The sequence below is a fragment of the Camelus ferus genome, chromosome 23 (assembly GCF_009834535.1).
Source record: "Camelus ferus isolate YT-003-E chromosome 23, BCGSAC_Cfer_1.0, whole genome shotgun sequence".
Taxonomy (NCBI): Eukaryota; Metazoa; Chordata; class Mammalia; order Artiodactyla; family Camelidae; genus Camelus; species Camelus ferus.
Genome location: NC_045718.1, coordinates 24,160,843 through 24,710,173, shown reverse-complemented (window position 1 = coordinate 24,710,173; position 549,331 = coordinate 24,160,843). Strand labels below are relative to the sequence as shown.

Sequence of the window (549,331 nt, the reverse complement as noted above, 5' to 3'; positions counted from 1 at the left end):
TAAGAATGAGAGTTTGAAAAAAAAAAGAGGAAGAAGAAAAAAATTTTTTCTCTCAAAAAAAAAGTTGTGCTTTTTTTTTTTTTTTTTTTTTTTTTAAGATGATGCTTGTATTGTTGATCACAGCATTCTCTGCCTGTCTCCTCAAAGCTGCCGGCCACCTTGGAAATGACCCGCTTTGATGAGCACCAGTGGAAGAGGCAGACTGGGTCAGAATTTTGACTGGGGGATTATGAAAAGCACAGCCAAAGCTGTGTAACTCAAGACTAAATAAAATTAACCCTCTGTCAATTATGGCATGCAAATACGCCTGATACTGAATGACTGTACTTACTCTATGAGAGCATTTGAAATAGATTTTATTTTATGTTCCCTGTCTCTAGCCTTTTACCCTTCTGAATTACGAGTGTCACTTGAAACCTTACTAGAATGTCTATCTGCTCTCTGCAGGAATTGGTTCTCCGAAATAATCAAATAAACTCTCTTAACTAGAAGAAGCTGACTAAGCATTATACAGACAGAACATTGCAATCAAAACGGGAGAACTCCCTGCTGTCCCCCAACACCTGCCACCAGTCGGCCTTTCGACTATGGCTTCCTGTCTAGAAGTGGAGTAATCCAACTTGTTTTATTTAAGAGAATTTAAATCATTATTTAGGAGAAAATTCCAAGTGCTATGATCTGTCTGTCCATCCATCCATCCATCCAGTAAATATTTACTAACCATTTAGTACGTACAAGCCACTGGGCATATAATGGTGAGAAAGACAGGACAGATAAGAGTTTCAGAGGGCTTACGGTAGAGCAGCAAAGGAAGATAGTTTAAAAAGCAAATATAAAAAAAAAAAAGTGTTATGGTCGAGGAAGAACACGATGCATGGGAACACAGAACAAAAACACATCACCTGTGGTGGTGAGATGGGGGGAGGGTGTCAGAAGCTCTCACAGAGGAAGTGAAGTCTGAGCTGAAGCCTGAGGCTGAGTGAGCGGAAGTCAGCCAAAGAGCAGGCAGAGTCGCATTCTGGGCAGGAGAAGGAGCCTGCAGGGAGGGAGAGCAGTGGGTGTTTAGGGCACTGAAATGTTGGAGTTCAGGGAGAGGAGACTCGCAGAGGTAGGGAGCTGTCTACCTACGTCTCCTGAGGAGCTTTGAAAGGAATGTTAATGAGACTGGAATTCATCTGAAGATATTTGTAGGGTTGGGAGTAGGGAAGCCACTCAATGAGATTTCCACTTCCCAGGGATTACCTTGGCTGCGGTATAGAGGAAAGAGGCAAGACTGAGCAAAGGGGGGCCACTTGATTGTCACGGTCCTGACAAAGGACAAAGGTGGCCGGGACTGGTGTAGCAGTCGTGGGGAATGGAGGTGTGCAGGGAGCCGGTGACATAGGGTTTAGTGGCAGGCTCTACGTGGGAGATCAACGGACATGATAAATCCTCATTGATACAGAGCCTGGATTCTCAAAGGAAAAAATGTGAGCAGCATGAAGTGTGGGGCTCTTCTGGTGCTTGGAACCAGTTGTCACTTGGATTCTGTGTTTGATCCTTTCTTGATTCTAGAAGCTTCAGGATAGAAATCGTGCCATGTAGTTTCTCCCTACCCAATTGGTAATCGTGAAAGAATTCACACAACAATGGGGTTCGAGTCCCAGCTCTGCAACTTAGTAACTTTGGGATATTCTGGCAAAATACTTAATGTCTGATCAGAGCCCACCTCGGGCCCCAGGAAGACAGCAGTGGAGAACAATGACAGCTTTCACTTCTGTGAGTACTAGCTGAGAAGACAGGCCAAAAGCAAATAAATAAGAAATAGGTAATTACAAATTGTGATAAGTGCTATGAAGGAAATAAAAAGGATCATGAAATAGAGATAGAGTGAAACTTGGTCAGTCACTAAAGAGCTGGGGGAAAAAGACATTCCAGGCAGAAGGGACAGCAAGTGCAAAGCCTGCCAATGGGGAAGAGCTTGCTGGGTCAAGTCACAGGCACTCCATGGGGGAAGCCTCGTGGGCTAGGAGGAAATTTCATTTTATTTTACGAGCAAGAGAAGCCATTAGTGTATTTTGGGGGGGAGAGGTAGGTAATTAGGTTTATTTATTTATTATTATCTTTTTGAATGGAGGTGCTGGGAATTGAACCCAGGACCTTGTGCATGCTAAGCATGTGCTCTACCACTGAGCCATACCCTCCCCCCAGGAGTATATTTTAAGCACGGAAATCAGCATGTCCAGATTTACATTTTTAGTGTCATTCAGGCTGCTAAATGGAGAATAGACTTAGGGAAGGAGGAAGTGAAGAGAGATCGGCTGGGAGACTAGACTGTTAACAGTTGCCCAGGAAAGATAAAAGTGCTCAAATAATAATAATGTGTCCATAACACCTACACTCTTTTTAGCACTTTTTTTCCATGGATTATTTTGGGTAGGTTTTCAACAAAAACCGAAAATATTTTACTTAGTATGCAATTTTCTATCTTTTTATTATAAAAATACAGAAAACTTGAAAAAATTAGTGTTACGCTGTATAGCTACCTCAAAGATTCTGAAATTAACCTCTTACTATTCCTGCTTTTCCAGTTATCTGTCCCTCTAATCATTCCTCTATCGGGCCATCTGTCTTTTTTTTTTTTTTTTTTTTCTTGATGCGTTTCAAAATAAGCACAGGTGTCAACACTACTCCCAAACACTTCATGAATACAGTTAAACTAAAGCAGCACATTGTATCAGGGTCCACATTGATCTGACTTCTTTTGTGCTGTGTTACATAAAAACTGACGTTTAATGAATCCTTTTTCTAAGTCATTTCCTTTTAGGCTTTGACTAGTTAATTCCTTTGTACTTGTTTTCCCTTGTTAAAAAATAGATGACAAATGATAAAGAAATATATTTCTTGTCAGAGGGAGGTCCAAACATATTGCTGAGTGGAATAGGGGGTATAAAGAAATAACATATATTGTGTAATTCCATTTTTGATAAACTATATGCACACATCAGTCTCATTTAGTGAATTTATTTCATATGTCAATGTCTGGAAAAATTTTAACAGAATACCAAGATGGAACTGTGTTTATCAAAATTTAATAACACGAAATAGTAAAATAGAATAAAGAACAAAACCATGCAAAAAATAGATAATAATGTTTTCTTTCATGAGGTAGGACAAATTACTATTTGCAAAAGGATACGTATGAAAATCAAGGTGGCTTATGTGAAATCCAGCTCAGTTTACTTGAGCCTGAGCACATCAAGGACCATGTTAACTCCGACTTTCCCCTGATTGTAAGTGAAGTAAAAACTCAGTCTGAATCTAGGTGTCTTTTGATCCTTCCTTAAACTTTCCCATTTTCTTTATGCCCATCTTTCAAAAAGACCCTGCCTCCATCTGTCTTTTGCTAATAGTACCAGCTCCACTTCCTGACCCATTTCTGTAGTGACTTCTTTTGGCTCTGGCTTTGAACATTTTGTCAGCTGAATCCTGCAGGCTTCCTTTTATTCTGTGCTTTATCCAGAGAATGCTGAGTCCCAGCTCAATGTCAGTTTTGGAACACAGATTTCCTGCCTAGCTCTGTAGGACAAATGCTACTCTGCCAATTTTTTTTTCTTTGTGTGTGTGTGTGTGTGGCTTTCTTCCACTGTACCTGCAGTGGCCAATGGTAGGCATCGTGTTCTGGTGCCCTCTGATGCAGTTTGCCACTTGCCCTGCTGCACCTTGGCTTACATCCCTGTGTTCCAGCATTCTTTATGATTGTCCTTTTTGGATTAGAAATGCTTTATAAGAAATTGATAGCTCTGCTTATTTTTGGCTACTGGGAAGAGAGTCATAAAAGTCTCAATCTTAAAAAAAAATACATCTTATGGTTTTTCCAATAATTTTCTTTGTTTTAAAAGGTTATCTGAAGGTGAAGGAGTTGAAGGACACTTTCTTGGGCTGTTTACTCTGCCTTAGGGGCCCTTCTCCTTTCTCCTTATCTGGTCCTTAGTAACTAATGACTCAATTATTTATTTAAATATTGCTCTTTTAATAAGTACAGGATGCTCTGAGCACCCTGGAGGGTTTGGGAAAGCTCCCCTGGAAAAAGTGATAAATGAATTTAGATCTGGAAAAGGAATAGGTGTGAACCAGGTGAATGTCAGGAAGAATATTCCAGGCAGAAGGAATAGCATGTGCGGGGACACTGGGCTGGAGGAAAGCACGGAGTATCTGAGGAAGTGAAAGGCCAGTGCTGATGGAACACAGTGGTCGAGTGAGGAGCTGGGTTCTAATGTCTTGCGATTTTCCTGGTATCTGTGCCTATATATTGAAGAGCTCAGTGAATACATGTTAATGATTTTGTCTGTCAGCTGGTTCATCTGATTCTTTTAGGGACGAAAGAAAGTGGTTTTCTGGGTAGGTGGTGCATTAGTCAGGGCCCAGTCAGGAAAACAGAAACCATGCTGGACGTTTCTGTAGCGAGAATTTAATATGACGAGTTGGTTGCATAGGCACTGGAGAAATGAACTGAGGAGGGGGAACATCGAAGTAACAAAGATGGGGTAGACATAAGAAGCCACTACCTCTCCAGACCAGAATCTTAAGCTTTGTCTCTATTTCCTTTCTCTCCCACATCCAGTCTCTCACAAAGTCCCATCTTTATAGCCCAGAGGAGCTGGAACTCAGAACCATGCGTATGGTGGGAGGGTGAAGGATGGTGGAAGAGAGGCTCTCTGGGCGCTGTCCAGCGGGGGCTGGTGCCCCAGGAGCTCAGAAGAGCTGGGAAGACTCCTCAGTTGGTGCTGGTACCTACATCTCTGAGAGTGAACTCTTCATGTTAGTTCTAGGAATACTGAAATAAAGCAGTTAAATAAAGAGCCCAGTTGCCCGTCCAGGGTCGGGGGGGGTGCCATTGCTAAGACAACAGTGATAGAAACAGGATGAAAGCGGGAAGGAGCTTACCTTCTAGGCTGGGCTCCCTCTAGCGGCCACTATTGGTGGAGACTGATAGGGGGTTAGCAGGCAAAGCAGAAATGTAATTTGCAGAATCCCAGCCTCAGCGTCAAATAGCATGGTGTAGAAGGGCAAGTGTCAGCTTTTATCTTTATGATGGGTTTATAGGAGGTACATGGGGCAGGAAGATAGCAAAGGAGGGGAGCATTGATAATCGGACATCAAGGGTGACTTAGTCTTGCCTTAGATAGCATCTGATTCTCTAATTTCTGACCTTCTACCTATAGTATGTTACTTTGAAAGATTGCAGAAAATATATTCCATTAACTTTCTTTGGAAGTAATGAAGATAAGTTCCTCTGCTAATGCAGAAACAGAGAAAATCTCTTTGTGACTGTATGCCACTCCAGCCTCTGAATTGGAAAAGTGTGCATATATGTATGCATATTTATGTATATGGACATACATCTGTACATATATGCATGTATATAATACATATAAACACATCCATATTTAAGTATGTGATATTTATCTAAGTGTATATTTAAAGTTATTGAAAAAGAACAACTTTGTAAGATCTCACTCTGGGTCTTAAAGCTGTTGGAAACTAGCACACACGTTCATTAAAAGGAGACTGAAGATGGTTACGCAGGTTGGTTCCAGATCCTAGAAGGCCTTGCCATCTACCAAATCTCTTGCTTGTGCACTCCGGGGGGAAGTCTCTGCTTCCCCACTTTCTCCTTGGTGATTGACTGCAGGCTCCCTAGGATTTGGAGAATCACATGTGCCTTTTCTTCCAGCCTCTGATCTAGGTTTTCATTGGCTGATGGAGCTGAGCAAACACCAGCGAGAGACTTTTTTATTACTCCCTCTCCCCCGAGCCTCATGACGTGGAAGCTTTTGTCACGTAAACCACAAACAATAGGTTATAAGTAATTTCTCAGTATCTGTGAATAGCAATATCCTTAAAAGTTAACCACTGTTTTGATACTTGGTTGACTGAATTTCAGCCACAGGCAATGGATGTTTTAGTGTTCCCAAGCAGTACTAACAAAGACTAAAAGGTGCTGTTCATTGGAGATTTTGGAATATTAAAAATAACAGTTGGATCTCCCAACACTACTTTTAAGTACCTTAGAAGACACAGGGTTATGTATAATTAAAATTTTCTTGTGTGCTATGTATTAAAAGATGTGTGTGCATGGAAGGTCTGTTTAGTGCAAAAGTGTGACTTTTGCCTGATTGCTCTTGGTCAATGACAATACTTGAATTAAGTACTTTAGTTCCTTTATTTCAACGCCTGTATTTCTCCAGAGAATTAGTGAAATAAGTCAACTTTGGTGTAGAAGGAATGAACTTTTCACTTAAAAGGAGCATTGAGATGGTATTTATCAACATTCAAATTGACTCATCTGTCTCAAACATTCATTTCTTAGAAATAATCCCTTTGTTTTGTTTGTATAGTGATTGGAATCTTATTGTTTTATTTCATCTGCTTTCCCTATGCTGATTTTCAGCGTTACAAAGTAATAATAACCTTGATGAAAGATAATTCCTGTGGCTCGTTACTCCACGGCCAGTCCTAGCTGGTCCTTAATCCCTCAGTAATGCCACATACTTTGTTGCTTAAATCAACACAAACCAGAACTACTGGTAGTCACAAAGACCTGATAATTCAGTGTTCAACTGTAAAACAAAATGCAGTTTTTATCAGAAATACAAAATGCAATAAACAGATAAATGTATTTATTTCTCAGAAATATGGGCTTGTTATAGATTCCTGAAAAATTACCCAGATATCAGTTTTTAAAAATACACTGTGCATTATTTATGTGTTTGTTTCTCTGCTGGTAACAATATTTATGTGAGAAATGGGAAAAAAAAGCCCACAGTGCAAACATAACATAAATCTTTGGTGTGTAAACTCTTTCCATCTTTAATCTGCATGACATGTGCTGCCTCTTCACAGGATCAGTTACGGGTTTGAAAGACCAGTCATCAAAAGTTACCTCATTTATTCTGGATGCTTTGCTTTTCATTAGAATATATTGCCACAAAGTGCTGGCTAGGGCCTTGATGGTGTTATACAGTTGCATACTTTAACATTAATGCATAAAAATATAACTCGTTAACACAGTAAACATAAACATAGGCTTGAATTATGAAACATCAGTATTATTTTTAAAGTAAGTACCAAATGGAAAACAAGATGAAAAGATGTTAATAACAGCTCTGTACCTATCTTGATGACCCTTAACTGGTGTCAGTTGAACCTCAGCTCTAGTCTATTCCTAATCTAGAAAGAAGCTGCTCATCCTTAACTTGGCCAAAGACCTTTTCGGGGCTTTCCTGCTGTACTGTGATTTTTAGTAACTTCACTAAATAGTCTTATTCCTGCTACAAGATTTAACTTCCTTACAGATGCAGTCTTCCGATTATCTTTAGCTTCCTTACTTAACACTGCTTCGTTGTCTATGTACCCACTCTCTTACTTTCTCCTTACAGGGTAGAAAATCGTCCTCTAGGTTCACAAGGCTGCTGTTGATGGAGAGAAATTATAGATATGATATGACTCTCCCAGGGAGCAGCACATCTAAGTTAACAGTCACATTTTCTCCCCTCAACTACGTGAAGACTTACTGGTTTCATTTACCCCTTCTTAAAGAAAACTATTCTGAGCTTCTTTTCTTCTTTCTTGGTGAATTGCTTAGCTGAGGGTCTGTAAATTGAAATATATGTTAAATCAAGTCCATATCAAACCTCATACCCCAAATCTAATCTGTTTTCTTTCTGGTCTTACTAACACCATGTGTTCTAAGTTAACTATCAGGTAATATCAGAGTGTAACTTTTATAACCACATTGAAACACTTTCAGCACCAACAAAATTCACATAGTTTCAAGACAAACTCAAATACTGGGGACAATAATAACTATATGTAATAGTAGTTTTTGTGGCTAGATTAAGGCAGCCCCTCACAGTAGTCCTCGGTAGGCAGAGTTGATCTTTGGGGAAGAGGTAGGGAAATTTGCATAGGCGCTAAGAAAATTTCTGGGAGTGAAGAATCAAGAACCTGGCCCCATCTCTTGAGTTTCAATGTTATTTGTATGCCTTCTGTAGACAGCATTGATGCTAACTAAAGTCGGCTGGCAAGAAGGACTCCAAACTCTCCTAAGAAATGTGCAAAAAATTGTGGTATCTTAATTATAACAAGGTTGCATGTTGGTGGCACAAAATGTGGATATATAGTAGAAGCAACTCTTGTCAGAAACATGGGGGGGCATGCTTTAGATGCAGTGAGCGAATATTTCATCATGCCCTAAAAGAATTACAGCAAGGACTGGCAAAAAAGTCATCACAAGTGGATAAGCATCCTGTGGGCATGCAGTGCCCGGCAGTCAAGTGATGTGGCTGCTACTGCACAGTCACACCAGCGGTTTTGTTAGACCCCGGGTTCTTTCCATGTGGTATTTGGAAGTAGGACTGGCCACTTGGGCTGAAGAAGTAAACCTGGAGAGTTCAGAGCAAGTAGTGCTTCCAAAAGGCAAATCGTGGGCTTCTTGCCAAGGAAGTAATTAGTTGGTATTAAAAAGGAGGTGTAACTGCCTTTGCATTCCAAACTTGATAAAGTGGGTCATATTAGTATTGTCTATTTGAAAAGGTTAAGATAGTCAGAATTTATTCTGAACTTCCAAAGAATTTGTGTTATGACATTTATCATATTTGTTAATATTAAAAGTATTTTTGCAAAGGTATTACTTCTCCCTTCAAATTTTTTTTTTTTTTAGTTAAGAACCATGATTTATCTTTATCTCAATTCTTGCTTCACCTCCCATGGAGGACAGCAAAGTGCCTTGTGTAAAATAAGTACTAAATTACCCAACTTGATGCTAAATTACAGCATGAAAGAATACATGTGGAACACCCAGAATATTTCAAGTACTGAGCCACATGTTTTTAATGAGCAATATCTGTTTTACTGAAGAAATTTTTTTTTTTTTACAATTGAAGTTTAAAATAATGGCTATGGTGTTCTGATATTCAGAGAAGTGATTTGAGGAGACAAGTCTAAGGGAAAAGAAGAATTAGCTGTCAGCTGTGCAGCCAGAAATTCTGATTGATGTTTGGTGCTTGCTGTTATATGTTTTGGGGAAGTCTTTGATCTCAATTCTTTCATGTCTTTGTTAGTTTTATGTGTCTTTATATATTTTATATGTTGTATTAAAGTGTGTTCTAGTGGATTTATTCTCAACATTTGACTTTTGAAAGTTTACATGCCACTCTCTTAAAAAGTCCATATCCTATTTGTAATGATTAACTTTATGTGCCAGCTTGGCTGGCCCACAGTGGCCAGATATTTGGCCAAACATTATTCTGGATGTTTCTTTGAGAGTGCTTTTGGATGAGACTAACACCTAATTTGGTGGGCTTTGATTGAAGTAGGTTGTCGTCTGTAATGTGCACGGGTCTCATCCAATCAGTTGAAGGCCTTGAGTAGAATGAAAGGCTGACCTCCCATGAGGAAGAAAAATTCTGCTAACAGGTGGCGTTCAGACTTGAATTGCAACACCAGCTCCTCCTGGGTGTCTAGCCTGCTGGCCCACCCTGCAGATTTTAGATTTGCCAACCTCCATAATCCTATGAACCAAATTCCTTAAAATAAATCTATATTTATATACATCCTATTGGTTCTGTTTCTCTGGAGAACCCTGACTCACACAAAATTAATGAAAGAAACACACACACAAACCATGGTGTCACAGAATTTTCTGTAGTTCTGTGGCAAAGATGAGTTATGTTTCTGCTTTTTCAATTTTGAGGAAATGTAGAGAAAAGGAGAATACATTCAGTGACAGATGTGGGGAGCAGAGTAAGGCATTAGAATGTAATATTGTCGCTAATTATCCTCCCATATCATTTCTTCTTTTAGTAATAGAATCCTATTTCCCTCCCTCATTTGCAGATATCTGTGTCCTGTGTCTAAGCTCTGGCCAATGGTATGTGCAGTAGACTGGTTTCCTCCCAAATTTTATGTTGAAATCCTAACCCCCAATGGGGTCATATTTTGAGGTGGGGTCTTTGGGAGGTGATTAGGTCATGAGGGCAGAGCCCTCATGAGTGAGATTGGTGAACATATAAGAGAGACCCCTGAGATCTCCCTTGCCCTTTCTGCCATGTGAGGACACAGAGATGGTCAACTATGAACCATGAAGTGGGCTGCCACCAGATACTGAATCTGCTGGCACCGTGATTTAGGACTTCCAGCCACCAGAACCATGAGAAATAGAAATCAGTTTCTGTTACTTACAAGCTACCCAGTCTGTGTTATTCAGTTACAACAGCCCAAGTGGACTATGATAATGTGTGAGTGAAAATGTACAACTTCCAACAAGAATACCTAAAAGGAGGGATCGCATCCTTCTTCCTTCCTTCCTTTTTGTAATAGTGGTTGGAACCATCTTGGACAAAGAGGTGAATTTGGGATTGAAAGCCTAGTTCTTGGCATTGTGGAGGTCCAAACCAGCTTGGACCGTCTACCTCTGGATTTTTACATGAAGAAGAAATAATCTCTTAAATTGTCTAAGCCACTCTTTTTGTTCGATATTCTGTTTCTTGCAACAGAGTGTATTCCCAGTTGATACATGTTTCTTAGGGATTTGGAAGTTGATGCTCTCGTGTTTTGCTCTCAAGGTGATGTTACACTTCGTTCTGTAACTTGGGATTGTCTCTGGATGATCTCAGCCTCTCGACTGGGGATACACTGTTCTGGCAGGTGAAACTAAAAGTCAATGTCTTGTACAGGGGTAAATTCTCAGCCCTGTTATTTAAGTTTCTTCACCACACTGTGTGAAAAGAGAAATAGTTATGAAAGAGTTGGTAATTATTTGACTTAGCACTTCTGAATGAAAGTAAGTTTGTTGCTGTCCTGTACCCTCTTTCCGACTGAAGAGTTTCTCTGACTTATTTTGAGTTTGTATTTTCTCCGTCCTAGGGAGATACAATACTGGTCTCACTTGAATTCATGTAGAATTGAATTTAAACTCACTCTGCCTGAAGAATTGATTAAGGGCTCTTCTTTCTTCTTCCTTCTTTCTTCTCCTCCTCCTCCTTCCCTCCCCCCCCCCCGCCTCCTTTTCTTCCCCAAACATCCATAGGCCTTGTAACTAACCGGTAAGGCTCGATGTGGATTGGATGCCCCAAAGTTGCTTGAGCTAGTTGTTTTGGATGCTTTCCACTTGTTACGGCGTACTTGGTTCTTACTGGCCTCAGGTGTTACCTTTACAGCTGTAACTTCAGCTTCAGTTGGAGTTTAGTACTGCCACTGGCCCTGTGGGTTGGATGTCCATAACTGGTTTTCATGACGTTTAGATTTACCCTAAATGATATTTAGCTTGTTTTTACTTTCTACCAATCACATTCTTTTTTAAAATTTTTTTATTGATTTATAATCATTTTAAAATGTTGTGTCAAATTCCAGTGTAGAGCACAATTTTTCAGTCATACATGAACATATATATATATTCTTTGTCACATTTTTTTCTCTGTGAGCTACCATAAGATCTTGTGTATATTTCGCTGTGCTATACAGTATAATCTTGTTTATCTATTCTACAGTTTTGAAATCTCGTCTATCCCTTCCCACCCTCCGCTTGACTAAAGTACTTAGCCAGGTATGTTCTCCTCAGTATCCTGGTTGTTGATGGTGCAGAAAGAGCCATTCTGGGGAGCAGGGAGGGGGTTGGAAATATAGGGATGGTTGGTCATTTTGTCACAAATCTCATTTTTTCCTTTGAGAGAAGATTCATAGCTTTCATCAGATGAGGGGGACAATGAAAGACTTTAGGCAGATGAATGAGCTGATAATATTTGTCTAAAAATGGGACTTTGGTGGCCTTATGGAGGATGGAATTGAGGAGGTGGTATTTCGGAGAGTAATATTGGTCAGGTGGTGATTATAACAGTCTGGATGAGAGATAATAAATGCCTAAATTTAAGCACTAAGCAATGATGATAGAGAAAAAATAAATTTAATTATCTATTCAAGACAAATAGATAAAGACATAGAGATCAGTTGTATCATGAAGGGGAGGTCAAAAAATCTAGAATGACCACCCTCCACCCCCATCTGTGGCTTGAGAAACCGCTGTGTGATATTCTGTTCCCTGAAATGGCAGAAGGGATGAACAAGAGTAATTTAGAGGGCGGTGATAAGTTTATCTTGGGATATGCTACTTTGAGAGCCCCTGAGCCTTCTAGATGGAAGTGCCTGGCAGGCATTTGAAAATACAAGTCAGCAGGTCAAGGCAGAAATATGGATGGTAGAAATGGAAGTGGAAACCCCCAGTCATCGAGGTCAAGAAAATGGACAGGATCACCGAGGGAGAACACAAGCTGAGAAGATGTGACTTCTTGATCAAGGATAGAATCTCAGAAAAGACCAAAACATAAAGAAACAGAAGAGAATCCTGAAAGAAAAAGGGAGAAAGAGTGGAAAAATGATGAAGGAAAAAGAGAACTCTGTTGTAATTCACTATCATTTCAGGAAAACAAGTTAGGCAGCTGTGCAGATGCAGTGCTCTGTGTTCAGTTCCCCTTTTGGGCTCCAGGAAGCCTGCATTTTCCGGTCCCCAACTGCATCCAAGTGGGACCAAGAGATTGAGCACTGGCCAGTGGAAAGGAGCTGGAGGTGGAAGTAACACAATCTGCTTCCAGGCCAGGTCCTGGGGACGTTGCAGGTGGTCTGTGCACATCTCTCTCCCAGTCGTGTAAACATCATGATGGAGAGCCATACAAGAGAGCTGCCTGGTCAGAAATATTTACCTCAGACTGCGCTTAGGTGAGAAATAGGCCTTTACTGTGTCAACCTACTATTGAGGTTATTTCTTACAGTGCTATAATCTTTGATCAATACAACAATTAAAAAAATATTTCAAAATAGGTGTATGTCATTTTAAGTTGTACTTTTTGTATTGCTGACACAGTTGAAAAACTCAGCCATCCTAACAATATGCATCTTTCAAGATACTTTATTTTTTGTCTTTTGAAGCAGGGATGTAAGTTTCAGGGCCATTGGAATGGCATCAAATCTTAAATTTATGTTTAAAACAGACTAGTAATAGATGGAGGAACGAAAGGTTAGTCTATGCATACACTCAGTGGTCTCGTCCTGATTATGGTACAGCCTGTCAAGAACACAAGCCTTGCCTCAGCCACCCTCCTGGGGCCATTCAGACCTGTACAGGGTAGGACCTAACAACTGAAAATCCCTAGTGTCAGGGGCTCGTGACATCGCATGTGGTTTCTCTGAATGGATCGTCTAAGCACTGGTTTACTACCATAACAGGGGCCTCCTGGTCCCAGGATTATGAACAAAATATAACACGTACCTGAGTGGAGAAAGTGGCAAAGACGTGCAAGGACCCTCTTCCAAGTCAGCCTGCTGGGCTCAAAGGCGCCCTGAGGGGTTATGAGCGCCTCACGGGGTGTGTTCAAGAAAGGTAATTCAGCCCCCAAAAGGAATTTAGGCAACAAAAGGAGTAACTTTGGGACTATAACCCAAAGTATAAAATGGGTCCCTACTCAGATAGATAGATAGATAACGGGAGAAGAGACAAAACTCCCATAAAAATAATTCCAAATATCTTAGCTACTTCCCCTTCAAGGGGGTGGAGTAGGACCCTAAGAGTGGACTGTGCTTAGGGGCTTGTTCCCAAAAAGCACAGAAAGGAAGGGGGAAATAACCCTGCAGTGGAGAGACCTGGCAGACCCTGCCTCAGCCAGGTGACCAGCGTGGGCAGCAGTAGGTCACGCTGACAGCATGTACCCTCAAGCTGATGTGTGAAGAATGACACTCACCTCTGTGGTCTTCCTCCCCAAACCCATAACTCCAGATAAGTCAGGAGAAAAACATCAGACAAAATCAAAAGTGAGAGCTATTCTATGAAATCATCTGACCAATACTCAAAACCATCAGGGTCATCAAAAACAAGGAAAGTCTGAGAAACTGTCACAGCCAGGAGGAGCCTCAGGAGATGGGAGGAGTAAATGAGGTGTATCCTGTATGGGATCCTGGAATAGGTGAAGGCCACCAGAGAAAACCTAGTGACATTGTAATGAAGCCTGGTTTAGTTAGTAAAGATGTATCCATGTTGGTTCATTAGCTGTGACAAGTGTATCACAGCGATCTAAGATGTTAACTGGAAACCCGGTGTGGGATACATCGCGCTCTCTGGACTGTTTTTGTCACTGTTCTATAAATCTAAAACTATTCTAACGTAAAAAGTTTGTTTTTTTAGGGGAAAAAGCAATTTTGAAATAGATCATTTATTTTATTCCTTGGAGAAGAAATCTAAGCATGTACTTGACAGCAAAATTGACCACAACCTCCTTTCTGTTCTTCTCTAATTCTCCAGCTCTCTAAAGCTCACTGGTGGGCTCTTTCCCCAGATTGATACCCATCCCTCGTCTTCATCTGTCTCCCTGGTCACTTTCTTGCTTACATCCTTTCTTTAAGCTCCATCTTTCTTAATACAAGATGTTCCCCACCAGATGTAGCCTAATAGAAATTTAGTTTGTCTTCTGTTACTATTTATTTTTCTTGGAGAAGTTATGTAATTGGGCTCTTGTCTTCTGCACGTCTTCTGGTCTTTGCTTTAGTTCTGGTAGAGGGCTGGGGTGAGCTGTGGACGTGTTGATCATTCTCAGTCCCATTGTATGCACAGATGACATTTATAAATTAGCAAATTTAGGAGGAAAAAGCAAATCTCTTTGTTTTAGAAAAGCTACTGCAAAGGTAGTGAAGGAGGATGTAAAGGTAGACCTTAACTACCATGCTTTTTATATTTACCCACCAAATACCATATGTTTAATTAGAATCACTGACTATTAAATTTGAAGGGAATTAAGTAAATATCCAATTCTATATTCTCAAGTTGCACATTGGAAGTATAAGGGCCAGGTGGCCTCAGTAGCCAGCCCAGCATAATGCCTTTAATGACCAGAGGACCTGTGACTGTTCTCCTCCTCTTTGCTTTTCATGTTCTTCAAACACCAAATTCAAAATTTTGTCATGATGCAGGAGACTTTGATATGGTAATCCTTCTTTCTTGTCAAGAAGGAAACATGGAAAGACATAAAACAGCAAATGAATACACTAAAAAGATCAGACTAACCAAATAATACTATGTTATATTCTCTTTGATTTAAGGATATATCTAGAGATTTGTGTCCAGTGAAAGAGTCTAAATAAGCAGCATGTCAACCTGTTTGATCAGCCAGCAGCCACTGCCTTCCAGTTCTTGGTGTCCAGACATCTGGGGCTTCTCAGCCCTGTCTCTTAGGTACATTCCTCATTAAGTACACGACAACCATTGTTTTCCTTAAGCCTTCGAGAGCTTCAGAAAACTAACATCTTATTTAATTACTTCTATCTTTATCACTTCCTCCAGTAGTCATTCACTCGTTTGTTCAGGCATCTCTTCATTCATCTCCAGATACTGAGCAGGGTGCTGGAGATACAAACACAAATAAGCATCATTCCCAAAGTCCAGGTGCACACCGTCTACTAATTTAAGTGCTGGTAAAAAGAGCCAGACAATGGTTCATGTCAAATGTACAGAAGTTTTAATTTGCTGTGCTCATGAATTAGTAAACATTATTTCATGACCTATTGTTTTATCATAAAAACAAGCAAAGAATTCTTCACTAAAGAGTTCAAGAAGAGAAATCTAAATTGTACATTGTTTCTTTATTTTTAAGTGTAAATTTGTATACACATATACGTGCACACAACCTATTTTAATTTCTATACATCAATCAACAAAAATTCAATATTGAAATGATGTTGAAACATTATCCTGTTTTAAACATTTTAGAAGAAAATGATATAAGTTTATCAAGTCCTCTGTTTCTCTAGTTCTCTGACTTCCGGATTATCCAGTAATGATTTCAATACTTTGTATGTCCTTTATGCAGCCATAGGGTGCTGAGGCTATCTCATGACTGAATCAGGCCCAGACACTTTAGCCCCTATTTACAATAGGAATCAAGAAATATTTTCTCACTCAGCTACCAATAAGTGTAGGATTGAATATACAGCCCAGGTTGTAGAAGGAGTTATTAAAAAATGAAGTTACTTTACTAACTTTACTTACACAGCACAAAGTGTAACTGTGTCATATGCCTTGTCATAGACAGTCTGCACTCATTTCTTTAGTTCACTACCTACTGACTTTTCCTTGCAAATCCAGTGTCATTGCAGGAATTGTAAGTAATAGCTCTGTTTGGCATAACCTCTGAGATTAAATAACTTTATTGTCCCACAAAAGAGGAAATTGTTCAAAATAATAATATGTAATTCCCGCAGCTGCCACACTCTATTCATTGCTGCTTTTGAATGTTACAATTTCTTGCGCAGTCTTTTGTGCTAATGCTGTTATTCAGTTGAGGTATAATGAAAACAGATTCATTTATTGTCAATCACTATTCAAAGTAAGAGGCAGGGGAAAAAATGCTGCAGAAGCTTTCCAAACAAGCTAATTGCCTGAGTTCTAAGATGTGTTCTACCAGAGACTCCTCACAAGAATAAAAATACCAATAGCTTTAAGAGTAGCTGACATTGTGACATTTATTTTGCAAACGTCACTATCTCAGCCTCCCTAAAACCCTTTGAAGCAAATACAATTGTTAGCCTTATTTTATAGGTGAGGGTTTTGAAAGTCTGAGACAGAACTTGCTTAAGCTCACACACCTTGTAAATGGTGGGGCTGAAATGAAAGCCCAGAGCATGCTGCCCTTGTAACTATTTAATGTATTTGTCTTTCAAAAGGGACTGTTTAAACTAAAAAGAGAGAGATGCTGTTTAGTTTTGGAGCAGGGGTCTAGATTAGTCATACTTCCAAAGTTGAGTTACAGATTAGAGCTGCTCGTTGGAATATGCCCTGAGTTCCGTTCTCAGTCCTGCCGTTGATAATGGTATGTGTACCTTATATGTGTACAGACACACACATATCGCATCATTCACCAGACTTCTGTGCTAACATTTTAAGTTTCGAGCTGTGACTCTTCTACGTGCTAAGCTTTCCTGTTTTCCTGATTTTGTTCAGGATCTTTTCTTCACGTGGAGCAGGTTTTCTTCCTTCTCTACCTAGTTAGCACTTTCTAAGACCTCCAGGTTTGACCAGTTACCTCACCTGATCCCCATAAGCAGTATTTCAAATTCTCACCACTGGCTGCTGAACCTTCACCTTATATTAGTTTCTCATTGCTGCTACAACAAATTACCACAGACTCAGTGACTTAAAACAACACAAATGTATTAACTTGCAAGTTCTGGAGGTGAGAAGTCTGAAATGAGTCTTACTGGGCAAGGTGTCAGCAAGGCTGTATTCCTCCTGGAGGCTCTAGGGGAGAGTATGCTTCTTTGTCTTTTTGCACCTTATAGAGACCACCTGCATTCCTTGGCTTGTAGCCCCTTCCTTCATCTTTAACGCTAACAGTATAGCAACTTCAAATCTCTGTGATCCTGACCTGCCTGCCTCCCTCTTATAAGGACCCTTGTGACTTCATTAGGCCCCCCTAGGTAATCCAGGATAATCTCTCCAGCTCAAAACCAGCTAAGTAGCAACCTTAACTCCTCCTGGCCATGTAAAATAATATGTTCACAGGTCTTGGGGATCAGGACATGGATATTTTTTATCTCAAAGAGATATCTGTACTTCCATGTTCATAGCAGCATTATTCACGATACCCATGGCATGGAAATGGCCTGTCATCAGTGGATGAATGGATAAAGAATAGATAAAGAAAAAAATATTTATTATTCAACTTTAAAAGAGAAGGAAAGCCTGTCATTTGTGACAAGATGGAGGAAACTGAGGGGTGTTATACTAAGTAAAATATGAAAGACAGAAAAAGAAAAAGTACTGCCTGGTATCACTTAATGCAGAATGTTAAAAAAAAAAATCAAACTCATTGAAGCAGAGTAGAAAAGTTGTTGCAAGAAGCTGGGGCTTGGGGAAATAGAGAGGCTGGTAGGAGTACAAACTTTCAGTTATGAGATGAGTAAGATGAATAAGGTCTGAGGACCTAATGTATAACATAGTGACCATAATTGATAATCTGTATTGTATAACTGAAATTTGCTGAGAGAGTGGAACTTAAATGTTCTTACCAAAAAAAAAAAAAAAAAGGAAATATGTGACGTCATGGATGTGTTAATTAATTCAATGGTGGAAATACTTTCACAATGTATGCATATATTAAATCATCACATTGTGCACTTTAAATATCTTGCAAGTGCCTTTGTCATTTATATCTCAGTAAATCTAGGACAGGGAAGAAAAGAAACCTCCCTTGAACCTATGACCTTCTCCAGTAACTATTCTGTCATTCCCTTCTTGAAAGACAGTTAACATTTAGGCTTCATTTGATTGTAGATAGTCTATTTTAGGACTCTCTGTTCTGTTCTATCAATATATATTTATCTATTCTTACACCAATATCATACTCTATTATTAAACCCTTAGGGTAAGTCCTGAAGTCAGGTTGTGAAATCTTCTAACTTTTTCCTGTGTAAAATTGCTTTGGCTATTTTATATTTTATATCCTTTGCATTTAAATATAAATTCAAGAGTCATCTTATCAATTTCTGCCAAAAAAAAGTTTGCTGGGATTTTGATTCGGATTGCAATGAATCTGAAGATCAATTTGGAAAGAACTGACATCTTAACAGTATTTAGTCTTTCAACCCATCAACATGGTAGTCCTCATTTGTTTAGTTTTTAAATTTCTCTCAGCAATGTTTTATAACGTTAAGTGTACAGTCCTGGGATATATTTTGTTAAAATTAATCACCGAATATTTCATATTTTAGATGTTTTGCAGATAGTGAGACATTTAATATTAATTTCCAGTAGTTTGTTGCTAATGCAAAGATATGTTTGATTTTTCTACACTTACCTTGACTGTAGTGGCCTTGCAAAACTCAGTTTTCATTTCTGGTATCTACTTTTGTAGATTCTTTAGGATTTTTCATATAGATGTTCCTGTTGACTGCTATTAGACAGTTCTTTTTCAGAATTTAATCTGCTGCTAGTCCCATCCAGCATATATTAATTTCAAATGTTGTATTTTTTCATTTCTAGATGTTCATTTGGGACTTTCAATAATTTATTTCATTTGTCTTCCTCTTAGTTGTGTATTCCTCTATTTTCTTAAACAAATTGGATGTATTTTAATGGCCTTTTTTGGGTTAAAAATGACTTTTTTTTTCTTTTTTTTTAACACCTTTATTGTGGTATGGTTCGTGTACAGTAAACTATACATATTTCATACACACACTCATGAATTTTGATAGATGCATACACCAATGAAACCACTACCACAATCAAACTAGTTAACATTTATAATAGTCTTTTAAACATCCTTGTCTGTTAATTTCATCATCTGTCATGTCCAGGTCTATTTCTATTAGGTGAGTTTTCACCTGATTATCGGTTATATATTTCTGCTTTTTTGCATGCCTGATAATTTTTGATGAGATGCTTGACATAGTTCATTTTGTGGAGCTGATTATTGGGTCTTGTTGTATTTCTTTAAATAGTGTCAGACTTTGTTCTGACATGTAGTAAAGTTAGTTGTAAACCTTTCAGCGCTTTCTTTTACGGTTTGTAAGGACACTTACAGAGTAACCTGTGGTCTAGGGCTAATTTAGCTTCACTAGTAAGGCAATACCCTTCTGAGGACTCTGTTAAATGCCCTGTGTGGTACAGAGTTTTCTCATTTTGACTTGTGAGAACTTAAACTGTCTCTAGCCCTTTTTGAGTTCTGGGAATTGTTCAGTCTATTGCTTTCTGGAACATCTTTCCTTTGCCTTGTATATTTTTTTCAAATGGAGCATTTCTTAACTGTGGCACTAATGACATTTTAGACATGATTATTTCTTGTTGTTGGGGGTGTCTTATACAGTGTGGGAAGTTTAGGAGCATTCCTGGTCTCTGCTTTCTAGATGCCAAAATCTTTCTCCCAATTATAAAAATCAGAAGTGTCTCCAGACATTGCTAAATTTCCCCTGGGAGGCAAAACTGCCCTGTTTAGAACCACCGCTCTAGCATATTCACAAATCATTAGCAAAATACTCTCTGAAATTATCCAGAGTTCTTTTTCCATGTAATTCGCTCCTTTCTCACAATCTGCCTTACAAATTCTAGCTACTTTTGTCTCCCCAGATTCAGATCTCTAGCTTCTCAACTCAGCAATCACTCTGGGGCTGTTTTACTTTCTCTCTCTCTCTCTCTGGAAAGCCACTGAAAAGCAGAGTGAAGGTTTGTTTTGTTTTGTTTTTTGCAGTCTTGTGTGACAAAAATTAGAGTTTGGAACTATAAAGAATATGCCATGTACCCAGGTGAAAAACCTAGAAGATATGGGTAAAAGTAAAATGAACTTAAATACAGCTTTGATTTGGCATAGTTCCTAGTTAGATTAAGATCAGTACCACCCTATTAGCCTAGAAAAGAGAAAGTGAACTGTGTCTGGAAAAGGACAGTATTATCTGAAACAGTCATAATTTTCACATAAAAAGTTCAATATTCAATACAAAAATACTAGACACATCAAAAGACAAAAAAAAGACTAAAATTCAAGAGAAAAACAAAAACAAAAAATCTAAATATATCTACATGTGATTCAGATCTTAAAGTTAGAAGTTAGTTGACTTGGATTTTAAATATCTATTATTAATATACTGAAAATAAACATTTAATGTTAGAGACTAACACCAGATGATTGAAATCCATAAAAAGAATAAAATGGAAATTATAAAATTGAAAAGTACAATATCTGAAACTAATAATTTCATGGGTTTTAAAGAAAGCTAGAACAGCAGCAGACAAGTCAATAGTAAATATTCAAATTAAAGACCACAGACAAAAAAGGATGAAAAATGCAGACCTCCAAACTCAGTGGGACTCAGTGAAAATGTCTAAAAAGCTATAATCTATGTGTAATTGGAGTCCCAGAAGGAGGAGAGAGAATTGGGCAACAGTATTAAAAGAGATCATGACTGAAAGAATTATCTCATATTGGTGAAAGAAATTTGCCACAGATTAAAATGAGTCAAAGTAGACTTAAAGGAAAGAAATATTATTAAGGATAAAGAAGATCATTACACAGAGACAAAAGGTTCAGTTTATCACTTCAGAAACTTGTATAAACCTAATAATGTGGTCTCAAAACACATAAAGTGAAAACTCAGAGCTATAGAGAGAAATTAACAAAATAAGTTATCATGTGAAATATTTTTAACATCTCTCTCAATAATTCATGGATTGAGTAAACCAAATGATCAGAAATATATATGTAAGATTTGAACAACACAAATTAATAAGTGCAATCAAATAACATAGAATAATGTACCCCAGAATTAGAGAACACATACTCTTCTCAAGCACACAAAAATATTTAGGGAAATTGACCACATGCTAGGTCATAAAGCAATTACTTCTTTCTTTCTTCCTTTCTTCCATTTGTCACTATACAAAGTTACTACAATATTATCAGCAGTATTTTCCATGCTGTATGTTTCATTCCCATGCTTCATTTATTTTGTAACTGGAAGTTTGTACCCATTAATTTTCCTCACCTATTTCACTCATCCCTTCAATCCCTTCCAGTCTGGCAACCATCTTTTTGTTCTCTGCATCTATTCTCCATTTCTGTTTTGTTATGTTTGTTCATTTGTGTCATTTTTTAGATTCCACATACAAGTGAAATCATATGGTATTTGTGTTTCTCTAATTTATTTCACACAGCATAATACCCTCTAGGTCCATCCATGTTGTCACAAATTGCAAGATATTATTCTTTTTTATGGTTGAGAATATGCCATTGTGTATATAGGATAAAAAGTGCACAAAATCTTTATGGAGACTATTTTAAAACTCCATTAAAAGATATAAAAGAAGGTGTTACTAAATAGAATAGACTGTGTTCATTTATGGAGAAATATAAGATTTGAAAGATGCCAACTGCCATCGAACTGTGTATGTATTCAGTGTATTTTTAGTAAATTTTCTGATAGGATTTTTTTTGAGCTTTTGACAGATTGTTTAAAAATTATATGGAAAAATGTACATGAAGAGACATTTTTTAAAAAGAGAAAAGATACTTTATCAGATATGAACAATCAATAATAAAAAAATGAGATCTGTTGCAGGAACATAAACTATGGCAAAGAAAGAGAATGGGAACTCAGAACATCTCATTTATGACTGGGAAATTGGCGTATGCTAGAGGTGATATCTCAGAAACATGGAGAAGAGGATGAATTATTAGTAGATGTTCTTGGGGAAAACCATCTGACTCAGTAGAGAAAAATAAATTTGGATTTGTAACTCATATTATATATGAAAATAAACCTTGAGTGGACTGAAGACCTAAAAAGTGAGAGGTAGTGCTACAAAGTTTATAAGGAAAATGTGGAAGATGTATTTGTGACTTAGAGTTGAAATTTGTTTTCTCAATAAGGTAAAAAGGGGAAAACATGAATTTGCCTATAGCACAATTAGGATTTCTGTTCCACAAAACTGAGATAGGTGACTGGGGACAATTGCAATGTCTAAGAATGACAAAAGATTACTATGTAGAGCTCATAAGGAGTAACTGCAAGTCAGAGTAAGAGACAGAACATACAGTAGGAAAATGGGTAAAGAATATGAGTTAGCAAGTCACAGAAGAGGAAGCCCCTGTGGTTAACATGCATAAGAAGAGCTGTCAATGTCAGCAGTAATTAGATAAATGAGAATGACAGTTAACATTTCCTAATTTATACACATCAGATTGGTAAAAAGTAGAAGGCTGGATGATGTCAAATGTTGGTGAGAATAGAAACTCTTAACAGTCCCCAGGGAAGTGCAGACTGGTGTGGCCATTTGGAAAAGCAGTCGGCAACATGGAGGGAAATTTGATCCACATATACTATTGGAGCCAAAATTTATACTTCTATGTATTTGTTTCATAGAAACCTACTAGGGATCGTGTATTAGAATATTCAGCTCATCCCTGATTATGGTAGCAGGCTACCAGACTCTGTTACTGGAAAATCAATAAAGGAGACATCGGAAGTGTATACTACAGGACTCCACTGCAGTCAGAATTGATGACTTAGATATACATACAGCAATGTGGATACGTCTAACATGTCAATGTTGAGTGACAAAAAGGAAGAAACAGAATTTACACTATGGCATATTACCATTTATATAAATTAAAATGTACAGGGGCACAAAATTACATTATGATTATATTAGTCAACTCAGACTGTCATAACAACACCACAGACCGCAGACTGGGTGGCTTAAACAACAGAAATATATTTTCTCACAGTTCTGGAAGCTGCAAGTTTAAGATCGGGGTGCCAGCATGGTCAGGTTTTGATGAGAGCTCTCTTCCTGGCTTGCAGATGGCTGCCTTCTCACAAGGGGAAAAGGGAGAAAGGTATCTTCCTCTTATAAGGCTACAGTCCTATCATATTAGAATCCCACTGTTACGATCTTATTTATCCTTAATTACCTCCTAAAGGCTCTTTCTACAGATACAGTCATATTGGGGATTAGGCCTTCAAATGAATTTAGGGACGGAGACATAATTTGGTCCCCAGCTTCCACCACAAGCCCCACCAAATTCATATCCTTATCGCATGAAATACAGTTATTCCATCCCAATAGCTCCCAAAGTCTTAACTCATTCCAGCATCAACTCTAAAGCCCAAAGTTTTACCTAAATATCATTGAAGTCAGTTATGTTTGAGACTTGAGATAGGATTTTTCCTGAGGTAAAGTTCCTCTCCAGCTGTGAGCTGTGAAACCAGACGTGTTACGTGCTTCCAAAAAGCAGTGGTGGGCAGGCATAAGATGGATGGTCCCATTCCAAAAGGGAGACATCTGAAGGAAGGAAGGGATGATGGCTCTCCAGCAAGTCCAAAGCCTAGCAAGGCAAATACTATTTGATCTTAAGTTTCAAAAACAATCCTCTCTGCTCAGTACCTTGCAAGGCCCCCACCCCTGAGGCATAGGTGAGGTAGTGTTGGCCCCCCTGAAACTGGAGAGATGGTCCCACTCCTTGAAATGGAGAAGGAAAGTCTTGCCCCTGAAGCTGTGGTAGGAGTGACAGTGACAAATAGCAATGATTTGTAAGAGATACACATGTACCTTACACATATTAGAGTGGGTATCTGTATAGGAGGGAGGAAAATGGAAATGTGAATAGTGATAAAGAGAAAAATATTAAACAAGGATGATACCTTGTACAAAGTTGTGATCATGGCATGCAATGAACAGAGAAGCAGGATTAACTCGGCTGTGTGCACCTGAGATCCAAAGAGGAAAAAAATGAATCTAGCCTCCCTCCTTTTCACCTTGTACCTGAATAATTAGTTACAGCTCATAAGAATTCTCCTTGTGTGACCTTCTGCCATGGAAATTGAGAAAACAACTCCTATGAAATGCTGATGACTTGGCTGGATTTTGATTTTTCCAGATGAGTCTCAGAAACAAGTAAATTTATTTATGGTGAGAAAGAACATCTAAATGTTTTTTCTTCCAAAAGGAAAAAGAGGCAATGGAGAGATTCTATCAACAGTTCATTTGGTTATTTGGCAGAAAGTAGTAAAAGCAATGGCGAAGGGAGAATTTGTTGCCTGGTTCATGAGGGTTCTTCTTGCTCTGCATTAAGTCTTGTCAGAGGCATGCTTTGGTTCTAGTCTCACTCCCAGAAGAGGGATGCGTTATCGTGCCTTACAGCCCTGAGCCTTGGGATGTCCTTGAGTACCACATTGAGCAATCGCAGCAACTTACCAGAGCAATTTTCCAAGAAGCCTTAGCTTTGCCTGGAAGTACAGCAGCAGCTTCTGAGCCGGTGTGGGTGGCCTCTAGGATGCCAGAGACAAATTCAAATACTCTGTTCTCAACATAAAGCACCATCTTTGTTGAGTGTCAGCCCAGCATCTAGAGCATGTATATTTTTAAAACAACAATGAAAAATATCTGCATCTTGATTGGCTAGATAAACTCATGTCTGAAAGGGCCTCAGCATAATAATAAAAACTTTTCATACTTTTTTCCCCCAAATGTAAGGTCCTAATCTCTTATTAATGCTCAGACTTTTAATTTTAGTGTTCTAGTCTAAGCTCACCATGTTTGGGGGTTCAGTCTTTTCAGTGGCCCTTCTACAATTTGAAAATCTCTTCTTTCTTTGGTCTGAGGAATAAGTTGTATCTTTGCTTCTCATTGTGAGATTAAGACATACTGATTTATTTCTCTGGCTCATAGGGGATTTAGTGTGTGTTTCTTTTTTTAATTGCCACTAAGAGACTAAGCATAAACTATTTGTTAACTTGTAACAAGAAAGATAATGAAGAAGCATTAAACCAGAAGTTTAATGGCATGATACTACTTAACAGCCATTCTTATTTTTGTTTGGGGGCATTCAAATGAATGTAAACATTATTTGCTAAGAAATAAACAATGATACAGGAAAAATAATGACATTTCTGGAACCGGTTCAGGACAAGCCTCTTTTTTGGACAAAGATCCAATTATAAATTCTCCATGCAGTTTTCTTTGCAGACTGAAGATTCCGTGCCCAGATTTTAGATTTATGATCTAACTTTCTAACCTCCTTGCTCCTGTAAAGGAGTTGGAAGACTATGTGGCATCTGAACCAAAGTTGAGGGTGCAACTCAAGCTTCCAATTTTTACTTGGATTTGAGAACTCTTGTCAATTTAGAAAATAAAATGGATGCTATAGAAGAACCTGTTTTTGGTAAGAATATGATCCATTCGATTTGGGGCATGTGGAGCTTAAGATGCCCATAGAATCTTTATGTGTCGTTATGATTGAGCGAGAGCAATTGGCTGAACAGGACAGGAGTTTGGGATTGAATTCTACTTGGGGAGTCGTTGATGTGGTTAATTGAGTTATTATTTATTATATGTCAAATAGTACTGCACATAAAATCATTCATTTTATAGGTGAGGAAACCAAGGTCAGAAAGGTTGAGTAAGCATCCTGAGGCCCCAGACCTAAAAGGCAAGCTGGCATTCAAACCCAAATGGTTATTAAGATGCCGCCTGGCTATCAGTAACCTTGCTGGAATGAAAGAAATCCTAGAGGGACAGAACATACAGAAGGGACTGAATGTCCTTTAGAACATACACAACCTATGCTGTGTATAGGGATTTGATCAGTATTTATAATGGAAGCAGGTATTAAGTTTTGAGCCATAGTATGACACAGTTCCAGTTGACGGGGTATTTTATTGAGCTACTCAAAAGAATAAATCTGATTTAGTCAATAAGTATAAGGACTCCGATATGAATTCCGTACAGTGGGTTATATTGAAATGATTCATCAGAGAAATTTCCTAAATCAGATTGCAGGGATGAAAAAGATAATTCTGCAACAGGCACAACAATGCTTTCTCCATGCTGTTGATAACATCTGTAAGATGGTGCAGATGAGAAATTCACCTTCAACAATATGACAGTTTCATCAAATTTCTGGATTTAGGTGAATCAATATGGGCACCACACCAACCCTTTAAACGCACATTGGATAAATGGTTCTTCTGTGACAGATCAACAATTGTCTCTTTTCCCATTTCCAAACTTTAGTAGAACTGTTTGAAATACATTGGAGTCTATCTCATTTCTTCCTCTATATCTTGTGTGTGTGTGTGTGTGTGTGTGTGTGTGTGTGTGTCAAGCTGCCATCTGTCAGTTTAATTTACAGAACTCAGGAGCAGAATCTAAGAGGGTAGAAGGAAAGTTTTTTCCCCCTACACTTATTTTTTATTGTAGTATAGTCAGTTTACAATCTTGTGTCAATTTCAGGTGAACAGTATACTGTTTCAGTCGTACATATACATATATATATTCATTTTCATATTCTTTTTCACTATAGGTTATCTACCTCTAAATCTTGAAGACCTCCTTCTGCCCACACTATGGGGGCAGGAAACAAGCCTCTTCATTCCTCAGATTTTCTTTGTTGTTATTTTAGTTTCCCCTTTCTTGGCACCCATGCCAATGCATTTTACAAGAATTGTCTGTACAGGGTCAGTGAGAAACTGATGAAAGACCTGTATTTGAACCAATCAATTGTCAAAGAGCACTACATTTCCTATTCAGGATTCTCGTTTTTGCTTGCTTTCAGATGGAATACAGACCTCTCACCATCTGAATCCTAGGCAGCAGCCTGAAGGATATAGGGCATCTCAGTACTAGGCTAAGTAGACAAAAGATCTATTTAGATAGGAAATCTGTTCCAGTTTTAGAAGGCGTTGTTACCGGTTGCTTTCAAAGGTTCTTTACAGTTCTATTGCTGGTAATTATTATGTTTTGCTTACAAAAATTTGAATTATTTCTGCCAAGGATTTGAGAATGAATATGTTTTCTTCTTAATTAAATAACACAAGTAAGAGCCAGGATTAAATCACTGACACAGTAATAGAAACAAACTATCAAGATAATAGCAGAAATCGAAAGGCACAAAAGCCCCTAGTCTATGTAGCTAAAAAACTCCAGTTTAGTAGTTTCTGTTGGATTCACAGTTCAAATTTATAATTTTTGACACCATGTCTAATATTAGACAATATGTCTAATATTTCATTTTTTTAAATTCTGATATCACATACATTTTTTATTGATATACAGTCATTTTTAATGTGTCAAATATCTTAAGATACAGTTTTTCTCTTAAAGGACTGGCAGGGTTTGCAGAAAATTTTGAACTTTTTTGAGCCTCTGTCAGCAGTTCTGGGTAGCACTGGAATACAATTTAAATAATACTAGCAATGATGTTTGTAGTGTCTCCTAGATTCTGTCTTTCCAGAGAAGTGCACCGTTCCACCATATTCTCCACTTTATCAGTTCTACTCTTTATACCAGATTTGTAGCTGTGATATTTTTCTTCTATGCCATTTAGCTTTAACTTGACAAGTTAATAAAAGAAAAAATACATAAAATGTTTTCCATACCTAATATGGACTTAGTGCTGGGATGGGTGATATGGTTTGACACGTAATCTGATTGGAGAGGAGAGATGTACCTGTCTGTATTAGTTAGGGTGGGCTGTAATAAATAGATCCAAAGTGTCACGTCTCAAAAATGATAGACATTTATTCCTCCTTTAGGTAGTTGTTTAGGACATGGTTGGTTGTTCTGTGATGGTAGAAGGCCTCTGCTCCGTGCAATCATTCAGGAACCCAAGCTGATGGAAATTTTGCCATGTTTTTCTGGTCATCACTGACATCATTGAGCCTTTGGGAAGCGGGGATAGGATGGAAGGGCACAGGAGGGGCCCAGCAGTGGTATACTTTATTTCTACCTTCTTTCCATTGGAAAGAACATCATCATTTAACTACCTAACTGCCAGGGAGTCTAGGAACCATGGTGGAAGGGGAGAAGGGATTTTGAGGGACAATGAGCAGTCTCTGACATAAAATCTGGGAGCGGCAAAACAATGATAAAACAGCAGATGAAGACATGTCACAGTGGGAGGTGGAAATCATTTAAAACATGCGTTTAGTAGTTCAGAGGAGGTAGAAATCAGTGTGGTACAAGTCCTTGGGAAGAGCATCACTCAGGAGACGGGGTATGATGGAGCAGAAGAACATAAATTGGATAAATGGAGAAGAAAAGTGAGAGGACGGGGATGTCTCTCCCTTATTTTTCCAGTCTTCCTCCTTGTTAGCAAGAATCTCTCAATCTCTTTATAATTCTTTAATGCCAATGTCCTTATAAATCTTGTGACTGTCTCTTTTTGATAACACTTTGACCACCCCATTCAGATATTCCCAGTTTCCTTTTCTTTGTTTTTCTTCTGCACAAATTCCTACACACACAATTTAACCTGTATTTCCTTTGCAAACCTTGCTTTTTGTTTTGTGCCCCCCTACTCTGATTTCTACTTAACTACCTTAGGAATAGCCTTAGGCAATAGTTTAAGAATTAAAACAACTTCCCTTCATTGACATGCAGGGTGGGCACTGTGTTAGGAGCTCTACATACAAAGATGAATAAAAGAGAGTTCTTGCCCTTGAGAAACACACAGCAGGGAAGCCAATAGCCTAATTCTTGAACACTATCTAATTTGGATCCTTGTTCATATTTTGTATGTCTGATAAAATAGATGTTATTATTCTCATTTTGTTAATGAAGAATTTGGAAATCGTAGTTTAACTGACTTCCCCAAAGTTGAGCAGCTATGTAGATAGTGTTAGAACTCATCCCTTTGTGATGTTGCCCCATTGCTGTTCCAACCCACCCTGCCCCCTCTTTATAAATCCCTGTCCCGGTCCCTTGCTCATTTCTATCCATGGCTATATCCAATTATTTAAATGAGATGTTTCTTACAGTCGGTTATTTGTATTAATTCAGTCTAGCCTTACATTTTCTTATAGTCCTGCTAAAATATTTCTGCTTTGATTTTTAATTAAAGCAGAAAGAATACATGCAAAATGATAAGCATATTTTAAAAGTAAAATATTAAGAGGTGACTTCTGAAATGGAATCAATATTTATCAGTTAAGAATTTTGTGGGAAATTCAAGAGTTGGAAATTTAGTGGAGAAATGGACTGTATTCTTGCCACAATTATGAAGTAGCGATATTGTCTCATGCGCATTCCCTCTAGTTCTTCAAGACAGGCATCCATCCATCCATCCACCCATCCATCCATTTTTTTCCACAACGCAGTTACTGTGGGCCTAGTATATGCAAGGGACTGTTTGGGTGCTGAGAGTACAGAGACACAGATTCTTCCCTGGAGGGAAGGCAACTGAACCAAAAATTACAGACCAGGATTCCCTAGCAGCCTGCAGTCCCTTGTTTCAAGGTCAGATCCAGGTCTGACTCCCCAGGACAGTAAACTGGACTCTGGATCTTTCTTTTTCGTGCCTATTAACTCTATCTGTAGAAGGTGAATGATTTTTCTCTCACATGGAGCGTAGAGCTCATTATCTGAAGAGGTGTCACAGGCTAAAAATATAAACAATCACCTACCCAAACAAAAGGATTAAAATAAATGCATATCTGACATCCACAGTTGGCTCCAAATGGAAGCTAGGACACCTCTAACTTCTGAAAGTGATGACAAGAACAGCCATGCTCTTCCAAGTTCCTGTGGAATCACTGTCACAGGGAAATACTGGGGGAGTATGGACAGGGGCAAGAGAAAGAAAGAAATGAAGAGTTCCAAATACACTTCAACACATTGGGCTCCCATACTGGGCAACTTAACTGACATTTTTTTTTCCCAGTTGTGATCTGGGGGCACTTTGGAATTACCATGACCTTCTTTGGCGGGGGGAGAGGGAAGAAAGAAGCAAAAGAGAAAATACTTTCAAGAAAAATTGGAAGATAGCTTAATTATTGTCTGACCTATGCATAGACTTGAGTAGTTTATTAGAGTCTTTATTGAATCAAGGAAGGGAAACAAAATCTGAACTCAGGGCAGAAAAAAGACATGTATTTTAAATGATAAATCTGAAGGCAAAATGATGGCGACAACACAACCTTAAAAAGATGGCTTCCTTTTAAGGCCTTCAGCTTTCTAGTTGGTTGAACATGTGTCCCCTGTTGGCGGATTGCTGTGCTCATCCTTGCCAGGCACCCAGGTGCCCGTCGCCCATGTGTACATTCCATCTGACTAGATGTAAAGCGCCAGTGGACAAAGCTTCTGGATTTTGGACCTGGCAGCAAGGTCTTCCAAAGTAGAACATGTGGTAGATGCATTCGGTTTTCCACTGCATTGCAACCGCACCATAATATGACGAGCCATGACATTGGAGATTGGTTTAATACCATCCCATACTCTAGTCAATGGTTCTTTTTAAAGATGAACTTTATATCCAAACAATTGTAAAACTCACAACATAGAACCTACAGATAGGATAGCGAGATCCTAGCGAACCAGGAGTCACTGTAATCCCTGGTGTTGAACCTCTTCCCTCTGTGGAGTCGAGCAGTGGAGAACACTATTTGGGGAGATGGGCAAACGAATGGCTTTGGCAGTTTTCCTTTTTCCTCTTGGTCAAAAATTACTCAAGTTTTGAATGCAAATAAGAGACTGCCCATGGCAGCTTCATAACCATCATAATAGTGTACGCATAATGCTGTAGCATAATGAGCTACCTTTGTTTCCAGATTGTAGGTGGGATGTTGACCTACAATCTGACCTCAAAGACTGTCCTTCTGCCTTTAATTCATTCTGGACTAAATAATGTCGGGGAGAACTGGAAAATCAGAATGAAACAAACTTACATTTCTGCCAAATAATGAATCAATAACCTTTTGGAAGAAAACTTTCGAAGCTATTGATTATGAGAAAGAGCGAGTAGGGGAACGAAGATGTCCCACTCATCATGCAGACATTTTAGCAAACTCTTAAGGGGGCTTCTCAGCCCAGGTTCTTCCTCTCCTTTCAGACAAGGCCACCATTTGGGCTTCATTGCCCAGTGTTTTAATCTCTGTCCTTGAAGTTCACAAATTAACTTGCTCTGTGATTTCCTCCCTGTGACAGCCTCTGGCTGTGTTTTTACTGCCTTAACAGCTACTGGCAAGCAGCTTGTCTCCCACATTCACTACAAAGTAAACAGGAATTTGGTCCCAGGGTAATTGGCTGCTCTCCAGCTTAAGAATGCAAGTTATTCGTGAGGACCGTGGACTTACTTCTGCTTCACGTAGACTGTTTTCACTGGGGAGCACAAAGACAAAAAGAGCTGTGAAGGTTTTGAGTCTTGAGGATTATTCTTTTCAAACATGTGATGCCCTGTGATTCTTTCCCCCAACTATTTGCTAATGTTCCGCCACTTCTGCCATCTTTCACGTCATGGTGATTACCAGAAATTTACCAAGGAAGCAGCCATGAAATGACATGTTTCTTTCAGAAATATAACTGACTCAGTAAACACATCCGGGTACATTGTTATTTTGGAGAAAGAATATGTTTACAAAACTTTTAAAATTAAATCTTCATGAGAACGTGGAGGGTAAATGCCAAATGAATTTGTGAGCACCTCGATTAATAATAATTCAAAACAAACATTAAGAAAACAATGGAGAAAAAAACGCGTGGTTTCAAGGATAGGAGTACTTCTGCTTTGAAATTTGAGTTGTTGAACACTAGATTTAAAGTTTACCAAACATTAAGAGATTAAACAAAATTTAAAAAGACAAAAAGAGTTACTCATTTACCATGGTTGGGAGAAAGTAAAGGAATTCTAGGCTCCTCTAAGATAAGACACCTAGAAGACTTTATTATCTTATCTGAAAGGTACATACTTTAAAACTGGACACCATGCTTTCTAAATTCTTCCATGAATAACATTTCCTGCAAGACTCTTAAGACTTGATATTATAGTCCTAAAGTCTACTTAGCAGAGGCAGTAACAATTGTTTGAGATTTGAGAAATGGAAAACATTTAATTGCTTCAGTTTACTCAAAGCCATACAATGAATGATGAAAAGGTAAAATATTAAATACGTTATGCACCCTGATTTATTTAAATATTCATCATTGTTTGCTGAAAACTTGTATGGGAAGCTTTGGTGTTTTTGGAATGTAATGTATAAGAGTATCAATTCCTTCACATTTCAGTTCCCAATTGGTGTGTGGTACAGTTTCTGTCTTTCTTGATTAGAACTCTGCCTTTTGATCAGAACTTGCTAATTGTGTGAAATCTTCTGAAACAGACCCACAGAGATTTGCGCAGATCTGTTTTTATTAGATGTGTGAGGTATAATATGAGTTCACTTTAGCATGCCACCTGCTGCTTTTAAACTCAGTATATTTCATACATCAAACACTGGCATTCTAGGCACTGGAGCTGTAAAGTTGAGTGATGTATGATTTTTGCCCTTAAGGAGTCTTCAGTGCAGTGGAGAATCTAGACACACAAGCAAACATTGGCAATAAAATATAAGTGCAATAAAGAGGAATGTGGTAAACTGCCATGGAAATACTGATTAAAAAGCATTAAGATTGGTGAAGGCGAGTCTTGCAGAGAAGGTGATATCTGAGCTTGGCCTTGAAGCTTGTGTTGGAGAAGATGGAGGGAGAGGGTGGGGAAAGGCACTTAGGCAGAGGACGGGGTGGACAGAGGTGTGCGGTGTGAACTTCTGCAGAGTGGTGAGGAGGAGAGTGGCCGGACCAGGAGGTCTTCTGTGAGAAGAGCATCTGTGTACAAGTCATGTCGTTGCAACTTCTTTCTGTAGACCGTCAGGAGTCTTCAGAGTAAGTAGCATAATCAGGGTAGGTGCTATTTGGGTTTTTAAATGTGAAGAATCTCAGCATTTATTAAATGTCTATGGACCAACCTAAACGTAGGAATGAATGCAGATACTGGTTTGTACCTTTGGATTTGAGTTAATAATAAGCCAGTTATTCCTTAGAGATTTGGTAACTAAACCCCCTCAGCTTCCGTTACGGGAAGAGCAGGAAGATACTAACTGGGCTTACAGTGTGTCTCTCCAGTACCAGTGGGGAGGATTAAACATTTCCGCGGTCAGACTGTCTCTCTTCAGAGGAGCTGTAGTCGCATGGGAAGCCACCCAGATGTGATTGTGCTGTACACCAGAAATAGATGCATTGTAACTGACTATGCTTCAGATAAACAAACAAACGGATGTGAGTTCTAGGGTCTGATTGCAGTTGCCAAGCCAGCTATGCCCTCTTTGGCAAACCACTTGACTTCTTCAAGTCTCAGTTGCTTTATCTATAAAATGGCGGGGTTAGGAGGAGGGAGATGATTATACTTCCTTCTCCTAGACACTTAGGAAGCTAATTAAATGATCTAATAGAAGCAAAATTTTTTGAAACCATCAAGTACCACAAAAGTCATGGAGTTATGGATATACTGTCAAAAATAGAAGTCCCACTGTTACAATTATGCCAATGATGACAACAATTATTTACTGAGGATTTGTTTTATGCCAGCACTGTTCTGAGTTCTTTAAATGACATGAGGATCTCATTTAATCCTCATTGCAGTCCTATAAGGGGGTTTTAAAAGAGAAGGACACTTGGCAAGGTTAAGAATTCATGAGCAATGGAGCCAGAAGTCAGATCCATGCTTTCCTGACCACAAGCCTAGACTCTCAACCGTAACTTCTCAATCAATCTTTGCAAAAACTTTACTTCTTTCTTTAAAACCTAGGCAACTGACAAGAGATCAGCAACGCATGGTAATTGCAGAATTACTAGACTAACGTTTATCAGGGTTTCTTCTCACTATCTGAACTAGAAATCTAGAGCTGGAAATCAGAGATGTGGTCCGTTGCGCTTTATTCCAGAAAAGAACATAAGCTATTATTGTTGACTGTGAACATAATACGCTAAGAGCTTTTTGTCCAAATTCAACTCAGAGAAGAATTTAAGATGGGAGTCAATGTCTCAGAGAGGCAAAACCATACAATCTTTAAAGTTATGTTCTCTATATTTTATCCTTCAAAGACAACACTGCTCAAGAATAGAGGAGCACACAGAAAACCTAGAGCACTTGTTCCTAGTCCCCTACTCCAATATCTGATGGTCCACCTTCCCTTAAAGTGTGAGTAAAGAGTTTCTCACTTCCAGGTCCATGAAATACTGAGGAAACAAAAAAAGTTACAGCCATCTTTCTACGATGTTGGTGAGCATTCAAAGACATTATACTGAGTTTTTACTCCAGGAGTAATGAAGCTTGCAAAAGGGATAGGATATAATGTTCTGTATTGATACAGATATATTAGAAACCCTGGTTTGGTGTAATTATTTGCAGGGCTGAATTGAACCTAGTGCCTGTTATTTGTTGATGAGAGCCTTCTTGCATCTCCTGGGCGTTATCGCAGTGGCTTCTATCTCATTTTTCTCTAAATGTGAGTTGATGCTCCAGCAACGACCCTGGGGACTAGAACAGACTCAGGTCTCAACCATCCATGGTCTCTGCTGCTGGCAGTAGGTGGCAGAATTGAGCTTGGCTTTTGTGATTCTTTCTTCTCACATGTCTTCATTGGTGAAGCCGAAGTAGTCTCAAGCTACTCCTTAAAACAGCTTTATTGTTTAATCAAAAGAGATTCAATTTGTCTCTTTTATTCTACTGGAATCTCATCTATTATAGACTGTTTGATGCCCTTTAAAAAAAATCATAGTAACTCTGGTGCATTTCTACCTCATCTGGAAATTATCTACTCTAAAAAGGATACCATCCTCATTTCTATACTTTTTCTTCTGTCCAGTCTCATTAAAACTTTCTATTTACTTTCCATTCATTCAGTAAATCTTAGAGTCAGCACCAGATTATTTTTTTCATGTCCTTCAAGTCACTCAGACAACTCTACCATTCTTAAGACTACATTGAAAACTCCTCCCTCCATCATTTTATGGAAGACCCCATGTAGGAAGGGTACTTGAGGAAGGGAAAGGTGTGAGGCACAGATATTAAGGTGGGGACAGCCAAAGAGCAAGAGAACTTCTGTTATGAGACTGTGCAGGAGCGATTTCTTCACAAAACTTTACATGGCAAAGCCCGAGATTGTCACTTGGATTTATTACATCACTTTCCTTTTCCCTTTTGCTTTCCTTTTCCTTCCTTCCTTCCTTCCCCGCCCCCCCCCCAACTGAAAAAAAGGGAAGAAAGAGATTAAAGACTGTAAGGAAGACAATGCTGTGTCTATGAACACTATTTTAAATACCATCTCTTGGTCTCGGTTTCCCGTGTTTATTGACTAGCCAGTCTTTGGCAAGGGAATAATAGTCATTTTCTTAAGCCTAAATTTAACAAGACCTGATACCTCTACTTGCTGACAGGAACCAGAGTAAACAAGATATACTCATAGCTCTGTGGTTATTTCTACCCTGCTGAGTCCATTCGGATACGGAGACAGGAAGAATGTGACTTGATTGGAAAAGAATTTGTTCCTGAATGAGGGGTTAATCTCTGTTCTGTGATTTTTAATCCTCTGAATAAAGCCTTTAAGATAATTTGGAGATAACAAATATTACAAAGGAAAAAAATAATCTAAGTGAAGTTGTACCCCGCCATTTCTTTTAGAGAGAGAAAAATCAGTACGGACCTGTTTTCCTGGAGCTGCAAAATGAAGGTTTCAAAACAAATGAGTTCAAGGTTCTCCATCTCTGCTGCACATTGGAATTACCTGGAAAGCTTTAAAAAGATACTGATGCCGGGGTAGATTTAATCAGTCCGTGGGAAAGCCTGGGCAGTACATTTTTCAGAGCTTCCAAAGTGATTCCAAGTTGGGAATCACTCATGGCTGAAGTAAAGGGCATTTGTTAAGGAATGATGCAAAATGAGATTTGAGAGGAGTTTGTACATCAAGTTAAGAAGTCCGTATTTATCCTACAGATGATGGGCAGTGATTAAGGGTACTTCTGGCAGAGAAGAACCGTAATTTTGTTAGGTTTTGAAGATCATCACCCTTTCGGCAGTGTGGACAGTGAATGGACTGGCGTTGGGAGAGCGGGGAGCAGGCTTCAAGGGTTGTCCTCACAGTCCATGATCCTGGGATTTGCCTGTTTGCCCTCATTCCAGCAAACTTTTTAAAAAAATTTTGACTCTGTCTTCCTTTCTCTTTGAAAGTCAGTCTATTAGCATGCCCTCGTGTGGTAGCTCCTTTAATGATTTCGTTCTATTTGAGACTTTCTCCAGATTATGCCTTTAAAATAGTTCCCGGAAAATCAACAACTGTTGGCTAATAAAGGCTTAAGTCTCTTTAGTCTCTAAGCCTCTTTAATTTTAAATATATATACTTAGGCTAATCCTTTGGAAACGTGTTTCTCTTTCAAACAAGCTGGAATTGGGAATCCTGCTTGAGAAAAAAAAGACAATGATCAAGTTTTCATTGTACTGTTAGGAAATTTATGGTTCATAGTTAGAGAGTCAAATGGCATTAACTTGAACAAGTACAATTAAAAAGAGAATCACCTTTAAAATACAACTTTTCCGTTTTCTTAATTTAGGCCTCTAGAGACTCTTCATTGCCTGGACCAGGGACTTCCTTAAGGAGTACTGATTAGGTAGTGGTTTGATGAGTGTGTCCTTCAAAATTGCAAAAAGCTTTGAAACGGGCAAAATGTTAGTAGGTGTCTTTTCCAATAGAATGCTATGGTCTGTCTGCTGCAGTTGTCTGATTCTGGAAAGGTCTGCGTCTTTCAATGTCCGACTTGTTTTACAATGCCATAAACTGAAGAAAACCGATAGTAATGCAGATTATTTTGTGGAATGCCAATAATTTCCGTCTGCCCTGTAAAAGGGTCCTGTTTCGAGTCTTTAATGGATTTCAGCACTCCTAATCACCCGTTGTATCAAGTGTCCCCCAGACCACTGCTAAGCTTGATGATTCACTCAAAGGATTCACAGGATTCAGATAAAGCCCTTCTGTTCATGGTTATGGTTTGTTATGGTGAATGACTTACAGATGAAAATCAGACAGAGGAGAAGGTGGGTAGAACAGAATCTAGGACAAACCAGGCACAAGCTTCTAGTGCTGCCGACCTGGGAAGCGGAGCCAAGCCTTGGGGTCCGGGAATTTCACTGGGGATGAGTGATGCAGGCATACAGTTTGCACGCGCCAGACGTTAGCTATGCGGTCTTCGTGCCTCCGAGGTCAAACTGACGCCGCGTGGCCCAAAGCCTCGACATGAAACACCGCTCCTAGCAGGCAGGATGTTCCAGGGCTCAGAGATCATCTCCCAGGTGTCAGCCAAGGACTAGCCCTTTTTTTGGGAATGTGCAGAGCTGAGTGACCCAAGCCTGCTAAGTTATCCCTTTCCTGATCACACATTCACACACACGAAAGAACACGTGTGTGTACATGTGTGTGTTCTTTGGATTCCCCACTGAACTGGGTGGTGCTCATTTCACCTTACCAGTTCCCTCATCAGTGGGCTCAATAAAATCTCTGATGCATTTATGTTTGCATTAATTGTCAAAATTTTACCCTTGAAAAATTAATTCTTTAACAAATGCATGAACATAGAAAAATCACTGATTCTTTGTTTTTGCTTGCATGTTTTGTCTTCCTGTTTTCCTCCCTTTTTTCCTTCCTCCTTTTCTCCTCTCCCTCTCTCTCCATAAGTGTGTGTACATATGCCAGTAGGGACATACGGAAACACTGAAACAGTATCTGCCCTATTTCACATTTTTCTTACCAACATAAAAAGTTACCTGTCACTAATGAAGCGCTCTGCGCGTCTTTACTGAATTATCATTTAGCGAGGCCCCTCATATATGCTGCCTCATCCATCTTTCCCTCCATCCTAGTGAGGCAGGCAGGTACTGGGTCTCATTTTTCCGATAATGAAACTGAGGCTCAGAGCTACCAGGTGACTTGTCCAAAGTTTCACACCTGATAAATGGCTTGCCTTCTGCTTACAGATCTAGACTCACATACATAACAGCCCACTGGTATTTCTATTCGAATGTCTTGCAGACATTGCAAACTTAATGTGCAGAACTGAAACTTCCGTCTTACTCTGTCCCCTTCCCCAATTTTTTCCTGCTCCAGTTTTAATCATTCAGTAAATCCCACGTCATTACCAGGTCACTCAAACCATAAACCTGGTAGCATTCCTGACACCCTCTTCATTTTCTCCCACCTCTCACATTCAACCTGTCACCAAGTCCTCTGGAACATACGTCTAAAACATTAATCTGTCCCTGTCTTTCCATCTCTACTGCGTCTACTCTAGTTTGACACCAGGTCCTCTTGTAGTTTTTCTTACTATCTGCCTTTAATTTTACTGCCACATTCCATCCAGAGTCATTCATTCAAAGTAGATTTCATCATTGTACTTAAAACCCTTCAATGGGACAATAACTTACTTTCTCACATGTCCGCAAGTCTCTGTGCAATCTGAGCCTGCTTGCATCTTCAAGCCCCACTCGCCTTTTTGCCAGCCATGTTCTGGCCCCAGGAAGCTCTCTGTGGCTCTGACATGCCAGGCTTTTTCTGCTCTAGAGCCCTGACTGTGCTATCTTCTCTGATGCCTCCCCTGCCGGCTCCTTGTTACTCAGTCCCCTGGCTGACTCATGCTCATCCTTCAGCGTAAGTGTCTCTTCTTCAAGACAGGCTTTCCCTAGACCCTTCGATTCAGTGTAAGTCTTCCTGCATTTTTTAATTACACCCAGTTCCTTTCCTTGTGGTGCTTAGTGTAATTTTAATATATGGGTTTTTTTTTTCATGTCCCATGAGCTCACAAAGGCAATGATTATGTCTCTTTTGCTCTACCCCAGAAACCACAGAGTCAGAAAACGGTTTGGCATATGGCAGGCACTTAATGCGTGTTTTGTGGCAGAATGAAAGCAAAGCAAATCCCAGAACCAAAGCTTCTAATTCTGAATTGGGAACTTTTCCCTGGGGCTACGGTGCCTTTCTGAGAAGCCCTCTTCCCTTTTTCACAATATCCTTTTCAGTTTCGCTGCTACAAATTTAATTTTTTATTACCCAAGTAAAACATGGTTAACTCTTTTATCATTAATATTTTCATGTGTTGCATTAAAGGTATGAAAATGACTATGCCCTGGGAGGTGGTTAAGTCAGTAAAAGGAACTTGAGGCTCTTATCCTTAAGGCCTTAAATCTTAGTCCATATTGGACATTTCCATTCTCCAAATCACCCCCTTAGCTCATTCTCTTTTCTTCTCTTATTGCCTCAATCAAGTCTGTACTTTTCAAAGACCGGCCAGTTGGCCTTTCCACCAGCATCCACACAATTACCTTTTCAAATTACCTTTAACTTGAGGTTGAAGGAAACCATTTTTTTCTCTAACCATATCGCATTACAAAATTTAGTTGTGTATGTGATGCAGAGAGTAGTTTGCCGTATAGAGCAGCCACTTGTAATAGTCAGAGCTTCATTTTCTGAGGAGAGGCTGTGTAACAAATGAGGCACACAGCATTTCTAACACTCATGACAGTCTTGGAATGAAGGTATTTCCATTTATATTAGTTATCTATTTATGACAACCCCCCCCCCCGCCCCCAAAACTTAGAAGCTTAAAACAACACATGTTTCTTTGGGTCAGAAATGCAGGCTGGGTCCTAAATGGCCTACCTTGGACCTTGGCTTCAGCATCTTTCACAGAGCTGCACTCAAGGAGATGGCTGACACTGTAGTCATCTCAAGGGTCAACTAGGGGAGGATGTGCTCCCACGTTTCCAGGAAATTGTGCTTTCACCCCTCATGGCTGTCGACAGGCTTCAGATCTTCACTCGCTGGCTGTTGGTCCTGGCAGAGGGAGAGAGAAGAGACACACAATATATAAACACAGGAGCATCTGATCTTTCCAGTGATATCCCATCACTTTTGCCATATACTGTATTCTAGTATTAGACGCAATGCACTAGGTTCAACCAATCCACAAAGGGAGGGCACTACACAGGGCATAAATACCAAGAGGCCATTACTGGGGGCTATCTTAGGGGCTGCCCACCATAACATTGTACAGAAAGAAGAGACAGATAAATTCATTCATGCTGAGACTTGCAATTCAAACCCAAGTCTGTCTGATCCAAAACCCACACTCTTTCCATTGCATTTCGTAGCTTATGATATTCTACCAGTGATTGTTGCTGAAGTGATTCTAACATCACAAACTGGTGCCTGAAAATAACCAAGTATTTTCCATACTGAGAGACTAAGCTACCAACCCTGGCCATTCATTTAACGATGGCCTACAAGTGTTCTGAAGAAATGTCTGGTTAGATCATCAATACAGTAGAAGATCGTGGGCAACCACGCAGAGAGCACAGCTTACGAGCAGTGGGCTGTGACACACGTGCGAAAAGCATCTAACTGCGACTGCAGGGTCAAGGGATGGGTGTGACTTCTATCTAGATAAATGGTAACAAGGCAAAGAGTTAGTGACCCAAGAATTCAAGCAGTTAATAGTTCCACAAATTCCTGCGTGGTTGGGAAATAAGTCTCCTAGAAGATTACCTCTTTTATTTCTATTTTCTTCCATTCAATTTTTGAGTACTATTCACTGTGCATTTCTGTACCCCAAGTTTTGAAATAACTAATAAAGAAAAGTCACTCTTGCATAATTCCTTCTTTTTTTTAATTGAAGTACAGTCAGTTACAATGTGTCAGTTTCTGGTGTACAGCACGATGTCCCAGTCATTCATATACATACATATATTTGTTTCATATATTTTTTAATTCCTTCTTACTTTTAAAAAACACTTAATTTGATTCACTCAGGTAGACAAAAGGTCAATTTAAAAAGCTTTGGGGTGCTGACCACCAGAGGGAACAGGGAATGGCAGGCAGCCTAATCGCCACTCCTCCTCTGTCCCTAACTTCCTTTCTCTGACCTTCTGCTGACACACTCCCAGAGGCTCTGGAGCAGGTGAGCTGCAGGGGTTCCCAGGCTCTTCTTCCCAGAATTATTTATGGCTTGAACTCCAGATATCAAAAGACTTTAAATCCTAACTGTAAAGGTTATTCCTCATGCCATAAAGCTAGTCCTGACTGTGAGGACTTGCTGAAATAAAATGGACATGACATTGTCTGATGTCAACTACACAGTCATCAATTGTCTTGTAAATGTGGTCATTCTGTTGTTCTTTAGAATCTGGGGATAAGAGTATTAATAGATTGACAGGTTGTATTTCACGTATTTTCTCCTAACTCTTTTAGAACAAAAATGCAGCTTGATCCTCATAACCCTTCAAAGGTATCCTCTCGATGTCAAGATGCAAAGAAGCTGCTCTTATCAGATCCTCTGAATAGTTTCCAGATGATAGAAACAGAAGAAAGGGTGAGGATTTCATGCCAATCTCCTATTTAAATCTCATCCAAAGAGAGAGCTTATGTGTTAGTGAAAAGAAAATTAGTGCCTTTTCCTGATAAATGTCGAAGTTCTTGAGCTCTTTGTTCACAGTGAAGACCAGGGAAACCAGATAACCATAGCTAGCTTGTTGGCAGGTAGGCAGCCCTGTGTAATTTGGCTTTCTTTGAGTTTTCTTTTCACGTAACTGCTTTTAAAAAGCACCCTGGCAGCTGTGCGACTGAATTGCCAGTGCCTTCCTTTCTCAGACAAGAATGACTTCGTATGATTCATGTGACGGCCAGGAATAATACAGGAATACACTAGGCATGCTTAACTCCCATGAGAGCACTTTACCAGATAGCTCTACAGATCATGATTAAGCTGGGGCCAAAGGACATTCTTTTCCTCCTCTGCTCAGTGACACATTCGGTGCTAAATGAGATACAGTCAGCTGATGGGCAGTGGAGCTTGCAGAATCCTCAGTATTGGCCCTAATGTAATTAAATCACCAAACGTTCAGAACTCTCCTACTGACTTAGAGTCCTTAAAAGACCTAAGCAATTCTGGAAAAAACTGCTGTCTGATCTGTCTGTCGAGAAGGCACACACGCGTGTTGATGAATGAATGAGAAGCACAGGTACTGGGCTAAAATAATATTTACATCTTCACTGAAATTGCCCTACTGGAATCAGAGAAATTTAGAACTGGAAGGGAGTTTAGACATACAGCCCCAAATGGTCTTGTTTATAAAGGGATGATCTAATTAACCCAAGTGTTCAGGTGAGCCTGTCAGTCTGCTGATCAGTGGTAGAGCCCAGTTTGGACTCAGCAGGACTCTTAGTTATGGATACAGAAGCGAACTTTGAATTGTCCAGGCAGAAAAGAGGTTTATCTAGAAGGTATTGGGCGGCTCACCACATCTCCAGGAAGCTGGAGATCCTGGCCCAGAAGGGGCTGGGAGCAGGCGTTGCTGGGCGGTGGACAGCACCACACTTCCTGGCCAGTCCTCCAAGGTTGTGCTGCAGCCACTGCTGCCCTCTGGGCCCTGTGTGATAGAGGATGCTGGTGGCACTGCCCTCCCTGGAAACTGGATTTCAGCTGGGGCTTCATCTACCACCAACATGGTGGAACCTCCAGGTCTCTGCTTGTCTGTGTCATGATGTCCTGGTTTAAAATGTGACTAGGGGCTGGGGTTACCAGGGGCTTGGAGAAGTGAGCACCTAGCTTTATACAAAGGGGCGTTCTTTAAATATAAGAGAGAGGTTCAGATGCTTGAGGCCCCCAAGACTGACAATGTCCACTGTATCAGGTGTCTTGTGTTACAGCTCACCAGAGCATGTTAAGGTTCACTCCATAGTTTTATAACAGTTCATTCAACATAATTGATTGAGCAGTTAGAGTATCCTGAGCACATAGCCGTCCGTGAATTAGGTCATTTCTATCCTTTACAGTTTCACAGGTAGGCAGACCTATACAGAGATAAATTATAGTAAAGTAGGAGGAATGTATTAATGCAGCATGTTAGTCCATTCTGGCTGTTACATGACAATACCATGTTTCCTTACGTAACAAACATTTATTTCTCACAGTTCTTAAAGCTGAGACAGTCCACAGTCAAGATGCAGGATCTGCCTGCAAGTTCACAGACAGCATCTTCTCACTGTGTCTTCAAGAGCAGAAGGGGACGAGGAGGTCTCTGGAGTCTCTTTCATAAGGGCACTAATCCCATTCATGAAAGCTCCACCCAGGATCTCCCAAAAGCCCTGCCTCCTAAAATCATCATATTGGGGGTTAGGATGTAATATATAAATTTGGGAGGGAACACAGACATTCAGTCTGTAGCATACAGGTATGAGCAAATGTCTCAAGAAAAGAATTTCTCTCTAATCTAGTAAATGGATGGTATTCTTCCTCTTACCCTGAAAATTAAGTAATTTAGATAATTTTGCAGGTTAAAGTAAATTACATATTCCTTGTCTGCTTAGTGATAGTTTAGAAGTTCTTCTGTCTGAAAAGCCCTTAGAGAGACAGATTACGTTGTATCCTTATCAGAAATAAATTTCTTATTTTTATCTCTGCACAGAATAAACTTCACTACTTTTTTTTTCCTCTTCTTGCCCAATGAATATTTAAAAAACCAAAATACTGGCTTGTAGTGAATTTTAATGAGTTTGAAAATTTTATAAATTTGGACTTAGTTTATTCTCATTTTGAAGTTCAATAATAAAGATAAAGAACACATTTTATTCCTTTTTGTTTCTGTACCAAAAATACATATAATAAAGTTTTCATCAGTTTGTGATCTTTGCTCAGACCTACTTATTAGTAACAATTTAGAAATAAGAACAGAAGTGTTTTTGATACCCCAAAAAGAAAAACATTTTATTTACTCAAAACTGACACATGGGAAAATTGTGAAGGGGTGTTTGTTTTCAGGGCCACTGCTCCTGCCCTCGCTACCCCTGACCCCCGTTAAAAGCCTTTTCTCCCGGGCGCCGTGTGTCCTGGGCTTGACCACAAGGTGGGCCCTTAGTGCCAGGTGTCCCTCTCCTACGCAGGGTTTGCTCCTGTTGCTACCTGTTTTTGTTTGTTTTTTTAATAGAGGTACTGGTACTGGGGATTGAACCTAAGACCTCATGCATGTTAAGTATGCGCTCTACCACTGAGCTATACACACCCCCACTACTGTTGTTTTTATTTAACCAATTCCATATTTTCTTTCCTGAATTGGGCTTAAGGTGGCATTTGGCTGAACTGATAAACATTTTGATTTTGTAATGAATGAAACAGGGGCTGGAGGGGAACTTCCTAAAGCAATTATGCTCTTTCTTCTGATAATAATAGTTACCACTTACTGAATGTTTCTGATAGACTGACAAAACTAACAATTCTTACACCAACCTCTGGAAAAATAGTATCGTTGGTGATTCCACTGTACAGCTTCGTGAACTTCGTGAACAGCTTCTTTAAAATCACACAGATGTTGCTGGGTTTTCAGTCTAGAGAAGTATGATCATGAAGCAATGTATTTCCATTAAGGGATAATTTCATTTCTGAGAACTGCTTTGCTTTTCCTGAAATTTTAGAGTATTTACAATGAATTATATATATGTATATATATTTTATTGAAGTACAGTTTACGTTGTGTCAATTTCTGATGTACAGCGCAATGCTTCAATCATATAGTAACATACATATATTTGTTTTCATACTTTTCTTCATTATAGGTTACTGCAAGATACTGAATATAGTTCCCTGTGCTATACAGTATAACCTTGTTTATTTTATTGATTTATAATGAACTTTGTGTCTTGTATCTTCTTTTTTCTTTCCCTGAGTCTTAAGTATCCCCCTTTTCTTTCACCTTTTCTCTTTCAGTGGAACTTTTTCTATTCACTCGCTTCTTGTCTATAATTCCTTCCTTAATTATATGTACCCATGAATGATGAGCCAACTTTGAAGTAGCCATTGGCAGATCAATCTAGGTTTTGTAAACAGGCAGGGGCCTGCCTATCTAGGATGCAGGAAAAAAAAAAACCCCAAAACCCCCAAAACAACAAAAAATCCTGGTTTGTGCATTAAGTACTAAGAAGGTAGGCTGTGTGTCGGTTTCCTGGGGCTGCCATAATAAATTACTACAAACTGAGTAGCTTAAAACAACAGATATTAATTATCTCACAGTTCTGGAGGTGAGAGGTTTAAAATCAAGATGTCGCCAGGGCCATGCTCTCTCTGAGGGCTCTGGGGAGGAGTCCTTCCTCACTGCTTCCTAACTTCTGGTAATTGTGGGCAGTCCTTGGAGTTCCTTGGCTTGTAGATACATCACTGCAATCTCTGCTTCCATTGTCACATGGTCCTGTGTGTCTATCACTGTGTCTGTCCTTGTACTGGTGTAAGGGCTCACCCTACTCTAGACGGACCTTATTTTAACTTCTTACATCTGCAATTACATCTGTCTTCAGGTAAGTGCTGAGGTTCTGGGGGTAAGGATTTCGCCGTGTCTTTTTTGGGGGACACAAGTCAGTCCATAATAGGCTGTAACATTTAAGTTGACATTAATTTTCCTTCCTAAGGAAAGGAAAATCCTATCCTAAGAATAATAAAATTATTTCTTAGGAGTTTGAGTTTGTGCTACCATTATTTTGAAGAAAAAAAAACACATATGAAAAACAGCCATAAAATACAATTCTCTTTACATTGGTTAAAAATAAATGAGCCCTTGAAAAATTATTTCATTAGCATCTACTTGTGCCTGGAGCTACGCACTGTGGAGCAAGATACAAGAGACAGAATATTGTAGCAACATCACCTGGCAACTGGTTAGAAATGCAGAGTCTGGGACCCACCTGGACCTGAAGAATCAGAACCTGCATTTTAGCAGGCGCCCCAGGCTGCAACAGAGACCGCAACCACCAGCGCAGTAGCGCCAGGACTGGGGTTCTCAGACACTGTTGCACATTAGAATCACCTGCGGACCTTCAGAAACATCCCGATGCCCAGGATGCACCCCGTACAAATTCAGTAGAAATCTCTGGGACTGAGCTCTAGGCAACAGCATTAAAAACAAAACACAAAAACAAGCCCATGTGATTCCAGTGTACGGCCAATGTCACTTAGCTTCTCAGACTTTCAAGCACATACAGATCCCCTGGGGCTCCTACTAAAATGCAGATTCTGATTCACCGGGTCTGAGGTGGGGCCTAAGAATCTGCATTTCCAACCGGTTCCTGGGTGATGTTGATATAACTGTGTCTCTTGTATCCTCTGCAATGCTTAGCTCCAGGCTCAAGTAGATGCTAATTAAGTAAATGAATTTTTTCAAAGGCAAAATTGTCCAATTATAGGATTAGGAAATATTTCAGGTATGAAGGAAGAAATAGTCTTCAGCAATGTTTAATTTGTTAGTACTTCAAAGGGATTTTTTTTTCCTCCTCAAACTTGAAGAAGGCAAACACACTTCAAAGAAGATGTTTTTTGTTTTCTCAGGATTCTCTATGAGAAAACAGACTCAGTAAGAGATAACAGCTCGGGTTGTTTTCCTCTTCCTCTTACACAGTTGCTTCAAGTTTTGTTATTAGGTTCCCTGGGTACAGCACTCAGGGACCTTTCCCAGAGTGTATTAGGTTCCTGCACAGCGATTATTTCGTTACTACCCATGTACACAGACCAGTGGTTTGCTAAACAATAGATCACCCAAAGCTCTTTATTAAGTTTGCTGCCACTCATGCACTGTTTTCTATTTCATAGGAAACATCCCAGTTTTGTCAGAGACTTGCTTTGGGGGATACAAACTAGACGATTTCTCAGTTCCTGATAAAAGTTTAAAGCAGTTGATTTGATTAAAAACAATCCTTCTTTAAAACAGAACCCACTGCAAGATAGTCTCAGACTTTGGTATGATAATTCTGTTTTTAGACATTCTAGAAGTAAGAGTATAAAACTACATAAAATTCTGTAAATGTGGCTCATTCTTACTTCCCTCACTCTCACTGCTCCAGACCTCTGTCTCTTCTGGTTGTTTTTTTTTTCTCTGTCTTTTTTTAAGGGGCTTCTTTACCGCTGCCTTACATCAAAGAGTGTGTGATTCGTAGAGTTTCATAAGAAATTCAAACTAGATGCAATAATAATCTACTCGGCCTTGTGTGTTCAGATTCAGGTCCTGCTTAGCGCTCTGCTCGATGTTCCCACCCTCCCTTTACGTCCTGTTCATCCCTCAGGCGTTCCTCCACGTTATTCTGTTTGTCTAGGTACTGACATCTGATATGCTGTCTGTTCCAGGTGCTGAGTGCAGGGCGAAGTATGCTGTGATGAATAAAACACGCCATTCCCTGACACCTTTCTGAGTTTCCCCTCTGCCGAACGCCTCATCTACTTCCAGTGAGTACAATGTCATTTTGGATTAAGTTGCTCTCTAATTTTTCCCTACAACTTATTTTGGAATTGGTAAGTAGCTCAAAGGCTGGTGGAAGATTTTGCATGGATAATATTCACAAAGAAAATGCATACCTGGACTGCTGAAGGGGCCTTGGGAAATGAGAGGGAACAGCCGTCCTAACTTTCAAGGTCATGGACGGCTCATCAGAGGAGACTGCCTGTAAAGCTGAGTGGGATGAGCCGGAGGTGGCCCATCCCATGTCCCTCACATGCACGGACAATACAAAGTAGCGTGATTCAGGGTCAAATTGTGCTATCAACACAAACTTCTGTAAGGACGGCCTTCAACTGTGGGCTGTTTTAGAGAGCCAGAGAGGGAGGCAGTAACATTTCAGGCCGGGAATGCAGCATGAACGAAGGCCCAGAGGTTGGTGGTCATGTTTAGTGGGCCTGCCTGGAATAGGGATTTCTGCTCAAAGGTACAGGAGATGCAAATAGGCCCCGTGATACACTGGGATTGCAGAAGCAGGACCACGAAACCAGCTATCCATTCCCTAGAATACAAAATTACTCATTGTCCTCCAGTGTCACTGTTCTTGAGTCCCTGAATGTGCTTTTTTCACCTTTTCAGTATTTCTCAATAATAATCATACAGTACTGACATCATTTACATCCAAGTTTGCAGCTCAACAGACCAAGTAAGATGTACAGAGAACAATGTGTGATGCACTGAAATAGCGATGATCTTTAGCCAAATCATCTTCTGTCTGGGTCTCCGAAATATTATCATCATGACCATTTTATTACTCTTACCATTTCTCTTAGCTACTCTTCTTTAAGTTCTTTTTATGTTTCAAGCACTACAAATTGTAAGACAGAAGGGATTTCTGTGTGTCTAGCATCCTTTCCCTCTTCTTCTAGAAATAATGTGTTTTTCTGTTTGGAGACCAACCCTTCCTCTCCCTACCTCCACGCAGCCACCCCACTGCCCGTAGGCTTGGTGGTGGTGGTTGTGGTCGTGGCCTGGGTGAGTCCACGGCGACTGGTGACAAGTGGGCATGTATCCCGAGGTGGACTGACACATGCCAGGGCCTAGACTTCCGCTGGAGATTTTGGAGAAGAGTTGCTCTCCTTTGGGTGGGGTCGCTAGGGATAAGAGCCATTTAAACCTGACACTGACTGGGTGCACACAGAAGCAGACCCGACAGGTAGAGAGGGAGAAACAGCATCCTCAATACATGAAATTCTGAAGCCAGCCATTCCTGAAGGGAGCATTCTGCTGGGCCTTTTAGTTACGTGGCCTGAGGCAGTCCTGTTTGTCCTTATTAAGCTAATTTGAATTGGGCTTCCATCCTTGGCCACTGGAATAGGCACAGAACTTACTTCTTTTTTTTTTTTTTTGTGATAAAAAGCTCTCATTCTTAAACACCAATATCTCCAAAGATGTGTGCTGGTGAAATAATGTGAATAAATTTAAAATCAAATCATTCTCCACCTGCCCCCCAATTTTGGGAGCTTCTCTTTAAAGAAAAACATGTTTAGTGTTACAGCTTAGCAAAGTGTTGGTCTGTCCATAGGAAAGCGAGTCCACGAGAGTGCTTATTTTCTCGTGGATGAGGCCTGTCATAGGACAGGAACAGCTGTGGGTGTGTTGAAGAAACGTCCGTGGGTGCCCTGCACTCCTGCCAGAATTCTCCCGGTCCTCACAGGGGTGATTGGGGGCTTGAGACACTCTCCCAACCCAGCCCCAACCAACCAAGGGTCTTGGTTCTTCCCGTCTGAAACTGACAAGCAAACTCGTTTCACCACCAGGTGAGAAGCCTGCTGGTACAAAAACCAATTTTGCTTAATTATGGCTGGGCTTGAAATTGATGAAATGGCCCCCTCCGGTGGTTAGAGCAGCTGCTATATTCTCCTTCAAGAAGCTTCCTTCAGTTGAGGGACCTAAAATGAACCTTAGTGGACTCACTTGTAGAGTTCTCTGTCCCCTCATATTCACTGCAGTGGTAAGCACTGTACAAACTAGCCTGTGGTGACAATGGTACAACTTAAATGACATTGTTCAAGAAATCCCAGTCTGAATGACTTCTAAATACTAGAATGGACTTGCTTATATTCTGGGAGTGTTCATTTCACATTCCTTTACAAGGGGAGGCTCATGAGATAAGTTTTTCAGAAGTATACATTATAGTAAAACAAAGCAATCCTAACATGATAGATTTAATTTATCTATGTTTAGTCTCTGTCCTGCAGAAGGGCACGGTTAAAATGGAGGTCGTATATCAAAAGATCAGAAAAAAAAATACAGGCTCCTTGGAGTCCCTGAACATTTGGCCGAAATGCTTCCTGGCTTGTTTTTGAATCAGCTGATGCAAATGGCAGGTTATAAATAATCAGAGAAGCAGAGTGCCCTGCACGAGAAGGAGATGACCTTTGTGTTCCCTGAACATCTGTTCTCGTGTTCTCCGGGGAAGGCCACCTGAAACTAGAAAGAACAGAGCTTACTGTGGATGTTAAAAATAATTCTTCTTTTCTCTCTTAAATTTTATGAGACTTAAAAGTGATTCTACGGCTATTGAAATGAACCTTTGACATATTTTCAGAAATATTTTAACTTTTCATTTTGCTGTTGGATCAGCAGGCCCAACTCCTATAAAATTACTCATTTTGTTTGAAAAATAACTTTATAGGTGTCACTGCAATGTTGAGTTTTTGATCTTTAAATCTTTTTGGTTCTAAAATTCTGATAGACATATGTTGTCAATGGGAGAGAGACAAGTCACAGCGAATAGACAGAGTGGCTCCCTCTGGTTTTGAAATGTTCCTCTGGCTTTGAGATACCTGATTCTCCTTGTATTGCTGGCCCTTCCCCTCCAGCAAGTGCCTTAAACATTGTTCACCCCAGTGCCCTACCTGTCCTTGGTTCTCCTCTTAATATATACCCTCCCCCAGGCGAGTTCATTCAACCTCGTGACTCTAGTTAACTACCCTAACCATACATTACAGTTTCCTAAATTAGTATTGCTATCAAAGCTCCAGAGCTGAGCCCTGACCTTCAGACCTGTGCATAACACTGAACGCCAAACAGCTACCCATGCATCCCACAGGGGCTCAAATTTAATATACGTAGTAATTTAATACAGTGCAACTGAACTTACTGTTTCCTCCCAGAACCTAGTATGAGTTCATTTCATGACACCAAAACCCTATACCTGGGAAACAGCCCCACATTGTTCCTTTCCTTCTGTTTCCTCAACCAATCAGGTACCTTACGCTTCATTATCTACCCCTTGCCATCTCTGGTACCTGTCTTCGCCTTGCTGCCTTCACTGGTGTGTGTCACATAGGTAGTCCCCATCTCCTACCTGAACTCTTGCAAGAGATTCCACTTTCAACTCAACCTGCACATTGTAGCTAGTGTTACTTTCCCAAAATGCAAACCAAGTCATTTTTCTCTCCTTTTAACTCCCTTCAGAGGTTTCCATTTCTTAAGCATAAATGTAAATTCCTGAGTGTAACACCCAAGATCCTCCACATCTTGCTAAGGACCACCTCTCTGTATCCATTGTCTGTTTCCACAACGCTGTGTCAGAAACAACCACAACATCTCAGAGGCATGCTTAGGAAACGGTTATTGCTCTCTTGTCTGGGGTGGTCTGCTGGGTGGCTCTCTTGATCTTGGCTGGAATTGCTCCTGTGTCTAGGGGTTATCTGACCGCAGCTGGTCTAGGGCAGACTTAGCTGGAATTAGTGGGACTGCCTGGCTCAGACTACACGTCCCTCATCCTCCCACAGGGTAGCCTGGGCGTGGTTTATGGGGATGATAGAGGTGCGAAAGAAAGCATAATCAGAAACACACAAGGGTTTTTGAGCCCTAGGCTCTGAATTGGCACACTATCTTATTTGCTGAATTTTATTGACCAAAGGAGGTCATAAGACTGTCCTAGATTCAGGGTTCTGTCTGTTTAATGAGAGGAACTGCAAAGTCACATGACAATGGGCTGGAATACAGGGTCAGGGGAAGGCGAGCAGGGGAGAATTGGACTCCCCATCTTCGTCTTCACTAGTCGATGCCTTTACTCTGACTTTTCTGTACAGGATGGGTGGTAGTCTCCTTAGTGTGTTCAGCTTTTTGCACTTCTGATTTGTTAGCTCTTGCATCTGTTTTTAAAAGAAAGAACAGGTCACAATGCGAAAAGAAATTAAGAGAGCATAAAATTTAACATAGGATGACAAAATAAAGAAATCAGTAGAAAGGTTGGAAGATAAAATCAAGGCATATCCTGGAGAGGAGAACAAAAAGACGGAAAAAGAGAAAGCGACAAGAGGAAAGAACATGAGATCAGAGTCAATTTGGAAGATTGAATATCTGACTAACAAGGGATCCAAACGAGAGAAGGAGATGATCAGAAGTATAGGAAAACGCAGTTGCCCAGGGTTTATCGCTGGAGCGCTGATTCAAGAGGTCAGTAGGCTGGATTAATGGATTAATTAGAGACCTTTCCTGCAGCTTCTTTGAAGCACTGAGCGTGAAGCGCAGACAGAGCAGACTTCTAGAGCTGGTGGGGCCTTATTAGAAGGTGTTTGATTTGAGAATGTGGAGGCTGATTGTGGGAAGAGGGCGTAGGGATGGGAATAACTATGTTTAAAACTTATTTTGAAAGTAGAAAATAGCTACACGTTAGTGTTCGGTGATTACAGGAAGTGGAGACAATGCAGCAGCTGAATGAGTCCTTTAAATATTGACACGATGGATTCTGGCGTGGCTTGTTTATTAGGAAGTGGAGAGGAAGCAAAAATAGACCAAAGCAAACATTTGCTCAAGATAAATGAAGAGAAATACATCCTCCCTGCGTTCCTCCTCCCCTGTGAAAACATGCCCATGTGTTTATGACAGGTTTTTTTCCCTCACGTTTCTATTGTTATTATTTATAACAATGTAGTAATTTATAAAAGACTAATTGTATTGTTCCTAATCCATGGTTGTGACTTAGCACATTCTACTGACCTATTTGTACTTGTTTCTCTGACCAACTGCTGGATAAGTATTTTATGTTTATGTTGACACGGCTCTTCAGGGATGAAGGTTACTGCTCTTTTTCATTAAAGACTAGAAAGTATTCAGCAGTAGTCTTTTTTTTTTTTCCAGATTATTTTTTTAATGCAATTTCAAGGGATCCCATTTGAAAGGTTATCATACCAGGTAGCCACTGCTATAAAGTTGAAGAAATTGAGGCGACCACTAAAGCAATTCAGAACAGATACTGTTTTTCTGAAGTTTTAGGTAATTGAGGCAAGTTCAGGGAAGTCTGACGTAGTTGGATGATTGCTTTAACTGTGCCTTTTATGTGTAATGCTGGCACCTGAGGAGTTTAAATCCTCTGCAGAGAAATCTCAAACAAAGGAATGGCAAGCACAGAAAGGAGGTTTCTTTTGTCTCTTTTAATGAGTGAAAAAAAAATGTGCTACAACAAGTAACTCACTCAAGCTATACGGAGTGTTAGGCAAAAGAGTTTTCTTTGTAAATTGATTCATTATATCCCATTGCTACTGACTGAGAAAAATATATCTAGAGGCATGTTAGGTAGAATTGTTGTAAGCACATTGAGAAAGGTCTGTTCTTACTCTATTTGTCTATCTTAACTGTGCTGAATAGATCATTTAGAATTAAAGTTTTTTTTGAAAAATTAAAATTACAAGCATTCATGAAGTGAAATGATAAAAATTCTTATTCTATTTGACTTTCTATTTTATTCTTTAGACTGCACTTTTCATTAAAAACTATATATCTAAAAATGAACAATGTATTGGTGATATTAATACTTCTATCACAGTTTACAGTGGTAAGCAAATATATTCTATGATAAGTATATTCAGTAATAAAATTTGAGAATATATTGGAAGTACTGCTTTTCCAAACACTCTCCTCATGTTTATTAACAATAGCAGATGTATGAGTCAAGCCTGGACCAATAATAAGCCAATTACAGAAAGAGGCCACCAGCAGAGTCCAGCAAGAACTCTGCTACTCAGTTGTACTTCAACACTTACTTTTTTTAGAGCCTGTTTAAAAATTTTTTTTGAGTATTATGAATTCTGATTAACTTTGACAAATCAGCCCCCATCTCTTTGTAAATAGGTTTAATACAATACTATTAGGCAATAAACTGGAACAAAAGGACAAGGAATAATACTTATTAGGGACAGTGTATATAAACTCACCAAATCTTTTTAGAAATCATCAAAGACAGGATAGTATTTCTCCCTAATTCTTAACTTCTTGCCCTAAATATCTGTCACAAAAAGTAAAATAAAGGTTTTTTAATTCTGTATAAGTTTTAAGAATTGTGCCTTTTTAAGATCTATATTTTTCTTACCATCACCATACTTCCTTACCTTTTCCTTGTCCTTTACTGTAGTTCAAAATGGCAATGAAAAACCTGTCTAAATGGAAAATACCCTGTCAGGTATTGGAAGTTGTGTAGCATAAGCAGAAAGGGAGTGAGATTTATTAACATATTAACAAATATATTATCTACATATGGTTAGGAACTGTAAAAACAGTGTCTTATTTAATCTTTGCAACCAGCCTGTGAGATAAGAGTGAATTCCTCCATTTTACAGATGAGAAAGCTGAGACTCAAAGAATTTACATAAATTTCCCAGCATTACATTGCAAGTAAGCAACAGAATTGCCCCTGGGAACCCAGAGTGCATGATTCCAAAGTCTGTGCTCTTTCTGTTCCATCACCTAGACCTTAGGAGCAAAACAGAATAATGTCAAAGCAAGTCAAAGAGAGTAGTGTTGATCATAGCCTGTCTGTAAACGGTTTGTAATCACCTGAAGTGAAGTGAGAAGTTTGCACTAGAATGTAAATCTACACACTGCTTCCTTCATCAGGAAGCTCTTGCCTTGAAAGCAAATGTCAGCTGAACTAAATAGTGGGCTTAATGTAGTTCTTTTGTTTTCTGGAGCAAGCTCCTTATCACAGACCTGTAACAAATCATTTGGAAGTGGCGGGGTCCTTGGACTACTCTTTGATTAGCATTTGACTCAAAGGAGAGACTGTGGTGAACTAACCAGGTCACCATTAGCCAGGACTGGTTCTGAGCCCCTTTGAAGGTGGAGTCAATTCTGTTGCATGCCTTGCACCTGCCTAGTTTATCACATCGTTACCCATTGCAGAAATCAGAGTGCTCACTCTATAGAAGTTCCACATTTCCTACACAAGGAGAGGGAAATGATTCTGAATTTTAGACAGAATCCTGGCTTAAATCCTGGCGCTTTCTGGAGCTGTGGTATGAAGGAAAAAGCAGAGTTCATGTGTGAATTACTGGAACTTTGGTAATTGAATGGACTGGGGAAGGTGTGTCATAGTGAGGATAGTAGCATAAGCTTGGAAACTAGACCGATTTGGCTTGAATTAGAAAAAGGTCTACTTTAGAAGGCTGTTGTGAATAATGCAAAATGCTTAGCACAGCCTAGCGTGCAGTGCTCAATAAATGGCACCTCTATTATTAGGATCAGCTTTACAAGGAAGCAGATACATATGGAAAGTAATTCGATGTTAATGGTAGAGCAGCTTATTCAGAGTACATGAAATGCCATCTTAGATTGTAATTTCTTCACATCTTAAAGCCTCTTTAACCTTCCAAAAGCCAAGTTTAAAATGCAAATACTCTGGATATCTTATCTTTGGCTAGTATAAATAGCAGTCAGTTTAAGTTTCTGCTGTGTATTTTGCCCATTTTCAGAATGATCATTTCATTTATAATTGTAAAAAAAATGTATATTTCTGGAAAGGACACATTTTAGCTAAACTCATTAGGGATTAGCTTATGTCCTAGTGTTTCCCAAATTGTGTTTTATTTTATGAAAGTGTCTGTAACATATGCTTTGTTTAAAAAGCAACAAAACAGATGTATGAAATAAAGTTGGGATATGAATATCTGAAGGTATTAAAGGTCTGGAACAATTATACAGAAAAGAAATCTTTGTTTAACCTAGAATTTCCAAACCCAGTTGAACAGGGACCACTTCCAGCTAGGCAGCATCTGTTCCTATGCCATGAAACACGTTTTGGTTTAAGCCCATGTAGCGGTTTAAGAAACTATTTTCCAAACAACAGTTAACTGAGAAATCCAGACTTTTTTGGAACAGGACATAGATTAGGCACTTGCAACAAGGGAGCACAAGGAGAGGATCCTAAAAGGGACGTGGGAGTTTGACAGTGACCCTTGTCATACATAGAAAGAGCAGAGAAGTGAGATCACATGACCTTTAGTCTGTTTCTTGTTTATTCACATATTAACCACTGACCTCTGCTTATCTCTAAGTCAGCTAACTTCCTTGGTCTTCAGATTTTTCATCTATCAAATGCACGGGGTCAGGGCAAGACACTTTGTAGGGTCTTATCTAGATCAGCTATCCTAGTCTTTAATTATTTTGTTTTGGAAAAAAAACACATGATATGTTTTACTTTGGTGGAAGCAGTGGTGGTATAAATTTGTTTCACCTTTTAAGAGGTGTTTAATTTTCTTTCAAATACCCTAGACTCTCTGAAAGGTCATTAAAATATTTACTATAAAGCATTTTAGTAATTGTTTATAGTTTGAAGATTGTTACTTATCATAGCTCAGAGTCGGTCTAGATATGATTTATTAACTCAAAAACTGGATTAAGTTTTTTTTTTTAACAAAATAATGGGACTTATTTTAGAGAGACAGATCAACTCATGATTCCATTGCCTCCTCTATTATGTCTACTCAGCTTACTGACAAATGGAATGAATTTCTAGACAATGGAGGAACTAGAAGATGCCTCATGCTCAGTGGCTAACTGGAATTAGCCCATAAACCAGCGATTGTATTTCCCTAATGTGCTCACTGTTGACTCAGGTTATCATGGTTTTAGGGAGGGATTAACATATTTTCACAAAACTAGGCCTGGATGTCAGGTGGTCAACTTTTGTTAGTGAGATGAGCTGTGGAGGATTCAGATGCTTTATGGACTTCATAGCCGTAAAGTGAGTTGGCTAACAAAGGTGGAGAATAAACATGACTAACCTCTGAACAGTAGGTATGCCTATCGCTGGATTGTTTTTTTTTTTTTTTTTTTTTTTTTTAGAAATAGCAGGTGGTCATGAGTCACTGTTTTTAAACTTGTCCACTTTCCTGTTACATAAGGGAGGTGTTTTGGTTCAACGCGTGGTTATATCGCAAAATAATTTTTCGTCCATTATAGCAGTTCCAACGATACTGCTTTGGATACAAATTATATCAATATTGCTTGTACCAAATTTAATACTGATACTGCTACAATTATATTTCCACTCAACAACTTTGTTTTTTTTTTCCCCATCTTTTAATTCCTGGTGAGGGGGAACACTTTCTATAAAATTAAATTTTTTTTCTCTTCTTAAGACAACATAATTACAGAGAATATGACCTTCCTTTTTTTTTTTTTAAACCAAATAGGAAGTGCTTTGAACTTGTTGGATGATATGTCAGCAGTTATTTTTAATGAACTTCTCAAGAATATTACAGAGATTTGAATTAAAATTATTTAATAATTTTCATTTAATATTTATTCTTTGGAACTATGGTCAGCCTGGAGAAATTAAGTCTTCACTCTAATAATCTTTCATCTTTCTGATTTAATTGATACATATTTACTGTCTTCAACTCTCCAGGGGGATGACTGTACCTTTCCTTGGTAAAATGACAGTGGGATTAGATACCTTAACAGTAGAGTTTAGAGAAGGTGGTGGCTGTTCTTCAGTGCTGACCGGAATATAGTTCACAATCAGAGAATTCACATTCCCTGTGATTTTCTAAGAAGTACTGCTCAATTTAGCAAAATGTCACAGTTTTCCAATGATACCTCTTCTCTTGTTAGGTGTTAAATTGTATTTAGACTTTTGTGGCCAAACAAGACAAAGATTTCAAATGGCAAGGAGATAAGTGATGATCACACTTTCTTAGCTAAATGAAAATAAAGGAGTTTAAAACTGGACTATCAAACTAGCTACAATGAAGTAAGGTCTGAGGAAGCTCTAAGCAAAGGAGATCTCCATCTTTTGAAAAATTCCCCAAACTTGCTTTGATGCTAAGCTTTTGAGTTAAGAATAAAGGCCAAATGCAAAACTGAAAAGAAAAAAACAAACCTTAAAAAAAAAAAAAAGCCTGTTTGGAAATGTTTAAGGAAATATGTGGGAACATATCCTTCAATCTGCACAGGGGGTTGGAATTTTAATATGAAACATGTATTTCTAAATGTGCATTTTTTGGAAGAGAGGATGTGCAGTGGACAAGAATTTTCTGTAGCACAGCCTTCGACTTTGTGGAAGGGAAAGTCCTGGTTTACTACCCGAGTTTTGTCACCAAGTACAAATCACATCATCTGCATGGACTTAGGGTCCTCATCTGTAAAGTGCAGGACTGTGTTGACTGTTTCACTCATCCTTAAGGCCATTTTCACCCTGTTATTTAAAAATTCTATGGGAAATGTTTTTTTGGCTAATTTTTCTCTAGATATTATTTTTCTCTCAGTGCTGTTTTTCTGACCCATAGCTCCTTTGAGAATTAATTTTTTTGCACTTAAAATAATAGACAGTATCCTTTCAGTTGTCTGAAGAAACAGATAAAAGTTTATTGCAATTTTAGAAAGCCTTGTTTTTAATAATCCTAAAAATTTGAGAAATTGAATATTACTAGACACAGGCTAGATCATGAACTGGGGCTTTCTAACATTTTGATCGTCGGAAAGTTGAATCACTAAAGCACTTGTGTGACAATGTTTCAAGCAACATGGTTAAAATCCTTAGAGAATAAAAGAGCTGAAAAGCAATAAAATAACTTCAGATCACCGTCAGTCATCCGGATAAACACCTTATCCTTCCAGAAGTTCTCACAAACTCTTTGATAGATACACGCCTTGATCTCATCATCCCTCCAGGAAAAAACAAAATGTACGTGAAGTAAGTTCGAGGCTTCATCACGACTCCTGAGAGAGTGCTTGCGTTAGGGAAGCTCAAGTGTGAAAAGACAATGAGGATTTCCTCCTCTTTGGCAGCACAAGTCAGTTTATAGAGTCAGTCCATGGACGAGGAAGAGAAAAACAAGCCTCCCTGACCCTGATTGAACTTCCTCAGGCGACTCACCCCAGGGGTGAGGAGCATCGAGCTGACAGGTTCCCAGCATCACAGCCAAGGACGGAGGCGGCAGCTCCGGGAGCCCAGTGGAGCAGCTCCGGGAAGGACCACGTGCACACACCCACGCTGGCAAGGGAATGAGTGGGAAGATCATACGTGCTGCGGAGCATCAAGTGGCCTTGCTGTCCCTCTGGGCGTCTTCCTCCATTATGTAACATCCTAGCAAGGCTTCAGCAAGAACCAAACAGCGTTTATTTAGCTGTGAACTGTAAAACCACTGGGGTACGTTCTCCACTTGCAACAAGAAATGATGGTCAGTCAGTTTTCACTATGCCCATGGTACAGATAGAATTATTACCCAGCGATGAAAATCGCAATTGATTGTTTCAGAATCATGTCTTTTGCTATGACTTCCCTAAAAGTATACAGCTGGACTGCTCAGCGTCATTCCCTTTCTCTTCTTTGCTTTATAAGATTCAAAAAGATTTTTATGTTCAGAGACAGTCAGGGGAACAGAAGGGAAAATAGAGTAGTAGAAAGAAGAAAAAGAACTAGATTATCTGTAAACTGGGCAACCAGGACAGAAGTTTCTTGAAATTACTGGCTTAAAACAATACTCCTCATAGATCAGACCAATTAAGTTAATGTTAAAAGTAGGACAGTCATATTTATTAAATTATTCAATGAATGTTTATTAACTGCTGTGTGCTTGCTACAGCCTGGAGGGGAACTTGCATCTGAGACTCTTCCCTCCTTTCTGAATAGGTTCAACACCTCACCTGTCCTCCTCCTGAGCTCAGCCACCAGGTGGAAACATCCCTCCACCTGCCCCCACCACACACACACTCCCCATGTGCTGCCGCCCCTATGCATCTTCCCAGCCTGGTGTCCTAAACTCCACTGGCTCTTTTTTTCAGTTCCCTGACTCTTTGTTCCTGACCCTGGTTTGGGGTCCTATTCTTGTCTTCCACAAACTGACTTAAACTTGAAGACTAGGTTAGCAACCCTGAAATACATGCACCTTAAAACCCTGTTTTTCCCTTCTGTAACATTCTCTCACTCGTACTCATAATCTTCTCCATCATGAATGTCATAGCAGTCTGGCTGCTAAGAACTGAATTCTGTCCCCCAGAATTCATATGTTGAAGCCCTAACCCCTCAATGTGATAGTATTTGAAGATGGGGCTTTTGGGAGGTAAATAGGTTTAGATGAGGTCATGAGACTGGGACCCTTATTATGGAATTAGTGCCCTTATAAAGAGAGACATGAGTGCTTCCTCTCCTTTTCTCCTTTCTCCCTCTCTCTGTCTCTCTCTGTCTCTCTTTCTACCTGCAAACACTGAGGACAGGCCATGTGAGGACACAGCAAGAAGGCAGCCATCTACAACCCAAGGAGAGAGATCTCAGCAGACACTGACCCTGCTGGAACCTCGGTCTTGGAATTCCAGTCTCCAGATCTGTGAGAAATGAATTCCTGTTGTTTAAGCCATCCAGTCTGTGGTATTTCGTTACAGCAGTCCAAGCTGACTAAGACACTGGCACAGTGCTTGGCACACATTAGGCACTTAATGTGTATTTGTTGAATAAGTCAATGAGTATTTTACTGGATCCTAAGCCATAGATTCCATTACCCTCTGCTCTCACCCTGCAGCAACCAGCTCACCCCTAGACTCATTCACATCCTCCTAACTCTGGAATTCTAGCTGAACCAAGGCCCTAGTTTCCTTTTACCTCTCAGAGGAGCTCAGATCCCTACCCTCCCAATAGCTTACCATACATTTGGCACACAAATAAAACATTCCTAACTGACTGCCTTCACTTGGTTCTGTTAAATAGCTTGATACTCCCCATGCATCACAATTCTATCAGTAAATGTTAGCCTCTGACCACCAGTGTTTGTGGCAGTCATTCTGGACCTTCTTCCTTTTGCTGTCCTACACTCATTTCTGTCCTTTCCTCCATTTTCCACATCTCAGCTCCATCTTCCTAGTACCATTTTAATCTGATCTCTTGATTCTGGGGCATGTTTCTGACCTCTGATTCCTGATTTATGGCTCCCTCTTGTGGAATTGGCTTGGGTTTGCCCCATCAGTTTTATCCATGTTCTGATCCATCCCATTCCTAAGAGAGGAGGAGTTCAAATAATGACAGTATTGTAAATATTAATATGCTATAAAAATATGACTAAGATGCATAGATGTTAGGAAGGCCTAAGTCTGTCTGGGAGAGTCAGGTTAGGCTACACAGAGTTATGACCTGTGAAGGAAAAGTAGGAGTTTTCCAAGCGGACTAGAGGAAAAGATGGTTAGATCATAGGCACAATACACTTTGGTAACGAGGCAGATGAGGCTAGGGAAAAGAGAGCGTCTGAGGTAGAGTTTAAGCCAGGTTTCTAGCATCAGCAACTGGGCGCCATCCTCCACACTGGAGAGCACCGGAAGTTAGGAATGCTTTAGTGGGCATTTCTCTTGGTTTAATAAAATACTTCTTCACATACAATGGAATCTGATACTGTGAATTACTATACTTAAATATTTTAAACACACACTTGAATATATAAAAGTATTTGTATTTTGGTAATTGGTCAAAACATAATTTTGACTGTCATTATAAAGGAGTTTCTTTAAAGTCTTTTATCAAGGTACGATTTTTTGGCTTTAGTACCTTCTTAGCTTAATAACTATATGTATGTATATTCTTTTGAAACATAGGCTTTTAACATTTGACTCTGCTTCATTAGTCCAAACTTATGAGAGTCAATCACTTATTTATTTAATAAGAATATGTTCAGCTTCTCTGAGTGCACACCCTCTGTGATCCTAAGACAGTGAAGATCGCAGTGAGTTGACCCTTAGTAGAGGTGTCCTGGAAAATTTACAACAGTAATCCTGGCTTCTGTTTTGTTATACCCTGTGGTTTGTTAACAGCTCTTGCAAAATATATTTTATCTTAGAATTGAAGAAATTAAATGTGTGGAAGAATATCTCTAGCTGTCAGATTGAGCCATTACTGAGCAAGATTTTCACAGTTCTGAAATATTGACACACCTCAAGGGCTTAGCAAAGTTAAGGTAAAACAATAAACTGAAGTGTATATATTCTTTCAAAAGTACTCTTTATATGATGTGAATCTTTCTTGGAAGATGATGTAGCTTTACTCAAATTAGAGGTAAGTCATCTCCCAAGATGAGAGGAATATCTCAAAATTAGAGTGAATTATCCATTTTCCTTTATCATAAAGTTGATTTTATTATTTGTACTTAATTTGGGACTGGGAGAGATTGGGTAGAGACTCATATCACCCAGCACTTAAATAAAACCTGTCAGGACTTAGCAAGTTTCATATTATTAGTAGAATAAATTGTGTGTGAGTGTGAGTGTGTGTGTGTGTGTGTGTGTGTATGGTATTTTAAATTAGGAAGCAAATAAACCCTGGGGGAGAAACCAGTTGATTTTATCCTCGGCTAACTTAATCTTGATTAAAGAGGACTAGAAATTATTTTAAAAAACAAAGAATCTTATATTATTTATCAAAATAGAGCATAAAATGAGCAAACAATAATGCTAGATACTGCTATAGAGATACTGACTTTTTTGTTTGTTTGCTTCAACTAGACCCTTAAAGGACCAGCAATAAGAAAATAACTGTGTGTGTGTGTGTGTGTGTGTGCGCGCGCGTGCATGTGCTCATGCACATGTGCATGGGCACCCCTTCATCTTCCCCTAGTCTTTTATGGAGACAGCTAGAGATATTCTTCCACACAAGACAAATACCATGTGATCTCTCTTCCATATGGAATGTAACAACAGCAATAGCAACAACAAATGAACAAACAAAAGTCAAGCTCTTGATGGTTGCCAGAGGTGGGGAGTTGGGGAGTGGGAGAAATAGATTTTTTTTTTTTTTAGTTTAAATGCATTGTTTAAAAAGCAAAACAAAAAAGATGGCATGCGTGAAAGAAAATTCAAATGAGATCGATACACTGTGCTGTGTTGATTTTGGAGTGTGTTTGAGTGCCATGATTATCCAATATAATATGTGACTTACATAGGGCTTTTTGTGTGTTTTGTTCACTCTTTTGTAATTGCTCTTGTAGTTGTTGCTCACCATTTTGGTCACTCCGTGCCTAGAACAGTGCTCACACATAATAGGTGCTCAACAAATACTTGTTTATAAATGGACGACTGAAAGAATGGGATGAGGAGGCATTTCAAGCTAGGGAGCAGCAGTGAGTGTGAAGGTCTGAAGACCTGTGAGGTCACGGTGCATTTGGGGAACTAGCCATTTATTGTATGGCTGGAGCATAGAATTGGGGTAATGATAAAAAATGTGACCAAACCAAAGTAGGGGCCAAGCAGAGTGCTCAGCAGAGTGGAGGACTTTCAGGAGGTGATTGAAAGATCAGATTTGCCTTTTTGAAAGGTTGTGATTTCCAGTTACGCCTGAGGAACCAATAGATCCCTTACAGATGGTGTCACAGTCAAACCACCACCAATTAAGCAATGAAAATTAACTAAAGGGAAACAAAATGTTCATTGCAGTGTCCCAAGAAAATTTCCTGGGGAGATTTCTCAGAGTGAATCTCTAATTTTCTCTCCCAAGTCTCTCTCCTGCTAAAATCTCTCTTATGCACTCTGTTCACACAGGCTGTCTTGGATCTTTCATCTCTTATCCCTTTGTCATCTATTTTGCTTTCCTGTCCTCTAATATGGGTCCACATGGACTTCAGGCCTTTCCTGTGTCCCCGGAGCCCATCAGGCCAGATGAACGTATCCTCAGCCCAGTGGGAGCAGAGAGGTAATTCTACTACAGTCCTGTCTTTCCTCTGTCACTTTGACATGACACAAACTTCTCTAGCCCCTGCAGCACCTGTTTAGGTCACAATGAGACTTTAACTAATGCTTTTTCCCCAGACTGCAAATCCTAATTATTACTCTTGAAATTGGTCTCTCCTTTTCTACTAGACCACAGCTCTGCTGCATAATAGAAAATTCCATCACTGGTGCCTTGACAGTAGGTACAGTTAATTAGAATCTCGCTATTCAAGTCTCAGAATTTTGCCTGGGTGACCCCACATGCAGTGAGCAGCACCCTGGGGCTCTGAATAGGAGTGAAGGAAACTTCTAGATGGGAGGCGTGGTGGGGAAGTGTCAGGCAGGAAGCCACAAGGGGACTCCCAAGAAGCTGTATTCTGGCAGAATTCAGATTTTAGCAATGCATAAAAGTGCATCCTCTTAGGATCAGACTTGATTCTGGGAATGGATTGTTTTGGATAAAATTTAGAGTAGTTAGTGGCAAAGTAGTGGTTATGTATTCTGGGCCAGTCACTTTATATTTGTGTAACTATTTTATAGTCTACAAATTGGTGTAGTAGGAATGAAACCTTGATACTTATTTTAGAATTTTATTTAAGCAGCCTGGGTTTCCTAAAAGAAATCTTTCTAAATCAATTATAAGGGTTGTTTTTTTTTTCCTTTTCTAAGCAGCTGGTGCCATGCTATCTTTGCTTTTATTGGATTTCTTTTAAAAGCCTACTTAGAAACATGCTTACTTTGAAAAAAGGCTTTGCGAGAACTCTTGTATTAAAAATTTGTTAATATCACTGTGAAAGACACCAAAAATACCCTCTGATGAACTGCTATGAGGAGGGTTTCCTTACATTTAGAATTAGCACATATTTGAATTGCTGTGTGATATATTATCAAAACAACCTCTTTGCAACTTATTTGAAATTTAAAGAGATTTTTCTCAAATGAATCTTCAAAGGAACAGATGGGTTAAGTACCAAACTTGGAGTTTTAAAAACTTTTACATTCCAATAAAATAAAAGAGATCATGAGGTTTCACTGCTTGCTTTCTGCTATCAAAAAGTTTTTTTTCCACTTTAAAAGATATCAGTGTTCAAACTATTATTAGCAGTTGCTTCTTAAATTTCTGTTAATCCACGACACAGTTTGTAAGGAAAGAATAAGATGTGAAACAGACCAATCATAAGCTTTGTTGACCTGTTTAGCAATTCTGACAATGAAGAAGAAACTCAAGTGTGTTAATGCATTGTCAGCCTCACTACTGATTTCAGCTATTGTATAGTTTCTCTCTTAATTTCACAGATAACAGAAAGTGGCCTGTGTGAAGTTAAGTGGCAAAACGGATGCTAGATCTCACCCCTTCCGTCTCTCAGAGCCATGCTTTCTTTTTCTTTTTTATATTACACTTCCATGTGCTCTTCCTTTCTTTTGAAATGAGTACTTAAAACATATATTGATTTGTTAGTTTACAGAGGGTCAGATCATGAAGGGACTTGCATGTTAAAGGACTTTATCTTAAAGGTGTTAGGGAGTTTCTGAGCACATCTGAATTTTAGAAAGTTTTATCTTCTAAACGTCGCTGCTCATTGCTTGTGTAATTTATGCCATCTCTCAATCTCTACATCTCCTTAGTTTATATTATCTAGTAATATAAATGTTAGGCTTGCTAATTATGTCCTGTGGAAGTTGGTTCAGAGGTTTCTACGTTTAGATTTTAGACATACTTGTAGCATATGTATATACTTATGGCTTTGAAGTCCTTTCTTCCACCAAAAAGGAAATAAATTGCAGAATGGTATATAGCATCTGGCAAGAATACCGTTTCAACTCGGTTTTTTTTTTCTTTTTTCCTGAATCTGGTACAAATTATAATTCCTAACACTGGGATTTATTTTTATAGAAAGCTCAATTTATCTTGGAAACTACCGTTAACAGCAATAAAATCTAAGGCCAAATATTGATGCACAATGTCTCAATGGCAAGCACTCAAATCTTTCCACCTTTCAGTAAAATTTAACAGAATCCATTGAATACTTCATGTTACTGAAAGATGATGGAGAATCGTGGTCAGATACGGGACTTTCCTGGGGTAATTAAGAGGTTTCACACAGGCTTTATAAGTTAGCAATAGGTTATCTCAACCCTCTTCCATTTTTTCCACTCTGAATTGCATTCAAATTGGCAAGCCTTAGGGAAAGACAATTTTATTAACTAATCTTAATCACTCATTTGCATTGACCAAATCCATGTATATCTTAAACTTCTAAAGCTATGTAGAATAAAACAAGCACTATGCTGAGGATTTTATGTACATTCTCTTCAACAGTATAGACACATATATTCTGTATCCAATGCAGAGGACAAAGAGAGGGTTCTATAGCAAATATTGAACATCGGCACCCATGTTCATTATAGGGGCATCAAAGCTGAAGGATTCTCCATCTGGGATACTATTGGCATTTGGGCAGCACAATTCTTTGTCATGTGGGAAGTCCCCAGAGGCAAGAGATTTAGCATCTCTGGCCCCTGACCACAAAGTGTCCATAGCAAGAGAAATGGTAGCTTCCTCAACTGTGGTGTACAGGAAGGCTGTGCTCATGGACATATCCCTCTGTCTCCACTGGGATCATTTCAAATAATGAAGGATCTGATTAGAAAATGTGTTACTGGAATTTGTCCTCACTCTTGGCTGATGCTCTCTCGAGGGAGGATATTATGTAAAATCAATTTAACGTGGCAGCCTACTTCCTACTTACCACACAAAAGATGAAATGCAAATGGTGTGTTCAGGCACCAAGGTGACAGGGCTTTGGGGCAATCTATTCAATATCCCTGAAGTAAAATGAAATACCACTCATAAGGCTGGTTATGTGACACTGTGAATTAGAACTTCATCTAAATTGTGTCAGAGTATTAGAAGGGACTATGAACAATCATGTGGTTCATCTGTAGGCTTTTAGGTACATCCATGCTTAGACCCCCTTGAAGAAATGTCATTTTTTCTTCATTGCACAGATTTCCACTAAAGAAGGTTATAATGAATACTTTACCACCACAAAGTCCCATCTACCATCATTTCTGTCACTGGGCTGTAACAGTAGTGCCCTAAACTGCACTGACTCTTGCTACTGCTACCCCTTTGCCATTCATTCCCCCTCCTCCTCCCCATCCCCCCGCACCTGGTAGCCGGTTTGACACTCTGAAGCCCAAGTGATCTTTTAAAAATGCGAATGATATCATGCCAATTCTCTGCTTAAAACTGTCCTGTGGCTTCCCACTGTTCTAGGGTGAAGAATTACAAGGCCCTTTGTATTGCTGACTTAGCCTGTCTACCGTCATCACTCTCACCTCCAGCCTTTCCTTTCGTATCTTCAGAGGTTCCCTCATGCTCCTGTCATTTCACGACCTTGCACAGGTTGTAATAGCTCCTGCAGGCCTTCATCTGTGCTGCCCCAACCCCACTGTCACTGTGTAATTTTAACCCATATTTTTGGTCCATTGCACCTATCACTGTTTCACCTTAGTAATGTACTGCATACTTATTTGATTAATGTATGCTTTCCCAACTAGACTGCAAGCTCCATGAAATGAGGACTTGGGTCTCTTTTACTCACAAGTACATTCCCAGTGTCTCAGAGAGAGACTATAGAATGTTTATGATAAACATATGCCTGATAAATGGATGAACTATTCCTTGTATCTGACAACCATCTCATGCTTTCAATTGAACCCATTTTTAAACATTGGAGATGAGAACTACTGATCATTTTCACTAGCTCTCCCTTTGTTTTGGGATGTAATACACTATTACTTAGATGGAAATACACACATGCCTCATTAACATGGAAACTAGGCAGTATAAATTAATTTTAATATCACTAGAGTAGTTTATTAACATATTGTTAATTTCCTTCATTTTCTTCAATTTGTTAATTATCTCCTTGTGTTTAAACTTGATTTGGTAACTGGAGAGGGGTAACTCCACTACATAGACGTTTAGGCTCCTAGACTTTTTCCATAGTAGAAAAAAATTCTTTTTTGAGGAGGGGGAGTAAATAGCAGGGTAGAGAAATATAGCAGCAAGGACATAATAAAAAAGTAAATGTTAGAATGAGCTTTAAGATGATGGCAATAAAGAAATGGGAATTAAGGACAGGTTTCAAAAAAGAACCACATAGAGCATTCCATCCAAAAGTAGCAGAGTACACATTCTTCTCAAGTGCATGTGGAACATTCTCCAGAACAGATAACATGCTGGCCCACAAAACAAGACAGTAAATTTAAGAAAACTGAAATCATATCAATTATCTTTTCCAACCACAACTCTATGAGATTAGAAATCAACTACAAGAAGAAGAAGAAGAAGAAAAAACAACTGCAAAAAACAAACACATGAAGGCTAAATAATATGCTACTAAACAACCAATGGATCACTGAAGAAATCAAAGAGGAAATAAAAAAATACTTAGAGACAAATGAAAACAGAAATATGATGATGTAACACCTCTAAAGCAGTGATGATCTTAAAGCAGTTCTAAGAGGGAAGTGTATAGTGATACACGCTTACCTCAGAAAACAAAAAGTCTCAAATAACCTACCCTTACACTTAAAGCAACTAGAGAAAGAACAAACAAAACCCAAAGTTAGCAGAAGGAAAGAAATCATAAAGATTAGAGCAGAAATAAATGAAATAAAGAATAAAAAATAATAGAAAAGATCAATGAAACAAAAAGCTGGCGATTTGAAAAGATAAACAAAATTGATAAACCTTTAGTCAGACTCATCATGGAAAAAATGGAGAGGGCCCAAATGAATAAACTGAAACAAAAAAGAAGTTGCAACTGACACCACAGAAATACAAGGGATCATAAGAGTCTTCTATGAGCAACTATATGCAAACAAAAAGGGCAACCTAGAAGAAATGGACAATTTCTTAGAAAAGTACAACTTATCAAGACGAAACCAGGAAGAAATAGACAATATGAATAGACCAATTACCAGTACCAAAATCAAATCAGTAATTTAAAAACTCCCAACAAACAAAAGTCCAGGACCAGATGTTTCACAGGCAAATTCTACCAAGTATTTAGAGAAGAGTTCATACCTATCCTTCTGAAACTATTCCAAAAAATTGCAGAGGAAGGAACACTTCCAAACTCATTCTGTAGGTCAGAGAGGTTAAGAATTTGCCTGGACTCACAGTTTGGGACAGATTCCAGTTTCAGATCCCAAGGGTGACTGATTCTAACCCCTGTGCTTCCTGTCTCACTTCCTATTTAAAATGAGATTCCAACGTTTGCAGAGGTTTGTATTTCCCCATTTTCACAAGTAAAATCTCTCAGAGCAGTGGGTCTCCAAGCGCGGGGTCCTCAGATCAGCAGAATCAGCATCACCTGGTGACTTCTCAGACCCCCCTCCCAGCCCAGACCCATTGAATCAGAAACTGAATGGGGGGTGGGATGAGCCCAGTAATTTGCATTTTAACCAGCCCTCCATGCGATTCTGATGCACAGGAAGGTTGAGAACCACTTCCTGGAGGAATGATGAATTGAGCAGCCCTTATTGCTAAGATTGTAACTGGTCATAAATTTTATAGCCAACGCATCACACGTACTTTCTAGACGCCACTCCTGGAGGATGTTTGGGTTTGAAATGGTGTCACATAAGGTTATACGGCTTAAGTAAACAGACAACATTTGAACAAAATTTTACTTGGATGTTGTGGTGGATTGCAAAAGGTCATTGTGCTTTTTGGTTAACATTTTCACGTTTATCTACTTCCGCTTTCGTCCAGAACAGGAAGCGGAAGTTCTAAACTACCACCTAGCCGGCTCTTGGTATTTCCGGGCTCGCTGAGACCAGAGAGGAGCGGTAGAGACCAATCTTTCTTGTTAGAGTTCTAATTGGATTTCCAAATCAAGGTGCCCAGGATCGAAGGTCTAAGTACAGATGAGCATCCCAAACTTCAGTACTTATCTAGACAGCTTGGGACGCTGCTGTACTGGTTGTAACATAGGCAGGTGATTGAGATAAATCAGTCCCTAAAGAATGAGGGGGAAATCCCCCCCCCCAACAACTGAGGGCAACAATCCTTGAGCTTGTGGTTGCCTTCCTTATTAACTTTCTAAGTCTAGGTGATCAAAGCCTGTAATGAGTTGAAGAGGCGAAACAATTTCCACAAATGGGTTCTTTCATTATGGCAAAAAATTGCAAAAGAGCATTTTATCTACTGTTGAGACTGGTTAATTTAGTTTACTTCTGGTATGTAAGCTCTCAAATAAGTTCAGGTATATGAAAGTAGAAGAAACAGAGAGAGGAAAAAAAAGATCATACTGTGTTTTCTATTTATTATTTAGCTTAGATTTTCACTTTCAGTTGTTTTTGTTTGTTTTAATAGGAAGAATAATTGTTCACACTACAAGAAATCAAAGGAAATACAGATTATTTTTAAAATAATGAAACTTCTAGATAAGTAAACTTGAAAGATAACTTGTGAACCGAACAGGTGCGTTTGGTGTACAATTTTGGAAACTTATGAAAGCCACTCCTCTACAAAGGAGGTGAAGGTTTTCTGCTGTCACCAGGGCTTTGCTTGGTCAGTCCCACTACCATATGCAAATGAGATAAAACTAGAGGGGTATTTTTAGTCATATTCTTGGTTTATAATCTTTGGAATCATTAGTCTGGCACTGCTATCTGTCAGAGTAAAGGGAATTAGTTATTCAATAGCAGCCATAAAAAATCTGGGCTACAATAATCACTTTAGATAGTCTCTTGTTAAATGTGCTCATGATCAAGTGAAAAAACAAGAGTATTCTTTCTACTTCAGACCTAAAACTTGAAATTTCTAAACAGTATTCCCACTTTACCGCCTGACATTGTGCTGCTTAAAGCTTCCTGAAATACTTAGATGCCATATGTATTTCTGATCTATATAAAAGAACAGTGATACATAGGCACTGTGTTTTCCTTTAGCTTAAAATTATAAGTGAATTTCTTCCAAAATCTAAGAACATACGTGACTCTGATCTCTGATGAAAAATTCTGTATTGAAAGAGGAGCCCTGCTGTGAAAACTTATCTTTGCTTTAGATCTCCACCTTGTGGTTAGATGTTTCAAATGTAAATTCCTTTGGATTTTATGATCGTGGTTTATAAAGTCTTATAAAAAGGAAGTCAGGATGGACATTGTCTGAAAATAGCTTAGATGAAATGGCATTGTCTGAAAATAACTGAGACTTATGATTGGATATTTAGAAATTTATCATTCAGATGTAGCTTACTCCTGAATGAATTTTCCCTCTGAGGCAGACATTTGTCACTTGCTGCTCAACTACCTTGAGAAATTAGTTTTAGGTTTCTTATGTATAGAAGAGACATTCAGATACCACTTTTTGAGTTAGAGGTGGTACAGAAGGAACCAGTAAGAGGAACCTCACTGTAGTATCTTTTCTTGCCTTCAGTAAACTCCAGGGGTAGATTATAGGGAGTCCAGAGTTTACAACCTCAGAACTCCAGGGAAAGACGTACAAAATACTCTAACATGTGGTTTAACTTGGTCCAAGAGAACAGACAGGAGACAACTGGGAATTCTGTGGTTTCATTTTCTAGATTTTCTCATCCCAATATGGAAATGCGGTATGGCATTCACTGGGTGTACAACATGTCTCTGCACCTTACAGACTGTGTATTTCCAGCATGAAGTCCTGCTAAGGGTGGGCCTGATGTGCTGGGATCAAGATCAGAGCTCGTTGGATTTACATGAGGTTTGATTTACAGAATGTGATTAACAAAACACGGTATTTTATTATACTTAGTGGTTTACACATTATCTTTTACTCCCATCTTTGTTTTTTGCAACCCAACAGCAAATGATGACTCTACCTTAAAATCATACCCAGAATCTGATAACCTTTTATAATTTCCATTGTTCATTGCAAGCAGACATCCTGTTAGAACATAAGTCACTCCTCTGCTTGAAATCCTTGCAGGACTCCCTTGCACTCAGAGGAAAAGCCCACATCCTCACAGTGGCCTTCGAGGCCCACGCTCCCTGGCTGTTGTTAACTCTCCAGCCTTAACATCCTCTGACTAGCACCTGCCCTCCTGCTGCTGCAGCCGCATAGCCTCCCTGGTGGTCTTGGCACAGACAAGGCTTTGCATTGCTGCACTGTCTGCCTGGATGTTCTCCCTCCAGACACCCAGAGGTGTTTCTTTCCTGGCTGCCCTATTTAAAATTGCGACATTCCTCCTAAACTCCCAGTCCCACTTCACTGCTGTGAAAATTTTTCTTAGTCCTGCCAGTTGGCTTACTTGTCTCATGTGTTATCCATCTACTCTAGAATGTAGGCTCTGTGAGTAGGGATTCTGCTGGTTTTGTCCACTCTTGTCTTCCTAGAGCTTATGACAGTGCCTAGATCCAGGGAGGTAACAGTAAATATTTGCTGAAGGAATGAGTGCCCCACCTGTCAGTCTTTAAGTTCCTTGGGTCCACATCTTGTTTATTTGCGTTTTGGCACCCAGCACAGTACCCAGCACTTAGATTCTTAATGAATGTTTGCTGGATAAATAAATGATTGTTAAAGTGCCTTCCTAAGAACTCTCAACTTACTGAACGTGTAAACGTGGACTGATGGTATTTTTTCTTATTACTGATTTCAAATGATCTCTGTTGGACTGCCCATAAAAACATCTTGGCCAATTTTATATTATTTTTGTCCATTTGATTATTGGGTCAGTCTTACATGAGTATTTAAGACTTCATTTGAAAACCTCATTCATAAACTTTATCTAAGGCTTTTCTCCTCGCCTTCCCCTGACACTGTCTACCTACTGATATGAAAATTGAGGGTAGGTGAACTTTCTTCCATCCTCTTTCTTCTTCTTTTTCCCCTTTGGAACTTCCTTCTCACCTTTCATCAACCCTAGGCTCCTGTGTGTTCCTGAAGTGCCCACAGCAGACAGTTCAGCAGGCAGGGAGCAGAAGCTCTACTCCCCTATTTCTCAAGCTTTCGTGCATGTATTCATCTCCTACAGGTCTTGCTAAAAAGAAGATTCTGATTCAGGAGGTTGAGGGTGGGGTCTAAGGCTCTGCGTTGCTAGTAACTCCCAGGTGATGCTGCTGCTGCGTATCAGAAGGTCATACCAAGTAGTGAGGTACAGAGGGGTTCTCTGATCATCCTGAGTTAGCTTGTTTCTAACAGTGGAAGCCTCTGTTGGTGTAGTGGTCTCTGTCTAGGGACTGTTGGTGGCTTTTAGGGGTTGCGGTTTAGCTTCTGTTTGATCTCGTCATTGCTTCCAGGAGTACAAGTTCTAAGCTCTTCTCTATGTTGAGCTGCTTAGGCAGCCCCTAGGGTTGCCCGTCTGCTAATCTCTGTACCTTCTTCTGGAGCCAAGGCATGAGAGGGAAGACGGTAATACCCTCTAAGGCCATGGGAACTGGGACTAGGGTAAGAGTTGCTCCTGTGATGGAGTTTGGTGGTAGCAGGGCTGACCCCAAACCCTAGCAGTGCCAAGAACTTGCAATGTGGAGTCATGAAATGCCTTGTACCCTTTACTTTGGACTTAAGATGCTGCTGTGGGATGATGGGAAAAACCACCTTCCATATTCTGGTACAGCTGAATGAATGAACCGAAACAACCCAGGTCTCTCTCCTTCTATTTCCCTTCCTTTCCCAGGGGCAAACCAGTAGATACAGCTTATACAGGTAGGAAGGAAGGGTAGAAATGAAGGTGAGAGGTTCCAGAGCGTTACGGTAATCTGCTAATGAGAAGTGTGACACTGTGAAGAAAGCACAAACTTTAGGTCAAAAATACTCACAGCCCTGTCGTTGGGCAAGTCACTGGACTTCCTTGGCCCCGTTTCCTTACCTGATAAGTGGGGAAAGTAATGCCAGTCTTCTGTCGTTGTTAAATTACATATATAAACATTAAATGCTCATGTACTTAATAATGTCAGGCCCACAGTGAATGCTCAGTAAGAGGTGGACATTCAATGAACTATAGCAGTACCATTTTCACCTTGTTTTTATGACTTTGAAGTGTCCTTTGGGAAAAAACATAGAAGAAAGATTCAATTTTTTTCCTCTCAAAAGAGTAATAAGTCTATAATAGTTGGAGAGAGATAAATTGGACAGTGGTATGTTATTAAATGGGAATTACTACACAGTCACTAAAGCTAAAATGTTACCAGTGTTAAGCTGAGAACTACTATTTTAGTTGATGGTCACAACAAACTTTTAAATGAATCTGTAATATTTGGCAATTAGATAAAGTGGATTTCATGTTTTTTGAGATCTTAGGCATGATGCTTAAATTAAAAAGATTGAAACATAACTTAGCTTCTTTTTTTAAACTAATTATTGTAGTATAGTCAGTTTACAGTGTTGTGTCAATTTCTGGTGTACAGCGTAGTGTTTCAGTCATACGTATACATACATATATTCATTTTCATGTTCTTTTTCAATCAAATTGACTTCTGAAAGTCCATACTATCCTCATTTTTCAGAGCCTATGAACAATAATATGCCATTTGAATTAGTATTAATTCTGACACTATAAAAACATTTTAGAGGCTATTTCAGATGAAGACTTTCTGGTTTGCTAAGAAAACCTCCTTCAACAACTGAAGTTCAATCCTAATACTGTCTCATTGTCAACACGACTTACTGTTGATTCCAATATTTTGACTTTCAATACAGTTAAAAACCTTGGACAGGGATGTAATATTTTTCATTTGCAGGGTAATAAAAGATTACAAATACTATATTGTTAATCTTTACACTCATGAGAGAATTATTGTGAAATCCAAAACTTAATTTCAGTCCTAGACAGGACAGCTTGATGTTACAAGTGAGTTGCACTGAATCAAAAAGAGCATACGCAGTTTTGAAGATAAATTTTTCCTTTAGCCCTGAAGTCTTACTTTACCATGGCTGCAACAGTTAACAAACAAATAAACAAAAAAACAGTAAAAAAAAATGCTATTCATTGAGTAAAACTACATAGTAGTTACTATGTCAGGCACTTTAAATATACTTAGCCATTTAACCTTCAAAATAGATACTATAAGTAACTTTTCTGTCCCCATTTTATAGATAAGGAAACTAAGGCTTTACAAGTTTAAGTGACTTGCCCAAAGTCACACAGCTTGTGAGCATCAAAGCTAGAATTCATGCCCATGAAGTCTGTTTGCAGTGCCAATCAATGAAAAATGTAGGCATGACCTACCCTTGCAACTAGCTAAATATCTGTAAATTGGGTAGATCATGAAGAATAGTGCTAGAAGAAAGATCTGGTCTGAGCCCTTATTTTACAATGGCAGAGCAACATGCCCAAGGCCAGACAACGAGTTCTTGGTAAAACTCTGATTGGAACCCATAAAACTTGCTTGATTTGGTGTCCTTTCCCATTCTGTCTCCTTAGACAAAACAAGTCAGCAGCATAATAGATCCATTGCAGGCCGTGGTCCTTTTTCCTTAAGTCAAGTGATCTGAGGCTCTGTGAGTTCTCTGGCGATTACTTTCCTCATATTACTTTAGGAATGTCTTATGTAATGTATCCTCTTGAAAGTTGTCTGTAAGTCACGGAATGAAGTTGGATGGAGTCTTAAAATTCCATTAGGCCCACTCATTCATTCCTGGGTAAGGAAATCTTATCCAAGTGAGATGACTAGGTTCCTCTAAGGTCACGCACCACCAGTGGTACCAAAGCCTTGCTCATTCTACCACACTGCTTTAAGCGTTCGTGATGCGAAAGAGAGAGAAGAAAAAAATGAAGAGAAAGAAAGTTTAGCGTCCTCGGGAGTTTTGCCTCTAAAAGGTCTTATTAGGAATTATTTTGTATAGTGGAGAATACTTCTATAAAGAGAATAATTCTCCCCATTTATTCATTTTCTGTTTTTCCTATTTTAAATTTGTTAAATTCATTGTAAACCCCAACTTTTGTCCATGCAAGTGTGGATCATGAGAGTAAATTATTCATAAAAATTTAAAGTCAAATCTAAATTGTCCCACATCTCTCTTCTAGACCTTGGGTAGGTGAACCTGTGGGGATCCGCATGGAGTCACGTCTTGAGCAGAAATTTAGCTCCAAGTTTTGCCAAATGGTTTCTGTGTTGATGAGCATTACATATTAACAAGGTGTAAAACACCTTAAACCAACAAGCCCACCCCTTCAGAGCCCAGCTTTGTTTCTTCTTCCCTGTTGGCAGGAAAACTGGAATGAAACTGTATCTTGTGTGTGAAGCTAGCCAGACATTGTGAGCATGTGGTGATATGAGCTTATCTCTCAGACCATTGGAATAAGCAAGATTGGAATAAGCAAGAAAGGGAAGCCGATCACAACTGTTTCAGCGATTTTTGAATTCACTGAGAACATGGTTGTATGAGACCTTAGAACTTCTGCCATCTTATCTTGCTACAGCAAGTGGCACCTATATCTGATCATGCCAATGGCCCGAGCACAGGAAGGCCCAGCTATAGGAAAAAATGCAGAAAAACTCTGAGTTGATGGATTTCACAGATGAGCTAGAAAGTGATTATTCACATTGCCAAACAGCTTTTCACTTTGTACAAGAGTATGTTAATTACTTTCCTAATAAGTTTTCTCCGGGCTGCTAACATATAATTTTTAGAAAATTAAAACCATGACTCACATGCAAATATAAATGCATGTTGAAGATTTAATTCACTCATTTATTAATGAGGGAATTGGGAAGATGTTAAGACTAGTTCAAAGAGCATGTGAGGCTTAGATACTTATAGGCAATTTAATAAAGGAATGTTAGGATAAGATTGTTGGACTAGATTTAAAAACTGGTGAATACCCTACAGGGCAATAACCATAACCTTTGGGATCATCTGTTCCACAAAACAGACATTATTTGCATCTCTACTAGGCAGAAATCTTTGGTTCATGGTAACATCACTTAAGTCTAGGACCTTTAATCAGTAAATAGTAAATAAGACAATGACATCCCCTAGAAATCCTTGGGTAGGCCTCCAACCATTATGATCCTGACCAGACTTACTATGTACATTTTTTTCCTTATTCCAATTTTGGATACTTTTCCTTAACAAGACTTTAATTTTTAAAACCTTAATTGTATATTTTTAGTAATATAGACATTACATGAATATGTATATAACTATATGGAAAAGGAATTCCGGTATCATTAGATAAAATGAGAGTTGTGTATAGAAGAACAGAGAGCACTTAGAGGAACCCTCTGAGATGGTGTGACATGGACTCCAGGCCCCCTTGGATTTACCACTACTATTTATCAAATACTTACTGTGTGCCAGGTATTACATTGGGTACTTTATTTGCACTATGTCTAATACTCAGATAATGACCCTAAAAATAACTTATGATAAGAAAATTGATAAGGGAATTAGATAACTTACCTGAGGTCACACAGCTACTGAATATGAATCATGGTCTATCCCCTCAATTATTGGGCTCCAAAGCTTGTGCTTTATGGAGGTTACTATACCCTGCCACTTCTCACCATATCATTATAGGGGTAAGGATCTTAAAATTTTGCACATTTAATTTTAAGCACAAAGATGGACTCTCAGTCCTTGCCTCACTATGAAACCTGGAGCTGATATTTAATGGAGGCTTGCTGTTTGCTAGCCAGGGTGCAAGTACCTTGCCCTGCTCGTCTGATCTTATCATCCCAACAACTCCATGAGGGTGTGATTAAAAAGCACTCTTACTTTACAGTTTAACACAATACATGATATTGAATTAAATCGCTATTTGCTCTAATTTTAAAATCCCCAAGTGGCTTGAGGCATGGTGTAGCTATAAAACCGAGTCTGTTTCCCTCTCAGAGTGTATAATCCAGGAGATACTGTGTAAATTTAAGAAAGTCTTGACATTTATAAAACTATGCAAATATTGAATAGAAACAGATTAAACAGATATAAATCAGGTATCATTAGTAGCTTTCCTAAAGCACTGTGAACATTTCACAGAGAAAAATTTATCAATTGTACCTTCTGTCTTTTGGGAAATCATGAGCTTGCTTTATTATGATGGTACACAGACTAGGTTAATAATTTGGACTTTCTGACTCCTGGTCCTCAGTTCAGAAAGTAGATTTATATACCCTGATATTCTTTCTTTTCTTTATTTTTCTTTATTTAAAAAAATCTCTAGGCAGGAGATTTCTTGACAGGGAGAAATGCACATTTGTCATATCTGTATTTAATTTTCTATTTTTACTCTAGAGCTAGTAATTCCAAATGGCATTCATGGGATTAACTTATTATGATCCTCTTCTTATATCTTGTCAAAAGAGAATGTTGGAACCTATGGGTAGAGATGTGCAGATGCCTGTGGTATTCTGGGAAGCTGAACACATCTGATTTTAAATTGATGGGGTATAGATGAATGCATGTGTTAGTGTGTCTGTCCTTTCTAATCCATCAACCTCAGCAGACAGATATACTGGTATGAGAATGTTACTGGGTGGGTATGTGGAGAATTCCAGAGTCAGGAGGGATCTTTAGAAATCAACATGCCCAAAGTCTCTTTCAGTGAAGACATCTGTTTCACAACATCCCTTCTGTATAATTGTCTAATCACAGGGAATTGTCTGTACCTCCTTGGGCTCTTCATGATTCATTGTGTATCCATTTCCTGGGGCTGCCATAACAAATTACCACAAACTGGGTGGTTGAAAACAGCAGAAATGTATTCTCTCACAGTTGTGGAGGCTACAAGTCTGAAGTCAAGGTGCTGGCTAAGCCGTGCCCCCTGCAAAACCTCGGGGGGAGGATCCTTTCTTGTTTCTTCCAGCTTCTGGTAGCCCCGGATGTTTCCTAGATTGTGACAGCATAACTCCAATCTCTGCCTGTGTATCTGTCTCTTCACACAGCTGTCTTCTCCTCAATATGAGGATACTACTCATATTGGATTAAGGGCCTACCCTAATGACCTCATCTTAATTTTGTTATGTCTGCAAAGACCCTATTCCCAAGTAGGTTTACATCTTAGGTGCCAGGAGTTGGGACTTCAACGTATCTCTGTGGGGAGAGGGTGAGTCTTAATTCAGTCCATAGCACAGTATAGCCAGCAGAGGTAGACGAGTTGCCTGGGCTGACTGGGTATTTCCCATTACTTGTGCTTCTTGGCTAAGAATCCTCCACAGCTACTCACCCTTGAACCTGGCTCATCCTTCTTTCCTTGTGACCCTCTACCTACCTGACCTGGAGTTTCAGGGAGATGTCAGACCCTCACAGATCACACTTACCCCTGAACCGGTCTTAACTCAGTCATTCCAGGAAGCTTGGTCTATTTTTGTGTGGTTTAAATCGTTAAAAGTTCTTTTTCATATTTGGTACAAAACTTCCATCTTTGGTCCTAATTTTTTTTTCTGTAGTAACACAAAATGAAACACCTGTTTGTATTGCATCATATTTTACAATGCGAATGATGCAACCTGGAAGGGGACCCTCACCTGACAGCGCTGGCACCCTCATCTCAGACTTCCAGCCTCCAGAACTGCGAACAGTACATTTCTGTTGTCTATTAAGATAATGCCATATTTTTATATCACTATAAATTTATAATTTACAAAGTGTTTTTATGTTATCACATAAATCTCAATAAGAATTTCTTATAGATTAACAAAATGAGTTGTCCATGGCCACACAACCTTTAAGCTGCAAAACTTGGATTCCCCCAAAAGTCCAGAGCTAGTTCTTTATGTTGTGTCTTAATAATTGTAGTCCTCTTCCTTAACATGCTCTTTTAAATATTTGACCAAACATTTACATATCCTACTTTCTAGTAATCTTATTCTTACTTATATTCCCAAGATCAACTTTTGTAAAAGTACTCCAGGAGACATACATGAGAAGGTTCTTGGCAGCACTGTTCACAATAGCAAAAGCCTGGAGCAGCCTAACAACCCCATTGACAGGAGAGTGAATGTTCAACTTTGTGTATTCAGTCAATAGAATATTATTTAGCAGTAGAAATGACTGAAAAAAAACAATAAAGAAGGATATTACAAATATAATATTAAGTGGAAAAGGGCTAAGTTCTGAATGAATACATCAAGTATGATACCCTTTTTATAGAGTAAAAATCAATTAAAATTAAACATATACTTTTAAGCCTACATGGAGATGAACTCTAATTACGTAAAATGAAAAGAAGGGATAGATAAACCCAGGATACAAGATGGTGGTTACTTTAAGTTGTGTGTGACGGGGAATGCAATGGTGATGACCACATACTGGTATCCAGTGACTGTTGCTATGTAACACACAACTTAGTGTCGTAAAACAACCATTAATAATATTCACAGATTCTATAGATCACAGATTTGGACAAGAAATAGTGGGGAGATCTTGTGTTTGCTCCATGATGTCTGAGCCCCAACTGAGAAGACTTGAAGGATGGGACTGACTCGGTGGCAGTTGGGAATTGGGATCACCTGGTGATGTCCAGCTGTCGATGCTGCCTAGTGGCTGGGACACCTACATGTAGTCGCTCCACATGCATTCTCAGGGTGGACTAATTAGAGCTTCCTTGCTGCATGACGGCTGCTGGATCCCCAGAGCAGGCATCCTGAAGGAGAAAAACAGAAGTCCACAATGTCTTTATGGTTTCGGTGAGTTGCCCAGGGTCACATTTGCCAGGACTTTATTGGTCCAGGTCCAGTTTTGAGAAAAAGGTACATAGACTTCACCACTCCATTGGTAGAGTGTCAGTATTGCACTGTGAGAACAGGAACTGTCCTGTGGCCATCTGCCAGAGATATCCTTGTGGCGTTGGTCAGAGGTGGAAGAAAGTTGTTGCCAAGGTTCTTATTTCATTTTGCGGTGGGGATTCGTGGGATCTTGCTACATTATTAAAAGTAGGCAAGCAAACAGTGAAACATAGGAACAAATAATTAAGAACATTCGTGGATTAGTGGTGAGAATGTGTCTTAAATCGAGTATTATGATTATTATACTTTGATGTTTGAGGCCCAGTAAAACAAATAAAAACAAACCTAAAGGTTCCTATTTATCTCTCTCAACGTGGATGCTCCAAATTTCTTAAACGTTCATCAGCCGATGTGGCTTTACAGCTTCTTACCATCTTGGTCGTTCTCTTCTCAGTGTTCTCCAGGTAGTCAGCATTCCTCTTAAAATGTCACTCCAGAGGGCAAACGCGGTTTCTGTCTAATGCAGAACACAGTGGACTCTTTGCTCTTATGATCTGAATAGAATAGTTCTATTAACATTAAAGTTTACATTAACTTTTTTGCAGTCATCTTACCTCATTGGCTCATACTGAAGCTGTGGTCATTCGAAACCTTTGCATCCATGCCATTTTTACCATACCATATTTTTCATACCATTGAGTCCATAGTCTCTCGTCTTACATTTTAAAATTGTTTTCATGAATCTAAAAAGTCATTTACATTTCTCTTTGTTCAAATTTCAAATAGATGGATTTCAGTCCATTTTTCAGCTCTTTGAGATAGACACTCCAGTCTCTAATATATTAACTTTCCTCACCAATTTTGTCACATTCACAGATTTGATTAGTATGCTAATTGTGTTTTGATCCAAGTTGATCAGGACACGGCAAAGAATAAAATCCTGGTAGGTTAGCCTGGCATGATTTGTTTTTAGTGAATCCAGGCTCTCTTTCTAAGGGGTCACAATTCTCTACAAATTTCTCATTTCAAGAGGAGTAGATGATATATTTGCTAGCCTGTGGTTTTTCAGAATCTATTTGAATTTCATTACAAATGCTGTACTAGGTGCTGGCAATAAAAAGTAAGTAAACTCTAGTCTTTAATTTCAAATTAGTTAGTACTTACTCTGGCAAGTAAATCGGAGGAAGTAGAATTTCAGGATGTCTTGAAATATTTGATGAATTTTGTTTGAATATTGACTGAATTTTGTTAGATTTGACATAATGCAGAAATATAGTTGAACACAGGGCTAATTATTAACTTGTCCTGAACCATATAGTAAACGTGGACATTTTTACTACTGTAGGAATAAACCCTAGAATGTGAGGACTAGCATGCATCTCACACTAAAAGTCGTTTTCTCTTTAAAAAATTAACCTTCTTAAGTTTCCCACTTAAAATTTTATTTCGATATTCTGTATATGCACGTAATACTAGGCTCAAAAAACTTCTGGAAACAGTGCCTCTGGCATTGGAGAAACAAAGTTTACAAGTTTAATGTAGAACCAACTTTTTTTCCTTCAAAGCAGTTAACTTTTTACTGCCTGGTTGTACTCCATTGTTGTGCTAATACATCTATAGGGATAAGAAATTGAGATTTTACTAGACGTAAGCCAAGTGTAACTTTCCCCCAAAACTGTGTGCTAGAATTGTCACTTCATCACTAACATGAACTTCATTTTACCATTCAGTTATTCTATTCAACCAGAATCTTGCCCATTATGCTGTGGGCATGTGTGTGCATTTTGCTGCTGTTTCCTTGGTTGTCCATTTATTTCCCCACACCTCACAGTTTCTTTCTTCTTTCAGGGAGGAAAAGGGAAAAAAATAACAAAGATTTTCTCAGCTCCTTTTCTTTAGTGTTGTTGTCTCTCTTCTCAAAGACCCTGTTTTTGGCCAAATTGAAGGTGGTGAGATGCATTGGATTTGGGGTGGCTTTAGTGACACAGTGGTTTCTCTTTGGGCTACTTAAAAGCCATCAGTCATGGAGAGGTTCTTAAGAGAAAGGAAACAGTAGTAACATAAAGAAGGTGGAGATGGTGAGGCTGTGGAAACTTGTTACTCACTCAAGGATTTGTCTTCAACTATGATGTTGGTCAATCCTGGGCTGACTCCTCTGCCCCCAGAGAAAGTCAACTCTTCTTTTTTTTTCCAGTGTTCTTTGTTGGGGAGGTAATTAGTTTTATGTATTTATTTTTAGAGGAGGTACTGGGGAATTGAACCCAGGACCTTGCGCATGCTAAATATGTGCTCTACCTCTTGAGCTATACCCTCCCCACTGAGTCTACTCTCAATGTTACTTTCCTTCTCTGTTTTTGTGGTAGAGGAGGGTGGGGGAAGCAGGCAGCAGAGGCAGGGCGAGGGAGGAACGCTGAAGAAAGAGAAGGAAAGGATAACGGTAGGGGTGAGATGCCTTGCGTATCGGCAGGAACTTAAATGCGATTTCTTATTAAATTCTGAGCTTGAAGGCAATTTGGGGAAATACATTGGTGAGTTTGGCCAACAGCATATCATATTCCGGTGTTGGGCGTAGTAAGACAAACTCAGAACTTCCATGGCCTTTTCTATACTTTGATAGAGAAGGAAGATGGACAGTGGCTTGGAACTGACTGCTTCACTTGGCTAATGGGAAGGTGAGCAGAGGAAAACAGTGAATAGTGGCAAATTATAATCCGTTGATTTAGAAATGATTATTTATAAAAATTGGTTATGTACTTTCTTTTTGGACACAGCATGAGCTTATAAACTAGAAAGATCACCTTTGCTTTCCAGAAAGCCTCTTGTAAAAGTTGTGACATACTCTTACTGTTAATAGGTTAACTAAGGTAAAATTATGGTAGTAAAATTTCTATTTTATAACCTGCTTTTTTCAAGTGACTCATCACCTATTTTGCCTGTTGACAAATACACTATTTTTACTCAAGTTTCCTTTCCCATGTTTTATCCCTACTTTATTTTGTCTCTAACTTACCTCTAGATCTCTCCTATTGTTGTCTGAAGTTTTTAAGACAAGAAATATTATTTCCACTGTAAATTAATGTAAAGGGGTACCTGTCTACAGCCAATTTTCTTTACCCCTTTTCTGAATAATAGATCCAGCTGAGAATCCCTTGAAAGTATCATCAAAATATACAAACCCAAATTTGCATACAATTTCAGGGGGAAAAATTCCCTTAAAGGTTCTGGAACCTCAGCTGAATATACTTTATTTGGGATGTAGGGAAGCAAGGGTAAGAATGAATTATATTGGTAAGATATAGGCACAGAAATAAGTCTGAAATAGGAACAGTGACAGGAAGGTGTTACACATCTTTACACAGTTTCTTGATGGTGTGGGAGCTTCGTTAATTAAAATATGAGAACAGCTGGCCACCAGCTAGCATTGGCGACACAAGAATGTCAATAAACGCATCACAGAAGAAAACTGAAGGCACAGCTGTTTCAGATGGAGACACTGAGTCTGTAGCCCTACAGACAGGAGCTTCAACTTTTCCATTCTGCTCACACTTGGTGTAGCATCTTTAATTTTGAAAATAAATGGAGAACTTCCCCATAATTGTTAAAAAGTACCACCAAGGGCACTGAGCCTTTGCAAGATGCTGGAAAAGCAGTTAATTGCAAACAGCTTACCACATGCCTCACTGTGAGTCACTGAGGGGGAAAATGAGCTCCAGGACTCATGACTTGGGTGTCTCCTTTAACTAGTAGACCACAATCCCACTGGCAGCAGGAGAAGGCTTGGTTCCAGGATGCAGTGCCCAAAGTCAAGGGCAGGGAGCGCTGGCGACCTGGTAATGGCAGCTCCTCTGGAGAACACGGGATGCAGTGCATCCCAGGTGGGGCAGGAATGATCCCTGGGCAAGTCAGAACACATGGTTTCTGGTTTTATTCCCCATATTTGGCAGCCCCCCTTTTTCCTCTCAGTTTCCTTAGCTTTAAAATGGAGGCTAATGTGAAACCAAAGGGAAAGAGTACAGATTAAAGTGTTTTGAAATCTGCAAATCATTAATCTAATGGAAGGTGTTATAATTTTCTCCACTTTTACTTAATTGGGAAATGATGGTAAGTAAAATAAATTTCCTTAGAGTCTCTTCCAGTGTAAGTAAACTTTTGGAGTCAGTAGAAGCCTAAAGCAGGCAAAACATGGGAGCTTATATATACATCTTATTCCTGGGCGGCGAAAGAAAGGTTTGCAAATTAAACAAATAGAGTGACTACAACACATTTTCTCTCTTCTCTTCTCAAAATGGATCTGAGCTAAATTTGTTCTGTGATACTGATTTAAAAGAAAGAAAGAAGCGATAATGGAAGAGAATGAAATTTTTGAGTGCTCATTCATGTGCCCGGTCCTTGACATATTTTATCTCATCTAATCCCTACAGCAACACGAGAAGAAAGTATCATGTTTCTTATTTTACAGATGAGAAAGCTGCAGCTCGGAGGCGTTAGGTGGATTTCCTACCACACAGCTGGGTATCCAGGCCGGGATTTAAATCCATGCCTGTCCTACTCCGAAGCATGTGTTCTTCCTACCCAAAGCATATTATTGAGAAATAGGCTTAATTTGATTAAACATAATCAGTGGAATAGGACAATTCATTTATCTAGTCAACAAGCCTTCCTTAAATATGTATTAATCATGGGACACCGTGTTAAGGACTAGAAATACTAAGATAAAATAAGAGAGGGCTTGCTCCCAACTGAAGCTTCCTGTAATCCATCTACATTTACCAAAAAAAAAAAAAAAGAGAGAGAAATTCATGAAAGAATGTTGGAGTCAACTGCCAAGTCTGATTCAAATCTTTTTAGCTAACAAGGAGTTTTACTTCATAATATTGCTCAGACTATTAACATAGGGTCATCTAAAATGGATACAAATATCTTGAAATAGTCACGTCCCCAAATCTAATGCTACATCTGAAGTTTTAACTGGAGTGAATTCACATACCTCAATGGTGAAAAGAAAGGCGTAATTGTCTGTTACATGGTCTGACAAAGACTACTCAAATTTCAGAGCCATCTAGTTAGCAGGAGACTGGAGAGTCTCGGATAATTAGACTCAGGCTCAGTAAGATGAGATTAAGATATCCCTGAGCTGCTGTGCTGTGAGACAATGTCTTCACATGATGTGGACAGAACTATGTTTTTTAAAGTATTTATTTTGCTTGATGCTGACTATGCTTGTCATCATTGACTAGACATTTTGGGCTTTGTTTCAGAAGGAATTCCAACTATTGCTTATAAGAAGCAAACTCAAATCTCTTAATGTCAAAATCTATCCCCAAAGACTGAGAAATACAGTAAAACAGCAAAACAAACACAATGCTTCTTTTCTTGAGGAATCTGCCAGCAGAGGGCAATATTAGTTTTCACACTTGCCAAATACCTCTCCTGATACTAATTTATTAAGTATGAAATAACTATTAGTAGAAATCTTAGGCAAATAAAACTATTAACATATTAGAAGCAAAGATGAGGCAAATGATAATTAAAATCCCAGCCTTCCTGATAAGAATTAAGTTTATTTCTTTATCTTGCCATGAAAAATCCAGATTTTGGCTGATTATAATGTGACTGGAGGGTTGCCGTTTCTTGGTGGTGCTTCCCTAGTGTCTAGCTAATGAGGGTTCTCAGTGACTGCACACCGAGTGACTTGTAAGTAAATAAATGCTGATCAAATATATCATGTGTGGATTGGGGTGGAGGCTGAGGATAGGATGAAACCTTTCCACACTTGCCTCTCATTTAGAATGTAATCATTTTTGTGCATGGTTTCCCTGAATTCTGGCCATTCTGCAAATTTTAGGGTAACCTGAAATCCATGAGCTTAATCTTCATAGCCTTGCATTAGGAGACGCCAAACACAATTGCTGAATTTTCCGTAGGAGAGTTCCGAAGTTTACTTCATATTGGTAAAGATACTTGGTTAGACTGGATTTGTGAAGCGTAAGATTTAGAAAACTAAAATATTGTTGATCAGTTGCTGGTTGAATTAAATGAGCCACTTGACAAGAACTAAAGTCAGAAAGAGTGAAAATATGACTTTTTTAGGCTGAACATAATTGAGAGATGCTATACAAATTGTGAGTCAAATGAGTTTGCTGGATGTGTTTGTATATTATTTGGTTAATTTTGGTGTGCAGTTATTTTGTTATTATATAGTTCTTTCTATAGGATGATAGCAGAAGTGTTGGTAGTTTGAATTAGTTGGCATAACACCAGTTTTTTTTTTGAACATCTCTTAAATATGGTTCTAATTTTATACTCAGTTTTGGCTTATAGCTAAATATTTAGCATTCAAGAATGCTCTTTTGGGATGACTGAATGAGTTTTCATGCTTCCAATAATTCACTGTACATTTGTGTTTAGAAAGTCAACCTTAAACCATAAACTACAAGCCCAGTGGGAAGAAACCTTTTTTGTGTGTGATCTTAATATTCAGTTCCTTGGCCAGCCTGTAAGTCACCACAAAAGAAATCTGTGGAGATGTTTTAAATGTAGTACAGAAAATCCTTTCTCAAGAGATTTGGGATTAGCTGCAGTGTGAGTGGAAGGATTTTGCTGAAATTTGTCCATCAGATCTCAGCGAAGTTCTCCCACCAGAGTCAGTTGTGGGGGAACTTGCTTTGCTTCTACTGAGGTTCTTTCCCAGGTCAATACAGGTCAAGTTCCTTAGAAAATAACACACCTGATCTGTCATCGATAAGATGTTTTGTTGAAGCAGTTTTTCCAGGGATGGGTTTAGGTTTACCCTGATCTAGGCACACTTTTGTCCCACACTGACTAATGACTGCAGGGCAGCAACCTGGTATGAGGCTAGAATTTGTTACCAAATACAGTTAAACTAAGTGTTACACATGCTAGTAACTTTGGTGTCATTAGCAAACTGTTCTGGTTGAAATAGCAGTTGCAATTTATTATAGTAGGTAGTTTTTTTCTTTTTTGGAAAAGAAAAAATCACGAGTCTCTTCTACGCTTGATGTTTCAGTAACTAACACTATAGTTTCCAAGCCTTGCTCGAGCGGCAGTGATTTGCCATATGGCAATGAGCAGCAGCAGTATTACTGCTTTAGGGTACATTTTCCCTTGCTTTTTTCATGCTTTATAATGCCTTTAGTCTGATTTCCAATGGGCCCAATAGAATTTCTTTCAGATGTTCTGTCTTTTAAGTGTTAACATTATTCTGCTCGTAAAATACATTCACAATTACCATGAATTATTTAATTCACTTCATTGTATGGATGACAAATGACTAATATAAATTATTTGTATTTTTTGATGCCGTCCTATTCATGCCTCATTAAAAATGGTTTGGGGCTACTTTTGCTGTTCATTTTATTTTATAAATAACCTTTTTATTTGACAATAGTTTTAGGTTTATAGAAAAGTTGTGAAGATAGAACAGAAAGTTTCCATATACACCCATGCCCAATTTCCCCTATTGTTAATATCTTTCACTGGTATTTATATTTATCACAACTAGGGAACCAATATTAACTAAATATGAACTAACCCCCACCATATTGTATTCATATTTGCTAGGTTTTTACCTAATGCTCCTTTTTTCCCAGGATCCCATCCAGGATAATAAATTGCACATCAGACTCTCTAGGCTATGATAAGTCTTGGAAGGAAGACAACATGCTATTATTACATGTTATTCTCATCACATCATATCAAGAATACATGCCATTGTTGATGTTAATTAACCTTGATCACCTGGTGGAGGTAATGTTAGCCAGGCTTCTTCCCTGTAAAGTTATTTTCTCTCTTTATTTACTGTGTTTTTGAGCAAATCACCACATTTAAGGGGTGGTACTTATCTTCCATGTCCTTGAGGCTGGCATTTATACGTACATTATTCTGCATGGGTGAAGAATCCTTTATTTACTTATTTATTCAATTAGTTATTTGTATCCTTACAGACTCAAGGATATTTACTTTATCCTTGGGGTTATAATTTAATATTATGTTTTGTTGTGCAAATTGTTCCAGCTTAGACACTGGGAGTTCTTTCAGTTGGCTTCTGTGTCCCTTTGACCTATCACATTATTGTCTCTGTGTGTGTGTGTGTGTGTGTGTGTGTGTGTGTGTGTGTGTGTGTGTACCTTCTTTGTTTTGTTTTGCATTTCCTTCATGTATGGGTCAATAAGATGTCCAAGTTCATCTTGTAAATTTCCTGTTCCAGTCTTAGAATCAGTCATTTCTCCGAGAAACCTTGGTTCCTTTTATTGGAAATTGCCACTAGAAACCAAGTTTCTTTGGGGGAGGGTATAGCTCAAGTGGTAGAGCACATGCTTAGCATGCACAGGGTTCTGGGTTCAATCGCCAATACTTCCTCTAAAAATAAATAAGTAAATCCAATTACCCCCCCCCAAATAAATAAAAAGAAAAAGAAACCAAAATTTGTTCACTAAGTGTGCTCATTGCTATTGGAGTGTCATTGCTTTTAGGCCGTCTCAGCTGACAGAGCAAGGAATATATGTGTATATATTAACCTACATATGTACAAGTCTCTATAAATGTCTGTATTAAGTCAAACTTTGGTTGATTCTAATGTCTCCAACTCTAACCTGTCACCACAGTATCACTCGAGCCTTATTATTCATTAAAAATTTCCAAAAACGTCTTGATTTTAAACTGAGTACAGGCTGGAAATAAGAAAAGTTTGATTTTTATTATGTACTCTCTTGTTTTTTCAGAGAAACTTGGACTTATGAATCATAGTTTGATTAATGTGATTTGAATAGGACTAAGGTACTAAAAAAAAAAAAAGGGAAGGCAGAAAGCTTGGTTCCAGGTTATTATTGAGCTAACACCTTCCTTCTTTCATGAACTAATAGAGAGAAAAAAATATTTGGAAGGTTGTAACCAAATATTTGTAGTTCCTCTGAAAACCGAATGAGAGGAAAGAGGCTTAAATTATATTAGAAGAAATGTAAGAAAAAAATATTCTGATAAAGAAAGTTACTGACTGTTGGAATGTAAGATAAAAAGTTAGAATTTCTTCCTCTGTTTGAAATTAGGACACATTCCCAGCTGTCTAAAATAGTAGGTGTTTTCTGATTTCAAAGCTCTTTTCCCTCCCCGAATTCTGGGACTCTTTACATCCACAATCAAAGCTTTGGCCTAGAAAAATCCCTGTTTTGAAGACATGGAAGGGAGGTCTGCAAGAACTGAAGAAAGAAGGTTGCATCCTTATAAAAAAAAAATCATAGAATAAACGTGAAAGCAGAAAATGGGTTATGTCTACCATCTGAACTGTACTCTAATACCTTTTCACAGACTTCAGTATCAAGTAAATCCATATTAGAACATTGATCTTCCCCTTGTGGTTAATAGAAACTGGTCACAGGCACTAATGCATGTTTCTTTCTAATAAGCTAAATAAAATATTCACGGCTTCACACCATTCCCCATTTTTTTGAGCTGCTTTTTTTTCTTTTAAAGCTATATTCTGCTAAGTTGTTCTCATGTCTACAACTCTTTGATTATTTATCTGGAGTTAAGTAAAAACAGTTCCACATAAGCAAGATGATTTAAATAAATATTTTGGCCTTAGAATGAGTAACTTTCTCTGCAGAGCATTTTTTTCCCCCTAGAAATGTCATATTCAGGCTAGTAATGAAATTATTTTGCATGGTGGTAATGGAGTGTATTGGAAAGAGTCCTGAAAGACATGGGTTTAACTCCTAGCTGTATCATGAATTACCAATGTGATTTTGGGCAGATTGCTTGCCATTCTTAGTTGAGTTTGTTCATCTCTGAAATGGTTTACCTTACAAGATTATTGTGACCATTGAATGTGTTCATGTATATCACTTCACCCATGTGCCCAGGAACATGGTTAAAGGACCTTTTAAAGGGTGGCTGTTGTGATTATTATTATTGTCATTATTATTATTATGCATTCAGCAATTCATTAAAGAAACATTATTGAATTCCTGCTATGTGTTTATAAAAATGACTCAAATACAGCCCTTATTCTCAAGGAATTCATGGCATCATGGAAAAAATGTATTATTATTCTGAATTGATAAATCATGAGGAAGAAAGATCAGAAATAAGGTTAGGGGAAGGAAAAGCCCATTCAAAGCCAAAGGATGCTTCATGGATGATTGACAAATCCAAAAAAAAAAAAAAGGAAAAGAAAAGAAAATCTAGTTTGTAGTATCATTTTTATAGTATGTTTATTATATTAATAATCAAACTTTGAAATATACTATAAAGCAGTTATGTATTATTTCAAAGTTTGATTATTAAAATTTCAATTTTACTGTAAAATAATAGGGCCAATCTGGACTGAAGGCATGAGGAAAAGGAGGAGCTGTGAGAACTGAGGCATTCTTGGTTTAAGCCTTGTTACTCCATGAATCATCAGTTAGGCTTTCAAAACTTCTCCCCAAGGAGCCTGAGGATGGCTTGTAGGTCTTTTGGTCTTTATTTGGGGAGGCGGTGAAGAGCTGAGGTCCTTATAAAGCGCTCACCATTGAAATGCAAACTAGAATCAGGCGTCCTGGATACCAGCTGAGCCCAAAGGGAGGCCCACTTTGGACAAGCTGCCAGACTGTGCCCTCTCCCACTTGCTGTGAGCCAGCTCCCTCTTGCCTAGGCAGCCTGCTTCCCATTCCATTACACCACGGGAGCTGTGCCTATGTAAGGAGCTGGAGACTAGGCCCCAGTGCCTTCCCCCCTCCTAGCTGTCCCCCTTGCTGACCGCAGGCTTTGTGGCTTCATTAAAAAAGTAAAAGGAGAGGGTTACATTCCCCAAACTATTCCATGATGGAGTTATTCTGTGCTTTCTTCTCTTGACATTCATACTAAAGGAGAATAAGAATGTAAACATCTGTTTTATATAAGCCAATTGCAGACTTATAACTTGATTAGTATAAGAGACTATTTGATGTGATTAATTTTCTAGTTACAACCCGATGGCATTCCGTCCTTTTATTGCCTTCTTAAGGGAGATGAGAGAAGAAAAAATAATCCAACTTTAATTTTTTTTTTAAAGTTTCATAGCAGTGCCAAGTACAACCATTATGGTCGGTGCAAAAGGACTCTACTTTTAATTCCGTTGTAATAGCACGTTACTTACCCTGTAGAAATGTGCTAAAGTAAACATAAAATAACCTGGGCCTCATTACCCAGAGAACCAGACATTTGGGGAAAGATCATTGAGGATAATGTCAAACTATCTAGTGATTTCTAGGAGGCAGTTTACAATAAGGCAGTGTATGCACACACTACTTTATAGCGATCATCTTGAGGACTCACATTCTTTTAAGGCAATGTTTTTCTGAGCTAGGCTTTATCAGGCCTAGTGTGATAAATGCTTCCAATTAGGTGATCTTTTCAAATACTTAACCAGCGAGCAGAGTCTGATCTTCTCCAGGGCAGGTAGTTTTGCCCCTTGAAATTCTTCTGAATTGGAGAGAGGGTTTTAGTATTGACTTTGCTATAAATGTTCTAGAATGCTTTTAAAAACATGTAACCTTTTCCTACCCTACCTAACCCCAGTATAATAATGATGAGAATCTATGTAAAGAGGCTTTTGAGAGCTAATTTGGCGATTATTAGCATGAAACTGGAAATCTCCATGTCACTACCAAGTCTGCCATTGTGTATTGATTTCCAGGAGGAAATCCCTTCTTCACCTCCATCCCCTACCTCCTAGGATCTTCTAGGACATCCTGGAGGAAGTCTAGGATAGTGTCTAGGAGAGACCAACGAATGATAGGTGTCAGCTCCCATTAAACTTTTTCCTCTCATCCTTGTCTCTGTCTGCAGAGACTTGAAAGGATATTTTTGGCTTGTGTTCATCTGCAGTTACCTACACAGATCTGTCATTAAAAAGTACCGTGAAATTACCAAATACTTTTGATATTGTACTAACAGTCTCTCCTTGTTTCATCCACTACTTTTATTTTAGTTCATAACTTAGAGCCTAGGGGACAGCCATGCAAAGCAGTGAGGGACATGAGTTTGGGAATCAGTTTACTTGGGTTCGAATCTTGGTTCTGTTGCTCACTAACAATGACCTTAGGCAAAGTGCTTAAACTCACCAAGTCCCAGTTTTGTTAGATGAAGGATGTTGTTAATGTTATCACTGCAGCCTACTCTTATTTTTGTCTTTTCCCCTAATTTACTTCCCTTATTCCATTTCTCACTCACTGTCTGACTTTGCTGAGGTATAATTCTAATGTTTTTGCTTTTCCACTGAAATTCCTCAGTGTCTTTTCATGCCTTCAGGATATGATTCAAGCTCCAACCAGCTTCATGCAGGTGCAATGGGATGGCATCTTGCTTCCAGCATCTCCTGTGCCTCTCTTGTCTCTGTCCTGGGCTTTTCTCTTGATGCCTCGGAGCAGGAGGCCAAGGAAACCAGGTCAGCATCCATGTGTGTAGGACCCAAAAGTGTGGGGATTTTTTTAGCTCCCTGGGGTAAGTGTTTGACCAGTGAGGATGGTTGCTAATGGGTAGGTGCAGTCCTCTTTTACCTCGTTCACTTCCCTTTCTCCTTCACAAAGCGTCGTGAGGCACCTAACATAAGGGTTTTCTGTCAGTTCCATGGGCCCAGTGGCTTACAGCAGAGGCCAAGTTGATAAGGTACTTTTATAGTGGCTCTCCTTTCTCTGCTGCTTTATTCCCCTATCCCTCACGCCTGCACCCTGGAATCACACCCCGGACCTTCATTTCAGGCTCTGCTTTCTGGGTAACTTCAGCTAAGACCGTCAGAGACTGTTACAGCTGAAACAAATTTTAGAAATTGTTTAGTTCGACCTGCTTGTGAGTGATAGAACTGAGTGAAGCAAGACTAGATTCATAGATCAGCCTTCTAACCTCATAGAGACAGTTTGTAATAACAAAAGCAGGGGGAAAAAAAGCTAGGATATATTGTTATTTCTGGGCAATACCCTGACTTAAGCATCACTGTCTTTTTTGCCCAACGCTTCCTATTCCTACCCTGGGACGTGCCTTCTTCCTAACTCAATCACTTTCTCCCAATTTACATTCTTGGTGCTCTCAGCTAACTGCCTGCCAATATCTACTTTGAGGGACTCATTTATTTTAAAGTGTAAGTAAGATTTCCATTCACAGGGCTACTTTGCCTTCAGAGATCTGCATTTCACCAGAGATCAAATTTTATTGAAACGGAGTGGGAGAGCCCAAGTCTCTCCTGTGTCCTAGATCATACAGTCATCAATTACATGAGACTAAAGTGGAGAGATGCACCGGGATTATAGCAATTAATGCGTATTTCTACATATATACATATGTAAGTAAAAATGCCTTTTGAGACATTAAATGTTCCTTTCCTTTATCACCCATCTTTCCTCATCATGGTGCTTTGTGGACCTTGAACATGTCCTTAAGTGCTACCGTCCACTTAGATTTCAGGAAGTTGGTGAAGCTACATAAGACCCTCTATAAATAAACAAATAAAAAAGCCTCCCTAGTTATGTGTCCTTTCCAAATCATAGTGCCCTCAGTGCATATACACAAAGCTTCAAACTTTTAATGCTTTGTCTTCAAATAAATATAATGGTAATAATAACACTAAACTTTCTTGAGTACTTGCTGCCCCACCAGGCACTTGTCTAAATGCATTATATGCATTTTTTTCACTTTATTCTCAGAGAAGGACAGTGATTCCAGAGAGATGGGAAACAAATGAAGCAAGTCCTATAATTGCCCCAGGGTACCACCTTTAGAGAGTTTCCAGGCCATGGTGTGTGGAGGTGAAGCCAAAGTGGAACCCTGCAGGCTGCCTGAGTCGAGCAGATGGAGCTGAAAGTCCAGGGAGAGTAGCACAGCTAGAGTTTGCAGTAGAGAGGATCTGAAGGAGCTATGGAGATAGAAACTCCAGAGATCTGAAGGGGGGTCCTCCTTGTGGACTCGGCTGAGTACTGACCAGCACATGCATACGAGGAAAGAACCACTAGGAAGGATTCAAGGCAGCTCACACAGGGATGGGGACAGATCTGTCCCCACCAGGCAGACTAGCAAATCTCATGATTCAAAGAGTACTGGGTAGAATACATGAAAGGGTCTTTTCCCAGTGATGGGGAATAATTCATCCTAGACTGAATACTGCTTTGGTCTGACCTAACAAATTTTACTTACTTATTTCTTTTTATTGAGGTACAGTCAGTTGACAATGTTCTGTTAATTTCTGGTATACAGCATAGTGATTCAGTTATACGTGTGTGTGTGTGTATACATATACATACATACACCTTTTCATATTCTTTATGCACTATTACAAGGTATTGAATATAGTTCCCTGTGCTATACAGTAGGACCTTGCTTATCTATTTTATATATAGTAGTTAGTATCTGCAAATCCTGAACTCTTAATTTATCCCTCCCCATCTTCTTTCCCCCCTGGTAACCACAAGTTTGTTTTCTATGTCTGTGAGTCTGTTTCTATTTGTACATAAGTTCATTTGTGTCCTTTTTTTAGATTCCACATAAAAGTGGTATTTTGTTTTCTTTTTCTGACTTCACTTAGAATGATGTCTCCAGGTCCATCCATGTTGCTGCAAATGACATTATTTTATTCTTTTTTATGGATGAGTAGTATTCCATTGTGTATATGTGTGTGTGTATATATATGTATGTATGTACATATGTATATGTATATGACAACATTGGGGTGCATGTATCTTTTTGAATTAGAGTTTCTTCTGGATATATGCCCAGGAGTAGGATTTCTGGATCATACAAGTCTATTTTCAGTTTTTTAAGGAATCTCCTTACTGTTTTCCATAGTGGCTGCACCAAACTACATTCCCACCAACAGTCTAGGAGGGTTCCCTTTCCTCCACACCTTCTCCAGCATTTATTGTTTGTAGACTTTTTAATGATGGACATTCTGACCAGTCTGAGGTGATACCTCATTATAGTTTTGATTTGCATTTCTCTGATAATTAGCGATAGTGAGCATTTTTTCATGTGCCTGTTGGCTATTTGTGTGTCTTCATTGGAGAGATGTTTAGGTCTTCTGCCCATTTTTGGATTGGGTTGTTTGCTTTTTTGTTATTGAGTTGTATGAGCTGTGTGTATATTCTGGAAATTAAGCCCTTGTCTGTTGCATGGTTTGCAAATATTTTCTCCCATAGGTTGTTTTTTTTGTTTTGTTTATAGTTCACTTTGCTGTGCAAAAGCTTGTAAGTTAGGTTCCATTTGTTTATTTTTGCTTTTGTTTCTATTGCCTTGGTAGACTGCCTTGGGAGAACATTGCTAAGGTTTATGTCAGAAAATGTTTTACCTATGTTCACTTCTAGGAGGTTTATGCTGTTGTCTTATGTGACCTAACAAATTTTAAAAGTGAGTCCTGAAAGAATCACTCTCTCCAAATAACTTTATTCTGTCCCAGAACAAAGCTCAAGAATATTTGTAAAAGTACAGAAATATCTAGTATGAATTCATAATGTAAAGGTAAAATTCATAATATCTGATATCCAATCAAAGATTATGTGGCCTGAAAGGAAACAAGAAAATGCAGTCGATAACAAGCAGAAACACTGATCAGCTGAAACTGATGTAGCACTGATACAGATGTTAGAATTACTAGCCAAGGACATAAAAGGTTATTATAACTGTATTCCAGATGTTCACACACTTAAAAGGAGACATGAAAGATATAAAAAAGATCCAAGTAGAATTTCTAGAGATAAAAATTGCAGTGTCTGAGATGTAAGGGACACTGAATACGACAATTGTTAGAACAGACAGTGGAGAAGAAAAGATTACTGAACTTGAAGAAATAGCTATGGAAACTATCAAAAATGAAACGTAATGAGAAAAGAAAATAATAATTTTAAAAACTGAACAGAGCATCAGTGAGCTATGTAACATCACGTAGCCCCAACTATGTGACCTGGGGTCCCCAGAGAAAAGGAGGTAAACATATTTGAAGGAATAAAAGCCAAAAGTTCTGTATTTGATGAAAACTATACACTTAGAGATGCAAGAAGCTCAACTATCTCTAAGTATAAGAACTACAAGGGGAACCACCTCAAGGCACATCATCATCAAATGGTTCAAAATCAGTGACAGTAAGAAAACTCTTAAAAGCATCAAGAGAAAAAAGACCTGGTTTATACAGAAGGACAAATGTAAATATGATTGAGATTTCTCACTGGAAACAACACAAGCAAAATACAGTGGGGTAAGATCTTTAAGGTTCTGAAAGAAAAATAAAAAACTGCAAACCTAGAATCCTGTATCCAGCCAAACAAAAACAAAAAACAAGCAAACAAGAAAACCCAAACCAAAATAAAAAATTTCAAAAACAAAGATGAAATAAAGAATTTTTCAAACATACAAAACTGAAAGAATTCATTGCCAGCAGAGCTTCACTACAGGAAATATTAAAGCAAATCCTTCACGGAGAAGGAAAATGACATCAGATTTGAAAACGTGAGTCTACACAAAGAGGTGAACAGCATCAGAAGTGGTAAATATATTAATTTTTTAAATTAAATATCTTTAAAAGATAATTGACTACTTAAAAATAACATTAATATAGTGTGGGGTTAAAATATAGTAATGTAAAATAAAATGGAAGACAATAGCAAAAAAGGTTAGGAGGAATGGAAGTATATTATTCTGAGTGTCTTTTACTATAGATGAAGTGGTATAATACTACATGAAGGAAGACTGATAAATTAAAGATACATACTATAAACCCTATAGCAAACACTAAAATAAAATAGTTATAGCTAATAAGCTAGCAAAGGAGTTAAAAATAGAACCATAAAAAATTCAGTAAATCCAAAATAAGACAGAAAAATAGGAAAAAAGAAACAAAGAACAGATGGGACAAAGAAAATAAATATCAAGATAACAGATTTAAACCCACCTTATCCATAATTACATTGAATGTAAATAGTCTAAATAGCCCAATAAAAAGCAGAGATTATTTGCATAAAAAAAGCAAGACCCAATTGTATGGTGACTACAAGAAACAAACTTTAATATAAAGACACAAATAGGTTAAAAGTGACAGAATGGAAATGATATATCATGCTAACACTAATGAAAAGAAAGCTGGAGTGGCTATATTAATTTCAGACAAAGCGTATTCCATAGCAAATAATATTACCAGGAATAATGAATGTAACTTCATAATGATAAAGATGCCAGTTAATCAAGAGGACGTAATAATCCTAAGCGTTTATGCATCTAATTACAAGGCTTCAAAATGCACGAAGCAAAACTGCAAGAAGAAATAGGCAAATACACAATAGTAGTCGGAGATTTCAATACCACGCTCAATAACTGATAAAACAAGAAGGCAAAAATCAGTAAAGACACAGAAGATTCAAGTTAACACTATCAAACAACTTGACCGTACTGACATTTATAGAACATTCTACCCCGCAACATTCTTTTCAAGTGTGCTGGGAACAATTACCAAGATAGCTCATTTAATCCTTATAAGGTAGGAACTATCATTATTTCCACTGACAGCTGAATCAATGAAAGCATGAAGAAGTAGGTAACTTGCTGGAGATACGCATTTATTAAGTGTTACAGCTGGGCTTTGAACCCAGGCTCTCTGACTCAGAACTCTTAATCACCAGACTACCATCTCCCTTGAACACCTGGAACAGCTCAGCTCTCAGTGAAATCTCTAGAATTTCTAATACAATCACTTTTAAATAAACAAAGGGGGTAGGCTACTCAAACAGCGTTTTCTAAATACTACTTGGACAGGAAGTATGTTCCACCTCTCCTCTCACATTCCCACTCAGCCCAAATAGCCAGTCTGCTTCCTTTAACTGACATGACTTATAGGTATCATAAACTCAGGTTCCAGAGTTGCTGGGTCTAAAAGTGAAGACAGTTGCAGACTCTAAAAGGCTCAGGGTAGCTGGCTCTTCCTCAGGCTGCCTCCGTGTTGGTTGGGTGGTCTAACACACATTCCAACTCGAATCAAGATGCCTGCTGGCCCCTTGTTTAAATGCCAGGATCCAGACAACCGCTCCTTTTGCAGGATGTAAATACGTTTTTACTAAAGAGAAGCAAAGAATCCTTGGCTTGTGGTTGATTTTCTTTGTCCACCTTATCTCTGTTATTAGTACCATAATGTATATAATAATTACAACACGGAAAAACTTTGTTAAGTTTTCCAGGGCGAGGTTTCCTTACTTATCAGCCAGAAAATGCCATAGAAGGGAACACCTTTTTAAGTGAATCTTTGGCTGAGACTTCGCAAATGGGTGTTCTATGGGAGGAAATGTGAAACAAGGATATTATTCTGCCTCACCATGCTGACGGGAGGATTCGAACTGCTCAGCAAACCCGAATCTTGAAATTAAAAAAGACTTTTCTCTTTAATGTGCTCTCTCCCCTCATCCTTTTGCACTGAGCTTCCATCCTGTATTCGCATCCAGCTTCTTTCCCTTCTCCCATCTTTCCTAACTACAATCAGTGACTCCCCAGTTCCAGCTGTCTCTCTCTGTTCCCTTCACAGCGCTTTTCCCTTTCCTCCCGATTCTAGCCCATCCAGCTCTCTCCTCCCTCCCTTCCCCACAGCTCCACAGTCCCTGAGGAGTTCAAAGAGTGATGGAGAGTGGCTGCAGCCCAGCTGAGGGGACTTCCCAGCTCCCTCTCCCGGCTGGGCTGAGGACGGGTGGCTGGGCTGCGGCGTCTCGGCTTTTTGCGGGAGCTCCGAGGGTGCGGATTATTTAAGAGGTGTCTGAAGCAGCCTTGTACACAATAGAAAAGTACAGTTCCCTTTTTGCTGGTTAGCGTGGTGTCCCTCGGCTCGGGTCTTTGCCACACACTCTTGCAAGCCGTTGTTTACACTGGGCTTTTGGAGGTGAGGAGCAGTGCGGGTGGGACGCGGGGAGCGCTTCCTTGGGACTGAATCGACTCGAGAATCAGCGGAGGGAGAAGTCGCCCTCCGGGAGGCGGGGCAGAGCCAAGGAACCGGGCCTCCGCTGGCCAATCAGGAGGCGAGGCCGAGCCCGGCTTCCCCTCCCCTCCTGCTCGCCGGCGGGCGCGCGCAGTGGAAAGTTGGGAGCCGCAGCGGCTGGCCGGGCGCAGAGCGGCGCGGCGGCGAGGGCGGCGAGGGCGGCGAGGGCAGCGGACTCGGCGCGGCGCCGCTGGCTCGGAGCGGCCCCCGGGGCATGGGCCGGGCGCGCCGCCCGCACTCCGCCACACGCCGCCCGGGCCCGGGCACTCGGCCGTCCCGGAGGAAGCTGCGTCGGGACAAAAGCGGCCGCATCTCTGGCCGCCCGGCCCCTGCAGGGGTTCAGCTTTGGTGCTTGTCCCCATCTGATTCTCAGCCCCAAACTTTTTGGGAGTTCAAAGAGATTTCAGGAATCGAATGAATTGCCCTGAGAAGAAACCTGCTGCCGGTTGTTGAGGTGGGGGTAAGCACAGGGCTTAGGCGCTCAGGAAAAAAGGAAAAAGAAAAGAAAGACAAAATGAGTTCCTGGGACATTGTCCACACAGTATTCTTGTTCGCTCTTCTTTATTCTTCCCTAGCTCGGGATGCAAGCCCCCAGTCAGACATCAGGGCTGAGGAAATTCCCGAGGGGGCCTCCACCTTGGCTTTTGTGTTTGATGTGACTGGTTCCATGTATGATGATTTAGTTCAGGTTATCGAGGGAGCTTCCAAAATTTTGGAGACGTCTTTGAAAAGACCTAAGAGACCTCTTTTCAACTTTGCTTTGGTGCCTTTCCATGATCCAGGTAAGGGAAAGATTTATTCTGTTTTATTTCTTATGCTTACATTTATTTCTTATGCTATGAAAGTGTCAGGAAGTTTCAAAACCATTTTTTTTTAATGTAGCTGAATACAATTGTAACAAAGAATTGCTCGCTTGCATCTGGGTTTGCTCTGTGATACCTACTTAAGTCTCAGCCATGTAGATTGCTTGTTTATAGAGTGCTTGTGAGGTGGTACCCAAACCTGGAAATGTGGAGTTAGGAAAACCAGAGCAGCGACATCAAAATAAGAGTTAAGTGATTAAAAAAAAAATTTTTTTTTTTTAGAACTAAAGAATGTTTAATTAGGAAGGCCGACTGGGACATGGGTATTCCGCAACAATGCTTTAGGGGCTAACATCCAGGTTGAGAGCGTTCTCAAGATAACTCTCAAGTAAGGGGGAGAAAAACCTGTGTGAGACAAGGGAGGCTGTAATAACTACTAATGAGTTGAAGAGATGAAAATAAGAGAGAAGCCATTCATTTCTTAATTAAATCTATTCACCTTTGCACCAGACCATCATTAGTTAGGTTCACAGATGATTATAAACATTATGTCCATGTTTTATCCATTAGAAATGCATGCAGTTTGGTATGTCGGTGCTCTTTAAAGGTAGGTGAAGCACAATATTTTTTTTTTGCCCTAAAGCCATGGGTTTCAGCTGCTCCAGTGCAATTTGATCCTCTTTGCTTTTTTCAGTTTCTCTTTAAAGAGGCACCTTTCTGTGAGGCATATAGGAGCGCTCATTGTCATCAGCCGGGGTAGCATTGCAGAAGGAGCCCTGGGGCTGGCTGTCTAACATCCACCTGAGTTTCATTAGCACAAGTCCCTGCCCAGTGGAAGAAATAAAGCATTAGTTTCTTAAAAATCCTCCCCCACTGTTTTCTCCCACATTTTTATTGAAATTCCCTCTCTTTGCTGGAAGACCTTTTCACAGCCTCTTCACAATGAGAGCATGATATTGAGAAGCTCAAATTCTTGTGCATTTGACAAACATATATGTGTTCAAATTACTGCTAGATATTCGATGTGGGGCAGGTTTCAGCCATTAAACAAATTGGCAGGGGGAGAAATTTAGAGGGAACTAGAACTCTGGGTTTTTTTGTTCTTCAAATGAAAAAAAAACTACCTATTCTCTTCCAGGATATACATATATTTTAGTAATTTCTACATTGATTAAACGTGAGATGTTCTTTATATTTGAATAAAGAGTTGAATAATCAGTTACTGTTTGCTGCTTTAGTGAGATACCTCATGTGTTATATATAATGTTTTAATTTATTAAATGTCAAGATTCCAGTTGTGATGCAGTTCAAGACCTGTTATTTTGGAATAGCCTAAGTATGTTTCTTCTATAGGGTGAATCTGAAATTGGCTAAAAAATAAAGCAAACATTTTCTCTAGCACCACAATTTGCTTTCCTCCAAAAACTCTTATGAAATGTTGCTGTAAACAGAGCACAAAAATTGCCTCAAGTCATAAGGGCAAACTACATCATCATGATATTTTGATACGATATGAGGAATTATTGGAATAAACTGTATTGTGACATGCTGCCTTCCGGTTGTTACCAAATGGGAAAGTTTGTTGTAGTTAACGTTCCTATACTTCAGTAGTTATGATTCAGAGTAGAGGAAAGTTGGAATGCTAATAACAAATGATTAATAAATAAGAGCTAATAAACAAATGATTTTGAAGTAAGTAGTATGAGAAAATGATTAATTGGTTCCATAAAATTAATGGTATAATTCAGCAAAATTATTAATTTTATTTCCATTGTGATTCAAAGTAGAGAGAAGCAACCAAGTGTTATCTAAAACTATTTAAAGTATTTTTGAAGAGAAAGGGAAATAGAAATCAAAAATGGTAATAACCTTTAGTTTACTAGCTCACTAAAATGGATTGTAATACTGTCTTTGTGTGACATTTTCGGTTTGTGCGTTTGTACAATCATTAAGAGTTTTTGATTCCCTGGTACTTCTGATTGGTGATCAGCTTGGAACCACCAGTGGACAGAAAGGGCCTTGAATGGGGGTTGGCTGTTTTAGTGAGTGACGTTAGAAAACTCTGTCTATATCTTGTCTAATTTAAACCATAATGGAAAAGAGAAAAAAGGTCTGCCTTTTTGAATCCGTTTCCTCAAACATGTGATGAGAGAACTGGATTTGAACGTCTCTAAGGTCACTTCTAACTGTACGTTTTACAACTGACAGTTTTACCTTTGGTGGTTTCTCACGGTCCCTGACACATATTCATAAAGTTGGTACAACTGACAGGCAAAGAAATGATGTGTGGAATTTAATACAATAATTAGTAACCTTGGCTGCTTACAGCTTTTCACAGTCCTTTGAGATCTGCTGTTGCATTTAGCTAGATGAAATAATGGATATGATATGCGATACAGTCTCAGGCGTTTGATCAAGACCTTTAGGCCTTTGTAGATGATTGCTTTGGATCTCTGCATTGTAGTTTGGGGCAAGATGTGTTTCAGATGAGGGTAGGAATTAAAATACATGGAAAATATAGACATACAAGAGGAGTAAGTCTAACAAGTTGACAAGGAGGTGATAGAATCACTCAGAAGATGTGCATGTAGGAAGCTAGTGTTGGAGGACCAGCTGCATACTCATGGTAGAAGGAAGTACCAGAGAGGACCAGGCTCATGGCAAGTCAAGGCAACTTTCTGATGCTAACTCTGCTTAAGATGGGTTTCCCACTTCCATAATCTTGTTTAATGTATTAATTTTTAAAACAGATTTATTGAGATATAATTCCCTTACCATACAATCATTCACTTTAAATGTACAGTTCTGTGGTTTATAGTATATGCAGAGAGATATGCAGCCATCACCTTGTAAAGCTTGGAACATTTTTCTCGCTTCAGAGAGAAACCCTGGGCCTTTTATTTGTCAGTCCTCCTGCCCCCATATCATCCTCCCCTCAGCGCTAAGCAATACTAATACTAATACTTTTGTCTCTGTGGATTTTCCTATTCTGGACTTTGACATGAATAGAATCATAAAATATGTGGTCTTTTTTGGACTGGCTTCTTTCACTTTAATGTTTTTAAGACTCATCCATGTTGTAGCATGTTTATTCCTTTTTATGGCCAAATAATATTCCATGTTATAGATATACCGTATTTATTTATCTTTTAATCTGTAATGGATATTTGGGTTGTTTCCACTTTTTGGCTGTTATGAATAATACTCCTGTAAACATTGGTGTACAGGTTTCTGTGTGGATATTATGGCATTATGATTTATATGTGATATTGTGATTTATAGTAAGAAATAAATACTTGGTCTTTGTTGCCTTTTCTGGCATGGAGCTCACTCTAGGGGTACCCCTGTGTGGGCTGCATGCGCCCTCTGTTGTGGGTGGACAGAGATTGCTGTGGCATGCTGGTGGGTTGGGCTGACCCCTGGCCCAGCCAGCTGTGTCTCTCCACTGTGACAGTTGTGGATGCCCAGGTAGATGGGGCTGGTCCCTGTCGTGGATGTCTCTGAGATCTGGCTGTCAGTGCATCGGTGTGTTGGCTGTCCCCTCCCACCCTGAGGGGAAGCTACTTTGGAGGGGTCAGTGGAGGTGGGAACCAGATTGAGCAGGGCAGGTCCTCTGAGAAATGCTGGGGTAGGGCTCCTGGTGTTAGATAGGTTGATGGAGAGTGATAGAAATGGTGCCTGCCAGTGCCAGGTCAGCTAGGTGGATAGAGAGTAAAAATTGGCACTCTTCAGTGCTTCCATCCCCAGAGAAAGTTCCACCAGATCCCCACACTTGCCCTAGAATGAGTCATTGAATCTCCTTCTCATATGACCCAGTCCTTTTACAAGCTGCTGCCTCTGCACTGGGACTCAGAGTGAGTGAGTTTGTATACAAGCCCTTCAAGAGCTGAGTCTCGGTTTCCCACAGCCTCTGGCTCTCCTGAACGTATGCCTCACCGGTTTTCAAAGCCAGATGTTATGGAGGCTTGTATTCCTGGTGCAGGGAGGCTGATGTGGGGCTCAGAGCCCTCGTTCCTCATGGGGGGACCTCCATGGTTGTGATTTCCTTCCCGCTGGTTGGTTGCTGCATTAGGGTAATAGGTTTGACTAGACCACGTCTCTGCACCACCCCTGTCTCAATGTGGCCTTTTCTTTGTATCCTTAGTTGTGGACTATGTCTTCTGCTAGTCTGCAGGTTCTGAAATAGTTACTCCATATATAGTTGTACTTCAGTGTGTCTGTGGGAGGAGGTGAGCTCAGGACCTTCCTGCTTCCCTGAAACACAACCATTCTGACTGTTGTTTGAGAATAGTCTAAAGTGGAGCAAAGGCAGAAACAGGGAGGAGGGGAGGCTATTGCATCATTCAGGCAGAAGAGGATGATATGTCTTGGGTGAAGCTGGTAGCTGTAGAAGTTTGGAGAAATAATTGAATTCTGTGTATATTTTGGAGATGAAATCAAAATAATGTATTGATGAACTGGATGTGATGTGTGAGAGAAATGGCAGGAGATGAGATAGATTCTGAGGATTTGGCTTGAGTGAGTGGAAGCATAGCATAGCCATTTGCTGGGTTGGAGAAGAATGAGCAAGAAGCAGGTTTGAGAAAGAGTGGGAGACTGAGGCTTTTATTTTTGGATGTGTTTGAGATGCCTTTGTTACCTAAGTGGAGATATTACAAAGGCAGTTGGATATATGAGATTAGGGTTCAAGAAGTCTGGGTCAGAGATACAAATGTGGGATCCAGAGGCACACAGCAGATGGTAATCAGGGCTCTGAGGCTAGGGAGGACCACTAAGGGACTGATTAAATGAAGAACAATGAAGGTCTGAGGACCCAGCCTTGAAATACTCCAATGTTTAACAGTTGGAGATGAGAATAAAAGGACGAAGTAGCCTGAGAAATTGAAGACAGAGTGGAGAAGAGTATGTTGTTCTGGAAGTCAAGAGAGGGAAGCTTTTCAAGGAAGAAGCCCTAATTGGTTAAGAAGACAGAATTGGCTAATCTGTTCAGCAATGTGGAAATCATTGATGTCTCAAGAAGAAATGATGGGAGTGAAAGCCTGTTTGGAGAGAATTTTTAAAGAGAATGGGAGAGGAGGACTTGGAAATCTTTGGCATTATATTGCTATTTCCAACTACTGGAAAGGTTGTTTTGTTCATGAAGCTAAAATTGAAACCAGTTTTGATGAATGATTCAACCAGTATTTTGCAAAATGCAAGTGCAGTGTAGTAGAAAGAACGTCCAATTTGGAAGGGAAGATTTGTGTTCTTTTCATTATTCCTGTCATTTAAGCCAGTGTTTAACCTTGCCAGATTTCTTTTATCTATAAAATCTGTGCATTGGTAGATCATTAAAACCATGGAGTTTGGTAGTAATCATACTATAGTGAAAGATAAGGGACTGCAAAGAAACTCAAAGTGGCAAGGACTTGATTGACAGGGAGAAATCCATTCGTTGATTCTCTGTGATTAAGAGTTTCATTGTATTAAAACCTCCGAGTCCTCAGTGACTTTGCAGGGTTCTGCAGGACCTACACAGTGTTAAAGAACACTCCAGGGCTTCTTTCATGAACAGATTCTTGTAGAAATATTTTCCTGAGCAATAGAGTAGAAAGATATTTGCAAGAAAAGTATTTCACGTTCAGACCTTGAAAACCTACACATATTTACATGAACTCAACTTCAGGTTCAATGTTTTCAATTTCAATACGTGTGGGAAAAGGAGCCCAGAAGCTAGTAGTCTCCCTTTGCCTACAGCACATCCTACAGGAAAAGGGTTTTTATGAGGAGAAAGCTTGGTCTTTTAAGTCCAAGAGAAATCTAGCTAAAGGAAATGAACTAAAATTTAAGAGCAAGAGATTTTGGTTAGACAATGATAATTTTGTTTCCTATGATGATAGGAGACTTTAACCTGAGGTGGTAGATTCCAGCAGACTGGATCTGGCCCTTAGAACATGGAAAAAAGGGAAATATGATTGCCTTCTGTAGGTTAAAGTATGAAATTGACTTAGAAAGAAGGAGGAAAGATGTAAAGTTAGCTTTCAGAGATACCATTACTCTCAGGGTGGTAGTCTTGAGAGTAAGCTCCTTATGTATTTATTAACTTATTCAAAATAAAAATCAGCCAAAAGTGTGGAAGGTCAACAATGAAAAAGAGTCATAGAAACAGACATTCGTACAACCAAGTTCTTTTTTAAAAATTGTGTTATAATTGACATGTAATATTACTAGTTTCAGGTGTACAACATACTGATTTGATATTTGTATGTATTGTGAAATGATCAGCACAATAATTCTAGTTAAGATCCATGACCATACATGTTAAAAAATGTTTTTTCCTATGATGAGAACATTTAAGATTTACCCTCTTAGCAACTTTCAAATGTGCAATACAATATTGGCTATAGTCACAGTGTTGTATATTACATCTCCATGACTTTTTTATTTTATAACTGGAAGTTTGTACCTTTTGACCCCCTTCTCCCATTTTGTCCACTCTCACCCTCTGCCTCTGGCAACCACTAATCTGTTCTCTATCTGTGAGGGTTTTTTTTTTTTTTTTTTTTTTTAATTTTTAGACTCCACATGTAAGTGAGAGCATTTGGTATTTGTATTTTTCTGTCTGACTTACTTCATTTAGCATAATGCCCTCAAGGTTCATCCATGATACTTGCAAATGGAAAAATTTCTTTTTATGGCAGAGTAATACTCGCGCACGTGTGTGTGTGTGTGTGTGTGTGTGTGTGTGTGTGTTCGTTCATGTGTATACCACATCTTTATCCATTCTGTCAGTGGATGCTTAGGTTGCTTCCATGTCTTGGCTATTGTAAATAATGCTGCAGTGAACATGGGGATATATATATGTTTTTGAGTTAGAGTTTTTAGTTTTTTTTTAAAATAAATCCCCAGAAGTAGAATTGCTGAATCATATGGGTAGTTCTATTCTTAATTTTTTGAGGAGCCTCCTTCCCTACTGCTTTCCATAGTGGCTGCACCAATTTACATTCCCACCAACAGTGCACAAGGGTTCCCTTTTCTCTGCACCCTCACCAACACTATTTCTTGTCTTTTGGTTGATAGCCATTCTGACAGGTTATGAAGTGATCTCTTGTGATTTCGATTTGCATTTCCTTGATAATTCGTGATGTCGAATACTTTTCAGTTACCTGTTGGCCGTCTATATGTCTTTGGAAAAATGTCTACTCAGATCCTCTGCCCATTTTTTGAATGATTTTTTTTTTTTTTTGCCAAGTTCTATCTAGGGTTCAGAGAGTTCGTTCATTCTACACTTAAATAACCAGTCTACCATGAGCAACAGTTCCAACTATGGTGATAGGCTATTTACCCATATAAATATGTAATGATGTCATTACATATTTGAATCATACTATTTTTCTTGTTTTGGTTGCATGTTCATCAAACAGCCTCCTAATTTAACCTCATGGACTTTGCTTATGGGGAGAGAATGCTCTGGTCAGACTGGCATGCACATCACATTCATCAGACAGTTATATTCCTCATTGGTAACTCATATTTTGGCATACTGGTTTTATACATCTGTCTTTGTTGCTTTAAATATCTTGACAGTGTCAAGTCAAAGTTTCTGAGTTTGCAAGTCTGAGGGCAAGACCTTGGTTGATGGTGAATTTATCAAAGTAAATGCCTCCTTGTATGGATCTGTTTGGGTGGCCTGTCAGTCTCTAGGCTTTACTCCTCAGCATTTCCAACGTCAGTGTTAGTGTGAATAGTGCCAAGTAACTGTTCTGTCCACTTGAAACTTACATGGATGACAGCAGAAGCCATTGGAATAAATGAGGTCATTTACAGAGAGTCTGGAGACTGAGGAAAGAAGGAAGAAGGCGGCTAGAACTGTGGCTCACACAAGCATTTAAAAGATGGTGAAGAAGAGAAATGATAAGGGATTCTGGAAAGGAGGATCCAGGTAAATAGGAGGAGAAATAGGAATGAGCAGTGTTTGGAAATCTAAAAAGTTTTAAGCAGATGTTGTCAACTCTGACCATTCATAAGGTTACTGAAAATAAAAGCTACACCAAAAGTTCATTGGAGTTGTAGAGTCAGGAGGCTGAAATGACGGGTAAGAAAATGGAGCAAGCGAATGAAGTAGATTTCTGTCATGGACATTGTGGTTAAAAACATAGACTCTGGAGTCTGATGCCTGGTTGGAAGACTGGCTCCATCGGTTACTAATGTTGTGTGATCTTAGCTACTTTGGGCTTCAGTTTCAGTAACTGGGGATAGTATTATCTACTCTATAAGGTTGATACTGAGGATTAAAATACTGGATGTCCCAAACTTAGCACAATCCCTTTCACACAGTCAATTCTCAATAAACAGTGGTTACTGGGGTTTAGAGTTAAGAAAGAACTTTTTTTTTTTTTTAAGGTGGGGAGAGGGGAGAGAGTGTTTAAATACTGCTGGAAAAGAGTCAATAGAATAGAAGAGAGAAAATATCCCAAAGAGAGGACAGGTGATTCATAAAACTAGGATTTCAAGGAAGCAAGGCAGGATGCTAAGCTGAAGGATTAGTTTTTGGCAGAAGACGTTTGGCTGAGTGTGATGGGAGAGGAGCAGACCGTTGACAGGTATGGTCATGGAAAAGCTGATAGGTGAGGATGCAGGATGTTGAGTGATTTCCTATTTGATGGACTCTTGTTTCTCAGAGAAACAGAAAAGAGACTGATTTGATGAGAGAAGGGAGTGGCAGAAGGGTAAGTGAGGGGTTACAGAAAAACGGTGGTGTTTTGGAGGTAGAAGTTGCCTCTGGACACACAGACAGTTTCCAGGATGACTTGTAGTTCAGAAGATGAACACGTAATGCCTGAATACTGCCCACCTGTGTGAATTTCTCGGTGGCGCTCTAGCTCTTAGTAGCCTGGTCATAATTGCTGAAGTTAACCAGTTGTTTGAGCCTGGATTGGGATTTCATTGAGGAGGTGTGTCTAAAGTAATAGGATATGGTTGAGAAGACTATTGATAAGAGATTGAGGTGACAGATCATAGGGTCAAATCTGGATGTACTGGACTGACAAGAGTTGAGATTTTGCATGTGAAGGACAAGATAACAAATTTGGGATTAATTAGTAAAAATACGCAGAGTGATTGATTGTAGAATGCAGCTTGGGTAGAAAAGGAAGTTAAACCAGAATGAAGATCCTGGGACTGAGATCAGGGGACTTGAGTATGCAGAGTGGGAACATGGATGTTAAAGTTACCCGGATAATAAGAGCTTAAAATGGTGAGAAAGGCAGTGAGTCAGGCATCACATTTTTTTTTTTTAATAAGAATTATTGAGCAGCCTTCAGGTGGCAACTGACAATGAAGAAAAGAGTTAGGTGGCATTCACCTCAAAATGGCAGGTGTTTTCTCTGAAGACAGAGACATGAGACACTGGGTGTGGATAAAATGCTGACCCACCTCCCAACCCTGGTGTATCTGGGATGCGGGAGGAGGGGCAGACTCCACTGGGGAGGGCCACAGGGGAGGTGGGGGCGTCAGTGGAGAACTCTGAGCTAAAGTGGGAGGCAGATGGAGACTTCCTATGGGAAGGTGGCTTGGAAGGGAGGATTTGTGAGGGAATAGGATAGTGAAAGAATGGGTCAGGGAGAGAGGAAACAGCGTGAGAGGGAGAGAGGAGGAGTGGTTTGCGTTTGGGGCAGCGACTACAGATGATGGTGACATAAAGCAGGGAGGTGGGGGGTGTGCTGTTGGAAAGTCTGGGGTTTGGATGTGAATGTAAGATGCTGGTTCAGGTCCCTGGAGAGTTGGAGCCTGGTGAAGTCGGCTGTTGAAGATAGCCCCGCTGGCGGGGACTCCTGAGGAAACACTCAGTTCCCATGTCTTAGTGACACAGGCTTAGTAGCATAATTCTTATTTCCAGTAATGACAGCTACCATTTTGTGAGTCATTGGTGTGGACCAGACACTGAACTGGGTACATTGTCTGGCTCTAAGTGGTGGATGTTCACTTTATTTCACATATGAGGCAGCCGAGGCTTATCGAACGCTCATGTTATGTAGAAAATTTCCTGAAAAAGAATGATTTTTACAGGTTATTTTTTTGCCACCTTCTTTTGTTTTGAGAACTGTGTGGACTTGAGGATAGGTGCCCAGGAAGGCACAGCAAAGGGTTAATTTGTGAGGGCTGCCGTAACAAAGTACCACCAGCTGTGTGGCTTAAGCAACAAACATTTACTGTCTCAGGGTTCTGGAGGACTAGAAGTCTGAAGTCAGGATGCTGGCAGGGTTGTTACTTTCTGAGGACTCTGAGGGGGAGTCTGTCCTTGCCTCTCTCCTGGCTCCTGGTGGTTCACTGGCACTCTTTGGTGGTCCTTGGCTTGTTGATGCACTGATCTCTGTCTTAATGTTCACAGGGTGGTCTCCCTGTGTGCTGTGTCAATTCTCCCTTTTTGATTAGGACACCAGTCATACTGGATTATTGGCCCAGCCTACTCCAGCATGACCTCATCTGAACTACCTACATCTGAAACAACCTTATTTCTCAATAAAATCACATTCTGAAATGATGGGGCTAGGACTTTAACATATGAGTTTTGAAAGGACACGGTTCAATCCGTACTAAGACCATTCAGTAATTAATATTAAAAAAAAATGAACTCTTTAACTCTTTCATAGAGAGACTGTTTATTCTGTAAATTTCTGATAAAAATCATTGGATCAGGAAGTATCATGGACTGAACTCTGAGCACTTTTTGGATAGGAACAGGGTTCTCAGTGGAAGTTATGGAGACAGGTTATAATATGTTTGGGATGCTATTTAAGTCCTTGAAATAATTTGAATTTTAAAAATCTGAATTTTACTTTTAAAGCATTTAGTACTTAAGGGCATTTACTCTTAAAACATTTAAAACTTTATTTGATTTCTTTTCTTTCGGAGATAATGAGACATTTAATTTTGAAATGGGGGAAATTATATAGGAGCTAGGAATTCTGGGAATCGTGTGTGTTCCAATATATTTTGAGTTTGTATACCTCTAGATTTTTTTTCTTGGAAACTTCAAACACACTAATTGGGACAATTTTCCCATTAACACCAAATCTCTGAGAGCTTACCGTTAAGCGTTATTTTATTCTCTGGTGGGAGGAATTCCTTAAAGTTCCCAGGCTGGAAGTCACCCTGATTGCCACTGAAAATGCTTCAGGTCAACCCAGTCGCTGCTCTTGCCAAGATCTGACTAGGAGAGGCTGCTAAATGAGCCAGATGGGTGATGGGGAAGAGAGGAACATGGGAGATGGATCTTGTTCTTTAATATATATCTTTTTCCTTTTTACCAAGTAGAAGGTCCAGAAAATACATTATCTCATTAAGTAGTAGACAATAAAATTCTGAAAAGATACTGTACTACCTGGAATATCAATTTTTAAGATTTAAAATGGAATCTGTTTTGCTTTTTGTTTCCACTTCAAAGCCCTTTGCCGGAGCACGCGGAAAACCCCATTTCTATTGTTTCATATTCCACAGAGGTTCTTTCCTGCTCTTCTTAAGTGGACTTGTTCACTAACCCCTCCCCGTGTATCAGGTGATCACAGTTTTGCCTTGAAGCTTTCTCCTAAGCCACACGCTATGTTGGAATGTCTCTGTGTGTGTCAGACATTTTCTCTTCTGTAGCTAAAAGATTGTTCAGAATTTCACCTCTTTCAAGGGATTTTCCTGGAGTATTGGAGAAGTGTCATTCAATGTTATATGGACTTAATTTGTGCCTTTGATAACTTCACTCCTTTTTTTCCCTTCTACCTTCTAATAGATATTAATAGTTGATTTGATTTTTCTCAGCAAGGTAAACTTTGGCAAAGTTAGACAGAATGGCATAGGTTTTTTTTATTTTTGTTTTGTTTTGGAATAATTAGATTTTTTAATTTATTATTGTTTGTTTTTTACTTAATGGTTGTACTGGTGATCGAACTGCTTGACCTTGTGCGTGCTAGGCGTGTGCTCTACCACTGAGCTATACCGCCCCCCCAGAATGGCATAGGTTTTGAGGGAATGGATTCTTATTTCAAATAGACCATTTGATTATTAGTAAATTACTAAGTTCTCAAGGCTTTAGTCTGCTTATCAATAAAGTGGTAATAACAATCATACTTCCTTTGTAGAGCTGTGAACATCAGAGGAGAAAATGCATGTAAAACATTTGGTATGAAGCCCAACATGAAGTAAGAACTCTTATTTCTGTAAGAGAAATAATCCTTGACATAGAGTCAAAGCACCTAGGTCCTGGCAGTTCACTTGATCTCTTAGAGATTCAGTTTCCTTCACTCTTAAATAAGGATCTAGTCTGTGGTGTGCTGATAAATGTGAAACTGTTGGTTCTGGAGCTAGGGGTGGGGAGAGTCCCTTATTTGTAGAATACTCTGCCATGGCCATTTTCAAACTACCAATATGATGTTGCTGGATGTGCAGCCGAGAACAGCGGTGCAAAGTTGTCTCACCCTTCTGCAAAGGATATTTGTGTTTATTTATTTTGTTTATTTATTTAATTGAAGTATAGTCAGTTATAATGTGTCAATTTCTGGTGTACAGCACAGTGTCCCAGTTATGCATATACATATATAAATTTGTTTTCATATTCTTTTTCATTAAAGGTTATTATAAGATAGTGAATATAGTTCCCTGTGCTATACAGAAGAAAATTTTTTCCTTTATTTTTGTATATAGTGGCTAACATTTGCAAATCTCAAACTCCCAAATTTATCCCTTCCCATCCTCTTTTCCTCTGGTAACCATAAGATTGTTTACTATGTCTGAGGGTCTGTTTTTGTTTTGAAGATGAGTTCGTTAGTGTCATCTTTTTTGCTTTTTTTAGATTCCACATATGAGTGATATCATATGGTAGTTTTCTTTCTCTTTCTGGCTTGCTTCACTTAGAATGACGGTTCACCCACGTTGCTGAAAATGGCATTATTGTATTCTTTTTTGTGGCTGAGTAGTATTCCATTGTATAAATACACCACAGCTTCTTTATCTAGTCACCTGTTGATGGACATTTAGGTTGTTTCCATGTCTTGGCTATTGTATATAGTGCTGCTATGAACATTGGGGTGCATGTGTCTTTTTGAATTAAAGTTCCCTCCAGATATATGCCCAGGAGTGGGATTGCTGGATCATAGGGTCAGTCTGTTTTTAGTTTTTTGAGGAATCTCCATACTGTTTTCCTTAATGGCTGCACCAAACTACATTCCCACCAACAATTTAGGAGGGTTCCCTCTTCTCCACACCCTCTCCAGCATTTAAGAATATTTATGTTTAAATGAGACAGTATTTGTGAAAGGATTTTGTGTAATAGGCATTCACTAAATGTTAGTTTACTATTGCTTAGAAAACTCCTTTGGATGGGTGGAAATAGTTCTGTGATAGAGAAAGCAGATTGAATGTTTTCTTCTGCATGACAGTGGGAGAAATTATAACACTGAATCCGCAGAGAGGCCAGGCAGGCCACACCAGTGCAGAAGTGAAACTGAAGGAACCTGCTGTCTTCTTAAATACCTACTGGGGACCTAAGAGATACCTCACATTTATCAGCAGCTCATCCATGCCCCATACGTGTCTTTTCCAGTCTTCCCTATCTCAGAAAAGGTGCTGCCGTTTTCTCACAGTTGCTTGGGATAACACCCTTGGAGGCATCCTGGACTTACCTTTCTCTTTCACACCCCACATCCAGTCTTTCCAAATTCTTTTGCCTCTACTTTCAAGATTTTAATTTGACCACTACCTACCCTCTCTACCCCATTCCTCTAGCCCAAGCCACTTTAACCTGCTGCTCCTCCTTGCTGCTCTCCCTCTCCTGATCTCCTTATTCACATCACTTTTAGCATGTTGGTTTCTTTATTGATTCTTGCAAGCCAGGCACACACCCTCTCCAGAGCCATTGCTCTTGCTGTTCCTTCTTTCTCTAGTTCCTCGCATGGCTTATATCATGACTTCATTTGGCTCTTGGCTCAGTCCTTTTTTCACAGAGGCCTTCCCTGACCACCTGGTCAGCTCCCACATGACTCTGACCTGCTAAGCTGCTTTATTTTCCTTTTTATAGACTTAGCACTGCTTGACGTTAGAAATAATGTGAACTGATTTAAGGTCTAGCTTCTCCGCTCAACATAAGCTGAGGGCAGAGACTTCATTTTCATGACTGTATTCCCCAGAGCCTCACATAGAAGACTCCCTGGCACGGAGAAGTCATTCAATAAATAGTTATTTAATGAAAGGATGAATTCATAAATGTTCCACATGTTCTTGAAAAAAATTCTTTTACTTGTTGAGTGCTGAGATCTATGTATGTCCATAAGATCATGCTTGTTAATTGTTATGCAAATACTCTATTTCTTTATTATTGCCCAATTGATCTATCCTATTTTGTGTAAATTGTTTTAAAATTTCCCATTGTGGTTTTGTTAATTTCCTCTTACAACTTCAATCAATTTTTGCTTTAAGCACATGTTGTTGGGTACATACTGGCTGAGTATTAATTTATGTTCCTGGTGAATTACTCATTTTATCTTTAAATATATGGTCATCTTAACCTTCAGTACTTTCTGTTCTTAAACACATTTTGCATAATATTAATAGTGCTATTCCATAATTGGTTGGTATTTCTCCTATATCTTTTTTCTTCTCTTGTTTTATACTTGTTTTAATAGTCAAGTTTAATCTTGTTACTTTTACTATGGTTATTTGGGCTTATTTTTATTATCTTATTTTTTATTTTCCATTTACTGTGATTTTTATTGATCTTTCCCACTCTTCTTCTATTATTAAATTGAATTTACCTTAAATTCTCTTTCTTTCCCCTTGTGTTGGTTTGGATATTATACATTTCATTTCTCTTTTCATCATTACTCTTAATGTAGTTGACTTAATGAAAGTTAATCAATCTCTGTGATTCCATGTAAGGGAATCCATGTATAAGGGACTTGGAATACTCTGCTCATCTTCCCCCTGTGTTTTATAGTATTAGCCAGTATGTTAGATTCATCTTGGTTTTTAAATTTTTTTGTTCATTTGTTTTTATACATTGTTTTTCTTCTCTATTACTTTTGTTTTTAATTGTTTAAAATTGAAGTATAGTCAACTTACAATGTGTTAATTTCTGGTGTACAGCATAGTGATTCATTTAAATACATATATATATTCCTTTTCATATTCTTTTTCATTATAGGCCATTACAAGGTATTAAATAGTTTCCTAGGCTATACAGTAGGATCTTGTTTATCTGTTCTATATATAGTAGTTAGTATCTACAAATCTCAAATTCCCAACTTATCTCTTCCAACTCCTTTTCCCCCCTGGTAACCAAGTTCCTCTGTGTCCATTTTTTTTTTTCTCAAAGATTCCACATACAAGTGATGTCATATGGTATTTTTCTTTCTCTTTCTGGCTTGCTTAGTATGATGGTCTCCAGGTCCCAGGGTCCATCCATGTTGCTGCAAATGGCATTATTTTATTTTTTATGGCTGAGTAGTATTCCAGTGTGAGTATGTGTGTGTGTGTGTGTATACACACCACAACTTCTTTATCCAGTCATCTGTTGATGGATATTTAGGTTACTTCCATGTCTTGGCTATTGTAAATAGTGTTGCTGTGAACATTGGGGTGTATGTATCTTTTTGAGTTAGAGTTTCTTTCAAATATATGCCCGTGAGTGGGATTGCTAGATTTATATGGAATCACAAAAGACCTAGTAGTGCCAATGCAATACTGAAGAAAAAGAATGAAGCTGGGGGAGTAACCCTCCAGGCTTCAGACAATACTATACAGCTACAGTAATCAAAACAGCATAGTACTGGCACAAAAATAGACATATGGATCAATGGAACAGAATAGATAGACCAGAAATAAACCCACACACCTATGGTCAATTAATCTTTGACAATGGAAGAAAATGACAGTTTCTTCAACAAGTGGTGTTGGGAAAGTTAGACAGCCACATGTAAATCAATGAAATTAGAACCCTCCCTCACAGCATACACAAAAATAATCTCAAAATGGCTTGAAGACTTAAACAAAAGACAAGACATTATAAACCTCCTAGAAGAGAACTAGGTAAAACATTCTGACATAAATCATAGCAGTGTTCTCCTAGGGCAGTCTACGAAGGCAATAGAAATAAAAGCAAAAATAAACAAATGGGGCCTAATTAAACTTATAAGCTTTGCACAGCAAAGGAAACTGTAAACAAAATGAAAAGGCAACCTACAGAATGGGAGGAAATATTTGCAGATGATGCATGTGACCAGGGCTTAATTTCCAGAATATACAAACAGCTCATACAACTCAATAACAAAAAAACAAACAACTCAGTTGAAAAAGGGGCAGAAGGCCTAAACATTTCTCCAGTTAAGTCATACAGATGGCCAAGAGGCACATGAAAAAATGCTCAGCTTTGCTAATTATCAGAGAAATGCAAGTCAAAACTACATGAAGTGTCACCTCACACCAATCAGAATGGCCGTCATTAAAAAGACCACAAATGATAAATGCCCGAGAGGCTGTGGAGAAAAGGGATCCCTTCTACACTGTTGGTGGGAATGTAGTTTGGTACAGCCACTATAGAGAACAGTATGAAGATTCCTTAAAAAACTGAAAATAGATCCATCTTATATTTAAACCCCAATCAGTCATTTTGTTTGTATAGCCAGCATTCATTTAGATTTAACTTGTTGTTTGCTAATTTCTTTACTCATTGTTAATTCTAGCTTTTCACTCCTTCATTTTGGATTTATATATATATATATATTTTCCCATTGTTTCTTAAATTCTTTACACTCTGTAGTAGTTTTTCTGGGGATTGTATATAAGGAAGTGTTGGTTCACAGCCTCAGGAGTTTCCCGGTGAAATTTGAAACTGTCCCTCCAACCCCACCAACCCCTGTACACAGGGCAAGGAGAGATCAAAGAAAGAAGCAGACCACTCTGGATTGGTAAGGAAGCAATTTTAATACAAAAGAGAACTTATATCTGAGGCTTGTCTCAAGTGTTGCAAGACAAGTAGATCTCTGTACCCACTCATTCAGAACCTTAGAGTTTATGTAGAGGCTTTAATGGGGTTCAGTCATGTATACAGTCAGGATGGTCTCAGAAACCCATTATTCTCTCAAGACTTCGTCCCCTGAAGTAGCTCCTATGTGGGAACCGTGGTCTGAATGCACATTCCATGAACAGGGAAGGGAGTGAGGAGCCTCCAGCTTGAGGTCATGTCCTGTCAGCCACCTCTTCCAACAGTAGGGAATCCTTTTCGTGTTTTGTCTGTGAGTCTGTGCATAGCATCTTCATTCTTGGTTAGTAGTTTAGTTAGGTATAGAATTCTGTACCTAACTTAGCCCACTGAAGATGCTATTTTATTGTTTTCTGACTTGACAATTCTTTCAGTTTAATTGTTGTTCCTTTTTAGGTAAGCTGTTGTTTTCTTTCTGGTTACTTTAAGATTGATCTCTTTTGCCTTCTTGTTTCTGCAGTTCTTTGTTTTCTAAGCTTGGATTTGATTTGATTTTTCCTGTTTGGAACCTGGTTTGCCTTCACACCCAAGGACTTTAGTTTGTATTTAATTCTGGAAAATTCTTATCTTTCAGATTTTTCTCTCTTTATTCTGTAATATCTCCTTCATAAAGTCTTACTAAATGTATTTTGGATCTTCTCTTTCTATTCTCCAAGCCTCTTTATCTTTCATAGTTTGCGTCTCATTTTCTCTTTGCTGCATTCTGGGTGATTTTCTCCAATCTTTCATACAGTTCTCTTCAGTGCTATCTAATCTGCTCTTTAAGTTATCCACTGAGTTTTCAATTCCAATAACCATAGTTTTTTTTTTTTCCCCTGGAAATTTCATTTGGTTCTTTTTCAAATCTGTCTTTTATTTTGTATTGTAGGCTCTTCAATGTTGTAGTCTCTAATATTTTTGTATTATTTCTACCTCTTAGAGTGGTGCAAATTCTTCCAAGGATTTAGTCTGCTTGCTCTCCCTCCTTGTGGTTTGTTTCCTTGTGTGGTTGCTAATTGTTGACTGTGAATGCATCTAGCAGGGAGTCTTGTGTACCCTGGATTTTGTACTGCTGGTGTTTCTACAGAGTGGTTTTGCATTTGCTTTTGTTTGGGCCCTAGAATTAGCTTGCAGGCTTATGTTTTTTGGCTTTGGGTTCCTACACCACGCAGTTAGTACAACTCCTACTAATCTTACGTGTTTCTGGCTTAGGGTTTCAATTTCTCTCAGGAGATTTATTCTCCCAATTAAGAGACCTGGACAGATGGCCAGCTTTCTTGCCAATTTTCTAGGTTAGTATGGGGAATTTTTACTGATCCCTCTTTCACCTATAGGACTTGGCTTTAAACAAGGACACTCTATTTTAGTTCTCTGATCCAAAAAACCTGATACTATGAAAACTGTACCCACGTGGGCATTAAAATCTTAGCATCCAAACCCTGTATCAGGATCTGACACCCTCTTTTGCTGCCATGGTGACAACTGAAGTTTACTTCAGTTTTTATTTCCTTTTTTTATTTAGGTGCTTGGGAGATTTCCCTTTATTTTGTTATTTGAGCTTGGCTCTTTATGAAAAAGGAAATGTTATGTTTTACCCAGCATTTCTGTTTTGTAGGGGGAGTGTCTTCCTTGTCAACTTAGTTTGCCATGTTGCTGAAAGATCACTTCTTGTATCCTCAGACTTTGTCCTTGCTTCTGTATTCTTTTCCTGTGTCCACATTTCTCCCATTGAACAAAAGTCTTATTTATAGTAAAATATTTGCCTTCAAGTAAAACTTTAGGCCCATTTGATTGCTAAGGAGAGCATTACCAAGTATTCAAGGAAAAATAATCACAATTCTACAGAACTGCCTCGTGGCAATGGAAGAAAAAGGGGACACTGTCCATGATTCTAGCATAACCCTCATACCAACATCTGATGAAGATAATAAAGGAAAGAAAAATTATAAGTCAACTTCCCTCAGAAATCTAGATGCAGAAATTCCAAATGAATATTAACAAATCCATCCTGCAGTATGTAAAAAGGAACATATGTAATGACCAGGTTATTCTCATCCATGGCTAAGAAGATTAATTTAACACTAGAAAATAAGTCAAATATAATTTATCATATCAGTAAATAAAAGCAGAAGAATCATATGATCATCTCAGTATCAGATGCATTTGGTATAATTATATATGCATTTATTATCAAATGAGAAAACAAACAACTCTTAAAAAACTAAGAATTATATAAACTAGGAAGTTACAGTAACTTCTTTAATCTAAAAGAAAAAAAACTTCTTCAGAAAACTCTAATCATGATGTTTGGTTAAACTAAAATTTTCCACTGGTATAAAGGTCCATCAGCAGGCAACTGGATAAAGAAGTTGTGGTATATTTATATACAATGGAATACTACTCAGCCATAAAAGGGAAAGAAATAATGCCATTTGCAGCAACATGGATGGACCTAGAGATTATCCTACTAAGTGAAGCAAGTCAGACAGAGAAAGACAAATATCACATTATATCACTTATATATGGAATCTTAAAAAAGATATAAATGAACTTATTTTCAAAGCAGAAACAGATTCACAGACATAGAAAACAAACTTATGATTACCAGGGGGAAAGGGAGGGGAGGGATAAATTAGGAGTTTGGGATTGGCAGATACTACTATATATGAAATAGATAAATGATGTACTATATAGTGTAGGGAACTATATTCAATATCTTACAATAACCTACAATGATAAAGAATATGAAAAAGAATATATATAACTTAATCACTATGCTGTACATCAGAAACTAACACAAAATTATAAATCAACTATACTTCAATTAAAAACCTTTTTTTTCCCTCTGAAATTGCATTCAAGATAAAGATGGTATAAAAGAGGTTTAACTCATGTATCCATACCAATGACTCAGTTTTTATGTCTAATATTTCCTTGTGCCTTCTTTTTATTCATGGTCAGTTTACATCAGTTTGTCTATTTCAAGCAAACGGCCTCTGGTTTTTTGATCATCTGTATTTTTTTCTATTTTATAAATTTGTGGCCCTATTTTTATTATTTCTTCTACTTTCCTTAGTTTTGTTCTTTTGTCCCTTTTTAACTTAGATTTATGTTCTCTACCTTTCTTATTCATAATACAGATATTTAAGGCTTATAACTTTAATTCATATATTTGTTTTCATGAATCACTTTAGTTGCAGCTTGAAATTTTGATCTGTCGTATTTGTGTTGTGGTTAAATTCTAAATACTTTGTAATTTCCATTGTGGATTCCTACTTTAACAATGTGTTATTTAAGAATGTGGTTTTGGTTTCCAAACTTCTTTTTTCTACTTAAAAAATTACTGAGACTTCTTTTGTGAACCAGTTTGATAACTTCTTATTTTCTAAATATTTTGAGTGTGTTTGAAAAACATGAGTATTCTCTACTTACTGGATATATGATTCTTTACATATATTTTACATACATTTATTAGTTATTTAGAGAAGGAGTATATTGTAGTGGTTAAGAACCTAGGCTCTGGAGTAGACTGCCTGGGTTTCAAGCCTGGCTCTGCTACTTACTAGCTCTGTGAACTTGAGCATCACTCTCTATCCTCAGCTTCTTTATTTGTAAAATGTGCATAATAATAGTACCTTTTCAAAGGGTTATTTTCAGGGTTAAATTAATTAATATGTAAACTGTTTACAATAGTGCCTAGTACATATTAAGTGCTACAGAATGTGTCCTAAGTGCTGTTGTTCAAATCTATACTTCTGCTTATTTCTATTTGCTTGCCCTATACATTTGTGATAGAGGTTTATGGAAATCATCCATGATCATCTTTTTTTTTTCTCCTTATACTTTGGACAGTCTTTACTCTCTTTGTTGTAAAGCTATAATGTTGTTTGCGGGTAAGATTATTTACTCAGTGGATATAGCCGTTTTGTTCTTACATAATAGTATCCTTCTTCATCCAGGACCTCTACTTTATCTAGGTGCCTTTGTGGGGATTAGAGAAAGCCACATGCGGTGGGTCAGGTGGGACAACTCAGGAGGTTGTTCAGGATGATTAATGTCTAGGCCAAACAGCATCACAACTGGCCAATTGTCTGGAGGGCTGTCTTTCACTGGTTTTCCACTGGAGGGCTCTGCTAAGCCTCAGGGCGCAGTGCTGGGGTAGGGCTCTAGAATTCATCCTTAGCCACTATGAGACCATTGCATGCTGCTTAGACATTCTTGTATGAGGCTGGGAAACCTAGAGTGAAAAGCCTTAAGTGTTGATTGCCTCATCACCTGGCTGAGGAGATCACAGCTGCCCTGAAAACCACGCCTGGAGTTCAGGGGTTGGCTGAGGACTGGCAGGCCAGTGCAGCCGTGCCTAATGAGAATCAGAGGAGACTGGAAATCCCGTTGTTCTCTGGGGCTGGTGGGGTTCCTGGGAGATGGGAATGGGAATGGAGGGGCTACCCATTAGCGGAGCAGAGGAGAACCGAAGTTCTTACTTCCTGTGCAGCACCCTTAGCAAGCATGGCTCTTCTAGAAAGTCAGATCCATAAGATGGGCAGAAAATGCTCACAGATGAAGGTTTGGCAGTGGAAGTCAGTAAGACAGTGTGAACGGTATGGGAGGTGGAGCCTGAAGAGATTTTTTAAGCCAAGATTTTTACAGGGCATCCACGGTGAAATTCTGGGAGAAGAGGTCAATGTTAAAGGCTGTAACCAATTCAGTTTCTTCCCATTCCCCTTTGAACATCCGTGCTCCAGTCACACTGAGAATCATTTAAGTGTCCTATGCAGAACTTTGCTTACTTTGTGGCTTTACTGCTATCTTTTCATAGCCCCAGAGAGATTCTGGGTCAAAAAAGGACACAGGTTTTGAGTCAGATGGACCTGGATTTGAAACTCTTCTCTCCTAGTCATGGGGTCTGGGACAATTGACTTTACATACTTCTCCCTTAATTTTCCTTAGGGAAAAAGGGACAGGGTGATGATAATATCTACCTCTGCAGTTGTTGGGAGAATTAAATAAAATAATTGATATAAACTACCTAGACATAGCAGGTGACTAAGAAATACAAATTCCTTTCAATTTTTGTCTCCTTTTTACCTTTTTCTCTACCAGTATTCTAAATGGTTAAGTCAGTCAGTTCTTCTGTATCTGTAGATTCAACCAACCAGGGACAGTGTAACACTGTAGTATTTACTACTGAAAAACATCCACGTATATGCCAAACTGGCACTGTTCAAGGGTCAACAGTAAGCTTTCTCTAGGACTGCTCTAAACGTACCCCTGCCCTTTTCTCAGCCTTGTTAGATTTGTGCAATTAATTCATTCTTTATTCATTTTTACACAGCATCTCGAGCAAACCACCAGTCTATGGCTTCATTTCTTTTTATTCTTTTAACTTTATAGCTGTTCTGCTTTTGAAGCCAGTGGGTTACAGTTTGCATACTTGATGACATTTAAAACCTTTTCCATTGTCTTCCTTCTCCTCCACCTCTTCCTCCACCACTATCTCCTCCTCTTCTTTTTCTACTTCTCTTCTTCCTCCTTCTCCTTTTTAAAAAATTAATTTTTGACTCATTAGTTAGAGGACCAAAATTTGTTGGGCATTTCGTGTAGTTTTGTTGAAGTACCTGTTTTTTTCTGCCATTGTGGAGATGGAGATCGGAGAGGTTCAATAGCTTGTCAAAGATCTCCGCAGGGGCTGCAAGAGGATTCAAATCCAGGTGTTCCTACTTCCATAGTCATAACTGCAGACTAACCCAGCAGTGTTCTTAGTACTGTATTCATAAACAAAACAGAATGGAAACATTGCTGAAGGCCATGGTTGGAGATTTAGGAGCACAGATTAAATCTGTTCCTGACAGGCTACAGATAGATTGGAAGAAAAATGCAGGCGTTAAACATAACTTGACTGGAACCTGGTTTTTGTAATGTCTGTAATTATAAACAGTTGAGAATGTTGACCTTCCTCCCGATTTCCATCTTGCCATATGAACACATTTGCACTGCTTCAATATGGCAGTAATGTGAGTGCCCTGTACAGATGAGGAGAATTGTGGAGGGACCAGGTCTCTGGCTGTTGAACTTTGCTTCCCTCCCTGCCCTTCTTGGGATGTTCCCTCGAATACTAATACCAGCACATTAAATGAGTTGGTTATTCTGTTAGACTGTATCCTGACCTTAAAATGAAGGGTCTTAAGAGGGAAAGTTCTTTTGGATCTGTTCTGTGTATAGTTAGGGAGACTTAATAGAAATAATATACTTCAGAAGAGATGATTTCAGCAGCTATCCTTCAAGATCATGATCGTACCCTATTTTTTTTTTTTTTTTTTGGTGAAGAGCAAAATTGGCAAACTATGCTTTTGTTTCAAATGCTTAAGTATTATTTTAACCTAAATTGAAATTCACCGACTTGTGAACTTTTAAAGGCATGAGATGTGATTTATTAATCTTTATATCTCTGTTCTTTATCTTTTTTTATTGACGTATACTTGAATTACAATGTTGTGTTAGTATCTGGTGTACAGCAAAGTGATTCAGTTATGTGTGTGTGTGTATTCTTTTTCAGATTCTTTTCCATTGTGGATTATTACAAGATATTGAATACAGTTCCTTGTGCTATATAGTAGGTCCTTGTTGCTTATTGATTTTATATATAGTAGTGTGTATCTGTTAATCCCATACTCCTAGTTTATCCGTCCTGCCTCCATTTCCCCTTTGGTACCCCTAAGTTTGTTTTCTGTGACTCTGTTTCTGTTTTGTAAATAAATTAATTTGTATAATTTTTTAGATTCCATATGTAAGTGATATCATATTGATACTTGTCTTGCTGTGTTTGACTTACTTCACTTAGTATGATAATCTGTGTCTATCCATGTTGGTGCAAGTGGCATTATTTGATTATTTTTTATGGCTGAGTAATATTCCATTTTATACACACACACGCACACATGCGCACTCCACATCTTCTTTATCCATTCCTCTGTTGATAGACATTTAGATTGTTTTCGTGCTTGGCTGTTGTAAATAGTGCTTCTGTGAACATTGAGGTTCATGCTTCTTTTTGAATTAGAGTTTTCATCTTTTCTGGATATATGCCCCAGAGTGGGATTGCTAGATCATATAGTAACTCTATTTTTAGTTTTTCAAGGAACCTCCATACTGTTGTCTATAGTGGCTGCATCAGTTTATGTTCCCAATATCAACAGTATAGGAGGATTCTTTTCTCCACACCCTCTCTTATTATTTGAAGACTTTTTGATGATGGCCATTATAACTGGTGTGATGTGATACCTCACTGAAGTTTTTATTTACATTTCTCTAATAATTGGTGATATTGAGCATCTTTTTAGATGTCTGTTGGCCATCTGTATGTCTTCTTTGAAGAAATGTCTGTTTAGATCTTCTGCCCGTTTTTAAATTTTTTTTTTTTTTTTGATATTTAGCTATATGAGCTGTTTATATATTTTGGAAATTAGTTGTCAGTTGCATTGTTTGCAATTACTTTCTCCCATTCTGTAGGTTGTCTTTTCATTTTGTTTATGGTTTCCTTTGCTGTACAAAAGCTTTTAAGTTTAATTAGGTCCATTTATTTATTTTTGCTTTAACTTCCATTACCCTAATGAATCTAAAAAAATATTGCTGCAATTTATGTCAGAGTGTTCTGCTTATGTTTTCATCTAAGAGTTTTATAGTAGCAGGTCTTACATTTAGGTCTTTAATCCATTTAGAGTTTATTTTTGTATATGGTGTTGGAGAATGTTCTAATTTTACTCTTTTACATGTAGCTGTCTGGTTTTCCCAGCATCATTTATTGAAGAGACTTCTTTTCTCTATTGTATATTCTTGCTTTCTTTATTGTAGATTAATTGACCATAGGTGTGTGGGTATATTTCTGGGCTTTCTGTCTTGTTCCATTGATATATGTGTCTGTTTTAGTGCCAGTACTGTACTGTTTTACTGTAGCTTTGTAGTATAGTCCAAAGTCAGGGAGTGTGACTCCCCCACCTCTGTTCTTTTTTCTCAAGATTGTCTTGAGTGTATGGGGTCTTTTGTGTTTCCATACAGATTTTAAAATTATTTGTTCTAGTTGTGTCTAAAATGTTCTTGGTAATTTGATAGGGATTGCATTGAATCTGTAGATTGCCTTGGTAGTATGGTCATTTTAACAACTGTTGAATCTATCCTTTATATTAAATGCATGGCAGTATGGCAGGAATTCAGCACATGTTTTTCAATGAACATGTAAAATAGTACCCTTGAGATGGATTTGTACATAACCTACCAGTATCATTCCATGACTTTGTTAGTATGAAATACTTTCTGTTAGATGTCACGGACAATAGGATGGTGTTATGAATATAGAAGATCCTTAAACATTGCAACTTATAAAATACAGAAGAGTAAATACTCTGATACTGAATGTATTGAATCACATCACTATTAACACTAATCTTCAGTGTACTCTAATGATGAGAAAGTAACAAATAATAGAATTCCAGTTGATACTCAGAACCCATAATTCTTCTTTTCTTTAGAGCCACTTAGTGGTGAACAAAGTCCTGGTTTGTGGTGTTATACTGTCAACTTCCTCAGCTAGTGCTGGGGACCGGGTATAGTGTAAATGTGAGGAAATGCTTGCCCAGGTAGTAACACAGGTAGTATACAAAGTAACCTTATAAATAGTCCAGGAAACAAACCAAGTCCAAACAGTCAGCAAGTCTAAGAATCAAGTAGTTAGTCCAGGAGCCAGAGCATCCTAGAATATTCCGACAGCTGACTCAAGTCCAGAAGCCTCAAAGGCAGTACACAGTGGAACCTGGTGTGAGAGGTCGAGGAGTAATTCCAGAGCAGTCGAACTTCCTTAGTTGTGGGGGGAGGACATGGACTTGTAGGGATATGGTGTCAGTTCCCTCAAATGGGAGCTGGAACTCATGGCTTAGAGGCAGAGTCATTGTCTGACAATAATTTACTTCTTCATTGATTCATTAAATGTGTATTGAGTGCCTGTTCTGGACCTTAATACAGTCCTAGGTGCTCAGAATGCAAACATTAATGGGCTGGACAAGATCCTTTCTCTTACAGAGCTTCTAATGTTTGGAGGGTCATGTTAGAAGAATCAGAATTATAATATAATGGTAATAATACAGTGTGTCATATAATAGGATGTGGGAAATGCAGATTTCGTGGAAGTCAATACCAGTAGCTAATGCTTACTGAATAGTTACTGTGCATCAGGTACTGTTCTTAGTGCTTCACATGTGTTAACAGATTTAATCCTCACAAAACTCTACCCAAGATTAAATGTTAGTATTCTTTATATTTCATATATAAGGAAGTGGAGGCCCAGAGAGGTGAAGTTTTCCTGCCCCTGGGCTTCACAACTAGTAAATGGTAGATCTAAGATTTGAAATCCAAGATTCATCTCCAGAATCCAAGCTCCTAGTCAGTATACTCTCCCACCTCCCTGTGGCCAATTATTTTGTCCACTCTTCAGTGCAAGGTGGTGGGACTGGGACAAGGAGCCCGGATACATTTCCCCAAGCACGGGCATTACAGTTAGACGTGGGTGAAGGGATGGTTGTGTAGTTAGGGAGAAAGGTGGGTGGCACAGGGCAGAGAGGAAGGGGGAGAGAGAAGGCATGTTCAAGTCTCAAAGACAACAAGGAGATGGTGAAATTGGAGAGCTATCCAACAGTCAGGATTAAGTGGTAGAGCTGGTTTTTTTGCTGATATGTGAGCTTCAATATGAAGTTAGTAGGTTCATAGGGAGAGACTTCTTGTAGAAGCATAAAAACTAAAGAAGGACATAAGATGGGCAAGTGGAGTCTTAGGAGGGAGATAGTTGACCGTTAATAAGATTGTAAGTCCTGTATAATTAATCTCAAAAAATACTAAATTTAAATGTTTTAGCATGCGAGAGAGAATAGTGATAAATATGAAGGCATATCCTAAAACAGTATCCACCTTTAAAATGGACTGTGTACACAGAATAGTTTCCCAGCTCATTACCCTATTTATACAGGTTCACAGCATGTATTTTAATTTTACCAGTTGTGGGGACCAGAAGGACTTCCATGTAGAACACTTTGTGTGATTTGTATTCTAGGAAAAAAAGAGAAGAGTATTTTAGAACAATGGTTTCCTTTTTCTAGGAGAAGACTCAGCATTCCATCCTGCATTTCAGTTCTATCTGGAAAGGAATCATTGATAGTATTATTATTTTTTTTAAGGATTTCCTTGAGAAGTTTTTGTGTCTCTGCACTTAAAAAAAAAAAAACTGCTGTAATCTGTTTTAATGAAGTTCTGGTTTCAGCAGGAAGAGATTTGCAGATGTTATGCAGGACTTTGATTTACAGATGCCTGAGCATACATGGCATTTTTGAGTGCACATACCTGGATACTTGCCCCTTGTGTTAAGGTGTTCATATTTTACTTGGACATGGAAGTAATTAAAGTGAAGTGAATGAAGTTTGCACTTGTGTGTTTTATAGGTTAATCCTGAAAATTTAGCTCCCATAATCGTGGTTCCTAGGAAAACTGGGGAGACTAGAAGTTGCTGTGCTTTTCAAAACTTACCAGAGGAGAAGCAGATTTTACCCCTGTTAGTGATGAAGTCAGGGAGAGATGCTCACAAGACAGGGCAGATGGATTTCAGCAGTGCTGATTAGAAGTATAAGATATGGAGTGAAGGGAATCCAGTTTAACACTTGCTCTAATAATAAAACTGCCAATGATAACCTAAAGGAAAAGTACCTGAGGAACTTGAATTGAAAGCTCTCAGTGTAGATGAGATTTAGGTGCTGGTTAAGACCACAAGATCCCAGGTGTTTTAATAATGGAGACAGTTTATGCAAAACTTTAAAAGACTTTTACAGCAATTTTTGTCCTTTCCTCTAATATTATTGTCCACCTCCTTCTTGTCTTTCTCAAGTGATAGAAGTTTCTTCCTTGGTTAACTTATTTATCCCTTTATTTACACTTAAAGCTGTTAAAGGGTAAGAAACGGGGTTAGGGGTATGAGAAGAAGAGGAGGTCTGTCCTTGGGGAGAGGTTGTCTGGAAAAGTTAGCATCGAGTCTGTGAGGACCTAGGCCCCCAAACCTGGGGATGCTGGTAAATTGATCATGCCAGGAGAGATTCTGTTTTCTGCAACAACAAAGGAGGGAGAGCTGAAACCAGATATGGTATCAGACACCTAGAAATTAGTACTGGGATGGCCAAAGACAGGCCAACAACCACAGAGATGAACTTAGACCTAAGGGAAAATTCCAGGGGTGAAGTGTGGGGTCAGGAGTTGTCCGGAATTACAGAGACACAGAGGCACGGTCCCAAAATGAGGATTTAGTTGCTGAAATGATCCATTTGAGGAGGATAAGAACAATCTAGCTGAAAGTAGAGACACAGAAAAGATTTTGTATGAAATGATACACTTACCCATGCTCCCTCCTCCCCTGGCTGAAATCTTGCTCTTTATATTAATTAATTAACTTTTGGAACAAGCTAATGGCGGCTCTTCCAGGAACTCCACAGTATCTCTTCCTAAATCCTTAGTAAAAAATAAAAAGCAATATCACATTTTAAGGCAGGCCCTGTCTTCTAGTATATATTGTAGAAGAAAAGGAAAGGAATTTGTTTCTTAAAAATAAATACTCTGCCAAGTGCTCACATGCATTATCTCCTTAAACTCTCACAATTTTGGCTTGATGTAGATGTTCTTTGTATCTCCATTTTACAGATGAGAAAGGTGAGGCTCTGAAAGATTATGTAATTGACCGAAAGTTACTCCTACCATGTTCTCTCTGTTGGCCAGTTAATCGTGCTCTAAATTTTATATGCTGTAGTATTTGTAACATTTCTTATTTTATAATTAAAAGTTCACATGATATGACAGTGTCCTATGGTTGAGGAATACCTGAACAAAAATGTTTATTCAGGTCAGGAAGAGAAAATGTATTCTTGGACCCAGGATCTAGATGATAACCCTGTAATGGAATCTGAGAGGGAAGGTCCAGTTTCCTGAATGGAGAACAAATGTATTTCATTAGGAATACCTCACAACTCTTACTCACCTTCTTGAATCAGCTGATGGAATCCCATAAAATGAATTCAAGAAAGATACGTATATACCAGCATACCGTGTTAATGGACATTTTGAGATGAGAAACCAACATTATTTCCTACTTCTTTGCACGGTGAAGTGGAGAGTGAGGGAGAAAAAAAGGTGTGCATGTAGTGTTTCAACATTACCACTAGGTTCAGTGAAGATTTTGATAAACTGATGGATGTTGGATCCATAGCCAGTATTTCTGTAAGAAGTTAGGGCTATTGTGGTTGGCGTTTCAAGACGGTGTTTTTAAAGCAACTACCACATTCTGGAAAGAGTTGGAGTGTTTTCATCCTTAGGGATATTTACTGTGCTTTTCATGCATGTGTTACAGATTTTCTTTTGAACATCACTCTCGGGCAGTCTCTGTGAAGTATCCCTTTTATCATGCTTCCTGAATGATGGATCTAATAGTAATATCAAAGCAGTTAATGTAAATATACACTGAGTAGAACTTCCCTCCGGGATGGGATCAGTTTCTTCCTGTTATCACTCACTTATGAAGGTCTTGCTGCTGACAACCTCCAGTAATCTTAACATGTGTGAAGCACATGACACGAGAGATCAGATATATTTGAGTGAGGTCTGTATAAAAAGAGTAAGTCGTTGGCTACAAGGGAATTTAATCACAGTATTTAATTTTAACGAGAACAAACTGAAGAACAGCAATGTTTTCTGAGCCTGTAAGGATACTTACACATGTCAGTCATGGTTTCTGTCTCATTTCCAGGCCTTTTTAAATGAATCATCCCCATTTGTAGTCACTGCTTGAAGAGCAGCCCTTTGCAGGCTCATTTGATTCTAGTTAGCCCTTCTTATCCTGCTGCACCACAGCTGATTGTAACCGGGGATGGTGAGCTGGTCCTAGGGCAGCGGATTCATGGACTGTGATGTGGCAGGGCAGCAAGTGATAATTTAACCAGTCAGAGTCTCTCCCTGGCATTTAAACTGGGAAAAGTGGGCAAAGTTAAGTATATAACTAAGAAGTATAATTTAGAATTATATAGTAGTCATTCATAAACTCAATATTGGAAACAGAAGTCATAAGGTAGACAGTCATGAAAGGGGATGCTGAGTCTCGTCTAAGTGTCACGGTAAACTAAAGTTATAAGGAAGCTATGTTAGAATATTTTAAAAAACATGTGGGAGGGAGTTGGGGGAGGAGAAGCAAGTTAATAGAAAATAAAATTGGACATAGGCAAAAAGGAGAATAAATACTGAAATATGATTTATTTAAAATAGATGAGTGATAATGATATTGGTAATAGCTGATAATACCAAGTGCTTGCTAAGCACTGGCACTGTTCTAAACATTTTACATCTTTTGTTTCATTTAGTCTTCTCAACAAACCCTTTGTGGTAAGTACTGCCAGTTTCTCTATTTTACGAATGACGAATCTGAGTCACTGAGACAGGAAACTGAGGCATGGAGAGGGGATAACGTGTCAGAGTTGACTCAGGTGTGGCGAGGGAACTACGATAGGAATCTCAGCAGAGAAATGCAGGAGCCTTCATTTTTCAACAAGGATAGATTAGGACGGTGGTTCTCAAAGGGTGATCTCTGGACCAGCAGCATCAGCATCACCTGGGAATTTAGGAGAAATGCAAGTTCTCAGGCCCTCCTTCAGAAACCCTGCAGGTGGGACCCAGCCATCTAAATGTTTTAACAGCCTTCCAGGTGATTCGGAGTCTAAAGTGAGAACTTCTGAAGTGAAGGCTGATCGTCTCCTGCTGATCCCAGTTCTTCCCATTTCTCTTGGCCCATCATGAAAACTTCCTTCTCTTCCTGAGGTTTGGATTGTTCAGTTACTCCTGGGGTCCCGTGCGCCCATATTCTTAGAACTACACTCAGTGATTAGGGGTAGCTTGAGCTATGTTTGTTACTTGCAACTAAAAGCTATAATTAAGATAAAACATTTCAGACATGTGGAATATGTTTGCTTTAATGGAATTTACTAAACTTGGAAAAGGGTCTGTTTCTGGAAATATAGTGGTCTAGGACACTGAGGCCAATCCTGCCTCTGAAAACAGCTAAAAAAGCTGGGATGAATACATGTAATAATCTTAAAAGCATCAGAAAGCTCAGAAATAGTAGGGAATTACCTGGTTAAAATCTCAGGAAAATGAGAACCCAGAAAGGTCAGTGGAGCACTGAGCCCCCTTGTGCTTGAGGACATGGTCAGGTGTTATTCTAGGCTGCAAAACCTGGTCACCTTGGGCCCAGGACTCAACTATCGTAGGGAATCTAAGAGGAAACACTGTCCCTGTAGACAGCTGGGATCCCAGGGTTACCCACTGAGGATCAAGGTGAATCAGAAGTCAGCGCTCCCTGCCCTCCCACCTTTAGTGCTGAGTGGAAGAGGGCACAAAAACCAAGCCAAAATAAAATAAATCATTGAGAAGTTACAGCCAAACACAGATGTTCTCAAGGACGTTCTGCTTAAATACACCTCATCTAGGTAATTCAAAGAATGCTAGGTGTGGTTTTGGGTTAAGGTGGTCCTGAACTGGTCATGGCCCTGTGTGTACCTAGTAGAAGCAAATGAAGATCCTAGGCCCCCAGGAATCCCCAGAAATAATTCCATGAGTAAAAAGGGAAAATCACAATAAAATTTAACCAGTCATACCTGTAAGCCAGGCACCAAGGATAAGAACAAGCAGAAACAACCAGCTGCCACAACAGACCCACAAAAATGTAAGGTTTTACAATTGTCAGACAGAGTGTAAAACACAGTTCTCTCTATAAAGAAGTAGGATGAGCTTGAAAATATTTTAAGAAAATAGGAAGCTAAAAATCCTGGCAGATGTGAGGAAAAAATAGAGTTTAGGGAAATGAAAAAAAAAAAATTAAACCAAGGGACTGATAGCAGAGGATTAAAGGTACACTGTTTTCTACTCTGAATAACCTTCTGTATTTTTGATAAGAGTAGATTTTGTGAGATATTATATATTATGCAGTTAACTTTTGATTTAAATTTATTTGAAATTAATGAATAAATGACTTGCTTAGATTAATGTTTAAATTCTAAATTGTCAATATATAAAAACAATTTAAGGTGCATTAAACTTAAATCTATTCTAGTTTCTACATCCAACTGAAATATAGATATTGATATAAATGTATGAGTGAGCTCTCCAATAAATTAAACAGTGGCCTAAAATTGGTCTTAATTATCTGACTATATCATGAGTACTTCGTGGATTTTGAGACTAAATATTTCTGTTAAATGGCATCCAGTTCTGTTTTATTTATCAACTTTAATTAAAGTGTTTAAAGAGTATAACTTGGGAAGAAATGCAAAGATAAGACAGTAGGGTCAGTATTCTAAGCACGCCGGTGGAAAGTTTCTAGGCTCCACTAACATGCAGCTGATTTAACGGTAACACAATCTGTGTTCCCCAGAGAATAATTTCAATTTTCAGGACTGGTAAAACTTAGAAAATGGTGGTGATAGAACCACCATTTTCTAACTGTGAATAAATGTACCTGCAAATGTTGGATATGTAATATCCGATTCATCCCTAAGGATGCTAATTATTCTTTAGGAATGTGGTAATGAGACGAAACATACTGTGTGCCAGCAGGAGTAATAGATCATATTTCATATCATTCATTTAAATCAGAGCATTCATTTTCATTACAAGACAGAGTCAGTGATAGAAATGGAGGCAAACTATGGGGAAAAGTAAAGCTGAGCAAGTATAGACAATAAGCCACACAATAGTTGGCTCTTAAAATGCTGATCTCATTTACTTGCAGCCAGATTGTTGAAAGATGGCTATCAGAAGAAAAACAAAAATCCCCTCTGTGGTGCAGTATTAATGTTAATAGCCCTTAGCAAGGAAAGAACATAAAGTTCAAGTTAAATGCCATAAAAGATAATTCTTTTTGAATGCAATGTGAAGTTGGCAGAAGAGGGATGGTTTCCACTTTTATTAGTCCTCAATATTCATTTGCTGATCACCTGTCATGGCAAGATATAAAGGAAGAAGTAGACCTTGTCCAGAAAGCTTATAATATGTATAACTAAGGGATGAATCTCATAGGTGAATGTAAGTTGGCACCTTTAATGAATGTTTTCATGGTTTGATTTGTATCCCATCTTTCTCTTCGTCTGTCTACCTCAGTTGTACATTAGAAGACAGGCTGGAAAAAGTAAGACTTTTCAGAGGAGGTGGCTGATTTGTTTGACAGGAAAGCACATGCAGAAACAGGGCAGGTGAAAGCGGCTTAGTTCATTGCCATGACCTCTGAGGAGAGGAACAGCAGGGAGTAGGCTGGTAAACCCTGAGATTCAGTGCTCAAGAGCATGGTGAAATCAGGAGTGCACATTCTGGTGCTGCATCTGTCACATGAATGAGTGAGTAAACAAACTTAAGGGTTTTGGTTTTAGTTCTGTACATTGATGAGAAATTTAGTGTATCTAAGTCTTTCAAGAAATTAGGACATTAGTTACATGCTCTCAAAGGCAAAATGACCAGGATGGTTTAATGGAAGAAGCATAGGCTCTGGAATCAGAAAGATAGGAAAACATAAATTAATCTATTCTCTCATAGAAAAGATGAAAGGAGATATAGTTTGAAAACTATCTTGCACTGTAGCAGGTTATAATCCTAAAAGGGATAAAGATTTGTTTGTATGTTACATGACAGTTTTATAATATACAGTTGTATAATTGTACAATTGTACATTTACATTTGTACAATTTACAATAATTATGCAATTGTATATTTTAAATATAAAATCTTAAATATTTGATGCTTGAGGGAAGTTTTATGTAATACCTCTTATGATATTGTGGCTAAGAACACCCTTTCCAAATACTTTGGGAATGAGGAGAATTTTTGCACTGAACTGTAAGAACTTACACTGTGTGCTAGGTGAAAAGGTAGTCTAATTGATGAGAAATCTTTAGCCTATCATGTAAGAAGAAAAGTAGGGTAAAGAAGAGAAGTCTTGGTTGTTAAGGAATGTGTGTGGACAGCTGTATTAGTTAGCATTTGCTGTGTAACAAATTATCTCAAAACTCAGTGGATTAAAACAACAATCATTTAATAAAGTTCACAGTTCTGTGGGCCAGCAGTTCTGGCTGAACTCAGCTGGGTGGTTTCTTCTGCTTGTGGCTGGCTTTATTGATGCTTCTCTGATAAGCTTCTTAGTCAGCTAGAGACTGGCTACTCTACAATGATTTCAGCTGGAATGCTTGCTGCTCTGCATTCTTGTGGGCTTCCATCATCCATGATGCTAGCTTAGGGTTCATCCAAGAGATGGGAGGCGTTCCTAGAGAGTGAGGGGAAGTGTGCAAATGCTCTTAAAGTCTACTCTTGGAACTGGCACACCACTACTTCTGCCATATGCTATTGGCCAAAGCAAATAACAGGGCCACTCTAGATTGGGGGTAGGGGAAATAGACTCTACCTCCAGGCAGGAGGCAAAATCACATTGCAGAGGGCATGCATATAAATAGTTGTGGCCAGTTTTGTAAACTGCTATAGCAAGGAAGTGTAGTAGATTTTATAATGAGAACAAAAGAATTTCAGAAGAAACTACAAGAGATTGATTCTACCAAAGCCAAAAATTTTCTCAACAGAGTTGGTTAGAAAGGTCTGGAAGGGTGATGTAGATCTTGATGGGAACTCTAGGAAGAATACTGAAGAGAGGTGCAAATGAGAATTTAAATTTCTTTGGAGAGACTATACATTTAAGTTATTCTATAGATAAAGTAAATGATTTAACTTCAGAGAGAAAAGAAATTATTCAGCTTTAAACTTTAGATAAAATGTTGAAGTCAAGAGTTGGGTAATTGCAATGTAGAGAAAGTCAAGTGGACTGTATAAATGTTAAAAAAGAAGAGAAAAAGAATAAGCAAAGAAAAAAATTTCAGATTCTGGCCAAAAATACGAATATGACATATAGCTAGCTATGATTTTTTTCCCCTATAGTTAATGTGATGTTTTTGTCTTATAGGGCAGTAAGCTCCATTTTAGGGTACCCAAATGCAAGCAGGAATTTCTGAGAAATCTGATCTTTTTACCCATGTAAACAGGATGGAGGGCGGAGGGAGGAGAAGTGATGTCTCTTCAGCCCTGCAAACTGCCTCTGGCTCTGGCAGTGTGGGAATGTGCTGTTCCCCTTTTCAGAATTTATACTCCTCATGTGTGCATCACGAATACTCAGTTGCTTCCGCCATGCAGCAATCATGGAGCAGTAACTTTCACTCTGTTCCAGCTGATTAAGCAGGAAATGAAAATACAAGGGACATTTAAGGGCAGGACCTTATTAGGCAGTGTTTGTGATCACCAGACTGTTAGTTAAAGGCAATAGGATCACGCCAAACCTAGCTCAACTCAGGCCATCTTATTAGCTCTTACCTGTACCTTGGTGCCTGTGGCAGTTTCACATTATTTCAGGCAAGAGCTGGATCCTGGGCTATTCCTGACAAACACGGTTAAATAGGAATTTGAGGGACAGAGAGGATGGGGCACATTATAATATTATTATACAGATATCACTTTGGATATAAGATTTAGCACTGTGTTATTGGGACACAATTGTATCTCCTTAAATAGATGTAGGAGATGGGTTTTATATGTGTACAAAAAGCAGCCCTTAGAACTGCAGTGTTCAAGAATTCTGACTCCCTTGCACTATGGCTGAGAAGCTAACACAGTTAAGTTTCTCTGCAGAGAAGAGGAGGAATCAGCAAGGTTTGGAATCACAGGTGCAAGGTAAGCGTCCAGGCTGGGGTTTCCATCAGGGGGCCAGAAGCTGCGAATTTTACATTTTTTTTTGAGTGAAACTTCATAAACTACTGTCTGCTAACACACATTCTTTGGGACATGCTGATGAAGCTTATGACTCCAGTTGGGAGTTGAAATCCAAGCTCCTGGAACTTTCCAAGAAGTGAGATCAAACTGGGCCTATGCCTCCAGGCTGTGTGGCTCCTTCTCGGTGGTGGTCCACCCAAGCACTAGCCTTTCTGAAGATGGATGCTTTATGCTGCCTGTGCTTGAAGGCACTTAAACGGTTGAAATTTATTTGTGACACAGGTTCTGTGGTTCTCTTGTCCACTTGACATTAAACTTCTGAAAAGGAATTTAACCACAGTATAGAAAGTTTGGAAGATAATGAAAATATAAAGTTTAGGAATTGCTAACGCTTGGACATAGCCATTATCTTTTTTGATATATTTAGGTAGAGCTTTTTCACATATGATTTATTAATATAATTGTGACTAGACCGTAAGTATCAGGTGTCATAAGCAGCTCTTCATGTTTTCACAGAGATGCTACACAGTCTTCAGAGCTAATTTCATTGAACGAATGTAAAAAGATGTCATCAGTCTTTTACAGTGGATTTGTAGGTCACTTTTTTTTTCTTATTTGTAAAAAAGGCTATAGAAACACAAAGGTGCTTATAGACTTCCTTCTGGGTTTTTGATTATTTAGCTGGCAAAGATTCCCAAAGCAGAACCTCTGTGACAAAGAGAACATGCATCTTTATGACTCAACACATATTGCCATTTTGCTTTTTCCATTTATAAGCCTTTATAAATTCTGTTCTTAATATTTATCTTCTACTCAGGGATTTCTTAAAATATAACAGTAGACCAAAAGCAGTCATGCTTGTGTTAGTGACTCTGCCCAGATAGTCTGTTTACCCTGACTCCTTTGCTTTGTACTCAGTTTCTACTTTGGTTTGGCTTAAAAACAACAATAGCAACAACAACAAAACTCAAAAGACCAAAAAACCCTTGTTTCTTATCGTTTGGAAATATGGATTTTGCTTAATTTCTTTAGTTCAGCATCTCTTGGGATCCAGGGACACTTTGTACTCTAACCCGTGTTCTCAGAGACCCCGCCCAGAACTTGTTCATCATTGAGGATGGTCTAAGCTAGAAAGAGTAGAAGTTTCTGATTACTTGTAAACAAAAGCATCCTGACTCTACCATGTTGAGTTGCTTGTGGATGATTCAGAGTAGTAGTGCTAAATAAAATGTGGAAAATGTGATGCTATTGGAGCTTAGTGGAAGGTTAGGACTGGAGTTAGAGCTGTAAAAGATTTCATATAGAGATCGTGATGGGCACAGTCATGGGGCTGGTGATCTAATCAAAGCAGGACCTGGAGACAAGAGGAAGCAATAAAAGAATTTTAGAATCTTAAAATTGTGAGTCTAGGAAGAAGAGGATTCCTCTTAGTAAAAGGCTTACTGAAAGGAATCAGGAAAGCTAAGTACCAAACCTAGTGAGAGAGTGTGATAAAGACAACTTGCTATCTTCTGAAAAGTTGTGCTTTTTGTTCCATACCACGGAAGATTCACTGGGATGCAGCTATTCAGCCACAGACTACATTTCCCAGATGCTTATAGCTTGGAGAGAATTTTTAATGCATATCCCCAAGCAGGGAAAAACAGACTCTGGAGTGGAAGAGAAACAACGATAAAAGAAATGGAAGATGTGATTGGTGGACAGCTTTGGAAGAGATGTGAAGAGCTGCACTTGAATTCACTGGACTGGATTTTCAAAGGAGGGTATCCTTTGGAAAAGGAGCACCACTAACAGTAGTTTGTCTACTGCAGGAGGAAAAATGTGCAGAATGGATACATGTGAATCACGAGGAGGGCAGAAGCAGGGAGTCTGGTGCTTGAAGTGAGTGATGAAGGTTTGGAGTAACTACTTGTGGGCATTGGAAAAGGGAGCAGAGGAGAAATAAATTAATGGATTGCTGGGCAGCTGAAGTTGAATATCATAAATTTGTGATGGATCCTATTAGCATATTTATGTGATTCTTCTTGGCAATGCTCAGTGACTCTTGAAAGAAAATAGACAGTTGTCTTAATCCAAGCTTAGGAGATTGAAAGGAGTGGAATAGAAGGTAAACTGGCAAAGTAATAATTATAAACCCTCATGGGAAAGTCGCTGGCATGATTGAGCATCAGTCACATTGTCAATAGAAACACACTCAGGTAAACTCTGAAACTTAGGGTGTTGAAGAACACAGTAGGAATTATGAATGGTTAAGTAGGTCATGAGCCATCAATTAGTATTTCAGGGATGAGGCTTGTAGGGTGGCGGTAGGGCTTAAACACATTTAAAATGAGAGCAGGATAAAGTATAATGAAAGGTAACAGATCACTTCTTGGATATCCTGTTTCACAAATTAATAACATTTTGAAATAGAAATGGAATTGCCAAAATTTGCCCACTTCGTAGATAAAGAATCTGAACTGCAGAGATGCCAGGGGCAGATACCCAAGGTCAGGTGACTTAATAACTAAACAGATTATAACCCGGATATCTTTATGCTTAGCTGAATATGCTCTTCTTGGAGCAGTTCTGGAGTGGAGGAGAGAAAGATACTTGACAAAGACATCAAGAAAAGAACAAGTGAGCTTCTTCAATTGAACAAATATTACAGTTGCCTCGGTTGCCCTGCAGAATTGTTCTGAAAACATTTCTCTAGCATCCTGTAGAAGCTCAAGAAGGCGAGTCACATCTCCAGAGGCTGGCTCCCATGGCCTGGGAAGGGCAGGCTCTGCAGGGAATCTGGATGAAAGCCAGGTGAGGCATTTGCTTAGGAGTCAAGTGACAGGGTGGCAGAAAGTCACTGGAGGGAAACAAAAGGGGATTTGATGTAACTAATTGATTGTGAATGTAGCCTGAAGCATGCGAATTGGGGGAGACCTTCACAGTCCACTGGCTAAGTATGTGCTTTCTAATCAAGAGGTTAGTGTTCATGTGAGTTCTGTTTCTCTTTTGAAAGGGGCTTATTCGTTGGGGAAGTTATTGGGAACATGTGTTTATTAGGCTGGGCTGGTGAAAGCTTTAACATTGTTGAAAGAGGTCAACTGTGTTCCTCTACCTCTGCTGTGCACCATAGTAAATGACAGTGCCACTCACAGGAGCAGGATGGAGAGAGATGCTATTTTTCCCTGCAGGTTTTATTGACTGTTCTATACATTGAAATGCAATGCTGTGAAGTTAAGGTTTTGTTTTTTTTTTTAATGACCCAAATCATAGCTCAGAGCATATGATTTACTAAGTGATAAACCATTGGTATTTCCTGTTTATGTTTATTATTAGGTCTAGTTTGTTGTTTTCACATTTAAATTCTTTGTAAACTCACTCTAGTTTTCCTTTTAGAGTTGTTTATGAACCTTCAAATTGTCTTTTGTGTATTGAATAATTGGAGAGCTGAGCTGTCTTTCTGCATTCTGATTAGATAGATTGTTTTTTAGGGGCCATGCACTTCTTTACTCTTTGGGCAGAATGTCATTGTTGACATTGAATTTTCCCATACTTGGTGAGGAACATATCCTTCAGGGGTGATTAATTTTCAGTATCGACAATAATTGTATGTGTCTTTCTTTCTCTTTTCCTTCCTTCCTTCCTTTCTTTTTTTTCCCTCTCTTTCTTTACTTCTTTTTTTCAGTCTTCACTCAATGGAAATAGCCATATTACAATGTGGAGTAAATGCAATAAACATTAATCTCTTTTTTTTCACTGTTACATTCCCATGAGTTCCTTCTTCTGTAATTAAAAAAAAATCCAAGGATGAAGCTCACTTTATTTGGTCTCTGCTGGGAGTAAGTTGTTTTGACAGTTGGTAAAATAAATAGGATTATTATGAGAGTTGGGAAAATATATAAGCTTTTAGTATCCACAGATGCATTCCCTTCTAGGATAACAGAAAGCATGATTCCATAAAAATGCTTAATATGAATGTCATGTCTGCTGGTCGCCTACTAGGATGCCTATTTTTATCTTGTTCTTGGTGGGGTACTAACTTTGTAGTTTTTGTTTCAGTAGCAGCTGCTTTCATTTGGTGAACTCCCTTTTGTTGTATTATTGCTTATTGTTAAAGATAGACTGCATTGCCTTTTAAAGCATGGTTTGCTCATAGCCAATTAAAAAATTAAGTACAAGAGAGTGCAGTCGGGCTGTTTGTCTTATTCTTCAGACCTCCTGTTCAAGTGTAGAAGTGAAGTCAGTAGATCAATACAGAAAAGAACTTATTATTACAGTCTTATTTGACATACTTTTCAATACTCAGGAATTGCTTTAAGTTCCAGCGCCTTTTCCCATCCTTTATTTCTGCTTTTTCCCTTTGGCTGCTTGTCTGATAAAGACTAGAGAGGTGGGAACAAAGAGAAGAGGAGAGATGTAGGTTTCTCTTTCTGCCTCTGTTCAAAGACATCAGCCCAACACTTCATCTTCTCATATCTGTTAGGCATTCACTGGTTACATTCAACAACTCACACTCCATAATCTGACAGTTACATTACAAAAGGTGCTGCACATTCAGACGTTTGGGCACAATGTCCAAGTGGGATTGTTGGGATTCCAGTCTACACAATTCTGGTGGACCCTGCCATTTCTTTACCATCTTATTCGTGTTAGAGGCAGACAGTCCATCATCATCTAGTTGTGTTACGGTCTTTTTTTCCCCCCTTTTTATATATTTTTTAACCTTGATTAATTTTCTTTGTCTTCACTCTGTTTGAGGCTTATTTGTCACACACTTAACAGCTCTTCTGGAACTGGCTGTTTTGGATCTTCAGTGTGCTTCAACCTGACAGCATGGGGATAGAGGAGAATAGAAGTTGGAAGGGGCTGTGGGTGGCTGTGGTGATTGGTGGACCAGTCTCTGTTTGCCTGAAAGCCAGTGAAAGTATGTGGGCTAGGGTTTCCTCCACCTAGTTTGGAACTTTCTTATGTATTCTTCTGCACTTCAGACCTTGCCCCAGTCTGTGAAGGGACAACTCTGAGTTTGGCCACAGCCTGTTAATTCAGAGAGGTATCAGGACTTCTCCATGGACCTCTCTGTGTTTCTCTCTGAAGGATTCCCTCTGAAAATCATCTTATTTTTCCCCTTTGTTTTTCCTCCTGCCACATCCCTCTTTATTGCTGGCAATTTAAGGGTTGCTTTCAATAATTCTGTTTCTTCATCCCAACTTTCTTTCTAGGCTGGAAAAGTGAGTTGGACAACTCAGTGGAAATTTCCGAACCTGGGAGACACAGTGGTGGTAGGGAGGCCTTACTCATGAGAGGGGTTTCATTATCTTTTCCCCAGGCTGTCCACCTTCCCCTCAGCTGCTGCTTTCTTTTTTCTTTTTTTTTTTTTTTGATTAAAAAATCAATCAGTATAATTTACATACTGTAAAATATATGGATCTTAACATTATGGTTTGATGAGTTTGACAGATGTATTCATGTAACCTATTATAGGGCAATCAAACTAGAAGAGCTTTCCACCACCTCCGAATGTTCCCTTATGCCTATTCTCTGCCAAGTCTCCAGCCATATAGGTAACCATTTTTCTAATAACTGCCATCATGGATTAATTAGTTTTGCATATAAGTGGAATCAAAAGAATATGTATTCATTTGTGACTGACTTCTGTCACTCAATTCAGTGTTTTTCATGATGTATAAATTACTTTTTCATGACTAAGTAATATTCAGTTATATGATATCACAATTTGTTTATTCGTTTTAATGTTGATGGACATTTGGGTTGCTTCCAGTTTTTGACTATTATGACTATTCTTATACAAGTCCTCTTGTGGACATGTTTTCTTTCTCTTGAATAAGTATCTGGAAACACATTGCTTGGTCATAGGACTGATGTATGTTGCTTCTTTAAAAAATTAGTTGCAGATCCTAGTAAAAAAAACTTGTAAATTTGTCACTCCTTACTGCTTTGGTGTGTATAGGATGTGGTTTGGGATGACTGAGCTACTTTCTAGAATCTTCACTTTGTCTCTCTTCTGGCCAAATTTCTTAAACAGAAAGTGGTACTAAGATTGTGCCTCCTACTTTATTTGATTGCTATGATAAATTTCTTGGTTAGTTTTAACCTTCTTTTTTCATTTGTTAGGTCTATGGGAAGGAAGATTCTATGATCTGGCTTCAAACTGCTGATTTTCCTTAGAACTTCAATTTATAGCAGAAAATATTGAAAATTGCTCAACTAATTCAGATTCTCCTTTTGGTGTATTATATATATTTCTCAAAGCAGATATATATTTTAAAGCGAAATTTGACTTGATTCTGCCATCTTGCCTCAGAAGTCCAATAAATCTGTTTTGATTGCCAAATAGGGAAAATATTTTTGCAGCATAACAAATGTAATATGATCCTGTTTGTGGCTGACAGGGGACTCTCTGTCCTTAAAAATCAGATACTTCATTGACATGACCAAGTCCTAGGACAGTTCTGAGAGAGATTCATCTTTTTTAGTGGGATGTTTTAAAACACATGGATCATTCTCTTCACTTATGGGATTTTAAGTCATTTTATGGTGAATATACTTGACTTTAAAATAGCATTGCCTACTGGATAGATGACTTCTATAAATTGAATGACCTGGTGCCTATTCCTGTCTCCACTTATCGGCTACTATTGGCAGGTGATAACTTTGTAATTGAAATCCTCAGTCAGTAAAATGCTACGTGTATATCTCAGGGAGTCCCACGCCAATAAACACAGAGATGTCTCTGAGACATTTTGAGACATTTTAGAAGAAAAATGCATTGTGATTTTATAACATCATAACCATGTTGTTATTTATCTGGCTCCAACGAGGCCTCTTTTAGTTTCCAAATTGAAGGCCCAGAAATCATTTTCCCTAACGAGAGGTTTTCCATGGAAATGCAGAAAACAGTGTTTGGAACTTGTATCTATGCAGTACATGTTCTTCCATGTCCCCTCTGCATGCCCGTTACTTTCTATTTAGCCTTATTTTTTTCTTATTAACATTGATAATCCTTTTTTTCCCCCCTGTCATTTATCTCTTTGTAGGGACCTCACTATTTGGCCAGTAAGAAATAATCCGGATTTTGTTTTAGGGTGAAAATTCACATAGGCAAAGGGAGGCTGGGCTTTGTATTAAAAATGGCGTCTTGGCTTTCTTTGCCTCATCTGGGGTTCTCTTGCATCTTGGCGTTCTTTGACTTCCTTGGAAGTCTCTTCTATGGCTCAGTCTGATTCCAGCAGTTGCGATGTATCATTGTGCAAATCTTTGCTAGCTGCAAATACCCTCTTAAAGATGTATTTAACCGCAGATTTCAATCTGCAAATTATTAATGCTAAAACTATTTGAAAAAGGACACATTTCCAGATACCAAGCCAACATGACGCTTTTACATAAATCAAATATGGCAGAACCAAATTAAAACTATTGAGCTTTTCCCAGCCTCTAGGTTTGGGCCATAGTATGGCCTAATTTCCCATTTGTGGTTAGCATCATTATCTCCTATTCTGTGTCACCCCCGTGCTATATCTGCCAGCATTGCATACGGAGCCCTTTTTCTCTCCCAGCTTGTTACAAGTTAAATGTAGGATGGAGGGACGCCCTTTTTTGACTTGCCTCTGGCAACGTGAGATGACTTTGCTTTTCAACATTTTCTCCTTGTCTTTCTCTATTTTAATGTAATTTCATAAGTTAAAATATGTTTCTTTAAATTTGAGGTGAATGGCTGTGTGGTAGGGTAGAAAAGGGAAAAGGGCATGGAGTGTTTTGTTATGTGTAAATTGTCTTGATGAAAAATTTGCCTAGAAGGCAGATCAAAAAGAATCACTTTTTAGGGGTACCCTCTCTATCGGATATGAAAAGAATTGGGTTAAACCTGGGCCTGAAGGTGGCAAGAGAATGCCCTTCTCAGAGGCTGCTATAAACTCCAGCGTGGCTTGGTTTCTTATTTTGGGCTGGAAGAGTGAGGATTGGCAGGTACACACCACACTAAATTGGAATCTAGAGAGATTGGCAGAAGCATACCCAGTGCCCAGGGATGCCCCATGACCGAAGCCCATGGTACACTAACATTGCAAGGTTGATGGCCATGTTTTCCAGGAGATTACAGGAAAGTATGCTGGGGAGAGAGTCACCAGGGTGGGAACAAGGAAGACAGAAAACCTTAAAAGTCCTGAACGCTTCCATCGCCATTTTTCAGCTCTCCTTGACAGGTCCATTTTTCCTCTGTGACTGAAATCCTCAGTTAGCAAGATGGTGGGATATACTTTATCTGTGCATCTCAGGGTAGAAGAAGCAGATGCTGGAGAAGAGATAAGGAAGGAAACTAACATCCATTGTGCTTGCTTGTATTTTCTCTTAAAAATCTTATGAGATAGTTTGTATCTATAATTAGATTTGCAAAAGTATACGTGTATACATACAAATATAATTTCTAAATACCAAATTACAGGTAGTAGGGCAAAGCTCTGAGAAGTCAGGTGACTTATGGAAGGCCAAACAGCAGGTAAGTGGTAGCTGGAACTCAGGTCCAAGTGTTTGGATTCTGAGTGTGTTTGGATTAATAGATAAACCTTTCTCCCACTTGCTCACCCCCCAAGTGCTAATACCCATAGTAGCAGTTCTGTCCGTATTAAAAACCAGCTTTGCTTGCTCTCTCCTAAAAGCCATAACACAATGAATTAAGTTAAATTAGTTTTAAGCTAATGGTTTGGTGAGTTTGAAATGTATGATACTGCCTTTTATTTTGATTTTTGTTCTTGATAGACTTTAAGGATTGTGAAGTTTTGGCATTTCTCTAATGCCGACAGACAGAGGTCAAAGCTTTATTTATGCATTTATTCAACTGCCTTTTTAAAACACTCAGTTAAACACATCTGCATACACACATGTAAGGCACTGTGTCCAGCCTTTCCCTCTGTTATCTTCTTCCAAAAAAGGGCGGGGGGGGGGGGAGGTAGAGAGAGAGAGACAGTGAAAATTAGTATTACATTAGAATACATGCTAGTTTCTTTTTATTTTTGTGGAGCATGTAAAACATGTGGACCCTGAAACAGAACAGATTTAGTATTGGCAGATAATTATATAGATCAGCTTTTAAATAATACAGTTTTTAACATTATGCTAGCAGTTTGGTTGGAGTTACCCATATTGTTTAAATTAGCCCCATTGCCTAGAGGGGGCTTTTGCAGGAAGTCATTGTAATTTTCATCCCTCAGACACTGGTATTTTCATGAGCTGAAGTTAAGTGTCTCAGGGGATAATGGAATAGCAGTAAAACATTTCCTGAGCTCTCCTGAGTTGTATGTGGTTATGCCCAAGTCTCCTCTCAGAAGAACAGAGCTTTTGTTTCATTTTGTGTGAAAAGGATGTTGCCCTCAATGCAGTTTTTTTAATGGATGTTAAAAAAAAATACATATTCAGAAAAAAAATAGTTCAAGTAACGTATTCAGTAAAAATATTCCATACTTAGTTTAAACAAATGAGGATTTGATTATTTTTATCTGCCTTTTCATACCTATGTAATCAAGCAACAAATTCAAAATATTTGGTTAACTAAGGTTTGTTGAAAAATTATGAAATAAAATAAAGCTTCATAGACATTTTGAGATAGAGAAGTAAAAACACTTTAACTACACTTGTTTTTATTAGAAATTTCCAAAGACTTGTAAGTTATTCTTGTGAAATTAAAATTCACATATAATATTTGTCAGAACTTATCTACCACTGATATGTATAAGGTAATAAAAAGCTATCATAAACAGTGGTTACCTTACTGGATATTAATGTGACTCGACAGACATTTTATGTCCTTCGCTTCAGCGGCTGGGTGAATGGGTCTTCTGTTACCTGAGAGAAGGAACCGGAGTGTGGGAGAAAAGAGTAGAGCACTGTCTAGGAATCATGGAGACACTGGCAAGTAGCTCCTGGAAGGCTGAGCATGACCTGGTATTCAGACCTTTGAAATCACCATATGCTCACTATGACATGATGAAGAATGCTTGGTTATGTTAATTAGAAAGCGTGTCATATGCGCTGACTCCTTGGTGATTTTGTGCCATAGAAATATTGCAAATATTACACAACTGGAATATTGTAAATTTTAACCAAGTTATGCCACCGATTGTGGTAGCATTCTCAAGAGTGACATAAGACATTGTTATTTTCTCCACGTTTCTGAGTGGAGACCATTTCTGTGACTGTGGCCTTGTAATTAAACTCTGTACCTTGTGATGGTCTTTCAGTAATTTCATTGGCTCTGCCCTGGCTGTTGGCAGAGGCACTTTTATTTGCTATCTCTTAGCTCCTGTGGGCTCAGGCAAAGAGCCTCTATTCCAGGGTCAGAGGTAATATTTGAGTTTACTGCTTGTGGTGTAGTTACTAATTTTACCTTTACGCTTTTTTGTTTTGTTTTGTCCTATCACTGGGCTCTACCTGCTAACAACTACAGAATCAGCATTAGTCTTTGTTGGAAAAGCCCTTCAGGGCTTGAGTATTTGTCAGATCCTTACTTCCTCGAAAAACACCTGTTCCGGTTCCATTCCTCCAAGACACTGCTCTTCGGCCAGTTTCTCCTCCCGTTCACGAAGCACTCACATAGCACACACCCTAGATTCCTGAGCAAAACAAAAACAGGAGGAACAAACATTTGCTGCTACAACCCACGGCTCTTTCAAACTGCTGCTTTAATATCATGCATTTCTTCATTGTCGCATTTACTGAAAGCACATTTTAAACCTCCTTGAAATTTCCACTTCCTAATCACCCCTTCCTGTATTCCTTGTAAAAAAGCTACTATTCTCCAGCAGTCACCAACAACATGCTTGTTGCCAAAGCAAACAGTGATTTGGTCAGTCTTGTTCCCCTTCCCTTTCCTGTAGACTGATGCTGCAGGCCGCTCCGTCCTCACACGCCGCCTTTGTGCTTGGCTTTCACAGCACAGCTTTATCCCGACCCATGGAAGGAGCGGGGCTTTGCGATCAGAGAGAATCGGTGGGAACCTCGGATGTGGTGTGATCCCCATTGTGCCAACAAATGCCTCACATTCCCAGATGTCCTCTACAGAGGTCATACGGGCCTGGGTTGAGGGAAAATGGGAGGTTATAGTTAACTTCTTCTGGAGCGTCCTTAACATTGTGTGTAAGCCCTTACTCATTTGCTTGTTTTGAGAGGCTAGTATGGTATGGCCTGTAAGGACCAGCATCATTTCTGTTACCTCTGTCAGAAAATGTGCTTTTGTTACCCTATTCATACTTTTCCAAACTTTATTCTTTCCCTTCACTTCCAGGCCTCTGTGTTTATTGATGTGAAACTGTTGTGCTTCAGAAACTCCTATTCATACTTCGGACTACACCGAGGCTTAACCCCTTGACCCCTAGGTATCGGAGCTGCCTCTGTAAGCTCCCTGGCCACCAGCAGCAGAGCGTTTGCCTTAATTGAAATCCACACCTCGTTTTTGTGTCTCTCTCTCAGTACACTCAAGGTCGGAGACTTTATCTTGTTCATGCCTAGTATAGTGTCTGGCACATAGTAGGCCCTCAATAAACATTTGCTGTTACGTGAATAAAACAAAAAGAGAAATATGACAAGACTTAGAAAAAATGTTTAGGTGGAAAGAGCTTAGATTAACTGGTCATGAACATTGTAGAGTGAGGTGGGTCGTGTTAAACACTTGACACACGGAGGGAAGGTTTACTGCTCTTAACCCTGACAACGAGAGTGAGTTAACAAAGAATAGGCAGACTTTGAAGTGGCATCTACTCTCATTTGAACTTCGGAAGAGTGTCTTTGTAGTCAGCTTAGTTTTTATTTCAGTAATTTTCAAAAACCCCGGAGCAAGATTGAAAAAGCTATAATGTTGAAATCAGAAACATGAGGGATGGTGATCATTCAGGAAGATTTCAAAAGATCAGAATTGGGAAAGGAGGAAGAGTTGGGGTCCCTCAACAGGGGTCAGATTAAAAAAAAAGGCAATGAGCTGTACCACTTTAATGCAGAGATACAAATGGATTTGGGGGATTTTATTTTTAATAGTTTCTGAACCCCTTATCTTTATCATTGAGGATATTTAAAGCATAAACCTTTACTTTAAAACAGCTTCTTCTAGTTGCCAGATTATATTCTCAACATTCTGTTGCATTCTTATGAACATGTCTTCAGTTCTCTGTCCAGGGGCTTTATTCCAGCTGTTAATAGTTGGCATAGCTGCTTTGTGTAGAAGCCTTTTTTCCCTTAGCCTGTTGGTAAACACTCGGTGCTACTCAGTGGGCATGAGCGCATCTGCTGGTACTTGTTTGGCCTTCATCTTCACTTTATTGGTGCTATTTAAGATTTTATGTGGTTCGGGAGACAGGATACTGATTTGCTTTCCTAGTAGTGTTCTCATTTTGTCAATAAAAACTGTGCTGCTGCTCATGCACCAGATCATTGGCCAAGGATCCTTTGTAGTTTTCTTACTCTAGTAGTTAAGAAAGCTAGAAAAGAGATCTTTGCCTTAGGGCCTTACAGTTAACTGTCAATATAACTGCTTGTTTTGAAATAAAAACTTAGTGCTTGAAACCAGATGAATTCATTTTTTTCTTAATACTTTTTTTAAAACTGATTTTATTTGGTAATTTTTGAACCATTAGCTGCCTAGGAGTGTACTTCTGTCTTTGAGAAGAAAAAGAAGTACGCAGAAGGACTAAATTAGCCATGATTGATTCATATAGTCCCACTGAATGATGTAATTTTTAACATATCATGACTATGCAGGATAGTCTTACATAGCTTAAGTAGACCCATGTAAATCCTGGGCTTGCAGTAGGGGATTTTCCTGTACTTTGTTGTGGCAAATCTTTGCCTACGCCAAGATGAGAATAAAGTGTATTTACTGATGGGTTGATGGATTGATTAATTGAATTAACATTTACAAAATGCCTACTAGGTTACAGGCAATTGAGGATATAGGGATGAGTAAACAGACATGAAAATACAGCTATAATAAAAACTCAAAAGCCATGCAGTGGAAGAACGGAAGTCATTTTAGAAAGACAGCACTGAAGGTGGTGTGGGGATGAGATTGCTGGGCTTTCTTGGTAACGGGCCATCACTGTGCTACTGAGAACAGTTATTTTTACTTGCCTGGACCACTTATCATTCATCCATTCTGTAACCACAAACTGTATTCCCAATCACAGTCTTGTGATGTGTGGGATATAGAGATAAAACTTTAATGGTCTGATATAAATCCATCATGACTATAAGGGTAACCATTCAGGGTCCTGTTAGTTATCGTTGGTGGCTAAATACTGTCATATTTTTGAGTAGAAAATAATTTCCCCAGCATGTCCATGTTTAGAGCAGAAACTGTTTGAATTAATGATAGATTTGGTATTTAAATGTCCTGGTTCCAAAAGGGTACGATGTCAGAATATAAATTTGATCCATTCAGTCCCAGTATCTTCTTTGTCCATCTTTTTGGGTTTTATTTCCGTTGTTATGATGTAAGTAATAGTATTATGATACATGATTTTTTATGATTAAATCTCTGAAAGTGATTGTTACCTGCTACAACATACACATGACTGAGAATGGTTTCCACTCGGAATTTTTCAGTTAGCCCACAATCACATCACGCTTCTCCCTGGGTCTGCACCTCGTATTTATATTTCATGATTGGGACTGCAGTGACATCACCTACCAACCACTGGTAGGTCCATGATCACCCCCTCACACTGCAGCAAACTCTGCTGTAATTATTAACATGAAAGGGTTTTAAAAATGGGTGACCATTAATATACTATGATGATTTTATAGTTGTTATGAATTATTAGTATATTCTTTTATAACAGTATTTTCAATATCCAGACTTGAGAACAAGCAATCTAGTGTATAAAAGGAGACAGCACTTCAAAAATAGCCAACAGTTGGCTGTGATTTCAACACCTTTTTAAATGGCTTTGTCTAGACGCGTTCAGGTTAACACAGGTTAATAATTTGTCAGTTCTAGCGTGGCTCTGATAGATTTTACAATTCTTGACATCATGGTACGGTATTAGTTTCCTATCATTGCTGTGACAAATTACCACAAACTTAGTGACGTAAAAGAACACTTATTATCTTACAGTTCTGGGGGTCAGAAGTCCAAAAATCAAGGTATCAGCAGGTCTGTGCTCCTTCTGGAGGTTCTTTGGGAGAATCTGTTTCCTTGCCTTTTCCACCTTTTAGAAGCCACTTTTATTCCTTGGCTGGTGGCCTTTGGCATCACTCCAACTTTTCCTCCATAGTCGTAACTCCTTCTCTGGCTCTGGCCTTCTTGCCCCTCTCCTGTAAGAGCTCTTGCCTTGGCAGGGGCTCACCTGGATGATCTAGGACGATCTCAGTATCTTTAGATGCCCAGTCACACCTGCTGAGTCCCTTTTACCATGTAAGATAATGTATTTTCAAGTTCTAGGGTTTAGGATATGGACATCTTTAGGGTGCCGTATTTCTGTCACAGGTACCTTAAAATTGTCTAAAGAATTAAGAATGATTTTAACTAACATTTTAAATGCTGATTAATATTCAGACAAGATTGAGATCTAATATTGATATTTGAAATTTTTTAAACAGGGGATGGGGAAGCACTTCAAGAATCATTCAGATTGTAGAGGGACATATTTCAAATAATGCATATATGCCTCTAAGATTCTTACATACTCCACATGGGGTTAAGGGTTACATTCCCTACCCTCTGATCCCCTGAGAATCACTGCATGTAATGAGAGATACTACTAATTGGAGTGTCTTGTGCAGATGAACTGCATGCTGACCTATAAATGGTTCAGAACCGTTAATTCAATTTTTTAAGAACTATCAGAGGTTTGAGCCATTAACTGTATTTAGATAAGTAATGTCTGTACATTCCAAATGCTAATAATTTCTGACTTTAATGGCATTAAGTTACCATTGCCAATGTTGTTTGAATTCTGTAAAACTTCTTGATAAGTAGACAGCTCTGGGAAATGTTAGGATTGCCTTAATTAACCAAGGTTTTGTCTTTATTTGATGAGTCCTCTTGCCGTTTTTGTTTCCTCTTTTTAAAAGGAGAGAACTTTAAAAAATCTTGTTGAAAGTCCTAGGGGTATTCTAACAAGTCTGTAATGCAGCTGCAATCTCAGACCCAAATTACGTATTTTGTGATGTTTTATTGAATGTATGCAAGGCATTAATTTTTAAAAAATGTTGTAATAACATTGCCAAAATACGACTTTTGTAGGCAAAATGAAAATAATGCCACTGTATTTAGAATAGGAATTCTTAGAGTAGAACCTTAACTTTTGCAATATTAATATTGGTTCTAAAATTCTTTCCGTGCTTCGTTAAGATCCACTGTCTATTTCTGGAAGCAGCTAGAAATTGTGGCTTACTATTGAAAGAACAGCATGTATGTATGTTGCATTAGAAAGAAGTGAGTTTATTTTAAAGAGTGTATTCCACACTGGGCTTTATAAACAGTCCCACAACTGAGTATTGAAGGTTAGGATTTTAAAGGTAGGAGTGGTCATAGTAGAGCTTGTGAAATTTCCTTCCCATAGTAATTGGCCACTAGCTTTCAGAAGCTATAGTGCCATAGACTTACTTATAACATTCTGTTGCCAACCCAAACATTTCGATTTCTTAGCTGTCCAAGAAATGGACATTTTTATCTTGTTACTTCATGTAATCACTGAATTGTAAAAAAAATTATTTCAAAATATTTTCCCAAGAGAAACAAAGAGCTGCATGTTGAGTTGGTTGTATTACAAATCATCAATTTCTGACTGTTGAAATGACATTGTAGTAACATACTAAATTTGGTGCCCTCATGCCAAGGATGCAACTCAAGAAAATTATGATGAGCATTTGGGTGCCAGATTCTACTTTACATTCCCTCATAGGGATGTGCTGAGTGTGGGGATCTTGCCTCACTGCTTATAGTTCTCAGAAAAAGATGTGATCTCTGTTTACATTGTTAGGTCATGACGAGGAGGATGTCCAGCATATGAAAAATAAGAATTTTCTTACCTCTTTAATCCTATAAAACAGCTACTTAAAGAACCAAAGTCTTTTGAGTTTCTCTTTGAAATTGCGACACTGATTTCTTCTTCCTATAGGTTTTTAAAAGATACACTTACTAGCCTCAGTGAGGGTGAAGGACTGTGTCTGTCTTGTTTCCTGTTGGATCCCAAGGTCTAGCACCCAATAAATACTCAGTGAATATCTTTTCATTGACTAAGAGAATAATGTTAGTGGTGCTTCTATATTTATGTCATCTTATTTATAACTACATATTCAGAAGGCAACCAGTCATCTGTTTCGTCTTTAACATTTTCAAGTTTGAATTTCATGCTCTGTAAGTGTAACTAATTGTCATGTATTTATTATATTATTTTACAGGTTGTTTTGAAGATTAGTGATAAGCACCTAATACATAGTAGACTTATTAAATGGTAGGAAATATTATTATAAATAATTAGAAGTGGAAGAAGTGCAACTTTATTTCATGTTTATATTGTTTTGCAAATAAATTAGGTCTTTCGGTAGACATTTGCATGCATCAAAGTAACTGAATTAACCACATCCAGTTTATGAAATGTTTTACTACTTAAGCATTGTTTATGTTAAAGAGAAAATAAATGCCTATTATTGAAAATATGTTAGTCCATGAGACGGGAATATCTGATAACATTGCTTCTATTTTATTTTTGTGGAAAATAAAGCTTTTTTAAAAATAGAGATTCATATGGCAGCTAAGAAAGTAAACTATATTGCACACAGCAAAAGATGAGCTGGCTTCAGCACATTTAAAAAGAAAGCAAAACAACAACTATATCAGAACAAGTAAGTACAGTGGCATAGCACATGGTCTAATACCCGACACACAGGAAACACGTATTGTTTTCAGTTGAACTGAGTAGAATAATAACTCCTTTGCCAACGAAAGTCATATACTGCGACTATGAAAGTCTTGCCTGGTTAGAGCTTGGTCAGTAATTCAGAACGATTCATGTTAGTGATGAGTGCCGAAATAGAAAAAAGTCAGTTGGCTAAGACATAATCACTTGTGTGCGAAGAGAAAGAAACATTCTGGAAAAATAACAGCCAAAGTGACTGGATACGTTCCTTTTCCATTTCTTGCTTCAGATCTCCAGCAACTTCAGGTTGTTCTGATGGTTTCAGTGGTCTGAAGTTCTAGTTTGGTCATTTACTCTTATTCAACAAATATTGTTTCCATAATGTGCTTTCCATAACAGCATTCACTTGGCACTGGAATGGTTGAAAAGCAAAAAACAGATGGAGTCCCTTCCCCCTTTGGTGAACGGTCTTGTGGAATGACAGCAACTTATTAAATAGTCAAAAGTTAAACAGCGGAAAACATAAAATGCAACTTAGAGAATGTGATGTAGTTGGGGGATTCAGACAAGGCTTTCCCAAGGTAGTGAAGGCAGAAGTAAGTGCCAAGGAGGAATAGGAGTTAACCAGGGAAAGGGACAGAGGAAGAATACTTAAAGTTTGGGACACCGAGAGAAGGTTCTGTGGAATAAGAGTGAGCAGGTGACTAAGAGAAACTAAAAGATGTGGATAGGATTAGTGATTGCTGGAGGAATAGGTGGAAGCCTGACTAGCATCATAGTCCAAGTTTAGAGGTTTCAACTTGATCCTAACAGCAATAGGAAGTCACTGGGAAGGTTTAGCTGGCTTTAATCTTGATGTAATTAGACTTATGTCTCAGAAAAATCACTTTGGGGGATGGATTAAAGAGGAGTTCATGGTAAATGATGGAAGACCCATGAGGGCTCTTTTTATAGTTTAGATCCTCTAAGAGATAAAAATGGTGGAGTGAGGACTAAGTTTGTGGTTGAGAAAATTGGGAAGAGTGGAAAGATTCCAGAGCTATTCAGTAGGTAAAAGGGTTAGGGTTTGGTGATGGTTTAAGTAGTGGAGGAGTGAACTGGGAAGATGAATAATGATATATCCTGAGTTTTTGTATTATACAGCTGGATGAATGTAAGTACTTTTCATAGAAATGGGAAAGAATGGGAGAAGACCAAATTGGAGCATAGAGATGAAATGGTGAGCTTCTCTGTGTTGAACTACATGTAACTTAAAGACATTTTAGTGAAATGTAGACTAGAGACATACATTTGTGAGTCACTGTTGCAGAAGTTTTAACTAAAGTCATTGGCATTGATGGGATCAGCTTGGGAAAGTATCAATAAGACGGCCTGTGAATGAGCCTTTAAGTAACAGCAGGCTCATCCTTGACCAGTAAGGAAGAATGAGCATGTGACTGAGAGACCGACAATCAGTGATAAAAGAGGAGGGAGAAAATCGGGGCACTGTTATGTCAGGGTCACCAAAGATAGAGAATATTTCAAGAAAGAGTGTTGCAGGGAGAATATAGCTCAGGTGGTAGAGCGCATGCTAAGCACATACAAGATCCTGGGTTCGATCCCCAGTACCTCCTCTAAAAATAAATAAACCTAATTACCACCCCCCCCAAATTAGCAAATAAAGTTGGAGCACAATTAGCGTATTTATGAAAAAAAAAAGAAAGAGGGAGTGTTGCCAAATTCTGTTGAGAAATCTTGCAAGATGTGGACTGAAATGGACTTATTTGATTGAGTGGGATGAAATTCATTGGTATCTTCACCCAGAGCTGTTTTGGCAAAATGTTGGAGGAAGAAGCTAGATTTGACTAAAGTTGCTTCAGAGGAAGATGAGGAAATGGTGAGCATAGACAAATATTTTGGCAAGTTTGCCTACAAAGGAGAAGAGAAAGATGGGATGGTGGTGGAGGAAAATAAGGGGGACAGTGAGGTTTTTTTTTTGTTGTTGTTGTTTAAATTGGCAACATTTGAAAGGTTTAAAAGCTAAAAGACAAACTTACTTACAAAACAGAAACAGACGCACAGACATAGAAAACTTACGGTTACCAGTGGGGGAAGAGGGTGGGAAGGGATAGATTGGGAGTTTGAGATTTGCAGAGACTAATCAATATATATAAAATAGGTGAACAACAAGTTCATACTGTATAGCACAGGGAACTATATTCAATATCTTGTAGTAACTTATGGTTAAAAAGAATATCAAAATGAATATATGTATATTCATGTATGACTGAAGCATGATGCTATACACCAGAAACTGACACATTGTAAACTGGCTATACTTCAATAAAAATATATACATACCAAAAAAAAAAAAAAAAAACTAATGGGAAAGTGGGAGGACTTAGATACATACAAGCAGAGAAACTGAATAATACAAAAAATAAGGCTCCTACTGCATGTCTGGAATTAATTTTTTTCCTCTTTGCTTATTAATTAGAATCTGATTGCTTATTTGCGCCAACCTATAAGAAGAGGAATGATAGAATTCTCTGTGAACTTCTTGGCACCCCCTAAAGTAACCTTTATAGAAGAAAAATTGTCCTCTTTTTTAAATGCCTCCTCTAAAATTAGCAGAACTCTGAAAACAAGGAGGAAATTACTGTGAGGAGTAAAAATGATGACATAAGAAAGAAAAGGAAAGGTGAATTCCTCTAAACTTACTTCATAAAAACCTTCAAATATATATATATATATATATTTTTTGACATTTTTATAATTATAAGGTAGTTTCATTACAAGTACCATAGTAACTTAACTCTATAGAAGCAAAGATGAATATTTATCTGTGGAATTCAGGCAACATCTGGTCATTTAAGCTGAAAGATCTATCTTTTTTTTTCAATAGCCATTTTTTTTTCCTACAGTCAGTTTTACCTTCCAAAAAGATTTGTGGTGGGAAAAAAAAGTAGTTGAAAAGCAAATGTCTAATAGCGTATGTTTTCTTGACATTTAAAACACCAAAAAAAAGGATGAGGAAGAAAAAGCACTTTTGAAGTCAGTACCTGCTTCGAAAGAGGGGAGTACAGTTAAGTAGAATTCTAGTTGTTTAAAAATTTCTTTATGCTTCTGATAATGTTTTATGCTAGTTTTTTTTTCAATTTATGTTAAAACCTTCTTATCCTCTCCTACAGTGCCCTCTAACTTATTGTATAAACTTAAATCCACCCTTCAGTTTTGTCATCTATAAAACAAAGGGATTGGAAGAGATGACATCCAAGTTTCCTTCCTGATCCAAGATTCAGCAAACTTTAGTCATTGCTTCTTGGCTGTCATTTAATTGGTATCCTCAGAATGAGTCTTCTTGGATCCTTTAGATACCTGTCAACAAAAATAAATTATTTGTCTTTATTTTTGGAATATCCCTGTTAGAGCCATAGATGTGTGACTTGGTAAAGAAAAGGGATGGAATTTTTATCCGTTTCACAGCGCACCTCCTAAGTCAGTGGTTCACAGACAGTTTGCAAGTCAGTGTGTTTTTTTGTGTTCATATGAAAAATGAGAAACGGCTGAAGAGTGTGTACCATGTACTCTGTGCTTTCAAGGTAAATTTTTGGTAGTCAAAGAATGATTGTGATCATTGCAAAAGTGAGTAACAATTAATGTTACATGCAGAGTATCACAAAGATAGCGCTGACAAATCCTCACTTGGTATAATGCCTGCTTGCTGAAATACGGACTGCTTTGCACTTTTAAACTGCAGTCATCGTGATTCTGGTGTTTATTGAGCTGTTGTCTGTCTGTCTGACAATCTGCTGGAATGCTTATTACCTAAATTCAAACGTCTAGATCTCTTCCGTCTAAATGTCCTGAGAGTACTTAATGGAATAATTAAAGAAAAAGCTTGATTTAACTCAGACTCGTAGTACAGTTTCATCTCCTGCAAAATGTCAGAAGTGACCATTGGAACCCCACAATCTAAAGTCCTTATGAAATTTTGTTGTAGTTGTGCATTTAAAAAACACTTTTATGACTTTGAACTCAAAAGATTGGTTCTTTTACTACCAAAAGATTTCCTACCCCCACTTCCACCTATTACCTCATTATTTATTAATTTCACCTTTAAGACATGTCTTAAGTGTGTCCTTACTTTGACCTGATTCTGCGGAAATTCTTATTTATGTCTTAATTGTTTCCTGTCCTGACTGTGGCAGTTCCTCTCTTATCGTCTTCCTAAATCCTTGCTCTCTAAACTTCAGAGGGGTTTTAGGATGTTATGACGAGATTACAGATTCCTGCTCTTGGAAAGAATGTGCATTGTATTGAAGTAATGTCTGTTGAACTTTTTTTTTTTTTTTTTTTTAACTATACTGTTTCCCGATTGACTTGTTATGATTGGTTAGAAAATGGATCAGGCTAGTACTTGGCAGGAAGAGTCCATCTAACAGATTCTATTGGAAACTGTATTCTGAATCATTTCAGTTAGATTTCTAGTGAGAAAAAGTGATTACGATGGTATATTTTTCCTTTAAATTTATGGTAGATCTTTATTTAACTTTCACTTACCTCACCTTAGCCTGGGAGGATGAAAAAAGAATGTGAATTACTTTCACATTTCTCTTATTCTGAAGACATTGGATTTATAGACAAAAAGCTTATAGTAGAATTTATAGTGCTTTGTCTTATATTTACAAAGTATTCTTAAATTAGTAATCCAGCCCCCTACATATGCTTATAAAGTGGACAGCTAACAGTTTTCTACATCCACATTCCACAGTTATCAAGTAGAGAGGCTAAAGTTCAAATATTTTACCTCTGGAAATAATGAAAATTTCATTGCTACCTAATAACATTTGGGTAGAAATGCTTAATTTCTTGTGTGTGAAATGAAAGTCACTGACTATCAAATAAATTTGATTGACACTTTCTTAGTGGGGATGGCTGTTGGGTTTTTGTCATACCTTATTACTAAAAAAGAACAAAAAAAGGAACGTGTGTATTTTATCTCCCTCAAAAAAGTCTTTAGTGAAACTTCTTATTGTTGCTAAAAAATGTTTAAACATTTGATCTTTTTGTGAATGTGTCTGGGAGACAGGATTTTGCTGTGGCATATGTGCTTTGTCTTTTTACCATGTATGTCTGCCATCATCCGTGGAGCACAGAAGGCACTTCTGAAGGTTGTGTGGGCAGCATGGCTTGTCAGCTCTGCCTTCTTCCTAAAGTGTTTCAGTGTTGGTACAGCTGGTACTTGAGTAGATCCTGGTGCACGCAAAATATATGCTTTACTCATTACCGTTGGTGCCACATGGATGATTATATCTTGGCTCATCTTCCATTAAGAAAAACAATGTGAGTAACAAAAGAATCCTGTTGTTTTTGTTCCTGGGAGAAAGGTTCTCCATGGTAGGAGAGTCCTCCTGGCTGATGAAATTAAGAGCTGACTGTAGAGTGAATCTTAAGCATATACAAACTTGACATGATGATAATAATATTGAGAGCTTGATACCGACTAAGGATCACTGTTCTAAGTGGTTTCATTTATTAACTCATTTAAATGTGCAGTGATTCTACAAAGTAGTTCTGTTATTTGGTAGATGAGGAAACTGGCATTAAGAGGTTAAATGCTCGAGTAGCTAAAAAGAGATGGAAATGGGATTTGAACACAGTCTGACTTGAGAGTCCACATTCTTAGCTGCTTGGCTTTGCCACCTCTGATAACTTAGGAATGCCCTTCTCAGATTCACATTCTGTGTTGCTGAGGTCTCACAGAAGTTTCATTCAGCTGTATTTACCAAGCGTCTGTCGTGTGCACTGGCATTGCTTCTTGGTTCACTTACCTATGCAGACTGTCTTGCTTCTTAGAAAGAGCCTTTTTATTTTTCAAAGTTTGAAAATTAAATGTAACCCACTGTGGAGATTTGTATTGATGTAGTGTTCTGAGTAGATCTGTAAAATGCCCACTGTGTCTTGGTTGTGTTTGCTTTATTTGACATGGCTTAATGCAGGCAATATGTTGAGAAGGTTGAATTAGTCAGTCTTGTTAGCAGAGGCCTTCCCTTTTCATTTCCTGTCTTGTAAATTTTTTTCTTAACATTTCATTAATGAAACAATTGGGGTTTCTCCTTACTGGTTGAAATTACTTAAAATCATGCACTTGACTTTGAAATAACTTCAATTTGACTAGAATTTATGATTGTAATAGTAAATAGCAAAAGAATAAATGTTAAAACTTTGAGCTACTGGTATGTTGAAGATTATAAAGTAAGTAAAACAGGTTTTCTGTTAAACTCTTTGACCCAGCTGTCTAAGAAGTTTCAAAAACCCTGAATGACATGAAAAATTTTAATACAATTCAGTGTGATTGCTTACTGTGTCTTTGCCAAATAAAGAGTGACATTTTGGTGCCAGCGTCAACATTCAGACTTTCCATCTTGCTCATTCTCTGCCCAGTAGTTGCATATGATATTTTGGCTCTGGTTAATTCTTATACATTCTACATAGTTCCCAAACAAGAAAATAGATTGCTTCTCAAAACATGAAGAATAAATATGGTTGAGGAAAGTGAATTAGCAAATTAACATTTACTCACATGTAAACATGCATAAACATGTTCATACATATGTGCTTATGTACCCTCACGTACATACAGACTCATACACAAATTCAAACACATGCTCATGGCTCATAGACATATGCACGCTAACCTACAAATACATGCATGTGCATACAAACAAGCCTGTGCACCCTTACACATACACGCTCACAAATAAATATACACATATGCACACATGCTCATATATACATATATTTGAAAGTAAGACTAGTTTTGGCCAAAAGGCTGTTCTTGGATTACTGTATTTTGGTGTTAGGATGCAAAGACTCCTTTAAGATAAGCTTTCCAACATGGTTTATAATTTGTGAGAATGAGCCTTACGTTCTTGTCTTTGGTATCATTTCCTTCATGCTTATGAATTTTCTGTCTTTACATTGGATTCTTTCTGCAAAAATTCTTTTATGACCAGAAGATTTCTTTTTTTCTCTTGTAGCTGAAAGATAAGAGATAAATTAGGTGGCATAACTTTACTAGTTTTCTAAAAAGTAAACATCTTGAAACATTACTGTATTCGGAAAAACAAGTGACAGAAATTTCCTCCTTGAGAAATATTTAAGGCATGGAATTTTCTGATCTAATTTTTGGATGTAGAGAGTGAGAGAGTTCTGGTTTGTATTGAAATTTCCAAAAAATTGAAAAAAAATTAATTGAATAATTATGTAAAACCCAAACCCAGCAAATGATCTCTGATTTGCCTTTGTTAATGCTTGTGTTGTGGACTACTGATTACATTTTTAAATGGGTTGTGATGCTTCCTACAAGAATTTCTTTTTTGTGGGAATAAGCCTGGAGCTGCATTTCGTACTGTATTTCTATTGTATTTCAGTCTTTGCAACTTGATAAACTGAAAGAAATAGGGGAAACCTTCAAAGTACATTCTGCTTTTCTCTACTCCTCAGGCATCTGAATGACATGAGAGGTTAACTGTTCCACTTTTCTTGGCAGATCAATATTTCTTTCTTTCTTAACGACGTGATGGCATCTAATATGAATCTTTGGGCAACTCTTACAAGAGTCAGAAGTATTCAGAAGGGAAATAGCAATAGGCAGTACGTAATGGATTAGTTCTTTGGAATGGATGGCTATTAATTTATACCAGACGACTTGTTCAAGGTTACTTTACCCACCCTCCTCTTGTATGATCTGGGGCCAAAGGATTCAAGTGGGTAATTACCTTCTGTCAGATTACATTTTGACTTACCTTATGATGGTTCTTCCTATAGAATTTTTCTCCCGAAGGACATATAAGCACTTCATTAACATCTCTTTCATTCCTAACATATGTCTAAGAATAAGATAGAGGCCAAGTATTTTTCTTCACTGTGGTAAAAACCCCATTTTACTGACAGGGGTGGACACTGTCAGTAAAGGCCATTTTCTGGAACACAGACTTTGGCAATTTTCTCCAGGAATTTTAGTTTTGAAATACTTTCTTTTAATAAGCTTTATTAATAAGAATCTTTGAGATACTCATGATTAATAAAATATGTTTGCTTCTTTACTACATTAACAATTATATATACACGCACAATCATATATATATGCATTTACACATATACACGTGATTATATATCACTAGATATTCCTACACATAATATATGTATTACATAATATTTACATATATAATATAAATAGTTCAGGCATTCCTGAAATGCCTACTATGTATTTTGTATTCAGTTGGGTGGTGAACATAGGAGAATAATGATGAAAAGATTATCCTTGCCCTTATATAGTTAGCATTTCTGGAAATAATATTAAATAGGATATCAACATACTTTCTGATATATGGATGTTGGGATCAGCCAGGTATGAAGTACTCCAAAAGCATTTAGATCTTGTCTATACTTAATCAGATTTAGTAAATTACTTTTGGTCATTAATTGTTCACCACTTTGCAAGGCTTCAGATACTTTCTGAAGCAATTCAAACTCTTATTGCTACCTACTAGAAACTTCAAAGTGTTTGTTGCAGAATTTAGACCATCCTTATAGTATTATTTTTCTCCTTAGTGTCAACTTTTATTCTGTATTCTGGAATTCCTCTAGTCCTACTTATCTAGTAAGGAGATTAAAAGTGAGGAAATCAACTCTTGAACAGGCAAGGCAAGCCCATCATTGAAGCTCTTTTCAGGGATTATTGGTAATTGCAAAGTAATCTTTTGATACTTTGGTTGTAGCACTGCAAATCACTATAGAGTCAGGCTCATTTGAGTTTTCATCACACTGTTGAATGAGGAGTAAGACATATTTTGCGGTTAAATTATTCAACCTAGTCCCTTTTCATCCGTCAGTTTTTCCATTGATTAATGAGCTCTTAGTATTTCAATAGGGCAGCTGCATTAACTGAATTTAGAAAGTTTTCCTTAATTACTGAGAAAATTTTGCATTTTGCACACAAGTTTAGAAAGAGATGAAAGTGAAACTTATTAAATATAATCAGTGAATATTTTAAGTCTAAAAGGAAAAAAAATTGATTCCGTAAAAAGATTTAGGGGCGTCACAGTAATGACTGGAAGTAAAACTCAAGTATAAGAAAACCTGCATCAGTGTTTTACTTACTGAATTTTTTAAAATTTGGTACTTCAATATAGGTAGTTTTGCACATTATATAATGATGAATTCAAACTGCTGTGTGTAGTAAAAAGAAATATTTCATTTCATAATCTATTTATGGACAACTTTAAATATGTTCCTAAAGGGTGACAATTGAATAAATACCAACTCAGTGTGTGTGTGTGCGTGTGTGTATATGTGCACAACATGGGAAGGCCATGAATTCTTACTATAATTAAAATTTATAAAGTACATGGGAGAAAAGTTTAAAGTTGAACAAAGAAATATTGATCAGAAAATATCAAATCTATAATCTCAATAACAGTAAATTGATAAATTCCATTTTTAGCTGGGTAGTCGTTTTAAGAAAAAAAATACTTAGACATTTCAACATTGTTTGCTTATGGAAAACATTTGCAGTTCTGCTAGCAAAGAACAGTGTCAAAAATCTAAACGTTTTTCCCTCAACATCTGCATTTGCTTATTAAAAAACACCCCACACCCCCAATCTTTCGAGCAAGTTCCGTTTGTCACGAAATACTTTCAGGTGTCATGAAATTGTCTCAAATTTTTTGTGCATCTGTGAGTTTTAGGTGTTTATTTCATTTCCACATAACCTTACATTTAGGACTTGAGAAAGGAGTGGTCTTATCAAATTTCGAAGAAAAAAAATTAAAGTCATTTGTGGGTCCCAACCTGAGGGACAGAGGAGATTCTCTTATAGGGGCTTCACAAAGAAATACGTATGCCCCTCTGCAAGATGCTTCCTGAACTGAATTTCATATACTTATTTAGGGCCATCATGTATGCAATTCTTCACATATCAGTCTACTTGAAACAGGGAAATATGCTTTTGATAGAAATGTGTGCATGTCTGTTGGTTTAACCCGCTTTTCTCATGGATCTGATTTTTTAGTTAGGAGACTTAAAAAGAAAGAACTGTAACATGATCTCTTTCTCTTGCTTGCTCTGAAAAAATAATGTATATGTAAACACATATGCAGATGCTTTCACTGGATGGTTTTAACTAAAAGATTGAAAGAAAATGCTGAACATACTGAACTATGAGATCTTCCTTTTTGACATTATTTTCCTGTTTTTCTTTGTAATACTTGCTAGATATTTTAAGATTGCCTCAGTTAATGAGATGAGCTAATTTCTAGGGCATTTCCTTAGGAATTGTAATTTATGAAGGTCATTTATTTTCAGCCTAAGGCAGATCCTGTCAGTTAGGGTTACCAAAAGCTGAGTATTCTAGAGCTCTGTCAGCTGATCTTGAGGTGGTATATAGTTGCTTCAGTTGGTCAACTTTTAAAAATTTACATCTGCTTAATAGTATGTTGTTATTTTTAGGGCAAGATAGAAGTGATGATAACAAGGAAACAAAGGATATGAGTGATTGGTGGTTGGGCTAATGGCTGCTGTGTCCTCTAAATTATTTAGCTGATTGCTTCTCCATACCTTTCCACTGAAATACTGATTTTAGTATTAAATTTGACATGTTTAACTGAAAAACATGATACACACTCTCAAATGGAAAACACTTTTAAAGAAACTGCATCATTTTAAGAGCTAATTGACATGGAAAAATGAATATAATTTTGGCTTGCTGCAACTCTTTCTTTTTTAAAAAGCCGTATTTCCATATTTGGCTCCAAGAAAAATTAAAGTGATTTCTTACTTGAAATGCATTTTAGCTTTTTGGCATTCTCTGGTTGTCTGGTGGTGTTGTACAACAGATAATATTTGAGATCTAAGAAGTGACAATTATTTTTATGATCTGCTTCCCATTACAGAGCCCACTTTGTGAATTTTTAAAAGTAACTATTTAATGCAGATATTAGGCTCTTAAAACAGTTTGTATGTTTGTACATAAAATAAGAATAATTGAGTATTTGAGGGAAAGTATTGAAAATGTTCTTGGCAATTTTGTTACCCACTGAACTGCTTATGAGCTCTTAATCATCCCAATATTAACACTTTCACATATATATATATATATATATATGTGAAAGTGTATGCACACACACACTTCCATAGGCACATGCTCATTCACTGTGCATCATGCTCAGTGAGATGGGAATGAGCCCTAACTTTTTCTTTTAATCCAAGAGAGAGAATATATAGCATAAAATTTCTAAATTGTCAGTACTATAGTTTCACAGAGGTGAATGTTAATGGGTTTTCTCTACACAGTGTGCGTGGGTACACTACTACATCCCTTCTCCATGAGAGCATTTCCTGAGGATTTCCTCGATACATCTGATTGTCCCCCAGCTACACTGTAAAATCCGTGTCTGCCTTGCTCAATTCTGCTTCCCAGACCCTAACATGGAATTTGGCCCATAATATAGAGATGCTCAATTAATATTTGTGAGTGAATGAATGAATCAATGTATATATACTTCATTATGTAACTTTTGTTCATTTATTAAAATTGAAACGTGGATGCTTGGAAACGGGGTGAACTGAGTTTAATTACTGAAGTTTATTTGACTACCTAGTCAAAATGTGAAAATATAAGACAGAATAGAAATTTAGTACAGTAGCAGAGTCATTTCTGTTTCGTTTTACTTTTGGACACATTTTAAGCAAATCAAATCCTAATTATTCTTACAAGATACACTGCTATAGGAGGTTTTAGGTTAGTTTTGAATAAACATAAATTTAGGTAAATTAGTCTACAAAAGGTTTTTAACACAGATCTAGCAGTACCAGTAGGTGGCTCTGCATTCCAATGCTGAATAACAAATGGCCTCTTCCACAGGGTTGACTCATGTTGTAGGACCAAAATCCTGGTCCATAATTTATAAGGAATTTTGTATATCGTGGTGTGAAGCACACATCTTAAATTCTATCTATATTATAACCATAATTTGTAGTTTAGTAGAATTTTCCTAATTTTTTACTCTGCATTTGTTTTTAGTTTTGAACCATGAGTTTGTTTCCTTTGACTATGAAAATAGTCACAATTTTGCTCCATTACATTTGATCTACCTTAAACATATACTAACAAAATACATATGCCAGGAACTAAAACACAAGTAACTACAAAGCCAAGTGTAGACTGATTATGAGGAAAGAGTGAAGAAATGATAAGTCACTGAGAAGCTGGAGGGGAGTGTTGGATGTTGTTAGTTCATGTAAGCGTGTTTGGCTTACCTGTCACTTCTACGTTTATGGCGTTTTTTAATTCACTGCTGAAGACACTGTATATTTTGTTCGAATGATAAACTGGCATTCTGAAAAGTAAAACAGGACAGTCAAGATTAACCTGTAGCTGGTAGAGAAATAGGGATGGAACATGGTAACTTGAAAATGGAAATATGAGTCGTCTTCTTCCCTTCAACCAATAATTGTATAAGCGACTCTTTTGAAGCAATTATCGATAAGTCTCTGACTTAAATGTTTTATTCTCTTGCCTTTTAAACAGGTGATTTTATCTGGTGCATCTATATTCTGTAAAATTGAAGATTAGTGCTACAAACAAGGGTGAGGAAATGCTTCTCAGTGTGTACTGGTGTTTAGCATAATTAAAGTTGGGTTCTGAGGAATGACTCCCAGTCCTCCCTGGGTGTAGCTGATGATGAACATCTGCTTTCATGCTTCTTTTCTTTTTTAAACATTAATCTACTCAGTAGAAGGCAGATTTGCTGTTTGGTGACATCTAATCAGTTAGGCACTCATCAGTTAGGTACTCATGGGCAACAAATGCATCTATTTTATCTTTCCTACTTATTGTTTCTGAGGATGTTATCTTTTAATTATATTGTCATGCTTAGTATTTATTGAATATTGTATAATTAGCATAATTTAGGGGCTGTGGAGAGTAAAAAAATAATCAGGATCTTTTGGAAAAGATCTTCATAAAAAAGAGAAAGTGAATAATCTCATTGGTTTGACAAGAAAAGCATGCTTGAAACCAATAGCAAATAAAAGAGCTTTATATCTGAGTAATTATACATTCATAATGATAGACCACTCAAACACTAACTAGATAATTTTGAAGCACAGTATCCTAAGAATGATCTAATTAACCTTTGAATCATATTTGACATGGACCATAAGGAAATGGGGGCAGGTAATTAAGTGGGGTGATAAATTTGCCAAGTTCTAAGGTTGAGGATTTTTACATAAAAAGTGGTGTGTCAATTGTTTATAAATTGAATAAGTTATTCCTATTTTCTTTTTCTTAATAGGATTGTAAATGTCTGTAGTCATTTAGGATTGTCATAAATGGATACCATGTTTTATCATCCATACTGCTGAGAACTGTGCTTACCCTTTTTTTTTTTAATTGAATAGTTGATTTACAATGTTGTGTTAGTTTCTGGTATATAGCATAGTGATTCAGTTTTATATATATATATTTATATAAACACACACAAATACACATACTCTTTTTCAGATTCTTTTCTACTATAGGTTATTACAAGGTGTTAAATATAGTTCCCTGTACTATATAGTAGGACCTTGTTTATCTGGTTTATATATGGTAGTGAGGAACTGTTAATACCAAACTCCTAATTTATCCATCCCTCCCCCTTTCCCCCCTGGTAACCATGTTTGTTTTCTATGTCTGTGAGTCTTTTTCTGTTCTGTAAATAAATTCATTTGTATCATTTTTTTTTAGATTCCACGTAAAATCGATACCATATGATATAATTTACATATTGAAGGTACTCCAGAAAGATAAGTGAATGAAAGGATGTGTTTACTCTGAGTAGGAATTTTCAGACCTCTGTTTTCATTATTTAGATTATCTGCTGCAGAGGTAATTTTGATGTAGTGTTAAAAGCATCAAGCCAAGAGGCCTGGATCTTACTACCAACTCTAGCAGTTTAGGTGTGCAACCTAGGGGAAAATGACCTGTCTTAGTGTGCTCAGTAACAAGGTAGTGACAGTGTTATGCAAAATTTGTTTCCTCTAATTTTGAAAATGCATTTAGCTAATCTATGAAAGCAAGCATAACTGACAGTAGTGCCCTTAGACTTTATCAGCCTGGTTGTCCATGAAAACAGCCCTTCAGTGTTGAGACTATTGCTGTTTTCACAGATTGTCACTTCTCACAGCTTGGCCACCTAAGACTTGCAGATGTCTGGAATTCCTTGCTAAAATAGTTACTATTTTATATTGCTGAACACCATTTTGATTTTTTTATTATCATTTCAAATACTGCTGTATACTGGTGATAATGCTGTTTTTTAAGTAATGTTGTACCCACGAGACTATGTAATGAATGTACTAAGGGGTCAGAATCCAGGCAAGAATTCATGGACTGAGTTTGACATAAGGAAAAATTGGGACCTGTAGAGTGGAAAGTCTTTCACCTTAACCCCCCGCCCCCCAAAAATTCCATTTTGCTTCCCTTTTAAGGAAGGGCATCTAGCATGATCATGGAATGTGTCACTATCTGGTCAGACTGAAAGGTTAAGGAACCCAAAAGGAGAACAAGTTATAAGCAGTTGCTAATGCAGATCCAGTCAATCCATGTGCTAAGCTGACTTTGTAAAGTGGTCAATGATCGCTCCTCCTACCACTTTAATGTTGGAAAGGTTGTCGTTGTATGTTGATGGATGCTGTAGTATGTTAAATGGAGACGAGGTTCCCAGAATTTTATAACCATAGCTTGCTTGATCACAGCTTTCAAATCTCTGAAACAGTGCTCACCCCATGTGACTCCCCAATATACATTTAAGTTATTGGCTATAGGAAAAGAGATTAAAACAATTTATCTCCATTATTCTCATAACAGAATAAGAATTTCGATAATGATGGATGATGTTTATATGATAATGTCAGCTGTATCTGATTATCAATAAAGGCAAATTGGAACATAGCATGGAAAACCTCGTGGTCAGTATTGGGTAACATTCTAGTGGTGAGATGACTCAGTATTAATGCCCCAGTGTGGGGGCTCAGGCATTTCAGTACATCTTGTCAGAAGATTTTATGAATGTCAGATGCTGTTAGGGTGAGCGCCTGGAATAGGAGACATCCATGAGTCTAGCTGAGGGGAAGGCAGGAGACAGAAAGAAGTAGAAAGCATCAGGGGCTTCACCTCTGACTGCCGTGTGGTTGGATGGCTGACTGCAGGGTGTTCTTGATGCTGTGGCCTGGACCTCTTTCTAGGCTGCTGCGTCCTCCCTCCACCCTCCAGTGGAAACTCCATGAGGGCAGGGTTTGCAGGTGTTTTTTTTCCTCCACCTGTATATCTTTGGTGTTTAGAACAGTGTCTGGTTTATAGTAGGATCTCAGTAAATATTTGTGAATAAACGAGTTTGTTGAGAGACTATTCCTTGCAAGGTGATTTCGTAGAGGTGACAGGAGAAACAAAGATGAGTGAAAAACTCTCCTTTCCTCAGCCAGCCCAGAACCTAGCAGGGAAGACATGTGTATGTAGAAGGTAAGACAGAATGTCCCTGAGGGTCGACAGTGGTGAATTATGTTGTTCTGGCCAGGTGGCAGGAGTCAAATTACAGGGCTTCCCTGGAGTTAGGGACATTCAGCTTTGTCCTGAGGAATGGATTGGCAGCAACTGGCAGCAGTGGAAAGGGTGTGCCCAGGCTGATGGGACAATTGGAGCAGAGACGGGGGTGGAAACCTCAGAGCGTGGTTGCAGAGCTATCAGCAGAAAGGTTGGGCCCGGGGTAGGATATGTAACAGGGCAAGTTGGAGAGGAAGCTGAAGGGAGAAGGCTGGGACCAGATGATGGAGACTGGCAAAGCCACGGCAAAGCAGCTCACATTTTAGGCAGTGAAGATTTTACTTCAAATTAGAGGTTTGTGCATGCTTAAGAGTCAGTTCTAAAATCCTGATGGTTACTAGCCACACTTTGTACTTCTTAGCCTATTACACAGTTTCCAAAAACTGTTGATTAGATTGTTTCAGGTTAAAATTTACTAAAGCCTTTGCAACATCTTTAATAATTCAATAATTTAATTAATTAATTAATTAATTAATTTATTTATTTATTTATTTATTGTAAGGTGGCTCAGGAAAAGCTTAGCCTTTCATTAGTCTTTTTCCATCCAGATTTTGAAGCACAGGAAAGAAAGACTGAGAAAAGCCTGAAAAGTCATTGTTCTGTGTGGAGCGCAAAAAGCTGTTTTGGCTCATAAAACCTCAGAAGTTGGAAAGCAGTGGAATCAAGCTAAAATACTTTTAGTCCTTTACAGCTCCTGTTTTTTTCCTCTAATATTAGTGGTTTTATCTGTGTTTATTTTGGTCTTCCCTGCACCAACTGTCTGTCTCCTGCATTTGGCAAAACCCAGCACTTTCTTCAAAACTCAGGGCATTTGTTGTTTTTTCTGCACTTCTTCTGGAACCTTCCTTTACCTCCCTACCTTGATGAGGCAGGATGTACCTCCATCTTCATATTTCCTTATGGCACAGTAATTATCTTTGAGTTCAAGAGTGGCTAAATTAATCATCTCTCATTCCAGGCTTTGAAGTTGATTTTCTAAACTGCCCTTGAATATTTCAAGTGACTGAGTATCTACCTTGTCTTATTCCAGTTTTAATTACAGGCATACCTCGGGGATATTGTGGGTTCACTTCCAGACTAGCACAGTAAAGCAAATAATCGCAATAAAGCAAGACACATGAAGTTTTGGTTTCCCGGTGCATATAAAAGTTATGTTTACACTGTACTGTAGTCTGTTAAGGGTACAGTAGCATTTTATCTAAAAAATGTACATACCTTAATTAAAAAATACATTACTGCTAAAGAACACAAACCATCATTTGAGCCTTTGAAGGGTCAGTCTTTCGGCTGGTGGAGAGTCCTGCTTCAGTGTTGATGGCTCCTCTTGGTGGTGGTTACTGAAGGCTGGGGTGGCTGTGGCAGTTTATTAAGACAGCATTGAAGTTTGCTGCATTGACTCTTCCTTTCACTTGAACTTTTAATGACCACTGTAGGGTTATTAATTAGCCTAATTTCAGTATTGTTGTGTCTTTGGGAATAGGGAGGCCCCAAGAGCAGGAGAGAAACTGTAATGGCCAGTCAGGGGAGCAGTCCGAAAACAGGCAACAGTTATGGATAAGTTCACTGAGTCCTCTGTGGGTGTGGTTCATGACATCCCAAAACAATGATAGTAGTAACATCAAAGCTCACGGATCACCATGACAAACATAATAATGATGAACAAGTTGAAACTACTTTGAGAATTACCAACAAGTGACATAAAGTGAGCAAATTCTGTTGGATAAATGGCATTAATAGACTTGTTTGACACAGGATTGCCACAAACCTTCAATTTGTAAAGAAATACAATATCTGCAAAATACACTAAAGTGAAGAACAATGAAACAAGGTCTGCCTGTGCTAGAAAATTCCTCATTATGTTGAGCTAAGTCTGTATCTGTTTCTATTACTATTTATTTAAACTCTTTTCCTTCCAAGTGACCTGGCTCTAAGTGTTTGAAGATGATTATCCTGTTACTAAATATTCATATGAAGTAGTTTCTGGAGTAAGACACCTTACAACCTTGTAGCCCTACAACCTTGTAGCCCTTCTCTGGATATACTTTAATTGGTCACTTCCCCCTCTTAAAATGTGGAGTTGCATACAGTTCTCCAGATGTGAATTGGATAGAACTCAATGTAGTGAATTCTTACCTTCCATGATGTTATACAACATCTTTATTAACCCTAAGAATTTAGCTTTTTAGTTAGTGATTTCACATTCTTGAATGATATAAAACTTGCAGTTGGCTGAAGTCTGAGTATATTTTTCTTAAGAATTGAAATGGTATGTGCCCAATAACTTCAGTTTTAGATGTACAAATGAATGACACCAGCCAACACCATTCTGCTCTTTTGTAAACTTAATGTGTAGAATGTAAAACTTACTTTAACTAAATTTGATCTTGAAAAACCTTCCATACACCTGAAACTCAATGTTATATGCCACTTATATCTCAATTAAAAAAAAAAAAGTAAAAACCAAAAGCAGAACCTTTCATTTGGGCTCAAATTGCTATCTCAGTGAACATGAAAAGTTTAAGAAATTTTACCATTTTTCCCTTAAAAATCGAGCTGTGTTATATAATTCCTTGATCTATCACAGAAGCCATGTTTTAAAAAGGAACTGCTACTAGTTTGATTAGTTTGATATATTTTCTTTTTTATTCACATGCAACTACATCTTTTCCTAAATACTCATGACCACTTTAGATATTTTCTTGAATTTAAAATTAAATTTACCAGCCCATATATGCTTTCCAGTATTTATTGCTCTGTCCCTCTTAAAAATATTTTTTTCTCTATTTGTCATTTTCTGTTACATTTTTTAAAATTGCCCATGAATTCTGAGATGTTACATAAATCTGTATCCTTGAGTATTGGCCTTTCAGAAACTAAATCATAGTTTAGTCAGAAATTGGAGAAAAATACCTCATTTAAATTGATTGATTATTCTTTTTGTCTTTTCAGTGATTTTGCATGTCCTTCTCTGGTTACAAGGACTTTTTAAAAATAACTCCCATTAGTCATTCTTTCTAATGTTTTATTTTTAAAAATAGTCTTTTTTTTTTAATTTGGTAAGAACTGGAGAAAGCAGCAGTCATAAATTGTCCCAAATATTTTTAAAAACAATAGAAATCCAAAGTAAATCAAGGAATTATTGAACCATTGATGTTTTCTCAGTGAAAATAGTCAGTAAAACAACTCTATATTAGGATCCTCAGCCAAGATTCTGAAAGGTAGTTTTATTTTCCTTTTACTAACAATGTGTCATACTGTATAGCCTGTTTGGTGGGACTTCTTAAAGGTGCAGTAAGGCACGGGAGAAGAAAGTAAAAACCTAGAGAAGGAGCAGGGAGTAATAAAGGAGTAGCAGAAAGGGACAAAGCACAATGAAGTGTGATAAAGGGTGCAAAAGGGTATGGGAACCACTGCCAATGGGCTGACAAATATGTGCCTGATGTTTACCTTTGATTGGAAGCTGTCAGCAGGACAAAGTGTGGATATAATCTGTGAGGTACTCTCTTCTTATCCTCCAAGAAACAAAATTGGCTTGAGACATGGATCCCAAATGAGACTAGCCTCCTATTTCATTTCATCTGGACCACCTCCCCAAAGGACAGTAGCTCAGTTTTTTGTCACATGCAGGTGATTAAAATTATTGGTCCATACAAGTAAATATTTGGGATTGAATTTTTCTGTATTCATTTTATAAGCCAAGGCATTCTTTATTCATATCCTTTAAATGGGGATTTAAAATTATGAAGCTGAAACAGCCCCAAATAATAGATGTTCTTAGTTGGTAGAACAGACCACCAACACATCTAGATCAAACTAGTCGGAAGAGAAAGACTTGGTTCCAAATGACCTTAATTTCAAGGTAATTTTTCTATGAAATTAGAATTGTTTTTTTTTTTTTTTGATTCAAAGAAGATTACAAATAGTAAATGTTAAAATATAGTCTGAATAGTCTGAAAAAGCTATTTAAGCTTGTAGTACATGTTGCTCTTTGCAGCTTTGGGAGTTAGGGAATTAATATGATTAAAATCAAGCTGAAGGCCGTCAGCCAAATGTGTTTGAGTCATCAGAGAATACTTTGTGGGAAACAGTATCAATAGACTATATAACATTTCAGTGCTGTATAGCAGTATTTTCTGGCTGTGAAGTGCTTGCAATAAACTATCAGTGAAATAGATTGTCTACTGCCTTGAGCTGGGTAAAGATTCTAGCTCAGATAGAGATTACCAGACTGATTTTTTTATATAGAGATTTCCCTTTGCTAGTTCTGATCATAAAATTCCAAACTTTTAGAAATCAAACACCCTTACTGATAAAAATACTGAGCATATATCTAATAATATGTATATTAATTTATAAATCACCTGCATGCACTATTGTTCTAATAAATTATGTTAACTGAAAAAATACTCCAGAAAATACAACTGGTTGAGGTAATTGAATAAAGCAGACATTTCTTGCATACAGATATTTGTATGCACCCTTTTGGGATATGTGTACCTCACTGTGAAGACCACCAATATAAAGGACTGCATTCTCTGGCGTAATTTAACTAAAGGCCCATGCATGGAGAGGAATTCTGAGGTTAGCTCCAAGTTTTATTTTCTCTCTTCTTAAATTTACAGTAGCTATATTTCATGAGATATTTGACATTTGTTTGATATGAGGGAAATGAATTTTCTTTGGGTAGAAAGGTTTAGGAAACTCATATTCTGTCTTATATTAGTGAAAAACGAATAGATGTAACATCCAAGCTTAAGGGTAGCCTACTGTAATCCTTACTGAGTTGCAGACAGCAGTGGACGATTTATCTCCCCAGAATTTATATATGTAACTCTTGCAATCAAACCAGCTTTTTAGAGTAATTCATTTATCAGATGTATGAGAGTCTGATGACAGTTATGTTCTGTATGTGTGTGTGTGTGTGTGTGCATGTGTGTGTGCGTGCATGTGACAACTAAGTTTCAGCCCTGCTGGGGCTCGGTCTTTTCAGCTTTGCTGAGAGCTATAGGGTCAGTCTGACTGTCTTATTTTTTGAGCTGAGGAGGATGCTTGGCAGCAGGGCCTGAGCCTGTGGTCCCCTTCTGCTTGGCCAAGTTGGCGAGGGCACAGCGAAGCCAAGGAGAAGGTGAGACAATTGGGACGTAGCTGAGCAGTGTTGAGGCTGTGAGGATGAGAAATAGTGTTTTTTTTTCCCCTTTTGCAGCCTCTAAGTTTTTAATAACATGAGAGTTTTTAAAAATAAGTATCCATACTAGCATGGGGGATGAGAGTGAGAGAAGAGGGGAGGGCAGGGGGAAGGAATTTTGCTCCAGTGGTAATAAAGCTCCAGGTTCATCCCATCGTGGATTTCACAGTCCCCCAGAGACACGTGGTCCTTAAAAATCATGTACCACTTCAGTATGCTTATGGTCCAGTGGGTGCCAGCTTGGGCTGTGATCAGCTTCTTAAGATCCCTGATATTGACGTCAGTATTGCATTTAACATGTACCTTCTTCCCCAGGTCGTTTGGCCTAGGATTTGAAATTACTACCTGTTGATTGCTTTGCTGTATCTTAAGCTTTAAGTTCTTTCTCCATGTGCTAGGAAAGTAGGAGATTCAAACATATCAAAACTAGAGCCCTAGCTCCTGCCTGCTTGGCTAACGTTTTATTAACCTAAAGGACTCAATTATGTTCAGTGTAAATTAAATCAAACCCTTCCTTGTACAACTACATTAATGTACTTGATTAAGTCTGTTAGACTATCTAGGAGTGCTTTCTTTCAGTCAGTAAGTGTTTTTAACTAACGGGTCAGGTTTTTAAAAAAAATGTATCTTAGGCTAGAGTTAGAAATTAGTGGGTTGTTGAATCTGTTTCAATAGCAAAGATTCAGTGGCTTATTGGTTCCCCGGCAGGAGTTAATACATCTAAAATAAGTAATACTTTAGCTGCAGATTTGGGCCTCCTCAGTTATGATTTCATAATTTAAAAAATCGGCAGTGTTTTTCTTGATGGAAAACATCCGTGTAGTGGGCAAGAATTATCCTATTTGACAGATAGTACTTCAGATTCAGGATTTTTTGTTTGCTTATTGAAGGCAACTATGTTTCTTGTAGAAAACCTAGAGACTATATAAAACCCAGAGAACAGCAAAATTGGCAAAATTCTAACACTCTCACTGTTAAAATTTGGTATATCTCAATCTCATTTGTCTCTGTCTCTTTCCTTTTGTTTCAAATGGAAAGTATATGGGATTTTTATCTTACGTTGCCCTCCCTTCACCACACACATCATGAGTATTTCCACAGGAAGTTCACGTTATTCCAAGACATTATTTAAATATTACACATGAGTCATCACTTACTTCATTATTTTCTATTGGACAAAAAGATTTTTTCCCCTTAGAATATGTGATGAGATATGATAATTTTTTAAAAATCATGTATTCTTGTATTGAGACATTTTTCTGGGGAAATGTTAGTTCATTTTCTTCAAAATCAACAGCAGAATTCAAAATCCTTATGACATTTTCAGTAAGCTTCCTGTCATGTGTAAGGCAAACAGGAAAACAAGTGTGAAAGAGTGGGCAACATAAAAAAATGCTCTTACAGATTTACAGTAAAGTGTAAAATGATGTTTAATGCTAATTTCATAGGTCTAAATATTGATAGGTATTTTTTTGTTGTTCTGGTTGTCTCAATTGACTACAGGTTTGATGTTGCCTCATTCTACTACAGATTTCTGGCAAAGATGCTCATTTTTAAGGTCAAAGTTAGTCATGAGCTTCCCAGGTGCCATCTCTTGGCTTTGTGGTTTTGGCGAAATGTAACTCAGGTCTGTCTAGCAGTTGACAAGACTGAATGCCAAGAGATAGAACCAAAGTAAAATATCCCATTCTAGAAAAATAAACCACCCAAAGGATCTGCTTGTGTTTGCTTAAGTCCTTTTATTTCTAAATTAAGAACTAAAATTTAAACAAGAAGCACAATTTTCAATTTAGACGGAAAACAATCCAGACTGCTAGAAATGAGTAATTAAATTACCTAGTTCATAGTGGAATCAGATGTGTTAACTATGTTTTTATTGCTGTACTAATGTTACTACTTCTGTAGTATAACATTTCTTCCAAACATATCTGAGCTGGAGCCAACAGCAAGTAAGTTTTTGTTTGTTTGTTTAAATCACCACCGTCAACATTCTGTGGGGGAACTGACAGTCTATCTTTGATAGAAATGGGAGTAGATCTAAAAATACTCTGTCCTCACTGTGCAACTTAGATGGTAACAATGGTACTATTGTTGACTCACATGTCCTGACTGCTGAGCCTTATGCTTGTTTGTTTACTCCTCTCAACAACCCTGGGAGGGCGTTTTCTACAAATGAGGAATCTGAGGTTAAAGAATTTAAGTTGCTCAGGGTGATGCAGCTGTAAATGGTTGAGCAGGATGGGAGCACAGGCCGTCTCTCCTTCAGACTCCGTGTGTGTAACTGCTGGGCCCCAGAGGAAAGATGCCCTTCTTTGTCTAGACTCCCGTGGCTTTGTTTGCACTACACTTTTCTCACACAGTCTAGTTTGCACTTACTTGGTTCATTTTTATCTTTCTGGTAAATTATAGACTCATTAGGATTAGGGGTTGAAAAAACTGAGAATTCTCAAATTGTGTAACCCAATAAAATACACCCTTGTCTGCAAGGTCCACAATGTCTTCTAATAGGAAACTAATAGACACTTACATGTTAACACCTACTGTGGGGTGAGCTCTGGTTAGATCCCAGGATAAATGGACACATACATTTGGTGTAAGCACAGCTGGAGTAGTGAAGACTTTCTTCAGTGCTATCTTTAGAGGATTTGCATTAAAATTTTTAAATAAAACTCTATTTTGAAAGAAAGGAAGATTTGTGCCGTGCTTTCTTTGTTTTGAATGGCAGGAAAAGTAAGGTAGCGATTGCTAATTTCTATCTAACTGTTTGGAATAGTGAACATGTCTAGCATTTTCATAAATGTAGACCTAGTTAACGTAATTAACGAGGTGGATCTGATGTAGCAAATTTAAAACACCCATAAAGTAATTGTATCAATTCTGCCCAAAGTGAAGCTTTTGTAATTTATTCTCAAGTTGTCACTTGAACGCTCTCCTGTTTATTATTTATGTTACATTTATTCAAAGTTTAACTTTTAGGTAGGGGTGTATCAACATCTTAATCTGTGTCAAGTCTGTTGGCATTTATAGTAGTGTTTGGTCAGTTGCTTAGGGGACAAAACCAAACAGCATATTGGTTGTGTTATGTTGGGCTTTGTGGTTTTACAGTTAAAGAAGTCCAGTCGTTGTTCAATAATATGCAACCATTTCTGTTCTAAAATTTTTCCTCTTATATGTAACCAGTGGTTTAAAAAAGTATTTGAAAGAGACTGAAGAAATTTAGATTCCAGAACAAAGAAATATAATGCCGCATCTAATCAATGAGGAATTCTTTTGTTTCCACAACAATTAAACATTTAATAATTGTCTTTGGAGAAGGAGAACTTATCTGTGTGTGGTTTGAAGTAAATAATGGAGGCTTTAGAGTCAGGTAGATCCAGGTTGAAATCTGGGCTCTGCTAGTCATTTGTAAAATGAAGGTAATAATACCTAACTTGCAGGGCTGTTTTAAGGAGTCCAAAATAAAATAAATATACATGTACGTTCAGTGCCAGAGACAAAGCAGATGGCTGTTTTTATTTCCTACTATTTCCAACTCAATTCCTAAACATTTAAAACATGTGGATTTTGAGAATGTTCAATTGTTAAGACTAAGAGTTAAGGAATTTAGGATTGGACCTCTGATTTAAATGTTTCAGTTTAAAGTCACGTTATTCCGTCCTCTTCCCGGAAATTATCCAAAACAACAAGGTGAAAGAGAAACAAAGATGTAAACAACCATTTTTGGTGAAACTAGGAGACTACTAAAACCCCAGATTCCCCTAAAAAGACATTTCCGCCCAAAGCTGTGGACATTGTACGGTAGGATGTGGAAATGGGTAAGAATGGAGACAGAATGCAGCCCGTGCACTAAAAGAGGACTATTTTTGAAGAAGAGGGGAACATACTGAGCTGCAATGTTTGATCTGCATTTTTATAACAAGGCAAATGGAGTGAACCAGCAGAGGGCAGAACTTTGTCAGACCCAGTTTGGGTCTCAGCAGTGAAGATGGGCTAACCATGAGAAAGCACAGGCCATAGTTGCAGCAAACAGCCAGTTTCTGTTGCAGTGAAGAAGGGAGTGTTTAAGAAAACTGCCACAGCTGTTGTGTTCATTGGCTAAGAAATGTAAAGGGCAAATAACATACAAATAAAATCCTTTACCATGAGAAAAAGTGCTGTTATCCTGGAAATGTCCTTGGTTCCTTTCCCACGTGAATCTCCAGCAAACAGCTGGTACAGAAAAAAAGTACTAGTCACTGCTGTGATACAAAAAAGAACCAGCACAAGGTCTTTTTAAAGGAAATCACAAGGGGAAAATGAGGAAGGGGGAAATGAAGGGGAAAACCAAAAACTGGGTAAGGAAATCTCATGAGAAAAATCAGAACAGAGTAGCCATGAAAGAGACGAAAGTTGTTATTGAACATTAATGAAATAAAAGCTGTAGATTAAGTGAATGTCCATAAATTAAAGAAGATCTGAATTTACATGTTAAAAAGCATACCAGGCCCAATGGCCCAGGGCCATCAACTTAGAAACATGCCCATGTTAAATTGCTTAACATCAGAGAGAGTGAAAGAATCCTGAGGGTGGCCAAGAAAGAAGTCACTTGTCGAAGAAAAAATTAATGTGACCTTAAACTACTCTATAACACATTCAGTGCTAAAAGAAATCTTTGGAGTGTGACTGAAGACTTTTATAACCAGCAAAAATGTTGTTAAAATACAAAAGCAATAGTAAACAATTTGAACATGCACAGCTCATGAAATATTGTTCCCCTGAGATGTCTTCAGGAATTTTTTAGAAGATGAACTCTAGTCATCCAAGGGATGTCTGAAAAAAACTACAGCTAAAGTGCTACCCAGGAGCACTGGATCCATGTAATTCTTTGACTAAGAGCAAAACAAATATGGGGACTAAGGCAACAAATAGACTATAATGTTAGTTGTGCAGACAGTGGAAATAATAATGCTTTACAAAAATGGTACAACAGAGGGAAAGAAGATGGCAGGTAAAATAAGAACATTCATTTCAAATGCAAATTAAAAGCAAACTAGGGTCATGATCCAGGTGATATAAGGCAAGGTTTACTTTAAGTCAAATTAACCTTAAATGAATCAAAATGAGCACTTTAAACAAGACAAAATAATAGTTTATATATATGAGTAAAACATTACCAGTGAAGATATAACAGTGAAATATATCTTTGTATTATTCATAGAACAAAGCAATATTATAAGAAGAAATAGAGGCAGTTTAGAATGAGAAACCTTAATTTTCTTCCATAGTTTGTGACAGATCAAGTGGACAAAAATACGTAAATCTATACGACTTACTTAAGAAGTTGAATCTAACTGATGTATAAAATTGTTTCCTGAAAACAGAGAAAACATCTTAAGCGATCGTGAAGTGTTAACAGAAATGAAACTTCTACAGTACCACAAGTAAAAACTGCACTAGTCACAACTAATTTAGACATTAGTGAGAGGAGAAAATTTAACACAATAATTCATCAAATTAAAAAAACTTTCTCTCGAAGTTATGTCAAAAATGAAATCAAAACTAAAATTACTAAAATCTTGAAAATAAATATAATAAAAGCACACAGCCTGTCAGTCTCTATGATGCATAGGTAAATAAATCCCAGAAGAAGAACTATGCATTTACTACTTTGTGTACCAAATTAGGAAGTTAGAAGAAAACAAAATCTATGCAAAGCAAAATAATATAATTAATAAACATAAAAGCAGGAACGAAAGAGTTAGATAAGAGATAAATAGAAGTAACTTTTTCTTTAGGAAAGCTAAAATATTAGCTAATGAAATAAAAAAATGTAGAGGGCACACATACATAATATAAGAAAGGATAGTAGGGAAAAACCTCAAAATGCTGGAAGTTTAAGCCACAAGAGATTTTGTTTTCTCAACTCTAGATGAGTAACTTGTAAAAGTGAATAAAGTGGTTAAATTTCTAGAGATAACTTACTGAAAGACTAAAATGTATAGAAAGATAAAAAAGACATATATCAAGTGTGGATGGGGGTGGGGAGGAGGGCAGGGAAATCTATGTCCTACCCCCATCGCCAGCAAAAGCACAGGGTTCTGATGATTTCACAAGGAAATTATACTAAACCCTTAAAAACCTAATAATGTCAGTGGTACTTACACTATTCTAGAGAACAGGAAAAGGGAATTTATTAATTTTTAAAATGATATGAGCATGAAACTAACAACAAGATTTAATAAAGGTTGCAATTAAAAGAAAACTTTACATCATTCATATTTATGTTCATGCAAATCACTACACAAAAGTCCTAAATAAGATGTTAACAGAATCTAGCATGCTTTAAGGGAATAAAACATCCTGATTAAAGAGATTTATTTCAGTGATATGATAATGGTTCAATAAAAGAAAATCATTACATTTAAGGAGAAAAGCACATGATTATATTCATACATGTGAAAAAGCAACAAAATTTAATGTTCATACTTAACAAAAAAGAAAAACCTCTAATAAAATTGGGAATAGATAGATATTTTCTTTATATGACAAAATATGTGTATTTTAATTCCAAATACAGTGTCCTACTTAATGTGAAAACACTAGAAGCATTCTTTCTTGCTTAGAAACAATGTTGTCCATTATTACAACTATTGTTTAACATTGTTGTGGAGTGCTAACCAGTTAGACAAGAGAAAGAAATTAGAGGTATAAATATAGAAAAACATTTGCAGCTTATTATTGCAGCTTATATGATTGTATACCTGGAAAGCCGAGAGAATCAGCTGAAAATTCTTAAAAAGAGTAAAAAAAAAATTCCAAACAGTGCTGAAAGAAAAAATTAACTTACAAATCAGTAACTTCCCTATATACAAAATTACAACATTTAACAAGTGTAATGGAAGACAAACCCCCTGATTTTCAACATCAAAAATATAAATAAAATAGCAATAAGCTTAACAAGAAATACTCAAACTTCTATAAGGAAAAATGAATCTTTAAAAAGGTTCTAATATTTTTAAAAGAATACTTCAATAATTGGAACAATACACCATGGAAAATCTCAGCATCTTGTCAGTTTCTCCTAATTCAGACTACAAATGTATGTGACATCCACAACAATGCCTACCGGATAGTTTTGGTCCTAGATAGTCTGATCTAAAGTTGGTATGGAAAAATATACAAGCGCAAATATCCAGGAAAATTCAGCAGAAGAGGAGTGATGATGTGGAATTGGCCCCACCAGTGGCTAAAACATATCATGCCTCAGTTATTGAGATAATTTGGTTCTGGGCGTGAAGGGAAGGATTAATGGAAAAGAATATAGGGTACATACGTGAATTGTAGTGGCATATAATATCAATGGGGAAAAATTGATTTTTCAATAAATAATGATGAGCCATCAGGGTAGCCATCTGGAAAAAAGTAGATCCATACCTCGTAGCTTACACCCACAGAAACTTCAAGTGGATCATAGATGTAAATCTAAAACATGAACCTTTAAAGTATTAGAAGACATCATCAGAGAATTCTATATGACTTCAGCGTAAAGAAAATTTCTACCACTGTGATAAAAACCAGGAACCATAGGAAAACTAGTAATAAATTTTACTTACCACATAAAAGAAACTACTTCTACATGACCAGAATTACTGTAAGAGAACTTTCTGCAGCTCATACGACAGACAGAACCTAATTTACTTAATATATTAAGAGCTTTTACAGCTTGACACAGAAAGAGTGATAGCCCAGTATAAAAATGGACAAAGATTATGGGCATTCGTTTTACACAGAGGAAATGAAAGAGGTCTTCCCTTGATACTGTACTGTAAGCATCCCCTCTGCCCATTGGTTCTGTCTCAATAGCCTGCTTATTTTCATCGCAGCACTTATTCCAAACTGTTGCTGTTTTTTCCCTTTGCTTGTTTTGTTGTCCATTTTCTCTCTAGGACTGTGAAGTTCCATGGGGGGGGGGATCATGTCTGTCCCCTCCACAGTTGGTTCCCTTGTGACAGGCACAGGGCTGTTGAATATGACATTTAATAATTCTGTTCTATTCCTTCCCAGAAAAATGCCTTCTAAACTTTCTTCATTGTGACCTGTGCCAAACACATTCAGGTTTTTTATAGTAAACTCAATAGATGATTTGAGATTTATAGAATAGCCAGAGTTCACGAGCACAACCTCAGGCTTGTATGTGATCAAGTGAAATTCCTCTCCTTCTCCTTAAATAACCTGAAAATTTTGAGGAAGGAAAAAAGTAATCATTACACCCCTTATTCCAAACATCAGTTTTTACTCTGGTGTGACCTTTCAAAATGTGTCCTTATGTTGCCGAAAGTTTGGCCCCTATCCCTGACGAGCCAAATAACTCAGAGACCAGGTCTTGGAACTTAGAAGAAAAGAGGCAGCTTTATTGCTTTGCTGGGCAAAAGGGTCTCATAGCAGACTAGTGCCTTCAAAGCTGTGAGCCCTTCTTGGGGATGGGGTGGGGTGGTTATATAGCCAAAGCTTAAACAACAAAGCATTGCTTAACAATCAACAGAATTATTTTCTTCTAGTAAAACTCAGAGTGGCATCATGGTGTCTCCAGATGACCAACTCTATAAGGGCTAGTGGTGGTCGCTCTTCCCATCTCTTTATCTTATAAGTGCCCAGGGTGTGGCCTTCTTGGTAATTCAGGACTATTTTAAAAGGTTACAGTCCCGTGGCCTTGTCCTTGGAGAACGACTCAGAGACCAAGCATGATTATTACTTTCTATTACTGGAATAAAGTAGAATCAGTAAGATCAGTTGCTTTAGTTTTAACAATGGACCAGGCCTGCTGATCGTTCTAAAAGCAAGCAGTAGACATAAAGCCAAGAGTTTGTTAGCCCAAGTGTGGCCATTTTATTTCTCCTTCACTTACACGTCTTTGCAGATAGTTGCAAGCAAAGTACCTATGATTCTATGTTTGACTTTTTTATTTAATATTTGATACATTTACTTGTGTTTCTACATGGAAAAATAGTTTAATTGCTGCCTAGTATTATTTAGAGAATCATGTTTTTAATCATTTCTCTATTCTGACATTATTTATTGATTTCCTAGTAATGTCAGTGTTTACTTTTGGTGGATTATAACCAAGTGGGAAGTGACTTTATCACAATATCCTTACAAGACTTACCATACCTAAAGTCGTATCATACACATAACTGCATATGACGCTGGCTTGAGTGATAATATTAAACAAAATAATCTTTCTCACAATATACTTCAAATTTGTGACAATTTACATCTCTTTCACTGTAACTAAATATGAGCATTTGCTTCTGGTTTTGTGTCTTTATCATCTTTTAACGAATTTTCATTTCGTGATTGGTACTTTTTACATAAATTTGATCTTTTTAGATGGTATATATTTTTATTTACTTTAATTGATGGCATCAGTGTTGCCAAATCTGGCTATTTTTTTTAGACTTTAATTTTTACTTGATTTTACATATTCATATCTGTCAATATTTCCCATTTTTTCATTGAAATATAGTTGATTTACAATACTGTGTTAGTTTCAGGTGTACAGCAAGGTGATTCAGTTACATACATATACATATATACACACGTATATAATATGTATTCGTTTTCAATTCTTTTCCACATAGATTATTATAAGATACTGAATATAGTTGCCGGTGAATCCTTGTCATTTATCTATTTTATATATGGTAGTGTGTATCTGTTAACCCCATACTCCTAATTTATCCCTCCTGCCCCCTCTCCCTTTTGGTAACTGTAAGTTTGTTTTCTATGTCTGTGAGTCTGTTTCTGTTTTGTAAATAAGTTCATTTGTCTAATTGTTTTTAGGTTCCACATGTAAGTGATATCATATAATATTTGTCTTTCTCTTTCTGACTTACTTCACTTAGTATGATAAACTCTGTCCATCCATGTTGCTGCAGATGACCTTATTTCATTCCTTTTTGTGGCTAAGGAATGTTCCATTGTATATGTGTACCACATCTTCTTGATCTGTTTATCTTTTGATGTACACATTGGTTGCTTTCATGTCTTGGTTATTGGAAATAGTGCTGCTGTGAACATTGGGGTGCATGTACCCTTTTGAATTAGTTTTCATCTTTTCCAGACATATGCCCAGGTATGGGATTGCTAGGTCATATGGTAACTCTCTATTTTTGGCTTTTTAAGAAATCTCTGTAATGTTCTCCAAAGTGGCTGCATCAATTTACATTCCTACCAACAGTGTAGGAGGGTACCCTTTTCTCCACACCCTCTCTAGCATTTATTGTTTGTATGCTTTTTGATGATAGCCATTCTGACTGGTGTGAGATGATATCTCATTGTAGTTTTGATTTGCATTTGATTTGCATTATAGAAATACCACATTTAATAATTGTGGTATTTCTATAATAATTATCGTATTGTATCATAATAAATAATATTGTTTCACGTGCATGTTGGCCATCTGTATGTCCCCTTTTGAGAAATAAAACCATGCTCTTTAAATGTACTTGCTTTCTCCTGCCAATCTGAACCAACCTTAAGGATAAAGTGCCTGTTTGTTGAATGAATGAATGAATAAATGGATACAAGTATTTAGGGAAAACTCTACACATTACATAACATATATACAGACACATAAAAACATCTTCATATTTTTCCCATGTCTATGATTCTCTTTTTTGCAAATAAAATGTTTACTTTATAAATATGGTTTTGGACCACTGAATTATATTTTCCTTGAAAACATGATCAAAGGACTGCATCCATTTGTTTGTGGCAACAATCAGTGCTCAAGTTATGTCTGTTCTCCTAACCAGTGGAAATTTCAACAATATTAATGATTCTTTTCTAAGGTCTTGCAAACATAGTTTTTCTTCTTTAACATTTTATCTGTCCTTTTTTAATTTTTCTTTTCTTTATCTCTCACTGATGTCTAGATTTACTTGAAAGACCATTAGTGCTAAAGAATTGTCTAAGAGAACAATTAAATATTTGAAATGAATTCTAATGTTTTTCTTAAAATTTAAAACACATTTTCCTATAACAATATCATTATTTAAACTTAAAAATGTTCTTGTACATATTTTCTTCTTGTTTGCTTTCAGAGAACCTTGATTGCATTGGAAATCATGTTAATTAAATTTTATTAAATAGCATGACTTAAAATGATTTCTTATCTAAGTATACTTTATCAACTCTTGGATCTATTTTCATGTTAAAATGCCATTTTATGTTTAGGATTACAGGTAAAACTGCGATTCTGAATTTTGTTGGCCATTAAAAATCTCATGGCTGTTTTGGCAAGAGTGCTTGCTTGTAGCCCTGGCCAGAGTCCAGTCTAAGCAGTAACATCCGACTCAGTGTACCTCAAAGTCCTGTGTCAATTATTAAGGCATTCTTCTTTGCTTCCTGCTCTAAACAGCTGTGTAACATTGCTGAAGTCATGTCCACGATTTTTTCTACATCCTGTTCAGTCCAAGTGGAATGACCCTTGCATTGTGTATATATTATCTGCAATTTTACTCAGTGCATGTGTTTAAGGTTGTCATACAACTCACTGTTAAGTGAATAATCTCTTTGGATAGTGGAGCAGGATGCCGTTTAATTAATATTAGATAATGTGCTCTGCGTGAATTCATCATTGGCTGGGATTTTATAAAACATACGAAGTTCATCCCTTCATGTTGAAACAGTCATAAGGGCCTTTAAGTGCACTTGAAAATTACCTGTTCTAATGTGAGTGGGAACATACTCAATTAAATGAATCCTGAAATAATACTTGGCATTTTCTTAGCTCAGAGTCAGGAAACAGTTCTGTTTTGGGGGTTTAGATGCAGTTCATTTAAAAATGGTGCTGGACAGCAACATTATAATTAAATGAGGATAGAGAAATCTGGAAAGACTGTCATAGGCTAAACTGAGAACAATAAAAGTAAATGTACTTAATCTGATTCTCTGTAGCATCCCAAAGCAGGAAACATAATTTATTGATTTTTATTTAAACAATTTTAATGCTTTGGAGATATCTATATATATCTATTTATATAGATAGATAGATAGATAGATATAGATAGATATCTATATTAGCTACTTTGCATGTAGGAGACATTATAATTGATTTGTGAAAATGAATTGTAAACAAGTTAATAGACTGAGAGTAGAATTTTTACAAAGTGAGACATGTTAAGATTCAGCTCATGGAAGGCATTCTGAATAGGCCATTTCTCAGTGTCTGGAACTTCTCTGCTCTGATGTCTCCCTCTGTTAATCTGTTCTCTTCAAGTCCCAGCTCATGCCCCGTCTCCTCTCTGATGGTGCCTTCACCCTGCCTGCCTTTCCCTAGAGCTCAGGGGTCTCTCTGTCCTCTCTGGTCACTGAAAAGATTTGCTTTCCCTCTGCATCTGTATCACTTGGCCATTCTCTGATACTGCATTAGACTTTTAAACTTTCACAGCTTGCTTTTTTTTAAGTTTTCAGCTATGTTTAAATTTCCATCACAGGCAGACCCTGTGATTTGCATATTTCTTTGGTGCTTTTATAATGCTTTGCAAATATTCATTAATTTATAATGCAGTAGAGGATTTTTCATTTTTACCTTTTCACATATTTATGTGTTACTATGACTATAAAGCCAAGAGCTCTCTATTTTTTTTAAAAAGCAAAGACATCGTGAACATTGTTATCACCCCATTCACAGGCATTGTTGAGACTCCAGCGGGCAGCAGTGAATAGCCCTCTTATTATCAAGGAACCACTTTGAGTAAAGAAAAACTGTAAGGAGCAGAAATCCATTGGTGGAAAGGAAAAAGGAAGTGAGGAACTGGATATTGATCTTGCCAAGTGAAGCAGTGAAAGAAAATACTACATTGTGAACTTCTTTCCATTATTTTCTCAGATTCATTCCAGCAACTCAGATTAAGAGAACAATGGCTGAGATGTTGAAAATAAATCCAACCCATCTGATAAATCCCTAGGAAACGGAAAATAACAAAATTAGTGGGAAGAGGAGAGACTTTTAAGAGTTTCAGACAGTTATTTTTTTAAATCAAAAGTGGTATTCTGAAGCATGGCATACTTCTTACATTTTTCATAATACATGTTACTGTAATGTTTCTTTTGCTCTTTAAGATAAGCTGTATGTGGGAAAGTTGTATCTGCTGATTATCTAAATCAGTAACTTGATAAGGGAACAACACATTTTGGTTAAAATAGGGAGGTGAAGTCTTTCTCACTTGGCTTATCGGTGTTGTCGTGCTGATCGCGTAGCGTGGTCTTTAGCTGTGATGTGGAGGCTCCGTGGTGTAATGACAAGAGCATGAAGTAAAGGATCTGAAGGCCTGGGCTTAACCTTTTTTTTTTCTTCGCTCCCTTCTTCCTGCCTTCAAACACATACTGACAAACACTTACTGAGAATCTACTATAGGTACTGTAAAACACTTCATCTCCTTGGGCTGACAACCAAGTGAGAGAGACATAAAAGCAATGACAGTCACACGTGGTAGATGCCATGTGTTACAGGCGTACAGTATTGTGGTGGCCTTCAAAGGGACTGGTGGCTTTGGCTTACCACCTGGCCTTCAGTTATTTGTATCTGTTCTAAGTTCTTCATGAGGTTGCTGTGAGACTCTCGAGGAGCCACTCTGTTACCAAGTATTGTGAACTGTATAAATACTTGCAAATATGGATAGTTATAAGTATTCACAGTAATTTGATAAAATACAGGACTGCCTTAGAAACTTGACATATTAGAATTTAAAAAGAAATTTGCATTAATTGAGAACTTATTTTCTCTAATGTGAAATCCTAAATTTTCATTTCCATTTTGAAATCCTCTTGGTTCTGTCTGGAAGAATGTCCTTCCTGTGTTAATTAGTGCTCCCACACTACCGTTTCCATCCTTCTGTTTCTGCACTTACTGCATTGTACTGTGATTGCATATTTAATTTTATTTTCTCCACTAGACCATCAGGACTTTGAGGGCAGGGCTCATGTTCATCTTTATGTTACCAGTGGCAACCATAGATAGTAGGTGCTCAATGTATGTTTGTTACGTAGATTTGAGAAGGCATTCTCTAGTGAGGTTTCTTTGTATATTTGGTTACGGTATCTACCAGACAAGAGAGGTGATTTTCTTTGTTCTATTAAAGATAATTTCCAGGCATGTGACAGTAGAGAATTCTAGATGTTGTGTGCATCAAATTAGGCACTCTGAACGTGGCCTGCCCTGCCCATGATCCAGAGGAAAGGAGACAGTAGTGATACAATCATTGACAGAATGGAGGTCTTGGAAAAGAGGAAACATTAGTGAGCTGTGCAGATTGCTCAGAGTAGAAAATTTTGTCAGACATCTTAATCTCTTTCTTCAACACCAAAATTTTTCAATTCATCTCTCTGAAACTCAAGTTTTCTCGTCTGTAGATAAGAGGATTGAACTAAATGATCTTTAATGCTCTTTCTAGCCTGAGGATTCTATTTGGAGAACTATGGTTTTATTATAATTTTTTGGTATTGCTTTGGTACACAACTGGATAAAATTAATTGAATAAAGTGGGATATGATCTCTGCATCCTGTTAAATGTTATACATCTTTATTCTTCCCATGTCTTTATTATACAGACATTATCAAAACAACATTAAAGCCAATTGGAGAAAAGGCAAAACATTCAAGGAGATAGGACTTAAATCAGGTTTTATAGAGTGAGGGTGGTATGGGCAGACGAAAGACATGGCAGGGTAGTGGCCATGGGGTAGTGAGGAGGAGCAGTAGCTTCATACTAAGGGGTGTGATGAAGTTGGAAGATTGGATTATAGAAAAGAGGGCCTGGAAAGCGTTGGAGAGTTCCCATTTAATTCTGTAAGCTGTAGAGGACCATGTTCAGGCAGGAAGAGAAGACAAAATTGTACCTGCTGAATGTCATCAAAGGCTTGGCAGGGGGTGAAACCAACATGAGCGAAAAGGAAGAGAAGAGGAAATTGCTCATGACACAGCTGGCGCAGGGCTCTGTTAAATGAAGAGAAAGACTGGAATGGACACAAGTCCTGAAAGGGAGGACGGCTGATTGTTGCCGTATAGTCATATCATTCAATTCAAAAGAGTTGGAAAGGATGTGTTCAGCTGGAGGGATATGACAGCTTGGCAAGCCTTTACCTCTCCTGCGCATTTCTCATAACTGGTAAAAGGTTTATCTCAGCTGTCCAGTGTGATTTGCACAAATGTATGTTAATGAGCTTCAGGAGATATTTCCTGTCTATGTTGAAAACAGGTGGACACTTGAGTCTCGATAACTAACTGGAGGCTATCAGTCCTCCTGTTTTAATAGCCTCCCTGGATCCCTTGAAGAACAGGCATGTACCCAGGGCTGTTTTTAAAATTACTATTACAGGGACTGTTCTTACATGTCTGCACTTTTTATTTTCATACAATTGATTATTTTTCTTTGTAGTAGTCTTTGTATTCCTTTCTCCTCCTTGAGCTTTGAATTCCAGAATTACTTCAGTATTACGCCATGTGGGAACACAGAGGCTTGACTTGACAGTGCTGCTGACAATTTACACGTCAGGGTGTAACGGCCGGGCATATTCTTTGCTGTTTTGCATTCCTTGGCAAAGTATGCCTTTGTTTAGTCTTGAGGGAGTAGGCTTCTCTGATTTTCCATATACTCAGGACTTGACTTTTACACAGCTAATGACTGTTCTGCTCTGTATGGAATGCAGATGTTTGCATTTCACACAGTTTCTCCAGTTGCCTCTCTGTTCCTTTTGCATACTGCAAGGTGTCTAATCTATGATGAAGAATGGAGACATTTTCTGTGTATGTAATTTCTAAGAAAAATTACATGGGTTATGGCAGACATATGCTTCCTTTCTAGTTTACCTCATTTATTTCTAAAATCCTATAGTCTGTTTTTGTATCACATTTAGAACATTAGCCAGGAAGTCCTGGCTAATTAATTATTATCCTTCGAAGTCATACAGTTCTTTTCTAGCAGTATGCCTTTGAAGCTGGAAAATGTCTTATAAAAATGAAATGTTAAGTATTTTTATAGTTTTGTATTTTAGTTGCACATTATGGTTTTGAATGCAACCTATATCTCTATTAGATAAAATAGAAAACTTTTCATCCACCCTGGGAATTTGAGGTGATATGTCTGTGCACATGGTACTTGGATTAATTTTAATATTATTACTTGAATATATGGATTTTTTTGGGAGGAAGTAATTGATACCTATAAAGGCTAGTTTCTGCTTATCTATTTAAAGGTTGATTTTTTAAAAAAGAAAATGATCTTTGCAGATTAAAATGTTTACTATAATTATAAGCATGCTGTATCTGTCTATCTACTGTCTTACACCACACTGATATCTGGGCTCCTTCCCTTCACCTGACTTAGGTCTTGGTTTTCCAGGATATCAGTGGCCCCTACCTGTTTCTATTTGAAACAGCAGTTTGTGCAGTTTATTAGCGAGTCTTGAGGGAAGCAGTGACCCCAAAGGCAACTGTGGTGGTCAAAGCCAGCTCAGGAGAATGGTGATAGTGAGGGATAGGACCCCAGCCATGACGAAGGACGTGATAGGGACTATTTCTTGAATTTTTACTGTCCTCATATCTGTGCTTCTGCAAGCTCTTAAAACCCCTGTGGGTAGACAGTGAAGGGTCATTTGTTTTCTTTCTGTTTAGTATTAAACTTCTTAATTTAAACATACTTGGACTTAGGACCGAAAAGTTACAGATCAACTTACAATTTATAGTTGAGAAAACAGAATTATAAGATGAATAAGTGATTCATTTAGAGTTCAACAACAAAGTAGGTGTTAAATAAATATTCATTGACTGGTGAGAGTAAAAGGGGGCTTGAAAGTTGGGGTCTCCCGACTCTTTGTTCTCTGACTATTCTGACTGCTCCTTTGCATTTCCCAGGGCTAAAAATCTACTCCTTAATTATGCATAATTTACAACAAATTATAATTGTTCTTTGGTAACTATAAATTGAGATGTGGTCTTTGTTGTTTTGCTGACTATTTCTTACTGATAAATAACCATGTAGTGCACAGCGAAAAGACGTCTGTGCATACAGCACATTAAAATCTCTAATCACTATTTATTGACCTGTATCACTTTTATCTCCACAGAAATTGGCCCAGTGACAGTTACCACAGATCCCAAGAAATTCCAATATGAACTCAGAGAACTGTATGTTCAGGTGAGTGCTTGCTTTCAATTTTATTTCTTTGAGGGGAAAGGAAAATCATGAACTTCTGGCTGATTTTCTTTATTTTTAAATCTGAAGGTAGTAACTACTGTTTTGTTTTGTTTTAATTCTAATATCACTTCTTTTTCTCACTTGAGTCCTGAATGAATTGAATGATAGATATGGAAATTGGGTAGATTGGGTTCAAAATATCACCTCCATTTATGCATTGTCTGCCTGTTTCCATGCGACAATGATGAAACTCCATAGTTGTGACACAGTGGCCAACAAAGCCTACGGCATTTACTCTATGATCCTTCACAGAAAAAGTATGCTGACCCCTGCTCTGGGTGACACCTTTCACCGAGAATCATAAGGAACATAACAATGATGATGTAATTAGGGTAACTTTGATACTCTGTGCTATTGGTCAACTATATACATTTTTTGACTGTAAGTTTAATTTTATTATTAGAGATGATGAATAATTGATTTAAATGTTACTCTGAAAACAGGACTTGAAGATAGGCCTTGATAGGCATCTTCTCCTCATTGCTGCTTGGAGATTATTCCCAAATCCATTCATTGAAAAAAATTGCTCCCTTGAGCCTGTTTTATTGTCCCACCCTCCCTGGGTGGTCTCAGTTGAAGTCATGTGCAGATCTTTTGGCCACTCCCCATCACTCATCTAAGCTCTTGGTACCTGGATCCTTGGCTACCTTTGCCCTTTAGGACTGCCGTCAATCATTCCAGGGCACTTCAGCATTTAGGGGAATGACCTGTCAGGAACTCCCCTCAGTTCCTTGATCTGCTAGTCCTCTTCTATGACCTTTTCTTTACTCCATCTCAGTCTTCTATTCACATACACTCTCTGGACCTTATCACCCTAGTCCATTGCATCTCTCACATCACTGATTCAAGCATCTGATCTCCAACAGCAGCCATCTCTCCACTGCTTGTTGGTGCGGCTGCTTATGCTACGGCCGCCCCTTCACCCTCATTGATCCCTATCCTGTCTCCCAGGCTATCAGCTTTCCTTTTTCACTTTCCTTCATGTAGCTCAGAGTCCTGTCGTTTCAAAGACACTGCTTTTTCTTTCTTGTTCATTGCTTTTCTTTTCAAAAGGCAAAACCTCATTCCTGAATGGCCTCCATTATATCCACTGATGGCCAAGTGCTGTTGAAATCTCAGAACATGGAAGGTTTATTTTGCTGTAAATATATACCACCTGTCTCCCTGGACTCTCAAAACTTCCATGATCCTACTGTGTTTCTTTGGTCAATTACATCTCCCATTCCTCCCAGTGAAGGCTTCAGATCTTGTCAATTCTTCTTCAACTTCCATCCCATCACTCTTTTACTACTGTCTATTTCAGCTAATGATCTCTTTTGAGCAAGTCATCTCACTGTTTCATAAACAGACTCATACAAAGGGAAGCGTTCTGCTTCCTTACCTAGCACATAATCTGCCTACATCTGGTACCCATCCTCTTCTCATTTTCTACAGCTCCTTGGCTTTCTCAGGATCTTAACGCTATCAAACTGTTTCTTTCAATTGCTTAAGGGTACCCATTTACTTTTAAATATGTTTAACCCCCCACCAAATAAACAAATCCCAGCAAACCAAACCATAAAAAGCAAGACAAAATAAATTAGAACAAATCTTTCTTTTTCTCAAATCCTCTTACGAATAACAACTTTTGCCTCTCTCGGTTCCTTCAGTGCTGAGAAAGTTGTCCATATTCGCTGCCATCATTTCCTCACACCTCTTCCTCATTCATTCTTCAGTCTATTTCAGTCCAGTTCCCACACCACCACTCCATCCGATAGCTCTAGCTGCTGACACATGATCTCTGTTTTGCTGCATACAGTGCAAACATTTTCAGTTGTCAGCTTACCAGGTGGCTATCTTTTAGTCCTTGGCAATACTGGCCTTGCCTTTCTTGAGACATTCTCTTCCCTGACCTACTCTTTCATTTTTCTTACCACTTTTTCTTAGTTTCCTAAACAGCTCATTTCCCTCCAGTTGGCCCATTAAATGTTTATGATCCTGAAGGTTTTGAATCTGGTCTCATTTTTCCTCTCGTTTTATATCTTCTCTTTAGGAAAAATCATTCATACCCATAAATATATTTCTAGCTTAGACCTCTCCTCTGAGAAATAGACCATTATATTGGTCTCTTGGATGACACAGTGGCCCTCTACAGTGAAACTCACTAATATTCCCTTTCTGCTGCCCCAAATTTGGTCTTAAATCCTTGCTCTTTGTCTTCTGTTACCTTTGTGAGTGATACCTGTAATATTCTGGTTATACTACCAAAAATCTGAGTCATCCTTAATTTACCTATCCCTTTCCCCCCTACATTCAAACCATCAAGTCTTGGTTTTTAATTTTCTAAATAACTTTTTTTTTTAAATCAATTGACTTCTCTCCATTTCTGTTGGCACCACCCTAACCCAATGACTATACCTGTAGGTTAAACTTGTGCAAAAAAGTTGAGTGATCTACTCTGAGCACTTAATCAGTTATCTCACTGTTTGACATACACAGGTACAGACCAATGGAAGCCTTCTGCTGCTTCTTATCTAGGTGATTTTCCTGCATTTATTCTTACTTTTATTTTCGAGACCTTCCCTAGTCTTGACAGGCAGACAAAATGATCTCAAAATACATCTCAGAACAATTCCCCCTAATACTCTGTGCACTCATCTCCTACCCCCATCTCATCAGAGTCTTGCCAGGGTTCTGAGTGACCTGAGACCTGTCTTCCTTTTCGCCCTATCTAGAACCATTCTCTGTCTTGGGCCTTGAGCTCTGCCCTAGGGAGCTTGCATAGAACACCCCCGTATCTGTATCCTCACCCACTTCCCATGGGGCTTTTGCACCTGCTGTTCTCCTTGTATAGGAGGTTCCTGTTCTTTGTCCTGACCTCACTTCTATGCGCCCTTAACCTAGATTAAAATCCTATATTCAGAGTCTCACCTGAAATACCACTTCCTCTGAGAATCCTGCTGCCTGTCCTCCAGGCTTGGTCATATCTCACCGCGTCTCTCCTGCAGAGTAGATGGGATTTCACATTGAAGCACTCTGTCTTATTTAACCCTAGTAAAACACCTGGTAGATAGAACATGCTCACTTTTTGATGAATGAAAGAAAGAATGACCACTATGTACAGATCAGCAGAGTCCTAACAGAGTTTGAAGTTTAATGCTTTGATCACCTTGACTGTTGGGTGAATGACTTGATTTGGAACTGTATATGGTATGAACATAACTGGGACATAGTGTGAGAAAATTCAAAGCTTCCAAATGTGTATTCTATCATGATTGATTTATTGTGCATCTCTACTTTTAAATTACATACTAAATTGAATAATGTTTCATAAATATCTACATAGGTTTATATAGTCATCCCTTGGCTACTGTTCTCTGTTACTAAATTTCTTCTGATAACCTTTCTCATTAATCCTCCATTTGCTTCCTCTTACACCACATCATTCTTTTTCAGTCATTATCTCGATGCTTATTTAATTTATTTTTCTGCCCCTTGATATAGCAAATCCTTTGCCACTTCAGATGTCCAGATCCTTTGAAAAAACTATTACATAAAAATTTCTGTCCTGTACCTGGATCATAGGATTTAAAAATCGTATTGTCCTGGCTGTTAAAATTTTTATGTTCTCGTATTTTATCATGAACTCCCGAGGTCAAGAGCCTTGTAGTTCTCACTGAGCCTCTGGCCGCCTGTGGGATGAACCAGGGTCTGCAGTAGAATAGCCTTAAATAGCTGTTGAATAAATGAATGTCATATGAGGGTGGTTTCTTTTAAAAATGTATTTTTAACAGTAAAACTATATCAAGTATAATACGAACTTTACTTGGTGGTAGGAAAGATACCTTAAAGAACTTAACTGTCAGTTTTCATTCTAAAAAGATTCTGGAGAGCCAAGTCATGGAGATTTCTAGCTGATAGAATGTTAGGGAAGGATTTACTGTATTTATTTTTTTCGTCTCTGCAAGAATACAGCTCGGCTGTGTGTTTGGAAATCTGGCCAGAATGAAAACGCCTCCATTCTCTGTGGATCTGGCACTGGCACTTCCTGATTTCCTGCCTCTCCCTTTCTTTTGTTCTGAAGGATCTTTAGGAAGTGCCCTTATCCTTCTGGCTCCATTTGTCGCCAGGATGAAGGATCATGGCTCTTACTCATGCTCCATTGATTCCTTCCCCAGAGCCCTCCCCCTCCAAGCTCCGAAACTGAACTTGGTACAGATACTCTATAGAGCCATATAGTAATTCTGTTCAAGAAGATAATCTTTTTGGGGGGAATGAAAGTTTGTGTCCATTTCTCTAAAGATTTCCTCTAGGACGGTCTGCATCTTACAGGATTTAATTTTGTTTGTCTTGTGATCCAAGAGGATGCTTAATTAGAACAACCAGCCAGGGAAGAAGTGACATATTTACTTTTTCTCTTTGTTCAAAATTGGGCACTGTTTAGACATTGAGGATAACACAGAAGTATTTTTACTTTCAGAGCTTCTAGTGAATCATTCCTTTTTAAATCAATGGTAAAAAATTTCATCAAGTAAGGGTCAAATATGAAAGCCTCTAGGCTACATTAACACCTAACCTAAAGAATATATTTTGTTTTCTCTTCAGTGTTTGCTTAGAGAACATTTTATTATTTTGTAAATCGCTCTGAGAAACTAAAATTCACAAACTTCATAAAATTTTAGTATGAGATACCAAAGTTTGTTCTGTGTGTAATTTCCAGGCCCTTCTTTAGTTCCCCTTCTACCATTTTTAGTAACTTCCCCCCAAATCACTGATATCAAAAGCAACAAGGGTTCCTGTCTTTTTAAAACTAACTTGGATTAAAAAAAAAAAAAAACCTTCAAAAGTATTCCCTTCACACTTTAATCATTTTGAAAACAAGTAAATTTAGTCTCAATAAATTAAATAATTGCCCATTAACTTTTTACTAGGCTCAGCTGTTTTTCTTCTAGAGCAGTGGAATTAACTTGAGAAAAAGCAATTTCAAATTTTCCAGGAAAAATGGAGAAAAAAAATCACTAAATTTAAATCATTACATTTATAACATATTAATATCACTTTCCTTCATCCTCTTGCATCTGGAATGCAGAGAAGAAACTTGAAAAGCATTGGAGCTTTCTCTCTGGAGACAAGAAGGGAAAACAAATGATAACAATGGTATTCAAATCACACAGAGCTTTGCGAATTAATATCCTTGTAAATATTCAGTGCTAAGTCCTGCCTCAGGTCACATTTTTTATAAGAAACTATAAAGCTTGTTGAGTTTTAGAAAATAGTGTTGGCAGTGATATGCTTTCAAGCCTTTTATCCAAGCGTCTTAAAGAACAAAAAAGCATATTAGTCAAACATTTGAAATTTTAAAAAAGGAAGATATTTCTACAATAATGGAATTACGATTTTTTCGTACAGATGGTTGATCCCCCAAACTGAAAAGCTTCACACATAATTTAATTTTTCTTTGAAGTCTTTTAATAAAATTGACCCTAGAAAAAGTAAGAATAAGAGTGAAAATGCATAGAACAGCATTGTCACAGTGCAACAGGACAGAGTTGTGAATATCATGGTAAGATCCAATTATTGTCATTCTTAAACAGAAACAGGAGAATAAATAGACGAACTATAGCAGGCTGAGGTTAAGGGGAAAAGTGGTTTGCTGTATTATAAGAATAGTTGATGTTAGAATTATGATGTTAGAATTGTTAGATAATAGAATGATGTTAGAATTAACTGCCAATAGAGAATATGAAAAACCATCGCCAGAGAGGCAACAACTGTTTTAACAAAGAGGATGAGGTAATGCTGATTTATGATGTCCGTGTAGTATACATTTTATTTGATTTCTAGCACTCTAAATCATGCTACTATATAAAAGTGTCCTTCTCGTTTCTAGATTTATAGAGAAATCTTCTTTATGAATTTAAAAAATCAAGCTGGTATATAACAAAAAATTAAGAAAGCAAAAAAGAAAAGAAATTTACTAGAATAAGAAAAGAGAAAGGATTATATGTCAGCATAAGTATAGACATAATATAGAGCTACAAAAGTTGTGATTTTCATGTTTGGTAGTGGACGTGATTCAACTGAAGAAAGCAGTTTTTATTTTCATTGAAGACTTCTTAGTATGTGTTTGATTTATAAATGCATATATATGTATATATATACATATATAAATGCATATATATATATAGAGTGCACTTTTACAGGAGGATTGGCATGTATTTAATTTCGGGAAGGAAGGAAGATAGAGTGCAGTACATACAACTCATAATACATGTAAATGCTTCAAGAGTGGTAGATCTAGTGCTGGACGAAAGTAAGGACTTAATAAATGTTAGCTATTGTTACTACTATTAATATATTACTACCTCTAGTACCCCAAAGATTTTTTAAATGGACATAATCACCTAGTAATACCATAAGTGAACAACAATTACGGAACACGTGCCTTGTGAAAGATTTTGCAAGTATTTTAGGGTCATCTTCTTAATTCAAACCCACACATATATTAATGTTCCTTTTTATAAGTGAGCAGACTGAAGCTTTGAGATATTAGGTAACGTGTCTTGCTCAGGTCACCAGACTGGCAAGTAGCAAAGCTGGTCTCAGAAGTGGAAATATTTAATGTCAAAGCCAGTGTCCTTTTTATCACTTTGCTACTTTCCTTCTAAATATTGGTTTAAGTAACCTTATTAAGTTAATCAAATTAACATTTATTTATAGAAGTTCTTGTGTTTTACTTCAAAGTAGGAAAGTAGAGAATTAAAGACAGATGTAGATTTAGGGCTGGTGTCATTCTCAACAAAACAAATTTTTTTTTTCCTTTTTTTTTTTTAAGATTTTTACTCCCTCTTCTACCTCCGGTCACTTTGAGTAATTGGCTCACCTAAAGTTACTGAGCAGCAAATGACAAAGTTAATTGTAAATCGAAAGTTACTAACTTTGCTCAGCACGTGTTCTTGCTACTTAGTGTGGTAAGCTTATTTAAGTGTGACCTCAGAAAGCACCTTGGAGAGACACAAGAAGATTCATTGTAAGAGACTGGAAGGTAGTGTTTATACTGTAGTCACGTTGATAGGTGGTTTTGATTATTTCTGTTGTTAGAGCTGAAGCTTCCGGGACCTGAACAAAACATCTATTAAAACTTTAGTTTGCTGCTACAGTTTTCTGCTAGAGTAATACATTCTCTGAGGGACAAACAATCCTGTATCCCCAGGGAGTGCAGGATGGGGACCAAGATAAGTGAATGGAGGGCACTGAGTGGGAACGACTGGCCCTTTTCTAGCCACCCATTCTGGTACCTGTCCAGAAGCAAATAGCTGGTTAATTTCTTAGTGATCTTCTGTGTGCACTTCAAAGGACAGAGAGTACAGAAGGGTATTCTGACTGTTGGATTGCTTCTTCAAAGCAGAATACACACACAGAAGAGGGTGGGTGTGGATAATGATGAGACATTTCTTGATTTTCTTTTTAAAGTGTGAACGTGCAGTTATGTTCTTCAGGGTAAATGTGTGAGTCATTGTCGAGTAAATATTGCAGTTATATGTGACAGAATAACATTTAGGAAGAGGAATCTACTGACCTGGGATACCTGGATTTACTCCATTCATGCTCTTAAGCCAACCGAAGGATTATTCTGTTCCCCACAATAAGTACTGTATCTGATTTTGTTAGCTTTTAGGTGATGGTAAGGATGGAAGTCAAAATGTTTTTCTTGGGAGAATGTTTCTTGATCTAAAGCCACAACTCCTAGAAAAAACTATAAACCTCACTTTCACAAAATGTGTATAAAGGAAACCAAAGAGTTTCTTCTCAATCCAAATTGATCGGAGGCAGTTCTCAGGAAGCTTTTTTTCTTGTTAGGCCTTGAAGAGGTCTCAAGAGGAATTGTGGAGTCTTGGTTTTGGTGCTGAGTTCTGAGTATTATTTGTTCAGTGACTCCATCAGATGTTTGAATCCCTTCCAGAAGCCTGTCAGTACCTCAGACATGAACTAACATCAGTTAGATTTGATAGCACTGGCCTTCATCACCAGTTGATACCTGGGGACCTCCTGTGGAGAATGTCTGGGAGCCTCTGTTGGTGTTTGAGGCTGATAAGGGCTTTCTTTGGCAAACATAACCCAGTCTCCTGCTAAGTCCTTCAGGTTTCCTTATACAAACTTTAAACCAGGTCTCCATTCTTTCATATTCATGTTTTTTTTAAAAAATCCTGATTTATCTACTCTGTCGACGTTAATCTTCTTTTGAGATGGCCTAGATCTTAGTTCACCAGTGTTGTTTAATGACTACCAGCTCTTAAAAAAAACCAAAACACAAAAAACAAAACTTACCTATCTCAAGCTTCCATATAAATATTAATATTTATAAATTATAATGATTTTATTAATAAAAATACTCTACTGATAGTTTTTTTTATCAAGACCTAATATGACATACACAGTACAAGTAAATTTTTATCACACTAAATAAAAAGAATCATAAACATTACAATCTCCTTCAACTTCTCAGTAACAAAGATAATACCAGATGTTCTGGAAAGCATATAAAATCCATATGTGAATGTTGGAGCAGAACAGAGAAGGATTTTAGTGAAGCAGTAGAGTCTGAGTAGTGCAGATGAAAGACAGAAAAGGGTCATAGCAGAGAGAAGACAGGGAGAAAGAAGGCCAGCCCAGAGGAGGTGCAAACAGGGTGAGTGCCTAGTCCTTGAATGAGCGAGTGGTGATTGCCCACGAGGACTCCTTAGTCTGTGCTCCTGCCCTCTTTGGCTCCTTCCCGCTGAGCAAACAGGAGAGCCATCTGATAGGAGACCAGGAGTCCATTCCAGCCGGGGACCAGGGGAACGGCTGAATCTGAGGGGAAAAGAAAAGGTCCCAATAAAAAGGTACAGAATCCTCAAAGGAGGGAGGAAGGAAGTCTCTAAGTGCAGAGAATGGGGGAATTACTGAAGTGGACACTGAGAATTCTGCAGTATCATTTTGCAGTTTTCCATTTTTGCCTGGAGTTAACCCTGCATACTTCCACCTGCCTTCTGCTCACTAGAAGCTAGATGGTGGTGTCTTTTGTTGTGCTTGGCTGCCTCCATGCCATTTCCCTCTTGAAAGGACCAAGGTCCATTATAATTCATGTCAGTTGTGAAGCTTTTGACATGTTTTAAAGTATGAAGGGATGCCATTTCCTGATTTGTTAATCAAGATATTGAGTGCCTGGTACCTGGTGTCTTTTTATTGTTACTTAAATGGAAGTGAAGTGAATCTCCTTTTAAGACCCAGCATGAAATAAGTTCCAGCAAATGGAAAGATCAGTTGTTGAAGAGTTAGACCCTTACTACTGACAGGGGCTAACCTGAAAACCTGGAAAAGGTTGTAGTTGTTACCCTTTAACGTTCCTGGAATCAAAGTCGGCAGTTCTTTGATGCCTTGATCTGGATTCCACCTTCTTCAGACGAGTAAAGGACAGCATGATGGACTGCCTGGTTTGTAGCAGCTTCTTGTTTTGATTATGGAGATTAGAAGTTTGAACTCTGAAATATTCTGATTGTCTCTCTGCACATCCCTGCCATATTTTCTATAAGTGATGAAGACCAAATGTCACTGATGCATTAGAATTCTACAGTCGTTCTGATTTATACTTGCTTGGAAGTAACTTTAAATTAAATTCAGTGTAATTTAATGATTTCCACATGTACATTCTGTTTTCCTGGTTGTAGAATTGTGCAACTGTGTTTTAAGGAAGAGAACTGAGAGTTGTCAACTTTTGTTCAGCGTGCGAGTGAGTTTCATTCCTAAATTTTATAATGTAAAGGACAAATGCAGCAAGTATGGCATTATTTAAAACAGTGGGTGTACCATGTGAAAGGAGTACAGTTTGACTCTGAAGCTAGGCTTAGTGGGTTGTAGTCACGTTAGAAGCAGGGTAAATATTGCGATGCCAGTGGATATTCTTTTGGACTCAGGCGTGAGCCTACCAAAAATGTTTTATTTTTTGATTGCTTAGAGTTAGGCATACCTGGGACACAATTGATATAAACAGCAGTTCAGTGAAAATGGATGATGAGAATAGAAGAATTGAAATGGGTTGACCAGAAGAGAAATAAGGCAGGGGCAAGGGTGTGCTCTGAGATTAGCCTCCTTCCTTCTCTCTCCCTTGTTTGATAAGCATTTTCCCATTAGGCTTTGGACAGGACCTCATTTTTCTCCAACTTGCCTCGGGGTTTGAAGGTTCAGTTTATTCCAGTACCGCTCCCACACTGTCGTGTATTTAGAAAAGACTGTGTGATAATTTGGTTTATTACTTACTCCCTTGACTGATAGGATTTCTATTCATTCTTATTTAATTTTGCTTTCCAGGAATTTATTTTTTGAACATGATTATTGTAATTCTGAGGTTACAGTTTTTTCTCCCCCCTCCTTTAATTCCAAAAGCAGTGTTTCCTGTAAAGGTCACAGGCTTTTGTTTTTCTGGTACACATTTTTTTCTATCTGAAGTGTGTTTGGCAACTTAGTAAATTATAGTCATCAGCATAATTATAGAGATAAAATGGTGACTGTATCTACTGGCACAAATTAGTTATATTTCAGAGTTCAAATAAAAACACAAAGTTAACAATCAGGCCCTTTAATACGCATTTAAGGAACGATGTAGTTCAATACATTCTGCAACTTCATGTCCCTCACAGCTTTCATCTTCATGTATATGTGCAGGTTTATGTGGTTTTGGGGGATACATTTGCATTGCTGTATTGTTTTCTTTTGTTAAGTATTAAACTTGATCTCATGATGCCAGGAGGGGGAGGGTGGGGGGAGAGAGCAAGGGTGGGAGGGGAGAGAGGGAAGGAAAAGAGAAGTGGGAGTTAGTTTTAAATACCACTAGGAATATTTATATATATACACATGTACACACACATATGTATTCATGTATGTTTTTCTTGGTTAAAGAGCAGCTTTTGGCACTTGCATTTTTAGGAGACTTAGCTCTGGAAATGAGATGGGCCAGGTTTGAGTGATGTGCAGACTGAACACAGCAGGTGTGTCTAGATTGAGTCAAGATTGCTTTGCACGATCTCATTCACCCACTTACCCACTTAATCATTGATTTATCCATTCATTCATCAAACAACAATGGAACACATACGAAGTTTCCCGAAGAACAAAGATCTAGTGGGAGGAAGCAGATAAATTATGAATGCAACTGAGTGAATGCTGTAAAAAGAAGGAGCAATATTCTGTGGGCATCCAGAAGAATGAAGATCTTTCGTTCCTGACAAGCAACTTGTAGTCACAGGAGTTGATGAAGGAAATAAAAGCCTTCACTGGAGTGGGCTTGAACCCTTAGGCCGAGCAGAATTGAGTTTAATTCCATGTTCTTTCGCTTACTGGTTGTGTGACACCCGGGAAAGGGGTTTTCAAGATTTAGTGCTCTGTCAATAAAATGTGCTAAAAATAATACTTACCTCATCAATTGATACAAAGCACAAATAGTCAGTGCTGGTCTCAGAGTCGATATCCATTGGGTGAATACAAGTACGGTGTCTTGTTATCAACAGAAGTACCAGTTAAATTAATGAGGCTTTTCATAAGTTCAAGTTCCTGAGTTCTAAATTTCTCCATCACAGATGTTGTACAGACTATTACTTTACTTTTTTCCCCATTGGTGTTTAGGCTAAAAGAGAAAATGTTAAGACTTCTGAAGGGACTACCTTTTTTAAAAGCTTGGAACTAAAAACTTAAAACTATTTTTTCTAGTTTCAGTCACAATCCCATTACCCTAATTTTGTAATCTGTACATGAGTTTGACACAAATTAACCTGAAGTATCTGACTTTGTGAGGCTTATTTATAAATATGAACATTCTGACAATGGGCCTCTTTGGACTATTCTGGCTAATTTAGCTTTTAGCCTAATTTAATGATGAGAAGATCAGTTAATGATTTGGGAAACATGACTAGCAAACTTGTGAGTTAAGTTTCCGAGACATTTTCTATGTTTATGTAAATATGTAAAACCTTTATGAACTTTGTGTTTGTGTGTGTGTATATATATTTAAACAAAATAGCCGATTTATAGATTTTTGGAGTAGGTTGTAGCTTGATTTTTAGACCTTAGTAAATTATAGAAACTTGAGTTTTGTTTCTAGTAACTTCTAGGAAGCAAAGTTCAAGGAAGAGTTAGATAAAAGCAACAGCCTTACAGGTAACAGTCTAGAATGAAGCCTACATAACGAAACCAAATGTATCCTTCTAAAGCAGGGGTGTCTCACAAAAATATAATGTGAACCAGATTTGTAATTTAAAAAAAAATTTGAAGTTAATTTTAATAATATATTTATTTAACTTATTATATCTAAAATATTATTTTAACATGTTTTAACAGGATAAAAAATAGTACTTCAGTTTTTTAATTTAAATTTTAATTAATTAAAATAAAATAAAACTTTCAGTTCCTCTATTTCACTAGCCATATTTCAGTGCTCAGTAGCCACATGAGTTAGTAGCTACTGTTAGATAGCACATATCTAAAAATCTTCCTCTTATAGGTTATTTTAATGGTTGTTTATGATTTGAAATGATTAAAAAATTAAACTGAAGTGTCATATAGGGAGCTTACCATCATATGTTAACTTTTGCAAAAAAGCAGCTTATTTCTCTCTTCAGGAACTTACATCCACAGTGAGACAGACAAATAGTTTCACTAATATATGAATTAATAGTTAACACTTGTTTTTAATTTTCAGTTATCTGCTGTAAGCAGTAAGGTGATAATTTAAAAATATTGTACTATTTTGGGAAGAAGTTTTATTCCAAAGAACAACTTATGTATCAATATGTAATCAATATGATTATAATGTAACCTGTCTGCTAATGTGAAATTTAAGGCAGAATAATCATTTTTATTGTGAAGAATACACTGATTTCCACATTTCCACAGCAGGAAAAAATTAGGCTACACAAACTGCTCCTAAGGAGTGTGTAAGCTATGGGTTTCTAACATATGTGGGTCAAAATGTTTGCTTTTGACTTGGCATTACCCAGTTTTCTGGCTGCTTTGAGAGTTTGTTTGTTCTTCCATAAAAGTCCAAGAGTTCATTTTGGAGAGTCTGATAGGAAAGAGTTCAAGAAACAAAAGGAATGCCTTTCGTTTGCAACTGTATTTGTGACATTGTTGTGGAGTTAGAGCTGTGTCAGCTCATCTCACTCTTTCCTTTGGATATTAGCCAGTAGTAAGCATCATATATATAAGTTTCAGTGTTTCACAAAGGTGTTGTTTTTTCTTTTTTTCCAGGAGAATAAGGTGATTCCAACACTTAAGCAAATGTTGTTGGATATATTGGTTTTATTAATATTGGCTCGAAACTGTTCTATTTAGATTTACAGAATGAAAATATACTGAATTAAAGACTTAAGAGGTCCCAGTTTCAATACATGTTTTTTAGGGCTACATTCAAGTTTTAGGATGAGCCTGAAGTTATGGAGGGATCTCAATGAGATGAATTAATTAATTACATCAATATGTAGTCAATATTATTATAACATAATAACTTCCAAGGACTCTCGTGGTCTCTAGAATCTGCTTCTGGGTAATGTTTAGGGATGATCATCCCTGAGTCCTCTGAGAGTAAATCTGAATGCAAGTCAAGTGGCTCAGAGACTGTTCTTCATTCAGTAACTGGACATGGTTTCTCATTCTTACCATTCCTAGCATGTATCTCTGGATGCAAAGTTGACTGCAAATAAAAATTATTCCTGCCCAGCATACCAGCGTTACTAATGTGCCCAATAACTGTTTTCCACTTTCCTAACACGCAAATGCTCATTCAGGGGCATATGTTGCACACCAGAATCCCCCCAAATAACTATTATATGAAGGGAAAATATATTATTAAAGAATATAGCAAATTAGAGTAGATCTGAAGAGTGAGGAAGTACATCTGAATGGGAGCAAAGAGAATATTTTAATGAGGGGAAGGTATATTAGCTCAACCTTGGATGGAAAATAGTTCAATTTGGCAAATATTTACTCAGTGATTACTATCTGTTAGCAAATGATATGAACCAAGGACTCAAGGACTTGGCACACAGTCCCTACCATCAAAGAGCTTATGGAAGATGGGAGATTTTAGACATGTGTACATTGATGAGGAATGCTTGATGGTGGGAATGGAGCAGTAGAAAGAGTATTTGCTTGAAAGTGCTAAAGGAATGAACATGTGAAGCAAGGGGCGTATTTAAAGAACAGGAAAATAGACTCAGCACTTTATGAAGAAGGAGCAGAAGGAGATAGAAAGCTAGAAAGATAATTTGATTCAACACAGTATTTAGTGAAAGATTTTTAAGAATGTGATATAGACGACTCTTCAGGAAAACTAAAGTTTGGTGGTAGGAAGAGCAGAAGATTATAGATAGGAGGCTATACTTGTAATAAAATTAATAAGAAGAAAGGATTGTAGGAAGTCAAGAGGAAGCGAGGGGACAGATCCGTGATGTATGTGGAAGGAAGATGGTTTGAACACTGATTAGGTGACGGACGAGGGGAGGAGTCATAGATGACTCAGGTTTGAACTAAAGTGCCATTAACAAAAATAGGGACTTTGTGGTTGGGGGAGACCATAATGAGTTCCCATAGTCGATGTGTTGAATTGTAAATGCCTATTAAACATCTAGGATATCTAACAAGCAGTTGCAAAATGGAAAATTGGAATTTAGGAGATAGGTACAGTCTGTGGATACAAGTATACAGGTTTTTGAGAACGATATTATCTCTTAAACTAAATGCCATGAAAACGCACATAAGTAATAGAGGTTAGGAGATAATTACTGCAAAAGTAGAAGGGACTAACTCAGTAAGATTTCTGGGAGTCGATAGCTGTTATCTTCTCAAAAGTGAAGATCAGGTGACTACAGCATCCAGCCCCCTACCACTGAGAAAGTGATAGAATGTTTAATGGGTATCTCAATTTTAGAAGTAATTTATAATAGTTGGTGCTCTGTTCCAATACATTCAATAAGTGATATTTTAAAGGCTGTAAGTTTTCAGTGGGATCCAGTGCAAGAAAACATTCTTTAGGCGGTCCAGGCTAAAGTGGAAACAATCCTTATGCTTGGTTCTTATGACCCTGATTAAATCTGTGGTGCCTAAGACACCTGTATCAGAATCAGAGACTGTCTGGAGCCTCGGGAAAGCCCCAATAGGAGAATCAAATAGAATCTCCAGAGTTTAAAGATAAAACCTTATCCCTTTCATCAAGTAATGATTTCCTTCTTGAGAAAGTGCCCTTACTTACTGGGTTCTGCTCGACTGTGGATAGTGGAACGGCAAGGCCCCGCATCATCCCAAGCGGCCCTGCTTCCTGTCTGATTGTCTTTTCTAGACCATCATCTAGGATGAGATACTTTAGCTTGTTCATCTCTGTGTGCCTAATCTGTAGCATGGTGTTCAGCAGTTATTAATTACTCAAAACATATTGGTTGAAAGTCTATTTTCTTGGCCCTACAGTTATTGACATCTATGCTTAGGAAATAATTAAGACTTTTTTATATATATATAATTTATATTACAAATATGTTTATATTTGTAATAGATTTGTACTTATATATTTATAATAGAAGAAGATTCAAAAGAACATTAATGTTCAAAAGTAGAGAAATGCCTGACTAAGTTATGGGATGTAGACAGAATATTATGCAATTATTAAAACCTGTGATTTTGAGGAATGTTGATGACATGATAATATAAACAAGATGTAGCCCTAAATTTAATATATAAAACCATAAATACGGTATGCTCACAATTTTATCTATAAATTCATATGTGTTTGAAGGACATAAATATGAGGAGAATTCCTCTTGGGGTGAGGGCTGTTTTTGTTTAGGAAAATATGTTGAGCCTAATTGAGTAGAAAATAAAACCCAGAAGTCATGTGTCAGTAGGAAAAACGAAGCAGAGTGAAGAGAGTGGTAACAGGGGTGTTTTACATAAAGTGGTCATAGCACGCTTCCCTCCTGGGTCACATTTAAGCAGAAACTTGGAGTATATATAGGAGATAAACCAGTGTATTTGTTTGTTGGTGGGAATCATCCAGGAAAGAGGGAATGTTTGGTGATGGAGTAGAGAGAAGAGATGGGTTCAGGAGCCATGTCCTTGATTAGGCACAGGTAAGAGGTTCGCCTTCACTGTGAGTGCAAATGATTCCCTCACTGTGAAGGTGGAGCACGTGGCTACCATGTTGCTGTAGGCTAATAGGTATTGGAATGGGAGTTGATGAAAGTTTTTTCAGATTTCTTCTGTCTTCTCAGTACAATAGAAGCAAGGTCATCAAATCAGAGTGAGAAGGGATAAGAAAAGAAGGGATGTATGAAATAGGTATGATAATGAGAGTGAATCAATATGTAGTTAACTAAAAAGTATATAACGATTTCTATTATTTTGCATATTTTGGGTGAATTTTTAGTATACCCTTAAGTACAGGTTTGTCTGTCTCCACATCACTTTCTATCTTCTCCGTCTCCTTGTAACCAAAATGGTTAATCTAGTGGCAAACTGGCCGAAAGTAAAAGTGAAGGGAACTTGCTCGGTTCTAGAGCTCCTAAAGTAACCTGTTACACTGTAAGATACATCTTTTCTGCTAATGAAGTAATTGAATTTTTTCTCACTGCTCCTCAACAGGGTGGTGGCGATTGTCCAGAAATGAGTATTGGAGCTATAAAAATTGCCTTGGAAATTTCTCTTCCTGGTTCTTTCATCTATGTTTTCACTGATGCACGCTCCAAGGATTATCGGCTCGCTCACGAGGTGCTGCAGCTCATCCAACAGAAGCAGTCACAAGTGAGTAGGAATCTGCCCCCTCCCCCAGTTTCCCACCTGAGTGCAGCTGTGAGGAATGCAGCATGCGAGAGATTGCCTCCACTCTCTGACTGTACTGCGTGTGGCAAATGTCAATAATTACAACTATTGATCCATATGTGTATGTCATTTAATGTAAACATATTAGATGGATATGTGATACTTGTACATAGCAGAAGAATGCCTTTTTTAATACAAAGAAATGATGAGGGATTAAGATGCTTATTACCGTCTTACCTTTGTAAGTGACAAAAACATTGCCATTACCAACAAGGCTTGTGTTTCAAATATCACCTCCTACCTAGAATCTTGTTTGTGTCAGTTACTCATTGTACCAGTTAGTTATTGCCACATAACAAGCTGTTCTGACTCTCCATGACTTAAAACAACAATCATTTATCTCTCACATGTTTGCAGGATTCAGTTGTTCTAGCCTTGCTTGCTTATTTGTGTATCTGGGCATAGCTGGGGTTTGGCTTATCTAGGCTCATCTCTGGGGTGATTTGGCTCTGCCTCACAGATTTCTCAGCCTCTTTCTGAGACCTTTGGTTAGCGTAGGCATGTTTTCTCATGACCAAGGCAGAAACACTAGAGATAAGTCAAAACACACAAGGCCTCCTGAGTGTAGGGTTGGAGCCGGTAGAATGTCTCATTTGTCTTGTGCTACTGGCTAAAGCAAGTCACAAGTGCAAACTTTGATTCACAGATGACAGAATAAGCTTCACCTCTTTTGTAAGAGGAATTTCACAATCATCTGCAGATTGCATGGATATAGGGAGAAATATATATATGACTAGATTTTTATGTATCCAATTTGCCTTCTAATGTGTTAACATATAAGTGCTCAACAAATGTATATTGATTTCTGAAAACTCTTTAAACTGTCTTCTTTTTTTAAAAAAAAATCATAGGTGGTATTTGTGCTCACTGGAGATTGTGATGACAGGGACCATATTGGATATAAAGTCTATGAAGAAATTGCCTCTACGAGTTCTGGTCAAGTGTTCCATCTGGACAAAAAGCAAGTTAATGAGGTCAGTTTAATAAAGTGGGTCTACCTTATTACTAGCTACCTTACCAAAATCAGTCAGGCCAACCTAATTGTGACAGATTTGATTTCAAAAACAATTCAAATAAAAAGTTCTATTTTTTCCCCTAGGCCACTGGTCAGTAAAGGCATTAAACCAATGTGGAGAAGCATACCTTTATCTAGTGTTAATTTATAGGCTGTGTTATGCTATTCTGGTAAATTTTTAAAATTTAAGCATAAATTTATTTAAAATTCATTTAGAGGAACTTGAAGACTTTTGTAGTTCTGTTGTTTAATAAGGTCAGTTTGTGTTTCTGATGCACAGCTCTTGGGTAACTGGTACAGTGAAGCTTGGCTTTTACTTGGCTCATTTCACATGTGTTTACTGAAGTAGAACATGAAAAGGTGATTTATTAAGCAAAATTCTAATGAGGTTTGAGCTTGAGAGATAAAAGTAAAAAACTATCACTAAGTAACTAGATCCTTATCTAAAAGCTTTTATAGTAAAATCTATAACCTTCAGTACTAAGAAAATCTTGGTATTTCTAAAAATGTGTTCCAGATGTGTCTAGTTGTCATGATTCTTTCTCCTTTTTTTTTTTTAACCAAGTCTTGGCCTCACTTGGGATAATACAGTTTTGTTTATTGATTTATTTGGCTCCCCAGTTCAGTTTCAAGGAACATGCCAGTGCAAAGGTCAAGTTTTATGTGGGCATAATTCACATTTGATTGATGTGGTCATTTTATCTATATAATCCTTTTTTTTTTTTGTCATTATTGTAGTTAGTATTGTTTAAAATGTTCCTTAATGAACAATTTTTCAACTGCTTATTGAAGGATAACAAACATGATTAACATTATATGTATGTATATACATATATATCCACACATGCACACATACACATCTATATATAATATATATATATACACACACATAGATGTGTGTATGTGTGTATTTTTTCTTCTTTGTGATCTAATATATAGTAAATATTTCAGTTTCTGATGTGAGCTAAAAATATGGATTTCTCTTTGTGGCACAAGATTCTGTGTGTGTATATATATATTAGCATGGAGGGTATTGTGCTAAGTGAAGTAAGTCAGGCAGAGAAAAGACAAATACTGTGTGTTTTTACTTATATGTGGAATCTAAAAAAATAAGGCAAATTTAACAAAACAGGTACAGACTCACAGATACAGAGAACAAACTAGTGGTTACCGTGGGGGAGGGACAAAACAGGTAAAGGGGTTTAAAAGGTGCAAACTACTAGGTATAAAATAAGTTTCAAGAATATAATGTACAGCACAGGGAATATAATCAATATACAAGTTCTATTCATTTCATGATAGGCTCCTTTGTCTTGCATGAAATGGTTCAGCAGACTGCTTTTAACTAAAGAGTTCCTGTTACATCATGGTGGACCTAATAGGACATTGCAAATTCCTAGAATCAATAGTAAAATATTTTTATTAATACATAATACACAAACCTGGAAGATTGCTTTAGTCTAATGAGTTTTTTTTTTTTTTCTTGCAAGAAACAGCCTTAGTGTTATGGCTTGAGTCCATATTGCATCCACTGTAGCGATGCCCACAGGGTCTGACACTGCAGGGGGTGGGGGCAGCAGTTATTTGCATAAACATCTGCAGGAGAATGTGGGAGCCTGGGAAGAGCAGTTTGAAGAGTGCAAGAATCTCTCAGGAACTGGGGTTCTTGACCCATCCCATACACTGTTCTTGACCCTAATGACGGAAAGGCTGCTGTTTGGAGTTGTTTTTAACCTGGAATTGTGTAAGACCCTGGGGTGCAGTCAGTGTCATCAGCACAGAGTAGGGCTTAAGTGAGGAAAAGCTGTCTTGCATCAGTGAGGATACCACCTGCTGAGGGGGTTGTGAGGCTTTGGGGGACGTGACAGTGGTGTCCAGTGCAGACAGATAGGGTATTGGTGCCAGCAGACGATACCCTGCACAGTGGACAGGGTGGTTCCCAGCAGAAGGTACTAGAGAAGGGCCATGACCATGACCTAGAGCAGTTGCTTGAACCTGCTGCGAGCAGTCAGGCATAACCTAGAGATTCTCAAAACAAACTGGGTGAACTTTTAGGAGGAACCACAGGACTTTATTAGGAGTTAGGCCCCAGAATTAGAACATAACATATCATTTCCCATAAATGTAATTCTATTTTTACTCATATGCCCAGGGAAAATTGACTTATACAGAACTAAGAACACTGTTGTCCTAAGTGGAGAATATAAACCCTACAGAGGTGTAGGCTTACTTACTAAACATATGTTGTGATGCATAGTTTTTGTAGTCCTAATGATCCTGATGGTTACCAAAATAATTTATAGGAACAAGTTTCTAAAAAATTGGTGTAAATTGCTGAAACTTTTATAGATACAGATATATAACAGAAATTTAACCCACTGGTATTTGTTAATAGCGTTTTTCTCCCGGATCATTAACTGATATTCTGATCTTTAAGTTTAGCTAGGCAGAATAGGACTAGAGAAAAGCATTGAGAAAATAGTCCATTTTTATAAACTGCAGTTTGATGCCAACAGGAATGGACCTGAGTTCATATGTCAGCCATAGCAATTCCAGTCCTCTTTCCAGTTGGTTCAGGAAGGGTCATCTCATCTACTCTGTGCCACTGAGACTCAAGGGGAATTTAGCGAAGGGTGTCTTGGAAAAGTTCTCTTTTTCTGGATATTGTTCTGCGTGGATGAGAATCCCAGATCTGGTGTAGACATCTTCATACAGTCTGAGGATGAAACAAGTAAAAGGGGGGGCAGAGAGCTAAGAAAATCCAGAGCCTTTGTATTAAGTCAACACTCAGACCCATCCTACCTCCAAGCCCCAGAGATAGGGGAGAGATCTTTTTGCTTCAGCTATTTAGAATTGAGTATTAAGTTACCTAAAGATAAATGCACTCTAAAAGATAAGAATTCTGTATTTCTTTGTGACATGGTCTCTGTAAGTCCCACTTTCCTTGTTTGTAAAATGGCGATAATAGAATTACACATTTCAGGAAATTGTTATTAAATAAGATAATGCATGTAAAGTGACTCACACAAGGTCTAGTACAGGGTAAGTGCCCAATAAATGTGAACTGGTATTGTTACCATCCTCATCATGTTGTTGTTTTGCTTTCAAAGGGGAGAAATTGTGCCACTGTGTTTGTTAGAAACCAGATGGCTAGTCGTCATTGCTGGGAAATAAATCTGAGTGGGAGAGTCTGGAAAGAGGCTAGAGAGATCGTTCTTCTTTGATGTGTGTGAAAGAAGAGATTCTGCAGGGGTTACTGGAATTGTATAAAACCACTGTGTTCCTTAAAGAAAGCCATCAAGGTAAAAGATTGTATTAACAAAGAGCAATGACAGTGTTAAAACTGGCTTTGCAAAATTTTTAGCATGTAATTTAACCATTTCTCTTTTCTCATTGTTCCAAATTCTCCTATTGTATAAACATTATAAGCTATAGGGAAAAAGTAGATGCTATAATGATATCTGCACATTTACTAGGTCATTTAATAGATATAAGAGGTGCAGTGAAGCCATGCATGTACTGAGTCCTTTCATGTTAATTAGCAATTTTTCATGTACTATTTCTAAAGGAAACTGTAGAATACTATGCTTTACCCTCTTAATCCAGTTCATAAATTTCCTAACCCAGTGAGGCCCATTTTATATCAACTCTCTCTTAAGATAACTTGAAGTTTTTTTCTTTCTTCCTGTATGTTTTTTTTTTTTTTAAAGAAAATCTAGGTGTCTTTCATCTTTATTTAACATAAAGGAGAAACCAAAATGAAGAAAGTATTTGGCTTAGCATGAGGGGCCTGTAAATCATTGTATGGTATTACATTTTGGAACTACAAGTTAAGACACATCTCAAGGGATGTACTTAGACAATTCACCTTTGAAGATGGAAGAGAAACTAAAAGCTCGTACTCTTTCATTTCTTTGTAAACTGGGTGATTAACAGTGGATCTAATTAATGCTTCCTTTGGTTTAAGAAAAGTCCAGGTTTGGAATCTCAGAGTTGCCCACAGATGTTATATTCTTGTGTCAAAGAACTTAACACAGAAGATCCATTATTAAATGGATAATTCACTTGTCCTGAGTTTTCCTATCCTTTCTCTCCGCCTCTCCCAATTCATGTCTTCAAACATCTCCCCTCCCAGCCCCTCCCCAAAACCTACACCTGGACATCACAGACCTGTGGATTGTTTTTATTCCTCACTTCTAAGTAATTCTGGATAGCTGGCTATGTTATATCAGATGGAAGTTTTATTAAACAAGGTAATAATTGTCAAGTAACTTAGATTTTTTGAAGGAGGATAAATGATATTTTCAAGTCCCATAAGAATTTATGTTAATGACTGTCCTGTCACATAAGTTGCAGGTCTTTGGTGTAGGATGTTTTAATTACAGTGTTCCTTTTTAATACCCAGTGCTTTCCCCTGGGGTGGCTCCCTGTGCTGCTGTTTGATGTGGATGTACTCTTCTTCTCAACCCTCGTCTTCTGTTAGGCATGGAAGTCTCCCACCACTCTTTCCTTTCTTTGGTGATTGCCCTGTGATTAAGAAAATAATACCAAATCAGAATGATTGAGTATTTACTATGGGCCATTCAATGAGAGTTGAATTTTATTTCACTTCATTTCATTTTATTTGACATCATCCTTACCACAGCCTATAAGGAAGGCACCATGATCATCCCCTCCGATTCACAGAGGAGGGAAATGAAGCAGAGGGAGGCAAAGCACCTTGCTCACGGCTCAGCTGCTGCTAGCTCAGTGTTGGAACACGGGAGACATATGCGTTCTTTCTCCTGAGACTGCACTCTTAGCCACTGTGAGTCCCTGCCTCTGGTTTCCTCTTTTATTTTCATCAGAGGATGCAGTTTTAACAGTAAAGTGACACTCTGAGATTCCATCATTTGTCCAGCAGATGATTGGAGTACTTGATGCTAGACAAATTCCTGTGCTAAACACTGGGAAAGCAAGGACTAACAAGGCACTGTCCTGGTTTTCAAGAAGCTTAGAGGAGGAGAGGAGCTGAAGTTACACTGCAGGGTGATAACAGCTGTTGAAGGCCACTCCAGCTCCTCAGTCAGCCAGGGACTTCAGTCAGGAAGGACCATGGGTCTCACTGAAGACCAGGGCACACGCTTTGTTCCTCAGGCTTGTAACTGTTGCCTTGGCTGATGAGAGTGAACAGTGGGCATCTAATGCTGGACCCTCTGGGCTTGAATCTCAGCTCCACCATGTACCAGATTCATAACCTTGAGTTAGTTATTTACCTCTCTGTGCTTCAGTTTCTTCACTGATAAGATAGGATATATAATGATACCAACCACATACAGTTAAGCAAATAGGGAGATTTCAGTAGCATCCAGCACATAATAAGCCTTTAGAAAAAAAAATTATCTGTTTGTTTTCCAATATTTTTTTTCAAGTAGCAAAACTGCAAACCCCATTCCCCTCTGTCCTTTCTGTCTCTTAACAATAGACTTGGGCATCTGATTTACATTTACTACTCTCTAAAAGCAGAGAGTAAGGGGCTGGAAAGGCACTGAAATGCTTTCTACTTTTCTTTGAATAAGCAGCAGGGTGGTAAAAGTCCAGGACATTAGGAATTTCAGTTTTAGAACAGCCGTCCCTCCTCAGCAAGACTGTTTCAACCGCTGCTAAAGTCAACATGCTCTTATTACCAATTTTCTTACAACAGCAAGGAAATAGGGGAGGTCATCCCAGAATTTTTATTCTAAGAATGATTAAAAAATGATGTCATCTGTTACAGAAGCAGGGTATCAGTAATCATCTGGGCAGAAAACAGATGGCTCACTCAACAGGGGCAAAAGAGAGTTTAATAAATAACAGATTACCAAGGTGTGGGCAGGGCTAAGCGCAACCAGCAGGGAATAGAGAAGCACCAAGTGTCCACCAACAATGGAGGAGAGAGCTTGGAGCAACACCTAGGGAGATCAAAGCTGGGGGCTCATCAAAAGCTGTGGCCTCTGACACGCAAACAGCAGCCTTGGAAGGATGGAGCCAGGGAAATAAATACCCAGCTCCTCTCTATGCCTTTCATTTCCTGGTACCTTTTATTTCTCCCAGTCTAACTAGAAGCCGGGAGACCAAGGAGCCCTAGTGAAGCAATCCACAACACAGAGCCTTGTGGAGAAGTAGAGAGTGGATCTGGAGGGACACAGTGAAAATACCCAGCACAAACAGTACTGTGCAGTAGTTAAGACTCCAGGCTCAGGGACCATGGCTCGTGGCTCAGCCACATGACCTTAGATAAGTTACATGGTTTTTCTTTCTCAGTTTCCTCATCTGAAAATGGGGAGAATGATAGTACCTGCCTCATGAGGTGGTTGTATTTAGAACATATCAGTGAATTTCAACTAGTGTTATTTTTACTTAGTGATACATGTTAATCAAAATATTACAGCAACATTTTTACGGTTTTTCCTAGAGCAAAGAAATATATATTTAGTGTCTGTGATGAGATGGCCAAAGGCAGCCTGCTCTGGGGGGGCTCTAGAACCAGGCAGATCTGGGTTTGAATGACTTCTCTGTCTTTTAGCTAGTTGGACAACTTTATGTGACTTTAATATAAACTTCTCTGAGACTGTTTCTTCATGTGAAAACAAGTATACTGATTAACTCACAGGATTGCTGTGATGCTTAAATAAAATTAGGAATACATAGAATAGGCTGAATAGAGTCCCAGGAGAATGGAAATCACCAAGCCTGGAGGTCCTTGGGGCAGGAATGGCTCCTTTGCCAAAGAGAGAGCCTGTGGTTTGGCTTTGATTGTGGGTCCTAAGGATGCCCTTAGGCTGTGGAGGGCTCTGGCGAGGGGTACTTTGGTGAGCCCCACCTTTACAAATAAATACCTAAGAGAGAACGGACTCAGAACTACTGAAGACTTTGTGAGATTCTCAAACTTCTCCTATGTCCCTGTGTTTGTCATTTTTCTTATTTTCACATCATAAAAACAAAACCATTAAAAGGGAAAGGGTTTTACTGCTTATTTTGGGAATAATAATAACAGTTATAATCATAATAATATAGGTCACCCTTTTGGGGTGCTTATTATATTCCAGACACTATGCCGAGTGCATTCCTTTCATCCTCACAGGCTTGTGGGCAACAGGTAATTTTTTAAACAATAAATTATGTCTTTTTTTGTTGTTGTTCTTTTCCCTAAACAAATGGAACCATGACAGTCACACAACTTCATTTAACCATATTAGTCACTTATAAAACACTAATACTAAGCATGGTGAACACTCTACAGGAAGCCTGGAGGAGAAAAAATCCCACTCCCCTGAGAGTCTTCCTGGAGTCAGCACGTGTCGTTGCAAGTACTGAGAGGAGAGGACAGTAGGCAGAGTACCTGGGTTCCCTGCAGGGAAGACAAGGGCTGATTTGGGCGGAAGAAGCATCCTGGAGCTGAGCAAAGACAGTTTGATGGCCTTCTTCCGGAGGAAGACAGAGCAGATCCTCTTTGCTCTCCGTAACATGAACTCAGATTCTAAGATAAAGAAAACATCTTTATTTTTTCCACTAAGGAGTTTCCAATGGGAAGGGGAGAGTTGAACTCACCAGGTGTTTCAGAGAAAGTAACTAAAACCCAGGAAAATGAAATGACAATCTTGCAACTCATCGGTGAAAAGTACCAACAGCTTGGCCTCATCCATCAGAGATTACTGGATATATTTCTCTTGCTAGTTTTATACTCTTTTTCACTGAGGTCTGTATGAATATTAGAAAAACTGTGAACTTGGCTGGAGTATGAATTCAGCACAGCCCCGTCCTGCAATTTTGGCTAAAGGCTACTTGTGACTAGAATTCTGACCAAGAACTGGCTGCCTGTGGGCTTGGTGATTAGACTCTGAAACCCAAGGTTTTGAACAGTTAGTGCTCTGATATGAGGTACTGCCATTTTGTTTCCCTCCGGTTCTGAGTTTCACTCCGGACTTTATTTCAAAAGCATAACCTCATTGCTGACCTTGAAAATAGGTAGAAACGGGTGTTTCCTCTGAAATTTGAAAATGTATCAGAGACAACTGTAACATTCTAGAAAGCTACAGGAAATGTGTGAAAACAGTGCATACATGTTTCCACTTGTCCCTTCTTTGCATTCTCCTAATTAAACTTTGAAAATGAAGTGGAGAGCTCGGTGCACATACTTTAAAATAATACGGATGTCTCTACATCCACACGCCAAAGAAGGAATACTTAGCTTAGTTCCAGTGGAGTGCTTTCTCCCTCTTTATTATGCTCAGATTGACCTGTTATCCTTATGAGGGTGTGCTGAGAACTCGGGTGCTCCTATGGCTACCTTATGTCTCCAAGCCACCTGGGAGTGCTTTATAGGTCACCAGTATAGTTAAATGAAGCCGTGTACTTTATGGTTCCATTCGTTTAGAAAAAAACAAAACATCCTTAACTTATTGTTTAAAAAACTATTTATTGCTCATAAGCCTCTGTGAATGTGAACAGTTTTTCAAAATGACAGTTTAAAGTGTACATAGTACATAATATTCACTGAAGGTGGGGAAGAAAGATAACTGTTCTCAACAGAATCTCATTTAGGCAAAATATACCAAGAGTCAAGCAGAGCCCTTCTGCAGTGTGAAATAGTGGGGAATAGGATTGCTTAAAAGGATGAGCTCTGTTAAAAATGGGAATTCCATCTTCCATTTCATGATTTCATGTATGTGTTAGCTCTGGGAACTGTTTGAAGCATGAGGTACAAACTGTGGCAGCGTATTCTCTGAAGGCAGAGGGAGTTATACCCACAAAACAACACCAACTGCCTGTGGTGTGTAAGGTTTAATATGAGGGTGTTCCAAACACAGTCATGATATTTGACCCCTGGTATTACTTGTCTGTAAAACTCGGAAAACACAATGGATACCATTCACTAAAGCCTCTTTCTAAAATACCAGGAACAAATAGAAGGGAGGAAAAAAAAGCTTATATAAGTGTCTGAGAAAATACTTCTTAAAGGGGAAAAAAAAGATGTTATTTGAGGGCAAATGTTAGCCAGTAGGTTACATGCATTCAGCAAGAACCAAAGTAAGTAGAAAAAGAAATCTCTTTACTTAGCTGACTCTGTTTTGATTAGAAGCTGAAATAAAATACTGATTTTGACTATGAGATGTCAGCTTTAACTGAATCCATCAGTTACTTGCATAGCTGACTCTGAGTTTGTAAGAGTCTTAACTATCAAAACGTTGTAGAGTCAGTCTCAAAGTCTTTGAAAAACTCATTCAAATCTGTACTGACTTCAAAGATACCTGTTTTCTCCATCTAGAATGCCTGGTTTTTATTTTTACTGGCATTGTATTGGAAACTAAAGATTTAAGTTGGGAGACAAATGTCCCAAATGCTTGGTGCTTAGAACCAACTAATTAGCCACTGAAGTCACTGACCATGATGTCTTGAAGAGTTCCTTTTGGGAACCACAAAGGAACACAAGAAAACATGAAGAAAATCTGCAATGTTGAGCAAATAAAATTCTCTTGAGCTATTTTCACAAAACCTCAACAATTTGGATGTTTTCTTTCATATTTTATCTATTTAGATTTTAAAGGTTCCTTTTAAAGCTTTTTTGTTTACAGAAAGCATATATTTGTGGTCAAATAATAGGCATGCACTCTTTGTGTGCACACACACACATCAGATTATATCTGATCTTACAATAATTCAGAAAGAACAAGAGAACTAACATATTTAAGAGGACCTGTTGTTTAAAAAAATACTGTTTGTATTTTGTAAAAATTTTATCATTGACCAAACAGTAAGGATGTATTGTATAGCACAGGGAACTATATTTAATACCTAGTAATAACCTGTAGTGGAAAAGAATCTGAAAAATGTAATTGAATCACTTTGCTATATACCTGAAACTAACACAGTATTGTAAATCAGCTATAGTTTAATTTAAAAATAGCATAAAAAAAGAGAAAGCCATTACATGTTAATCATCCAATCTAGGAGTTATATCAAAGATATATATGGCAAGAATTCTTTTGTGACAATCAGTTGAGGTCATGGTATCCAAATTATTTTGAAAAGGACCTAATTTTGAATCTTGGGAAGAATTTTGGAATCTGTCTCTTCTTTCCTGAAAGGCTTCTGAATGTCTAGGCCAGAGAGATGGCTCACCAAGAAACTTGTGTGCCCAGGTTAACAAAGGTCAGTCTTTTGTTTACCATAGAAGGCAGGGGGTGGTGCAATTAAAATGGTCTGGTTTCTACACTTTTTTCCAAATCAAGAAGTGCCTACTGCTAGTATTTTCCTTTAATAATGATAAGTAAATAATCTGACCCAAGGTGATTGATTGGCTATTGTTAATCTCTAGACATAGAAGAACTTCTATAATTTTCTAATTTTCTTTTCTTAATTACCTATCCAGGAATCCTATTATGTAATTATTATTCATATGAAAGAAAACATAACTTCTGTACTAAACACAGGAGATAAATATTACCTTAAAGTTGCAAGAAAAGGCTTGGTTAATACCTTTGGCAGAAATAATTGTTACTAGTTAAAAGTAGCTTAATACATTTGGAGAAAACATTTTTTTTTGAAAAGCTGTTTAAGGGTCTTAATATACAAAGAATGAAAAACTCACAGCTTTATTTCTAGTATTTCTGTATGATAAAGAACCAGGAGATAACTTTGAAAACAGTAGGCTTATCTAGTGAAGTGGTAAGCAGTTCCATGAGATACTAGGTTGCAAATGCTATGTAAATACCAAATATATATCATGATTTATCCTTATTGACAGTTGGTTCAACATAAAGTAGAAACGGTCATCAGGAACAGTGTATAATTTGGGCTTCTTATTCTGCAGTCGCAAAGAGGATATGAGAAAGTTAAGAGTCAAAGCAAGGAAAGTTTTATATAAGAAATTTCCTTATTATGTAGGGTAAATAAATGGAAACAGAATCCATGCTTCATGTATTTTCCAGGTTTCTTTGTGCATTCCGGGAATGAACCAACGGTGATAAGGTTATAAAAGCAAAATCTTTGGAGAGATGATGTGAGCTACTTTTGAGAGCTCCCTTGTAACGTTTTGGTCATGATTTGGCTCTGTGACAAAACCTACAAATAGCTTTTCTCGTTTTTGCTAAAGGCCCCCAAAGAAAAATGTACTTGAAGGTCATTTACTGTGCAATTTAAATAGCTTTGGTGTGAGTGAATGAATAAAGAGAAAGGAAAAAAATATATCAAAATTCTTAACTAAAATTTAAAATAGGCACAAGTAATTTATTTACTTTAGAAATATCATTGTTGGGTCATTGTATCACCTTTTACAGTTATGAACTTAGGAAAAAAGGACACATGGTCTGATTAAACCGTTTAATGGCTTAATCTTATGAATCTTATGAATGAATGACTCTTTAATATTATGAATCTTAATATCTTCTGAGAATAGGAAGAAAGTCTTTGGAGTTAGTGAACTTGTTTGTGAAAATCTGTCCATTGTTTATTCAAATAAGGTTTATTAAATTAATACATTAGATCAATAATTTGGTAATGAATTTTAAAATTTAAATAACAATAAAAACAAATACTTAAAATTATTGTTACTTCAAGTGATTTTTATTAAAATTGTATATCTGATAGGATTGCAGTTTTAAAAATACGTTAATTCATTTACATATACTGCATATGTCTAAAAAACTGGAAAGATCATATTCAAATATGTTGATGGCAAGCACTGGACAGGTAGTTTTAATATTTTCTTTTATGTACTTTCTTGATTTCTAAAATAATGAGTATGTATTGTTTTTTAAAATAAACAGTGAAGGCATTTTCACTAAAGAAGATTTCAAACACACTCCACATGCTTACAAACCAGGTTTATAAGCATGTGAGCTATGAGGATACAAGGTTGGGTCACATGTAGATCTGATGTCTCCAGATGCCAGGTTGTGGAATCTAGGAGGAGAGCAAGACTCGCTTATCCAAAAGCAAAATTAAGAACCAAACTCCACCTTCTAAGTTTTGCTTCTTCCTCAAGTACAGACCTTTCCTCTTCAACAAACTTCTTGAGTGGTAATTACTTTGTCCCCGCTCATATCTGTCTGTTCTGTCATCTTACCTTTCACTCTCTCCACCCTGTTAGAACCGTTCTCTTCATGTAGTCCAATGACTGTTGCCTCAGTCCTCATTCTTCTTTGTAAAATGTGACACTGTTGACCACTTTTGCTTTTTTGAATCCCTCTTGCCCTGAGCATCCACGATAGGATGTTCTCCCCCAGTAGATCTCCATCCCTTCTCTGCCTCCTTTGCTGGTGCTTCTTCCTCCTCTTATTCTCAGTGTCTGTGTTTCTGAACCTTGGCTGGCCTCTAAATACACTTTCTCTTGATATTATAATTCAATCTTTACTTCCTTTCTCTGTATGACCCTTTCCCTTAATTTATTTAGATCTCTACATAAATGTCTCTTTCTTCTGATAATATTATTTAAAATAGCACTCCTCATTTTCTGTTCTATCTCCCATGTTCCTTCTCCATTTCTTACAGCATTTCTCTCTGCCCAGTATTGTATTACGTATCCATTGTTTATGCCTAAAATAGTTTTGACTCATAGTGTATGCTCAGTTAATAGTTATTAAACAAATGCTTTGAATGAATGCGTATCACCAACTTTTCTTTTACTCTGTGCAGATGATGTCCACATCTCCAGCCCTGACTGCTTCCTCAGCTCTCGTCCTGTATTCCAACTGCCCTTTGGTCATCTTAACCTGACTACACTGCCCATGGCTCTAAGTTAGATTCTCCCAGTTAGACATGTCCATTTTTAGAGCTCACCTGTACTCTTGAGGTTACCACCCTTTTTGTAGTCATCCCAGCCCAAATGGACTGAGTCAGCCTTGACATCTTCCTTTGCTGTTCACATTCAGATAGTTGTTAAAATGATTTCCATTCTACTTTTATGGTAGCTTTCCCAGTCAGCCCACCCTTCCCCCACTTTATGTCTCATTTAGTCTGTAGTGATAGGACATTTTTGCTTGTCTCTCCACCATTCTCTCATTTATTTACGTCTTCACTCTTTGCCTTATTCACTTCACTCATTTATTCATTCAACAAACCTGATTAAGGCCTGCCTATTACATGGTAGGCTTTCAGGATTTGCTATTAAGCAAAAGTAGATGCAGTGTGTGTTCTTATGGTGCAAAATGGTTTTAGAGAGATTTACTTGGTAAAAGACTGGAGGATTTGGAGATTGTGGTGAGGAAGTAAGATGTCTGGAGCAGCTCTAGGTGACAGCAAGTCCCATGATGTGGCTGTGGGAGTTTGTGGCTGAAAATGAAGTGTTGATGGGGGCACAGGAGTTGAAGAGGTCAAGATATTTGAGATGTCAGCAGCCGATAGATTGTGTGGATGTGGAAATCACTGTGGTGTTGAGACTTGGGATGGAAAGACAGGGGGCCAGGTGCTGAAGTCTGCAGTAAATCAGGAATAGCAGCAACACAGCAGTAAAGGTGGATTGATACAGGCTTCACAGGAACAGGACTTTATTCAGGATGGGGCAGGCAATAGTGAGGAAGGAGAAAGCTGCCCCAAGTCCAGTCTCTAAGATGTATGGGGTACAGGAGAACGAGCAGCCTTCATTAAAGAAGGTTGTTAGAGAAGAGAGGCATAGGTGAGAGGCATATTTCCCCTGAGGTTAGGAAATTCTTTGAAATTTTTGTTGAAGACTAGGAGTAAAGGGAGTCCATCAATGGAATGGAGATTTTAGAAATTGCAGTAATGACTTTGGGTTTGAAGAATCACTGAAAAGTTAGGTTAATGGAGAGAAAGCATGGAACAGAATGAAGATGAAAGTACAAAAAAAGATTGATAATTGAACGGACTTCCATACTGGAAGATGACCACGTTTAATGTAGAGTGAGCCATGTGGGTTCAGTTATAATATACTTTTTTTTTTAACTGAAGTATAGTTGATGTACAGTATTATGCAGGTGTACAGTATAGTGATTCACAATTTTTAGACATTGTGCTCCATTTATAGTTATTATTATAAAATGTTGGCTATGTTCCCTGTGTTGTACAATATAGCCTTATAGCTTATTTTATATGTATTAGTTTGTACCTTTTAATCCACTAGCCCTGTATTGCCCCTTCCCCTTCCCTCTTTCCAATGGTGACCACTGGTTCTCTGTATCTGTGAGTCTGCTTCTTTTTTGTTATGCTCACTAGTTTATTGATTTTTTAGATTCCACATGTAAGTGATATCATACAGTATGTCTTTCTCTGACTTATTTCACTTAGCATAATACCCTCCAAGTCCATTCATGTTGCTGCAAGTGGCAAAATTTCATTCATTTGTATGGCTGAGTGATATTCCAGTGTATGTGGGTGAGTGTGTGTATTCTGTATCTTTAGCCATTCATCTGCTGATAGACACTTAGGTTTGCTTCCATATCTTGGCAACTGTAAGTTATGCTGCTCTGAACACGGGGGTGCATGTATCCTTTCAAGCTAGTGTTTTTGTTCGTTTTGGATATATACCCACGAGTGGAATTGCTGGCGTATATGGTCGGTCTACTTTTAGTTTTTTGAGAAACCTCCATCCTGTTTTCCACCGTGGCTGCACCAATTTACATTCCCACCAACACTGTACAGGGGTTCCCTTTTCTCCAAATCCTCCCCAAGACTTGTTATTTGTGGTCTTTTTGATAATAGCCATTCTGACAAGTATTGATAACTGTGAGGTGGTATCTCGTTATTTTAACTTGCACTTCTCTGATTAGTAATGTTGAGCATCTTAACATGTGCCTGTTGGCCATCTACATTTCCTCTTTGGAAAAATGTCTAGTCAGGCCTTTGCCCATTTTTTAATCAGGTTATTGTGTTTTTTGGTACTGAATTGTGTGAGCTGTTTGCAAATGTTGGATGTTAACCCTTCATCAGTCATATTTTTGCATATATTTTTTCCCATTCAGTGGGTTGTCTTTTTATTTTGTTGATGGTTTCCTTTGCTGCACAAAAGCTTTTAAGTTTAATTAGGTCTCATTTGTTTATTTTTGCTTTTATTTCCTTTGCTTTAGGAGACAGATCCAAAGAAGTATTGCTACAATTTATGTCAGAGTATTCTGTCTCTATTTTCCTCTAGGAGTTTTATTTTTCTGGTCTTACATTTAGGTCTTTAATCCATTTTGAGTTTATTTTTGTATATGGTGTTAAAAAATGTTCAAATTTTTATTATTTTACATGTAGCTGTCCAGTTTTCCCAGCACTACTTATTGAAGAGACTATCTTTTTTTTTTTAATTGAGTGTGCTTGCTTCCTTTGTCATGTATTAATCAACCATAAATGTGTGGGTTTATTTCTGGGCTCTCTGTTCTCTTCCACTGATCTGTTTGTCTGTCTTTGTGGCAGTAACATACTGTTTTGATTACATAATGTACTTTTAGTTTTTCTGATATGCTTTGTTTTCTCATCTGAGATTTCAGGTCGATTGTTCTTTCTTCCCAGAAAACTTTCCAGACTTTACCAGTAACCAACTATCAACCCCTCATTCTCATTTGCCTGGCTGATTCCCATTCATCCTTCAGTCTCATGTTAGAAGTGATTTCCCTCAGTGGCCCTCCTTGAATCCCCGTATTTGGGCAAGCTGTCTGTCCTCTGTCCCTCTCTCATTGTATCATCATGTTGTGTTATAACAGTGTATCTACTGCAGTAGGCTATAACTTGATGTGAGCAAAAACTGCTTTTGTATTTGCTGCCTGCCAGAGTGCCAAGCATATAGTAGACTAGCAGAAAATTAGTTATCTATTGAATGAGTGAATGAATGAAGAATTGAAATAGTGGAATGAAGTTGAAATTTGGACTATGAGAAATCTACATTGATTTCCATACTTACATAAAATCCCAGGTCTATTACTCTTCGTTACAGAAAATTGACGAAGAAAGGCACTGTCTTGCTGATAGTTTCGCTGTGCACAGGAAGGCCCTGTATCCAAATTTAGTGATGTCCCATGTAAGCAGGGGTGCTGATTCTAAGAGCATGGCGTAGAATGCAGGTACCCTGACTCGGTGTCCAGGGCTCTCTCTGTTATTCCTTTCTGCCAAGAGCCTGGAAATTACTTTAATGGAATCTTGGAGCTAAGGAGAGGAAAAAATAATTTTTCTTCTACCCTTCTAAACCTCAGCTAGGAACCTTATAACAAAAGACAGATTAACAACAGAAAAACAAATCAAAGTTTATTAACGTACCTTACCTATATGTGAGAGATACCTAGGGAAAAAATCAGTAGCTCTCTAAGATGGTTTAGCACTCAGGCTTAAATACCATTTTCAGTGTCAGTCAAAAGAAAAAAGTGAGGGGGGAGCAGTTTTGGGGAGGTGACCAGGAGAAGCAAGGTTAACAAAGGTGGTATGTTACGCAGATTTAAGTCAAAGCCTTCTCCATTGAAAAGATTAACTTGTAACTTAGAGTTATCCTTTTCTTACTGATAATGGAGAGGAGACACCCTTACAAATGGAGATTTCCTTTGTAAATGTTAACTTCCCTTATAAAAGGTAACTTCTACTCAGTCTGCAGAGCCTCTCCTGTACCTGCTGTTTCTCAAAATAATCAGCTCAAAATAATCCTTGTGCCCAAGAGGCATACTTGGGGGTAGCATATCCTGCCACCATTCAGAAGCCCTCCTGGACCCTCTCTAAATTCCTTTAAATTGACCTGTTCATCAGCTGACATTGTTTTCTTTGTACACACACAGATATAGTTGTTCAGATTGTTCTTGCCACTAAATATACTTTTTCCTCTGCTTTGGGATTCTTTATTTTCCTAATAGGATAACCAGTACTAAAGATTGTAGTTTTAAAAATTAAAATATGCAGACCACTTTGTTACACAGGTTTACTTTATTGTCATTGACATATGACAAAGATGGACTTTTTGTAGTGTTGCTGAAAAACCGGCCTCTGTGTCCTGAAAAAGAAATTCAGACCCAGAGACAAAGTTTTGGGAGTATCAGAAAAGAGCAGCTTCACTGCTTTGCCAAGCAAAGGAGAATCACAGCAGACTAATGCCTTAGAGGCTGTGAATTCACCTTGGGGTTGGTGTCCTGAGGTTTTATGGAAAAGCTGGACAGAACAGAAAGGCAACAACAAACAGGGCATTTTTCCAGGGTGCTGTATTCTTAGTCTTGGTGAATCCACCTGACATCCCAGAGAAATTCCACAGGGTCTGTTCATTCTTCTGAGGCTGTCAACCCGTGAGCACCTTCCTGGAGCACAGCTTCTGGGTTAAAGAATAAGCAATCCTGGTTAAAGAATGTATAGGGAGTCGAAAGTTTAATGGAAAGGTGGGGATTTGTCAGAGAAAAGAGAAAAATAAGTTGCAAGAATTTTAGGTCAGAAGGAATCAGCAAACAGCTTTAGCATCAGGAAAGCCATTTTGTTAGTTTCCTATTCTTTCAGTAACAATATCTACAATAGCATAGATGTTGTGATGGACAAAGTCAATAGTAATATCACATTTTACTCTTTAATGACTTAGCACCGTCTTAAATAATATCTTTAAGAAAATTACAGATAGGGAAAGATCAGACAAAAAGCTCAATTAGATTGCTAATAAATTTTATTCACTTCTATATTTTTTGTAGGAAATAAATAACTTACCTTGAATTTCAATTATTTTGTAGTGGTAGAGATGTCACAAAAATAGGTATTTTCATCCTGGCTTCCTAGACTTTGGGTTTTTTGTTTGTTTTTTTACAATGTTCTTCATTTTTATTAGAAATGTAGAATAAGACAATATTTAATACATGGATTTAGACAAATATCATTTATGAATTCAGGGTGCAATATCAAGCAGAATAAAATTTATTTTCAGATGAGATTTCCAAAGTAAACACAAAAGGAATAGCCAATTTTTATAAAACAAAACCTATTTATACTTTTTCTAAAACTTAACCTAAATACTTTCGCAGCTTCAAAAATATTTGGTTAAGTCTTTTAGTGTTTGTTCATTTCACTCACTCCTTCTACTTCCTCTTTCAGATGAGGCCTGAAAGTTGAAGTTTAGCATTTCACAAAAGAACTGTTCTTTCAGAAATTTCTAGCTTACAGATGTAGAAAAGACTAGGAGTCTAACAGAAAAACATTCATTACACATTTGAAGGTTTGTCAGACTTAATAACTTTTAGAGGTTTAAACTTATTTTTGACTTAGAATATTAGAATTTAAATATTATTTTAAAGGGCATGTAAATGTGCTTGGCTAGCTGTATTGACCATAGCAGACTTTCCAGATGTGTGTTGATTTATAGAGTGGGATGAAGGGAGCTCACTCCTACCTGGAGAGACCACGTGAGCCTCACTTCGTTGAGTAAACTCTAATGGTGCATCCACAGCTAATTGTTTCCTACCTGAGAGAGTAATACGCAAATTCATGTCTTGTTCTTGTGCCAGTATCAAAGAAATGAATCAGTCGGTTTTTAGTTACAATTTTATTCTTTGATTATGCAGCAAAGTGATTTTAAGCTGTGCTTAATGGAAGCTTTTTGGGCGTAGGTACTGGGGGCTCTGTGGTAGACTGTGCTCCAGTTTCTACTGGGACAGTTTCTACCTTTACCTGTTTTCTATGTTTATTTCTGCATAAGGTTTGATTTGACAGATAGTTCTGTTAAAAAAAAAAAAGTTTGGAGGGCATTGATACAGGTTGTCAATTGCCGCTGAAAATTAAAATTGTTTGGGATTCATTCATGTAAAACAAGTCTGGAAGTCACTACTTTGCCACTTCAGAAATTAATTTGAATATAAAGAATGATTTAAAAAATAACTTTTAGCTTTAAAGATAGAAAAATCAGTTTTTATTTTTTTCTCTGATGTCAGTGCTCACTTCAGCTTGAGCCTTGAACCATAAAATATGATTATTTGTAATGTCAGCTCTTCAAAGGTTATCAGAAGAATATTGTTTACATTTAGCAAAAATCGAGGGTAAAAAAAAATGTATGTTTTATTTATAACTGGTGAAAGAGACCATTTATAAAGATGGCAAAAGGTTGAGTTCTCCTTCTCCAAAGCTGCCTCTCGAATCCTTGAGGCCAGTTTAATCTTTCCTTTCTTCACGCTCTCCTGGTTCTCTCCTCTCTATTACGGTGCCAAGTTGTGAGCTTCTGAGGGCAGGGATTTTTGTCTTAAAACACTTTCAGCATCTTGTCCTACTGTGGTGTTCAATTATATGCTCTTTGAAAAAGGAATGAGAGAATAAATCACAGTAGACATACACACACACACTTGTATACCTATATATGCATATGTATTTTACTACTTTACCCCATGTGAACACAAAGCATGCTTTTGACATGTGTATCTTTGTATTCTTATGACACTAACCATATTTCTCTATATGCTATGCATTAACTCATTATTTTTAACCAGTATTACTGAAGTAGAGTTTGCATGAAGTAAAGTACATCCGTATTTAGTGTACGTTTTGATGAATTTTAACAAATTTACGCACTTGTGTGATCACCACCATAATCATGATGTAAAAGCATTTCCCTCACCCTTAAAACTTCCTGTATGCCCAATACCAGTCAGTTCTGTTGTCTTTCAGCCTGTAAACGACTGATTTGCTTTCCAACACTTTATTGATTTAATCTTTTCTAAGGTTTCATATAAATGGAAACTTTTGTGTCTAGTTTTTCACTTAGTTTAATGTTTTTTAGATTCATCTATGCTATTTTATATATCGTTAGTTAGGATGTTCTATTTAATGAATATACTACAATTTATTTATTTGGGTGGTTCCACTGTTTGTTTTATTTTGGTTAAAACCACTTTTGTCTGCTCAGTATGGCTGAAGGGCTGGCAAATGTTAAAATTTATTTTAAGAAAGCAGCTTTAGGTTTTATTGATATCTTTTTTTCTCTCTCCTTTTGTCTTTTATCTGTTTTGTTGTTTTCTATTCTTTATTATTTTCTTCTTTCTTTCTTTGGGTTTAATTTACTTTCCAGATTTCTGAAGGTGGGAGCCCAGATCATTATTTTACTGTGAGATCTTTTAAATTTTTTTATGTACACATTTAATGCTGTAATTTTTTTCTGTACACACTATTTTAGCTGTTCTCCAGGAATTAGAATCTGTTATAGTGTTTTCACTTTTACTGTTTAAAACATTTTCTAATTTCTTTTTTTTTTTTTTTTTTTTACTTGGATCCATGAGTTCCTGACTAGTATGATGCTTAATTTCCAAATATTCATACATGGGTCTTTGCACTTGAAAATATTGTGCATTTTTCTGTTGTTGGGTGGAGTGTTCTATAAATGTCAGCTAGGTTCAATTCTGTGGTAATGTTTTTCAAATTTATATACTTACTAATTTTGTGTCCACTTGTTCTATCAGTTACCAAAGAGAGGTGCTGAAATCTTGTTGTCTATTTGTCTTTTTAGTTATGTTAAATCTTGCTTCAAGTATTTTGAGGCTCTGTTACTGGGTGCATTTGTATGTAGAATTGTTATGTGTTCTTAATGAATTGACCCTTTATCGTTTTGAACTCTCTCTTTTCTTTCTGGAAATGTTTCTTCTTCTGAAGTCTAATTTTTCTTATTTTAATAAAGCAGTTCCAGTTTTCATATGTTTAATGTTTATGTAAGTCTCTTTTGACATTCTTTTGCAGTCAGTCTACCAGTGTCTTCATATTTAAATGTGTTTCTTATAGACAGCATATGATTGGATCTTGCTTTTTGTATCCTGAGTAATACTCTCTTTTTAAAAATTAGACCATAAATATTTAATATAGTTATCAATATGCATGGGCTTAAATACATCATCTTACTATCTGTTTTTGTTCCATGTGTTCTTTGCTACATTTTTTTCTTATTTTCTCTTTTCCTTTGCATTAAATGTTTTCAGCTCTCCTTTAATTTCCACTATTGGCTTATTAACTGTAGCTCAATGTTTTATATTTTTTAGTGGTTGATTTAACATTTAATATCAACTTTAACTTATCACAATATACTTCAGAAATATTACTTCACATATTATAAAAATAATGTTTATAATATATTTCCATTTCCCTCCTTTCATCTATTGAGCTATTTCATTAATTTTTTCTGCATATTTAATGAAACCCATAATATATGGCTACTAATGTACAGTGTTTTAAACAGTTATCTTTTAGATGAGCTTTAAAGGTAGTATTGTATGATTACCTTTATATATACACCATTTTTGGCCCTCCTTATTACTTTGAATTTGTCCAGTTTCAACCTGGTATTTTTTTTCCTAGTGCCCAAAATACTTCCTTTAATAGTTCTTATGATGCAGATTTGCTGGTGATAAGTTTTCTTTGTTTGTTTGTCTGTTTCTCTCTTTCTTCCTTCCTTCCTTCCTCCTTTCCCTTTCCCTTCCCCTTCCCTTTCCCTTCCGTTTCTTTCCTTTCCTTTCCCTTTCTTTCCTTTCCTTTCCCTTTCTCTCCTTCTTTCTTTCCTTTCCCTTTCTTTCCTTCTTTCTTTCCTACTTCCTTCCTTCCTTCCTCCCTCCCTCCCTTCCTTCCGTCTTTCTCTCTTTCTCTTTTTCTTTCCTTCTCTCTCTCTTTCTTTCTTCTGGAGAAGACTATTTTTACCTTTGCTTTTTTGCTGTATATAGAGCTCTAAGTTGATTGCTTTTTTCCTCCTAACACTGGCTTGCTTAGTGTTTGCTGAGAAGTCTGCAATCATTCTTAGGTTTGTTTCCTTGTGGATAATTTCCCCCTTTCTCTGGTTGCAAAGGTTTTATCACCTGTTTTCATTAGTTTTATTATGAAGTTCCATGGTGTTCATCTTACTTGGGTTTTGTTGAACTTCTTGGATCTGTGGATGTGGATCTGTTTTTATCAAATTTGGAAAAGTTTTAACCATTATATCTTTATATATTTTTCTGTTCTTTTCTCCTTTGGGGACTTCAATTACATATATTTTAGACCATTTGACATTAACCCACAGAATATTAAAGTTTTGTTCACATTATTTAATAATTTTTCTCTCTGTGCTTCATTTTTAATAGATTCTACTGCTATTTCTTTAGGGCATCTTTACTTCTACAGTGTCTTAATTTTCTGTTAATCCTGTATGGTGTATTTTTCATTTCAGGTACTGTATTTTTCATTTTTTAGAAGAAGTTCCATGTAGTTCCTGTTTATATTTTTCATTTTTCTTCTCATTATGTTTCTGTTTTCCTTTGTATCCTTCAGCATATGAAGTACATTTGTAATGTCTGTTTTAACATCATTGGGTGCTAGTTCTATGATTTCTGTCATTTCTGTGTCTGTTTCAGTTGACTGGTTATGGTTCATGTTTTCCTGCTTCTTTGTATGTCTAGTGATTTTCGATAATAGGCTAGACATTGTTAATTTTATATCATTAAGTGTTGAATTTTGTTGTGTTCATTTACAGATTATTGGACTTTATATGACAGGGAGTTGAGTTCTTTCTGGTTTTGGTTGATCCTTTCAGAGTTGTATTTAAGCTCTAACAGAGTTAAAAAAAAAAAAGACACTATTCTAGGAATAATTTAGTGCTACATATAAGGGATGGCCCTTCTATGATTTCTACTAATTTCACCATGAATTCAACAATGTCTCTCTGCTCTGGCTCAAAAGAACTCATATAATTACTGGTCCTGTGTGATCTGTAGGAATTTTTATCTTTTCTCAAGAAAATTTTCTTTTTTGAGAAGTGGTTCGTTCTATCTTATCCTCATGAGGTTTACCTAGGCATGCACAGATTGTTAACTCAGACAAGGACTCAAGAGGCTTCCAATGCAAATATCTAGATCTTTTGTCTTCAAAACTCCCTCTTCTCTAGAAATCTTTTCTTAAAATTCTGGTTGCTTCAGCCTCTCCAAACTCAGATCTCTGTGTCATTAACTCAATTTTATTTTCAGGGTGGAAATTGCCTCCAGCTAGAAATCCGAGATTCTTCTCATTCACTTGTCATCTTTTAAGGATCACAATCCTTTGCTGTTGTTGGATTATGTTTTTTAAATAGTTATTTTCTCTATTGCTTAGTGTTTTTAGTTGTTTTGGGGAAGGTAATTTCTAACTTGGTACTCCCTCATGAGACAAAATTGATTTGAAAGTGTCTGAAACATGTTACTAAGCCAATCACTCAAACATTGTATCTGTCCTGGAAAGCACATAGTGCTTTGCTGAGAATCTTTTTATAGAGGGCTCACAGGGTACTAATGGAGGAAACTGCAAAGGGCGCAATACCTCAGAATCAGAGCTATTTTACTTTATTGTGTCATATAATGGTCGCTTTGTCCCCCCTATCCCCGCCCCCCCCCGGCCAAAAAAGGTGTAAAGAATGGCATTTGTTGTTTTAAAAGATTCAACAGTACTGATTTTGGTGAGGCAGATGCAAACTATTACATATTAAGTGGTAAAATAGGCTAGTTGTAAATGGCAAGAAGTCCCAAATCGTAAAATGTTATAAAGTTCAGCATTAATGGTTGAGAAGTAATATTGCACTGATATATATTTAGGAATACTTTATTGTAACCAGTGGAAGAATGCCATCCTTGGATAAGCCTTTATTTTGTATTTTGTTTGGTGGTAATCCTTGTTTGTCACAAGAACTGTGAAAAACTTGAGGGATTCCAGAGGAGCAAAGGTTATTGATGGAATTAATGAATTCAGTATATTAGAAAATATCCATTATTCTTAAGAATGAAGTTATATTACTAAGTGACTTCATAAATATGAAGAGAATATACAGTAAAGGATAGATAATGTCTCTACAAACTCATACAGGGAAGAGCAAGAATAATCCGTTTGCTTATAGAAAGGCATACAGATGTAAAGACCATGCTTATGTAGCTTTTTAAAATCATAAAACAACATTTACCACTGTATCTCTTGATAATTTGAGACATAACTGAAGCAGACAGCTAGATGATCTGATTCCATCCTTTTCTAAAACTATTATGTTCCATAGGTAAATAGTAAGTCTTTTGTTGTTAACTATATTAGAAACTACATTTTTACTTTTAAGTTGTGACCAAAGTATTTCTTTTTTCTAAACCACAGACATGATTATAGTACATGTCACTACAGTAAAGGACTATGTTCCTATATTCAGTCCTCTAAATTAGGTCTCTTAAGATACAGGCTTAGCTCCTATTGCTCTGTTATTAAGTTTATAAACACAAATGTGTGTCTATAACTAGGTGAATCAGAAGATTTTGAATGAGTAGATATGCAATTCTATTTCCCAGTTCCAGGCACCTTATCCCCTTTAATTATATCTACTCTGAGTATAGGAGGGACAACAGCCAGTCTTCTACCCTGCAATCCATAAAAATTGTAAGAAAAAAAATGGACTCTTTTGTCTCTTTTGCTATGTTGGTAATACTGTGCTTTTCAGAGCATTATGGCTCAAGTGGATAATTATGTGTTATGAATATGATATCAAGTTTAATTTAAAAGTACTCTCTTGGCAGCTTTGTAGTCATTATATAAGGATTCACCAATTGGAAATCTACCTTTTTAAGTTAAAAAACTGTGTACTTGACTATGTCTAAAGACAAATAATTGTTATTTGTATAACTCAGTGCTGACGATCACACAGATTCTGCCCCATTGAGTAAAGCACTTTATAAATATTCTAAGCCTTAATATTAGTTTATTAGTTTAAAAATTACATTAGTTTAGTATTAGTTTAAATATTATAAGCACTTGAGACCTTGTGGTCTGCATAGTTGGAAGAAAACTAGCTAGAAGACAAAAGGGGATAGAGACAGATAAACATATATACATACACACAGACACACACACACACACAGAAACACAATTATGCACATATTAAATAGCTTATAGTCATTAATGATCTAAGTGAAGTAATCATCCAACATGCATAATTCAGTAGGCAAATACCTAAAAGATTCTTTAGAAACTTTAGATCTAAAAAAGATAAAGCTTGAATGAATTTCCTTTGAAAAGATTGGGGATATATATTTCTCATTATAACTCTTCTATTCATCTCCTTTACTTGCAAGAGTGTATTATATGTATAGATCAAACATTTGTTCAAATTTTTTAGTAAGTCAAATGTTTCAAGAAAAAGAAAAGCATGTAATTTGTTTTTAGGAAGTTGTGCTTACTACATCAGATTTGTTTTGCATGTGGAATGCATCATAAAGATAAATGGGGGACATTTTTATTTAGTGCATTTTTTAATGTCAGCACTCCAGTCCAAGTGTTCATCACTTCACGCCTGTATTACTGCAATAATTTCTTCTTTCTCTAATTCTAGTTTCCCCCATTCAGTCCAGTAAGATAAGCTTCCTCACAGATCACTTTGATCACGTCTGGTCCCTGTTCTAAGAACTGACTGTTACTGCCTATTGAAGGGTGTCCAATTTTTTTGTTGTTGGAATTCCAACCCTTCTATAATCTGGCCTTACCTTGCCATTCAAATATATCTCCAGATATTTCCTAATACTCCATTCCCTACTGTAATTAGGCTATCTCTTTACCTCCACACAGTGTTGAATACTTTGCTGTCTCTGCACTTAACCTGGAGTAACTTCGCCTTCCAGCCCTTCACTTCTTTCCTTTCTACCCTTCGAAGATCGTCTTTTGTCGCACTTTATAGATGATTCGTTCCTAGAGCACACCTGCTGTGTGGACCCTTTCCTAGTCTGACCACCCACAGTTCTTACTATCTTTCTGACACATTTCTCATCCATTCTAAGAGGCACTTAAAAATAAACTTAATATGTTTTTAATGGAATTTATTTTATAATCAGTGGCATGTCATCGATTGATTAGAAATGTTTGACCTTTCTCATTGGCACATACCTAGTGCACATGGTGCATCTTATAATTGATGGTATCTTAAGAGTTGAAAAATCAGTGTATATATCATTTATTGTTTTCTCATGGTTTCCCGTGTGTCTGGTGTGTATTCAGCATTATTGTAAATTTTTACCATAGGGATCTTTTTTTTTTTCATTTTCTTTCAAATACCCTATAGTCTTAGGTATATAGTTGAATTCCCTGAAGTTGATTGATGAAACTTTATTTCAGTTAAATTAAACTTAATATAATTTGCATGCTTGGTTAGAAAAGTGCATTATGAATCACTGTTAATTTTTCTTCTATTTTCAACTTTTTATTGAAGTAATATATACATTCAGAAAAGTGCTCATAAACATGCAGCTTAATGTATTTTCACAAACTCAACACACCCTAGTTTACGAACACGCAGATGGAGAAACAGTATATTACCAGGACCCCAGAAACCCTCTTCAGGTCACCTTACAATCAAAAGGGGTACCCTTGTATCCTGATCTCGAAAAGCATAGATTTGTTTGGCAAGTTCTGTCCTTTGTATAAATGCAGTCATACACCATGTGCACTTTAATGTCTGGGTTCTTTGGCTCAAAAGCATTGTTGTTTGTGAGATGCAGTTACTTTTTAACCTATGATTGTAAGTCATTCTTCTCATTCATATATTGATTTCTGTTTTATGACTGTGTCACTATCTGTTTATCAGTTGCATTGGTAATGTATCTTTGGGCAGTTTCCGGTTTTGATCTAAGACAAACAGTGCTGCTCTGGACATACTAGGATGTGTCATTTGTTATATCTGTACCTTAATTGCTCTTGGCTAAATATCTAGGAGCAAGAATGTTGGGTCACAGAGTATAAATTCACCTTCAGTAGATGCCACCTATTTTCCAAAATTGGTTCAGTTGATATACCCACCAGTGGTATGTAAGAATCCTGGCTGTTCCACATTTTCACCAACATTGGTGTTTTTGTCTTTTTCAGTTTAGCCACTCTGGTGGATGTGAATGGTATCATCATCATCATTATTTTTTTGTACAGATAAAAAAATGCTTCCAGCAAAATTTTTGGCTTTTTCTTCATAAATGTGACAGTTAGTGAATATAATCACTTTAGGTTGAGTTTAAGGATTCACATGAAAATAATTACCAAAGCTGTTACCATTACTCACTTTGGATATTTGCTTGACTATGGTTTAAAGCCTGTATGACTAATGAACACTGTATCTAGGGCTGTTTCTGGTGATATCTTTCTGGTGACATTTAACTATAATCTTTTTCGTCTTTGTGGAAATTTAGTGATCATTTCACCTATCTTCAGAATTACCAGTTTGGCTCTCCTGAGTCTTGAGTCTAGAATTTATTATGCTAATTCCTGGGAGTTGGGAACAACTTATTTAGCGTTTGTTGATTACCTCTTTGGAGTAATATCATTTGTAATTTTTTTGTTTATAAATATCTCTGATTAATACCAGCATTATTTCCTGGGTAGATGAAGGTAGACATGCAACATTGAGCCCCACTGAAACTGTAACTATTATTTACTATGATTATATGTTGCAGGGGAAAGCTGTGGCTTGAAGTCTGTGCATTAAATCTTTAATTAACTCATATTTCGCATTGATTTTTTTATGTGCTCCAAGATACTTTATGTACTTTAAGTACTAGATGATTAACTTACAATTCCATTTCTCTGCCCTGTGATTGCTGAGAGAAACACTGTGGTCGTTTTCCTTGCCAATATTCTTTCCTACTTATGTTCAGGCCAAGACATTTGGTTTCTTACTAAATCATAAAGCTGTGTTTTTTGTTTTGAAGTTCAAAGACGCTGACTTCAGTGTATTTAACTCAGAGGTTTGTACAGATTGTGTGACTAATTACCATACAGTTAATTACGGCTTAGAAATGAGAAAGGTGTACTCCCTCTGTGGTAGTGTTCTGTTTACAAAACAAGGTCTTAGACAATAAGCAAAGATCAATGCAGTGGTTTTATGAAACCATGATCAATTTCCAACTATTCCTTTAGTGGTCTGGAAACTCAGAATGCGAATTAGGTTCAACCAGTCTGTGATGGTTTGCATGTTAAGAGCCTCTTACTGAATGAATTTGTGTAGGACCTTTCTTACACTGTCACTGGGTAAAGAATATCTAGTCTTGGGATTTGCCTGTTTTCCAGGCTGGACACTGATTAGTTTATCTCCTAGAATAAACTAATACAGAAGTTGCTGCATTTAGTTTGTCTCCTGGCTCCAACCTTGAGTATCTTCTTTCAGTCTAATTTAATAATTTAAAAATTTGCTTCAGGACATAATTTCTTTTGTCTTCCCAAAGGTTTGCTAGATGGATGAGTACAGCGTAAATATTTACAAATATGTGTTGAAACAAAACTATATGTGTAGTATAATCAGATATGTCTTTGTGTAGGCTCACACACACATGCACAAATAACAGAAAGAAATATCAAAATATGAAAGCATAGTTATTTGCAGGTAGTTTAAGAGTGGGTGTTATTTATTTTCTTATATTATCGTCTCTTTTCCAATTTTTTTTAACATAGCATATTATTACTTTTATGATAAGGAACAGTTTTAATATAAAATTTGAGATGAAAAAGGTAATATTAGTTTATGTAATTTGTCATATGACTTGAAAAAAATAGACTGCCAGCTATTTCTCTAGCAAAGATAGGTTTGTTCGGGATCAGCAATTCAAAGATAGAGAATTACAGTTTGGAGTCTGCAACCATGGCGAGCCACATGCAGCTCCCTGTATAGCAAGGGAAGGAGAAAGCTTGTATAGAGACAAAAAGGACGTTGGGAGGGCTCTAATAAACAGAGTCTGTGGCTTTTCACTGGCTGAGTCCTCACCAGGAAGGAAGAGGAGTCTTATCTTCTTCCTTTAGGGCTCTGCTATCTTCACAGGACATGAGAGTGCCTCCTGCTTGTCTCGCAACTCTATCTAATTGTGGTTTCTGTTTATTAAGTTTTTACATATGTTAGATACAGAAACAGCAGGATCCTTAGAACTGATCCCTCAAAACTTTTGGTCATACTGAACCTCGGTGTTACATAATTGATAGAGAAACCAGGATTCTTCTTATTGTTCCAATATGTTAATCAGTTTAACATATTGTCATGAACAGGACAGTTTTTAGGAATCCAAAACTAATGAGCTTACCTATTCTTTGAATTTATAGGTATGCTAGAACTTGAGGTTTTTCTCATTCTTCCTAACTAGTGTAACATTTTATCTTTGTAGCAGATTTCAAATATATTTTCATGTTGTTTTAGTTTTCCCTTTTCCTCTTAGTAGCTGAAATATTTGCCTTCGACTGTGATGATTCTTGAACCTTAATTTCCTTTTGTATTTCTGGTCATGGTTAAAAAGCATCATCATTTTTCTTATTTCTCAAGCCAGAAATCTAAGGGTCATTCCAGACTTTTCTTCTTTTTCATGTCTTGTGTTAAATTGCCACAGAGGTAACATTGAAACCAAGGTATCTTTGAGTTCTGTTTCCTCTTCTTCCTTCCCACTATCATTGGTTCTTCGTTATTTTTAGCCCAGTGTATTTTAACTGCCACATTGCTCATCTCTCTACTTCGTCTTTCTCTGACCCTCCCAGTCCATCCTTCGTATTCGTCCAGTGTGATGTATCTTAAATATAAACCTGGTTGTGATACTTTCTAACCTACTTCTGTGATTTCAAGATCTTTTGGTAATGTCTGGCATCTAGCATGGCATGTGAGGAATTTCGTGTTCTTCCAAATCCTTCCCACCATTATTGCTTACCACTTCATACGCACATCAGCCATGACACACTTTTGTACCTTGCAGATATGCCATAGTATTTCTTATCTCTGTGCCTTTGAAATTGTTGTTTCTTCTGTCTCAAATACTCTCCCTCTGCATGTCCGTTTGACTCCTTTAAAACCCATCTCAAGTATGCTTGGCCACCTTTCCAGGTAAGCCCAGGGTTAACTTTCTTCTGGGCCATCATCCCTGACATACTTTAATTGTTGCATCTCTTAGAGTCCTGTTGTTTATTCATGTTTCTTTCCTCCACTAGAATATACACCCCCCCACCATAGTATGGACCATTCTTTACCCCTTGATGATTCTCTGTAACATTGGATCACTCTCAATTTCTGGGTGACTTAAGAGATCATGTCTCCATTTTAATATTTAACACATTTCCTTTCTTCCAAAGTATATACATTGACTTTTCCTCTTTATAGCCATTGAAGATTGCAGGAGACTACTCTTTGACCCACCCTACCTACTCCAATTAATTCTATAAAATGGGAAAAATAAACAGAAATTGTTCAGTAGGGATCATAGTATTGTTAATGGCAAAACTGCATTGGAATCTAGAGAAGAGACTTGCCTTTCACCTTCTTTCACATCTGCCTCACACCCACTCACAGGCAGTGAAGCTGGAGGCTGCGCCCCACACAGGGGACTCCCACCAGTGTGTATAATACAAAGAACTTGGAGGAACTTGGGGTGCTTAAAATTAGTCAGCTCCCAAAGAGAGACTTGTGAGCAGTGATGCTGCTCCTGCATAATCTGAGCAATGGATTCACTAAGGTGAGTCACTTCACCTGTCGTGAGGAGGAGCAAGTCAGGAAGCTGAGAGAACGACCTGAGTTGTTGACTCCATTACTCCTGGAGTCAGGAGACTGGACCCTGTCTGTGGTCTGAAGAGGAATATACACTGGGAAATTTGCTTAAAGCAAAGGTAACAATGCTAGTTAAAATAATGAGGTTTTTTTTTTATGACCTAAAAACACAGATGTTTCAACAGGGCTACCACACACAGTGGTGGAGATGAGTCCTGGCTGGTGGGGCCTTGGAAGATGGTCAGGGTCTCCAGGGTCCTGCTCTGCTATTGCTGCATGCTTTTGTAGGTCATGTATGCAAACAACAAGACCCAGATCTCAGCCTAGAAAGTGAATTCAGAAGCAGATATTCCAGTGGCAGGGGGTCCTCAATGCCCAACTCTAAAGATTGCTATGTGGCTAGCTTAGTTCATTTTAGAGATTTTATGGAACCATTAATGGCAATTACTTAAAATGGTCCCTGGTCATTTACTCAATAATCAGTCCAAGATTGTGATGTAATTGCAGTGTATAGCCTTACCAAACAAGGGAGATACTGAAACCCACTACCGGCAAGTCTTCAAGGGCAAAAAAAGCTGATATTGGTGGTGGCCGTCTGATTGGTGTAGTAAGTGGGCAAGGAAGCTGCAATTAATGTGTCCTCCAAAGAGTGGGAGTAGAGGAAGGATTATAGTGAAAGTAATGAAATTTAATGTCTATGGAACTTTCTTTTGTGTGAATCCCTTCCAAGGCTCTGGGAAGTGAACTGAAACGTGTTTTCAGGGTTAAAAATTGAGGGGGAACATTTCCAAAAGTGAGATATTTAAACTGTGATTGGTTAAGACCACTGTCTCCTTCATCTCCAGCTTCCCCTCTGACGCATGTGCCTTGTGTCCAGGGACATTGGGGTGAACTTTTCTATTATTTTAGATCCATAACCCTAGCAATACTTCAGACACCAAGTATGCCATGTATGAAATTGAAAGCTTTAAAGCATCCCAGATACAAAAAAAATTTTTTGACAAATGATATTGGAGGAAAAACTAGTTATCCTTCTATTCTCTCTACAGAAAATATTACAATTTTTTTTTTGTCATGGCAACAGACACTTAAGGAGTATGATACCAAAGATGCAGATACCATAGTCTCTTGTCAGTCAACAATAGCAAATTCTTTAAAATTAATTTCTAGATTTTGTGGGATTTACAGTATTTGTCAGCTTTTAATAATTTGAAATGTATGTAAACTATTTTCTTATTGCAGGTAAGTATCTTTGTACTTACTTTTATAGCTACATATTTGTATTTTTCTTAAAGAGGATCCCCAAGTTGTATAAGCTTTGGGCCCACAGAACCTCTATCTGCCCCTGAATAGGAGGTACCTGGGGGAGCACTGATGTTCTGTTACCTTTTGCTGAGGCATCTCTCACTGCTCTTCAGTCAGAGACCCAGAGCCAGCCCCCTGCTCAAAAACATGAATTTACCAGGGGTAGAATAGAGGATATTTTATCCTAGTTTATGACAGCAAATGCGAAATACCTGTACTCTAGTTATTTGAACCTGGCTTTCTGAACTATTACAGGCAGGGAACTTACCTTTTCATCTTCATGGATCTAGTACAGAACCCAGGATTTGATAAAATGACTGTACTTAAATGTTTATCATCTTAATGTAAAAATCTCTTTTTAGGCCATAAATCACTTCCATTTCTCCTTCTGTTGTTAATAAACTGCGGTAATTAGATTTGAAGTAAATATAAATGGCATTTATTCCAAAGACCCTGCTAGGCCACGAGTTGGATGCTTTTCCTTTTTTTCCTCCTCCTTCACTGCCCCCACCCTGCAATGTTGAAAACGTCCTCCTGCCTCTGTATCACGTTTACTTTCCAGTCTCTTCTTTTTACGACGTCTAGGTTACCTTTTGGTATGTTGATGGGTCTGACTTTCTCTGACTTACTCCATCGCTTTCATTTACTTCCCATATTGAGATTCTTGCTTTACTCTTCTCTTTTCCCCTCAAGGGCTGCTAAGATTTGTACAGTTGTTTCCAACTGCTGTCTCGTGACTGATGACTTAGTTGTGGGGGCTAATAAAGTTTTACTGTTATTTAAAAGGGAGACTCCTCTGTACTTGCTTGGCAAGTACTGAGTATTCACCTAGGATACAATGTATTGTATCTAATGTTACTGGGAAAACCCAGGCTGTTATGCAAATTTAAGGACCCTTACTAAAGATTACAGGGAATCTGGAAAGAGTTAGTGTTGCTGAGGGTTTTGTGCATGGTTCCAGATTTAAAAAGCTGTGTAATATTGAAGTTTTACTACTCCTCTAAAGCATTTCCTAATAATTTGAGTCCACATCAGTGGTTCCTTGTGTTGGCCTGAGGCACACATTCTTACTAGCATTTCTGCCTTGTGGAACCTCTGGATTAATGGGACCTTTCAAATCTTCCAATTTATCTCTTCACTGAATGCACTTAAAACTCTATTGTGGGACACTTGAATGTATGCTTCCTAAAACTTCTTGTTTTTGAGTAAGCTGTTAGTCCTTAGGAGGCTATTTAGAAATATGGAAAGTATGATGAGATCTTGAGAATTTCACTTTAAAATCAACATATAATCAGAACAGAGATAGACAAAAGGCTCCTTTTAGTGACTGAATGGCCGAAGGGTCAGTGCAACTTGCCTGCAACTTGATTGTGTTAAACTATCGAAATTTCAAATTGTTAAAATATCTAAAATGTTGAAATATCCAATCAAAATGGGTGCAAATCAACATGGAAATGTGGGGACAGCTAAGTCATTAAGGGAAGTGTTTCCAGTGCCCATCTAAGTTCTGTCTAAAAGTGAGGGAGCCCGCACTAGCTAGGGTTAAGGTCTGTTAGTCCTTTATGGTTCTGATTAATGATGAAAAAAATGTTGTCTGTAGACTGAGATTTTTCTCATCTCATGAAAAGAGCACGTCTATTGTGAGATTAATCAACCAAATGCTATTAGTGTTTGATGCATCTAAATCACTTCCTCTGTTTTGTTCCCAAACTCAACAAGCACATGACAGTACAGTGGATTTACATATTAAGTGTGTGTGTAGAGGGTGCAATCTTAGGTCAGGACATAATTTGAAGTTTGCATATAATCAGAATTATGCTTGAAATCTGTTGAATCACTTTTAAATTACTACGACTTAGGTCTTTAGAAGCTCAGAATCTAATTTATTTGTCTTCCTACCTCCTATCTCTTCTTCCTCTCTTTCCCCCTACACTCTTTCTTTCTCCCCCTCCCTCCCTTTTACTCTCTCCCTTCCACTCACCCCTTTCTCTATTTCATTTTTTTTTTCCTGGGCCAGTGTGGCTCTAAGATTTCTTTCAAAGGTAGGAATGAGGGACAGTGGGCATTCAAAGAACTTCACCCTGTATTACATGAGAGTGATTAAGAGCCTCCATGCGATTTGGAGTCATGCTTCTTTTGGGAGAATGGGAATCTTATACTTACCAACAATGTGTTACTTACTGTAAAATTTGGGTACTTACAGGATATAGACAAAATTAAATGAGGTAAAATTTGTAAAGTTCTTTGCATGTAAGTGCTGTTAAAATGGCTGTCATCAAAACAATGCTTCAGTTGTGATTTGGATTTTGGAATAAGTCTGCCTCTAGAAGCCAGTAGAGCAGTTGTATGGCCATAATTGTTCTGATTCCTTCTTCTTGTAAATGTAATGACTTCACATTATCATTTTTGAAGTTTCAATGTATATATGTCTACCTCTAAGGAATAAATTCCCCACCCAAAATTGATACTAAATTTAAGAGCCAGATAGTACACCTTAGTGAATTCTTCTTGGGAAGGAGGTCTATATTTTGCATTTTGGGGGAGAAAGATGTTGCTAAGTTTCATTGCATGTCTGCTGTGAGGGACTGATAGTATTTTACATGTTAATAAACCAGTCAGTCTTGTATTTTAGCTTCCTTCCAATAGAAAGAGGGTGGAGGACAGATCAAGACACATAAATACCTACTTTTCTGTCATTATAAATTAAAAATTTTTTTTTGCATTTGGGAGTACTTTAGCTCATAGTCTCTTCTTTTAATAATTTATTTAATGGCAATAAACCATCTGAAAGAGACTGGAGTCTTAATGAAATTAGCAGTCCTTTGCAGTATGAATTATTGCATGTTCTAATATATCTATTTTAAGTAAAATGTTCACATACTTTAAAAAATACATTTTTAAGTAATATAAAAGATTGTCCTGTAGAAGAGACGTTACCTCCATGGAGTTGTTTTTCAAAACCCCCCTCCGATGATTTGTGAAGAAATTCTTAGAAGTATTCTTGGTTAATTGCCTACCTGTAATAAGTTCACAGGTTCATAAGTTCTTTGTTGAATTAAATTTGATGTTAAAAGTTGAAAAAAAAATTCCTCTCTTATCTACTTTTGAGAACCTGGCCAAACTATGAATCCTCCTCCCGTGTGCTGTGCCCACATACTATATAAATTCTGCTAAAAAAGACAATTTTACTACTAATTACCCAAGTACCTTTGTAACTGTGGGTTTTTTTTATTACTCAGAGAGAGCCTGAGTATAGCTTGGACTTCCTGCTTTCAGTGTAGCCAGGAGTAAGAACTGAACAAGTCTTTGTGCGTTTGCATGCATGCGTGTATTTAAGTATATGTATGAATGTGTGTATTTATGTTCTTAGGTATTTTTATAATTTCTTTTCCTTTCATAATCAGGAGGAATTTTAATGGGACAATTTGAATTCGCTGAGATTTTTCTATTCTAAAAGAAAAAGGTATTTAGTAGAGGAGAAAAAAATGAAACAAACAAACAAACAAAAAACCCCAAGCAAACAAAAAGTATTCAGTGGGAGATACAAATGAAAAAGTCAGTTGTTTATTAATTTATTTTTAGTTTCAGCTCTATCAGGTATAATCGACAACATTGTAAGATATTTAAAGTGTGCGCAGTGATGATTTGGTATACATTGTGAAAGGATCTTCCCCATCTAAGTTAATTATCACATCCATCACCTCCCGTACTTATATTTTTTTGGAGGTGGGGGTGAGATTGAGAACACTTAAGTTCTGTTCCCTTAGCAAATTTCACTTATGTAGTACAGTGTTATCAGCATGGTATTTATATGTGGAATCTAAAATAAAGTCAGACTCATAGAAACAGAGGGTAGAATAGTGGTTGCCAGGGCTGGAAGGTTAGCGAAGTAGGGAGAGGTTGCTAAAAAGGGTATCAGCTTTCAGCTGTAAGATGAATGAGTTCTGAAGATCTAATGTATAAAAGTCAATCTTTTATATTTTTATTATTTTAAATAATGCCTATTTTTTAGCAAGATAAATTTCCTCAGTCATTTGTAGCACACTGAAGTTATGACACGTAAGAATTTTACAAAGATGAATTAATGAAACATACATTGACTCTAAAACAGCAGGAATGATTTCACCCTTCAAAAATGTCTGGTGTGCTTCTGTTTTTTCAGCTGTTGCACATTAGAGAATTTTCATCATGTTGAAGGTGTGGTGGTTTTGCAGAAGTCTTAGACGTTCATAGAGTTGAAGCTGAGGGTCACTTTTGTCCGGTCAATCGTCTGTAGTGTCCCCCCCGAACCCAGATTTTCTAAGGCTCTTCCAACTTCTAAGCCGTCCCTCAGCTCACATTTCTATATGAATTCAGCAACATTTAGTTCCACCAGAAAGCCCTTTCTTGACAAAAACTTCATAACACAAGTGATTTCTTGTTTTGCATACTTTTAAGCATGAGAATTTATGGTCTGTAGAATGAATTATCAACCACACTTGCTTATGAGCACTTACTGTTGGAACCAGTCTCATGGTTAGATAATTAAAGTTATTTTTTCTTATATTTGGCAACATGAGAGACCAAAAATCTCACTTTTGGTTTCTGTAGCTTGTAGGGATCTACTTTTATTCACATGTTGGTAATATCTGTGTGGGTTGCATATGTTTTCAATTTGAATTTTTCTTATAAGTGGATAAAAAAGTGATTTGAGACTCGTGACAGAAGCCTGTTACTTTATCTTTCGCAAGTAATATTATGATACACGGTAATCCCTTTGTGAAAGCCTCATAAATGTTGATGAATTGGAAACTGTATTAAGAGTAAACCAAAAGCCTACTTATGTTCTGTTCTGTTTACACATAATTGCCTTATGAAAATGCAACTAAATTAGAAAGTTTTCCATTTTCATAAGAATACCCAGGACTTAGGGATTTCCATCCATAGCTAATGGACAACAGAACAGATTTCCAGTGATGTATCATAATCTCTCTATACTGGGTTTGAAGGAAAGATGTATTTGAGGAGTCACCCCGAATATACTTTACATCTAAAGAAAGACGTATAAAAATGGATTTCACTTTTGTTTCTACTTAACACTACTACATTTCATTGTTAAACTTGAGATGCTATACTATCCTTGTTTTCTAATTATATTCCTCCTTTACATTGAAAATTATTTGAGAATTATGTGTCTCATTCTTAAAATAGGTGTTCTTTCCATTTATCCTATTTCTCCTGTCTTTTGCTGCGTTTAGTCTCTATAAATAAGATGTTATCCTCAAAATATTTATCATCAGTCAAGTTTATCAAATGCTTTCTCAGACAGTCAGTTCTTTTCATTTCCTTGAGTTAGGCAGCCATGTTGTATGTTTAAGACATAAAAATGTCAACACTGATTATTAAAATATGTGCTCTGTTTATGGCAAATATTAGCTATAATCAGTCTGATTTCTATAGCCACATGGACAGATTTGAGGAGCAGAATGACTCATACATGTCTGTGCAAGTATGATAGATCACTCAGAACCCATTTTTCAAAATATGGCATTTACTTCTTTAGACTATTTTCTTGATGTATGCTTTATTTTGTATGTAAAATTCCAGGTGTTTTTTGACGTTAAAATTTGAGGATACATAGCATTTTGCTTATGGGTAATTAACTGCAATAGATTTGTTTTTTGTGTGCTCAGTTTGTGATACCACAAGTTTTTCTTTGTAAAACACCACTTCACCGAAGGGCTTTAAGCAGAGGATTAATTTTTTATTTGCGTCTTTCAGATAAAATTCAAATACCGTAGCTTGATCTTGTGACCTCTGCCTCTGACACAAGCATCCAGCTTCATCTTCTGCTTCTTTTTCTGAACACTTAACTGTAGCCAGTTGGATGCACTCTTATTCCCAGCATATTGGGAGTACTTCTGTCTCTGTGTTTTCCCAGGCCTTCTCTTCTACCTGGAATGACTTTGTGTGTCTTTTTCACTTACAGAAATCTTGTCTTTCATGGGTACATTTTTTTTCCATTTTGCCTTTGAAGTCATTGTTGAAATAGTCAATTAGGGGAAAAGAAGGGAATTTAATTAGAAAGGGAAGAAAACATTTGAATATCTACTGTGATGGGTCCTTTTCATATAGTATTTCGACAAGGGCTCCCTGTTTCTTGAATTCTCATAACATTCTTTTATTTAAGACAACATCATTACTATCATCATAATGACCAACTTCATGGACATCAGTACGCATGCCACCTTTATTATGTGTAGAGCCTGCCACTTGGTTTGGGGTACAATGATAAAGGAGGTGTGGTTCTTGACCTTGGAGGAAAGGCAGGAAGATTTGTTAAAAACAAATAATGCATAATACGTGCGAAAATACTCAGTAAATACTAGTTAATAAGAAAGGTTGTTACTAAATATTGACTAAAACTATGCACATTAATACTCAGTACCTGAAAGACTGCTTTGAACAATAAGCATTTGTTTTTATGAGTGAACATAATTGCCTCACACTGTTAATTTTATGATAGTAGTTCTTAGCCACTTTTCTCATCCTTGAGGACAAAAGAAAGGGGAGGGATACTTTTTGCAGAGAATGAAGTCATTGCACAATATTTGTTGTTTGATTAATTTGTTTGCGACTACCACTATTGACATTTTTAAAATGTTTTTATTTTGAGTAGCTTGGCAGTAGCTTAATACCCAGCTCTACTGTGAGATTTATGCATAATTACAAGGGAAATTGTTCATGGTAGGATATAATCTTGAAGGATATACAAACCAGAGAGGGGTCTGAGGTGGATTAAAAATGAGTATGACTTAGACGTAATTGTATTAAGTTCACCCAAGCAATACCTGGCCAGATACGACCTTTTGTTTAATGAGGAATTGTATTTGCTGTCGTAGAACTTCTGTGAACTGGGAAGTTTCTGTGTTCGTAGTGAGACTTAACATTCTATTATTAACTAATTTCTTAATACTTTCCCAAAGACTAGTTTTCAAGAATACACTGCTTAAATTGCTTCTGACCTGAAATATTTTTCTAAATACAGTGATCACTTTTCCTATTATTTTTGTACTTATTTATTTTATCATAAAAAATGAATATTTTGTTGGCATTGCAATTACTTTTCAATAATTAATATATCACAACATATATTACAGTATACAGTCTATAATTACAATGTACTGTATATTACAGTAATTCAATACCCAATGTATTGAAATTGAATTCTATAATTTGCTAATTATCTTTTGTAAATTGGATCTTGAAATTTAGGAAGAGAGTGGAGGGAAAAGGAATCTCAATATTGCTGTTACCATGTTCTATAGAGGTCCTTTTTGTTTATTTTGAGAAATAGAACTATGTGTAATATCTCTGCATGTATTATCTCTGTGTAAGTTATTTTTAGACACTAATTCATTTTGAATATATTATTCCAAGATAGAAAGCTTGAAATTTGAGCATGGGTTAAACTAGCATTTTATTATGAATCTACTACAATAAGTGGATGTAGGGAAAGGATTGTCTTGACTGTGATGGAAATAAACCTCACATCAGGACAGAAAGTGACTGAGTCATGTAATTAAGCAAAGCCAACTTCTGCACCTGGAGGTCTGTCGCGGTGGTATAAAACTGTAACATTGCTGATAATGCTCACACTTCTCTTTTTCTCTTATAGGTGTTAAAATGGGTAGAGGAAGCAGTGCAGGCCTCCAAAGTTCATCTCTTATCAACAGATCATTTGGAACAGGCTGTAAACACTTGGAAAATTCCTTTTGATCCTAGCCTAAAAGAGGTCACTGTGTCTCTGAGTGGCCCGTCTCCAATAATTGAAATTCGCGATCCTTTAGGTGAGATATATTGCACATTCACATAATAAAATACAAAAACCATGAAAGGTAAAAGATTTTTCGCACACTTGTGTCAAATTAATGCTAACTTTATGAGTAGATTTGATGAATACAAAAGTTACTAGGGAAGATGTTTAAAAAAGAAAGTTAATTTTTTTTAGTCATTAGTATTGTTGAATTAACAGCAGATTCAAAAAGCTAAAACTCCTAATAATTCAAACAGATCACACTTAGTAACTTAATTTTAGCTAAACTACCCAAAAGATATTGTAATTGAACCTGAAATCATAATTTCCTAATTTTATATGAGGAAATACTTCCCAGTAACTTATTCTGTAAAATTCAGTATTTTATGTTACTTTTAAGTGAATCACATTGAAAAACTTCTTTTAAAACATCTGTCTAATTTTTATCATATCATTTTCTTAATAAAGATTAACTTTACAGTAGATGACTATTGAAAGCAAATTTATATTTTTATTAGAGTAATATTTTAATTTGCTTTGCCTCTTCACTTAATTGTATGGTATAACCCTAAATTTTGGCCTGAGTCCATTGCTGGTTGAATATTACAGTAAGACTTAATTGAAAAGTAATTTTGTTATACACCAGAAATGGACACAACATTGTAAACTGACTAAACTTCAATAAGAAAAAAAAAAAAGAGTTTGAATTATTTAAAAAAAAAAAGTTCCCAATGAAAAGAAAAAAAGTAACTGAATAAAGACAGTAACTTCATTTTCCCTAATATTTATATTTAGAAATGTTCTTTTACCTATTGTTTGCAAAATATTTTTATTCCCATTGTAGCAGTAGTATGTGTTACATTATTTTTTACGTATTTGTGAAAATTTATAAATGGAGAGGGAGTAACTGTCTTTCTCACTTTAATTTATGTCTTAGAAAATTAATACTTTAAAGAAAACAGTTTATGAAATTGTTCTCAAAGGCTACCTCCACAGTTAACAATCAAATTGAAATTTACAAAACAAGCAGAATCTGTTTTTCAAGACTTCATAGGTTCAGCCTTAGAACTGGATTTGTCTTTTAAGGTAGCATTCTTCTAACGTCCATTTTATCTATCAGGAAAAATCTGTGTTTTTCACTACCTGAATACTTAAAAGTACCTGTACCCATTGCGTTATGTTTTTATTACTTTAAGAAGTCACTGACATTGATATTTTAAAAGCCATTTATAATGATTGTAAAGGTTTTGTTGCAAACATAGGATTTTTATAATTGATTTGTTTATATAACTACAGAAGTAGTCCACAGAAGAGGCAAGAGTGAACTGAACGACTAAACTGTGGCTTAATTTCAAATTTACTTTTCTTCCTCTGAGTTCAAACTACTAGATTCTTTAGGTAAATCTCAGATCAGTAGAAGATGATACCATGTTACTTCATTACACTGCCTCCTTTAATTATTCCTATGACAGGTAAAGGCTTGTTCCTATGTTTCACGGAAAACTGGTGAAAGTTTTGTACTTCATGTAAAGATATGCCCAGGGCTCTTATGTTAGTAATACCTTGAGTGATCTTCAAAAAGACATTTATTCTGGCTTACTGTTTTTACCATCTGTTACGTCTAAATGTCTCTAGGGGCTGCACATAAGTGCTCGGTAGCTATCATAATTGTTACCTAGGCTAGCTTTGGAAGTATGATTACAGTCTGCTAATTGTTATTCTTTTTAAGATCAAATCAGCATAGCAGAGAGGAATCTGTTACTTCAGTTCCGATGTCCAGAAACCCTAAAATTAGGTGTATTTTAGATAGAAATAAAATCATGTTTTGAGCTTTAGGCGCAAATATCCATCAGGTAATCTGTCCTGGAAATGTACACAGTTAATCTGCATAGCTGAAAGAAAGATTTTGCTTGTTACCTTTATGTCTGTCTTTCAGGGAAGCTGGTGAAAAAGGGATTTGGCCTGAACGAGCTGTTAAATATCCATAACTCTGCCAAGGTGGTGAATGTTAAACAGCCAGAGGCTGGAATATGGACAGTGAAGGTACTGTTATTTTACAGAGTCTGTTTATTATTTTATTTTGATGTTGGCGTGTTTTACAAAGTGGATATGATAGTTTATTTATATCTTCCCTTGCAATCATGAAGATTGCTTTTACTGAAAATGCAGTATACGTGGTGCGTTGGTCAGAGGTGTCTTGATCACGTGAATTGATAGTGTTAAGTTTTGATAATCATGAAAGGTATTGATACCACCACAAAATAGGCTTAAAATCCTTGGATGGTTTTCCTGTTGTCAAATCTATAGGTTGATTGTACTGGCTACGCCCTTCCTCCAAAACAATCAGAGATGGAGCCGGGAGAAAATGATGGTTGGGGCACAGGCCCCAGGGTGGAGCTGCCCTGGGTTCGCATCTCAGAGCCACCGCTCAGAAGCTGCCTTGCCTTGGAACTGTAACTTCTCTGTGCCTTGCTGTCCTCCCCTGTAATGTAGGATGGCAGGAACAATCCTTTACTTCGTGGAATTGTGCTGAGAGTGAAATTAAGATGACACAAATGAAGTACTTAGTTAGCATAGTTCCTGTTACAAAATAAGCACTCAAGCATTGTTGATTGTTGGTATTTGGTGGCTCTGCATTCATTGTTTAACACAAAATGGTATTTGTATCCTACCTAGTATATATTCACTCTTAGAAAGCATTGTATTTTGGTGATACAGAGGAACGAACACATAATCGAAATTCAGGACACCATACATCTAAGGTCTAGTTCTGCTCCAGATTGCGTGTGTGACCCGCTCTGGTAGATGGTCCACGTGGCTTGCCTGTGTATTTCAGAATTTTCAGTGTGCTCTGGCCTCCTTCCAACTGTCGTGTCTGTGTTTCTGTGTTGGAGAGATTTTCTTTTCTTTTTTTTTTTTTAACCAGAACAGGAGAAGACTGTTTTCCTGGAGGAGTAAACCCTTCAAGAGCAGCTTTCAGCCTTGGCAGGAATAAGGTCCAGTTGTCTGTAGTGAGAGCAGGCTTAAAAGCATGCCCTTTACTGGCTGCATTCCTTTTCCTGCATTACTCTCCCTCCTCCTGTGCAGCCCTCGCACCTCCCAAACATCTTAACTCTACAATCCTCTGGGAGGACTCAGATGAAGATACCTCTTGCATCACTTACTCTTGCATTGTCTCAGCTTCCCTACACAAAAAATGAGATCAGCGGGCTCATGGTTCAAATTGTAGAGCTGCTGTGAAGGTTCATAGAGGGGCTTTACTGTGGAAAACTGAGGTGCTATTTTTGCAGCCCATTTTTTTTAAACTTTTTTTTTTATCGAGTTACAGTCATTTTACAATGTTGTGTCAAATTCCAGTGTAGAGCACAGTTTTTCAGTTATACATGAACATAAATATATTCATTGTCACATATTTTTTTGCTGCAAGCCAGCCCATTTTTTTTTAAAAGAATGCCTATATTAATGTTCTTGATTTAAAGAGTGAGTTTCCATTGTAACTCCATTCAAATCCTAGAATATTCGTTTATTTTCAGAACTCTCAGACTTGGAAACTAGAAATAGAAATACGGATATTTTAAAAAGGGGGATGATAAGGGATAAGAGTATAAGTAAAAAGGCAATGTGCGAGACAGTCTAGTAATGTTTATTGAATGGATCAGAAATGGTCCCATCTGCATGTTATATTCACCAAGTTCCTTTGCACATGGTGGTTGTTCAATATTTATTGAGTGTGGCCAGATTTGATTGTACATTTATTTTGACCTACTTACCAAGAATATGACTAGACTGAGTTTGACTTTCTGTGACCACAGTGGGAAGGAGTATAAGAAGCTGAGTCTCTTTATCCCCAGACACTTTAAGCATGACGTCAACCAGCAGTGTCCTGAGCTAGCAAGTCCACTGCTAGCTCCATTCTTGCTCTCTGAATCAAGGCATTAAGTTGTCTATTACTGATTTTGAAATATGTACAAGTGATGCCATTCTTCTGTATTATTAGCAATTTATTGTGAAGTATGTGAACCCACTTACAGTTGATTTGGATTGCTACCAGAGGTATTTCCTCTAGTAAAAACTCTTGCCTAAAAGAGGGATATTTCACATGTCTGATGTTGTACCGTGTGACTAACACACCTATTCATTCAGTCATCCCTTCAATAAACAATGAACATCCGCTTCTGGCTGTGTTCCATGGTACTTAATGGGCACTAAGCATGTCTTAATTGATCATTAGTACAGAGGAGCACTGAAGAATAGTCTGTGAGTGAGGAGGGAGATGATAAGATGATGGCGACACTGTTTAGACAAGTCTCTAAGCTCAGTCTCCTACAATTAAGAAAACAATAAAAAGGCATAGTGTCTATTATTATATTATCTTAAATTTATTTCTAGTCCTCACCAGAAAAGCTTCTGGGTCTCATGTTACACAATTTCTAGAGTGCAATTAGTGGTAACTAAACAGAGCATAAGCATTACAATGCAAATAAAGATAATAAACTTATTTTGCTTCTAAATGAAATACCAAACTAATGTACCAGGTTGGTGCAAAGGAAACTGAGCTGAGTCTACTGACATAAATATCGATGCTGATTTTGGATCTCCCTTTCGGACGGCTGATGCATGCTTTACGTGTGTGCTTTCTCAAGAAGAGAAGTGTCTGAGATTACGTAGCACATCCCTCATGCCATCCCCTGTGCACTCTGCTGTCTGGAAAGTGTCTGCTATCTACTATCAATGGAATTAATAATGGCTTTTTGAATGTTTCACAGAACAGTTTTAATCTTGAGTATGGAGAACAGACTATCTCTTGTTTGACCTTAGCATGGTATTCAAGGACCACCTAATTGAGCCTCAGTCAATCTTTCCAGTTACCTTCCATCATTTGCCTTTCGACTTTCATCAAATATAATTTGGTGGTGTCTCTCACCCTCTCTCCTACCACATTCTTTTGGTCCTTGCTTTCTCTCAAGCTGTTCCATCTTCCCAGAATGCTCTTCCTTTCTTACTTAATGTCTGATTCGTAACTACCTACTAACGCTCAGTCAGAATGGCAACTGTCATCCAGACATGTCTGACTTTTTCCGTCCAGAATATTCTCTCTTCCCTCTGGCTTTCTGCTGCAATTTTTCTGCACCTCCCTTTTGGATTATTTTTCCCCTTTATAGCATATTTACTTCTGTACAAATATTGTCTTCCAATTTTGCTATAGACTGGACTTTGTCACTGTTACATGTCACAGTACCTGAGAGAGAACCATGTAAGTATTCATGATTAAAAATTAATACACTTATTGTGATGATATCCAGGGGGGCCAGGCAGAAGCGTTGGTTTAGTTAGCCCATGGTTGACATACTGACACAGAACACTCTATTTTTTAAAATGCTATGAGAGGGATTTCTTTTGTGGTTTCCTTCTGAAACCCTGGTGATTCCTTTCCTGTGACTTACTAGGATACTTTCACTAAACAGAGGTGAGTCAACTCATCAGTATAGTTCCTACAAATGACTCGAATGTTTTAGGTTGCCTCTGATGCAGGGGAAAATACGCCAAAAAAGAAATAACTGAAATGAACATAAAAAAATATTATTAAAAAAGAGAAGGTGGTTTTATGCCCCTATGTTTCCATTTGTAGGAAGCCTCAAATCCTGGATCTTATTTCTAAGAAGAGATGTAAATTTTCCATTCAGGCAGCTGTAATCTATATATAGAGTTTTTGACAATAACCACAGAAACTCTCAGGCAAGATTTTCCCCTCTGCTCTTAAAGAGAAACTTCATGCAAAGATACTAAATAATTGTCAGCACCCATTAGGTTTAGGTGGTACAGACTGTTTCCGTTAGTCTAGGATTATCAATGTGATCGATCACGTAATTTAGCACATCCACTGAGGTGTTTCCATTAAGTAAATATGGATCAACTGTCCTTAGATAATCTCCCAAGTAGAGAAGGGACTGTACCGAACTGGGTGATTGCATTGAGATTCTGACACGAGTAGAAGTTTCCTGGTTTATGATATTTATTTTGGTTGCCAGAGCCTCCTAATGCATCTTCTGCAGGGTAAGGCTATTTTAGACATCATAGCCAAGTGACATAAACTTGTTAAGGAATCATTATCAAATAACCCTCAAGTCTACAAAGGACCACACAAGCACAGTACTATGCTGCCTCCAATTATTCTCACTTGGTGACTCTTTTGAATAAGCCTTCAGACTACACCAGGTATGTTATTTAAATAGATTAGATGTAGCATTAATTCAATGTTTAGGGTCAGTGGAATGCTGCATAGATTTTTTCCCTGGAAAATTTCCCTGTTATTTTGGTCTGCCAATATCAGCTTGTCAACCAAAAGGAATGTTTCCTTTTCTTTTTTCTTTTTTTTCTGTATAAATGTGTGTGTGTGAACATATACTTAAGCAGAATTTATTCTATGTTTTGGGTACATTTCTCTCCTTATATGACATTTATTTAAACATACAGTGCCTAATAAAATAATAGTATTTAAGTCAAGCTGGCTTTATTATATTTGTGGCTGGCACAATGCCTAGCCCACAGTAGATTCTCAATAAATATTTAATTTAAAACCACAGTATTCTTTAGGTTGTAAAGAATGGTTTGCTGTTCAAGAGTAATTACTTTGTAAAGAGATGGGCATCTATTTTATTTCAAGATACTCCACTACTTAGAATCTTTTGACCTTGAAGAAGTTACTTAGTACTCTCTAAGTCTGAGAAAAATGGGGGAAAATAATACCTACTTAATACTGTCATGATTAAATTAGATGTTGGTAAAATGCTTAAACAGTTTGACCCATGAATGGTAAAATTAGTTACTCTTATTCTGCTGAATATGTACAAATTATAAATTGTATCTTTATTTTCTATCAATTCAGATATAAATCAAGGTTCTCTTTTTCCCTTTGGCTTATTTGTTATTTTATAAAACATTGAAACTCCTTAGGAGAGAGAAACGAAAGCCAGCTTTATGAGTCACATTTTAATTCCATTTATAACGGGAGGCTTCACATGAATACCAGGAGGAATTCTCATTGGCTCAGTACAAGAAAGCTCATTCCTCGCTAATGTCACATGTCCTTTGAGGGTGGAAAGGATGTTCTCCCACACTCGGGAACCCAGGGTGATAGAAGTAGCACCACGGAGCATGTGGCCCCTTTTAGTGGGGAAGAGACAGGAGAACGTGCATTGAATTCAAAAAGGAAGGGATTGTGTCACCTCTAGGATGAGGTAGACACTTTGGTGAGTGACAGACACACTTCACTCCCTCTGTTACCCATTGACCATAACTATTATCATGGCCTAATGGTTTGCTGGAGCTGGCTTAGAAATGGCTTGTGAAGAGTCAACTCTGCACTTTCTCTTCCCAGCTCTTTGTTCAGTGACATCATGTTGGGGGCTTGAAATCAGCCACTGTGGTGGTATCTACATCATGGAAATTGGCAAGTACCCCGAATTAGGGTGTTTTTTGTTTTTTTTTTTTTTTTCCAGAGAGAAGTTTGCCAACACTCCACTAACCTGGCCTCTCCTAAAAGAGTTCGTTTAGAAATTTAGAATGGCAAATGAATAGTTGGGGGCATATTATTGTTTTCTGTGCCGCAGGGTCTAGACCAACCCAGAGGTTACGTTATCCAACAGTGCTGTGCATAGACTTAGAATATTGAACTTGGAGTAGTTGCCATTTAGCTTGCTATCTAAATGTAGGCAAGGAATCATTTCTTTGAGCCCCAGTTTCTTTATAGTGCTATAAAATCATTTTTGGCTGTAACAGGATTTTATAAGATAATATGTGAGCACACTTAGCATAATGCTTCAAGGTAAGTTCAATGAGTTCTTGATGAATCTGGCATTAATTTGTCCTAGGAGAATCTAAGGGAAAGCGCCAACATTAATTAAGCATTTGGATGACTTTTAGTATCATTTATTCAATCTACATGTATTAAGTGCCTATTAGGTAATCTTTTATAGGTGATAAAGATGACATAATTATTGCCTTCATGGGCTTTCAGTGTTGAGAGGGCTTTCAATATCTAATAGGCCTTTCTCCTTAAACTGAAAGTAGATCTGGCTGCAATAGAGCTGACCAGGAAGATATCAGAGGAGCAGCTGATTTTCCCTGGAGCTCTCCATGGTGCTTGCTTCCTGGTACTTCTGTCTGTCCTCCTTCATTCCTTGTAGACTCACTCCAATTCAGAAGCCTGCACTCCGGTCCACTCTGCTCCTTCTTTTCTCTGACTGCTTTTGGATTGTGGCCACCTCTTTACAACTTTAGAATGCCAGTAGGTGTCTAGCTGAACTTCATCTTTGCCTCAGCCGTGCTCACACTATAGCAGCCTCTGTATTCCTGACTCAGACCCTTGTACAGTTTGACCAACACGACATCCTGCCTCAGAGTAGTAATGTAGCTCATTATGAACGTTTAAAAATTGTATGAATAGATATACTGTTTAACATACAACTCTTAGAATTTCTAGCCAATACAAACCCTGTTCAATGTGTGGTGTCTAGAAAATTTCCTGTTATGCTTGGAGCCATCGTGCTGCTCTTAGATTTCCCTCTTCTTAAATACAGAAGCCATGAGGTTAGGATTCCTCTATGCCAGAGTGATAGTTCTGGATATTCTGTGGTAGAGAAATGCTTTTTGGGGCCAAATTCTCATTTTTAATATAACCCACAATTTTAATCTACATGATATAAAGACCAGATAGAAAAACATTAAATCATTTTTTGAGTCTTACTAATTTAATTATGTCTATAGAAAAATGGTACTAAGATGGCTAAAATAATTTAGAAGGGAAGAGAGGACACAGCTGGACTTCTCCTCTGCTCTACTCAGTTACAGAATTAGCTGAATTTTCTTTGCCCCTCCAAGACCGTATCATTTATTTCTCCTGCAGCCGTGCTATGTCCGTACTGTGTGAGACTCCAAAGCCTTCTCCCAGTGCTTCTGGAGTTTCCTAAAAGCTTACCTTCTTACAGTCTCCTTGCCTCCCAATTACTTGTATGTTGATTCTAAGCTTGTGTACTTTGATGCAGGGTACAGCTCAGCCCCTTCAAAAATTTCACAGGAAATCCACTAACAGGAATCTTTCGTGAGTTTAGTAGATTTGCTGATAGGTTTAGGGACATATCTTGAAGTGACTTGCGCCCTTTTGCTCTCTCCTTGTCCCCAGTCCTTCTTTCTCCTTGTTGTGTTTTTTCTTCTCTCCTATGGAGAGTCTCAGGAGTTCTCTATTACTCTTCTATTGTGGACAACGGTTGGATGTATTTCAGCCTTTGCCCTGGAACCAGCATAATCTAATTCATTGAAATGATTGTGAGAAATGCATGGCGTAGCTGCAGAGGTCAGTTTCTGGAACCTCACTGAGTTCCCATCCCAGCTCCACTACCTGCTGTTTATCTGTGACCTTGAGCAAGTGACTTTACCTTCCTCATCTGTGAAATGAAAATAATAGTATTGCCAAGTAATAAGGAGCCACCGTGGTTTTAAGGAAGATTGTGCGGTTTGTGGAGCTCTGGAGGTGGCTTATCTTTAGCCATGGTATGGCTTAATCTAGCTGTTCACCAGAGTAAAATCATAGAAATATGTATTTCTAGAATGTTCTGTCATTGCTATGATACCTAAATATGTGCTTCTCAGAGTTGTGATCCATGTTTCCATGTTAGTGCCCTGATGCTAGCATGTGAATGCTTTCTCTTACTCCTGTATTCTGCTTCCACCTAAATGCTGCTATCATGTAGTCACTTTATTTTGAGACTAAAATCTCAGTGATCAATGCAATAAAATAGTGGTGAGCTCTTGTTCATAAGCCTTAGGTGGTTTTTGAAATGCACATTCCTAGACTTCTCTGACCAGAGATTCTGATTCAGTAAATCTTGGCTGGAGCTCAGAGTCTGTGTTTTTACAAACAATCCAAGTAATTTTGTGCAGATGTAGGTATAAGTGATGCTCAGATCATATCTGGGGAGACCCCGAGGTAGAGGCTAACTCTGACGTACCTTGCCTTTGGGAGACATTGCATGTAGCACTGTGGTGAAGAGCCCAGAGCCTGACCTTTGGATTAAAACCCCACCTCTGCACGTTAGGAAAGTTAGAAAACCCTGTGAACTTGGATGAGCTATTTAATGCTTTGATGCCTCAACCTCCTTATTTATACAGTGGTGTTAATGAAGATACCTACCTTATAGGATTGTAATGAGGATTAAATAAGCCAGTGTATTCCAAGAGTCTGGGCACAGAGGAAGTGCCCAATAAACGTTAATGTTATTATTTTATCCTGTGGCCCTAATCCAAATTATTTATTGTTTAGGCACATATGAGTAACTTCAGCGCCTAGGTGTTATTTGATATCTTGTCCATCTCCTTTGGGAGGTTTTAACTGAACTACAGTCTAGTCCGTGCTCCCTTTATATATGCATTTTTATGTACCTTTTCTGTAATTCTGTCACTGCATTTACTGCATCATAAAAAAGATTTCTCTTTCTCCATCTACCCCCACTCCCACACTGGCCATAAACTTTTAGAGGGTAGGAACTTTTTTTTTTTTTTCCAAACTCACATTTGATCTCAAGCACTGAATGCCTTTGCTGGATACTGCTGAGCTGAAGATGCCCTTTGGCTAAAAGCTGGGTAATGGTCAGCTCTTGTGCTTGTCCTGGCTGTATCTTTCCAGAACAAAGAGAAAGGAAATATTTTCCATAATAGTACCTGGATGGTGTTGAGGGGAGAAGATTCAGTCATTTATTCATTTTATGTGTATTTCCTGAACATATACCTCTATATCTTTTACCACTGAGCATGCAGTATAATACTCAAATGCACTTTAGTCGCCTGGGATATGTATTACAAAACTTGCATTGAAGACACAATCACAGTTAAGTTCAGAACACTCAGATCAGAGCCTCAGTGATTTGACATCAATCCCAATTAAACACTCTGCAGTTTCTCATACTGTTAGTGTTTATTGTGACCAGCATCCTGGGTCAATTACTAACGGGGTTTGTCATTAAACATTTTTCAGACATCGAGCAGTGGAAGGCACTCTGTTCGCATCACTGGCCTCAGTACCATTGATTTCCGAGCTGGTTTTTCCCGAAAGCCTACTCTGGACTTCAAAAAAACAGTCAACAGACCTGTGCAAGGTTTGTCATGCACATTACTTCAATTGGCATGGGAGATACTGAAGTGCAAAATATTTTTCCGACTGTCTGTGATTATATAATTTTGTAGTATTCAATAAAATTGGGAAACATAGCGTCTTTATTATAGCTACGATTGCACTCTTGACCTAGTCATTGTTTCTCAAAGTGTAGTCCCAAGATTCACATGTTAAAATCACTTAGGGAGCTTGTCAAAAATTAAGATTCCTGGGGCCCATGCCAGATCTGTATGAGAATCCCAAAAGGCAGGGCCCAGGAAAATGCACTTGAATGAGTAACCCATTGATTCCTATACTTACTAAACTTTGAAAACTACTGACTTAGATCTTGAGATTCTTTTCTTACTACCGTCTTACTACCCTGTTGTCAAGGTGAAAATACGGATTTTGTGTGTGTGTAAAGACATCACATAGCCGTGGGTGTTCAAAGATGAAATTATTGTTCATTTGAAAACTTCTTTCTCTTATTTTATTCATACAAGAAAATTTATATTTTTGTAGCCAAAAAAAGAAGGCTCAATCCTACCATGACTTTAAATTTCTTTTTTCTGATTGTCGTTTATTTATTTTTGTTGCTGCAGTTGCTAGAAGGATACAAAATAGTGAATCTTTAAAAATTGTCACATAATTAGGGGGAGTGTATAGCTCAAGTGGTAGAGCGCATGCTTAGCATGCATGAGGTCCTGGGTTCAATCCCCAGTACCTCCATCAAAAAACTAAATAAATGAATAAAACTACCTCCCCCTGCAAACAAACAAACAAATAAATAAAAATGGTCACATAATCAAACATCATATAACACACTATTCATAATTCTAATTTTTCTACATATAAACATTCCATAAAGATAATCCCTTAGGAACCCCCTGTCTGCTCATGAATAAAGTGTCTTTTGTGTAGAACAGATTCTACAGTTGGGCCATAATTTGTGACACGGTCTGTGGTTCTCATACGTATGGTACTTGTTGTCTGTTACTATAACGCAAATATTTATTTGATACCTAACCTCAGTTCATGTTAGCTGTAAACGATGACAAATTCTTTCTCTTGCAGGAATACCTACCTTTGTGCTGCTGAATACTTCTGGAATTTCTATCCCAGCGAGGGTAGATCTTCTTGAACTTCTCAGTATCTCAGGCAGTTCTCTTAAGACTATTCCTGTTAAATATTACCCAGACAGAAAACCTTATGGCATATGGAATATTTCTGACTTTATACCACCAAGTGAAGCTTTTTTCCTCAAAGTAACAGGCTACGATAAGGATGATCATCTCTTCCAGAGAGTATCAAGTGTTTCCTTTTCCAGCATTGTCCCAGGTAAGATATCACTCTGTTCAGCACTGGAGTATTGAGAGTTTCAGGGGCTGATGTGGTCTAGGTAAAGAATGGACTCTAAAGTCGAAAATAATATCTTCATGTTATTAGTGGGTCACCATGTCAAAAAGCATTCACACATAGGTGACGCACTTTTCTTACCCATGAAATAAAAGCATCCAGCATTTCCAGTTAAGTCTCACAGATAATAGATCTGAGAATTTTGATTACTTCAGTGTAAGAACTTGAACTGGGAAATTCTGGTGCTCTTACTCTCCCATAAAAAACCTGGCACATGTGTTTAATGTTTAATTAAGATATCTGATTTGGCTACATTTTTATATACGATTGTCAGAAACCTTCTGTTTCGTGAACAGTAGTTGATTGTAAACAGCTGGTGATGATTTTGCCTTTACTTGGTTAGTTGGTTAGTTAGTTAATTAGGAAGCTAGTTACTTATATATTTGCTGTTAGTTCTCAAGGCTGATGACTGAACTCTGACCAAAACTTTAGAACTGTATATAGCTTGCACCGTGGACTGACAAAGATACAGAAGGATTGCTTCTAGTTTGTGCTGTTGGGTGGAGGGATAAGATTGTGATTTGAGCAATTCAGGAACAACTCTAGCTTTTGTTTAATAGTTGTAGAAAGGTAGTAATAGAACCAACCTCAGTATTTCCTCATGTACAATATTCAAAGTTAGTTGTGTTCACCCCTGAATTGAATGCTTAAAAAAATCTACTGCATTCTTAAAAATGAATTTTGTCATTCTTTTTTTGGAGAACAATTACCTGGGGAGCTCAGTTCTAAGATACATGTGTTCTTTTCATATTTTCACATTTTTGAAATTGAACTGTGTTCTACAGTTGATGATGTGTTGTAACTTACTTAGTAGCTTTGTGTTCTGTCTTGGTCTTAAAATCAGTAAGGTCTTAGATTCAGTGAGTACCTTAGGAAAGGGTCCATGGAGCTAATCCAGAAATTAATAAGCTTTGAGCCAAGAAAGACAGTTACAAGTGATTTTTAGTGGTTTAATTAATTGGAATGTGGAGAATTTACTGGAATAATTTAAGCATGAAGCTTTTGAATGGATTAACAGGAAGTATGAAATATCATTGTGACCTTCTTGCTTATGTTCTTTTTCTTCCTAGATGCTCCCAAAGTTACAATGCCCGAGAAAACCCTGGGGTACTACCTGCAGCCGGGCCGAATTCCCTGCTCTGTTGAGAGCCTTTTGCCCTTCACCTTGAGCTTTGTCAGAAATGGAGTTAGACTCGGAGTAGACCAGTATTTAAAGTGTGTAAATGTTTCTATTAGTAATAATTTAGAGCACTACACATCTAAATACAAATAGATACTTCTGTTACTGTACTTCTTCATTAGAAATTTCTCGTTTGTTGGCTCCACAGTCTTGGAATAGAGCAGTGAGCAAAACAGACACAGGTCTCTACTCTTGTGGAACTTAATATTGTATGATAAGATAATAAATGCTAGAATACGTTTAAGAGTTGATTTGGGTTTTATAAGACTAAATTTATGCAGAGGATCCCTTGTTAAAACAAAGAATGCAAAATTATGAATACAGAGTTAGATATCGAACCTTTCAAGAGCCTTTACAGATGAAAGACCCTGAAGCTTAAACTTTATTGGCTTCGGGGCAAACTTGTCTCTGAATCTGATTTAAATAAAGTGTTAAGGCGAAAAGTAGAGCAGGTCTTTGGTTGGGTGGGGTGAGTGATACTGACTGGTTAGTGGGGAGCATGTGGTTTTGGCCTAGTTGCATTTTCAAAATTCAGCATAGGGGCATTTGAGCAAAGACCTGTGTGGTAGAGAGCTGGTCATGCAGGTATCCAGGGAAGGTGTTCACACACCAGGAATAGTAAATGCAGATGCACTAAGGCAGTGTGGATCAGACAAGTGGGAAAGGAAGGCAGGAAGGAAGCCAGTGTAGCTGGAGCCCAGGGAGCCAGGAGGAGAAGAGTGGAAAAGGGGCTTGTGCTGGGATGTGGGGGTCGGGGGCGGTGACGGGGGACCAGAAGTGTGTGGTTACTGTGGCAGCTAACAATCAACGGAAGTGGGCTAGAAGGCACCGACTCTCCTTGTGAAGATGGGTGAACTTTTTAGACAAATCTAAGTTAGCTAGTGATAAACATTAAGTAGACCTTAAACACTAGAGGGTGATTTCTGGAAAATGTTTTTTCACTTATGCTGAAACAAACTACATTTTGGGAAAAACGCTAGGAATTATTTTAAGAAACTTTTACACTGGTAATCCACTATTAACGTAACTTATACAACATGTTAAATGTTTGACAGTCTTAGCTCATACTCATTCTCATTAGGGGGTCATTTTAAGCAAAAGCTATGGCAAGAATGTTCATGATAACTTTAGAAAATTTTCCAGTATTTAAAAATTGGATTGTATCATTTCCTGCTACTTTTTTAAGCATACATTTTATATGTATCTTGATGATCTACTTAGCTGCATATTTAATAACCATCAACATAACTGGCCGGGATATCAAATATGATGAAGTTACATAACTGACAGATGAAATCAAATAATTCTGCTTCGTGTTTAAATAGTAACATTTTTAAAGACACTTGAGATTCTGTATAAATGTTAATTCATTAATTCCACAATTCCTCTGAGGTAAACCACAAGGATGCTTTCCCTCATTTTTCCAGCTCTGTGGCCCAGAGATGTGACATGCCTTACTGACATACATTAAGCTCTTTGGATGTGAGAGGCTAAAGACAAAATTGGTCACGGGTGATGATGGATTGATCCTCTAACGCCAGTTCACTCCCACATCCCTGCCCTAGATTTCCTAATAACTTCAGACATATGACTGGGATCTTTGTTATGTGAGTCACTATGGTCACTAGGGGAACGTAGGAGAGATACATTTGCGTTAGTAACGGGACATATTTCTTTTTGATATGTCCCCTCTTCCAAAGACCATCCCTTCAAAACATTTTATTGTGGCCATATAATCTAAATGCCAACTGATAAGGCTACATGAAAAAGAACTGTTTTTATGTAATATTTCATAAACAAGAGAGAAACAAATAGAACTGTAATGAATATTCTTCAAGCAACCATACACTGGTTCTGTGCCTTTGTCCTTCTTCCTGAATATCAACTTTCTTATTTTTGAATAGAAGGACTCAAGACTAGAAGAATTGTCACTTTCTAGTCTAAAATTTACATGTATCTGATTTTTTGATGAATCCTAATATGTACTTGGCTCTGACTTAGGCACTGGCAGAAGACACGAAAGACATATGCATTTTAAACTCCTATTTTCCTGGAACTTAGCAGAACCCCCTATACAATGACATTTGCAAACGTGGGCTTAACATTACTGCTCTTCAGCATTTAAGATACATCCTAGGTGATCAGTGGAGCACAGAATCAAGTCACACTCCATATTATTCTGAATGTGACTCGTAAGGACCACTGGCACCTAGTGTGTACACAAGTGAAAGGAGACAGCATTAGCTGAAGTGAATAGTCTCAGTTACTCAAATATATGGAATAGTCACCTGGCTTATTTTCTACGAAGAACAATAGCAAAAAACAAAACAAAACTTACCATCTTTGTAATTTTTTTTTTTTTGGCTCTGAGTAGAAAAGCTTAACTTTCCAATTAAAATACAAAAAGTGTGTAATTTTAAGTTATAAAAAACTCTGCAGTTTAATAAATGTACTTTCTTTACACTGGTTCTTTGGAATGAATCCTTTAAAACAAATAGTGGGACCACTGCTTTCAACGTGGTCTTGTTTTTATAGTCACTGAACAGGCTTCTATTTTCTCACCCCAGAGAATCTGCCAGCATGACCTGGGATATTGAAAAGGTCGCTTTGTCTGACGAAGGCTCCTATGAGTGCGTTGCCGTCAGCAGTGCGGGGACCGGACGAGCACAGACATTCTTCGACGTGTCAGGTGACTATCACTAATTGCTTTGCAGCTGCCTAATTATTTATGCAGCTATGGAAATGGGATGTGTGTTAATCCAGGCTTCACCACCTATTAGCTGTGTGACCTGCCTTGGGCCAGTTAAGGACTCAGTGCCTTGGCTTCCCTAACTGTGAAATGAGGGTCATACCAGTAACTGTCTCTATCTCACGGAGGAACTGTGAGGATTAAATGAGATAATACATGTTAAGCACTGAGAAGAGGGCCTGGCACAGAGAACTACCTAATAGACATTAGGTATGATTATTGTTGTTGTTGCTGTGGTTATTATCCTTATTGTTATTGTAGAGACTTAATAAATACTTCTTAAAATTGCTATATGGCATTTTCCTTGGAGGAAATAAAATACAAGAAAAGGGAGGGATCTCTTCTGTAATAGCAAAGGTAAACCTTCCCTTTCCCTCTCGCACGTTCATGATGAGCAGAGTGCGCTTGTGAGTGCATTCTGACATCCAAGTCGAAGACAATTAGGTATCACATTCAAAACACACAGGACATTAATGGCTACCATACTGGTATCAAGAAGGGCAGAAGGCATGCTAATTATTTTATATTTAGATAGTATGTTTCCCATGAATAAATGGGAGCCCAGGCTCAGATTACCTTATACAGTAGAATATATTATAGTGAAAATAATTATTTTTCCTCTAATCTCCCAGAATTCTTTTGAAACCAAAGAGTTTCGTGCATGATCAGTGATCAGGATTTAAGCCACTTACTCAGCATATATCTAGAATTTATTGGAAACTTTGTTTTGACTCAGTTGTTTTCTACCTGCCTCGGAGCCTGGGGTTGCTGTGTGTTTAATAGTAAGCCTGTTCTGACCTACATGTGGTGCTGAGTTTATAACAATGTCTGTTTTGTCAGTTTATTATGGATGTGCCTTTTCTTGAGACAAAAGAAGCTTTATCCTTATGGGACTGTTTAGAAGCTTAGGGCTTATGGTTGTTATCAATAAGTCCAAGCTGGACTTTAAGACAAAGGCATGCAAACATGTTCTGCTTGCAGTAAATTATTTGTATTCTCTTATTCTTAAAAAAATAAACTTCATCTTCTGAAACAATTTAGCAAGTTGACATGCATCATAAACTATTCAGTTTTTTCATCTCCAATAATTATGAAAAGCATTGGAGTCATGTCAACATTCCTCAGCTTCTGGGAAAACAAACACTTGAGCTCTTGAATTTTTTTCCTAGCAATATTAATTAAGGGATGGACAACAGGGAAAGAGGTTTGAGTGAGTTGATTCAGACGTCTTGCAAAAATAACTGGGAAGTGCTAGAAAGAACCTGTGAACGGACTGCTGAGACTTTGGCCCTGTGGTGTCAGTCACTTTCGTAGATATGTTCTACACGGGCCCTTCTAGGAGTAATCTGTGCCAGTCAAGCAGTGCTATGTCTAGGAAATTGTGCCTTGCTGAAGCCAATTTTCAAGATTTGTGTCCTGCTTGGTTAATTACGAAGGAAGGCGCAAAAGCACTGATGATAATGGCAGTGAGTGTAACAGCAGAAGTAACAAGCAAGTGCCCCTTTGGACTGGAAAGAGTAGACATTTCTTTATGGGCTAACCTTTGCTTAACCTACCAGCCTCAAGCCTGCTTCTGAATCTTAGACTGAGCTCTCAGCCCAGCCACCCTACTGCGCCTACTAAGCAGCGCGCTGGAATCACGTGTGAATTCACAGGGTAATTAGATCTGATGTCTTGGGTAGCAGTGTTAGGAAGCATGGCATGATGAGGTGGTGATAGTTTTGCTTTACTGTGTATGTGATTTTATTAAGTCAAAGAGCACCCAAGAACAGTTTAAAGAAAAGCTGAAGTCCTCGCAATATGTTACCTGAATTTTTTTCAGCTTTTTCTGCTTGCAGACAAGTTTAAGGACTTTTGGTTGACTGGAAGGATAAAGTTTGATCTTGAAGACTGATACTCTTTCACATTTAAACTGAGACAGACACATGGGTTTCCAGCTAGCGCAGTTCCCCACAGTTTTTATCACTGTATTCTTGCTCAGTAATGATTTGCTACAGCAGGTCATTTTAAAGCAGTTGGATACAGTGAGCTTTATAGGAACATTCAGATTTATTCTCAGACCTAACTAGAGCAATATGTGATTCTCTCTAGAAATGGTGGTTAAATATTTAATTAGTAAGTGGCTTTTAACTACATCTGAAAAGCACATGCATTACACATGCACATATATACATGGCCCTGTGTGCATAATTTTATTAACAGTCTATCCTCACTATTAACTTGACTTTCTTAAACATTCTGCATCTCTGCTGGAGGGGCATCTTACTCTACTATTGTACTGTGTCTTTATGAGATTGTTAAGCTGATACCATAATATCTTTGCCATATCTCCTATACTTTATGTGCTGTTTTCTTTGAAACACTGAATAAATGTCTTTAAATTTAAAAAATCCATAAATGCTACTTTCTTCAAAATTCACATAAAATTTTCTCTAGAATTCTACAATTATAAATCTGCCATATCCTTTTGCTATGCCTCTTTGATTCTCACATATATAATTTATAGATTTGGACTTGAGTGTACTTTGGTATGTAAACATGCACTGCTATTTAAAGCATTTTTTAACTAGATGATAATGTATTGGGGTGCTAAACGTGTATTCATGAATAAGTTCTGCGTCCTGTATGTTTCCTGCTAGATATTCAACACATACTTACCAAATTTTTAAACCACATCTGTAAGTGAGCAAATGTCTTCTGAATCTCTTGATTCGAATCTTTATGTTTCACACAGAGCCCCCTCCAGTCATCCAAGTGCAGAGTAATGTTACAGTCACTCCTGGAGAAAGAGCAGTTTTGACATGTCTCGTCATCAGTGCCGTGGATTACAACCTCACCTGGCAGAGGAATGACAGAGACGTCAGACTGGCTGACCCAGCAAGAATGAGGACCTTAGCTAACCTCTCACTGGAGCTGAGGAGTGTGGAATTCAGCGACGCCGGGGAGTATCACTGTGTGGCTTCCAATGAAGGAGGATGGTCAGCTGCTTCAGTGTTCCTCACAGTGCAAGGTACTGTGCTTACAGTAGCTTCTGAGTTACAACGTCTTTCTTTTCTTCCTTCTTTGATCTCTGTTCCCTTCATGTTCGCTCTCTACCCCACAGTTACAGTTGTGAAGGATAGAATGCGTAAGGACCTAGCGTGGTCTGAAGGTGACTGAACTGGAAACTAAAACATCACTAACACATAGGTGACTTTAAAACAAATTCAACTAATCCTAGTAGTCGAACACTTTTATTTTAAGATAATGTAAATAGAAATTGTCTCTGGATGATTTAATAGTTTTAAATTCTTCAGTCTATCATGTGAATTTTAAAAAATACTAACTGTGTTAATAATTGGTTAAACAAGTTCTTGCCAATATAAGTGCATTATTTGCCTACTTAAATAATTTACTTTTATTGTTTAAATTAAGTAGTAAGGTGTTTCTCATCGTGGTGAAATTTTATTGAAAGTTTAGCAGGTTGTTTTTAATCTTATTTATCTATACACACACACAGTGCTTATTGAAAATAAACTGGTGGTAGGCCAATCTTGAATTATGTCTGCATAGGCTAAATGAAATGTTCAGATAGCTGAAAACAAGTGTGTTAACAGTGTGGCTGAATACTAAATGTGTATATTATTCAGGACCATCAGATGAAGATCAGAAACTATTCCTAAGTATCTCTGTCAGTAGAATCATTTTTGGCTTCTGAATGTCTCTAGAGTCTTAATGTAATGAGCAGCTTACTATTGGCAGTTTTATGCTGTTTAGCTAAAAGGTTTGACTTCTGCCTTAGCAGAATATTTTATTTCAAATCCTTGATGTGGGAGGCTGATTGCATCAGAATTGGGTCTGGCTTTTGGTTATGGAATTAGAACCAACTGTATAACATGTCTGAAGTAACGCTCTCAGATAATTTTTTTAACAAGGTTATCTAAGAGAATGACCACTGGGTTTCAAGGCTAGGTCTTGGAATGTTATTAGTGGCAGAAAGGTGAAACTACCATGAGAATTAATAAAATGGTTGTCATCTGATTCTGGTTTTCTCACTGGTAGTAGAGATGTGTTCTGCCGTCCGACTGTGGGACTGTGTGTCTTTTGTTTGTTGATCTGGTGGAATCTCTGGGGAAGCGTTGCTTTTGTAAATGGCTCACTACATTTCCACATGGTAAAGTGCCTAGATAATTTGAGTCAATCCAAGTAGTCACTTGAGTTACTAGAATTTTGGATGTGCTTTTACCAAAACTGATTGTTTCAGGTAGAATAAATGCTAATGGACTTCTGAAATGTGACCTTGATTCTTTACCTGAAGTCTCTTTGAATGGGATTATAAAATAAATCAGATCTTTCTTTGTTTCCCCAGGTTAACTTTTTAGTTCTTTGGAATTGTTCAGTCAGTTAGAGCATTGGTGCTTAAGCTTTCCTAGATAAAGAATTATCCAAGGAACTTATTTTTTAAAAATCAGATTTCTAACCCCATGCCCAGAGATGCTGATTTCAAAGGCCTGGTGTTGGGCCTGGGGACCTGTATTTATAACAGACCTCTTAGGTTGTTTCATGAACAACATTTTCCAAACAGTATTCGAATCTGTTCTAAAGTATGAAGCCTATGATACAGAAATGTATATTTTTAAAGGAAACTCTTAATTCTCTTCTTTCTGGTGAACAGACTGATTATTATCTAACGATTTAAGTTCTGAGGTAAGGTGTTATATAATATACACAATATAAATATAAAAAATACGTCATTACATGATTACTGGCTAGTCCTGTATAATCTCTAGTGGTATAATTTAATTTTATGTAGTTAAATGTTTTAAAAAGCAGGAATGAAAAAGTAGTTCCAGGAAACTTAAAAGATATCATTGTTACTTGGATTGAATACACACTTCAGGAATACTTCTCTGGCTTACAGGCGAATCAGTAGCTTAATTCATTACCTCATTTATGTTGCCCTGCCTCCACAGATCTGTTTGGAAACTGTTTCTATCTGGAATACTTTCAAAAGTTAAACATGTAGATTTAATAAAGTTTTGGTAGTAGTTTTACAAAATATAATTAGCAAGAATTTTCTGGTTAAAAATAGCATATTTCTAGCTACTGCAGCCTCTTCTCATTTACAGTAAAATATCTATAAAGACCTGAAAAAGACAAAACTGAAAGAATACTAAAAACCAGTTGCAGTTAACAGTGGCAAAAATTTGGGGAGGAATTTTGTATATAGTATATATGAAGATTTTTATATAAATATGTATACAATCTTAAAGTTCAGTGGAATGAAAATTTTAATCAGTAGTCCATCTTTTTTATATTCACATGAAATCAGGGAGGATGTATCTTTGTTCCTATGTTTCATGGTTTGTTCTAAAAAGAAAATGTTACTCTTTAGGAAGCCAGAATGCTGGCTGCTTATGCTATTAGTAGCTATAACCATACTAGTTAGGAAAACAATAGGACAGGAAGTGGACAGGCAATCTTGTATCACATAGAAAATTGTAATCTGAGATGTTTCTCACTGAACAAAAATATGTGGAATCAAGAGAAACTTGGAGAGGTATGTCAGTAGGGATTTTAGAGACAAATGGTAGGAGAGGGGAGTGCTCCATCTCAGCCAGAAGAGCATCACAGGTCAGAATCAGGCAAGGAACTATGCATATCAGACTGTTACTCAGCCACAGAACTGCAAAGAGGGTTCAACCCGAACAGAAGTAGAGATCAAAATTAGGTACATCCGAACACTTTGTTGACTAACACTGAGTCTGGATAGATGTCACAGCATTGGAAGAGGAATAAACAGAAAACTGTTAAAACAAATAAAGCACAACAGGGAAAAATAAAGCATAGAACCTAAGAAAAGTACTGGGGGACAAAACAAAAGTGGGAAACACTAAGAATAAATGGATGCTTTGAAGGCAGTAGTTTATTCTAAAAGCTGGGGAAAAAGAATGTTTAGTGTCATCGTTGTCTTTCAAAAAGACCTATCCTCCTTTAAGCCTGAGTATATATTTATAAAGGAAGAACTGGCTAAGATAAAAGGACAACAGCAATTGTGATGGAAGAAATAAATTGTTAAAAATACAGTATTAGAAAACAACCTGAAGTAGAGGTGCTAAACAGCAGAATTTATACTACATAAAAATAAAATCAGGGATGTGGTGCATAAACTTGAGAAGTTCAGAATGTTGAGGAAAAGGACTAAGAGCTGTATAATATGACTTTTAAGTAGAAATAAAACAGGTAATGGAACCTAAAGATGTATAGGTATGTAATATGTATTGGTATATAGCAAAGACAGCTGAAACTAAAGAAATAGTTGAAGATGTAATTGAAGACAACTGTCCTAGGGAGAAAAATGGTCCTCAGTGAGCAAATCAAGCCAGATCAGTGAAGGGAGAACTTTGCCTAGACACATCCTGGCTGAAATTTCAAATTACTAGTATGGGGGGACGGGGAACTCCATAGCATACAGACTACATCCATACATTATAAACAGAGGGATAAAATGTTGATGTCATACTTCCCAGATATGCTAAAGGCTGGAAAGTAATTGAAGTGGATATTTGTCATATTTTTGCTCTTAGAGTCTGAACATGTTCCCTAATTTGGGGAGGAAGTCTTTGCTACCTTGGTGGGAGGTAGAAAACAAATGAGATCAGGTAATTCCCTTTCTCCAAATCCTTGCAAGTCAATCCTCTAGGGTGACTCAGATGCTTCCAGTGGGATTTTAACTCTTACTAAGACCATGGACACTAAAAAGACTTCGATTTTGGCAACGTCATGGAATTTTGAGTTCAGCAGTATCAGAAGCAAATGTCCCAGTGGCCTTTTACCATCATTCTTAGTTTCCTCAGTGACTCCTAGGCTCATTATCAACTCATCAGAAGAGCCATGAAAAGAAATGCTGATCTCAGAAACTGTGGCTATTGAATCAGTCTCGCTAATGAGCATGAGACAATGTGAATGGGCTGACATACTATTTCAGTATGAGAATTCCTCACTGTGGAGATAATGGTATAATTAGACACAGGAAATTTTTCGGAAAAGGAATTCCTTCAAGCAGGGCTTACCATATGACTCAGAAGTATGGCTATGCAAACAAGCAAATCGAAACCATGCATAGTTACGCTAGGAGGAAAAAAATTAGACTATATACAATACAAAAATGTGATTTTGTGGCAGTGGAACTATAAGTGACTTGACTTACGTTTTTCTGTACTTGAAAAAAAGTATTGAATAGAAATGAACTGTTTTATAACCTGGTGTAAATAGGATTTAAAAATTTTTGAAAATGCTGACAGTTTTACCAGGGGGATCGAATTATGTATGGGTAATATATTTTCTTTCTTTGTTTGCTAAATATTCTATAAATTTGCTTTATCACTTTTATGTTTAAAATAATTGAGATACAATTAAGAAAGTAAATAAGAGATAATTTAAGGAATAATTAAGAAAATAAATTAGGAAATAATGCCTCTCAAAAAGTATCAAGTTAGAACTTTTGACAGTACAAAACTTCACATTTGAAGGTTTAAGGGTCTGGAATTTTATAGGACTACATCACAGAGTAATCTGTTTTAAATCCTTTCTGAACCAAAGTGGAGGGAAAGAAAAAGGATAAATGCAGAATGTCAATTGGTAATTAAATTAGGTTTTCTTACAATGAATAGCCCAATAAGAGAGCCAAGAAATCCCAACTTCCCAAGTTTGCAAGGTTTTTACCAGAATAAATTTTGATCTATAGAAGTCTGTACCCATGTTTGAATAATAAAAATTGAATTTAGTTAGATCATCTATTTTCCTAGACATTTTAATACATGGAAGTCTTGCTGGTTGAGCTTTTAATTTTTGGAGCTTAACCTGAGACACGTATATGTCTGTTTTAAATACTAGTGCCATCTTTGTGGATTTCATTTAGATGGAATGAAATCATATACGTAAAATGAAAATTTTCAAATCATTACTTGCAGTCAAAATTTAATTTTATTCACTGCCTTGGTTCTTTGATGTCTCATTATGAATCAACACAAGTGAATGAAAATGCTCTGTTAAAATACTCTTTTCTTTCTTTATTTTGTTTTGTTTTGTTTTGTTTTTGCTGCCTTCCATATTAGGAATCTAATAAGGAATGAGTTGGCAGCCTTTAGATTTGAAGGAAAATATTCTAATGAAGTTTTACATCAGGTATTTGCTACAGTGTTAACCAAGGAGTACATAGTTTTCCTCTAGAAATCTTTGCTTTTGTAGTTCTCTCTATGGTGACTGTAAACTTTATGAAGAGAAAAGTTTAATATTCACTTACTTTATCTAGCAAATGTATTCTACTGACTGCATGGTTGGGGCAAATTTCTGTTACAACTCAGTTGCGTGCAATAATATGTATAAATGAATATCATTTTTTTTTTGTCTTTCATCCAAGGTATGCATGTGCTATATAGTTGTTAGACCACTTTTTTTTTTTAAATTGAAGTATAGTCAGTTACAATGTGTCAATTTCTGGTGTACAGCATAATGTTTCAGGCATACATATACATACATCTAGTCGTTTTCACATTCTTTTTCATTATAGGTTACTGCAAGATATTGAATATAGTTCTCTGTGCTGTACAGAAGAAATTTGTTTTTTTAACTATTTTATATATAGTAGGTAGACCACTTTAACTTGTAAATATAATCATATTTCTTTAAAGCTTGGAAGGCAGAAGCATTATTAAAATGTCTTTAAATAGGAATTATAAGAAAGGTTAAAGAATTAGAGGTATTTACATTGTAAAAAGAAAGAAAAGGATATGATGACCTAATAAATACTTCAAGTATATGAAAAATTGTATAAAGAAGCTTTACACCAAGGACATTGTAATTTCCAGCAAAAAATGGACCATGAGAAAATGTGTGTAAAGCCAAGCCTGATGGATTTAAGTGAGCTAGAAAGATGTCTGGATGTTGGAAAAGGTGAATGATGGAATGTGATAGATTTCACAGCACAGGGACTGGGAAGAGGTAGAACAGATGAGAAATCAGCAAACACTTAGGATCTACTAAATTATCCAAGTGATGCCACAAATGTTTATAAAATTTCAGATTATTCATGATATACATTATGCCACCTAACTCAAAAATTGTGTGCATTTGTATCTGTATTGTGCCCATAAAGGAGAGGAGTTTCTGAAGGTTAGTGGCTTGCCCTAAGGTACAGAGCCAGCAAGCGGCAGAGCCCAGATCTAAACTAGGTCTTTCCACCAGTTCTGCATAGTATACAGAAATATCTATCCATGCTACTAGCAGGTAAGTGAAGTGTGAAATGAGAAAATAAATAAAGGGTTCTTGGATATGGATAGGAAAAAGAGTGCTGAAATAAACATTTTTTTTTAATAGAAAAGATACAAAGTGTTTACAAATTCCTGTCACATGGGTAAAGAATCCCTGGAAATCTAAATCTAAACCAAAGACTTTGACTTTAAGTTCTAGTAGGGTAGCTGGTAAGGAGCAGCCTGGAGGAGAGAGGGAACTGAATATGCACACAGAGTACCTGTAAGATGACTTGAGTGTAAGCTCCAGTAAGGCAGGACCCCGTTTTCTTCAGTTTTGGGTCCTTAGTGCCTGATATAATACTCAGCACACAGTACTGCACACAAACACATCTGGGGGAAGACTGAATGAAAGGAGAGTGTTCCGTTAGGCAAAGGAAGTTTTGCCAAGTCTGAAAATTCAATCTGTATGTCGTAGCATGTACTAAAAATTTCTTTTGATTCAGATACCCTTGAAACATTGATTAATGTTACTTTAAGTTATTCATTTAATTTAGCAAACATTCTGTTTGTAAAGATTAGATATTTGCAATATTGGAAAACATAGTAACTTGTAGTTTTTATATAAGATGAGAGGGGTTTGATATTTGACTATTATGAATACAAATTAAATTAGAGCTAATACACAAAGTGGGAGTACTTACTGCTGCATCTGCAGAAGGGTATGTTAGGAGCGCTTGCTTATTGAAAATGCAAACCCAGTAGATAGCTGTTACGTTGATGGTATCTTCATTTATGCTATTTCCCACAGCACTATCTATCATACTGTGTCAGGTCTACATTTTTCCATAATAGTGAAACAAGTAGTGAAATGTATGAAATGTCTTGAATGAAAACACATTTTTACAAAAAGCCAGAGCTGGTATCTTGTTTGTTCATTTGTCTGTACGTTTATTCACTCATTCACGTATTCACGAAAAATTTAGGTGTCAGGCATTCTGCTCCTTGCTGAGGATATAAATGAGAAGAGAACAGCATCCTTCCCCTCAGTAGGTCCATAATATAAAAAAGGACATAATTAAATACATACTTATTACACTCTGTCATAGGGACTTTACAAAGGTACAGAAGCCTTGAATACTGTCTCAGTGATGGGTAGAGATTGGGAAGAGCTTCACACAGGAGCTGATGTCTGAGGTATCCACTGGAATATAAGTTAGCGTTTACCAGATAGAAGTCAGGAAAGCCTTTCTAGATGGAGAACACTATATGTGCATAAGCCATGGAAGAACGAGGACCCATAGTTGTGGGGTTGCTGACAGTAGAGGGTCCAGCTGAATAGGGAGCTCTGGCTGCATGATGGATGGTCTTTTTCTGCTGTCTTCAGTTATCTTTTCAATATACATGTAGAAGAATCATTTAGGTGTGGTTTTGTGATGTTGGTTCAGCGAAAAGACAAGGTAATTGGGGAAAAAAGGTTGCAGTAATGCTTTGTGGGGTTTAGGCTGGATAAAGGAAGAAGAGAGTGTTAAAGGCATTCATGGTCTGATAGATTGGAATAAAAAAGAAGGTTCAAAGGAGTTGAGGACGTGATGAACTTGGAGCAGGGAAGTGTGGGAGTCAGGAAGTGACAGCTGGAAGGATGGGAGGTTGTGACTCAAATTGGACTCCCAAGACTAAATGTTCTTTCAATCCCATTGTGAGTTGCTTCCCTGATAAGATAACTAAGGTAGCATATGAATCTGCCTAGCAAAATAAATTAAGTGCCAGATTTAAAAATCTTTCCTCCAAGAAGTACTGTGTAGATCCACTTTCACATGCTTTTGATTCTATGACGAGTGCATGATAATTTGTAAAATTATCCATTTATTAAATGTGTAACCACATTTTTAAAAAAGCTTATTTTTTTTCAGAGAAGTTTTAAGCTCACAGCAAAATTAAGAGGAAGGTACAGAATTTTCCATATACCCCCTGCCCCCACACATGCATAACTTCCCATATTACCAGTATCTCCCGCCAGAGTGGTACATTTGTTACAAGTGATGAACCTACATTGATACATCATAATCACCCAAAGCACACTGTCTACATTACAGTTCACTCTTGGTGTTATACAGTCTGTGGGTTTGGACAAATGTACAATAACATGTATCCATCATTACAGTAACCATACAGAGTATTTTCACTGCCCTAAAAATCCTCTCTGTTCTGCCTATTCATTTGTTTCTCACACTTCCTCAACCCCTGGAAACCACTCATCTTTTTGCTATCTCTATAGTTTTGCCTTTCCCAAAATATCATATACTTGGAATCATACAGTCAGGAACCATTTCAAGAATGGCTCCTTTCACTAAAGTTCCTCCATGCCTTTTCATAGCTTGATAGCTCATTTCTTTTTAGCACTGAATAAATATTCTGTTGTGTGAATGTACATAATCACATAATTTTTATAGTCAAAAGATAGTCTTGCCATAATTGAGTCTGAATCAGGAGATACATGTAGATATATGTAAAGCTTTAATAATGTCCTAATATGCCAAGAACTAATCATGGTAGTTATGATTTGCCACTTTTTTCCAAGTCAAATGAGAATAGAAGTTCTAAACTTTGGACTTCTCTTTTATCTGGAAATTCTGTGATTTTGGAAAAAGTGTTATAAAGAAGAACCAGTAAAGAACAGACAATGCAGTAGGCAATGCTAGTTATCATTTAGTTAAACATTTTCTAAGTAAGAAAAAATTAAACTTAAAATTCCATCTTTCTTATCAATCATATTTATTGTCTTGATCTGTTTTGGCTAATTATCCAAAGAAGGTCCTGAATTCATGATTTGTTGTTATTGTTAGGGAAAGAACATATATTGTTAGGGAAAGAAACATAGCATTAAATTGAGACAATGTTAATGTATAGGTAATTTTATATTAGGAATTACTTAAAATGGGTTTTAAGGCAAGCAAACAGTTGGTACATTTACATATTCTTGTATCTTACATTAGAAAAATGAAAGTTGTAAATTTTTAAGAAAAGAAATCTTGATGGGTATTTGCCATTACGATTTTGTCATTAGGATAGAACGTAGTCTGAGTTTATCATTGTATGTCTCTGAAATTACTACCTTTCTCTTATTAGCTGAATTTCATAATCACATTGGGGTTTGGGCATAGAGTTTTTTTGCAAATCCAGCACATAACTGTCAGTATTTAGTCTTTGCCTGTGTGATTGATTGCGAGTGCACGCACTTAGTGGTAAGTCAGTGAATTAATGACCTTCTCTTTGAGATGTAATAGACTTTCTTTCTATCAGCACTGTGCAATAAAACTTTATATAATGATAGAAATTTTATATATCTTTGCTGTCCCATGTAATAACTACTAGCTGTATGTGGCAATTGAACACTTGAAATACGGCCAGTGCACCTAAGGAGCTAGTTTTGAAATTTGATTCAGTTTTGGAAAATTTAAATCCTGGAGAGGATTTTTCCAGGATGCTGCTTCAAATGACATCATTCTCCTTCCTAGTTCTGTGACTTAGCATATAGAGCTGTTTGAGTTTAGTGTTCCCTGTCTGAATCCTGTGTATACGGCTAAGCCCCTCTCATGAATCACCTCCTTTCCTGGTATCTTGTAGAACTTAATTAATTAATTAATTAATTGGGATATAATTAAGTTTTTTCAATTTTTTAAAAATTGAAATATAGTCTCTTACAACATGTCAATTTCTGGCAAAATGTCCCAGTCATGCATATACATACATACATTTACTTTCATATTCTTTTTCATTAAAGGTTATTAGAAGATACTGAGTATAGTTTCCCTGTGCTATACAGAAGAAATTTGTTTTTTATCTATTTATATATAGTGGTTAATATTTGCAGAGTCTCCAACTCCCAAATGTATCCCTTCCCACCCCCTTTAACATAGTCTTATTTCTTTTTTTGCCACACAGTTTTGCATATGGTCATGAACAGCTTCATATGCCTAGTTGTTTTCCTCCAGTCGTAGTGTATGCGCTGTAAGATATGTACTGCCCTGTTTATTTTTTAAATCACAGTGCCTAGCACAGAGATAAAAACATAGTTGTACCCAAAAGATGTGTGCTCCTTAATTGCTGAATGGACCTAAACCTAACAGTCACAGACTATAGGGAAGACTGGGGTCACTAACCTTATCTTTCATGTTTCCACGTTAACTTCAGTGGCTTATTTGAATCACATGAACACGTTCAGTTTTCATTAGATAAGTACTTCTTCCTGTTTAAAGCACATACCAACATATAACTGCTTTTATTTCAACCATATTTTATAACAAAATCTGATTATCTCATGAAAAATTTACAGACATGTTATTTTAAAAGTATTTTTAAACAATTTCACCCTAATTTAAAAATTATACCATGTGAGTTTTGCAAAATTTTATGATAATAGGCTAAAGCAATTTTTCACTTATAAGGTGACACAGTGACTGCTAAAAATCCAAATGCTTGTACTGGTCAGGCTTACAAGTGAAAGTTAGAATAAGTGGAGTGGTATTTATATGATATGAGCTTAAAGTTTTGTTTAAAACGGACCATCTTCCTATTTATCTGGGAACAGAAAAAAGTTTCTATTGATTCCATTAACTGCTCCTTTATGAGGAGGATTTTTGAAGCTGAAAATGAACACAGGCATCCTGGTTAAATTTAAGCGTATTCAGTGTAGAGCTGCCATTTCCTCCACAGTCACATGCTGCCACATGGAACACAAAGGGCAGGTCAGAGCCTCCTTTTCTCCTTTGCGTTATGTCTGTATGAATATGAGAAGTATTAATTTGTCTTCTGTGGTGTCTGGAAAGGGTAGATGTCTGTCACTCATTAGTCCATGTCACCAGAGAGAATTTTGCAATAAAAAAGGAAATACTTCTCAAGATGATTGATGGAGTAAGTCCCTAATGACCAGAATTACTTCACTAAGTATGAAATTATCATAACCATATGCTCATTACATCATCATAACTCTTTTTTAACATGTGCCAGGTGACATAGGTATTAGCAAGCTTTTTTCCCATCAGTAAAATGAAAGTTATCTATCTTAGTTGAAATTTCTAATAGATTTTGAGTATCTAGAAATATCTCAAATTTCAGAAGAATCAAATAACATAAGTATTATTTCTTAGTAGGATACATAACCTAAATATAATATTACAAGCATGAGAATTATGATCAAGTTTCACTTGTAAATATCTAGATAATACATTTGTATATATGTGTTTTAAATACTATAGTACTTATTTTATCACTCTTTGTCACACTTTACCATAAAATGGAATATAAATAATAGCAAAAATTGCATGGTGGCTGCCACATACCAGAAATTGTTTAAGTCTTTTATGTATATTTAGCTACTCCACAGTACCCTGTAATTTAGATACTATTATTTATCCCCCTTAGGTAAAGACCAGATACCATGGATTATTTAACCATTTCGAGTCCTAGTTGCTTTATCTGTAAAATGGCAGTAGCACTTCGTAGGGTTATTGAGGAAAATAAATGATGGGTCTAGAGTTAGGTACTTGGCACATAGGCACTCAGTAACTTTTACCCACTTTCCTCTTTCAATGAACTGACTACTAGAAAGAGGTCTAGTCCCTAACTGTAGATAATATCTTTTGGTATACAGTATTCTCTGAGATCTTTGAGGTCATAAAGTATCTGAAATTTAGCAGATACTAAATAAATGTCTGTTTTGTGAAAGAATGAAAACAGAAATTTGCCCAAGTACTCTAAGTATACCAGTGGTGAAAAATATTTTAAATTATTGCTTACGTAATTCAAATTATTACCATTATCTGATTAATTTGTTGATGGTAATTAAATCCCCCTTGAAGAGAAAGGCCTTAGGTCTTTTCTTTGAGAGTTTCCTACCGGAGACATAATAGCGGCAAATCAGACCCCACTGACCACTACTAGGAAGTATGCTTCCTGCCTGTGAAGATGACACTGGAGATTTTCAAGAGTTAGGTGAGATTTCTCTTCCTTGGTCTTTGCAGACAGAGCAATGGCTATTTTCATGTCCTCCTATAATTCACTTTGCCAACCTTTGCATTGATAGTATGTTAAGACACCTAAATCTTAAAGTAGTAGTTTTTATTCTTAGTATCCTAATCTATGTTTGACTTTTAAAAATCATTGACGAGGCATTATAAAAACTTACATATTTTGCTTTTGTTATGATTGAATGAATTAATGCTTTATTCCCTATCGGAGTGCCACGTCCCATTGCTTTGGCTAGTGAATACTTCGTTGTTATTTATAATGGTGGTGCTGATGATTGACAGTAGTGATGTTGATGATAATGGTGCTGAAAGGAGATTGAAAACCAACTAAGAATGGATTGCTTCTCCCCAAAGCCTAGAAGTGGAGTCTGGACTTCAAAAGAATTGAACAATGGTTCTTAAATTCCTTATTCTTGCTCCATTAAAACTACTTTTTTAAAATAAGAGGAATTTTTTTCTAGGAATTGAAAAAAAAAATCTAACCGTTGAAATAATTATAGTGAGGTCTATTGCATCCTTATTTAACCTAAACAAGTAAAGATGGAATCATTCTGATCATCTTTATTCAACTGTTTTTGGTAGAAATCCAATTACTGCTTCCCTGTGTTTGTTCATATCCTTTCTGATTTTCTTATCGTCGGCAGAAATATTCTTTCCAGGCCAGTGGTAAATTTCTCACCTTCTGTGGGATGATGTCATCCCATTTGTATGTTGCACGCAGACTTATTTCATGACCCTAAGCAGCACCCTATATCCAGGCTTTATTTGAAAAACGACCTCTTAGCTCTCTACATCCTGGTTTGGGTAACTGACATTTATTTTCACTTTGATATCTGAACTACAGAGCTTACCAGTGGGATTCTTGCTGGGAGAGATGCCAGGCCAGTTCTGGCAGCCTCCATTGGAAGGCATCATGTTTAGACAGAAATCCTAAGAGCTCCTGAATCTTTGCAGCAATCCTATGTTAAAATGAGGTAGAGAGGAGAAACCTTTTATTTTAAAAAGGTGAGACTGAGTAAATGTGGGCATTCAATAAATACCAAAGAAAAACATGTTCATTTTCCCCCCTCTTTCCCTGAAGATTGTCAGCAACACCCCCACATGCATGTGTAGTTCTCCAGCATTTCAGAGTTGATGGACTCCAGATGGAATCACAGTTTGAACTTACTGGCCATGGCTAGTTGCCCTTGACCTCACACATTTCTCTAGCTGTATGTTCACCAAGAATAATCCATGGAATAATGAGGCTATCAACCAAGTCCGCTGGCCGGAAAAAAAGCCCTTTAAACATTAACTTCAAAGACAAAGATTATTTGAAAAACACAGTGTAAACAGGAAATTGAAAAGGGGGCGATTATAAGCTGCTAGCAGTTAGGCACGAATTAGGTTTGTTCTGTGTTGTAGCTGCCCAGTCCAGTGGTACCACTTCTGTCTCTTTCAGATGTATGAGGGTTCTCAGACTAGTTTTTCTTGGTGGAACTAAGCCACAATTTGCAGACCAGCTTATAATAAAGATCCATCATAAATATATCCAGATCTAACTGACTAATTGAATTCGCAATTTCATTTATAGTAGAAACCCATTTAAATGGAAAGCTGATACCATGTCTGTTTTGGCTCTTCACTGTACCCCTGCAAAGTTAGCCCAGAGCCTGGAACCTAAACATTCAAAAAGCACATGTTGTTGAATTAATTAATTTATTTTTATTTATACTCATGACATCTATTTCAAACATTATGGACATGATTTTATTTTTATTTATCTTATTTAATGGGGGATATTTACACTAAGCAAGTTATTTAAACTACCAGTTATAAAATAAATAAGTCACAGGGATATAATATACAGCAAAGGGAATATACTCAATATTATAATAACTTGTATGGTGCCTAATGTATAAAAATCTCTAATTACGGAATTTGATATATAGTATTATGAGCCAATTATAATTATACATCAATAAAATTTTAAAAATGAGATTTTAAGAATAAAGAAAATTATTAAATATTTCTTTGATGATACCTTCTTTGAAGACTAATTCTTACTGTCTAGTAGTATAGATGTAGAACATATAATTGATTAGACCAGATATATGAACATCTGAGTTACCCCACAGAATTCTTGTATTATTTTTGACAATAAATTTCTGATTTAATATTTCACTTTTAAAAGTCTTTTTTCTGCCATAGTCATGGAGTATAATAAGTACTTTGAGTAATTGATATTTTCTATTTAGTTAAGGTCCTGGGAATCCATGGGCATGAGGCAAATGATTAGTATAGCAGGATGTTGAGAGGCTGGCAGGCATAAAACTTCTCAGAGCCAAGTTACATTTTAGGAATGACCTGTATTCCATCAACAGTTTTAAGTGTGTGTTATTTACAGTCACTGTAATGACGTGAAAGGAATGTTAGACACTGTGAGATATACTGGAGTATGGAATGATATGAAAGACATGGCCTCAACCTCAACAGATTTATAATCTAATAAATAAAAAGGGAAAGAGCAATTCAAACAAAGGCAGCAGTCAGGATGAGGTTAGCTCCAAACCTATGTTCACTGTTTAGAAAGAGGCAAAAGGCCCTATCTAGAGAGTTTTCCTGAAAACAGGTTTATGTTGAAGCTCTAGATGAGCAGACGGAAGCCAGGGGCCTGCTGGTGTGTGCAAAGTAGCAAGTGGTCCCATGGTAACCAGTAGAGACTAGAAACACTACATTGGGGTCAGATTTATTTTACTCTCAAAGACAATGTACGTCCTGTGCTTTCAGTACTTTTGGTTTCTCTTCACTGTTCGAGCCAGATCCCTGATGGGGGTCATCCGTAGAGCAACTTCCCAGCCAGAGCCCAGGCAGGGAGCCTGAGGCTGGTGCCATCTGGGCACCATTATCAACCAGCAGTGCAGCAGGACTGTGATGGCCAATGTGGGCTAGAGCATGGTCAGGGAGAACCTCAAAGTGTGGATCTACCCCGAGGGCACGTGGAATGAAAATAGGGAACTGCCACCTTTCAAGAACAGTACCTTCTACTTGATGATCTAAGTCCAGTTTCTCCTCAGCTGTGTGTTGTACTCCACCTTCTACTCCTTCTACAACCCCAAGGGGAAGCTCTTTGCCTCAGGAAGGGTCAAGGTGGAGGTGCTGGATGTCATCCTCACCAGCAGCCTCCCTGTGGCTGATGTCTCTCAGCTTCTGGACTCTTGCTGCCAGTCCATGAGGACCACGTTCTTCCACATGTCCAAGGCACCTCCGAAAAACAGAACAACTGCAGGGCCTGGTGCCCAGCCAGCCCAGTAGCCAAGGCCATGGATGGGGCAAGAGCTGGGGACAGAATGGGCAGGAGGCAGTTCCTGGCTAGAGAATGGACAGAGGGGCCCCCACCCACCTGCCAAATATCACTGTGTTCTTCTCCCATCTCATCCCTCCTTTACATTTGGGTCCTAGAAGGTGGAAGCCTCTTTCTGACATTGGCTCAAACCCAGGTCCCTTGATGTCCCCTCAAAGGAAAAGTGTGCTAGACCCCCACCAAGCTCCCAAGGAAAGGCCTCACCCATCCACATGCTCCAAGATCTGAGAGTAGGAGCAGGCCTGGGGCTCCCGATGGACTGACAGGGCTGGGCTGAGCTGCGAGGCCTCTGGACCGACGGCCAGAGATGAGGCCCTCTGCTGTCGTGCCTGGGCTGTGAGATGCAGAGGCAGGCTTTGGGGTCCCAGCCATAGTCTGTGTTGGTCTTTCAGGAAGAAGAGGGGCTCTGTGGAGTGGGATGGGGGGTGCCCAGGTCTTGTACTACCTGGGCTGCAGGGAGCCTGAAATCAGGGTCTTCTGCTCCTGCCGACCTTGGGGAGCAAGTCTGCTGAGTCTGCATCATTACTGTTTATGAATGAGCTCTTGGAAGTGCCAAATAAATAACTAAATGGATACAACTGAAAAAATAAAGGTGTGATAGTGAGAAGCCTGCAAATCTGCCAACAGAGGGAGCTCTTAAAATCGCTGACATTTCACTATATGTGTTTTTTTTATTTGCAGAACCTCCCAAAGTCACTGTGATGCCCAAGAATCAGTCTTTTACAGGAGGATCTGAGGTCTCCATCATGTGTGCTGCAACAGGTTATCCCAAACCAAAGATCGCCTGGACCATGAATGATACATTTATCATGGGTTCACACAGGTACTGGGTTTGTATCATGTTCTTTGTTTTTACTGAGTGAGAAAAGTTGGTGAAATTTCTGAACAAAGTAATCTGACCAAATCCCTAAGGTTTGGGCCAGGAAATGTCAATAAAATGACAAATGATGAATGTGTAGAGTCTGAGGTTCTTAAGTCTGGAATTCAAGAGCTGAGAATAAGTGCTTCTCAAAAAAAAATTTTTTTTTGCAAACATAACACCCTAACAATTGGTTTACCATGAATAATTGAAATGGGGATGATAAACTTCCTGGGGGTAAAGTAATGTGTCTTTTTGATCCATCTTGTGAAGGCTTGGTCCTGGGACTGACAGAAGAGAGAGGGAGAGACAAAAGGACCGAGCAGTAGCACTGATTAAAGTGTGGGCAGACATTCTTTATAACTCCTGTTCACTGTTTGCCGTGTTACACTGAGAGGCATTTTATTCTGCTGGATGCTTTTAAAAGACAGTGAATCGTTTTCCTGCTCAAAGAGAGTAATGAACACATGGGGCATAAACAATGAAGTTTCCAGCCATTGGGCTTCCATTACTCTGGGTTTGGCATGAGGACGAGGGCCGAGGTGTGAGGCAGGTTCTATTCCTGATGGCTTCACAGGCTCCCTTGTGACTTGTGACATGAAGAATTGCATCTCTCAGGTTTTCATTTTGAGGGGCCGTTTAGCCTAGGAGTTTACACTGGGTTGCCTGGGTGCAGATTCCACTTCATCCCTTTCCTAGCCCTGACTCGAGGCAAGTTGTATAACCTCTTGGCTCATCTGTAAAACAGGGAGAATGACTGTATCTAACTCATTGGGTTGTTAGGAAGATTTAAAACATTAATAAACGTAAAGCTATTAGAGCAGGCCTGGCACGTGGCAGGTACTGGGTTTGTGGGATCTATTATCATTGATGCTGCTGCTTTTGCTATTACTGTTATTATTATTATTATAAAATTTCTGCTTATAAAATAATGATGTTAATCATTTCTGCAATCAGTACCAAAAATGTAACTCTAAAACATTTAAAAGCATTTGAAAGGAAGATTATTTAGTTCCTTGATATTATCATTAGGGTATTTTCAATTTTATTTCCTTTTTGTCTGCAGATATAGGATGACCTCAGAAGGTAACTTACTTATCAAAAATGCTGTTCCCAAAGATGCAGGGATCTATGGTTGCCTGGCAAGTAACTCAGCTGGAACAGATAAACAGACTTCTACCCTCAGATACATTGGCAAGTATAATCAGTCTAAAAGGCAGTTCAAATACGATGAATATCATAACAAGCAACGTCAAAGTCCTTTTCTGAAAAATTAATATTAGGAATGAGTTATAACCAGTCATATAATTTATTATTCATTTCACACATTGGTTAAAGCAAACACTGCAATTAAGTTTAAAAGTTCAAGGAGTGAATAGCTTCATTAGTTAATAGAAATCAAGGAAGCTTCCAGATTATGAAAGAGTTGCAGATTTTGTCCACAGAATTCTGTCCTCCCATGGTTTGTCTCTTTGAAATATTTCACTTACAAATTAATAAATTCTGTATTCTTTCTAGTTGACCTCAACCTGCATTTTATATTTTCCACTTATATTCAAAACTGTTTATGACATTTCTGTTATAGTATCTATAATATTTCTGTCATTTGGCTTGTCTGGACATTATTTTTGCTCTTAATCTTCCGTTTTTCCCCTCCAAACTCAAAGATGTACTTCATGGCAACTATTCTGTAGCATAATATAATATTCTATACTATAGCAGAATATAATATATTCTAACATATATATTTATAATTACATATTCTAATATGGAATATGGAATAGAATATTTTAATTTGGTCTTTTTTAGACAAGAAAAGGACAAGGGCATTGCATGCTTGATGTCAGACTGTAAATTGTGAATAATTAACTGACTAGCAATCCACCCTTTCACTTACTCTTATTCATCATCATTCATAGTAAGGTAGTAAAATTGGTAGTGGAGAGGAAGGAATATAAAAGGGCCACAATAAAGGTTGAGAACTGTATTGGTGTGTACAGATGAGGGAAGTAACAAAAGTGTCATGAACACTGAATCTAAAAGTTGGAGAGAAGTGGTCTCATTTATAGAAATGAGGAAGGCACATGGCAAATATGTTTAGAAGGGAAGACAGGCTCAGATTTAGACATAATTAAAAATATTCACAGAACACCCCTGTGGAGGGGGAACAGACAGTTGGAATTGTAGAAAGGGGGCTGAAACAGATTCTGCGTTGCAGAAATGAATTTTGGTACATTCACAAAGAAGCCAAACTATTCTACCCGCTTATTTAACTAATTAATCACCCAGAGTATGTAAATTCTGTGCTAGAGGTCGTGGAGTATAAAATTTAAAAATGTATGTTATACTGTCCTTACTCTTCAAGAGCTTGAATAATGGGTGTGGATATACATAAAGAAGTATGAGAAGGCAGACAAAGAAGCCTGGAAGGTTGAAAGAGGGAGAGATTAATTCTGACTGGGGAATTTGCAAAGATTTCTCAAAGGAGACAGGATTTAAGCTCAGTCTGGAAGAATGAGTGGGATTTGAAGAGTTGCGGCAATGGGCATTTCAGGCAGAGGAAACAACGTGAGCAAAAGCAGGAAGGATGGAGAAAACAGGGCATGTTAGGACTGCCAGCATGGTTCCGTAACTTGTGATAAATAAGGAAGTGTAATGGAGGGTGAAGTTCAAGAGGGAGCCTTGCACTGGTTTATGGGTTTTGAAAGCCAAACTAGAGAATTATGAAATGGAATCACTGAAAATTTTCTCACCAAGGAGTAACCTGATCTCTGAGAAGTTAACTCTTGGCTTTGTTTAAAACTACCTCAATAGACATTAGGAAGTACTAAGAAGTTTAGTTGGGAAAAAATGTGAGTGAACTAAAGTGTTAGGCAAAGAGGTGAATCAAACAGAGTTAAGGAAAGAAACTTAGAGAATGTCTACATTCAGCATCAAAGGGAAAAACAGAGTCAAAAGCTGGAGTCTCTACTTTTTATAGATGCAAATTTTAGCCTTAGACTACAACTCTCCCTCTGTACATAGACATGAATATCTTTAAAGTCACAATTTGTTAACATATTTCACCAGCAATTATGTTCCCCTCAAGTCTTAATTTACCCAAGACAGTATCAACATCATAGCTCTTTTGATTATATTTTTATTACTGTTGTCCTCTGTTTCTTTCAGTTGCTTCTATGAGATGTGTTCAGCTTTCCAAGATTTTTCCTTCCTTATACACCTTTTTTTTTTTTTTCCTTTCATAAAAACCTTTCAATTAGTTTCCTAAATTTTTGGACTCTATTTCATCAGAATTGTTTTTGCCTAATGTCCTTTTGGCCTTAGTAGATGATCTTTTTGTCTCATACATCTGTGTACAGATACATTGTAAGAGTTTCTTTCTGTTTATAAGCATATAAATAGTAGTTTTTTTAATTGGTTCATTTAGTAAACATAAACAAGGTGCATGTAGCATTGTGCTGTATGTCAGCCATCTGCCTGTTCGTTGTTTTCAGAAGCCCCAAAGTTGATCGTAGTTCAGAGCGAGCTGTTGGTTGCCCTTGGGGATACAACGGTCATGGAATGTAAAACCTCTGGAGTTCCTCCACCTCAAGTTAAATGGTTCAAAGGTACATTTCTTAAGTGTGTTCATGTCTAGTTCGCTTAGTTGTGTTTTCTCTTTCAGATAAAAATGATTTGTTAAAAATTTGTTGTGTTGTGTGACTTAGCAGCCTCAATAAAATGTGTTTATGGTCTCACTAGAGACGATAGTTCAAAACTCTGAACTCTGAATTTCAGCGTTTGACATCTGGTATGGATTACAGGACTGTGAAAATCAAAGCAGGAAAAGTTCGCCTTTGCTAATCCAGCTGAACGTTGTCTTTGTTAGTTTAGGATTGTTTCCTGTAGAAAATTGTCCAAGAATACTCAGTTCATGTTTAAAATAGCTTCACTGATTTCACTTTACTTTTCTTAGAGATAATGGCTCTCACAATTAGAAAGTTTTCTAGATTCTCCAGGACATTTCCTATAAAGTGCCCAAATAAAGACACATGGGCACTGACAGTTGAATGACATCTGTTATTGAAAGACAAGTGTATTTGGGGCTCAGCTTCATCATGCGTGGTAGGTGTTTGCATGAAGTACAGAAGTTATCTGCCTGTCTCTGTGGTACAAAGATTCTGCCTCCATGAGTCTGTAATAAAGAACAGTGATGTGCTGCTTCTCCTTGGTGAGAATGCCGCTGGGTCCTGGTCCGGGCTCAGAGGCTGACAGCAGGTATTTGTGTAAAATGACCTGCTTCTGTTTCTCTCTCAGCTCTTCCCTTCTATGAGAAAGAAAACTTCGCAAATAGCCTAACAAGAGGTTGCTAGGATTATGGAGATGCTGTTTGCAAAATACTCTCTAATCTTCAGATGAAAAATGCTAAATAGTACAAAGCACTATTGTTATGATTCTGTTTGTTAAATCACAGACATTCCCATAGCAACGGGTTGATGTCATAATCACAAAATCGTGAATTCAGCTGGGGTTCAAACTCTTGGGGAACATGAGGTGAAAAAGAAAGGCTCTATGTAGAAAACACATACTTTTAAATGACACAAATCAAAAACAGGGAGGGAAACCAGGAGATAATGTCATTTTCATAATTTTCCATGTGAAATGATTTCTAGTCATCACGTTTTTTCTCTGATAAGAAAGCATTTCTGGATTTGTTTCTTAAATAGGTTTCGGTTGTATTTCAGTCAACATAAACTAATTTTTCCTACTTAAAACATTTAAATCTTTGAATTGTAAATGAAATAGATAGGAGTTACAAATGCACATCATAATTAAGCAAATCCAGAACAAAAAGGTGTTATAGATGCAGTATTTCTTTTTTTAGATGTCAGTCAGTCCATCACTGGAGTTCATTGGGCCCAGTAAATAATATCCCATTTCTCTGGCTGAGTTATGAACCAGCAGAGCTAGAATGTGGTCATTAAACGCTGACAGGCCATGTTGGGGGATCTGCTCCGATGTTCAACAACAATCTGCAGAGCTGCCCTGAGCCCCAGGGTCGGGCCCGCTTACTCTCCCAGTCCCAGGCAGGCGATTTACTCCATCAGCAGAGACTGGATCATAAAGAGCAAAACTAGGGGACCAACTCTTCTACATGCAGGGTGGCTCCAGAAAGAAAAGGGAAGGAGGCAGCTGACCTGCCTTCCCCACCTCTGCTGGGGATGAGACACCGAGCAGGTTAGGAAAATCCTACCTTGTGAAAACCATAGGGATGAAGAAGAGTTCTTTCCCTCCCAAGAATAACTTTTCCTTCATACCCTTTCTTTCAGGCAGTTCTGGTTGAATAAAGAAAGTGGTTGTTTATTTTTAAATTTATGATAGTGGGAACACATAAGCTCACCCTCTTAACAAATTTTTAAGTATACAGCACAGTATTGGTAACTCTGGACACTGCTGTACGGCAGTCTCTAGAACTTACTCATTTTGTGTAATTGAAACTTGATGCCTATTGAACAACTCCCCATGTCCCCTGCCCGGCAGCCCCTGGCAACCACCATTTATTAATAAAGGATATTCCATTCAGATCATCCGAGAAAAGGAATTCCGTTAAGTACAGAGGCCCGCCACAATTTTCGATTTTTAATTTTTAGAAATGAGCAACATAAAGTGGGTTCAAAGAAGAATCAAGGACACTATTACAATGTTATATAAAGGATATTTCTGGTAAAGTATTAAAGAAATTGGATTTATTTCTTTAGATTGATGGTAGTTAAAGGGTCATGGGGAATCCCTGGGGGTTCCCCACAATTCTGGGAATCTATGAGATCAAAATTATTTGCCTAATAATACCAAGATGTTATTTGTCTTTTTACACTCATGGTCTCATGACTGTATAGGGGAGTTTTTGGAGGCTGTCTGACCTGTGGTATCCAACAGAGTGAACGCAGAAACAAATATAAGCACTCAGCTGTCTTCTGTTAAGCTAGACATTCTAGAAATTGGCAAAAATGTGAAACAATGCCAGTTTTCTCACTAATTTTTTCTTGTTTGGGGAAATAAATTATTTCATAAAATATGTTTATTATATTAAAATGTCATGAGTTTGTTATTGTAAAATAAATACATAATATTTTAACTTTTTATAGTTTAATTTCTAAAATGCTAAATACAAATAAATAAATCCTCATAAAGTCTCTGATAAGTCCCCAGTAGTGTTTAAAGAGTGTGAAAGGGTCTTGAGACATTTTGGAGAACCACTTAATAACTAATAACCATCAGCAATTTACAGGGTCTTATGCCATGAGTGATGGTCTCTCTGCCGGTCCTTAGATCACAGAGCCAGAGTTGAATTGAACCACAGCAGAAGGAGAACCCTCCTCAATGGAAATGATTGTTAAATCCCAGAATAGATTGTCAGGGAAGTTTATATATTTTATTATGTATGTGTAACATTTTTCTAATCTTATCTAATATTAAAACTAAATACTCCCTACTTCATTTTCCTCTCAAAGTTTTGTATTTCTCTATGGCTTCTCAATAATTTCATTACTAACTGTCCAGTAGAAACCAAGAAAGGAGAGATAATCTAAATGTGATCAAAACTCAAACTTGATACAACCAGTGTTTTCCAATTGATGTTTTGTTTCATCACTGCTGTTCTTTAAACATTTTTATTTTGAAAAAAGCTACTGGCAAAAAGGATCTTCTTTTCATTCTGTTCTGTCCTCTGACATACACAGAAGAAATGAGGGAGAAGTAAATTCCAAAAACCTAAATGCATTTTAGTCCAAACATTTTAATGCCTGATGAGCAGCTCGGTCACATCACATCCTCCCTTAGTGGGAGGAAAGTTTATGTCAACATCATCTGCTTTTATTTATGAAAATTTCCCAGAGGCACACAGACCCAGCTTTAGCTGCTCCTCTCATTCTCGTGTGGTATGCAGTAGCAAGCTTAAAAGGATGATTGAGGTTTTAAATATTGGAATGCTGAAAAATACTTTTGGCACTGACAGTAATGTAATTTTTTGTGTGTTTTTAAATTTATGGCTCCTTTGACCTCTTCTCCTCTCCAGATTATAAAAACAAAAAGAGAATGGTTTGTTTGTTGCCCCAAGTCTGTTGGGTGGTGCTTTATGTAGTGTCCTGGGAATTTCTAGCTCTGGGGATTTAGCCTGTTAAAAGCTAAGGGAGTTACTTCTACAGTCCTCAGGTCCAGGGCACGTGGCTAGGTTAGTATATGGCATTTTGGAGAGAGCCTCTTCAGACTTGACATCTCAGCATACTGTGAAACCCTAAGAGCACTAGCCCTTACGCCTCTGGAATTTTTTAGGATCCCTACAGAGAATTTGATATCACCCTTTATGAAAAGAAACAAAAAAGATAAGGACACTAAGATGGCACTAAATATCAGTATTTGCTATTTCTTACGATACTCCTCATCCTGGTTAATTTCATTCTTAGAGGAGGAGAAATCCTGGAGGAAGAGAAGCGGAAGGACAGGCTTACCTGACTTACAGGTGTGTTGAGGCATTGCCTGCCTTCAAGTAGAAATGGTTCTCAGGGGACTTGAGGTGCTGCAGGGGCAGGCAGCCCAGATACAGCTGATCTTTCTTGGGTCATTCTACCCTCACACTCAGTGGCTGGTTCCATCCTACACACATTCATCCCCTGCCTGTTTCTTACCCAAAACCTGTAACTCCAATTTACAGAACTTTGATGTGTAATACAGACTTGATAGTGGTATCATGGGAGACTTAAGTAATGACACCCCTCTCTAGCCATCATCAGGGGTTCCTCATCCATTTTTTCTGTTCTCTCAACAAGCTCTTCTGTACCCTCTCTAGCCAGCTGTGGTTCCTTCTTCCCCAGCCATCCTTAGAATCCTCACAAGGTAGCTACTACCTCTCACAGGACAAAACCTAACTGAGAGCCTTCAGCAAACCAGAAACCTGGCCAATTAGCCAAACTAAGAACACCCATAGCCTCCAGAGCATTTCCTGGGTAATTGAAATTCATCCTGCCACAAAGACAGTAGAAAACTTTTCCACCTTCAACTTCTCATTCCCTTCTTCCCTAACACGGCCACAATGACAGCTGCCACTCTTTCCCAGTCCCCTAGCATAGCCTCAGAGTTTGTTCTTATTTAGGTACACACACAATGGGAAATATTAGTATGTAGTTCATTTAGGGTCTGATGTTTGGCTGTAGGTTAGCCCATTGAAATATACAGACTAATAAATCAACTCATCACCATGAAACACTATTCTTCCATTGCATAAACATTGTTTAAGTGCTGCATTGTGCCAGATACTGGTATTTAAAAACTTGACAATCAATTATCTTCAAAAGTTTTGAAATCAAATCAGTAGCCAACGAGGTAAACACTTTAGTGCTTAATGTTCTCCCCTTGTTTTGACTTAGGGGATCTTGAGCTGAGACCCTCAACATTTCTCATTATTGACCCCCTCTTGGGACTTTTGAAGATTCAAGAAACTCAAGATCTGGATGCTGGTGATTATACATGTGTTGCTGTCAATGATGCTGGAAGAGCAACTGGCAGGATAACTCTGGACGTTGGCTGTAAGCATCCTAGCTCTGATAGACAAGTTTGTTTTGAAATTGACCTGGTATTTGGTCATGCTTATAAGTTTGAAACATTTGGCAGAGACATTTGTCAGAATGGCAAGATGAGAGTTAGAATTTCAGATTATGAATGTAATGATGGTAGTCAGCATTGACCAAGTGCTGGGTACCATGCACTGTGCTATCCTCATACCAAACCTGAGAGGAAGCTACAATAATTTTCTCCATTATGTAGGTAAGGAAATGGAAGCTTACAAAGGCTAAGCGACTTGACCAGGGTCCCAGGGCTGTGGGGGCCAGATCCTGGATATTTGAACCCAGGTTGTTGGATTTCAGAGTCTGTAAGCTTGACTGATGTACCACCTGTTGCCAGACATTTCCTATCAGGACTCATCCATTCTGACACCAAATTCCTAAGTATAACATCTGGAGGTCAAAAATTAGACTTTGGCCCTAGACCATAATTTGAAGATGTTGATGACAGCAAAGATAGCAGATTGTGCTTTTCCTTTTTTTTTTTTTTTTTTTAGTTCACTAGCAGTGACTCCACTGTGTATAAAATAAAATCCTAACCACAGATAAATGTCATTTGAAATGTGAATGATACAGCTTGTGCATGACAGCTTCAGTGGGATTACTCGGGAAGTTTGGTCCTCCCCTCCTTCTTTGTCTCTCCATCTCATGTTTCTTAAAAAATAAAATTACACCATGTGGTAACGCATGAAATAAAACAGAGCTTGTTTTGTGTGGAAAAGAACCCTGGCAGCTTCATTTTAACAGATATGTCAAATGTTTGCATCACTTAAATTGATAAAGTATGACATTTCGTTAAATTGTATTTTCATTTATGTGATGATTTTCACGCCAAAGCTGGCTTTTGTTTTTTCAACAAAAGTTAGGAACTACAAAGAAAATGCATTTTTTATTTATAATAGAGTAACACAAAACATTTTCTCTCTATTGTCTTAGTTCTTTAAATGAAAATCTTGACCTTCTTAGCTTAGAATTTTGTTTCATATAAACTAAGTTTTTTTTTTTTTCCTCCTGGGATCTTTTATGATCCCCATGCCCCTGAGCTGTATGGTGAACACTGTACATTCTTGGTGATTATGCCCTTGGGGTGGAATCAACAAAGCTGGAAATAGCCACAAAGACCACTGTAGAATGTCGAGCGCACAGCAAGATGTGTTTGAACCATGTCTAAACCCTCTGGTTATTAAGAGAAGTGCCTTGGAAGTAAGATTGAAATCTCTGGGTGGAGGGTCTCTGAATCTACCAGCAGAGTGTAAAACATAAGAAATGATTTTAGAAGTTCAAGGCCCAAATGAAGAGGGCTGTTAGAGACAGAGTTCTTGTTTTCAAGAAACATGCAGAGTTTCAGTTCTCAACATGTTCTGGCTCTGCGTTTCCCTCTCTCCTGCACAGATACTTTCCATTTACCCTGTGTTCTTTTGGAGTTGTCTAGCTCTAGAGTTAGTGTGAAGTAGCCCAGCCAAAAAAGGAATGACACCCTCACCCCCTCCAAGACTGTAAACATTCCAAACATCTTACATGTTTCTTTGCTTACTGCCTTCTTGATAATCTTTTTTAGCTTTTGGACTTTCCAAGTTCTCTCTTCTGATTAGTGAAGAACCATATAAGGATTAGAGTTGTCTGTGCTGGAGTGACGTGGGGTAAATTAGGAAACATTCTAGCAGACGTTTTGTATTTATTCCTTATTCCTTGCTGTCAATTTTTTCTTCACTCATATTCAAAATCTTCTTGCTCTATGAACCTCTCTAAAAGAATAGCTTTCATAACTTCTATTCCAGTAGTTGTCCTGGTGGAACTACTTACATAAACTCAATTGTTTGCTTACTGTAACCTTGATCATTATGAACAGTTGCCAGATAACTTAATATTAACACCAGTGCCATTCATGTTTCTCTTAGGCCTTAACTATTTCCTTATTCACCATTAGAATCCTGATCGTTGTAGCTCACAAAATTTGATGAGACTTTTCCGTCCGCATAAAACTATTGTTACACATTCTAGCAGACAAAGTAACCGCCAAGAACCATGAAAATCACAGTCACAGTGATGATTGTGATGATTGTGTTTAGATTTAAAAGCAAACAAGCGAAAAACACACATTTTCCCCAGAATTTATATAGTGGGTAGGAGAATGGGCTCTAGAGAGAGGCTGGGTTTTCTGCCTGACTTTTAATAGTAACTACCTGATAGGTTGGTTGTAAAGGTGAAATGAGACTTGATGACCCACGTGCACTCAGTGTGTCCGTGGTCACTGCTCTTCCTCTGAAATACTTAATGGGACATGTATCAGATGGGGGAACGTTAACTTTACCCAGTGAGTGGTCATTTTGGTTCTTTGAGTTTCGAAAAATAATACAGAAATGCACATACAATGGTGGCACAGCTTTTAAGATTAAGCATTGTGTTTTTAACAGTCACTATTTCAACTTGACTTTTTTGAAGGGGCTTTTTATTTAAAAAGTACGATTTAAGTTCTACTATTAGTGCATAAAATTATTCATTTCAGTTCCAAAACTCTTGGACATAAATTTAAGTAGATTATGACTTAGGAAGAAAACCATGCTTTTATCCATGTCATGTAACCAGTTGCACTTTCAGACTGTTTTTTTGTGGGCCTGTTACTTCACATAAACAATACTAGATTAAAAATAATAACAAAAAGTCTGTTTAATATTAATCTTGAGGCTTAGCTTCTTGTAGTGAGTCTCCTGTTTCCTGTTTCTCATTTTCATGGCTTTAAGTTCTGGACATTTCAGGTCAATGTTCAGGGAATGTTACCAAGACGTTTCATCCTTTTTTAAAAGAGGTAGTGAATTACAGTCATTTGGAAAAGTGGGGGATTGGCTACGTCAGACACAAAGTTGGCAGTGAGTTTATTTGTAGTAGTCCACACCACAGAGGGCGGTGTTTTAGGCTTAGACTGTGTTGTGGTTTGGTAGAACCAAAACCAGGTGCTCAGCCATTTCAGGAAAGAACTTCTCAGTTTGACTAATATAATGCAAGAGTTGCCACAGCGGAGGTAGATTTAATGATCACTAAAGAAACTGGAATAATTTTACGGACTATGTTTTAGAGTGAGATGGTCAATCTGTTGGTAACTTTCATATTTCCCAAATAATGTGTGCACACAGGCAAATCACCTGTGACAGCAAAGCTGTACCTTGCATTAACCCTGTGCAGTCCTCAGGGTGCACACAGATATTTAGGGGATCACAGAGGATTCAGCATAATCCTGACAGACTCTCTGCAGGAGCCAAAATTGAAACTAACAGTAGCTATGTTGAATTCCAGAACTATGATTTAATAAATTAACTATATAATATTCCTGATCATTGATAGTTAGTATTTGAGTGATGACCACACGAGAAATGATTGATAAATATTCTCTTTTTTTAACATGAACTAGGACTTATTATTTATCCTCCTTTTGTTCATGGGAACATTTAGACTGGGGGAGGTAAAATAATTTTTCCAGGTTTATAGACTAAGAAATAGTGGAGCTGCTATTGGAAACCACCTGGTGGGCTGTAACTTTCCTAAGCTACTTCTCGAAGCAACTCCTCTATACATGTTCCATGTTTGTACTATAATCACTTCTGCTTCCTTTCCCCCTGGTTTTTTGTTAATCTCTTTACCATCCACCTAGTGTAATTCACTTGGAGTATGAATTGGCCACACTCTGGAATAGGAAGTACTTAAAAGTCTTCTTGGCTTGAGGTAGGAGCTGCTTCCTTTTGAGGTTTGCTTGTCATTGGTGCTGTCTTGGCTGCTTACCTAGTGCCTGCTACTCTCATTTGCCTTGTTTTCTGGGGCCCGTACATACATTCTGTGACCTTATGCTTGTCTTGTGCCTGACGGTGTTCCCAAAGCTTCTTCACCCCAGGTGACTTTTCCCATCTCAGTTGAGCTTTATGGGCACAACTTGACCTTCACTTATCCTTTTTAAATCCAGTTTTTTCTTGGCTTTCTTAGTTCTGAAAATTCTACTTTGTCTCCGTTTTCACTGATGGCTGTGTTCTACTGTGTTACTAAGCTTGGTTTTCTCCCAGATACTTGATCAATCCCAGCCTTCTGCATATCTTTTCTGTTCTTCTGGAATTTATTTTCTGTCCCATCTGCAGTGTCCACCTGTTCATACTCTGAGCCTAACATGACCTGAGACTTTGATTCCTCTATTTTTCAGACAAGCAGCTGGCTCTAGAATAAATGACTAGTATCACTCCAGGGAAAAGTAACCAGGCCTTACACACCTAGGAGAAGCAGTGAGCTGCTTTATAAGCTATTTTTAAAATGTTTTATTTTGCCTATTATTTTTATTCGTCAAATTCACATAATGGATGGATGAAGAGAAATCTAACCCAGATACACTCCTTTTTTTTAAACATTGCTCAATTACAGTATCTAACTTAATTTTATTTTACATAGTATCAATAAACAAACAAGAGGGCTTCTGAAACTGCCATGTTTTTTCAAAAATGCAAGTTCAAATGTACTGGATCAATGTTATTATCATATATACTTATCTTCACACATACACAAAGATACACACATACTGGGTTATTGTTGAAGTGTTTTAATGTTGAGTCAGTCATTCACAAATATCTAGCAATCATGTATAATGCACAAAGTACAAAGTACTATGTTAGTTGCTATAAAAGTTAAAAATACAGTTGCATATAAATTCTCTGGGGAAAGTTAAACATACAGTCTAATAAGAGGATGAATGTACCCATTGCCATGGAGACTGCTACAGAGTGGGTTCTTTGAAACCTCAGAGGGGGAAGAAATATCCATTTAGGAAGGTAAGAGATGGCATTGAGGAAGGGCCTTTTGAACTGCATTAAAGAGTTGTCGCTACTTAACTAGGCAGAGATCAACAGCAGACATCGCATTTGAAGGGGATGGTGGTAACATAGGTGCTGATGTGAGAAAGGTCAGCCCTTGTTTGGAGAAGAGTAAGGAGTTTTGATTGTCCAGAGAATAGGATCTGAGTAGGAAAATAGTGGAAGTTATTATGCAATAATAATGCAACGTTAAAGGAGGTCCGTTAGCCCAGGTTAATAAGGCACCAGTGCTGCTTGGGAGACAGCTGTACATCCAAGTCCCAGAACTCACATGACGAGGGAAAGAAGTGATCTCCACACCCATCTTTATAAACCTGATGACCAGCTTGAATATGAGCAGTGATAAGAACCCATCAAAAAGGGGAGGCTGATCAAATGACAAAGAACTGTGACTCTGGAGTCCCAATTTTCAATCCCACTTCTGTTCATCTCCACGTGACAGCAAATTAACCATTGTGTCTCTGTTTTTCCCTCTATACAATTAGAGTAATAACAATAATGTTATTATTCATAGAGATAGTGTGAAGATTAAGTGTGATAATTAATGGAGAGCACTTATCACAATCCCTGACTGTGTAAGTGATGGTTATTGTAATTCCTATCCAGTGTTTAATGTTAACGTTATCAAGGAGACCTTCCTATAAAGAAGATGTGGTATCTTTATACAATGGAATACTATTCAGCCATAAAAACTGACAACATAACGCCATTTGCAGCAACGTGGATGCTCCTGGAGAATGTCATTCTAAGTGAAGTAAGCCAGAAAGAGAAAGAAAAATACCATATGAGATCACTCATATGTGGAATCTAAAAAAAAAAAAAACAGAAATACAAAACAGAAACATACTCATAGACAGAATACAAACTTGTGGTTGCCAAGGGGGCAGGAGGTGGGAAGGGATAGACTGGAATTTCAAAATGTAGAATAGATAAACAAGATTATACTGTATAGCACAGGGAAATATATACAAGATCTTGTGGTAGCTCACAGTGAAAAAAATGTGACAGTGAATATATATATGTTCATGTATAACTGAAAAATTGTGCGCTACACTGGAATTTGACACATTGTAAAATGATTATAAATCAATAAAAAAATGTAAAAAAAAAAAAAAGATACCTTCCTAGGGTACTTAGAGCCCTACATGAACAGGTTTCATCCATTACCTCTGACAGTACCCTACGCCTGGTGCCTCAGACATCATTACTCAGAAGTTCTGTGGGGCATATTGCGAGGCTCATCTCTGTGGGCTTGCTGACAGCATCTTCTCTATATTGCTTTCCTGTGTTTTCCAAGATATGCCTCTGATGTATTTCTAATTTTCCCTCTTGGCTGCTGGGGTTGCCTGAATTATGTAGATAACTCTAGCCTTTTTATCTATCATTTTATAATTTCAGCATCCTAATCTCTGAAATTAATCACTCTCTACTCTCCCATTTGTCAAATACTGTTCTGTTAATTTGTGTTACTGATTCTCAAGCTTAAATTTCTTTAACTCAAAAATGTAAAAAAAAATGTGAAAGATGTTTAGAAGCAAGAATGTGATATACAACAAGAATATAATTTAAGGTTAAATACTGTTAGTTTGTTGTATAGTGATCTGTTGAATGACTCTCATACAAATTTTTTTTTTATATACAAATTCACCCAAAAGGAGTAAGTTTTGGAAAGTGTAAAATGTATTTCTTTGCAGAGCAAACTTATTTATAAGAAAGTTTGAAGAGTTGAGGAGTGTGGCATCAACTAAAATTGAAAAATTCCTAGAATGAAAGATTCTCTTTAGTTAAGGCAATCTTGATTTAAATTCCCACTCTTTCCGCTTGAAGGAAACAGGTGAAGTTCTTTGTGCCTCTATTCATTTTTTTTTTTTTTAAATCTGCTATTTCAGTAGCAAACAGGAATACTTAAAGGGCATCTGTATAGTATTATTTGAACAATTATTTGATTCAAATTCAATTTGCTGACAGTTTAATAATTAGTTTTATATTTATTGTCCTAGTGTACTATACCGATTACCTTTTTTTTTTTTTTTTTTTTCACTTTAACTCTCTTTCAGCACCTCCAGTCTTCATACAGGAACCTGCAGATGTGTCTGTGGAAATTGGCTCAAATGTGACATTACCTTGCTATGTCCAAGGTTATCCAGAACCAAAGATTAAATGGCGAAGATTAGACAATATGCCCATCTTCTCAAGACCCTTTTCAGTGAGTTCCATCAGCCAACTAAGAACAGGAGCTCTCTTTATTTCAAGTAGGTTAAAGGAAATATACTTTATACAAATACGCACATAAAATTATACATTTTTATGCATAGGTGCTGCTGTGTTTAAAATACTGAATTAATCTTGCCAACACATTTTGTGTTTGTGAATTTCATTTTAAAATAATCTGAACTCATACCTGGGAATTGTCATAAATGAATAAGATTTTATTCAACTTTATGTTATTACTCTCATAAAAGGCTTATGAAACAACATGACTTCTTTGTATCTCACTGTTTCTTATTGTGAATAGGGTCATTTGGGCCTCTAGGTGGATACGTAATCATATTTTATTGACTTTTGTACCACCTGTTGTATAAAGAGGTAAAATATTACTAGTAGTTATTAATTACTTTTGGCCAAGAATACATAACCACATGCGTAGGGACCCTACACAGTATGAAGACTTTTATTAAAAGCTGTATCTATCTGGAGCAGAACATTTTTAAACAAGGCAAATATTCCATCATCTCAAAATTTTACCTGTAAGCTATTAAACATTCAGATATTTGTAAACATTTAGTACTTTTTTCAAATGAGGTTAACAGTATTTGGATAGTGGCACCAGAGGAGTAAAAACATTCAGATGATTGACTTTTTTTAAAAAATTGCATTTTAGGGTATTTGGTAGAAAGCCCCCAGTAAGTGATTTTCATGTTTACTAATAATATTATGTGTATATCGGCCACTTAAACTTTGAAATACAAATTAAATTCGCTAATTACAAGGGCTTAAGTATTCAGCTCTGTGCTCAGCTCTGTAGAGAAAACAAGTCAAATATGGGGTTCCTCACTCAGGCATTTTACTATCTACTGTCTGAGTGGGAAACCGTGAAAGTTCCTACCAGGAATTACTCATTAGATTGGATCAGATTGTACCGGACCTGAAATGTGCAGGTGATGAAATGTAGTTGGTGAGGTAGCAAATAGACTCCCCAACCCAAGCTTCGCAGGCAGGAAGAAAACATGTGAAAGTACTGTTTCAGAACAACTCCTCTGCAGGACAGGAGGAGAGTGGACGAGCAGGGAGGGTCACACAGCTATACAGGTAGGGTGACGGTGGTGACGAGGAACAGCCCAGAGGGAAACAAATGAGACCTGAAAACAAATCAGTTAGCAGAAATGGCACAAAAGGGAGAATAAAAGAGGGCAGTGTATTGACCGATGGCTGCCCAGTTGTCCCAATTCAATCTACTAAAGGGAAGCTAGTGATTAGAAATTAGTTCTCAGTGGTATTTTGCATTTCTAGACAAATTAGCCACAGTTGAGAATAGGAAAACTTTCTTGCTTAGAAACAGTGTATAACTTACGAAGCAGCTGATTTGCTGACTTTTCCTTGGCAAATGAGTATCTCCTAATTTTGAGAGTGGATGCTGTCTGTTTACCAGATGGAATCCTGCAGTTACATGCATATGGTTAACAAAGGAGTAGAAACTTTGTCATTGCTCTTTATTTGAGATGGTATGGCACTTACTCATAATGGAAAGCTATATTTTTCTCTATCAAAGTCTTACCTGTAGATTAAATTGTGCTTATTTTAGTTAAGATATTTGCAAAGACAGTCATTCTTCTGTTTAAAATCTTCTCTTGACTCCCCAGTTGCTCACAAGATAAAACTACACTATAAGGCAACAAAAGCTGTCTCATCATCTTCAGGCCCCTGATTTCACCCACACAATCTGTAACCCAGCAGTCCTTGCCCTGGTCCCCAACATGCTCTTTAATTTAAAATGTTTTGTAAATATCCTTTTAATTTTTCTGAGAAAAATTACAAATTTGATCAATTTCTGTAATAAAATTATTTTAATATACAAAAAGTAGTACAAAGGAAAATGAAGGAAAGCAATGTTTATTAAAAATAAAGTGTATTTCAGTAGATAAATACTCTGCAGTGTTCACACAGTGTGCATCCATGTTTATGTATGTCACTATGAACTTGACAGCTAAAATGAAGACTGATACAGAAATATGCGATGGACGATACAAAGCTTCCAGTTTGGTGAAGTGATGTTCTCAAATGGTGGGCAGTACTTGCTAAAGTTCTTTCTTTCTTCCACTTACGCAGAATTAGGATGTAGGCTCAGATAATTATGTTTAAAGTCACCAAATCCATGAATTATCAGTGGGACCTTCAAAAGTCTTGCTGAATTTGGGATGTTGTTCCTTTTGTGAATCCACCCCCATGTATTGCCTCCCTAATTTTTGCCCATCAAATGCCAATTAGACTCCCTGGATCACTGAACCCATGAAAACAATCTCCCCTGCAAACCTCCAAAATGCCCTCAGGGTGGTGGTGTGGCATCCGTTGGTGGTGCAGCTTTCCATTCTTTGAACGGACCGTGATTTTTCAAGTCATGCTTTTGTCTTTGCAGCCTGTTAGGTTTGGACTGCCCTTCCTCTACTCTACCTGCTGTTTAAGGTACAGCTCAGATATTAACCTCCTATGTGAATCCTTCTCCACCTCTGCCACATGCCATCAGCCACTTTTGTCTCTGTGCTCCCATAGCTCATTGTTTGAAACTCAAATTATAGCACTGATCACCCTGTGGTATGATTGTTGATTTCTTTATGTGTCTCGCCCCCAAAATGGGAACCCCTTGAAGGCAGTACTGTATTTTCCACCCACAGATCTCCACACTGTGCCTGGCATGTAGTAAATGCTCCATAAGTGGTGTTGAATGAGTAAATGATCTCTTCTTTTTAGACTTGTGGGCAAGTGATAAAGGAACCTATATTTGTGAAGCTGAAAACCAGTTTGGAAAGATCCAGTCCCAGACAACAGTAACAGTGACAGGACTTGGTAAGATTGATTATGTGTTTAGACACCATACTCTTAAAAACCATCAGATTTCTCTTACTACCTCATCTCTTGCTTGGGCCTTAAAAAAAAAAAAAAAAGATAAACATTTGATTAGCCTTCCTTCCTTCCCCCCACCCTATTTCCTATTTCATGATGTTAGAACTGAAAATAACCTTAGAGATCATCTACTTGAAACTTACCTTCCATTTGAAGAAATGAAGGAGTAAATTGATGTAAGTCTAAATATGAGCACACACCCATGTTAGAGTGGTGGAGTTCTTCTCTGGTTACCCTATTTACATTTATCATTTTAGTCTACATGAAATTATTTCTGTGTATGATATGAAGAATATAAAATCTTTGATTTCCAAGCGGTAAGACATTTGTTTCATTATCTTTGATTCAATATTCTCCTCCCACTGTTCAAATACCACTTGGTCACATCATGGCACCAATTTATATTCTTATATCTATTCCTTGGAATTCTATTTATTTACTAGCACTACATTGTTTAAATTATTTTAGCATTGTTATTTTTGAATCTGTCAGTGTATTTCTTATTAATACACTTCTATAAAATTTTCTTTATCTTTCTTTATTCATCTACATATATTTTAGTTTTCCAAGATGACTCTCTTAGAGATTTTGCTTTGATTTATGTAAAATTTATTTCTAGGAAAGAGCATGTCTACACTATTTCTTTACCATTCCATCTGAGAGAGTCCATCTCATTTCATTTGCCTGAGCTCTTATGACAACTTCCTGACTAATCTCATCCCTTCCAGTTTCCCCTTGTCCAATAAGGTCTCAGATTAATATTTCCTGAAAATGATTTAGATGATTTCAACTTTTCTGTTTATGAATGCTTTCAGTCACTCTCCATTTGTCTCTTGAATACATTGCAGATTTCTTGGCTTGACATTTCTGGCCTTTCAGGCCATAGACTTTGCTTCACCTTCTCTGCTTCGGTGCTCTTATCTGTTATCTTGCCATTCCCTCTGCATAGAAGGATCCTTTACTCTACCTTCCAGTTCATGCCCAGGTGTATTTTAAAGTCCTGTTCTTGAAAACTCAACTTTTAATAGAATGATTAGTAATCATGTTGGCCTGTAACAGAGCTTGAATTGCTCTGGGGTGATGCGGGGTTGATAGTGCCTGTGCTCTCTCTGACTCAGTTGCTCCGCTCATTGGAATCAGCCCTTCCGTGACCAGTGTAATTGAGGGACAGCAGCTTACTCTGCCTTGTGCTTTGTTGGCTGGAAATCCCATTCCAGAACGTCAGTGGGTTAAGAATTCAGCCATGGTAAGACCATTTTAAATCCATGCATTCATATTCCTTGTTTTCTTGAGTAAGAGGCAATGTATTCCAACCACTGAAAATTTCATGTAATAAATATACAAAAATATATTTTGTAAGTGTATCAAAACTTTTCTTCAGTATTAACATGCTTACTCAGTTTTTATTATTTTGGAATTAATATGATGGAGAAATAGCAAATGGTATAATTTTTTATAATTTTGCATTAAATTCAATGTAACTAATGAAGTCTTCAGAATATGTAAAAACTGAAGCAAGTATGGAGTTATTTTCATAACATTGAAATATTTTATATCCTTTGTAGGACATAATAAAATGTTAATATTCTCATAAGTTGTTTCATTTTATATATTAATATTTGTTATCTTCAAACATTCTTTTATTGTGAACTATTTAAAAATGTGGTTCTATTTTGTGTCATTGTTTTTCAGTGCATAACTTTTGATTATGAAAGAATGTGAAAAATGTTCACAGTTCTATGAAACTGTTCTATAAACATGCTATCTACGGCAATAAATTTTCATCTAGTTCAGAGCATTTTTTCCTTCCATTTTCCAGAGTATTTAGATTCACTCTCTTCTTGAAGTGCCAATTAAAAGTGAATTGATTCCATGAAATAAAAATGTAAAAAATATTTGCATAAAAACTTGAGAAAAATGAATGCACCTCGATAATAAATGCCCTTATAACATAGGGTGATACTTTGTGAGTGCTGAGTTATCCTGTGATTGAACAAAATGCATGAATGGTACAGAGTAAGAGGTGATGATTCTTAACAGAAATTGTCATCCGCCTTCCCTGATGCAGTTCCTGTGTTATACCTTGTTCTCTAATATTTGTATCTGTCACTGAAAGGGTGGGTGTTGAAATTAAGTCATATTCCCTCAGCTTGAATGATGCTTATTTGCCAAAATAAAAATACCAAACGCCTTGCAAGTGGCAATAATGTCTTCTTGAAAAAGAACAAATTAAGCCAAACGTAAAAGTGAAATTTGGGTCCTGAGTGATGATGATTACAGAAATGTGAAGCAAGTGGTGTCTCTGTTTCTTTCCCTTTCTGGCCTGTGCATAACTCTGACAGATGCTGGTATAATTTTTAGACCATTGATCCTACCCCTGCTAACATTTTATACTCATCATTTTTCACTGCAGGGTGTTAAAATATTTCATTATTTTATAAGACGTTTAATAACCCAGTTGGAAAAGAAAGCAGATCTGGTTTTGGCTTATGCAGCATTGCTTTTTTAATTAAAAATGACTATTTTTCCCTTCAAGTTGGTCCAAAATCCTTACATCACTGTGCGCAGTGATGGGAGTCTCCACATTGAAAGAGTTCGCCTGCAGGATGGAGGCGAGTATACTTGTGTGGCCAGCAACGTTGCCGGAACCATTAACAAAACTACCACTGTGGACGTGCACAGTAAGAGGCATATCTGTCATCATTCTTTCCAAACCGTGTTCAAAGGCTGGGTTTATATCTCTAAACCGAGTAACTCTGTTCCTCTAGTTATAAGAAGTAGATATCTTTCCTTATTGTTATTCTTAACAAAAAGCCTTATTTTTGGACAATATTTATGTTGTCAAGGCTGTTTCCAGATTTCCTGTCTATACAAAAAACATTACTGGGAGTCACCAACTGAGTCTGGCCAAGGGCTTTTGTTAAGTGATTTCTTAATTGATAAAAATGAACTCAGTTCTCAAAGAGTTATGTTTAAAAATACATTTTAATTTCAGGCAGGATGAACTTATTATACCATTCAAAACTGCCTTTTCTTTTCAGATTGTGCAACAAGCAAGTCCTTAGTAATGACCCCTTTGTATGTTGTCTAGAAATGACCCAAACTTTTCTAAAGGCTACCTCATGTGCTCCAAACAATCTTTTTGCATGTTAAATTACTTAAAGGTCACAAATAAGAAAATCCAGAAGCTATCTTTTTTCCATTCATGAGTAACCATTACCAGCTTTTTATATCTCAGTAAATAAGTGATAGCTTCATAGTGGAAGAAATTGTCATAACTTTTTTTGTTGTATATTTCCTTTAAAGACTTTGCAACATTGCATTTTTAAAGTGTGGTTATTAAAAATTAGTTCTGTGTGCAGGGATGAAAGTAGAACAGAACATTTATTTTTAGTAGTTGATTCAGTCTTTTTGGAGAATCTCATAATTTCCAAATTTTGCTTGGTCTGTTGAAATTTTCAGTGAATGCATGTCATGTTCTTTTTAAAGTCTGCTCCTCATTGTAAATAAATAGCCTCTTCTGCCCTCTGTCTTATACCAGTCTTGTGCCAATCTCCTCCAACATTACATGAGATATTTTTGAAGAAATACTAAAGTAATACTGAACTAGTTTTAGTCTAAAAGAGTCTACAAAATGCCAGGTTGGATATAGTTGCATTTAACTATTCTTAAAGAAGATCAGTTCATTCATTTCCCAGAGGGTATTTTTGGACTGGTTTGAGAATCTAGTGTAGAAATGCACTGGTGTCATCTCCCTTCAGCATCTAGCAACTGCCTAGAATATTGTGTTGAGCAGGCGTCTGATGTAAATTTTCAGTTGGGTGAGTGACAGGCTTAGTTGTGATACCTGCCAGACCCGAGGAGTGTGGGGAAGACAGACAAACCAATGATGTGGTTTATCAAGATTACAAAAAAATTTAACAATTAACAGTTAAAAGGTCATGTCACAATACTGTTTCATCCACCTTAGTCCAAAATGAATAACTGATTTAGTCAGTAAGGCTGAGAAAAATTAACCCAGTTGTTTGATGTGAACTAAATAAACTAAGCCAGATTTGTCTTTGAATGGGATCTGATGCAATACCACAACTTCTCTATACTTCTGTGTTTATGCTAATTTCATCCATCTGCCTCTCCACTTTTAAGAATATTTATTAAAGGCTCTCAACCAGTTCTTAAAAGAATTGAATTAATGAATGCGACTGTAAGTGCAAATTAAAATGACAGACCATTCAGTTGTCATGTTGATTTGGTATGTAGGTTGACCCTCGGGAAGGAAACGGCTCTTCCGTACTCCAGTGTCATCAGATTTGAAAACTGTTGCCTAAATTTTTCGACTTGCCTACATAGCTATCAAACTCAGTATGCTGTTAAGAAAATGGCTTATTCCATGTTGCCACAAAATGACAGCAAAGCTGAAAGTTGACTATTCCATGATGATTCTGGAAATTAAATTTCTTGCTTTGGAGAGTAGCCTGACATTCTTGTCTGGGGCTGGGAATTTGCTGCCAGTTCTTTAAGAAGGTGTTATCCAAAGAATAAGCCCAGCCTTAGGAAAATGCAAGTCTGTAGTAAAGCTAATCTAAGCCTTTGAAAGGAAGTTGTTGCACTGAGGTCTCTGGTATCTCGTCTGACAAACTTCTCCAGGGTAGCTGGGATAATTCTAGAGAAATTTGACTTAAGGACAAAAGACCCAGTGCTTGAGCACTTGGGAGGGTTACCCCAAAAAGACCCCAGTTTTTGTCTTACCTGAAATAACAAGATTTACAGACAGGAGACAGTGCATTATGTAGCGAAAGATTTTTAAAGATTTAGTTAAAAAAGGGAAAGTACCCCTCCAAGAACGGGAGGTGGGCTGATCCAAGGGAGAAAAAACAGCAATTCTGGTCTCCACTTTCTCTTATACCCTCGCTTGCAGGTGGTATTTTGATTGATTGACAGCTCTTGTCCCAGGTATGCGTAGTCATGTTTGGCCCCTTTTGCTCATGTCCTTACCCATGGTGTACACAGAAAAACCCAAGGTAGGGCAGGAGGCCTACACCACAGTGTTAATTATATTAAAATGAACTGGATCAGGTCTGGTTAAGTCCTTTCTGCTACCATGCAGTCATGGCTGTCGGGTTTTAATCGGTTTCGTGCTGACACTCATTTAGAAGAAGTGAAGTCCCTTTATGCTTGGAGGTGGGCATAACGCATCTTCCGCACCATCCTCCCTCTCCTCCACCTTATCTCCGGGTGTCCCCACTTACCTAACTACCTAAAAGGAGCAGCTCCATTCTGGTATTTCTGGGGAAGGGAAGGAAAGGAAAGGAAATGCCTGATACATGTTGGCCTTTTATTGTATTCCTCGCACTATGTTAGGAACTTTCAGGCGTGGGAGCTGAGCTTCTTTAATCGAATTCATTCTTCTGAGGGCATTGAGTATTGATAATTTATTTTATGTATGTAAGTTGATTATGATTAACAGAGATACACAGAATGGAATGATTAACAGTCTTCCCTTTCCTTTCACTTCTACTCATATAATGGTAATCCTTCAGTCACTTTCTAAAGTCAAAACGTGTTTTATTCTTCTTAGTGAAAGATACTTAGAATCCTATATTTTGGACTTTTAAATGTAAACTCCTAAGACCTTTTCAAGTTTTACTGCTGAATTCCTTTTAAGAAAACAGATTCTATTTTGGAGGTTAGCAGCTCATTGAGTGATTCATATGTACAGACAGATATTGAGTGTGTTGGGCTCAACAGTCCGGTTCTCTGGAGGTGAGCTTGAGTCAGCTGACTGCAGCTTAAGGAATAACGGACAATGGTGGAATGTACATATTAGATGTATAACTCTCAGGATGTAATTCTATCCTGAGTTTTCAGGGAAAAAATGAATTTTCTTCAGTCCTCTCATATTTTTGTTAGGAAAGTCACCTCATTACACATAACTTACAACTTGATTTTAATTGTTGTATTAAATTCTTCAGACTATTGTATTTACTTTCTTACACTTCCTTACAAGTTACCCTACATTTCTATCAGAAAAGTTTGACTCTTAACTAGTTTTTACAGATATTTGATGTATCCTGAAAATGTTCAACTTTAAACATATGAAGCTAAACGGAAGGACGGGTGCTCAGATTCTGCATATTGCTTCCTTTCCCAGTTCTGCCGACCATTCAGCATGGACAGCAGATACTGAGTACAATTGAAGGCATTCCAGTAACTTTACCATGCAAAGCAAGCGGAATTCCCAAACCATCTATCATCTGGTCCAAGGTAAATGACGCACCTCGTGGTATCTGTTAACGTTACATGTGTCACAACCATATGTGGATATTTTTAGTCATACATGGAACTTTTCACTGTATAGTCGAACCTTATAAAAAGGAAAATCAGGAAGTCATACCACTCACAAGGGACCTTAAAATGTCCTTAGTGCATTCACCTACCAGATGCTTGTATAGTGTTAATAACACAGCACTGAATACTAATATAGCACATTCTGTGTGCCAGGAACTTTTCTAAGCACTTTTTATGTAGCAGATCCTTTTTTACCCCTTGCCATGTCCCCTGAGCCCCTTTGATTTCAGCGTGGCTCTGGTGAACAGCTCCATGCTCTCCGCCAGGGTCGCACTTCAGGCATGTGCTTCTCTGATTTTGGGACTCAGGGCTTCCTCCAAAGCCCCACAAGGCCACTCAGGCTGCTGAGTGATCAGGAAGTGCAGGAACACGACCTCCTGGGGAGGGGGACAGGTGTCCATATAAATGCCCACTTCTTATCCATTAGAGGACTCCTTCTGTGGTGCATCGGCTTAGTCTCTCCGAGGGTCCCCAGCACACTGGGCTTATAAGCCCAGCCACAGAGGAAACCCGGGCAGCAAAACCCTTTATTTGCTCTCCTTCCTTCTTGCCTCATTCTTCCACCTTCCTCTTCAAGCCTCTGGGAATCACTTGCTGAGTAAACTTCCTGACTCCATGTCTTTGTCTTGGACTCTGCTCTTCTGGAAGCCAAAATAAGACACACATACAAACGCATTTATTCCCATGTATATCCCTGTCATGAAGTTGTCTGGCGTTTACTTGTGTTCTTGCAACGAGGAAAAACCCATTTCCCAAGGAAGTCCTTTCCATCTTCCAACAGTCAAGGAAGGTGGTATATTTTCTGTAAATTAATTTAAATCTGATAGAGAAGAATATAAGATAATGGCATAATAATGAAATGTGGCATTTGTATGGTTAGTGCCACAACCAAAATATTTTGCCATACCATCTAATTTCATACTTCTAAAAATCTCTGAAATAGAAGTTGGTTTTGAGATCTGTAAATTAAATTGAAAGCTTACGATTTCTGCATTTTGGCACAAAAGTATGGTGGGGAAGCTGATCCCCAAAACTGCACGATGTCTGGTACTGAGTATTAGCCTAATGCATTTTAGGGAAATAGAAAAGTGAAATCTTCCCAGGATGGCCTTTGTGCTGTGATCACACAGAGGGTGAGTCTGGGCTCCTGAGCCTACCTACTGGGGTTCAAGTTCCAGTTCTGCCACTGACTGACCCTGTGACTTTGGGCAAATTACTCCATCACACCTCCAGATTTAATACTTCCGTCTGTAATATAGGGGTTGTGGTAGTCCCTACTCATAAGGTTGTTGTGAGCATGAAAATAGTTAATTCATGAAAAGTGCTCAGAAAAGTGTCTGGCTTAGCAGAGACGCTTAACCACCTGCTACTGTTACCCTCATGGCCTCCACTTTTAAGTGGCTCTGGGATGAAGGGGACCTGGTTGGGTATGAAGAAATGTGACCTTTGCACTATTTAATTTTTCTTACAAATAACCTGCTTCAAATTAGCGTTCTTTTAATCTCGTATTTTCCCCCTCAGATTTTTTTTTCTCCCTCTCTTCTTCTTCCAGACATTAAGTCACTCCTTTATTATCTGAAAAAATACTTCTCTCTGTGGTATGTTTTGTAGAAAGGCGAGCTGATTTCCACCAGCAGTGCTAAGTTTTCTGCAGGGGCTGATGGCAGTCTGTACGTGGTGTCCCCCGGGGGTGAGGAGAGTGGGGAGTATGTCTGCACCGCCACCAACGCAGCCGGCTACGCCAAAAGGAAAGTGCAGCTGACCGTCTATGGTGAGAGCCCCCATGGAGAAATGTTTTTCTTTGACACCATCTGTCTGTGCCAAAACTCACATTTCTCTCCCAACTAATGTTACCAGAGGGCTGTACCCCTAACATGAACTGCTTCCCCAAGTTTATATTTGTATTTTTTTACAAAAATGTATTTTTACTGCCAATGAACACCTCCTCTACTTAGACTCTGATTTAAAGGGAGAGGAATTGTATAGCCAGTTGGAAAAATTTTATGGTGTTTTTCCCAAGGAGTATGCTTATGACACCCAACCCTCTTAAGAAACACCACTTAGTTCAAACTCCTAGAGAAGCCAAACCTTAGCTATGTCTCAGTTAACTCTCTGCTTTAAGGGATCTCTTTCACAGATGGCAGACTCTCAAAGGGTATTTCAGCCGACCTTTTCAGTATGTTCATTTTTTTTCTTTAATTAAACTATAGCCAGTTTACGATGTTGCATCGATTTCTGGTATACAGTATAATGTTTCAGCCATATATGTATACATGCAGGTACTCCTTTTCATATTCTTTTTCATTATAGGTTACTGCAAGATAGTGAATAGAGCTCCCTGTGCTAGACAGTAGAAACTTGTTGTTTACCTATTTTATATATAGTCGTTAGTATCTGCAAATCTCGAACTCCCAATTTATCCCTTCCCACCCCCTTTCCCCGCTGGTAACCATAGATTTGTTTTCTATGTCTGTGAGTCTATTTCTGTTTTGTAAATAAGTTCATTTGTGTCTGTGTGTTCTGAAAGGATGACCCAAAAGGGGAAACTTTCTAGTCATTTCCCTTCAAGTTCTCGCAATAAATATTACTGGAATGTTTTAGATACGTCCCAAAACTTTGGAGTAAACAACTTTTTCTCTTTGCAAATTATTTGAGTATTAGTAGTCCACAAGTTAATGCACATTAAAGTGTGCTTTGTTTTCAGTGTCCTATTTCCCTTCCAAAACATGTGTTTATTTTAGTAAGGCCCAGAGTGCTTGGAGATCAACGAGGGCTGTCTGAGGATAAGCCTGTGGAGATCTCGGTCCTTGCCGGGGAAGAGGTGACACTGCCCTGTGAAGTGAAGAGCTTGCCCCCACCCACCATTACCTGGGCCAGGGAGACCCAGCCCATCTCACCATTTTCTCCAAGGTAGGACACTTGGGATGAATCGAAACATGTGAAACATAATCTCTTGGGACAGTTGGCTGTACCTGTTGAGGTTTTCAAATGTCTCAACAACAACAACAAAACCCCCCCCAAACCCTTGTAAATTTGGGATAATTTACATGTACATCCTACAGAAAATATATATATCTTTGAAGATATTCCTTAACGTCAGAAATGCTAACACCCAGTTTTCATGTAATTTCCCACTAGTGCACTTCTGCAAGATAGTTACGAAAATGGGACAGATCGGTATGTAGATCCTGTTAGCACAAAGTGCATATTACACATAAAATTCCATTAGTCTCAGAGGAGCAATAAAACAGTAGGCTCTCTGATGTCTAGGATTTGACTTTCATTAGATGGGTTTATACAAATCTTCTTGATTAAACTACAACTCTTGTACAAGTAAAGGCCCCGTGGAACAGTATATTTGACAGTCTACGTGACAAGGAAGGCAGAATCCCAGAGCCTTTAAGAGCACCTTTGTTGCTGTGCAGGTGTGAGTTTCAATTTACCTTCACCGCTTAAAGCATACCTGAAACTTTTGGCATTTTTTTCAGTGGGCCTCTGTGAACCTGAGATTTCTTATGTATAAAATGGTTGTAATACCTGGAAGGATGGTATAAGATAATGTACATTGCGTATCCACTGTCTCTAGTTCTAAAGGAATGGTAGCAGTTTCTGTTGTAACTCAACATCATGCCCAAAGTTACTGGCGGAGTAAAACTTACATCCTCTAGCAAGTCGGTTAGACTTGCTGATGTGTAGTTATGAAGCTATAAATTCATGCCACTGTAATTTCCCTACCCCTGGTGAGAAAAAAATGTGCATGATCAAGAACTGCTTTATTCTTTCTTTGAAAAAATATTTGCCTTAAATATTTTTGAGTAAAATAAATACCGTATTTCAGATAAAATTGTAGTTTCATTGTTCCTCTCCCCACTCATCATCTCTTTTCTCCCTTCCCGGAGGCAGACACTGCTGTAGACTTGGTATGCATCCTGTACAAACATCCTTAAACAGCATAATAGACTATTGTTTTCTCTATTCTAAATTTTGTTTTGTGTACCTGTTTGCAACTTACCAACGTAATGTAGTGTGTATTATTATTCTACTGCTTGCTTTATTGAGTCAACATGTATCCATTTTTACACGTATGGATTCAGCTTACCATATATATACTCTACAGTTTATTTATACGTTTCCCTGTTGATGGACATTCATGCTGCTTGCTTTGTCTTTCTACTTTTTCTTCTTTTCTCTGGGGGGAAGGGGAAGTTTACAAATAAGGCTTTTCAGGGAATATCTTTTTGTGCACATGCCTGTTTCTTTGAGACTTTGTACCTAGAACTAGTTTCTAGTCAGAATGCATGCCTGTTTTTTAGCGTTGTAGACATTACCAAACTGCCCTCCAAAAGGACAGTCTTGATTTAACTTCCACCAGAACACAGGTATACCTGTTGCCACATTATAATTAATGCCTTGTGTTGACTGACTGAAATTTTTTTGCCAGCTGTATGGGTGTGAAATGGTGTCCTGCAACTGTCTGAGTTTTTGTGCGATGGACTTCCAGTGAGCCGAGAATGCTTTCCCTTGTTTGTTGACCATTTGTGTTATCTGTGAATTGCCTCTTTAAACCTACTGCAGTGACTTGTTTCGCTTTTTCTTACTGAATGTGGAAAGTCTGTTTTTGTTCTTAATAACAGTCCTTTTTTGTATGTGTTGAAAATATCTTCTCTCAGTCTACTACTAGTCTTTCAAGTTTATTTATGCATGGTGTCTGGTCGTACAGAATTTTAAAATTTCTAGGTAGCTCAAGGTGTAAATTTGTTATTTTTCAGACTTGTACTTTAGGAAGATCATAAACAGAACTCCACAGTGTTTTATCTCAATATTTTGTTTGAAGTTTTGTTTTTCACATTTTGGATTTTAATACACCTGAATTTTTATTTCATGTATAGTATTAGATAGTGCTCTAGTTTTATTTATTTATTTTTTCCACATGGAGAACCAGTTGCCCAACACGATTTCTGGATAGTCGGTCCTTCCTACCTTTTTGTAATATCACCTCTGATACTGCATATTACATGCTGAGTTCTCAGATATGCTAGAGTCTTTTGCAGGGCGGGGTGGGGCGGGGGTCCTCCATTTTTAACTGTTTATCCGTTTGTCTGTCTCTAGGCTGGGAGCACATTTTATTTGTCTTAGCTTTATAAAAAATCTTGATAGTAAGTAGGTCTGTGTTGTCCCCTCCCTCTTAAATACAACTAACATAATAACATTTTTATGTAGATCTGGTTTCACTACATAAAAGGAATATATGCAGTATATAGGAATTACGTATGTACCTTCTTTTGCTTTTATTTTCTAGCACAGTAAAGTTTTAAATGAAGGATTGTAGGAAAGAAGCAATAATGTGTTCAAAATATATTCAAAGTTTACTAACACATATGTTTGCTTTGTAGAGCTGCAACTTGGTAAAGCAGAGAGATGTACAATTATTTCACAATTTTAGCCTATTAGGTTAGTTTTAAGTGTAAAAGAAATCTGCCTTGGTTTTTGTAAGAATGTCATACAGAATACACAAGATAATTATGAAAATTCCTGACTTTTAAGGTGTATAGAAATGACATTATAGATGGGAGACTGGTTTCCAAAACTGCTTGCAGAGTAATAGTTCCACATTGAAGGGCAGCTGCAGAGGAAACTTTTAAATTCCCCTGCTTTATGGTCTACTCTGTGGTTTCTTTCTTTTAGACACACGTTCCTCCCTTCTGGTTCAATGAAGATCACTGAGACCCGCGTTTCGGATAGTGGGATGTATCTCTGCGTTGCCACAAATATTGCTGGGAATGTGACTCAGTCTGTTAAATTAAATGTCCACGGTGAGTTTTGAAGTGAAGGCATATGCTGTCTGTGGACTGGCCACAGGGAAACCTAGCTCCCCAGTTTCTTTGAGAGTTAACCCTAGTAATCATAGCAAAATTTTCTGAAATCTGAGACTTGTGTTTTTTCTTTCATTGTACTTTGAAAAGTTTATCTGCCGTCTATAAATAACTTTCCCCTTCTCCTCAAATGAACAGTATTAAAATTTTGGGATCTCAGTTTTACCAGATGTCCACAGTCACTTACGATTATTGTTGATACATCGTTTAAAAAAAAAAAAAAGACATGTGTTTACAGTGGTGGCTTTTTGTAAAGGTGAATGTGAATTCTCCAAGAAGAATTTAATAGCATAGTTAATGGTCATTTTCAGTGTTTGTAGAGCTCAGCAACTGCAGACATCCTGCTCCTAGGGTTCTTGAACTACACCAGAGCTCTCTTGGTGGTCTGCTTTCTTCCTCGAGTTACTATAGTCTGTCCAGTTACTCATTCATTCAGCACAGGCGTATTGGGCACCTACACTTAGCCAGGCATCCACATATTATCAGAAATTTTCTCAGCTAGTATTGACCTGATTTCACTCTCAGGTCAATCACTACACTAATGTCCTGTTGACCATGGGGTATGAAGTCCAGAGAGTTCTGTCATTTACTAGCTCTAGGGCAATAGGCATGTTACCTACCTACCCACCTTTTATCTTTTCTCTTTTGTAAAATGATGGTAATAATATAGGCACATCTTGGAGCTAATACGGGTTTGGCACCAGACCGGCTCAATGAAGTAAAATACGGCAATAAAGTGAATATGGTAGTAAAGTGAGTCACATGAATTGTTTGATTTCCCAGTGCATAAATTAAAAATTACATTTATACTATACTGTAGTCTGTGAAGTGGGCAATAGCATTATGTCTAAACCATGTACCTTAATTAAAAAATACCTTATTGCTAAAAAATGCTATCATCTGACAATGCAAGTTTGCCATAAAATTTCAGTCTGTAAAAATCACAGTATCTGTAAAGTGCAATAAAGCGAAGCACAGTGAAAACCTGCAGAAATATATTGGTTAAATACTAAGTTTTAATTAAAGGACAGAGGAATATGGTTTTTTAGGGACATGAAGTATATATTCTAATCATATCCCTATGAGTCAACTTGATTCTATAGTTTACAATGCGTGTATGTGAATAATACTTGCCAATGTTTTAATAAATGATCTCATTTTGAATTTCTAAAGGAAGGTAGATAAAGGGAAATAATAGAGACTTTATCTTGATTTTCTTCTCTGAAATTAGCGAAAGTTTTATGAGAAACATTTCTTACTGTCTGGCTAAACCTGCCACAGAGAGAACAGAACTAAGCATATATGGAGAGAAATGCTTTTTGTTTTACTCTTATATTATAGAAATTATCTGGATTGCCATTTAAGAGGATTTTAAACCTTAAGTTACTTAAGAAAGCTGACGTCTTTAAATGCTGGCTCTTCCTCAAGTTTGGAACAGAGTTTTATATATAATATTTCCCATAATCCTTGCAGTGTGTTGGTATTGAAGAGGCTATTTTGCCTGGATTATCAAGAGAACAGGCCTCAGGACGTTTACTGAATTGCCCTAGATCACAGAGCTAGTAAGTGGCCTGAGCTTGGGTCCAAATCCTGAGATTATTTCACTTTCTCTCGCTGCCTCTGGGTAAGGAACTCTCACTTAAAATGAGAAAAGGAAGGCATTTTTTCAAAAATTGGATTATTAATACTCAGTTGTTGTTTCCAGTTCCCCCAAAGATACAGCGTGGCCCTAACGTGATGAAAGTCCGAGTTGGTCAAAGAGTGGACTTTCCCTGCCGTGCTCAAGGGACGCCTGTTCCTGTGGTCAGCTGGTTGAAAGATGGAAATGCTGTGCTGATTGATGGACTGCAGCATATGAGTAATCCAGATGGAACACTGAGCATCCACCAAGCCACGCTCTCAGATGCTGGCGCATATATGTGTGTCGCTACTAACATAGCAGGCAGCGATGAAACAGAGATAACACTGCACGTCCAAGGTGATTTGGGACCTAGGAGAATAAACGTGTGGTGGAAGTGGGGAGTGGGGGAAAAGCCCTGGAGTCTGTACAATATATGTCGTCTTGGATTACTTCCAGAAGATTTCTGTGTACCTTTTATGTCTCTTTAGTTAACTTTGAAAGGAGAACAATTCCAGAAAGAAATGAAACCTTACATTACTAACCGTGTTTACTTTTGAAAGTGGAGTTGCCGTGGATGATATAGATGATGGAGACAGTCCTGAATAAGACCCCCCCACCACCACTGTTTTTGGTTTGGGGGAAATTATAGGCAGAATGGTTTGGAGTAGGATTCAGTCATAGTAGTAGGTTGCACTCAATATCAACCCTTAAAAAAGTCAAGGTCCACTGTTCCCTCTAATGATGTTGGCCTTATTTTGAGTGTTTAATGATCAGTCTTTATTCCTTCAAGCAACAAGTACTTATCAGGTTCCTGCCAGATGTCTGTCATGTTCTGGACAGTGAGGCGAAAATAGTGACCCAGGCAAAACACCTGCTCTTGCGAGCTGTTCTGTAAGCAAGCAGAAAGCAAGCAAGCAAATGAAGAAGAAATACAGGTCGTGTGATGGGATGTGGAGAAATTAGAATAGGGTGATGCTCCCAGCAGTTAGCTTCTTTAGATTGAATGGTCAGGTTGGGCTTCTCTGAGGAGGTGCTATTTAGAGGGAGATCTTGTTGACTGGAAAGTATCAGCCATGTCCAATCAGGAGGAAGAGCGTTCCTGTCAGAGAGAATACCAGTGCAAAGGTAACAGAACAGAAGCAGATATTGTACTTAGCATAGTACTTAGTACTTAGTACAGAGTACTTACTTCAGACCTGGCACACTGCAGTTCTTTGTGGATGGATAGCTAGTTCACTGTCGGAGAGCTTGTCCAGTTCATTCATTCACTCAACAAACTTTATTAGGTGCTAATGTTTATGATTTAATAGGGAAGATAGACATTTATAAAATAATCTCATAATTACAAACTGGTTAGTGCCATCATGAAATGGTAGGAGTATCTATTTGAGTTTTTAACAGAAAGACAAAGTCTTCTTTGGGTTAGGGCCATGCCAGTTGAGATTTGAAGAGTGAGTGGAAGTATATTGGGTGATGGGCAAAAGTGCGGTGGGGTGGGGAGAACCTTCCAGGAGAAGGATGTAGAGTGTGAAGAGGAGGGAATGTGGTAATTTGGATACACTGGGCTGAGTCAACAAACCAATCAACAAAGGCCAGCTAGCTGCATTCCACACTGCACTGTGAGTGACATATGATAAGGCAGGGCACGCCATCATGGGCCAGATTATCCAGGACCTGGGAACCTAGATTAAGGAGTTTAGACTTCATTCTAAGTGCAATGAAAAAACTTAGTGGGGTTATTACTGGGGAAGTGACATGTCAAATTTGGACTTAAAAAGGTCACTCTTTAGGGAGAGAATAGTTTGGCTAGGTATGGTGAAGGAAAACAGCTGAAGACTACAGAAGCAGCTCAAGCAAAGATGATGGTAGCTGGACTGGAGGAAAGAAGGGAATGGACTCAAAATAATTAGGAGAGGAAATCAGGAAATGGTGATGGACTGGATTTGGGGAGTGGAGGAGATGGAGCCCTCAGGGATGACTCCTAAATTTCTTCATGAAATGATCAGGTAGTGAGGCAGTTCAGACAGATAGGATAGTGGGATGGCACAATGAAGAAAGAACAAGTGTGAAACTTTATTCTACAAAATGAGTGCAAGTAGTGACTTCAGTCGGGGAAGCCACACAATGAGATTTGTGGTTCAGAGAGAATGTTCCAAGGGCTCGATAGAACATAAATCCAAGGGGGAACATGTTTGAGAAAAGGACCCCAGTAAGAAGCCCACTGGAATAGGTCTGGCAAGAAAGAGTAAGGGTCTGAAATAAGCAGCGACCTTAAGGATAGAGAGGAAGATACAGATGTGTGAACATCTATGGTGCCATGGGATTGATTAGATGTGGACATCAGAAGTAAGGGAGAAAGATATAAGAAACATTGGGTGAATCATGATGAAGGAATAAAGCAAACAATATGAATGTGGGAAGCATAAAATGATGAATTTTAGGGGGTATATTTTGAGTTTTAGACCTCTGGGTCACATTTTGGTAGAAAAGTCTGGCAGCTCGAATTATGAGTCCTCTTTAAGAGAAGAATCAGGAAAGATAGAAACTCACCAATGGATGTGGTAGATGATACCTCAGAAGAATTTGATGTTGCCCAAGGAAAGTCTGTGATAATGCTTTTATTTTATTTTTAAAACATTTTTTATTGAGTTATAGTCATTTTACAATGTGTCAAATTCCAGCGTAGAGCACAATTTTTCAGTTATATATGAACATACACACATTCATTGTCACATTCTCCTTCGCTGTGAGCCACCACAAGATCCTGTATATATTTCCCTATACTACACAGTACAATCTTGTTTATCTATTCTACATTTTGAAATCCCAGTTCCTTCCCACCCCCTGTCCCCCTGGCAACCACAAGTTTGTATTCTATGTCTATGAGTCTGTTTCCGTTTTGTATTTTTTTTTTTAAGATTCCGCATATGAGCAATCTCATATGATAATAATGCTTTTATTTTTCTAATAGAACCGCCTACACTGGAAGATCTAGACCCTCCATATAACACTCCATTCCAAGAAAGAGTGGCCAGTCAGCGCATTGCATTTCCATGTCCTGCAAAAGGTGTGTAATACTGAGACTTCTGGGCATTGGCATAATGTTATATTGTCCAGAAGTCTATATTGAACCCCAAACATCATCTTTGTAAACAGTCTCTGTTATAACATTTTGCATAATAGAAACTAATCCTTCTTTCAAATAACAACTTTGAATAGGTATGTTTCCCTCCCAGGTATTTTATTTCCTTTGATGAAAAGACCTTTCCATTCTTTCAAACTTGCCTCATCTAGTATGTTTTCCAGGTGGTGCATCCTCCTTCCTGTTACTTCTTAGTTCATTGTGTTTCGACAGGATTTCTCTTTAAAATGTGACAGCTAGGACTATTCAAAATATTGCACATTTATCTCACTTGGTCAGAAGTATAAAATTAAGACAATCCCCTTTTTTGTTCCAGACACTTTTCTAAAAAAATCTTTTTAAAGATTTATCCTTCACAGGTGATTCTAGAGCCAGGTTATAACTTTGCTCTCTGAGGCTTATTCAAGCCCCTTTTCTCCTTGAATCTCTGGACTTTCTGTCCCATCATGTATCCTGGCAGATGGTTATTATCTATCCTCCAGCTAGTGTGAAAAAGGCACTTTCACTATCACCTTACTCTGGATGTTCTGTAGGTTGGTTAAGAGCATCCTCTCTTTCACATATGCATTCATCTGCAATGACTCAATGAGTCTGTAGCGGTTCTGGCAAAATCCAGTCAGTATTCTTTCCATAACTACTTGGAGGGCTCTGTGCAGATGGTACCATTAGTGCTCCACACATGCCTCTTAGCAGTTGTTCCAGGAGACAGTGGCAATTGAAGTTCCTCATGGCTGTCTCTGTTTCTTTTTTTTTGTCTTCGTATATATATATTTTATTGAAGTATAGTCAGTTTACAGTGTTGTGTCAATTTCTGGTGTACAGCATCATGCTTCAGTCATACATGAACATGCATATATTCGTTTTCATATTCTTTTTCACCGTAAGTTACAGCAAGATATTGAATATAGTTCCCTGTGCTATACAGTATGAACTTGTTTATCTATTTTGTATATATATTAGTTTCTGCAAATGTCGAACTCAGCAATTTATCCCTTCCCAAAATTTTGCATCTCTTAACAGTATTTCTCTCATCAATGATTATTTTCTACCAGCATTAAAAGAAAAGTAACTTTAACAAGCTTTTTAGATACTTAAAGGGTTGTGAGTAACTATTCCCAGAGTCAGGCAGGGAAAGAGGCAAGGCATGGAGAGGAATTGTTTAGAAAAGTTTAAGTTCAGGTAAGTACTGTTGGGTGCTCACTACCCGCAGACCAGTAACGCTTTTGCTCTTCACTCTCCACTGGAGCCCTAATTCCCAAGCTGGTTTGGACTTCCCTTTTTCATTTTGAAATACCACCTCTTCGTGGTTTCCTATTTTCACCTGGGAGATAATTCTTGAATTCATTTACAATAGCTAGATGCCTTTCCATTGTCTTTGCCATGAATTTCCTCATGACCATGGTTGTTCTACTATTTAGAAATTAAAGATAATACAGTTTATTTTTTGCTTGTTTATTTACTTTTTCCTTTATTAACTCAACAAATATTAATTGAGAAATTTTAAAATTCCGTAAAGGGATGAGCATGATGTAAGGAAATTGTTAAAACCTGCTTTTTTTTTCCTTTACATGGTGAACAATTGCAGTCTATCAATTTTACCTTGTCTTCCTCATCAGTCAGCATCTTGCTATGAGGACAATGAAATGGACCAATCTTTTTGTTTTATTTTTTCTGTAAATATTATTTTCATAGTCACTTTTATAATTCCTTAATTCAATTTGAGTTTATCCTCAATAACATGTTCTGTATAATCCTGCCATTGTTTTGTACCTGTCTTTGGTATACAACCATCTTTAATATTTTATTATCCTTTAAGATTATTAACCATGTCTTACACAATTATTTTTATTTAATATATCTTTTGTTATCTTTATAGGGATTTAGTAAAATGTTTAAGTATTTAGAATAGTGCCTGGCACATTGTTTTCTAAATAATTACATTCTTAAAATAGAGTTAATGTTTGTCTATTTCCAATATGTTCTTTTGGCTCCATTATGCATTTTAAGATGGTTTTATCACTTTTACTCTTGAGTATATAACTTCCATTCACTCTGATGGTCGTAAATAAATCCAGGAAAGCAGTTCCGCTCACTACTTTCTCAACATTCTTTTCAGTATAAAAAGTCAGGGATTGATCTATTGCCCTGTGTTTAACAGAATGGGATCCCCAGAAGATGCATGGATAGTAGAAGTTCCTCATCTATGCTATTATCAGGCCTGTTTAAAATGTGAATTATGAAGCATCATTTCTGTACATCATTTTTGCACTCTGGTTGAGCAATCTTCATGTTATGTTCCTGTGATGGTATCTTATTTTTGTTTTCCTTTATTTTCACCAAACCCTTCCAATTTCTAATCCTTTGTATTAATATAGCTTTTTTATCCCACTAATCACCATGACCTCGCTCAAGAAAATGCTTTGCTTGCTGTCATCTGAATGTCTTAATAAAAACAACTTTGATCAAACTCTGCACTAAAGACCAAAGATCTTTTAAGACTGACCAGGAACTAGAGGCATCAAATACTGTAATCTCTTCAAAATTCCATGCCAGCAGCAGGATCTTGAAAGCAGCATAGCACCCTGAGGGCACATATTATAATCGTAACAAATTTTATTTCTCCTCAAGATACTTGATACTTCGTAGTGCTTTCTGATTTTGTTGTAAAATATCACAAAGCTTTCATTTCTTGTTTAGGTACCCCCAAACCAACCATCAAATGGTTGCGGAATGGTAGAGAGCTGACAGGCAGGGAGCCTGGTATTTCCATATTAGAAGATGGCACGTTGTTGGTTATTGCCTCTGTTACACCGTATGACGATGGGGAGTACATCTGTGTGGCAGTCAACGAAGCTGGAACCACAGAAAGAAAATATAACCTCAAAGTCCATGGTAAATACAGATAAAAATTCTAAAGTCATATAGTTGACTATGTAACATTTTCAAATTCTCTTATATACAAGTTATCTTTTGGTGTAGTATCATTTAATATTTATGTGAATAGATACGTTATCAAACAGAAAACTGGTGATCTAACTGCATTGATTGATTGATTGATTTGATTTAAATTTTATATAATTTTTATTGGGATTTTACATCATTCAAAGTTCAAATGTAGAAAATGATACGTAGTAGTCGAAAGGCTTCTGGCCCTGAGCTAAGCCACCTCTTTATGCTCCCTATGGGCAAGGAAAGTTTTCCCAGAGATATTTTATGCAAATACAAAGAAATATGAATATATTTTATCCTTTTTTTGACATAGAAAAAGGTATGTATAGTAGACTATTATATCCATTAACCTGCACCTTGTCTGTTTCATTAAACACTCTTATCTTGGGAATTATTCAGTATTCCTCTTACTTATACCTATCTAGCATCCCAGTTATACCGATTTACTTAACCTCCTTCTATTTTTGACTAGCATTTAGTTTGTTACCATTTTTTACTATTTTAAGTAATGCTTCAATGAAAATCATATACGCTGTGTCATTTTACATGAATCAAAAGGGTATGTACGTTTTAAAATTTGTTGGATATTGGCTTCCAAACACTGGGCAATATTCACTCTTATCAGCAAATTAGTGAGTCCCACATAACTTGAGACTCTAGCAGTTTGCATTTTGAGTGGTATGTGGAATAAATAGGTCCTCCCTTAAGTTTATCCTTAATTCAGAACCCTGGAATAATAAAGTAGAAATTCAGCCAGGGTTACTTGTAGGTACATTGGTTAAGACTTTTTATTTTATAATAAAGCCTTTTTAACTATCAAATAAATACCTCAGAATTTGCTTTCTAAAGTCCTTTCTAAAGAAACTTTATATAGAATATTTATTTTAAACTATCTGACTACAACTTCTCTCTTTTTACAGTTCCTCCAGTAATTAATGATAAAGACCAAGTGACAAATGTGTCCGTGTTGGTCAACCAGCTGACCAGTCTCTTTTGTGAAGTTGAAGGTACTCCATCTCCCATCATTACGTGGTATAAAGATGATGTGCAGGTAAATGGAGACATCCAGATATGCATAGTTCCTTGCCTCTGCCTCTGAAATAAGTGTGACTTTCTTATTAATAATAATATTAAAATTTTACTTCAAATTTTAATTATGCATTTTTATTAGGATTGGAAATAACACTGACCCTTTTGGCCCTAAAAGGTGACTGAAAGCAGCACCGTTCAGATTGTGAACAATGGGAAGATATTAAAGCTCTTCAAAGCCACACTGGAAGATGCAGGAAGATATTCCTGCAAAGCAATTAATATTGCAGGCATGTCTCAGAAGTATTTTAACATCGATGTCCTAGGTAAGGGAAACATTCTTTTAAAAGACTGCAATTTGGATGTGTTTCGTATTTAGGATCACACTGACTATGTTAAAGAGTAAAGAGATGAAAAATAAATTGATAAGAGAAATACCATTCATTTTATTTTATTATTATTTTTGTCTTCAATATTTAACTAGAACCATATGATACAGAAAATTTATGGGTATTATTATTTTTCATACAGCAACGTCTATAGGTATTTAGAATTATCTTGTGCATGAAATAGTAAATTACTGCTCTTGTCAGTTTCTCTACCAAGGTGGACAGGAAACTCTGGAAAGTAACTATTCTGGATGATACAGAGTAAAATTCATTCATGCTACTGACATCTCCTGAAGCTGCTAGGTTTGCACTTGAACCTAGGAAGATAGCAAATTCACTTTCCCCTGCATTCATTAGCTCCTATGACTAAGTTATCTCAGCCCTGATTCTAATTAGGGGGAGAGAGAATGCAGAGAACATGTAACAGCTGTAATAAACTGAGATTTAAAACATTTTAGATGTCTTACTCATAATCATAAATCAAAAATTTTATAAGTTTAGTTTGTGAAGTTATATTTGCTGATTGAAGTTTACTTTGTGATAAAATGATTCCTTCCTTTTCAATATTTTGCTCATCAAAATGGGCATGTGGTTTGTAAGTCTGAAGTAAAAGTGAGGTCTGGGAAGGATGCTGCATTAGAATCACCATTCATAAACTGCTACAACATAAAAATAACCCTTCTCATAAGTCTCAAAGCCTAAAGCACTTTGCATTTCCTCTGCCAGAATCACCATTATCATATTCAGGTATAGGCTCTAAAAACAAACTTAAATAATCTTTTCTGTCATTAGTCTCATTGACATTATTTCTCTTGGCACCCATTTGCTCTCAGTACTTTTATTGCTGTCTGTGTGCTGAAGACTCTCACATTTTTATCTCCAGCTCAGACTTCTCTGAGCCCTCAGACTGTAAATCTAATCTTCCCCACAGTATCTTGGCTTGAATATCTTGAACATTTACTGGTGCTCTTCAGTGGTCCCCACCATAGGGACCAGCACCTCCATCCATCCACTTGCTTCCACCACAGCCTGGCACTCCTCCTTCCTACCTCCCTCTCCCCGACTGCGTAAGTCTGTCCACATCCTGTAAAGTCTACTTCCTAATTCATGCTAATTGTCTACCCCTTTACATTTCCACTGTGCAAATACCATTTACAGCCTGAATTAATATCACAGCTTCCTGTCTGTTGCCCTTCATTCACTCTTTGCCACTGGAATCTGCTCTTCATTCAGCAGCCAGTGTGGTCTTAAAACACAAATCTCATCACATGCCTCCTCGATGGAAACCCTTCAGGGGGCTGGTGGTTGCTCTGAAGATGAAGGTCAAACACCTTAACATGATGTGAGGGGAGAGGATTTGAAGGTCAAGGAAGTTTATGAGAGCTCCTTAATATGCATGATAATTCCGAGAATGCAAACTAGAAGAGTCTTTTCACATGGTATCTCATATATAATGTAAGCCTAGGGGCTCTTTAAGAGAAACAAGGGTAATAATATATTTCAAACAGCACTATAGTGTAATCTGTAGAATTTGAACATTCTAAGATTGACATTGATTGTGTCACGTAGAATGTATAGCAGTAGTAAATTTCATTATATGAGCTTCACTGCTCATTTATATTTTAAACTCCTTTTGTACCTTGACTTAATACTCCTCAAAATGAGTTCTTTACTCTCGTAATTCTTCCAGGTAATTGTCCTGCTATCAAATTTTTCATGAATGTGTTCCTATATTTGAACTTGATATTTGGGTCCACAGATGTGCTGTGAAAAGGAATTATTGTTTGATACTTTATTTTTAACATTAAGAGCTTGTTGAAATACTATAGAAATCATTATCTCTGTCTCCCCACTTTTTTTTGCTAAGTCATAAATTTTCATGATAAAATGTCTTTGTTCAAGTTCCACCCACCGTAATAGGTGCCAGTTCCCCAAGTGAAGTCTCAGTTGTCCTCAACCATGATACCACCCTTGAATGCCAGGTCAAAGGCACTCCCTTTCCTGTTATCCACTGGTTCAGAGATGGCAAGTAAGTACCTTTTCTGTGTTTGTTGCAAGAATCCAATTGTTTGGAAGTAGATGTGGATTTTCTCCCTCTTAATTATCTTACCACATAGAATATTATTAAATGAACATGAAGGAAAAACAGTATTTTTCCAAAAATGGCCTCACATTTATGAATTTAGGAATTACAAGACATGCCAGGAACTTATTTTAGAGACATAGAGGAACTCATATTTGTTACATACTAAATATTCTGCCCAAAGGCTAAGAATGAAAATACAGAGATAATTTTGTCTTTACATGGAACTGTTTGAATTATTAAAAAAGAGAATTTGCTTTTGACAGCAAGATGAATACTTAAGCAATTAGATGTTTCCCAGACTTCAAGTTCAAGGGCTGCTGAAGTTTGCCCGCACTGACACGGCTGCGATGGTTCACGTTGCTCCCGAGGTCTTATCACAGTATGGTCACAGTTTGTGTATTATAATTTCTACGAGCAGGTGTCTAAGGCCTAAGTAGCAAAGAGTAAAGTTTTGCAGTGTATAAAATAAAGGATTGTATAAAAACTTTCTATACAGCAGTAAGAAAGACAAACAGCATAGATGTGTGGTGGGTATGAACAGGCAATTTAAAAGTTACATAGTTAAACAGGAAGTGTGTTAAAAGATGCTCTCCTTCGATAAGTTGGAGAAGGTAAGCAAAGATAATGGGATTTGATTTTTCACAGATCAGTTTGGCAAAAAAAAAAAAAAAAAGCAGAGGTTTGAAAAATGTCAAGCATTGGCTTAGAGTGTGGGAAATTAGGATACAGAGCTCTGATGGGATAACAGAAATTAGTACTCTGCAAGACAGTGTGCTGATATCTGTTAAAATCTAAATGTTCGTATGCTATAATGTAGCAGTTACACTTCCGGCGTCTAGGACAGGGAAGCCAGTCCTCTGGTCCACAGGAAGGCTTGTGCGGTAGTACACCCTGAAACACTGTGATGGCAGAAAAGTGAAAACTGCTTAAAGCTTGACATTGGGAGAATGGTAGGTGACAGATGGCATTGTCATATGCCAAACGCTAAGCAGCAGCTAACTAAAAAGAGTAAGATCACACTGTATGTACCAAAACTATCTCTACAGCTATTGTCAAGTGAAAAGCAAAGTAGAACAATGCCGTAGTACCACTTACGTATAACAACTGTAGGTTTCTTCAGGAATACATTTTTGGGTGAAAATGTTTAGAAAAACATGTGAAAGAACACAAGCCAGACTGATAATGATAACACGTCTAAAGAAAATGCTTAAATTAGGGGTAATAAACCAAGGAGACCTTTTCTTATTGTACTTTTTTGTTTGTTTAAACTTTGTTACTTGCATAATTAACCATCAATGAAAGTTTTAAAGTGACTTAAATTTGAGTAGTATTATCAAGTATTTCACTTCTTTAAACAGTTCAAATACATGAAAGTATGGCATATTATTCTCTTAGCTTTAGAGAAAAAGTGTCGTACCAAGGAATAGTAAAGTAATTTTCTACCACAGGAAATTAAACATGTTTCCATTTAATCTTGTAGTCCGTTTCATGGCTTATTAATATAGCAATGCATCATCTAATTATTTGTCATGTGGCTAAGTCACTGCAGCTTTTTAAAAACTAGCTGTGGGTCTTCCTGAAAGGTAATGGATTTTAAAGGCATGACTCCTAGGATACCGTAGATTTGAATGACTGTTATGTTTTATGTATTAAATAAAGCTGCTGCCAAACATAGAGTATTTTATAGTTGTTAGTAAATGACTCTGAGTTGTAGAAAAAGACTTCCTTGACAAATATATATGAGCTGCTTTCAGCATAAATATCTTCCAGTTTTTATGATTATAAAAGCATTCACATTTATTAGAATATCTGCTTTTTAGAAAAGTTGGCATGATCATTGTCTTTAGTAAGTAATAACCATTCACTCTGTTGTGAATGCTTCTCCAGGTATTAAAACATTGGTTTAAAAATAATATTGCTTGGCTTGAAGCTCCTGTACTCTTAGTTTTTCTCTTCTGAATAATGGTAGAAATTTTGGCTTATGTGAACCAAAAAAGGCGGGGGGAATGAATGAATGAATGAAATTAAGTTTTCTATGAATATTATTCAATGATTTAAGTTTAACATCAAGAAACGTTTCATCTCAAAGGAATACTTAATCATATTTTGGGTTTTTTTAGATTCATACTAAAAATTTCAACTTTGATTCATAGTTTTAACTTCTCATGTCTTAATGATTTCTGTTGTGATTAATAAGAGAGAAAACATTTAGAAAAATAAAAGTAGACCCATGGAATAAAATTTTATTTTTTCTAGGCCTTTATTTTTGGGAGACCCTAATATTGAACTTCTAGACAGAGGACAAGTTTTACGTTTAAAGAATGCACGAAGAAGTGACAAGGGGCGCTACCAGTGTATCGTGTCTAATGCTGCTGGCAAACAAGCCAAGGACATAAAACTGACCATCTATGGTAAGGGTGATTTTCTTATGCTTTTTATTATCAGTTCTCATTATAAATTGAAAAGCAAGGTGTACTCTAATGTTAACTGCTGTTTTATTCAAGACTAAATAATTTGGAATGCTACTTACTTTCGAAAAAAGAGCCTATCCTCATGTGTTTTAGGCTAGAACATTGCATCCAATTTTAATGCATTTTATCATTAAGAATGGATTTCTTCAAGGGGCCTAGTGATTTTTGTATGACCTCACTTAAGAGGTCAAGTATTCCCTAATTTGTTAATATATACATAAATCAAATGTCTATATCCCGAAAGGGTTTTAAAAAAATTCTAAAAAGAGTAAAGATTCGTGAAATAGAAGGAAAGCTGATGGGGTACTAACAACTCACTCTGTTTTCATTACACGTTGGCCTTCATTCAGACCACGTAGGAATACTTGAACTGTTTTAGGTTTTAGGTTGTGCTGCTGTTTTCTCTGTTAAGTCCCCATCAGAGATACGTGGCCCTTAATTTTACTAAAATTCTCAATATCCCCGGAGGAAAGTGACTGCCAAAGTCATTTTATTTATTTATGGGCGGAGCCATGGGAAGGGACATGAGCATTATGTTACAGGCTTGAAGAATTATGCAGTAAAAAGGAACAGAACTCCTTAGGCCAATTGTGCTTACTGTGGCTTTACCTGGTGCACTGTCTTCTATCTTTCTACAGCACTATGACACTCAAGGAAAGTTTAGATCCTTCAGGAATGTCACTTCCTTCACAGATACACACTACTGTATATAAAAGAGATAAACAAGGACCTACTGTATGGCACAGGGAGCTATATTCCATATCTTGTAATAATTTATAATGGAAAAGAATCTGAATAAGAATAGATGTATATATATATATAATTTATAACTGAATCACTTTGCTGTATACCTGAAACATTGTAGGTCAATGCTACTTCAATTAAAAAAAAAAAAAAAAAGAATGTCGCTTTCAGGATCTTCCCAATCCAAAGCAGTCACATAATCACTCTCTGTTATGTTGTCCTAATTTCCCCCATAGCACAGATCCCTGTCTGATAGTTTATTGCTTGATTTTGGGTTTACTTATGTATTCGCTATTTCTCTCCAAGGAAGCTAAACTTCATAAAAGCGGGGCCTTGTTTAGCACATTCCCTACTTTAATGTCTAATACACAGTAACTCTCAAGAAATATTTGCTAAATGAATGAACTTTCTAGTGATAAACTGTCCAATATGGTAGCCACCAGCCACATGTGGCTGTTGAGCACTGGAAATGTGGCTAGTCTGAATTGAGACAAGCTATACAGGCCACATAGCAAAGACTTAATATGGAAATATAATGTAAGATATCTAAGTAATTTTATATGGAATACATCTGAAATGATGATATTTTAGATGTATTGGACTAAGTAAAATGTATAATTTTCATATTTTTTAATGTGACTACTAGAAAATTTTAAATTATGTCTGTAGCCTGCATTATATTTCTATTGAACAGTGTTGATCTGGTCATCAGTAAGAACTTGGGCTTCTGAGATAAGCAGACTTTGGTTCAGACCCAACTTCTGCGACTTACTAGCTTTGCAACTTTGGATAAATTGCCTAATACTTCTGAGCTTCAGTTTCTTCATCTGTAAAGTGGGGATAATATCACCTACTTAATACTCATTATTGTGAGGATCAAATGCTAGATACTTACATGTATTACCTGGCTTATAATCAGAGTTCAATAAATATTACTCATTTATCATTATCTATTTAGCGGTTGTATTGTCTTATAACCTGAAATAGAGAATATAGCTTGATTCTGTATAACTTCACTGAATAGTCAATCTCCCTTTTTTTAATGTTAGTTGTCTTTATATAAATTTAAAATAGCTTTCTTAAATAAAAGAAATTTTATTTAATGCAGGCTTTTAAATCATTTCTATTTATAAAAAGAAGCCTGTGGAAGCAATCAAGTCATGAACAGACATGTCCTCCAAAAAACAGTAATGTAACTGGAAGATTAGGTACACAGGCATCCAAGTTAAACAGAAGTGTTATTGCTACCCCTGGCCTCCTACCAGAAACAGCCTTTTAAACAATAGGTGCAATATTTCCCCAAAGTTGTTGAGTAGTCTTCTCTACATTGTTGTATTGTTGCCAAAGTCTGCAATGAATGCATTTTGGTAATTCAGTAAGACTCCCATTTCCATAGGACTTGGGTTCTTTCATTTCAGATCCTCTTGTTCACTCTGTATGATGCCCTCAGGCACCCAGAAGAGAGGGCCCTATAATGATTAAACTTCTGAGATTGTCTCAGATGAATGGCATTGTAACATTGTGAAGTTCTAAGTATTATAATTCAGGAAATAATACCATTTCCTCGGTAGCAAGCTCATCTGCACCGCTGAGTGGGTAATCTTAAGCTTATTTTATTTCACTTGTGAACATGCTTTTATGTCTAAGAATAAATGAAACAGATGCCATACTTAGGCTAACTCGAGGAGTATTTATGTAGATTTCAGATTGAGACTGTGGTTCACACTGTAGTTGATTCATCCATTTTCCTTACATACTAACATGGAGGTGAAGCGGCTGGGTAAATGCACCTGAAAGGCGGAAATGCACGTTGGACCTGAAAAAAGGAAGAAATGGAGACAAAATATGAGTGAAAAATAAAAGAGATGGAGGGGGGGAGAGGAGGTACAAATGAATGGAAAAGAAAAGGTAACACAAGAGCTTTTAAAAGCCTACAGGGAGATTGTGGAAATTCACACCTAGTAGTTCTGAGGCAAAGATTTTTAACCTGAGGTCCATAGATAAGTTTCAGAGGTCTGAGAGCTTCCCCAAATGGTGTAAAAGTCTTTGAGTGTATATACATGGTACATTTTAATGAGCAGTGGGTTCATAACATTTATCTGTAAGAACCTTCCTCAAACGGAAGTATGGATTTCAGAAAAGTGTATATAATTAACTTGAAGCAGGAAGCAATATTTATTTGGCAAATTTAAACAGTAGATGGTATGTTGTTCTGCTTTCAATTGGAAATGCTCTTTGAATAATTTTTCTCAATTTCATAAATACAAACTTTTTAAATAGACCTTTTCAGTACAAATGATATTCCTTTGTAAAACATTTTAGAGTAAAGGGTTGTTTAAACCTATGTTCTTTATTAATGTATCACCCAACCAGTTAGGCTAGCCAGCTTATTTAGACAATTTGAGCCAAAAGTTTGATACACATTTCCAGATTAACATATGATATAAATAGTCTCAAATCAAAATCAAAATTTTAAGTGTGAATAAAATGCTCTTAAGATTTCAAAGTGGTGGCTTGAATTTACATTAATTATAGCAGAACTTGACAAAGTTTTTTTTTATAAAGGGCAAGATAGTTAATATTTTAGGCTTTGCAGACTGCAAGACAAGATCGGGGTACAACAAAATAGAAATAAATATCTACCAATTGTTTGATGAAATTCTTTTTTTCTGGTAATTTTAAAAATTGTGAGAGAAAATATTTGCAAACAATGCAACTCATGGCTTAATTTTCCAGAATATACAAACAGCTCATGCAAATTAATAACAAAAAATTTTGTAGAAGTTTTATAATACAAGTCTATTAACGAGAATGGAGTTCTTTGGGGGGGATAACATTTTACTTAATTGGTGTTCAAAATTAATGATTCCTGTCACCAAAATCAAATGCAAAACTTTGTCTATTAAATGCTGATTTGCAATGAGATTTTATGTATTTCATCTTTGAAAATGTCTTTTCACAAGAATAGGTACTGTCCAATGCTGGTGTCAGTTTACAAATATATGATTTTAATTGGCCATATTCATTACTTAAGAGGCATTTATAGAATTCTATTATATTCTCTTGATTTGGCTTTCAGCATGCTATTATACTGCAAATTAACCTATTCCAGTTGAAGATTAGATGGAAGGTCTTCATTTTCAGAGATAAATGGACTGTCAATGTGGACATTTCCTTTGCATTTTCATCAAGGTCTGACAACACATTGTAGAAACTGAAATTTAAGCTCAGAAAATATATTCATTGCAAATTTGTAGTGGAATTAAGATCTCGGTTTTGTTTGACAGCATGGGAAATGTGTGGAGCAGCTTAACATTATTTGTGATTCAAACAACAGAATGACTGCCACGGTATAAATTTTGCAGTTCAAGTGCTATTGTATCTGGTAATTTTAGATTGAATTCATTAAGAAACATTGTCAAGTTTATAGCAAAATCAAATTCCAGAATCATTCACTATTTAATAATAGTCTTTATGGACAGTTCTTCTCTTTTAGAAAAAATTCAGTCTCAGTTCTTAAGTTCAAAAAATTAAAATATAACTTTACCACCATGAAGTAGACTGCTGTATGGTAGGATGAGAGCTTCTAATTCTGACAAAAATTCATGGAACTGATGATATTTAAGTCCATAAGAGCAAATAAAATGCATCATGGACCGTGCTGGCTCAATAACACATGAGTATTTTATACAAGTGCTTGATGATGAATCATACAAGGAATAAAGATAGACTTTTACAATTTTATGTTTGAATAAATTTTTGTAAGCTTGTCTAAACCTTTTTCTGCCCCACAAGTATTTTTATCACCATCAATTGTAACACATCTTAGCAGATTCCACTCCAGATTGTAAAGAATAGTGGGGTTTTTTTCAACTTCTTTGAAAATGTTCTCTTCTGTAGTTATTCCATGCAGACTATTCTTAGAGGCTAATTCTTCAGTTTCTTCAAACTTGGCATTGATTCCTCAAATAAAAAAACAACTAAGCAGTATCAGTAACATCTGTCAATTTGTCAAAAGCCAAGAATTACTATTCAGAAAAGTTGCCTTTAAAAAAAAATTGACTATTGATATTGCTGTCAGTGTTCTCAACTCTTCAAGCAATTATTCTCATGGAAAGGCTGATAATCTTAAAACAAATTGGTTTCTCTAGACACAGTTCTTTGGCGGGTGCAGTCATTCCTGATTTAATTACATTGCTGTTGGTAAATGGCTTTCCTTGCTTGGCTAACAAATGAGCCACTCAGAAACTTACTTTGATTGTAGCCTCATTTTGACTTTTTATCTTTGTGAGGAAATTCTGCTTGGTGAGACATTCTATTTTACATTATCGAATTTATCTGTTATTTTTCTTGAATGGGAAGTACAATGTTGAGTGCTTAGTCTAGTAGTGTTGGTATACATTGCATTCTTTCAAAACAGGTACAGTGTTATTAAAAAATAAAGGCAGTACTTTGCCATTTAATTTGATTGCAAAATAATCCACGCTGTGATGTTACATTTTAAAGCCCACTTTTCTCTTTTCGTATTTTGATGGGAGGAGTATGCACGGTAATTAAAATAAAAACAAATTTCTTCTGTATAGCACAGGAAACTATAGTCAATATCTTCTAATAACCCCTAATGAAAAAATATGAAAATGAATGTATGTATGTATATATGCATGCCTGGGACATTATGCTGTACACCAGAAATTGACACATTGTAACTGACTGTACTTCAATTTAAAAAAAAAAAGAAAAAGTAAAATAAAATATCACAGTATGGTGATATCTATGGCACTTGAAATGCTGTCAGGTAATAACTGTGTCACTGAAATTTATGGTGAGCTGAGCAACAGTGAGAAGCAATGAGAACACCACATTTGGTATTTGTTGCAATGATGTAACTCTGCCATTGTAGAGTGAAAGTAGCCATAGGCAAGATGTAAACAAATGAGCATAAGAGTAGTCCAATAAAAAAATTACGGATGCTGAAGTTTGAATTTCATATAATTTTATGTACCATACAATATAATTATTATTTTGATTTTTTCCAGTCATTTAAAAATGTGAAAATGATGCTTAGCTCAGCATCTCCCTGCTTGGCCTGTGGGTTGTAACGGACTGCCCTGGTCTATGCAGTAAACCACCTTATAGAAATTCTCTACCATCAAATTTATTTCTACCGTCAAATTCACCTCACAGTACAGGCATACTTTGAGGTTATTGCAAGTTCTGTTCCAGACCACCACAATAATGCAAATACCACAATAACATGAGTCTCACAAATTTTTTGGTTTTCCCAGTGCATGTAAAAGTCATGTTTACACTACACTGTAGTCTACTGAATGTGCTACAGCATTAGATCTTTAAAAAAATGTACATACCTTAATTTAAAAGTCCTTTATGGGTAAAAAATACTAACCATCATCTAAGCCTTCGCAAGCCATAGTAGTCACGTTAAAATTGCTGACCATAGATCTCAACAACAAAAATAATAATAATGGAAACGTTTTGAAAGATTGATAGAATTACCAAAATGTGACACGGAGACATGAGGTGAGGAAATGTTGGGAAAATAGCTCCAGTAGACTTGCTTAATGCAGACTTGCCACAAACCTTCAGTTTCTGAAAAACACAGTATTTGTGAAGTGCAATAAAGCAAAGCAAAATAAAGCGAGGTCTGCTTGTACAGTAGATCTTGCCTTCATTTATGTGTGAGGAAAAAAATATGTATATGAATGTTTGTCACTGTGAACTAGTTCTAAGAACAGTTATCAGAAATTACTGGGGAATTCCACTCAGCACCCAGATACTGTTTCCTACTATCCTTTCCTACTAAAAACACCCAGGGCTTCTTAGAGGAATAGTTAATTCTGGGCTGGGGCTGGGAATATATCACATGAGCCTGGAGCATGTAGTAGGGCCAGAAAGTAAGAAAGGACAAAAATAATACGATGACATGAGTATGTCAAAGGGACCTAGGGCCAATTGGAGTAACTCCCAATGGCCAACACTGGACTAATTTGAATAATAAAATAAATAATGTAATATTGGATTACAACCCAAAGTATAAAATGTTTCCATGAGTCCATATTGATATAAATAAATAAATTAGGGAAGAGAGACAAATCTCCCCTACAGAAGAATTCCAATAAACTATGTAAGTATTCCCCTCTCAAAACATAGCCTCCCACCCCATATGTATGGACTAAAAGGAATGATTCTTTTCAAAAGAAAGGGCAAGAGAGTAAATTTATAGCAGAGAAACCTAGCAAAACCTGCCTCAGCCAGGTTATCCAGGTTAACATCATTGGGGATTAGTTGTGATGGTTGTGTGTTCCTTTGACAGAATTGATGAGAATGGCACTTCGCCTCTGTGATGGTTCTTCCAAAACCCACAACCCTGGTCCAACCATAAGGAAAATATTCTATTCTAAGACAAAAGTGTGTTAAAAAATGGAGGCACTCAAGTTCAGGCGCATGCCATGTGATTTAAATTACTGCGGCGATAGCACAATCCTGGAATCGTCATGTCCAGAATATGCAGCAGGGCCTGAGCCAGCCAACTTGTTTCCCCAGCAGCACAGTCCTCATGTGGTGTGAGAGGCCAGGCACGTGGCTGCCGAATTGTGGTAGAGACACATGTAGCCAATTAGATGAGTAAAGTTGAGTGAATGAACTCTCGGTGGTTCCAAAAAAAAAAAAAAAAAGAAGCAAAGTTAGACTCCACAGCTATTCCCAGTAGCTGGTTCTGAAAGCACTTGGGCCTTTTGAGTTTCCTGGGGAGGGTGCATGCGGTTGTACCTCATCTGACCTTCTTGCTCCCTTGGCCTGATTTTAAACTGACTGTATTTACTCTGAGTGGGATTTATTTTGTTGTGCTTTGTTTGTGAAACATAACTTTCCTAGTTTACTCTAATATGATCTGCTGGACTGAAATGAACCCCTGAATCTAAAACTGACTTTCTGCTTTTACTGAAATCTGAAACCCAGAAGGAGAGGGTGATAAAGATTGTTTTGGACAAGAAAGCCAACTTACGATCAGTAGATAAATCACAGACTTTCTGATTGTCTTTAATTCATATTTACTTTAATGCATTGTTTCAACATCTATAGCATTTTAGATTTTGATGCAGATGCTAAAGCTTAGAAGACTTGTTTCTGTTCTGAAATCTTTTGTAGTTCCACCTAGTATTAAAGGAGGGAATGTCACCACGGAAATATCAGCACTGATCAACAGCATAATTAAACTGGAATGTGAGACACGGGGACTTCCAGTGCCTACTGTTACTTGGTATAAGGACGGCCAGCCAGTCATATCCAGCTCTCAAGCACTTTATGTTGATAAAGGACAATTTCTTCATATCCCTCGAGCACAGGTCTCTGATTCAGCGACATACAAGTGTCAAGTAACCAATATTGCTGGAACTGCTGAAAAATCATTCCAAGTGGATGTCTATGGTACGGAAAAAAAATATATGTTTAATTATGTGCCTTTCTGCCTTTGCTTTGTACTGTGCCAACTTTCATTTGATTCACTAATCAGTCCCTGATGGGTTGGGTTGCCTTCAATATGCATGGATAGAAATTGGAAGGATTTGTCCCCTGATTTGGAAAAATATTTTTAAAAGCTAAGGTGAGCAAGAAGTGGTCCATTCATTTAGTCAGCCATTTGCCCATGGCACTTGGGCATCTGGACCATTTGGTTTTCACGGAGAAGGTAAAGTAGTTGTTAGGACTAAGATCATTCTCTACAGCTTGTCCTTTATAAGCCAGACACAGTATAGAGAATCCCACAGCATTTAGAATAGTTGCAGATCAGCTGAACCAGGAAATTCTTTCCTCAATAGCTCAGAGGGAGATGAACACGGAGGCAGTTTCTAGAGTCAAACTTCATGAGGAAAAAAAGCCCCTATATTTCATGAGGATTTCATGTAACTGCCTGAAATACTCCTTTTTTCTGCTTAGTTCCTCCAACGATTGAAGGTGACTTGGCTATGCCTCTGAATAAGCAAGTGGTTGTTGCTCGTTCACTGACCCTGGATTGTGTAGCTGCCGGCAACCCCACTCCAGTTCTCACCTGGTTGAAAGATGGTGTACCCGTGAAAGCCAGTGACAATATCCGCATAGAAGCTGGTGGGAAGAAACTAGAAATCACAAGTGCCCTGGAGGTCGACAGGGGACAGTATATATGTGTGGCTACCAGTGTGGCAGGAGAAAAGGAAATCAAATACGACGTTGATGTCTTAGGTAAATGAGGATGCTACCACCTGTATTCTCATATTCATAGCAAGACCTGTCTAGTTGAGTTGATGCTTTTGTGTTCATGGAATTACAAAACAATCTTAGAAAAGATTTAGTTACCTGTTTAACTCTGGTCTACACACTCTGTGGTGATTTTATTACCAGAGTCCCCTGATCTAAAACCCCTCATAAATCTTCAACTTACTCTGATAGGTATACCTTATACGTATATAGATGCTTTTTTACATCTCTGATGATATCTGATTGCAGTGAATGACAACGTGGTCTCTTGTCATGAGCACTCTGCTAACCAACAAGAAGCTTAGCCTGTGGGCCTTGGAAAGTCATTTTGCAGCCTTGAGTCTCTGTTTCTTTATAAACTGAAGGATTTGAATGCTGGCCCAATTTTTGAGGTTCCTTTCTCTTATTCCTATGAAAATAAACAACGGAAAATATGAATCCACTTTATATTCATATGGCATCAGCAGCACCATAGTACTAGATGAACTGAGAAAAATGCACAGTGGGTGAAAAGTATATTTATTGATCCTGGCAAATGTATATTATATAAAATGTACTGAACAATACATTTCAATTCCCCTTCATGTACTAAATGACTGTGATGCTTGTCAACCTCCTGAAGTGCAGCTTAGTATTTCTTAAAGTGATGCTCTTTTTTTCTCTTGTGTGCATTTCTTTGTATATTACATCCCTGCTGTTTTCTAGTGCCACCAGCCATAGATGGAGGAGATGAAACATCTTACTTCATTGTGATGGTTAATAACTTACTGGAGCTGGATTGTCAGGTGACAGGCTCCCCTCCACCAACTATCATGTAAGGGTTTTGGTATGTCTTCTAAATACCTCCAACTTCTTTATTTGAGTGTTTTAGAGCTGTCTTGAAAGAGGTCTGTGTCATTAAAAAACAATTGTATAAAATTATACTAATTGATTCCCTCTTTTAAAAAGCCTACTCTGTATACAGGGCAACTTTTACTTGATACTCGCAGGGCCCATAAATCTGCTCAATTAGAATTCATTATATGCTCTTAGGAATTGCATTTTCAGTTCATAGAGAGACTGTGAGGCAGTAGCTATCAGATCTTCTTGAGGCACCGAAATGTTTAATGAACAACTAAATATAAGTGTACCAGACATATTAGGAAAATAGAGGAAATTAGCATACATATATAATTACCAATTCTTTTTTCTCATTCCTCCATCCACAAAGCATTTCTTGAATACTTACCTTTCATTTCCATCATGCTATGGGATGCACAAAAGAACAGATACTCAGCTAACTGTTGGAATAAAATATGTTCACACATAATTATAAAACTAAATGGAGAATGGTAACTCATAAGAGATCAAAGAGTATAATGCTATATGATTTCAGGGTTTTATTTGACAGCGTTTGAGGATTGTACATGTTTTGCTGGCTAATATTATTTAAACATTTGAAGTGAGTAATAATGTAGGGGTCTCTTTGTGTAACCCATCTTTAGTAAAAGAATGAAGAACTCTACATGTAGTTATTGGGTTCCAACAATATGCCAGCTTCTTGGTTAGGCCAGGTTTCCTTTTTCTTTTTCCCATTTATAGTTTATCGAATGAGCCAATGGGAAATTAGGCTGGTACACAATTGAGAATCTACGTATGTAAAAATGTATTCCATATACATACACATACATATATCTAAATATGTAAATCTGACATATAAATAAATCCAGTTCCTCCAAGATAGACGGATTGATTGATTAAGGATCATAGTTACTTAAAATATAATTAGGAACATAGTCATTTAAAACATATCTCCAGGCTTCTTTTCGCCTTATTTCTATAGGTGGCTGAAGGATGGCCAGCTGATCGATGAAAGGGATGGATTCAAGATTTTACTAAATGGACGCAAACTGGTTATTGCCCAGGCTCAAGTGTCAGACACAGGCCTTTATCGGTGCGTGGCGACAAACCCTGCTGGAGACCACAAGAAGGAATTTGAAGTGACAGTTCATGGTATGCTGAAGTAGGGACAGGAGCATTATGCTGAAGATTAAGTTATGCATCATTTCAGTATCTAGTTCAGATCATAGCTCAGTAATCTGGATAAATCTTGTGTTGTGGAAAGCAGTACAGATTTGGATGCAAATCTGAGTGTGAATTTGGATGCAAATTTGAGTTCAGTATTGGAAAATTTTAAGACACTTTACTAATACAAAAGACTTAACCAGGAGGTACCATGTGAATGAATCGAGACAGAATTTAAACGGTAGGAAGTATATTCTGCATAGAATGCCAGGGTCTGAGGAATGAGACCAAAGACGATGGAAGAGACAGGCAGCAGTTCCCAAGTGAAGGGGTGTGTCAGCTTTCAAAGGTCCAGCCAAAACAGGAGGGAGTGTGAATAAAGTCATTTCCAAAAATGGAGGCTGAGGGTGTTAGGCCAGATCCAGGATGCATAAGTGCATTCACAGAACTGGCAGGAGAGGGTTAGAACCATAAATCGAATGACAGAGCAGCCCTCTGCCAGAGTATTATGTGTTGCATTTGCCAACAGACCTTAGGAAGGGAGGGACTGGAATGAGAAAATGAAGAGCGTTTGGAAGCCACAAACAAAGGTTTCTATGAACATCAACTTCATTTTTCCCAGGCGGACTGTTTTTTTTTCCCTACTTTTTCAGTCCCGTGATGGAATACGGCTAACCCTGTTTCTCAGTCTCAGTTCCAGTTCCTAAGGGAGGGAACCTGGCAGACCCAGCGTAAATCAAGTTACCATCCCTAGATTTAATCAGCCTTGCTGGAGGCAGCGTCATGTGGTATAAATACGGATACTGGAAACCCACCCTGATTTAATGAGGTAGTTCTAGAGAAAGGGAGGGTCATAATAGATTGGGAAAACACACCAAAAGGTTGTAAGCTGAACATTCATGTGAATTACAGTTGCTGTAAATACATTTCACTTATTCTTTGGTGAATTAGAGATCCATAGTTAAGAAATAAGTAATCTCTAAAGTTGCTGAAAATTGTAAATGAAATGCGTGGGATGAAATTACTTTGTTTGTTAAAATAGCCATTTGCCCTTTTCTGAGGTCTAAAGTTTCAGGTTCTTGGATAGAGACTTTTAAGTGATCCACTGATGATGGTTTTTGTTCCCTCCCTCACTTCCTTTTTTCCTGCTCTCCTTCTTTCCTTCCTCCTTTTCTCTTTTTCTTAAATCTAGTTCCTCCAACTATCAAATCCTCGGGCCCTTATGAGAGAGCCGTAGTGAAGCACAAGCCCATGGCCTTGCAGTGCATAGCCAGCGGCATCCCGCACCCATCCATTACCTGGTTGAAAGATGGCCAGCCTGTCAGCACTGCTCAAGGAAACCTCAAAGTACGTATGACTGTTACTTTGCCCAAGATGAAAAAGCTGTATATGGCGGTATCACATTCTCCTTTCTTAATTCTGGATTTTCCTGCTGGACAGATTTTGCATAAAACTTACTAAAATAGTGTGTGTTTTCCTTAGGGTTTTTTTTTTTTTTTTTTAGAATTTAACTGAATATTTTGATTTGAAGAATTGAATTAAAGACTAATACCTTGATCTTAACATAGTAGTTGGTATTTTTGTTATTTCAATTCATGCCTATTTTGACTGTTAAAAACCTGGTGGTCTCATGGATGAAAGGTGCATCAGTACTAAATCAGAGCACCCCCAGTATGTTCACCATTGACTAGGATTAAGGTAAAGTTATGTCTACGTGAACCGAAGTGAAATTGTTTTGAAAAATATAGTTTCACTTGTTTATAAATTTCGAAACAGCAGAAACTCCGTCTCTATGAATAAGTTCACTTCAGTATCCTGCATACTGAGTACCGTCCCTGGCATATAACTATATCTCAGTACATATTTGTTGAGTTAATAGATCACAAACCTGAGTAATCTAAATGATATATTTAAAATAATTAAAAGATTTTGCCACAAAGATCAAGTTAATTGACTAATGTGGGCTTGAACTTTGCTTGAGGTAAGTTTCAGTAACGAGGGATGTGCCAAGCTCTTTTCCTAGCGGAAGTGATGGATATCAGTTCATTTATTATTCCTAGTCCAAATCCAGTGGAACCAGTCTCATACATGTGTGCTCACAAAAGATGCAGTACCCAGCCTTCCAATGTAGTGCAGGTAAACAACTGTTTACCTGGAAGACAGACATTTATCATGGATTCATATAAAAGTATAATTGCAAACTGTGATAAGTAAGTTTAAGAGAAAGTATAGAGAGATTTAAGAACAGAAAATGAGGGAAGCCTTTGAGCATGGGTCGGTTTGCAACCCTAGAGCTTCCCGGGTGTAATCCGAAAGCAGCCCCCATTCACAGAGGGCAGAGGGAGAGCTAAGAAAGAGACACAACACTCCAGATGGGTAAGGGGCAGGTTTAAAAGCAAGGGAACTTACTTACAAGGCTTGTCTTGGGGGGGTGGGGCTGTAAGATGAGTAGCTCTCCACACCTGCCCGTGAAATTTTAAAAGTTTATGTGAACTGTCAGTCACATCCCCTACCAGGATGGTCTCAACACTGCTATTTCAAGGCTGTGTGCGTTCTGGGGCAGCTTCTGGCACAGAGAAGGCAGGTGGAGTGCACGTTCCAAGGACAGGGGAGAGGGTGAGGAGCCTCTAAATGCCGGGGACCAGCTCACAGGTCATTGGGGCAATGACCTCTTCCAACAGTTTGAGGGTAATTTATGGAGAGAACCTTTAAGCAGAGACCTGAAGAACATATAGGAATTAAATGGGCAAATTAATAGGAGAGAGCGGAGTAGAATCTCTCAGAGAAGACGTGGAGGGGCAAACAACTTAAAGTAAAGGGGAGCGTGGCACCTCTTGAGATCCGGAATGCAAACCAGTGGATTAGGGAACTGAAAACAAGGGCAAGTTGGTAATAGAGGAAACCAGAGAGTGTGTAGAAGACATTTAAGTCGTGCTTATGATTTTATTTTAACTTTAAAGCCTGTGGGAGCTTTTTGAACAGCTTTAAGAGAAGAGTGTCTTGATCAGGCTTGAGTTTTTCAGTAGTTACCTAGGCCCGTTTTGGAGAATGAATTGAAGTAGTCGAGAGTAATTATGTGGAACTCAATGGAATTTATTTGCATTTGTCTAGGAGAGAAGAGATGGAAATCTGGACTCCCATGCTGGTCATGGAGATGAGGATACATGGATATACTTGAGAGTTATTTTGATTAAATCATTAGGGCCTGGTTATAGATTGTGAAAGGTGAGGGAGTGAAGAGCATCAGGGAAAGCTCAGAGGAGTCCATCCCACGCAGATGCATAGATAGTGGTACCATACGGTGAGAAAGGAGACTTCGGAGGAAGACAAGTTTGAGAGGGAAAAAAAACTGTGATTTGAATTTTAGACTTCTGGGGTTTGAGTTGACCCAAATAAAATAAACTAGTGGAGATGCCAGGTAGACCATTGAATAAATGATTGGGAGCTGAAAGGATAGCTCTGGCGGGGACACTGATGCATAGATGATATTTGAAACCATGGACATGGATGAGTTACTGCAAGAGCAGAATAAAGAGTAAGAAGAAATGGGAGAGAAAACGGATCCAGTTCAGAGTCCTAAGAAATGCGGGCATTTAAAGGCCTTGTGCAAAAGTCCAGAAGTGAGTGTGAGTATATGAATGTGCTGCTTCACGTGTTGAGTACAGTGTGGCTGGAGAAGTAGTTAAGTGGGAGTCTGCGTGGAGTGTATGGAGAGAAGACCGTACGGCGTCAGAATGTGGTAAGCCTGGAGGCCTATGCTGAGTTCAGGTTTCATCCTGGGCAAAGTGGGGAGCCATGAATGAGCTCTGAAGAAGGACTTGTAAAAAGATCAAATTTGCATTTTAGACAAGTTATTCTGGCAACAGTATGCAAGACAGATTAACAATTTGGGAGGTCGGAGACACTGGAATATAATTTAAGGAGCTATTATAATCCCACAGTGTCTGTGAGAATGGAGAGAGGGGACGTGAGAAACATAGAGCGGTCTAATTAACAGGAGATTTGATATGGGCTCCGAAACCCAGATGCCTGGGGGGAATAGTTGGTGCCATTAACCAAGATTGGAAACACGCAGTGAGAGGTGGGTTTAGAGATACAAGCAGTCATAAGCTTTGTTTTGAATATGTTAAATTTCGTGTGTTAACCTATTCAGCAGACAGCTGGAAGCTCAGAAGAGAAGTTGAGGCCAGGGCTGTAGACTTCAGTCTGCACAGGATTCTTCATTGAAGCCATGGGTTTAGATGAAAACTAATAGGAAGTTTCCTATAACAGGACAGGAGGAGGAAGCAGATTCCGTAAAGGAATCTACTAAGAAGGTCAGAGGATGAGAACTGAGGCAATGTTGTGTCTTCACCTCCCAGAGAACAAAGTGATTCAAGGAGTAGGAAGTCAGCAGTGCCAAGTGCTATACGTGGTAGAAGAGAATATGAGTTCACTGCATAGGCTGCTGGATGCTGTGCCTTGAAGTTACTGGTAACCGCTGAATAATCGGTTTCAAAGAATAACGGCTAAATCACCAGTTCCAAAATGGTGGAGGCAGTGCAGTGCGTTTAAGAGGGAAACAAGGAAAACCAGTCAGAAGGGAATTTATCTGCGTTTCCGTTCCTTATATTTTATAATTTTTATTGTTTTTCTGGCCCTCATGACCATTTAATCAAAAAAATTGTTGTTTTAAAACTATTTATGAAGTGTTATATAAATGTAGCCATGCTTTTTTTTTCCCAAATAGTTTAAATTTTCCTCACATACCTCATAGTTTCAGTGCTAAAGTCTTTTATTCAGTGAAGTTTTATGACTACCAGCAAGCTAGCCTTAGGTTATTTTATTTTGTGTTTTCCAATGAACAGGAAAAACTTTTCAGTCAAAATAGTCTATTCTTTGTGCATGATGAAGTGATCTGGCAATAATCTATCAGGAGGTAATTAAGATGCTGGCATAAAAATGTGATTAGCTGTTATGAATTTAAATGTTTGTCCACCTCAGCAAATGTCTTCAAGTCCAAGTGTGAAGTACAAAACGCTGCCGTGCTTTCTGCTCCCAATTAGATACAGTCTTCTGGGCGAGTTCTACAAATTGCCAGAGCCCTGATGGAAGATGCTGGCAGATACACGTGTGTGGCTACCAATGCGGCTGGAGAAACACAACAGCACATTCAACTGCATGTGCATGGTAATGGCATCACCACAGCTTAACAAAAGAATATTTCTGTGGCTTTTTTTTTTTTTTGACACAGTGGGCTCATTTTTGTTAAATTGTAGTATAAAAGAAATAAGTATTTATTTTAGTCTGTATGGAAAAAATGTCTTTTTTATGTTATTATCGTCATTGCTCATATTAAGGTCTTCAATTTTCCACAAATAGGATGTGCTAGGGCTCATAAATAAATAAACACACTACCCTGTGTTTTAAATTATTTGAATTCTGTCAACTGATAACTTTGTACAGATGACTCTTTCTGAGAAGACAGCTGCGACAGGGTTTTTCCTTAGCATTGTTTGTGATTTTCTTGCCTGCCTATGAGATGGGTTTTACGAGTAGAAGCTATCCTTGACTCAGAATCTTCTCTCATGCACTTTAATAAAAAGTCTGGGTGGCCATGGAATACCCCATGGATGTTACCACTTCCCAATAAACTTGAAAGACTATCTGAACTTGAGTTTAAGACTTCAGATCTCTGGAGACCCATCACAAGAGGCCAAGAACTGCAGGCTTGGACTTTCCTGATTCAGCCAAGGATATTTGCAGAGAGCTGGCCAAGATCCCTGCATTCACGTTACTCATTTTCTCTAATTCACGTGATTGCCTATTAAACCTTTTATTCATTTATTCATTCCATCCTTTCATTCATTCATATAATTACTGCACCTTTACTGAGCAGTCTTACTCTAGATTCATTCATTTATTCCATCCATTCATTTATTCATATATTCACTGCATTTACTGAGCAATCTTGCCCTAGGAGAAACCTCAGAACTTAGCTTAATTCCAGGTATACAGTAGGCAGTCAATAAATATTTAACAAATGAAAGAGTAAATAGTAAGTGAATGAAGAAATTTAACATTGAATTCTATTCTGCTTCTTCAAATATTTTCTTTTATTTAAATCACCCCATTAAAAGATTCAGATCATCATTTCTCTAAATGTTTCCAATCAACCAGCTTATTCTTTCCCTGGTTCTTCAAATATGAGCACCTAATTTATGGATGTCATACACACAAACCGTGCTCCTTAAGAGGACCTTTATATTGTCATTGAGTAATTAACTTAAAGACCACTATCTGGCTGTAACCATCTTGGAACTGGATCACCATACTTGAGGGTTTGGGGACAGGCTGACCCTGCTCTTCGGTGAGTTACCTTGAATTTATCTTGTTTCTCACAAGGCATTCTGTTCTTTCTAGTGTTCTTTGGCAGCTGTCTCCAGCATATGTTCAGACCTCCCCTTCTGTCTAAGACTGTGCTTGGGGTGGACTTGCTCTCCTTCCCCATTTTCCTGCCCTGAGTCTCCTTCTCTCCTCCTTGTCTAGGCTGTTTATCTTCTCCCTTCCAACAATTTCAGTCCTCACCTGGTCTCCGTTGTTGGCTGAGTGGAAATAGTTAAGTGGGACGGCATGTGTCACAATCATCTCACACCCTGGAGTCATGCCGACCGTGGTTTAAATTCTGTGCTAACTGTGGTCTGTGTAACCTTGAGCAAACCATTTAAGTTCTTGAGAATCTGACTTAGAGTGCTTTCAAGATTTCAAAGTATTAGGTGTAAAATATCTCCAACTTCTACTCTTTCAGGAGTTATCAAAAAGAAGGGTGTTTTGTTCCCTAGACTGGTGAAAATTACTTAAATACTCTGTAGTGAAGAACAGAATTTATGTCACCAGAACTGGGAAGAACCAGACTTCAGTGTGTAGGGCTCCCAAACTTGTGTCCATGAAAGTCATATGTATTGCTTGTTAAAAATGCAGCTTCCTGGGCCCATTCCCAGATCTGAAACAGTATCTCTGTTGTAAGTGGTCTATGCCATTATGTGGAGGAACATTGGCCCAGACTCTGAAGGCTGGCCTAGAGACTTGTCATTGTAGTCAAGAATGACTGAAAGCCAGAGTCCATGAAAGAAATCAAGTATTCCATCAAATATGGAGCAACAACAGAAAAGAAAAAGAAGAATCAATACCTAAGAAAAATGCAAGCCTAAAAACGTGCTGTCTGAATATGGTTACAAAAATGTTCCACCCACCTATGTGGAAAATCATCAGAGACAGGGGTAGCAGTTTGGAAGATGTCTGGGTTAGTGTAAAAAGAAAGACTGTAAGCATTTATTAAAAACTACCAGATGGAGATTATAAGGCAATCTTGATACGAATCACAAATAGAAGTAAAATATGTTAGTGCGTTAATAGCTGAAAATATATTTCCTCTAATATGACCTGGACTTGTCTGGATAACAGTTCATCAGCCTGAAGGGAGAATAAATGATGAAGTGAACTTCTGATCTAATACTGATTGTGATCAACCTGGAGGAAGTAGTCATGTGACAGGAATGTGGACAGAAAATGGGCGTATCGTTTTGGCAGTCATTGATGGCATTGTCACCTTGGATGCAAGTGGCTCCAAACTTGACTCTGTCCTCTCCAATACTTAACAATTTCAGTGAGGATTGGAGGTGTTAAAAAAGATGTAGGCATTTCTAAGGGATTAGTTAATGACAGATTTCAGAGAGACCTCAGAGGTTACAATGACAAGTTTATCTGATGTGAAGAATTATGTAAGAATAGGGTGGAAGAGTGTGGCTTAAAGATACCACACATTGAAATACTTGAGGTATTAATGGCTTTCTCCAATTGCTGTAGATATTATAATTCAATTTCATAATAAAGCTAATCAATCTCAGAAGTCAGTGATAGAAGCTTACAGTAGCCATTACTCTCTTACAGTCTGAATGCTTCCACAGTGTTGTATCTAATTTCGGTGCTATATATTAAGAGGGACATTGAAAAATCTACAGGGAAGCAACTGTCATTTAATTTAGTTCATTTATTAATTTATTTAACCAATCCTGTAGTTGCTTTTTAAATTGGGGTTTGTTTTAATCCCAGTCCTTAGTGATGGGGTAACACATTCAGTAAATGAGCATTTACTATGATTGTCATCTAAAACCGTGCAGTCCTAAAAACTCAGCTTTCCAGTTGTTCAATATTTTCCTTTTCTATAAAAAAAAAAAAAAGATTGTGGATGCTTTCATCCTTCTCAAGCATGGAAATAAGTGTTTCCAAAAGGTGGAGTAAGGATACATGGTCTCCTGGACTGAAAGATGAAATCATGATCCTAAAAAGGGAACATTCTCATGATCCCCTGGGTCTTCCAGGGGGGGGTCTGTCCGTTATAAAAGGCAGAGGCTCTCAGTAGGTGGTCCTTTTTGATGATCAAAGTTTCATAATTCTGGAAGTTCTAATTCTCTAGACCAAACTATGAAATTATATTTAAATGTCAGATATTTGCCAAGTGAGACAGATGTTTCCACAAACAAATGATTATTTGGGGTCTAATGGCTCAAGCATTTATTTCATCTGCACTTAATTATTTCCTAAGAAAAACCAACCAAGGTAAAGCACCCAGAAGTAGAATGTTGTGTTTAAAAGCATGGGCTTTGAATTTGGGCTCCTATACTCTTGAGTAATATCTGAAGGACAGTGGGCTTAGATGTTAGATTTTTTAAAAGCTCAGTTTTCTCATCTGTAAAATGGAAAGAATGAAGATCATAGCATAATCAGGGAGGTGGTTGTGTGGAATAAATGTAAGACTAGATATGAAAAATTTAGTCTGGTCTCTGATTCCTGGTCATCGTTTGTAGTGGTAGCTTAATGACTGTTTTAGCCAAACACATTTGGCTTCTGGCCCTTCTCACTGCACCATCGTTTTACAAATGTATCTAAAGTCCTGTTGTCTTTACTGTTGGCGAGGAACCATCTTAGGTCTGTATTAGTTGTCTGGTGAAAACATTAGTAGAGCACCATTAATTTAATTGTATTATTTTAAAGTATTTGCTTGGCTAACATCTGCTAACACCCACTAAAAAAGGTTTCTCTATCATTTCTGTGTTTTGCTTAATAGCTCACTTGTGGCCTAAAGGAGACTTGAGAATATTCTTTCTTAAAGGATAACTTCAGTTCAGGGCTCTATGATACTAGTTTCTCAGTATAGATGAATTTATTACTCACTACATTATAATCTTGGTGGTTAGGGAGGATTAACCCTCCCAAATCACTTTGAGATCAGTTACATATTAACTCAGATTTAACCAGGATTTGAAAACATGAATTCCTACCTTTGAGTGATTTAAGTAATAGGCAAAATCTAGACCCACAATATGTCCAGAAGGTATTTTGGTTTTGGCATGATGTAGACATGGAGCTTTTAGAGGAAGAAAGAAACCAACAACTTGGATGGAATTCAGTCTTCTGCTTAGAGTATGCAGACATCTTACTGTTAACATAGTATTACCTTTACTAATGCTTCATCTAGAACAGTGTTCACCTAAATTCAAAATTGCAAGACCATTTCTTTAATGCTAGAAGGGAATAATAGAATTTATATTTGTCTTTAGTTTTTAACCTAAAAATGAACCATTTCATGAAATGACTGATCTTTCCTCATTGAGTGGCTTGGTACTCTTTGAAAATCATTTGATTGTAGATGTAAGAGTTTATTTCTATAATCTGAATTCTGTTCCACTGCCTAAACGTGTATCCTTATGCCAGTACCACGCTGTCTTTTTGTATTTCTTTTTTTCCCCCTCAGCTGTATTGAGGTATAATTGACAAAGTTATTTATATTTAAAGTGTACAATGTAATAATTTGGTATATGTATACTTTGAAATGATTAGCACAATCAGGTTAGTTAACACCTCCATTACTTCACATAGTTACTATGTTTTTGTGTGTAGTGAGAACACTTAAGACCTATTGTCTTAGCAATACAGTATTATTGGTAGTATAGTTACCACACTGTGCGTTAGATGTCCAGAACTTACTCATCTTACAAAGGAAGGCTTGTACCCTTTGACCAGCGTCTCCCCATTGCCCCAGCGCCCAGCCCCTGGTAACCATCATTCCATTCTGTTTCTATGAATTTAACTCTGTAAATTCTACATATAAGTGAGATCATTCAGTATTTGTCTTTCTTTCTCTGGCCTATTTCACTTACCATAATGTCTTAAAGGTTCATTCAGGTTGTTTCAAGTGGCAGGATTTCCTGCTTTTTCAAAAATGGCTGAAAAATACTCTGTTATATATGTGTGTGTGTGTGTGTATGAGAGAGCGAGCTAATATCTTCATTATCCATTCTTTTGTCTGTGGACACTTAGGTTGTTTCCATGTCTTAACTATTGTAAATAATGTTGCAATGAACATGGAAGTGCAGATACCTCTCTGAGAGGCTGATTTCATTTCCTCCAGATAGATAACCAGAAATGGGATTGCTAGATCCTATGGTAGTTCTATTTTTAATTTTTTGAGGAACCTTTATACTGTTTTCCATAGTGACTGTACTATTTACATTCCTACCGAAAGTGTACAAGAGTTTGCTTTTCTCCACATTCTCACCACACTTATCTCTTGTATTTTTTTTTTTTTTAAGAATCATCCTAACAGGTGTAAGGTAATATCTCATTGTGATTTTGATTTGCATTTCCCTGATGATTAGTGATGTGTTGAGCTGCTTTTCATGCACCTGCTGGCCTTTTGTATAGCCTCTTTGGAAAATTGTCTGTTCAGGTCTTTTGACCATTATCTAATCAGATTATTTGGGTTTTTGCTATTGAGTTGTCTGAGTGTGTCTTTTGGATATTAACCCCTTATCATATGTATGGTTTGCAAATGTTTTCTCCCATTTCGTAGATTGCCTTTTGTTTTCCTGATGGCTTCCTTTGCTTTGCAAAAGCTTTTTAGTTTGTAGTCCCATTTGTTTATTTTGCTTTGGGTGTCATATCCAAGAAATTAATACCAAGACCAATGTCAAGGAGCTTTTCCCCTATGTTTTTTTCTAAGAGTCTGTGGTTTCAGGTCTTACATTTAAGTCTTTAATCCATTTTGTCTTAATTTTTGAGTACCATACTGTCTTGAATAATTAATTGATTTCCATATGGTAAATCAACTCTGCCTTCCTGGGATAAATCCCTCTTAGTCACAGTGTGTAATCTGTTTTACATGTTGCTGGATTCACCTTGCTAGTGGGTTTTGGGGTTTTTTTTTTTTTTTGGTGATTTTTGTGTCTGTATTCATAAGGGGTATTGATCTGTAGTATCCTTTAATTGGCTCTCTCTCTATGGTTTTGTTATCTTGGTAAAACTTAACCTCTGAGAATGATTTTTTAAGAAGTGTTTCACTCTCTGCTATATTTTGAACGAGTTTGTGAAGGATTCATGTTATTTCTTAAATGTTTGGCAGAATTCACCAGTAAAGTCATGTAGGTCTGACATTTTGTGTGTGTGTCTGAAGTTTTTTAAACTACTAATGTGATTTCTTCATTTTTATATGTCTATTCAGATTGTCAAATTTTTTGGAGTCAATTTCAGTACTTGGTGTCTTCCTAAGAAGTTATTTATTTCATCTAGGTTATCTAATTTGTTGGCACACAACTATTTATAATATTACTGTATAGTCCTTTTTGATTCTGTAAGGTTGGTAGCAATGACCCCTCTGTCATTCCTGATTGTAGTAATTTGATCTTCTCTCTTTTGATTTATCTTGGTCTGTTAAGCTAAAATTTTGTCCCTTTTCAAAAAACCGGGTTCTGATTTAGTTGCTTTTCTCTTATTTTTCTGTTATCTATTTATTTGTCTATTATTTATCTGATCTTTATTACTTCCTTTTTGCTTGTTTTGGGTTTAGTTTGTGCTTCTTTTTTTCTGTTTTTTTTTTTAGATGGAATATTAGGTTATTTGAGATTTTTAAAATATACTTCTTTATAGCTATAAATTTCACTCTAAGCACTGCTTTATCTGTCTCTCAAAAGTCTTGGTATGTTGTGTTTTTATTTTCATTTATCTCAGAGTATTATCTAATATCACATATGATTTCTTCTTTAACAAATCAGTTACTTAAAAGTGTTACTTCCTTTCTACATATTTGTGAATTTCCCAAATCTACTCTTATGATTGATTCATAATTTCATTCCATTGAGGTTTAAGAACACACTTTGTATGGTTTAATCCTTTTAAATGTATTGAGACTTGTTTTATAGCCTAACATATGGTGTATTCTTGAGAATGTCACATGTGCACTTGAGAAGAATGTGTATTTTGCTGTTCTGGGTGGAATATTCTATGTGTATCTGTTGCTTTATAGTATTATTCAAGTCTTCTATTTTCCTATTGATAGTTTTGTCTAATTGTTCATTATTGCAAGTAGAATATTGAAGTCTCCATCTATTATTGTTGAATTGTCTTTCTCCCTTTGATTCTGCAAATTTTTGTTCCATGTATCTTCAGACTGTCTTGTTAAGTTAGTGTATTGTTATAATGGTTGTTATCTTTGGTAAATTCATACTTTCTATCATTTTTAAATGTCCTACTCTGTTGCTAGTAACAATTTTTCTTTTAAAGTCTATTTTGTTTGTTTATAACTCAGTGGTAGAGCACATGCTTAGCATCCGTGAGGTCCTGGGTTCAATCCCCAATACCTCCATTAAAATAAGTAAATAAATAAACCTAATTACCTCCCCACAAACAAACTAAATAAATAAATAAATATTAAAAGTAATTTAAAAAAAGAAAATTTTGTTTGATACTGATATAGCCTCTCCATTCTTGTTTGGTTACTGTTTGCATAGTATATCTTTTTCCATCCTTTTACTTTCAGTCTATTTGTGTCTTTGAATCTAAAGTATGTCACCTATAGACAACATATAGTTGGGTCATGTTGTTATTTTTATTTTTTTGTTTTTTGTTTTTTAAATCCATTCGGCTAGTCTCTGCCTCTTGCTTGTTTAATACATTTACATTTAACATAATTACTGAGATTATAGGATTTATGTCTACCATTTACTACTATATGTTTCTATATGTATTATGTCATTTTTGTTTTTATATTCCTCCATGACTGCCTTGTTGTATTAAGTAGATTTTTTTCTTGTATACCATTTTATTTGTCTTGTTTCATTTAATGTATTTTTTCAGTTCATTTTTAGTGGTTACCCTGAGGACTACAGTTAGCATCTTAATTAATAATAGCATACTTTGAATTAATATCAATTTAATTTCAATAGGATAAAAAGCTTTGGTGCTATATTGCTCCCTTCCCTTTCCCTTTCTTTGTGCTATTATGGTTATACAAATTATATCTTTATTCATCATATACCTATCAATACAGATTTATGATTACTGATTTGTGCTATTGTCTTTTAAATCAGAGAGGAGAAAAAAAGTGTTATATGCAAAATATACAGTTTTGCTATCTTTACTACTAGTTAACCTCTTCCAGTGCTCTTTATTTCTTCATGTGTATTAAAATAACTATCTTTGCAGCCTGAAAACCTCCCTTTAGTATTTCCTATAAGGCTGGGAGCTAGCAAGCAATTCTGGTTTTTTTTTTTTTTCGACAGGTGTTTTAATGTCTCCTCCTAAGGGACAGTTTTGCTGGATATAGAATTCTGGGTTGATAATCTTTTTCTTTTAGCACTTTGAATAAGTCATCCTACTGCCTCATGGCCTCCATTTTTGGATGAAAAATCAGATGTTGGACTTACTGACAATTCTTGTACTTGATAAACTTCTTCTCTCTCTTGCTGCTTTCAGGATTCTCTCATTGTCTTTGGCTTCAAACAGATGTAATGATACATCTACATCTGGATTTCTTTGAGTCTATCCAAGTCACAGTTTGTTAAGCTTCTTTCATGTGAAGATTAATATATTCCTTCAAATTTGGGACGGTTTTAACCATATTTTTTCCCTAATATTCTTCCTGCATTTTTTTCTTTCTTTTCCTCTTGGACTCCCGTTATGCATAACGCTTGATAATGTTCCACAAGACTCAGAGGCTCTATTCTGTTCATTATTCTTTCTTTTCTCTTTCTCCTCCTAAAATTGGGTAATCTCACTTGACCTGTCTTCAAGTTGCTGATTATTTCTTCTTCCAGCTCAAATACTTCTGAATTTCAGAGTTTCTGTTGATTCTTTTTTATAACTTCTATCTCTTGATTGATAGTCTCTGTTTAGGGAGACATTATTCTTGTGCTTTCCTTTAGTTCTTTAGACATATTTTTATTTAGCTCTTGAAACATAACTAAAGTAGGTAATCTAAAGTTTGTGACTAATAAGTTCAACGTCTGGGCTTCCTTATGGACAGTTTCTACTGCATGCTTCTTTTTCTGTGTATGAAACATGATTTCTTGTTTCTTTGCATGTCTCATGATTTCTTGCTGAAAAATAGACATTTTAAATATTAAAATGTGACAGCTTTGGAAATCATTTCCTCTTCTCTCCATGGTTGTTTTTGTTTTTGTTGTCACTTCTATTACTGTTTTTTTTTGTTGTTGTTATTTCTTCTGTTTACTTATTTAGTGAGTAGGTAGAATATTGGCTACCCTCAAAATGTTCATTTTCTAATCCTGAAACTTCTGAATATGATAGGTTACATCCAAAGGAGATTAAGATTACAGATAGAATTAAGGTTGTTAATCAACTGACTTTAAAATAGGGAGATTATTGTGGATTATCCAAGTGGACCCAATGTAATTGTAAGAGTCATGAAAAGTGAAAGAGGAAGGCAGAATTTCAGAATGATAGGATGAGAAGGTCTTATGAGTCCTCCCCCACTTCTTCATTACTGGCTTTGAAGATGGAGGAAGGGGGCCACAAACCAAGGAATGTAAGTGTCCTCTCTAGAATTTAGAAAAGGCAAAAAAACCCAGGTTCTCCTCTGAATCATGCAGAAAGGAACTGAGCCATTCTGCAACCTTGATTTTAACCCAGTGAGACCAGTTGGACTTCTGACCCATGGAATTGTAAGATAATATATTTATATTGCTTAAACTGCCAAGTTTGAGATAATTTGTTATGGAAGGAAAAGAAAACTAATATGGTGACTTCCCTGAACAATCTCTGTTAGGTTTGTTTTTATAAACTTTAAAATGCCCCTAGGAAAAAGGCTGTTTGCACTGAGCTAACTCTGGGTCTGGCTAAATAAAGTCCTGTGAGTGGGAATTTCCTGGGAAGGGCCAGACAGGTCAAATAGAAACAGTCTTCGAGGAATGATACTTTTAGGTAGCTTCAAACCCATTCTATTCCTGCAGTATCTGCTGGGATTTTTTTTTTTTTTCCACCATGGTTGCAGGGCTATTTGTTTTCAAGATTACTGATGAGGTGAGGAGAGAATAATGGGAACAGAGTAAGATAAAATGCCATAATACTTACTGTGCTTAATTAAATTTAGCTGTTTTTCTTGAATAAACCCTCTTGGATTATTCCAAGTCTTTGATTAATTTCCAGAGTTGTGAAAAAGTTGGTTTAGATGGTTTTTCCAATAATCTTTCTTTTTTAAAATTTTTAATAGAGGAGTGGGTTTTCAGACTCCTTATTGTGCCATTCTTGCTGAAATCTAATCTTTTTTTCTTTAAGCTCTATAATGGAATGAAAAATAGCCAACCCACTCCATAGCTCTTTTATTTCTTATTCCTACCATATTGTTTTATTACAGCAGCTGTATAGTCTGTCAAAGTCTTCAATGATCACTTTAGTCCAGAAGCTTCAAGTTAGTATTTAAATAACTGTTTTGAAGAAATGTGTCATGGACTAATTATTTTCCTTTCCAGTTGGAACCAAGTCAGATAGCCATAGTTAAAGATCATTTGTCCTTAATTAAACACCATATCATAAATCAGAATTTAGTGCAGGAAACAGAAACATTCTAGGCATTTCAAGCAGGAAGGTTTAATACATTGATTTAGATGGATACAAAGAAACTACAGGTGTGAAGGAGTGGAGTCTGAGCTTTATCTTCAGAAACAACTTCCAGTAAAGCAGAAATCTGACTGACCCACAAGGACATCTGCTTTTGAGGACAGATTTTACTTTAGATTTGTCAAAAACCAACTGTGAGTTTTATTGTCTTTTTTGTTATTTTTCTTGTTTATTTATTTTCTTTGATGTAGTCTTCTGCTTTTATTTTTATTATTTCTTTATTCTTGACAAATTTGGGTTTATTTTATTGGTATTTTTCTAGAATCTGAGTTGAATGCTTAGAACATTGATTTTCATTATTTCCTAGTTTTTAATATATTAATTAGGCCTTTAAGATTTTCTTTGACTAATGTACTGCTTATTGACATTCTATAGGTTTTAGTTTTAATCAGTCTCATTCTGATTTATTTTTCTATTCCTGTACTTTTGTCTTGATTTCCCCTTTAATAAGGTTTCTTGCCCATGTGGAGAACTTTATATTTTTATCACTGATTTCTGTGCTTTTTTATTACAGTTTTATTGAACTGTGGTTATAAATGCTTTATTGAGATTTTGTGGCCTAATACATAATTTACTTTGAAAATATTCTGTTAGCATTTGAAAATAATACCTATTTTTATTAACCATAAATAACACAAACATGCGTCTCTCTATATACATGTATACATACAGAGATACACACACACAATCTGGATGGGTAATTTTAGTTTTCAAATTCCTTATAACTTTATTTTTGTCTCACTACATAGTCAATTTCTGAGAAAGGTGTACTAGAATATGCTTCTTTTAGATTTTTCAGATTTTTTTGCTTTTTAACAATTTTTGCTTTGTTATTATATCCGTAAAGCACTGTCATTATAATGGATTCTTCATGGAAGATAACAGTTCAATCAATAGAAAGCATTTTTCTTTGTCGTGTTTAATGATTTTTGCCTTGTGTACCAGTTTGTCAGAAATTGATAGCACCTTGTGGTTCTGGCTTACCTCTGTCCAGCTCTTTATTGTCACCATTTTTGCAGTTGTCTTACTTGTGCTTGTTATCCTTTCGGATTTTGTAATTTAAAAAATACCATTAACCTTCAATAGTGTTAACTCTTTCTCTGTTGACCAAGAAAATGAACTCCTTCACATTTATGCTTTTGATTTATGTATTTGATTTTATTTCTGCCATCTTATTCAGTTCTGATCATTTTTCTTGTTCCCCTTTCTACTTTCTTCTTTCTCTGTTTTTGCTAGATTAGATTAGATCAATTCTTTAATTGTATATGAGGTGGAAGTGAGGAGCTCTGGTGCACTGAATAAGTTAAATTTAGCAAATCTTTAAAATATTTTTTATATAAGCCTCAACTCCAACATATCTACAACATCCTCTCCAAATAAGACAAGACCTCTAGTTTATATGTCATTTTTTTTCATCCTGGCATCTCTCCTACACCCCCTTGAGAGAGGAGAAAACATAGGGCGTTGCTGTTCTAGGTTGTTACTTTTACACACTGCCTTTTAGACTTCCTGAACTCCTACTTTATAAATACATTAAAAAGTAGAGCAGCATTATCTGTGATTATTTAAAGTTGAAAACGTAGTTTTCTGTATTATTGTACTGACAATTTAATTGTAAATGTTATATCAAAAGAAAAAAGTCTAATAAGTAAACAAAAAATGATTCTAATTTCTCTGAAATGGTTTAAGGTAGTCTGTTCTACGGTAGTCCATTATTTTGAGAAATATTGATGTCCTTCACTGGAAGAGTTCAAATGCGTTAGATTACTTCTTGGTAAAGGCAATTCATCATGAGACTGATCAGATTAATTAGAGTGAAAATATATTCCTTTAACATTCTTTTACTGCTCTGCTAATGTACAATTCTAACTATCTTCTTGTCTGGGTACAGAGAAATGGATGATCCAGAAAACCTATGAAGATCTTTTTTCCCTCCTGTTCTTCAACTCTGCTTAATAGTATACTTTTATTCCAGATATATCATTGCATATAAGTGAAAGAAAGGAAGAAATGATGATTTCCACTGAGCAAACAGTTTCACTTTTAGTATCCTATTTGTGTGTATTAACTGTCTGTTTGGGCTTCTTACAGAACCACCCAGTCTGGAGGATGCAGGGAAGATGCTGAATGAGACCGTGGTGGTGAACAACCCCATACAGCTGGAATGTAAGGCAGCTGGAAATCCCTTGCCTGGTATGTTTACTTGTGGACTCTGTCACTTATTAACATGTTAAGATTTCTGGGAATAGCTCAATCTGTTTATTAGCATAATGTAGTAATTACTAATAAAGGAAATATAGAATACATTTCAAAAGTAAAACATTGATAAGGATAACATTAAGTGGATGCTGTTTTTGAATTTTCATTGCTTTTAAGTACATGAAATTATTTACCCATTTAAATAATGTAGAAATATGTGAATAGTTATTCTATTGTCCTAATTGTGGCCACAAAATGCACAATAGTATTGTAGATACATTTATGTTGAAAAATATGTTTTTATCTATCTAAATTGATTATCGATCAGTCATTTGATGAGAGTGTTGTTTTGTTGATTATCATCATTGGTAAGTTATTTATGAATTAAAACTAGTATAAAAATAGTATAAAAGCTAACAGTGTGTATAGTGTTTGATTTTGATTAGATGCATAGACAAAATTTTTATAGATGAGAAGAATATATACTATATCCAAAGAAATAGAATTGGTTAAAAGTTTGCTGTTAAACATTATTGATACATTAGAAATAATGTAAAGATTATCTTTTTTAATAAATTCACTTCAGAACTCTTATATTGGCTTTTCTATCCATGTTTTTCTAAGATTTACCTTCTAGAGATCAACCCTGAAAAGATATTTAGATTAACCTGGAATGATAAATATAAGAATGAAACAATTGTTACTATTGTATTTAAGCTCCAATGTAGTGTATATGTTGAGCTTTAAAAGAAACATTTTAAATAGATGGGCTTCTCTCCTCTTCTCCTTGCAGCTATTATGTGGTACAAAGATAATTATCCACTGTCAGGTTCCACTAGTGTGACCTTCTTGAACAGAGGACAGATCATTGATATCGAAAGCGCCCACATCACAGATGCTGGCATATATAAATGTGTAGCCATCAACTCTGCTGGAGCTACAGAATTATTTTACAGTCTTCAGGTCCATGGTTAGTGCTACATCTAGATTCATCCTGGGGTAAAGAAGCATTCAGAATGATTAAGTGCATCTATAAAATTCTAGGGAACTAGCTCAGTGGTAGAGAGCATGCTTAGCATGCATGAGGTCCTGGGTTCAGTCCCCAGAACCTCCATTGAAAAAAAAAAAGTAAATAAATGAAAATAAAAGAATAAGATTTTTTAAGTTAAATTTTGAAACCTTTTCGCATTGTGTACATGTATCATCACGTTGTACACTTTAAATATATTTCAGCTTCATTTCTCAGTTATATCTCAAAAAAGCTGAAAAAATGATAGATTTTTAAAAAAAGGAAAAAGCATTGAGGGGAAAAACAAAAAAATGATTAAGTGCATCTGTAAAATTCTAGTGTGAATATTTAACAAAGTGTGCTATTGTCATCTTTATTCAAGGGTGCAGTGTACTAAAACTGATAAGCATTTATATTTTTTGATTCTTATCAAATACTCTGTTTCCATAGACGGTTGAACTTTAGTTTACTTTAGATGAAGAGCTGAAAATAGTCATCAACAATCTTACCAGCCCTGCTTGTCAATATTGTCTCTCAGTATCATAGGTATTACATAAAGAAATGTTTCCAATTTATTATCTCTAATACTGCTTTTGAGAGTTCTTAGTTAACATACTGGAGTAGATACAGTGGAGGGAAACACACACACACAGATACACACACAAGCCTGGAAATCAAGAAACAAAACTGTAAAACAATACTGTGAACAGAATAGTTGTTATTATTTTGAGCTGAAATATTCTGTGATGTGAACATATCTCACTTTTATTTATTCTTTTCTTCCTTTGCAGTGCCCCCATCCATTTCTGGCAGCAATAACATGGTGACAGTGGTGGTTAATAACCTGGTGAGGTTAGAATGTGAAGCCAGAGGTATCCCTGCCCCAAGTCTGACTTGGTTGAAAGACGGGAGCCCTGTCGCTGGTTTCGCTAATGGGATACAGGTACTTTCCATCATTCCTTAGGTGAAATCTACCATCTGAGTGTTCAATACAGGGAGTATAAACAAGTAAAGCTATTAAAAGGATTTGGAGAACAACAGTTTACAAATGTTATCCAAAAATGTACACGTATATATTCATAAAGGCTGTGAACATACAATTGGAATTTCTAAACAATTCCTTAAAAACTCAGTTCCCTTATCTCATATGTAGTGCTATATTTTGGCCATTGTTTTAGATACTTTGTACTTCCCCTCCCCCTCCCCTGCCACCACCATAAAAGATACCCTACACAAAGAAATGTTCATCAACAACAGAAACAGGAATTTCCTGGTAGAATTTATCTTTAAATGTCTGGAAATAATAATCAGAGAACCATATAGAGTATATTTACTTCTACAAGAACATCAAATAAAGAAAAATGATAAAGACAGCATTAGGAGAAATGAAATTTGAGTCTGAGAAAAAAATTTAAGTACTTTGCACTGACTCAGAATTTAAAATACAGGAACACATATATCTCATTTAAAATGTACTTGAATTTTATTTTGCCTAGCAGAGAGCATTGATCTTCCACTATTCGGCTCCTTTAGCTTTTCTTGAAAATCCATTGCTGGTAGAATTTGGAATCGTAGGCTATCCAGAGTCAGTGTCAGTATTTTAGTGGTACATCTACATCAGTGGGATGAAAGGGCAATTAATGTGACTAATTAATTTATTTGGCTGCTACTATGCTGTTAATTTTAACTTTGCACTTGTTCTCCCAAAGAAAAAAAAAATGGGAGAATTACCTCCTTTTATTCCCCTTTCTTCTCATTTTTCCCCCTAAGTGGCTTTCCCTCTTTCTGTAGTAAGTATGGATAAAACTGGATTTTCACTGTATGTAGAGAGTTGTGTTCAGTAGTCTTTACCAAGTTTGGGTCTAGCCTTTCTGTCTTCTGAGATGCTAGAGAATATGAAAAGGGATTAAATGATGCTTGCCCTCTTTGAAATGTCCAAGTGGAAATCCTTCCAGAGGCAAATGTTCAGTTGATCAATGTCAGAAAGTAAGAGGAAAAGGATGTTGACACCTACCATTCTCGGGAGACACGTCAGTTACTTAGCTTTCTGATCATTGATAGGTTCTGTCTGGGGGCCGTATCCTAGCACTGACCAGCGCACAGATCAGTGATACGGGGAGATACACCTGCGTGGCAGTGAATGCTGCTGGGGAGAAACAAAGGGACATTGACCTCAGAGTATATGGTGAGACATTTTAATAATTATTTCTGCTCCGTTAGAGCTGTGTTGAAGTCCTAAGATCACTGAGGAAGTTAAGAGTTTTTGACAATAAAGAACTATGAACAATAGAAATGATATTATAAGATTAATTAAATCAGATTCTCCCTTTCTCCCTTATATTTGACTGTAACTAATTTTCCTTTTTTGAAGTTCTGAGAAATGGAAATGCATACATCTGGCATGTAGGGTGTTAGTTTTATGGAGTACTCTGAAGAACGTGACTATGGAGAGATCTTTGCAATCTGAAAGACATAATCTTCTTCCTAAAGCATCTGTTCAAGTAGTTCTCCTGATCTATTCTACTTGAAGCCTGTATTTTATTACCTTTTAATTATACTTACCATCAGCATATTTTGCAGGCAATACTATGCCTATGAATTAAAGGCTATTTGGAAAGCAAGGGTAAAGCAAACATAAACTTAGGCAAAATTCAATTATTTTTTTCCTACGTACGATGCAGCTGTAAGGTATGAAAGGGAATGTCTGGTTCCATCACATCAGAAGGCCCCCCAAGTGAAGTTGAGGGCCTCACTGGCCTCCATTCATAGATTACACTTGTTCCACGTTGTAGTGTATTTTTGCATTTAGAGCAGTTTCAGGCTATTTTCCAGGGTCTTATTTGCATGATATTCCTTGGTTCTTGAAAGTAAGAATTTGTTTCTTCTGTGGCCCTCAAAGAGTATCTGTTTCATGCAGGCCTTCTAAATCCTACGTCACTTCCAAATAATTTAATCCTATTCGAAATGTATTACTTGACTTCCTTTTTTTACCTCCAAGAGATGTGGATTGACTTCCCTTTTTGAGTTTCCCAAAAACAAATGTAATCATCACAAATAACTTATATAATAAGTCATAATTTTTTAATAAAATGGTCCCTTGTTACATCATGGATGCCATACATGTCTGTTTAAGCTAAGAAATCCCCATTGGCATCAGTAGCCTGGTAACTACCCAAGGCTGGCTATGCATCCCTCTTTATGTTGTTTCTGCAGTTGACATGGGTCTGTATCCAGCCCCCAGCTTTGCTAGCGCTCTGCGTCTGAGATAACAGATGGGCCTAAGAATGCCCAACCCCAGGGAATCTAACGCCTTCCCTTAATGGGTCACTTTTATGCTTTATGAAGAGCTGGAATGTTTCCAATCTAAAATATCCTTAGAGAATGATTCATCAGTCTGAGTACCAGTCACAGTAGCTCCTTCAGTCACTAGCAAGCAAGCAGAGGACCGACGTTGATATTCACTGGGTTTTTAGTCAGCAGTGAAAATCTGGAATTGGCTCCTTACATTTCTGCATTGGTCAGTGTCAAAAGTGAACCCGAGAGATGATAGAAAGTTGATATTTTCCAGAGATTATAAAAATGGGCATCACTCTTTATCATTTGTTCAGAATCTCCCATATTACCCATTTAGTCTGAGAACCGGGATCTTCCCATTGTTATTAAAGTCAAGTGGCCAGCTAACACATACGTACATTTGAGAACGTGCCTGTGTGTTTAGCATTTGAAATATGTGTGCATAGCAAGCTGCTAAATAAGTACCACATTAGAGCAGGTTTTTAATCTGAAATTAGTTTCCAATCTATGCTCTACTCCGTAATTATATTCCTAAATTTGTGGTAGTAACCTTGGCAATCTTGTGTCTATTTGGTGTCTAATGAATGTGCATCCTCAGAGGCAAGTCCTTTTCAGATTTACATTGTAGAGGGTGGGGGTGGTAGGAGGAGCAGACAGTGGGTAAATCCTTTTCCCTACAATTATAAGAGGAGCTCATTAAAATGTTTCTCCCTGGTATAAATTCAGAGTATGTATTACCATATTCTGAAGTGCTGAAACAAGAGAATTGAGTTTTAAAATGATTTGGATTCCTGTAGCACCTTTTCTGGAAACGTAAGCTCAGAGAAACTTTGTAGACCATCACACGTTCTCCAGCGTCCCAACAAGCGTAACCATATGGCAATTTTGGTTTTGGTGATTAAATTTAACAAGTATAATGTGTAGGATGAGAAACAGGCACAACACACCCTTTCTTAAGCAACATAACCACAGAGCAGAACAGGGGTAACATCTAAGGAAGCTGAGGATCTAAAGGGTGGAAGTTTGTTTTCTTCTCAGACTAAATAAAAAGTTGCAAATGAAAGAGCAGAAAAAATAGTGCTTTGGTAATATATATCCTGGGCTGTAATCAGATTTGCTTTAAGCTCCGTTCCTTAAGAAACAAATACTCTATTGTTTTCGCATTTTTCCTCTCAATTTAAAAAATATGATTTTCTCTTGAGCTTGATTCAGCTAATTTAGCTGTAAAGAAAAGTAATTGAATGGAAAATATTTGGAAATAAATTAGCATTCTGCTTTCTTGAATTATTTCTGACTTTTACTTCTGTAAGCAGTCATAAAGAATTTACGCTCTTCTGCAAATTCTACAAATAATCTAAGATAAACATATTTTTATACAGTTGTGGTACATTTTTATCCACTGAGACCAGACTTAACCTGAAGTTATTTCCACGCTGTGAAATCGGCTGTTCTATTTAGGACTTTCTATGCTAAGGCTGGTGAATGTATCTTTTTTTCATAATATCTTAGAAGATGGCAGTCATTGCACTGATTTTGCCAAGATTACAGAAGTTTTCATCTCAAACACACTAGTTGTATATCTCTTATCTGATGTGTCACATGTTAAAAACAATCTCCAAACCTGCTGTTTTCTGTCCCCCCTACATAGATTACTGTAAGTTTCTAGAGAGCCAGATGTTTCTGTGTGTATTAAATTTAGCAGAATGGACATCACAAATCTTTGCACTAATGCTCCACTGGTCTGTTCCAGCCATTGTGCATGGAATTTCTTCCTTTAGCATCAGTTCCTTTGGGCTTAGTGTGAGTCCTGCATCCAGAGACAGCACAAAAAAGTACCCTCTAGTTCATATGCCTTTCATTCCGCAGAAGACATGGTAGCAGAGGAACCTCCTGGAGACAGAAACACATTCCTAGCGAAAGTCTGCTGCATTGGTTGTCTTTTGCCGCATGCTGCAGTATCAGGCCAGAAACAATGGTTAATGGACTGTAACGACATTCCTTAGCACAGAAAGCTTACTTTCACCAAAGCATTTAAAAAATCCTTTAGAATTCATTTCAAGGAAACTTAACTTTTCTTGTAAAAACAAAACAAAACTACAAATATAGTTAGTCTCCTACAGTCCTAAATAGTTATGGGATTTAGTAAGAAATGGCCAAGGAAATTCCCCTCTGTGGTTTCTTGGAGTTACCCTTTTCTAACAGGCCTGATTTCATTATTAGTTCATGTCTTTAAATTATTGTAAGTACAGGCCTGAAACAGCCCTTGAGAGCTCGTGCTCACCCTCTCGTTCTTGGCAGGGCTGTGCCTAAACCGTCCGAGACAATGATTGTTTACTCTATTTTTTAATACACCCAAGGGAAGGCGATTCCTTAAACTTCTCCAAGAACATATTTCAGCATCTGACAGGCCTTGTAGCCAGAGAATTCTCATTTTATTCTCATTAAAATTTCAATTCATTTCTTCTTCTTATGTTAATTCTATGTTGTACAGCTGGTCAGTGATTTAGTTCGGTCTTTAATGTATCATTTATCCCACATGGTCTTTATTTCACAGAAAGTTGACAGGGCACTGTGGAAGACCAAACAGCGCTCTAAACTGCAAGTCAGAAGATTGCTAGCTTTGCCACCAATTAGTCATGTTATTTTGAATAAGCTCTTTTTTGTCACCCGTCTAAAATTTTGCACACCAAGAGATGGGGTTGGGTGATCTCTTTCAACTTGATGTTGGTTTTTTGTTTTTTTTTTTGCCTCAGTGTTTATGAAATTTGTTTTCTTTTGCAAAAAACATAAATAAATATCAAAAATGTATTTGCTTTCGATTCATTGTTATTTCCAAAATACTTCACTTAATACTTGGAAAAGCTGAAGCAAACGATACCTAATTCAAGAAATTACTTAAACGGGCAGCTGGTGAGAACTTCCAGTTCTCAAACTTTTTTCCAGTGGAAAGTTAATGAAAAGCTATTTCTGTTCAACAGGAGCACATTAATCGGTGATTTATTAACACTTGATTCTGAGCGAAATGGTGCAGAGGGTATGTTAGAACTGTTGTGATCCTACATCTTAAAAAAACTAGTAAAGTTATTCAGTATATTCCCTGATTATTAATAAAGATAAGCAGTGTGCTGGCCTCTTTTATCCTGAGGGAAAACCCATCTTTCGCTTAGTTGCACCAAATATTATGGGAGAAGAACAGAACATCTCTGTCCTCATTAGCCAAGCTGTGGAGTTACTATGTCAAAGTGATGCTATTCCCCCACCTACTCTGACTTGGTTAAAAGACGGCCGCCCCTTGCTGAAGAAACCAGGCCTGCATGTCAGTGAAAATGGAAGTATGCTAAAGGTAAGGCTATAAATTTATTTACTTCATATATTAATCTTAAGCTCATGGCTTTGGTATTACCCCTATTAAATTTTTACAAATATTCTACTAATTTCATCTTATAAAATTCTAAGAAAATAAACTATGGTTACCAAAGGGGAAAGGATGAGGAGGGATAAATTAGGGGTTGGGGAGTAACAGACACACATTACTATATATAAAATAGATAAACAGCAAGGACCTACTGTATAGCACAGGGAACTGTATTCAATTTCTTGTCATAACATATAATGGAAAAGAATCTGAAAAGAAAATATGTACATATGTATGTTTATGTATAACTGAATCACATTGCTGTACACCTGGATCTAACACTGTAAATCAACTACACATCATTAAAAAATTTTTTTTAAATTTCCAAACAAGAAAATAAATAGAAGTTTACTTGAATAAATTTTTATAAAATTGCAAGAAAAATCTAGGAACCCTTTTATTAATGAGATTTGTAATATTTTTCAATCTTATGCTTAGTAAGTTTTAAATATTTAAATATCAGTCCATATGTGTAGCCAGAAGCCATTCAAACAATGCTTCTAGGAAAGTACTATAGAAATATTCTAAGGAGTGCATCATCTTCAGTCATCCAATGAATCAGCAAATACCCACTCTAGGTGCTCTACATATGGATACAAAACAGTAGGACACATTTATGCAAAATGTCTCCCAATTTTGCCTAAATATATGAACATTTCACAGCTCAGTTGGGAAAACACAGTAAGTGCTATAAATCTCTAACTTAATTACCAAGTGGATGATACAGACAATGCATTTGTGGGAACATAGCAAAAAATGAGGCTGTGGTTGCCTAGAATAGTCTTGGTAGGCTGCTTGGCTTTGTATGGGTAGATAAGACAAAAGGCTTGATTGTGGAAAGCAAGTAAGCTACTGTGGCTGAAGCAATTTAACAAAGTGAATATTTGGATATAATGTTGACAGGGTCAGTTTGAATGAAATAAGAGCTAGCCTAAGGAATTAGGATTGAGGAAGCCAACAGGCCACTGGAATGTTTATAAAATCCTCATAATAACCCTATTTAGAATTGCAAGAATGGCTAAGTAATCTGCCCACAATTACCGAGTGGCAAAAATGGGATTTGGATACTAAAGTATAATTTCAGAATCCATGCTACTAACCACTCCACCATATAGCTTCTTGGTAAAGGAGGGTTATGACTGTCCAACAGAGAGGGTCTTGAGAAGTGAATGATGGTTGTCAAACATAGGAAGCTAAGGAGCTTACAGAAGGAGGACACAAGTATGGGAGAGAGTGGGCCGGAGGCTGAGGGTGTCTGTTAGAGGCAGGTAGGTAGAGACCTTGGGCACATGATCCTGTAATGATGGAGCTGGGAAGGAAGGAAAAGCCAGAATCACTAAGAGGGGAGAGTACGATAAGTCATTTGGGCTAGGTAGGGGAAAAAAAGCAAAAAGCACTGTCGCTTCTCAGAGGCAGAGCCCAGAGTGCTAGAAAGCAGCTGGTAGAATTCTCAAACCTCAGCTATGACTGAATGTTAGGAGACAATTGTGCAAACGCAAGTCCCAGCACTGGCGGTGGAGAGCTACACGTGATTAGAACTATCTTAACAAATTTCAGTGAGTAGTGGTATAGATGAGGGTTACTGAATCTTGATACGTATTGAATGTGGGTAGTGGGCATACAGCCATGCATTTTATTATTATTCTCTCTACTTTTTACATGTTTGAAGACCTTCAGAATGCAAATGAAAAATCCAAGATGGCAAATAACATTAGTAGAAAAGCCCCAATGACTTAGGAAATGGAAATTGTGGTTTCAAAGCATGATTTTGTTTTCAGATCGAAGACGCTCAGGTTCAAGACAGTGGTCGTTACACCTGTGAGGCAACAAATGTCGCTGGAAAAACTGAGAAAAACTATAATGTCAACATTTGGGGTAAGTGGGATCAGCCCCTGTAAAGCCAATGATGAAGCCCATGGTTTAACCACTGATTCTGTTAATTCTTAAAATGATAACCACATAACTAAAAATCGTCATCATACATAGATGGACACTAATCAATATGTTGAAATGATACCAAACTGTCTTGAATATCAGCTTATAAAATTAATTCAAGAGCAACTAGATAGAGCTTCTGAACCTAAACGTATTAGTCGCTACAACTTGGATGTAGAGTGGTTCTCCTCTCCTGCCTGATGAATAGGCTCTTAAGCTTTCTCAACCAGGATCTTCTAATGACCGATTCTTCTCCACGGACAGAGAGCATGCTGCTCAATTGAAAATAAGTCAAAAGACCAAATTATGTATGTGAATTATGTGTGTGTGAGAGAGACGGTGCGCATGCACTTGTGGGTGAGGGAGATTATTCTGCTGACAAATGTGAAAAACTATCCTTGCTTGCAGTTTTACTATTTGTTACTAATTAAGGTAATTCTTAGGCATAATCACAACTCTTACATTGGCTGTGGTTGTCTGCTAATTGTTAAAAAGTGTTCTCATTGCCCATATAGTTACCTTTATTTTAAGTACTTCTTTAAATTCATTTATAACGTATTAAGCCCTCTTAATTTTTATTGTATTTGTTTAGATTTTTAAACTATTAAGATATTGACCTGAAATTTATCTTTAATTATAAAAGTTAATTCAAAAACACATTTTAAAATAAAAATAGGTAGGCGAAGTAATCTGATTCCAGTGGAGAACAGGTATTTTTAAAACTTTAAAAGTATACATTTATGCAGAAAATGACTTAATTATAAATCATTATTTTAAAAATCTTGAAGATTATGAGAAGTGTTGTTATTCACCCTATAACAGGATTAATTTAAATGGTAGAATCTACTATGTAGTAACTTTACATTTACTACATATTAGTTATGTATCATTAACTTCTGTTCCTACATCCTTCCAACCTTTTTCTCCCTCCATATTTCCTTTCCTTCCCTTCTCATTTCTCTCAAATGTTCATATAACTCCAAAGGGACAAGACACTGAGCTAAGTCTTATAAAGTTTGAAAAAAAAAAAAAGAAAAATTCAGAGTGATGATGAATAGAAAGTGAGGTGAAGAATTCATTTTAAAAATGCTGTGTGAGAGATACTTGTAGACTGTTCATGTGAAGCTGTCATCCATGCTATCAGAAATACCAGCCTATAGTTCAGGAGAAAGACATAACTGTTAAAAATTAAGGTTAGAGACACGACTATATATGTAGCAGTTGAAATCCCTTAGAATAAAAAGAATGTGTAAAGAAGAGTACTGTATAGAATGATCCTCATGTATCACCTAAGAAGAGAGATGGTAAAAGAGGCCCCAAATGGGAAACTGAGAAAGAACAGTCAAAGAGAGAAAGGAAGACTGGGTAAAACATATGTCATGGAAACCAAGGACAATGGTATTCCCAGAAGAAGAACCGGACAACAAATAAGTTGGATGTGAATGGACGGATGAATGATGTCACACATTGCAGATTCGTCAAATTAGGCATAAACTACAAAGTGTACTTTACAAATGAGTAGACCAATGCCTCTTGAAGAAAAAAGCAGAACTGTGGTAGATAGAAGAATGAATTATAGGGGAGAGAACTCAAGGCTGGATATACTCAAAAAGTATTTGGTGTGACTTTGTGTTCCAAGAACTATGCCACGTGCAGGCTTTGAAAGGTTAATAAGAAAGATCATGACACTGGTCACACAGAACTTACAGTCTGCTGGTGGAGAAATATCTTTCAATAGCCAAAAATTAAATCTTCTATGAGCTCTTACAGGAAGTTTTGTAGGAAGACATGTCAGGGGCTAATGACATCTAATTGTGATTTTAAGGTTGAGTAGGTGTTAGCTCTGTGAAGATGACAGAAGTGTTACAGACCTGCATTCAGTGAACTGAGCAGCATTCACTGTGGAGCCTAGTGTGGTACAGAGGAGAGTAAGAAGATATTAGGTAGGGAAGTTAAAAGGAGCATATTGAAGAGGGCCTCTAAAATCAATTTTTAAAGTATGGATTTGATTCTGACAGCAGTTCAACACCATTAAAGGAATTAAAGGAGATCTGGAGTGTTCAGATTTGTATTTCAGGCAGAAAGCAGATAAACTCAAGTTTTTAAGTATTAGCATAATTATTAACTTAACCATTATTTACTCTAAGTAAGAAATTGAGTTAACAGGATTGGTTGATGACATGGAACCAAGAAGAGTAAAGGATGGATGTTGGTGTGGGTTGGCCAGCTGGGCTGTGTGGACAGCAGTGTCCTTCCCTCAGAGAGGGAACAAAGGTGGCGGAGTTCAGTCTGGGGCAAGTTGAGTCTGACAGTGCCTCTAAGGCTTCCAAGTAGAGATGTTAAGTAGTCAGATGTAAAAGTCCAGATCTCAGAGAGTGTCTGTATTACAGATACAGATTGCAAGAATTTGTATTAATGGCAGCCATGGGAGTAGAAGAGTATGGAGTTCAGGTTGGAGATCATGAGTTTATAATGGTGGCAATCTGTCTAGTTGTCATTTTCTTCTGTAGAACTTTCTATCTGTGGGATAGGTGATGATAGAGAGATGCAGGATTCATCCCAAGTAAGGGTGTTGCCAAATAGGAAGAGCAGTGGTGCAAAGCAGTTGAGAGTATTGACAAAGGAGTAGTTGAAATTGCAGATCCTGAAATCTAAGCTGGATAGTGAAGTTAGGAAATAAAAGAGTAGGCGGCTAGGTGCGGAGGCTTCTGAGAGGTGTAAGGACTTGAGATTCAACTTGGTCGATGGATTGAGAATTAGGAATAATTGAGTGAAAGAGCTAAAAGGATAGAGTAGGTGTCAGAAAGTGGACTAAATTTATAAATTAATAGCAGAAATGTTCCAGGTGATGAAAAGGAGGCAGCCTCTGATGGAGAAAGAGATGAGCGCATCAAGGAACTGAATAGCCAGGTGTTGAAACGTGTGAATATTGAGTTCATACAGAGTGATGACAGGTCTTTGTGTGAAGAGGAAGGATAAAAACAAGTACCAAATTGTTCTGTGAATGGTAAAAGAATGACAGGCTCACAGATTGTGGTAAGAAAGAAAAAGAGAAGTAAATTGGTGGCATGAGCCTCAGCGGAGTAGACTTTCTTGGGGGTGCTTGAGCAATGACTGGAAGCCGCATTGGGGATGAGGAGGACTCTCAGCCTTCAGCTCCCAGGAGCGTGGAGAACAAGCATTTATCACTTGATAATACTGCAGCCAAAAAAGTGAGGGGATAGTTTGGCCAGCATATGTGCACTCAGCCTCTTTGAAAAAAAATGTGGGTCGTCAGTATTCATTTTGAAGGTTCCAAGGAGAAGCTGGGAGCCAATGGGGAGATAGGCTGTATACTCTAGGATAGGTAACATGACTGTTTCCTAGTTCACATTCCTGGCCTCTGTCCTTTCCTACATGTTATGTGCCTGATGTCTTTGCATTCTGTTCAGCATCTGAGATGTCAAAGGTGGTGAGGTGCAAATGACCGGGTTAAGTTTAAACTTGGTAGGTGCCTTAATTTTTTGGTGCAAGATGTCAAAATATCTATACCATATCACCTTCTTTTTATGCCCCTCTGAAGATTTTATAATTAAGTTTCTGTCTGTGAAAATGGAAAGTCTGCTGTTAGGTATTTATTTTACATCTTAGAATTGACTTTTAATGTGGTGTTGATAAGTCAGCCTCAAGTGCTAAATGATTTCTTGTGCTGTTTGGGAATCTTTTTTTTTTTTTAACATGTCAAGTGTTAGGGAAATTTTATGTGAAGTGAGTATAAAATAGTATTTTTTTCTTTAATCTTTCAGTACCACCAAATATTTATGCTTCTGGCGAACTTACACAGCTTACCGTCATTGAGGGGCACCTCGTTAGTCTACTGTGTGAATCAAGCGGTATTCCACCCCCAAATCTCATTTGGAAGAAAAAAGGTCAGTTTTCATCCTTTGACATTTATGAAATTAAATATAAATATTAAATGAATTTATATTTTATTTGACAAGCATGTCAGCTTATTAACAGACTTTCCTGGGGTTTGCATTCTGAAATACAAGACAGCGTAATTGCTTTATGTTACTTGTGCCGCAGAGGCTACTGCTACACTATCAAGCCGAAAATCTTCAGTTTTGAGACTAACTGCTCCCAAGAAGAAATTAATTTTCTGCATTGATCCTTTTTTAAATCAGATGCATTATAAGGCAGCTGTAATGATCAAGAATCCACCATTCAGTGAACTATTTTCTTCTTTAAAATAAGTTTAAAAATTATTCTCTAAAGCAAACATTTTTGCTGTACTGATGGCAGTTTTGTCCTCCATTAAAAAAATTAAGTAAATAAATTAATAAACCTAATTATTTTGAGGGAGGGTATAGCTCAATGGTAGAGTGCATTCCTAGCATGCACAAGGTCCTGGGTTCAATCCCCAGTATCCCCATTAAAAAAATTAAGCAAATAAGTACTTATGGCAGTTTTGTAATGTAAGATTGAATTCTGCAGTTAAACAGATTTTCAGTTATTTATCTACAAATATCTGTGTCCACTAAATATCAGGTCATCTAAATTTTAGCTCATTTAAAAGGTAATTTTTGTTTTATTGAAATTTTATTTTGCTTTACTATGTACATTTTGTTTTACTGAGTATGTTTTCTTTTAAATGCAATAGTGATTGAAAGAAAAATTTCCCAAAGATAATCTTTTCATCCTCCTGCTCCTCTTGCCTCTCTCTTCCTCCTCCTCCTCTTTGCATAGGATGGTTATACAGTATCATCTGCCTTTTCAGTACATGAACTAGGAAGTAAATAAATCAGTGTATACACTCATCAGCGTATATTCACAAAATGCCTTATCGTTTTGCTTCGCATTCTACCACTTGCTTTTCTCTGCAGGCTCCGCGGTGCTGACTGATTCTGCAGGGCGAGTCAGAACTCTATCTGGAGGCAGGCAGTTGCAGATTTCAATTGCTGAGAAATCTGATGCAGGGCTCTATACATGTGTGGCGTCGAATGTTGCGGGAACCGCAAAGAAAGACTACAGTCTGCAAGTTTTCAGTAAGTTCTTGATTAGACAGGCTTTGACACAGTTTAAAAAAAAAAAATCTTTCTATCCTTCCCTTTTACTTTTTCTTCATAGCTTTAAGAATCATTCAGAGTAGTATGGTAATGATATACAGTCAGCCCTTCATATCCATGGGTTCCATGTACATGGATTCAGCTAACTGCAGGTTGAAAATATTTTAAAAATTCCAAAAAGTTACCAAAAGCTAAACTTGAATTTGCCATCCACCGGGCAACAATTTATGTAACATTTACATTGTATTTACAACTATTTATTTAAGCATTGACATTGTATTCGGTATTAGAACTAATCTAGAGAAGATTTAAAGTATAAAGGAGGATGTGTGTAGGTTATATGCAAATACTGTTTCATTTTGTATATAATGAACTTGAGCATCCTCAGATTTTGGTATCTCATGGTGGTCCAGGAACCAATCCCCTGTGGTACCTATCATAAGACCCACAAATTTAAATTGTGCCGACATGTAAGAGAGCAGTTCCTTATTCCTAGTGATATCTAGTTTAGCAATACAGCTGTCCAGTCTGCATCAGCTTGCTGTTGGCAGACACATCAATGTGGCTGTAATTTGTTGGGGGCAAGACAGTTGACATGTGGAAAGGGCAGGATGGCTTTGTGCCATGGGGTATATTTACAATATGTAAAAATATCTCATTTTAAAGTATACTAAATTTATATGTTTGTAAAGTACTTAGAATATTTACAGTGTCTCATTTAATCTTTACATGAGCTGTGAAAAAGAAAAAAACCATTGCCTCCCTTTTGTATGTATGGAAACTTAAGCCCAGGGAAGTTTCCAGGACCAACTGAAGTCACATGGCTTGTTTGTGACAGTACTGGCACTCAAACACAGGATTACTAACACTGGTCCATTTTCCTTCCCACACACATATGTATTTGAGTTGGTTTAATCTTCCTTCTCGGAATCAGTATCGATGAGGTGAATTCGGCTGCAGAGTTACAGAATCACTGGCCATCATGGCTTAAACAAGCAGAGAGTTATTTTCTCACATAATAAGAAGCCTGAGGTTGGCAGTCACTGAAGTTGGTCAGCTCCTTGCTCTTATCAGGTCAGGAGATGTAGGAGTCTCCTGGTCCTTCCTTTGCTGTGTTTGTAGTATCAAGTCCACGTTGAAGGCAAAAAAGGGGTTGGGGTGTGTGGTATCTTTCCCTTTTACCGGGAAAGCAAAAAATCTCTGAAACCTGCCCGCTTCCCTCACCCCTACCAGCAGACCGCCATTTAGATTTTTTAGGCCTGCAGTGATTCATGTGGTCACCTTAATTTTCAAAGAAGACTGAAAAACAGTCTCAGCTTTTCCAACGTCTGTAGGGAAAAGTGAGAGGAAGAGGGGAATTGGTAAAAGACGTTGGACCATTAGCTAGGCTATCATATCTGCTTCAAACTGTATATAGCACAGGGAACTATTATTCAATATCTCGTAGTAACTTACGATGAAAATGAATATATGTATGTATATGTGTGATTGAAGGGTCGTGCTGTACACCAGAAATTGACACAGCATTGTAAACTGACTATACTTTAATGAATAAATAAATATTTTTGAAAAATTAGTGCGAGGAAGATTTCTATTGATTAGAACTACAAATGGTAAGTTTGGATATTTGTATAATATCTCAAAATCAGGGAAAGTAGCTGACACCACATTTAGTATATCAGTAGCTTTATTTGAGGTATGAGCCCATTTAGAAACATTGCAGAAGAAGTCCACCTCTCGATACAGCAGTGCCACGGCCATTAATCCTAGGCCTTTTCTTTAGTAGCTAATTTTTTGACATCAGAAATGAATTTAACTGTGGCTGACGGAGATTCCTATATAAGACTAAAGGCCAACATTTCCTATTCTTTTTTTTTTTTTTTTTTTTTTTTCCCCAGCTCGACCAACTATATCTGACAGTGGCAGCCACCCTACTGAAATTACAGTAACTCGAGGGAAGAGCGTTTCCTTGGAGTGTGAGGTGCAGGGTATTCCTCAGCCGACGATGACCTGGATGAAAGACGGCCGCCCCTTGACCAAGGGAAGGGGAATGGAAATCACGGCTGAAGGTCGTATCCTTCAGCTGAAGAACATTCATGTGTCTGACACAGGACGCTATGTGTGTGTCGCTGTGAATGTGGCAGGAATGACTGACAGAAAGTACGACGTAAGTGTGCACAGTAAGTATAGAGTAGGCTCGGTAAGTCTACTCACTGGCTGACACAGTCCGTAGCATCCTGGATGAGACACAGGCTTTGAGTGTCGAGTCCCTTGTTTCTCCCTCTGTGCCGCTTCTTTAGACCAGTCTCATCCCTCACTCTCCTCTGCCGGAGCTCGCATTTCTTACATTGCTGAAATAAGTATATATTGGATATTCTTTTAGGAAAGCACATAGTAACGTAGATGATTATCTTCTTCAAGTCCTTTTGATCCAGTGCTATCCCAAGTAATATTCCTTGATTCTATGTTTTCCACATTAGCTGCCTTGGACAGTATAAACCTACGTTCCTTAGACTTTACTGACTCGGCATTAGTTGGGCGTGAGTTGCGCTGAAGTCAGCTTTAAAATTCTAAGTAGTGAGCTATAAAAGTCAAGTAGGAATAGACTAAACATACATATACTCAGGGACACCTGTTTGTATGCATGTAATCTGAATTGCAGTTTTTAAATGTATAAAATGAATGGTAAACTTAATAGACACAGTCTTATAACTTGAATCCAGTTAGAACATACGCAGAGTCTGGTATTAACATCTTATGGTTTGCAGCCAATGTGTGAGCCAAAGCTAAAGATTGAAAAGGAATCAAAACTTTGTTAGATTGTTTTTAAGTTTAGGATTAGAATTATTTGTTAGAAAATCCTGTTAAAAATCTTATTTTTAACAACTAAGCTGTTTAAGATTTGGTGTTTGATGTATATTAGCTACTCTCCTTTCTCATTTACTTCGTTTTGTCTTACAGCCCCTCCAAGCATCATAGGAAACCACAGGACACCTGAAAATATTAGTGTGGTGGAAAAAAACTCAGTGTCCTTAACTTGTGAAGCTTCAGGAATTCCCCTGCCTTCAATTACCTGGCTTAAAAATGGGTGGCCCATCAGCCTTAGCAGTTCTGCGAGAATTCTCTCAGGTATTAGAAATTCTCATTGCCTGGTAATCTGGTTAGCTTCATATGGCCACAGTTTCTCCTTAATCTCTCATTTCTGCATGCTTAATTTTTCTTTTTGATGCTAGCTACTTACTATAATGCCCAATGATCATATTAAGAAAAAATGATTTAGAAGAATATCAGAAGCTATATGATAATGGTGAAAATCTCTCAATATCTCTAGATCCTTTTGAAAAAGAAATCTTGGCCCCTGCTTATTACTTAAATCATAGGGATGTCAGAGCTTTCATGGTATAATGAGTACCAACCAATTTGAAAAGCGAGGAATGGAAGGAAGTACTGAAACAAACCAGAGTCTAGAATGAATCATGTTGTAGAAACCATAACCAAGTGTTTCAATTTGTTCATGACTCTAATTTGAGTGAGTTTTATATTTCCAAGCTGGGAAGGTTTTCTGTGAGCTAAGACTTTATCATTATTGTAGAAAAGATATTTAGTTTATTCCTCATCTAATTATGTAGGAAAATCTATCAGCTTATCCTTATGAATCAGTGCAAGTGGAGAGAGAGGTGTCTTGGGGCATGCAGGAATCCGCACTCAGCCGCTTTCAGTAATGACTTGGATACAGACTAAGAAAACAGTGTTGCCAAGTTTGTGGGTAATAAAAAGCTTGGATACTTAGAAGAATACCTAATGTGTTGAATGAAGGCATCCAGCATTCAAACATACCTCACTCTGGAACTTTTGAAATAAGCCTAATAATATGAGAGTTAAGTAAATTGCACTTACATTCGAAAACCAGTGATGAAAATGAGGGTGAGATACAGCTTCAGAATTCTTTATACGAAAAGATCTCTGAAATGTGTTAGTTATTCGGTATGTGTTAACAGGGATAATGTGTTTATCAAGAAAACAAGTGCAGTGTTTTCCCACATGAATAAAATATATTTTCACCAATAAAACTAGTAAAAGACCAGTTGTACTCTGGACTTAACTTAATCATTAGGATGACTAGAAGGGTTTATTTTTACAGTATTTTCAAAGGAGGATAACCATGATGGCAAATGATTGAAAATAAGTTACATGTCTGATTGTATTTAACCTGGAAAAATAAACCTTACATAACCATATAACTACATAGTGAAAATTACATTTAAATACTTGAAGAGCCCATGGTGTAGATAGAAAAAGATTGTGTTGGTTCTGTCTAGTTCCAGAGGTTAAAAGCCATGCCAGTGTATGGAACATTCTAGGGACATTTTGGGTCTGAATATAAGTAACTTAAAAATTTTATATTATTTAAAGTCAAGATGAGCTATTTTAAGAAGTAGTGAGCTCCCTGCCCCTAAATTTGTTCAAGAAAAGTTTTTCCCACTTTTTCTTTACTTATTTTATTTTTTTTGGAAGTATAGTCAGTTTACAATATTATGTCAGTTTCTGGTGTACAGCATAATAGTTCAGTCATACATATATATACACATATATTTGTTTTCATATTCTTTTTCATTATAAATTACTACAAGATATTGAATATAGTTCCCTGTGCTAAACAGTATAAACTTGTTGGTTATCTGTTTTATATATAGTAGTTAGTGTCTGCAAACCTCGAACTCCCAATTTATCCTTTCCCACCCCCTTCCCCATCCCTGGTAACTGTAAGTTTGTTTTCTATGACTGAGTCTGTTTCTGTTTTGTAAATAAGTTCATTTGTCTTTTTTTGTTTAAAGATTCCATATGTAAGTGATATCATATGGTATTTTTCTCTCTCTCTCTCTGGCTTACTTCACTTAGAATGGCAATGTCCAGGTCTATCCATGTTGTTGCAAATGGCATTATTTTATTCTTTTTTATCGCTGAGTAGTATTTCATTGTATAAAAGTACCACAGCTTCTTTATCCAGTCCTCTGTCGATGGACATTTGGGCTGTTTCCATCCCTTGGCTATTGTAAATAGTGCTGCTGTGAATATTGGAGTGCATGTATCTTTTCAAATTAGAGTTCCCTCCAGATATATGCCCTGAATTCCCACTTTTGAAGACTTTTCCAGAAAAGATACTTTTCTAGTGTTTGAAGTAGGTCTCAATATCCTGAGGTTCCTCTGATTCTATAAATAAGGTCTTAATGAGGAATGTAATTGGTGTAATTATTATATTATTGCCTGTAATATTAGATTTATGACCTCAGGCAAGTTATTTAGCTTTGCTAACTTCAGTTCTTCACTTGTAAAGTGAAGATAGTAATATTTGCCTCTTGGGCATTTTTGTAGGGATGAATTCAGTTAATGGATGTAAAGCAGGTAACACAGTGCCTGTTCCTATCCACAGCATCCAGTGTATGTTTATTGTTATTGCCATAGACAACCTGGTAAAAAATTTGGGTCTCCCTATCCTGGGAAGCTTTCCTATTTCCTATAATGCTTTCATTTTCCTAGAACTCCCAGCATCTGTTGATCTTAGGGAATGCATACTGATGGCAGAAATGTTATTACAATTTGAATACCAAAAACCTGAACACATTATTTCTTCTCTTGAAATTATCCTTGTATTGGGGTTGTTTTTTTTTTAAATTCTCAATTGCCAAAAAAGTAGGAACTCTTTTTAAATATTATAACTACATCAAGGCTCCTAAAAATGGAAAAGGCAAGACAGAGTGGTGTCCTCTGGCTTACTGTAGATTTCCAGAAGTATTTTAGTTTTACTGTGTAGTTTTTGTTTTGCTTGACTAGCAGCTGAAGATCCCTGAGTGAACAGAGTAAAAGTATTTCACCTCATGGCATTGCCAGAGGAGTCGTTCCATTTTAGTCTGAGCATGTGTGTTATGCAATCAGTGACTGAGAATCAGACGAATGGCATATGACTTGCTTGTTCCTTGGTTGGCTGCACATTTCTGTTTCATTAATATTAGGCCTCCTGGGACTCTAAGGAAAGCTTTTTTGAAAGCAGTACTTTGTTGAAGGCCCAATCATTGTTAAGAACTTATCTGCCAAGCTAATAAGATAGCTGCTATAAAAATTTAATAGGTACAAGAAACGTCTCCATTTAAGTATAACTTACTCAGACCCCCTTTTGTCTTTCACTGGAATAAAGGAGAGGATGAGGAAACAAAGAGAAGAGGAAAAAGCACAAGCTTTATGAGGCTGAGGTTTGCAGAGCCAGGAATGACTCATAAAAGTTGTATTGTTTTAATATCTCTACTGGAATCATACTATGGTCTCACTAATCTGAAGTAGCAGTGAATGCTCGAATCCTTTCCTAATTAACATAAGTTTTGTGTGTTTTTTTTTTTTAACGTGTTGAGAGAATTTCTGTATTCAATTTTGCTTACTTGAATTCAGTTGGGAAAAAAAAGACTGAATTTAGATACTCAATTTTGTTTGTCTCGATAAGATACTACAAAGTTCACCTTTCAGTGGGCTGAGGATGAGCAGGTTGCTTATAGGAAAATCTCAGGGACAGCCTGTTGTGTTTATAAAAACAGAAAGCAGATGGAAACTCCTAATGAATTCAGATCCAGGTGAATATTTACATGAAAATTTCACATTTAATTATTTTTTTAGGTCAAATTCAGGGTACTACACAAAAATACAGCAACTAGAAAATTATTACAAAGTCTAAGATATGACTTACATTTTTCTCTTTGAAATTACTTTGCCAATGGCTTCAAGGACTCTGCTCTCTCTCTCAATGTCTCTCTTCATTCTCTGCAGGCTTTGTTTCAGTCTCATTTGCTAGTTCCTCTTCCTTTGTCCTTCAGCAGAGTTTCCTTCCAGATCACACCCTTCAGCATATCAGAGTTTCATCCGCAATCTACTGGCATATTTCTTCGTTGCATAGAAGTTCCAAATATAAAGAGTAACAAAATCAGAGTTGCACTAATGAGTGAAGTGGCCCTCATAAACTTTCATATAAATAATTCTATGAATTCCATGAAACTCAGTTGAAAACTGGTAGGCTTCATGGTTTTGTCATTTCTTGTGTATTGACGTCACCCCAGTCTGGGTTGTTGGTGTGGTCTTCTTTCTAACGTTCCCATTTCATATGTTCAATGGCAAACTGGGAATCCTTTCCTAAACATTCTGTCACAGTTGTTTTTCTAAAGTACAAATCAGATCATGACTTTTTTGTTGTTTACGTACTTCCATAACCTTTAATGAACACAGTAAAGTCCAGATTCCTTAGCACGGCATTCAAGGGCCAACAGGATCTGGTCATACTCCAGCTAGTCTCATCTCTGTTTTCTCCACCTGCTCTGTTTTAGGTACCACAACTCACATCTACTGTCTGCTCTATCTCCTCACTCATATTCCACCGACAGTGGTGTCTCTTGACTCCTCTATGTGTTAAAGTATACTTAACTTTCAAGGTCATATTCAGATATCGCCTCTGTGAAACTCCATTTCTTGGTTGCTATCACCTAGGTTTGTATTTCCTCTTTTAATCCATTGAACCAGCAAAATCTTCTGAATTATCTGTTGTGTATAGGCTTAAAACATGCGATTAAAAAAAAAACTTGACATAAATGCATTTTCAAAGCCTTTGAAGTGTATTGATTAAATTTTACCTAAATTGAGCATTCCGTGGCATCTTGTAATGTTACAGATTTATTTCTGAGTCGTCTGGTGGTTTGCTTTTTCAGGAGGTAGGACTCTGCGGTTGATGCAGACAAGAGTAGAAGATGCTGGCCAGTATACTTGTGTCGTAAGGAATACAGCTGGTGAAGAAAGAAAAATCTTTGGGCTTTCAGTATTAGGTATTTATATAATTTACAGTATCTATTTGAAAAATAAAATTGGCTTAAACACATCCTGGAAGCAGAGTTAAAATTTATCTACAGCTTGATCTCACATTTATGTGTTCTTCAATCCCTGGACTGTCACTCTTGGCAAGAATTCAATGTTAGAATGGCTTGGATGTAATCAATTGAATTAAAATGGCTGAAATGCCATGTCTTGTCAGTTCACAATTGTTTAACAATGTCCTAAGACTTTGATAAGTTGTGTAATATGAGTGCTTATCAGAGTTATAGTGGGAGAAATAAAGGTCTAGTAGATGTTACTCATTGACTTGACAATTTTATCCAGATTTTATGATTTACGTGCAGTAAAATTCATTATAATTGAATTCATGACATATAACTTTATAGTTTGCCTTAAAATTAGAATTGTTCAAACAATATAATGACATTCTTCTAGTAAACAACCTTTTAAAGGGTACAGGTTAATAAAATTATAAACATAGATGCCTATAAATAACTGTCCTGCTATTGGAATTGTTACTTACTTTTTCTTTGTTCTTGTTTTTTGTTTTTTAGTACCACCTCGCATTGTGGGTGAAAATACGTTGGAAGATGTGAAAGTAAAAGAGAAACAGAGTGTTACACTGGCTTGTGAAGTGACAGGTAAGGGGCTCAGGTCTTGTATGTCTGCTGTTCCTCAACTGACTGGTTATTTGTTCCCCCCACTATGTGTCTTAATTAGTTGAGAAAAAATCAAGCTTTTGAAATTGAATTCTAGTCCAGTATAGATGGTAGACATGGAGGAGGAAGTCTCTCAGATTCTGTGGAGAGAAAAAGGGAATTTCCATGCTGAAAAAAAGAAGGGAGGAGAGGAGGAGGGAAGGAAGAGAGAAAGAAAGACACATTGGCCTTTTGTATCAATTCAATAAATTATTCTTTCTTTTCCACTTCTGCTCCTACCTGTACGCGTACGTGGTGTTTCCTGTCCTACCTCCTCTTGTTTTCTCTTTCCTTCACTGCGTTTGTATCTTCCTTTCCCTTTCCTGTTTCCTTAAATTTCATTTCGAAGAATAGGGAGGAATTTTGCTGAAAGAACGGCATTATTGACAGTGGGAATTACCCAAGACAAAACGGTCACCTTTTGTTCATGTATAACAGAAAAATTGTGCTCTACACTGGAATTTGACACAACATTGTAAAATGACTATAACTCAATAAAAAATGTTTAAAAAAAAACGGTCACCTTTTATTAACATGTTTGTGTATTACAAAGGGAATAGAGACTGGGAAAAATAAAAATGAAAATTCTGAAACCAATTTCACCATCTTTACCAGTGAATCACTTTGCTGCATGTAATAAAAATAAACAATTCTCTAAGAGAACATCTCTAGGACTATCTTTTTATTGTACATAGGGCTTTGCAGCTTTAAAGGAACAGAGTAGCCATGCTTTATAAAAAGCAAGCATTTTAAGGAGGATAAGATTAGTGTCTTATTTTTTGTTTTCATGCCTTGCATGAACAATACATTTAGGTAAGCAAGAAAATATTTTCATTATAAAAAAGGAACATATTAAAAGTGTCACATATACTATTACTTAACCTTTTTTTTTTCTTTTTTTCTGAAAATAGTGAGGTAACGCTATTACATGGAGACCAGCTGCCTAAATTTTATAGCATCCTATCTTGACCCTTCTAGGTTTTTTTTTTCCCACATTGACAATTTGGTTTTGAGTTATTTCTTTTTAATTTTTTCCTTCACTTTCATTGAGATATAATTGACATAATATTGCATAAATTTAAGGTGTACAACAAAATTTATACACATATATGTTGCAAAATGATTGTGATAATGTTTGGTTAACATCCATCACATCACATGGCTACACATTTTTTCTTGTGGTTAGACCTTTTAAGGTCTACTCTCTCAGTAGCTTTCAAATATCCAATATAATACCGTTAACTATAATCACGATTTATTTATGTTACAATTGGAAGTTTGTATCTTCTGACCACCCTCTTTCATTTTCTCCACCTTCAAACCCCTGCCTCTACACCAATCAGTTCTCAGTTCTATGAGTTTGTTTCTGTTAGATTCCACACGCAAGTGAGATCACACAGTATTTGTCTTTCTCTGGCTGACTTATTTCACTTAGCATAAGGTTTTATGCCTCAGGGTTTATCCACGGTGTCACAAATGACAAAATTTTCTTCTTTCTTTATAGCTGAGTAATGTTTATATAGTAATGTTTATATGTGTGTATATATATGTACATGTATGTATGCCATGTTTCCTTTATTCATTCATCTGTCTATGGACATTTAGGTTGTTTCCATGTCTTGGCTATTGTGAATAACACTGCAGTGAACACGGGAGTGCAGATGTCTCTTTGAGACAGTAATTTCATTTTCTTTGGATACATGCCCAGAAGTGGATTTGCTAGACATCTGGTAGCAACACTTTTTTTAATGTTTTAATTTTTTGAGGAAACTTGATACATTTTTCCATAGTGGCTGCACCAGTTTGCATTCCTACCAAAGGTACACAAGGGTTTCCTTTTCTCCACATCCTTGCCAACACTTTCTTTTTTTGATAGTGGCCCTTCTAACAAGTGTGAAGTGATGTCTCATTGTGAATTTGATTTGTATTTCCTGGATGATTAGTGGCATTGAACAGCTTTTCATGTACCTGTTGGCCATTTGAATATCTTCTTTGGAGAAATGTCTATTCAAATTCTTTCCCAATTTTTAAATTAGATCATCTGTGTGTTTTTTTGCTATTGAGTTATATGAGTTCCTTACGTATTTTGGTTATTAACCCCCTTATCAGATGGATGGTTTGCAAATATTTTCTCCCATTTTGTAGGTTGCCACTTTATTTTGTTGATAGTTTCTTCTGATGTGCAGAGCTTTTTAGTTTGATGTAAGCCCACTTATTTATTTTTGTTTTTGTTGTTTATGCTTTTGATGTCATGACCAAGAAATCATTGCCAAGACCAATGTCAAGGAGCTTTATCCCTATGTTTTCTTTCAGGAGTTTTATAGTTTCAGGTGTTACATTTAAGTCTTTGATCCATTTCAAGTTATTTTTTGTGAGTTGGTGTAAGATAGGGGTCTAGTTTCTTTTTTTTTTTTTTTTTTTGCATGTGAATACCCAGTTTTCCCACCATCAATTATTGAAGAGACTGTCTTTTTCCATTGATGTTCTTGACTCCCTTGTCTAATATTAGTTGATCATAGATGTTTATTTATTAGTTTATTATATTAGTTGATCATAGAGGTTTATTTCTAGGCTTATGATTATTTTCCATTGGTCCATGTTTTTTTTTTTTAGGGCCATGACATACTGTTTGGATTACTATAGCTTTCTAATACAGTTTGAAATCAGGAGGTCTAATGTCTCCAGCTTTATTGTTTGTCTTAAGATTGTTTTGGCTATTTAGGGGTCTTTTGTGATTCCAAACAAATTTTAGGGTTGTTTTTTCTATTCCTTTTTAAAATGCCATTGGAATCTTTATAGGGATTGCATTCAGTCTATAGATGGCCTTAGGTAATATAGACATTTTGACAATATTAATTATTCTGATCCATGAACACAAAATACCTTTGCATTTATTTTTATCTTCTCTTTACTTCGTCAATGTCTTACAGTTTTCAAAGTAGAGATCTTTCACCTCCAAGGTTAGATTTATTCCTAAGTATTTTATTGTTTTTGATGCTATTGTAAATGAGATTGTTTATTTCTTTTCCAGATAATTTTTTGTTAGTGTATAAAAATGCTACTGATTTTTCAAGCAGATTTTTTTATCTGCCAACTTTATTGAATTTGTTGATTAGATCTAATAGGTTTTTTAGCTTAGTCTTTAGGATTTTCCGTATATAAAATCATGTCATCTGCAAATAGAGACAACCTTAATTCTTCCTTCCAATTCTGTTGCCCTTTGTTTCATTTTCTTGGCTGACTGCTCTAGCTGGAGTTTCAGGACTGTGTTAAATAGGAATGCTGAGATTGGCTACCCTCATCTTGTTCTTGATTTTAGAGTAAAAGATTTCAATCTTTCATCACTGAGTGTGATGTTAGCTGCAGATTTGTCATATATGGACTCTGTTATGTTGAAGAATATTCAAACAATTTGTTGGTTTTTTAAAATCATGACGGATGTTGAATTTTGTAAAATACTTCTCTGCATCTGTTGAGCATATCTTTTTATTTTTTATTCTATTAATGTGATGTTTTATATTGAGTTGCATATCTTGAATAATCACTGCATCCCAGGGATGAATCCCATTTGATCATGGTGTATGATCCTTTTAATTGGCTATTGAATTCAGTTTTCTAGTATTTTATTTTGAGATTTTGTACATCTAACTCATCAGAGATATTGGCCTATAGTTTTTTTGTTTGTTTGTTTGTTTTTGTCTCACAGTGTTTTTACCTGGCTTCAGTATCAGGGTATTGATGGCCTTATAAAATGAGTTTGGGAATATTCCCTTCTTGTCAAGTTTTTGAAAGACTTGGAGAAGAATTGGTATCAATTCTTTTTTAAACATTTGGTTAAATTCACCAGTAAAACTATCTGGTCCTAGGCTTTCTTTATTGGAAGGTTTTTGATTACTGATTCATTATCCTTATTAGTAACTGGTCCATTCAGATTTTCTGTTTCTTTATAATTTAGTCTTGGCAGGCTAATTTCTAGGAATTTATTTCTCATAGGTTGTCCAGTTTGTTGGCTATAGTTGTTGAGAGTGGTCTCTTATGAGTCTTTGTATTTCTTTGATATCAGTTGTAATAGCTTCTCTTTCATTCATAATCTTATTTATTTGGGTCCTCTTTCTTTTTTTCTTAGTCTAGCTAACAGTTTGTCAATTTTGTTTATCTTTTCAAAATTCTAATTCTTAATTTTACTAATTTTTTGTATTGTTTTCTTGTACTCAATTTCATTTATTTCTGCTCTAACCTTTATTATTTTCTTCCTTCTGCTTCCTCTGGGCTTACTCTATTCTTTTCCCCCTAGTTCCTTGATGTGTAATGTTAGATTATTTATTTAAGATCTTCTTTCCTTGATGTATGCATTTATCAGTATAAATGTCCCTCCTAAAACTGCTTTTGCTGCATCTCATAAGTTTTGGTGTGTTGTGTTTCCATTTTCATTTGTCTCAAGATACTTTTTTACTTCCCTTTCGATGTTGTATGATCCATTGATTGTTCAAGATTATGCTGTTTCATTTCCATATATTTGTGTGTTTTCCAGCTCTCTCCTTGTTAATTGAGTTCTAAAAAGACATTTGATATGATTTCAGTCATCTTAAATTTGCTAAGACATTTTGTGGTCTATCCTAGAAAATATTCTCTGTGTGCTTGAGAAGAATATGTATTCTGCTTTTGTGGGATAGAATGTTCTGTATATGTCTGTTAGGTATATTGGGTCTGTGGTATTTTTCAAATTCTTGTTTTGTTAGTGGTTCTCTGACTAGCTGATCTATCTGTTATTGAGAGTGGGGTATTAAAATCCCCAACTATTATTTTGTTGCTGTTTATTTCTCCTTTTAGCTATGTTAGTATTTGCTTTATATATTTAGGTGCTCCAATGTTGGGTGCATAAGCATTTACAATTATTATATCTTTCTGATAGATTTACTCCCTTGTCATTGTCTCTTTTGACAATTTTTAGGTCTGGGCTGATATAATAAGTGTAGCTGCCCCTGCTTTCTTTTGATTACATTTACTTGAAAATCTTTTTACATTCTTTACTCTCACTCTGTGTGTGTCTTTAAAGCTAAAATGAGTCTCTTATAAGCGGTGTATTGTGGGATTTTTAAAAAATTGATTCAGCCATTCTGTGTCTTTTGATTGGAGAATTTAATTCATTTACATTTGAAGTAATTACTGATAGGTAAGGACTTACTATTGCCATTTTCTTGATTTTTTTTTTTATTGTTTTGTCCATCCTTTGTTCCTTACTTCTTATTTTGCTCTTCTTTTGTAAATTGTTGACTTTTTTAGTGGTATGCTTTGACTGCTTTATTCTGACTTTCTTTGTAACTACTACAAATTTTTTCCTTTGTGGTTACCATAAGGTTAACATAAAGTATTTTATATGTATAACATCCTGTTTTAAGCTGATAACTTACCCTCAATAGAATACATAAATTTTACACTTTGACTTCCATTCCCCTCATATCTTTTGTTATTCATGTTATAATTTACATATTTTCATGTTGTGTATCTAATAACAAATTATTATAGTTATGGTTATTTTTATACTTTTTTTAAACTAGAGCTGCGAGTGAATTACACATCATCATTATAATGTTAGAGAATATGACTTTGGCTACGTATTTACCATTACCAGTGAGCTTTGCACATACATTTATGTGTTTTTACAATGTTAATTAGCATCCTTTTGTTTCCACTTGAGGATGTCATTTAGCACTTCTTGTAAGACAAGAGTAGTGGTGATGAACTCCCTTAGCTTTTTGGGAAAATCTCTCTCTCTCATTTGTATTTGCCAGCTATAGTATTCTAGGTTGACAGGTTTTTTTTTTTTTCTTTCAATATTTAGAATGTATCATCCCATTCTTTCCTACACTTTAAAATTTCTTTTGAGAAATCTGCCTATTCTCTTAGGAAGATTTCCTTGTATGTGGTGTGTTGTTTTCCTCTTGCTACTTTAAAAATTATTTTATAGTATGTTTTATTGTAGCCCTTTTTCTAGTTCAACCTATTCGGGATCTTTGGGACCTCATGAATCTGGATGTCCTTTGGAAAATTTTCAGACACTAATGCTATAAATATACTTTCTGTTCCTTTCTCATTCTTTTCTCCTTCTGTGATGCCCATAATCCTCTGATTGGATAATTTCAAATGAACCATCTTCTTGTTCACTGATTCTCTTTTTCGCTTGGTCAAGTCTGAAGTTGAAGCTCTCTTTTGAAATCTTTAGTTCAGTTATTTTATTCTTCACCTCTAGGATTTGTTTGTGTCCTGGATTTCGGTTATGGTTTCTATTTCTTTGTTGAACTTCTCATTTTGTTCCTGTATTGTTTCCTAATTTTGTTCACTAAACTTCTTTGAGAGGATTATTCTGACTTCATTGTCAGGCAGTCCATAGATAACCATTTTTTTAGGGTCAGTTATTGGAGCTGTAATACTTCCCTGTGACAATGTGACGTTTGCATGATTTCTTACATTCGTATTTGCACATTTGAGTAAAAGGTCTCCTCTTCCAGACTTCACAGGTGTGCTCCAGCAGAGATAGTCCTTCACCACTCAGTTCAGCTTGATATTCTAGACAGGTCATCTGGTCGCATCCTTGGGCAGGTGGAGCTTTCTATCAGAGTCTCTGTTTGGGTGAGGCCACTGCCTGAGCTGTGAGGTCAGGGCAGGGGGTGCCGTTGGCTGGGAACAGTTGGAGAGGGCTGCTAGCTTTGTTCCCTGCCCAAGTGCAACTGTAGGATAGGCTCTGTGGTTACCTGGATTCTCTGGTCTGGCTTCCTTATTGGTAGAACTGTGTGCTGTCCTCAGCAGTTGGGTGGTCCTGTGAATTTGCTTTCCTTCTCAGGTGAGACCATTGCATAAAAAGGCTCCACAGCCAGTAGGGTTGAGCCTTTCAGTTTTAATATAATCTCATCCTAGCCCTCTTTCCTAATAGAATTTGCTTTTTTATGGTTTTAATTTTTTTTTTTAATTGAGCAATTTAAAACCTAATATTTAACAAAAGTCCCATGTTAAATGTGAAAGATCTTTTTTCTTTAGGCTATAAATATTAGAGGAATAATTACTGTATCTCTGTCTACCTGTCTATATGCTAGAATCCTGGTCTAAACTCAAAATAGCTGCTTGTTGAATTATTTAATTAATTGTTGATTAACAGATACTTTTTTACAGCTTTCTCTCAAAAATGTAAAATCATCTTTAAAATTTGAATATGAATGCAAAGGTATTCATAAGTAATAGTTTTGGTAAAAATGCATGCTCCGTTTTTTAAAAAATATTTAATTGTAATAGTCTAAGGTATGGTATAAATTCAGTTAAACCCAAAGACTAATTTAGAATTATTTCACTTATAGATTTTTAAAATCATAGCGTGATGATGATGATGATTATAAATTCAGTTATGTTTGCAAGTTTATTTTAAAATGAATGAATAATGACTGCATTGTTTTAGAAATGGAATATTTAAAAAGGCAAATGAGTGAAAATGCATTCTTTTAGTTATCAGCTAGAGATGTGATTACTGGCCAACTCTCAGAAATGGCTTTCTGTTACAGGGAACCCAGTGCCAGAAATCACATGGCACAAAGAAGGGCAGCTCCTCAAAGAAGATGACACCCATCACCTTATGTCTGGTGGCCGTTTGCTTCAAATTACCAATGCCCAAGTGTCACACACTGGAAGATACACATGTTTGGCTTCTAATACAGCGGGTGACAAGAGCAAAACTTTCAGTCTTAATGTGCTGGGTAGGTATAAGCATCGCTTCAAATCTTAAAGAATCAGCCACGGCAAAAAGCTAAACTCTCTTCTTTTTCTGTTTACTTAATATTTCTACCATAGAATTTCATTATTTAAGAAGGATCAGTGCTTGTGTACATTTGCTGGTTTTCCTTCATTAACTAATTCATGCATTCATTCATTCCATTTGGCACACCTGCTACGTTCCAGGTACCGTGTTTTGTGCTAGGGACACAACTATGAACAAGAAGGACACTAAATAAGCAGTAGTAAAGGATAAATACCTGCTACTAAGAGAGAAGCAGGTCACCAGTGAAAGGGGCTCAATCTGAGATACTGTAGCCTTTCTCTGTGGGACTCTGCCGTGATTGGTAGTTGTCCATACTAAACTCTGTGTTGTGAGCTGTGATGAGGAAGAATAGATACAGACAAGCACACCCAGTTTTATGCTTGCCTGTGAGTGATGGTGAATTAGCATGATCCCTGGTGAGGTTGAACGGTTAAAATAAAGCAACATTAAAATGAGTTTATTTTAGAAGTACGCTTTCCTCTGTCTTAAAACACATCTCCCCTTCTTTCTATGCCAACCTGTGTAGCAGTGCTGTGAGCGGAACATCTGTTTCCACTGGAATGAGCAACAACCTTAGATTTTCTTTTTCTTCACATAATATGCTGCTCATCTGTCTTTATGTGTGTTTATCTATGTCATTTGCTAACTCACTCGTACCTAAAAAATCTTAAAGAAAGTTGAAGGGTACTACTGTGCAGATACATTGCCTGGGAAATGTAAATTTAGATCTGTTACCATCTAATGAATAGTTCTTTTTCCCAGAAAAGTTCCCTCCCCTTGAAATTAAGATACAATGTGTAAATTCTATATTCAATCAGTGAATGAGCTGTGAAAAGTCCTAGGTCAAAATGGAGACTGAGATCACAAGTATAGGTTTTAAACCTCACATGATTTCCTTCTGATTTAACACAGATTAATTTGTGCATTTGAATATCAAGCCCTTTGAGAGCAATGAAATCTATAACCTGAAAAAAATGGACTAGGAATGATGAAATAACTATACATTTAATTCCTACAGCATTAAAGTTACACTTATGTCTCAAGAATGATGTTAAAGTAGAATCCTAATTTCTGTTCATGTTAGAAATTTAAAATGTACCACCTAAATGTATTGCATTTGATTACTAATATCAATGCACCTTTATTTGAGTATGCAGATTTTTGCAATTTTTAAAAATTTTTTTATTGATTTATAATCATTTTACAATGTTGTGTCAAATTCCAGTGTAGAGCACAATTTCTCAGTTCTACATAACATACATATATTCATTGTCACATTTTTTTCTCTGTGAGTTACCGTAAGATCTTGTGTGTATTTCCCTGTGCTATACAGTATAATCTTGTTTATCTATTTTACAGTTTTGAAATTTTTTATTTGTTTGTTTGTTTTGATAGTTATTGGCTAGACTATTTTGGGGAATACACGGTGCCATACACAGAAACTCCCATTCAGGACACAGTCCTCAGGCAGCTTACAGTCTAATTGAGTAGAAGAGATACAGAGGCAAGAAAAGTTAAGTCAAAATAATGGATAAAGTGTCAAGTGAATAGTATATATAAATAATAATTATATAAAACTAAACTCTCCGAGGCAGAACCATTTTTATCTTGAAAAGGATTTAGCCCCAGCACCTAACATAGCACTGAAGAACAGATACATGGATAAGAATGAATGAGAGTTCATGAGCCAGTTTTCTCCTAACATGCCTGTCTTTTCTGCATGCCCATCAGTGTATGGGAGGCACATGCCCAGCCCTGGATTTCCTCTCCTCTCCCGCAGCCTGTTGCTCCTCTTAGAGCTCTAAGTTCCTCATGCCTCCCTCCTCCCAGCACTGATTGACCTTCCAATATTGGCTCATGTCCAAATCCTAGCCCTGTCCTCTGGAAACCTGATTTAAAACTCTTTCCAGCTCCTGGCAGTAATTGAAATCTGACTTCCCAAAAGCGAGCCACTCCCTGGGGGACTCTCTCCAGTGGAGATCATTTATTCTTTATGCCAAGTGTCTCAAGTCATGCTGTCTGACTGTGTCTCTTCCTCCTCCTCCTCCTACCTCCTTCCTAGTTGTTTATTTCTTGTCTTTTCTCTCATTCATTGAAGACGAGGGGTCTCAATCAAAGCCTTCTTTTCCACCAACTTAATAAATTTGAGGCTATTTAAGTGTGTGTATTTGCACCTTCCAGTTTACCCAGCCATAATTCAGTGTCTTTACTCTTTCTTTTTCCAAAGGATGAGTTATCCTTTTTCTTCAGTTACTGCTTCTACCCTTGACCTCGTATCTTTCTGCCTTCTTTGATATGTTAGCCATTCCCGCCATCTGCCTTCCCCGCAGCTTCGCCTTCTGCTGTCTCCGTCACTTGAAGTAGTCACCCCTCTCTGTCTGTACTTCTTGTCCAGCTAAAAACAGGCTTCCGTCCACACCGTTCTTGACACTGCTGTGGCGAGGACTACCCTGTTGTCAGACCCAACAAATAGTTTTCAGTCCTTATCTAAATGTCTGGACACCGTGTGTCACTTTCTGCTGGACAAGCGCTGTTTCCCCAGTTATCCTTGCACACCTTGGTTGTCCCTTTCTCCCTCCATTATGGTCATTTATTTAATCCATCTCTTCAACATTAAGTCCCCTCATATTGTGTCCTTACTTGACTGCTCATTTTACTCTCGATATTCTGATCAGATATTAACTTAATTCCCAGAGATTCAATTATCATCTACTATCGACTGAAGCCTTTTTAGATCTGCAACCCACATCTTTCTCCCAAGGTTCAGATTTCTGTATACAATTGCTTGTTGGGCATCTATACCTGAAATTCTCACAGATACTTAAAGTTCAAGATATTCAGAACTGAGCAAACCATCTTCCCTTCCTAGAGGAGCAAATATTTCCATATTTTCTATTTATGTTGCTTCAGTGCAGTTTACCTAGCTTCGTTCCCAGGCAAGAAAGCTGAAAGTTATCTTTGCCTTTGGTTTCCTGACCTCCTAAATTTTGTCATCTTAGTCCCACCAATTGACATCCTGAGTCTTTACTTAGTCCTTCCTCTCTATGCCTTCCTCCAGTGCTCTAGTTCAGGCCCTCATTATCTTCTCTGAAACAGATGTCCTGTCTGTGTTACACTTGCTTCCAATATTGACCCCCTTGAATCCATCCTCTCTGTTTCCTGCTTCCCTCTCATTGTTTACACTTCTTTGCTCCCAGTATGCTTCCTCTTGCCACTAGCCTCCCTTCTTTCACCTTCTGACCACCTCCAATCCTTTGAGGCTTACTTCAAAATCTGCTTCTTGAGGAGGCCTTCTCTGGTAAGAGTCCTCACGCCCCACACCTCAGGTTAGACTGGATATTCTGCCGCCTCCTGTATCCTGCACCAAAATTCTCATTGTTGCCTTTACTCCATTCTGTTCTGATTCCTTTTTATGAGTTGTCTTCTCCATTACTCTGTGAGCTTTTTGAGGTTCCCACTGCTTTGTATAGAATGAGAACAATAATCAGTTGTTTTCTGTAATTGTTAGGGAATGGAATTACACGAAGTACTATGGAAATTTAGAAATGCACAAAGCTATTCCCAAATGTATTTCTTTGATCATATTTTGAATCTTTTTCAGTATCTCCTACAATTGCTGGTGTCGATAGTGATGGCAGCCCTGAAGATGTCACTGTTATCCTTAACAGCCCCACATCTTTGGTCTGCGAGGCTTATTCTTATCCTCCGGCCACCATCACCTGGTTTAAGAATGGAACTCCTTTAGAATCCAACCGAAACATCCGTATTCTTCCAGGTAATTCACTTACTGCAGATGCCCAAGATGCATTTGTGCCATCTACTTTTGCAGAAAAACAGAATCATTAGTTATTTTTGTAAAAGGAATTATGTTATTGGTGCTGTTTGCTGTTGCTATTTTGGGGGAAATTATTTTCTGTCTTACAATCTACAGTACATAAAATTGCTTTTTGAAAAACCAATAGAATATTTAAATAAAAGCAAACAAATCAATACTCCAGTGCAATTAATTGCTAAAATATAATGTGGAATGCCAAACAGTGTAGAAATGCATTTCTGGTTGAATTGAACCTTGAAAGGAGAGTTAGTATTTAGGTTGAGAGAGTTTATTTATTTCTCTTTAATGCCTGGCAATATGTGTGAAAATTGAAAGGATATAAAAGCATGATCACTGGCTTTAAGAAATTTATAATGTTCTGTGGAGGAGAGATAATATGTATGAAAGTTAATTAACAACATGAATCCATGAATAATCATGGATCATGAATAGTCACAGGGTATGATAAATGAGGTAGTGATAAGTTTTATAAGAATTCAAAAGAAGGAATGGCCACTGTTGTCTGAAATGGTCAGGAAATGCTTTGTCATAGCCAGAACTTGAACCAGACCTTAAAGTTACAGAATTTTGTTGGTTGGGAATGAGTTAGGAGAGATTTCAGATCCATCAGGATGACTAATATGGGGAGAGTTGAAAGTAAGAATGGCCTGCGTACAAGTAATTATAAAGAGATGCCTCACCTCCCTCTTGGTGGGGACATTGTGCGTACCTGTGTGTATGGCGGTGGGGGGAGGCGGGGGCAGGCAGGAAATAAGATCAAGAAGGAATGTTGAAATCATGTTTCAAATGCCTGAATTTAAGAGTTTTGACGTTAATAGACTTTAAATTGAGAATCATTGAAGATTTTTAAGGAGAAAGTTACCATAATAAAAACTATGTTTTAGCAAGATCAATCTCTACTAACAGGCCAGGTAGAGGAGAGGAAGAGAATGACTAAGGCAGAAGACCTGTTTATGAAGAAAGTACAATGAAGACCTTAGTTACAGTGTGCAGAGAGGCAAGGGGGGTCAGAATGAGCATGACAGTGATTACCACAGAGGACCAGTTGAGGACTTAGTGACTGTCTCCACCCACCAAGTAATGCCCATCTAGACTGCAGTTTATCTTGGGTCTATTACAAAATTGGCCTAGAGAAATATGTTAACAGCAAGAAGTAAAACCTGGTGGTTTGTGTATACTCTGCTGCCACTGTGACTTCAGATTCTTTGATGTTCTGTTGCTTTTCAGGAGGCAGGACTCTGCAGATCCTGAACGCACAGGAGGACAATGCTGGAAGATACTCTTGTGTGGCCACTAATGAGGCAGGGGAGATGATAAAGCACTACGAAGTAAAGGTCTACAGTAAGTTCTGAAAGAATGCTGTGTTTCCTATTTTCTCCAGATTTCTAATTTTTCCAATTCTGTTTTTCATTATGGGATCATAATTATTTATATTCATCATTAAAGTTTATTGTTTATGCAGCTCACTTCGTTAAGATGGGAGTTGAATTAAGCATTGTGCCCATGACCCCAATTGTTTAAAGATGTGAAAAGCCCATTCAATCTGCTCACTAACCTTTTGGAGAACTTGTCAGTGACACTTCCTTAGGTTTCTCTATTATTTTCTTCTGAATTACCGTCTGTGCCATATATAAGCACTTCAGTGCACAAAACCATAACTTAAATACATATGCTCTGTTCAACAGCCTGAGATGAGTTTGTCAGTGACTTTGGGCTGACCCCCACTGTACATTGACCTAAAAAAAACCAAAAACAACACAAAACTAATGCTACCATCTATAGAGACTGCATTTCAGGGTTTTGTTTTTGTTTTTAAAAAGAAGGAATATCTGATTATCTTTTGTCCTTTGAATCAGTCCCCTTACTGACTATAAAATACATTTTATGGGTTATACTCAGACTGTGTCAGGGGACCTGGAACAAATGAAACCAACTGTTCTGTGAAGGACCTTAGCCTCATTGGCATATGATAATGGTGAAGGACCATGGGTATTTTTCTTCACGTTCTGTATCTGAACACTGTCTTTTGATAAGATACTAACTTGGATCCTTGATGAAAGGAGAGCATAGAAAATGCCTGAGTTACTTCCTTGTTCTCATGTTAAGTGATCTTCAATGTGATTTCCATGTCGTTTCATGTATTTAAAAGAACCAACGTTTAGCATTTTAATGTTCATGTTTATGCAGTTCCACCCCTAATCAATAAAGGGGACCTCTTGGGACCAGGTCTTTCCCCTAAAGAAGTGAAGATCAAAGTAAACAACACCCTGACCTTGGAATGTGAAGCCTACGCGATTCCTTCTGCCTCCCTCAGCTGGTACAAGGATGGCCAGGCCAGTCAAGATTTTTCATTTGCTGATGCTTTTTTATAGACTGAAATAGGCAACTAAATTAAAAAATAAAAACACCCTGACACAAATAACTTAGAAAATCAATTTGACCTTAAAACTAGCGCAATCTCATGCACCTGGAATATAAAACTGCAAAAAAATTGAACCGTGTTCAACAGGTTTAGTCTTATTTCATCATTGAAAAATTTCAAGGACTGTTATTTTGCACATGAGCAATTGTCTATGGAAATCTAGCCACCTTCCCACTGGGGAATGGTTTTTGTGCTCTGCGTTTTTCAGTCTAAGTAAACTTTGTGGAGAAGAAACAAAAACCGTACTGAGCCAGATTAGAACAATAGGTACAACGCAGGTACTAAGTTCATTCAGACCTTCCTCTCACCACTTTTAAGTGCTTTTATAAAGGGTAACATTTTTAATGTTCCAAGATGAAGAAAGCAAGCTAAATGTGATGATTAAGTGCCCAATACAGTTAACCAGGGGCAATGAAAAACTTTAAATAAAAGAAACAACTTTCAGTTATGTAATCGGACTTTCAGACCACAGCCCTTACTTATCATTCAACTTAATCTTCTTCCATACAGGTTTTAAAAGCATACGTGCTGGTGTTTTAAGACCAAAATAGCTGTTAATACTCTGCTTAATACAGATGTGACATAGCTACGCTGATACATGTCCTGTTTTACACATAGTCAACCAAATGGTCAGTCACATTCCAGTTGTAGAAATTCAGGTCAGAGTCATGATTTACAATGCAGAAAGATATAGCTTTATTTTTTCAGATCACAGATGGGTTTTGCAATCCTGGTGGCCAGGAAAAAAAGAAAAAAGAAGTATCTCTTATAAAATAAGCAAGTTTCATCTGGAAGCCATTGTCAAAGGGAAAATATGGAACTCCCACCATGTTCTGTTTACAGTTCTTTTTCTTACTACAAGCACACTTGATGGTACAATGTCAATTCTGTATGAGTTTGCTTGGAAAAATAGTTCCTTTCCCCTTTGAAATCTTATTATTTTTAATTTTAACTAAAATCTCTTCATTTCCTTGCATTTTGTACACATGCACACATATACACAAATACACATAAAAATTGGGTGAAGTCTAGAATAGTACTAGGAATAAGGCATTTTTTTAAATTTTCATAATGAACAGTTAAATTGGTTTCACTCCCAGTCTCCAAAATTGATCCAATTAGGGTACTTTAGTCAAACTGCTAAATTTTTTAAGGTTTGGGATTGGTCCCCTAAAATGTATACAAAAAAATACTGATTTTTGTTTATTTCCCATATCCTTTCTTCTGTTTTACTTCTCAGATAAGCAACACTACTTGAGTGAAACAGTATCTTTGAGAAAAATCCACCAAAAATATTGACAGTTTTAGCCACCATACGTTTTAATAGAATCTTGGTGTTTTATTTATTCATGTTTTGAAGTTTTTCTTTGGCATGGAAAATTTAAATTATGCTATTTTTATATAAATGATATAATGTTAATAATGTTTCTTTGCATCTCAAATTATTTACTGAGCACATACTCTTGGCCAGACACTGTTTTAGGGGCAAGTGATACAGCTCTGAAAGAAAAGGACAAAAATATCTGCTCATATGGAGGAAAAAACTAAGCAAGAAACATAGAATGTGCCAGATAAGGTAAATGGTATGAAGAAAATTCAGTCAGGAAGAAGAATCAAAGAATAGCAAGTGTGAGGAGTGTGATCTCCTATTTGTCTAAGGAAGGCCTCGCTGATGAGGTGATACTTGAGCAGAAACTCAAAAAAGTTGAAGGAAGCAGACATAAGTCTGAAAGGGAAATATTCCAGAGAGAATAGCAAGGGGCAGAGGCTCCGAGGCGTCTGGCTGGAGTGCAGCCGTCAATAAGAACACAGGAAGGTTAGAGCAGAAGACTAATGTTGGGTCAGATCATACTGCCTGTGTCCATCAGCTGGCCTCCTCCTCATGGAAAGCCACTGGAAAATTTTGAACACAAGAGTGTGATATGTGACTTAGGGTTTTAAAAAGATTCCATTGGCTTTTTTACTGATTGAAGAAAGAGAGGCTCCAGAAATGAATTTATTGCTGTGGTCCAGAAGACAGGTGGTGGTTGCTTGGATGAAAGTGGTAGCAAGATGTGAGGGGAAGACATGACTCAAAGGTGAGTCCAAGATTTTGCATGAGATCACTAGGAGAGTTAAGTTAAGGTAGAAAGGGAAGAGGTCCAAGGATGAAGCCTCAGGGTACTCCTACATTTAGAGATTGTGAGGCAGAGAGTAAAGTGTCCCAAAAGATAAGGGGGGAAAAATTATCAAAATAAAGACAAGTTAAACTGTGTCAAATGCCACTGATCATGTAAAATAAAGACAGAATTGACCAGTACCTTTAGCAACATGGATATTGCGATGACCTTGACAAACTCATTTTGGCCACATAGAAATGGTGAAAGTCTTACTGGAGGATTCAAGAAAAGATAGAAGGAAATGGAGACAGCAAATGTAGAAAATATATTAAAGTCATCAGCTATAAAGGAAAGTAGAAAAATGTGGAGTTACGCTGCAGTCTAGTGAGATTTTTATAAATGGGGAAGTTACACTGTTCAGATAGACATCATCCAGTGGAAAGAAATCAAATGATGGTGCATGTGAGAAAGGACACAGTTGCTGTACTCAAGGGATGTTCAGAATGGACCGAGACTGGAATCAACCAGGGTTAGGGTTTTGCCAGGAGAGTAAAATAAAGGGAGAGGGGACAAAGGAGTTGATTTTTCACACAAATTTACACAAGGAGTGATTGCCATAATGAACCTTCTCTGGGTCAGGAGGGAATGGAGATCAGGAGGAGAGTGAGTGACAATGAAAAGATTGCAAAGGCAGTGAATTTTGGGTCCTCCCATGGGCCCAGAAAGTTATGGGAGCTGGGATGCTAGAGGAAGTGAGTTAGAAAGTTAACAGAGGTAGCAGTCAGAAAGTGAGATCTCGAAACTGAGATTGTGAAGAGATGCGATTTTTGGTAACTATAAGGTCTAGGGGTGATTGTCCTACTGAGTGGCTGAGAGAGGGTTGGGGACCAAAAAAAAAAAAATGGAAGAGAAGGAGTCAAAGCATTAGAGACTTGAGAGAACAGAGCATTAGATGACTGTCTATGTGGGTATTGAAATCACCAAGAATGATGAGAAAAGTATCAGAGAGCTTAAAAATCTTCAAGGAATAAGAGGGAATTTAGTATAAACAAATGTTTCAAAGATGAGAAATGTCCTATTAAATTGTAGGTAATGTTATCAATAAAACATCATAATATAAATAGCTCTAGGTTAATTTTTTTTAATTTATGAAGTAATGATGTAAAATGAAGTAAAAAAATCACAATAGTGGTTTTTAGATCAAATCAGACTGCTAATACCTTTTAACGTTTCATTTAAAAACTAGCATTTTCTACAACATTATGAAGAAACACTTTTTTAATACAATGTGGGGTCAGCTGAAATATCTTTTTCCAACATGGATAAATGGCTATGGTACCTAAGAACTTTTTTTTATCATAAATAATTTATAAATGTACCACCCAGATGTGGCACACATGTAAACTATATGACCTATAATTTTCAATAAATAGAAGCATTACTCAAAAACAGTTTATTCAGAATAAATTAAATTATTGTTGTCTTGAGTATTTAACATAAATTTTTATTTTTTAAAGAATCATAAAAACTATCAACTGCATGGTCTAGAGGATTTATTAGAATACTTAATGCTAACATTATTATAATTGAATCACAGCCCCTTAAATCAGATGCCCATGTTACTATTGGTGCGAATGGACAGACACTGCAAATAAAGGAGACTCAAATATCAGACACTGGACGATACACTTGTGTAGCATCTAATATTGCAGGTGAAGATGAGCTGGATTTTGATGTGAATATACAAGGTAATGCTAGTATGCTTATTGTGTATAATTTAATTTATATAATCTGTCAGAGCAATGAAAAAGAGGTTCGATTTGGTTTACTTTAAATAGTATTTTTTTTATGTTGACAGTAATATAAATTCATTATTGAAAAATTGGACTTGAGAAATTAACAAAGAAGAAAATAATCGCATCATTCAGAATTACTTCTTTTATTTTGATATGTTTCCTTCTGATATATATTTGTAAATGTATTCTTCATTTATCAATTGGGGATTACACAATACACACTTCCCTGTTACATCAGCTTTTCCCTAGTATTATATCATGAAGTTTTTTTTTTTTTTAATAGTATTCAAGTGGAAGGCAAGAAAGTAGTAAAATACAGAAGTAGGCAGACTTGGACTTGAATGATGATTTTGGCTCCTCCAACCTTTGTGACTTCGGCAAGTTACCTAAATATTTTAAGCCCCTATTTTCTTGCTTTTAAAATCAATGCCTTGTAGCATCGTGGTGAGTACCAAATAGGGTAAAGTATGTAAAACACTTAGCAAAAAGCCTAAGAAATGGTATCTGCTATTATTATTGTTGATACTGTTACTCTCAACATGATTTTTAATAATTATACCTGTTTTATCAGTTGAGTATCTAAATATTTAACCAGACTCCCATTGTGGAATGTCTGGGTTTTATCCGACCTTTCACTACTCATATATAATGCTTCATTGAGCCTCTTTATATATAAAACTTTTGCACACCTTTGATTTTTCATAAGTTGCTAATGAAATTTTAGGTCAAGAGTTAAACACTTTAGTGATGCTTTTGATGTACAGGCAAATTGTCTTCTGGAAAGTTCGTACTCATCCCCTAGAAAAGTTTGAGAATGTCCTGTTATTTTTGTGAATGGACTTACTAATCCTGAGTGCATAACTTCTTTAGCTTTCTTAGTAAGACAACTCACTGAGGAATGCTCTGAACTGAGCCAGTGTCTTTTAATGGTTTCTCAAAACTAGTTTTCCCTGGTATGATCATATTCCTTAGCCATGCTTATTATAGTAGTTCCTTCCTGAGAGCAGGCTCCTTTGTCTAAGTGCTAAAGCCTTTTAACAGAGAGAGAGAGAGTGCATGCAGAACATGAGCCCAGCATTCTAACCTCCATACTTGCTCTTCCCCATGAGAACCAGCTCCAACTTCTGTCTGCTCCTTTTTTTGACTAAGAGCTAGAATTGCTAGGTATATAAGTACTTGAAAAGATTTTCACATATTCTAGTTTATTATGTGTACCAATCACTCTTGGGAAAATACAGCCAAGGCCTTTGTTTAATGAATTGACACTGGCATTCACATGAGTCCAAAATTTCCTGTCATTCCTCCATAGTCCCCCCAAGTTTTCAGAAGCTCTGGGAAATAGGGAACATGCTGGATACTGGCAGAAATGGTGAAGCCAAGGATGTGATCATCAACAATCCCATCTCTCTCTACTGTGAGACAAATGCTGCTCCCCCTCCCACACTGACGTGGTACAAAGATGGCCACCCTCTGACCTCCAGTGACAGAGTGTTGATTTTACCAGGTAAAGATTGCTAGGAATGGGGTGAAAATCTGACTCTCTGTCAAATGTGTTTCTTCTCATTTATTAGACCAGTCAAATTGACTTATTTCTGGTGTTGGAATTTAACTGACACAAGACGCTGAATGGCCACTGATCTCCATGTAGCTTCAAGCTAGGAGAGTCTGGGCTGGGAATTTGATGTAGGATAGAACACCTTAGTTAATTTTCAGATCTCCTACAGGGTCATTCCATCAACTTAAGAAAATCCTTTGGCTCCCTAGTGCCTCCATTTTTCTAAATAGTGTGATGAAATAATCCATTTGGTTTCTATACATTATTAATGATAATTTCTAAAATATATTTGCAAATAGATACTAGTCAGTTTATTAAATGCAGTTCTCATAAATCGATGGTAAAGATTATGAGTTTCAAATATTTTAGTTATTACATGGCTCATCAGTGGAGAAAGAGATGTTTAAATTGTAGAATAATGGTATTTTCAAGGCCCCTATTCAAGTTTTAGCAAATATTCAAATAAGCTTATCAAAATTTATTATATTGTACACTTAAGGTCTAGTGCCTTACATTGTATGTAAATTTTATCTCATTTAAATAGAAGAATGTCTTGGAGAAAAAAAGAAACTAAATAGAAATGACAACTAAATGTAAATATGCGATCTTAAATTGGATCTGGACTTAGAAAAAAATAGCTATAAAAGGCAATACTGTACTCATAATGAAACTTGAATATGGACTATAGTTCAATAGTAGTTTTTAATTATTTTTTATTGATTATACATTTTCTAATTTTGAGCATTATACTTTAGTTACATAAGGCATTATCCTTGCTTTTATGAAATATATATTTATAGGTATTTACAGGTAACGGGGTACCACGTCTGCAACAGACTCAGATGATTCAGAAAAACATTATGTATATGTATCTATATCTATATAATATAAATACTCAATTTTATACTTTTTCTGAATCATTTGAGAGTATTATTTATACATATAAACAAAAGTTAATATGTACATATATATGACAGATCAAACAAATGGATTGAGATATAAATAATTGGTAAACAGGTGAATTTTTTATATAATTATTGCAACTTTTCTGTAACTTTGAAATTATATCAACATGAAAAGCTTAAAAATACAGTTATTCTTTCAAGACTGTATGTATAATGGTATGCTTGATAACTTTTATATCCTTGGCTATTATTTTCTCTAATCGGTACTTGCCTCCAAAAGTGTAAACTTCTTTTATGTGTGTCCAAAACTGTAAAAGCAGGAAGTCACTGCATAGTGACATTACACATGGAAGGTGGGAGGGACAGAGAGCACCATTCCTCCCCTGAGAACCTGCACAAGCTATTCATTCCTCAGGGGATCTTTCACATACTGGCTCACTTTTCAGCAACGCAGTGTTTGTTATAAATACGGTACATGGGATTAAAACTGAAACGCTGGATGAAGTAAGAGGGTTGAAAAAAAAAATGGAAGGAAGTCATCAGACCTGAAAAATTGTATCTCTGTTTATGACCACTTGCACTCTGAGATTTGAAGAAGTAAACATATGTCTTGGGATGTATTTTCAGGAGGGCGAGTGTTGCAGATTCCCCGGGCTAAAGTGGAAGATGCTGGGAGATACGTGTGTGTGGCTGTGAACGAGGCTGGAGAAGACTCCCTTCAGTATGACGTCCGTGTGCTCTGTGAGGCTTTTTGTTTCTTTGTTTGTTTTGTTTATTATGCATTCTTTCACTCAAAAGTTGTTTTGAGGAACTAATTTTTGCAAGATGTTGCGCTAAGCATTTTAGAGACATAAGGATAATCAGAAATTGCTAGTTTTCCCAGGGAGTTAATTGTCTTATACCAATTGAGAGCACATTAGTTAGGAATCTTGAAGTATCAAATAACAAACTGATTTAAACCAAATTAAAAAAAAAAAGAGAGAGAGAGAGAACCCTTAATTCATGAACCTGAAAAATCCCAGGGTAGAGCTGGCTGCAGCCGCATCTGCCTTCTGTGGCTCAGAAGAGGCCCACTTCCCCTTGCTCTTGCTTTTCTCCGGTAGCATCGCTCTCAGGTGGGGGGTCCCTTTGGACAGCAAGCTAGCTCCTAGAAACTCTAATATTCATCTTCCTAGTTTCACATCCAAGTGAAAGTTTTTCTTTTCCAGTATTTACAACTGAAGTCCTAGAATTGGATTTCATTGAATTTAATTGGCCAAGCATGAATCACATACCCATTTTGGAACTAATTACAGGGGCCAAAGCCCTCACTGATAAGGCCTAGTTCATGTGCCTATCCTTGGGCCACAGTCATCTCCATATGAATGTGTGGACGGAGACTGGAAGAAGTATTGTAACTTTAAGGGCAGAGAGTGGTGATGTTACTTGAAGCAGGAACAAGTAGATGCTTCCATTACAAGGAGCTGAGCTGGAGAAGTAGTAATGGGGATGTATAGGAAGCTTTGGTATGAAAGATTTTACAGAGTAAGTGATTAGGTGATATGAAGCATTAGGCACTTATCTCAGAGTATAAGATGAAACTGAGATTTTTATCCCAGATGATTAAGAAAAATAGCAAGATTCATTAAAAAAAAAAAAAAAGATTTAGGAAAACAACATGACTTGGGAAGAAGAAAGTCGATTTTGTTTTGCATGTGTTGAATGCGCATGGTACCAAGATACTTAGGAAAATGTTGAATGGGACATTGGAAATAGGAAGTTACAACATAGGAGTGTCCTGAACTAACAATATAGATGTGAGAGTTATCCACAAACAGGCGTTATGCAAAGGCATGAGATTTCCTACAGAAAGGTAATAGAGTAGGAGAAGATCAAAAGAAGATCATTGTGAGACCATTTACAAGTAAGAGACAGGAAAAAGAAAACAGAATTAGTGGAGGAACAATCTGAGGAGTTAATGAAAAGCAGTAACCTGCCAGGTCACAGAATCTAAGGGCAAAAGAAAGGTTATCAAGAAGAGGGTGTTGTATGGAATGCTAAAGCAAGTTTAAGAAAATAAAAAATGGAGGGAAAGAGCCATTTGGCTTTCAAACTAAGAAATCATTGGTGAAATTCAGAAGAGCAGTTGATGTATATAGTGCAGTGTGTTACAGAGCACAGGGATAAATACTGAGCAAATAAAAAGAACAGGAAGCAAATATAGAGTACCCTTAAGACCTTTTCTAGAGGCATAAGAGGTAGAATCATGTTTTAGGATAAACAGCTTATTTGAAAAAATACATTTAAGACAGAGTTGAGCTTGTTTAGAGACCAATCAAACGATCCAAACAAGGGGACAAAATAAAGTTTCAAGTGTGCGTGTGGATGGGAGGAGGGTGCAAGGATTGATGGAGTCAGGTCTTTGAACAGGTGAAAATGCAATTAAGGAGCCAAGAGAGGCCAACGGGCATTTCGTGGTAGTGAATTACCATTCATTGGGATGTAAGAAGGGATATGTGGGGGTGCATATCAACTGTGTTTAATCTTTTCCTTTAGTATGAGAACAAGAGAAAGCATGGTAGGGGTGGTATTTGGGCCTGTGGAAAATAGAGAATGTTAGTAATTGCCACTGTGGGCGATGCAACAGACAATCAGACACTGAAGTTGGAGCTATTGGCTTAGTCATTGCCCACCCTCATTAACTTGGGGTCAGAGGTAGGAAAAAATTAGATGATGTGACCTAAGTGTTGGGGAGGAGGTGCTTGTGGGGGCAGTACCACCAGGTAACACAGTACACGTTGCAGAAGCACTAGAGGGCAAGAGACATAGAATGTGCAGTGAGTCAGAGCATCACTGAAATGACCCACTATGAGATCAAGGCAGGACAAGAGGAAACATGAGCTTGGAGGGAGGCTGATAGACTGATTGTAAGGGGGAAGGGGTGAAAGGGCTAGAATTTACAGTGAAAACAAAGAGCCAGCTTACAGAGGAAGCCCGAAAAGAGGTGGGAAGAGAGAAAACACAAGAATTCAACATTCATTTATTTGACAAATATCTATCGCTAGCTCACAATGTGCCAGGAACTGTACACTAAGGATACAGCGGTATATACAGTAGACATCAGCCCTTCAGGGGGTTTATAAACTTGCACGAGGAAGGGGTGTTCATGTTGAATGGTCTTAAGTGTGTCTATGTCTATGGCTGACTGAAGTCAGGTAGAGGTGACATTAGGGTGGGATGGGTCATCAACATCGATTTTCAAGTCTACAAGGTAGTGATAAGGAAAAGGAAAAGGGAAGAGAAGACAATTAAAATCAGTGCTAACATCCGGAACTGTGATGGAGTATCCTAGACCACCTGGCTTAATCTGACCTAAGTTTGGAAGGAGTTTAGGACAGAGTGGAAGGCTCTGATAAAGTAGCAAGATAGTATCGTTTCGGAAGGACTGGGATTTGGTTCAATTGAAGTGAAGTCTAGGGATTAGGTAGTCAAGGGGAGATGTTCATGCCTTCGTTTGGTTACTTTTAATTAGGAGGTTGGAAAACATGTTGGAGATGAGTTTAAAGTGGTAGGAACAAAGCAAGAAAAATGGCTCACACACAACATTGTAAAATGATTATAAATCAATAAAAAATGTTAAAAAAAAAAAAAAGGAAAAATGGCTCACAAAGTCTGTCTAAATTAAGGATGTTTCACAATGTTTGATGCTCACCTCCTCTGTGCCACTGAGTACAATTCTGAGTGATGTAACCCAGGTGGTGGGGCAGGTCAGAGCAAAGCGCTTTGGTGGAGGCCTCTGCAGGTCACACCTTGGACTTGCAGTGCATCACCAGGTAGCTCCTAATGGTTCAGCTCCAGGTAAAAGTTGAAGAAAACATAGACTCTTTATGTCCCAGCATCTCACTTGATTAGTTTTCTTGGTGTGGGAGTCGTGATAGCCTCACTTAATCTGAAATTCAAGTTTAGTATTTACTAATTGGCAGTTCAAACTATATATGTTATGTTATCTAAAGTGTAGTAAAAATCATGTAACTTTGAGTGTGAAAATATGCATTCAAAATAACCCTGAAATTCTGTTACGGGCCTTGTAGCCTTATTTTCCCCGTAGATTTTCAGTTTAGTTTTGAGAGGCCCAAACACTACAAGAAGGCATCTGCCTTAAACATAGGGTCTTCCCTGATTGATAAAGATATGGTACATTTCAAGAGATTGAAACAAAATAACTGAGCTTTCAAAACAGAACAAAATGATTATTCACTTTGAAAATGAATTCCTATATTTACAAAAGCAGCCAATATGGGCATTCCTAGTTGAACATTTCCATTTTTTTAAATTCTGTGGGTTATATGTGATTTTTCATAACTGACTAGTCCAACATCAGGTGGACATGAACCTGAATTGATTCTATAGTATTATTTTAAAAGAGAATGAATTATATGTAGAAAGATGTAGAGCGTGACTTCCCAAACTTCAGTGTGCGTATGGATCACCTGCAGAGTTTGTTAAAATACAAATTTCTTGGCCCCTTCTAGGGATGCCCTTTGAGGAAGTCTGAATTGGCCCCCAAAATCTGCATTTGTAGCCAAGCTCCCAGGTGATACTTACCATGATACCACTGGTACTGAGTCTGGGGAAACACACTCTGAGTAACCCAGACGATTCCCTTGCAGATGAGACCAAATCTGTACATTTTAAATACACTATAAAGATTTACTTGGTTCATCTAGATGACCAAGTAGACTTAATTACTAATTTGTGCGGATGCTACTTGCAAGTATGCTTGCAAACCCAGAGGGCACAGTGGAAGGGGCTGAGAGAGAAACCAGACAAGGTATATTGGGGAAGAATTGGGATTCTTAATGGGAATGAAGCTGTGGGAAGAATTAGTCCAGAATAGGTGAAGAGAGGGAAGAGAATAAAACCAAATTCACATAATTTTTATGACAACCCTCATTTATTAGTGTAAAATGTTACTTCAGGATCATGGTTTCTTCTTAAACTTTTGCTCCTCTATTTTCTAAAACTTCCTAAAGTTGTCAGAAAATGAGAATAACTTAGAAGAGACTTTATTTCCCGTCATTATCTCTTTGTTGCAATCTCTCATCAGTGCCGCCAGTTATCAAGGGAGCAAATAGTGATCTCCCTGAGGAGGTCACCGTGCTGGTGGACAAGAGTGTGCTGATGGAGTGTCTCTCCAGTGGCAGCCCTGCACCAAGGAATTCCTGGCAAAAAGATGGGCAGCCCTTGCTAGAGGATGAGCATCATAAATTTCTATCCAATGGAAGAATTCTGCAGGTAAAAGTAAAAAATCTAATTTTAAAATAGCTATTTGACTTTGTATTTTATACTTGTCTCTTTAAAATTTAAGCTTACTTTTATTGGTTTATATATATTTGTAAAAATCACTAACTATAAGAAAGATATAAAATTCTTCTTCATTTTATTCCCCCATCAGAGGTGACCAGTTACCTCTGATTAACATATTCTTCCAGAAGTTATCTGTACATTAAACACACATACCTCTGCCGTAAATTTACTGCAATATGGCCTTTATGATAAAAACCACATTAATAGCAAATTATTATAGAGGGAAAGGGGATGGGAAGGGATAAATTTGGGAGTTTGAGATTTGCCAGTGATAACCACTATATATAAAAATAGATAAAAAACAAATTTCTTCTGTATAGCATCTTTTAATAAATAACCTTTAGTGAAAAAATATGAAAACAAATATATGAATATATATACATGACTAGGACATTATGCTGTACACCAGAAATTGACACATTGTAACCGACTATACGTCAAAAAAAAAGCAAATTATTATAATCCTTTGCATTGCATATTTCTGATAGTAAAATTCTAGGTGATATAAGGGTCCCTAGACGCTAAAATGTGTCCTATATTGCAAAGAATTGATAATAATAAATAATAATGCAAATCACATAAATATCCAGAGTTATTGTTCACTTACGGGCATGTCTGTCTTTTTCAAGTGTCCTAAAAGGAAGTTAGGCACTTGTAGAAGTAACACCAACTCTCTTTTGTTAGGATACAACCTAATAAATTATTTCTTGAACATATAAATGATGTTTTATAAACCCAAGAATCTAAGCATCACTATCAGTATATCCAACACAGTACAGAGTTCATGGAGTTCTTTATTTAAAAAAAAGAATTAGGTTCACTGCCTGTAAATAACCTTGAATTATCAAAGTATCTTCTAAACATCAGTGACTTTTTCTATTTGATGATCATACCACCTCGAGCAAAATACTGAAAGGTTTCTGTGTCTTGGGCCAAAAGATACATAAGTGGATAGAAATTTCTGCATAATGAAAAAGAAAATATAACTACTATATTAACTGTTACTGCATGAAATGAACCACTTCAAAACAATGATTTAAACCAGTAAGCGTTTGTTTAGCTCACAGCTCTTCTAGTTGCTGGGTGATTGCTTTGGTCTCAGTCTTACTAATTGTCCGTATCCTGTGGATTGAGTAAGAGGGTGCTCACACATGTCTGAGGCCTCAGTTGCACTAACAGGGTTGACTCTTGCCCATGTGACCTCTCACCCTCTAGCAGGCTAATCCTGGCTCCCTCCCATGGCGATGGCAGGGTTCCAAACGAGTGAGGAGAAATGCGCAATGCCTTTTCAGGCCTAGATTTGCAATGGAACACTGTCGCCCCCATGACGTTCTATTTGGTTGAAGCCAGTCACAAGACCAACACGAATTCCACATCTTTACCCCACTTCCTGATGGGAGGAAGTTCAAAGTCACATTGCCGGGGGTATGGCTAGGAAAGTGGGAGAATGATTGGGGACGTTTAGTAGTCAGTATACCACAAGTATGTGTAAAATTGCCTTTTCTGACTAGTAATCTTTACAAATATTTATTTGACTGACTTGACTAATAAAAGCCAACATCAGCACGATTACATACAAAATTTTTTTCTTATGTTCATCTGGTATCAACTAGAAAGAATATGTATTGTTTCTTCTCAAAAGTTGACAAGTTGCTTTATAAAAAATTTCAGTTGGAATGTCTTCATTTTTTTCCCCTTAGATTCTAAATACTCGAATAACAGATATCGGCAGGTATGTGTGTATTGCTGAGAACACAGCTGGAAGTGCCAAAAAATATTTTAACCTCAATGTTCATGGTAAGAGCTCATTTCCAAAAACATCTGTTAGGGTATACTTGAAAAAGCAGGAAAACTGTGTTTTAGATTATGTTGGCTTATTTTGTATTTCTTAACTTGAACAATGTGTGGAGCCTGCGTTCATTCAGTCTCTCTCCCTTTTTCTTCCCACCACAGCTTGTAGAATTTACAAAGTACAAATCTTTTAGGAAGTCTGTTTTTATACTATTTCAGTCCCTCAAGAGAAAGTAATTACTCCTACCTATTTGAAAGTAAAACAAAATCAAAATTTGAAATCCCAAAGATTACAAATTTATATAAAGTTAGAACCAAATATAGCTCTTCTACTCATTAAAAATATATATATATCCATTAGTTCTGACTGGAACCAGCTTCAGCCCTAAGTTGTAGAATTCATGTTGAGTTACGTCCTCCAGTACCTAATATGCTCCCTGAAGAAAAAGTCACTTTTGTGGAGTTAAATAATTCCTGAAAACCATCAGTACACCTAATTCATTCATCAGATTTTAAGTTCATGATAAATGGTAGACACTCTGTAAATACTAATTTTTGGCTAAAACAGCAGTTGGAGGACTACCTTAAATAGTTTTATTTTCATGATGCCCAGCTGCTTCCAGAATATTAAATTGAAAATAGTGAACAACTATTATAAGAGATTTTTGTTACATGTGTGACTCATAGGCAAAATTCTAGTAGCTCATTTTGGAAATAGCTGGAATTTGACATTTCATGAAAAATGTCTTCCTTCAGGAGACTTCTGTTTAGCGTAATGGACATTCTTTTTTGGTGTGATACGTAGGGAGTACTGGTGTCCAGCAATGTTGCGTGTTTCTGCAGGAGATACCTGAAGCACTTTTATCTTTGTATTCCCAGTGCTTGGCAAGATTTTTTTTTTTTAATGAGTAACTCTGACCCAAACAGAAACAATGTGTTGTGAACTCCCAGGAGGAATGAATTAAACAAATATAATCATTGTGAAAGCACACATTCTCATCTGTAAAGTGCAGTAGAACAAATGGTGAAAAATAAAAATGATGATTTTTCCTGATTCCCCAAGGCAGAATTAATTTTTCCTCCCTTAGGTTATCAAAAGCATCTTGTTCAATACCCCAGTTTTAGCAGTTACATATGTTACCTTATGACCTTTATGTGTGTGTGTCTTCACCTCTGTCCCATACCTTTATCATCAGTGCTGTAGGCAAATGGTCATTCTGACAGCTCGTGGTCTTCCTAGACCCTCAAGTCGTGGTAGTCACTAAATAAATACTTGTTGTTCCTTTATTTTATTTCCCTGATACCTGTTTCCTCTTCTTCATACACAGCAAAAACGCCTGAACTGGGAGCCTTGTGTGACTTGAAAAGCAGCAGCCTCTAGTGTTAACCTCTAAGAATTAGAGTTCAGGAGGGGGTTTCCCCTTTCATCCGTTCATGGCATCTTGAGCTCCTGACTGCAGCCAGGAACCCATACTTAAATATTGGGAAATTCATTTGGGGAAGAAACAATTTAAATTATTCTCATTTAAAAATCCCATTTGTTATCTTTTCCTACAACAATGCTCGCTTCTTTTGGACTCTGACCTTCGGAGTTTTTTCCAGCCCTCTGTGTCTTTCCTTTCCTTCACATCCAGCTTAGCTTTCAGGGAACACTGTATCAGTCCCTTCTGCTGGGCCCACGTCTTCTCAGTTCTCTTGCTCCATAAAAGCTCAGCTGTGCATTCAGCGACACAACGTGCTGACTGCTTGATAGTGACCAGGCGCTGAGCCAAGTGTTTTATTTATTGATTTGATTTGATTATCTCGATAACCCCAGCTGGTTGGTACTATTTTATACCTCTTTTACCAAGGGGAAAAAACCGAGGCTCAGTGAGGGTAAGTAACAGGCCCATAGTTACACATCTGGCAAATGCAGAACCAGGATGTTAACTGCGGTGGTCTGAATCTGGAGGTTGTAAACTTGGCTGCTTTGCTGTGTTACCTCTCACTAAATCCCGTGCATGCACCCAGGTAGCTAATCATGGCTGGAGGAACTCTGGGTGCCAGGAATACTGGTGTCACTGCAAATTCATAGGTACAAGCTTGCACTGAGCCCTCCATACTGCCTGGGCTCCTCCTCGTGTCTCTACTCCACAGTGCCTCTGTCTCACCACCTCCCCTCTCCTTGGATGTCAGATGGTCCCTGTTTTCATCAGCTCCAGTAGCCATAACAAAACACCAGAGACCACATGGCTTAAACAACAGAAGTTCATTTTCTCAGCATTCTGGAGCATGGGAAGTCCAAGATCAAGGTTCCAGCAGAGTTCAGTTTCTGGTGAAGGTTCTTTCCGGCTTGCAGATGACCACTTGGTCCTCACAAGGCCTCTCCAGTGATCACGCCTGGACAGAAAAGCGAGGAAGCTCACGCGGGTCTCTTTTTATAAGGACAATAATCCTACAGGATCAGGGCAACCCCGCAATGACCTCATTTAACTTTGAAACTTCCTTAAAGGCCCTTTAAATACAATCACGCTGGGAGTTAGGGCTTCAGAGTATGAATTGGGTCGGGGGGGGGAATATTCAGTTAATAACAGTCTCACCTTCACTCTCACTTTTACCCCGTACATGCCCTTACCTCCTGTTCTACAGGGAAAAGAGAAGGCATATCCCAGAAACCACTGCAAATTCCTACCATCAAGTCAAAAATGCTAGCTTACCTGTTACCGCCACTTTGTCCTTCCTTTGTTACAACACAAGGTAGAGGCACTTCTCCACCTGCCAGAGACCAAAGACCAACTTAACTCTAGATCCCTGGTTGCTGCCTTTTCAAAAATCACACAGACGCTTCCTTTTCAGTATTGAAATCCTCACTTTCACTAGCTTCTCCCCAAGAGTGCATAAATGTACTTGTCTCTTCCCTCTTTAGTTAAGGGGAAAAAACCTCTCCCTTAGACCTCATATTTCTCATCAGCTGCCTCCCCTTTTCCCCCTTTTCAAAGCCTCCTGCCCTGATAGCTGTATATATTTACTGTTTCCATTCCTTACCCCCACTCTCCTCTCCCACCACCGCACACCCAGTTCCATCCCCACAACTCCGATGAAACTCCTCACTGAGTTCATGAGATGACATCAGAAGTCCAACCGGCATTTTCCCAACTTCAGCTTTCTCACTCTTGAGCGGTTGACATTCTTGAGCATTTGACTCTTTCAAAAATTTTCTTCTTTTGGCTTTTGGGACACTCCCCCACCATGCTTGTTTACATCTTGCCTTTCCAGTCTCTGATTCTCAAAGTTGTCTTTGCTACTTCCTCCTTTTCTACTTGCCTTTGAAAATTCTAGTATTTTCTTCCAGCTGGGAAATACAGAACTGATGGGCATGGGTTTGATGAAGGCATTAGGGAATTCTAAGAAGAAAGACAGTGAAATAATTAAGAGTATCATTAATTCACTGCTTTAGCAGAGTGCGATGGTTGGTCTTATATTAATAAATTAGGGTATGTGTTACTGATAATATCAGATTTCACTTTTTAATATATTTCTATTACAGTTCCTCCAAGTGTCATTGGTCCCAACCCTGAAAATCTCACTGTTGTGGTGAACAATTTCATCTCTCTGACCTGTGAGGTGTCTGGTTTTCCACCTCCCGATCTCAGCTGGCTCAAGAATGAGCAGCCCATCAAGCTAAACACAAATGCTCTCATCGTGCCTGGTGAGGAGCCTGATACTCTTACAAGTGGGCAACGCTTTCTCGTTGTTCTTTAATTTTAATACAAATGGCATGTCAACTTAGTCTCTTTCCAGACTTTTGTCTTGCTCTGTTTCTTTGTTCACATTGAATGCCTCTCAGCCATTTGGGGTCAGATTGTATAGACTTCTGTGATTTTAGCAGGAATGTATAGTACCGGGCTCTACTTCAAGAAATTGTGAAATTGAGAGACAGAACTGCTGAGTAATTCCTTGGAGGTGGTAGACCAGTAAATAGGGCTTTCTTTGCATAAATTCACTGGTGGCTTTTCATCAGTCCTAAAGCTTCTTGAGGATAAACAGACCTACGGACGGAGAGCCACTTCTGCACTGTGGGAGATTTAAACCCAGAAAATACTTGTTAATATATTTTCACTCTAGTACAATTACTGTTTGCTCACTAGAATCTACATCAGTCAGTTTTACTCCCCATGTTTGGCTACTGGAGAGAAAATTTTATTAATTTCTTCTGAAGTAGAATAAATAATAAAGGAAGGGTCAAAGGAAACTGATTCAGTTCTTTCATTTTAAATATGAAATGCTTCTATACAAACTTTCCTTTAAGGAAAAGGATATATTTTGCCATTTATCTTACTGATTAAAAAGGTTACTACAACACCCTCTATGCCACTCTTCAGTTTGTTTTCTATTTGCCCCCAGGTGGTCGAACCTTACAGATCATCCGGGCCAAGGTATCTGACGGTGGCGAATACACCTGTATAGCTATCAACCAAGCTGGTGAAAGCAAGAAAAAAGTTTCCCTGACCGTTTACGGTTTGTTTTTGCTATTCGCAGAAGATTCTTTTATTTATAAGCTGGTATTAGGTATTCTCTATCTGAGCATCGTAATGAAAAAAAGAAATTCTCTGTTCTTATTTTCTTCCTTCAGTGCCCCCAAGCATTAAAGATCATGGCAGCGAATCTCTTTCTGTAGTTAATGTAAGAGAGGGGACCTCAGTGTCATTGGAGTGTGAATCAAACGCTGTCCCACCTCCCATCATCACCTGGTACAAGAATGGGCGGATGGTAACAGAGTCTCCTCACCTGGAGGTTTTGGCAGATGGACAGATGCTGCACATCAAGAAAGCTCAGGTGCATCTTTCATTCTTGTTTGTGTGTCATGACTCCTTGGTGGGATTATGGAAGAGAGCATTGAAAGTTGCATATTCCCATTACTACAGTGAAAAATTTATTTTCACTAAACAATAACATCATCACTGCCATTATCCTCCTCATTTTTCATTTTTAAAAAAAGCAGGGTTGTAGAAGGCAATTAGGACTGGGGCATCGGCACAGAAAGATGACTGATGATTTAATCAACACTTGACCAGTGTGATTGGTCATCTGTAACTTAATGGAGCACATACAATAGTATCTTTTTCTTTTAGGTATCTGACACAGGCCAGTATGTATGTAGAGCTATAAATGTAGCAGGACGGGATGATAAAAATTTCCACCTCAATGTATATGGTGAGCATCTGCCTCTAATACAAGTCTTTTTCCCCCAGATATGCAAATGAAAGAAAGTGTCCTGAATTCGCTGAATGAGGACACATGATCTTCTGTCTTTTTACAGTGCCACCCAGTATTGATGGGCCTGGAAAAGAAGTCATTGTGGAGACAATCAGCAATCCTGTGACCTTAACATGTGACGCCGCTGGAATCCCACCTCCCACGATAGCGTGGTTGAAGAACCACAAACCCATAGGTAATGTAGCTGTGCATTTTTTAATGATTCTTTTCTTTTGCTCTTAATTCACTAGATTAATAAACTAGTACATGTTCCGTGTTACACACATAGCTGTGTTCAGTTCAGAAGGCCTAGTATACCATAATACAAGCTTACAAAATAGACTCATAAAGTGATTATTCATTTTATAGAGATTTTTTCTCTTTTCCTTCTTCAAAAGAGGCTCTCGTTTAAAATAAAAAATCCAAAGGAAGAACTTTTAAGAAATACATTTATCACATGAAGTAAGACATTTTTATGGTGAACTGCAGAGATGTGAAAATAAAAGCTCTTTTATGTTTTGTTTTGCTTTGTTTCCACCTCTAGAAAATTCTGTCTCACTTGAAGTTCATATTTTGTCTGGAGGTAGCAAACTCCAAATTGCTCGGTCTCAGCATTCAGATAGTGGAAACTATACATGCATTGCATCAAATATGGAGGGGAGAGCACAGAAAAATTATACACTTTCGATTCAAGGTATGTGGTGTACACTACGACCTGTCAATTTTTTTTATCCCATTCTATCTATAGTACAGAGTAAGTGCACATCTAAATAGATCATGTATAATTGATTCAAAATATTTTTGCATGTTTTGGATATTTTTTCTTTTTGCATTTTATTGAGATATAATAGATGTAAAGAACTATTACATTTAGGGTGTACAGCATAATGATTTGACTTATAAAGTATCTTAAGAAATAACTTTAGATAAACAAAAAATATTGTCAATTTTCTGTCCTACATTTACCAGTAGACAGTATTTTCATGAAAATGAACATAAATGTGGGGAAAAGAATAGTAGAAATTTCAAAATCTATTCTCATGGTTCCTGAAATGATTGCCTTCATATATGAGTATCCTAATGAATGACTTATTTAAAACTGGCATAACTTATTTTGATACTAAGCCTATAGGTCTGTTCCTATTTACATAGATAAGTAAGATTTAATTCATAAGGAGAGTTCTAACTACTGGTTGTGGATTGAGTAAATTTTAAGTAATCACGAATCTTATACTGTTTGGGGTGGCGTGAATCTTACACTCATTTAGGAGCTGTTAATTTATCCAACAAATATTCAATTACCACCTACTACGTTCCAGCATAGGATTGCACACTGCAGGGAGAATTTGCATCATTTTGATTTTCAGTAAGCCTTTGGTTGTTACTTTTGGCCAAATGTTTAAATTGAAATGGAAATCTAACTTGAAACTAAGTTGAAATGCTTGGTTTTTTCAATTTTATTACAGTTACTATGAAAAAAATTTCTCATAAGCTATAAATGTAGTTGTGAATATTATATACCTGTTGTGTGCTCTGCTAAAAGCTAAAATTGAAATTTTTTTCCAGTTTTATTTGAGATCTGATTGACGTATCACATTGTGTAGGTTTAAGGTGTGCAGCATAATGATTTGATACATGTATATATTGCAAAATGATCACCACAGTAAAATTAGTTAAAATTGATCACCTAAAAATTGAAATTAAAGAAAAATTGAGATAATCTATGATTATCAGTGGTTTTTCCTATTATTGATGCTTTAAGATTTCAGAAGCAAAAAGGGAAAAGTATCTATATAGAGATTCACCATCAGAAATTGCATGTTAAGTATATTTAATGCATTAATAATAATAGAGGCCAATCATGGGGTCTGTGGTATGACCAAAGATTTTACCAGACTTTTTAATATAAGTTATTATGTCTTAGGACTAGAACTTATGTATGCACATAGGATCTAGTCTGTGCTTTTCCTATATTAGACATTCACTATAGGATGTCTCATTGACATTCTTACTGATTCAACTTCTTTAGTAAATCTAAATTCTACAGACTTGGTGTAATTATGATGATCTTCCGGACTACTAAAGTGGGATTTGGAGGTATTATGCAGTGGTGTGCTGGTAAACTATTTAACAACTGACTTTGCAGACCAGAAGGTCTTGATTTCTACTAATCGTGTGTCAGTTTCTGTGGTGTAAATTTTCCCACAGTGACCCATTTCAAGCTACCAATGTGGTGGCACTCAACATGGAATCAGAAAGATGTGGAAAATTGGCTCCTGCAAGCTGGTGGGAACTGCCTCCAACACAGCACTCTTAATTATTTAGAGGAAGAATTTAGATTTGTTTCTGTCTAATACTATTGTCAATACTTTTATTACACATAGTTCTTCACTGAATCATTACAGTGAAAAACAAAGACGGCTAGAAAAAGAGAACAGAAATGACTGACTTTTGAAACCAATAACAAAATATGCTGTTCAGAATAAATAATGTTATAGAGAAATAAATAACCAACTTAAATACTTTTCTCAGACTTTTATGCCAAAATTTTGTAAAAACAGGTTCTCCTGGACTGTTTTAATTCTGAGCCATCTTTTGAGGATTTAATCCAAGAGTGATTCCATTTGTCCAGGAAGGGTGCCCATGAGGTAGATTTGTCACCAACTCCCATGACCAAATAATTATATCAACTTACAAATATAACAGGGCTATTGAAGTGGTTCCTCTACCCTATTCCTCATTTTAAAATAATTTATAGCAATAACATGAGTTTGATCTTAAATCACAATCTAAGAAGAATATGAAATACAAATGGCATATTGTTCTGTGATTCTGCTGTATTCATTAGAATTTATATTCTTGTGCCTTGATAATGAAAGTCTTAAGTATTCCTCCAAAGTTCCTCCAGATATTGCTGGTGCTGAAATTCCAAGTGAAGTCAGCGTCCTTCTCGGGGAAAATGCTGAGCTGGTCTGCAACGCAAATGGCATTCCTACCCCACTTCTTCAGTGGCTTAGAGATGGAAAGCCCATAGCTAACAGTGAAACAGAAAGAATCCGGTATGTGTAAAGAGAATCTTTGCATCGTTAATTATAAGGTCTTCTGCAATCCTTTATGCATCAAATTTCACATGAATAATAGCAAATTTGATCTCTTTGGAACTTGGCTGTCATTGTTTTCAGAAAGAAAAAGGATAAAATTTTGGAGAGTTGGACACAGAAATTCTCCTTGGAGAATCACTAACATGTATTTGTGTATGTGTGTGTATGTGTTCCCTGTCCATCAACTCTGTTATAAAATCTTTTCACACATTCATTCCTGTGAGTGCTAGTTAACTGTTGTAGATTTTATTCCCCTTATTTTAGAATGTTTATGCCAAAGTCATGTCATAAGATAGTTAGTTCTTTCCTGCTAACATCAAACCAATTTTATCCTATGAAAGATTCATCAGGCACCTCTTAAATATGATTTTGTGTCCTGAAATTACCAAACCAACGAACATGCCATAGTGCTTGGCTCATTTTGAGAAAAGGTACAATATCATCGTAACCTGGTTCATTCATTGTAGTGATTTGTCCAAATCCTGTTTTCCGCTGACACTTTTACCCATGCTGCAAATCACATAGAGATAGAATGAATATGTGGTAAGGTCTTCCTGCTACTTTCAAAACCAAGTGCCTTTAGAAGGCAAATCCAGAATTCTACACTCCTCTACCTTATTTCATCACAAGGCCTCCTTGCATACACATACCAGAATAATTGTAACTATTGGAAGAATATATACATAAGCAGGCATTTATTAAATATATTGCAAACTTTATGATTTTGAACCAATATTTTAAATTTAAGGATTTGGAATATATTTTCTAGTCAATGAATTGAAGATACATAATATAAAGAAAGATAAATATGTTATTTTCTTTGAAGTCATTTTATGTTAAAATTTAGATATGTGTCTCCTTTACAAGGTTTGGTAAATTGTCAAATGGTATTTCAGTTTAGAGATACATTTTGAGTTTTATATCTCTGGTGTGAGCATTTCTGAATAGTTAACAAATATTTAATTATTTTTATTCAATCAGCTGATATCAACCCTATTCCGAACCAAGTCCCAGATAGTTGGTGGGACCTAACTATCTTCTATAAGATAATATTTGTTCCTAGGAATTTAAAATCTATCACTTCTCTTACATTAAGATCCCAAATATACTTATTCTTATATCTACTTTATTATTTTTTTTTATTTTGTGGGGAGGTAGCTAGGTTTATTTTTTTAGAGGAGGTACTGGGGATTGAACCTAGGACCTCGTGCATGCTAAGCATGCACTCTACCTCTTAAGCTATGCCCTCCCCACTACTTTATTATTTATTTCCAGCTCCACAATATGTATATGTTTGTCAGTGGGCCAGTTTGTCAGTCAAATAAAGTAGTTTTTCCAAAGTCAACTTACTGCTTTCCTTTGGTCATGGCAACTTGCTGTTTTGTTTATTCATATGGTTAAATTCATGGGATTTTAAAATCAACATTTTGAAAAAGAAAAAGTAAAATAGACACAGATAATAAAATTGTAATTCTCAATAACTATATTTGATAACATAATATAGTAGAAATGGAGTATTTACTTTTGACACTGGGAGAATCTAATGAAATCACTATTGTAAGAATAACTGTAGATGGCAATTTAATCTCTTTATAAAACAGAGGAAGTTTTATTTGATAATTAATGGTGTGCGAAGAGAATCAATAATGTAATAAATATTGTTGAGACCTTAATTGTATGGTTATTATTCACTATTAAGTTATTCAAAGGAAAAGCTTCAGCAATTTGAAGAAAAAATTTTATGACCCTGAAATACCCATTCATACTACTAAGTTGTTGTCACTGTTTAAAAAAATTATTCTATCCTACTCCTCACTAAGAGTATTACTAAGTTGTTTATAGCTGGACTTTATTACTTTAATTTCTCATTTTAACATTCTCAAATTGTTATAGCAGAATTTTTGTAATTTTCACTTAATTCAAACCTTATGTTGGAAACTAAGGATAAAACATTCTAACTCTGAGAAAAACAAGTCTGCCTATGACCCAGATAGAAAAGTTCCTAACATGAGTTTGTTCATTTCCTTTTTTCTCATAAGGAGGCAGTGGATATATGAGACCCATTACTGTAGAAGTGTAGTTGGTTGCCTGAAATCTCTATCAGTTTCACTAGCTCTGACTTTAATAGGCTTCTGTGTACTGAGTGAAAAAGATTTGAACCATTACATCCAAGATGGAGATTCATTTTAGGGTGGTATTTTTTTTTTTTAAAGAACATAGTAATCTGGAGTGAGTTTTCAGAACTAGATCCATGTAAATCATCTCCGTGCCTCTGTTATGATCTTTTCTCTAGGGTGACTGCAGATGGCAGCATGTTAAACATTGATGGTGCTCTCCCATCTGACACGGGGAAATACATGTGTGTTGCTACTAATCCTGCTGGAGAAGAAGACCGAATTTTTAACTTGAATGTCTATGGTAGATATGAAATTTCACCCTCTTTTAACTGTGCTACCTTAGGAACCTATCAGAAGAAATTTTGAAGGTCCAGCAGTAGGTGTCTAAAACATTTAGCTCTAAAATCAGATGTCTTTGTTTCCTTTTGGGATACAAAGCAGAAGTATGGGCACATGTAGTTGAAATGATTTGAGCTAGTAATACATGCCCCCCCACCGCCTTCTCTCTCTCTCTCCTTTTCTTCATGACATAGTTCCTCCTGCAATTAGGGGAAATAAAGAAGAAGCAGAGAAATTAATGGCTTTGGTGGATACATCAGTAAATATTGAATGCAGAGCCACAGGGACGCCTCCACCACAGATTAACTGGCTGAAGAATGGGCTTCCTCTGCCTCTGTCCTCCCACATCCGGTTGCTGTCTGGAGGGCAGGTTATCAGGTCAGATTTAACTGTGTGTGATTTGCTAGGCAGCTCAGGTCACTGTGATTATAGACTTTTAACGTCCTCTAAACTGTTTTTAAAGTGTTTTATACTATTGTGTGTTTGTTTCCATTTCAGTATTTTTTAGAAGAGGGAGTATGGCAGAAGTGAAATTGAGATGGTTTATTACTCTTATTTAAGTGCTCGTGTATTAGTAAGTTTGCATAAAATAGGTCTTTCAAAGACAGATACAGCCATCACATACCCACTTTTCAATAACTACTATTTTAGCAAAAATTATATATGGCAAAATGATAAGAAGATGCTTATTACAATTGTGATTTTCATGCTAGCATTGTTCTCTATTAATACGTATTTGAAAAATGCTTAACCTCTCAAATTGCACTGTATTTTCAGTGGCTTACTCTTAGTGTCTAATCAACTTTGTAGAATAAATTGCATTTGAGGCATCTGTATAATGTGATGGATGGTTATAAGCTTTATAACTAAAATTTCCCCAAATAAATCACCTTCTGTAAACTCTATGTAAATCACAAGTATTGTATTTGGTTATGTTGAATGAGATCAAATTATGAAATGTGGGGTCCAACTGTTTTTCAGGATTGTGAGAGCTCAGGTGTCTGATGTTGCTCTGTACACTTGTGTGGCCTCCAACAGAGCTGGGGTGGATAATAAGCATTACAGTCTTCAAGTTTTGGGTATGTCACCAGAAGTGACCCTAGTACTATACTCTGTGTCCAGTGTCATTTAAATGTCAGCGTGTCAGGAAGGAGTGCAGAGTGTGTCAGGAAGAAGGGCAGAGTGCACTTTCTCCCAAGGGGTCCATACGGGTTGGCGCATACCATCCTGTCAAAATACTTTTATAGCTTGGAATTTTGCACTAAATGAAATCTAAAATGTTTATAGAGCATGTCAATCCAGACACAAGAGTAGTCTTTTCTTACAAAGAGAAAGTTAAAATCTTTACAATATGAATGGATATGTGCATATATACTATATATCTGTATGTGTATGTGTAGTTACAGGTAGGACTCAAAACATTCCACTTCTGAATTATTAAGGTTTGCTAGTCTGGATTTCACAATCCCCAGGAATACTTCAGAACAGTTAAGTAACAATTTACTATAGCCTGCAAATTATTTATGTTGGATTATATAAAACTTACTGTAGAACTTGTCATTTTATTTATTCCACATTAAGTGGTTGGAAATGTACTTCTGGACTAACATATATGATAACCAATTAAAGGGAAAAACCAAGATGTTTAAAAATGGCCTAAATCTAAAACACATTTAATTCAGCATATTCTACAAGGAAAGAGTCCTAAGGTCTTATTGCTAATATTTTAGAAGGTTAATAATTGGCCTGCATAACACATGTTTTTATAGTAAAGTCATCAATTAATTACATGCAATTTTAAATTCTTTATAGATTGTAGAAATACATAGAATTAATTGAACCATTTAAACTTTTTAATCTATATTGATCTCAAGTTATAACAGACATATAAATTTTTCCTGTTTTGTTTTCTGTATAGTACCACCAAATCTGGACAATGGGATGGGAACAGAGGAGGTCACAATTGTCAAAGGTAGTTCCACCTCCATGACATGCTTTACCGATGGAACCCCAAGTCCCAGGATGACCTGGCTTAGAGATGGCCAGCCTCTGGGACTTGATACCCATCTGTCAATAAACACTCAAGGAATGGTCCTTCAGCTCATCAAAGCAGAAACTGAAGATTCTGGAAGGTACACCTGCATTGCCTCAAATGAAGCTGGAGAAGTAAGCAAACACTTTATCCTGAAGGTCCTTGGTAAGTAAACATTCAGTAATTGGGAAATGATAATCAAGACTTAATAAATAAGCATAATTCTTAGAGTCATTTGCTATGGGACAAAATTTGTAAAAACTTCACTGTACTTCATGGTTCTGTTTTATAATTTACCTAGGTTTACTTTTACCTGAAGTATGTTAAATTTAAATTATTGTTTCTTATCTATCTAAAAAAATGGACACTCATACTTGTAACACATTAGTCACTGACAAAGTCATACAACCAATTGATAAGTAGTTTTTTAACTTTTTCCAAGAACTAAACTCACATCTGATAAAAGTAATTAAATGGAAAAGCTTAATATCTATACTGTTATATGTTATTCCAAACAGCTTTTAAATGATCCAGTCTGTAGATTATAGTTGTAATGGTCATTTCAAATAGTCTAGTCTATTTACTCTTGTTTGCATTAAAATAAATATTTTAAATGTGTATTCCAATGTTCTACATGCAAACAAATAGCATAAAGAGAAACACATCTTTTCCTTGTTAAAAAATTTTGACTTCGGAAGAGAAATGAAAATGAATGAAATGACCTGACTATTTCAATAATCAATAATTTCGGGGAGTTTTGTTTATTTTTTTCACTGTGATGGAGGTAAAACCTCAGGCTCCTTACATTTCGTTCTAACAAAATGCGTCTCACAAGGAACAATAAGAATTTTGGCAAGAGTCTAGCCAAGTGTTTTCAGGATGCCCTATAATCTTTCTCATAGTACCTATTAAAATTTTAATTATTTGTGATATACTTATTTTAGAGATTTGCTCAAATCCACTAACCTAATAATATTTGGAGCCAGGATTCCAGTTCAGGCTATTTGATGCTATGTCCTCTGCTGTGAACCTTTGTTCTAAACTATGTGCCTGATTTAAAACACACACACACACACACACACACACACACACACACACACACACACGCACACACACACACACACACTCACACACACACACTCACACACACACACACTCACACACACTCACTCACTCACTCACTCACTCACTCACTCAGCAAGTCCTTGGTGCTGTCCAACAGCTATTTTGGCTGTCTTGTGAAATAGTAATCTGGAAATGTTCATAGAAAATTTGAAGGATCATTGTAAGGGAAATCTGTTTTAAAGTGATTCCTAAACTTAGGAATAGTTGGACTAACACATTTAATGTTTCCTCCAAGTGTTTATAGATTCCTTAACATCCTCTTGAGAAAGGTGATTTATAAGTATAAATAACCAAAAAAAAAGAGAGAAATTATTTCTTCCCAGACATAACAAATGTGTTTTATGCAGAAACAGTCTCCAAATGTACTATTTTTTCTTCTACTTAGTCATTGTTTCCTTTTAATGTTCCCCAAGAAAAAGATGATAGCAAAATTCCATAACATTTGCCCATTGCTTTTGTAAAAACAATGGATGTTTAAAGGTGCAAAAACACACTACTGTGTTTATGTAGCTCTCTTTTAAAAATAGTACAAGATGGGTTTAGTTTTCATTGTCTTCAAATCTTTACAGTTAAGTAAGACCACTCTAATTATCTGAATCCCAATTCCTGAGCTATAATTACCTGTAATGGCTTGCTGTTTATTTCATGGCCTATTACAGTCGTGATCCATCTCTTTTAAAATAGTGCCAGTGATAAATGATAACAACATCTAGGAATTATCTTTTTGGTACCCTAGTTCTAATAAATTTATTTTGTATGAACATGAATTTGAGTTGAATTTTAAAGTTTTTCTAATCTGTAGTATTGTATCCACAGCAGATTTATTTTCTTGTTGTTTTTAATTCCTTTTAAATAGAACCACCTCATATCAATGGACCTGAAGAAGCTATGGAGTTATCAGTAATTGTTAATAATCCACTTGAACTTACCTGCATTGCTTCGGGAATCCCAGCTCCTAAAATTACCTGGATGAAAGATGGACGGCCCCTTCCACAGATGGATCAGGTGCAAATTCTTGGAGGAGGAGAAGTACTTCGAATATCTAGTGCTCAGGTAAGTTCAAAGTTCATACAGCTGTTTTATCCTAGGTTAAACTTCTCCTTTGCTAACATAAGAGAAATGTTAGAGAAACTGTCTTTGAATCTGAATGTATCACAGAACTCTGTAACTTTAGCAAGGGTAGATTGGTTCTATGACATGCATGATTGGGTAGACACTTACAAGGTAACATGATTAAAAGGAAGTGAAATTATCCTATTAAACTCAGAAGAAAGCCAGATACTGTCACATTGATTTTGCAAGTTTTCACAGTGCTGTAAGTGATCATGTATTTCCTGAAGCTCTTAATTTGTGCCGTGTAGCTCTTTACAGAACTGGCAGAAAGCAATCCAGAGTATGTATGTATGAGGCTTCAAAGAGCACTTTTGATCTCCAGAATGAACGAGTGGACGTGAAAATCTGAAGACAGAATTTTTTTTAAAATGATCAATTCAATAAAATTGACTGTTCTTTTAGTTTGTATTTAAGGAAATTAATCTGAAATGTAAATATATGAAAGAGAAGTATGTCTGGGATGTCTTATTGTTACAGTATTCTGTTCTACTAACAAAGGCAAACCTTATGTTACAGATATTATCCATATGCTTCCTACTGCACTCATCTGTAAACTGAGCATAAAAGTAGAAATAATATCATTTTTATATACTTGGGCATTTAGAGATTATCTAACATGATGTGCTTAGACTGGTGCCACCAGCATGTAGTGATGCTGAAATGGAGTTAGAATTATTGTTGTTGCTGCTGCTTTTTATTTGCCTTATAATCATCATTTCTTTAAAAGTAGAATAACAACTTAGCTAATCATATTTTGTGTGCATTTTCACTGTAGAAAGAGGAAGGAAAGGGAGCTAGAAAAGAGAGCAAAGGATCATAAATCGTGTCAGTCTCATGTTCAGCTGTGGGTTCTGTCACCCCATCATGATGGCTCTGGGAGGCAGTGTCTTTATACCCTTTACACAAATGTAGAAACAGACATGGAGAGATTAAATAGTCGCTGGCCAAGTCATTAACGCTGCTCAGTGAGGAAGCTGGTCTCAGCCCTGGGTCTGGTGCAAATGCCAGGCCAGTGGAACTCAACCCAGTTCTTGTTTCTAACATTAAGGAGAACACACTGTCCCTCCCCATCTCCTCTCCGCCAAACATTTCAGTAATCCAGAGAAATCTCAGGTCTAACTATCAAACCACTTACTGAATCAAACCCCTTGCATATTATAATGTCAACAGACCAAAAAGGAAGCAAAAGAATTTTGTAACATAAGGAATTGTATGGAGACAGGAAAGTGTATGGACTAGAACCATAAACATAAAAGAATCATGGTAAATAAAGCTTCAAGGGAAAGTTAAGGTTGCATTACATAGGCTCTTAAATGTAAGGATGAAAAGTTAAGTTACAACAAAGGAAAACAAAGTTTCCATGGAGTGTTACACGGTGACACACATATACAAAGGTAATACCTGGGACATTTCTCAGCCTCCAAGACGTTTCCAGTTGTCTAGGAGAAATAAAACTACGCATTTGATAAAATTAGGGAAAGAAACAACAAGAAAACCATTAAAAACATTAGAGAATTGAAAACCTAAATAGTATCAAGTCCCAAGACTGCTCTAAGTTCCTCTGCCCCTCTGTGTTTTCATAGCATTTGGGGCGTATCTGTTATAGCACTTGTTACTAAATTATATTTTACTGACCTGAACTTTGTCTTTTTGTGTATGTACCTGTAACATAGCTGTACATGATACATAATGGATGCTTTGCAAATTCTAAATTATGTGGTAAAGACAAGAGTTTGCTAAGACATTTTCTGTCAGACCCTCACTCTGTGATTTATTCCAAAGGGGGAATAATTCTGTGAGCAAAAAGATTTGAAAAACTTCAGGTACTGTACCTTCCCCTCCTTTGTGAGACATAATGCCTGTCAACACCTCTGCAAAATCTTACTCTGAAGAAACCTGATCAACTATCACTTTTCAAACACCCTATTAACAAGACACACTTTAGAAAACGTGGCTACTAATAATAACTGTCGACATTCAGAAGGGCGTAAGTTGTCTGGAAATGTTTCTTGGAGGTGGCAAGATTTAATAACAGTCATGAATCTGGGACATTGTGCTGTACACCAGAAATTGACACGCTGTAACTGACTATACTTCAATTTAAAAAAAGAACAGTCATGAATGATGGTGCAAGTGTGACTGAGTCAAGATCAGTGGAGGGGGCAATATCATTTAGGAATAAACTGAGTTGGTGGAGTTGACTGTTAGAGGTTTTAAAGATACAGTGAGAAACCCAGGAATTCTTCTCTGAGCAGTGGGGTGTCACTTTGAACTCTCAATTTAAGAATGATATGACTGTCATTCTTATAAAGTTGTATTGAATAGTTTCCAAATGTACTCGTCTTACCATGCTAGTCTTAGGTTTTTTTCAAAGGAGTTTTTGCAACCTATTAAAAAGTTTTTCCATTACCTCTAAAGTCAGTTTTGAATGTAAGAATTTAAAAATTCCCAGGATTCTAGGACTGTTGAAGTAATGAAATAAATGAAAACAAAATTGTTCTGCTTTTCCGAAATACATTTTTCACAGTAATAAGATCATCTGTTTTCCAGAGCATACTTGACACATGTATAAGCATTGTATGTGTACACAGCGTCAGACGTGAAGGAAGACTAACACCTCCAGTGGAAACTATGCATTGGGGAGTTTTAAAGAAATGTTTCTGGTTTCAGTCAGAAAATAGTAGATTTTTGCTGTCAGCCTGACCTATTTACAGCCAAATTACATAATATAGCTGTTTTGTTTCACCATGTATGTCAAAGGTAGATTAAAAATGTCGTATTAATTAATGTGCTTTATTTAAGTCCCTTGATGTTTTATTTACTTGCTTGTCTGTCTGGTTGATTGGCTGGTTAATATACTTTATTTTCTTCAGGAAGACTCCAGTAGAACTTCTCAGTCTGCAACTTTAATCCATAAATACTTAATTTCTTCAGTAAATACTGAGTAGTATCTAATCTGTCAAGTATCATGCTGGGCCCTCTGTATATCTGCCTTTTCTGAGATCATTAAATATGCCTAACATGCAAATATTCTGAGATCAAATACTAAAATCCTGTTAAATCTGTGTCAAGTAGATTTACATGTAACAGAGATGCCAAGCAATACTCAGTGTCAGAGTGCTAATCGCAAATGTTAGAACAGTTGAAAAATTTCAGTCCTTGTGTATCTTAATGATATCTTGCTTTATGTGAGACTTTTATATTCTTTCTAATGCATATTTATTCTCATCACCAAAACATTGACATTGTGTGATTCATTTCTTTGAATTTCGTAGGTGGAAGATACAGGAAGATTTACATGTCTGGCCTCCAGTCCCGCGGGAGACGATGATAAAGAATATTTAGTGAGAGTGCACGGTAAATTTAGCAGAATGTCCTGGAGTTTGACATACACTGATATCTAATCAGAAGCTAATTTATGGAACGCAGGGTGACTACATAGCACATCATAGAGATTTGTTCATGTATCAGGAAATAAGTATTTTGCACATCTGATTTTTATATTTGGTCAAGGGCTTTGGGGAATAGTTTCATGGATTTTTTGGGGGGTTGTTTTGTTCCTGTACAAATAATTCGTAGTCACTGATTTTAAATAACAGAATATAAAGTATGATAAAAACGAAAATAAAAATCATTCCTAATTCCACTACACAAAGGTAAGACCTTTTTACATATGAATGTTTTGTCACAGAAATGCAATCATAGAGCATGAAGTATTTAATTTTTTTATCTCACTTAGTAGTATGGCGAACATGTTTTCATGTCAAAAAATATATTCTTATAATACTACTTTTTTAGTGATTGCATGATGTCCCACTTTATGAATATGCCATTATTTATTTAATACAGTCCTTATTTTGGGTATTTAGGCTGTTTCTATGTTTTCACCAATATAAGCAACACTGTTAGAAATATCTTCTATATATGTTTTAGCCTGTTCCTTTAATTATTTTGTTTTGATGAATTGCTGTAAGCACACTTGCTTGATTACATGCACATATGTGTGCGCATGCACACCCGTACACATTTTAAGACCAAATTACCTTCTAGAAAAGTTAAGCCAATTAGACTGTGGCCAGTACTATTTTGACATAGAAATGCAAATTACTCTTCATGGGGAGAAACATTTAAAAAGCTTAACAGAAGATCTTTATAGCCCAAATGAGCAGGCATAGGGCTGGTATATTGTTTGAGGTCCCCCTCCCCCGCTAGTCCTGCACACAAATTAGACCTGCCATTAATTGACATGTAAATTGTGTATATAATTGAGTCATATAAAAAAGATACATTTTTAAATTGTGACATAGTTGATTTGCAATATTATATTAGTTTCAGGTGTATACCACAGTGATTCAAAATTTTTATAAATCATACTTCATTTAAAGTTATTATAAAATACTGACTATATTCACTGTACTGTGTAATATATCCTTGTAGCTTATTTATTTTATACATAGTAGTTTGTATCTCTTAATCCTTTATCCCTATTTTACCCCTCTACCTTTCTGCATGGTAATAAAAATGTATACATTTCTTTATATTATGATAGACAGACACTAATTTAGTAGTTTTTAAATGCGATTTTCAGAGAAAAGTATTGCCACATGTAGACCTGGACAAGGAATCCTTTCTTTGTGCCTGAGTTTCTTTACCTGTTAAATGGTAATAAAATGTGGTTATATTACTTCCCTATCATTCATGTAGCCATTGGAAGAATTCCATTAATGTGTGTGAAGCACTGAATAAGGTTTAGAAAAGCACTTCACTCTTTGTAATCACTGTACTATAAATTGAGTAGTGTTTCAAGTTTATGCTTCTCATTTCGTACAGCAGAAACATTCGTTGAACACCTAAGATAACCCAGATCGTTTTCCATCACGTTTGTTAAAAGTCTTTGGTGTATTTGTTCCCACACCCAGTACCCCCTAACATTGCTGGAGCTGACGAGTCCCAGGATTTCACTGTGTTACGGAACAGGCAAGTGACACTGGAATGCAAATCGGATGCAGTGCCTCCACCTGTAATTACTTGGCTTAAAAACGGAGAACGGTTACAGGTAAATCTTGCCAAGTTCCACAGATTTGTTTTGAGAAAAAAAAAAAATCAGCCAAAAATCAGAGTCCCTGCTAGGCAAAGAGCATCAAGCTACTAGTTATTCAGCATTGCAGGAGTAAGCACAGAGTCCTTTAATCAGCCTTCTTTTCTCCGCCTTTGCTGGGGTGGTTAGTAGCTAGTTATGAGTCAGAAGACGGGTATTTTCATTTAGACACTGTAAATTGGCCCAAATATGTGTCTCTTGGAGCCCATAAAGTTGGATGGAAACACTCAGCTATGTCTTTACTTGAGAAAGAAGAAATCATCAGGGTCTTAAGAGAACTGCCTGTCTTGCCAAGTCCCTAGGGCAAACCTGTTTCTGAATTTCCTTGGTCTAAACTTGGACCGCAGGAGTGATCCCAAGGATCTGGGTAACACCAGGAGTGTAGGACTGGAATTCTTGTAGAATACAGTTACTGACTGTCTAAAGGTTCCTGTGCTCAGGTGATACCTGTCTGCTGTCACAGAGTGTCACATCCCAGGATCCTAAGCCTGATAGGGTTGGCTTGACTTTGAATACTCTGATTGTCCTTAACCTAGTAGTTACTTATCTTTTTTCCCTCCTTTGTTCTCCCTCATCCTGTTAGTATAACCTATTGTGGCACACTTTACCTAACTAAAAGGAAATTAGGTCCCTAATAACCAAGGCAGAATGACTTCCGCCACCACCAAAACACATAAACACCAAATACAGAGAGACTGGATTCTAACTGAGAGTAACTTACATGTTAAATCGTCATGCATATCACTTAACACTCTCATGCCTCAGTTTCTCTGTTTATTGTGTACCTACTATAATGCCAGGCACTACGATTGCTACTGAGAGTAGACTTAATCTTCAAGGAGCTCACAGATTATCTGAAAATATACAGAAGTGAATCAAAGATTATAGAATTGATTCTGCTGATAAAGTATGTTAGAGGGATATACAGCATTTTATGGACACAGAGAGAAGCAAGTAGCCCAGACTGAAGGGTAAAGAATAGCCCAAGGAAGCCTCTGGGAAAGGATGGGCTCAATTTAAATATTAGGTCAGTGTTGAATGAGGAAGAAGGGGATTCCACACATAGGTGATGGGCATGCACAAAGCCATTGCAGGAAAAGGAATGCTGCTGCCCCAGGAACTGCAAGTACCTTGATATGGCTGGAGTAGACCTTGATTAAAATCCTTTGATGATTCTCCATGAATTTCAGGATTCAGGGTAAACCATCCAGCTTGGCTTACAAAGCCCTTCATGCTCTGACTTTTCCTCCATAGTCTTGTCTCCCAAGTGTGCCTTTTACTCTAAACCATTAGCTATCCAGATAGGGACTGAGTGAATGTTGATGATGGAGAAGTTCAAGTAATCTCAGATGTGACTAAGTGATGTCAGTGTGGGGACAGGGTGAGTTGAACAGTTATGAAAAAAATAGGTGAGTTAGGTGAGTTCAGTTTTAGATCTTTTGAGTTTGACTTACCTATATATTATCCAAGAGGAGATTCTAAAAAGCACTAAGAAATATGGGCCCATATTTCATACAAAACATCTTTCATTTGATGGTCCTCAATGGTATAAACTGTTGTTGAAACCAGTGCTTTGTATGAGGTTGACCAGAAAGCACACAGTGTGAGACGACCTATAAATGAGAAGAAAGCCTACTGACAAAAGGTGAGCAGAGGAAGGAGAGAAGAATGGGACTGAGACAGAGAAATCAAAAGAGATAGGATTAAGTATAGGAGAGAGTGGTGTACTGAAAACCAGGGAAGGAGGAGGGAGTGGTTAACAGTCTGTGTTAAGATAAAAATTGAGTTGTGTCCATTGGCTTTGGCAATATATAAAAGTGATTAAAGTTCTGGACTGTGGTTCTTCAGTAGAGGGATCAAAGTAAGAGACAGGTTACAGTTGTTGGGGGAGTTAAAGAAGAGGAAGTGGAAATAATTGTGAACTGTTCTTTAAATATAAAAGAGATTTGTGGAAGAGGGTATAGCTCAGTGGTCAGAGTGAGTGCTTAGCATGCACGAGGTCTGGGTTCAATCCCCAGTACCTTCATTAGATAGATCGATAGATCAGTAGATCGCTAGATTGACCGACCAAATTACCTCCCCTCCAAAAAAAAAAAAATTAAAATTTCTTAAAAGAGATTTATATATGTTTATTTACTAAAAGAGATTGAAGATATAGGAAGAGAAAGAGAAGTTTACAGGGTATAGGTCAGATTGTGTTCAAGTGGAGAAGGAATTGGACCCTGATCACACAGGTCAAGAGATTAGTCTTGGACAGAAGGGTTGACCTTTTTCCACAGAGCTGGGAAAATAGAAAGGAAGGTTGCATATTCATAAACAGGAAGAGGAGGGAGAAGTGCAGGCATCTGGCTTTGATTTTCTCAGTGGAGAAGGCAGCAAGTTCATACCTGAGAGTGAAGTTCTATCTGAGGAAGTAAGTCAAATTTGGAAGAAACACTGGCAGTAAATGGAAAGAGAATTGGAGAAAATCGTAGTGAAAATGAGTAAGTTAGCAGAACTTACTGATGTTCATGGAAGAAATACGTTCTGAGAATCAACTCTGAAATCCTGCTATACCCATATAAAAATTAAAAATTAAAGTATATTTTATAGAACTTGCCATACATGTTTAAGAAATCACTTATTTTCATCAGAGGTAATAAAAGTTTATTACTGATAGCCCCTATAGTGGCAATGAAAGGCCTAAAGACAAATGTGTAGACTTTTAAAATAAATGGACCTAAACTATCTTAGCATGAACAACTTTTTTCATTAGAAATATGTATTTATCTAGGACAGAGCCGATATGATAGAAAAATCTTATTTGGGCTCTTCCTGAAGTAGTCCCACTTAGGCACAATCAGAAAATATCAATCTTTGATGCTACCTGGCATTTTTTAAAGTTTATGAACAGTGCCCAGTTGGACTTAATAGCAGAGATTAGGTGTCATTATATTTCAGCATTTGATTTCAATATAAGATCTCTATATTTTCATAATTCTTGGTCCCAAGTCAGGACACAAAATAAATGCTTAACAAATATTTATAGGCTAAAATCGTTTATTTACTTACTTAAAACGTATTAAAGGATTGTTTTTCCTCTAAATTAACGAAAGTGAATTTATTAGTCAGGAAACTTTGAGTTTTAAGTGACAGAACTCAAACTCAAACCAACTTGAATGAAAAAGGAGGATATTTATTAGCTACAGTAATTGGCAAACTTAAGCTTTAGGCATTACTAGATCCAGAGGCTCTAATCATGTAATAGAACATCTGTGTCCTTTCTCTGAATCTCAGCTCAGCTTGTGTCTTAGATTCAGAGCAAGCTGTCCACACATGAGTATGAGGTGGCCGCCAGATTTATGTCATTCTCACTACCAGAGATTCCAGTAAAAATACGCCTTATTCCCCAACACTTCCAGCAGCGTCCTTCCGGGGGCCTCTGCTGGACCCAACTCTAGACCTGTCCATCCTTGAGTGGATTATTGTGGCCGTCACTGTGGAGAACTGGAGGCCCTGGCTGCACCACACTCATTGAACTAATTCCCAAGGTGTATTGGGTGACCCATGTGGCTAATTTGACACCAGGATAATGGTTGAGGGGAGCCAACAAAGGTACCAGGAGACAGGCACACTGCAGTTCATTGTAGTTATGTTTGAGGATGTAAAGTAATGTTTTATATTTTCTTTTCCTGACATTTTATTGGTAAATTTAATCCAGGCAACACCTCGAGTACGAATCCTATCTGGAGGGAGATACTTGCAAGTTAATAATGCAGATCTGGGTGATACAGCCAATTATACCTGTGTTGCCAGCAACATTGCAGGAAAGACTACAAGAGAATTTATTCTCACTGTCAATGGTAAGAAAAATTAATCACTGTTTCACAATATTAAAATTTAGCCAAGGGCATTCAAAGAGATGATGACATTTTTGTTTTTTATGAGCATACTAAATGAATTCTTGTAATTATCTTATTTCTTCTGAAAAAGACAACGTGATATTTGTACAGTAGCTATGTTCAGACTAACTCAATTTCAGAAAGTAATTAAAGATACATTACTTTATCTTAGAGGATAATATGTGTACAGCTGTTAGCATATCCTGATGTTTTGTGTCATTTAGATCAGAGCCACTGGGGAAGTTAATACACTAAATATCTGGATGACGAGTGACCAGTTATTTAATCGCCTTTATTAATGTCAGTGTTTGACTATGTGCTGGACAGAGACTGCCATAGAACTGTAATTTTCTCAAATATAAAATCTAAACAGTAGAATTTGCCAAATTTCAGGAATGTGATACAGACTTCTCCCCCAAAACAGTCCCATTGGATTTTTAATATATGAAACTTTACAAGATATTGGGTGACCCATAGAGCTAGTATCTCTAACACGAAAATTAAAATTCAAGTTTTCTATTCCCATATGAACTCAATGATTAATAAAATACATGCTCTGAGACTTGCATGATTAATCACAGATGTGCTTTTTGTTAAAAGAGCCCACTGCCTGTTCTTTATTTAAAGTGAAGTTGTTCCAGTGTTAACATTCTCTGACCATTATTTGGCCAAAGAGAAATAAGAAGTATCATCTTTAATTTGTGTCATACCAGAGCTGATCTTTATTCTCTTCAAGCCTCTCTCATAGAAAGGCAGATTTCGCACACCATATCAGGGATTTAAAATCCCCTTCCCCCATCTACTCTTCATTTTTAAATACATTTTAAAGTAAAATCTTAGCTTGAGTAAGACTTTGGGAATTCAACCCCAATTCTGTTAATACAAAAGTGAATTAGCTGCAGGCAAAGCCATACCTTGACTGAAATCTCACCTTGTGTTACCTCTTCAGAGTCTTAGTTCAGGCTATGTTATTGATAGAGATGAAGTTTTCCACATGCATCTCTTGTGCAGTTCCTCCAAGCATAAAGAGTGGCCCCCAGAGTCTTGTCATTCACTTAAATAAGTCAACTGTATTGGAATGCTCTGCGGAAGGTGTGCCAACTCCAAGGATCACATGGAGAAAGGATGGAGCTGTTCTATCTGGGAATCATGCAAGGTAATGGTTCTGGGAAAGGATGCAAAATTCTGTAAGAAATGAATTATAAGTTTTTGAATCTTTGTTCTACTGCATTTGCTGGCCCTTGTGATGTTTGGAATGGGTCTGTTCATTTTAATATGAGAATCAAAACATAGTATTTTAAAAGCATAATTCCTAAGGTTTATGTTCCAAACATGATTATAATCTGTCCACGATCACAAGCCCATCTACTATGTACCTTTGCAGGATATCTTTTTTTTTTTTTTTTTTTTTTTGCCCCAAGGGTATTGTAAATTTATGAAGCAGGAGAAAGACTGAAAATGGATTTAACTGAGCTTTTTGAAATGTTCTCAGTCAAAATGTGCATAATCGGAAAGGCTGATTCAGGGGACTTCACTTGTAATCTTTCTTTATAGATACTCCATCCTGGAAAACGGATTCCTTCAGTATCCAGTCAGCACATGTCACTGACAGTGGGCGATATTTGTGTATGGCCACCAATGCTGCTGGGACAGATCGCAGGCGAATAGATGTACAGGTCCATGGTAAACATACTTTTATGAACAACATCCCATCCTTGGGTCAGGTGTCCTTTGATAGCCTAAACCAGTAAGATCATAACGTAAAGACCGTCACACCCAGTGCTGTTTAGATGAATTACACTATGTTATGAACAGTCGAGACCCATTATGATAGCATCATGACAACAATAAGTAAATTCACAGAACCTTATTGTGTCCATAACTATAAAGCAAGTTACCAGTGATCAATTTCACTTTGGCAAAAACATCTCAAGTGGCATACTACTTGCTGAATCTGTTTCTCTCTTATTTGGTGGCTTCATTTTAGTTCCTCCATCCATTGCTCTGGGTCCTACCAACATAACTGTAACCATAAATGTTCAGACTACACTGGCTTGTGAGGCCTCTGGGATACCAAAACCATCAATCAACTGGAGGAAAAACGGGCATCTTCTTAACCTGGATCAAAATCAAAGTTCGTACAGGTAAGGAATAACCTAAGTGGAAAATCACACCTACTATTTAGAATCATATTTTTTTTAAAGAATTACCATTTTAAGCAGCAAATAAAGTATGAAGAATTAGCTAGTATGTAGAGTATGTTGTTTTTCCTTAATATGGGATTAGTTTTTCAATCTAAAATCTTTTTTCTGAATTATAGGTATAACCTCTGTATCCATAGCTCTGTGGATAACTGTCAGTGAGCTCTACAGGATTAGATTTCCATTCTGCTTTCATTTTTTTTTAGCACCTTTTGGAATTTTATTTTTAAAAAGGATTAAAAAATACCATTTGGTATGAAAGAAAAACTATTCTGTAAAAATAATACAAGCTTTGGTTGCAGAATAAAAATCAAATTTTATACCTTGAAATACAATTTAGGTATTTAGCAGCATGCGTGGGGAGGAGTAACAGTGTTTTCTCCAATTTTTTGTATCCTTCCAGCTTTACTACTATTGCTGTTAATATGACATCATATTAAGGAATTTCCAATGCTTTAGATAAGCATCATTTCTCATTTCTCGAGTTAATAGACATCTTGTCAGAGGATTTGCCATATTACTAAAAACAAATGTCCTTAATAGATCTGCCTTGACAAAAATCAATTCTGATACATCAGGAAATACAAAGCAAGGAGTGTTTCACTTAAAATTCTATTGCTACTCTCTCTTTCTCACCCTCTTAATCTTTGGACATTGGGGATTTAGTGACTTGAAAGTATACACTATGTGGAAAATGTACAATGCTCCTCGAATAAAAAAGCAGGTCAAATACATTGTTGTTAAATCATTTCTCTTTATCAGTGCATAGTTTGAAGTAAGAAAACAGATATTCTTATTTAGATTCTTATTAAATAATTCTTATTCTTATTAAATAATGTATGTGCATTTATTCAACCTTCTAAGCACTTGAAGTGATCCTGATCAGTTTAGTTTTAAGCTGATAAAAAGTTAAGGAAAAGACTCCTTGATATATGTACTCTGCATCTCCAAGGTATCCAACACATATAAGGAGACATGTGAAGTAGGGAAAGGTGCAAGACAGATAGGCTTGTAGTAACCCATCTGTCGGTGGAGATAACCAAATACCAATCTGCAAAGTTATTGTGAAATTTAGAGATAATTTATGTGCAGCATTTGAGATGGTGCCAGGAATGCATTCAATGCTCAATAAACAGTGGCTCTCATCAGTGTACTCATTTCACTGTATTGCACCTGAGAAGCATGATTGATCGTGCTTTAAGCATTCAGAAAATGCAAGCTTCCCTCTTAAGATGATCATTCTACACCACTGCTTCCTGCAGATATCAAGGTTGAAGCCCTATTAACCCACTGTCATATGAACTCAAAGTCTGGTACATAAACTGATGCTCGTTTTAACATGAGGAAAAAGTTCCATTTCCCTCAGTTCACAACATGGTACCACATTGAACCAACTGGAAACATTTGTCAAAACTGATATATTGCACCTCATTGCTTTAAAATCTCTCCTCTAGGCTCCTTTCTTCAGGGTCACTAGTAATTATTTCCCCAGTCTGTGGATGACACGGCAACTTATGAGTGCACAGTGACAAACGATGCCGGAGAGGATAAGAGAACCATGGATCTCGCTGTCCAAGGTAGAACTGGCTTAGCGTGCGGACTGAGCGTTACTCTAACGGTATCATTTCGTCCTTCCACTGCGGCCAGGAGGGCTTCCTTTTCTACTTACCAAACATTCACTTTCAGTGGAGAGAGAGAAAGACGTGTGGTAAGGCTTTGGAAATCTCTAAGGCTTAGAAACGTGTAGTTTTCTTCCTTTTTGGTTGTTGTTTTAGTTCCACCTTCCATAGCTGATGAGCCTACGGACTTCCTAGTCATCAGACACGCCCCAACAGTGATCACCTGCACCGCTTCCGGAGTGCCAGCCCCCTCAGTTCACTGGACAAAGAACGGTATAGGGCTGCTTCCCCGAGGAGAGAGCTATAGAATTCTGTCCTCAGGTGAGACCACACTCACTGACTACACATCTGTTGATTGAATTAGTTATTAATGGATGGCCTTACCTGGACTTCTGTTGCACCAAAATAAAAGAATAAAATCCAGCTAAGAAAGAAACACACACACAAAAAATACATCTGCATTCCTGGACTTAGGCATCTGGAAAAATACACAGTTAGAATGAGGAGGAAAACTAGGGAAAAGGATAGGAAAAAAAATCTAGAAACAAAATAACAGATAATAGCTAAGGCTGATTTGAATATATTAAGCATGACCAGTGGGGTTTTATGTGCATATTTACTAAACCTGAGGTTTAACAAATTCACTGGTTGCCGTTGAGTGAAACACACTCCAAATAGAATATCCATTCACTTAACAAACATTTAGTACCTAAAATAGGCTATGTACTCCACTGAGTTTCTGATGATATAAATCTAAGACAGGGTTCTTTCAAGGTTTCTATAATTTAGCAAGTAAGGCTGGGTGATAAGTGATAGGATGGATGGTTTTTGAGGGTGCTTGTAACCATCATTTATAAAATTCTAAGTACTGAAAATTTTATAGTATTAAATAGAAAAAGTTAATTCACCTAAATGAAAGTATAGATGATTCACATTTGTGTTTCTGAAAATTCATCCTGCACTGGGGAGATGGAGGTACATTGAAGATAAACTAAAGTACCAAGTAATATCCTGAACATTCTGGGGTTTTATGAGTATGTGCATATTATTCTCAGATTATTTGTTTATTTCTTCAATAGAAGGGAAATAAAGAAAGATTTGTTCTCAGGATAGAACTTGACTATCTCAGAAATCTGCATAGATTGGTAGCAAATAAAATCATAAAATATAAATTAACTACTCTTCAGCACAAAGTACTGTGCTAAGAAAACAGTTTAGAACTTTCTAAAAATGCTAAACAGAGTTACCACAGGACCCAGCAACTCCACTCCTAGGTATCTGCCCAGAGAAATGAAAACTTGTGTCCACACAAAGACTTGTATGCAGATGTTCATACAGTGTTATTCCCGATAGGCCAAAATTCGAAACATTGTAAACGTCCATCAGCTGGTGAATGGATAAACAAAATGTGGATAACTGGCACGATGAAATTCTATTTAGCAATAAAATAGAACAAATATATTGACATGTGCTACAGCAAAAACTATGCTCTACTAAAGAGGACAGACATAAAAGACTTCTGTATGATCCCGTCTGTATGAAATGTTTAGAAGAGACAAATACACAGAAACAAAAAGATGAGTCATTGCCTAGGGCTGACGTAGGGAGTGAGGAGGGACTATTGATGGAATGAGATTTCATTTTGTGGGTAATGGAAATGTTCTAAAATGTGAGAATTGCACAACTCTGTAAATATACTGAAAATTGTTGAATTGTACATTGAAACAGGTGAAATTTTTGGTCTGTAAATTTTGTCTAAAGTTGTTAATAGTGATTAAAAAAAACTGCCTTAGGCACTTCATCTGGTACAAGTATGAATACAAGCCAAGTACCACTGTGCTAGGGGAATGAAAACACAAAAATTGAAGAGACATGGTTTATCAAACCAGAAAAATGGGGATGCACTCTGCATGAAAACATTCTCCTTTTTAGGAACGATTGAAATATTTGCCACTCAGTTAAACCATGCTGGAAGATACACTTGTGTCGCCAGGAATGCCGCTGGTTCTGCACATCGACATGTGACCCTTCGCGTCCAGGGTATGGAAGGTTATTTGTTCCTTAAAATCTTGTGTATTTTTTAAGTATGTTTATTCTTGAAAGGCGGTACTGTCTAGAGTCATAAACCACAGTAACATTTTGGAGATATGAAAGCCTGATATTCTTTAATAGACTTAAAAAAAAATACAGATGACAAACCACACAGAGCAACCCCTCAATTATTTTTCTTCTTGGATTTTTATGATCTGTTTCTAATTTTAGTCTTTTCTATGGAGTTCTTCTAATGGAAAGTAGCTGTGGTAACAAGACTCAAAAAATGCGATACAGCCAATAGGTGCTTTTCCTTGGGAGAATGAAATCACTAATATTTTGGAATTATGAGTTTGGGCATATTTAACCTCATGACTACAAGAGACAGTTATGCCACTCACTAATGCCCTTGCTTATTTCCATTGATTAATTATTATAGAGCCTCCAGTTATTCAGCCTCAGCCAAGTGAACTAGACGTCATTTTAAACAATCCCGTTTTATTACCATGTGAAGCAACAGGGACACCCAGTCCTTTTATCACTTGGCAGAAAGAAGGCATCAGTGTCATCACTGCAGGTACCTACCACTGTTTATATCAATAAAAACCATGGCAAGTCAGTTTTATATTTCAGAAGTCTATAAGATTTTTTTTTATGAAAATAGAAATTCATCTCACTTTGCTTTCTTAACTGTGATGTAGGTAGAAGCCATGCACTTCTTCCTCGTGGTGGCTTGCAGATCTCCAGAGCTGTCAGAGAGGATGCTGGTACTTACATGTGTGTGGCTCAGAATCCAGCTGGTACAGCCTTGGGCAAAATCAAGTTAAATGTACAAGGTACCTAAATAACAAATCTGTATGTCTTCGTTGCAAAGATGCTTGTAACAGTGTATATGAAAATTCATGTATCTAGAGTAATTATGCTGCCATAGTTCTTAACATTCTTACGTTTACATTACCCTATTTGTTTTTTTATTGCCTTTATGAAGAACAAAAAGTAATGCTTGATTGTTTCTTGGTATTATTTGTATAAGTAGACTGAGGCATTTCATGATATTTTGAATTTCTTTGAACCTCCCTTTGATACTCTCTTTCATTGTAGCACATGTTTAAAGTGATTTTTAAAACCATTCTCTCCATAATACTCCTTTGGGTACTTTATGAAACAGTGGATTGTAATATCCACTTGAAAAAACAAATCTTAATTTTTTTATTTGCAAATCATAATAAAATGTCATCAAACAAAAAAATAATCATAACTGCAATTAAACCAACTTGCTAGAAAAAATTATTCTAAAGACAGAGTTGGGGTTTTTTCACATTAACTGATATTTTCTTGATATAATGTTCATTTCTTGCATGTGTTGCTTTTGTGAATGAAGGTGTGGCCTAGAAATAGGCTCTGAGTTACTGAATTTGCATTAGCTGATTTGAATTTCCTTATAATATGATTTTCCTATGGTGAATTAATGACCTTATTAAGCTTATTTACCTGCAGACTATAAATCTACATTCTTTGAACTTCTCAACATTTTTTTCAACAAATATGTATTGGGATAATCAGTGGAAATATATTGAACATTACAGACATGATCCTTTCCTAATGGTATGGAGAACGAAAAAAAACTAAACTACCAAAAAAATGAAATAATTATAAATTCTGACGTATTCTATGCAGAGAGAAAACAGAAGGCTGAGATGGAGAATGGTGGGAAAATATGAGGACCACTTTTACACTAGTGGTTGAAGTAGGTTTCCCTCAGGGACTTGTATCAGAGCTGAGACTTGAAGGATGACCTGGGATAAGCCATGTAAAGGTGGCAGAGTGTCCAAGGGGGAGAGGACAGCGTGTGCAGTGGCCCCAAGGCAGGAACAAGGAAGAAGAGAAGCCTGCCAGTGTGGCTGACCATGGTGAACGTGGGAAGGCTGGCAAAATGTGAAGAAAGTCAGAAAAGAAGGCAGGACCAGTGCATGGAGGGCCCGGCAGACCAGAGGAGGGTTAAGATTCCCTTCTCTGCAATGTTGAAGACTTTTAAGGGTTTAACCAAGACTCTTACTTGGTTTTAGGAAGGTCTGTTTGGCTGTTATATAAGTAATGGTTTCAAAAAAGCTCAAGACTAGAACTAGGAGAACTATTCAAGTGCTCTAGGCATCAGGTTATGTAGGCTGGCTGGGAGTGGGAGCGGGTGTATGATTTGCAGGAGTACATGAGGAAAGGGACAGATTAAAGAAATTTGGGGAGGTGCAATTGCCAGGATTGCTGATGAATCTGACTGGGAGGTTAGGAAAAGAGAAGAGTTAGTGATGTTTCCTGAGCTTTGGGCTTCAGCTAGTGAGCGGAGAGAGTGCCACAGGGGAATGAATGCAAGGGGAAGAACTGATTTTGGAGGAAAGAAAACATGACTTCTGTTTAATCATGTTAGATGTGGGAAATTATTAGAAATCCTACTAGAGACGTTAAAAAGGAGTTGAATATTTATCAATTCAGAGCTCAAGGGAGAAGTATAGTCTAAAATACAAATTTGGAAGTAATTGGTGTATTTCAGTCCTCAAGACTGGATGAGAATTTGGATGAAAGAAAGCAAAGGACAAAGCTTCAGGATTCTGCATTGTTTTGAGTCTGAGAAAAGAGAGAATGCTGAAAAGAATACGAGGGAGAGGGCAGAGATGACAGAGGAAACTAGATGGAGGCTAAGAGAGGACAGTGTTTCAAGAAGAGAGTAGACTGCTTTCCTGAATGCAAGTGAGAGGTCAGTTAGGATGATGTCCAAGAAATATTAATAGGTTTTTGCAATGTAGAGGTTGTAGAAAAGAATTGTGAGGGTTTTTCATTCACTAATTAATTAAAATTAGTTATCGGAGCAATTATGGGACATAGAAACACATTAAACAACTAATAGCGTTTCAACATTCCAAAAGTAACCAGAGATAGTCACATACTCTGAAGGCATGAAAAATTCTGACTAGAGTCTCTCCATTCAGATACAATATGTAACAGTGAGCACAAATCCAACCAGATCATTTTGGTTGAAATCAATCATTTTAACATGGTGATGCATATTTTTTCACAACTTGCCGATTTTATTTTGCTCATCACCATTAGTGTACCCTAAAATTTGGCATCTTCGTGGTTGAGCATTTCTCCACACTTTCCTCTGGCAATGCAGCTGACAGTTCCTGGTCTCTGGGACTGGCTGTGCACAAGGCACTGCTTGGGTCTGTAGCGTTCTCAGAGGTCTCTTGTTTCTTGCATGTAGTAACAATGAATGTCTTGAATGGGTGGTAGATATTTCAGAGGATTTTTTTTTTTTTTTGATCTTCACTGTCTTAAAAGAGGTACTTTCACTGTCACTGTCTTCTGCACCTTCTCACAGTCTCCAGACTTGCACTGACCGGCATTGGTGGTTGGGAGGAGGGGGTGTGGCAGAGGGTATCATCCTCCCCTTCCTGCCTCTTGTACTCGTGTTTTGTTGTCCTCTCATAATTATTTAACGTGTCTGCAAAGCTCAGTAGAGTATCCAGTCCAATACCTGACTGGTATTTAATCCATTGTAAACCCTATGAAGAGAAATCCTTATCATAAGCCCTTCCACAGTTTTCTGAAGAAGTAGGAAGAGTTCTGTATCTCTCTACAGTCAAGCCTAAACCAGCACAGGTTTGAACTGTGTCAGTCCATTTATACATGGATTTTTTTTCAACAGTAAATACTACAATACTAAACAATCCAAAGTTGGTTGAATCCACAGATGTAAACCATAGATCCAGAGGTGCCAGGAACACAGAGGGCCAACTATAAGTTATATTCAGATTTTTGGTAGTTCAGAGGGTCATCATCTGTAAACCCTGCAGATGATGTTCAAAGGTTAACTGTAATTCTTCTCTATAAGCTACTTATTTACTTCTTGATTCACTCAAATAATACTTGGTTGAATATGGCCACTGTACATGAGATCATAAGTACTATATGAAGTGCATGAATGAAAAGATCTCTGAACAGTTAACTTCCAAACCTTGAAGGGGTCTGTTTTGAAACTTTAAGTAGCTGAAGTGAATCATATAATACATGTATGTTAAAGAAAATACCTCTATCAGCACAGTCTGTTTTCTAGCCACACAGTCCTTTTTGAATCCATGTTTATATCCTTATATTATCATTTACATTTGTTAACCATGTAGAGAATAATTTTCTGAAATGGGTTGAATGACTTCCAACAAAAACAAACTGTAGCAAACCTGATGATGATGATTTGATGAAATCAGGGCTTTGTTTCTCCTCAGTGTGATGTCACTTCACTGGAGTAATACTGTAGTATGTAAGTGGTACAGTCATGCTTTTAAGACAGGTTTAAACTTTGTGTCTTTTAGTTCCTCCAGTCATCAGCCCCCATCCAAAGGAACATATCATTGCTGTGGATAAGCCCATCACACTACCATGTGAGGCAGATGGCTTCCCGCCACCTGACATTATGTGGCATAAGGATGGGCGTGCAATCATGGAGTCAGTCCGGCAGCGTGTCCTCAGCTCTGGCGCTCTGCAGATAGCATTTGCTCAGCCTGATGATGCCGGCCAGTACACGTGCATGGCAGCTAACTTGGCAGGGTCAAGCAGCACGAACACCGAGCTCACTGTCCACGGTAGGTGGTTTAGCATAAGTTATTTTGATGTGCTACATCACATGGCAAAGAGAAAAGGCCACCAGGAATACGTATGGAGATCAAAACCATGCAGAACAGTAATTCATAGTGGGCTGTGTAGGGGGAGGGTTGGGGGTGTAGGTACACTTGTCCTTCAGATATGTTTTTGGCAGGCTGTGTTTATTTGTGTGTGCATATACGTGTGTGAGAAAGAACAAGATTTTATTAATAAAGCCAGGTAACTAATGTGTTGCCAGTCCCCTCACATTGTGACTATTGGGGTCTATAATTTGGCTTATGAGGGGTCCATTGGTTTTGTGACTTCCTGCTTTACTTTTCTGCAAGTCCTCTTGGCCCCAAACTAATCACCATATAATCAGCATTATAAATGGCATGTGAGCTAATGAGAATTGGAGATCTATTTGATTCATTATTTCAAAGTGGCAAAGTATTTACAGGTATATTTTTATAATAGAAAAAATACTTTTTTTCTTTGGATTCAGACAGCCAACAGAATATCTAAAGATCAGCAATGAAATATTTTAGCTGTTAATATATATTTTTAAGACTAGAGATAGGATATCTATTAATATCAGAGGTAATTCTTGTATTAATGATGAGTTTCTGCTTTTTCTTTTTAAAAACATTTGGGAAAGCTTTTTACCTTCCAGTGTATTTGAATTTTCTATAATTTTACACCTGCTTTCACTTAATATAATTGAACTAATTAATACGCATTAGTCCTTTAGCTTCAAATAAATAATACTCCTTCCTTCAAGTATTTGTAGAAAATCTGCCAAAACTGACCATACACTAAACAACAAATTGTTAATAATATTTAAAAATACAGGCCACAATTCCTGCCCACAATGCCCTAAAGCTAGAAATGTGTAATGAACTTTTAATGTCAAAACCCCAATCCCAGGCCAATTAAAAAAAAAAAATACCATTCTAGTTAACATGTAGGTCAAAGAATATGGTTTTATTTTCAGATTATTTAGAAAGTAATAAAAATGAGGATGCCACATATCAAAATGTATGGTGTGTGGTCAAAACTAAAATCAAATACAAAGTCACAGCTTTAAAATTCTTATTCTGAAAAAGAAAGAATTTAAGTAAATGTACTAATGTTGCAACTTTGTAATCGTTAGCAAAGTTAAAATAGCAACTCCAAGGAAACCAGGATAAAGGAGATGATGACAATACAGCATAAATTAATGAAAAATGAACTGAATGTTTGTGACATACCACTCAGCAAAATAGATTTTTGTTTTTTCCATGTTATCTATGATTATGCATATAATTATTTATATATTATTTGTATGTTTATTCATTTAATCATAGAGAAATAATTTTTACTGAAACTAACCTCTGGCCTGTCACTTTAAAATATATCATTAAGATTGATCCATTTCTCACTGATGTGTTTGAATAATTCCAAACTTTATTGTTTAAGGAGGGGAGTATATTTTTGCTTGCTGAGCCAAATATTCTTACTATTTTTAAGCCTTTCTTTTAGAAGCCAGTATCTTAGTTCCAAGTCCCCTAAGGTATTTCTTAGTACCCTGAAATAGTCCATTGATCTTTCTATATTGCCTGAATTCCCGTTCAGAACAATTTTGAGACACAACAAGTATTTGCACAGAATTATGAAATCACTATAAAAACTTCCTCTGTGGTAGTATAAAAACTGAATTAAATGTCTTTGCCGATTTTACTTGGCATTTGTTGTAACACATGTGAAATATGGCAGTAATTTTTTTCTTTAGCATTTTGTGATATTTTACATGTGGTGAGTATTTTACAGTGTTTTAAAGTAGTGAGTCTTACTAGTTTGTCCTCACGATATGTTTGTGATACAGATCCAGCAATTATACAATGGTAGAAGCATTGTTTTTAAGTTATTCTTGTTCGTTTTATTTTACTGCTTTTATTTCACTTCACTTCTGCTTACAAAGAAGAGATTCAGTTAAGGAAAAGTCAGAATTCCAAATAAAATCCAGATATTTCTAACCAGTTCTGTATCATTTTTTTCAGGAAACTGATTATAAATATATTCAGCAAGTTCAAATCCATTAGAATTCTTGCCGGCATCGAAAACACTGGTTGCTTTCATAGTAAAGAACAAGTGTCTTGACTCAGTAACGAACAAGTATCTTGATAATTTTTTTTAGTATTTCTAGCAAGTTACCCTCAAGAGTCTTTCGTGTGTTAATTTTCAATGTGAATGAAGATATTATTGAACTCAACATCCTGAATGATTATCTATTTTAAAACTCTCCATAGTACCACCTAGAATCCAGAGTGCAGAAGAACATTACACGGTCAATGAGAATTCACAAGCCGTCCTTCCGTGCCTGGCTGATGGGATCCCCACACCAGCAATTCACTGGAAAAAAGGCAACGTTCTTTTAGCTAACTTGTTAGGAAAATACACGGTTGAACCCTATGGAGAACTCATTCTGGAAAATGTGGTGGTGAGTTTAATAAACATGAATAAGTACATTAAGCCAGGCTATTAATTCACCTTTTTACCTTTAGTGACTTGGCTTAGAAATGTATTTTTAAATAATGAAAGAAAAATACTCTTACAAAATCAAGTCAAAAAATTAATTGTACACATATTTCATTTTATATCCCAGGTTTAAGAATAGTAAAATACAAAAAAGCAATTTGTTTGCTCTTTTCAGGTTTTTAGATAACTCTTTCGAATCACTGACAAGGAAACTAAAATTTTACAGATCTGTGTGAGCTGAAGGTTTTGAATATTCTTAGGTGATACTTCTCCAGTCTGCAAAACAGTACCTAGCAGAAGCAGCTCAGTTTTCAGCATTAGCCCATCTGAAGAGGACTCTGTATCTACATACACCACGTGACTTTAGAAGAAACAATCATGTGGTCTGAGAGTGTCAACACTTGGCACCAAGTATTAAACATGAGTAGAATGTGAATGCCTTTCAGAGCTTTTGTACCCATCTTATTCCTTTTCATTACTCTTTAAAATGCCCAAATTTCATTACAGAGTCTTCATAGAATTAAATTTGAACAGATTAAAATGATAAAATTGATTTCAGCTCATAGTATAATTTCAGCCTTTAGCCAGCCAGACTCCTGGGATTACCAGGTAAGTAGCCCTGGTGACAGGCTATGTCATTAGACCCTAATGCAAACACATATACCAGCAGAAATTGTATTTATTCAAATCTTAGTTTCCATCAGTTGTGAGATGCGCCATTATTTTATGTACCACTGAGAAGGAAGAAAAATACAGTCAAGTAAACTAGAGAAGATAGTCAATTTTTAAGCTGTATCCGAATTTCAGAGATACTGAAAGTGAAAAATGTGGATTTTAGGATTGTTAAAATAAGGATAAACTGTTTCTTTAAGCTGGTAAGTATCTATTGGAGGTTACTCACAGGTTCAAGAATGTTGACTTTGGCCCCTCAATAACTCTTAGACCTGAAGAAATTAAATGAGAAAAGAAAAATTGAGACTTTCAGTGAAACAGTGACTCAGATACATTGAAAAATATATGAACAATAAGGTAGCTTATAAATACCCAGTGAAGGACACAAATGATAGAAGAGGTCTGTTTGTGAATAATATGTACAATCCAGATTTTCAAAAGCTTCACTTCCATAAAATCTTTGATGTAAAACTTTAATTGTCATAACCTGGGAATTTAAGAACAGCTAAGTGGGGTGGGGGTGGAGAGACCCTTACAGAGAATCTGATGTATTCCTGATTGCCCTTTAAAAAAAAATAGTATACAACCAACCAAATTTAGATTATATCTATAATGAATGATTACCGTTTTTATGCTGCATTTCCAATCAATTCTTTGATGTTTCAATGAAAAAAATTTTTTCCTTAAAACTTTTCTTAAACAAAGGAAAGTGTAAAATATGGATCTTAATACTCAGAGGCATTCATTCAATCATTAGTTCAGCAAATTCTTTGAGTACGTTCTCTGTGATCAGCAGTGATTTAGGCCTTTAGGAATAATTACATCAGGGAACAAAAGAATCCTTTCTAGAGGAGGGAGACAGACAATAACAAAAGTAAACAACATATACAAGTCAGAAGAAAATAACTGGTACAGAAACTAAAAGAAGAGGAGGGTAAGGGGGATCAGAAGTTGGAGGAGTACAGGGTACATTTTAAAATAGCACAATCAGAGTAAGTGCCCTTTGGGAAGGAGACATTTTTAGCAAAACTTGAAGGGAGAGAGTTAGCCAAGCAAATATCTGGGAGAGGGTCATCCCAGGCAGAGAAAACTGGAGTGTCCCTCCCCTAGATATTTGGGGCACAGAAGTTAAGGTGAGTGCAAAGAACTTAAGAACATAAGGTGGTGTATAACTGAAAAATTGTGCTCTGTACTGGAATTTGACACTTCGAAGCTAGGACTTCCTAGCTAGATTGCAAGTAAAGTATGAAAAAGAAAAGAAAAAAGAATAACGAAGATGTCAGGAACAAAGGCATGAACACCTGGAAGAACAAAATAGCCCTCAGTTGATCTGGTGAAGGCTACAGGTAGAACAGGAAGGGGAGATTGGGAATTCAGATTTGGACATGAGTTTGAGACGTCTTTTAGACATCTAAGCAGAGAGTTGGAATGAGAAGTTCAATATAATTGGAGTTTGGAAGACAGGTCTGAGCTAGACGTACTGATACTCATCAGCATGTAGATGGTATTTAAAGCCATAAGACTGGATGAGATCACCAAGGAGTTGAGTGCAGACCGTGAAGAAGAGGACCAGAGACTGAGGCCTCTCACATGCCAACATGAAGGCATTCATGTGGAGGGGAAGCCAGCAAAAGGAAATAGAAAAGGAGCAACCAGTGAGGTAGGAAGGAAACTAGGGGCATGGAGTATCCTGGAAGCCAAGTGAAGACAAGGTTTTAGATACAAGGAAACCAGAACTGTGGCAGATGTTGCCAATACATCTAGGAGGATGAGTGCCAAGAACTGGCCACTGGATTTAGCAAGTGAAATTTTGAAATTGCAGTTAATATTGCCCTCACTTGTCACCATTTTTAATCATTCTACCGGTCTTTGGTGCCGCATTACCCAGAGAACCAAGTACGCTGTCAAGATTCTACTGGCCTTTGGGATTACTTGTTCTCTCTCTGAGCATTGCAGAGCAGCAGTACACTTGATGTTTGGTAAACATTATAAAGTTTTCTGAGACCTTATTACTATAAAATGCTATAGTTCTTTAAGGTCTGGACTTTTGTTTAAATTGTCATATAAGAGCTAGCAGATGGTTCAGACTACAAGACGGAAGTTTAGACTGTCTTTAAATAAGAGTGCGCCTTTGGGGACCACTCTATGCATTTTAATGTATTTTATGTAGTATGACGTAAGATTATGTGATTTTTAAGCACTATGACTTTTCTTTCTTTAAGCCAGAGGATTCTGGCACCTATACCTGTGTTGCTAACAACGCTGCAGGTGAGGACACACACACCATCAGCCTGACCGTACATGTTCTCCCCACTTTTACTGAGCTTCCTGGAGATGTGTCATTAAACAAAGGAGAACAGCTACGATTAAACTGCAAAGCAACTGGTGTTCCATTGCCCAAGTTAACATGGACCTTCAATAATAATATTATCCCAGGTTGGTAATTTAATTCTTAAGAAGTGAATAAATACACCCATCCATATAGAACTTGAAACCAATCTCCCTTTTCTTTAACTGTGGAAATTGATGGAAAAATTACATGAACAGATTGCTTTAAGTTCTGTAAAATGGGTACATTTGCACAGATTTTAGCTTATACCTAGTATATATGTTCTTTTCAATCTTTTGAAAGGATAAATTGATCACAGGACCACATCTTGCAGGATATAAACAGATTTTTTTTAACGTTAAAATAGTTCCCCTTTCCCTGAGAAAGTATTGTATATATAGGCACCTAAATTTATCCTCTCACCTCCTTTATCATTGATAAATGGATAAAGATGGCAATTGTTGGGAGTCCTGAAGTTTCACCTAATGTTACAGAGAAGTCTGCCTCCCACTGTATGAATTAACTTCTATTATAATGTGGATCAATTAAGTAGAAAATTTATGTGCACTACACATTCAGGTGGTGCCTGGAGCCCAGGAACACTCATCATGAGGAGGACAAGTATCTCTTTATTTGTTAGACTTTATCTGCAGCACAAAGATATTGTCTGGGACTTTATACCAGAAATTCATACATTGTAACTGACTATACTTCAATAAAAAAAGAGATATTGCCTATAAAGAAAAAATGTTTCATCCCAAAAGTGAGTTCTGAAGCACTGCCATAGTAGCATTTAATGAATGTCTTGCTAGAAAATTAGTAGTAAGCTTGAGTTTTCTCTGCTGTAAAGATTTCTGTTAATGACTAGAATTCACCAGCTGTATTACCTTAACAGTAGTAATATTGCTAACTAAGGAAAAATAAATTCTAAAAAACCTAATCAGTACTGTTTTCTGGAGGTATAATACTAATTTAGCTATTTAAATTTTTCAACCTTAATTTCCATTTAATACTCAGCAGTATGAAATTTTAAAAGATCATTTGAATGGAAGAGAACATGGCAAGGTAAACATAACTAGATATTTGCTGGTGTAATCAGAATTTTGTTTAGCAATGTTTGTATTAGGATTAGCATGTTTGTCTTATAGTCTATTCCAAGTATTGTAATTACCTTTGTAAGTGTTTATGTCATCACCACTTACGGAGAAGTTTGAATGATTACAAATTTAATCTTCATTATTACCTAACTTGCAAATGTTTTCATGATTTCCCCTCTGAGCTGCCAGGTCAGTTGAATTATAACTGAAAAGGTTTTCATATTTTTGATGTAAATTGTTTGGGAGGAAAAGTGGTGGTGAGAGAAATGAAATGGAAAATGTCATATTTCTGAATGAAAGATTTTTGAAACCCAGAGAGATTGTGAGTCAGCAGTTAGGCAACACTTTGAGATGAAAGGTGTACTTCAAATGAAAAATAGTTTTAAAAGATGTTTGTTTTTATTCTCTTTTCCTGTTCCTTATGCTGTATTTCATTCTTCAAATAAGTGTCTGGAGACAGCAAACAGCTCCAGGAAAGAAATCTGTGGAGAAGGCTCACTCCTCCGATGTCATAATTAGATCTCTTTGGTTCAGTTGCTGACGGACTCATAAATCTAACCTGCAAAATATGGAGCTGTCATAATTATTTTCTGAGGTGACTGAGAGGACTTTGTGTTGTTTTCTAACCTTGTTTCCTTCAGCCCACTTTGACAGTGTAAATGGACACAGTGAACTTGTTATTGAAAGAATGTCCAAAGAGGATTCGGGTACTTACGTGTGCACTGCAGAGAACAGCGTTGGTTTTGTGAAGGCAATTGGATTTGTTTATGTGAAAGGTAGGTAAAAGTGCTCTGTGTTTAGTTTGTAATTATTCTGTGATGAATGGTTCACATTTTGCTTCTCTGTTGTGTAGTAATACAATATAACTTCAGCCTATTAATCCATTTAGTCTTATCTCACAGATGTGCAAATGCATGAGATAAAAAAATTATGAACATTCAACTCAAAAGTAGGTAAGCAGTAAGTAAAGAGATCATTTGGCACAAAGTATATTCATCCACTTAGATTATTGAGACAGACAAAATTATCTGGTTATTTAGCATGAGCAGTTGTTTCTGGAGAATTCATGGGCTTCGAAAATGGCTTTTCCCCTGTTCACTAAGTTGTCTTTCTAAATAGGTCAAAATCACAAAGAAATGATCAGAGCTTCCTTTCCCTTATAACTTGTCTTTTGTTATTTCCTAGAACCTCCAGTCTTCAAAGGTGATTACCCTTCTAACTGGATCGAACCTCTTGGTGGTAATGCAATCTTGAATTGTGAGGTGAAAGGAGATCCTGCCCCAACCATCCAGTGGAGCAGAAGGGGGATGGATATTGAAATTAGCCACAGAATCCGGCAACTTGGCAACGGCTCCCTGGCCATTTACGGCACTGTAGTAAGTCACACTGGAATTGCCAGTACACACTTCAGCTGCCACTATCAGTATCTCTCCGTGGGTGCCATGGATAGGAAAAATTTCTCATGCATTCCTGTAAAATCTAAATCCCTGGGTTCTTTTTAAAAACTGAAACGATTCAAGTTGATGATTTTTAGCGCTTCCGAAGAAGTATGAGCCAAAAAATAATTTTGCTACTTTGTTCCCAATCATTGTCCTATTATTTAACATCCACAGATAACTTCCTCAAATTTGTTTTAGAATGAAGAAATTGGAAAATTACGGACACAATTACAAATAAAATATAGGGTAGATTTTATCACTATGCCAGTAACTACATTAGACTTTCCGAAAGCTTCAGTGATTTGAAAAATGAGTGATACTTAATTTGGGGGTCAAGTAAATGAGATATTTTATCTAAAACTTTCTTAACTAGCCAAAACGTGGGTAATTTGTTAACCCACTGTTGAATTAGTTGAAATAATAATTTGAATATACTATTCAATCACTGCTCCAGTGGGCCACTCTCAGTCTTGTCTTCTCCTTGGTTTTATTTCAGCATTAGATGTTGTTGATTGTCCTTTCAGTTTTGAGATGATTTCTACCTCTGGCTACACTAATAAGTCTCAGGCTTCTTCGTTACCACTTTCCCCTGTTCTCTACTTCAGAAGTCCCTGGTACTTCTTCTAATACTAATTTTGTTTCCACCATACAATCTCAGATTCCTAAATATGTATCTCCAACCCTGAAACTTAAGTTCCAGTTGCAGTTTCCAGCTAGAAATTTCTCTGTGGATAATGTACTGACACCCTGATTAAATATCTAAATCAGCATGGCTTCCTCCTCCCACCCTCTTCTGCTGCCTGCAAGTCAGTTACCCTGTATCGATGTTGTGTTTCTGTGAGCATGACCAGAATTCTCTGATTCACAAGACCTTAGCAAAATCTGTCTCTAATCTAACCTAAACTCATATGGTGCTTATTTTCTATACCATATATGTATACATTTGTGACTTAATGTTCTGTGATTTAGCATTACTAATAGTTGTTCACTTTGTCTCCTACATTTCAAGCTTTCTAAATAGAGGTCAAGCTTAATGTTATTTTTTAAATAACCCCCCATTAGAAAGAACTTGATATTTGTTCATTTGTCCTGATTGTTTAATGCTTTTACAGATATCCATAAGAATAGCATTGGCATTTTTCTTTAGTAAGATAATTTTGGATAGATGACTGTAAAAAAAAAAGAAATGTTATTTTTGCTTTGGTTTTCTACCAGTAATTGTTCCTTCAGAGCAGTGATACGTTGTTTAGAAAAAATTTAAGCTGAGAATTTCTTGTCTTCATTTTTTAAAAATCTATGTATGTGGTTAAATATATGTAAGTTTTTCTATTTCCATTAAAGTGCCTTCTCAAAAACGAAATTTCACGTTAACAAACATCATGGTGAAGAAAGTGATTTGCCCTGCTCTATAGCTCTGTGTAGGCTCCTATTTTTATAAAACTGCTTATTCCCGTAGAATGAAGATGCCGGTGACTATACGTGTGTAGCTGCCAATGAAGCTGGGGTGGTGGAGCGCAGCATGCGTCTGACTCTGCAGAGTAAGCTGCTTAATTGAACTCTCATTAAACCCTTGGTTTAAGAAACGTTTGTTTAACTTTTATCATCATTCATGTTAAATGTTCGTTTAGGCTAATTGTTCATTTGACTTTCTGGCAAGTTCATTAATGGTAGCTTTCAGAGTGTGTCTCATTTCGTTTTCTGCTACTGATGGAGCAACTGTGATAAGCATGACTGATAGTCTTGCACAGATATTTTTCTCTACTTTGTCTTAAAATCTGCAGTTCAAGCTTGCAGTTGCTTGGGAACAGAGCTTCTTTTGTTGTTTGCCGTATGTTCAGTTGAGTGCCCTTCTCCTAGTTCCCCACAGTTCTTGAAATGAGCTTACAAAGATGTCATTTTACATCACTGTAAAAATAGGTGTTACAAATAAAGACTTAATGTAAATATACTCAGGAGTGCTCCAGATCAGTTGCTATCAATCTGCCAGGAAATACCTATGTATTCCGGGCAGGATTACCATGCACATTGTGAAAGCTCTCAGCATAAACTATCAGAAGACAAAGTTTTCATAATTAGAAAAACATGAAAGACTCCGGTGGCTCACTGCACAGTCCCCAGAACCGCTGTCCAGGGGCTGACCCAAGGGCAGTGTCATTAGGTTGAGAATTTAAGCAAACCAGCTTACTTCATAAATAGGCTTAATATTTAATGGAATGAATTTGCATTTTCTTTATTCGCTATTGAGAGATGCTGCAGACTAGCATTTACTAACAGCTGCTTGTCAAACTGCTACTCTCCAAGACTTTAACACTTAAGAGGTACTTAATAGGCATTTAAAACAATGGTTTCCCCCCAACTTTATTGAAGTGTAATTGATAAATAAAATAGTGTATATCTAAACGGTACCATGTGATGATTTGATATACATCTACATTGTGAAATGATTACCACAGTCAAGTTAATTAATACATTCCTCACCTCCCCTCACCTCACACAGTTGATATTTTGGTTTGGTTTTTCTGTTTTTTTATTTTTTATTTTTGGCAAGAATACTTAAGATCTACTCAATTAGCAATTTTTAGGTATACAGCAGTACAGTATTACTAACTATACTCACCATGCTGTACACTAGATCCTCAGAATTTATCGTCTTATGACTGAAAGTTTGTGTGTTTTGACAAGTATCTTCCCACTTCCCCCACCCCTCGGCCTCTAGCAGCCGCTGATCTATTCGTTTCCTGACTTTGACTCTTTTTTTTTTAAGATTCTACATCTAAGCGATAATGCACACTATTTGTCTTCTCTGACTGGCTTGTTTCACTTAACATAACGCCCTCTATCCATGTTGTCACAAATGGCAGGATTCCCTTCTTTTTATATATATATAAAATATGTATACACACACACATACACACCATATTTTCTTTATCCATTCATCCATCAGCAGACACTTAGGTTGTTTCCATGTCTTGCTAAGACAGTGTTTTATTAAAATACATATCTACCAGGTGATAATGTTGTGGGATGTTATTAGGAAAAAAAGTAGAGTTCCATGACTAAGTAAGTCACAGAAAAAAAACTGATTAAACTAAATATATTCTTTTATTAGATATATAAAGGGCACCTACTATATACCAAGCCCTGCTTAGGTGTACCAAGCTTCTTTACTGCAGACCTTTTCAGAAATTTTATTATGTGAATGTGAGTTATCACTCAGCAACAGGAGGATATGATATTCCACATTTCCCAAATAAATGTTATTTACATGAAACTTCCTCCCATCTTTGTTGGATGAATATAGGTAGGGCATCACACAGTTAATCTCTCCTGGAAGAATGTTCCGATCACCAGGCTTAATAAAGGCTGCATTAAATTAGCTCATCTACATACTGACAATAAATTCATTGTAATAAATGAGGTATATAAAAAAGCCAAAAATATAATTTGTTTAAAATTAAGATTAAAGCACCAGAAGGAATGACTTCATTTAGATAAAATACTCATATTTAACTGATCATTATGTAACTAATAGAATTAATTCAATCTTGAAAGATGTACATAGGGAAATTTATTGTTGAATTACTTTATAGTCTTATGTGCAATTGGAAATGTTCAAATACATTATCTAAATTAAGATTCTGAATTGTATTTCACACTTTCATTTTGTCCATAATAATATGAGCAGGCAAGTTCATTTAGTCCTTATGTTGTCATTTAGTGTTGAGAGGTTAATCTGAGGCATTTATTTATTCAACGACAGTTTATTGAATACATAATATAATCTGAACATTGAAAGAGAAGGAAGAGCCCCAGTCCTGAAAGTTCCTAGAGTGAGGTTAATGTAAACATCAAGTGAAAAGGCAGTTGTAAGGGATGATGTGGGCATGTATGTGAATAATACGTTAATGATCATTCTCAGTAAAGTAAGCCAGAAAAAAGAAAGAAAAATACCATATTGATATCACTCATATGTGGAATATAAAAAAAAAATGAAAAGAGAGAAAAGGACATTAGTGAACTCATCTACAAAACATAGACAGACTCACAGACCTAGTAAACAATCGTAGGTTACCAAGGAAAACGGGGTAGGAAGGGATAAATTTGAGAGTTTGAGATTTGCAAATGTTAACCACTATATATATAAATAGATAAAAAAAATTTCTTCTGTATAGCACAGAGAACTATATTCAATATCTTGTAATAACCTTTAATGAAAAGAAATATGAAAATGAATATACGTATATATGTGCATGACTGGGACATTGTGCTGTACACCAGAAACTGACGCATTATAACTGACTATACTTCAATTGTATATATATATAAAAATAATTTTTAATACATTAATGACACCCACTGACAGATTCAGACTTTATGTGAAATAATTACTTTTGTGAAAGACATGTCAGTGATACCTTTACATAAAATTCTAGCATATAAACATCACAATAAAACATTTTACTTCTATTTTTGTTTTATGTTCTGTTATTCCAGATACACTTCTCGATCTGTCATAAGCAGCCACGGCTCTGAATTATCTGATAATGCCTTACCTCTCACTAAGCAAATTACTCCACCATTCATTTCAGTCTCACTAAAACACTGCTGTCATCCCATCATGTTCTTTCAAGAATAAACAGGCTCCCCTTTGCTTACCTATTCAAACATAAATCCTTACAGTTTTCTTTTAATATTTTAACCAAATGTTTAAAACCTACACACCACTGCTGTCTAGGGTGAATCCTTCTTTCAAAGCTAAATCCATTTCTGTGCTATTTTCTTCTCTCCAAGGAGGCTCCTGTCTCGTATATGTAATTTTTTTTTTTTTTAAAAATCCAGTTCAAGCATCTTCCCCGTGAAGTCTTTCTCGTTCTATCTTTCGTGATACTGTAGACCAGTATAAAGATAAACATTCTGTCAGGAGCTTTTTACGCTCTTTCCAGCAACTTCATTTGAACAGCTGTCATCCTCTATAGATCCTGTTAACCTGTCCTTCCTTCTTGAAGCTCCCTGTGGCTGCCCAAGATGCCATTTTCTCCTGAGTTTCTTCCTTTCTTAGTGATCCATTCTTAGTATCATTTATAGGCTCATTTTCTGTCCATTTCTTTCTCTTTTTTTTTTTTTTAAATAATGATGTTGCAATAGTTCCTGTCTTTAGTTTACTCTCTTCCTCTCATTTTAGACTCACTTCTGAAGCAGTCTTACCTACTCATGAAGGAGTCACAAATCTATGTTTCTAGCCCGTATCTCTATTCTGAGCTCTAGCTATGAATATCCAGCTGCAGTCTGGACGTCTCCACTTGAATGTCCTACAGATGTCTCAACTCAACAGTTCTAAATGGATGCAAATTGTCATTCCTTACTCCCCCTCAACAAATCTGTTCTTGCTCCTGTGTTGTATTGAATTGCCCAAAGATATACTATATATATATATATAATTGCCCAAATCAAAACCCTATAGTCATCAATTCCTCACTCTGTGCCATGCGATTCAGTGGCTAAGTCCTATCACCCTATTTTCTTAATAATTCTTGAATGTATTCCTTTTGATCTTCATTTCCAGTGACATGGGTTTGTTTGATCTGTTGAGTCACTGTGGTTTACGCTCCCGTATTACCTCACACACTTACCTATTCTAAATTCTATTCTACCTAATCTGTTGCTAAATTCTATAGATTTACGATGGCTAAAGAATCGGTCACTTGTCTGTCTTATCTGTAGACTGTGAACTCCTGGTGACTAGAAATTGTACCTGTGCCCTCAGCATCTAGCACAATGCCTGGCAAATCATAGCTTCTCAATATATGTTTAATGAATGAATGATGACCAGTAATGAAAGAATAAGTTAATAATGACAGTCTACCTCAAAATGCTGTAAAGGGAAGAACTAAATGTCCACCATGTAAAACACAGATAAAAACAATGATAATAACAACAATAGTACTAAAAATACTGTGTGCTTGTCCTGTTGAAGAGCTGTGCTTCCATTATCTTAATATGAGTCTAACAAGGTCCTCCGAAGTAGGTACTGTTTTTCAGGACACAGTGGTTCAAAAGTGTTGTAAAGAGCAGAGGGAGAATTTTAATCCAGAAAAGCATGACCACAGAGCCCGTGCTCTAGGCTGGACCACTTGGGGATTATCAGTTTTTGACATTTACCAAGTAAAACATTCTATCAATGGCAACTACAATATTAATAGTTGAGAAGCTACAGTGTGTAAAAAAGTCAGCCCAATTTTTTTTAAATGTTACTATACCATATGGGTTTAAACGTTAATATAATTCCACAAAAGCTAAGAAACATTATGTGCTTTTTTCCATAGGTCCTCCAATTATCACTCTTGAGCCAGTAGAAACTATTATTAATGCTGGTGGTAAAGTCATATTGAATTGTCAGGCAACCGGAGAGCCTCATCCAACCATTACATGGTCCCGCCTAGGGCACTCGATCCCGTGGGATGAGCGAGTTAAGGTCTTGTCCAACCACTCGTTATATATCGCCGCTGCTAAGAAAGAAGATACGTCTGAATATGAATGCGTTGCTCGAAACCTGATGGGTTCTGTCCTTGTCAGAGTGCCAGTCATAGTCCAGGGTGAGTGTGACAGTGGTTCACCCTGGGATATTCATGTCAGATAGCACCTGGGGCAATCCAAATTGTGAAAATCATTAAGCATCTTAGTCTAAGTCTCTGAAACCCTTAAGATACTTCTGGATTATGGGGACAGGACAAAAATCACATCACAGTTTACAGACTGAAGGGACTAAAACAATCCTGATTAGAACTGCAAAATACCAAGTTAATAATTCAGATTCCCAAAGTGAATGTATTCAACACTAAGTTAAATTTATTCTAAAAAATAAATGCATACACATTTGCTTTAAAGAATGGCTTGTTTTCAGCATTTAAATTTCTTGGTTGCTAACTTTTTCAGCAGCCATGTCCAAATGAGTCAGGACTGGAGCTGGGAAGAAACCCTAGTTAACTGTTCAGAGTTCTTCTCTCATGCCTAGGTTTTAATTTTACTGTCAGGGAGAGCTTCCATAAGAAAGATCTCAGCTATTACAGAATAGGTGCTAGACCCAGTGCATATCGTAAATGAAATCTAACTTACAATTTTTTAATTTACAGAAACAGAGACCAAGTTCAATGTTTTACTTTGCAGTTCACGGTGGATTTTCCCAGTGGTCGGCCTGGAGATCCTGCAGTGTCACCTGCGGAAAAGGCATCCAAAAGAGGAGTCGTCTGTGCAACAGCCCCTCTCCAGCCAATGGTGGGAAGCCTTGCCAGGGGTCAGATTCAGAAATGCGAAATTGTCAGCATAAGCTGTGTCCAGGTACACCTCTTTATTCAACGGACAGGCACGTGTTCGATAGATACTCACTTCTGTTCCCTCACTCTGGCTTGTCTCAGTATTAGTTCTTTCAGTGAAAATAATATCTGATGGTGTAATGTGTCACCTTTGGGTAGTGGATGGTAACTGGTCAGAATGGAGCCCCTGGGAAGAATGCACAAGGAGCTGTGGGCGTGGCAACCGAACCAGGACCAGAACTTGCAACAATCCATCAGCTCAGCATGGTGGGCGGCCATGTGAAGGGAGCGCTGTGGAAATACTTGTGTGCAGCATCCGGCCTTGCCCAGGTAAGAATCCAGCCATGAGTACAACTGGTGTATTTTTAATTCCTACAAAAGAGCTGTAAGTAACTTTTCTTCCTTCTTGTGAAAAGATGTTGTGAACATACTCATTCTCTGTGTTCTTAGTTCTGTCTCATGCATAGACTTGCTGGAGGTAGGATATTAATCACTATTAAGTCAAATACCTGATTTAATGATAAAGGGCTCCAAACTGTGGTGTTTTCTTAACCACGTAGAGATGTATTTACAAATTAATAGGACTTCAGAGATAATGAAGACCTTAGGGAATGGCTAATCCAGCCATTCATTTTCAGCAGAGAAAAATAAAGCTTAAAGACCTGTCCAGAAACACACAGCTGGCAAGGAGCACAGAAATAACAGCTGCCATTCACTAAATACTTGTCGTGTGTTAGGAACCACGCGCAGTGTCTTTTATACGTGTTGTTTTTGACCTTGAGTCGAATCTACACCGTAGGTGTTTCAGGGTTCTAGGTGTCCTCCTTTTGCTAGTTCCTTAAGGTGGGCATTTAGATCATTTATTTTATATCTTCTTTTCTAATACATGCTTTCAAAGCTATGAATTGCCCTCTAAACATTACTTTTGCTGCATCCTACAAATTTTGATAAGTTCTTTTTTCATTTTCATTTAATTCAAAACATTTTTAATATCTCTTGAGATTTCTTCTTTGACCCATGTATTATTTAGAAGTATGTTGTTGAATCTCCACATACTGGGATTTTGCAACTATCTTTCTGTTATTGACTTCTAGCTTGACTCTATTGTGGCTTGAGAGCAGACATTGTATGATTTCTATTATTTTAAATTTGTTAAAGTGTATTTTATGGCTCAGAATGTGGTCTGTCTTGCTCAGTGTTCCATGTGAGCTTGAGGAGAATGTATATTCTGCTGTTGTTGGATTAAGTCATCTATAGTTGTCAACAATTTCCAGTGGATTTGGCAGAAACATCACAGAAAGGGTTTTGCATCCTTCTCGGTGCATCATATCAGACGGCACATGATATCAGAATTTGTCTCAAACTGGTGATGTTAACTTTGTTCACTTGTTCAAAGTGGTGTCCTCTACCATATAGTTACTATTTTTACTTTGCTATTAGTAAGTATTTTGTAGGGAAACTCTGAGATTACATAAACATGTCGCTTGTTATCCATCTTTTATCTCCTAGTTTTAGCATCTGTTTATGATTCTTGCTTTAAATCACACCTACTGCTGTGGTCTTACAAAACAGTTATTTCTAACTTCATTATATCTCCTACATCTATTATTGGCTTTCTTTTGTAAGGAAGAACTTCTCTTTCTCCTTTCTTTTTTTCTTGAGTTATATCAGTAAGGACTCAAATATAATTTTTTTCCAGTGGCTTATAGGGCACTACTGTCATCATTTACTGTGATGCACAAATTGTCGTAGATTTGATTAGTGGAAATCCATCCCTTGAGGCTGGCTTCAGTGTCCTCTAGAAATGTCCCCATGATTCCTTGAACACATCTACTTTCTGGTACAAGTTGATATTTTAGACCTATCTTGTCCTGCCTCAGTTAGAAGAGTATTTCTAAACAGACCTCCCTCTAAAAAGGATTGGTATCTTCTCAGGTGGGCAATCCTGCTGCCATTTAGAATGAGCTTCTAAATAATTGGGACAGCAGAATTTTTTAAGCTCCATAGTCCATATATAATGACTATGAGCATCAGTAATCTGAATTAATGAAGTAGTCATCTTGAATAATACTTGCCATTTAATTAAAGGCTTTCTTCTTTCCTTTTATGTTTAGTCAAATAATTGTTACTGCAAATTCTCGTCAGCTGGAATAAATTTGTGTGACCTTCTTCCCCAAAGTACAAGAATATGTAGTCAACTCAACCAGAAAACAGTTAATTAAAAGAAAATTCAAGATGTGTTTTAACATATTTTCTAAACAAAGCAACCAAATGATAATTCCATTACTTGGTTTTTAACTTATTCTTATAGGTTGTGTTAAGAGAATATTTAGACACAGACCTTAAGGCTCTATGGTTCTCATCTTGGTTAAATCAGGTGACCACAAAAACAAATGTTTTGAGCCCCATATCTAGAAAATACCCTTAAAACAAAAATGTGACCTGATGCTGACTTATACATAAAAGAAATCATAATGTTTTTTCTCAGCCCCTGCACCTGGTAGGAAATATAAGGTTGTTCCAGTCCTGTGGTCAGATGGTGTAATATGTTAGTTACCAAAGGAAGGTCTTTAATATCATTTCTTGGAAACTACTGGTCAGTTTTTTGTGTTGTTTAGGAAGCAGGTGAGTGTGTTATTTAGAACTTTTAATTCATGAACATTATGTAATGGGGGAAAAGTTTTCAAAGAGCTAGAACTGTGCAAATCATCATGCGGTTGAAAGGCCTGAGCACATTTTTAAACGTGAGGCTGAACCAGGCTTAAAGATGTGGCTGTGCCGACTGGGGTCCAAGTTACCATTATGGAGACATTTCTGTTTCCCGCAACCACGTCCAGGCTTGTTGTGCAGCTTTGCTTCTTAGTTTCTGGTCCCTTCCACTTTCCCCGGAGCATAGAGTACAAGTACTTAGCCAGGGTTTATAAGCTCCGATTTTGTTTACGTGTATCGGTTTGATTAATTTTGATAAAATAGCCCCTTTGGATAATTTTAGGCATTTATTTTGGTATTAGGTAGCCTTCTGAATTTCCCTATAGACACTAATTCTCATGAAAATCTAGCCAGAAGGGGGAAGGAAGAACATTATTTGTTATGTTTCCTTTGGTTCAATGTCATTATTTTAGAATCAGGGCTAATTTAACTCATTACCGAGTTATTTATTTGTATTATTTTGTTTTTTTAACAAACATCATTCTGTGACTTGACACACTGTCTCTTGGGATGTTTGCAGTTCATGGAGCATGGAGCACTTGGCAGCCGTGGGGTGCCTGCAGCGTAAGTTGTGGGAAAGGTACGCAGATGAGAACAAGACTGTGTAATAACCCACCACCATCGTTTGATGGATCCTACTGCGATGGAGCAGAAACACAGATGCAAGTATGCAGTGAAAGACACTGTCCAGGTAAGAGAAATACAATGTTTGTACCCTTAATAAGTTAACATCTCCCTCTTACCTAGAGATTAATGCCAATAAGAACATCATTCAGCCTATCCATACCCAGGCTTTAACCTGATCATTTTTAAGTAGTAACAGAGCACATATGTTTTGCTTTCATACAGTTGATGGCAAGTGGGCCAGTTGGACCAGTTGGAGTGCCTGCACTGTGTCCTGTGGAGGCGGTGTCAGGCAGAGGACAAGGGACTGCTCTGATCCTGTTCCACAGTACGGAGGCAGCACGTGTGAAGGGAGTGATGTCCAGAGTGATTTTTGCAATAGTGACTCTTGCCCAAGTGAGTGTTGGAAATAGTGAGTCAACATTATTCTTTCTTAAAGTTTCACTATGGCCTGAAGTCCTTAAAGTTATAAGGAGTCTGTTATCCGATTTGTCTACCTTTGGTTTAGGTTATCAAAATGTTTTGTGGTTGCTGTCGTGTCGATGTAGTACTGTGGATGTCTTATGTCCTGCTTCACGTGCTCTCTAGGACCAGCTGCGCAGTGCAAGGACTAGGACACCCTTCCATGCTGACTGTTAATGATGTTGACTCCTTTACAGAGGCAGGCAGGTGGCTCTCTCCCTTAACTTTGCCACCAAGCTAGATTTTTAGATCCCAGCAGTACTTGAATTCACTGTATTCTGAATGTTATAGCTTGATTCCTCAAAAGTAGAGACCTTTTCTCATTCATTTCCCTCAGCTCCTGGAAAACTCTGAGACTCAATAAATGCAGGTTAAATAGAATTGCATAGTCATTGGAATGCATACCCAGTTTCTAGTCAAACTGATGGCCAAATCATCTGCCTTTGGAAGTTGCCTATTGATAGATTTGTATGTTTCTTTTCAGTTCCTGGAGAGAGGCTTTCCATACTTTTTGAATGAATGTTTGGCATTTCTCCAATGTTTCTGTGTTGTAGCTCATGGTAACTGGAGTCCTTGGAGTGGCTGGGGAATGTGCAGCCGGACTTGTAATGGAGGGCAGATGTGGCGGCACCGCACGTGCGATAACCCTCGTCCCACCAACGGAGGGAGGGCTTGTGGGGGCCCAGACTCCCAGACCCAGAGGTGCAGCACTGACATGTGTCCTGGTGAGCTTCCTGCGTCCTGGCCGTAAGACAAGTAAAGCATTTCACTTGGGCTCATTGTAGCAGCCTCATCATTTCAGATCTAAAAATGAAAGCTGTGTGGACAGAATCACCCTCAGTGTTAGATTTTAAAACCTGTTTCTTAATATTGACCATTCTATTTTTGTTCCCAGTGGATGGAAGTTGGGGAAACTGGCATAGTTGGAGCAGGTGTTCTGCCTCTTGTGGAGGAGGTGAAAAGACTCGAAGACGACTGTGTAACAATCCAGTGCCATCTAAAAGTGGTCGCCCCTGCCCAGGAGATGCTACTCAGGTATCCAGATGCAATATCCAAACATGCCCAGGTACGCTACTAAGTTAAACTTTGGACCACATTTACAGCCTTTCTGCAAATTACCCAAAAAAAAAAAAGTTTTCACTCTGAGCCTCAAATTACAAAACGGTGTCAACTCTGGGAGGAAGAATTAGGAAAAGTGCACTTTTTCCCCTTCATTGGTGCAGCTCTATACCTAAGTTCACACTGGATTTTAGCCTCTGCTTGCCCACTTCCAGGCTCCCTCGTTAAAGGATTTCACCTGCACAGCCTGAGCTTGAGGGGTAAAAGGGCATGGAAGAGTGAGAAAGCCATGTTGAGACTCCAGGCTGGAGAATGAGGGTGGGACAGAAACTGAATATCTAATAGAAATACACAACTGGAGGCTGTTCTTTCACAGATGGAAAAATGGAGAGCATGAGTGGAAAAGTAAAACAGGGCAAATGCAGTTCAAGGAAGAAGATTAGGGAAAGTTCAACTTCCATAATCCAAGCCGTGCAACATGGCTAGATTATGTAAGTGATGCAGAAATTCAGAAGGAAGAGTCAGAATTCTTGAACTCATGGACCTGAGAGTTTATACTGGAGTCCCAAGAAATGGTGGATAATACTGAGGGTCCTTATCTCAAAGGACAGTCTTCCAAGGGCTGTATAAAGAACATTCTCACATTGTTGAAGTGTGGAGAGACCATTGGACTTTCCAAAGCTGTAAGGTTGCTTTAGAAGTAAAATATCCCTGAAAATCAAGAGGACTCATTTGGCAGAGTGAGAGGGAGGAGTTGCATGAAAAGATTTATAGGATCTAGGCAGTCTGAAAGGGTACGTAACTGTCTATCAAATGCTCAACATATCTTCTCAACGTATTGCTGATTACCAAGGATTCTGAGGCTCTAACATGTAGGCATGGTGAGGGGTCTCATTTCAGTCAAGATGCTTTGTAGCTCAAGTCTTGGGGTGCTAGGGCCCCTGGGAAAGAAGGAGGCCCAAATAAGTAGACAATTTGGATTACGGAGTCTGGGAGAGTTTCTAGGGTCCCAACTAGGTAGGTAGAACTAGAAGATGTCTGTTGAGCACTGGGATTCAGGTTCCTCTTTGAGACTGGAGAATCAGGGTCAAAATGGGAGGCCATGCTCATTTGTGATGATCCAGAGAACGAAGTAAATTGTTGATTCATCTACCTTTCTCTCACCTGCTTAGGACTAAGGATAAGAACCAAAGTGGCCTTCCAAGCCCTGACCGGCCCTACCATCTACTTCCCTGCATCATCTTGCTGCATGGTTCCCATCACTTTCTAAGCTCTCTACCTTTGGTTTCTCAGGTGTGACAAGCCAGCACCTCCCAGAAGGGTGGCACATGCTGTTTCTTCAACCCGGGAAAACCCTTCTCCTGCCTTCCTTGACTTAACTAAGATCTAAACTTTCTTCAGATCTCCAATCTATTTTTACCTCCTTCTCAGACTCCCCTGAGTAGTTGATCTCTTATACATTAGCACATTTCATTTTTACACTTATTTGTGGCATTCTAATTAATGTTTACCACCCCTGTTCAAATATAAATGCTAAGAAGGCAGGCCTCATGTCTTTTTTTTTTTTTTTCCTTACCATTGTATCCTCAATGCTGGATGAACAAATGAATGTAGTCCAGAACATGAAGGCTGAATCAGTGTGAAAAAACGTTCCTCTCACTAGTAAAGTAATGCAAATTAAAATGGTGAAATACTCTACTTACTGACTTCTGTCAGTTGGGATACAACTGTACTTCTCCCGGTATATAATACGTGATAATATCTGAAACATGTAGTGATTGGTTTAAAATATATTCAATTGAAAGTCATCAAATAATGAATATTTTAATTTAACTATTAGCTTCTTCCCAGTATGTTTCCCTGTCTTGTCAAAGCATGTACTCATTAACCAGTGTGCTCATAACCAATAATTTTGTTGGACAATGGAAAGAAAGCATAAAATTACTGTAGAGTTACTTTAGAAAGATATTATGATTGCTTTTCAACATAATTGTCATGGTATGAATTTTGCAGCAATTGTTAAAAGTACAATATTCTTCTCAAATTTCCTCAAGTTAAACATTTTCCTATATACGTGTAATTTGAAGAGCTTGGTAAGCCCTTGATCTGAAACCCAAGACTAAAACAATACCCTTTCAGTACTTGACGTTTATGTTGAAAGTGACCTGTAACAAGGCTTTGGGGTTGTTTTGTTCGTGACCCCTCTTTTCCCTCTACATTCTTATAAAGGAGGCAATAGATCAAAGAACACGGATTTTGACGACAAGCAGATCTGTGTTGGTATCCTCGTTCTTCTGCCCCCTAGCTCTGTAACCATGGGAGGGTCCCACTTGATTTCTCTGAACTTTATTTTCCTAGTCTGCAAACTGTGACTATTTAAAACTGTCTTACAGGATTTTTGCTAGAATTTAAAGAGTTAATGCATACTGAGTGCTTCCTAGAGCACATGACATGCTCAATAAACCCTCATTATTATCATCATTTCATCACCATCAATAAACACATACTTTATTTTGGCTTTGGGACTGGGTGCTGAATGTGTTCTTTGGATTGTGAAATAATACTACAATGTACAGAGATTGGAAGGACCCTAGATTTATTGTGGGATGATGAGTGTTAAATGAGAGTAGAATGTTTTGAAAGCTTATTTATTTCACTCTTAAATTCAGATGTCATAGGATCTTTTAAATGTTTGAGAGAAGATTTGTAGCATCTCTGAATACTGGCTTTCTTTTCTCCCATGTAATGCTGGTGAAATTGTTTCCTTATCCAAGAATGTTTTTCCTTCCCCCAATAGGTGGGCCCCAGCGAGCCAGAGGAAGTGTTATTGGAAGTATTAATGATGTTGAATTTGGAATTGCTTTCCTTAACGCCACAGTAACAGATAGCCCGAACTCTGACACTAGAATAATACATGCCAGGATTACCAATGTACCTCGCAGTCTTGGTGGGTCCCTTTGCTTTTAAAAGTTGTTAATAAGCCTTGTTTTAAAAACATACATTATTTTTCTTCATCTCCTATTTACGCTTAAAATTTCTAGAGGATGCTACCATTAAATGATCGTTATAATAGTCTTTAGTTTCATCCCAATGGTAAACTCTTAAAGGCACATGATTGTTCTTACTCACGTTTATTTAGCATTCATCCTTTTGACTAACATGCTATGAATAATAATGATGGACTGTAGGTATTTGGCTTTGTCACCTTATTTATCCCTTTTTCTCTAGGTCCAGCAATGAGAAAGATAGTTTCTATTCTAAATCCCATTTATTGGACAACAGCAAAGGAAATAGGAGAAGCAGTCAATGGATTTACCCTCACCAATGCGGTCTTCAAGAGAGAAACCCAAGTGGAATTTGCAACTGGTTAGTGCCAGCTGAACTTAATATTCCATTACTGTTGAAAAATAGGGTCGCTTTAAAATTTCATGGTTAAGAAAAGACATTATATGTTCCCACAGAGGATAACTTCAAAGTTTTGATGCCTCTTATCAGAAATGATATAAAAGCAAGTTCATAACTCCCTGTAAATTTTTACTGACATGAGTCTATAAGAGGCCATGTGTTTTCAGACAGTATAGTGATTTTTATAGCCTAGAAGCCTTTTTGCTTCATCTTAACTACGTCTTTTTTCTTTAAATTCTTAGAGAGGGCTTTAAAGGCCAAACAGAGCAGGAAGATAGTCATTGCTATTAACTAAAGGCTTTTGTCTATGAACCTGAGATTCAGTGGGGATACCTTCCAGGCATTCTTTAATCAAAAAAATGGGAAGAAAACCAAGCAAATCTAAAGGCTTTTCACTTTATCCTTAGTCTTAATGAATATGTATTAGCTATTCATGGCCCTTTCCAAGTGCAGACAGGTATTTATAGATCTCCATTTCAGGCGTCTTCAAAGGTGGTCAGCCTCATGGCAGTGATCTTGAAGGCAGAAGGGCTGAAGGAGGGCATAGCTTTAACCAACCCAGAAGACATGTGGGTCTTTGTATGGCAATCCACTTACCAAGATGCCCCTTTTGCTAACAAAGTCCTGCGACGAGACTCGTGGCTATGGCCAGTCCTCTTAATAAAGCCGTCTGTCCCTTCTCATGGACAGTCCATTCTTGTAGAACTCATTACCTTGCTACTGCTTGTGAGTTAGAAGTGAGGAACCCTTCATATAATCACATGCTAGGTTTGTGCCACATAAAAAGAGATTTTAGAATAAATGTGATTCAGTAAACATAAGTCTTTAATTTGGGGACTAAGTGCTAATTTAATTCTCTTCTGATCTGTGTTTAATCAAGTTTGAAGTACAATTGCATAGCTGAACTGGTATATAAAGTGAATCTATTCTGTGCTTACATAAACCATATAAATATGTGTGTGTGTGTGTGTGTATGTGTGTGTGTATATATATATATATATATATATTTTTTTTTTTTTTTCCCGCTGTTCAAATGAGTAAATTGTAACTCCTAGGAGAAATCTTGCGGATGACTCACGTTGCCCGGGGCTTGGATTCCGATGGTGCTTTGCTGCTCGATATCGTTGTGAGTGGCTATGTCCTGCAGCTGCAGTCACCTGCTGAAGTCACGGTAAAGGTAAAATGTTAGGATAACTTGCCTTCACTGTTTGTTGGAGGAATGGTAAGAGTAGGAGTCTAAGAGCCATAAAAAAATCTTGTGTAGTTTCCCTTGTTTGCTTTGGGGAGTAAATGTCTAAACCATTAGGGTTAGAAATGGCTAGCTGGTCTTTGTTTAAAAATCTTTAGGGACAAGTCTTTAAAGGCTCTTAGTGGTTTTTATTACCCTGCTTATCAGGACGAGGATCACAGCTATGTTGAATTTAAACCATTTGTTGAATTTTCCATAGACAAAGAGAGTTTAATTTTCTATAGACAAAGAGAATAGTAATTCTTGCATAAAAGGTTTTGTATAATACCCATAAAAGTATTTTATAAATTAAAGAATTATGCCAGTCACCCTTTCACACTTTTCTTCTCTTGACCTACAACTCTGAGTACCTTATTAAACTAATATTTATGACACTAAAATTGTGAAATTTAAGGTAGCTACAATTTAAAAGTTCAAACTTGGTGGGGGAGGGTACAGCTCAGTAGTAGAGCACGTGCTTAGCATGCACAAGGTCCTGGGTTCAATCCCCAGTAGCTCCATTTAAAAAAAAAGGTTCAGACTTTAACTTATTTCCTGAACACTACTGTACAATTAGAATCTTATTTAGAACTATATAGTTTTATCCCCTAAGCCTTTTTAAAATCTCATTCTGCATCTCATAGTATCCTCAAGAAAAAAAAAGTAGGATGAGCCATGCTGACCCTCAAATTCATATTGTCCTCCTCAGGATTACACAGAGGACTACATTCAGACAGGTCCCGGGCAGCTGTATGCCTCCTCCACCCGGCTGTTCACCATCGATGGCATCAGCGTCCCGTACACGTGGAACCACACCGTGTTCTATGATCAGGCGCAGGGGAGAATGCCTTTCTTGGTAGAAACACTTCATGCATCCTCTGTGGAATCTGACTACAACCAGTTAGAAGAGACGCTGGGTTTTAAAATCCATGCTTCAATTTCCAAAGGTAATTGGGTTAAAGGAAAGTCCAAATCTTTCTGCCATGCAGTCCTTTCTAAAATTGATGCCATTCAGAATAAAGATATTAAGGTAAAGGCTGAACACTGTATCGGGTTGTTCGTGTGTTTTGTGGTAGGTAACGTCCTGTGGTAAAGCCAGTCCAGTTGACATCCTAGTGCATCTGGTTCGCTAATATGCTTCATAAAGCATAGTGGAATTGTTACTGTTCTAGCCTATATACAGAGAGGTTTAAAAAGAGATACTCTGTCAGTGATTTTTCTTTGTTAATAAGGACCATTTGTTCTTGTTCTGAATCTTATGTTTGACAAGGAATTTTTTTTAATTCCTGAAACCTGGTGTGAAAGTATATCTTAGTCAAAAAAGTTTCCATATTTTAAAAGCAGCTTTCTAAAACTGGGGAGCAATCATCAGAATTCCCACTGTCATGTATTGTTCTTAGAAATTACAACTTTTGAGCTGCTTTCCCTTGATCTCAGCAGTCTCCCTGTGCTGTGGGGTCCTTTGATGTGTCTATACCCTGAGATTCCCTTTTCAGTCCTAGGAGGCACCATGACAATTAGCATTCCATTTCCCATGGGGTTTTGAAGCTAGGAGATAAGTTGCTTGATGTTATGTTACAGATACTGTTTCAGTGACTTTAACTTTGATCTTAGGCTCCCGTGAGGACACTTAAAATGACGCAGAGTGGCCTTGTAAATGTGGATGTTTTGCTTTGTGCTGGCTTTCCTTACACAGAGCCAAGGAGATTTTTACCCAGCATCATTTTATCATGCTTAGTATATACATTAAAAATCCATTTTCACTGTTTACTCTTGCTTTCAAAAGTTGTGCATGCGATTGTTTTCTTCTCCAGCAGCTGTCAGAACTGCTTCATCAGCTGTGAGGTCATAGTCATGTAGGAGCAGGTTCACATTTTTGAGCAAATCACAGAGAAGCCTCTTAGCCAGTGGGGCCCCGAGCCCACACCTTCTCCACCCACTTGTCACCACCACCACCACATTTTACTATTGTCATGCATGTTCAGGTGACTTGGACAAAAGAAAAGAGCCACTGGAATGAAGAGTTACGTTTTCTTTTCTTTAATAATACCTGCTTTTCAAATTTAACTCTGTTTCTACTTTTTCCAGTATTCCATGTAATTTTTTAAAAAAGATAACTTGGCACAAGGCTTTGGCTAAAAATGAATTTATATCATCTGGGACTAGAGGAATTTAAATGACTTTTGAACAGTCTTGTACACTTTCTACCCAATCATATAAATCCTCTAAATCTGAAACTTCTGGAAGGTCTTTGTGCTTTCTGTAAGGGGGTTGTTAAGGGATTTAGGTCCCTCAATAGAAGGAAGCATACTATAGGACATTTAAAACCCCTTACTACCATTGGATACTGTGATTTTATGAATTACATCCAATATATGTGCCCATTGGGTGTTCATCTTGTTCCTGTGAGTTGTAAGAATTGTGTACCTGCAATTTCCTTTTAAGTGGCCACCAGGGGGCAAACTTGCATTCTTAGTTGCTTAACCAGCATGTTCTTTCTGGTTGTTGGGTCTAGACTAGAGCCATGGGTACAGTGCAGTTAGAATCACCTAGAGAGCTTGATGAAAGTTCAAATTTCTAGCACATTTTGGTTTAGCTAGTCTACAGTAGGGCCTTGGAGTCTGTATTTTTAACACAGGCCCTGAATGATTCTATTGTATCTGATCTACACTCAGGCACTTGGCAACTATTCATCAAGACGATTCACAAATATAAAATCTGTATAATTTTTTTAAAATTTTATATCTTTAAAATCAAATGAATTTGTTTTTAAAATACAATTATGAAATATATTTTATAAATTAGAAGAAGATATCAGAAACGGTATAAGAAAAAATAAATTTAACTACAAATAAATCTTTTAAAACTTCATAGGAAGAAAAAAACAAAATTGATAAACATACACAATGAAAAACTGTTTGCCTTGCTATTATGGATAACTATGATTAACCTTAATATATATACAAGGATCTTAAAAATCAATACGAAAAAGGCAAAGACCCCCCCCCCCCCAAATTACCTGAAGTCTGTGAGCTGGAAATTCACAAAGGAGGAAGCAATAATGACAGAATGAAAACAATGAGGTATCATTTTCTAGTTATTATTGTCAGAGATTTAAAAAACCACTCAGTATTGGAGAGGCGTAGGGATACAGACACCCTCCTACTCTGCCGGCAGGGGCTGTATGTTTATTTAACATGTCTGGAAAGCCGTATGAATCAGTACTCCTTCAAATGTTCACATCTTGTCAGTTATCTCATTCTAGGAGTCTGTGCTAAGAAAACCACAGAAACGATCAATAATAAATATCCTGAAAGTAAGAGATAAATATGTAAATGATGGCACAGCTGGATGAGAGACTCTTAAATAATCATTAGAGTAATTTTAAAGGAATATTTAGTTATTTATTTATTTTAAAATATTTGTTGAGTTCCTGCAGTGTACCAGACATGGTTCTAGGTATTGACAACGTAACTGTAAACAGGTGACAAAGGAGCGTGTACATGACATAACCATCATTGAAAAGTAGTACACAGTGTGATCCAAACCTGGGTTGCCCACATCAGTCATTGTAAGGAAACCTTTATACTGGTTAAAAACATATTCCCAGCCTTCTTCCTTTGCAGTTCTGACTGGGGCAGGAGCAAGGGATCTGTATTTTTAATAAGCTCTCCAAGAGATTTTACGATTGGTAGATTTTGGCAATTATTAGTCTGTAAAGGAGCCTAACTTAATTTTTTGAAGTGTATACTGATAAAAGTGACTACAAGGAAAAGCATCAAAATCTTGGCTGTACTTTGTTCCAAGTATCGGAGCTACAGGAGATTTTATATTTTTCAAAGTCCTGCAGTTATATACTACTATGACACAAATACATATTTTATGTTGTCCTTCTACTGTGTCAAAATGAAAATCATAACAACATAATTCAAAATTACATATTTTAACTACAATATAAAGACTAAACAAAAGGAAAATACTATATAACACAATTTTATGTATTTCAATATGAAAATCTTTAGACATTACTGCACTGGAAGTTAAGAGAAAAGTATTTATATGGCTGCATCAATATTTAGAGCCCCATTGTGATTTTTTTAAAAAAACAAATATTGAGCAGTTCTTGGAAATGTTCTGCAAAAAACAATATACATTTAACCATCAATTTATATGAAAGTTGCATTCCTGGAAAAGTCACTGTATATTTTAATCACATAAAAAATGTTTACCGCATGGAAGATGGGTTCTAGCCTTAGATAATTACAAACAGCTTTCTCGGTCCCATGAAAATCTCTCAGGGCAAAGGGACACATCTTCATCTTGCATCATTATCCCACACACTGGAATATTTAAAACCTGCCCCAAGGTCTGTCCCACTCGCTAAATTTTAGTAGGCTTCCCTGTTAAATCATGTCATCATCATGACAACCAAAATACCTCCCAAAGAACTTCCCAGGTGCCACCTAATGGAAGATATCGTCCCTCATTTAGAACCAGAAATCTAAAGCTTCTATCAGATAATAACCTACGTTTGTGTGACACATTTTTCCACAACAGTATCCCCAATGCGATGCCATATACAACATACTGGCTGGATTAAGGAATGTATGAATAAGTGAGTTAAAATGAAGCATGAATTACAATCACCCCCTGAGTTGTAATCTTGAGTTCAGTGGTTCAAAGTCAGACAGACTTACCTCTAAATCCTTGCCCCAGATTATATTAGCTCTTTGACTTAAGTCAGCTTAACATGACTTCGGTCTCAAATTCCTCATCTGAAAATTGGTTATGATGAGAGTAGGGGACTTCTGAGGTTTAAATGAAACACAGCACATGAAGCTCACAGGAATCTTGACACTCAGCAGTCATTTAGCAACATGCTCTGGATGTTTCTATCCCGTCCATCCTGTCCCCATTCCCTTGAAGGTGCAGGGAGACTTGGATGCTCTCAGGCTCATTTTTACACTTGGGGTGGAGGTGGATCATGGACCTCTGCTTTCTCTTCAAGGACTTAAGCAATTTGATTGCCTCGAAATAGCAAATAGGGCTCTAGCTTTCTGGTCATGGAACGTTTTTCATTGGAGTAGTGTTTCTTCCACCCTCCAAATGTGTAAACGTATAAAAGAGTTTTGAAGTTTCATATTCTTAGCAGGGCTTAAATAATATTGTAATCAGAGACTCTCCAAAGTAGAATCAATCTGAAAAATTAATGAAGGCCCAGGCTCCCTCTATGAAAGGTAAAATCATAATAAAGCAATAACAATAAACAGCTTCATGCATTTAAAACTGAAAGAAATTCTAAGAAAGTTTCTAAGAGGACTGAATATGAACTGAATATACAATATGGATTAAATAAAATTTCCCTTAAGAGAAATCTGTTACATTAAGGATTGTCTTTTAAGGTGGGTAGGTGCGCGCGCGCGCGCACACACACACACACACACACACACACACACACACACTCTCTCTTACATTACTTTGGTAACTTGAAAGATGAGTTTAAGTTTTTGCAGCTCAATAATGTTTGAAAAATATTTACTGAACTGCGTACCCCAGTCAAGACAGTTACTTTCTAAGAAAGAGATTCCCTAACTCACCTGTTTATTCTTATTATGTTTTTTTTCTGACATCTAATTTAAATCTGTTTCTAACAATATGCCTGTTTCTTCTTGCTTTGACTGCATGGAAAAGGAAAACACTTGGTCCCACGTGGGGGGCTTTGACCCAGATGCCCCACGTGGCAAGTGGAGGAGACCCACGAAACGAGAGGGTTTCTTCATTAGAGTTTCCGTCTTTCCCCGGCATTGATTACTTTAAGTGGCTTCAAAATAGCATTCCCATTTCTAGAGCAGAGTCAGTAAACACCTGGAAGAATCAGACTTAGCCTGTGGTTGTGCCTGGCATACACACTGATTTGGATCCTTTTTCATAATCACAGAATAATTAATTTTCCTTTGATTAATATAAACAACTTTAACAGAAAATCCATTTCCAGTGGCTGCTTGCCAACAAGCCCTGTTGTGTGATTCATTGAGTTCTTGGTTGAGAAACAGGATAAAGTTCTCCATTCTGCTTGTTTTCACCTATTGCATGTGTTGTGTCATGTGTTCCATCTTTGGCCCATCTTCCCAGGGAGGACGGTCCTGGAAAGAAACAAGGTGCTAATGTTCTAACAAGCCTGTTAATTTTGCTTTTCTCTCTACGGTAGGAGAACGCAGTAATCAGTGCCCCTCTGGGTTTTCCTTAGACTCCTTTGGACCCTTTTGTGCTGGTAAGTGCAGGAATAAATAATGCATTTTTATTTTTATCAAAATGTTAAGGGCACCATTTAATGGATGTTTACTGTCATTTTGCTAGATGTTGAATAATCACAGCAGTCCTATGAATGTCCCATTTTACCGGTGAGGATTTGAGAGGTGAAGAAGTTGAGTGCCTGTGATCACTCAGCCGTCAAGTGGCAGAGCTAGATTTGAATTTAAGGTGGACACAAAGCCCGTGCTCCTTCGATTTGGTCACAGTCAAGTGTGTCAGGGATCGTGATCAAGTACAGGGGCGGAGTGAACACAGGGACAAAACACTGGACTCCGTGGCCACTTGATTGCCATGAATGTGAAACAGCAATAATTCAACTCCACCTAAGTCAACTAACCCTAGAATTGCTCAGTCACAGGATAAGGCTGGACTGCGGGCGGAGGACTAATGACTGCACCTCCCTGTCCCATCCAAGTGCCAGCCAAGAGAGCCGCAGATAAGTAAACAGCTCAGTAAATGGCTGGAGGGGCTCAAGTTTGCATACACAGTGCTTTTCTTTCACTGGTAGGCAGTGTAATGTGGTGTAGTGGTAAAAGGATGGTCTTTAGAAACTACACCACCCAGGTTCAAATCCCAGCTCTGCCGATAATGACCCCTGTGCCCCTGAGCAATTTATTTAACCTCTTTGTTTCTCAGTTTTATCATGCAAAATGAGGATAGCAATTAAAAAAAAAAAAAAAACCTATCTCCTGGGGATGTTGTGAGGAATGAGTTAACATAGGTAAAAAGCACTTAGATCACCATAAATGGTCATTGTATCTTAGCTATATCATCATTATTTTAGAATTACTCTAACCATCTATTCACTATCAGAGATAATTTGTGGACCCAAAATTAATTTTTATTTAGTGTTTGCATTTTGTGGTACTTGGAACATTACCTGTTGCATTTGATTCATCCATTGGCCTCTATAAGCAATTCTTTTCACCATCTTTAATAACCTCCAGAAAGTAGAAGTTCTGCACACTAATTGGGTTTTTTTGTTTGTTTGTTTCTTCTCTCAGATGAAGACGAGTGTGCGGCAGGGAATCCCTGCTCCCATGTCTGTCACAATGCCGTGGGAACCTACTATTGCTCCTGCCCGAAAGGCCTCACCATAGCTGCGGACGGAAGAACTTGTCAAGGTAGTCACAGAGCTGAGTCTCAGCAACACACTTACGCGGTGGGAGTGGTGATCTCTGACCCAGGAAAAGCAGGGTAGACCAGTGCTCTCCTTTCTTCCACTTTCTGCCTCCACCTTCATTAGCTTGAAAAAAAGAAAAAGGAGGGAATTCTGCTCAAACACAACCTTCATATTGGGGCCCTCTGTGGACAGGGACGCCTGTAGTGACTCGCTCAATCCCCGCATCACAATGAAGAGAGGCAGGCAGGTCTCTTACCACCATACTCATTCTACAGGGATAAAAGTAAGGAAGAAAGAGGTTATAAAGAATTTAAGTAAATTACACAATCCTGGTAGCACTTTGGAAACATGAAAAAAAAGACTTTTCTATCAGATTCTAGGTATGCTTCAAAGTTAGAAGTTGTATAAGAGTCTAGTTTTATAAATAAATTAAAAATGACTGAAAAGAAGAAAGGATTTCTCCCTCTATGCCCAAAGAGATCCTCTTCTCAATGCAAAAGAGAGAGAGAGGGAGTGGGGGGGCCTAGGAAGGCACAGGAGTAACGTTTATGGAATGTCTCGTGTGGACTGGGCCCCTTGTGTACACTGGGCCCCTTGTGTACACTATTTCCTTCCATTCTCGGCAACAGTGCCAAGAGACAGATACTACCATCCTCATTTTACAGATCAGGAAGCTGAGATGTCAGAAAGGAGAAGTAACTTTTTAAAGCCACCCAATTTATAGTGGTCTGATGGACGGCTCCATCTGTGACGATACCACACTGCGCTGCTGGGAGCCTGGCAGCTACTTAGCCCACCTGAAATGACTCGCCCCCCAAATTCTGCGTTCTTGCTCTTGTGTCTTCTTGCTTTTCTTATCCCCCCTTCACAGCAAGTTCCCGGGTTGCTTTTCCTCAGCTCACCTTAGTTGAGTGACTCACTTTGTTGCAGATATTGACGAGTGTGCGCTGGGGGGACACATCTGCCACGCTGGTCAGGACTGTGACAACACCATCGGGTCTTACCGCTGCGTGGTCCGCTGCGGAATCGGCTTTCGAAGAACCAGTGACGGGCTGAGTTGTCGAGGTATGCAGACGGAAGCCCTTGGTTAATTTCACCATGCTAAGAATTAAAAGCCCTGCTTTTTGAATCATTTAGAGTCAACTCTGGTAGATTGAGCTTCTCAGTAGGTTGTTTCGATGTAATATTCCGCGGCTGTTTTAAGTATTTGTAACATAGTATTTGTAACAAGTTTGAATAAGACTTGCCTGTTATATTTGAGAGCGATCATACAGCATGACTGTAATAGAATCTGTTTCATAAAACTCCATTATGTAAGACTATTGAATATTTAGTGCAGGACTTTATTAATAGACTTTATCTTTAGAGCAGTTTTAGATTCACAGGAAATCTGAGTAGAAGGTAAAGAGATTTCCCCTATTCTCCCTGCCCCAACTCATGCATCATCTCCCAGACTGTCCGCGTCCTGCGCCAGAGTGGAACATTTCTGATGGAGGATAAACTACATTGACACATCATTACCACCCAAACTCCACTGTTTACATTAGGACTCACTCTGGATGTTGCACCTTCTGTAGGTTTTGACCACTGAATAACGACATGTATCCTCCATCATAGTATCAGACAGAACAGTGTCCCTGCCCTGAGACTCTTCTGTGCTTCACCTAGTCACCCCTCCCTTCCCCAGCCTCTGGCAACTACGGACCCCTTTATTGTCTCTCTATCTTTACCTCTTCCAGAATGCTTTTCTAGTTGGAAGTATGCAGTATGGGGCCCTTTCAGATTGGCTTCTTTCACGTAGTAATATGCATGTAAGTTTCCTCCATGTCTTTTCGTGGGTTGATAGCTCATTTCTTTTTAGTGCTGAAAAATAATCCATTGTATAAATGGACCACAGTTTACTTATCCATTCACCTGCTGAAGGACATCTTGGCACTTGCAAGTTTTAGCAGTTATGAATAAAGCTCCTTACCAGGATTTTCCATAAGAAGAAACAGTGGATACAAACCCAATTCCTATCAATTAGTAGAAAGAATGAATGAATTGTGGTACATTTATTACCATGAACCAGTGTGCTGCCATTATAAAGATTGGAATGAAGCCTAACTGTTTGGCTTGGAGGAATTTCCATGAGGTGTTGTTCAGTGAGAACAGTAAGATGTAGGAAAGTATGTGTAACCCGTGTAGAAAAGATTATGTCAGTGGAAAACAAACAATAACCAAAGAAAAGGGAAATAGAGCCATATATTTAGAAAGAGACATAGGTGTACATAGAAAAGATACGCTATTATTTATACTAGATTGTTAATGTAGGTTGGCTTTGGTGGACAAGAAGGGTAAACAGTGATAAGGGAAGCCAAGATAAAAGAAGAAAAAACTGCTCTAAGAAAACCTTTCATAAGTATATGATCACGTTTGTGCATTTGTATGAACAATGTACCAATTTTGAAAGATTAAATTCGAAGATTTGAAATAGAGGACAAGTACAAAATACAACATGGGAAATCTTGAACCTGGGAATGTAAGGTGAGAACATGGAGAACCTAAACTAGGGTGATTGTTCTTTTGAGGGTCGGAATAGAACAGAAGTGGCAGGATCCTGAGGTGAGTGTAGACCTCTGAGAGGGATTTTGTTAGGATAGGAAGGACTCGATTATGTCTACAGAGTTAGGGGAAAGATGACAGTAAGGAAGAAGGGCTTTAAAAATACCTAAGAGGAGGGAGTGATCGCTGGACCAGTCCTCATCTTGGCGAGGAAGGAGGAGACGGGCTGCAGAGATCAAAAGCTCAAAGAGGACTTTTTCTTTATTGGGAGAAGTGATCTCTTCTTCTGGGACTGGAAGGAAGGAGAGGGGAGAAGGTATAAAACACAGGCAAGTGCATATGAGCTTGGGAGTTCCTATCTGCACTTTTTTTTTTACTGAGCTATGACCCAGGTGGTGTTCACGAAGATTAATTTGACAGTGACTACAGATGAGGAGAAAAGCTAAAGCTGCTGCAATCATTTGAGCCCAAGGTTATAAAGACCTGCATCAGGCTAGTAGCAGCAAAAATTGGGAGGAAAGGTCAAACTGCAGAAGATACTGCCGAAGACCTTAGCTCCCTCCTGTCCCCATCTTCAGTACTCCAATCTGTCAGCAACTTTCCAGGGCTGAAATTTCCTATAAACAGGAGTGGGAGGCATACAGTAAGTAAAATATTTAAAGCAGAGAAGTGTTGCATCGACAGAGTTCTGAATCTCCAGTGAACGTCTACTTGGAGCAGTGTTACAGAGAGAAACCTTCTCCAGCAGTTAATTCTGTCAATTATCAAGCAGGTCACTTGAGAGCAATTGGATTGGATTCATTTTAGGGAAGATCTTAAACATGATAATGATCACAGATCACTAAAATGTTAAACACTTGGGATAAGTTAACCCAAATTTTCTAGTAGCCTGAAATGAATGTTTTATTTTACAGATATTAATGAATGTCAGGAATCCAACCCCTGTCACCACCGCTGTTTCAATGCCATAGGAAGTTTTCACTGTGGATGTGAACCTGGGTATCAGCTCAAAGGCAGAAAATGTCTGGGTAAGGAAAGGGCTTTGAAGTCAAAGCAGTGACATCTTTGTAACTTCTTAATGGTGTCTAATCCATGTCCTGGGCTGGATTTATAAATAGGACACCTGCCAGCTTCCTGGATGTGATCCATGCAAAACCAACATGGAAGCAAACAGTATAGTTTACAGGTTTCATTTTCTAATTACGTGACCTTTTTTTTTTTAACATTTCCCCTAGTATATTACCAAATCTTTTCACAAAATCATAAAATATATATACATGAAGTTATTTATAGTACACATATAATTTTTATTTTTCTAGGAGGCCGGAGTGGTTGGTATGGCTACCCGCTCTGTGAAATAGTATTTTGTTTTTCATTTTTATCATTATGTTTTAAAATAAAGTGTGTTACATACCCTGATGGATTTGAACCCTTTAACCTTATACTATGATTATATAACCAGCATCTGTATTCGTTTATAACATCCTTAAAATCCAAAGGTATAATTTTTATGGAAAAGTGGAAGAACTCCCTTTCTCAATCTGCATTACCTTCATTCTTTTATGAAGATGTAAATGAGTGTAGACAGAACGTATGCCGGCCAGATCAGCACTGCAAGAACACCCGTGGTGGCTATAAATGCATTGACCTTTGTCCAAACGGAATGACCAAGGCAGAAAATGGAACCTGCATTGGTGAGTGTCTGGCTGTTTCAGTGACTGAGATCCGTTTACCATCAACAAGCCAAGTAAGGTATCCATTCTGAAATGATCAGAGGAAATTTACTCTAACAAGGAACTGTCTTTTTCCACAGGTTTTTTTGCTCCCAACTTCTACTGTGGTTGACCTCTGGGATCTCAGGGTCACGGCTCCCCCAGGAAATGAAAGCTCATCAGAAAGACTTAGGGCCATTTTGAGCTCCCATCAGTTACACAAGTGGTTCATATAATTTAATACCCACATGAGTAGTAATATCTCACATAATTTCTAATGTGAAATTTAGCATAGATGTTAAGAATTTCATTGGAGGGGTTAAAAAATTATGCTTGTAGAGTTTTAGTAAAAGTTCAAAATACAATTATTTTAAAACTACATATTCTTTAGCTGGCAAATCACTGACCAGGCAATAAAGTAAATTCTGTTTCTCCCTAGGTTTTTCCTTTATGTGCCTTTTCGGTACCAGTCTGCCATAGTTAGCAGAACTGTGAGCTGCATGATTTACAGAAATAAAACTGATAGCATTCTTGCTCTCATGTCCTTATAGTCGACTGGGCTAGATCACTCCCCTCACCAAAACTAAAAAAAAAAAAGAAAGAAAGAAAGAAAGAAAAAAAAGATACAAGGCAGGTTGAAATACCATAAAAGAGGAACAAATAAAATTGTACAAGAGTGCTCGAAAGAGTGATCTTACCTAATAAGAGTGACTATCAGAGTTTTTATAGATGTGACCACATTTAAATATAGCCTTGAATGGAATGTAAATAAGAGGAGGTGGGAGAAAAAGCAAAGAAGCCCCGTATGAGGGGGAAAGAGCTGGACTACGAGATAGGTAACAGGTTAAAATTCGTCCTCCCTACTTGACAGCCATCTGGCCTTGAACAAGTCTTAAGATGACACAGAAATTTGAGTTTAAGGTTTTCATTTTAAAAATGGGACATTTTAAGAATTTCATACTGAAATATTTATTAATAAGTTTGCAATATGTCTTGGATTTATTTTAAAATAGTATCTGAGTGAGGGGAGGGGGTAGATCTAAATGACAGTGTACTGAGCACCTGACACTGACGGAGGTACATGGACGTTTAGTATGCTTTAAAAAAAAACGCGGGGGTAGAGAGTTGTACTATCAGATTTGAAAGACTCTTTTCAACAATATTAATACAGACAAATATTTTTCTTAACTCCTAAGACTAGTAGCCAACTCAGAGCATCATATGAAGTTATGTGCAACTGTACGTTTTTTTAAGAATATTGACTCTGTCATTATGTATAAGATTAACTAGAAATGAGATCATCTGAAAGATCCAAAGACTAAGAAGCTACAGGAAGAATTTAGCTGAGTGCAAATGGAGTGTGGGGCCATCTGGGTTTGTTAGAAGGAAGTATAATTACTTGGAAACTGAGGGAATAAGTACAAGATAACTGACGTTTGCTGCCTGGTTGTCTGTTGTTATAAATAAGGGAGTAATGATAAGACACCTGGGACTTGCTGAGTTTAAAGTTCTAGTAAAACATGGCAATGGAGATGACCAGCTAGGAGCTGGAAATTTGGGACTATGGGTAAGACACAATGTGATACTAAATGTGCTCTAAATGCACATCAGCAAGCTCACTAGAGTCACTGGTATAAAAAAGATGGCCAAAGCAGGAGGGATATAGAGGAGGGAGGAAAAAGCTAGAACAAAACTCTTTCCATAGTACGAAGCAGGAGGAGGAAAAGGAGCCAGTTAAATGAGTGCCTGGGCTGGGACTTGAACCCAGGTTTTCTGACTCCAGGTCCCAACCACATGGTGAGAAGTGCAACATTCTAAACAATTAAAATGTTTATTTTAAATATGATGACTAGGTTTTGAAAGAGAAAATGTTACTGCTTTTTATTGCCTCCATGTCCGTAGATATTGATGAGTGTAAAGATGGGACCCATCAGTGCAGATATAACCAGATATGTGAGAATACGAGAGGCAGCTATCGCTGTGTGTGTCCAAGAGGTTACCGGTCTCAAGGAGTTGGAAGACCCTGTATGGGTAAGTCCACAGGAACTCTCGTTGAGGAATAAAGCTGCTGACACAGTCACGCAGCCTTACCAACTTGATTAGGACCACTCTACCCTCAAATGCATTCTTGCTACAATTAGAAGGTTTGTAAGTTGCTTTAAGTTACTCGTTACCCAATTTGAATTACTTCTTAGAGACTTCATATTGAGTTCAATCTATGCTGACATTTCAAGTGATGATAATAACCACACAGAGTGCTTACTATACACTATATGTTAATCAAAGGGAAGTTCTGATGCAATTGCCATGACAATTATGAAAAGATTATCTCATTGATTCTCTCTCTGTACACATGATATAAATGATTGCATAGAAACATTTTATTTATAAAGTTTACCTGTATGGACTATGAAGGTTTAGTTATGAGGGATTAAAATGTGAACACTGTTTAAGTGAATTGACAGTTACTACTGTACTGTGTATTTAGTGCTTACCATACTGGCATTGCCTGCTGCCAAGAATCTCACTTAATTCTCCCAATTCCCTAATTGTTTCCATCTTACTTATACTTGAATATAAAGTAAGTCAGGTAAAGACAATAGAAAATATCTGTAAGCAAGTAAGGATATTTTTTAAATTAATACATTCACAATGAAAAAAATGACCTATAAAGTTATATTCCTCCTCAGAACATTTACCTGCAGCAAAAAAAAAAACAAAACTGTGTGAGCTTTTAAATACTGGCTTCTGGTTTGCATGCTATTACACTTTTAAAATCAGATGTCTTGGTTGTCTATTTAATTCTTTATAGCAAATTCTTCCATAAAGACATAGATCTGTCTTTAGTCCCTAGCATAGTACTTTGCACATAGCAAATGTTTAAAGTGATACCATTATTAGAAACTCTTAATATAAATGTTTTAATATCAGAAATGCTTATCATTTTAGTCTTCTATTTAGATATCATAATTTATATATAATTTAACATCTTGATCAGTCATTACAGTGACCTAGCAGAATGAAATGTGTGTATTTGTTCACTAATTTGAATGAAAGCTGAATGTCAGGAACTGGGCTGGGGGCTGAACCAGTGAAGTGAATCAGCCATTGATTGCCTGAAAGGGATTGAAAATGTGAACTTTAACTTTTGCCAACTGAAATAATTTTTAAAGCAAAATTTACTACTTTCACTCTGCTTATTCATGTTTTCTTTCATGTCACTGTGGTAATGAGGTAAAGAATCTGGTTTTCATCTCTAGTTTTTATTCACTTTTCCAATGCACAGGAAGAGTTGTGAGTACAAACTCTGTGTTGACCTAGAAATACAAAGGAAAATAACTTTAATTTTTGAAATTTTTGAGTTTATCTTACTAAGAAATGATTGTGTCTTCATTTCCTTTTTAATTTTTTTGTTAAGAAAGTGCACTTGGCATGGTTATTCATTAAAATTATTGATTCAAAAGAGACAAGTGAAAATAAAACTGTTTTCAGATGCAAGAATATTGGTACAGCTACAACTTGTAATTATATGAAAGATCAGAAGTACTAGTGATTAATGTTATGATTAAATGCAAACAAGAGATGGGATTGCATTCTCTCCTCCGCCAACAAAATTAAGATCTGTATTAGCTTTGTACTCCAGTTTTTCTGGATTCAAGACCACATTTTCCATTACAGCCCTGTATGTTTCGACTGTACGTATGAAGCAACCTTTAGGGAGAGTCTTTCTACACATTCATAGCTGAGTGATGAACGCTTTCTCAAAAGTTCAGAACAGTTGAGAAAGTGACTTGGGAGGGTAACATAATGTCTTCAGTTTGTTCCACAGACTGATTCTTTATCCCTGTGTTTTCTGTGTGTGTGTGTATGTGTTTTTTTTTTTTTCTCTTTTTTATGTATCATGGCACACGAGCAGACATTAATGAATGTGAACAAGTGCCTAAGCCTTGTGCGTATCAGTGCTCCAACACCCCTGGCAGCTTCGAGTGTACCTGTCCACCAGCACAGCATTTATTAGGGGACGGGAAATCTTGCGCTGGACTGGAGAGGCTGCCAAATCACGGCACTCAGTACAGTAGCTCTAACCCTGCCCGGTTCTCCCCCGTGAGGAACAGCTATCAACCTCGGCCGCATTACAGGCAGTACTCACATCTCTACAGCTCCTACTCAGAGTATAGAAACCGCAGAACATCTCTCTCCAGGACTAGAAGGACTGTTAGGAAAACTTGCCCTGAAGGCTCTGAGGCAACCCATGACACATGTGTAGGTAAATGTCAGCGGTACCACATTTCCCGTCTGCGGGCTCACTTATGGACCAGGGTCTAAGCGTATGTACGGCACCTGTGAGCATCTGGGTGCAGTGAACCACAGTCTGTCCTCAAGTCTGGCATGGCTCAGAGTTTTAAGACATTGACTCTGGCACCTAAAAACTATTATGGATTTTATCAAATAAATGATATATTTGTATGTGGGCATTCTGCCAATATAATATTCTATATTGGCAGTTTCTCTTTTTCGATCGCCCTGTAAGTGGGACTAAATTTAATGCCATAGAGAAATAAAATTCAGTGGCATCCAGAAGGTAGTTTTTTAAAATGAGAATATGCATATGGCCCATAATATATACTGTCATTATTGCTTTATCTGATGGATGCTGTAGCAGTGGTTTTAAAGTGTTTGTTGCTTGTTCTGTATGACAACCAACAGTGCCTGTGACTATTGTCCCACAGTCCCTGTGGACCTTCTCCATTGGATTATCTTGTATATATGTAAGCCACTGAAAAGATGTGAGCTGGATCCAAATTAACTTGTTTCCATTGTTCTAAAATACATGCTTTCAGTATCTTTATCTAAACTCACAAATCTGTAACTTAATTTGTTTGCAAAAGTGAAGTGTAATTTCCAGCTCAAGGACTGAGACCTTGTTTTCAGTTGAGTTGCAGGCATGATCATCTGTCATTCATTTAATTCCATTTCCTGTGAGTATCCAGTTTGTATGTCACTGAGCTACGCACCAAGGGGAATAAGCAAACGAGGACTAGCCCCACAATTGGTTAGAAGAAATGAGACAGCGAGGAGGGAGGCAAGAAGGGAGGAAGAAATTGTTTAAATTTGAAGACCCCTATCCCAACCTCATGTTCTTGCATTTTTCCTAAGTATTCTATGCTTTGCTTATTCTCTCCCAGATATGCTCTTTTAAACATTTTTTTTAAATGCCTTCTGGAGGAAAGGAAATAGCTTGGCGGTAGAGTACATGCTTAATATGCACGAGATCCTGGGTTCAATCCCCAATACCATCCTTAAAAAAATACCTTCAATTTTCCTTCAATTTGACGTTCAACTGTCATCATCTCTTTTTCTGCCCTTCTCCAAGCCCTCCCCCCCGCATCATCTTTTTACACGTGCTTTCTCAGTCATGCTTAGGTGGACCCAGCTTCTTGTATCACCTCTACTTAGCCGGACCCTCAAACCTTCTGGATCCTTACACTTTAACCTTTGTTCTTTAGGTCCTTATGTTCCCAGACCTTTTCTGTTAAATGTCTTGACGTACCTGAAGCTTAATATGATGCATATGGAATCCTCTCCGTGATCAGCTTCCTAGAACTGTAGACAGCGCTAGTTGCTTTTGCTCCTTGAACTTCAAGCATTAATGGATTTGTTAACAGCTCTCTGCATTTTGTCCCATACGGTCAAATACGACTTAATTACTAAACCTCTGGACTTCACTATCCTTGGAGTATATCAAACATCACTCTCAGCCTGCTCCAAACCATTCTTACTGGTTTTTTCCATTGGTAATTTTTTGTGCCCACAGTTGTTACCTCTTTCCACTATTCTTTTATTGATGGAATTAACATCTGACATTTTGTCCTTCAGTTTCTTCCAAATAGTCATTCCCACGAAAGGGTTTTCATCTTCTATTAACATCTGAGTCCCTGCCCTCATCTTCTTCTCTTCTGCCTTTATTTTCATGCACCAGAAATCTTTATGCTATGATAAATGAATGAAACTACATTCCTCACACCATATACCATTTAGTTGACGTCTTCTAAATCATCTGAAGGAAGGTCCAAGTCATTTTAAGGAAGTGTCCCTGATTGATAATCAGTTCTCCGTTTCTTTATCACTGTCTATGCCCTGTAGTTTCATCATAGTAGTCTTATGCTTTCTGTGTCTTTTGTTTCTATTATACTAATATGTTTATATGAATTACTTTCCCCAAACCATCTGCAGTGTGAGGCAGCTACTATTTCAGAATGAGGACCAATATTGAAGACAATCTAAAGTAAACTTTATAACTAGCCTATTACTGGATATTTGAGTTTTATTGGGGGCAATTAATAGGCTTAGATGTTTAGAAATATTTCTTAAAATATGGTAGTTTATGGTGTTTGGTACTAATAAAGAAATTTACACTAAGACTGCAGACAGCTTTGGAATTACAGAATGAGCAACTTGCAATAAACACCAAATGCCTTTAATTAACCATCTGGAATGAATAACTTACAAAAGATTCAAATTAACACTATGAAATCTTGTGAGACTTGGGCTAAAATTTCACTTTTTAGGGAATTCCAAAGCCTCACAGGAAAAGGGAATGTTGCATTGCTCCCGGACACAGAAATCACCCTTGGGGACACTTTAAAATTCATACTCTGGAACGTGCAGCGTTGACTACTTGGAATTCAACATCATTTACATTTCTGTTATTATATTATTATTTCCTCTGGTTAAAGCGGATAATAGAGAAAAAGTAAAAATAACTCACCCGAATTCTGGGATGAATGCTTTGGTTACTGAAAATGGGGCAAAAACAATAGTAAATTTTTGATGAGTGTTTGTGATTAACAGATTTTGAATCATTGCAATTATATTCTGAGCACATGCAACATATGCAGAGTGGACAGGGAGCTTTGCTCTGCGTTGTCTCCCAGTTTTCAGTTTGTCTTCTCTTTACTTCCAGCCCACAGCACTCCTGCTCCCGTGTCATACCCATTCTCCTCTTCCTCCTTCCACTGGTTGGCAGATTTTAATATTAGTCAAAGCCAAGCTATTGGGACAAGAAATCTGAGACCTCTCAAGTCCCCCTGATCAAGTATCAATTAATTTTTAACTGTTCCCGCTCTCCTTTTTATTGCTGTTTTCTTAGTTTTGTTTAATTGTAGCAGATAGCTAGCTGTTTATAAAATGTTTTCTCCTATATTACCTGACTTGAACCTTCCAACAAAGCTGTGAGGGAGAGTCTATCAATAACTCCTTTTGGCAGAAGAATCAACTGAGATCTTGAGACACTAAGTGTCTGGCCCAAGGTCACATAGCCCCTGTGTGTATGTAGTCACCATTAGTATTGCACTTGTGAAGTTTGATGACTATTCATATCGCAAAGATAAAAACCACCCCCACTTGGTATCTGTGTGTGGGAAAGCTATGCATGGCTATTGGAGAGATGGGGGCAGCTAAAATTTAAATAAAATAGAAACTAATATTTCTTTTTCCAATAAATCTCAAATAGAAACTTTGTTTTTTAGGTAAATTCTACTATTTTGTCAAGTGCTTAGTACTTTGGTGATTTAGAATCTTAACTGGCCTGTTTCATCTGTCATTCCGATCTTGCTCAACTAATACAGAAATTGGCCATTTTGGGTCTTCAGCTCACAGATACCTATATACAGAAGAGATGTTCATATTTTATAACATAGGACAGTTTATGTGGGACTCCACTAAAAACAGATCCTGATATAAAACAGCTCCTGAGCATTTTTTTAAAACATGAGTGTAAAATCCCCAAGAAGTTTACTGTTGTATGTCAGGCAACTTGTTTATAGCTGGTTCTGTCAGTTTCGCTTCTGTTTGGCATAGTTATACACTCTGCTTTCCTTCTGCACAGATATTGATGAATGTGAAAAGAGAGACATCTGCCAGCACGAGTGTAAAAATACCTTCGGAAGCTATCAGTGTATCTGCCCGCCTGGTTACCAACTCATGCTCAATGGAAAGACATGTCAAGGTAAGAAAACGTTGGGACATTCATTGACTTAAAAACCCACATAGGACAGTGTGAGAAATTCACTGTATTATTTTTTTGAATAATTATTCTTCTAGTTGCTTTCTTTCCTTTCACATTCCGTGGGTCATACTTACCTGTAAACATTGCTTCTGTAAGTAGGAAAAGCAAGAGAAACCAATTAAGCAAAAGAAGAGTTAAGAAGCATTTTTGGTATGGTCTTACTAGAAGGAGCAGGAAAGCCTGAGCCAGTTCATGTCATTACATTTAAAACTAAGTGAAGGGAGGGTACAGCCCAGTGGGAGAGCACGTGCTTAAGCACGCATGAGGTCCTGGGTTCAACCCCCAGTACCTCCACTAAAAACAAATTAATAAATAAACCTAGTTACCTCTCCCCAAAATAACAAAATAAATAAATAAAAATAAGTAGGAATAGACCTCTTCAAACATGTTTTCACAGTTCATCTAGAAAGGAAGGAGAAATAGGAAGAGTGCTCAGTCAGTGTACCTCAGTGTTAGACATTATTTTAGACTCTGTCTTAGTGATCAGTGATGATTAATCTATTCTTTGAGTCAAAGCATGAGTATTAATCATGTGTTAACACTGCAGGATGCAAAAGGTTAAAACAGGTGAATAACGTACACTCTCTTCCCTTTATGATCTTAGAGTCTAGCAGAGACAGACATGCAAGTAAGTGCACGATCAACCTCCAAGGCTGCAGGTCTTACAACAGAGTTTTAGACAATGGGTAGTGATGGTAGGAAGAGGAAAATTATCAATCTCAATAGTACCCTTTTACAGAAAAATGTGAAAGGAGCATTGCACTTATATGAGGTGTAGTGTATTGCAGTGTGTACTTAAAGAGAAACATGAACTTGTGTAAATCTTTAAAACTTCTAAGAAATGCCCTCAATTTTGTGGACAAACTCTATGAGTATTATGTAGGTCTTAATAAGCCTCTGAATTTTATTAATTTCTGCAAGGTACAAATTCTGTCCTTTTCTAAAGTATAGCAAATCTCCAAAAGGCTGCTTTATTGCAGTTGAATTTAGATTGAATTTTCCCTTTCTGTAAGATTCACAAAAGATTTGCTAGGAAGCAGGTCATGGAAATGTGTTCTGGGAGGCAAGACCAAGATGGACAATGGCTTCACCATGAGCCTCCCCACCCCTAACCAATCCACTCATCCACTCCGAGGGCCCCCCCCCCCCATTGATCGCCTGGAGCAGGAACTTGAACTCAATAAATAAACTCCCAGCCCTCACTCACCAAACATTTAAGAACTTGCCCTATGAGGAACATTCTACTAAATTTTGAAGTACTTTTGAATAATACGTTTACATTATAATTTTTTTACATTTTTTATTAAGTAAGTCATTCTACAATGTTGTGTCAAATTCCAGTGTAGAGCACAACCCTTCAGTCATACATGAACATGTATATATTCATTGTCACATTTTTTTTTTCACTATGAGCTACAAGATCTCGTATATGTTTCTCTGTGCTATACAGTATAATCTTGTTTATCTATTCTACATTTTAAAATCCCAGTCTGTCCCTCCCCCCCCCCGCCCCCTTGGCAACCACAAGTTTGTATTCTATGTCCATGAGTTTGTTTCTGTTTTGTATTTATGGTTTTGTTTTGGTGTTTTTTTTTTTTTTCAGATTCCTCATATAAGCGATCTCATATGGTATTTTTCTTTCTCTTTCTGGCTTACTTCACTTAGAATGACATTCTCCAGGAAAATCCATGTTGATGCAAATGGCGTTATGTTGGTTTTTATGGCTGAATAGTATTCCATTGTATAAATGTACCACATCATCTTTATTCAGTCATCTGTTGATGAACATTTAGGCTGTTTCCATGTCTTGGCTATTATAAATAATGCAGCTATGAACATTGGGGTACAGGTGTCATTTTGAAGTAGGGCTCTTTCTGGATATATGCCCAGGAGCGGGATTCCTGGGTCATATGGTAAGTCTACTCCTAGTCCTTTGAGGAATCTCCATACTGTTTTCCACAGTGGCTTTCCTTGGTTCCCTCTCCCACTATTAATGATTTAGATGTCTTCTTTTACAATTTTGTGTTTATTCTTTTTGTAATTCATGGCAGTTATCTCCTTTCCAGTTAGAGTTCTCATTTTGTAAGCATCCTGCTTCTTTTGTATTTAGAGTAGACCTGTCAATATTTCTTTTAGCATGGGTTTAGTGTTGCTAAACTCTTGTAGTTTTTGCTTGTCTGTGAAGTTCTTTATCTCTCCTTCTATTCTAAAGGATAGCCTTGCTGGATAGAGTATCCTAGGCTGCATCTTTTTTTCATTCAGGACTTTGAATATATCTTGCCACTCCCTTCTGGCCTGTAGTGTTTGTGTAGAGAAATCAGCTGAGAGCCTTATGGTGGTGCCCTTGTAACTCACTCTTTGTTTTTTCTCTTGCTGCCTTTAGGATCATTTCTTTATCCTTGACTCTGGCCATCTTGATTATGATATGTCTTGGTGTGAGTCTGTTTGGGTTCTTCCTGTTTGGGACCCTCTGAGCCTCCTGTACTTGGATATCTGATTCCTTTAGGTTTGGGAAGTTTTCAGTCATGATTTCTTCAAATACCTTTTCAATCCCCTTTGTTCTTTCTTCCCCTTCTGAAACACCTATTATGTGTAGATTGGCACGCTTTCTATTATCCCATAGGTCCCTTATGTTGTTTTCATTTGTTTTTGTTTTTCTCTTAGCTGTTCTGATGGGTGCTTTCTGTTGTCCTGTCTTCTAGGTCACTTATTTGTCCCTCTGAATTACCTGCTTTGTACAGCCTGTAGGTCAGCTCTCATCTCAGCAAATGAGTTGATAATTCTAGTTGGTTCTTTATAGCTTCTATTTCATTTTTGACATTTTATATTTCTAAACACTATTTCTTTCAGTTCCTTTAGTACTTGGATCACTTTTTTGAAATCTTGATCTAGTAGGCCATCAATGTCTACTTCCTTGATCATGCTTTCAGGGTGTTTCTCTTTATCTTTTAATTGGGAGTGGTTCCTCTGCTTCTTCATATTGCTTCATACCTCTCTGGCACTGTGGCTTAAAGAGTATGTTATCTAATTCTCCTGGAGACGGTGTGCTCTTAATGATTTTATTGAGAGGTCTTTGTATCTTTGCCCTGTTTTGTAAACTCAGCTTGCTGTTTCCAGAGGCCCTCTGTTGGCGCCCTCGTCTGTGCTGCTCCCAGTGGCTGTTAGCTAGCAGATCGTGCCCCCCTCCCAACACTGAGTCAGGAGCTGAGCTCTTACCCGGTGGGCAGGCGAGTCCCTCCCCCTCCCCCTCCTGATGCCGCAGTCAGATGCTGGTGGGGGAGGGGGGAAGGCAGGTGGGCGGATCGCACTCCCTCCCAGCACCATGGTCAGGTGCTGCGTTCCTGCCAGGAAAGCGGGTGGCAGCCCTCCCTCTCCTGGTGCTGGTCGCTCCGCTGCTCTGTGCAGCTGACCGCTCAGCCTCGGGTTGGCGCCCTGTAGGCAGGCTCTGGGAAGACCATGGAACAGCCCCACGCCTGCTCTGTGCCAAACCTCAGCTCCTTGTTTGTCTTGGTGGTGTGAGTTTTCTGAGGCACCAGGCCAGAAAGACCCTACCTGCCTCGGGCTGTGAACAAGTCTCGGTCCTGCCTAGGAGGTTGCGGAGTCCCCGGTGTGGATTCAGGGCTCAGCCCCGTCCGGGCCCTGCACACAGGAGGAGATGGCGGCTGTGGCTGCGTCCCGCCTCTCTTCTCACAAGAAGCACCAGTAATGGCCGCGCAGGTCTGAGGAGACAAAGGCTACGGCACCCCTCCCCCCAGGGCACACCAGCCGTGTTGCTTTGCTTTTTTTCACAATCTATGGGGGGACTGAGGTGGTTCTGCTCTATATCCCCTCCCAGCCATGGCGCGCAGACCCCTGCAGTCCCCCGGGGGCGGCCTCAGTGCAGCAGCCCCCATCCTCCGCCCGGCTTCGGGCGGCCTGGCCCGGCCCCAGCTGCCGGCTCGCGTCTTGGGCTGGGTGCCGTGGGGACCCTTTGTGCCTGTTTAACTCAGTTCTGTTAGTCAAGGGGTGCTCAGGGGAGATCTGAGCCTCGGAGTCTCTCCCCTCTATCCCGCTGGCCTCTCCTTTGGAGGGGGGAGACCCAGAGAACGAGCACCAGTCCTCCCTTGCAGCTCCCTCCCCGTGGGATCGGTTCCGCACTGTTTTGCTTTTTCTTCTTTCTTCTTTCCTTTTCTCCTACCAGGTTTTTGGTGTCTTGTCTTTTGAAGAGGGCGGTGTTCTGTCGGAGTTCGGCAGGTGCTCTGGTTGGCTGAGTAGGTCCGTAGATGTGGGTCTTGGTGTGTTTGTGGGAGAGGGTGAGCTACAAGCGTCCTTCTACTCCGCCATCTTGCTTCTCTCACCATTTACATTATAATCTTATATTTTTCCAAAACAACTATTATTTCATTTTAAGCAGTATAGTTTTGTCCAGAGCAATAACGGACCCATTCTACAGATGTTAAAACTAATTCTCAGTGATGTGAGCCTCAATGTCCTAAAACCATCAAAAGCAAGGGTAGGACTTGATCACAGATCTCATAATGTCTACAATGGTCCTTTGTCTCTGCTATGATGTTGTGAACACCAGGGCCATCGTACTGTGGCAGCAGGAGGAAATGAGAACATTTACATTGTCCATATTTTATAACTTTCCCCAGCTCTGCACCCCCAAGAATCCTGAAGGGGTAGCAGTGCCCATCACTAACATTACACTCCTCATAGGTACCAAGGAAGGAAGGAGGTAGGTACTGATGCATTCAAAATAACCAACCAGGCGACAAACCCCTTAGCCAGATTTTTAAGGGTTATATTTATGTCCTATTCTCAGAGAATTTTTCCTTCTTCTCTAAATTATGCCAGTTTGTTTTTTAGTTGCCCTTGTCACTCATTCTGTTCAAAATATTTTTCAACTTTCACTTGTGCTTCAGAGTGAAAAATAATGTGCACAGATAAGAAACAGATGTCATTTGAAATGTTTGCAATTTAAATTAGTTAAGTATTTTTGTGGCTTAAGAAAAAAGGTGAGAGAAAACAATTATAAAGAATCACTTGGAGTCTATAGCGTTAGACAGTGTCTGAGGCATTTATGTGGGGCACAAGACTACTTTTCATTCAGAGATAATTTTTGAAGCTTTATACATTACAGATAGAAATGTTAACAATAAAAAGGAAATTAAAGTGAATTTAACATTGAACAAGGACAGCAACTAGTCAAAAATGGAAGTTGGTGGGGAGGTTCTGGCTTAGTGGGAGAGCACACGTTTAGCATGTAAGAGGTCCTGGGTTCAATACCCAGTGATGGAAGTGTTAGCTATCTTGATTGTGGTAGTGGTTTCATTGGTATGTATACATCTATCAATCAAAATTCATCAAACTGTATACTTGAAATATGTGTAGTTTACTTTACAGGAACCATACCACAATCAAGGTGTTAAAAAATAAAAGTAAATAGAATGTCTTTTAAAGAAGAACGTCACCAGACCGCAAAATGAAAAAAAAAAATAGAAATGATCATAATTTTCTCCAGAACCAGAGAAGACAAACTAAAAAGTCGTTATGCTAATTTTAAGCACCACTAATCTAATTCTAAAAATGTAAAAATATGTGTTGGCTTGCCTTTGAAATGAGTGTTCTAATCCAAGGTTTTAATAAGTAATTCATAATGTTTATCAAGAATCTGAATTACTCTCTACTTTCTCTAAGACAAATGTTTCAAGTATCTTTATCCTAAATTACTTTAATGTCTCCAAAAGCACTTGGTTAAATGCGTTCATATGGTTCTGAAGTTATTAATATGACAGTTTTTCAGCTCATCTTGGTATTCTTTTCTTGTAGCCACATACTTATGTGATGAAATGCCTATACTTTAATTTTTAATCATAATTTTGTAATATTTTATAAAAACCAGCCATCATCGCATTGTCAGGTAACAGAAGACAGCCTGGTTTCTCCGTTACTGGCTTCTTTTTTAAAAATGAGTGAGTAGAATGAATGCCTCCAGGATGCCTAATCCTGAGGAGATAGGAATAGAATACAAGGGAGAGCTACCTTCCCCAAAGCTACCTTCCCCAAAGCTCCAATGCTTTAATGAAGGCTCTTTGGGGGGGGGGGGGAGTAGTGTACATTATTATAGAGCTGGAGACAAACACTTTGCATCTGATATTTCCTCATAGATTCACAATCAGCCAGTAAACATCCATAATAAGGTAGCTGCCCTTATTATGCAGACATGTGTCCAGATTCTGGCCTCCAAGCCCCCATTTTCATAGACCCTAGCAGCTCCACTAGGCTCCATGTTTCTGCATGAGTTCACTTAAAAAGTTAGAGGGAAAAAGAAATTTGGAGTAAGGATGTGACGGGAATACTTTTCTTAATGAGAGAAAAGATAAGGTTAATTGAATTTCTTTTACATTTTCCTAAAGGGCTTTTTTTCATTTCATTCTGGGACAATCTTACTTTGTCAAGGAGATAGAGCACTTCTAACAGTTAAGATCATAATTAGAAACTGGTTTGCAGACACCAGATTTAACAGAATTAAAACATGGTTCACCCTGTCCCATTCCTAGAGGAAGAGTAGTCCTAATATAAGTTGAGTAATAGAAAGCACATATGTCATTAAAGTCAGGTAGGTGATTTACTCCGTATCATTCTAGCTCAGTATCTTTTGACTTGTACAGACTGTTAAGTTTAAAATAATTACATTGTTATTTTCCTTAGAAAACAGAATCTATTTGGAACCAAATCTAAAATGCTCATTTTTGAGACAGAAATGCAAATGGTAAATAATTTAGAAATTTAATAGTTATCCTCCATGATTAATACAGCATCTCTTGGAATGTCTTTTCTCCTTTCTCTTTTTTTTTATAACAATATTCCAAGCTATTTACAAGTTCAGGAAAGGACTTTACAACTTTAACCAAAGACCAAATACCTTCCTGCAGATACCAAGTCACTTACTACGGTGAAGTGACGTAATGGTTACACATACCCACGGGTCATGGCACCAGTTCCATAATAGAAGTACATTTGACCTTTAGCACCTACCTTTGCAGAAAGCCAATTTGGGTCCGATTAATTGTAACTGTTCCCTCCTGTACATGAGGATGTATATTTATTCAAATACTAAAGAAAGTGTTACAAGTGTCTTTATGTCACCAATTGGCTTAAACTTTTTCCAAAATAGTCTTCATATTTTGTTTGCCTACTCCAAAAAGAAACTTAAAAACCTTATACTTAACTCGTAGTTGTAAAAAAGCAACTTACCGTGTTTAAATAGTTACAAAGGATATGAATGCTGGCATTGTTATTTGGTGTTCATGTGTTTTAAATATACATTCATCAAAACTTTGGAAGTGCAGACTGAACTCAGTTAATGGAGGATGACCAAGTCTGCACTCATTGTTCAACCAACCAGATTGACTGTCAGAAAAGTCTAAGGTCATTTTTCTGTTCAAGTAAAAGTGTTAGTAGGTGCCCCTATGACAGCCAGCTCACTTATGAAATCTAATTTAAAATGGAGAGGTCCTGACTGTTGGTTTGTAGCTGTGATGAACTACAGCCTGCCCCGACCAATATATACCACCAGTACGCTCACCGTTCCCACATGCCTGGAAGCATTTTGCACCCTGCAGCATAGAGACTGGGGATTCGGGGAAACCTTTCTTTGTAAAGCAGAAGAAGAATTTGAGAAAGGAGAACTCCAGGCCATAGGAAATTCTCAAGCAGACTGATTTTAGAAAGGAGAACTTATGGAAAATGCAAATCTGGCTGGAAATTGATTCCCTGAAGTACTTGTCTGCTCTCATACTGCTGGGACGCTTTCATGCGCCACCAGAGAAGTACAGGTATCAGTGTTTGAAACTATTGCTGTAAAATGCGATTCTTACCTCTGGGGTCTCAAAATCTCTTAAAATTGTGTTAAACTCTGTGGACACTCTTTCCAGAAAACTGATCCATCGATCTCAATCCTGCTTTGTCTCGCGCAAACACACACACACACAAGCACTTTTACTCACAGATACCTTGATGCTTAAACATGGACCTCAGGTGAAGAATCATGGCTTAAAAACGTTCATTTTCAGAAAGCTGCTTTTGAGCCTCATCTTGATGCTTCTTAAGAGTGTTTTTTTATTTAACATCTTTGTGGAAAACAAAGAGCATCTCATTTGCGTGTTTCCTCAATATCCTAGGGAGAGCCCTTACCCTGGGAGAGGATTCCACCCACGACAAGTGAGGATGGACTCATCAGACTTGGATCTCTGATCCTGTGTGTTTTTTTCCCCTTTATTTTTTCCACAAGATCTAGCTGACCTGTAGCTCCCCTGAATTTATAACTTTTTAAATTTTCACTACCCTACTTCCCACTCAACAATTTGAACTTCTAAAACAAAATCCTATGGAAGGATCACTCACATTTTAAAGAGATTCTCTGCTCTATGGAAAGGTTCACAGATGTCCTTTAAGTTGTTAGCTTGTTTTTGTGAATTTGAAGTATTATTTGCTTTACAAAACCCAAATGCACTCTTATTTTCCAATTATAAAAACCATTAGCATTCTTAATAGCTTCCCTTCTATTTTCATAACTTATTTTTCATAATTTTTTAATTTAGTCTTTTCACATGTGTTTAAAAAAAAAACCTTATCTTCAGAGCAGTCTGGGGAATAGCACCCCAGGGATCAAGACCCCCATGTATGATTGGAGAGGCTCAGGTAGAACGGCCGCGTTCAATTCAGGGAGCGGAGAAACCTAGCTGCCACCCTCCAGTCACACCTGCCCTGACTGGCCTTTTCTGAGCCGAAGTGCTGATGCTGCATGTTCCTTGGGCTGTTGTAGATGTTGACGAGTGTCTGGAGCAGAACGTGCGCTGCGGGCCGAATCGCGTGTGCTTCAACGTGAGAGGAAGCTACCAGTGCATCGATACGCCCTGTCCTCCTGACTACCGGCGGGATCCTGTGCTGGGGTAGGTCTCGCCTTCTCTTCCCAGACGTGCTTTTCAAGTTCTTCCTTCCTCTCTCTCTCTCCTTAACCAACAAACCCTGTCTGCAGTCAGGTTGCATTCACAGGCAGTCAGTCACCCCCAGGGGACATGAGGTGACAGTATGTTCCTTCTTCAGTCAATGAGCAAGAACTGAGCTCAGGCTGGGTTTCCTGGAGGAAGTCTCCCCAGTGTGTAATCCACCAGACAGCATCTAGGATTCCACCTCAGCAAAGAACGTTGTATGGAGTGATAGTGCCTGCCTTTCTTTAAGCCCTGAAAACCCTGAGGCCACACCAATGGAAACTAGACAATTTTAGAGTGCTCCCAGAGGACCGTGGCTGTGACGGTGATGAGTCACCATGACTCCAGGAGAGTGGAGAGGAGCGAGGATGAGTCAGTGGTCTGTCCGTTCACAAGTCATCTTGCTTACATATCGTCTGAAACAGTCTTTTCTGGGTTCTGGATAAGCTTCTGTTTTCTCCCTCCCCTTACAGAAATTTTGTACTCTGTTTAGGTACCAAGTTAAAATTGGGGCGTTTGAAAAATGGTTATTCATGAGAATGGTCAGCAGGAATAGGACCCACTAAATAAGGAGGTGGATCTGAAACCAGATGCTGGTTGGGTCTCACACTTTGTTTTCCTCTCAGAGGTGACTACCATGTTGCTGTAACACAGTCAAGGGTGGACTGCCCAGGATCCATCAAAAGCCTATTAGTAATCTGTCTGGGGGGAATATAAAGGGAAAAAATTACAAATACAGACTTACGAGACTTCAGAATACCATGGCTGAGGACTCCGTATCTTCAGGACGTAGTCTTTGGTGCATTTTTTCAAGTTTTACTCTTTTATTACCAGTGATTTTTGGCAGACAACTTAACTCATGATGATTAAAAAACAGCCACTGTGAGCTCTAGAAAAAGAAAATACAGTATTCTTAATCTGAAATCATGTGGAAGACAAATACAAAAGAAGGTTTTGTTTTTCAGGGGTCCTAATTGACCTTTTTATTATTCTTAGAAAGATAAATATCAATATATTCTACTTCTGCTTTCAAGTAGGGTAGATGTTAAAATTTTTAAAGAGTTTTTGTTCCACTCGTTAAGAAGTCCTGGTTTCTAATATTTGTGCAGAAGCTTCTCTTTCCAAAACTGACTTTTCATTTTAAAGACACTCTAGTGGTACGTATACTTCAGTGGTTCAGAGGCTTCTGATTTTAATGGCGCCGAGACAGAGGTCTGTGACTCTCGACCAGCATGTTCTCACTGCCATCTGCTTTGAGTTAGTGACACAGAACACTGGGTGTTTTGCCGTCAGGCTGTCTCCTGCCTTTAATGCCCCAAAGTTGTCAGGGATCATGATCACCTACATCAGGCCTCCTGCTGCTTCTGAGCCAGATAACTGCATGCATTTCATGAGTTTGTCATCCTTAGGTTCTGCCTCAAGAACTGTCCACCCAATGACCTGGAATGTGCCTTGAGCCCATATGCCTTGGAATACAAACTTGTCTCCCTCCCATTTGGAATAGCCGCCAATCAAGATTTGATCCGGCTGGTTGCATACACGCAGGATGGAGTGATGCATCCCAGGACAACGTTCCTCATGACAAATGAGGACCAGACTGTTCCTTTTGCCTTAAGGGATGAAAATCTGAAAGGCGTGGTGTACACAACACGACCCCTCCGGGAGCCAGAGACCTACCGCATGAGGGTTCGAGCCTTATCCTACAGTGCCAACGGGACCGTCGAGTATCAGACCACATTCATAGTTTATATAGCTGTGTCCGCCTATCCATACTGAGCAGCTCTCCAAAGCCTAATCCACATGCTTCAACTGCATCAATCATGGGAATCAAGCCTCCTTCTAGATTATGGTCTCCTGAACAGTTGCAACCTTGGCAACTTGAAAACGGTGCTGTGCTGTTTTGTGTGCCTGCCTTGGTACTGCCGAGGCGTGTTCCTGATCCCACCATTGTCATATCTCTTGGTAAGATCTAGAAAACTCCCTTAGTATTTTCTTAATTTATTACACTGGAGCAGTTACTTTCCAAAGATTATTCTTAACATCTAAAGGACACGTCAGTGATGTTTCATAGTAGCTAAGATCATTTTCTATAACAAAACAAATTCAAAGCCAAGTGGATTTTTGAGCATTTAACCACTTTAAGAATGATAATAGGCTTTGACCAAAACATAGTAAACCAGTTTTAAGTAACTTACGAAGATGCCTTTTTAAAGTACTGATACTTTGCAATAGGACTGTTTTCACTTTAAGGAACAAAAAGAAACACCACTCATTTTAAAAATACAGTACAGCTTCTAGAAGGTCCCTTTTTCCCTGATACCAAATGGTGCTCACCTTGATTGAACATCCTAAAAGCAGGGTATTATTTTCAGTGACTTTGTGAAACCCGACAAACAAGTTATAGAAAAAAATACTACTTTGTCCTCAGATGACTGTTGATAGCGTGGATCTCTGCTGTAACGTTTTTGATATGACCTTCCATTCAATTAGCTCCATAATTTTACATTCCAGCATTTTCAAATTTTCCTGTCAATTGGAAAAAGAAAGTTAAATACCAATGGGACAGTTTTCATTGTTTCTCCTGAAAATCTTGTATGTTCAAATTAGTATAAATGGTAAACGTCAATACACTGTACACGGTGGTAACAGACTCTGGACGCAATTGCCAAGATGTATTCTATTTTTATGAAGTGTATATATATTACCTCAGTGTGTATTTTCTTTATAATATCTTGACGGACTCTTTTGTAAAATTATTTTATAAAACAACCAACATTGTTACAGTAAAACCTGCCTAAGTAAAAATTTCACATACTTTTTCTTAACTTTTTTGAAAACCTACAGTTTGTTTCCTTACAGCTAGAAGAGGTATTAAAGTTTATAGCCACACCCATACATGTGTTTTACATATCAGAATCCTGGGACTTTGGTAACTTACGGAACTTCCTTAAGCCAACACAGCTAATTAGTGGCAATATGACTCCAAGTCAAATGATATCTCCATCGCTTGACAGTTTTCTCACCTACCTAGACAATTTTTTTATATCTCAACTCAAGTGGATTCATCTACCTGTGATGGAAAGTAAACTAGCCAAGGCCTAATAATGGTCTATGATTGAAGGTTTTCTTTACCTAGATCACAGTATTCAGAGAAACCTGGAAAAATCATCTAATCCTGTCAGGCAGGTGATTATCTAAAAGAAGTGTTTGCCAAAGGATATTCTATAAACAGTAGTCCAGTTAAGGCACTTTGAGTCAACTGGGTTCCAATATCAAACAAGTTTGGGAAACACTGTGTAACATCCTTCTATTAAATATTTACTATGAATACTGACACTTAAAGGATCTAAGAAATTATGTAGTAAACATTTAATTTGTTCAAGTCAACATTTTCCCCTTGATTTATTGTACTGTCTCACAGAACATTTGGAGAAATGCTGGTTTAACATAGTGAAGACATCTGCTCGACTCCTCCATCCTTAGAAAGGACACTTTACAGCCTATTTTAGTAAACAATTCCAGTACATGACCCTGGCCTATTAAGCTTCTTTTGAAAATAAACCATCTTAACTTTAGTCGTTTCCTCTATCCAATATTCTGCAAGCCTAGAGAAGGACACGGCAGTGACCAGCCACGAGCTACTGCACAGATATTAGTAAGGACAGACTTCCGATTACTATATTTAATTTGGAAAATTCTATATGGAGCCAGAAGGTCCAGCCAGAATCCTGACTTCAACCAAGTACTTTTAAACACAATTTCCTTGAAATTTATCGTAGTCACCCTAGCAGTTGAGCAGAATTAGGCAATGGTATCCAATATCAAGCTTGAGTGTTCCCTCAGGACGACAGAGCAGGGGGTTGAAGGCCTCCAAAAAAGCTGTAAGAAGCAAGGCCACATCTTGTATGTTGCTGTTATAATCACAATAGCATAAAAGGGAAGGTAGCTGAAGGCAGGAAACCTCGGGGGCAAGTGAGAAATCTGCTAGGCAATAGTAGACCCACACCTGTGTAATTCCTTACATGTCATATCAATTCTACCTATAACATAATTAACTAGTCTGATGCTAACAGAGAAGTATGAGGTACACCAGCCGCCAGCAAACATTTTCTAAAAAGGGAAAGACGATAGTTGTTTTAGGTTCTGTAGGCCATATGATTTCTCTTGCTACTGGTCAGCTCCGCTGTTTTATCAGAAAAGCAGCCATGGAAAGTATGTATACATGTGTTTCGATATCACTGTGTTTACAAGACCACTCACTCAGACTCCCCAGATTCAGTTCAAACCGTAACTCTCCATCACTACTGCTACCACCAGTAGGCACTACAGACTGAATGTATTGCCCTAAAATTCGTATGTTGGAACCTAATTGCCAATGTGATGGTATTTGGAGGTGGGGCCTTTAAGAGATGATTAGTTCATGGGCTTAACTGCAGGACAGGCTGGAGGAGACTGAGACTTCACTCTCAAAAGCTGCACACAAAATCTCATGCACGCTGGGATCAAGAGCAAAGCAGTAACTTCATAGGAGCCTGGGGCACACCTACCAGCTGATCTTAGAGGAGCTCCTGGGGAGGCAGGGGGCAGCTGTGGCTCACCCTGGGGACATAAAACCTGGTGGTGGACATATTGAAGAGTATTCATCTGCATGAACTCTACTTGAGGCTGACATCTTGCTTGGGTCATCAGCACCAAGACCTGCCCCACCCAATAGCCTGTAGGCTCTAGTACTGGGACACCTTAGGCCAAACAACTAACTAGATGGTAACACAACCCCACCCATCAACAGAGAGGCTGCCTAAAGTCTTCCAGAGCCCACAGCCACATCTACACACACCCCTAGACACAGCCCTGCCCACCAGAGGGCCAATCAGAAGGGCCATCATTCAAAAACCCATGAATGATAAATGTTGGAGAGGGTGTGGAGAAAAGGGAACCCTCCTACATTGTTGGTGGGAATGTTGTTTGGTGCAGCCATTATGGAAAACAGTATGAAGATTCCTCAAAAAACTAAAAATAGACTTACCATATGATCCAGCAATCCCACTCCTGGGCATATATCCAGAAGGAACCTTAATTCAAAAAGATACATGTACCCCAATGTCCATATCAGCACTATTTACAACAGCCAACACATGGAAACAGCCTAAATGTCCATCGACAGATGACTGTATAAAGAAGTTGTGGTATATTTCTACAATGGAATACTATTCAGCCATAAAAATAAAATGCCTTTTGTAGCAACATTGATGGACCTGGAGATTGTTATTCTAAGCGAAGTAATCCAAAAAGAGAAAGAAAAATACCATATAATATCACTGATATGTGGAATCTTAAGAGAAGACAAATTTACTAACAGACATAGAAAACAAACATGGTTATCTGGGTAAAAGGGGTGCGAAGGGATAAACTGGGGGTCTGAAAATCAGTAACTAGTGTGTGTGTGTATATATATATATATATATATATATACACACACATATATATATATAATACATTAGTGTGTATATATATACATATATATATAATATATATATATTATATATATATTATATATATATAATAGATACACAGTATAGCACAAGGAAGTATATTCAATATCATGTAACCTATGGTGGAAAAGAATATGAAAACGAGTATGAATTTTTTTTACTGATGTACGATAAATTACAAGGTGTCAATTTCTGCTGTACAGCACAGTGCTTCAGTCCGTCATACACGAACATATATTTGTTTATTGAAAACGAATGACTGACTGAAGCATTGTGTTGTACATCAGAAATTGACACAACATTGTAAACTGACTATAGCTCAATAAATAGATACATACAGAAAAAAAAATACCTGCTTCTACATACTCAGAATCAAAAGATACTTTCCCTATTAAGCCCATAGCATGGGTGCTTCTTGTTAGCTATTATCATCTTACTTACATTTATCTTATCTTATTATCTTATATTTATTATCTTATACATTTATTCCTCTGCTCCAGGAGCTATGTAAGCAATTGAAGATCAAAAGAGTTACAAGTTGAAGTGTTTACGAAAGAACGGGATTGCCTAGAATCCTCTGTTCTTGTTGCTTTGAGTGGGTAGGGGATAAGAAGGTAGCATGGGCACCCAGGTGCCACGGGCACTCGTCTGAAGACCTTCAGTGGTATCCTGGCCAAGCAGACAGGCCATCCAGTTGGAGATACGTGTAACACACAGACTTACTGTGACATAGGAAAGGCTGCCAAGGATGTCTTCCAACAAAGAATGTGGGTTTGGCATGGCTAAAATAAATCTGAGAACCAAGTCATGTAGTGGAGTGGAATTTTCTATGTCTGGTCATGCCTACACTGATACAGGGAAAGCGTCAGGCAATCTAGAGACCAAATACCAAATCTTCAACTATGGACTTACCTTCACCCAGAAGTGGAACACAGACAACACTCTTGGGACAGAAATCTCTGGAGAATAAGTTGGCTGAAGGGTTGAGACTCCATACCATATTCGTAAGGAACACAGGAAAGAAGAGTGAGAAATTGAAGGCCTTCTATAAACAGATTACTTCAGTCTTGGCGGTAATGTTGATATAGATTTTTCTGGCCCAATCCAACTATGGCTGGGCTGTGTTGGCCTTTAAAGGTTGGCTTGCTGGCTATCAGAAGAGTTTTGACACAGCCAAATCCAAACTATCACAGAACAATTCCACCCTGGGTTACAAGGCAGCAGATTTCCAGCTGCACACTCATGTGAACAACAGCACTGAATTTGGAAGATTGATCTACCAGAAGGTTGAATGAGAAGGTTGAAACGTCAATAAACCTCGCGTGGACTGCTGACAGTACCAACACCCATTTCAGCATTGCTGCTAAGTACAAGCTGGGCTGTAGAACTTCTCTGCTAAAGTAACTAATGCCAGCCTGACTGACTGGGGTTACACTCAGACCCTTCCACCAGGAGTCAGACTGACCCTGTCCGCTCTAATCAACAGAAAGAACATCAGTGCTGGAGGTCACAAGGTGGGGCTGGGATTTGAACTAGGAACTTAATGCAGTTTTTTAGTAAAGCATCAGCTTTGTCCGTGGAGGTGAAGAGAAATGAACCCACTATGTTTTGACCTTAAAATTCTTCTGTGAAATTAAAGGAGGAGAAGGTAGTATGGGTGCTGATGGGGGACAGCGAGGATGAAAGCTAGTAGGAAGACATGTGAAAGAGGAAAAAGGCTGACTCCATCAGTTGCCTTAATAGGGGGGAAGAAAAAAAAAAACTTCCCATGATTTATTCGACCAACACACCAACTCCCTACTCACCATTCTCAAGGAAAAATTGGTAAGGAGGCATTATTCCTTTATCCTCCTCTCCTGTTGAGACTAGTTTTTCCCTTCAAAACTTGACCATTCTTCCTTGATTTCACAGAGTGATAATATGCCCATAGATGAATTTGTGTGTCAGGGGGACGGATGTTATTTGACTCAAGCCGAAGAAGAAAGCCACCCTAAGAATGTTCCTAATGATAATACTGTACTTTGATCCAATGGAACAATGTCTACATGATTTTCTGGTGTTAGGAGGCTGCCCTGTGTCCTGAGCGCCTTTGCTCCCATCCTGTTGGTTTTCAGGCTCCCTGAATGCCTGATTTTCAAGCTTGTAAGCCACATCTTTCCTGATGTTTCCAGTTTCCTCCACCTCTGAGTCAGACAACAGGACGGAGTTCATTGTGCTCTGGCCCCGGCTTCCCAATAAAGTGGTTCCATGTGTGGAGACAGTGTCCTGACATGCCCTTCTGGCCGCAGGTTGTTCCAGCTCTGTAGGGACACTGAAAGAATGTATCAACAGACTTGCCCAGGTATCTAAAACACATTTTCACAATGTCAAGTGACCCTTGATGACCAGACTGCTGATTAACTTCAGCTTCCCAGGGGTCCTTGGAGGGGAGAAGCTGCAGCCAAGTTTTCAGTGTGTAATCACCTCTCCACTGAGTCGGAAAGCTCACTGCCAAGCTGGAGCAGCAGTAGGACATGTAACTGGTCAGAATGATTGTGCTTTCCCAACCACTGTCCTCTGCCAAGATTCTGTTTCAAATTCTCTATTCTCAGAGGAACAGCCTGGGAATTTGGAAGTTCTTCACAGAAGTTTCTGGACAAGCTCCTCTCTCCTTTCTCCCACCTCAACTCTCATGCTGGCCAGGAGACATCTCAGTTGCATCAGCTTTCTTCCATCTTTGCTGGTTCCCCCGCCTTTCACATCAGCGGGCACTCAGTAGCAGAATCACTTTCTGTTAGGATTTGTCTCTCTGGAACCTGAAGTAATACTTGATGTACAGTTGATAGTAAGCCAGTAACCTCGGTCCTCAACCACTTGCCACCCAATCACAATCAGTTTATGTGGAAAGACAGTTAAGACAATAACAGAGGCTCCTCTTGAACTCAGCACCTGCTTACACCATGAGTGGGGCCAAGGACCTCACCAAAATTAGACTAAGGGATATTTTTAGCTTCTATTTCCTGAGCACTTCTAGGGAAGGTGTGCCTCCCATGGTTGCATGGGAGGCAGACTATGGAAGTCAAGAGAGACTGTGAATCTCAAGGGAGAAAGCTCAAAGACAGAAGGAGAGCACAGCAGATGGAAGCCCAAGCTTTTAACCCTTCTATTCTCTCCAATAAATGCGCCACTCCTTACCACCAACGTGGAGGTCCAGAATAATCACTGGCAATGTGGCTGCTGTTTGTCATCAGACAAAAGAATTGTCTTTACAGTAAAGAACTCTCAAAATGATAAATGAGAAATTGTACATCAAGCAACTTTAATATTCTTTAAAAAAATGAAATATAGAAAATTTAGATGGACACTTGTATCTCTTATGTATCTTGGTCAGCTTTTCCTAAAGCTCATCTAATTGCTGATATACTTTATACTTACTAGGAGTATACATTTTTTTAACATCTTTTATTGATTTATAATCATTTTACAATGTGTCAAATTCCAGTGTTCAGCACAATTTTTCAGTCATTCATGGACATATACACACTCATTGTCACATTTTTTTCTCTGCGAGTTATTATAACATTTTGTGTATATTTCCCTGTGCTATACAGTGTAATCTTGTTTATCTATTCTACAATTTTGAAATCCCAGGCTATCCCTTCCCACCCTCCACCCCCCGGTAACCACAAGTCTGTATTCTCTGTCTGTGAGTCTATTTCTGTCCTGTATTTACGCTTTGTTTTTGTTTGTTTTTGTTTTTTAGATTCCACATATAAGTGATCTCATATGGTATTTTTCTTTCTCTTTCTGGCTTACTTCACTTAGAATGACATTCTCCAGGAGCATCCATGTTGCTGCAAATGGCATTATGTTGTCGGTTTTTATGGCTGAGTAGTATTCCATTGTATAAATATACCACATCTTCTTTATCCAGTCACCTGTTGATGGACATTTAGGCTGTTTCCATGTTTTGGCTATTGTAAATAGTGCTGCTATGAACACTGGGGTGCAGGTGTCATCCTGAAGTAGTTTTCCTTCTGGATACAAGCCCAGGAGTGGGATTCCTGGGTCATATGGTAAGTCTATTCCTAGTCTTTTGAGGAATCTCCACACTGTTTTCCATAGTGGCTGCACCAAACTGTATTCCCACCAGCAGTGTAGGAGGGTTCCCCTTTAGGAGTATACATTTTTAAACTAAACACAGACTTACCATATGATCCAGCAATCCCATTCCTGGGCATACACCCAGGGAAAACTCTAACTCAAAAAGAGACATGCACCCCAATGTTCATAGCAGCACTGTAGCCAAGAACAGAAGCAACCTAAATGCCCATTGACAGATGACGGCATAAAGAAGTAGTGGTGTATGTATGTCTGTCTCCCTCTCTCTCCATACACACACACTCACATTCTCAAGAAATACTACTAAGCCATAAAAAAGAATAAAATGCCATTTGCAGCAAAATGATTGGAACTGGAAGTTGTCATACTAAGTGAAATAAGCCAGAAACAGAAAGAAAAATACCATATGCTATCACTATATATGGAATCTTAAAAAAAAAAAAAAGAAACACAAATAACTTATTTATAAAACAGAAACAGACACACAGACATAGAGAACTTACGGTTACCAGGGCAGAAGCAGGTGGGAAAGGATAAATTGGGAGTTTGAGATTTGCAGATACTAACTACAATATATAAAATAGATAAACAAGTTTCTACTCTATAGCACAGGGAACTATATTCAATGTCTTATAGTAACTTATAATGAAAAAGAATATGAAAGGAATATATTTATGTATATTATGACTGAAACATTATGCTGTACACCAGAAATTGATACAACATTGTAAACTGACTGTACTTCAATACTAAAATAATACCATATGATATCACTTAAATGAAGAACCTAAAAATATAACACAAATGAACTTATTTACAAACAGAAACAGATTGACAGACACAGAAAACAAACTTAACGGTTACCAGGGGAGAAAGGGGATGCTGAAAGAATAAATTGGGAGTTCAGTATTTGCATATACTAACTACTATTATAAAATAGATAAACAAGATTCTACTGTACAGCACAGGAAACTATGCTCAGTATCTTATAGTAACCTATAATGGAAAAGAATATAAAAAGGAATATATATGCGTATAGCTGAAAATTATGCTGTATGCCAGAAATTAACACAACCTTGTAAACTGACTATACTTCCATTTAAAAAAAGAAGTATACATTTTTAAATGTGGAAAAGAAAAAAAATTGACATCCTGGCTTCTTCACATGGGCATCCTTCTGTGCACGTATGTCCCTGGCATCTGTGTGTGTCCAAAATTCATCTTACAAGGATACCAGTCAGACTGGATTAAGTATTGCTCTATTGACCTCATTTTAACTCGTCACCTTTTTGAAGGCTGTCTCTCCAAGAACAGTCGTAATCTGAGGGATAGGGGTTTAGGACCTCAATAAATGAACTATAGGGGGCACACAATTCAGTCTGTAATAGTAGTTTATGGTAACTACCTGTTTACACAGTTCTTCTAAGTCCATACCAATGCATTTGTTAAATGTTTCTCCTGTACTAACACAACACAGCAAATGGTCGGACAGGTGGATGTTTTGTAAATGTGTGGGTGAATGTAACTGTGCCTAACACCGCTGTGGTCAGTAAGGAAAGTTTATCGATTAGTCTGGTTTTATGTGGAAGGAAAAAGCCTATATTATTAACTTGATACTTAAAAGGTGCTCAGAAAATCTTTAGGATGTCCTGTATTATTTCTAAAATCAAAGATCTCTGAAGTTACGGTTAATGGGGTTAAAACTGCCATTTTCCTGCCATGCTGTGTTATGTTCACTTACTGCTGCGTGCTCACTTACATGTGGTGTCGGAACTGTTCGAAGAGTTAACAACTAAGTGGAACAGGCAGGAGCTTGGGACTATGAGTAAGACCAAATGAAATATTTAGTGAGCAGGACAAGAGTGGTTACTAAATGGATCAGCTGTTATGATGTCAAGGAGATAAAATGAGATTAAAGAAACTGGAGCAGAACACAGAAACATCTGGATGGCAAATGAAGAATTCAGTCCTTTCCCCAGATATCTGGTCTACACAAAACCTCCCCCCACCACCACCACCACCGATAACTGAAAGCATTCAGAAGGGTCTGACGGCTTCGTCCTTTTCCTGGGTCTCTCCTGTGTGTTCAGGCACAGTCAAGTCTCATACTCTTGACTCCCAGTAAGTTCAGGGCTGGAAAAACTGATTTCCTAGCGCCAAATGATCACCACTGCCAACAGAGCAAGACTTTATGTGTATCCTACAGCATTTCGAGGACGTGGACCATAGCATTAGATATGGTAGGAAAAGACGTGTGATGAGACATACCTGCCTGTGTGTGTATTACACACATCCGCATACGTATCACCCAGTTTGAGGCAGAGCTGGAAACAGATCCGCAACAGAGATTGAACCCCGCAAAACAGCCTGTCCTTTTGGTATAGGGAAACTCAGGTAAAAAGAATACGTCCTGCTCCAAAGAAATGGAACAGCTTCCCAGACTGACTGTAAGAACCAGCATGTGAAAGACATTCTGTGGGCCAAGTAGCGAATGAATGGGATGCTTCACAGATAACGGCTTTTATCTTGTCCTCCTTTGAAAAACTAAACTTTTTACATGGCATCTTTGAGGTGAGTGGTCTGGGAATTAAAGCGGCATTCTTAAAGTGACTGGACTATTCAATACGAGAGAGAGGAAAAAGAGATGAAGTATAATTGCCCTGTGGTGATAGTAGTAAAAACTCACAAGCAGAACCACACTACCTTATCTCAGCACAGACATTTTTCCCAATTACAGTACTGCATGGCAAGTGAGCGCGAAGGATAAGCACAGGGAATAATCAGAGCACACGCAGGGTCACTAACCCAGGATGAAGGGGCCCCTGAGGAAAGTTAACAGCTAAGCTAAAACTGAATCACAAAAATGTTAGCTAGCCCTTACTGAGCCAGATACAGTTCTACGAGTATTCCATGTACTACGAAAATTGTTGAATGAGTACTTTAACAGACCCTTGAGGTAGGGACTGTAATTGATTCCCTAGTTTATAGTGAGTCAGTGGGTAAATGTCACTCTCTAAAGAGATCTCTGGTTTTGCAGAGGCTCAGAGGTGAGTGAGTAGTTCATTGTGGTTAAAAGCCTGAAGAATCAAGCAGATGCCAAAATATGAAGGGTCCCATAAATCCTTTTAAGGAGTTTTGACTTTATTTCCAGAGGAATGTGAAACAGAATTTGTTTTGAAAGACCCAGAAGGGCTAGACTCTATGAGACCAACCCTGGGAAGCTGGTCCTTGTCCCAGAAGTGAGGAATATCAAGAAAATGTAAGAATAGATTGCTTTGTGATTTGCTAAAGTTCACTTATTTAACATAAAACAAAGTGAGTGAGTGTCTTTCTAGGTGGTGAAGTCACATGAGTTTTAGTTTCATCCCTCTTACATGAGAATGTGCCCGTCTCTCAGCAGGGAGGCCAGGAAGCCTGAAGACGACTGTACTGGCACCAGAAACCTAGGACTTTCTGTCTCAGAAATGGGGTTCCCGCAAAAACCTGAAATTGCCCAACCATTGCTTCTCTGGCAAAGCCTGAATCTGGCCATTAAAAGGCAAACAAGGTCCTTGCTGCAGCTGATACATGTGGTGTTTGTCTTCATGGTAACTCTCACTCCTGGCGTGAGGTCAAAGGTACCAACAATTGTAGAAAATTACAGAAGGAAATAGACCACTTGGCAACTGTGTGGAAAGCCATGACAACAGGCAGGCAAAATTCCTAAGTACTTGTTATCAAGTAAGAATAAAAGCAAGGGTAAAATTTAGTAAATTGGAATTATCAAGCTAAATGGTATTCCATCCTGTTTGCAGTTTTTAATTACACTTTGATCTAAACTACAACTCAAAATCTCGAAAGTGTCTGATTGCATTTTGGGAAAATGGTTCTTTAAAAAATGAAAGAAAAAAAATCTACATATTCACTTTGAGGAGAGAGAAAGAGAAACCATATATTAAGACAATGTACTGAGAAGGAGCTTTGTTCCACAGGTAGCACAGAAACTAGCTTTCATTCAAAGCAGATGAAAATGAACAAGAAGTAATGCTTCTATCCATCCACTTGGCTTCCTGCCTTCAGAGTAGTATTCCACAGACTAAAGGTAAAAAATGGAGACACTAATTCTGCTCACACCGCAGGAGTGTCATTCCTATAACCTGACTTTTGAGTCCCAGTGGCTACATCTGGTTCTTGAACAAACGAAGCTGACTTTTCTTAGCCTCCAGTTAGAACAGGCACACACATCTGTCCTTAATTGACACACACCCAGCTAAACTGTTGCAGCACTGGCTGGCCTTTTGTCATTGCTCTCTTGACAGCAAAATAACTATCATCTGGCTCAGCTGGATCAAAGAAGGACATGCATTTGATGTAGGGCTGTTCCTTTACAGCATCACACTTCGTTGTTATTACCTCTTTGGCAACAGGGTATGGAGATGAAAAATAGGCATCCTTTGATATGCAACAGAAACAATGACCAGACCTGTTTGAACCTGACTGCTTGCCTGGTAGGCTCTTTCAAACTCCTGCTTCTGCAGTCCCTCCATTCTGTCGGAGGTTGCTTCAGATACTCGGTTTGAGGAAACCTTGAAGTGTGAGCCAAAAACAAGAAGAAACAGTCTGTTGATATATCTGCTCCAATAGAGAAATGAGGATGTACCAAATGAGGATGCAGCTTATCTGCAGATCCCAGTATGCCAAATAGTAGGGCTTGTTTCAGGCTGTCCTAATCTCCGCCCCAAATCAAAGACCTGTTTCAGAAATGTTGGCTACCCCAGTTTGTTCACACATATTACTACTTTTCAAGCTGGGTAGTTTAGAGGTCATTTTGTTGCAGAAAAATGTGTTACAGCTTGGTGTTATAGCTCAGTGTTACAGCAACCTGGATCCAGGGCGAGAGACCAAGCAGCACTCAGAGAGTTGGAGGACTCAGGTTTATTACTGCCAGCGGGCCCAGAGGAGTTAACACTCCAAGCTCTGGACCCCATATGTAGGTTTACACAGGCCTTTATAGGCTGCCAGTTTTACACTTTGCAACATCATATGCAAATAAAGTATAACAGAAGTTGACCAACCAGGAACAAGCTTTGTAGAAATAGACCAGTCAGAAGTGAGAGTAATAACCAATCAGGAGTGAAGGAAATAAACAATCAGAAGTGAGCTCAGGGAACCAATAGAATTTTAGGGGTAAGTAAGCCGTTTCAGAGGCAAAAAGTGAGATAGAGCCTCTGGGCCAGGGAACCGGATGGTGCCAGCACAAGAGTAGTGGCCCTGCTTGGGGGCCCTGCTGGTTTTTTTATGGGGCCTCCCACCTCAATTTTACAGGAGGAAGCTGAGGGGAGAAAGGATGAATGCAGAGATAAGGTCAAGTTGTTTAGGTTCCATCTTAAGCTGGAAGCCACTCAATAGAGCATTTCCCAATATTTTCATTTTTGGTTTTACCAAATTTTACCTTAGCAGAGTATGGAAAATGGAAATAATCCTAACGAAAATAAATGTGGGGAAGAGGTTTGCAGGTGGTAGGGGTTATGGGTGTGCACAAAGAATATAGAACAGTATAAGAAAGAGACTATACCCAGACTATACCCACACACCTATGATCAGGAGGCAAGAATATACAATGGAGAAAAGACAAAAACGATAGTCTCTTCTGCAAGTAGTGTTGGGAAAGCTAGACAGTGGCATGTAAATCAACGAAGTTAAAGCACTCCTTCATACCATACACAAAAATAAACTCAAAATGGCTTAAAGGCTTAAACATAAACATGACACCATAAACTTCTTAGAAGACATAGGCAAAACATTCTCTGGTATAAATTGTAGCAATGTTCTCCTAGGGTAGTCTACCCAGGCAATAGAAATAGAAGCAAAAATCAACAAATGGGACCTAATTAAACTTACAAGCTTTTGCACAGCAAAGGAAACCTTAAACAAAAAAATAACCTATGGACTGGGAGAAAATATTTGCAAACAACGCGACTGACAAGGGCTTAAATTCCAGAATGTACGAACAGCTCATACAACTCAGTAACAACAACAACAAAAAAGCAACTCAATCAAAAAATGGGCAGAAGACCTAAACGAACATTTCTCCAATAAAGATATGCAAATGGCCAATAGGCACATGGAAAAAAATGCTCAATGTTGCTAATTATCAGAGGAATGCAAATCAAAACTACACTTGAAGTATCACCTCACATCAGTCACGATGGCCATCATTAAAAAGTCCACAAATGATAAAGGCTGGAGAGGGTGACAAGAAAAGGGAACCCTCCCACATTGTTGATGGGAATGTTGTTTGGTGCAGCCATTGAGAGAATAGTATGGTGATTCCTTAAAAAACTAACAATAGACTTACCATATGATCCAGCAATCCCATTCCTGGACACAAATTCAGAGAAAACCCTAATTCGAAAAGATAATATGCATCCTGATGTTCATAGGAGCACTATTTACAATAGCCAAGACATGGAAGCCGTCTAAGTGTCCATCAACAGATGATTGGAAAGAGAAAATGTGACATATATACATATATAAATACACACACACACACATACATACACACACACAATGGAATACTATTCAGCCATAAGAAAGAATAATGCCATTTGTAGCAACATGGATGGGCCTAGAGATTATCATACTAAGTGAAGTAAGTCAGATAGGGAAAGAAAAATACCATATGATATCATTTATATGCGTAATCTGTTAAAAAAATGATACAAATGAACTTATTTACAAAACAGAAACAGATTCACAGACAGAAAATAAACTTATGGTTATTGGGTGGTGTGGGGGAAGGGGGTAGGGAGGGATAACTTGGAAGTTCAGGATTAGCAGATACTAACTACTATACACAAAATAGATAAATAACAGAGTCCTACTGTATAGCATAAGAAACTATATTCAATATCTTGTTAGTTGCCTATAGTAAAAAAGAATCTGAAAATGAATATGTATGTATAGTTGAATCACAATTCTGTACACCAGATGTAAACACAACATTGTAAACCAACTATACTTCAATAAATTTTTAAAAAAGAAATAGACTATAGAATATGAAACAATAATGAAAGGATAAAGAACAAGAAGAATACGGGTTGAGTTTTATCTCTCAATACTATAATGTTGAAGGTCCTAAGCCCTAGTACCCATGGAAGTGACCTTATTTGGAAATAGAGGTTTTGCAGGTGCTATCAAGTTAAGATGAGGCCTTTATGGTGGGTGCTAATCTAACATGACTGGTGTCTTTGTAAGAAGAGGGAAGTGTCATGTGAAGAGACAGACACAGAGAGAGCACCAGATGGTGGCAGAGGCAGAAGTTGGAGTGGCACAGCTGCAGGCCAGCGAACACCAAGGGTTGACAGGCCACCACCAGTAGCCAGGAAGAGGCAAGAGAGGATCCTCCCCTACAGGTTTCAGAGGGAGTGTGGCCCTGTCGATACCTTGATTGTGGACTGCAAGCCTCCAGATCTGTGGAAGAATGAACTTTTGTTGTTTAGAGCCACCCTGTTAGTGACGCTTTGTGACAGCGTCTCTGGGAAACTAATACAGGGCACGTGGGAAGCCTGATCCTGACATCACCCAGTGGGACCCTCATGGGAAGCAGAATTAAGGACATGTGTCAGTTCAAACGTGTCCAGCATCTTCTTCACCCTTTAGCAAATAAAAACAATCTGGGCTTCTGCTCAGCTTTGCAGCATCTGTCTCCTTCTTCACGATGGGACAGAGATCTCTGAAGCCGACTTGATTGCATTTGCCACTTGTGTTGGTAGCCCAGGATTTAATCTCCCAGTTCTAGGGACTTGAACTCATGGAGGGCAGCCAGGTGAATCCCAACTCAACTTTATGCTGTGATTTCATCTTGACAGTGTTCTATCATCAACCTGAAGTTCAATGATCTCAGTAGACAGAACTGAAACCAATTAGATTTGCAAAAGTTCCATTTCCCCACATTAACAAGTGGACATGTGTCAGTTTTTTGCCTAAAATACAACTCTCTGCCTATGTGGTGCGGTATCTTGCATTGTGTGAAGTGCCTTATTCAGTCCCTCCACCAAAAGTCAAGTTGAGAAGAACTCACTTCTCGCCATCCTCCTGTCTGGGACTTTATATAGGGCACAAGTGACACAAAGCAACCGAAAGGGAAGGGAAGGCTGAATTTTTCGAGGCCAACTTTGTATTCATGGTTTGTCAGCTGCTGCATCCTGGCCACTTTGTTCTGCTAAGGGATGATTACTTATACTCCCTCTTCGTTGCTTCTAATTTTTTTTTCCAACAACAGTTGTCTCTTGTACATACATTTAAAGTATATTTTTGTCACCTAAGAATGATTTCTATATGTGAAATTGCTGGGTAAAAATTATGCATACTGAATTTTCTGAGAAAATATCCAAATTCTTCTGAGAATAAGTTGTACCAATTTATACTCTAAGGCGGAAAACACTCGATTTTGTCAATTTCATAATACATTTTTACCCTTATAAAATAATAAGCTGTGTACATTTTATCATAACCATACCTATGTGTAAGTCTACCTATAAAATATAAACAAAGATAATTTTACAGTCGATGTGTTTCTTCAACACTAATTCTTACTAGAGTACTCTTTTAAAAACTTGTGGTTTTCAGTTTCCCAGTGTGCCCCAGCACCTGTACAACACGTAGCAGTTAATGTGCATAACAACAATTTAAAGAAATGAATATGAATTAGTGCCTAATGAGAGATCAGCTTGAGGAACGGAAATCAGTAACATTGCAGAGAACGTTATCAGTGCTTTTTTCACAATAGAAATTTTCTTAATACGACAAACAACTTCAAAGAAGAAAATACACTATAAAGATTCTGCCAAATATTATTTCATTATTCTTTAATCTTCACTTTGAATGAGTTAGTAATGTTATTAACCAAGTACAAAGTCAGAAACAGATAAAGAAGTGAAAAGTCAATTTTCTTCCCATGTCTATGCCTGAATCTCCTACTTTGCTTCGAAGAGGCAACTATGATTGCAGCCAAACAACAGTTTAAAATGGTATTAATTCACTAAAAGGCATTCCTCAAATTCCATCAATCAATGGACACCATTCCTTTAGATAAAAGCATGTTTTGCAAAGCATTCCACAATTTTCCTTCCTATCCTTAGATGTAGATACAGTGCAGAGGGCTCCATGATGATTGGTGACATCTGGAGACCAACATTACTCCCCACGTGACCCTGGGGAAAGAAGCAAACATCTGTAGTGTGTGCTTTGCCTTCCCAACCATGGCCTGAACACACGAATGTGTTCTGAGGGTGACATCCACTGGCGTATAATCGTAACTGCATGTGCCGTGCCTCTGAGGATCTACAAGCAAGAGATCCTTAACCTAAGCATTCTACCCAGGCATGGTGATTCTCTGACATTCATCCACGCAGTTCTCCTAAGTTTCCAAACATAGTGACCATTTGTCACTGGACATTCATCCATTTGTAGTACATTTAATGTTGAGCATGAACTACATGCCTGTAACTGAATGTCACACAGTGCTAGGAACAATAATGAAAAAATGCAGCCATATCCTCAAGGGCACTTTAAAAAAAAAAGCGGGGGCAGGGTCCAGATGTCCAGATAACAATTGGACATGGAAGTATATGGCAAATCCTGCATTCATCTGTGACCTAGTTTGGTCTTGATATATTTTTATTTAGCCCTCACAGCAACTCTACAATAAGCAATTTTACATATAGGAAATCCAAGGCTCAGAGAGCTTAAGTGACCTGCCCACAGTTAAACAATAAATGTCTGAATCCATTTGGCTTGACTCCAAAATCAAAGCTTCCAACACTACCCAGTGCAATCCATCAACTTAGCTCATAAATCAAGGGCAAAGCATGTTGTTTTTTCCAGGTTTTCTAGCCTGTATCTTACTATACATTGTAAAAGGATGTATCTATAGCAGATTCAGTGGAGAATTTCTATTCCTGTAAAATTATCCCCCATTAAAACTACTATTAGATATAGTCAGATTATAAATCTATAGGAAAAGAAATCTTGAAAATCATCAAAATTGGTAAACCATTCTCTTCTTTATGTTCAGATTCTTATCAAATTTCCTGCCACCACTGATTATTAGCAAACTAGTTGCATGAATACAGGTCCTTAGTTTGTAACTCCTTGTGAGCTATATTTCTCTAGGGAAAGAAATTCTGGCTTATACACACTTGGGTACTAAAACAAATCCCAATTGTTTCAGCCATGGTTTGATCAGAGAAGCAAAACTGCTAGGAAGTTACGCATGTAACAGATTCCACTGTAGAGATTTGATCAGACACAACTACGGGAGCTGGTTAAGTTGTTTACTTTCTGCGGTTGTTTCTACATCTCTTGTTGGGCCTGAGGTCAGAAGGGCTGGAGGTCAGGAAAGAAAGATGGTTGTGAGATAAGGGAGAGCAATGGTAAATTGGAATCCATAGGACAAGTTGGAACCCACGTTTGTCTTCTACAGACTCCAAGCCTCCAACTTTGATGATGCGGGTCACCTACAGGATGAGCTGGCACTCGTCCCCATTATTCAGCTAACCACGCATTTGGCTCAGGAGTAGAAATTGAAGGGTGAGGCTGGTGGAATTAGGGATGTTGAGTTGTCTCATACTGACGAGATGAGCCAGCAGATCCAGGATCATGTTTGCAAGCTGCACCGACTGTCCAAGTGTAATAACATGGCTGCTGCTAATTTACACCTCCCAAATCACATGCAAGATGTTTCTTGCAACCCACAGTAGCCTGGAACTATGCAGTAAATTCTGGGAAACACAGTTCTAGCTTAGATAAATTGACTGCAAGACAATGCAAAGCACAATACACAAGCAGGATTATGTTACACGTGTTTTATGTAAATATGAGTTAATTCTATCTCTAAGTCACGACTAAGGACAACCTTTAGCTTACTTAGCTAAATTGAATATGTCAATTCCCATCTTATGGCCAGATAATAACTAAGATAGGCTCCCCATCATGAGAAATATCAACATAAACAATTTGTTTGACCTAATGAAGGAATCAAGGAAATGGAAAATGGACATAAAAGCCATATGCACCTGAGAAAACCCAAGATCCTTCAATAATCTCAGTATCCAACTGAATTCCTTCCATGTCATCATCCCCAGGAAACCAATGCTGGAGATGTAGGCTTTTTTTTTTCCTCCTTTTTTTCAATACAGCCATCGATGAGGTGAAATTCAGTCTGCTCATGACTTTATGAAGGTGGAATCTGAGGCTACACCCTCCAATTATACATAGCGTGATTCTATATACACGGCAGCTGCCCACAGGGCTTCCTACTCATTCCACTTTGGCATTACTCAAGTAACAACTAAAGCAAATAATCCTGGAGACTTCATAAGTTCTTTAAGGAGCCGCTCCTAAGGAAATGCTCCTGCATTTAGGGCAGTCTCTAACAGCAGTGGAATGTGTCTCTGGTCATTACAATGCATTCTTTCACATTCAGCCATTTCCAAAATCTCTTCACAGACATGGTGGCTCGAATGGCAACTCCTAACTGATTAATCAAAAGCAGCTTAATTCTTATAAAGATCTTGTATTCACCCACAACTTTAATGCAGTTTTAGTACGGAATTAAATGCTAGCTATAGTATTCTGCTCTCCCAATAGATTTAATTAAAAATCTGAGTTTACTCAATTCTTTTTATTACATTCAATTTATAATGTCTGCTTTCAGAATGAAAGCACATGACTGGTCAAAAACTACTGTCTCCGTTTGCAAATACGTCATTATTTAAGGAAGCCAGATATCACACTTTTAAGGACTCTATACTTAAGTGAGTAGAAGATCTCTGAGTAGCAAAGGAAAATCTCTACTAAATCTCATCAGATACATGGAAACCTGCCATATGTTGGTGAATTATCATGATATAATTAGGCTGATGGCATCACTGCATTCTGAATACCTCACATTGAGACACTGGATATTTGAACCTTATGAGCTGATTATAATTGTTTTGGATTCTGATCAAAGTATTGAGTTTAAATTATTTTTAGAATACAAGTATAGAATATGTGCACAATATATGAGACTAAATAAATCAGTATTTTGCACTCCATATTGAAAGCCATTACCAGGGGAAAACATTCTTAAAAATAAAATTGTTATATAGTATAACAATAACAATATAAGAAGTTTGGTATGAAGAGATTATTAAATCCCAGAATGCTGATCATGAAAATACAATGCATTGCTATATTTGGTCAACAGAAATTTCTGTACAGCAAGTCTATGCTTGCATGACAAGCAAAAAGAGCAGCCTTCCAGTTAAAATTATAATAAAAAGAAACCATATTGCATGAATAATGCCAAAGCATTGATCAAAACTCATGCCTGCATGTCTGAAAAGCATTAAAAATGTGGGGACTTAGAGAATAATTAAGAACTAAAATAAATGGGCAACCAGTCCCAAATATTGGGAGATCTGAGAGAGGAGCCCAGAAAAATATTATGGGAGATTCCAAATCAACAAGTCAGTGCATGAAACTAGAAATCAACCACAGAAAGAGAAATGAGGGGAAAAAATGATTGCATGGGTCAATGATGAAATCAAAGATGAAATTAAAAAATACCTTGAGACAAATGACAATGAAAACACAACCACACAAAAATCTATGGGATGCAGGAAAGCCAGTTCTAAGAGGGAAGTTCATAGTGATATAGGCCTTCCTCCAAAAACAAGGGCAATATCAAATAAACAACCTAACCTGCCACCAAAAAGAATTAGAAGAACAAGCAATACCTAAAGTTGACAGAAGAAAAAAAATAAAGATCAGGGAGGACCATCAATAAAATAGAGATTTTAAAAAATTAGAAAAAATACCAATCAAACCAAGAGCTGGTTTTTTGAAAGAGTAAACAAAATCAACAAACCTCTGGCCAGGCTCACCAAGAAGAAAAGAGAGAGGACACAAACAAAATAAGAAGTGAAAACAGAGAAATTACAACCAACACCACAGAAATACAAAAAAAAAAAAAAAAAAAAATCCATAAGAGAATACTATGACCAACTATATGACAACAAATTGGAAATTTAGAAGAAATGCACAAGTTTCTAGAAACATACAGTCCACCAAAACTGAATCAAGAAGAAACAGATCATTTGAACACACCAATTACTAGAAGTGAAATAGAATCTGTAATTTAAAAAGACTCCCTGCAAACAGAAGTCCAGAACCAGATGGCTTCACTGAGGAATTCTACCAAACATACAAAGAAAACTTATACCAGTCCCTCTCAAAGTCTCCAAAAGGTTACAGAGGAGGTAATATTCCCAAACTCATTCTACAAAGCCATCATTAACCCGATGCAAAAACCAAAGATACTACCAAAAAAGAAAATTATCAGCCAATATCTTTGATGGATGCAAATGCAAAAATTCTCAACAAAATATTAGCAAACTGAATCCAACAGTACATAAAAAAATCATACACAATAATCAAGTCAGACTCATTCCAGGGTGACAAGGATGGTTCAATCAATCAATTAGTATGATACACCATATCAACAAAAGAAAGGACAAAAACCATATGATCATCTCAACAGACGCAGAAAAACCATTTGATAAAACTCAACATCCATTCATGACAAAAACTCTTACCAAAGTGGGTATAGAAGGAACATATCTCAACATAATAAAAGCTATTTATGACAAACCCACAGCCAACATAATACTCAATAATGAAAAGTTTAAAGCCTTCCCTCTAAAATCTGGAACAAGGCAAGAATGCCCACTCTTGCCACTTCTACTCAACACAGTATTGGAAGTCCTAGCAACAGTTATCAGGTAAGAAAAAGAATTTAAAGGATCCAAATTGGATGGAAGGAGGTAAAAATGTCACTATATGCAGATGATGTATACTACACATAAAAAAAAAAAACCCTAAAGATTGCACACAAAAACTATGAGAGCTGTTAAATTCAGCAAAGTAGCAGTATACAAGATTAACGTACAGAAATCTGTTGCATTTCTTTACACTAACAATGAAATATCAGGAAAATAGGGGAAAAAACCCTTTTAAAATTACATCAAACAAGTAAAATACTTAGAAATATATCTGATCAAGAAGGTGAAAGACTTATAAGAACTATAAAACACTGATAAAGAAAATTAAAGATGATTTAAAGAAATGGAAAGATAGCCCATGCTCTTGAATTGGAAGAATTAATATTGTTGAAATGGCCACACTACCCAAAGCAATATGCAGGTTTAAAGTTATCCCTATCAAATTACCTAGGACATTTTTCACAGAACTAGAGAAGATAAGCCTAAAATTTATATGGAATCACAAAAGAGCCAGAATTGCCAAAGCAATACTGAAGAAAAAGAATGAAGACGAAGGAATAGCCCTTGCAGATTTCAGACAATTTTACAGATCTCCAGTAATCAAAACAGTGTAGTATTGCAACAAAAACAGACATACGGAACAATGGAACAGAACAGAGAGACCAGGAGTAAACCCACAGACTTACAGTCAATTAATCTTCAATAAAGTAGGTAAGAATATACAATGGAGAGAAGATAATCTCTTCAGCAAGTGGTGGTGGGAAAGCTGGACAGCAGCATATAAATAGATGAATTTAGAACACTTCCCCACACCGTACAAAAGTAAACTCAAAATGGCTTAAAGACTTAAACATAAACATGATAGCATAAATTTCCCAGAAAAAAACATAGGCAAAATATGTTCTGACATAAATTGTAGCGATGTTTTCCTAGGTCAGCCTATGAAGGCAATAGAAATGAAAGCAAAAAATAAACAAATGGAACCTAATTCAACTTATAAGCTTTTGCACAGCAAAGGAAACTGTAAACAAAAAGACAACCTGCAGAATGAGAGAAAATATTTGCAAATAATGTGACTAACAAGGGCTAATTTCCAGAATATACAAATAGCTCATACAACTCAATAACAAAAAAGCAAACAACCCAATCAAAAAATGCACAGAAGACCTAAAAAAGCAATTCTCCGGTGAAGACATACAGATGGCCAATAGGCATATGAAAAAATGCTCAGTATCACTAATTATCAGAGAAATTCAAATCAAAACTACTGTGAGATATTATCTCACACCAGTCACAATGGCCATCATTAAAAAGTCCACAAACAATAAATGCTGGAAAGGGTGTAGGAGAAAAGAGAACCCTCCCACACTGTTAGTGAGAGTGTAGTCTCGTGCAGCCACTATGGAAAACAATAGGGAGATTCCTTAAAAAACTAAAAATAGACTTACCGTATGATTCAGCAATCCTACTCCTGGACATATACTCAGAGAAAACCATAATTTGAAAGGATATATGCACCCCAATGATTGTAGTAGCACTATTCACAATAGCCAAGACATGGAAGAACCATAAGTGTCCATCAACAGATGACTGGATAAAGATGTGGTATATATGCAAAATAGAAATAGACTCATAGACATAGAATACAAACTTGTGGTTCCAAGGGGGCGGAGGGTGGGAAGGGATAGACGAAATTTCAAAATTGTAGAATAGATAAACAAGATTATGCTGTATAGCACAGGGAAATATACACAAGATCTTATGGTAGCTCACAGAAAAAAAAATGTGACAATGAATATATATATGTTCATGTATAACTGAAAAATTGTGCTCTACACTGGAATTTGACACAACATTGTAAAATGATTATAAATCAATAAAAAATGTTAAAAAAAAAAAGATGTGGTATATATGTACAGTGGAATGCTACTCAGCCATAAGAAATAAAAATGCCATTTGTAGCAACACAGATGGCCCTAGAAATTATCATACTAAGTGAAGTCAGACAGAGAATGACAAATTCATATATCACTTATATGTGGAATCTAAAAAAAAGACACACATGAACTTATTTACAAAACAGAAACAGACTCACAGACAGAAAACAAACTTATGGTTACCAAAGGGGAAAGCTGGGAGGTGAGGATAAATTAGGACTTTGGGATTAGCAGATACAAACTACTAATATACAAAATAGGCAAACAGCAAGGTCCTACTGCATAGCACAGGGAACTATATTCAGTAGCTTGTAATAACCTATAATGAAAAAGAATATATATATATATGTATGTATAACTGACTCTTTATGCTGTACACCAGAAACAAACACAACATTGTAAATGAACTATACTTCAATTAAAAAAAAAAAAAGGAGAAACCTAAGAGAAAAATCTAAATTATACTTACAAAAAAATACATACTGCCACCCACCAACATGCTAAACCTAATGCAGTGACCTGCTTAGCTCTGCTTTTTAGGACTGTTGCTGTGTGCAGACTAGTGTGGGGCAGAAATGAATACAAGGAGATCGGTGAGCAGACCGTTGCATTAATCTTGACAAGAGCAGATAGATGGCAACCGCTTATATGAGCAAAGGCAGTGGAGAGGGAGAAATAGCAAACATATTCGAAAGGTAAAACCCAAAGACATAATTGTGGAGCGGTGGGCACGAGAGAAGGAAGGTGTCCACAAAACTCTCTGTACGTGTGTTTACATCTCTAGTCCTTGCGGCAACCCTGGGATAGAGACACTATTAAAGTAACTATAAAGAATCTAGAGGCCATGTAAGAGTGGTGTTGTAATAAAGCACCATGTTGTTTGGGCTAAGAGTGTTTGACCAAAGCCCCCACGCCCACCCCAATTCATCATCAAAAAGCAGTACTTTTGCTCTTTGTTAGATAACAACAAACTCAGACTTAGGAGACACTTTATTCAAAAAAGATCATTGGATGGCGGGAGGCGGAGGGGACTGTTGCAGTGAGAGCACTGTGCCCCTAAGATCTGCAGGTCTCAAGAGTTAGGCAAAGGGGGTTTTCCTTCTTAGAGAGTCATAACAGGGCTGGGAAGGGGGGATTAAATTGTGGCATGAGCAGGTAGGAGATTAGAGAATGTTTTACCGTGAGCCTGGCACGTTCTCCGGAGGGGCTGTGTGCTAGCCTGAATAAGAGGCAAGTTTCAGGCACACAGGGGAAGGAGAGAAGTGCAGAATCAGTTGCTAACAAGTGTTTTGTTCTGACTGATCAATGAGGACAAGTAGTTCAGTTAATTATTTAAGAGGCAAAGAATGGGAACTTGAAGCAAGGTCATGGGTAGACAAAGGGGGAACACTTAACTCTTATCTAAGTCATATGAGGAAGGGCGATTTTTGCAGTAAGCCATTTTCCTGAACACAAAGGGTAGAGTGGATTTTTTAACCTTCACCATTTCCCAGAATCAGTTAAACTACAGCATTGTCATCTTTTATCTGGTGGGTGAGGACAAGGGCTAAAATCCCTGCTCAAAAATGTCATTTAGGCACAGGCTCTGATCTGCTAGCATTGGACAGTCATTCCACCAGGTTATGATTTGACATTGCCTGTTGGACATCCCCTTTTAAATGTGCATATTCTTGGAAAACTATTGAAATTAAAATACTTGATAATTTTTAATGGGATGTCAGAAGGGGAAGAAGCAAATATTTTCCCAAGATCTACTTGGAGCTGAGCACATTCATTTTGTTCATTTATTTGTTCATTCATGCAACAATGTTTAATGACCCTCCATCGTGTGCCAGCGGCTATCCTACATGGCAGAGATTAAGCCATGAGAAACAGCAAGACAACAAAAAACACCAGCCCTCTTGGAGCCTTTGTTACCGAATTTGTGTGCCCTACACACAGTGAGACCAAACAAACCAATATATCAGCCTTTGGAGCAGAGAAATGTTTATTGCAGGGCCAAGCAAGGATAACGGGTGGCTCATGCCTCTAAAACACCCCTGAACTCCCTGAGGGGTTTCAGCTGAGCATTTTTTAAAGGCCCAGGGTATGTGGTCAGCTGTGCACAATTCTCAGATTGGTTGATGGTGATCAATCCTTCCGCACCAGAAGGTCTGGGGGCTACATGCTTATGATCATCAAGTAGTTAATTTCTTCCATTTAGTGGTGGTTTTAGCATCTGAAAAAACTCAGGAAATGTGCACCAGACACCATTATCCGGGTACTTCAGAGGAGCTACAGCAGAGGATATGGGAGAGGGGTCTGTCCCAGGAAAGCCCCATAGGGTCCTGCTCAGTTACAATTCCCCCTTTTTCTTCGATACTCCTCAGTCTTGAGGAGAGCAGGTGTTGGACAAGAAAGGGAATAATGTTTTAGTGTGATTAATCATAAACTCGGCTAATCATAAACTTGGCTAATCATAAACTCAGCAGCGAAACTCAGTTTCCATCTCCAACCCTGTTTCATCCTTCCCCAAATCTTTCAGGAAATGGGAGAATGACCCTCTGGCTACTTCCTGCTGAAACGGGGTGGAGTCCTACTTCAATATGAGGAATGGACACCGAGCTGGAAATACTCCCATGTTCCAAGTTCTAGATCCAAATCTTGTATGATTAAGATCTTATTCCCTGAGGGATTCAGGAGAGGAAGCCTGAAAACCAGTCTGGACCTGGCACTTTGGGAGAGATTTGTAGCCAGGTGGCAGTTGTCTCCTTTTATCTGACTAGGTTTTAATTTTGATGTGGTATTAACATATATATAACAAAAGCTATTGGCCATTACATGTGTATTTTTTTTCCTGCTAACATCTGATATAAAGTAATAGTAATGTAACAGTTACAAGAAGACACCTTGAGGTCATAAGGTTGCAGCTGCCATCTGCCAGCAGACGCTGCTTAGAGAATGGTTGGTGACACCCCAAGTACAACACAGCTCAGAAAACTGGAGGACTCAGCAACACAGGGAATGTGTCTGAACTCAAGTCCACAGTAGCCACCTAGTTTCACCTTGGATGTCTGAACCACAGCTACCCCATTTTGACTTTTAAATGCATTCCCCTCCTCAAGGCCAAACGAGATGTACAACTCATGTCCTAACTGCCATAAAACAGGTTGGTAAAGTTTAAATCAAACCACGGATAAGCCAGAATGACTTCCCCAGACCTCAATATGGGCAGATTTTTCCATCATTTCCCCTTTTAATTACAAATCTTTCAATAGAAAGCACTGAGGATCAAAATATTTGTCCCTCAAAGCTGGGGTGGTAGTTCTTGCCCCAGATTCAGATCGTGTCCCTCGGTGCTGGGCCTTTTTTATATTTGCCTTGCTATCCACACTGGGGGAAAACATCAGATATTGTGGGCAGGCTCAGGGGTGTGTTTATGGGGAAACACTTTACAGGATTATAACTGTTACACAAGCATCACACATGTGCTTTTAGCAATAGACTTAAAACAAGTCTTACTATACATTCATGAGTAGTTATACTCTATGGCAATTCCAGTAGAGAACTCTAACTATCCTTAACATTGGGAGGCAATATTGATAGGGAGACAAACATTCGGTAAATAGTTCAAAAGCCAGTGTTATTTCAGATAAAACACCCTAAAAATTATAACCATATTCATCAATATTAACTGTTTCCTAGATTACATGAACTTGAAATTTCTTCTGTCTAGCTTCTTTTACTTTTAGAAGTATTTAATTTGTAAGCATTTACTTTTAGGTCAATTAAATAGAGTTCATTCACAAGTTAATTTTTTACGTAAAGACAGAACCAGAGATCTCAGTTTTTCTACTTGAGTTTAAAAAAAAAACAAAATAAAACTTTTTTTTTTTTTTTTTAACTTGAGAGCCGAGATATATCTCAAAGGCACAGAAAAAGAAATGCGAATTCCTCCTCTAGCTGCTTTTACAAAACCCCAACCATCTCGGCCCTTTTTAGGGATTCTTCCCCCCCAAATATCCACTGGACAATGATATATATCTATCATTATACATAATTCTCACATCCCTCACTTTCATCAAAACCAGGAAGAGAGAACAGGATTTGAACCGAGGTACTGAGACACACACCCAAGAAAAAAGTTAAATTGCGAAGGGCCCACTTTGATATAATAACAGAGCCATTAGGAGTGATTGTTCTCCAGATCTCAGGAAGTACTAAGGCCCACACAGTGTTACAATTTTTAAAAAATCATTTTCTTTCATTTATAAAAGCATAGCTGAAGACCTCCCAGTTCTGCAGAATGTACCCTAATAGGACTAGAAGGTCAGACAGAGCTCTGATCATCCATACTTAGTTATTGACAGCTGATGTCATCAAATATCAAGCAAACAATTCAAAACCATCTCTCAGGGTCACAGTTCCCTAGCCCCCAAAGGGAGATTCCCAACCAACACCCCGTCAATCCAAAGTGGGAGACCCCCAACCAACACCCCATCAGAGATGAAGCTGAATGAGTAACCAAGGCTAGAAAGGGAAAGTCCCGGCCAACGCTCAGCTCCAGGGGAAGCCAACACAATAGGAAAGGATACCCTGGTATCTACACATGCGAGCCCGTTACTCACTAAAGACATCTCAGCCGGTCAGTGCAAGTACTGACTGACACACACACACACACACAACAAACTTGGTCCCACAAACAAAAGATTAGAAGAGGTATAGCCCCAAATTCCACTTCCACTCCCAGACAGAGGCTTCCAGAGTGGCCTGGCTCCTGAAAGAGAACAGACCCAGAGTGGCTCCCACTGAGCCCAGAGCAGCTCACTTTCTGCAAGGGGGTGAGCCCAGATGGAGTGGAGAGAATTCCCAGCCTGGAGAGGCCAGAGCAACTCACCCTCAGGCGACAGCAAATGTGGACCACAGCTCCGGCCATTTCTTGGTTCTAAACAGCCTTGTGCGGTGGGGTGGCCAGCGCTTATCAGGGAGACTCCCTCCCAGTTCCAGGAACAAAATGAGTTCCGACAGCCACTGGGATTCAGAAGGGGCTGCCTCGGCTCAGACTCCAAGTCTGGCTTCACCAAAACTGTTACCGAATGCAAGTTCATCTGCCCTGGGCACATTGAGGTGAAAAAATATTGAAACGTTGGGAGTCTGGAGCAGAGAATGGCAGGACCGAGCAAGGAGAAGGGATGGCTCATGCGCATAAAACCCAAACTCCCTGAAAGGTTTCAGCTGAGTATTTTGCAAAGGCCAGGGGAGGGAAGGGCATCCCAGGGTAAGTGATGTGATCAGCTGTGCAGAATTCTCTAACTGGTTGGTGGTGATCAATCCTTAGGTGCCAGAAGCTCTAAGGGCTATGTGCTCATGATCATCAGTAGTTAATTTCTTCCATTTGGTGGTGGTTTTTAGCACCTGAAAGTCTCGGGAAGTTTGCCTGAGACACTATTATCTGGGTACTTTAGAGAGGAGTTACAGCAGAGGATATGGGGGAATCAGTCTGTCCCAGGAAGGCCCCATCGGGTCCTGCTCGGTTACACCTTCAGCTAGAGGGAGAGCTCGTCAAAGAAATAAAGTAAGGCTAAAAATATAGACCATGATGGGTGAATAATCCCTATTTTATAAAGAAAAGTCCAGGAAGGCCACTCAGAAGAGAAATTTTAACAGAGACCTGAATGGTAGGGAAGAGGAAGCCGTACAAAGACATGAGGGAGAATATCCCAACAAAGTAACAGGCATGTGCAAAAGCCCTGAGGCACCCATGGGCCTGAGCAATTTGAGGAAGAGCAGGAGACCGGTGTGGGCTGGAGCAGAGCAAGATAGGGAAATGAAGAAAGAGCGGTAGACAGAAGTAGGGCAAGCCTGCCTTTCTTTCTTTCTTCCCCTTCCTTCCTATCCTCACAATTACTCACTTTACATGTAGCAGAAAAACGTGGGATTTGAAAGTTTTAGTGCATTTCCTAGGGTCACACACAGAGTAAAGGCAGAGCTCAATCTGATTGGTCAGCCCATCATCACCAACTAGAAGAAACACGAAAAGGGAGGCAGAACCCACTTGGCCAACTTCACATCCTTAAGCTTCCCTAAAGGTCCCTGTCCTATCACTCTCAGGGTCATCAACATGCATTGTGATTTAACTATAACTTGGGCTCCTGAATTCATTTTTTTAGACTCTAAGCCAATTTTCAGGAGCAGGCCTTAACAGTTTGTAGCAGAACTTCTCACTCTTAAACCCACAGGGCTTCTGTAAGATTCCATTCAGGCTATTGTGAAGGGTCCTCACAGTGGCTTTATAGGCACAGTTATAAAGTGAAGTGAAAACCTCTCCTCTGACCCTTTTTTTTTTTTTTTTTTTAAGAAGTTCTTCCCACCCCTGGCAAGCCTGATCCTTTCCCTCTGGGTATCCAATCTCCAAACAAAGTGTGTCAGCCCTCTAGTCAATTACAATAGAGGTTTACTCAAACCTATGTGTCCAACTAAAGTGTTAGCTAAATTGTGTGAGAAGATTTAAGAAATACCAACCTGGCAAGCATTTACCTTCCAAAAGGGAACTCAACAAGACAGAAACCCAAGTTGCGTTTGACTATCCTATCTCTAAAATAAGGTCTCTGGGAAATTACTGACTGCAATTTGATCAACCTCTTCACCAAGACTTAGACAGAATTTTTGTTAGTAGCAACCACTCTTCCAGCCTCATTTCCCAACACTCACTCCCCTGTTCCAGTGCAAAACTAGGCAGGAGTCCTAGCTTCCCCACTTTATCCCTGCGTGACCTTCGTTAAGTCACTGGATGTGTTAGTCCAGGTCCCCCCAGAAGCAGATGCCAATACAGGATTAAATGAGCAAGGATTATATCAGGGAAACATCGGTAAGAGAAAGCAGGGGAAATGGGGAAGGCTGGAGCATTATCAGACCATGATGCAAATCTGAGCCTCCCAATGGAAGGAGGGAAGAAAGTGACAGGCAGTCTAAAGTGAGCTCAGCTAGGCCATGAGACATCCTTAGGCTAAAATCATCTGTCAGAGGAGTCCTGTGTCTCCCAGTATCCCTGCTGCACTGGCCACTGGCTGGGAACAGCCACTGGAAAGCAAGACCCCCGTGGAAGCAAGTGCAGAAGCAGTGTTTCTAGAACAAAGCTGGAGTCAGTCGGAGTTCTACAAGGCGCATTCTTATGGCTTACACAGTGATCCTCTCTGAATCAGTTTCGTCGTCTTTAGAACAAGGATGATGTAGTACCAAAATCACACATCAGCAAAATGCCAAGATGTCTGTTAAAGACAATTCTACTATAATCACTATGGAATTTTAACTTAGGTAATTTTGCAAGGGAAAAAAATAACGTATCTTTCCTAACCCCAAGAGAATATGACAGCCTTTTATACGGGTTAAGTATAAGAAAATCTTGTAGCTTTAAGATTCCTAAGTAAATGCTGTCTTCTCTAAAAAAAAATTATATGTATATATATAATTTCTTAATTAAAACAAATATCACAGACTCAGAGTTAAGGATTATTTGAGCTAGAGCAGATGATTCCCATGGTGAGCTTCTTATAAACAAATCACACAATTTTATGACAAGATACATAGTAAGTATAAAAGTAGCAAGAAAGTTTCTAAGGGGGTGGGGAGGGTTTAGCTCAGTGGTGGAGCGCAGGCCTAGCATGCACAAGGTCCCGGCCCCCAGTACCTTCATTAAAAACAAAAATAAGAAAGATAAATAAATAAATATTCTCATCTTCTTTATCTATTACAAAAATTAAACTAAGATTTCTTAACACTCTGTATTCTGAAAACACTGTGTTAATAGCTCAACTATTCTAAGTCTCTTAAGGTCCCTTCCATGGAGCCTGTGCTCTCTGGGCACATATTAATTTTCATCAGGACAGAAACAGATATTTTTAGCCTATAATAATTTATCTTCATATCTTGTTTTCACAATTGAATAAAACCGTAGAGGTAAGGCATTCAGAGTAACACCTAACACATAATGGGTGCTCAGTTGCTAGTACATATTATGATAACTTGTGTTACTTTTTCACCCAGCATCCAATGGCTTTTGCTGGATGTCCTTTGGGTCCTTTTCTGCAAGTCCAAATCTGGCTGAAGTCAGGCACAAATGCTGCCTCCTATAGGAAGCCCATCCCCATCTTTCTCCCAAAGTACTTTAGTAGATTCCTACGTTTTTTCCATCCACACTTTGTATTACAGTTTTATGTCTTATACCTTTGGTTAAACAGTTAGCAGTAAGTGCTTTGAAGGGAGGATCTTCGCCGTATTTATTTTTATATTCTCCACAATACCTATCTGAGTGATTGTTGCATAAGGAGTTCAATGAATGTTGGCTCATTCTTATCAAGAGGTAAAAAAAAAAATCTGGTGGTGAGCAATGGCAAACAAGATCAGCACGTGCAGAGCAAGGAGGAGCAAGGGAGAAGGTCAAGAATTGCTTGGGAAAGGGAAAAAGTCACTTGGAAGACGAGACGGAAGCTTCTGTGACTTTAGGCATCGTCCACTTGCCTTCCTTTTTACCTTCCTTTCCTCCAAAATTGATTGAATTCCAACTATGTTCCAGGTGCTGAGGAAGAATAAAGAAATAATACTATCTACCGCTTATTGAAATACATTTTGTGTACCAGGCACTTTCCATATATCCTGTTAGCTTCCCAAGAAGACTGTTATAAAGCCACAATTGAGAAAACTAAAGATTTGAGAAGTTCAATCATTTATCCAGGGCGAAACTGTCAGTAAGTAAGAGAGCTGAGACTGAAGCCCAGGTTTGCCTCACTTGCCCATGTTGGGCTGCTTTCCATGCTGATAGATGCTTGGGTTCCAACTGGTCCCTCCCTGCCAGCAAATCATGCAGCTACTTATGAAAAAAACCTGAAAGTCAAGGATGGAAAAGAGATCACCGAGTTTGTTTCAGAACATTCCGTGTATTTCTGTCAAGTCATTTGCTGCTAAAATATCCTTACATTTGCCAAACTCAGAACCAGCTTTGCACCTGGTCCCTTACTCTGGATTATTCAATAGAAACAAATGATTCTGAAAATCTTCGACCAATAAAATGTTCAAATATGATTCTGAAACCCATTGCCTCTTGATAATCTGTTATAAAGAAGAACCTTGTCCCCTGCAGGAGTCTGCTGGGAATCTAGACTGGGTTTGGTTCTCGTAATAGCTTGTTATTTGACAAAGCGGATGTCGGGGAGCCGAGAGAAGATGAAAATCTTTGGGATTTGGGTGTGTTCAGAAAAACATATTTGCAGCAGACTGAGATTGTCTCAGTTTATGTCATTGGGTTGGGTCTGACCATGGGCCAACGCCTCTCACTGGCTCACTAGTGTGTTGGGTTTCCAATCCCTGAATGCCTCAGGACAGTAAAATCCTGGTGGAAAAAAAGAGAAAGCTCCCTGGAGCTTCACTGTACAAAGAACAAGAGAGGAACATTATGGAGATCCAGAAACCCATGTCTCCACCAGACAAGACCAAAATATGCCTCAACATTCAGAATGTATTACCTCAGTATAATCTTCTCATGGAGCAAATATTGAGCTATGTGGGAGATGAATAGGGTGGGCTACAAAGAAAATGGAAAGCAAAGTGCTGTACTCTTCTAGAAAGGGACGTGATTGTAATGTAAATACCGTGTGGCTGTTTTCACGCAGCTGAAGGAAATTTTTATGTGACCATGTGACCCCATGCAAGAACAAAGAACAACTAAAATGTCCCTAATCGCAGTTTCATGCTCCATTTTACAGCTCTTAAAACAGTATGTGACAACGTCCCAGAAACAACAGGGTGGATACAAGTGGCTTGAGGTAAAGATAAACCAGCAACTAAATCTGGCTGTTGCACCTTGGACAGGCAAGCTCATCTCTCTGATCCCTGTTTCTGCTGGTGTAAAATGGTGACTATAATATCTACCTTGAAGGACTGTTATGAAGAGTAAAGAAAATAATGTAGGTAAAATTTTCTGGCACAGTACCTAGGACATAAAGGGTATTTCATAGAACTTCGATATGGTCATAATCAGTGATAGAGGAAAAGCATTTAGCCATTTTCTTCTTTTCCTATCTGACATCAAATGATGGTTTGATGTATTTTCAACCAACTGGGGAAATTGTCCAATTGATTGAAAATGATCAAATTCATCACTTGCTTTGGCGTTCTACTCCAGTTGCTATAGTTTGAATGTTTCTGTCCACCACACCCCTGAGTTCATATGTTGAAATCTTACTAATACCAATATGATGGTATTAGGAGGTGGGGGCTTTGAAACATGATTAGGTCATGAGAGTGGAGCCATCATGAATGGGATCAGTACTCTTATGAAAAAGACCCACAGAACTTCCTAGACCCTTCTGCCATGTCAGGGTACAGAGAGAAGTCCGAGTCCCAGAGGACCCTCATCCAATCATGCTGGCACCCTGAACTCAGACTTCCAGCCTTTAGAACTGTGAGAAATCAATTTCTGTTACTTATCAACCACATAGTGTGTGGCACTGTTATTGCAGTCTGAATGGACTAAGACATCAGCCTTTTAATTACTCAGCATTCTTCCTCGATGCTTTTCTTTAAGAAAAGATTAGGTTAATAAAAGAGAATTACCCTTTAAAATTCCTTCCAGTCACATCCCCCTGCCTTCTAATGTCCACAGCTTTGGCAGCATCCAGGAGGGAGCTTCAGGGCATCTTTAAAATGATGTGCTCTCCATCAACCTCATCCCCCCAGCCCAGTTCTCCACTGCCCCATCATAATTCAACACAAACTTGTACCCTCATACAGTTAAATTTCCTCACACTCAGTACAGGAGAATTTGAAGTATGTCGCTGCCATGCTAGTAGACCAGCTACTTTGCAGAATCCTGTCCTAAGCCTGACACACAAAACTGATGAAAAAAATCTCAGACAACTGAAGACAACCCATCACACAGGATACAAAAAGTTAGTCCATTATAGTCTTGACATCCATGAGTCTAATTCTTTTGGAAAGCTGCTGTGGTAGGCAGAAAAGTGGACCCCCAAATGCCCATATCCTAATCCCAGGAACTTGTAAATATTTTACCTTATATGTGAATATCCCTTATATAAGAAACTTTACAGATGTGACTAAGTGAAGAATCATGAGACAGGGAGATTATCCTGAATTATCCAGGTAGGCTCACGGTAAATGCAGAATCTTTATAAGAGGGAGGCAGAAGGGTCAGAAACAGAGATTAAAGCATACAATGCTGATGACTCTGAAGATAGAAGAGGTCAAGAGCCAAGGAAAGTAGGAAGCTTCTAGAAGCTGGAAAAGGCAAGAAAATGACTTTTCCCCAAGAGCCACCAGAATGAACGCAGGCCTGAGAATGCCTGGATTTTAGCCTACTGAAACATTTTTAAGAATTCTGACTTCTAAAACTGTAAGATTATTAATTTGTATTGTTTTAAGCCATTCAACTTACAGTCATTTGTTACAGCATCACTAAGAAACTAATATAGCTACTAGAGTTTCTATTTTCAGCATCAAATGAGAGCTTATACAGGGTTGTCAAATTCAGCACATAAAATTGCTGAGCACACAATTAAATTTAAGTTTTAGATAAGCAACAATTTTTTAGCATAAGTACGTCCCATGCAACATCTGGAACATACTAAAAACATTTTCTTTTTAAATCTGAAAGTCATTTACCTGAGCATCCTGTATTTTACCTTTGCAACCCTAGGTCTTTAAGTTAACTATCCTCTAGGGTAAGAATACTTTACTCTTTTCACCTTAAGCCTACTGTTCTCAAGTTTTGAGATCTCTGTTCACCTGGATTTGATTAAGAAGTCAAAATCCATCTCATCTAGTTTCCTTAAAATATTACAGATTTGGGCTCTGTTTTTTCCCATATACTTATGAAGAAGTTCCAATTATATACACATGGGAGATTCCTGGTGCCGAGTGTCTGCCTTTTGTCATGACCTTTCTCTAGATCTCATCAGAGGAACACATTTTTTTGGAGTGAGGTGCATATGGAAGAGGGTAACTAGAGTTGAAGTATGCTAAGTGGGAACTGTGGTTTTGTGACAAGAATAATGCACTCTCTGATGTTTTTATGACATGGGATGTCTCCCCTTTGATGTCTCAGACACCTGGAATCTCTGCTTCCTCTCCCACATCAACCTCCTTTTCTCTTTCTTTGGAAGGGAATGGCATCACCATCCACCCATTTACCCAAACTATTCTGTATATATATATATTTTTTATTGACATATAGTCAGTTTACAATGTTGTGTCAATTTCTAGTGTACAGCACAATGCTTCAGCCATATAGGAACATACATATATTCATTTTCACATTCTCTTTCACTCTAAGTTACTACAAGACATTGAATATAGTTCCCTGTGCTATACGGCATGAGCTTATGTTTTACCCAAGCTTTTCTGGAGCCTTTTCCTGTCTTACCATCTCATCAGCACAAGTGGGTCACACTGTCTCTTTCATACTTCTCAGTACGTACCTTCCATTCCATTTCTGTCATCACTGCCCTGGGTTAGGGCCTCATTTATCATTTCCTCACTGGGCTTTGCCTCCAGTCTCCCTCTAGAGTGAGCTCTCCAGCCCGATCTGTTTTCCACCCTCTTTCCCGAGTGACCTTTCTGAAACAGATCTGATCACTTTTACCCCACTGATGTAAAACTTTAAATGGCTCCCCAGTGCCTTCATTATTAATTCCAAACCCTAAGCATAGGATGAAAAATGCTTCTTGTCCTGACTCTTGTCCTCTCTCCATCTGTCTCCACCATTGCATTTTCCATCACATGTTGTGGTTAAGCAGAACGACTGTACTGAACACCACTCCCTTCACTACGGCTCCATTCCTTCACATATTCTATTACCACGCCAGAGAATGGCCTCGCTTTACTTATTTATTTAGCTGACTGCTCTTCATACTCAAAATTCAAGTTTTGTCTCAGTGGACTTCCCTGATTCCCTTCTGAAATTGGAGTTTAAATCTTCACTCAACAATCTAAAATTTCTTCTAAATAACCTTTGGTAATCAGTAGTCAGGCATGTCAGCACAGCCACAATATTTCCGTAGTTTGTGTTCATGACCTCTCCTTCAACAGTGTATTTAGGAATGACATTATACATTTGAGGTTTATCAAAGAACACAATTTCATCTGCACGTCCTACTGACAAAATTCATAATTTTTTTCTTTTTTTATTGTTTTTTTGAGAGGAGGAATAATTAGGTTTATTCATTTACTTATAGAGGAGGTACTGGGGATTGAACCCAGGACCTCATGTCGTGCATGCTAAGCACACACTCTGCCACTTGAGCTATACCCCCCCACACACACACACAATTTTTCTCTTCTTAATGAATTAGATGTCATGGAAATTTAAAAACTCCTATTGAAAGTAAGTTGGAAGATTCTGACAAGTATGAGCACCTGAGTGATAGTTCGTCACTATACATCAGTTGATCACACCAAAATCTTCCCAATTTTGTATAATCTATAATCTATTCTAGAATGTTTAGCACTTCCTACTTTCAGTAATTCAATAATTTGGCTTCAGTGGGCAATCTTCTGGGTATACAGTACCTTCTCATTTTAATATTGCATCATAGGTAATTTTTTTCAAATTTCAAATAAGAATCAGAACTTAAATTAAAATTCAAACCAGAGATTATGCTGCCAATATAAACAAATTAACCAAAATTACAGTGCAATAAACAGACTTGATAAAAAGCTGTTTCATACATGCACAACTACATCACATCTTATTCACTGCCTAATTTCTACAAAGTTGCATTGATATCATTTGTAAGATACTTTCATATTTTAGAAGCATTCAAATATAAAGATACATATTATAGACTCAAGGAACACAGCTGTATTTGTATTTCCCTCTCTCTCCCATTAAACTATATTTTCCTATAGTACAGGTTCTATGTCTTTATCTTCATATCCTCAGACATTTGATGAATATTCGAAAAATGAACAAATGACTGAATGAGTGACAATGTTCAGGAAATCCGTAACATTTTAATCTCTGCTATACCCAATACTTCCCTTTGAGGAAATCATCCAGAGGCAACTTTTTATACTAACTGTCTTGTGCCCTGTTAACTGGAAGGGTTAGTGATGGGTGCTTAACACACAAGGAAGTTCAGTAAGCCATGAGGTGACTGAGGAGGAGACACAGCCCAATACTGGGTGACCACAAGTACTGATGACTCAATGAAACCCTTTCTTTCAGTGCATTCAGGGAAAGCAGCAGGGACAGAAGACTCCCTCTCATCAAGGGAACGGAAGATGGCTGGGTTAACAGACCTGCCATTTTCTCTTGAATGGCGATGGGCCATTATTCCAGTTCTTTATGAGGCCTGCTGTGTATTCCATCCCGTCACAAAGAGGAGAGAGAGACAACAAAAGTTTGTGCTGTTTTTAGGGGTGGTTTCCAGTCTTCTTTACTTGACCTTCTATCTTTAAGTAGTGAAGATAATCCTAACTTCAGGTGGTATATAATCTTCACTTCCTTTTGCTGTGGTAGATTAAATTATTAGTAGGTGTATGTCTCTCTGTCCCTTCCCCATCTCCACGAGAGGAGTATACTTCCTCACTCCACAGATGTTGGGATTGGTCATATAACTTGCTTTGACCAATGAAATGGGAGGGAAGTGACACTGGGCCAGGATTGAATCTAGGCCTTAGGAAGAATTATGTTTCTTCTCACTCCTTTTGTATTTCTTCCTTTTTCCATGAGGAGAACATGCTGCTAGTCCAAGAAGGATGAGGGACATATTCAACAGACCTGTATCCAACCCACAGAATAGAGCCAAACCCAGCCTAGATCAAAAAAGTCCCCCCACCAACATGTAAAAGAGAAACCGCTGACATTTTGTGGTTCTTTAGCGTGAAGCAATAGCTAAAACATCCTCTGAATCAGATTTAATCTCCTTCCTTCCCCTCAAATGGAGAAAACATCAAACTGAGTCATTATTGATGTCACCTTCACAGAGATCTCAGGGGTCTTACATAAAATACAGAGCATTAGGGGAGTCCCTCTGGTTATTAGTCTCTGTAAGTCACTGCTAGTAAATAATTGTCTCTGAAAGCATGGTCCCCAGAAGGTGGGTGACATCACTGCTCCAATGCTGTATTTATGTGCTAGGATATTTATCAAGGTTGAAACTGACTCCTGTGGCCCAATCTCCTTAGGTCTGGTAGAGATTGACTAGATATTCTCCTTTTGCTCCTAGGAACACAAATAGATTATTTTCCTTCAGATTCTGTTAAAATTAAGTGTAACCATATGACCAAATTCCAGCTAAGTGGAAGCAACATATAGGCAGACCTCATTTTATTGCACTTTGCTTTACTGTATCTCACAGATATTGCATTTTTTAAAAAACAAATGGAAGGTTTATGGCAACCCTGCATCGAGCAAGTCTGTTGACACCATGTTTCCAACAGCATTTGCTCACTTTTTGTCTCTGTGTCACATTTTGATAATTCTCCCATCATTTCAAACTTTTTCATTAATATTACATTTTTTATGATGATCAGTGATCTTTGACGATACTATTGCAAAGACTATAATTTGTGGAAGGCTTAGATGATGGTTTGCATTTTTTAGCAATAAAATGTTTTTAAATTAAAGTATGTGCATTGATTTTTAGACACAATGTTCTTGGATTGGAAGAATTAATATTGTTAAAATGGCCATACTACCTAAAGCAATCTACAGATTTAATGCAATCCTTATCAAACTACCCATGACGTTTTTCACAGAACTAGAATAAATAATCCTAAAACTTATATGGAATCACAAAAGACCCAGAATTGCCAAAGCAATACTGAGGGAAAAGAATAAAACTGAAGGAATAACCTCCCAGACTTTAGACAATACTACAGAGCCACAATAATCAAAACAGTGTGGTACTGACACAAAAACAAACATATGGATCAATGGAACAGAATAGAGAGCCCAGAAATATACCCACAAACTTTTGGTCAATTAATCTTTGGCAAAGGAGGCAAGAACATACAATGGAGTAAAGACAATCTCTTCAGCAAATGATGTTGGGAAAACTGGACTGCTGAATGTAAATCAATGAAATTAGAATACTCCCTAACTCCATAAACAAAAATAAACTCAAAATAGCTTAAAGACTTAAACATAAGACAAGACACTATAAACCTCTTAGAAGAAAATATAGGCAAAACATTCTCTGACATAAATCTCAGTAATGTTCTCCTAGGGCAACCAAGCCAGGCAATAGAAATAAAAGCAAAAATAAACCAATGGGACCTAATTCAACTTATAAGCTTTTGCACAGCAAATGAAACCATAAGCAAAACAAAAAGACAAACTACAGAATGGGAGAAAATATTTGCAAAAGATGTGAATGACAAGGACTTAATTTCCAGAATATATAAACAGCTCATAAAACTTAAGAAAAAAACAAACAACCCAATCCAACAATGGGCAGAAGACCTAAACAAGCAGTTCTCCAATGAAGACATACAAATGGCCAAAAGTCATATGAAAAAAATGCTCAATATCGCTAATTATCAGAGAAATGCGAATCAAAACTACAATGAGATATCACTTCACACCAGTTAGAATGGACTCATTCAAAAGTCCACAAACAATAAATGCTGGAGAGGCTGTGGAGAAAAAGGAACCCTCCTACACTGTCAGTGGGAATGTAGTTTGGTGCAGCCATTGTGGAAAACAGTAGGGAGAGCCCTCAAAAGACTAAAAATAGACTTATCATATGATCCAACAATCCCAATCCTGGGCATATATCCAGAGGGAACCTTAATTCAAAAAGACACCTGCACCCCAATGTTCATAACAGCACTGTTTACAATAGCCAAGACATGGAAGCAACCTAAATGTCTGTTGACAGATGACTGGGTAAAGAAGGTGTGGTATATTTAAACAATGGAATACTACTCAGCCATAAAAAATAAAATAATGCCATTTGCAGCAACATGGATGGACTTGGAGAATGTCATTCTAAGTGAAGTAAGCCAGAAATAAAAATAAAAAAACCATATATCACTTATATGTGGAATCCAAAAAAAAAAAAAAAGGCTGAATGAACTTATTTATAAAATAGAAAGACTCATAGACATAGAGAACAAACTTATGGTATTATGGTAACCAGGGGTGAAAGGGGGTGGGAAAGGATAAACTGGGAGTTTGAGATTTGCAGATTCTAACTAATATACATAAAATAGATAAACAAGTTTATACTGTATAGCACAGGGAACTATATTCAATATCTTCTAGTAACTTACAGTGAAAAGAATTTGAAAATGTGTGTTCCTGTATGACTGAAGCAGTATGCTGTACCTCAGAAATTGACACATTATAGACTCTACTTCAATAAAATGTCTTTTTAAATGCTATTGCACACTTAACAGATGACAGCACAGTGCGAACAGAACTCTGCTATGCACTGGGAAACCAAAAATTCGTGTGACTTGAATAATCACATTCATGTGCTTTATTGCAGTGGTCTGAAACTGAATCTGCAGTATCTCCAAGGTTGGCCTGAAGATCACTTTTAGGATTGGCTGATGAAATCCTCCCCCATGTGACCCTCCATGCTCTTCTACTGGCTGGATGCAGGTGCGGATGGTACCTTAGGAGCTACATGTTGAAGATAACGGAGCCATGGAATGGAGGGAAACTGGAACCGAAAATCACTTTTAAAAATATTATTCGGTGGGCTGGGATACAGTCCGATCATGTTTGAATCATTAATACAGTTGAGTTTCCTTGTTACTGCAGCTGGCATTAACTAAAACATTAGGTACCACCACTTCTTAGAGTTTAGCATCTTCTTGGGACACTGTGAGGAAGCAAGACACCTATTGCTCCCAATTCCAAATTCCTAGAACCTGTTTAACTACTCTTCCCAATATCAGAGATCCCAAAATTTCCTCATGTGGGACTTCACATGCTTTCATCCTTCAATTTCAAGCACTTTTCCTTAGAACAATTCAGAGTAACTTCCCCCAAGAAATCTAGGCTTTTACAAAGCAGCATTTAGGAAGGAAAAAAAGAGTTAACTTCCTGAAGTCTAGCAACTGCTGCATTTTTGTCCTAAAACAGTAAGGGTTACTTTCTTGGAAGAAAGGGTAAGAGGAGAACACTATCAGGAAAAACAAACAGACCAAAAACTTTCCAATGAATTATCCTGCCTCACTTATAATAACCCCCATCATCCAGGTTAACCTTGCCATGTCCTTCCCTTAAAACCTTAAAGAACCTAAATAAAGTAAATACTTGGCAGTTTTCCTTTAATATATAATGCATAACACACCTTAAATCCCTTTCCTACGAGATGAATAGCTTACTTTCTCTAATATAAAAATACATCTTTTAATTTTTCCTCTCACTGTATCTTGAGTCGGTCCACATTAATTCCGTTTTCTCCATTTTGTTTAATTATATGCCTGCAGCATTTTCCTGTGGTTTGTTTCCATCAACTCACTACTTCCTAATGCAGATAAAAGAAAAAGACCTCTGTTAGATAAGAATCTATAGACTTCACTCTATACTTACCGTTCAGTAATCTATGCAATCTCATATATGCCCCAATAATTTTTTTTGAGATTTTCATTGTCTTATTGTTCCTAATAATAATGCTCAAATTTTTCAAATGTTCCATCATATCCAATATTCTATCTTGACCCTTTTCTGAGAGACATCTCCCCAGGAGCACTCCATCTTCCTGCACTGGTCTGGGTTGAAGGACTGAAGCCTACCCTCTGCTGCAAACAGCCGCACACAGCCCAGAGCAGACTCCCTGACCTTCCTGATGGGGGCCCCAGACAAGTAGAAAGCACCATTATGCTGAACTTCTCCCCCGTCAAGCACTGGAACAGAACCACCCCAGACTACTTCTGCCTGATAAAGACTGAGTACTCCCTGATTTAAAAAAAAAAAAAAGATTCCTAGTGGGGCAGATTCAATGAAAGAAACAGAAAAACAAACTGTTAAGTGGCAATACAGAAAATTCTTAAGGTCATCCAAGCAAATATTTAAAGGAATAATCAAGAGAACAAAATTGTTGGGGGAAATATTATTCATGTATTCCCAGATCACTGGCTGAGATCCACACATAAACTTGTATATTCACCATGACCTATGTTTGCTGATGTTTCAGAGATTGCTAGTAATGTCACTAAATAAGGTCTTTCTGAAAACACAGATGGACTACATTTCCCAGCTGCCCTTGTAGTTAAGTGTTGCCACATGACTGAGTCTAGCCAATGGGAGGAGAGCAGAAGGTATGTATACCACCTCTAAGACTGGCTGACAAAACCTCCTATGACAGCTTCCAAATTCTTTTCCTTCTCCGGCTGGATGAGAGTGAATACGGCCCTCAGGACAACTTTGGAAATCAACTGGTAAAGATGTTGAAGCCATAAAGGGGAAGAAGCTCAGGTACCCTGATGATGCCCTTAAGAATGGTTGTTTGACCAGCAGGGTAATCAACTTCCTCTAGTTTGCCCAGAACATTCCGTTTTAAACACCGACAATCTCACATCCACTGATCCCCCTCCCTCCTAGGCAAACCAGGACAGTTGGTCACTTGATGGACCAGGAGCCTCCCCATCAGCATGTTATGTAAGCTAGAGACAAGCTTTTATTATGATAAGCCACTGAGATGTGGGGATGTGATGTATTTATAACAGCAGCCAGTGTTACTGAGACAAACATGTCAACATGCATGGTGGTATGTCATAGATGTGATCTGGAAGAAGGTAGGGACAGAGGCATGTAAAATCCTTATCACTGTTCAGCATGTCTGAAATTTTGTTCCAGTTTTTATTTTTATTAAGTCATAATTCTGATGTTGTATCTACACTGTGTGATTCATAAGTTATAGCTGTAACTAGTAGTTTCAATTTACTGCTAGAACTAATAGACATTCTATTATTAATAGAAAATGAATTGTATCCATACTTTTTAACCTCAGTCTGGTATCTACTCTGTTTTCCCAGTGATGATAGGTGCTACTATTCAAAGTAAACTCCTCCTTCCCTTCTCCTATCACATGTACATACGTACATTTCGCTGTAACCATATGATATCTTGGGCGTCTGTTCACACTGGCTTCTCCCTATCTATTTCTAGAATGCAAATGCTTGACCCTGTGTCTGTAGCAATAGTAGGTTATCCAGAAGTCATCCTCCAGGCTCCTATCTCTAGAGACTTCCCTTCATACTTAAAAGAGTCTGGAGAGACCAGTTGATCTCAGACTTCCCTTCATGTACATAATTTTGGTAGAGATCACTGATTCTGATGAGAAATTAGTCTTAGTAAATCATGTCTTGAAGTTTATAAAGTAATGCAAAGCCCCCAACCCTGATAAAAACCCCAGCCTGTAGGGAAGCATGGTTCCCTACAGAAGCCAGTCTCTTCATGGCAGTCTATCCATAGCTCAGTGTCATGCTCAGTGGAGAAGCTTCCAGACAAGATGGCCAGGGTCCTACTGATGGAAGTTGTTTAAATTTCCAGTTTTCCTGCAGGTGTGAAGTTGTGGGAACGCGGCTTGTGAGAGAACCAAGATACACGACAATAGTGGAGTCACGTTGTCAGAAGACACAAGGCAATCCAGAATGAGTCTCAGGATGGGAGATGCTGGAAAAACAAAATTCCATGTACCAAGGCTCTTAACACATGCTGGATCTAAAGACAGAATCCTCTGCTACAGTTGTTTCTATGGGTGCCAGGATATGCCTTGGGAAAAGACAATCTCTAGCACTATGAACCCTTTCTCCATACTGGATCTGAATACTGATTCTTGGTAGAGCCCTATCAGTAAGTTCACTTACACATCAATAAGTTCACAGTTTCACCTACATAGCCACTTCCCTAAACAAGTCACCCCAAGAGAATTGGTCAGCATTCGGTCTAATGTTTGCTAACTCTCAGAATTGAACCCCAAATTTTCAAAAACCCTGAAGTACAGTAGGTTTAATTCCAATCTCTTTCCAGAAATAAGGCTATCCTTAGCTATTCCAAGGTGACCTCTGTCCTGGCCTGCTCTACAGTGGAGACTTCTCTGGCACCTGCAACCCACCACTGCACTTAGAGAAATAGAAACATGTGCACGGATCTGCATGGGCTGAAAGTGTGTGGTTAAGTGTATGGATAATCCATGACAACTACTGGGAAGGCCATTGTTGGCTGTGGATGTGGGCTCTTGGTTTGAAGTACCACAGCACTTTACAGGGGTGAATTAAAGAAAATTCGAGACTATCAAACTATTCCCCTGGGACAAGACAGCCACCACTTTTCAGCAGGTTTGAAGAGACAATAGGGCTGAGTAACTCCAAGTGGAGTAGCAGGGTTGGTGATGCCCAGGCAGAAGCAGGACAAAAGGAGCTCAGGAGGAGAGGGGTGTGTGACTCACTGGGGAGACTTCACATGTCAGACCCCCGATACCTCTTACCCTAGGGTCAAGGGAGCCATTCCTAATGAGGAGAGATGTAAGTAAGTCCCAGGGGAGCCTCAGTGAAACGACTCCTCGGCTCACAGGTGCACGCAGGAGCAGCAGAACATACAGGTGGCTGTTGCCAACAGAAAGCAAGGCCCTCATCAAATGGGCCCCAGTGACCTGCAAGTGACCTCAAGGTTTTCCCAAAAAGGATAGACAGAAGAAAAGGCAGAAAACAGACTATTTTCAACCAAGCTGCACCAAACAATCTAACTTTTGATATAAATATTCTTTAGTTATTTGAGCTGAGTACCTGCAAGTGAAAATTGAGTACAGGTAATGAATTAAAAGCATAAACTCCAGAACCACACAGCCTGGGTTCCCTTCAGTGTGGTGCTGGGTAAGTTGCTTGAGCTCCAGGAGTCTCAATTCCCTCATCTGTAAAATGGGAATAATAATAGTTCCCAATCAGCTATCACTATCATCATCATCATTATCTTCAGACATCCATATGCAATGATATGTATTTCCCAGGTTTCTAGGTCAGGGAGTCCACATGTCTTAAGAGGAAACAAGATGAGCTGATTAATGCCTGGAAGATAACTCACACACTCAGCATCCTTCGCACGGGATGGTACAGTCACAGCCCAGAAAAGATGTGGCCACTTTGATGAGCAGCAACAGCACAACACGCATTCATGTTGAGAGGCAACAGTGAGTACATTTGTGTAATGGATCTGAATAAAATTAATGAGTGGCCATGCACATGGAGAAGATGAAAAGGGGGCAGGCAAGAAGTAGAAACCACACACACAGAAAATCAGTTGAGCTCTTGATTAAATTGTGACACTCCACTTATATTTTTGAAGCCCACATACCTTGATTTCTAACACCTGTCCTCTCCAGATCCCTTCCCAGGGTCCTACTCTCACAGGAACTATTTTGTTGTAGACTGATCCCAAATACAGGACTAGTCAATAACTCTACTGGTTCCTTGTGCAATGTATGTACTTAAATAGGGAATTCTGTTAAAGGAATGAACCTCCTTCATGACCCTGGGGTTTTCCCCCAGGACTCCTCAGTCATGCCACATTCTGTGGGCTCTTGGAGGAGTCTTGCTAGTTAGTGAAAACACATCATAGGGTACAAGCTCATGTGTAATTTTAAAATTATCTTCCTCTTCAGTAATAAAGTACAAAATGTTCCTCAGTGTGCTGAAATCTGCTAGATGACGCTAGGGATCAGGGAGGAAGGGGAATGAGGGAGCCTGAATTTTTACAAAACAAGCCACTGAAATTTAAGTCTTTAAACTAAGAAACTGTGCATAAATAAAGCCTTCTTGACTGAAATCCCTGTTCCAAATATTCACTAAAATCCTGGCTTTATTTTTCCCACCCAAGGAATGGCGTTCTCCTTTACATTGACTTCACCTCCATGAATAGGCGGCTACATCCTTTGAGACGTTAATTGTATACATCTCTGAGATGTTGCTTTAAAAGAGAAGCATCCTCTTAAGTGTAAGGTGAAAGACACTAACAGTTTTCACCACTATCACCAATCCAGCCACTGATTTATTTAGTATAGTTAAGGCCTCAATTATCCCATAAGAGCCACAGAACATTTGCTTTCCTCTAAACAGCCTCTTCTGTGACCTCAAGAGATCCACTGGGCCCCCAAGGAGTATGTTTTCTCTCCAGCTCAAATATGTCACCACATGTTTTTGTTGTGATTGGCTAAGTATGTGGTGACTACTATTTAATTAGGGTAAGATTTAACCTCCTAAAAGAAGATGTGGCTCATGTTTTCAAGAACTGACCATCTTGAGAATGCCTTCCCAAACATAAACCAGTGAAGCCATGATTCTTTTAGTGAAACAGATTTCCACTCCTGTAAAAAGGGAGTAATTTTAATATTTTCTAGTGATACATGAGCACAAGTGAAAATTTCAAAACCTTAGAACATTTGTTTTTAAAAAAAAAAAACGAAAATGCATATTTCTCTATTATATTTCTGCACGTTTCGAGCTGACAAGATTTCATCATGGGTATATTTAGCTGTGATTTCTAATCCAGGATATTTGATTAAAATGTGTCAAATTAAATTAATTACCGTAATTTCAGCCTAATGCGAATTCCCTGCAGACACATTCTCATAATTATCTACATTTTTTTCATTTTTTCCCTCAGAATTATTTTCTTTGCTTTGCACGTTCTATTTTATACTCTTTTCCTTTATACTTCTATTTTATACTTCTTCGTAAGTGTTGGAGGTGTATTTTAAATGCCCCCTTTTATGTTATCTGTGGCAGAATTATGACAACCAAATATCTTCTCCAGGGGCGATTCTCCTCAAAATTGGCACTAGTTGAAGTATTTTTATGTCATAAAGTAAATAAATAGTAATAGAAAATAATTATTATATATTATATAAAATACAGTGCTTACTTGTATGACACATTATTATACAGTACCTACTTTGAGATAGGTACTAGGTGCTTAACATTTATTAACTCATCTAATCCTCAAAACAGTCCCATGAATAAAGATACTACTGCAGTCACTGACTTATGATGGTTTGACTTACAATTTTTCCACTTTATGATGGTGTGAAAGCAATACACATTCAGTAGAAACTACCTGTATGATGATCTCCCCTTTGCAGATTAGGGATCTGAACAGCAAAGAGGTTAATAACCTGCCCCCAAGCACCAGCTAATAAGTAATGGAGCTGGTTTTCAAGCACAAACATGTCTTGCTTTATTCATTTTTTTTTAACCACCAAGCTGGGCTGCCTCTCTGAACCCTGAACCTTACATCGTTGCCACAAAGATATTTTAAACATTCAAAAATGCTCTTGTTGCTTCCCTGTTGACAAACTTTTGACACTTCCTCACTGATCCAGCTGTCCATTTACTATACATTGCACATATTCAACTCATTGTTCAGCATTATGGCTGTATAACTCTCCACCTAAGAATCATAAGTTCTACAAGGATAAAAATCATAGTTTTTGACTGTCCATTTGGTTTTTTTTAAAAAATGTGTGCCTCAGTCTCTAACACTCTCCCGTAACTGTGATAGGACTTGTTAAATATATGCACAGTGAAGGGAAAGAAGGACTGAGCAGAGGACTGGGCAGCTATCCCTCGCTGAGCCCCACAGTGAGGTGAGCAGCTAAATATGGCCAGTCCTAAGAGGGTAATAGTTCAGTTAGGTTCCAATGAGAAGCAAACACAATCATTCCAAAGGCCAAAGGGATCATGTGGTTGGAAAAAGTAGTTAAGAAAATGCAATAATGGTCTAACACTGGACACCTCTATATAGTCAACATCATTCGCTCCTCTCAGGCACAGCAAAGGCTGGAAAAGAAAGAAATTAAATAACCTAAACTCTCCTTTAACAGATGAAGAAACTTAAGCCCATAGAGTAAAGTGACTTGTCTAGTTTCACCGGCCAGAGGTGACACCAGGTTAGGAGTCATGTTCCTCTGACCTCCCTCCAGTGCTCTTCCAGTTCCATCGCAGCTGCTCCTCAGTCAGTTCTGCCTACCTGAAACTGCACAGTTTCAGCTCTCATTTTCCTGTTTAACTCAGACTAAATAAGCTTTCACGTGTCAAGGATCTACTGCCATCCCAGATCATCTACTTAAATTGGAATCTCAGGTGGAATCAAGGCATCAGGTTTGTTTTTTTTTTTACATTAAAAAATATTTCAGGCATATACAAAAGTAAAGTTTAATAGCCAAGCATCACCCTGTTACATCAACTCATCAGTGATCAACCTTGCTTCATCAAGGCTTCTTCAGGGGATTTTGAACCAACTTCCATACATATAGAAATATTTACAGAAAATAACATGATGTGTCGGTAAAAAAAAAAAAAACTCTTTAAAAACTAAACTGCAATACCATTATTGCACCATAAATATTAATCCTAATTCCTTCATCTTGACAGATATTCAGAGAGTGTTAAAAAATTTCCCTATTTCACTAATGTTTTAACCAGGAGCCAAAGAAGATCTGTACATTGCACTCAGAAGGTACACTTTCTTAGTCCCTCCTAATTCATAGGTTCTCCCTTCATCATTCTCTCCTTTTCTTTTAATTCTTTCTTTGAAGAAATCAGGTTGTTTTCTGTAAAATTTCCCAGTCTATATTTTGCCCATAGTATCCTGTAATATCCTTTAATGTGTTTCTCTGCCCTCTGTGTTTCCAATTTATCAGAAACAAGATAAATAAATTTGTTTGGCTTCAGCTTCAATTCTTTGCAAGAATACTTGCTGAGTAGTGGTGCATCTATAATGTTTGGATGTCTCTTTTTGTGATGCTGGCTACTAACAACCTTGCCTAGATCCACTAATTCACTTGGGGTTGCAAAGTGATGATGTGCTAATTTTATCATTCCTTCCTCAGTTATTAGCTAGAATACTATTATAAAGAGAAATTTTTCCTTATTAACTGCGTAGTTACCTTAAGGAATATTTCATACAGGAAAAGCAAGAAAGTACTTCTTTTCCTTTATTTACTTCTTTCAAAATAGAGTTGTTTTACTAACAACTTTCAAAAGTGACTATTAAGAGTTTTTGTTCTGTTTCATCCTTTGCCACTATTATTAGCTCATGGATGTAAACTATTTGATGTGCATTAATACCTTGCAACTGTTACCCTTATTGGCAGGTTGTGCCATCTTCTGGTTAGTTCATGCTTCTTTTTGATATGACCCTAGTAGGATTTAATAGTAGTACTATCTTGCTTTCCAGAATAAGATGTTCCCGATCAGCCTTTTTTTTTTTTCCCCCCAAGAAGTCCTAGTAGCTTTTAAAGTGAAGGGACATTTAGACTTTTGGCATGAGTGGTGTTCAATATTACTGGGTTGGCCTTTCTTTCAGGACGTTTCAGTGAACAGAACTAGATAATACTTCTTTTTAAGATAAAATAAATCATGAATATATACTTTCAGTTCCAGTTTAAATTAGGACTACAGGATATTTGTTTAACATCAATCTTAATTTCTATCTTCTCACGTGAAAAAAATCCTTACTCTAAACAACACCAACATAAATAACCCAATAAATTTATCTTACAACTGCATCCACAGCAACATCAATGCTATCAACATTATGAATATTGAATACATTTTAAGGTATTTCTGCAATTATTTTGTTCTTAAAGTATATCACACTAGGGATCCACAGACAAATTACTGTGTTACAAAGTCATTTGAAATAGTCTTTCCTTGTTTGGTAATGCCACTAATTCAATACACAACACTCAATTGTCTTCATTTATTTTTATATTAAATGATAGATATTTTAATTTATGCTTAGAAGTATATGATATATCTACATGATTCCAATGACAAATCTACACAAAATATATTCACATAAGTCTAGGTTTTATTCCTATTCAAACTACCCTAATCCCTCAAACTCCCTATTGGTAACCACATTTAAAAAATGTAACGGTTTAGCACAAAAACAGACACACAGATCAATGGAACAGGATAGAAAGTCCAGAAATAAACCCATGAATTTAAAGTCAATTAATCTATGACAAAGGAGGCAAGAATATACAATGTAGAGAAAACAGTCTCTTCAATAAGTAGTGCTGGGAAAACTGGACAGCTACCACTCAAAGACTGAAATTAGAACATTCTCTAACACCATATAACAGCAAAAATAAAACTCAAAATGGATTAAAGACTTAAATGTAAGACCAGATACTATAAAACTCCTAGAGGAAAACATAGGCAGAACACTCTTGGACATAAATCACAGCAATATATTTTTTGAACCAGCTCCTAGACTAATGCAAATAAAAGCAAAAATAAACAAATGGAGTCTAATTAAACTTAAAAGCTTTTGCACAGCTAAGGATACCATCAGCAAAACAAAAAGACAACCTACAGGATAGGGGGAAATATTTGCAAATAATGCAACTGACTAGAGACTAC

The 549,331-nt window shown here is 37.6% G+C and overlaps 1 protein-coding gene and 1 pseudogene across 1 annotated transcript; both read left to right on the top strand.

The window, feature by feature from the left end:
* Positions 1-99,678: 99,678 nt before the first annotated feature.
* HMCN1 (hemicentin 1) lies at positions 99,679-499,428 on the top strand. The gene is given in 109 exon segments (XM_006185542.3): positions 99,679-99,995; positions 190,619-190,689; positions 207,388-207,546; positions 208,476-208,598; positions 247,996-248,167; positions 250,070-250,176; positions 259,163-259,283; positions 260,354-260,617; positions 261,766-261,910; positions 264,443-264,564; positions 267,359-267,634; positions 283,908-284,049; positions 285,152-285,279; positions 287,580-287,693; positions 292,488-292,646; positions 299,584-299,778; positions 302,492-302,587; positions 303,763-303,890; positions 305,181-305,325; positions 308,796-308,908; positions 310,604-310,763; positions 311,734-311,902; positions 314,678-314,805; positions 316,571-316,843; positions 319,458-319,553; positions 322,326-322,520; positions 323,498-323,628; positions 323,785-323,932; positions 325,898-326,024; positions 328,338-328,492; positions 336,461-336,739; positions 337,247-337,528; positions 338,249-338,357; positions 339,366-339,535; positions 340,740-340,894; positions 344,593-344,716; positions 357,590-357,691; positions 358,491-358,667; positions 359,498-359,649; positions 360,768-360,891; positions 365,168-365,343; positions 367,194-367,290; positions 371,136-371,258; positions 372,213-372,374; positions 374,294-374,575; positions 375,357-375,524; positions 380,138-380,251; positions 380,813-380,899; positions 388,507-388,698; positions 392,362-392,535; positions 393,823-393,936; positions 394,783-394,928; positions 398,714-398,864; positions 400,222-400,416; positions 402,000-402,113; positions 406,459-406,646; positions 408,419-408,515; positions 412,036-412,197; positions 412,893-413,006; positions 413,122-413,324; positions 413,621-413,702; positions 413,809-413,940; positions 414,289-414,438; positions 416,644-416,803; positions 419,139-419,263; positions 419,496-419,679; positions 420,283-420,380; positions 421,220-421,498; positions 423,315-423,511; positions 426,847-426,928; positions 428,491-428,627; positions 432,370-432,511; positions 433,562-433,706; positions 434,105-434,135; positions 434,137-434,233; positions 434,538-434,694; positions 436,206-436,242; positions 436,244-436,328; positions 436,527-436,691; positions 438,303-438,410; positions 438,841-438,978; positions 439,103-439,237; positions 442,766-443,035; positions 445,322-445,512; positions 448,445-448,658; positions 450,290-450,424; positions 450,834-451,024; positions 452,544-452,625; positions 457,411-457,680; positions 458,252-458,422; positions 458,557-458,727; positions 461,627-461,797; positions 461,956-462,126; positions 462,747-462,917; positions 463,088-463,258; positions 466,049-466,198; positions 466,480-466,617; positions 467,712-467,833; positions 468,594-468,831; positions 474,093-474,155; positions 475,201-475,320; positions 476,250-476,384; positions 478,778-478,891; positions 479,432-479,557; positions 481,478-481,606; positions 483,492-483,842; positions 487,464-487,583; positions 496,453-496,579; positions 498,028-499,428. Coding segments are annotated over 109 exon segments (16,908 nt in total). The 5' UTR covers positions 99,679-99,727; the 3' UTR covers positions 498,395-499,428.
* Positions 498,439-503,654, top strand: LOC102516286 (annotated as a pseudogene).
* The last annotated feature ends 45,677 nt before the right edge of the window (positions 503,655-549,331 follow it).